Raw genomic sequence first — 576,716 nt, 5'->3', positions numbered from 1 at the left:
TGTGGTTGACAAAAGTCAAAGGGATCCCAATTTGATGAATTAGGAAAAAATTACAATAGAGCTAATAGTTAAATCAGGAGGGTCTCTATGATACTTGGAAACCACATTTTCTGAGTTGCAAGATTGAAAGAAAAACAAGATTGTTCCCTGAAATTGTAATTCCAACTGAGAATATTTGATGTTGTCAAGCAACACCAAGTTTAGTATCCAATGTGGCTGTTGTGCATACATATAAAGTTTAAAGTATAAACAATTTATTGTTTATATTTCTTAGGTCATGGAGAAAGTAGGAACAAGTCACCAAACCAGAGAGAAAAAGTAGAAAAAACATAATTTTCAGAGAAAATAGATATTTTGTCTTTCTTGAAGGAACCATCCCATCCATGCCTTAAATAGATTTTTAAATCATAAACTTAGTGTTTGGATTCAGCTTGCTTACAGAAAAAAAATTAAACCTTTTCCGGGTGTGGGAGACAGTTTTACTTGTCGGCTTTGGATGGTTTCTCACGCAACTATTGTTATTGATTTGGTCAATAAAATGGATGTTTTGAAGGAATGCATGGCTTCATCATCAACACATCACCCTACCACAAGTCAGTAACGGTTTTTGGAAAGTCTGTTCATGGGTCTGGGCCAAATGCACATCTATATCTGGCCCTGATATAGGGTAAGATAACTTTTTGCTGTCAAGGTAAATAAATAAAACAACACCAGGACTACTTACTGTATATAATTTGAAGCATTCATGTCTGAAGTAAAACTTTTCAATTTCTTGGGTTGAGTTTTAGAACTTTTACTTTTTTTTAATACTAAATCGCAAATAGGGAAGAGACTGTTGTAGATCTGTTCTAAGTGGAAATATTGCATAACCCCAGTTTGGGACCATACTAAAGGGTCTCCCTAAACTGGTGGGATAATGCACTATGATCTAATTAAACCAAACATTAACTTCTGGACCACTATTTTAAAGGACAAGTTTGACCAGAACAGCACTAAACTTTACCACACACAAAAAAATTGAGAACCAGATAAATGAGCAAGTTTGTAATAATGCTCTTGAAATATAAATGTAATTTTAGCACCCAGTTAAAGGAAACAGCAGAACTTGCTGAACAAAGAACTTAAGGTGCTTCTGTGGCTATTTAATTCAGAGCAGCTGTTAAGGCCAGATGGAACTCATGACATTCTTTTAATAACATTAACCAATGTTCAGAAAAACACAGAAAAGACTGATTAATTAGGCGAGCATCGTAAGACAACCACATTTATCTACTGACTGGTTTTTTTTGTTCACATGCCATCTGTAAACTGTCGGTAGCAAGACGAAGATTAATGGATTATTTATGTCCTAAAACCAACGTTTTACAGCTCATAACTCTAAATTGACATCTTTTGACTGGGGATCACTGCAGATGTTTCCTAACAGCTGATATACTATTTAAACAAGACTTCTTGATGCCTGTATGTTTGTATTTTGTAAAATCTTCTGTGCCATTAGAAAACATTAGAAAGAAATTAATTTTATGACCTAAGAGTTATCAGTATCTCCACAAGCAATACTCTCATTTCAGTGCAGCCATGTTAAGATTAGATTTGGGGAACTCTAAATAATCTCTGATTCATTCATTACCTTCAATATACTCTTTCTATTCTAGCAAGACAACCACTTTTAAAAAGAAAGAAGTAAATACTAATCTGATTTCAAGGAAAACACATCTTTACTTTAAAAGTCCCATTTGTATACATGGCAATCTAGGGTGTTTTACAGGACATAAAAGGAATAACAGAAATAAACTTTTTTTTAAACAGCTAAATAACTTTAAACTTTATGAATGATATCACAGAAAACTGATGCTAAACTACAGATATTTGCTTATATGTATGAAAAGCTTTAAATTGTGAATCTCTCTTGAACTGGAGACAGCTAGACAGATAAAATCAGTACTATTGATCACTGTTATCATCTCTTACATCGAGTGTGACTGTGGCAGAAAGCTTTTTGAGGAGGTCCTGTGTATTGTGATGTTTGTGGTTTGGAAATTACTAGTTTGTTGAAATCCGTTAATAAAAGATGGTTCAGAAGATTCTTCTGGATTGCATTCATCAAAGCTGTTAACAGGCACAAGTTTTGACATTTCTTTGTGGGGGGTTTTTTATTTTTATTTTTTATCGTAGAAGCAGGGAAATATAAATAGATAGCATTTAAATGTATGAGATACATATGTCACCCATAATAGACATTTAGAAAAAACTGCCTATTAGAGATTATTTTACATCTAAGCTTTAGATTAAAATGCACGATATGTGGTCAAAATCTCCTCCAGGGAAACAGATACCAGTTTCCTCTAAATATATCCATTCTTGAAACTGATGGTACACTGAGCTTAACAAGGTTGTTCTGAGGAAAAGGTGCAAAAAGCAGGTCATAAAAATTGTGCATGAGGAAGATATTGCTGTGAGTGAAATAATTAACACGACAGGGTCGAGCAGCACTCGCTCTTCCCTACTGTTCATTAGCACTTTCTAGGCCACAGGCTCTTGGTACCATTTGGCGGAAGACAGAAACTTCATCAATCACCTTCACATGGTTGGTGTTCAGCTGAACAGTGACAATTATTCTTCATACTGCTAGTCTTAATTGTTGGACTTGCTTTGTTAAATGGAAAGCCCTTCAATGAAGCAAATTTAAATTTGTCCACCCAAAAAGTACCAAAAATAGGCACTGTGACAGCACAATGCACAATTAATGTCACAGTTCATTCAGCTAAAAACAGTATGTTTGAGAAATTCAGCTGAGAAAATGAAAATTCGGCAGTTTAACCCATGTGATGTTGGTGAAACCTAAACTAACCTGTGACTTGGGCTTTGTCTGTCGAGTTCAGCCAGTAAAGGCTCAGACAGTTACCCTATCTGCCATTGGCTCATTTAACAAAGAATGCCCTTAGGGGAGCTAATTAAAAAGCAATCAGGTGAAGTCCTATGATTTCTAACAGCCTCCCAATGGTCCAAGAGTTAACGACTAACAGTGAGAGGAAAATTCTAGTATTTATATAATGTGCTGTGAAAGTAAAGGGGATTAAAAAGGCTAAAAAGTCTCACTGTAGCTAAACTTCAAGTCTGACTATAAAACTTAAGGTATAAATTTTACTTAAATTTTCCATTCAAAAATAGTGTTTTATATTGTAAAGGGCTTCAGCAGGAAGATTTCAATGAGCTGTACATACAGTGAAGCATGTTGAAGGCAGGATCATGTTATGGGGAGGTCTTGCAGGAGGAGGAACTGGCAGACTTGTCAGAATAGATGGGAACACGAATGCAGCAATGTGCAACGGCATCCTGGATGAAAACCTGCTCCAGAGTGCTCTTGACCTTAGACTACGATAACCCCAAAGCACATGGGTAGGATTTCTAAGGAGTAGTTAGTCAGAGTAAAGACTTGGATCAAACATATCTGGACAGTTGTGAAAATGGATGCACAGACATCTGGCATCCAAGGGCTGCAAAGAAGAATGGACCAAAAGATATGTGAGTTAAGGTTGTGGTATCATATTCAAAATTACTTCAGTCTGCATTTGCTTCCAAAGATGGATTAATAAAATATTAAGTGAAAGAGATTTCTTGGTTTTGTGCTTTCAGATAATTTGAAAAACACTCAAAAACTGTTTTCCGCATTGTCACAAAGTGAAAGAAATTAATTTAATTGTTAACAATTATTAAATTAATAAACAATTAGAAATAAGTGTGTAACATAAAATGTGGAAATACTGAATACTTTTGGGATGGACTACACTGTATATAAAGAGAGAGTTATCTCTTAAAAGAAAATAAAGTTTTGAGAATTTGACTGTATTGAAAATTTTTCTTTATTTTTAAGCATATTAGGAAGTGCCGGCTTCATTGATGTTTTCAGTTTAAACCCCTTCTGACGCTGTTGCGCTGTCGGGCAAAATGGCTTCTGGCTGACAAGATGAACAAAAACAGTAGGAAGGCACAGATTTAGCAAAGAAGAAAACATAAACTCCTTTTGTAATATATTTCAATGAGGGAAAAGAGACTGCCGAAACATGATGGTTTATGAATTTAGTCATCATGCCTTTGTTGCTTTGCATGCACAAAACAGACAAGTGTAATTTGATGAAAGCACTCCGCTCTCATAAAAGGAGTGTATTTACTGGAGAATATCGTCAGGAGAACATTCATTACGAGGCGCTCTCCAGAAATCTGGGCTCAGGGTATTGAGTGGCTGTTTTCGCAATGCCTCTCAGGCATCAACTTCTTCCTTATCTCCACCTGCTCTCAGGGGCCCGCTGCTGCAGTCAGTGATGGGAACTCATTAGTTTTCGTCTACCAGAAGATAATGTTCATTCTGGACCCAAACGTGATGCCGAGAGCCTGATCTGTCACGCGTCCTTTTCTTTTTCATGTGAGCACTAAAATGTTTACATATGCATAATTCATCTTAAAAGTATTAAGGGATAGTTTAGCTCTCTGATGATACTGCTCCCATTGTAAGAAAACTATTGTTACATTTTTATGTATTAACTTTTCCATATTAATATCTTTCATTTGAAAGTTATTTATTGTGTCCATTAAGACTAATAGGTTTGCCAATTTATTTTCATGAATTTATGGTGGCAGAAGAATAGTGGGCAGAATGGTGAAAGGTGTTCAATAAAATTTATTTATGACCACATTTAAGATATATTTACCGTGGTACCAATCACTGACCCATGCAAAGAAGCCAGTGTGAAACAGCAGAAAATGCTAGGGTGAAATAAAGGTTCATATTCCCTCACTAACACAGCTGGAGTGAACATACGGGTATGTGAAAAGTATTACTTTAATTTCTTAATAATTCATTTATTTATTTACTTGTGTACTTCATTCATTTACAGTTTACAATAAATTAACTTTTAGTAAGCATGTTTTTATGACACTTGATGCTTGATTAATGCAATGGTAACAAATGGATTGGAAATGAACAACTGCAAAGGCTTGGTTGACATCTGAACACAAGGTTTCTCGCATGTTTTCTTGTACTAAACATTTTTAGTGACATTCCATGGTTGTAAGGGTCTTCTCCAGGGAGGTTATGCAAATCAAATGTTGGGCAGATTGCAACCATTAAAAATAATCACAGTAAACAAACATTATTTTAAGACAGAGGGCAAGAAAACATAGCTAAAATATAAATAATAGCAATGACAGTATTAATAATAAAATAAAATCCAGGCAACAAATTGGATTTGTTCCTTGGATTAGCAAAATTTTTCATTATATTACAATTAATACATATTTTAGCCCTCATGTGCTCATATGCTATGTATATGTCCATGCAGATATGATGTGTTAATTTGTTTCTGCATCTAAGAGTGTGCAAATGTGATGGAACATTTGGAAGAGAACCAGAAAAAGGAAGGAGGTGAACGCCATCACCATGTAGATCTCTCAAGGATTGGAACATGAATAACAACCACAGCAGCGCCTTTCTGAGCCAACCCTATCAAGACACACCGATGTACAGCCCCCAACAGCACACAGACTGCCAGTGCCTTGGACAAAACCCACACACCCATCAAGGCCCCCAGACATCCCCTATTGATATGCGAACCTCTTGCACAAAAGTCAGGCAAGTCAGTTAGTACTAGGATGCAAGACACCAGCAGTGACCCTTCTAGAGAATCACCCGAGTACACCTGCAACAGGGCAACTATCCCAACAAGAGAGAGTAGCAATACAGAGACACCATCAGAAAGGTTACTACAGCCCCCCCCATCACCAGAGTCATCCACACCAGGGTCCCAGCATGAAACAGAGCTGTTCCCACAACCTCCATGGGGGACTAGATCGGCATCCAGTGGCCTGCACCAATGCAAACTCATGAGCCAGCCCACCACGACCTGACCACACACATTTGTAAGTGGCCAAATGAAGTGGGAAAGGGGGAAAAAAAGGGGGTGAGGGGGTCCCGCCCTCACCATACCCACCACACCAAATACATGTTTTTGTTTGATATTTTTTGTGAATGTGGATGACAAAATTGAAATTAAAATGGGATCTTCTCTTTACTTCATACATAAATATGACGTGATGCTGAATAAGGCCAAAGGTCACCTGACTAAACTGTACACCACCTGTCTGTGTTTTCCATCCTGCAAAAAAATCTTTTGAATACCAACCAAGCAAACCTATCCCATGTTTTATGTAGTAACTGCAGAAATTGTCAAACTGTTCAGTTGATCCAAAATGTCTGACTTGTGATTGGGAGAAAAAGGTTTCCTCTCAATATATAGGTCAGCTGAGAAGGCACAATAATTTAATCTATGGAAACAATTCAAAACTAGATTAGAGGCAAACATGCATTACATTTAAATTACATAAGCATTATAAGGTATCATCAGAGATTTTTTTTTCTCATTTATTTCCTCTTTGCAATAAAACTAATGCAAAAGGAAACAGAAGGACATCTGAGGAGGAATATTAAAGTTATCCTTAAATTCTGCCTCAATTCATGTTCATTTGAATGTTCTAATTAATTTTTTAATTATTTGTTTCAGCTTACTGTGAAACCTCAAGTCCCAGAACATTCAGACCAAGTTCATAGAATATATTTCTTTTTGCAGATACTTCAAATTATGAAAGGCCTTCTGAGTACTGATAGTAAAGTTGTTGATGGCAAGACAGTGAAGTGCAAACTTTTGAGTCAGAGTCATTTTTGATGTTTTAAAAAATGTTATCGCAGACAAGCTTGCTCTTCTGTGGAAGGTTTAAAATCTCAATTTGAAGACTGATTTCAATTAATGATAGTTCTACAATCTCAGAAATCTTTTTGTTGCAAGTACAGAACAGAAGATAAAAGACATATGTGTGTATTTGTTTCTAAGTACTTAAAAGAGCTTTGATAAATGAATTGAACATCTTCTTGGAGGGATACAGATAAATGTGATTTGAGTAATAAAACTGGTTGCACTTCTTCCACATAAAAAACTGTGTCCCCTCCCCCCAGCAAACTGAATTCACAAACTGAACATTTCCACTCCTGGTTTCTCACCTGGTTTTTCTAACAATAGCTAATGGCATTTTCAAAACTTTCTCACTGTTCACATTCCACTAAATCACTGCATGATTCATCAAGTTATTCACCACCCATAATGTGACACTTTAACCATGAATTCACTTTAAAAGTATTTACGGAACTGCCTGCTTACTGTGTGTTTAAAATTAATTTCCACAGTTGAAGTTCAATATTATTTGTCGTTAGCATAATCTAACTTACTTCATATGTTAGAGACAGAAACAAAGCTCTTTGAGGATCTGCTGTAAATCAATTGTAAATGTTACACCAGTGCCAGACTGTAACAGTAGTGTCAACCAGCCAAAGCAGTCTATATTCTTTTACAGAGCTGAAAAACAAAAGAAAACAAAACAAAATGTGGGGGTGGGGGTGGGGGATATGCTTGCCACACATGATTTCCCACAAGAGAGACAAGGTAATACTATACCAGGTCAAGATGCATCCTGCAGTTCCCCGTGAGGTTTACGTTACAGCGGGGATACTTCCCAACGGACCGGCCATGGGGCACCAGTCAAAACAAAGGATTCATGTGAGAAGTGTCTCATTCAGGAGCTGCAGATACAGCTGAGACATGTCACATCCTGTCAGGTCATTTCCAGATATGCCATCATATATAGAATTGTTTTTACTTAATTCAGTGCAGTGATAAATCAGAGAAATTATGCAGACATCTGTTTCACATGTTGTAGCTCTTAACCATGTGTTTGTTATGCATTTGCCTTGAGGCATGTGAATGATTCATCAACATATCTGAGTCAAGACCTGCTCTGACAGCACCCCGACGGGGTCTTTGTGTCCTGTATGCTAAACTTAGCTCATCTTTCATTAAATGGTTTATTTATCTCTGACTAATATTCATTTGATAAAATAATTACTTTATTTATTTTTATTTATTTCCTTTATTTAACCAGGTAAACCCCATTGAGATCTAGATCTCATTTTCAAGTGGGACCTGGGCAGAAGTTTGCAATACACAGCAACCTGGTTACAAAATAAAAGTAAATTACACTTACTTTAAATAATTATTTGAGAAATAAAATTATTGCACTGAAACAAAAAGCTTCAAAAATGCTAAATCTGAAGCTAAGAGGGAAGGGTTTCATGAAGTTATTTATACATAATGAATAAAATCTACCTTTTGATAAGTCTGGATCCTACAGAGAGGCACTTTCAACCCATTTATTTAATTTAGTTACAATGCTCAATGTTAATTTTACAAGAATGGTTGGAGAAAAAAAGCAACAAAAACAAAAAAGAGGAGCTGTCCTTACAGCTTCCCAGGCTGAAAATATCTTTCAGAGAAATAATCAAGCCTTTCTGTTGTCTGGAATTGCTGTCTTACTCTGAGAAACAATTTGATCTGCTGTTCATGCAGCTCCCACACTCCTGTTTCTCAACTCAGCTGACAGGAAAATATTGGCACAACAGCAGTGGTCCCAACTGAAAGGTCACCTGGCAACTGGAAAGCTGCTGGTTGTAGTTCTTCAAGCTTGGATGCTTTGGTGGTTCCAAAGTTTGGATTGAGTGATGCATAGACAAAAAAAAAAACATCTTTCCAACAACCTTAGGTGCAGAACAATACAAAGAGAAAACAAAAACATTCATTGCCACCATATCTGAGTGATTTTGCTTGGTTTCTGTATGAAGCTTCCTCTTCTTCTGCTGAGGAAGGAGTCATCACAAAGTCGTGAACCGTGATCAGTCAACTAAGTAACTTGCAATTCAGGATTATGTCTATAAGAAAATGTGATACTATTATTCTTACTACATTACAGTATTCAGACAAAAGAGAACAAGAATATCAATAAAATACCCTTGTAGGATCCATTTCCTACCTTAAGCTGTTTTCGCCTTGAAGGTTTTATGCATTCAACAAAATGATTAAATGCTTGAAGGTTTCATTATTATGTTCACATTCACAGTTTAACAAAATATAATTACAATTTGAAGTTATGGCTTCTGAATTATCTTAAAAGGGTTGAGTATCTAAATCAGCCCATTTTTTTTTTTCTACTTGAGTGATGATCACACTTCTTGGCAGGCATTTAGAAAGACATTTTTCTTTACCAGAACACTCGGACATCATAAAAACATTGATATGGGGTTTAGGGTCTAAAATTTTCTTTACGAGTATTTCAAAGGGACTTGAAAAGCCTTATAGTTGTCAGTACATCAAAGTGATGAAAAGGATAAAGCTCAAACCAAAGCAACAGTTGAATGCAAGTTTGACTAAAATTATTCTTACAAGTCGGGACTTAGCTGTAAATTGTGGACTTACTGCATTAGGTCATTTGACTCTAATTCTTATTCTGCATTTTGTACTCTAACAATCAGAAAATATACGTCTTCACCAGATATTCTTCGTTCTAGTCCTCCAAGATGCCTATACATTTAAGTTTGTGTTTGTATTTTCAGACTGACTCTGTTCAAGCATGATTTATGTCATGGCTAGAGGACTAGAGGAGGTAGAGGACTTTTATGTCAATGTGTAAGTTTTTCTTTAAATCCACTGGATGTTTTAATCCTGATGTCTTCCACCCTAAACACATTCAAAATCAGAAACCACAATGCTAATTTATTGAGGAATTTCTTTCATTTAAACAAAACAATCGAACAAAAAAGAGTTTCTCTTTTGTCATTTTATGTTCAGAATCTCTTCACGTACAGAGCAATCCTTGCAGCATCTCCAACAACTTCAAGCATAAAGTACCGGGGAGCTCCAAGTGTAGAATTATGAGTAATACGTCCAAACCTAACAGGCATGAATGTGAAACTATTACAGTTACCACAGGCCACTGCCTATTAACCTGTCTCCTCTGATTAAATACGACTACGAGAGTAAGACACAGACATCAAGAAAAAAAACTGGAGGATAAATGGCCAGAGCGTGACAAGCATTAAAGTAATAGTGTGCTAAAAATATTGGGGAATTTAGACCAACTACTTGTACTATGATTAGTCTGTTTCAGCTCCTGCTAATTTACAAAATTAGATTTTAATTCCTCCTTTGTGTAGCTGTTAACATGGCAGACCTATAATTGATGGTTTTATATCTGGTTAAATCAAAGATACCCACTCAAATGGGTAATCAGAGGTCTGTGTTACATTTCAGTGAACAACATCTCCACCTCAGAGCGAATGAAGCAGGGGAATAAGATTTGGGTTGTATGTCTCTGCTCGGCTCCAGTCAGACGTTTACATACCATCGCCATCAGCAGAGCTTTTAACGGTTTATTTGACTTGTCTCTCTTTAAGTATGTGTGAATGCATCCATCTAGTTTCACTTCAGATTTAAGGGATTTGTCCGGGTCAGTGAAACTTTGACAGTCGGGTTGTTCTAGCAGCACAATGGCCCCAAAATCATGTCAAAACTGGTTTAAAAGAAAGCCAGCATTAAGATTTTGAAAATGCTTTTGAGTTAAATTCAACAGAAAATGTTTCAATGGATGCTACAAATTATGCCACAAGTGGTTAAATAACCCGCTAGAACGATGACAACAAAAAGTGAGGGTTCTCTACTTCCATTTTAGCCAAATATTATTCAGCATGTATGTTTATGTAATTCTGACCTCGTGAGGATCAGAGAAAATTGACATTAAATTGAAACTTGTACACTAAATTCAGCTTTTAAAAGAAATCTTTGGCTTTGTATGTTCAAACTCTTCAAATAATAAATACTCAACAATTATAGGATATCCATGCTTGTGTTGTGTTATCAGTTCATACTCACAGGTCTGATCCTTTAACATGATCCTTGGTCATATTCAAGTTTTCAAAACTTGCTTTGTTCTTTTTCAGATCAAAAAAATAACAATGGTTTCCCTATGTCAATGCAATTTATCCATTACATCAAAAACATTGTGGCTCAAGGAGTAATGTTCTTTTAAGTCATAGAAAAAGTGTAAGGTACAAGATTTAATTTTTGGATATTAAAATAACTATTCAAATTAGTTTTTGTGTTTTAGGATATCCCGCCTCCATGGATATCCTGGAGGTTGGATATCCATGGACACCAGATAATTTTGGGAACTTCCATTTTCTGGAACTTGGACAATGTTTTATGCTCTAGCAAATATATAAATATTAAAATTCAAACGCTCACAAATGCAAAGCCTCTTTCCATGAGTCCACTCTGGAACTTTGACACTCTCACACATAGCTAAAGGCAATTTGGAGTTGATAAATATCTTGTATGTGTTGGGATGGGCCTGGTGTAAGAAAGTACAGTACATACAAACTCCTTACAGTTCATTGAGGATATGAACTCAATGAGTTTTTGCAGCAAGAAGCAAGTGCCAACAACTACACCGGTGCAGCCCAGAGGGCAGACACTCATTGGACTGAATTGGAGCACTTGAAGGAAAAAAAAATTTAGTTTCAAAAAATAAAGAGGTGACTTTACAAATTGATAAAATGAGGTGGAAACTAGCTGGGTAGGCTGTCAAGATGCTGAGAGCAACACTGAAGAAGCTGCAGGAATTTCTGACAAGGTCTGTTCTTTTCATCTGACAGCCTCTTCCTACACATTCCATGTCTGAAAGATGGAAATCATTTTCTCTAGAATAAATAAAAATGTCTAGGCCTTTCTAAAATCTCACAAAATCTTGTCGATTAACATGGTATGATCTGCACACGACCAAAACAACATCATACCTGCAGTCAAACATGGTGGTGGCAGCATCATGCTGTGGGCTTAGAAGAAATTGTGTGTTTTGTCGAAGTTGGATGGCAAATAAGTTACTCCAACCAGCTCTGGTACAAACATTCTTAATGTTTTATGGAAAGGAAGATAAATGCAATTTTTTAATTATACTGTCCGAATCCAGAAGTACATCTGACAGAAACATGTTTGGTCATTTGAAATAGTCCGTAGAGTAGATATGTTTGTTTAATCTGATAAATGTAGAGAACTATGGAAGGAGGAATGAGCAAATATTCCCAAGATAAGGTGTCTCCTCCTGAAAAGGTCCTACCACAGAAAACTGAAAGCTAAAATTAAATGAAAAGAACTTCAACAACATTTAGATGGAAGCTCATTTGTTCCTTTGTATTTTCCCCATTACATCTGCTTTTCAGTTAAATGTCTTGTGTGAAAAAGGTGGAAACGTTTTCAGCAAGCTCTTTAGTCTGTGTGCTGACTCCATCATTATATTTTGTTAAGTATTTGATGGGTAAATTGTAAGTTAAACTATGGAACCTTACTGACACCTAGTGGACATAGTTTACATATTTAATTTGGTCAGTCAAGCAGAACTCGTCCAGCTGTACGATTGGTGTCTTCGTCTGTCATTCAGACACGTTTGTTCCTTGGACACTATTTGTCTGTAAGTTCATTTTATTAATCGTTATTCCAGCATTGTGTAATATTTTGTAGAAAAGTTTTACGTTTCCCAACCAATATTAAAAGCTACATCGTTTGCTAATTGGAGAGAATTGGGAGTCACGTGTTTTCCTAGTTGTTTTCTGTATCTGTAGCCGATGTATACTTTTGTGTTTTGTTACAGTTTTACAAAATAGAATAAAGGAAAAGAAAAGAAAAGGAAAGAAAAACAAACCAGCAAAGAGTTGCAAAATAAAACAAGAAAACTATCAAGGACTGGATTATTTTCAACTCAAGTGTTAGCCAGCTGTCTAGCTTTGTAAGAGCAACACATCGTGAGGGCAGCATAGTTTGACTTCTTTATAGCACAAATATCCGGCAGATCCACTTTACAATAGCCTACCATTAAACGCGAAATCAAAACAGCCCTTGTCATCGAGGAAACTAGCAATTTATGAAGCGAGGCACAAAACACTCTTGTTGTCGCAGCAGAATTGCAGTTTGTAAAAATATTAAAGAAACTTAAATCCCACTGCTTCACACAAAGGAATCTAGCAGAAATTCACAAATTCCTGTAGGGTGGCTTTATTAAATTATACATGGATTTAAGAAATGGCTTTAATAAACCAATCAGACAGCTGTTGTGAAACAGCACCAAGACTCTAGCATAGCTCCAGAATGTTAATGTGGCTCAAATTATGTCACAGAATAGATCACAGATATAACTTGAATTTTCAGAAAATAAACCCCCTCCTTGACCAATTCTTCGTTGTGTCCCTTTTGTACTCCTTTTATTTAATCTGACAGGAGTAAAAGTGGTCTGTGCTGAGAGAGACTCTTCAGTTGAAGGGTAACTTCAAAGTGATGTCTCTCACATTAATAAAGTTTGACTCTGTTGCATTTTCTTTGCTGCGTGGAATTTATTCTGGACTTCAGCTAGCTTTTCACTGACATTAAACTGGGCGCTCAGAGTTTTCATTTCTGTTTAGGAGCACGCAGATTTATGCCTTTGCATAAATATTTTTGTTTAAAAAAATATAAAAAAAAGTTTAAATAAACTGTTTCCAGTGCATTTTTTTCTAAGATGTCTTATGGAAAGAGTAGGGACTAAATTCATTGATGGGATTCAGGTTTATGATAAGAAATTATTCTAATCAACACACAGAGAATAACCTGCTCTGCAGAGAGTACACCAAGAAATATATTTTGTGAATTGTAGAGGTAATTTTTAAAACGGATTCTTGCAGAAACATTGGGCAACAGATGAAAGATAAAAGCAGTAAAGCCGTAACCAAGACCAGCTTTAAATGGGACGTCCTTCAAATGCAAAGGTCATTTATGACCCCAATGACAGTAAATTATTGACATAAAATTGCAGCACATATTCTTTTGTTGGTCGGTGGCGCTAAAATAGACGTACATCTTGCTTACTCTGTCTACATCGTGGATATTTTTGTCGTGGTTTCAAAAGAGGGGATGGAAAGCTTTCATGTTCTCTAAGTTGAAAGAGCTCAGAGCTGTGATTGCATAAATATTGGAGGCCTTGACATAATGAAAAATAAACTCGCTGTTCATCTAAAGCATCTTTACAGAGCCACCTAGAAGTAAGTGCTACTGTAATTGTTTTCTCTATTCGCTGTTTTTTTTTTTTTTTTTAAAGGGAAGGCCGAGAAGGACAACATTAGACACTGCACGATAGGCAATCGTGTTCATACGTAAACTCTGGACTATGATGTCTCCCCAGAGGATGAACCATGGTTATAAAGAGAGTGTTTAAAAACAGCGACAATGAAAGCTCTGGAAATGGGAAAGCATCAACTAGTTTTGATTCTGTTACCCTCTAAGCTTAGATCTCAAAGGAGTGGACTAGATCAATAATCACATATATATTTTTTATTATATCAGGGAGTTTAAGCTACCATAGCCCTCAGCAAAACTGATAAAGTTTCAGTGCTGAAGTCTTTCTGCAGTTTAAATCATTTTATTTTTATGGAGACACAGCAAATATATCAAAGCATTTTACAAGGCAAGCAGGTCCAGTTTCTTTCAAATTCAGTTCAAATCAATTAAATTTATTCCAGTTCAATCTCTTCATATAGGAACTTTACGTACAATTTCAATCCAATTTACATTATGGAAAGCAATGACATTTTTTAAACCAGTGCCATCTGCCTCAACTCGCAGTAAGTTAAAAGACTAGAAACAAACAAACAAAAATTAGCTGAAGGTACATTCTATAAGAGGGGAAATTTGTCAATATTCTTTCAAGAAAGGAGACTTAGTTAAATCCAGATTCATTGAACCAGGGTTACTTTCTGTGGGAAGATAAGAAACAGAGTACACATTGTCAGTGGAAGCAATACATCAGTCAATGCCGCCATCTGGGAGAGAAATACAGGTGAAGGGAGAAGCAAAGCCAAATGTACTTTCGAAGGTAAGGAGAAACAAAGCACACAAAGAGATGGCACAAATTAGTGTTGCTGTCCAGACCTCCTAACCCCATGTCTGAAATGAGAACAGGACCAATAACAGTAAAAGTTCTAAGTATAAAAATTCATTGAAAAAACAAAGCAAAGAGGCAAAAGTAGCAATAACTAAAATAATGATTCTGTTCAGGAACTATAGAAAGCTAAACATGGAAGCACTAAATCAGGAGTATTTTCTCTAACAAAAACGTTGTTCACATTGTTGATTCTCACACGGCTTCTTCCAGGATATTGTCGAACAACAAATGTGATTTTGTTCAACCGTCTCAGTTAGGCTTCATAAAAGTGAATATTTTTAAGGCTACTGCAGCTTTAAATTAAACTAGGACTCTTCTGGCAACATTCAGTTCAGGTAAAAATTTATTTACTAGTGTCAGCCTTACACAATTATCCAGAATCAGAATCTAACCCCGGTGCCTAAACCCAGATCAACATACTCACCTGTTGAGCTTGAAATGTCTTCTGGGTTGACATATTAAACAAAACAAATGTTAAAATGTTGACATCTATTTTTTTTTTTATTCAGGAATATCAACAAGGATAGAAATTGTAATTCGGGCGTGCTGTGGAGGCGTAGGGGATAGCGCGACCCACGTTTGGAGGCCTTGAGTCCTGGACGCGGCCGTCACAGGTTTGATTCCCGGACCCGGCAATATTTGTCGCATGTCTTCCCCCCTCTCCTTCCCCCTTTCCTGTCAGCCTACTTTCATATAAGGGACACTAGAGCCCACAAAAAAGTCCCCCTGGAGGGGAGAGAAAAAAAATTGTAATTCACTGGAATATATTGTAATTCTATGTTTTCAATCAAACCAACTGATGATTCTCATTAATATAGCAATGTCCAATATAGATTGATTAACACACAAGTACTGAGGTGAATGGGTATGGCAACATTATCAGCTATTTCAACCTAACTTACAGCAACTCATATGTGCTATGAAGTGCTCTGATTATACTGCTTTTCTCCTGCTAGTTGAATTTAAGGGATTTCACTACATTACAGTAAATAAAACCCAAAAAATAGGACGGCCTTTTTAGCACCATAAAGCTCCACCTTAATATGGCCGGATTCTTATAAAAATCCCCTCTTATGAAATTGGCAGGAAGTGATAGCCTGGTCGATGCCACTTCTTGATTAGAGGTTCAGTGCAGAGAATTTAGTCAATAGACAGGAACGCTAAGGCCAAGCCCAATTAAGTGCATGGGCCTATTACATCAGATCTGATTGCATCTGCTGCACAGTCGACAAAGGCCGCAGTGATCAATAGACAGCCTCTCAAAATAGACTGGTTCAAGACTGTAGATGTTTTTTTGTTGTTGTTTTTAGGCAGGGAATGGAAGACAGAGGAAATCTTTTAATTAGCTTTGAGTTCTTCTCCCTAGTTTGAGTTGGGGATTCATTTATTAGATTTAGAGAACAGTCTTTAAAAAATAAGCCATGTTCAAGGACATGCAAGACTAAACTTATTTTCTATAACTATAAAGATGCTTTAGCAGTGAAGTAACACTTACAGAAGCAGACGAGCGTTCTGCCAAATCAGGTGTCAACACTAATGCTACATTTACTGCCTGGTAAAATAGAGCATAGTTACTTTAAACCTGTCTTCTCCCCAGTAGACATTTTTATATGAACTCATGCAATTTCACGCACTGCTTGATATGTCCTTGGTTATGACCCTTTTGTCCACTGTTCCATGCTGATGGATATTTCTCTCTGCACTGTTTTGAGCTGCTTTCGACAAGATATCTGTGCAAACAGGAGCCACACTCTATTTGTGACGCTGTGGGTAGCAGCATATTGGTTGGGCTGCATATTAATCTCCATGATGCGGAAGCAAATATAGCCTCATTATGATGCTTGCTTGTGCATGTAATATATAGGCAATATGAAGTTTGCAATTAATTACATACCTTCAATAAAGTGTTTTCCAATGCAGGCTCTCTAACTACATTTGAGTCAATGAGAAGCAGACCTTTCTTTCAAAGTGTTGCTATTTATAGGTGTAGCGTGACTACTAGAGTCTACGCTATGAACAGGGAAAGTTGGGAAGTTCATTCAAACACATATTGTTTTGAGTTAAATACTGTTCGTTGATCTTTAGCGTTGTATGAACGTATTTCATTAGTTAGACTTTTTAAGTAAAACAAGAGAATTGCGCTATTCCAGATTTATTCGGTATTTCCTACTGACGTTTCCAGTTTAGTCACAGCAGCTTCAGCAAGGAGACCTGCTTCCATCCTCAAAGATTTGGTACACCAAAAAAAAAAAAAAAAAACGATCAGCAATGTTAAGAAGCTTGGTTGCTGTATTGCCTAATTTTTTTTTTTTAAAGGATTATTGAGAGCATATAACATGCAATTTTCTATGAAAAAGTAAAACTTAATGCCTCCTTTTTCCTTTCCTTTTTAGTACTACTTTTACATTGTTTTATTATTTTTTGAAAGACAGTGGTTGACTTTCCAACCAAAAATGAATGTTAGTCAGATGTAAATAATTATAAACTTAAATCTGTCAGTAGTTTTTATAATTAAAGGTTAATTTTGACTGTATCAACATTTTTCTTACTAAAAAGTTGTACACTAAAATGTGAACCTGTCTTTTCATAAAATCATATGAAAATGATTATTCACACTGACAGTTCAACATATATTTGTCTGTGGTCAAAAGCATATATTTTATAAAACAAATAATAAAGCATAAAAAATTAACATTTACCATTGGTTGTGTAACATTAGAAGTCTTACACATAATATAAAGTAAGCTTATGATTGGTTCATCAGTACCTCATCATGCCTCTTCTCCTAGAATGTCACACAGATGAGCTGGAAGCTAAATACAGAACTGGGAAAATGAAAGATCAGGGTTAACGCTTTCTTAAAGTTCAGCAAGTTTAAAATCAGAAAAATCTGTAACATTTCTCTCAAGGTCTTTTAATAGAGCAAATCAAAGTTCACCTAAAAATGTCAGAAATAAAACTTTGATTGCATACAGAGCCGTTTTCAGTCTATTAGAAATCAGCTTTCCTGTGGAACCTGGAGCAACATGAGAAGAGTAATTATAAGGAACTATATGAGATTTATTCAGCGTCCTGTTCTGAATCTCAATCACTGACTTAAAATCTGGGAGAAGTCTGTCATTTTGAGCCTTGCATTATTGAGCTCTGTTGTTCAACTTAATCTTAGGGTGGAAATCTCCTTAGATTTACCTGAATATCAAGCTGGACAGAAACCCACATTCCTTCACCCCAAAGCAAGCAAGTATCTTTCCTCCGGGCCTTGTCTCACCTTCCCTCATCAACTCTTCCTCCATTTGCCCCTTTATCAATACAACCAAAAGCATTTTTGTCTCTCTGACCTTTATCTGTCCGCTGATCATTTGCACAGACCAGAAAATAAATTTAAATGCTGTTTAATGGTTCAATGACTTCCTGCTAACGCAGAAATGGATTCTGCTTGGGGCAATCTTAAGATTCTTGTTGACCGGGTTCATCCACACTCTCTCACTCCCCCATTGGCCACTAAACGTCCATCATATACTTTTTTTATCTGTTGATTTTCTTACATATAAAGACTTACAGATAAAATAATTCCTCCCAGCTATAGGAGAGCTTGTTGAAGTGTGTGTTGGAATATTTTCCTGCATAGATTCTGCCATCTGCTGGTGTTTCTGATTCTATTAGAAGTAAGTTTGGTGTTTTATTTTTCTGAATTAATGGTTTTGCTTCTTTGCATGAGAAAAAAACAATTGTCAAAAGTAATTAAAAAAATGTCTGTAGTAACCATGCCAGGTCAGTAGGTGTCACTAACACTGTCATCCATCTGTTGATACATTATCTACCCTTTTTGGTTCAAAATGAAAGACCAAGTTGTGATTCTTTTATAGCACATGCAGGTTCAGGCTTTGGGACAACTGACCTACATGTTTCGAATATTAACATTCCGCCAGCTAAAACGTGCAATACATTGCTTTCAAACCTGAAATGTGCTTTATTTGACAAAATAAAAAATAAAAATACTACTTCCTCTTGATAAATAACCTTTTAGCACACAGCTAAACTTTAAAAGAACAATAGAGTGAGGAAATAACTAGCTAACTATAAATAAAAAATGGACATCTAAAACATAGATTCAATTGCCAATTCTGACTTGTAAACTTTAAGTCCTGGTATGATTTTCCCTTTACCCATCCAGTGACAGGCATTCAACACAACTCAACTGCATGTTAGACATCTTCACAAGTCTTTGAGGGAGAAGTACAAGTCAAGTCTCAATTTAATAGGAATGGAAATTAATTTTTTTTTTTTACATCTGATGTATAACATCAGGTCTAATCAAATTTCCATAAACTCTGGATGTCAATTATCTTTAAGCCTAATCTAAAAAATTTATATTTAATGCCTTTTCAGAACACTCAATATATTACTAGTGATTTTTCAAATTAAGGTAAAATATCTTATCCCTACATGCATTACCCATGCATTCTTGCAACATCAGGGGGGATTCAATATTTAACCATATCTGAAACATTTATTGCAAAGAAAACTAGTAAAAAATATATGTTAATACTCATCCATATTAAATTCCTCAAAAAAAATAAAATAAAGAGGAATTTATTTAATTTGAAGTTATTCTACTACCTTTATCAATAACGAAATAATAAAATGCGTTATTTTAAAATGACTCCGAGTCATTTAACACAGAGCTCGACTTGAAAGACGTCCATGGGGTCACAGTTATTATGCTACAAATGTGAACAGTTCAGCTGCTGAGGTCCCTGGTTAATAAATCAAATGAACTTTTAACAGCAGCATATATTCACTTCTGCCAGAGCTGGGCTCTGTGTCTGACCTTCTGTAAATGTGTGCTTGATGGTAGCATTTAAAAAAGGAACTTGGACGCTGCTGTTATATCGACTTACAGGTTCAGACTCTCAGGAAACATTACGGTGAACCAAGTGCATCCTCTGCGCAATGTTACAATGACATCCAATCGTTTGTATACATCATAGTATCTCAGAGGGGAACATTAACATTTACTGATGCACCAGCTGACTTGTTAATCAGACGACACAAACCTACAGTTAAAGTTGAATCTAAAGTCGTTACAGTAGGACTCCAAGTCAAGTTGGAAGTTTGTTTTTCCGACTGAACTACAACTTGAGTTTAATTTGCAGACTCCAGTTCCCATCTCTAATGCATAGGCTCATTGCAGCAGTGCTATTATGGAAGGAGAACTCTGCTTTCTGCAGTGTGCATTACATTTACTGAGATAAAGTGACCTGTGGTTCTGTATGAAGATGCCACAAACCATTGCATTAATTGTGCAGTCAACCTTATTGATTATTTCAATAGCTTATTGTAACCTTAGCAAAGTGATCTGAGGGTGCGCTTGACTTTGAGTCTTTATTGATACACACAGGTCCCCTTTCTTGAAATTCTGACCAGTTTGTAACAAAAAAGGTTTAAAGGAGGCAAAGCTTTCGGAAGTAGAAGGAATTATAGATTCCTCCCCAGTCAGTAAGGGTTGGGAATCCATTTTTATGACAGTCACACAGAGATGTTTTTATCAGATGCTCTTGTTGTTAGAACCTGACAGAGCAAAGAGAGGGGAGTAAGTGAGCTTCACAGTTGGATTCCTGCTGATAAAATCCCCCATGTGGAAGTTAATCATGAAGTCACACAGAAGCATTTGTTAATACTTAATCTTCATTTCTGTAGTGGTGTCACCTTTATCTCTTGTAGTGCATGAATAGCTCTAAATGAAACTGGATAATACCACAAAATAAAGTTAGATTTCACTACATCACAAGTCTTTTGTTCCGAAGACTACACTTTACAGATAATGAAAGGAGTCAGCCAGCTGGCATGATGGTTCTTTGCATCCAGGAGAAAGTAGGCTGTTGTTTCCTCTGAGAGTCTCTACAGAGACCTTTAGTGGAAAGGATGGGCTCTTTTGGTATCTGGATTCTCCAATTCATCACTGTTGTGTCTCCCACCTTTGTCTCACCCACTTGGAATTGCCCTTTCTGCTGTCTGGGTCAGTGTTTAATTTCTTTCTTCTCATCCTTTTAATACCACCTGTTTTTTTCCCCTTGCTTTGCTCCTACACAGTTTCTTTTCCTGCCGTGTTTGCCCACACAACATATCAAATAAAACCTTCTTTTAGGTTCATGAAACATTAGTTTTGAAATTATGCATTTTATATGTGTGGGTGTCTTATGCAAACAACTTTTATGTAGCTGTGACACCCATTCTTAAATGTTTGTTTGTACAACTGAAAAAGTAAAAACTGTGATTGATATATGCGTTTTGAAAAATTATGTTGAAGCTGCTGTTAAAACCATAAATCTCACATGCATTTTGAAATATCTTTTGTATCTAGGTCAAAATGTCAAGAATTAAAGTGTTTATTGTAACATTTTCTGTTTCATGTGCACTTTTATGTAGTCTGAGGAATTCACAGTGTTTCACTGCCACACTGCCCAGTTTGCTATCTTTGCAGTGACATTGCCTCATTCTTATGGTTTACTCAGGGTAAAGTGATCTATGTAGAATTTGAGTGCCCCCAAGTTGTTAAGCAATACTGTGTATAATTTGAAAAGTAGGTCAGACTGTTAATTGGTATTGCTCCAAGCATTTGTCATGGTAAGGTGAGTAACTTCTTTTCGGTGTCTGCATAGCATCATATTAAAGGGGCCAGGGAGGGTTATAATGTAAAATTTATTTTTTGGCACTTTATGACATTTTACTTTCTCATCAAAAATGTCTCAAGTATTGCTTTGAGTCTTCCATGGCAGTCATTTGCACTTCCTAAACGTTTGCTCATACAAAGCGTTGTCTGGTTCCAAAAATCTCTTCCACTGTAGCAGTCCAGCCCAGCTTCTGCCTCACAGATCACCCCACCAATTTTTCCACAACACAAGGTTCAGAGTGAACCTTGTGTTAACCCTAACCCACCCGATTCCTACCTTAGAAAACCTTTTTTGCTCTATCTAATAAGACCATCGCCATTCCAGTATTTGTTGTGTTAAACTTGTTAAACTTTTACCCAGTATTTCATCTCTGACTTGTCTGTTTCATCCTTTGATGCTCATTGTGTCTATTCTCCACTAATGTTCCCTAAAAAAACTCTATAAGACAAAGCAATTGCACCAGTACACTAGATTCAATTACACACTGTTGTGTAATTAATTAATGAGGTGAGTTCTTAAAACAATTAGTTGTACATTTTTCTTTTAAATGGCGAGAGGCAAAAAAGTAGCAGAATAAAAATTAAAAATATATTTACTTGCAAAACCATGTGTAATTTCACGTCCTCGTAATTGTTTGCTACTTTGTGTTGGTTTATAACATCGGTTAAAAACTCAACAAAATTCATTTTAGTTTGTAGTTTTGATGTGATAATGTAGAAAAGTTCAAGGGATGAAACTGTAGTCTTTATAGCATCTTAAACGTCTAGTTATGTGCAATTTAAACTGTGATGACATATTCTTATTTTTTCATTATATCTAAACTATACCTAATATGTTTAATACAGTATTATACTATTCTTAACTTGTTGCAAATCCTCCTTCTTTCTATTCTTAGCGGTTTCTAAAAATTTCAAATCCTCTCTCTTTCACGTTTGTGTCCTTTTGTCAAATAAAAGCCATTAATCTTTTTCCAGCTGACGCTTCACCAAGTCTGGTCTTATTTATACTTTTACCTGTGGGAGGTAACACTGCTCAACACTTCACTTTACCTCTGTCTATGTTCTTGCCCTTTTTTTACAAAACCTATTTGTCTCAACATTCAGATTTCTTGATAACACATCTTATCTCCACCGAAAAAGTGCTGCAGAATGTGGGTCCAAAGGCTGCAAAGCTTCAGAATGTTCTTCTGGTTCAGATGTGACGTATGTATATATTCAGTATATACATATATATAGTGAGCCACAGGGCACCAGTGTGTTTCAACTGAGAGAAAGAAAGGCTGAAGAGTAAATACTGAGTCAGCATCACACTGTTATCACGGTGAAATGAGGTGTTGCCATTACCATTGTGATTTTCAGCACAAAGCAGAATCGATTTTGTTGAAAACAATTTGTTCATAACTAGCTGCAATCAGCTGCAAAGAAAGAAAGTGTTTCTCAGTTTCTCCTTTTTTTCCCTTGGCCCCTGACAATGACTTTCATTTTTATTCTGCAGACAGTAAAAAGAAAGCCTGACCTTGGTCTTTCAGATGCATATTTGAGTTCAGATACATGAGGAACTGTTGTCTAGTGCTACCCAGAGAGAAAAAGACACATTCTCAATATGGAGAGTATTTGTATCCTTTGTTAACTATTGGGTATTTCAGCAGTTTAGTTCTTTTCTAAAGAATTGGCTTGGAAATGTGTTGCACAACAAAACCATGAAAAGAAGTTAGAATTCACGATTTTCTCAAAAACTATACACACAGGTTGAAATGTGAACATACCAAAATGTCCTTTTACAAGTAGAGCCTCAACCATAGACTTTCTGTAGACACCAACAGGTTTCTGACATCACTGACTAGATATTGGATCTCACTTCATGGCAGATGCGAATCCCCTAATCTGGCTCATTTGCTAGTTCCTCTGCAGCAGCTACTTTTTGGTACTGTCCACGAATTTTCAATACAGTTAAGATCAGGTCTTTTTAAAGGCTGAATGTTTGCCCAAATCATCCATTGCCAATAATATTTGGAGCCATTACCCTGCTAGAACATCTAACTCTTGTTGTTGATTTGAGGTGAAGCTGGAGATATTCCTGTGCTCTATTCATTTTGTGCAATGAGTGAGATGGATCCTCAGCATGATATAACCTTCACCAAGCAATGCAACCTTTTCCCGTCTGACCATGAAGCAATTCTCTGCAGAAGGTGCTTCATTTGATCATATCAGCAGCTAAAAAATCCATCTGACTCTGCAGCAGGTGTTTCTTTGAGGCGATGCAAAACTATCTTTTCTCCAGTTAGTAGCACCGATGTCCCTCAATTCATTTTTTAAAATATTAATTTAGCCAAAGGCTACTACTAAACAACGTTTTTATGCTGTCAAAGAAACTGTATACCAGCCGTAGTCAACTGTGATCAATAACCAGAAACTAACGATAGCATTGTCAGTTCAAGATAACTTCAGTAGCACCTTTTCAAAAAATTTGAGACCATGTTAAATTTTTACTGTATGTATGAGAGATAATCCACAATAAGTCTGAAACTCATGCACAGGTTTGGGATTTTGAAATGAACTTCAGTTGTGTGTTGTATAATCATCCTATGCTGAAAAAACATCATTAAAATGAATTGTAAAAATCAAGTCAGCAATTTGCCAAAAGACTTTGCTAAACATATAAAGGTTTAACTCTCAAGTTTTTTCCTAAGGAGTCTCATGGGTGTTCTAAATTAACTCAGTAGGATGAGATTCCAGGTTTGACAAATATGTATTTCACAAAATATGAATGTTTCATCAATGCTTATGACATCAAACATGTAATTCTGGGACCAAATCAGGTAACTTTTAGCTGAAATATTAAAATACATAGTTGGTTCAGTCTGAAAATGCTCAAGCTATGTTCAACATGACCAAGACGGAACTGGCTGAATTGACATGAAATGACTTGTGTTTCCGTGAACCTTCTATATAACCAGCTATTTTTGCTGATGTGTCCCTGGTTAAATCCTGAAAAATGATTCTGGTTTAAATCCCCACATCTCCCTGCATTTTTCTCCTTTAGAGAGGCATTTATATGACTCATGGGTGTCATCTGTGAGCTTTCTGTTACACTGCTGGTAAAATAGAGGACTATATACGTGTGTGTGCGCACATTTTTCTTTAAGACAAAACGGGGGCGACTGAGAATGGGAGCACCCTTCCACCTCATCTCTCTCGCTCTCCCACACATCCATCGTCTCTTCTCCCACACCATCCGTTCCATTACAATGATAATGGGATTTGGAAGGCTGCATTATTGCTGCTGTCTGAGCGAGGCAAGCCTTGTGATACCCCTGTCCGTATTGCTCCCCCTGAGTCTCCTGTCGGTCTCCTGATTCCATTCAGAGGCCTCTGTTAAAGACTGAGGGGACTTGTCTGGTTCATGGCAGTTACTGCCCTCTGCTATATGGACTGCTGAGTTTTATTTTGGCAGACGGACTGCGTGAAAAGCTAATCTGAGCTTCTGGGGATTTTGTTTTAATAGCCGCTCTACTGTGGCCCCCAGCGAAGCTTATTTGTACAGATGGAGGTTATGTTTATGGCCATTCATGAGAGTGATTCTGAGACGCTAATTTCCAGGGCTGCGCGCTGCCTTCAGGGGTTTGGTCTCATTTTTAAACAGCTGAAAAGTGGAGTGGAATTGCCAAGGTCACAGTTGAAGCCAATTCCTAGCAGAGATCCCTATAGGGTATGGTAACCAGTGATAACATGAGAACAGCAGGGAGCGGACATCCAACTGAACAACAAGTTTTACTTGTTAAACTGTTGAGACTGCCCTGCTGTGGCATCACGAATGAAGAACAGGCTCAAAAAGTGTGTCCCTCAATGACTTTTTAATCATAATGAAACCATAATCAACTTCTAAACCAGCTTGGTGATTCACGATTCCACAGGAAGCAGACAACAGTTCCCACATTCAACCAACACCATATCAGACCAGTGATTTTAACTAAAAGGTTACGAATCACTCACAAATCTTCAGCATGACTTATTTACAAAAATCAAAACCAATGCTAGTTTCAGATTGAGAATTTATAATCTTGTCAATTTTAACATAAATTATTTGAAATATTGATTCTATTTACTCTGTTACTCTTAATTCATTCTTGCTGAGTGATGAGGGAGAATGTAGGCTCTGGATTAATTATTTTGACACTGTGGCATTGCTGTATGCACTGACATTTTTGGGGAAAAGCGCTATTTTGTTTTATCATTTTTCTAAGACCCTCTAGTCCATGCAGGAACTTGGGGGGGCAGGGGGGATTGCAATGCATATCCACTAGACAGTAAGCAAGACATAGAGCACACCCTATACAAGTCACCAGAGGACATTTTATATAATTTAGGATAAATGTTATTGGACTTTTAAAAATATGGTTATTTTGATGGAGAGAAGAAGAAAAGAATGCGCTTAATCTCATTTACTTCCCTTTTCAATTATTTAGTGGCATGTCTTATTACACTGAGTGTTTACAGTTTTACTACTTTTGACCATCAGTGTATTATTTATCCTCATTTATTTAATCTTTTACAATTGTTTTGTGGCATGTTTTATCATTTTATGATGATACATAGGGTTGCTTTAAAGCAGTCTGAATCAATAATTCTCTCACCTAACAGACCTGGAAATACGAGATTTAGTTTTTGAAATCCATCTTCACCGCTTCTAAGTCACTGTGTGACAGCATTTTACTTTTTGTGCACAGCAGGCTGGAGCCAATTTAGATCTCAGCGATATCAATCTCTGCTTGTCTTATTATGCGACACTGGATCTGCCGCTCATCTGTTTGAGAAATAGGCTTGTTTCTGTTGATTTGAGGTGCTGTATGATTGTTATTCTGCAAAAATAACAAAACCCCACAACACCTTAGAGGAGAGATCTGTCAAGAAGATTATCACAAGAAGGGCAGTCAGCGACTTCTTGAGATGTTTACTCACACAAAACTAGATTCTTGATACAGTTTCACATTTACATCCTAGAAAGTCAAGATATTCGCTCTGGCTGGTGCCAATCGCCGTTCAGCTGGAATGTCTCAGTGTTGCTGCTCTGTTTTGAGATAACAAAACTCATCCAACATGGGTCAGATTAAAATGTAGCAGGTGCATCTCCGAGTTTGAGAGTCGCATAATGTGAACCATCTTATCAAATTTATAGCAGCAAATCCTTACAAGACTGAGAATATAGATTATATCTGAAAGCTATTGATTATGTGGGTGTAAAACTGGAGTTTTCCATCTCAACAACATGGCATGACTTGCCGTAAGGAAATCAAAAGACACAGAATCCAAAAGGCAGAATCCAAAAGGCAACATATTTTCCTTCCTCTCTCTTGAATCCAAGAGAGAAAGAAGAGGGCAATGGGTACATTTTAGACCAGAATTATTATTCAAGGTGTGCAAAAGCTCCGTTTAGAAATTTTCTAAAGCAGGACATGCTTTAGCAAATTGCCTTGAGAGCAACCTTGTTTATAGATGGTGCCTTGCAAATAAGCTTGTGTTGCCTCATTAATCTCTCCCATTCTGTGCAAATGTGTTAGACCTCTCTTCAGTATTGTACATCATTGCTCCAGTTCTTGCATGATCCAATTATGGCCAAACCTGAGCTGTGGAACAGATGTCTACACATTTGTCTCTACAATAGTTGGACCATCTGAAATTAAAGAGGATTTTGCTCAGATTTCGACTCCTTCAAATGGGCTGCCTTCAAAACCTTTCCCAGATTAATGGGTGGCAACAGTTGCTTGTTACAACCCACTAACAATGGGTGTAACCCATTGTTAGTGGGTGGAATCATTGCTGATGTCTTTCCACACTGACATGCTAATGCACATGCTTGTTTCAAACCAGCAAAAACCCAGTTTAGCTTTCATAGACACATTCACATTAATGGTGATCAGTCTATCAAGTGTGTAACTGAATATCCGTGGCTAACAATATCTAGTGTTTTTGTTTGGTTCAGTCGCGATTCATTGGTTAGCTAGATTCATCGATACCATATGGGCTGACTCTCTGAGTACTGATTGAAGCTCTAACTCTAGTTGTGAAGCATCTGATCTAAGTTCAGCTTTTGCTTTCACAGCAATTTATCTTATGTTGTTTTTGTGGGAGGAAGCAAATGCAATTGATTGATCATTAATGAGACCATTTCAGGTCTCCAATCCCTGATCTTTACTTGAATCAGGTAAATAGGATAGAAGTCAGAGCACTGAGATTGTTCCCACCCTCATCCAACTGGTTCTATAGGGGAGTTTGTACTTCTATATGCTAAAAAGAGCCAAAGTGGTGTTTTCTGTTCGTTGCTTAGTAGTTTCCGATCCTCTTGATGAGTGAGTGACCATCATGAACCTCATTCATTTGCTTTTAAGGTTTGGCTCTTGCGCTCTGTTCTCTTAATTGAGTAACTTTTTTAAGTGTTTATGATCAACTCTTCTCTACAGAGACATTACTTCAAAATATACATCTTAATAGCTTTGTCTTAGAAAAACAATATTGCGCTTTGCATGTAAGTTATTAGCCACCTACATGCAAAACATTGAATAGTTTTACCAAAGATGATAAACCTTTCCACAGTGAGCTTTACTTGATTTTAATTTACATTTACTATTTGCTCTTCTAATCTTATATCTTATCCATAGTCCTGGCCAGTTTTGTATAAAGTACTGAAATCTCAGAGTCAAGTAAAAGTATAAGTACCTCTCCAAAATATGACTTTGGTAAAAGTCCAAGTCACTGACTGAAATGTTACTTGAGTTAAAGTCTTAAAGTATCTGAAACTTCTTGTACTTAAGTATGGAAATTACTGTAAAAATGGATGTACTCAAGTAATGTAATGAAAAGTACAAGTAAAAAGTAAAACAAAGCAAATGCAGTTTGAATGACATTTTTTATATTTTGGTAAACTTGTCAAATACACTTAAAATAATGTACACAACCAAGTGCAGGCAAAATTAAACCTGCTAATAGATATACCTGCAGGCATCATTTAGTTAAGAAAATTAGGTGCTTTACCTATAGCACAAGGTTAACTTAACCTGCTTTACAACTGAACCAGCTTCTTAGTAAACCCTCCAGGACAGAAAATACAAAGTTTTTGTAAGCCTTAAGTTTTCCCTTCAAGTAAGGTCAGTGCTGAAAATGAGAAAAATAAATAGTACAGAAAATGCGGCCAACATGAAGAAAAAGAGCTGTTACGATTACTCTACTTCACAAATCAGTGAATCAGTCAATGCTACAGTCAGTAGGTGGTGCACACAACTGGTCATTATGCAAAAGAAAAAAAGAATTGGGAGGGAAATGCAGCTTATTGGCATCTGTAAACCTGGTTTTGAACTTTCATGCCTTTCCTATATTTGTTAAATTTAGTCTAAATTGCTATCGCTATGGCTTCTGTCCCCCCTTGAGCAGAGGAGTCTAGGTAGCCTGCTACAGTCAACATTAGGCCTCAGCTAAATACACCACGTGTGGAACTGAAACAATGCCAAACAAAGTTCATTTATACAGGTAACGTTATGGTCAAGATTTCACAATAGTGCCTAGTGACCAAGCTATAGTTACTGAAACAGGAGGATTATAACCATTTCATAAGACGTTACCTCGATGTGTTTCTTCAAGTTGGACGGGGAGTTTTTGTAAGATAGAATTTCCACATCTTCGGGCAGGAATAACATAAACTGCATGTGGTACGACGAATCTTTAATACCCACGAAAGAGTATATTGTGTTTAAATAAGGCCAGGGGCTCTCATCACCAGCTGGTGGTTCCCCTGGAGCCGTGTCCGACGTAGTTGCAGTCGTTGTGGTCTCCGTCTCCTCCTCCATGTGACTGCTGCTGATTGCGAGATTTGCTTTGTGTTTAATGGGAGAAGCGAAACAGGTGTATCCTATTGGTGGTGATGAACAAGCCCAGGCAAGCAGGCTACGGACTTTGTTCGGTAGCCTGCTTGCTACTTGCTAATCAGTAGGTGGGGTCAAAACACTTACGTTTCTCTCTCTCGCTTTTTTGTAACGAGTAACTAAACCACACATTGAAAATGTATCGGAGTAAAAGTACGTAATCAAGTTCGTTAATATAGTGAAGTAAAAGTGAAAGTCATCAAAAATTTTCATACTCGAGGAAAGTATGAAGTACTCCAAAATATACTTAAGTAAAGTAGTGAAGTATTTTTACTTCGTTACTATACAACACTGGTCCTGGCATACGTTTGCCACTTTAATATGCTTTAATTCAGTCTATATCATTAGAATTTAGGTAATGGATTAGCCAAAAGAAATTCAAAGCTGTGAGCTGAAAACAAAATTATATTTGTTTCAATCCCGGAAAATGGAAATTGAAAAAGAAAATGTGGCATTAGTTATGCATTCAGTCCCACTGAGTTAAGACTCCAGAACCACAGTTTGCTGCAGTTAAAGCTGCAAGTCTTCATGGGGTACATGTGTAGCAGCTTTCATGCCCAGAGACAAACATATGCCTATTGTTCCTAAAATAACGTAAGCTCAGGCAGGTAAAATGGAGAGTAATTCAAGATTCAAACAAGCCTTCTCATGGACTTTCAATAATTGCCCTTTTCCTTCCTCTATAGGTTAACCTTATGAAGTTCACAACTTCACATTAAGCGTCAGATTTTTAGAAGTCTTCAAAGCCATCCATCCATCAGCTTTTCCTTTACTTTCACAATTATGCCCTACTCATGTTGGTTGGTCACATTAAATCCTAATAAAATACATGATGCATGGTAAATTTGTTTAAACAAATTAAAAAATAACTTCTCCTTTCTCCCAGTGTTGCCAAACTGGACTTTCTTTGTGTTGTTTTCAAGCAAAGTGTCCCAATTTTACAGCAAAGTGTCAAGTCTACTCAGCACAGCAGCTGCTCATGAGAAATTTGTTGCATAGAAAATCTTGCCCCAAGTCATGCATCTTTGTGCAGTCTAGTCACCCATTAGCCCGCTAAAAAAAAAAAGAAAATGGGGACAGCAGATGTTCTACATCAGTGGAACCTCTGGGTCATTAAGCTGCTGTTGTTGATGGGGTGGAAGAGTCCACTTGAGGTTCTTTCTCAGTCTGACTGGCCAAATCTGTCTTGCATGGAATAATTGTAATTAACAGCCTTTTCCTTATTTCCAGACTCAAACCGGAACCTCAAAAAGTAAGAACAATCTTAATGGCTTTCGAACTTTTATTGAGCTGCTCCTCTCTAATCTGGTCTCCAAAAGCTGTTTTTCAGCCTAACTGAGGATTTCTTTGCAGTAAGGGACATATTTAGAAAAAAAAAAATAGCATGAACATATGCTCTTCTTGGCAATACCATAGACTGCATCCAACAATTTACTGCATAAAATTGCTGAAACCTATTTGCAAAGACTGTTCAAACGGTTTTGAAGTGTGATTCTGGGGGGGTCATTGTGAGCAGTCAGTATCTTGCTCATAATCGACAGTCACTCTTCTGAGATGACTTCAAGATGAAAAATAGTTATGCACTGGAACCCACATGCCTTTTTGAAATTGAGCCAAGAGTTGTTGTACCTGATTAAAATAATTAACTTTTAAACCAACCTGAATGTGACAGGCTGAGCTCGGCGCTCTGGACAGCATTTCCCAGTCCTGATCTTCAAACCCCCCCTTACATGTCCTTGAAATCCACCAAGAAATTAGCTGATGACCTTACTCAAATGATTTTCACTTTGATCAGTGTCTGCCAGTTATATTATTGATGACGACTTGATCATCAATAATATAACTGGCATTATTATATTATTGATAATAATTAATAACCCATTGATTATTGAGATCAGTGGGGTTAATAAAAGAAGCTCAGAAGTGTAAGGAGCTAGTTCAGTCTCCGCAATTAACTTAGACCACTAAAGAGCAAGAGAGAGCTGGACTTTCAGTAGAGACAAAGAAGGTGAAATGGTGCAAATCTGTCATGAAACATATAAAAGTGACATGTTGGATACGGTGGCCGACAGGTGCAAATGCGCAGCAAAAGAGAAAACATGCAAACAAAAAAAAAACACGCGCACAAATTAAATGCGGCAAGCAAAAAGCGAATAAAATGCAGCAAACAAAAAAGAAAACACCCCCGAATGAAATGCAGCAAACAAAAAAGAAAACACCCCCGAATGAAATGCAGCAAACAAAAAAGAAAACACCCCCGAATGAAATGCAGCAAACAAAAAAGAAAACACCCCCGAATGAAATGCAGCAAACAAAAAGTGTTGAAAACGGAAGTGCTCCAGACCACTAGGGGGAGTCAAAGAAAATCGAGACCGAGCCCAGAACGGTATGACTGACACAAAGTCTATCACGCTACCCATAAATTATTCTGTTATTCTATAATATTATAAAAGACGGCGTATCTTTTTATAATATAAGTACGTATAGTATTTATACGTACTAAATATAGTTATATAGTACGTATAACTATATTTCTGAAAAGAAATATAGTTATACGTACCTTTACTTTCTTTCAAATTTCTTTCTCTGAATCTTGCATCTGGTCCCATAGAAATGAATACTATTTTCTTTGACTCCCCCTAGTGGTCTGGAGCACTTCCGTTTTCAACACTTTTTGTTTGCTGCATTTCATTTGGGGGTGTTTTCTTTTTTGTTTGCGTCTCACTTTTTGTTTGCTGCATTTCATTCGGGGGTGTCTTCTTTTTTGTTTGCGTCTCACTTTTTGTTTGCTGCATTTCATTCGGGGGTGTCTTCTTTTTTGTTTGCGTCTCTCTTTTTGTTTGCTGCATTTTATTCGCTTTTTGCTTGCCGCATTTAATTTATGCGCGTGTTTTTTGTTTGTTTGCATGTTTTCTCTTTTGCTGCGCATTTGCACCTGTCGGCCACCGTAGTTGGAAGACTATTGGAAGTCTGAGTTAAGAGTACACATTCTCTGGGGAATATGTATGGAGATTTCCATTCTATTGATGCTACCCATGCTAGCTGATAACCCTAAATTGCTAAAAAGAGCATTAATGTTAACTTCTTCTTTGCCTTCAAAATATTATTTAAACCATGTATTAAAGAAACTGTTTGTGGACATATGGTGTGCTGCCACCTCTGTTCTAAATATGAACATCTTTTAACAATAAGATAAAATATTTATCAAAATTCTCAGCAGCTCACAATTGAAAAGTTTCATGGCATTTAAGTTAGATTTGTTTGAACACTAAGTCACATAAAATAGTAAATGTAGAGAGTAAATACTGAGCTTTATACATTAGTTGTCGTCAGCTCTCACTTATAGCCATCTGAAACAATTCCCTCAACGGCCTAAAATTCATGTTTTGTGTATTTCTTTAAATGACCATATGAAGAAATTTGAGCACCTGGATAAAAATGCAATAATGCATCGACTGGGAGAGTTTGGAAACTTCACACAGGAAACTTTCCCACAGCCTTGTGGGGATTTCTACTAAAAACCTTCTTGCATGTGGCAATCATATTTACCACTACACTGGGAATCAGATTGCAGGTTTACAGTTTTTTTTTTTCTTTGCACTGTCTGATATGAACATATTGAATTGTTGTGAGATGACAGACAACAGAAATGCTTTCAGGGCATCCTATGCCTCTGCTTTAATGTTTTATTATGCCATCTAATGGAAACAGTGATGGTTGTGGGGACTGTTATTTTTCTAGTGTTAATGTGACATTGCCAGAATATATTTTCAAGCTTCTTAGTCATGGTCACATTTCGTCTCTTTTATTTTTTTGCTAAATTAGATTGTGCTTCCTGTTGATTTCTTATCAAAGATCAGATGCTGTTTTAGATGCTGTTTCACTTGTTTGGGGAGCAGCAGAGTTCAATGCTAATGCATCCATTGTTGAGTAAGATAACGGGTTACAGGGCTGCAGGTATTTATTTAGAAAGAAAACAAATGCTGTTGCCGAGGAAGGATGTGAGAAACGGCATAATTTAAAATGTCCAGTGACTGAATGACAAGGAAGATTTTCAAATAACAAAAGATCTGCCTCCCAGTACTCATGATGATGATGTCAAATAATGTCTACATGACAAAATCTTGGAATAGTGAAAAAGTCAAATGCTTCAAAAGTAAGGAGAAAAGCACACCATTAAACAAACGAACAAAAAATAAGAACTGTTCATTTGCTGCCCTATAATTTTCGAAATGCAAATGAAGCAGATGAAAATTTGTGACATTCTTTGAAGAGGTATTATGACAAACTAGCATAAATTGATAATATTTCCAGACCAGAACAGTTAGTCATGAGTTCTCTTTTCTGTTCAGTTCACCAAACTGGTCTTTCTGTAGGTTTGGGGTCTAGGGATAGAAAATATCCACTGAAAGGGGTATCTGTGTCTGTTGAGTGATTTTTGTGGATTGTAGGTTATTTGGCTCATTATCCATCATCTTATTGAAAACTTAGCAATAATCTTTTTTTTCCTCATAGGATAGAAAATTAAAAATTCGAACTATCAATACTTCCACAGTTTTGTAAAATGTTGCTTGGTCCCAAAAAGTCAGCATAGGAGTGAGTGATTATTGATTTTATATGATACAGACCATGTTCTGACAGACTACACACAAGAGACAAAAAAGAAAAAAAGATGTAAAAGAAAGCCTTTCCTACCTGATGAACTTTCCAACAGCTGTGTTTGCCTCGTTGTCTTGCCGTTTACACCCTGCTTGACTTATCTGATGGGTTCTTTCCCTTAAATCCAATTCATTTTCCAAGAACAGAAAGCGGGAAGCCACCCATTTGCTTCAAATGTGTGTTTCCATGTTCCTTCATAACAAACTCTGTAGCAAAAGTGCTCATTTCATAATTTTATTTTTTTCATTTTACAATCTGTGGCCACAGATCCGTATGTTCCTTTTTGAATAGAGAGTAGCCTTTGTCATGTGTACGTCTGTTGTACATTAGATACTGAGAATTCAGATTCCATAAGGGATAGAAGAGAAAGAAGAAGAAGAAGAAGGCAGCTATCAAGCTGACTAGGATTGTTTCTGGCATGCAAGAGAAAACAGTGGTAGAGCAAACTTCTTTCCACTTTCATTGTATTAGCCACCCTGGAAGCAGCTTCTCTTCTATTTTCTTCCAACATCTCGATGCAACAGTCCCCCAGTTTGAGGCTTTCAGTTTAGTTTTATGAAAAAGGTCGGTGTTCGTCAAAGCAACATGTCATGGTTTGATTGAGGTGTATTTCTTCTTCTATCCTCTCCATGGTCTCTCCTCAAGTCTCTGCCTTGGTTTGCAACTCATCAGCCTAACCAATCCAGTGTGCTCCTTTCAAATGGTGCATTTGCTGCTTCAGGACATTTCAGACACACCACACAAATCACGATTTAGTGATTACTTGCTCAACTGTAACCTTGCTTAAAAAACAACTGAAAAGGCAGTTTATGATTTTTTTATAATTGTTTTTTAGCTTTAGCTGCTCAAAAATGTAATATTTTATCTTTAATTTTGATGTTGTTACACCTATTAGTTAATTTTTTTTGTCAAGAATCATGTTATTCAGTATGAGCAACACATTATTGTTGTCAAAATATGTCTGGACCAAGTCTTGGACTGAGAGCTTGAACAGCAAAGTCCTCTTGGAGTTTGAAATTTGTCCCAACGGGTAGTTTAATTAGGTTCTTTTTGCGCTGGTTTGATGTATTTATGGGGTTTATGAAAAGACAGATAGATGCATCTTTATTTTATGTTCATGTTATTATTTTCACCTTAAAACCAAATTACTTTAGAGAGGAAATTAGAACTCCAAAGTATAATATCAAGAACTGTTAGCAGATTTAGCTATTGCAGCTCGGAGGCTTTTTTTTAATTCATTTATTTTTTATTTTACATGTTTTCTCTTAAATTAAATCAGCTTAAATTTTAAAATTAAAATAAACCAGAAAATACAAGTCATTTCCTTCACACGTTCCCTTTTTACCATACTTTGTCAGCTTGTTTCACAATGGTCTCTGCAGATTTACTCAGATTTTTCAGTCAATGACAGAAGGTGGGCTAAAAAAAAATGAAATAAATAAAATCAGCCTGTTCCCACTTGAGCTAACAGATGTCTGTCTGGCACCTGCGCCTGCTTCGGTTTCTGCAGCCTCCAGTGACTCCCAACCACCTGCAACAGACACACCACGAAACAGTTCACCAATCCTCCGGTATTTTATTTTCCTCTTGTCACCTGGCTAACACAGATTTGTGGAGATTTGTCCATGCTCGAGTTTGCACAAGAGAGTGGGAGGAAGAAAAATGAGCTGGAACAAACAAGGGGAATGGGAACAGGAGAGTTAATTTTGGCTTTCCTCGAGAGCATCCCTGTTCATTTACTTCACGCAGCATGTGCCAGCTGTGGAAACATAGCAGAGTAAAGTGAGGAATGGGCTCACGGTTTCTTTGGATAGCGAACCCCAGGGCAGAGGAGGTTTTATTCAGTCTTAGTTTGTGTTTGGAAGGGGAAGCATCGGAGCTGTTCAGGGGCAAGGAAGGCAGCATGGGAGCACAGCTGTGTTGTGTTGAGACCATCTGTGTGTTTACATGTGGTGTGTGGTTGGTGGAAATGCACACAGGGGTGTCAGAAATCCCCCATAAATACTCCGATACATACTTCCAGCAACACCGGCTCCCAACAAGGCCGAGGGCAACATCATGATGTACACTTCCTGCTCTTTAACCCAGCAGGTTGGAAGAAGGTCAAACGCCTTGTCATCCCCTCACACATCATCTCATATCACCCACAAGCCCCCGCCTCCTCAACTGTCTCTCTGCTAAATAGTTGACATTGGTCCATTTGCTGTAGCTCATGACTCACTGGTTTCTGTAAACTGAAAACATTTCCTCCAGCTGTCCTGCCACCTGAGGGGTTTTGCTGCATCCCATTTCAGTCTGCCACGGATGCTCATCGTTGACAAGAAGCATTTAGGATAAAATTGAGTACATGATTTACACCATTATTAGCTCTTCAGAGAGAAAAGACCATTTTTGAAGCCATCAGAGAACCTCTGCTGCTATTTGGTCCTTGTACAAAGCTGAATAAGTAGATGCTATGACACAGATAATTTATGTTCCAAACTTCAAATCCCATACAGTTTTTTTTATGTGTAGTGTTTTTAAAAAAGGCACAGAACCCTTTTTACACCGTCTCACATCAAATCAGACTGAAATGTTCAGCTAGGATCACCAAACATTTCTTTTTTGTTAAATGAATGAAAAATGAGACAAAGAAACTGCTGTCACATACACTAAGATAACACTAAGATGTATTTTAAGACAACAACTTTAAGACTTCTTTAAAATACAAAATAAATCCGTCAAGATGTCAGGAAAAGAATTGTGGACCTCCATATGTCTCGTTCGCCCATATGTATAATTTTCAGATACTTGAAGGTCCCATGTTTGTCTGGTTGACACGGAAATTTCCAGTCAACATACTGTTCATTTGCCAGCTAATAACCTACTGTTTATTAGCTAGGACTACAAAGTCAGCATTTTGGAGCAGTCATCAAACTTTCTCATTTCAGAAGTTTGAAAATGCCACGTAAAATTTGTGAGCAGACCTGAAAAGGTGGTTAAGAAACCCTGATATGGTTACATCACTTCTGTTAGGAAGCTACAAAAAATGCTGAGAAAATGTTTATATAAGTTGTGAGTTTCAATTCATCCATTGTATATAACCACCTATCATTTCAGGATCCTTAGTGCCGATCACCAGCAATCGCTGCATACAAAATTTTTGATTGCAAGGGGAAAGTCAGTTGAACTTTAATAATTATGATAAAAATGTTAAACAGTTGGAGTTCAGATTCACACAAAACAAGGCAAATAGCACCTTATTTATCAAACCCATAAAAAATATAGAATTAAAAAATAAAAAAGTTTAATTAACTTTTTAACTGTTAAAACCAAAGTTCTTTTGTTATTCTCTTGTGGCAAATTCAAACAAATCAGTCACTTCTCATAAATACTTACCCAGATACTTACCCAGATCAGTGACATATTTAATGATTATGTATTTATTTTTAAACATTTTTTTATTATAGTACACGTTCTAAAATGTACAACATCCAAAGAAAATGCAGGGAGAAAATTGTTCCAACAAATTGCTTCGATTGCTTGTGCAATCGAAGCAATTCCCTGAACAATTACAAGGCAACCCACAAAGAAATGTGATTTTTCATTTCAAGAGGCAAAGCCATCTGAAGCAAATAATGACTACATTACATTGTTTCTGAGCAAATCTAATTTATGTTATGTCTGAGTGAAAACAAAGCTATTACAACCCCACCCCCCAAAAAAAATTTCCAGTGAGTGTTCTCAGCACTGAAGGGGGAACTGACGGAGCAGGTCAAAGTGTGTTTTCTGCTGTGACAGTTTAAATTAGTGCTGCAACTTCTTTGGTTGTCTTTACAGCTGTTAACCTGTAGGTCTCTGCTCACAGTCTTTCTGCCTCCGGACCATCATTAATAACCCCTTTTGACTGCCTGCCTTCATGTCATCACCACGGTGCATAACATTTGGTCTCTGTCTTTGCGCCTCTCATCCCTTGGTTCATCAATGCCTTTCCATCTGTCGCCACACCTGCCCAGAGAGTCTGGAGCACAGAGCTGAGGACGTCTTGAAGAAAGTGACACAAGCCCATCTCTGCTGCAGTGCTGGCTGTTTGCTCTCTGGTATACCCACCACCACTTTATGAATAGGTCTTTCATTCGGAAAGAAACAAGAAAAATGTGGCATCAACATCAAAGCCTTTTTTCCATCATGTCCAGCAGTTTCTGGAATGGCTGACAAGGCTCCTTCTCAGGGTACCGAGGTGTAAAGGGGCAGCTCAATCAGATTGATCTGTGGTTTGCACTATGAACAAGTTTGGCATGTCTATTCAGTCAAAAAGGAGTAGAAAAAATGGTTTTACCCAAGATTGGTAATGGATTTATGTCTCTGAATCAGTGCTGACTTTGGTGTGCAACTGAGTGGCATATACTTTATAATGCTCTGTCATACGGTGCAGTGTGGATGAGTGATGAGGCAGACGTGATGGAACCAGGTTAGATGAATAATGACGACTTAATGACGAAAAAGCCAACACAAAGTCCAAAACCAGGCAGCACTGCAGAGCGGAGACCAGGGCTCAACACAGGTAGCACTAGCTATACGAATGGACATCAAGACAGAGACAGCACACACAAACGACTAAGACCCGACAAGGACACAGACACACAGGTGGCATTAAATACACAGAGGATAATCACAGAAACGAAACACACCTGGGAATGATCAAGGGGAGACAGGACGGCACAGAGACTCAGGGACACAGAATACTCAGAAATAAATACACAGAAAAACACAGATCATGACATGCACAAGATGTGTATATTTGAGCAAAGAGATGTGATTAGCGACTATTTGTTGAGACAAGCATGAAAGCTCGAGACAGATGGAGCGGGGGTTGTATGTAAATTTTTGAGTGTTAATTATGGGGGAATAAGGTTATGTGTCATTTTATGTAGCATATGTAAGTAAATATGTGGTTTTAACTAAGGTCCATATGTGGACCTTAATTAAAACCCCGAAGTGTAAGTTAGTCCTGAGAACCAGCTGTGCAAGAAACAAAGCAAAACAAAAAGAATTATCATAATAAAATTGCACCCCAACTTCTCTTAAATTCAATACATTGACCATTTTTATTTGCTCAACAAATACAGTACATATTTTTATAGTTTAAAAAAAATATATGTGTTCACATATCCCAAAAGTAATGAGCACCAAAGAACTGAGAGCAGCAAAACATTGCTATTGGATTTCATCAAATGTATTTTTGATTTTTTTTTTCTTTGAGGATCAAATCTCTCTTAGTGGCAAAGCAGAGGGATGTGAGCTGGTGCAGAAATTAAAGAGGATGGTGCAACAACACTGACGTCCTTTTCCTGGAATAGCTCTCAATCAGCCTTCAGCTCAGACTCAGCATCCAGTCTGTAAGTCAGGACTCAAGCTACTGGCAAACAGAAGTGAGATGAGTCTATAAGCTTGTCTCTTTCTAAAAATATTCCAAAATAATGAAGCACCTGTAGGTGTTGGAGATGTGCCTGTCCTTATTATTTCTTCCTCTTAGATATTACAAAGTCAGCTGTGTCTTCTGAAAGTTTCTGGTGAACATCAGTTTCTATTTGAATTCTTCAGACTGGGGGTTTGATTTTAGCTGTAGTTAGCTGCAGTCACAACTTATCTAACGGTGTACAACAGGTATCCAAGAAAGGCTGCCAAGATCTTTAAGGATTTTACATGGGTGAAAGAATTTTTTTCCAAAACCTTTATTGAAAGCTTTTTTATATCTTTTTTTGAACTATATCTTTTTACTGCCACTTGTGCAAATTCTTTACAACTGAATATTCCTTTTAAGACCAACTAAAAATATTCTCTCATCAGATAGTCATAATAAACCCTAGTTTTACTGTCCTTGTTGCTGGACAATCAGAAACTCTGAGTCTATTGACTTCTCCTGACATTCTTTTTTTATTATTTATGCTTTTATTCAATGTGTAATGAATTGGTGGATGAGGTGGTGAGGCAGACGCTTGAGACCTATGTTGAAATGAGAAGATGATGGTTTAATGGTGATAATCAAGAAAGTAACACAGTCCAAAAACAAAGTCCACAAAACCTGGTAGCACGACTGAGCGGAAGCCTGGGCTCAACGTCAGTAGCGACAGGATAAACGAGGGACATAAAGACAGACTGATACTACGAACGACAGCGTAGACAGACTGGTGCACACGACAAGGACCCAACAAAGACACAGAGATACAGGTGACACTAAATACACAGGAGGTAATCAGGGAACAAGACACACCTGGGAACTACTGTAATCAAAGGGAGACAGGACAACACGGAGATACAGAGACACAGGAAACTCAAAATAAACATACAGAAAACACAGATCCTGACAGTATGTTCAAAGGAGAAATTAAACATGACACAGAGAAACAACATGGGCTGAAACAGGTGGCAAGGTGGAAACAGACAAGCCATCATCCAGTGAAAAAGTTTATGATATTCTCCAATAACTTTTCAGTACTCTGCCATTTAATTGTTTTGGTGAACTGAAACATTATTACATTACAAAGAGTAACACCAAAAAAAAACCCAATAGCGTTAGTTTTCATACAGTGCATGTAAATAACTAGTCCCAGCTGAATTTATACCTGGCGTGTCCAACTGCTTGTGATGAATTTAGCCAGGAATAGGGGAGTAGAGACGGCCTTCAATTGAACTCAGTGGTAAATGTATGTTTGTCTTTTCACATTAATCAACCTTTCTGACACCTTCAAGTAAAGTAATCTACACTTGTGACCTCCTATGTCAGATGTACCAAAAGAGAAATCAAGTGGCTGGCTATGATTCATTTTCTTCGGAACATTTCATTTGATTAATTGGAATAGAGCTGGAGGCTTAATGTGACTCTGTACTTCATGGAAAGAATCAGGGCTGATACCTGATAATTTAGTACAGCCAATTACTCATCTCACTACCCTGACTAATCCTTTGACACTGCGCTGGTGTTAATCCCAAATTTGTCTGATAATCCTTCCAGTTTGTAAATTACAAATCCTGACGGGGTTTGGTTTTAATACGACTCAAGTTTCGTTTAGTGACTATTTGTCGGGAGGTGCTCCGGTAATTTATTGCAACAATTTTCCCTTAAATCAATGCTCATGCACTGTCCTCTATAAAATACTTAAAAGTATGTTTTTTCAATACACAGTCATATATATAATGATTTGGGTTTCTCCTCGCGTTCTCACCAGACATTACTGTCACTGCATTTAAGAAACAATTAATTAAACCTGGTACTTGAAAATAAAAGAAGAAGATTTACAGAGGCAGAACTAGAGGTTCAAGGTGTTAAGAGATATTTAAACTGACTGGAGGGAGAGGTTGTAAGCAGTGGTTTTGTGAAGTTTTTACAGAAGCATCTGATCCACTGATTATGGATATGAGTTAAACAAATTTTTAATGATGCCTTTATAGAAAAAAAATCTATAATTTTAATACTACAAGAATTTTTAGAAACACAAATTTGGTTTAATGTGGATTTTGTGAAATCCGCAAAAGGTCAACATTTTGGACAAAGTCTGAAATTCAACCAGATCCACTTAAATCTTGGAAGACGTCAACAGGTTGCATTTGAAAGTCAGACTGTTTCACAAAAGACATTTTTTGTTTAGATATCTTAATAGGTTTTAACAGAAATCATCAATATCCCAGTCTAAATGCATAAAAGTTTCCAACCAACTAGAGAACACTAGTTGTTTGGCTATTGGTGGTATAAATCACAAAAGCCTAAATTTAGACCTTGTTTTTATCTATTCATTTCGAACATGCTAGCAGTACAAAATAACAGAAACTTATGAATTCCTATCCCATAAACTCTTAACATGTTTTCAGTTATGGACCCTCATTATTAATAATAAAAAAAATAAAAACATAGATGCATTAATTTCCCATCTTGTTTTTGGGGGGTTTTTTGTTATGAACTCACCAAACACACATACAGTATGTCTAATAGACATCCATACATCCATATCCACACATACTCATATGCATTGGCCTCAGTTTACACATTACATATTAGTGCTATCTCTCACCCATGTTTCAATACCTTATAAAAATGGCTTGTTGTATGAAATTTTGACTTTGTTTCAACTTCTCATTTAACTTGTTCCATAATCTTACACCATGAATTGAAATACAAAATCTCTTTCTTGTTGTGCTTTTAAAAAAGTGTTGATCGACAGATCCAGTTCATGAACGCCGCTGTGTCTAACAAAGGTACTGAAGAGGAATTTTTAACTTGTGTATCACTTTTTCTCATCCTGTAAGATATATGGAGCTTTGCAGAAAACAATGCACAACTGTGCTGCAAGAAAAATATATCAATTTTCTTATCAAGCTGTGCACAAAAATAAACTCCATTTTGTTTCTCTGATTTCCTGCTGTTTCTTATGCAGGAATTCATATTCCTGTGTCAAAAATGTAAATTGATTGTTTTCCGCAATACTTTCTTTGTCATTTCCACTTTTCAGCAATTATGCCACCACAGCCAGGAAGGCAGGATGAAAAGAGGGATCTTTATGATGTTAAATAAATTGCATTCTAAGTGGATCTATCAAATATTAAAGACATGCAAAGTTTGTTTTGAATCTCATATCTTTTTCAGACCAGCACAAAACCTTTCTCAATTTACTTTGCTTTCACTTTTGAATGGGCCCCTACATTAATGTGGAATCGTTTAGCTCAAATTCAGTGTTCAGTTCAGTGAAGTTGGAAAAAATTCGCACCACTTTTCAGGCTGACTAGTTTAACTGTCTTAGATCAGATGAGAAGTTTAGAAAGCCAGAAAAGCAGAATATCTGCTGCTTCACACTGACAGAAGACTTGCTTGAGGCACTTTCAGGGCAAATGCCTCCAACAGGCTCCCTAAGGGTCAGAGGGACCGAGAAGTTCAAATTTACAAAATGCTGAAGTGCTCTCAATTCTCTCTGCAGATAGAACCGGGATGATGTAATAACCAAGCTGCAGCAAAAACAAAAATCATATCAGATTTAAGCTTTGAAGGGTATGAGTCATGTTGTGATGTTTGTAGGATGCCCCAAACACAGAGACTGACAGTGGCTGAAACAGACAGAAATATATTACTCATGATAAACAATAAACAAAGAGAAACTTACAGATATCATGGAGCAGAACATGGAGCATACCGAGGATGGGAGCTGAGGGAATGAGTCTAATTAACACCCAGAGAGCAGAACCAAAACACACTACGTACAAGATCAAAACTAACATGGGGGATTGACCCCTGGGTTTTCTTCTATGAAGACACACAATGTTTTACAAAGGTAAACTAATGAGAATTAATTCTAGAGATCTTGTTTCTCAGTAGGAAATTAGAATTATTATGACTGGTATATGAACTGACACCCTAGCAGGTTGAAGTTTATAACGGATTTAAAGTCCATGCTGTAAAGGTCAAACAGAGTTTCAGAGCTTCAGACCAGGAGTTTCCAAAGTTGGAGCGGGGAAAAAATGAGAAGACTAAAACAGTTGATGTTACTAAGCAAAGGTATTGTGGCAGGTATGGAGATTATTTGAGTTTTGTTCTTGACGTATTTCATTCAGTTTATGAAGATGAATGTGATGAAGATGAGACAAACCAAGACTTTCAGATGCAACCAGTTGAAGTTGGTCTGCTTCTGCCAACATGTGTTGCTTTCCAATCTAAGAGGGAAGCTGGCTTCAATGGTAAAGCCAACAATAAAAGTGAGGTGGAGAAGGATTGTCTTTAGAACTTCAATTGGCTCTGACAGATTTATTATTCATGTTTGGGGATTTCCCTCTGTTTATGCTCACTGCTTATAAATCATAGATTCTACTTGTAACTTATGTGACAGGCTTGGCAGTGCATGCAGCTTTTTGTTACTTCTGCCTGCTGGTGTTGACTGGTATGATGACAGTGACGTGGGTTGTTCACTATGTGAGGGCATGGTGGAGATAACCGGCACTTCTGGTAGTCATGAGGATGTATTCCTTGCTGTCATTCTTGCTGGTAGTGACAGGATAAGGCAGCAACTCTTTGGGATAGATTGTTGGACTTGGAAATCATCTTTCAGTTCCAGCATCTTCACAAAACAAGTATTAAATTGCTTTTAATACTATTTCACAGTGAAAACTCCCTCATTTCAGGCTGATTGTGCAGCAGTGACATCTATTTTATATTTTATGACCTTTCATGCATTTTCTAGGACGTTTTACATCTGCTTGTTCTATTTCTTGCTATTGTTGTTTGTCTCTAAGTCCAACCTGCCAGTAGGAATAGAGATGGAAATTAGTCACTTAGCTATAATCTCATTGATTTACATGCTAATGTTTGTCAGATTTTTTAAAGATAAATTGAACTCAACCTTTTATTTGGAAAAGAAAAGTACTCAGAACAAGCTTTGAACCATGTAGGAATCCATATCTGTATGAAGGTCAGCACTGTGGAGCTTTCCTGTAGTTATTTTTAGCTTTTATTTAAACCCAAACACTTCTGCCTTGGACCTCTGTCACTGTGACAGGAGCTTCAAGACTTTTATAATGCTGCTGCACAGTTGTCACCACTTGTCAATCTGCTAAGGAGAATTTTTGTGCTCCTGTCCTCCTTGCTGTTCATTAGTCTGCTGCTGGCCATGCAGTGTGGGCAGGTACTTTGGATGACAGCTTTGACAGCTGTGGCAGTGCAGAGGGGGGAAAGTGGCTGGAGCTCAGTATCTGCATCCTCATCATGCACTTTACTTGGCATAAAAGTGACCAGAGATTCTAGTCCTAATGATAGATTGCTTCTGCAGATACACTTGGGATTTCCACCTCAGTACCTGTGGAAAATACACCCAGAAATCATTTCATGTAACACTCTAGCAAATTCAGTTCGATTTTTTAATTTAGTCTTATATCTTTTCACATATGGCTGCACAGATGAGCCCGAGGCGACTAACTCCAAGGTACAGCATATCGGGTTGGCTTTTTAGTAAGATTTAACATTTCATTTAAAAACCAAAGTGTTTCAGGACCTTACCACCTATTGTTGGGTATTTTATTTTTAACAACAAGCAAATATCTGCAGAAAACCACAAGAACCAACACAAAAGATCAGAAAGTGTCAACCTTTTGGACACTTTCTGATCTTACCCTAACCCTATCCCTACCCTACACATCTTCATTTCAAAAACAGAAAACTAAATAAATGCTAACATTTAACACGGCTTCAGAAGATTTTATTTTATTTTATTTTACTTATTTACTTTTTTGTTGTCTGATGTCTTCATATTTTCTCTTTCTGAGGAAGCTGTTGTCTGTCTCACATGGTGAGGTCACATGGGGAGACATTTTGGCAGCACCGGCCACAACAGCTTGCCAGTGCTTCTCTCTCAGCCATTGCTGCTCGATGCCAAACCGAGGGATGAAGCATGTTATCTGTAACTAATGCAGTCCATCTCTGCTCTGAGATTATCTGACATCTCATACCAAACTCTCCATTGCACTGTGGCCACAGTCAGGGAGGAATGAACGACGAGCACTGTGCCAGGCGGCCAGAAAACCCCTTTGATATTTTAATCAGCATGTTGGGTTATTGCTTTGCAAAACATAAAAATTCTTCCAACGGGCAAAGAGGTGCTACAACCAGCAGGTTTACCTTCGTGTATAAGCTTTAATTTGATCACAAGCACCGTGTGGTTTTGGAGCATGAATTTACAAAGTTGAATGAAGTTATGAATCTGAAGTGGATTTCTTTTTACAATAAGTTTTGAGTTTTTTTATTATTATTATTTTCTTACACATTCAATATTTGTAAATCCAGTATTCTGCTAATCTAATTTTAGGAAATGCCAATGGCCCTTGACAGCTCTCGAAGACACACACCATTGGCATAATTATTAGGCATGGAATCATGGTGACATTATCATTTTCAAAGCATATTTTACCATTTCTACCTTTTACAACCTGATAAATAGACTGGCATCTTTTGGAGTGCATGGAGAACTCCTCAGGACTTTTGCTGACTTTTGTGAAATCAGGAATTTTCTATGGTGTTTTTTTGGTTTTTTTTTTTTTGAAGCAGGAGATAATTCACACATGTGGTTTTCTGCATCCATGCTCAACATTAATGGGCATCTTATGAAGTTGATTAAAAAGACAAAATGGATGAAGTCAAAAAAGATGCATTTTGTGGCACAACAGCTGGAAAATGGTTGTAATGGTGAAATGTTGCTATGTTTAAATTATAAATTGTAACACAATAGGACACATACTGTAGCTATTACATGTTGTTTATAGTGGCAAACTACATATAAGGTTAGATTAATCATATTATGGGTTCAGCCACTGCATGATAGCAGCTCTGTGTGGTATGTCATAGAAAACAAACATATTTGAGCCACACAGCAAGAAAAAAAAACCCTGCCGATTCTTGTGTGTCAATTTATTTAACAAATCCTCCGAGCTTAAGCTTAGAGAAAAACAGAGCTTTCAAACAGTCATTCAGCACAGAGTGCTGCCCTGGGGATGGTTAATGTCATATTTCTTTTACTCCTGCAGAAAAACCGCTGGGGAAGACACAACAATCTGTTTTAAATTAACATATTCCTCAATAGTTTGGTCCTGATTTCTTTGCAACTTGTGAAAATTAAGACATTGTTTAACATGTACCATTTCTAAGCAACCTTTTACATTGTCAGCTACAAAAACGGTGCTATACTGGTTGTGTTTGTCATTTACTATCACTGCTACACTGTTTGAGAGACATATGAGAAATGTTCAGATCACTTTGGGTTAATGTAGATTTTTGCCACTTTAGAAAACTCTGTGTGCTACCTTTTAATTATATACAAAGTGACACTGCAAGGTTTCAAGCGTGCCTGTTGTTGAAATCCTAATGAGTCTACTCATGCAGACAGACAAACTGTGTACCAGCTTTAGCTGCAAGCTTTAAATGATTGTTCTGCAGATATTGCAATAAAATATAAATATAAACAGACTCCTGGGTTCATGCCTGTTTTAACAAGTAACAAACTGTGGATACATCATTATTTTTTAACAGGCTGCATATTTACTGTTTCTCCATGGTGAACATTTTTTGTTTATTTTTTTTTTATTTAGGGCAGATGGTGTTAATTCAATTGCCTAAGACACACTGTTGTGTCATTAAGTTTATTTTTAAATCTACACTGTTATTAATGTTTTTAATCCCAAAAAAAAATTATGTATCCCAAAAATCTTAATGCATGAGAGGAGATGAGGTGGAGGTGAAATGGCAATATACTGTATATGTATATACATACAGTTTATATATATATATATATATATATATATATATATATATATATATATATATATATATTTAACAATGTCTCTATGTTAGTGTGAACAAGCCCCTAACAGGATTTAAATTTTGGTCTGCTCGGTTTGTTTCTTTCAAATACCTTAACTACCTTTTTGTTGAAAGAACGTTTTCTGCTTAGGCAGTTCCTCTCCTCATTCATTACAGAACTGTCTCCGGTGTGAAGGGGGAAATGCAGCTGCATCTAATTACTCAACATCTAGAACTCTTTGGGTTCTACCTCCAAGCGATGCCAGACAACACAGCGCGATGCTTAAAAATAGAACCGTGCTTTAAAGGATCGCTAGGTGGAGCACAGAGAAGCGACAGGTGGCAGACACACACTAGTCTGCACCTTAGCGCTTTATGTGAAAATCCAAACACTGATTATGAGGTTTTCTGCCCAGAGTCTCTGTCGTCCTTCTCCTACCACAAAATGAAGCAAGTGATGTCTAGAGTTTTTATATTTTTATTTATTGAAACCACCATCCCACACCTTTCTGACTCAAAATCTTGTAGTAAATGCTTTAAAAACTCACTCTGACCAGAATCCCCCCCACCTAAAACCCTTCACATTTAAAAGTGGGAGCACCAGATGGGAGGCTGATTCCCCTCTGCATGCTTGTAAGTGTGTCTATCCCCAAGGCCAAATGTGCATTTCATGAGATTGTGATCAGTTAAAGAGTTAAAGAGTTACACAATGAAATTGGGGCCCACAGCACTATGCTAAGCACAAATACCTACAGATAGTGGCAAATTTCACTTGTTTTTATCCCTAATTTAAATTCATATCCCACCAATGGAAATGTTTAAAATTTGAACGGACCAGTACATTAAGATCTGCATCTTTTGCCTTCAACATTATAACCCAGTACATTGACCTCATTATAGCAGACAAAGCCTTGAATTGTCCTGGCATCACTTCTTAACAAGGAAACCAAAATATTCATTTACTTACCCACCTAACCTGTGGGATCCATTGTACAAAATTCATTAAGAAAGAAAAACAATTAAATGTATTTCTAACTCCTATACTACCTTATCATTATTTCCAGCTTTTGTGAATAATAAACTAAACCTTGGCCGTGTCCTTCATCAATAGAGAAACTCACCTCACCCCAAAATTAATAAAGTTTTGAAGCACAGAAGTTTCTTAACACACATGCTTTTGGACATGTAAATTGACTCTAAGAAAGACTCATGTACTTTTCCTTAATTGATCGGATGAGTGGTGATTGGTGAAGCACCCGAGTGTCGCCCAAACAGACATCACTCTTTTTAAATCGTGAGTAAATTCAGAGTTTTCCAGGATTTTAGGGATGAAGACGGAGGTTTTACACAGGATTTCGATCATTACAGAACAAGAGGAACAGGGATGAGCTGGATTTTAATCTTGGCTCCTTTAATAGGCTGGGGGCACCAAATGTTTAAAAGACGTCTTTAAGGAGCTTTGTCCAGGGCGCAAAATAGGTAGGTAGTTGCTTATAGTGGCACGTACTAATTTGCTGGGGGTTTCTAAAGATGGTATCGTGGGAGATTTTCTCAACCCGGGTAATTATAAGTGGATTGCAGGAAACGGGAAGTGCATGTTAAACAGCTTCCAAACCATTTTTCACAACAAATTAAACTGTTGTTCCAGTGAACTGATTAGTTTTCATCAAGATAATAAATTATGTGAACAGTCTGACAATACGCATAAAAATGTGCTCGTTCAATATTTTTTTAATAAATATCAGTGCTGTTCATTATTATGACTAAATCCAAATGGATATATTTGTTGTGCATGTTTCCTCTCACTCAATAATATTTGATGTGTAATTCAATAAATATCACACACTGGTCCACGGGGGAAAGCTTAGCAGGCAAACAAGCATATCACAGAAATGCCTCATGTTTTTACAAGCCCATCTTGATGTTTGCTTTCATGCTGCTTTTCCTCCTCCCTCTCTTCTTTATAGATCCCCACAGATCTACAATCTCCACAAAATGAGGTGGGCTTTCCCTTCTGTTTTCCACCTGCATGTATAGATCCAAGTCATGGCCATTATTCCGAGCATGTACCATGCCCGGTGGGAAATGGCAACGTTGCCAAAATGATGGATGGAAAAATAAAGGGAGATGAAAAACAATTCCATAGAGAGTGGTTAAGGTGCCGTGTGGAAGTGCCGGAGTTACAAGGTACGGTGCAGGAAGTCAATTTTAATTAAAAGTTTCTGTCAAGTCAGGGGACTTGTTTGTAGTGTGGAGAGAGCAGATCAGTGGCCATCAAAGAATAGCGAAATATTCAGGTACATAAAACAATAGGACACGTGACAATTTTCTCTGAAAGACTGATTCGTAATTTGGATCATAACTGTCTTTAAACCGGTTATCAAAATCCAACATTACCTCATGCTAACTTGATTATAAAGCAAACATCATATTTTATTTCAGCCATAAAACTTGTACATTTTTGTACATTTTTCAAAGTTTCTCAAAGGAGATAATTACTTTTAGATCAAATTTTTAATTGTTTTTAGTCATGCCTCTCTCAAAAACAGGAAGTAAGAACCACATATGGAAGAAACTGTGCTAACAATCCACAAATTAAGTTAAGATGGTGCCTCAGGTTTGGGAGCTGGGCTACACCTCAGCCACACCTCTTACCCAGCAGTCCACTTACATCCAACGTCACCCATCCTTCATAGTCTGCCACATCCTTTCATCCCCACCCTCCCTTACTCTCTGTCGGACCTCACTTCATCCTCTGTCATCCCCTCACCCTCATTCCTTTAAACTTCCCAGCTTCAGTTGTCATCTTTTTCCATTCCTCTTCATACCAGGTTTCATCTGGAAGTCTTACATTGAGTCAAGAACAGTCCACTTCCTGAAGACTGCATCCCCATGCTGAGTCTCCTCCTCCCAAGCCTTCATCAGCATTACTTATCGGTTGATCAAACTGTTCTGTGCATCTGCTTTAAATGGATTGGAAGGCAGTACTGAAACATTAATTTCCTTTGGCATTGTCTTTCAATGCCTTTAAAAGAGACAACCAGACAATAGTGTGAATAGGATTATGAAGTACAAAAATAGCTGGATAACGCAATAATCTTGTTTTAAATGTGTTTTAAGCCAAAATAAATATATACGTATATATATACTGTATATACAGTATATATATATATATATATATATACACTGCTCAAAAAAATAAAGGGAACACTTAAACAACACAATATAACTCCAAGTAAATCAAACTTCTGTGAAATCAAACTGTCCACTTAGGAAGCAACACTGATTGACAATCAATTTCACCTGCTGTTGTGCAAATGGAACTTTGTACAGAACAAAGTATTCAATGAGAATATTTCTTTCATTCAGATCTAGGATGTGTTATTTGAGTGTTCCCTTTATTTTTTTGAGCAGTATATATATATATATATATATATATATATATATATATATATATAGAATATCAGACAAGGAATATCAGAATATTCCTTGTCTTCCAAGAGTTCTTGAAAAAAACTTTGCAAGTCTTCAGGTGCATGTTATAGAAATATAGAGCACTGGAGTCCCAGTGGGTTTTCAACATGCACAACATTTCAGTAGGGAAGTTATAGTTGTTATTTATGTCAGGAGCTCCATGTTGGACCCAATTTTGTACCATGTTTTAGTGTGGGAGCAGTGGATTCATGAAGAAGGGCAGTGGGGTTAGACTGGTAAGAATTTGAAGCAAAACAGCAACCCCATTATAGCAGCAGCATTGCGTTAGCAGGCTGGTATCATTAGGTGAATTGCTGCATCCTGACTTGATCTGATAAACTTTTGCCATGGTGTGGCAGTGGGAATTTTGTGGCAAAATGAGTCCCCAGAAGAGATTCAATACATCCTTTTGTGATGTGGCAAATAGAAAAAATTGATTTAAGCACCACAAAAGTCAAAGAAGCAACCTGATTGCCTGCACATTGAAGGAGGATTTCTAAATTGGGCCATGTAATGTGAAGACACCCTAATAGCTGTCAGACAACCTGATCTGCAATAGATTTCCTGTAAATTTTTGTTCTACTGCCAAACACGAGGACATCTTGTTCTTTGTGGCACATTTCAAACAGTTAATTAGCTCCTCAGCAAGAGCTTTCGTGTATATGCAAGTGTTCACTTTGGTGCACAGAGCTGATGCTGTGTAATGTGTCAAGTCCTCACATTTAAGTCCATCACTGTCATGGGAAAACCTCTCCACAGGCTAGAAAGCTGCTTTGGGCAGCAGGTACAGGAAATTACAATCAAAGAACTTGATTCATATTTACCTAAAGACAGTCTGCTGTAAAATTTAGGCTCATCTCCCCCCACTGACTCATCATTTCTGTTGGAAAAGTCCTCTACTAGCACTGGTGTTATGCCACCAGATAAGGTCCTCCATCAGTCACATCAACCCCCGAGACATTGTGACATTTGCTGGGATGAACAGTGTCGCAGCTGCTTACCTGACCTTTCACAAAGGCTCCTTCAACACTGTGTCAGATTGAATGCAGAGTTACCCTCGACTGCATTTCTGCCTTGACCGCAATTTAAAACTCAATCCAGACTCCCGAATGAAGGGTGTGATGATGTTGTACGTCTAAAAAAAATGTGTCTCAGAAGGCACTATGAACACACCTGTCTCCCCAAAGAGGATTGACTGAAAGTGTTACAAAGGATTGGACATTTTGTATTGCCTCTGGAGCATGTTCATCTTTATAGCATGTCAGATTGAAATTTTCTCATTAAAGAAAAAGAAGGAGAAAATGATCGGAAATGGACTTCAGGAGATAATCGCAAACCTTTGAAATGTGTAATGACCCAAGGTAAGAATGCCTTTGCCAACACTGCCACCCAGTGCACAGAAGAATCGGTGCACTTATTTTTTCAGCCATCCAACTTCTCAATGGCAGACCTAAAGACTAAAAATATTGCAGCTTCTCCACAATTACCTATTTGAGAATAATGGCAGACATCTAAAGATAGAAGAAACAATCTGTGTTTACATTAAATGTATGGAATCAATCCATTTTTAAGTGCCCCACTACTTTCCATTCCATAGTTGACAAATCTTGAATGCTGATGTCATTATTAGGATGCAGTGCACACCAACACCATGCAGGGATTCCAGCCTTCAAACAAATAGAAAACTCCACACTTACACACTCACACTCTGAGGTAATTGTTTGGTCTGCATTTCAAAAGATACACCATTAGTTTTTAAGGATTCCTCTTCTTGTCGTTCTTAAAGCAACATTGTTCATATGTTGCTTCTTTATTCTCTCCCCTCTGAATACCAATGACGATGACCTCCTTGTCCTTTTCTTTCAAGTTTTTCCTTTTTATATCCACTGATGCTCGTTACCGCGCAAGCCAGCTGATTGAAACCGTTGCCGTTCATCATCAGATTTCATCCAATCATCACTTCGACACTCAAGTAATCTGAAAATTCAGGCTGTCATGTCATTGCACATCTCTGATTGTGCTATCTATATGCAAATGATGTGTGAAATGGGATGGTGGCTCAGTGCTACATCAGGCTTTTGTTGGAGAATCTGTGCTTAAAAACAAACCCATGTAACAAGGCTTCTTATATAAAAATCAATTTTGATATTTTTCATTCGCAGCCTCCTTAAACAAATAACCGAGACACGAGGTATCATGTGAACAATGTGACTTTAAACCAAGGAGAAATTACTTCCAGATTTTCAAGGCTAGGGCAATCAAAACAAAATGAGGAAATAACTTTAATAAAGACACTTAAACCTGTGGTTTTTAAATGTTTCCATTCAGCCTCTTAGAAAAAGCAATGAAAGTAAAAAATAGTACTAATAATTTTGCACAAAAACTTTTTAAAGTCAAGTGCTTCAGCAAAAACAACAAAAAATTTGTTTAAAATAAAAAATATTAGATTGTTTATTTTGCCCACAGCAATTCCTTATTCTTATAGTTTATCTTCAAGTCATTTAATTCTCTTTTATTAATTTAAATACTACCATGTCACAACAAATTGTCTTCTTAGGGAGTAGTATTAAAACAGCTCCAGTTCTAATCTAATGTCATTAAATGAGACTTTGAGACTGTCAGATGTTATTTTGTCAGCCAAGATAATACAATTCCTTATCAATCCATTTCAATTAAATTAAATGAAATAAATTAAAAATTAGTAACAAACAATGTAAATAAATAAATAAATAAAAACTGTATAGTTTTATATAGATGATTCAGTCTCCATTTTTGAGACAGCGAGAGGTGATAGTAGAAAGGAAGAACTTCTTTTTAGGAGGATGAAACTTCCAGATGCATTAGATTAAGATGAGTCTCCATCTGTCTATCTGTGCGGACTATGCATGCAGAATAATAATCCTCTTATTCAAGAGGATATTTTTGGTCACAGTAGAGTTGCTAACAGTTGCAGTAATCGGAGTATCGACCACAGACTCCAGACTTTATTTCATCCTTATTCTCAAGTAGTTCCATTCATCCATCTACGCATCCACATTTTTAATGGTCTGGTTGTAGGTTATACTATTAAAGTATGATCACTGTAGAACCTTCTGACAGAAGGCTATGTAAGCTTTAAAAAACGCTAAAAATGACTCCGAATTTGATTAAGTAAAAAAACATTTATTTTGACTTTTACATATGTAGACAACTTGTGTCCGCTATCTCAGAATTTTGCCTATTAAGCTCTAAAGCACTTGGAATTTACTAACAAAAATTAATAAAAACCTATGTTCTGCCATAAATCAACAAATTCAACAGTCAGGACTTTGGACTGTTGAATTTTGCTCATTGTACAACTCCAAGGAGCCAGAGAATATGCTGCAAATGTATATGCTTGTATATGCTTAAGTTTTAAAAGAAAAAGAAAAAAAAACAGTTTAATACCCTTTAAAGCTGTGCTGTAAAAGACCAACCTGCCTGTATTGGATGTTGGTCAGGCAGAATGCCAAAAATCCCCACAGACTCTTTCCTTGCTCATGCTTCCTCTTTTTAGTTGTGTTTTCTAAATCTCTACATCTATGTTAGTCCTGTCCGGCCGGAGCTCACCTTTAGGTTATGCCTATTTGACACAAATAGCTATCAGGTAGTAATATCAGGAAGCAACCATGTCCAGACCAACAGTGGGAACTCAGTGGGTATGATAAGAGGCGTCTGTGACAGCCAGCAGGTCCTGTTTTTCTCTCTTCCCCACTGAACCAGAGCATTCAGCTCCACTGAGCCAGCAGAGGAGTCCAGTTGTGTAAAGATGGAACTCTGTGGGTTTATTGAGTTTACTTTGGTCTTAGATGTTGTGTGATGAACAGAGTCTGAGACTAGGTCTGAAAGATAGGTGAAGCTAGTTAGTTCAGCTCATTTGTACAATAATAGTTATTATTTCTTAGGGACTCTCTACTGACTGGGCATGCTGGTTTTACACAGCTCTACTGTATTGTACATAAATCTAAAGCCATTAAAAGTTTATTGATATTTCCCTTCCAGAAAATAGATTTTTTTCCCATGCATTTCTTTCTAGTAGCTGAAGAGATAAAGTTAAAGTTTTTACTGTAATCTTTACAATATATTTTCTGCATCAGTTTTCTTCTGATTGGACCCATGTGGTTGGGTCCAGTGAGAGTGGCTCAGTACAATGATACAAGAGACATTTATTAGTTTTCAAAATTAACATTCTTGTTCATCTGCAGTTTCATAAAGAGCATCTCCATTGGTTGAAATTCCACTAAAATGCATTGAGAATGGAATAAAAAGATGAGTAATTAGGGTTGCAGCAATACACATAGTGTATGATATCGTGCTTTGTTGATAAAAAATTCAAATTAGACAGAAAAGAGTGGCTTTATATTAAATGAATACTGTGATACTCATCCACAGGCCTGTTTGATATATTAAAACGTGGCTCAGCTGTGGCAAACGCTCTTTCAGCATGAACCTAACCTGCAATTTTGTCAGCATAATAGTGCTACCGCCACTGAATATTATGCCAAGAATTAAATTTCTTCTGCCATTTTTCACATCCCTGAGATGCTTTCAACATATACTTAGCCTTGGGTTTATTTCTCCCTGGAAAGCACAATAAAAGATGTCCTCTGATTGTTTAGTTTAAGGTGGAAACTGTTTCCATTTCAAGGAACAGAGAACATGATCAATATGATACCCACGAGGGGATAGAACTGGAGATCTCCAATTATATGGTTTTCACAGCAGGTTTCTTCCACTTCCCTTTGGGAAAACAATCACACTTTGCACTTGGCAGAAATTAAATCACAAGTCTATTTTTGTCCCACTTTAGGAAGACTGAGGATATCCTCAGGGAAAGATTGCACTTTTATATTTGAATGTGTTTTCTGCAGGACAAAAAGGTTATCTTCAAAAGCCCTCAAATGCAAATGTCCATCTATATACAATTTATCAGGATCTAACTACGGTAACTACAATTTATCAGGATCTAACTACGGTAACTACAATTTATCAGGATCTAACTACGGTAACTACAATTTATCGGGATCTAACTACGGTAACTACTCTAGCTTGAAAAATAAGTCTAAAAAGCTGGAAAATGCGATTGTTTGAAAGGTTAGTCCTCAATGTACAAATATCCATCATCGACATACAGAGAATACTCGTTTATCTGCATTTTATCCAATGAAGTCTCAAACTTTCTTTGCAACTCTCCCTGATGGGAAAATGGCTTCACTGCAGGACAGAATATGTTATAGGAGCAATTTTGAACTTTGGCAAACTACTAAGAGAGAGCTGCTGTTGGACAGCAGTTAAGTGCACCTTTTTTTGGATTAAGCACTATTGGTCATGGAGACAATGGCGCAAGTAATGGCTTTGTTCTGTTTTTTTTTATTATTATTATTAATAATTATAAAGAAATAGTAAAAATGACAGACTGAAAAAATTATGAATGGTTTTTAAAGAAAATTAAATACATTTCACATCACTTTGCAGAAAATTACAGCATGGACAACAAAAATTTAAAACAAATCACAAAAAAAATATCAAAAAGTAACGACTATGATTTTTCAAGATGTTTCTCTTCATAAAAATGTATGTAGTTCAATTTAATAGATGACATAAATGTTTAGCACTTAGTTTTCTACCACCAGTTTTGACCACACTTGTCTCAAATTGAATGTCTGAGCAGAATTTGTTTTCTTCAATTTGTTAAATGTTACCTACGAAAACCTGATCATAATCCTGATCAGACTTGTCCAACAGATGCTTTATCATAATCTTCCATAACTAATAAACAAGTCTTATATTTTGTAAACATAAAAACCAAAAACAGCACAATAACAGCTAACAGCAACACAACTTGATGAGAAATAAGCCAAGTACAGAGTATCTGGAGGTGTGTTACATGACATAGTGGATGGAATTAGCTCCTCTTCTCTTCCAAGTGAAATAAACAAGACCATTTTAAATCCACAGTAATGCTTGCTAATCTATAATCCTACAGCCTTGGTGTTAGCCCTGTTTAGCTCCTGTGTAAGGCCTGTCCGACAACACACAGATCCGGGTGTGATGCAGAGCGTGGCGTTGTCCTGAGGTCTGACTGGCTACCCCATAATTCACGGTGCCTGGCTGGATTGTCATCTAGCCTGTTAAAGTGAAAATAAAATTTACTTTAGTGATAAGCATAGCATGCCTGGTAGGCTCAAGAGGGTTGTTAACAGAAATCATCCTTTAAATTAAACGCTGTCAGGTCACGTTGTGCAGAAGGAAAACAACCCTTATCTAATCTGAAACTGTTTCTGAGCCTGGTGGTCTTGCTCTGGATCCTCCTCCACCTACTTCCAAGGGACGAACCACGGTTGTGTTCACCAACATAAAACGTAGCAAAGGATCAATTTCCATTTGGATCATGAGGCTAATTTTGTACCATTTCTCACAGTGATTTGATTAGAAATAACAGATGGACAGAGAATTGGACTTCACCTCTAATAAAGTAATTAAAGTAAAGGTTACTAAAAAGACAATGTGGCTTTTAGGTCTTGTGTCTGGTCTTTGATGTCCAATAGACTACAAATACTGTTGATGTGCTCCACAGGCTTTGAGACCTAACACATTCATTTGTTCTACAATTATCTCTTTTCCTTTTGTTTCTTCAAGTCTCAAAATCTAGTCCTTGAGGGCCAGTGTCCAACAACTTTTAGCTATCTCTTCGCTTTATCACACCTGGCTTCAAAAACTCATTAGCAGAGCTCTCTAGAGCTTGACTGCATGCTGGTGAGACAGTCTTGCCATTGAATTAAAGTGTGTAGAGAAAGAGACACACCTAAAAGTTGCAGAACTCTGTCCCTATAGCACTGTAGTTTGAGACCTCTGTTTTAAGTCAAAGGCAACATTTTGAGAGACCTTCAAAAAGCATGACTATTTTGTTGAAGGATTTAGAAAAAGAAATAAATCTTACCCCTTTGTACATATTGCTGGCTCACTTCCACATGTTTCAGCCACTGAGGTCCCTTGAAATCGAGAAGTCATGTTTAGACTTGGCCTTCTGTCTGATTGGCTACGTCGAACAAAGGGTCGTGGTCCTTGTACAGACACAGGGAACCTTCCGCGACTCCCCCAACAACTGGAAAGAACTGAAACTCTGTTTGAAGTCCATGCTTGAGGTGGTTGGATAACTGAACAAGGCTGGGCCTCAAACATGGATGGAGAGACTGGGCAGAAGACCGAACGAGCATTACTGAACATCTGTGCACTTGATTCTTCAGTGCTGTTCTTTCTTGACCATTTTTGTACCTTTGGTGAGGCTGGTGGAGATGGTGCTTTGAAAGGGTAGGAGGTGCTAGAGTTCTGGTTTGCAACAGGTGGGCTGGGAAGTCTCCGTTGAAGTGCTGGTGGTGTAGGAGGTGTCTTGTTAACAGGGGAGCTATTTGTTGAGGGTGTGGTAACTTCCTTTTTTGAACCAAGAGGGCTGGGAAGTCTTCTATGCAAACTACTTGGGGTAGAGGGAGTGGAAGGTAACATCCGGCCTTTAGAGACAGGCGGAGTGCCAAATGGTTGGCTACTGGCAACTGAGGAAGGAGGCACAATAGTTGCACTGGTATTAGGTTGAGGCACTGAAATCTTGCCATTATGCTGTATTTTAGGTGATTCTCCTTGGGGTTCTGAGGTTGCTTCCCTACTAATTGAGGAGCTCTCCGAGTTCGAGTCGGAAGATCGTTGTGTGTGTAAGATATTTCTAACTTGATGGTTTGAAGATTCTGTCTCCCTTCCATCGGTCTGACTGACTTTTGAAAAAGCAGGTGTACCTTGAAAAACAATCTTCGTTGACTGTGGTAAGCCTCCTTTGCTTGGTAATACTGTGACAGTCTGAAATGAAGCTCTAAGTCTTTGGGATACAGCAGGCCTTTTTAGCACAGGTGACTTTCCCACTTTTGTAGGCCCATCTCCTGCTGTAGTCGATCCACTTTGGGCACTTTCAAAAGAAGTGTCCATCAGTACTTCCAGAGGAGGTGGAGGAAGATTGTCGAGATCAAAATAATAATTTTTTTCAGATGTTGTGGACTCAGGTCTACAGCTGGTCACTCCCGTACTAAGAACTGCTTCTACATTTCCTAAGCCAGGTAGGATGGGAACACCACACTTTTGTACCCCTTTTAAAGGCCCAAGAACTTTAGGAGTTTCTCTTACCTCTATACCCTGGCTGAAGGTGTCAATCAGCTTTTTGACTGAATTCCTGCCCCTGTGAAAGCCAGATGACAGTTGTGGTGATAAAGGAGGGCTAGGTGGAGGAGTGGCTTTTATATGACATGTGGATTCTGTTTTTTCTTCCTGTTTGTCTTTGTCAACATCACAGATGATTTCATTTTTGTTGCTGTACTTTGAGAGTCGTGTTTTGTCTTTAGGTGATTGGCTATTATTGTTTTTACCTTGTGGAGGCTGTTTTCGATTTATTGCTGGAGATTGAGCAGGTGAATTTCCTTGAGTTTGTTTAAATGTAACCGACTTTGAGTTTCCTCCCACTTTGGTTTTACTCATCCTTTGTAATCTCTGGTTTAGAGCATTCTGAGTCCTTTCTAGTTCAAACAGAGTTGGATCTTCACCTTTACTCCGCAACGATTCTGCTGACCTGGAACGTTGACCTCTGGCAACTGGGTTTTTTTTTATTTCTGTTTTCCGAACAGCTGTTGCTGTTTGAGGCCTCCTTGGAGATTGCACCTCCTCATCTGTCCAATCTTGTCTAGTGGTCTTTGGAGTGCCTGCTACTTTTGCTTTGGCACCAGTGTTCTGCTTTTGTACAAACTGTATTCTATCACTTACAGCATTTTTCATTTTGAGAGTCATTTCTACATTTTGAGGATTTTCTATGCGTTTTCTTGGTATGCGGAGTGGAGGAGTTGCTGAACTCGTGGTTGAAGAATTAGATCGTATCGGGAATGCTACTTTTCCATCCTTAACACCTCTATCTCCTTCCTCTTCATCATTGTTGTTGTCATCACCATCATCTAAGGAGGCCAAGCCAAACAGCAAATCTCTTTGGTCATTAGGCACTATGGTACATGTAGAATCAAGTGAGTTGAGTGAAGTGAGAGAAAAACTTGGACTTATTTGAGTGCCATATTTTTCTATTGATGCTCCAGTGTTGTTTATAGCAGTGTACTCTGTAGGACTGAGTGGAGTTCTGTTTGTCCCATTGGACCCACAACTCTCTCGTCTATGATGCTTTTCACATCCATTAATGGATTCATTCTCAGCCCCAATACCACTGTCCTCACTAAACAGAGCTGAATCCTCTCCTCCAGGCTTGCGTAGGGAGGCCATTTCTATTTGGGTTAAGAGTCGCATCATCCTGGCCTCCAAAGTGCGTTTGATTTTCAGTTTATCTTCTAAAAGCTCTGACACTGAGGCAAAGTAATCCACTGCTTCCTCTAAAGCAGAGTCCCCAATTCCACAAACAGTCCGGCTCACATTCCTCATCCTCTGAGTGGTGTACTGAAGAAGCTGTTGCAACAAATCTGGTGGCGATTCTGAGCTAATCGGACCAGACATCCGCTGCGAAGAAGAGGAGAGATTTTTCATTTGGCTTGGCCAAGCAAGATGTTCTCCATTTTCTTTCAAAACCTGTTCCCCCTCCTCTGTCATTTCTTCCAGTCCCTGAATTATTTCCTCATAGCGCAAAGCCATGAAGGCTATCATTGTCTGCACAGAAATCTGAGTTTGGGTGGCTTCTTCCATGAGCTCAAGTACAGAATCATATTTGTTTATACTGGGATTCAAAAAGGCATATGCAGCTTGATGAGCCTTTACCAAAGGTTCTGGAAAGTCTACTTTTTGATCTGTAGATACCTTTTCCTGGTCTTTCCTTCTGGGACCTTTAGTACCTTTGGCTGATTTCTTTGGTTTCCTGTTAGACTTTTTATCAGCCAACTCCTGCTTGTCAATGTTTTTATCCTTTCTTAGTGGCAGTGTGACTTTTTCTGTTGCTGTACTCTCAACTTTATCAGTGTTCTTTACCTCCATGTTCACTTCTTCAGTGGCATATCTCTTTTTTTGTGGTGTCATTTGTGCTTCTTTCTGAAGTACCTGGACATGTGGAGATTCCTTGTTCCCTTTCACTTCCCCTTTTGCAGGTCCTGTTACATTGTTCTTCCTTCCATCTTCATCTATCTTGTTTTCTTGAGGCACTGCAGGTAACATTCTTTCCCTCCTCATGGTACCCAAGCTGCCCAAATTGGTGCCTTTGGAGGGTGAGCAGCCCATTTTTTTAAGTCTTGAAAATACAAGGTGACTTCTATGTTTTCCCACAGAGCAATTGCAAGAAAAATGAAAATCCAACCAAGATTCTTATCCACCTGCTGTATCTGTCATTTTCAGATGGCCGAGGCTGTACAGAATTACACAATCCCTTACAACAAGGCGTCCATCGAAACAAAAAGCAAATAAATCCATTTCAAAAATTGCTTCTACCAATTACAAATACAGAAAATAAATCCACAGAATTGTGGTCATATTAAAATTTGTCTGTAGCCTGCTGTGAAATGCGTCCCTCTGAATCTTCTGGAGGACAAGCAGCTGAAAGGATTAGTAGGGCTTTCAGTGAACTCCTCCGCATTAACATATGGCACGTTAAACCAAATAAAACTCACCTACTTGTAAGAACATAAGCTCATTTGTGTAATAGGGGCTGGCCCATGATGGCTTTTTATAGCCTGCAAAACAATATTGTAGTTTTTACTCCTCACTGAAAAGGAAAAGTGATTCATTTTCAGCAGGCATTCAAAAACATCTTTAATTGTATTCTCAATTGTACATTTACATGTAGAGCTTAAATTTTACTAGAATATATATATTTTAATGTAGCATTCAGCTTGGAGAGTCATGACTTGTACAAATTCTGAATTTTGCAGAGATTTAATGTCATTTTGTCTTTTACATTCCCCCCACCCAAATCATACAGCATTTTAAGTAAATTTTTCATTTTGGCCTCCCTCCTCTTTATAACCATACAAAAATCAGATTAGTCCAGTCAAGTGCTGACTAATGCATAGAAAAGAGTAGGTGTAATTGACTCAGACCTAAAAACAGAGTTAAAGTAATTTCCTTAAAATTCCAATAGAAACCTTTAACCCATTGAATGGCTTAGCGAACATTCCAGATCACTACAACCCAATCAGAAAACAAACATGAAGCAGCATTCAGTGCTGCAATCTCAGTTCAGAAAATGAAGCCACCAGGTCTTCCAAAAAAAATGCAAACACCTACTACCTATTGGTTCAGCAGCAGCCCTTCATGGGTCAGTTTGACTAATGCTTTACTCTAGTCTTTCCTGAGATCCAGGGAAGTGTCTGAAGCAGTCTGTTTAATCATAAATGAAAGTCAGCACAAACCAGCTGAGTCAGTTTTGTCATGAAGTCCCTTTTTGTCATACAGTTGCTGCAATGTTGCATGATAAAGATAGGAGTCAAGCCAGTTTGAAGTTTTCCCCATCAGTTTTATTCAGCTCTCTCTCCACATCTGAAAAGTTCCAGATAAAAAGTCCACCCTGAAAGACAAGACAGGATCATGGGCACAGATGGCAACTTGTGTTCCAGCAGTAAACACTCAATCTTGCCTTACCAAAAAGAAACAATCTGCCTTCTAAAAGTCAGTTTCTGGAACATCTTGTTGCTGCATTGTGTCAGTTTCAGGCTCTAAAGAATAGTCATTGCTGGAGTACAGATTGTCAGAAAGGAGATCTCCTGCTCTGTGATAGCCTCCATTTGACTGCATGAGGTGAGATGGAGGGTACACAGAAGGCTCTGTCATGCCCACTGGCACCATGACATATGGGCCAGCCTGAGCAAGTGGCATTTCACGAACTTCCATTAAAACATTTCCAATGAGAAACAATTCAGGATCAAGTCCTGAAGGCTGCCAGGGCAAGTAGCCATATGCAGGTGGTGGGGCCACCCCATAGGGAGGAGATGCAGACATCCTGTGGTCATATGCTTGGAAAGGCAAACCATTCATGCCATAAGCATAACTGTAATGAGGAGACCCAGCAGTGCCATAGTTGTAGCCATAAGGAAGAGATGCTGCATGAATGCCACCATAATTGTAATAAGGAAATCCCCTAGAGCCATCACCATAAGTATATGGATGAGAATCAGGGCTTGGATATACAGCTTCATGGAATAGTCCAAACCAGGGATTGGATAATGGATACAAGCCTCTAGGAGTTGAGTTCATCAGTGGCTGCATTGAGAAGCCAGCTGATCTCTCCTCTGCATGCAATGGAGAGCCAACATAAAAGGCTCTTGGTGATAGAGTATCTGGGGCACTAGTAGAGTTGGAGTTAGTGGTCTCAACAGGAACTTCAGTGCTGGAGTTTGATTCATTTCCAACAGATGAGGATGCAAACTTAGAGTCTGGAATTGCTGAAGATCCAGAATTCAAGGAAGTTGTTTTACTGCCATGATCTGGTGAGAGAGAGAGAAAGTTACACAAAAGTGACCAAATGTGTCAAGTCTCACAAGTTGCATGAATGCAAGCTGCTAGGAAATGAGTGGTAGTTGTTAGGCACCATGTTGTCTGTATGGAGCCAATAAAGGTTGAATTGTATTGTTCTTGTCACCAGCACTGTGAAGAGTCTGTTAAGGTTTCTCAAAACATCTACTTTTACACAACTAGCAGATTTTATTTTTGTCCCTACACCTTGTCTATTGCAACTAAAACCAAGAGAAAACTGACAGGAGTTTGAATTGGTAAAACCTAAGTTTCATTTTAAGTCTAATAGTGTCCATACTTTCAGGGTTTGAGGTTTTGACTCACCAGTAGGAAAACAATTTCCAAGGTAAAAAAGCAGGCTGATCCATGACACCCCACAAAACCTTTGCATTAGAACCAACATTGAGACTCGTTTTACTTTAATAAGTTAGTCATCACACCAAGCCACTTCACTAACAAACCTTAAACAGCCTCCCAGGAACATTTCTCCCTCTAAAGCATAGGTCAGCTACAGTGAGTGATCGTTAGAGAAGAGTCTGCTCTTAAACAGCAGGCTTTGCAGTCATTGTGCTTATTGGAGACACCTGTAGCATAGTGAGCAGGTGCAGAGGTTCTTTAATTGGCCCAAGAAAATTTATGTAAGCGACAGACAATCTGGTTTTCATTTAGTAAATGTCAATGTTTGTTGTATTTACTAGTAAATGAATAAAATGTCTTCTACATAGTCATTAGCAAAAACCTACTCAAAGTACAAGTTAAAAAGGACATTTCAATATATGAATATGAAAATACTAAGAATACACATAAAACACATACATTTGAATAACAGCACTGTTGATTATGGTATAAATTAAAATTAGTTCATGTATCTTTTTTGGTAGTCAAAAAATAGATAAATCAACTTTTAGCTGGCTTTTATTTAAAGACTGAGTCACTGAGACATGTAGTTAATACTGGGCATACTTAAGACTTTAATTTTGAACTTTAGCACTAGATTATCTTAAAGACTTTACATGACATACTCTTGTGACATTTGGAACAAAAGTCTACATTTAAATAATAACAAAGATGTGGTAAATAAATAAAACAAAGTAGCAATTTCTGTGCAAAATATAAATTAGTGGGTTGTTCATAATTCTTCTAGCTTCATGCAACAAAGACAGCATTAGTAAAAGTTTAGGATAAAAAATAGAGAGGTAAGTGCTGTCTATAATGTTTGCTATTTTTAAATCTAGATATGTATACATTAGCTATAAATGGATCTGAAATGTTTGGGATTTTTCCCCTATGGTGTGCAACATTTTGCTAGATTATCTTCTACATTGCTCACTGAAAGATGACCCTCCCTACTTTTCCAACATGGTCTTAAAATGTCTTGAGATGTATTATCTTGTTTATGAGCCTACACCAAGTCAGCTTGATAGGTATAAAATACTGGAAATGTTTTATTAGTTGTGCTTCTTTCATTTCTACTCATACCGCTGATGTTAGCATTGTTCTAACGACTTGATTTTTAATATTGCCCAGCTTTTTTAATGATGAAACGGATATCAAATTGGCAAGGACTGGCCCTTATCTTGCCTTACCAATATGGCGGGCGCGTCGACGTACTAGCGTACTGACGTTCAACGCCACGTCGAAGAAGAAGAAGAAGAAGAAGAAGAAGAAGAAGATTTTTTGATTTTTAACAAAACATTTATTGAACAATATGTTAACAATAAAAACAAGACATGATCAGGTCAAAGGACACTAAAAAACACAATAAATATTTACAATAGCAGCTTATTATATTTTAGGTCTCCCTGATCGGAAATGGTGCACAATACATTATGAAAACCCCACAGTTCTAAAAAACCCCTCAGATTCCTGGTGGCTCTGTAGAAACAAAACTCTAATCTCAACCTGGCCTTAATATTGACCTTCCACAGAGCCACCGCGTCGAGTTGAGGTCCAGCCTGCATTTTGTCTCGTCGAGTTATATAAATAGCCATTTTGGCTTCGGCTATTAAAAAATTTAAAAGACGAGATTTAAAACTTGTAGATCGACTGTGATGTACACCGTTAATAAATAGGGAATTGGTAAAAACCATGCCAAAAAGGCTAAAAATACTCCCTAAAAAATTTAAAAAACTAGTTAACCGTACACACTCCGTAAAAACATGAAACACACTCTCAGACAAACTGCAAAATGGACACTCGTTTAAAACCCCGGGACTGATGACCGATAAAAACGAGTTTGTGGCGATAGCGCCGTGCAAAATCCGCCACTGCAGATCACCAGTCCGTTTTTTGATTGGAGGCTTGTATAAAGTCCTCCATTGAGGTTCTTGTCCTCCGAGTCTGTCGCTCCACACGCTGACGGATCTTCTGCAGAGATTTCTCTTGTGTAGGATCTTGACACAGTATTTGTACAGCACTTTTGCGCTGCTGTTATTTAAGTCTGCCCCTGAGTCCGTAAAGTGCAGCAAGGGACCGCTGTCTTCCTCAACATCTGGGATCAGGGACACATCCGGGAACATGTCATTTGAGTCAGGCAGGCACTCCTTCGTGGCATACAGCTGCAACAGCCTCCTCTCCTCGGCCGTCATCCGCCCCTTTATCAGCTCCAGGAAGCGCTGTGTCAGTCTGGCGGACCGGACCCCAAGCAGCTGGCCGACTTCCTGGATGTTAGTGAAGTCCGGTCCAGCCACCTCCACCAGCCGCCGCACGGTCACCGTCCCGGACCTGGACAGCACCTCAGCAAGGCCCGGCACGGTGCTATCCCGGACATCCATTTTTGCTCCACAGACCAACGGTTCCTCTAAAAGCCAATGCAGAGAATTATGCGTTTTTGACCTGTGCAGTTTAAAAAAAGCACACGATTTAAAAACACTCTGATAAAACTGAGGCAACCCTTTTAACTTTAAAAGACTAAAATCAGTTAAAAACAGAGCAGCATCCAACCCCAGAGAATTCACACGTCTGAGGATGCAGCTGGCCACATCTTTCCATACAGGAGATCTTGTAAGAAACTTTTGCAGGAACTGTAAACGCACGGTAGCTGTTCTGCTAGCCAGGTGGACAAGGCCCTGGCCCCCCTCCTCTCTCGGTAAAAATAAAACGGACTGTGGCACCCAGTGTCGACCGTTCCAAAAAAAATCAACCATCTCTGACTGAATTTTCACCAGTAAGCCAGACGGTGGGTCTAAAACAGCAAGCTTGTGCCACAGCTGCGAAGCGACAAGGTTGTTTAACACCAACACTCTGCCCCGGTAGGACATTTGTGGGTGAAGCCACTTCCAGTTTGACAGTTTATGTTTTATTTTTTGCTCAAGGTCATCCCAGTTCTTGTTCACAATATGTGTACTGCCTAAAAACACACCAAGATATTTAAAACCGTCCTTCTTCCATAAAAGACCCTGAGGGAGAACTGGGAGCCCTGCAGACCACTCGCCGACGGCCAGGGCTGCACTCTTTTCCCAGTTCACCCTCGCAGCGGACAGAGTAAAAAACTGTTCAGTGATCTTGGTTAAAACAGTGACATCTTGCTGATCTTTTACAAAAACAACAACATCGTCAGCGTAGGCAGATAAAACCATATTGTCCTTAAAACCAGGTAAAACCAGACCATAAACACTCGAGCGTATTTTCCGGAGGAGGGGTTCCAGGGAGAGTGCGTAGAGCATCCCCGAGAGCGCGCAGCCCTGTCGAACGCCTCTACACACCCTAAAAGGAGCACACAGGCTACCGTTGATCTTCAGCACACTCTCAATGCCACTGTACAGAACCTGGATCTTGGCGATAAGACCCTCGCCGAACCCAAACCTCCTCATGGTTTCCCAGAGGAAGCCGTGTTCGACGCGGTCGAATGCCTTTTCTTGATCTAGTGAAATCAAGCCAATTTGCAAACCTAATGAACCGGAGACCTCCAAAACATCCCGAATTAGGTAGATGTTATCTACCATGGACCTGCTGGGGACGCAATATGTCTGATCCCGGTGGATGACCTGCTCCATAGCCTTCCCCAGCCTCGTGGCCAGGGCCTTGGAGAGGATCTTATAGTCGGTGCAGAGGAGGGACACAGGGCGCCAGTTCTGTATCTCCTGCAAGTTCCCCTTCTTGGGCAGCAGGGTGATGACCGCCCTTCGGCAGGACAAGGGGAGTGAACCAGTGTGCAGACACTCGTTGTAGACGTCAAGCAAATCTTGGGCCAGAAGATCCCAGTAGGCCTTGTAAAACTCAACAGTGAGCCCGTCAATGCCCGGGGACTTCTGGCCCTGCATGCTGAGGAGGGCTGTGTGGAGTTCTTGAAGCCCCAGGGGGCGCTCCAGGTCAGTGTTGGTCTCCTCGGAGACCTGAGGCAGTTCACTGCAGAACTCCTCGAACAGTTCCTCGTTTTCCTCATGTTCACTCTGGAACAGAGAACTGTAAAACTCCACAGCCCTCCTCCTGATCTGCACTGGTTCACTCAGTTGCTGCCCTGTGTTCGACAGCAAAGAGTGGATCTGCTTCCTCTGCCCGTGTTTCCTCTCCAAGCTGAAGAAAAAGCCAGAGGGAGCATCCATCTCTGTGATGTTCTGGATCCGGGACCTGACCAATGCGCCTTGGACTTTATTCTCCAGCAGGTTTGCTAAAACTAGCCTTTTAGATTTGAGAGCTTCAATGTGCTCTCGATTTCCTGTGGATTCACTAAGTTGTTCTAATTCCACGATGTTCATCTCCAGATCCCTGATAGATCCGGTAATGTCACGGGTGACATTAAGGGTGTGCTGCTGACTCAGCAGTTTTATCCGAACTTTGCCATGGTCCCACCACTGTCTCAGACAAGTAAAATCAGCCTTTCTCTGTCTAAAACCAGTCCAAAAATAACCTAAAATCTCCTTAAAACCCTGATCATAAGTTAAAGCTGAGTTAAAATGCCAGTAAGCGCTTCTAGGTAAAATGTTTCTAATAAAAACACCACCTAAAAGCAACGAGTGATCGGTAAAAGCCACCGGTAAAATCTGGCATGTTTTAAACACATTAAAATGGTGTTTAAAACAATAAAAACGATCAAGTCGAGCTAAAGAGATACGGTTTTCCTTAAAGTGGGACCATGTGTACTGCCTGGAGCCTGCATGCATCCTCCTCCATACGTCCACCAGGCCGTGAGACGAGACCAGCTGACGCAGAGCATGTTGGGCCGCTGGATGCGGCTCTGCATGATTACGATCTAAAAACTCGTTTTCTGTACAATTAAAATCCCCGCCTATAAAAACATAATCCTCAGACCCACAATCGCCCAACTTTTCCCCAATTTGTTCAAAAAAACGCTTTTTCTCTGCATTGGTGGTCGGAGCATAAATATTAATAAAAACCAGACTAAAAATATCAAACTTTGCTTTAACTAAAAGACACCTCCCTTGAACGACATGCTCTACTTCTGTGGAGTTCGGGGTGAAAGCCTTAGAGAACAGGAAGCCCACCCCTGCACTCTGGGAGGTGCCGTGGCTTAAAATGACCTCCCCCCTCCACTCTCTGCCCCAGTCCGTCTCAATTAAATGATCACTATGAGTTTCCTGTAAATAAATAACATCTATTTTCTTTTGGTTCAGTGTTTGGTAAATCAAAGCCCGCTTCTCAGCCTCCCTCGCCCCGTTAAGATTCAGAGTTGCAATGTTAAAAGAATCCATATTGGGTAAGAAGCTAAAACCAACACACAAAAAGACTATAAAAAATAATAATAATAAAAATACTAAAAAATCACTGTGCATCATTTTTACTCAAAAAAGTTTTCTCGCTTTTGACATTGCTTTCTTTAATCTAAATATTTCTGTCTTTTCAAAACTCGATACCTCGTTGTTCCTAATGTGATGTCTCGCAGAGGAGTAAAAGATTCTCAGATCTGGAAAATAACTTTCTATCTTTACTCCTTTCAGCCCTTTGGTTTGTTTTAAAAACGTTCTGTAAGACTCGACAGGGTATCTTGGTTCTTTACTACCTGTTTGAGTCATTGACGCCTCGCTGGTGTCAGAGAACCAGCTCTCAGCGTCGCTGCTGTCCGACACCTCCCTCCTCTCTCCAGCCAGCTTGCTTACCTGCCTGCTGGCCTGTACAGCAGCCACCACATTCCTCCTTTTGCTTCGCCTCTTTACCGGGGCAGAAGCCTCCACTTCCATCACCTCCTCTGTCTCTCCCTCCAATCCAGTTCCCAAAACCGACTCTACACTGTTCCTCCTTTCATTCTGTCCTCCTACCTCCACTTCACCTATCCCTCCCTGATCCCCACACACTAAATGCTCCTCACTATCCTTCACCTCCTCCTGTCCTTCCTGCACACCAACATTCTCTCCCTCCACACTTTCACCCTCACCACCATGCACCCCATCACTACACACCACCGTGCACCTCTCCGTTCCCACACACGCACTCATCCCACTGTCCACCACTGACACCTCAACAATACCCTCTGCTGGTTCTTCTGTAGCGGGTTCCTCCGCCGCCACCGCGGGTTCCCCCGCCGCAGCCGCGGGTTCCCCCGCCGCACTAACCTCACGAGGTGAGGCCCCCTCCTGCTCAGCAGCAGCGGGCTGCTGCTTCGCCGAACCCGGCGGGGCCGGCCCGGCCTTGTCTGGACACATTTTTACAATGTGTCCCTCTTGTCCACAACCAAAACACTTCATGTTGGAAGAAGTGGCAAACAACATGTAATCAAAATCATCTATTTTAACATGAAACCTCAGATTCAGTTCTTCGTCCCGACGGTTCAATAACATAAACAGTTGTCTTCTGTGCGATACAACGTGTTTCAGTAAAGGTGACTTACAGCCAGATAAAACCTTCCTTATCGGCGACACCACTTTACCGTGTCGTGACAACTCTTTTATCAGAAACTCATCGCTAATAAAAGGAGGAACGTTTGATAACATTACCTTAGTTGCAGGTAAAGTTAAAGGCGAAACATGTAAAAACAAGCCGTTGACAGACACGCCCGCTTCCACCAAACGCTGAGCCTGCTCCACTGTCTCAACAAACAACACCACCGCTCCATTCATTCGTGCTGCAGACCTAATTGCCCCGTGCCCAATCACCTCACCCACAGCCAGACAAACTTCCTCCACGCTGCACGGAGAACCAGCACCCACCTTGACGCCGTTCTTCCGTGTCAGCGTGGAGAAAGACCCACCACCGACAACCACCATGGCGTCCTCAGACGCCGGCCTAATGGCCACACCCGAACCCACAAAAACCCCTTAAAACGTGATGAAACTAACACGAAAATACAAAATAAACAAGTAACACAAACACCCAGTGAAAAACAGTAAGAAAAAACAAAGATAGAAAAGATTCAATCACTCGCACACTCGCTCTTCTTCCGCTCTTCCTCAAACACCCTCCTCTCACACGAAGAAGAAGAAGAAGAAGAAGAAGGGGGAAAAACACTACGAGTAGTCAGCGCGTCTCGCGCTAGGGAGGAGTGCTTGCTGCGGATCCTCGAACTCAGTGAGTTGCCATCTACTCGGGTTAGTGTCTGTTTTTTGTCTTAACCTTTATGGGGCTCACAGACCAACAATAGCTTTAACTTTTATTTAACGCTGATACTTTTCGTTTTTACCGATGAGAAAATATTTTCTGAAGAAAAACCGAAAATGTGTGATTTCGGTGAGCTTTTAAGCTAGCTACGCCATTCTTAACCTAGCGGAAAAGCTATAGACTTGTCTAATTTTGTAAAATGTCAATTTAGATCAAACGTTTAAGTAACATCTTAGTCAAAAACTAAAAATAGTGACCTGGAGATATAATAGAAGGGGTGGCCAAAGTTGGCCGGACTTTAATGTTCAGATTAATTACGCAGACACCTGCAAGTATGTGCGTAAGACTTTTCCGCTCCAAGTAAAAACTGATTAAAATGTATCTTAAATTCATATAAAAATCCAATTTCCTTGCATATCACTTAATTGTTACGGACAGCTGGAAAAAATTTTTTGTGTCAAAACTTGTACTAAACTAATGCAATACGTTAACATTATTAGAGGTTTTTCAGTATATCGAAAACAGTTCCGAATCAGTCATTTTTTAAATCTACTTTTATTATTTAAAATTTAATATAAATCCCGTTTTGGTAAGACACGTGTGTTTTGATCCCAAAATGGTTGATCTTCATTTTATGTTATATTCAAAACTCTTGCCTCACAGAGCTTGCATTACCTTTTTCTGAATAAATCACTGGACCTACTGGGTATGACCTTATAGAAAACATCTGATCAGATCATCTTCCTTTGAATATTTAGTTATATGTTTTAGAAATACTGAGCTTTGGTTTTCTTTAAAGTCAACAACAATTCACACAATGAGTCAGTGAATCGGTGGCCAATTTTCCATTACTTCCATTATTTTATCTTCTTCTGATTTCTCTCTTAGAACTCCAAGTAACAACAAAGCACTTGTTTCATAAAGTGTTTGTGGTAAAGAAAAACCTGATTTCTCCAAAGCATCTCAAAGTTGCGTAGATGTGTCGTTGCTTTACTGAACATCTACGATTACAGTTAAAATCTCTATATTATGAACCAACTAAAAAGTACTACAGTATATCTCACTCACTACTTAAGACAGATTATACATTTTTTTTGTGACAGTGAGAATCAGAGCGTTCAGAGTGAAGGGGGGGAAAAAAGAGTCCTTTTGTTGTCATACTTTCAACTTTCTGTTATGTGTTGAAGTCTTGCTCCAGTAAGCCTCTGTAGGAACAGGTTTCCTATCTAGAAGAACCCGCTTTCTCAAATTTTGTCTTTATTCACATAAGCGAGACTGAAAATTGCAAACTTTAAGTTGCTTTCGCTCAGCTTTAACTTTGACACTGAAGAGAGTTTTTGACAGATTCAGGATGGATTTTTGTTGTTGTTGTTTCCAGCCGGCCTATTGGATCCGTCCAATTATAAAATTTGTCCATTTTGCCTCCAGTTGTTTATCCCACTGCATTTTTCTATTTAATAAGCTCATTTATTTAAACTGATTACATTCAACTCTTTTTGAAAAAGTAGGACATTTTGTATTTTCATACATAATTTATTATGCATACTATTGAAAAATTTATTTTTGCATTAATATATATTGAATTATAAGATTATCCCCATCAAATTATGTCTTTAACATTAAGAAAAAGGTCTGTGCATTTAATCAACTGGAAAAAAAAGATTATCTTTTAGTATGAGATGGTTTGAGTTTTTATTTTTGTTTTTTTTTTTTTGAATGTCGGGATGAAATATTTCTGAGTGTTTACATTTCTTTAGTAGAAACAAATGTTTGTTCATGTTGTGTGTGCTGAGATAAACTACTGATGTTTTCTATATGTTAATGAAGTGAAACAAATGTATGTGATGGAATTAAGCTAAATTTAATCAGATGTGCCTGGGCTGTCTTGTGGGATTGCTTCACAAATCACCCATCACCTTTTGGGCTCTCTCAAGCCTTTTAGAGAAGTGGATTAACTTTAAGATCTTTGACTTTTCTTCCTTCTCCAATCACCAGACAGCAGTAGCCTCCTGAACATATGACACAAGCTTTGGCATGATGAAAACTCCTCCCTCTGCATCCCTGCGGGTCAAGCGCAAAAATGTCCGTCAGATGAGAAAGCATTTCTGCCTAAGCAGAGCGAATAGTCAGGACTCTGAAAGTTCCCTGTGGAAGATCCAGTCCGGTCAACGTGACCCGTATTTTACCAAAATGCCTGCAACGGTCATCCAGCGGCAGGAAATGGCTTCGTACTTGCGTCTTTTTGGTAAATCGGCATGTGAATGTGTGCATGAATGACTGGATGTTGTATGAAGTACGTTGGGCTCCTCTGGGCCTGATGAAATGCTATACAAATGTAGGACATTTATCATTTACCATTTAAATTAAAAACATCTGGTGAGAGAAGCCTAAGGAATAACATAATGATTTTGGTTTCAGATGATGACCTGATCCAAGACTTTCTCCGGATGGACTGCTGCTACAAAATGAGTGACAAGGTAAAACCCTTTATACTTTATAACAAACCTTCATTTTGCTTAATTACTGTGTGCCGACTTCAGGTTTTACCCTATTTTGTCAGTACCTTGTAGCCATGACCTTTGTGTACTTCAAACGGGCCCACTTCTCTATTGCTGAATACACCAGAAAGAATTTTTTCATGGCCCTGTAAGTCCACAGAAATCAGAAGAAGCTTTACAGATTTTGTTGTAAATACACCATTCCTGATATCAGCATTTGTTCTGTATCTGTAGCTATCTTGCCAACACCATGGAAGAGGATGAGGAGGAAAGCAAGTATGAAATTTTCCCATGGGCTCTGGGAAAGAACTGGAGGAGACAGTTTCCACGTTTCCTTAAGCAGCGAGATGAGTTATGGGCTCGCATCTGTTACCGAGCTGCTGTCAGTAAGAGCTGCTGTGAGGAGGTGCGAACATTTGTCTTTGAAATGAGGCTGATAAACTCAGCGCCATCCAGAAATTTCTATCCTCTCAGCATGGGCATTATGATTAATTTTGGGGTTTTTATTCGTACATTTGAAGTGGTTTCTTTTTATGGTTGAAGGGTGTTATAACAAACAATTTGATGGGGTGCTGTGCACCTTGGTTGGTCTAGGAGGCGCCCCACATGCAGAAGTCATAGTCCTTGACGCGGTTTCCCTGGATTCAATTCCTGGTTTCAGACCATTTGCTGTGTGTCTTTCTCTTTTCTCTGCAGCCTCTTTCCTATCAAATGACTGTTCAGTAAAAGCCATTAGTGCCAAAAATAGTCTTTTAAAGAAACACTTTGACAGACAAACTTCATTGAGTAGTTGATTTTCTCAAATCCAAAAAGGGTGAAAGTTATAGATACAGCTCTGAGACACACAGACGCACTTTGAGAAAAAAAAGTTAGGCAACCTCCTTATAGCCAGTGTTGAAGTTGGTTCTATCATCACTCCACCCTAAAAACAGAATGGGTTACATTGAGTATTAAAAGCCCTCGATTAATGGCATTCATACTGATCAGTGTGTATGCATTTCTGACTGGTACCCTGGCTTCTTTCAACTTTAACAATTTTGGATTAGTTTGGGTTTTGTTGACTTCTGTCTCCCTGCCTCTGTCCCCAGGTAATGGCCATTGTGCCTTCTCACTTTGTGTGGCAGCGGCAGCGTTCCGATCACCACAGTGGCGCCCTGAGACAGTACAACACACAAGGCCCTACTCGTTTTCCGCGCGGCCCATCCGCCTCCCCCGTTTCCTGTGCCCTTTGCAATTGCGGCAGCAGGTTGCATCGCATCTCCTCCAGCCAACCATCTGCACAGACCACAAGCTACCTGAACCCGTTTGCTCCTGCCTTTACATTCGAGCTGACGCCACCCAAAGCCTCCAACAGGGCGGCAGAGGAGGATAAAGACGAGGCACCGAAATTGTGCTGCTTCTGTCCTGAAAAGCTTCCAAGTAAGGGCCAGAGGTTATTCAAAAGCCAGAATGCAGAGCTCTTTGCTAAAGATGAAACAAAGTGATGGATTTCTTTGTTTTGCTTTCAGGCTTTTTACTGATCGTCTAAAGTCATCCTGAGTATTGCTTCTCCAGATTTTATAGAGCTTTTCTTTATATTATTGGATATCCACTAGCTATCAGCAAAAAAAAAAAAAAACAATATGACTTGGCATAATGGGCAATGTGTATTTAAATAATTTAAGCAAATGCATATGATTTTTTTTACAACTGTCTTCAGAAGATGGTTTAAAAAGTGATGTATTTGGGAAACCAGAAACCATCCAGGAAAGAAACCAGACATGCATCATCCTTGAACAGATTAAGTGAAATAATTTTTAAATTAGGCAGAAATAAAGTAGATTCTTGTTTCCTGCCTTTTTGAAACAATTGCTTGCCAACTAATAAATTGACATCTCCTAATCTTTCTTGTTTGTCCTTTCTCTTTGATAGGGGAGACTTCTTCCTGCGACTCTTCCTGTGACCCCTTCATAGACTGGATCAGCGAGATGTAAAACCCAAAGCTAAACTCGGCTGTTCCACCTTGTTCCTCTTTGAACCAACTGAACCGTTCTGTGCAATAATCCTTTGTTTATCTAAAACTTTGAAGGTCAGAGTCTTCCAGTTAGTGGTAACCTGAAACAAACATAATAAACTACACTTATTCAACGCACATAAATATGAAATAAGTTGTACACAAGCTAAGATTGTTCCAGCTACAGATTTCTCTACATATTTATCTACAGTATTTATTTAACTTATTTGTAAATGAGATGTTTTGCAACATTTCAACCCTGGGATGCATGTTGGATTGAGTGGGGGAATCTTGTGGGTATTTTTTTTTCCAGTTGTGACTTTTTGATGAGCCAATGCCTGTGAGTTTAAGAATACAAAGGCTGAACTTAAATTTGTCTCATTGTTTTTTACTGGGCTCAGGTGCCAATATGACAGCTGTTTTATACTTAGCTAAAACATCTTTGTTACCGAGATACCTACACACAGGCTAGAAAATGTTGGAATCTGAGTTTAGTATGTTACAGATCTGGATAGGATTGGAAAAAGACAATTGATTCAAGTCTTGTTCATGAGTGTATTATCAACATGATTTGTAACACAATTTCTAAAAGTATTTCTATCACCTGTGAGTTTTCATGCTGTCTCTTTAACCAAATATGCACATAAAAGTTGCATCCTCGTCAATCAGTCCTTCCATCCATCTCAGTCTGGCTGTATACCAATATGCCTAGTCATCCATGCATCTGCCAATATATCAATTGATCAATTGGTTCTGCTATTTTCTCCCATCAGTCATCCATCAGTTTCACTATTCACCCAGTTGTCCATTCTTTCATTCGTTTGTCCATCCATCATTTTGTGGATCCTCCATCTGTTTTTCCATTCATCTGTCCATCCAAACCATCCATCACTCATTCTTCCAGCTGTCCAACCATTGTCACAATCCAACTGTACATCTACAAAAAGTCATCCATTCACTCATTCATCAGGTTATTAATTTAATCCAGCCTTCCAAAGTCTATTCATCCACTTGTACATTCTGTCTTACAATCAGTGCATTTTTCAGGTTTCATGTTTGGACTTTTCTTGGGATATTCTATTTAAACTATTTCAAACTTTTCTATCCCTTTGCCATATAAATTTTAAATGTATACATTTTTAGATTAAAAAAAATATAATGATCCATATTTCCATCAGTTTCTTTTACTTTTCAGGCTCTGTGAGGTAAAATTCAGCTCTTAAATTATGTCTTGTATCCAGGGGTCTTCAGTGACTGCGGCTACTGCACAAACTTCCTCAGCTTCACCAGGAATGCTGAAAAATGAAATGTCATGATCAGAATTTCCTACAAACATGAAACAAAACCAGAGATTCTACCTCATTCTAACCTGTGTGACTCATCTGTTCTGGATGGGGTCTGGCTACGTAGGGAACATTGCCAAATGCTGGCCCAAAAGGGGCTTCTGAAAAGACAACCAACGTTTACAGGGAGAAAAATTCAACCAATAGGATTCAAAGAAATCATTCGATTTCATTTGCATTTACCTCCATCGGCCCCATCGGATGATTCTTCTTCGCTGCTCGTGTCTTCACCGAGGTTCGGAGCTTTCCTGGTGCAGTATTGTCCGTCTTTCTGCATTGCAGGGGCCACCAACCAGTGCCTGACAGGAACCTCAATGATGCGTTCACAGAAAACAGGAAGTGCAGAACACCGGAGACCCTCCAGCAGATCAATAACCTGTGTTATACTGTGAAAGGAAAATAGTGCAACAGAATTCAGTTCCTGCTCATATATACAACAATTTGAAACTTGAAATCCTTAAACATAACACCTCTGAAGGATGCCTGTTTGTTTGGTCATAAGCATTCATTTGACATAGATCTGTCAAACTAAAACCAATACTCAAAAACTGCTTTTATTTAAAATTAAAAGAAACACATTTAGAAAGTTCATAATTCAGAGACTTGTAGAACAATCAGCATTGAAGTCCACTTTTCTTTCACCTTATTAAGACTTGCAGGCATGTTTTTACAAAACTATCCCAAGTTCACACTACAGCATGTCAATCATGTTGAGATCTGGATATTTACTGTGCCGTTGTGACATTATTGTCCTGCTGATCCACTCTGGGCCAAGATTCAGCTGTCAGATGGACTCACATCTCACTCTAGTAGAACGGGGAGTTCATGGTTGAACCCTAAATAACTGAAAGGTGTTCAGGTCCCATGACTGGAAAAACAAGCCTAAATTGTCATTCTTCCACCATTGCCCTGCATTTGGTTTATTTCTCAAAAGGTGCTGTCTATGTATCTCTATATTAGCCTTGTCTATTAAAAGCCATTATTTAAGACGTCCTTCAGTTTATTCATACAGAATTTAGAACATGGGCTGTGCTGCAATGTTTGTAAAGAAAAAAGACTGCTTCAACCCTTAGAAGCAAGCCATGCTTGTTATGCCTGAACTGACTTGTCTTGAACATTATCATGATATTTAAGGCATGCAGCTTCAGATTCAGTTTTTTTTGTTGTTGCTAGTGGCAGCATTTTTATTTTTGACATTGTCGCCTTGTGTTGATACTTCAGGGTTTTCAGAAACACAAGAAATGTTTTAATTTCATAAAATATCTAGTCTACCGCTGTTGAAGCCTCTATGTGTTTTGAAGCGGCTGCTCACTTTGCAAGGTAGATGACGCAGACAGCTCCAGGATGCAGGTGTGGCAGCACGGTGGGTAAAACCAGATGAGGGTGTATCAGGTCGAGCGCAACCTGCAACAGAAAGCAACTCTGACGAATGAGCAGATCTATTAATGTCAAACGTGTTAAGAAAACGTCATGACACTGACCGAGTGAAATCCTCGACCAGCGAGGAGTGACGAGGCTGTGCTGAGGTCAGCGTTCAGGAACTCCACGTTGTTGGGCCACTTCTGTCCTCGTCTGAGAGCCCAGGATGTCCTCCAGCGCTCGTAGTTCTTCACTGATCTTCTGTGGTGATCCTCCCTCACCTCTATGCTCAGCACGCTCCCTCTAGAACCAACTGGAGGAAATATCTGGACCCTATCGTTTCTGAATGTTGAATGAGGTCTCATTTTCATCATAATCTTGATTCACATTATTCATTTATAACATAGATTACTAGAAACTAGTCTTAAACCTTAATGTATTACTTAATATCTTCCTGTCTAAGAAACTAGACTTGGATACCTTTTGATATGAGCTTAAATATGCAAATGAGATGCTCCTAACTGGATCTGTCAGATTTAGTACAACCCTGCAGTGTCATTCATACTCATGCACTTTATTGTTGATCTGCAATGCGTTGACACCCTGTCAACTACTCCACATGTTGTTGCTTCACAATCGCAAATATTCATGTATTTTATTAGGATTTAAAGTGATAAACCAACTTAAAGCAGTGAATTAATGTGAAATTGAGGAAGAGAATAAATGGCTACAAATCAAGACCATTTGCATTCAGCCCCCTGAACCAATTTTTTTATGTTTCACATTTCACTGAAGTTACAGTTGGGGTATGTCTGTCTACTTTGCACATACAGAGGCTGAAGTTATGCCCATTCTTCTTTGCAATGTAGCTAGAGCTATTGGAAAGAGTCCTTCTCTGGACATCAATCTTCATGTCTTCATTGTCCAGCTGGGAGGTGAACCTCTACAACATCCTTAAGTCTTTTATAACCTCTCACAGCTTTCCTTCATTAATTGCCTTGTGTTTAGCTTCATTCATCTTGGCATCCTCCAGGTCAGCTTCTATTTCATAGAAATAGGAGTTTTGTGTGACCAAGAAGGTCTATTTTGGTCATACCTGATCACAGCACAATCTCCTAAATGTTTGCTTTGCCACATACACCGAATGGTATGTGGCAAAATCAAAGACTTTATTTTAACAATGGCTTTCTTCTTGTCACTCCTCCAAAAAGGTCAGATTTGAGCAACAACCAATTGTTGTCGTTCTGTAGCTTTTGCCTGAGACATCCAGTTGGATGTTGGACTGCCCTGTACTGATACGTTTGCAGTTGTGTTATACTCTATGATGGATGTAACAAAGTTCTATGAAATGTTGTCTTGTGACCTTACTCTGTTTTAACTCCTCTACAGCTTAGCTATCTCGGTCTTTATGATGCTGTTTGCTCTCTAGCAAAACTTTGAGGCCTCAAGCGAATAATATTGCACTGAGATAAGTCCACTTCACAGTTACAGTTATGTAGTAATTTGTTTTGGTCTCTCACATAAAAACCCAATAAAATACAGTTTGAGATTGTAATGCGACAAAATGTGGAAAAAAGTAAAGTTTACTAAAACCTTTGTAGTTGGGATGCAAGATAGGAAAAGTGAGACAGACAGACCTGCTCTGGACAGAAACAGGGACATTGCTCCAGACCCAGAGCCTGACTCTAGCACACAATCTCCCTCTGTAACATCCATCATCAGCAGCATGTTGGCTGCATCCTGAACACACAAGGAGGCAGAGATGGAGGTTATTAATCTGACACTGTTAGAATCCTCTGCATTTAACATCTGCACTCATACAAGACCTACCTTAGGATAGGCGATTGCAGGACCCCTCTTCATATACAGCACATAGTCCTCCAGACTGGCACGCCGAAAAAAGATGGGAACATCCCTGCCTGTCTTCAAGAATTTGCCTGCCGGTTGCCCAACAATATCGTCATGCTTGATGATTCCCCAGCTGCTCTGCAGGCGGGCCCTTGGCTGAAGCTGGAACATCTTCCTGAACTCCACCCGTCTCTTCTTTCTGTACTCAGCAATAAGCAGCTCCCCAAAGGTGAGCAAGCTCTCCCCTAGGAGATTGGGGTACACATGCCCCTCTGCATGGTGAAATGCTGCAGCTTTTGGCTCCTCTCCTACCTCATGGCCACTGTGTGTCTCCAGATCTTCTTCATCAGTGACTGTCTCTGGATCACATCTCTGTGGATCCTCTTCATGCTGTTCCTGCTCCCTCAGATGCATCACCTCTGGGCTCAAAACATCCTGGGGCAGCAGACTGCTTATCCTCTCCAAAGGGGACAGCGGCCGCTTCCTCCTGAAAAGGAGATCTTGTTTTTCTGCCTGCTTGGGAGTTAGTTTTAAGGAGTCTTTGCTCTGTCCATCATTCTCATTAGATCTTACAGAAGCAGTGAAAAAAGTTCTGTTGCAAGGACTTTTCACGAGTTTCTCAAACACATCTCTGTTCCTGCTGTGAGTCTGAATTGATTTGCAAGCTGTCACCAGTCTGTGCAAATACATACATCTTTGGGTTGCATGCACAGTCATCACTGCCAAATCTTTCACAGAAACTAAAGGAGAGAATCCCTCTGAGAGAATCCCCTCTGTAGCCAGATAGAGACGTACACAGGGACATGCAAGATTTAAAAAAAAAACTAAAAACAGAAATACGTTATTAAAGTGCGTTATTAAAGTTAACTTACACTGAAATAACTAACAGTTAACGCGTGTTTGCACGAGGAAGGAGGTCATTGCTTCTAAAGCACGTGTGACTAGCGTCATAAACAAGCGCCTGCAGCAGTACTTCAATCTTGCCTGCAGATGGCGGTATTTCCTGAGAGGCTTTTTTTTCCATTTTATCTTTATACATTTAAAATATTGTTCTAATTGATGTTATTCCAAAGGTAAATTAATAATTATTAAACAAAATAATTCAATAGAAAATAGTTATTGCATTTCAGACGTCAATGTCACCGCCATATTTTGGCATTTTGAATTGATAGTTTTGCAAAACTGTTGAACTCTGTTGTGATAGGATGACATCAGCAGCGCAAGTCTCTTATTTTACATTGGAAAGTAAATCAATGAAATAATTGAGCATGTGTGCCAAAATCTACTCCTGTAATGATTTATTTTAGGTGCAGTCACAACTTTTGTAAGTAAGCAAAAATTGTATACACCTTACCCTGTTGTAAGGTGTATAATATGCATTACCTATTACAGTAGGTTATACACATTACCTACTGTAAGTATTCTGATTAGGAAAAGTTTTTGTTCTGCCAGAATTTGTTTTGTAATTATGCTATTTTTTGGTGTTAATGTTCTTCATTTTATTCTTTAAAATACCAGAATTTGCACTTAAAGTAATATTTATTTTTCCTGTATGATGATATTACTTTTGAATATTAGATGAGTTAGCACCAGAGAACCCTTTTTAAAAATACTATTTTATTTCTTGGACAGCTGAGTGAAAATATGTTAAAGTAATTCTTATTCGTTTACAATTGTGAGTATACTCTACCCACCGCTATCAATTCCTGACAGAACTGCAATTTAGTCTGTTTAGACTTGCTCACCCAAACCTTTACACGTCTGAACTTTATTTGGGACTGATATCAGGGCTTTACTGTAAAACACTGGCTGTGTTGCTTAGCCACTTTGAAAATAGTTGGCAAATGATTGGAATCATTGTCTGTTTGGAAGCCCTTCTTTCTGATATCTTGAGATTTGGATGGCAGTTTCCCTATTCTATCACAAAATACAGCAATAGTCATTTGGCCAAAACGTTTCAGTTTTAGTTTGACCAGACAAGCCAGGACATGTCCTCAAAAATGCATTTTTTTCTTAGTTCAGATATTAGATGCTGTTCAACCTCCAGGCTCAACTCTTCATTAGTGCAAAGACATTGATGTAAATGATACGACTTATGAGAATTTGTTGAGCTTAATTTAGAGTCTGCTCTTGTTGAAAGCTATTTATCTATTATACTTGTGGTGGGGTGTTCTTATATGTTTTTATGTGAGCAAAATGTGAAAATCTGCAACGTAATTTTGCTGTGCGTTGTTTCTTTGAGATAGCGTTGAATGATAATAAAATACATTTTAAATCTTCAGCCTCGAATGCCACTAACAATATGGCGGACGTGTTCACGTCTCATTTCCTATGTGCGTTGAATTCCGTGGGTTGAACACTGTTTGTTGTCTAGCAGCAGCCAATGAGAAGTCGGAACCCGTGACGCGTTAGTGCGCATGTCCTATCACGGTCACACGTGGTTTGTGTAAGCACGTAGCAGACTCAAATTAGCGCTGCAGAAATGGCGACGGACGGTGTTAGCCTCTCGCTGAAGCTCCCGTGCGTTTTTTCACCCAAATCGCGACAGTACTTAGCCGTGTGTGCCCAGGATGGCAGACTTCGGGTCTGGAACACGGACAGTAAAACCCTTCACCAAGAATATGTGCCTTCAGCCCATTTAAGCGCCACCTGTACGTGCGTAGCTTGGGGACCATGCCGGACAGTGAAGGTAGGAGAGCCCGCTGTTAGCTGCTGCAGCTAGGCAGGCCTAAGAGACTTAAATTGGTGTTTACTTCACCCCAAATCATGAAGTAAGCGACTTGTTGTTTAGATAAAGCGAATACAAAGATTGAGAGTTGACATCGGTGTTACTCCAGACACTTTATATGTTATAGCTGGAGCAAGGCTGCTTCAACTCGACTAGCTGCGCAAACGCACATGTTACTCCACATGGTAGTCACAAAAACCATGGACATCGTCTTGTTACAATTTTACAGTTTAACCTTCTTCTAAAGGTTATGAGAGTATAACAGACTCCTATTTATTATTCAATACTTTGTTTTCATGTTGTTAATTATATAAAATCGTTATGAGAATCAGCATGAGGTGGTGCGCTTTCAAATGGTATACAGTAAAGTTTTGAAGCTTATTAATGTCAGCTAATTGACATTAAGTTTATCTGTTGTTAATAATGCCTGGGATAAGATGAGGTGGAAGTAGAGGATCTGGAAAGTGATAGGAAGATTTTCCGAAACCTCTATGATGCGTGTAAATTTAGGATGCTTAAATCGATCCTAAATCATAAATGATAGAAGATAGCTATATTGATTGTGTAAATGATTGTAAAAAATTGTCAGTCTCTATTTGCATGTTGTGCCCACTTGTTGCCTTACCCAGTAGAGAAACCACCACAAGCCTGGATTTAATAATTGTCAGTTTATTCCTGTTAGTGGTGTAGTATCATTGATTATGAATTGTTGAGAAAAATATTTAAATCTCACAGAAGAACTTGGATTTTATATTACACCCAGTTTCCATTTATTGTGGTTCTGATCTCAGTGGATGCAAGTTAACTCTTATGAAGTGACAGATTTTTGAGCTGGGGGTAAATCACAAAAAAATCCAGAGGAACCGCCTAGAATTAAATGTGATCAATCAGAGTAACATTACATTTTCTTACAATAGATTGAAGTAAATCACTTCTAATCCTTATTGTGGGTAAAAACATTGTGTAGGGTTGCTGTAAAACATTTCTTATCAAACTGCAAAAGGATAAAATGATGAAGAGGTGAAACTGCCAGTACCCAAAATAATGTTTCTGGATATAATATGGCTTACCTGAAACTTTCTGGTTTTAAATAAAAATCATCCAGAACATTATGTATATTATATATATATTTTTATAAATTTAAATTCCGTATTTGTGATGTACATTTGTATTTAAAAGAAACATTCCAAAATGTTTGTGTGAAGTACTAGATTGACCAAAGTGACAACATGTATACAAAGGGACATTATCAAAACCAAAGAATATTCACTCCCGAATGCTGACTGACTTCTTGGTCAGGTGTGTTTGGTAATGTAAATTATAAGTCAACATTTTGTTTTTATTTTTCTCTCTTTATTGGTGCAAAAATGACCTGAGAATTTAAACACAAGTTGCTGTGATTTGGAGACAATCTCTTTATTGTTACAAATCTGTTTTTAGGAGGGGCCTCAGAGGAAGAAGAGGAAATCAGAGGCAGCCCAGGTGGAGGAGAAGGCTGATCTGTTGGCTATGGGCACAGCAGCTGGAACTGTCCTCATCTACAGTACAGCGAAGGGATCCCTGCACTGCACTCTGGTAAACACAGAAATTATTCTGTACTACAATGTTAGTCCAAGCTGTAACCTGAAGCGTTGATATGTCTGACCTTGCAGAATTCTCCACTGAAAGCTTACATGTTTACTGTAGAAAACTGCAATGTTTAAAAAGATAAATGCAGGAGAAATTTTTAGACTGATATAAGCTCAGTTTCTGTTTCTGTACAGACTGTGTAAATTGTCTGTCTTTTGGCATCCTCTAAAAGATTTTTCGGACTTTAAATCCTTAATACTTTTCCCTGGTAGGACGGAGGTCACAGTGGAGGAGTGAACTGTGTCCACTGGCATCCAGAAGACAGCTTGTTATACAGCGGCTCAGACGACACAAACATCGTGGAGTGGGACCTGCAGACCGGGAAGACACGGAGGTCAGTGGCTGCTCCTCCTTTTGAGATGCAGTACCTTCAGGGTGAAGACGGTGGGAGAGGAGAGCTGACTCAGTAGAAAATATATAGTTGGAGAAGATTCTGTTGATATATTTTTTAATTCATTATAAAGTAAATTTTATTATAGAATTGCTCCGCTCATGGTAACGGCATGTTGAAGTAGCTCTGTTATGTTAGGTCTGGTTTGTTCTATCTGTAGACTTTTTTTTTTTAAGTCATTGCATGTTTGGGTAATTGTTCCCTCTGATTTTGGATCCTGTGCAGCTGGACGGATTTTTGCTCGTACATTGTTTGTTTCAGACATGATTAGGCCTGTCACGATAGCAAATTTTGCTCAACGATTAATTGTCTCAAAAATTATTGCGATAAACGATAATATTGTTTGAAGACCTCTTTACACTGATTTAATGGAAATGACATAATAATGCATGCGATTTCCTGCCAAAGATAGATACACTTTATTTTCAAAAGAACACTTAAACACTGAAGCTGATAAACAAAATAAACAAAACAACCGAAAACAAAAATAAAATGCATTCTCAGTCTCCATTAACAAAAAACTCGCTTGAAAAAAAAAACTAAACAACAGAAAGCCAAAGTGGAAATAAATATTGCATTCAACCAAAAGATTATGAAGTCTGTATACTATGTTGCCCTTCAGTAATAATTAGATTTAAGTAGAGAAGATGGGCACATCGACTTCCTGATGCAATAGTTCACACTACATGATTTGTTGCTCCTATTTTTCCCCTTACAACAATCTTAAAACGTTGGTCTTTCTAAGAATGTGTGGTGTGTTACGGTAGATCTTCGTTGCCACTGGGATCTAAATCAGGAGTTTTCCCTGACTGGGAGCTTTAAGGCAGCCTGTTGAATGCGTCAGAAAGCACGGATTCTCCTCGTGTTTTCTGAGGGGAAATTACGTAGGGGAATCCCAAACAGCTGACACAGGCAACACAAGTCCAGCGACATTGGAGATGATATGTGGAAACAACATTAATGTTTATTCAACATGCAAAGAATATAGAAATGACAAGAGGAGGAGTTGGAGCGAAATTGCTACCGCAGTTGAGAAACCCGGTAACTTTTCAGCTGTTCTTCGTTAACGTGACGTAAACAGGTTATAATGATTTTCATTCAGTCAGGACTTTACGCTGACACTAGCCACATGCATTGCAGGTAGATTGTAGTAAAGCATTGATTAATGCCTGGTTTTAAAATTAGTTCACTGGACTTGTAGCCATTATTTTGTGCCCATTGTTGGACACCACACGACAGGAACGAACCCGATCGAACCGTTATACCTAGGATTTCTGTAGGCTAATGTGTGGTCTGTCAGGTTTTGAAAATGGGCCGACAATCGGCCGGCAGCTGTAAGATCGTGTAGTGTGCGCTGGGCTTTACACTAAGGAAATGAGGAAGGGAGGGTCAGTGGAGAGCACCGGAGTTGAGCCTTTTTTCATTCGGTGTCATCAACAGAAAGAGAAAAAGGACAGAAGAGACGATAATGCCGATAATTGAAATGACGTCGATAGTTTTAATTTATCGTACGATTAATTGATTTATCATTTATCGCGACAGGCCTATGTGGAATATTATCTCTGCTGCCTGGAAATTGAGTTGTTGCCGTGTCACGACAGCCATGAGACTGTCATATACCAACTGTCTTCAGCCAGAGGCCTTCCTGATTTTTCTTTTTTTTTGTAACACTGACTGCTACTGGAGATTCTTCCCTCCCACAGCATCAACATCCACAGTGACTCTCTTAAGATGCCTGGATGATATAAGTTATAAGAATATTTTATTTAAATTTGGGATTAAGTATTTCTGAATTGAATTGTTATTGGGTGCTATTTATTTTTTCTGTATTCTACCTCAGTTCAAAATCTGCCCTTCTAGCATATTGACTCTGTTCAACGTAACATTTAAAAATATATATCAGAACGATTTGTTCCTGAAGTACGTTGGTGGATAAATCACTCTGAAAGTATAATTGAACTGCAGGACCAGGGTAGGAATCATTCACCTCTCCCTCCATTTCCTCTGCATCTACTAACTTAAACTCGTATTACTATATTGGTCATTTACAGATATTTGTGGAGAAAAAGGGAGTTAATTCTTTAGCGTTTTGGGATTTAAAACTACTTATTTCGTGAGGCACAAATAAAATCACCCACCCAGAAAAGTACCAAAAACAGGCAGCTGCTCATGGTTAATGTTTCTCATCTCTCATGCTTTACTTGTACGGCAAAATCCTTACAGTTGCACTTCTCTATGGAGTGGTGACTTTTTGTAAGTTTTAAGTTGTTACTGGAACAGAGTAGCTAGAAGGACACTGGTTGTTCTCTTAGTTATTTTCGGCTTCTAATTTGAGCAAAGAAAGTGTGATGAACGTAGATAGCTTCTGATGACATTTGTCTTGTTTTTGCAGTAAAAATCAAGTGAAAAGTCGACACTGCATCTTAAACACTTGGATCAAAACTCACTGCCTGTGATAACTCCACTTCATTAATAAATCTCCTCCCTGTTTTTTCCTCTCTTTTTTTTCTCGTCCAAACAGTAAGTGGAAAGCAGACCGAGCAGCAGTGACCAGTTTATGCGTGAGCCCCGATGGGAAACTTCTGCTCTCGGCTGGACACGTGATCAAAATGTGGGATTTAGAGACAAAGGAGGTCTACAGGGTGAGTCTTCTCATTCTAAAGGTTTTATTTTATCTATAAAGTCTGTGCTGGAGCCTAGTGAGTATAATACGGTTCTGTCTTTTTGATGAGTTCTGCGGTGGGTTCTTCTCTTTGCAGAAATTCACAGGCCACTCCACGGCTGTAACGACCTTGCGATTTGCCACCACGCGGCCTCCCGACAGCAACGGCCTTTACTTCCTGTCAGGAGCAGCACACGATCGACTGCTCAGTGTTTGGTGAGTTAATGAGAACCTTGAATGCTTGAATTTGGGTTATGTTGGTAGATGTTCAGTAAATTTCATGCTCTACCCTGGTCCACTGGGAAATATGCCGTGAGTTAGACTATGCTAAATCCACCACAGTATAGTCCATGATGTTGGGAGGTTTTTGGGCTTTTGACCTTCAGACGATGTCAGAATAACAAACTGAGTTTCAAAATATTATATTTAGGAATCCAGATGACATACCTAACCACATTAAACCCTAATCCATCCCATCTTACTGAACTTCATTACAGTTCGCTCACTGGATGCAACAATCTACTGTTTTCCTCCTGAAAGCCAGAAGGATTTGATCCTCACCACGGCTATCTCACAACAACTTAAAAATGTTGAGGAGAAACTAGATCAATCTCACAAGGCAATTGGTTGCTGAGTCTGACAAAATATAGACTCTGAGCACAGAGCAATGACAATGGGAAACAATTGTTTCTCTTTTAAAAAAAAAAATTGCCTTTAGGGGTAACAGGTTGTGTATTTGGAATAAACGGTGAAAGTGAAAGTCACAGGTGACCTCTCTGAACCAGAAGAGGATGTTGACAAGCGTTCATGTAGTTTATCTGTAACCATCACTACGGCAAATGAGTGGATGAAGCTAACATCTGAAGCTCTCCACACTGAAGCAATGCAGTATTGACGTTGCTTTGATATAGTGAGCACTTACACAGTCTTGTAAATTAACAAAATAGTGAGAAATGTTAGTGCTGGTTTGTGCAGGTATAATTTTCAAGGTATTAAATGCTTTAGGCTACATGCTTAAGCTCAACTATTTGCCTTCATATTATCTGGTCCAGAAGAAATAAGTGGATTTTGTTCTGTTGGTGCTGTGACCTTTACTCTTTCATTTATGGTATAGTAAATTTTTCCAGTACACAAGTTCTGCATTGTTGTACATGACCTATTTTATATTTTATCTTGTTTTTAGAAATTTGCTTTATGTTTTAAAGAAGTAGATAGAAACTCACTGATTCCCTTCGTATCCATTTTCAATTCTAATGTGGCTATATGGAATCATGACCCAAAAACTGATGTAAATGTGATTATGATTAACCTTTAGAATCCTGTTTTTAACCAGTAGCAGCAGAGATCAGATCAGTGAGCATAAAGTGGAACATCCATCAAGACTAATCTGGGTACAGAGCCCAGTTCCTGTGAAATGTGACCCAGCCTGGGGAGCTTTTAAAAGTCAACGCGTGAAACGTTCATCGAAAGTCTATTGTCATCTCAAGTTTAATAGGATCAAGCTGGATATCACAGGTCAGCATGTTTTGATAAACGGCTGAATTAATAAATTGCTCCTGGCCATGTGTGTCTGATGTCCAGGCAAGTACGAGAAGATGGCAAGGACAAAAACTCTGTGGTTTCCTTCACTTTGACGGATGAACCCCAACACGTCGACCTCATCACATCCAGCAGCAAGGAAGAGGTCGGAGCCTGGCATAATGCGTCTGCAAGGAATATATTGTTGTGTTTTCTGTTCACTCCTGACTTGCATGTTTTTATTTCCTGCAGGCTGTGAGGCTGGCAGTAGTGTGTAAGGACGGACAGCTGCATCTGTTTGAACACTTTTTAAATGGGTAAGTCCTGTTTCATCCTTTAAATGGTGGGAAAACCTGAAAGTGGTTAGAAGAAACATCTTAGTTCATATTAAATCTTATGTGCAAAAAAACCCTGGAATAATTTAAGGAGGCACATGTGAAAAGTGACTTAGAACTCAGTAAATTTTTATCTGCTCCAGCACTATTATAAAAAAAGCCTGCTTAAGAGGGGAAATGTTATGGAGCTACATGGGTTAGCCTAACTTTAAAAACGTAAAGATGATTTCAAAGTGTTGGATTTGTTCTCATTTAATCCTTGGGTCGTAGGAAATACCGCTAGATCTAACTTAAGATGTCCACACAGGCCTTGTAAGAAGCCGCTGTCACCGTCGTGTTCGGTGCAGATGTCCGACACGAAGGAGTCCCCGATGCCGATCCCACTGCTGGCCGCTGCCCTTGGAGCCGATCCGCGGTCGGTGCTGCTCGCATACGGCAACTATCTGCAACCCGTTATGGAGAACGCAGTAAGTGGATGTTTTTATCTGTCACAATTAAATGAAGTTTTTAATTGATTTTGGTAATGTGACTCCAGTTAATTTGTGAACTGTGGTACAAATCCAGATGGGACTAAACCTTTGCCTCTGAAAGATGTAAATAAATGCTGGTTATTAGTGTTTTTCTCATTTTTTTTTATAAAACATTTTTTGTAAATTTGTTTGTTTTGTGCATTTTACTTAGATTCCTTTTGGGCACATTGTTCAGAGAATAAAACATTTGAATGAAATTAAAAACATCTACCCATTTTTTCTACTTATCCAGAGTCTTGTCATTTTTTCTTATTTATTTGCATTCATAGATTTTTTTTCCTTGAACTTCACAGACCAAACCTTTGCAAAGAAATTTTATGATGACTGGGATTCAGTCACATGAAACTAAAACTGTTCCATCTGTTTTTGTAACTCCGCTTTTTGTCTTTTCAGTGGAAGATATTCATTTTGATGCTATAATTTCACAGAAAAAAGTAAAAAAATCTCCGTAATGCATGTGTTTGCTGTTTGGTCAGATAAAAGAATTTACACAGAGGTTTAATAGAAATCACAATAGAAAACATCAAGACCTGCCACTCACTGTTTTTAGGAAGAGTTGTGATTACACCTCAATGTTTTTGTCTAAAACTCTGCTCTGGTGGTCTGATTACCTTCTTCTGTTATTCTTCCACCTACACAGGAGATCAACACGGCAGAGAGACATGTCTGTTTGGCTCGAGACCTTAAGACCAACCTGTCCCTTTCTATGGAGACCACTGTCTCTAAGGTAACCAGCCCTTATTTTTTTTCTTCTGTTTTTGATTTGAGGTAGAGAAAAGTTTTCAGCAGGTTATTGTTTCCAGATTCATAATCTGTTCACTAAATCCAACTTGTTCAGGTGAAAACTCCAATCGTCAACGCCAAGAGCAAAGTTTTGATTCCGGGGCTGCCTGGTCACAAAGCTCCAGTAGTGTCGGCTCCACAGGGAACGGAAAAGAGGAAAAAAGACGCAGGCAACAAAGAGGTAGGATTGTCACCACAGACACGGAGCATGTTAATGAGGAATCTTCTCTGCTTGGATTTACTGCATCCATGCATGTTTGTTTGCAGATGTCCATAGCGGAGCGGCTCGGTGAAATAGACCTTGAAGCATCTTCCAGCCAGAAAGGCGCTCCTAAAGCAACGGCCTCGCTGCAGACGGACAACTATGCGGTCCTGCTGATGCAGGGCTTGGAGAGCAAGGACGCCAACATCCTAAATGTACGTTTTCAGACGTTTTCAACATGCTCATTAGTAATTAAACATCAATCAGAGAGTTCAATGCTCAGTTAAGTAAAACAATATGTATTTTTTTTTCTTGCAGAAAGTTTTCCAGACCCGTAAAGAGGTGGAAATAAAAAAGACGGTTGCTCGATTACCGCTGCCTGCTGTCATACCGTTGGTTGAAGAGGTGAGAGCCACTAAGCTTCATTTGAACTCTAGAGACACAAACCTCCATCTCAGTAGCAGTAGTTACTCATCCTCTGTCTTTCACAGCTAACAACGAGGCTCCAGGGAAACCCTTTAGTGTAAGTTCAAGACATTTTCTCTGCAGCCTTTTCCCATTCATGACAAAGTCAAGGTCCTGTGATTTGACATAAAGCCTGTTGTTCCTTCCTGCAGGGCGTGTATGATGGTACGGTGGCTCAAGGCGGTCCTGGTGCACCACACATCATACCTGGCATCCGTAAGTCCATCTTTTCCTTCTCCTCTTCTTGACGTCTAAAGCCAGCAGCCATTAACACGTCACTGTTTCTGCCCTCTGATGCAGCTGCCGGACCTGGTTACCCAGCTGGGCGTCCTGTATCACATGATCGAGAGCAGAGTGAAGATGTTCCACAAACTGACAAAACTGCACGGGAAGCTGCATCTCCTAACAACCCAGGTAAGGGGACTAAAGTATTTTTAAGTCATGTTACATCTGACTCCTCAAAGAAAAGCATCGGTTGCTTTCAGTGATACCTGAAACATACATAAAATGTATACACAGCCAATCTGTGAGCTTTTCAAAATAACCTTTTTTTTTATATATATTATTTATTAGCCAAACTGTGCAGAAACATACAGTGACTACAGCAGAACAACCTTATTTTTCTTTAGTTCTATGATTTGGTAATATTGGTAGATTATTATAATTTTTTTATTTATGTTGCTGATGGTTACATCACTGATTGACATTAATTAGCATAGCTAATCATGAATTATTCTTTCCCTTGCCTTTTGGTTTATTGAGGTGAAGATGTCGAGAATCCAGGTCCTCCTCAATTTGACCTTTTGACTCCAATATCCAGAAAATAGCTTTTGGTTTTGATTCATAAAAGATATTGTTGAATTTTGCCTCTCCTTCACTTGCACCAAACATGTCAAAACCAATATTTTAAATCAATGAATTTCTCGATTTTTCTTTAAAGGATATTTTTTAAATGTCTGCTCCAAGGTCTAAATTGCAGCTCTATCCGTGCATCAATCTGTTTTTCCTGTGACAAATGGACAGTAAAAATTAGAGCGGATAAACCAATTAACATATCAATTTATACTTCTGTTTTTATATTTTGATAGTTATTTGTTTGCAATTAATAAAATGGGCTTAAATGTGAGTTTGATGGGCTTACACTCGTATGTAGAACGTCCCATATTTTTTCCTATCAGGAATCAGAAAATATAATCATAGTGTTTGTTGTGCATCAGAATGACTTTGCAAACCGAGCTCTTCCGTTTCCTCAACCAGTCAGTTTCTGAAATAGTTTCTTAGTAATGTCTTCTCTCATTTGTCCACTAGGTGGCAGCAAACGACGGCAGAAACGCTGTGTCAGATGTCGACCATACAGCTAAACTGGTGTATGAGGAAGGTTAGTGTGAAATCCAAGTGTGTTTTTCAGCTGTTTCCTTTCGTGCCTTTCTTTCTGAACAGTTCTCGCTCATCAAAACCTCCTTTCTGTAACTCAGGAGGATTCAAATGAAAACTTTCATTCAGGTGTAGTTCATCTGTTTTTTTTAGACACCAGCTTCTGACCTTTCACCATCCCATAGTTGACTCAAAGACCTTAGACTCATCCATCGTTCACGCAAACGTGATTCTTGTTGCCTGGCAACCCAACCGTCCATGTCTCCTTTGAGTGGAGCAACAAGTCTGCGCTCTGTTGGCTCTCATTTCTCATTACCTTACTGTATGAAGTACTTAATTGAACCACGTGGCAGGAGAAAACGAGCTTTGCTGAAATAATTAACCTGAGCCTAGAGTTCCTCTCCCGCTACACCTCCCACCACCACTGGTCCAGGATTTTAACAAAAAACTGCTAATGAAAGAAGCTGATGAGCAGGAAGAGGAAGTTTCTTTCCCCTTTGTATCACTGCTGCTGCACTGAGTTTATTATGAGTTCAGCATGGGCGCATGACAGGAAGCTTCAAGCCTTCCTGAGTGCTGAATCACTCAGTGAACTCAATCACTGTGGTTAAAATCCCCCCAAACTGAATTAATGATGAAAATCTGATTATCATGTAGATAAAATTGCTACAATTAAAAATAGCCCCATTGTGAGATTAAATATCCAAATATTTGTGAAGTTAAAAAAATGAATTCATTCATTGACTTGACTGTAGTTGGGTTCTTCATTTTGCTGTCATCATTACCTTCATAAATGTAATGGCTGTTATTTTCTGTTCATAATAACAGGTCCAAAAACAATTTCCTAAAATATAAAATTTGAAGCCAAAGATCTGATTCCTGAAGGGTTATAATGCTGTTTTAGTTTGTTTTTTTCCATATCGACGTTCCAAAGGAAATGGACTCAAACAGCCCTGATTCTCTTGTGTTGTTGCTCATAAGTTTAAACCCATGTGTTTGAATCTAAAGATTATAATCCCATAAATAGACAACTATCTGAATTGTGTACTATCTAGTAACATTGTTTCCTTCTGCAAGCTAAAAATCTGTGTAAAGGTTCTGTTTTATCAGTGGCTTTAGCCTGATACACATCCAAGGAGTCTGTATCAGATTAGATTTATAAAATAATTTCACTCTATAATAATGCTTGTATCTGAATCTGACTTTAAATACTTTCCCACATTCCCTTAAGTTTGTACAAACTTTAGTCAGAGCCATTTATTGATTCTTCTAATTAAAAGCTGCTTCATGATAACTCCAGTGTTCAATTTAAGGACGGCTTTCAGAGTCATGAAAGAGAGATAAAAAGAGCAACGTCTGAGATTTCAGTGTTTTCCTGTCTTAGATAATTATAGAAAATAAAACTAGAACAGGGAAACTTTAGATTATATTCTCTGTCCTGTTCTCTGCATTGTAAATGTATGAAGGTTTTAAAACAAGCTTCTCCCACCAGTACACTGGTTTCATAGAGATCCTTATAGTTGCCTTATTACCAACTCTTTCTTTATCAGGATATAAATTAATCCAGAACTGTTTCTGTGCTGAGTTATTACACTGGTAAAGGAAGGATCTTACTTCTTTTGCTTTTTACCCCAAGCTGATTTATATTTTTGTGTGTTGATCTCATCTATCAGCTTGTGTCCCTTCAGCTCCTTTCAGTCAACTCATGTCAGTAGCTTGCTTAGCCTTCAGTCCATTTGTGAAGCTCTGTCCTTTCAGCCAGCAGTCCACTCGTTTGGTCGTCCATCGAAGAGTCTGTCCATCTGTTTGTTAAGCCAGCAGTCTGCTGGTCCGTTGATTCAGTTCTTCAGTAGAGTAGGCATCCAACTGGCCCTCAGTCCTTAGGGTCATCCCGTTGGCCACTAATCTGTGGTGCATTAGTCAGTTCTGCTGTGCTTTGGGTCAGCTGTCCTTCCAATTCCTAATTCATCTGTTTACGCTGTCATCCATGGAGCCAACAGTACTCCCTCTCTCCTGCATGTTTTATTTTCATTGATTCAGCTATCTGTCCATTTCAGTCTTTCATTCATCTTTTTTTAGATGCCCTGTTATGACATCTGTCTGTCCATTCAGCCAGGGAATTAAATATGGACACTTGTTGTAGGTTTTGTATTTATTTAAAGGCTGAGAACACTTTTTACATCAGCTGTAAATTTGCAGAAAGTCTACATTTGTTTAAACCAGGGGTCTTTAGAGCCCTTTTTCTTGCAACTTTTGGATTCATCTCTGCTTTAGCACACCTGAAACAGAAGTCTGAATTACGTTCTTGGCATGTCAAAATGTTTTGCAAAGGCCCGGTCTATTTATTTGATTCAGGTGTGTTAAAGAATGGATGCATTCAAATGTTGTAACCCAGCAGGGTTTCCCCCAGAAAACCTGCTAATCCTGGTGGTAGCGGTGCTAAGGCAATCCACCGGCAGTTCGCTATGTCTGCCTTAAAATATTTAAAAAGTAAAAAAAATTTGAAGGCGCACAAGCTCAGTTTAATGCGTCAACTACAAACCTAGCTTAATCTGCTTTTACTGTCCCTGTCACTGGTGCATAAAAAAATCCTACATAAAATAAACGAAGCTTAGCCTGGCGGTGGGCAGCTAAAGCCTGGAGGCCCGCCAGACTATTAGGAAACCCTGTTTAAACCAGCAGTCTGGTTTAAACAAACGGGCCAAAAGTAATTCTGATATTTCAGTCTGGAAACGTGTTTAAGTTTTCAATGAAGCTTAAGAGTTTATTTTTTTTAATTCAGTTACTTAAAAAAAAAAAAAAGCTAAAGTACTTATGTTTTTTGTTTTTTATTGGGGGGAGGTTTAGTCAGTTTGTCCTTGATTTTTATGTCATCTTTCTTTTTCCAGAGCAGTCATATCTTTATAGACTGATACTGTTCTGTCTCCTCACTACTGTGGGGTAGCGGAGCAGTAACGGAGTGCATTTAAATCCCATGTAGTCGTAGTTTTACGTTTCTTCAGTAATGATAATGATGGCTACCTCCTTTTACAGTCTTGTCTCCGTTTGTTGGGACCTAAAGCTGCAGAATATGCAGCAGCATCACTGTGTTGGCATCAAATAACAGCGTACTGTCATTACAAAATGGCCCGGCCACATTGAAATGCAAATGCTAACACTTTGAGCCCTTTTCTTTTTCATGAGGGACGGCTGGTTTCCAGACATTCAGGATGAAAGCCCTGCAGCTCATTCACTTTCCCTTGTTTGCCCTTTTGCAGAGTCATCTGACGAAGAGGAGGCCTCTGGTGACGAAGCTTTTCCCAATGAAGACTCTGATGTAAGTTGAACTGACTCATCAAAACACCATTTTTTCTATAATAGATTTTCAGATCATCCCTGAAATTATTTTTCTTCTTCTTCTTTCTGTCTCAGCACTGGGAAGAAGAGGAGGCAATGCAGGAAGACGAAGGTGACGAAGAAGATGAGGATCCAGACAGCAGAACGGAGCCCAAAGCGAACGGAGACGAAGACATGGAGCACGAAAATGAGAGTGAAGAAGAATGAGAACAAAACCATTTCAACGATCCACAAGGACCTGAAAGAGTTTATATATGAACTGTTGTATTATTTTGAAACTTTTTGATTTTATTATCAGAATAAAAAATTAAGGGACACATTTCAGGTAGGCCTTCCCTGCCTCTCCATGTCGGCTCGGCCGCTAAGATCTCCAGCTTGTGGTTCTTCTCACCGACTGAGCAACGTTCAGTGAAACTACAACTGATGGAAATCCTCAACTGTTCTGCGCCAGCCTGCATCCCAGCTCCACATCCACTATCATAGAAAAGCTCGGCTGCTGCTCAGTTCATCTTCTGCATTCCTAAATGTGTCCTTAATAAGTAAAGTATTAGAACATTGTTTGTTCATAGTAATATTAGTCTCTCTGACTGGTTTAATTTAACTCTCTGGAGCAAACACATGCAAGCTGAGCACCGGAGTGGAGCTGGGATGGAGACTAGCCCCCGCCTGGTTGTCAAGGATACAGGAGGTGGGACTGCAAGGTGAGACCATTCAGTCCCACACAGTGTAAATCTATATGTACAGTGAAGTGTTTGTACAAGCTCTTCCCTCTACACAAATCTTTGGAATTAAATGAACTTCTGTAAAGTCTCCTGAATGACATCTCTTTACTGTTTTTTTTTTTTTTTTTTAAACATGTCCCGTCTTAAATTGGTTTCTCTCCACTGCCTTCATCTTCAACCCCCCAAAGCAGAGGACCAGCTTACTGAAACAAATCAGGACTTTTGTGCCGAGTCGGGTTTGACTTTACCGTCTGAGGTTGTGTGCGTGTTTCAGAGGTGTTGCAGAGTGGCTGGTGAAACGGCTCGAGGTCAGAGTTCAGCAGATGACAATCCCGAAGTAGATGGTGTGTATGATGCAGTCAAGCAAAAGGACCAGGAATGTCTGATAAAATAAAACTTCCTTTCTGAAATGTACTGGATTTTATCACCTTAAAAATTCTTGAACTGTCTCCAGCAATAGTGTGATAGAAACGTACAACCCCATTTTGCAAATGTCCAGTGTTTATAAAGAGGTTTTTCTGTTTATTGTAAATTTAGTGAGCAGGTTTTGGTACATGACCTGACATGCCACACTGAATTGATAAATTATATTTTTAAGTCAACATACTGAAATGTTTTGCTTTATTTTTAGCAGCAATAACCCCCAGTCATCAGTTTCTACATTTCTATATTACCATCAGTCTTTGAAGCTCTCTTTCATTAACAACATGGCTTCAATTCATACATTTTTTGCTGCCTACCCGTTTTTGCTTAGCTTTCTTATAGTTCCACCAACACACAATTTGGGATCTGGGCTTCAATGAGACCTATGCAGTACCTTTATTCATTTTTTGGCCTTTTTGTTGTTGATCTGATGCTTTGATTTGGATCATTGTAGTGTTTGGTGAGTCTTGCACATTATGTAACAAAAGTCTGAGGACAAAACAAAACAGCTGGATTTATACTGTGATCAAATCACAAACGGGTGAACTATGTTTGCTAGCTGGGAGACTTCTGGAGGCGATCAGCTACATGATTTTACTTGGGGACATTGGAGTAAAGGGGCAGATATGCATTTTTGTTTGTAGAAACTACTTTTTGTAGTTTCCTACCATAAAACCCAATTAAAATGCACCGAGGTTTATAGTTTTAATGTGTTAAAACAATATCGACAGTTGTGAATCCACAATTATCTTCATGCGTTCACTGTCTTCTGGGTTTCTTTATTTTAACTTTCGATAAATTAAAAATAATTCAGAGAGGAATTTTAATGTTAGTAAAATTTGATGGAAAATGAGTACAGAATAAAGATTAAAAAGATCCAGATTTTAAAATGTCATTAAGAAAATAAACATTTCACTAAGTTATATTTGCCATTTCCTCATCTCTTCTCCAATTCTATAGTCCATTTTAAAGTTTATGGTTTATTTAAAGATGTGTGGGACACATCTATTTAAAGGGCGTTTCTTTCATCTTTCATATTTAAGAGGCTGGGCTTAAGTAGAAGTAGATTTATCCGTTTCATCATTATTTGCATTCTCAAGCACATTAAAGCCAGAGTCCACCTACAAACCCCTCACTGACCCCTCTTAGACTGTCCAAGGGCAATCATTTCACCACAGCACACGACAGCCGGATTAATTTGGCATCACGTTCACAGGCCAGTAGCTGCGGTTCCTTTGTCCTTTGGCCTCAGGGTCTCTTTAAGATAAGCAGAATCCGTCCGCTCTGTTCATTAAAGCTCCCCGGAGAGTTGTCTTCTGGCCGTGCAATTGACACCACTTCGTAAGAGAGTGGATAATCCAGAGAGGAGGCGTTGGCTCATTAGTGGAGCGTTTGAGTTAAGTTCAGCTGAGGGCGGTGAAGAGAAAACAGTCTGTCCTTTCCCCAATGATTAGTGATGGCTGGCTAGTTGGAGCCTCCAGTGCTGGTGGTTAACCATTCATGGACTAAAATGTCATTGTTCCACTGAAGCTTTAATTGTATGAATGAACACTAGGCTCTCTGCAACACTGAATAATGCATTTATGGGTGTGCTTTAAAAATGAATGGGATGCATAATTCACAAGCTACATTAGTTCAAACTTTTTAACAGTGCAGAAACACTTTGAGGCACATTGTTCCAGTGGTTCAGGCTGCAGGGAAGGTGCAGAAACAAACATCCTGATGGAGACACTGGGGAGACTTTGACTTTTTAAATGTTGAGGGTGAAAGCATTCAACTGTACCGTAATGATGGATATCAAGTTGTTGTAACTATATATATACTGTATATATGCATATATATACAGTATATATATATTCATTTTCAAAGAAAAACATCAGCTATAACACTGAGCTAATATAAACATTTCAGAGGAAGCAGCCATTTCAGGAAGGAAATGAAAGCAAAATGAGTGCATGAATTAATGAGGTTCTTAATATCACTGCTGCATAATTAAAGCATAAGTAGATCCTATCAATGTGTGTCTCTTTATTAAATGAGACGTGTATCTTTAAGGCAGAAAGTTTCAGCCCGGGTTCTCATGTTCAGAGCTTCCTCTAAAGCAAGGGTCTCAAACTCCAGGCCTCGAGGGCCGCAGTCCTGCAGTTTTTAGTTGTGCCACAGGTACAAAACACTGGAATGAAATGAGTTAATGACCTCCTCCTTGTGTAGATCAGTTCTCCAGAGCCTTAATGACCTAATTATTCTGTTCAGGTGTGGTGCAGCAGAGACACATCTAAAAGTTGCAGGACTGCTGCCCTCGAGGACTGGAGTTTGAGACCCCTGCTGAAATGCCACCATGTGGTTTGAAAATGCTTTCAATTCATTTCCATATTCAGGCTGCTGAAGGCAGTGATTTTAACAGTCAGATGATTTTTAATGTTTCAAAATGATACACAGTTGATAGATCACTTTTACTGCTCAGGACTCTCTGACCTGATAAGTGAATCTCTGCAGCTCCTCCAGAATTGCTGGATTTTATGGTCGCTTCCGTAGTCTGTCGATTTTGACGGACAGCCATGTCTTGCCTGCTGATATTTCAAACTGAGTAACATGTAGATTTAGAGGATAAAAATAATAGAACAGAACATCCTGTTAAATGTTTACTCTAAAATCCCCATAAAATCACATGATCTTGGGCGTGCCGTGGTGGCGGAGGGGTTAGCACGACCCACATTCAGAGGCAATGTAGCCTCAACGTGGCTGTAGCGGGTTCGACTCCCAGACCCGACAACGTTTACCGCATGTCTTCTCCCCTCTCCTTCCCCCTTTCCTGTCAGCCTACTTTGAAAAAGGGACACTAGAGCCCACAAAAAGACCCCTTGCGGGGCGATAAAAATAAAAAAAATCACATGATCTTTATCTCCAGCATTTATAATTGACAAATTGTAGACATTACAGATATTCTTGCGTTACCATAAGCAACGAGTCCCAGGACCCTTATGCTGAAGTCCCACAACGCCTCTATATGACACACCCTAGATGTTGTCTTTGTAGGCCCCCAGTGAATTTCTATAAGCCCTTCAGAGCCACGTCCTGTTTCAACAGAGCAGGCCACAGGAGACAGTGGGAGCAAGCTAAAAGGAGAACATCAGTCCAGGAATAATAAACAGCCTCTTCGGAGCACTGACAAGTGGATGAAGCCAACTTGTGTCATTCCTCATGCCCACAGAGAATTATGTGAGAAAGAGTCGTCCACCTGAGAAATGTTTCTCATCTAACGCCTGAGGGCATTTTGACAGGAGCGTCTTACATATTTCATTAGAAGTCTGACCAGTCAGAGCTAAATTCTGGAGTCCTAAACAGAAAGGCTGACAGTGTTTACTTTCTGTCTGACATGTGGACACCTTGTTATTTACACCACAGGCAGAGAGGGGATACAATCTTTACTCAATGTTATGTTTTGGGGTTTTTTTGTTGCCATTTTTAATGGTTTGACATTATTTCTGTTTTGCTTTCAGTCTCAAAATGTTCCGTTTCAACCTACAACATCGCGAGGGCGCAGAAATTACACTCCTACTCCAGCTGTCGCTACGCTCTTGTTCAAACTGTCATTTACAGAAATATTATCAGGTTTCAGGTCTAAAAATGGCATCCACTGCATTCCTGAGCCATGGTTTCCAGGCTTGTTGATGTTTTACATTTGGACTTTGGCTGCTTTTATACATTTTAGTGGTTTAGATTTTAGAGTTTGTTTTCTTTATCTGTTTTGATTTACTCTGACCTGTGAATCAATGGGGTGTAAAAAAAAAGGAGACAGCCCGTGGTTGCTTTCTTGAAGGATGTTCCTGAATCTGTCCCACTGTTATTTTGTTGACCACCTTGTCTCTCAGTTTGACAGTTTTCTTCTTGACATCAGAGTGCATCAGACCAAAGAGCATCGCCTTTTTGAGGCAAAATGGAAGGCGGCAGCACACGGCTTGCAATTCGGGCCATTGATCATGAAAGACCAAGACAAACATCATTTCAAATAGCTCGGAACAATCTTCAATTCAGTTTTCATAGATACATAGATACAGATTATACCTAAAAGAAGATGGTGACTTTCTCTTTGGAAGCAAATGACAATCACTGACAGTTGTGCATTTTTATGTCTTACACAGTTTTTCTCCTATAGTTTTATGAACTACAGGTGTCTTTGAATGGTTTGTTATAACATAAAACTTATCGTACATAATCAGTCTACAGTTGATTAAGTAACGTTAAAAATACTTGCAGACCATAGTTACTATTTTCATTTTAATCCTTTTTTTCCCACTTCTGCCATCAACTGAAGCATTCATAAATGCAACATCTAGTGTTTGTGTTTATTTGACATTATACTTTTTATCTTCAGTGATATAAAATTCTAACATTCGGGCCAAACTAATAGGACTTAGCTGTGGCAGTTTGCCGAGACCTGATTTGTGAAAGGGACATGAAGGCATGGAGGTCTGTGTGTCCTCCCGCAAATTCTGCAACGTCCATCATTTGATAGATTGTTATGCTACTTCTGATCCTGTAGGTGGAGCTGTTTGCCTGCAACAGATAAGTTTAAACCAGGGAGGTTCAAATTGCAGCCTGGGGCCATTTTCAGCTCTGGGAATTTTTATTTATTTTTATTTTTTTTGGCTCCAAACTGCATTTTAAGACAGCCACAAATTAGGCCCAACAGCTCAGATGGTAGACACAGACTGACATAAAAAAAAAAAGAATAAAGAAAGAAATGCAAAATAATTGAAGTTTTCTTAAAATAGAAAATGTTAGGCAAAGCCCAATAAATTTGTTATTTAATTAATAAAATGAAATGGTTTTCATAGTAGATTTGACCACAAATAACCAGTGACTTTTCATCCAAAGGGACTTTGGTGCAAACAACACAACAAGCATTTTTAAAGCAGTCTCCCATATCCCGTTCAAAAATTTACTGGGCTAGAAAAAGAGAAAAGAATTGATCTGATTTTTGTTTTTGTTTCTTTTGATAAGGCAAATATACAAAGCTATTTTTTAAAACAAATATTCCAGATGGACAATGACTTACAGATGCCTTTTCTACAAAAATCACCATAAAACATTGTGTGCTTAATGTATTCACAAATAACTGACTTTTTTTTTTTTTAGTAAAAAAAAAGAAGTGACAATTCTTGCCCATTTGGTGAGTGGACACTCACGGATTAAACAAACGATAAAGACGTGAGATGAGTTTCTGGCTGCTACTCACCAGAAACATACCCATCATGCAACATCTACAGCAATCTTAAATGATCTTAGTTCCAAAACATCTGATTGTCTATGTGTTTATGGATAAATTGCATCACGAAGAGATAAAGACTGCTGCAGTGTTTAATGGTGAATGGAATAAATGAAAATCTAAAGAAAAAAAAGAACCAAGCCAGTAATCAAAGTGAGCTCAAAAATTCAGTTTAACTGGTTGGAGTTCACGAGGCGGATGTGTAGGCGTTCCAGTGAGTTTGCACTTCTTCATACTCTTCCACAGCAGCTTGCCAGTCTTGAGCCCTAAACAAACACAACGCATGAGGAAGACGAAAACACTTTGTAATTCCAAACATGGTCTGTATTAAAACCAAGTCATTGATGAACATCATGAGTCTGGAGTGTACAGCGTGTATGTTCATTTAACCTAGACTGAACGGTGGTATAAGTCAAAAATTGATAAATTTCTAAAAATTGTTTATTGTGTTTTTGCTTTTTTGCCACACTTAAATCATTACTAAAGCTGATTGTTTTATTTTACTATGGGGAAAAACTGATTTTTTAAAATTCATGCATGTAAGAGGGTTTTTGAGCCTAACCCGTCTTTCTAAGGTCATTCCAGCACATTCCAATAGGAATTAGATCTGGTCACTCCTTATGAGTGACCATAAGGAGTGACCTTATGGTGTGCCTTGATTTATTGCCATGATGCAAAACTACAGTTCAACCTAAGGTCATGAATTGGTGGCTGGATGTTCTCCATCAGGATTTTTATCCATGAGACAGTGTTCATGGTAATTCATCCAGATCCTCAGACAACAATAGCAGCCCTGCATGATATTTGAGCCTGCTTCATGTTTTCTGACAAGCTGAATGTAAGTGGTTTCTTAGTCTGGCGGTAGCAAGCCTTCTGGGTGTGAATAGTGAAATAGAACCCTCTTTTGGAATAAAGAGGGTTAATCAGATTTAATTAAAGATCTAACTCAAGTTATCGTCATCTGACGGTAAAAAATTGCTTTGCAATCTAAAAAAAAAATTTGACTAAAAAGCGAAAACCTTATAATGAAATACTTTTTCACTGCATTGTGTGTGAGGAAAAATTACTTTGCTCTTCTCTGGTGAAGGCTCGCAGCGATCAGTTCGTCTGTGGACAGTTCTTGGACAAGAGCGATGCCGATGCAGTCTCCCAAGACGTTAACAAGAGTGGCGGGGTGATCTCTGAAGAATGGCAGTCAAATGGGAGAGCCAGAATCAAGGTTAAATGACACGCGAGTAGTTTTACATGAACTCATTCTGACTTGTAGCACTGTGTAAAAAGTTTTAATCCACCGGTAAACTTTAAATTAATTAACAACTTCCACAACGGCTGAGCTTTTGTTCTTTGAAGGCGGTCTTTGTCAATAATCAGATTATTATTATTATTATTTTTTTTTTTTTTTGAGGAAAAAGATAAAAAAAATTTAAAGCGAGAAATAAGATGCTAATATTCCTGCCTGAACTCTTCCTTGTAAACCTTGTGTCTGTCTTAAAGTCGTGCCGAGACTTACAGAATCCACTCTACCGTCACCAGGATCCAGGCGCCACTCAGAGGCAGATCTGTGGCGTTCAGGATAAAGAGGGACGTTAAGGCTCCGCACGCCGGGACCCCTTTGCTTATAAAGCTGAACGCTGCTGCCGCGACCCTGCACAGGGTGACAGATTCTTACACTTACACCATTTATTCAATCTCCATCCACTTAAATGCTGTTTGACAAAAAAAAAAAAAAAAAAAGTAATGATGCATAAATCAAGACGGCAACTGACCCAATACTGAACAATAGGTTGAAGTCCAGATAGATGTTGTGCACTAGGGCGATGAAGACTGCAGCCGCAGCCTGATACAGAGCTGTCCCGTTCATGTTTATATTGGTCCCGATGGGCAGCATAAAACGGGTGACTTTGTTGTGAATGTTGTTGTTCTTGCAGCAGTGTAAAGTGACCGGCATTGTAGCAGCACTTATCCGCACATAAAGGAAATAAGAGCAAAGGTTTTCGAGTCGTTCAGCTTGACAGCGATTATACAAGCAAACGGCCGCTATAAAGGCCAAAGAAGGCAGTGGACGTGGGTCACCTGGAGGAGAGGAGTAATGCAGTCCGCAGCGCAGGTAAGACCCCACGGATGACAGTGAAGGGATTACTTTGCGCAAACACAAGATAGATCAGAGGCAGGACAATGGCTCCGTGCAAGAAGAGCCTGAAACCCGTTGTAAAAGAAGTCAGCCAAACAATACGTGGTACATAAAATACAATGTATTACAACATGTCCACATTTTTTTTTACCAGCACAACCACAAACTTCACATTCGATCAGGACTTTACGCGACAGATATATGAACATGAATGGAAATGGCAAACGACAGAAATAAAAGTGTCTAAAAAGGAAGTGAGAAGCCCCGCTGCTCTAGTTGTTCACTTCAACAATTAGTTTATTCGTGGTTCTTGATGAAAGTATTTCCAGGAAGGTGGTCATCAGTGCAAAGAGAGACAACCTCCACGTGATCATGTTAGCCACAACATCTCCACATGGAGTTTGGTGGCCTTACCAAACTGTACGGCCACCAAACAGTTTGGTGTACTTGGTGTACTTGGTGTACACTGTACTGTATGGCCACCAAACAGTTTGGTGTACTTGGTGTACTTGGTGTACACTGTACTGTATGGCCACCAAACAGTTTGGTGTACTTGGTGTACACTGTACTGTATGGTCACCAGTACAGTGCCATACAGTTTGTTTTCAGAGTCAAAACACCAATGTTTTGTTAAATGAAGAAGCTCCGCTGATCATGATGGGTCCTCCCACACTAATATTTTCAATGTGATCTTGTCATGTCAGGCTTTCTGCCCTTTCCCATCAGGGCTGTTATGCCAAACAGAATATAGCATAAAATTTAGATAGGAGTGCAGATTTTTTTTTTTTTCCATTAAATCATGAACTGCCTGCTTGAGTTTAAAGGGGCAGTATTATTTAAAATCGACTTTTTTGAGCTACACATCATGTCATAATGTTAATCCCTCAGCAAAAACATACCTAGAATGTTACCTTGATTCTTTCATGCATGTTTGAATAATCCTTTAATCACCCATGGCAACCATTCAGCTGCACAAAAACGCCTGGATGGACCTAGCACCACCTTGCCAGCAGCAATTAGCAAACACCTGGTGGAACCGCTCACCTCCTTAAGGTTAATAGAGGAGCGACGTTGTGATGACTTCTTGAAGGCAGAGTTTCAGAAAGAACAGGAGTTTTTAAAGAGACAGAGGCCCAATTGTAAGAAGTTAAATCAGGAAGTAAAATTTCTTTTAAGTTGTAATTAATATAAATTGCATTTTTATGACCACTGAAGGTAACATAGTTACTAGGTTATACTATAAAGTGGCACAATGTGCCTGGAAAATATATGATACTGCCCCTTTAAATGTGGTTTGTTCACAATTTTTTTTTCACTTGCTCCTGTTTCCAGGCTATATCCTTGACTATAAAATCCACGTACTTGTAATGTCTTCCTTGACTATTTTTATATAATCTCAAGAAAAAAAACCAACACTTGCAACACTTGTTTATAACACTCTGTTAATTGCTCATGTGACATTGCTTTGGTCTTTAAAGAACTCTGCCAGCTGCATCTGTGTTTATAATTCTGAACAAGCGACTTCCCACACTCAAACTTTTTATGAATTAGAACCCTCTTTGTCAGGATGGATAAAAATTAAATTGAAAAACTAACAAGCAACTTACCCAGCAAGAACCATGCCAACAAATTTCACCAGATGAAGGCCTATATCAAAGTCATTAATGTTGGTAACCTGATATATTGACATGAACAGGACTCCCACTGGTAGGTAACTGTAGCCGGAAAAATTACAATTCAAATGCTACCGTGAGAAAACAAATGACAGATGCTGAACAGTTTTACGCACTCGCTGGTTACAGAGTTCATTCTTACCTGCGAATCAAGTGGAAGAAATCGTCAGTTATCTGACTGATGGTGCAAATCAGCCGCACTATGACCCGCGACTCTTCCATTTCGTTAAACGCCAGTCCAGACATAAAAGAAATGAACAAGAGGCCGAGAATGTCCACTCCGTATTGGTAGGTACCGTCATAATTTATGCCAGTCTTGTTCTGAAGATTTGGAAGGACCCATGTCAAAGCTGAGGTTGACCTTCATCGGTTGTCACAGCTGATATATGCTGAAATCATTCTAGACCAGAGTGGTTACCTCGGTGATGCCAGCGTTTGTGGCGACTCCAGGAATGGAAAATTCCTTCTTGTCCAGACGGTACTAAAAAGAAGGGAAATAGCTAATGTAAAACACAACATTAAATCAAAACTATAAAACTAAGTCTGAAACAAGCCGTACGTGTTTGACAAAGGACCGCATCATACTGTCTGGAAAGATGTTCCTGTAGAGACAGACAAAACATTTAACTGAGGAGAAAAAGAGGCTTGCAGGAACCTACAGAATAAACAGCCTGCAAATGTCCTCCCACCTGTACAAAACCAGGAAGGTATCGATCGAGAAGAAGTTCTGGTCTTCCGGATCGGGGTATTTGAATCCTGACCGCAGCATCCATATCAGAGTCAGTCCTGCAACATACATGCATGATAACGCCAAGTGCTGTAAGCAGTATGATCATTTTTTTAACCAGAGCTATTGAATTGTTGCCACTAAAAATCTATTTTATTTTAATGAGACTATTATTGTTTGGATTGTTTATCAATTTGAAAATAAATAACAACGAAGTGCAAACAGTTTTAGACAAGATGCTGCCAAAACTTGGGCCTCCATTTAAAACTGTTTCTTTGTTGAATACGCACACTGCCTTGCAAAAGTCTTCATACATGCTGACCATTTTCAGAATTTGTCCCATTACAAGCACGTGTTTTATTAAAATGTAATATCTTATTACACACTGTTATTAAGACAGAGTGTACTAATGACATTTTTTCCTGTGATGGAGTTGTGTAACACTCCTCTACCAAGAGCCTCTTAGCTACGCCTCTGGTTAATGATCTAACTGTCTAACCTGAATTTATTTGAAGGTATCAGAGCAAAGACTCTGAATATGAATTCAGGCCACACTTTAGAGATTTGTTTTACATAAAATGGATTAATACAAAAAATGACAAAGTGAAAAGCTACAAGAGGTGTGATTGTTCCGGCAAGGCTACAGAATCAAAAATTTAATCAGAATTAAAAGAAAATAAACCTCAAATGAGATTGATTCCAGTAGTGGTCAATAATTCAGTTTTTGCACCATTTTTTTAAAGAAAATTTCTCTCACCGATGACCACAGCGATCAGAGTTGTTGAGAGGAAATAAAGTCCTGTATACAAGGCAATTGTCTTGGAGGGTGCGGTCTTGAAAGTGCGAATTCCTGTAAGAAACAAACAGAGCTGAACATCGTCTGTTGCTCCAGATCCATTTAAAGTTTACATTGACTTGACAATATATATCTGTTTCTTCAAGTTGACAGTAGAGCTGCTACATTTCATATAGAAAAGTATAGTCATCCTTAGCCCTATCTTTTTTTTTTTTACTTGATACTCCTTTTACATAATTTTATTATCTGTTGGTAGATCCCTGCATCATTCAGACACCAACCTGTAATTGAATAAAAGTGGATCTAAATCTAAATCTGCCAAGGGCATGAATAATTTTGGGAAAAACATAGTTGTTACTTTACTGTTAACATTTAGATTTGCATTCTACTTCATGTTACCCATTTTTACAAATCTTTTTTTTTTTTTTTGGTCTTTTTTTGTAGTTTTCACAAAGGCCATAGTATGAGAATTTCCTAGTTATATTCTTGCTGGTACATTTGACAACAAGCTTGATTAAATTTTTGAAAAGAAAAACAAAGACAAAAAAAAAACACATTTCAACTACAAATTACATTTGGTAATGAAGTCCACTTTAACAAATAGGCGCAGTCAGTTCAAATTAAAGCTGGATAAATGCTCTCAATGTACTCAATTTGTAGGATGGAGTTGAAGTTGTCTTGCGTTACACATATTTGACATGTAATATTTCTAAACTGCCATTATTGTGTATTTATCTACTTGTATTTCTGCTTTCTGTTAATCCATTAAAATTTACAAACACTATTTTGAGGCCAGTCACAGTTGTACACCCTAGTTGTTTATTTGATTCATATGGAGACTATTGTTTCATTTATTCATTAACCCCATGTCTCACATTAAAGTCATAAAACAAGTCATATATATATATTTTTAGCTTAGTTACAAAACAAGCCAGTTTGTGGCAAGAAAATCATGTCCTTGCTGAAAGAAGTGGAATTTAAAAGATTACATGCAACAATCTGTCTGCCTGTATTTTTCACATAGGTATGCAATGATCTATTAATTAGTTCTTTTTCATAGTAAGGGAAATACTTCCTATCCAATTTGATCTTTATAGGAGAAGAAAACAATTAGATTAATAGAAGGTAATTAACAAGAAGAGGCACAATTAAAATGACAAACATTTTTCTGTATTCAAAGGGACATGTGGCAACACTGAACATAAAGAGTCTCGCTCACCCAACACCACACTGCTTGCAATTAGGGGGATGGACACCCCCTTAATCATGTGAGACAGTATATCTATTGGAAACATCAAGTACAGCTCTTCCACTTGTTGGAGTTCATCAAAGATCTTCACAAGCACGCCAATGATTACCCCTTAAAACAAGCAACATGCAGAAGTGAAGGTGGCTAGTCAATAATAACCTTCTTTTTTCTGATGATTCTGAAGCTGTTTGTAAAACAAACTTACCCAGTGCAACAGACCCCAAACAGGTGAACACCAACAGGTTACTGACCATGTAGCTCACAATTCCATCCCATATCCCGAAGGATTTCGCTGAGGGATGCTCCCCCATGGTCTTACCTGATCAGAAACAAAAAAACGAGACCTTATGAGATTTCAAGATTCAAATAAAAGTACCGAAGCAAACTTGAGAGACAACTGTTTAGTGTTGACGTTCAAACGAATGCACATTTTGCTGGTTAAAAACACATAAATTAAATGTCAACAGAAAGATTTACTATGAGAACAGTTAGCTGGCTATTTAAACAATGGTTACCTAGCAACGCTATTATCTCTAATCTGTAACTGAATAGCAACAATACTTTTATAAAAGAAATAATCAGGTCTTATGTCAATTAGCACTTTTCAGGGCAATGCACAGCCCTACAGCGTGCAAGAGACCATTTGGAATTAGTGTTAATTAGCAAAAATATCCAGCCATTGCCAATATTTGAAGATTATCTGGGGGGTTAGAGTCGGTTTATTTGTTGTCCAAATTGACAAATTTGAATTAAAACTAAGCGTTTTAATTCAGGATAACAACCAACAGCTGACAGAAAGTTCTTATAGCCACAGTGAGCTTTTGTCTTGCATGTTAATACACAATTTGATCACTAAGTTGTTTTATGCAACCACTGCACATAATCAGTTCAGTTTTACTGCTATTTTAAGTTGATTTTTTTTTTTCAAAACACATTAAAGACAATTGAAAAGTGGAGGAAAACTCTGTTCCCTCTCTCCATCCATTCTGGTTTCCTCCATCTATTCTGGTTCCCTTCCATTCCTGGGACTTAAGTGACCATTTTGATTTCTTTCCAGGGATGTTCTCACAATCTGATAAAATAAAAATGAATAAATCTTTTGTCTTTCAGTGTGGAGATTTGACATGAAGATTCCTTTGAGATGACAGAAAGAGAGACAATATTAACCATCGGGGACAATGTTATCTCCAATGTTTAAAGTTGTCCAGGATGTTTAATGTTGTCCCCAATTTTTATTTTATCTCCAGTGCTTAACATTGTCCTTGATGTTTAAGGTTAAATAAGGTTAAATTGTCATTATTACAATGTTTACTACAATGTTCCAGATACCTTGTATCTAGAATGTTTTACTTTATCTCCAAGTTTAATGCAAAAGGAAACTTCTGGAGATGAAATTTGACAGCTGATAAACATTGGCAATAATGTTAAACATCAAGCATAACATTAAGCATTATCCTTGATGGGATAAGGTCAAATATCCTGGATATTAAATGCTAAACATTGGATATGACGTTAAATATCCCGGATGGTGTTAAACAGCCACAATAACACTGAATGTTAAACATCAGACATAACAATAACTATTGGAGACTAAACATTGGGGACAATGTTAAACTTTGTAGATAAACATTGGTTATTATAAAGTTATTTCCACATGATTTATTAATTTTGAATTCAAGTCTGCAAATCTTGGAACCTTAAAGTGTTTTTAATTAGATAAATCTACTTATGTTCAGTAACAAACTTCTATCTTTTTCCTTTACAATTTTGAAGTTAGTAATTTAGTTATAGTAACGTATGTATTGTATGTTTACAGGTTAAGCTAAAGTTTCAGCAAAATGTTGGAGAACGCTGATTTCATGGAACTACATTCAGCCAATAAATTAAAGTTTTTAAGGTATGGTGAGTTTTGAGAATTTTCACTGTCAGATATCTGACTTTGGATGATGTGAATTTTGATTTCTTAGTTTGATTGTAATGGATCACAACTTTTCTGACTTTGTTTTAGAACTTGTTGAACAACAACTCCAACTTTTCTGCTGTATTATGAAAAGGTTTCATGTTTCTTTCAACACCAACACCCACTCATATTTTTCTGAGCTTCTGTTAGGGTCTCCCTTGCAAGAATATACATTACAGTAACTATAATCTAAACTACTGAATGCAGTAGTTTAGATTAGTTTAACATTTACTTCTATGTTAAAATAATTTTCTGTAGGAGGCTGTTTCTGTTACATAATAATAAAAAATGACATTTTCAGGATGAAACGAGTCGTGACTCTCTTGCTCGACATTCTTTATGTAGGTGTGATTTCTGTGATTTTTGAGCTCAGAGCAGCACTTGATACAAAACTGCTGTATCTCTTACCGGAGATACATTTGGAATACTATAAGAGTATGCTGCAGAAAAGAGCTACCGTGTTCTTAAATTGCATGCATCAAGCAAATTAACAAAATTTAAACCACTAGATGTCAATGTTGTTCAGGCTTTCATTGTGCAAAATTTACTGTCTGATACTTTCCATAATTTAAATTAATCTGCAGGTCCCATTATGTTACAGGCACACCACAATACCCAGAGCTGTTTTCTCCAAATAGGACCAGCTGCCACATCAGAGAAGGTCAAGTTACTGAGTGACCAGAATGAAAAGATCTTCTCCTTGAGTTTCCTGAGAACAGCTCCAACAATATGTCACTCCTTTAGAAGTGGATGCCAATGTGAAGTGTGTCTTTTAGTGTGTCTATGTCGGCGCTCACTGACCTTGCCGGCTCGTGCTGCAGCTTTCTGTTGGTTCTGTGTCATTGCCTGGAGACAAGGACAATGGCCATCATTGCATGCTAAATCTGTTTGAGGCTTCAGGCAGTGAGTGTCTTGCCTTTATGCTCCAATTTTGTTTTGCTCAATTAAGGAAATTTACAGATAAAACAGCAGACATGAGCCAAAGCCTAACCCTACAGGGGATTGTCTCAGTAATAAATAAGCCAGTAGAGGAATAATACTTATTGGAATTTTCAAAGACGTTCCCCAAAGGGGACAAATGTTCTGAAAATTTCAATAGTTTAAAGGAAGAAATCAATATTTTAGGAGGGCTTCATATTTTAATTTGGGAAGGATTTTAGATGAAATGCTCAAGGGACAGATGCAGCTGATTAGAGAAAATAAGAGATGCAAGAGTGTCACTTTGCAAGGCTCATGGGAAAATTATTAGTGTAAAAGATTGAAAAGAATTGTTTTGTTTTAATTTTTTGTCTTCAGACTGATTAATATTATTGCACCCACAGCTATGCTTATCGCTGATATTTTTACCATAAGAAACAAGACAGATCAATTCACATTTCCCAAACTTTCTCCTCAGAAAATATGTCTAGTCATTAATTAGCACCTGATGATTGTAAGGTGGTTGTTTTCATCGGAGGGCGGACAGGTAGCAGCACAAGAACAGGATTGTCGCCAGTCTTGGAATCATGAATCAGAGGTTTCTTTATGGAGTTTTCTTGTTGTCAAAGGGGAAGGACTTAGGAGACACAAAGGATAAAACCCAGAGTTCCACTAGAGAATCTGCAAAGAGACCACAAAGGAGAGTTGAGTAAAACTCAACTCAACTCAACTCTGCCCCTCAGCAAACACTGAGGGGCACAGAGTACCATGAATCGCTAACACTCAGGCACTGAAGGACTGGTGACTGGCTTCTCTTATACACTGGTTGAAGATGCAGATTGGTTACAGGTGTGTGGAAAGAACACCTGAGACCACCCTCTGGGCAATGCAGCCTCCTGGCTCCATCTGGTGGATGACCAGAGGAAATGGAAGAAAAACCCCAAAGAAATCAAAACCCCAGCTTCCCAACATTCATCTTTTCACAACAATTTAATATAAACCCTAACACATATCCTGTACATTCTGGGTGAAAAACAAATATTAGGAAAAAAAAATGTGCAAAACATTACATGAATGTTCACACCTTAAAACGTGTACATTTACTGAAGAATTGTGAATCTGATCCTATAGTGTTTTGGTGTTAGTTTGTGCTTTGATAACACTTCTGAGTTCTTTATTATTGTTTGAAATGTCTTGCTGAATTAATTTAATTCCTTTGAGTTTATTATTTATTATGGAAAGGTCGTACCATATAGTCCATTCCTTTGTGTTTAGTTTTCTTGTGTTGTCTTTGAACATTTTGTTTTTGTTCTGCTTGTATGATTCTAGATCAAGCTATGTGCTTAAATAGTAATTTTTCAAATCAGTTTTTATTTGTGTACTGTCAAATTGTACAAATGTAAAAAAAGTCTATATTATTGAACTTTAACTCATTCCTTTAACTCGTGTGTTTGTAGCCTTTGTGTCAACGTCAATTTATTTATATGTTGTTTATATTTATATTTATATGATGTTGATTAAAGTATTGCGCAATTAGATAAAATGAAGCAAAATGGAAAACAATAAAAACAAGAGCAAAATATTTAAAAATAAACTTAAATCAAAATACAAAAATATACAACAAACTATCATACAAGGCCCTCAGTCTCTGTGTGAATGCCAAATGCCAAAGAATAGAAATTGGTCTTCAGGTAAGATTTACAAGTCATGAAAAGATTAATTATTTTAAAGATTAGGAGATCAAATAGTAAAAGGCAAATCACCTCTGAATTTTTGTTTGGACCTAAGAGCATCTCAAAGAAACTGGTTGAATAAAGTATGCTTACTGGAGTGTGAATGTTAAGAAGATCACAGAGATATCATGGGGCTGAGCCTTTTAAAATATTAAAAGTAAGAGATAAAATCCTGAAATCAATCCTAAAACAAACACAATGCCAATGACGAGAAGAACTGGAGATATGTGTACACATTTTTTAGTACCCGTTAAAAGACGGGCTGCTGCATTTTTGATGGTTTTCAGGCAATGCAGATATGATTTACCCAACCCAATATGCAAGGCGTTACCATAATCCATCGAGGTAATAGTGTGAATTGACCTTTCATGGGAGATATGACTACACTACAGCAATTTGTCTTAGAAGGAGAAAACTGGATTTCACAATAGCAATTATATTTTTATGTAGCTTAAAAGCCTTATCAATACCCAAAATTCCTGGCAGCAAAATGACTATCAAGCTAACAGCCAAGATTGCCAATGGTTATGCATTTCCCAAAGTTCATGACATCAGTCTCATTTTCATTTAATTTCAAATAATTCATTTTCAGCCAGATTTCAATATCACTCAGGCAGTGCAAGGGTGACTGAAGTGAATTGACCCTGTCTTGCTTAATTTGCAGATTAATTTTGATATCATCAAAACAATGTCTAACAGTTTCTAAAAATGAACCCAAAAGGAAATATGTAAAAGTTAAAAACAGAGGACTTGGAGGGTCCCCCAAGACACTTTTTCAAGTCAAAGGAACCATAGAAGAAGAGCATTCTCCTAAATAAACACAAGAGCTGACTAACCTGAACTAACAGAACTGACTAACCTGAAGTAAAGCTACGTTGTCCTTACTGGATTTTCCTCACTTTTCCATTTGTTAGCTGAAGACAAAGTTTGAAAACCAGTTACAGCTTACCAGTTACAACATTGTTAAATTATTTCATAAAATCCTGCAATTCTTAAATTAATTGTTTAGTTATTTATATTATTTTTTAGAAATAAGCCTTGTTTAGTTAATATATTATTATTTAAAAATTTTCTTTATGTTTGTATTGGGGCAGACGTTATCTTAGAAACTATACTTTTCACTTAAATACATATCATCAGAATTGTCAACACTGTTCAATACAGGAAAAAATGCTGTATTATAGTTTCAATACCTCCCACCTCTAGAAAAATCTTGTAAAAAACATCTTGATGACAGGATGGAGCAGGAGATGGATGAACTAACTGAGGTGGGAGTTGCTCTGGTCAGTCATCCTGATCTGACAGGGGAAGCTTTTGATTTATTAATCTGTCTGTCTTAACCCCCTGTAGTTATGAGATCATGCCCAAAAGAAGTAGTTACTAGTAGTGGTTGAAATATAATTCTTTTGTAGGAGCTCCTCATCTTAAAAGATAAAAAGAAAAGCTCTGTCATCTAGAAGAAGTTCAGAACTGAGCCACTACTTTTCACCATCAAAGCTAAGGTGACTCAGGTTTCTTCTATAGGTTATTTAACTTTGAAGGGGGGAGGAGTCAAGCCCAAACCACAAAGAGGAGACCCTGGGTAGCACCTAGACATTATAGTAATGAATATACAGCTCTAACTAATTAAATTAGATTAGCTTTTAAATTATATGCTACTTTAGTAATTCAATTGAAAAGTTCACAACTGGAATGTTGTACTGAAAAGTGCATCACATATTCTACATATACTGTATTTATCCTTAAATACTGGGCTGGGGTTCCTTTTGAATGGATTATTGCATCAGTGCAACATAGCATGGAGGTGATAGCTCTGTGGTACTGCTATGATGTTTAGGAAGTCTATCGTTGGCTCCCTCTGTTGTCTTTCATCTGTCACTTTGGGGTATTAGACAGGCTAATCTGCTGACCAACCAAGCACAGTGATGCCATGGTCAGTAAAACAGGTATGTTGGCATTATGACCATGTGCTAAGTCCTGCTGGTAAAGGGAATCAGCATCTCTATAAAATTTGTCAGCTGAAAAAATGACACTGACAAGAAGTCAAGCAACTTTTCTCTTTAGTCACACTGGGGTAGAGCTGCTTCCTTTCCTGTTCACCTTTTGAAAGTAAAATGCAAAATTTACTGTCATCTGAAGAGAAAACGTATGAGTTATTTTTCTCCTGGTGGTACCAAAATGCTTCTGGTACCACCGGTTCAGTAACCCATACTCTGTATCTGTCTGTGTGTGGTGGCTCTTGAAACACTTAACTCCAGATACAGTTCACACTTTGTGAAGCTCCTAAAAAGCTCTTGAATTGGCTTCTTCACACAATCCACTTGAAAATGCCGTTTCCCATGTGGCGTTCGAACATTTCTGTACAACATTTTTCCTCCTATGTCGAATAGTAGCCCACAGTTTGGGAACATAAGTCATCTCCAGGATTGTGTAGTAATGGGATTTTGTAACTGGAAAATGCCTCAGGTGGATCCTCCAGGGGAAGTTGCAGAATGTCATTGAGGAAAAAGATATGTGGATTTCCCCAATTCCTCTAAAATCCAATTTTTGGAGAACTGATGTTTGTAGGTATGCTAATGGCTTGAAGAGTTTTATGGTTCAAAATATTACCATAAAACTTATTAATATAATAATTCTGCCCTTTTCTGTTATTTTATTAATAGCAAACTTTGTTGCATAAAATGGGATATTTGGTGAAAATGGTTATGACTTAGAGGAAATAATTTATTTTTCTAATGAGCTATTGCTATTTTAGGAGAAACAAAGCAATTCAGAATGTTCTGTTACTGCCACCTGCTGGAGAAGTCTTGTTTGTTTTGCACTGTCACTTTTGATTCCTGTTTGAGGTGGTGAAAAGATGGCTATTTATGTTATTAAAAACAATACCCAAACGCAGAATTGGGCTCAGAGACTAAAATTTTCTTTGACCCCCACACATTTCAACGCATTTCACAGCATCCAGGTCTTCGTTTAGCTATAAGCCATACATCTGTGAGGTTAAGAGACATTTAATTGTATTCCAGCACATGATTTTGCAAATGAATGCAGTTTGTCTGCCTGTTTACCATCCATTGTAATGCTACAGCCAAACAATGATGGTGTCAAAGCAGATTAATTAAATGACTCCATGCAAATTTGCAATATGTATCAGCATTCACAATATTGGAGTTTCTGTGACACTGCATAATGAAAAACATTCACAGGTCACTGATTCTATAAAGGGGAAATGCGACCAAATCAACATGAAACAAGATGCCAACTTTCGTCTGCCCCTGAAGTTCGAACAGAAGCACTTGATGTATATTTGTTGTGTGATTTTTCATGTGTGAAACCATAAAGCTCGGCAGAGTTAACAATGGAAATGAGAAAAAAAACAACACAAGGACTTGCTGATAATTTATTCAAGCATGGGAATTCATATGAACAGAGGAGGCTGGAAGAAGAACTTTAGGCTCCTTAGTGATCTGATGTCCCACAGTGTGGCGTCGATGATTCTCCTACCACATCTTGCAGGAAAACAAAGACCAACAGACACATGGAAGAGGTGTAAATGAGTTACTCAGAAGCTCAGTAAACTGCATTAGTCTTTGTGCAATGCATGTGGTGTTTCTGTGCTGCTTACACTCTAAACGTTGACAAGTTGACTTAACATAAAGAAAATATTGGAAACTGATTGCCTTAAAAAATGTAAGTAAGTTTAATTACTTCACACATGGTGTTACTTCTGAAAACATTAGAAATGTTGCAATTTTGGTCCCCAATCAAACCGAGTCTTACTATCAGGTGTGAAACCACAGTAAGGCATCTTTACCAGTTCACATATTTACTGCCATGTAACATGAAACAGCTTTTTTGTTTATTTTGGTTTGTTGTAAATTGTTACTAGATGGCATAAAATTTACACCAAAGTGTTTAGTGTTGGGATACAGGCATTGTTTTAATAGATGTTGTTTATGTATTTGTGTTTTACATTTCTCCTAGCAAAGTCAGTGTGCCTGACTTTTTAGAAGAAAAATGCATTCATAGAAAAAATTGCTACTACATTAAGACCCCATGTTAAGATTATTATTGTTCAGGCATTCTGCTACCTTGTATATGACAATAGAGCTTGGTATAATGACTCTATGGCCTTTTCACTAGAGCATGAGTGTTATTTTTACCGTCTTAGGATTGGACTTGTTGTCTGAGGAACCAACAAGGCTCACTATTTCACATTTTGATTTTGAAATGGCCAGTGAAGAAGCTTATTGCTTTCATGTGGTCCTAAAATGTAGTATTACCCTCTGATCCAGTTTTAACAAAATCCCAGTCATTTCTTGATTTTATCTAAGATGTGGCTGAAGGCTGGTGTGGCTAAGATAAGAACTGATCCCCAGCTGCTGGGAGAGAGATATAGGAGCAGGTGATCAGATGTGATATAATAAGCAGCAGAGCAAAGCGCTTGGTTGTGCAGCTTTTTATGCAATATAGCACATAGAAACCAGTTTAAGGGGTAGTTTAAGGAAACAGAAATACAAAGAAGTAGGGAAAAAGAAGTACATATAATATTAGGAGAATGGCTCATTGAAAATAGCAACTTTCTCTATTTTTGAGTGACCAAAGCAGATTAACATAAACTATTTTCCAGCCAGTTGTATGCTAGACATTATGCAGCAGATTGAGAGCTTCCCTGATGGACCACCGTTTCTTTTGTGTTGTGAAATGTTTTTACTTTACCTGCTTTAAAATAAGTCTCTCTAGTCCACCATTCTTTAACGCAACCTGGTGGTTCGGGTCAAAGAAAATAAGGTGTAAAATGATTTTCCTATTCCATAGAGGTCTATAGTTTAGGCAGATGCAGTCAAAATGCTGAATTGTGGAGCTGTTTTTGTGTGGTTGAGGGATTTTATACCTATTGGTTTGCTCTAACAGTGGAAATTCATCCTGTCACACTCCTGCATGTCGGCATTTGTCATTTGTCTTGATTAGCTGTCTTTGGAACGATATCTTGCCACTTCATAAACCAAAAATGGAAGAAAAAAAGGTGATGGTGAATCCAGTCAATACAGTAGTAAAACATACAAAACATGCAAATATTTTTTCTTCTCTGCTGTTAGGACATGTTTTGACAATATCCAAACAGTAGCAAAAAAGATGAATATTTTAGTTCAAAATGATTTACTTTTAGTTACATCATATCTACAATTGTAAAACCACCTGTAAGGGCATTCTGAGAGAAATTACTGTTAATGGGGTGAATAACAGAAACTACAGTGTTTAGTAATAATAATATAGTAAGTTGTTAAAGCAAGCGTACTATATTTCTTTAGTTTGTCAATGTTTCAAATTGAATAGTTGCACTATCAAAATAGTTTTCCTAGGTTTTGAGGTGGTAAAATTAAAATCAAGAGACTGTAAACAGTTTTCTTCATTATGTGTTCCAACAAGGTGGAAGAAACAGAAACTGACTGAGAAGAAGCTGCTGAACAAGCTGAAGAGTCGGGTCTTTACTAAGAACCAAACCAATTTCAGCTAACTACTATTAAATAGAAGAAGAGTGGTCAAATAGCCAGCCAGAATTATTGTTGATGTCAATGTAAATCATATACTATATGTGAAACTTTCTAAATGCCATTTATCTCAACATGACTCATTAAAGTTGTTTGTTGTATAATTTTCCTGTGAAAAGGTGCTAGAGTAAAAATTAGTTTCCAAGCTAATAAAATCTGTGTAAAATTCTGAATGACATTATATATTAGAACTAGAGATATAGCTAAACATGTTTTTTTGTTTAATATTTATAAGCACAAAGAAACTGTTAACAATATAATTTGCCACAAAAAACAGCATGTTTTTGTCTAATAAAGACTTTAAAACATTGAGTTTCATACAAGCTTGTATTCAGAACTTATATTCAGAATTTCAACATTCTTAGGTAAACATTTTTGGGAATGAAGACCATACGTTTTAAACTTATTAAGTTGTTCAGTTTTAATATATATTAACTGGATGTAGACAAAATTGCCTTTATAAATGGGGTTACACTACTGTACAGTACAAACTACATAGCATTCCTCAAAATTGTCCTAAGTCATTCTTTAGTTGAAGTCAAGAAAAAAAGACAAAAATGTTATATAAGGTATAACTAAAACATTTCTTTGAAAAGAAAGACACTGACTAACTGCTGGCCACATTATTGCTGTGTGATGGAACAGTGTCATAACTGCTGATTACACTAAGTGCGGTTCGCAAGAGTATGACGGGATGCATGTGCCGCTAGGTTTCTAAACGTCCCGGGTGCCGTCGCATGGGAACTGTTTGCTGCTGATGAAAATTGAGGTAAATCAATTTTCCATTTTCTTTCAGGACTTCACTTCAATCTGGTGTCAAGCTAATGACAGCATGAGCCTCTGGGACAGGAGTCATTCATCAGAGGCATTTAAAAGCAAACACAGCGCTGGTTTCTTTCTTGCTGCTCATTAGTTCAAACAAAATTACCTCTGAGGAGAGCTGCTTGCAGCTATCATGTTCTTCTCTGTGAGGTAGAGGATTTTTATTCCCCACAGGAGCTGAGGGGAATAAAATTGTGAATTACATAGAAGACATGAGAATATATTGATGTCATTTATTAATTTTTCTTATATTGAAAAGTTTAGCCAACGTCAACATTTTGTCTCCTTAAGCTGAATAATTCATTTTTACAAACAGTGGATGGATGGATGGATGGATGGATGGATGGATGGATGGATGGATGGATAGGTAAAGGCAGGCTGAAAGACTGATGATAGAAAATCAATGGATGAATTGATTAGGGAAGATGGATGAATAAATGGATGGTTGGATGACTGATAAAGAGATGCATAAATGGACATGGATAGGTGGGGAAAAAATTTACTTGTGAGTGAGTACAACATTTAGAGGAGTCTGAAAATTCAAGCATCTTTCCATGCTAATGCAGAGCTGGAAAATAATAATATTATTTTTTACTTTTAGACCAGAAGGAAATCCTGTGAATTTTTATATTGACAGTATAAAACTAATAACTTATCTCCATGAATCATGTTGGATAGAACATGTTGGAACTGTTAACCTTTAACATGAGGTAAAAGACAAAAGTGATTATTTTCCTGGATTACATTACATTCAGTAATTTCTATGAACACAATGCTTTTGTATGTGTAATGGAGACAGAGTAGTAAGAGGACTGTGTTATAAAGGAGAGAGACGCAGTGGGGTACTCTTTGAAAGGAAAATCCATTGTAATCTCATCAACCTTTGGGTCAAAATTCAGGCAAACTTTGCAACCAGAGAACAGCTCTGCACTGCCATGTTTGATTTAGGTCTCTGCTTGACATGCAAGGCCATTACACAAAACTCACAATGAAATAGGTTCTCATTTAACCAAAACAGATAGATGGGTTTGGGCACAGGAAATCGGGAGGTAAATTATAGATTCATAATGGTTTTGTAGCTGCTTTATTGGCTTTAGGCTACCCTGCAGCCCCAGCCCTGTAAACCAAGTCAGACAAGCTCCCATGTTGAGCAGAAAAGTCAGAATAAGCCTCACATTATCCTTCCTTCGCTGCCTAGAACCTTCTGGATCATCGGGAATGCATCATGAAGGAACCCGATATAGAGATTAACTCCCTGAGAGGCAAGTAAGGTCAGCTGCACCATCTACTGCTCAATACTATGGTTCTGAACAAAATGCAGCTCAAAAGAAAAAAAGTACTGGTGGAATTAAAACTGAAACATCATACTTTTTCCTTTACTCTGTAAAGTTTTTGGCAGTATTTAGAAAGCAATTGAGGGCATGATACAGACACACCTGATTCATAGGATGCATTATATCCTCAACATGTCATTAAGTACCAGAGAATCTGCATGTATTTAAGTCAAGCATGTGGCATCAGAGAAACACAACAGGGACTCCTGAGCACCAGGAGAAACATATTGTCAAAGAATTAAGGCAGTTGTGAGACCAAAAGGAATCTAACCTGGTTCCTAATACAGGGCTGGGAAGTTGCTAATCTATAAATATGAACATCATCATATGCTCTAAATGAAGAGCTTTATACAATAAAGTTTGTTTGATGACTGTTATGGGTCTTCAGAGAGAGAGAATGCAAATTTTCCAGTTTGGAAAAAAAGCTGGAGTTTATCCGGAAAATTGATGGGTACATGATTTAGAGTTAAATACTATTGAACATCCATCCATCCATCCATCCATCCATCCATCCATCCATCCATCTTACACTCTTGTCCTTAATGGGGTCAGAATATTGCAGCAACTAAAGTGATTCCACACTCACACATAGAGAAGTTTTGTATTATTTGAATAGCTAAAAGACAAATATAAGCAGATCATCCATAAGGCCTCAAGTATCCAGCTTAAACTTACCTTATTTTGCAGTACCTGCTAGGGTGTTAAGATATACTTTCATCACTTAAAACCCCCACCAATTACATATTTTTTTTGTTTTCATTGTGGCACAGTAGATCAACCAGAGACTGCAGAATCAAAGTAGCAACAAAGTAGTTGGGGCCATCTGTTCCATTATGCTCCCAAAAAGCTGTGCTGAACTCTTTTAAGAGCATCATTTTGACATAGAGTTCATTTTTTGCACTTACTGACTTTCTGGCTCAACCTTTGATGTGAAATTATCACTTTCCTATATGGTTGCTAGGTTCTGGCATCAGGAGAGAAAGCTGTAACATTTGCTTTCTAAAATATTTGCTTGTTAATCTTTCTATTTTATCCTCCTTTCATACATATATTTTGCCTCTTTATACAATGAAAAGGTTTACGAGGGCGGTTTTCCTTTGAAAATGAGCCATTTATCTATGAAATACAGGCATTCACTGATAAATGTGACAGTTTGTTTTAAATGTATGTGTCTAAAATTACTGGATTTTTATCTTAATTAATCAAATCAGTCAGGTTTATTTGTTTGGCACATTTCAGCAGCAAGGCAGTTCAAGATGCTTTACATAATAAAAACACAAAATTGCAAAGTTATAAAATAAACAAACATTTTACCATGACCAAAATCATACACATCAAATGTGTTGGTCATATTTGATGATTATTGTGGTTCAAAAGCCATTCTAAATAAGTGGGATTTCAGTCTTGATTTAAAGGAACTCAGTGTTTCAGCTGTTTTGCAGTTTTCTGAAAGTTTGTTCCAGATTTGTGGTACATAGAAGCTCAATGCTGCTTCTCCATGTGTGATTCAGAGCAGACCAGAACCAGAAGACCTCAGTGGTCTGGAAGGTTGTTACAACAACAACAGATCTTTCATGTATTGTGGTCCTAAGCCGTTCTTCTGAGCAATCTAAATTACTTTTTTTAACACATCGAATATGTCAGGAATATCTATAGGATTTCATTTCGAGCCAATACAATAATAGGAGTACATAAGATTGTCAAAAAAGAAAGATTGGGTCAAAAATATGCATAATTTGCTTATCCTATGAACCCAGCATAAGGTAGGAACCAGGACTTAAAAAGGAAGATTGAAGAACTGTCTTCAATCTATTTTCTGTACCTCCTCATACTCGCAAAAGGAGCAACATTTTCAGTGGTTTTTGGGCGACGCTTGGACTGTTCTCCACTGGATAAATATACACAAATGAAATTTTTTTGAATTTTTGCATTAATAAATTGTGCTGCTGCTAAACAAATCATTAATTGAAAGTCTTTTTTTTATATATTTATACCAGGGAACCTGGTAAAGACATGTACTTGTTAAAAGTTGTAAATGCTACGTACCCATGTTAACATCAAGATTTATGATACATTAAAATATACGTACAGCTTCTTCTAAAATAATAAATGAAATATGAGTATTATCCCTTGTATACTGAAATAAAATTTTCCCTCATAGACAGTTTCATACATGTGACTGTTAATCCCATCAAGAAGGGACTATTTGTGGAACATCCATGATTTAAAAGTCGACAGAAGCCTAATGAAGCCCCTGGGTCAGAACAAGTATGTCGTGGTAATAAACTGAGATGAATCATTGATTGTTTGATGGTCCTTGATGAAAACTGTAATGTTACCTTGTGGTCTGCTGCTGCGCTTCAGATGAAGCCTGTTTTCTCTTCCATTCAGCTGAGTTCCCTTGTGGTTGAGTAAAAATGTCACAACGCTTGTAGCACCAGTTGTGCAAAGCTCCCTGGAGCTCTGTGACCTATATAGAAAAGAAGCTAACTTGAATGTTAAAACTATATTGGAGGGTGGCCACGTCAATCAAGTACACAGGAGTATACAGCGACATATTCAAAGGAGGAAATCATTAAAAATAAAAGCAATAGAAGCTCAATTATTTTTTTAGTGCAGTCTATTAAAGAATTACACTTGTAGGCAAACTGAGTCCAGATTTTCTAGCCTCTTCATTACCTTAAAGTTGATTAATTTAATCCACGGTATGCTCAAGCTGTCATTGTATTATGTCATCAGCATACAAAGATGCCTCTTTATTTTCAGGATGAAAAATAAAACCTTAATCTTTTTTTTATGTTTGTGGATTTCAGCATCACTTGTTTTCCTAAGTATAAGTATTTCTGTATTCTACTCCCACATAATGATTTTTTTTTAAAAATCTGTGTTTTATGTATTTATGCAAGTCACTATACGTGATTTGGACATCTGTTTAACTGCCTGCAGGTGTTATTCCATGGAAGATTTTCAGACATTTCCCAACAAGAGGAGACTTTGAGACACAGGGCAGAGTGGAGTGACTGCCGTTCTTGGGAATGTCTCAGAGGACTCCCAGATGAATGTAGCTGTGGAGAGGCTGATCTGTCTGTTGCATCCTGCAACCTTATCCCTGACATGCGACAAAAGATAGATGGATTCATACTTCATTCTTCATTTTACCAAGTGTATTTATTCATGTTTTCCTTTTTGACATTCCTGTGAATGCTCTTCACAGCTTCATTCAGAGGCCACAATAACCATCACTTATATCAGCAACAGCAAAAATCATCTCCATGCAGGCAACCGTGTTATGCAGCTTCCTATTATAATAATAATCCCATAGTGGGAAAACACACATAGTGATAGTTTACTGTATGAAGCAAGTGCTGTTTTACTATTCCCCTGTCCCATTTATTTAGATCCATTTCAACAGAAACCACAATGCTTACTATCTAGCCTGATGACCCTCAAAGCACATCTACAGCTGGATGTATTGGGTTAGGAGTTTGCAACCTACAGTCTCTGGACTGCATGTGGCTCTTTGGGCCCTCCACAATGACTTGTAATAATTTTGGTAAAAAAATATGTAGGACTAAGAAGACCTGCTGTAAGAGCAGACTTATAGCAGGTTTTCTCTCTGGTTTGATTCAACATCTGTATGGAAACTCAAAAGAGCTTAATAGAACAAGAAATACATATATATATATATATTTATATTTTAATCAGATCAATTGATGGAGATTTTGATGAAACAGCATTGTTTTATGTCAAACATAAACACAAAATAGAATGAAATGAATTAGTTTTATATGATATGAGCAAGGACCTAACAGTTGTTCAGTATTCCAACAACTTGAGGCAGGTGCTTTGTAGAAGTTTGAATCTGTTTATTGGAAAAGTTACATTTTCTTTCTTCTAAAATTGCAATCAATCAAGTTTAGTAATTTGTGAAGGGTTTGGCTTTACTCAAAGTTGGGTCAGAAGTTGCTCTTTGTTGCTGAATTGACTGGTGACCCCATGTCTAGGTTAAAGGACGTATTAGAATGGCCTACCCAAAGCCCAGACCTAAGTTTATTTGAGAAACTCAAACAAGACCTAAAAACTTGTATAAACTTCTGTTCCCCATCCAATCTGACTTGGCTTGAGCTGTGTTGCAAAGAAAAATGGCCTCTATGTACAAAACGGCAACACACTTGTGGCCTAGATAGCAGAAAAGGTCTCTAGGATTGACTTTAAGTGGCTGAATACGGATACCTGCCAAAAAAATGAAAACTATGTATCATTTGCATTTCTCTTCACATATAATGAAATACATTGTGTTTGTAATGTGGCAAAATATGAAAAGTTCAATGGGTAGGAGTACTTGTGCAAGGCATTATGTAGATTTATGTTTCTAATTTCAGCGGATTCAGTCATCTGTAGAAGAGATCTCAAGATCCTGAGCCATTTTGATGTCCTCTTCTGAAAAGAAACCAGTCAGTAAATCATCTTTCTCCACATTTTTGTCCTATATTTCATATAAGCTGGTATTTGCACTGTGGCAGTAATGAGATTGGCTAAAAAAAAGAAGCAAGAACAAGAATTGATGAAACAGGCCTTACAAGATGACCGATGGAGCCTGGCCAGTGAATGTGCAAGCCAATATTACAAAAGACAGAGTGTATGATGCATGAAGAAATTTCAGAGAAGGAAAGAAACAGAGGATTTAGAAATGGTGTTGCTGTTGTTTACCAGCTTGTTCACCTCAGCTTCTAAACAGTCAGCTCAACTACAGGTAAATAGTTGGGCCTTGTTAAAATAAATTTAATATCACTTCTGGGCTTTACTTTTCATGTGAACACATACCAGTGTACTACTTAAGCTATTTATTTATTTATGTATATTAAAATTTCAGAAAAATTTCAAATTAATAACTGTGACACTGTTAAGGTGTGATAGAATGATCCCCCCCACAATTTCCCTAAAGAATAAAAAACTCATCAGACACTTCCCTTTATCCCCAGGATTAAACCTCTTTGTGTAAAAATACTGTTGAATAGTTTAAACATATACAAGATTAAATGTTTCCTTAAAATATTCTAATATTTCACTATGTGAGAAAAGCAATGTAGTTTTTTTTTAAATTTCTGTTAAAATGCAGATTAAGTTAATTATTTAAACTCAATATTTTAGTGGTGTTATTCTATCCATCCACCAAGGTTTTGCTGATTACAACTTAGTCATGGGAAGAAAAAACTAAGCTGAGATTCCAAGCTCTCCTTCCTATCTCTAATTGTTCTGGAGGGAAAACTGAGGCGTTACCAAGCCAACTGCACTGCTATTTCTCAAACGAATATTTGGTCTGTTGTATGGTTTCTACCTCTATGGAGATGGCTGAAATATTTCTCGAGAATCTCCTCAAGAGAAAACCTTAACTAGGACCTGAAATCACTTCACCTGGTTCATTATGATGCATCCTTTGGGGCAACGTTCAATCAATTATCCAAAAATGCAAGTGGTTTGGCACAACAAACCTACCAAATTGTGTCCATTTATATAAACTGGCAAACCAATCAAGCTGAACCTTAATCAGAGAATCAGATAACTTTAGAGATTCAGTTTCGGGAGTAGAAGCATCATAATGTGGGCATGTCTTTAAAAAGCTGGACACTGTTTAAGACATTATGTGTCTTAAACACATAATGTTTAAGACATTATTATTTTAAGACCGCATAATGTTTGGTCTTAAAATAATAATGATAATAATAATGATAAAATACATTCCTGACTTGTTTACACAAAATAATTCAGTCTGAAAATTTGAATACTTTTTAAAGTTTTCTAAATCGATATTTTTGCTTTGCTTCTCCAACTGTATTTGTGCACCTGAAGTTAATGTTCTAATTTTGTGGAAAATGTCATTTTACTTTTTCAGTCTATATTTGTTATAATTTGCTGGCAGTGGCATTAAAGTGAAAACACGTTCTTTCTTTTCCTTTGTTTCCTGTTGAATTGAGCAAAGATTTAATTACATTTCACTTACATTGGCTATTACCTATTCTTCTTTTACATCAAAGCTTGCACAAACAAATAAAACCAAACGTGTATCTGAAGCATTTAATCTTTGTGAAAGCTAAACCAAGAATTACAAAGACTTTGTCTCCTAACCATAACAGATAGATGCACTAACTCTGTCATCCAAAATATAATTCTCTTTGTTAGATTTTTTTTTAATATCATATAGAAGATTTTCTATAATCTCTCATAACAAGTAGCGAGATCCTACAAAGAGGAGCAAAACCGAAGAAAAGTTTTCTAGAAACTAAAAGTTGACATTTATTGCATGGCAGAAAAAAGTTGAAGCAAGTCTACTAATCTGTTCTAGGGAATGTTAATAGCTGTTAAAATGTTTTTTTTTTGTGGGGAAAATTTCAAATAGTTTCCTGAGTGCATGTTAAGTCAACACTGAACACCCTTATATATGACATTTTTCCTTCCAGACTAGAAACCTTAGTGGGTTTAGAAGAAAAATGTTGTTCCATGTACACAAAGGACATGTCACTCTGGTCTTCACATAGTTTTGTTAGATGCCCTCGCGCCTTCTTTCAACCTCCGCCTCCGTGAGCATGTCTTAATTTTTATGTCCCTTATCTTATTGTCTGAGGCACCTCTTCTTTTAAATCAATTTCATCCATGGGGATTAATAAAGTTGAAATTAAATTTAACCCAAGCTGCAGAAGATATAAAGATGCAAACGCCAGTGTGGCATCTCTTTTCACATATTGAATCGTGATATAATGTGCTTATCCGGAATGCCTCTGACAGGATTAACCAGAACGATTTAAGATTCCCTCCCCCCCTTCTGGGAGTTCAGGGCACCAAAACACTGTTAGATACAAACACAAACACACACCACCCACAATTGTGTTGTAATTGACTCGGTTGGTGAAAGCTGAATAGCACAGAGCAGTAACTCACAGACTCAAAAGTCTTATTTATGTTCAATCCACTCTGCTGCTCGCTCCAGGCGAAAACTGTACCCTCTCTGTCAGCATTGTGTTTTGGAGCTGAACAGAAGTGTTCTGTAATAAGGAGCTGGGTGGATGCTGTTAACATTACCTCTACTGAGGATGGATACTTCCTGTGGCTGTGTTGCTCCAGCTAGGCGGTAAATATGAAGCATATATGCTACGTGGTTCCCCGTCTGTGACTTCTTGGTTTATATCTTTTATACTGTGATACTTCAAAGTTTGGTCCTAAAAATGTTCTACTGGAAAAATAAACGGGTATAGCCAATTCAGCTAAAAGGATTTTGTTGAAAGAATTTTGTGATTTGTAATTTCAAATCTTTTTTTTTTTCTTTTAATGTGACATTTATTCTAAGGATTTTTGCCATTTTATTCCAATGTAAATAAAACAGAATTAGGTTTTTTAAAAATGAACACACATTTTTGCATTGTTTTAATATCTTAATAGTGACACCCGCCTCATTTCTTATCAGAAGCAAACTTCTTGGTTCAATTAAAATAATTTTAAATCTACAATTAAAAAAAACATGTGAGATAAGGAATGTAAATTAAAAACAACCACTGATAACCCTGCAGGTGTGCTCCTTGCACTCTGTGGAAAAGGCTCACAGTGGAGAAAAATCCCTACCCCATTTTGTTCTTAAACAATGACAGACCACAGAGGAAGAACTATCAGCCCTTTTCACAAAACGGTTCAAGCAGGGGTGAAGGCACCTTTTAGCAGTCACCATTGTTTTGTGAATGGACTGATGTGATGAGGGTTGTCGAAGTCAGCCTGCCCACCTCAGTAACTCACCTGACTTACTAAGTCAGGCAGTCATCACAGCCCTGCATCAGCTGAATTGCGTAGGAGCAATTCAGATTTGGAGGTCAAGGAAGTAATATAGTGATGCAGGGTAACACAGACAAAAATGACAAACATACAATCACTTCAAATTAAAAAATTAAGTTGTGGGAAAAATTTAATAACTAAGAATTGTATGTGTAAATATTCAGCTCTACATCCGCCAAGACTAAAGATGGGGGTTATCGTTCATTCTGCATCCTGTGTTTGAACTAACTCTTAGTGTTGCAGATTATTTCCCAGGACTTTTAACAAAGCAGTAATTATATAAAAAAAATGAGTAGCTGTAAAAATAATGGTGTACATCTCCTAAAGTGCTTAGCCTTACCTCCACTTATAAGAAGTGGTTTCAAATAGGTTGCAACCACACAGCTACTCCTACTGTATTTGCATTCCATCATTTTCTGCGCGTACCTGTTGGTGACGCATTTTTGCGAGGCACCAACCCCAGAAGACCAGAGTTTGACACCTCCTGTCCGGAACTTCACCTCAGAATCATTTATATAATTTATGTTGTTTACTCTCATTCGACTCGACTAGTTCATTTGTAATGAGTCTTCAGGCTTTATTTATCTACAAAACAGACTTTCACCCCTCCTCCAGAATATGTTCTTTTTGCAAAATGCATCCCTAAAGTGACAAAACAACCCCAGCCACAAAGATGTGACTGCTGTAACTGACGTGAAGCTTCAGCTCACATCAAAGCTCTCACTAAGCTGAGACTTCATCTTTCTCCGCCCACCCTTTCTGTCTTCAGCCATCGTTCAGGGAGAACATTTGAGCTGCAGCGATGTCTGGATCAGAGAGTCGCAGTAGGTAGCGTGATTTGTCTACACTGATGACTCACGGCTCTGGGGCAGATGGCAACTTCTGATTCTGGGCCAACATGCTTCATGTTTTTGGCAAAGAGTTCATATTTTTGTTGTTCATGAAAATTACATCAGGTGAAGAGAAAATGGAAATCTGCTAAGTACACATCCAAGTACAAGACTTTGACCGTATACTTAATATCAGCTTTAACCAGATTCAGTTTTATTTATGAACCATAATGCGACAGAAGACACATTTGAGTTTGGTTGCAGCTGTTTTGAATGGAGGTTATTGTTAGACATTTGTCTAAGTTGTTTAGATGTTTCTGAAGAACACACCTCTCGGAGAACCCAGCTCCTGGAGTATAACCAGCTGCCTTAAATGGCTGAAACACTGGCAAGAAAAGTTGCACAAAGTCATTTTTTGTTTTGAGAATGAATGAATTTATGTGATTTGTCATTTCATATTTTTGTTAAATTTATCTTATTTAGGTTTTTTGTTTTGTTTTATTGCAGAGCTTGAACTGAACATCAGCAATTGTGCAGCTTTTGTTTGTGCTCCAATTACTTGATTTAGAATTACTCTGATGACTTCATCCTCTGAAATAACAGCTGTTTATTTGCTTTTTGCAGGTTTAGAGAATCCTAGTTGATACAGTAAACACACCTAGAATATCTCTTATCTGATATTTCATTACTGTGAAAGACTGTAATGCAGTAACTTGCTGTCAAAGTTTTGTTCTGACAAATTCTTAATATCAACCTTGGAAACAAATACCGTTGGCTAATGTCACGAGTACCTATAATTTAAAATGAATGGGTTGGATACATATAATATACTAAATTAGCAAATCGTATCAAAAATTTGAAAAATGTTTTACCTCAATTTTAGAAGGACAGTGTTTGTAAATGTAAGCAGAATATATGTTTGAGTTGAGGCAGACTACTTCCCATTGTGTTTAATCTTGAAAATATCAAATTTTACAGTAATAAAGCAAAAATGACTGAATAAAATGACTATTCATTCTAACCACTGAAAAGGCAGCTGTATAACTAAAGCCAAATTGCCATCACCGTCTCTATATTAAACAATTTATCTAATGTTGTTCTTAAAGTCAGGATTAAATACATTTCAAAATATACTAGAACAACAAGTAAGAACCTAGAACTCAAAGATCACTCTACAATCAGAAAAATGAAATTGCTGTCATAGTTTAGGTTTAAAATTTTGCACTTTTGGATGTTTACGGTGATGAACTATGAACATGATTAAATTCAGTTTTAATCTGTGTGAACTGAAGGTCGATTTTCGTGCAATTGGGAGTTTAAAAAACTCAACCATATGAAAGTATTCATTGTTACAGATTTGAAATTGAGGTCTCTAGTTTGCTAGCATTTCTGAAAGGCAAACTGAATAAATGAAGCTGGCTAGAAACCTGCTTCAAATGTTTGACTTTTAGAAGATGATTACAGATCTTAAGGAAGAGAAAAACATATTCGTACTGCTCGTACGGTGAAAATTTTGTCCTTTTTTTTCTTATTGCCTAGCTCCATCAACAAATGACAACCAACCAGAACAGCTGAGGGCTTTGGGCGGCAATAGAGGTTTCATTATGCGACTGATGAACCAGTGAAAGCAGTGGTTGCAGTGTGTATTTTGGAGCTAATGAGGAGAGTCCTGGAACTTTTGAGGCTTTGAAGTTGGGCACTAAAACCCAAGTGGTCAACTTTCTCACCCACTGGCAGATTTAAGCGCATCAAATGCTTTGATTGATGTAACTTGGTTCCCCTGTTTCGGTTCGTAGTGCCAAAGTGACAGCTGAAAGCTCAAGCCTGTTAAAGGAGGGGAGTCGGGACAAATGGAACAGCAGAGACACATCTGTGGGGGGGGGGGGGAATTAATGGGGAATCTGTTGCTTTTATCGTGCACTACATAAAAAGCTGAATTTGACATGCATGTCAAGTTGAGGCAAGAGTGTCCTGGAGTATGTCTCGAAGAATAGAAGTGCTGAGGAGTTGTCTTTAAGGTAAAGAAAATAGCCTTTGTGCTTCTTTTCCTGATTTTAGATTGAGTAGAATGAATGATGATTAAAAGCTAAAGAATACATCAATTAATTTCTGTCCGTCATGTTAAATTATCAGAAATATCACAGCTTAATTACGCCAAGAGATTACCTACTACAGATTACCAATTGGATTTATATGTGGACTTTGACTGGGCCGTTCTAACATTATGCTTTGATCTAAACTTTTCCACTGTAGCTCCGGCTGTCTTCAGTGCCCCCCGAAGGTGAACTTTTCTACAAGCCCAATTATGCTTTCTCCCATGATTGCCCATGAAGGCAGTATTTTATATAAATTCTGACCAGTTTCCCTGATCCTGGCAAGAGAAAGCTAATCCCCTTAGCATAAGGCCACCGCCACCATGTTTTATTGCAGAAATGTAATGTTGACAAAGATGTTCAGTGATTGTTTTTATCAAACATAGAACACCCTTTGCATGTTATTAGTGTGTGGCCTTCATGGCTTGGAGAAAACTTTAAACAGGACTTTATCTCGCAACAGTGACTCTCTTCCTGCCAGTGTTTTCTATAAGGAGAGATTTGTGGAAACCATGGCTGATAGTTGTTCTGTCAACAGATTCTCCTTTCTGAACTGCAACTTCTTGTTGGGAATCATAACATTGTGAGAAGGCATACAAGTTTGTGAACCTACGGAGCAGGGGGGGGGAAATGGGGATTTTTTTTTCTTTTGCCTTACCTAGCAAAAATATTGCATTCTCTTGCAAAAAATTAGCAAATATACCCTTGCCTATTTTGTACACAGTCGGTAGTAACAAATGTCAATTTAAAAATCCAAATACATTTAAAGAGCCTCAGTGAAAATGTGTTTATACATTCTTAACTCTGATGCAAAAACCTGATTGAAAATTGATTTATTACTGTGAAAATTGATTTATTACTGCATGTTCATGTTTGTTTGTGTAAGGGTGAGTAGGACTGCGCATGATAACAGACCTTTATCACCAGACTATCACTGCAAAAAAAAAAAACATAATCAAAACTGCTAGATAATTTTATCATCTAGCAAAATGATTCCAATTTATTTTTTTATTTATTTTTCCTTCTTATAAAAAGTTTCTGTTTATAACTAGGAACTGAAAGAGATGGAATGCCCATGATTTACCTGTTTTACTTTTACATTTTGCACATAGGTTTGTGGTGCATTTGTATCCTACTGAAAAACACATAAAACTTGAGATATCTCACTAACGATATATTAGCATACATGTAAAACCCTTAGAAAACTTTATATCATAGTAGAAAGACTTTCAGATTCAAGAAGTACATTATTGCGAGAGAATCCAGAACCTGTTATGAGGGAACGCTACATGTAAATTATCCTCTGCAAACCAGCTTGGAGCATGCTACAGCTAAGAGCTGGTTATCTTTAGATCTAAGAGGTCTACTGAAAAGTATTGTACATATTTGTTATGGCATAATTCAATATTTTAATATTAGATATCACAATGAATAGACCACGTGTTGTGTCATGGGACTTAAATATCACTCCATCAAATAAAGACGTTTTTTTTCATTCTATAAAATAGAAACTTTTGTTCCACGTTTTGTCTCCAAAGATTAAATATTTTCTCACGCTTTTTTTTGGCAAAGATTCGAAAAAAATCCTTAATCTGAAGGAGAGCAATGCCACATTGGAGTGAGTTTAATGGGTATATCACTACAGTAACATGTTTCTTGGTCACAGTTTCCTTCACTAAATATTTACTAATAAGGATTAATTTCTTCTGCATTTTCTCCTCTCACTTTCTCTCTCTGGCCTGTTAGTAATGCTCAAATATTGCAGAGGAAGAAGCTGAAACATAACCTCTTCTTTCATTAAATCAAAATTACACCATTGGCATAATTAGTTAATTGGCACATCCAGAAACCTCAGCTCTTGTTTTATAAAGGAAGAGGGCTACTTTTTCTGATTTGAGTCACCATCTTGTTAATATCCTGCCACAACCGCCTTGAGTGTTGTAAAGCAACACTGTGCAATGATTGGAAAACAATTAAGGAACTAATGAACTGAACATAACGATTCATCTTCAGCCAGATTTCATTCTTGCTTCCCATAACCAAAGAAACAGGAAGACATGAGACAAATAAGTGACATTTAGAGCCATCTTGCGGGACTTGATTACTGAAGGTGAAAGAACTGAGGTGTAGTTGTGCTGAACATAATTAGACGGGAACTATGCATCATCTTATTTGCCATAATAGGGGAAACCACAAAGTATTTCTACTTTTAGAATTGAGTCCATCATTATCAGAACCTTGCCTGAGGTTTCAGTGAAATGTAAATTTCTGCTTCAGCCAGGGAGTTGTTGAGCAGGTTTGGATTTGATTGGACAGTCAGCTTGTGGGTATTATCAGTGTTATAGCTGATATTTCATGACAGCTTTCTGTTCATGCTACTTCCTTTTTGCTCACTTTTATCTTCTCTTTCTGCTTTTAGTCTAGAAACCAGAGAGATTTTTGTCAAATTTAAATAAATTAAGTGTCCTTAACATCAGACAACTGTAGTTTCAGAGACTGGAATCTAGGAACAAAAAAATTTGGACATCTTGGCAAAGGGAAGATTTTGTTTCTCATATATCGCTAGTTAGTAAGGACAGGGATCTTTTTGAAGTGGGGTTCTGTTGAAACATTTTAGTAATGAATATCTACTAGTACACTTTACTGTAGATTTGATTATGTATTGGATACATAATAAAAACGCTTATTAATCCGCTTCATTGGTCCTGGAAGCTAAAGGTTTGTCTCAGAGATTTGAAGATAGATATAAGAACATCACACCTGAATTAAATGCTATCTTGTTGCAACTCAGAAAAAAAGTAGGACTGAGGTCAAAGGCAAGGCCATTTTACATGTTTTAGCATTAGCTTAGTTTTTTTTTTCAAATTACATATAAAGAATTTACACAACACATGAATTTAATAATACATAATATCAAAAATGCAAATGCACATGTTCTGGAGAGCATTTACAGTAGTGGGTAATGAAGTTGGGAGTCATGACTCTTAAGACTTCAAGTCGTCATGATGGTTTTGGGACCAGGGATCATTAACAAGCTTCTGGAAAACTTAATGACAGGCTCGGACATTTAATCATGTGAATTTGTTGCTAGAATGAATTAAATTCTACTCTACCATGCCTTCCGAGGACTTTTATTGAGAAACATGTCTTCATGCCTTTCGAACACAATGAAACTCATGTTTCCGAGCCTAATCAAAAGCGCTCACATTTTCCTGTAAACCATGGTTGAAAAATAATAAAACTTTGCAGAGAGTCTCTAGTGCCACCACTCCCTTCATTCTTCAGGCAAAAATCCAGATATCACATAGTTAATGGGGACAATGGAGGAGAAGCTGCTCTGGCTGCATTTGTGTGTCCCCAAACTGAAATGTTTATCATCGTAATAAAAAAGCTCAGTTGTGGGAGTCAACACCGAATTTAGAGAATGAATTTCTTTACTACTGAATGCTTTGTAAGCTTTTTCCATCAACTGTGTAACTCCTGTGGGTGGGATCTGTCTTCTGAAAAGACTCTGTGATGAAGGGCTCCCCAGTGCCCTGCTAGCCATTTTCAGCCATAAAAAAATCACAGTGGACACAAAAATGAAGCTACACATGATGCACTGAGAAAGAGTGGGTGAAAGTCTCCTAAAAAATGAACTGTAACCCTCTAAGCTGGTTGTAAAAAGTGTTACAAGCTGTGATTCTTGGTGGGCACAGGGGTTGATAAAAAATTATTGAAAATGCAGCGTGACAGTAAAGACAGCCCTTTTATTTGTCTGAAACTTTAAGATAATATTAATCCTTGATGTTTGTTACTGAAAAACAAGTCAGAGACAGGGCAGCTGATTTAAAAAAAACAAAAAATTAAATATCAACATTACATGGACATAAAAATAAGAAAATGCATAGTAAAGTTGCATTTGCAAGAGGAGATGAGGAATGTGTCTAAGCAACCAAACGTAATGCAGCCATTATTAACAAAAGTTTAAATTTGCAGGAGTACCCTACTGTAGAGGGTATGAGAAACTCATTTACACTTTAATAGACTGGATCATCACAATACTACCATGTTTAAATGTTAAGTGCCATTATATTTTTATGCCTGATGTCATAGGATGCACATCTTCTAAGACTTTTGTACCAACAGTTCACCAAATATTTTCTGGCAAGACTTGTAGATCATCAACATGGTTGTTTTTGAGATAGGCTTATGTATTTCTGCATGATCAGCAGTGGTTTCACCTTGGAACTCTCCTCTAAATCCAATTTTTACCCAACCCAAATGTCAGGAAAGTTGCTTGATTATGTTTTTGTCCCCACAATAAATTAAATTATAATTTAAATAGTGCTTTTTCCATTTACTGAACTTATCTCAAACTTGTTTTGGGAGTGTCTTAGGAATTAAGAATAGGAATTATACATTAACAGCCTGTTTGAGGTTACATGGTGGCTCAGCACCAAGAAAGTCCTGGGTTGAAGTCACAGCTAGACCATTTCTGTGTGGAGTTTAAATGAGTTATCGCCTCCATCATTTGACAGCATTGGGGTAATTTGTCTCTATGAATTGTCCTGTGTGTGCACCCCTGTATGCATATAAGGTTATTTATCCTGTGTCTCTCTGGTGACCTGTCACTGGTCACCAGAGAGATACAGGTCACCTTTTGCCCATTAACCTCTGGAGATAAACGTCACCTCTACAGGAGGTGTAGAAAATTCAAGGATGAATGAAAATAATCAATTTCAACATAAGCAGTACTTGTTGAGTTATATGGGTTAGCAGTCTTTTGTTGGTCCTCTCTTTAGAAACCGTAACATCAGAAATAAAAACTTACCCTAGTAAGTAAGTAGTAGTATGCCACATCAGACCCATAATCTTATCTGCCCCTGACTAAAACAATCTCTTCAGGTTTCGCTCTACTATGCTACCAACAATTAGTCTGACGTTGAAAAAAATTCTGCTGCCATCAATCGTCTTCCAGCACTGTGTGTTCTTTTTCTTTTGCATGACAGTCATGCATTTTGACTTCTTTTATAGGCTGCACTCCTGCACAGAGTCACTCATTTTGGAAGAGAGTGTCAGTAAAGAGCGTTCCTTGTAAACTATGAATCATTAATGCCTTCACATTCGTGCCTGTGCGAGCACTGTGAACATTATGAGAAGCAGTTTGATGTTTAATATGCAGCTGCTGTGAAAAATATCTAACCCCCTAAGCCCCCATACAAGTGACTCTTGTCATACATTTACATGTCTGAGGCCCAGTGAGATGACATTGCAGTGAGTTGACTTTTATTTGACTCAGTGATTCAGCCTGATGGTGGAACTTTTATAAAAAAAAAGAGAGAAATAACCCCGGCCTTTTTCAGCCTCTGCACACTGAAGCTGGTAGGTTGAACTCAAAGAAGTGCACAGAAAGTACAACCCTACAGCGGCAGTGACTAAGCACCCAGAAATTTTTGCTAAAATGAAAGCAAACATCCTCACCTCTGTGAAATTTGTTAGACTCATCCTTTGCCTTTTCTGTCTGACCCCCAAAGGCCCATCCAAAAAAGATATAGAAAATTTGCATTTAGATTATAGCCTGAACTATGTCACAGCTGTACTGCACAATGTAACGGTCGCTCTAATGTTTGATTCATCAGAATTTTTTTTCTGATCTGATGCCATGGTGGTTAATTTGCCCAACTTTGCGATAGTGTCAGATTGAACACTTCCAGTCTAACTGTGCCACCCTGTGCCCCGTCTCTCCTCTAATTTCGCTCCTGTGCGGTAATTGCAGTATTAGGGTCATGCTGTCAACAAAGAGGCGTCCCTCTGCTATGTAAGGACTTCCCAGTGAACATTATCAGGAAAAAATATAAGATAATCAGCGTACAGCGAGAGCCCTCATTGATTTGCTCGTAAAAAAAGAGTGCTCAGCGTGATAAATGAAGAAATATTGCTCTGCAAACTGCAATATCGCCTGAGCGGCAGCAGTTTTACAGGCGTGATATAACCATTTAGTGTTTTTTATTTTTGACTAAACTATGTCGTAAAAAATCCCAGCAGTGTAGCTGCTCTGTAAATCACAGAAAACAAAGACTTATCCATCATCCTTCAAAAGCCTGTGTCAGCAGAAAGAGACAAGATGGAAAAAAAACTGGCATCTACTGTCACATTCATTGCTATTCCTCTGCTCGTATCTGCAGGTGCTGAAATGGAGGTCTACAAATACAACCCAAGTGTGCATAAATAAGGCAATTAAAAAGGTCTTTGAAAGCAGAATGATGTTGCACAGTTTTTAAGGTTTTTCAGCCAACATAAGTTTAAAGAGGTCTGGATCCGTAGCTCCCTGGGGTCTCTGAAATTATTTCAAAGTTTGGCTAATTTTTACTCATTTTCTGGCTAGTTCTTGTACCTCCAACCATGTCAGCAAAACATGGAGCGTAAACATATAAAGCACATGTGTCAAACTCAAGGCCCGTGGGCCAAATCTGGCCCGCCATATGTTTTATGTGTGCTTAAATAATATGTTATCAATCAAATCGATGCAGTTTTTATCTGTTTACTGCCAGATTATATCACTCAGTCCCTCCAGTTTCTTGAGAATTATTGTGGAAATTCACACAAAATCAACAAATCCCTGCACTTTTTTTACACTAATAATTGGGAGTTTATTGCAGATTTTTCTCAAAAATTGTCAAAAATGTTCTTGTACTAAACAGCTGCCTCAGCTTTTATTGATGTCAGTTTATAGTCCATGTTCTATACAGTGAGTAATAACTATCCCAACTAAACGCAAATGTCTCCAACAAACACTTGGATTTTTATTGGAAAATTCACAAAAGGAATCACAGAATCCTGGGGGGACTGAAAAGATGTTAAATATTATTTAGTTTTGAGAATTCATTGATATTTTAAATTTGGTGAACAGGTTTTATTGATACAACTGGTTCTGGGACAACCGGCCCTTTAAGAGCATCCATGATCTTGATTTGATAAAACAAAAATTACTTTGACACCCTTGATATAAAGTCTACAGCAGAACAGCACTATCTGAATGCAGATGGTTAAGCTGCTTGCCCCAACCCCCCACATATTGCAAAACACCTTATAGAGTATTGCATGCGCCCTGTTTTTGGTGTCCTTAGCTTCCACCCTTTCTTTAATGTAAAAATGTTCACAACAGCTAAAACCTGAAATTTTACTTTCATGAGATAGAATATGTCTTCATTATTTAAGGTTCAGAGTGCATTGGCAACTGTGTAATTTTTTTAAATATCTTACTTTGAAGGTATGGCTTCTTCTCTGAATGGCCTTTCAGCCTATATCGGTTGCAAACTCTTTTCAAGGTGAATTATGACTCTTACCAGATTTAGTGAGCGTCTTTACAAGGTATCTTCTGGGGTTGTTGCATACATTTTTCCCTCTAGGATACACATCCTAAAGGTGTATCCTTGTTCACCACTTCGATACAAAACCCATGTCCTTCCTCAACAAGACGAACATATACAAGAGAAATAGAGAGACTGTATTCAGTGAGGAATAATTTGGTCCAGGTTTGACCTGGTTGTATATTGTGTTTTCTAATTTGTGTTGATCTCAAACAGTGTTTGAGGAATCTCTGTTGAATATGTTGAATAATTCAGTTCAGGTCTGACTAGTCTAAATATGTATGAATGTAAAATAGATGGGGTCAAATGAAGTGCAGACTCAAAACAGACATTTGTTGATGCAAATCGCACCTAAACCTCAGTATCATCAGCCAGCACTGGTGTACAAGGATATTTGTTTTGAGTACTTTCATTGCATACACCAAATGGGACACTACAACAAAACGGTTAGAAAATAATTGTTGAATTTACAGTGGGTGAGCAGTTTGAGTTTTTGAAACCTAAATGATTATTAGGTCAAAGTTTAGTGACATTCTCCTGAAAATGGTCAAGTAGTAAACTAAAAATGGAGATCTTCTAGAAATTTCTTATCGTATCCTGACAATCAACAATTACAACCAGCCCATCTAGAAGTACTAAATGCATGACCACATTTTTCAGCATGACATTGGAGGAGGATACTCCTGATTATGTAGCAATATGCAGATGAAAGAAAAAGGGTTCTATAGTCCAAGTTGATATAATTCAGAGTGTGTTACATTCTACGAAATGTGCAGCGGAGCCCAGGTCCAAAGACGATCTCGTAGTTCTCCACAATGCATTGGAGTATGAACAACTAGTTGGATTTCTGTGTGTTTGTCTCCTCTGCAGAGTCTGTGATCCTGTTATGTACCAAGCTTAATTGGCGATTATCTCACTGATGTTGCGAGTCTTTTATCATCCGTAACAAGTTTTAATAATGCGAAGGATGCCTGCACAGTGATGCTCAGCAGTGAAAATGACCGAGCTTGTATGTGGGGAAAGCTAAAATCCATAAGTTCTTTGTATTGCAGTCTACGTAAAGAATGGGAGTTGATAAATCTTTTGCAAAAAGACAAAACAGGCAAAGCATGCATATTTTATCAGCCCTTGGGATGTGAATATAATGCACGACAGTGTAATAAAGTATTTCAGTGCAGCTTCGGATTTTATCAAAACGCGTAGATGTGCTGCTGTGGCTCGGCTACAGCACTTCAAATCCATCAGGGATGAGGGACTACATGAGCCACTCTTGCCTCCTTATTCATGGTGAAACTGGAGCCCTGCTCTCGTTGATGCCGGGGAGTTTAAATTGAGCATCTGTTTACAAAGTAGTTTTTTTCAAGCATTAATCAGGGAGGGTTTCATTTTTTTATGAGGAGACCGTCTCTATAGGTGACAGCATCATTTAGCTTGAGAAGGAATGATGTCCGACTAGATTACAGGTTCATCGTTCAGGAGCACTGATCAGGAGCCGTGCGTGGCTCTGCATCATTATGCACTGCCACAACAACACGGTTGCTTTTAATTAAATGACATAGATACTTTTTTAAAGGCTCACTGTAACTACACGGCATGCATTTATGAGGTGATTCAATCATCTGTGGAATATTTATTGATATGTTTTACAGTGAGAGAGTGTGCAGCTCCAGTTTTTTCATCCAAAGACAAAAGTTTTAACATCACAAGTTGCAAAAAAACTTCTTGCTATTATAAAATCTATAACAAGAACAATTTTTTAAGAGCAGCTTTACAGCTGTCTGAGGACCCATGTTTTAGACGAGAACTATTTTGGGATTAGTTATCCACAATTTAATGTCACCAGGAGTAACAGGAAGCCTCTATATCAATCTTCAGCAGTAATTTGCTCCTCGGTTATCACCACAGCTGCTTCACTGAATAGCTCTCTGACTTCATAAAAAATAAATGAGTTTGTAACCGTTACACTGGTGTTCATGCTGACTTGAAATGTTAATGTGCCCAAACCAACTTCACTCGCAGTGTCGCAGCTTCTCTAAAGAGAAGGAAAGTAAAACACAACATATGTACTAGAACTATAAATAATCAAACGCCTTAAAACTATTCACTAGTGCAACACATCTCAACCTCTGGAGCTATTCCTCCTCTTTTCAAGTCTTTATTGTTCCACACAATGACTTAGATTGATTTAAGCTAAACATAAAAGCAATTAGGCAGTTTGTATAATAGTTTTTCAAATATCTCCTCTTTAAAACAATATAAATGGTAAAAATAACCATCTCTAGACACCGGCAGTAACCTTAAAGATGCGACTGCTCATCAGTATGTTAAGAATTTTGAGGGCTTTAAAGGAGTTTCTTAACGGACATAACTTGGAAATTTTTGAAGCCATTAAGTTTACATTCGTCTGGATTCTTAATGATATATTTTTAGCAGTGAAATTAACATGATATATTTTTATCTCTTAGCTGGAGCAGCTGGTAGGGATCACTTGCTTTGCCCTGCAGTGGTTCAGATCCTGAGTTCCTGTGTGAATATTCATGATTTTACCTTTTCCCCCAACTGCTGTCCCTTGGGGAGTACCACAAGGCTCTACTATAAAGCCACTACTATTTTTATTTAGTTGTTGCCTCTTGATATGATTTTTAAAAAGCATGGTCTTCTGTCCCAGTTTTATGTTGACTGTCACATTTGTTTTCCTCCAAAGTGCAACAGAGCAGCCACTGTTAAACCTCTCCCCTACTACCTCAGTGACATCAGGGGATGGATGACACTGCATTTCCTTAGATTTAATTACATAAAGTGATGCTTTCCAATCCTTCCTCTTCCAGTTCTACTCCTGTTAGTCTCTTACTTCATACGACACCTTCGGTATCATCTACCTACAAACAAACAAAATGAGTAAATAAACAAAATCCCCTGTGATGTCAGTTTTGCATCACATTAGCCTTATAAATAAGGGTGAACAGTAACTAAATTGTAATGTATGAGTTCATGCTTTGTATTAGCTATACTATTGACAGAATGTAGTATTCAAACATTAATGAGGTTTCCTGTATGGTCAAGGTCTGCACCGTTTTATTTCATTAAGCATTTTACAATAATGTGAGGTTTTATTGGCTGCTGCTTCTTTACTCAGTGATCCAAATGATCCTAAACCATCTCTGGTTTACATCTGCTGACGGTCCTCTTTCCATGTAGCCTTTGACCTTTGTGTGTCCCAGTAAAGATTGGTCCCAGTTTGGACCAATAGCCCTCACAGATGTAGTAAGAGTGTTTTTATTGCTTTAGCTGTAGCATTAATGTAGTTTTCAGCAACTACCTAAACTTTACATCAGCCTAAATGGTACAAAAAACCACTATATAGTATAGTTATGTTCTTTTCAGTGAACCTTCTCTTGTGTCTCGTCTTTCAAAGAAGAGCCGGTTCTTTTGGCTCCCAAACGTCTCTTAATTTATTATCTTTTCAATAATTGAGATTAATTGTATGTATTTGTTCTGTTACAAAAACAGAAAATCTTATTTTTGTATATCTTAGTTGAACTTTTAGTTTTTATTTAATACAAAAACGAATTAATGAATATACTTTAATCCCAGAGAGGAAATTCACAAATGAACAAAACACTGCAAGCAAATCTACCAAACAAAAACATAATAATAATAATAATAATTCACTATTATATAATATTTTTAAACTGCAGATAGACCCGACTGTTGTCTGTCCTGATCTCTGCGATGACATGATCCTAAATCATCACACTGGATTGGCCACAAGGCTGCCATGCTGATTTTTTTCTTTTTTCATCAACAGTCAGATCATGTAAGGAATTTTCTTTCTTGATTAAATGTATTAACTTCACAAAGTTATGTTATCTCTCACCAATAATTACCTAGAGCAGCATCATCTTTTTCTCTGTTCTTGTCCCACTTAAGCCAAGTGATGGACATTAGACAGCAGGTGGCTTCTGGGTATTTTAACTTTTCTTTCTACCACCAACAGAGTACTATAAACTACCCTTCAGCCAAATGACATGTAATTGAGTTTCAGTGGCAAGGCAGACTTTGAGTAACTTTATAATTGCTGCATTCCTGTGGTGACTTTATGCTGCACATCATGTCTCTCTGAACAAAGATGAGAAGGATGTTTCTCAGAAGTGTGACCAAATACATACAAAATCTATAATAACTGGTTTATTTGGCAACCTTTCCAAATAATGGCAACTAAAATTCTAATGTATTCAGAAATGATTTCCACCCCATCCTGTTTAGGTTTCATATCAGATGAATAGAACTGTAGAAATGTTCAGATCGAATCTTGACATGGCACAACCACAAACAGAAGATCCCGCTGAGAGGTCGCAACAAATATAGATTTTACCATCATAATGTCCAGATGTCAGAGTGATCAGGGTGAGTTTGTTCACGAAGCCTGAGTCAATATTTCACTTCTCACAAACTGGTTGTACTGACCTCTCTAGGTTCACTGGTCTTGTTGCCATACCAACTAAGACTTATTATTGTAAGTTGATTTTTGTTCAAAAAAGTTTTCTTGTAATTGTGTAAGGATATGGCTTGCAGTGTTGTTGATTATATTTGATCACTCTAACTTTCCTTTCCTTATTAAGCTTATAAAAAATTGAGTTCCTCAAGGGTTCATAGATATTAGACCATAAATTTTATACCATACAGAGATTGAGTGTATGCGTTAAAACTAAAGTTACACAGGCATGGGGTCTTGGTGGCGATGACAGCCCTTTGCTTTGGCGGAGGAGCTGGCCAGTCGGCATATAGGCTGGGGAGACATAGGGTAGGTGCTGCTTGGATGCATCCAGGTCCTTGGTGTTGGGTTGGTGGAGTTCCAACCCCGATGTTTGGCCTCCACTGCTTCTCCCTGCTGCTCTGGCCCCCGGCTGGTGGCCTGTCTGTGGTTGGGTTGACGGGGTAGTGGAATGCACCTTGTTGTGGTGTCGGGGTGGCTGACTGGTTGTGTTTGGCCTGGTACGGTGGGTCTGTGCTGGTGCCTAGCATCAGTAGTTTCATGGACAGGTGGTGGGGGGTTTGGTGTTGTTGGCCAGGCTGCTGGGAAGGGTTCATGGTTTCCTGCTTTGTTCACAACTGTGTTGTGGGGTAATGTCTGTGATGCTGGTGGGAGGATGTCACCGAGGGATTGCAACGTGTGCTTTGGGGGTTCTTTGCAGCCACATTTGCAGCAGTGATGTTGGTTTGTTTGCATGGTTGCAGCATAGCTGGTTGTCTGCAGAGCTTGTGGGCGCATCGTTGCAGTCCCCTGACGGTTCTGGCTTCTCTTCTGCTGTTTCTGGGAGAGCTGCTCCCAGCCCCAGATCATACCATTTTCTGAAAATGGTTTGATTTGGGGGTAAGGAAGTCAGTGGGACAAACGTGACAATGAGGCGAGTCCATTCCCTCAGTCAAAAGACATTGATGAGAAGAGTGAGGCGCAAAAATCCATAAATATAACTGACACCTGTAAGCAAAGCAGCATCTGGCTGCTGTTTAAAGGTATTATGTAAGATATAATATATTGAAAAATATTATCATGGGTCTGTTTAGTAGATTTGCTTGCAACGTTATGTTCGTTTTTGTGTTTCATAAAACTTAGAAGCTTGATTAAAATACAAAAGTAAGAATGCCTGCTTTCGTAACAGAATAAATACAGTACGTAAAATTAGGCAAGTATAAGGCTTTTCATATACTGAACACTGAAAGCAAAATGATTTATCATAAAAACATTTATATTTGCCAAGTTAAGCTAAAATATGAGGCTACGGCTGAAAATAAATTAAGAGCTGTTTGGGAGCCATGCCACAAGAGCTGGTTCTCTGAAAAGAGCCACATTTTCCAACACTAAATCTTAGTGACAAAGATCCTGAAGCAGAGAGAGAGAGCTGCATAGTTTGAAACCTATAGTGAAATAATTTAAATTTAAATCTATAAATTAGCTATGCAGCATGGTTAAGATAGGTCAAACTATGTTGACGTTCATAAATCAAGAATTAGACTACACTTTATTAGAAATTAACGAAATAAGAACAAAAAATATAATAAAGATACTACATTAATTCCACTTTAACATGGAATAAAGTATTTATAAGAGACAGAAATACAGGTAAAACATTTTCAGGGGGTTTTATAGACACATTTTGAATCTAAGCTTTACTTAAAATAAACAAGGAAAAGTAAAAAGGGAATGCAAATTCAAACTGCCACAGAGGAAGGATTTATATTTTAACGTGGTCTGACATTAGGTTACTGTCTATCTCACTGAATTATCTGAACAGCAGCTTCCACAGAACCATTAAGATCTGCAGAATGAGAAATCTGTACTCTACCAGCTGTTGTTCTGACTGTGAGGTCACTCGGTTGGTTTTGTTCCAGTTCGTTGGAAATTTTGGTGGTTCTACTTTTTATCTGGACATAGGTTAGATACAACTGGGAACGCCAAAGAAAGCCATGTTTTATGACTCAGCACAAGTTTGAGGCACTGAGATAAAAGTAGAAACAAACTCCTGCAAAAACCAGGAATTTCTGACTGAGAAGATAATCACTTAATGGTGTTAGTCAATGACTTTAACCAAACACTCGGGGCTCTAAAGTGCGACCTAATTTCTTAATAGTTCTCCTGAGTCTTTACACTGAAAGAATCCCTGAGGTTTAACAAGACACACATGCCCTAAATAAGACAAAGAAAGCATAGTCATACTGTAACTGGTTACTTTTTTCTGGTGTTTGCCAGAAAGAGCCCTATGCTTTCATAAAATGTTTCCCCAAAATCTAAAAAGGCATCTGGTATTAATTATTTTGCTGTGCTAAAAAATTAGTGTCAATTTCAGTTCAGATAGAAAGGTCATCTTAGATGCTTGTGAATGATTTAATCTGTTTTGTCTGATGTCAGAAAATGCATCAATTCCTAATAATTTTCAAGAAGTTTCAGAATTTTTGAAACAAAAGAGTTAAAGCAGAAAACATGTAAAAGCACAGCTGAAAAAAAGACAGTCCAGTAGGAGGCCTTGTTCAAAATACATTGTTCTGCATGGGATTTGAGGCATGCATGTGATTGGAGGTAAGGAGAGGAGCGGAGAGAGAGACGGCTGTTGGATGTATTTTAAGTGCAGCCTGAGCTTGAGCAGTTTCATTAATGTATCGGCCTCATTGCAGACAAAAGTAATTAAGTTTATACAATAAAGCCACAGTTATTCATGACTTCCTCGGCCATCTGGACATGGGAGTCTCTGAAAAAGAGTAGCTAGATCACATCAAATTTGAAAACCAGCTCCATGTAAACTGTCTCAGTTTGAAAAGGTGGATGTTTTTGATTTTGCAACTGAAATGCAACTCAAGCCAAACTGCAGTCACCATCTCAGGCACATGGCAATAAGCCATGTATTGCCATGGCAATAAGCATGGTAATTATGAAAAATAACTATACAAAAGCACATCTCGAACAGAGCTGAGGAGTGAGTGTGAAGAAACGATCCTTCCTTATTAAAGCATTCCTGTTGATCCATTAGATAAAAACCCCATGGGCAGAAAAACAGCACACCACCTGAATGGTCCTCAAACATACAGCCAATTTAGAAGCTAATTAAACCTCAGCTCATCACACAAGATAAAGCAGCTGTTAGTTTATACAAAATTCGCTGGACGGAAATGTTGATGGTGCTGCATGCTGTCAGACCTCAAGCTCCAGACACTTACACCTGTCTCCCACAGAGACGCCTGTGCGGATAATCAGTTGCTTCTGTCGCACAACACGGAAATTTAATTTTTGCCCACAAAAGAGAAACAAATCAGTGGAAGATAAACCAAGTCTCTGTGAAGCACCATATCAATGATTTTAGTGTTGATTCATCTGTGCAGCATTTCATCCTGTGGAGTTTAAATGATGTTAATGGAGAACACTACGTTACCATTAATCAAAGCCAAGTGATATGATCAGGACTGACAGCTAACATATTGACTGGGAGGTTTCAACAACTGTCTGTATTTATTAGTGCTGCATGCAAGAAGTAGGATTGGTTAAGAGTGACTGTACCCAACATCCTGGTAATAATGATAGACGAATAATGATCAGACAAATTAAGGGTAGAAGTTAGAAGTTGCTCTGTAGCAGGAAATCACAGTTGTTTTATTCCTCTAACTTCTCACAGTCTGTTTACATTACCCTGTCGATATTCTGTCCTGTGGCACAAAGCAGACAATTTTTTATGACTTCTGTGGTTAGTCTGATTTCCCTTTATCAGAAAAGGCTTTAGTTGGGTTCAATTGGCTGTTACCACACTAGATTAGTCATTCCTCTGACCAATCTAGTTGTAGATCTCCATTTAGAATTTAAAATTGTGGCTGCTGGAAAATTTGAAGTTGGGTGGCCACATAAAAAAACGTATTTTTTCTAGACGAGGATAGCAGGTTTATTTATTTCATGGATAGTGGCAGACTGAGCAACGTGTTCAACATAGCTTTAGTGTCCTCCATTGTTTTTACTCAATTGTGATTTGTGAATTGTGTGAAAGCCACTTTAACACTGATAATCTGAACCAAACCCAGTTGAGCTGTGCTGCTTGGTTCTAGTGGAACAAGGCCTTTAGGTAGCTTTGCTAATACATTTGAACTTGGAAATTAATGAAACCGTCACAGTTGATGCAAAGTAAGATGTGCTCTTCATATCATAGTTTCTGAACAGACTCCATTATTCCATTTTTTGCCACAGAATATTTGAATCGGTTTAACTTGGAGGATTAAACATTATCCACACAGACAGGTTTGGTCAGGATGAACTTTTTTGCAGATGTTGTAGTGTAAATTAATAATTATAAAGGGTTCAAATCTTTTGTTTTCTTTTTTGTCCAGTTAAGAAAATTGGATTGATCCTCTTTATATGCATCTGTAAATAGCAAACCTTAGGCTGCAAATTCCTTTTCTGCACTGCATCAGTAATTTATAAAGACTCGAGCTGTTTGTTTTGTCTGCACTCCTTGTTTGATTCCCCCTTCGCCCATTATTTGTATGGCTTTGCACAGTAAAATAGTCAACAACAACTCACAAATTCCACAAAAGCAGCATCTCTGTTTCTCACCAGAAAAGCGGAGTTCTCATAAACTCTCTTGCCTCTTTGTTTTGTATTAAATCTTAAATATGTATTCAACATAAATCGGTGGATCTTCTTAATAAATTGCATTAAAGTCAGATTTAATATTCTTGTTGCATATTTGATTTTAGTGATGCTTGTATAATTCTTAACTGGCATGGGTTATTAGTCTTCTTTTAGTCCTAAATTCTGTGTGGGAATGGATTTATGATATTAAAACATAATCTGCTGTGACTGTGTCAGTGAGTTCACAGGCAGAAAATATAAAAAAATTGTCTTCAAAGAACAAACCTTCAAAAGAAGCCTGAAAACCTTTTGTTGCTCCTCTTGTGGAAAAGCTGCTCTAAGCTTCTAGAGTGTCTCACACTTTATAAAAATACAAGAAAAGTGGACAGAGTTAATTTAGTTTAGGCAGCGTGGACTGAAAGGCCAGTGTGAGATTGTATGCGAGTGAGATTACACAGAAAAAGAAAAAGAGACTCAAGGTCAGTGGCAGATCCTCCATCATCTGCTTTCAAAAGCTTAAATCTTAAATGCTTGAAAGTACAAATTTTGGCTAAGAGGCTGTTTACATGGCAGATTTGTAGGTACTCCAGTATGACCACTACTTTTGTTTCCTTTTGGTATTTTTTTTGTTCATACTCCGTGATAATAAACTCACTTTCATGCATCTAATATATATACAAGAGACTGACTCTGAAACAGTGAGTTAAATTTGATAAAAGAAGCCGGTTTTCTTGTGCGTTGTCAAACCGCAAGAGGCATAACTGTGTTGTTGTCATATAGATTCAGTTCACGTGCGTCTACCCTGCACAAGGATCATTGAACCTCTTATCAATGATGTACCAAAGGTTGCTCAGATGGTGGTGTACCTGTTGGGTGTGTATCGTTTCACTTTGTCCCTGGCTTTTGTTTGGTGACTGTCTCCCTCCATCACAAAGTTTGCCTTTGGTGGCAAAATGCTAAAGGGTTGTTTACACGCACCCCGTGGGAAGGGGTTGGGGCATGAGGGGGGCCATGATCTGAAACAAAAGCCGCCTGAGCTGTTAGAGAAGTGCTGGGCTGACGAGGGAGCGTGCTGCAGTATAAAACCCATGAGAGAAGTGCCGTGTCAGCGCCGCAGGCTTTTAAAATCTGCCGGTTGGTGTTCTTGCACTGCGATGTCTGCTTTCAGGAACATGTAGATGTAACAGAACCCTCAGAGAAGCTTTAAGAGGATCCGAGGCAACAAGAAAAGCTTTATAGGGATGGAGTAGAAACGGCTCATCCTTTTTAGTAATGACATTGTTGTTGTCAACCTCTATTAGCATCAGTTTACATGTCCTTTCTGTCCAGCCATAAATTATTAGGTCGTGAGAGCAGCCTGTGAAGGAAGGAGGAAGAGTCAGACTAACTCTGGCCTTTCTATGGTAAGTTGTTTTATTTCATCATAAGCTGGGGCTCCCAAGATCAGCTTAGCATTCTTTTTTTCCACCGTGACAAATGTCTATTCTGTGGTTTTTGATGTCTCTTTTCTTTTCTTTTGAAAATCTGTGAAAAGCATGGTCTTATGGATAATTCTTCAAAGGTTTCAAATCCTCTATTGTCAATGTTTTTGTAAAGACAAGCATCCCTGCACATTAATATTAATTGGTTAGAGAAAGTACAAGGGAAAAAAAGTATACATAAAAGATTCTAGTTTTTTTGTTTGTTGTTGGGCCAAAGTTCTGCTGTCAGATAAGACATTTAAGGAGTTCATGTTCAAATAAATGACAGCAATATTTCCAAATCAATGTGGCAACAAAACGGCCCATGTTATCACCCCTCCATCACTGTCTTAGACACTTAGTATACATTATTAAAATGCATTTCTAAACTCAGAATGCTGTTTTAAAAACATAAATTATTAACATTATCTCCTTTAATTTTTTATCAAACATCTCTTTAGACTAGTCTAAACGTCTTAAATGTCTTAAATATCTCCAGCTTGTCCGTATTATTTATTATAATCTGATTTTATTCATCTTGGAAATATCCTTATAATTCTTCCCAGAATCAGTAGCAGCAATATCAGCATTGTGTTGACAATGTTCCCGACAAATAAAGTACCAAAACTCCTTTTTTCAATTATTTTTCTTTTTACTGCTACTTTGTAAGAGTGTACTTACTTCTCCAGTGACTGAATATTGTTAGACTGTATGACCACCTGCATTCAGTTGGAAGAAAAAAAAGAAAATGTACTGAATCGATGTCAAAATGCTTAGATTTAAATATTAAGCTCATTTTAAATGAAGGAATGTTTGCAGCTGATCATCACAGGTTTATCCAATGTCTTCAATATCAGTATTTCTCCTGGATAACAAACCTCCCACGCTGATCAGAATGTTGAACATGTAGCTGATGAAAGCTAGGAAGTGGCAGACGATGTAAGAATAGCCAATTGGTTGGTGATGCTAAATGAGACCATGTTTGAATGTTTTTCATCTTCTACATGAGTCATCCATTGAGGTTCATTTAACATATATTCACCCTGATGTGTTCACAGTGTCCCTGATGGCGTTTAAACATTGCTGAGCCAGTACTTAACTTTGACATCACTGCTAATATATCCCCAATTAAATCAGCTGCTTTGACACCAGAACAACACTTGAGTTGTTTCCTAATTAGAATTGTACGTCTCTGATTGCTGTTGTGCAACTGATCTACAGAAAACATAAGTTGTTTTGAGGCATTTCTAACTTTAGAGTACTTTGTTGTTGTTTTTTTCGATCTTGTTTTGATCAATAGTTCTCCAAGCATTTTGAAGGTCTTCCAAAGCTTTTCTTTGGACTTTTGCTCAGCCAGTACCTAATAATTTTTCAGAGCAATATATTTTCGTTAGTAAAGCCACTTAACCTTGTGTTTGAGAGTGACTATACAGTGACTCTGCATCAGCCCATTTGGTTTGCTCTGCCTTTTTTTTTTTTACTACTTTCAATAAATATAATCATTTTATGTTTTTATCTTTTTTGCTTTAGTGTTTTACTTAATTTTTATTTATTTATTCTTTTATTATTATTTTAGAATTTCATCATTATTCTCCTAATGTTTTGTTTTATTCATTTTGTTATATATTTTGTAAATGTATTTTGCAAAATCAACTTTTTCTTTGCTTTAAATCATGTGATTATGCTTTTCTTCCTTGAACACATACATGGAGCATTATTTTGACTCATCCATTCATTTTTGAGCGATTGTTGGGGACAGAGGCCAATTTCAAGCTGACAGATAAAACTTTGCTGCAATGTCAAATTTCTTTCTAGTTGTTACAGCATTTGCATTACTGGACTTAACGCAGTTATTTGATTGTGTTATAAAATGGCACCATGTGCCTGGAAAATGCATAATACCTCCCTTTAAATTTATGTGTTTTCTTGTTTTTCACAGTTTTTTAATAAAAATGGGGAAGATCAGATGGCAAGCTGAGGGCACTGATCCAGACAGCATGGTCCTGACTTCCTAATAGTCACATGCTGAAGGATTTTACTCTGGATGATTATGATGTAAAAAAAATATACACAGTAGTCTCATAAACTGCATACAAACAAGTGTTTCAAATGTCAAAGTGCTTTTCAGATATGTCAGATTAAGTTCAAACATAAGAACACAGCTTGTTGTAAAAGCTTGCTGTTAGTGGCTTATCAGCTATGACTGACTGAGCCCTTTGCTGCTTAATGTTATCTTCCTCAGATATATTTTAGTGTAGAATAAAATGTAAGGTAGGCGTAGTTTTGTAAAAACAAAAATAAAACACAGAGAGGTGAACGTCACTCAAAATGTTACAGTGAGTTAGAAGAAAACTCCGTGGCTCCATTGGGTAGCAGCAAGGAGCTTCAGTAGACAACAGCAAAGCTGACCTGGATACAAGCAGTTGTTATTTGGTAGTTTGTTGTGCAATTGTTTACTATGTACAACATGTTAGAATCAGTAAGCACTGCAGTTCTGTGATGATGCCACCATCTGGCCTCATGCATCCCAAAAATACAACCTTGCCAACGTCTTTCAGTGTTTCACCTCCTGATTTTCACTTCCTCTTGTGACAGATTGTTGACTGACTTGGTAACTTATTGCTTAATTTATGATGCCATCACATAAATCCAACTAATTTCCATTCTGGACATATAAGCTTGTTGTATATGTCCATTGTAATTTTGTATATGTACTAAATTACATCCAAGTCAAACCATTCATCGCTGATAAAATAATGTACACATGTACAGACGAGAAAGCACACATTATTACTGGAGACAACAACTGGAGGCCTTTCCATTGTCAAACACATTGGACCTCAATTCACATCCTTTAACACAATGAGCACGGTGAAGTTTATTAAAGAGTTTCACAGGGCTTTGACTATGGTTGGTGACTTTACTTCAAGGACACCATGCAAACATATTCAGGAAGCTACAATTGTATTCCTCATGTCTAAAGAATCTGAACTGAGTTGAAAAGTAAAATGATTGGACTTTTGCTGCTAGAGTTAAAAGTTTGTTCTGCAGTAGAGAAGCACAAACTCCAAACTGCTTTAGAAGTGTAAGCTAAACATACATCACTCTGTGTAGTGACTTTATAATATGTTACTTAACATTTCAATAATCTAAGTTATGGATAAGGAACCTGTAAGATGAGTGTGAAATTAAAATCTACTGTTTCAACATTTAACATTTTAAACCTCAAATCACGCCCAGATGATTGATTAAAAAACTTTCGGGTTGCTTTTTCAAAACTCATTGGAAACCCCAGAGGGCATCATGCAATTTTCATGGACTAAATAGTTCTCATTATGTAAACTCATCTCCATGTAAAGAAGCTAAGTATGCCTTGCAGCTCAGCAAATTACAGTGTCAGAGCCTTAAAGCTCCATTAAACATGATCCACTTAACTCATGTGAATTTCTGGCTGATAAACCTCATTCACACGTTCACTCTTCAACGCCGTCTTCTTTCGCTCAAGCTTGTACACCTTTTTAAAAATATGGTGAAAATATTTATTAGCAAAGGCATTAATAATTCACTGGAATTAAACACGCCTCCAAGGACATGCCCTGAGACGCTATTAGAGGTATAATAAATGTGCAGCATATGGCGACACGCATGCAACTGCCACCCCTCATTTTTGCTGAATTTCCACGTGTATGATTCATTCAAGACCAGCCGCCGCCAAGTGCTACTTGTGGTGGCAGCTTCCCAACTTTATTTATCAAGATCGACAGAGGCGGGGTGTCTGCCAATTTCTCCGCCATCCATTTCCAAAGTAGCATGTAAATATAATTAAATGATGACATAACCAAATCATGTAAGAGGCTCTAATGGAGTTGGTAACCGTCCTCAGGTCGCTGCATGAACATTGTTGTGTCGGACTGCTTTAGACGCAGGGGACGACAGCTGAAGAGCCGAAGTGATGTGGAAGAGAGATGGAATTCTGGTAGGATCCTACCTTACCTGACCCAGTTTAATATTTCTTCTAAAAGGAAATAAAAGTCTGTGTGAATGAGCAGATTCCTCTCTGCTCGGCTACCCAGAGCAGTTGTGACAGTGGTGGGACACAGCCAGAGAGAGCAGCAGACTGAGAGTAACGCGGAATAATACAGGGAGTCATGTCGGAGAGAGGAAAAGATGGGGAGAATGTAAGTAAACAGGAAACAGCCCCTCAGGCAAATGAATATCATTGAGAGGTATCACTGCAAACAGAAAGGGGAAAAAAAAAAAAACTCCCTCCAGGGGAAAAAAACTTGCCCTAAAATCTACTTCTAAGCTCCATGCCTTTAAATAAATAATGATAAAAACGCATTCCACCTGCTCTGTGGCGTCTTTACACAGAGCAACTGATTACTCATAATTATTTTTAGCTATTATTACTTTCTTCATATTCGGATGTTTACATACATGTATTTAGTACAAAAACGTTAAAGCTATATGGTAATCCTGACTGACCTATCACATGGAAAGTTTTGGGTGAGACAGTGAGAACAATGAAGTCCCCCGCTCTTTTATATAGAGTATGTAAATATCTGGCTTCATCTCCGAGTTCTTGCTTGGAGCTTTAATTATTGCTCCTCTATTCTTAATAGAATTCTTAATAGCACAGGGGTTAGTTGGTTCATTTAAACCTCATGCAGCCCCCTTGTGATTTAATCCAAGAGAGAGGTTAAAGAGGAGCATTTTCCTCCCAGGAGCTAACCAGATGTACACGATGCCTCTCTCCTGAAACATCGTCTTCTTTTTTTTTAATGACTGAACGGTGTGAGGATGGGGAAAAGGAGGAAGGGAGTATAATTAGCAACATATGTACGGCACGCTACCATTCACTGCAGATACACCTTCCTGTTCCCCAGCACTTAAGAAAATTCTCGTTGCGCTCTCGGCACTGTAGTCTTGTTGTGGCAGCTTTATGAGACAATTTTTCTCTGAAAGTGTGAGTGTGTGTGGGAGTGAGGGCGAGAGGGGTGAAGATGGTGGGAGGGGAAGGGTGTTTGTCCTGTGTAGAGATATAGACCCTTGTAAGCTCCACGTCCTTGAATCTGGCCTTGGACCTCTGTTGCATTTCCTCCCTTGTGCATCTCTGTCAAGAGATCAAATAACAGCAAAAACTAATCTGAGGAGTGGATTGGCTGTGTACCACCGTTTGGATCTTTATCCAAACAGAGCAGCAGGATGAAATACTCACTGTGTACTCAGTGAGCTGAACATACAGCACTGATACCAGCAGCTAAGAGAAAATAGAACAAAAGTATTTGACACTTTTTGTTTTTCATAATGCTGTTTGTGATTTAGTTTCTTTGCTGTGTTGCTGTAATAAAAGAATCAAAGGTAACACTTTGACGGGTTGTGAATAAGACTGTCATGACACCATCATAAACATGACGTAACACCTGTCATGAACATGAGTAAGTCTTCATGAACATTTATGACTGTTGTCATAAAGTGTCATTTGGAAAATCATGAGACTTTTAATACAAAGTTGACATTATTCAAAATGTCTTTGTTATGACGACTTGACATTAACCAAGAAATCATGGTCTGACATAAATTTGTTATAAAAGTATTACTGATTAAACTTTAGCTTTTATAACGTAAAGCTACATAATTTTTAAAGTTTAATCAGTAATACTCAAGTAAAAGTACCTTCAACCTGATATTAAACATACTTCATATGAAACTAGTTCTGTATTCAAAAAGTATTTGATTTTTCTCATGCAATATTCTAATTTTAAATGTTGTGATTTCATTAATTGTAGGCAGAAAATTATCATAATTGAGAAGTAAAAGCTTAAACCCCAATCTGTGTGTAAGAATATAGAATGTGTTTCACTTAGTGAATTGAGTTACTAAAATACATTAACTTCTCCAATGTTTTGAATATGACTGAAATAGAGCCAGGTTAGTTTAGATAGCTTCTTTTTCCTTAAGGAAAATTTGTTTGATGATCTGAAACATTTAAGAGTCACCAAAAACAAAAGCAGAAGAAACAACCGAGGGTCCAAATACTTTTTTCAAGGTATTTTGTCAAGGTGTTAGAGTAATCTCTTTACACAAGCCTCAAGTCTAACCTCTTGATTTTTTTTCTATTCAATAGCAAAAACATTTGGAGCTGTAAATACAATAAAGACCCACAATGGAGATCCTGTACAAAAGGACAGTCCAAACTGCCTGCAGGTGGGAGAATCTGTGTGAAGTTTTGCTTTGGTGTAATTCTCAAGCTTGTGAAAGGATGGGAAAATGTGTGTTTGCTGCAACAAGCTGCAGTTCCCTGTGTCCCTGTATACAATGCTGCACAAAAAGATGGATGAATGGCTGAGTGTGTGTATCGGTCCTGGGGTTGTTTTCTGTCAGGAACATTAACCTGCAGTGTTGTTCCCAGGTCTTGTTTCGGGGTGGAGGTTCAGTGTCTTATGATAGAGCAGTTGGACCCATCCTCATGTTTTATTTTGCTCACATGCGATGCCTTCCCGACTGGATGTAGCTGATTCGCAGCAGGAAGGAAACTTATTTTTCAGAACACTTGGAGAGAGAGGCAGAATACTGAACTATTCTCAGAAAGTTGAATGTTTTCTTTGTTCTATTTTTGTTTTTTGGAACCACAGTTTAAGTTTGAAGTTACCAAAGTTAGTTATCACCTTAAAGAGGTGAAGGGAATTAATAAAGCATAACATTATGTCCAAATGCCTAATAATCTGTTTGTTCCCCCTTTTGCTGTCAAAGCATCCCTGACCCATCTATGCTACTGGGCCATTCAGAGTTTGCGATGGTACCTGTCTCCTGTACGGTAGCAGCACATCCTTCAATTCCTGAAAGATGGTTGATTGATTTTGACCTACTTGTTCAGCACACCTCACAGATGCACAATTAGACTGGAACCCAGAGAATGTCGAGAACAAGTCAACAACTCAAACTCCTCCTGCTGCTAAGGCCATTCTGGTTTTCCTCCATCACATTCTCCATCAGCGCAGACAGAGCCGGGCGCGGGGAGCGTGTTGAGATGGAAAAGCCGCACAAAGTTCTTAGTCCACAAATATAAATCATTCTCACCACACGCACAACGCACCTCTGAAAGTGCCACTACAAGTTATTCCTGTGGTTCACGTAGAGCTATGCAACCAGAGCTAACGCTGTGGGGTTTAAACTCCTACCTCGATCAAAAACTCTGGAAAGAAACAAAATTCCTCACAAGGGGTTGATGTAAATATCCATACAGGTCAGCCTGTGTCCAATTTGAGTAAAAGGAGGCGCTCGGGATCCGTGCTGAGGTAAACTTAAGCTGCTGCGGCGCGAGAGGCAACAAGCAAAGGCGCCAGCGGTGTGATTGGTCTGGCTTTAAATGCATAAACTATAAACCTACCTTCTATAAACATATCCTTTAGGAATACATCTGCTCCGCCAGTGAAACGCTCAAAGCAACAGAGATGCTTACAATCCGACTTTAAGAAAAAAAAAACGTTTTTTTATTTATTATTATTTTCCTAAAAGCATAAACAAGAAAGGCTTAGCCTGGTGGTGCATGGCGGACCGCCAGGCCTATAATATACTGGGGGAAACCCTGCCTTCTCATCTTGCATGCCCTGTCCTGATTTTGGATTATAGCAACACCAGTGCATGGCATGATCTTTATATTACATTAATTATTAGAACTGAATTAATTAATTAAAATCTCAATATTCTAATTTATTGAGATGTTAAAAATGTTTAGTTACTGCAGCTTCAAAGGATTAGTTTCTCTTTTTAAGAGAGCCTAAACAGAGAAGTACCTTTTCTGTCAGGTACTGTTGAAGAGTTCAGGTTTGGGTGAAGTTGTCATAAAAGGTTTTTCCTGTCAGCACTCTCCAGACATCAGAAAGAATAAATTTAAATGACTCTAGTCGGCTTACAAGATGAATGCATCACATCATTAGGCAGTAACATGTGACTTATATTTAGTTCTAAGTTTTCTTCCAGTTTTGTGGTTAAACACTGGAGTATTTGATAGCGATTGAGTGAAAATATGCTAAAATCAAATTATCTCCTAAATTATTTAGTGATAACAGGGTGTTCCTATCTTGTTTTGTTTTGGGCCTGACAACACTGGAAGATATAAAGAGGGGAAAAAAAGACGCTCGTGAGAACAGCTTGTGGATGTAGCAGTCTGAATTCTGCCAAACTCCTGCTTTACTATTCAGAAGACAGACCAAAACAAAGAGGAGTTGGGGGGAGGGGTCTGCTGGATCCACGATAACAAGGAAACCTAAAAGAAAATGGAAACACTGGGGGACACGACCAGTTGAATTCAGGGTCGCATCTGCTTTTACTTGTAGCAATTTAAAGAAAACGAGAAGCCAAGATGAGGGCAATTTCTTATTTCCGCCGGCTCCTGGTGGTCCGCACATGCTGCACATCCTACACCATCCTGCCTTATTCTTCCTTTACATGCCACTAAGTTATTCCGCTTCTGGAATCTGTAAATATGCACAGCTGCTAAATAAATGCCGTATTTATATTGCAATGGAAGAACGGAAAGCATCGGATGTGTGTCTGTTGGAGCAAGACTGAAAGATAAAAATAAGAGGATAGGGATGAATATAAACTGATGATTCTGCCAAAAAAGGTCGTGCATAGCTGAATAGCATTGCTTTAATCTATTTTTATTGCTCATTTCCTCCGGATGCAACCCAATTGAGAGATTTTCCTTTTTTTTTTTTTACATTCAGACCAGGATTATTAACGTGCCAGTTCGTACTGTAGGCATCCTGTCCAGCAGTTAATCCACCATTTATTCACCTCTAACCCCTGTAGTGACCACAAGCAGTTCAAATCTGAACTTTCACACACACATGACTGCTTTCATCTAGGCCCTCTGAAATATAATGATAAACCTTCTGGATTCAGGGTTTTGTAAAGGAAGAAATTATTATTATTAACTTTGAACAAAACGTTTGGCTCGTATCTTCCTTAAAAAGCCGGGTCCTCTCCGCGAGCAGCGGGGCAGCTGTAAAGCGAAACAACCACAAGGCGTGTTGACGTCACAGATCACAGAGTTTAATTCATACAAAGCAACGCATGAATCAGTTAACAAAGCTGCAGAGGTACAAAGATATGCATTTTTATCATAAAAATTAAAGACAGACACGGGAAAACAGACACAACACGAAACACAGACAACAATGACAAAGGCGCGCCCTTGGAGAAAGTTTGCTGGAAAAAATGGAAAACTCTCTGTATATTTCGGCGCTACGCGAGACTTTATACTCGAGGCGTTTCTGTTGTTCAACCAATCAGAGACCTGTTTCGGCTTCCAGAGAAACTCGGAACTCCCCCATTCACGGCAAAGTGTCTGGTTTTTGTCTAAGTAAAAAGGCGGACTGCTCATCTTTGGGCCGTGCCAAATACGGGCAATCTCAGCGGAGGGGTCCCTGTGTTGAGATTTCACAGATAGCTCTGACGTCTCTTCCACCACATTCCAGCTGCCGTTTCCATGGAAATGCTAATTTTATGGCTTTTGTAGAGGCGCCTGCTTGTCTCGATCGGCCCCCTCGGCCCCCTCCCCAATGGGTCACACAAAACCTGTTTTAAATAAGAGTTTTTAATCTAACATTTACCTATGCCGCATGATTAGCTGTATTAAGCACTAAAATACTCATTTTTTCTTAACAGTTTCTATGAAGTCCAGAATATCCAGAAATGTATAGAATTTGATTTCAGTATTTTACTTGTTTGGATAAGTACAGAAAAAGAATAGAAGTATGGAAACATATCCAGGTTTCCACAAATAGTTTTGTAATTCCTTTTGTTTTAAAGATGTATTTTCTTCAATTTCTTCCTTCTTTCTGTTCATTCTGTCTTGCTTCTGAGCTTCTGAGCTTCTGTCCTTCATTTTGTCCTCAACTTGTTCCTTCATTCCTTACTCAGTTCCTCCCTCTTTCCTCCAGGAAGGCTGATCACCAGTAAGAACAGCCTGCCTTGCTGTTCTTACTGGCGATCTACCTCCCTTTATTCTTCCTATCCTTTCTGTCTTCCTTCCTTTCTTTATCTAAACTTCCTGCTTTCTCTTTTTTTTATTCCTGATCTGCTTCTGTCCCTGTCTTCCTTTTTCCCATTCTTTGTCTTTATTTTTATAACTTTGTTATTCTACCTTCCTTCCTTCAGTCTCTAAAATTAGATAATATTTGAAGTATTTATTTCTTATTCAGAAAAATATGACTTTTTCTCTCTAAAAAAAAAAGCAGACAGTAGATTTTGTGTTGGCTCTGTTGATTGAATTTGTTTTTGTATTTTAGTAAAAATAAATAAAATAGTCTGATAATAAATATATTTGCTGGTTATGTGTAAATAATCAGCAAAATGAATCTTATTTCTGAGAAATATATAATCTCTTAAGATTTTTTTAAGGTTACTGATTTGGAAAGAAATGGTTCATAACTGACTTTTGATATATTGAGACATTTGGTGCAGACTGATTATAGTAACACGTCATCTGCTAAACCTCTGCCCGGATATTCATGTCACAGAGTCTCATTCTGTGACCTTCTCCTCTGTCCACTCAGTACATCATCTTGAGGTTTGATGCCCAGTTGCAAGGCGCCGGGTCATATTGACAAGCATCTGTTGAAGAATCACCCCAAAGCCCCAGACAGCACCGTCTCCTCTCCCATTTTTTTTCCTCAGCCAGCCTGGTCTTCGAATTGGTCCTCACCATCCAGCCACTAACGTCGTCTCCAGAGTGGGAATTCATCAGAAGTCGGTGCCGGAGTTGACCGCAAATAGGCCATTAGGCTCCAGCAGGTCGATTGTGGACTAATTGAGAAAATATCCAACACCGACAAACTCACCTAGCTGTGCACAATCCATAACTCTCAAACGAATGATTGCTGGTGATCACTGGAGATTGTGTGATGGGTTTCCATGACTGATGAAGCTGCATTGCAGCTAACAAATCATGACTATAATATTTTTTGTGCTTGTTCATTCATGCAGGAAAAGGGTGAGTAAACAAGAGACTTGTCCTCTGTTAGTCTAGAGGCCTTCATAGGAGTTTCAGCCGTGCACCACCTCTGATCAGTAATTCCCATTTCCAGACAGATGGGTGATGAATGATCCCACAGCTAAACACATTCCAGCGCACAAAGGCAAGACTGTACTCATTGATATAAGAATATAGCAGCCCTTAGAGAAATGTTGTTTTGTTTTTTTTACAGATGGAGGGATAAACCTCGACATGAAGGAAATTCATATTTCTAAGCTATAAGCATATTAAAGCATACAGATCCAATCCCAAGCATGATGATAAGGACCTGAGGTAGTGTGTGTTGGCGTGTGTAGGCGTTTGTGTGTGTGTGTGTTGTTTCATTTTTTAAGAGGCTCCCAGTGCCAGAACCGCTTCCTATTTTACCCTGCATGTTTTTCATCATCTTCGAGGCCTGTGGTTGTAAAAATTCATTTTCAGGAAAAGATGGATTTCTTTTAGAAGTGGTCAGCTTGTCAATTTTTAAACATTTCCAATGCACTCAGAGAACCGTGGCACCCATTGAGGCAGTGAATTCATTGTGAGGTGCCCAGCCGACAGTAACAACATGAAGTGATGAAGCAGAGGAAAACGAGTTGCAGGTTCTTTCCTTCGCTCCCGGATAACATGTTTTCTATCAGCAAGTGAGGAAAACTGAACTGCATCTGTCCCAATCTATTTGGCTCATAATCAAGTCAGTTGCAAAGGTGGAGATAAACACAATTATTATCCTTTTCTGTACAGATGGGTATAAACTGTATCACACCTGATGATCGCATGTTGTTCATAGTAAAATCAGGTGATCCTTCAAGAAAAAACCCTCATATAGGCCAAAGAAACGAATGTCCACAACCCGGTTTCTAGAGAAGATGAAATGCAACGGTGAGTATTTCACAAAACTGGATTCTGACTCAGTAGCTCATTTAAAATTGCATGCACATAAAAAAATTAGAAAATCAAAAAAAGAAATAGTTGCATCATTTGTGCTGGGAAAGATGTGATGAAGATTACTCAAAATATTTTCATGTTCTTCTCATTGAAGTTCTCTTCTTTTTTTATTTGCGTGCGTGCGTGTGTGTTGGGGGGAGGGGGTGAACATCAGCTTTTCAATGCTTTTATAAATAAACATGCTATGGTAAGACGTCAGTGACTTAGCAGTTTTTTTCTTTTAACATCATAGTAGTGGGTTTAAATTGGTCTTAACTGCTGTTCAAATTAACACAAAGTCTGCTAAAATACTGAAATGCCTTGATGGTTCTCATCTATCTGTCCATTCATTCTTCTTCCATCTATCCATTAATCTATCCATCCATCTTGCCAGTTTTTTCATCCATTTATTTGTTTATCCATCGTTCTATCTAGCCACTCTTCTGTCCTTCCATTCATCCATTCATCTGCCCATTGATCCATGAACCCATCTACTTGTACCTATCCTTCTGTCTGTTCATCCATCCATCTCTCCTTCCATCTATCCATTTGGTCACCTGTCCTTCCTCTTGGTTCCATAGAAATGAGCTTAAACAATGCTGCCAACAATATATATTCAAACAAGATGGCAAATATTAGTGTGCTTGGTATTCTCCGTCCATCCATCCTTTAATTTTTCCATCTGTGTATTGGTTTATTTATCCATACGTCTGTCTGTCTCTGTTGGCTAAGTCATTCATCGGTTCGTCCATTATTCCATCTGTCCGTTCATTTGTCCATCTATCATGCTTAAAAAGTCATGTTTTTGCTTGTTCTTACAATTTACCCTTCATCTAACTGTCTACAGTGATATTTTCCAAACCATGCTTGCATGAGGAAGCATGAGCAGAGCAACTGTACAGTATCACATGGCAGTGATAGTCCAGTAATTCAGTGCTGAGCTTCCGTAGTGTGATTGAGGGAAATCTACAAATACAAATGACAGAGCTGTAACAGAGAGAAATGGCCCCTGCAATCAAGGCTTCAAAGCTGAGTTATACACAGTGCCAACTGAATATGATGGCTGCTTAAATTTTCTAAACATTTACGAGAAATAATATAAAGATACCCAAGCTAAACCATAAACCCAGTCACAATGATCAAATAGCCCATAAAACATTTTAACTATTACACCGGGAAGCTTCAATAAAACAGCTTTTAGGACGTTGGACTTATAATATTTGATCTGATTGGGATCTAATAGGATGTGTGTAAGTGAAAATAAATTTGCATTTACGGCAAATTTTTGTCTCAGCTGTTTGGTTTGGTTGTTTTAAGCAGAGTTACACATCATTAAATGATTCTGATATCATGCTGCTTGTAGCTGCGCTCATATGAAAAGGATCGTTGATGTTACATATCATGTTTTTGGTTATCATTAATTCTTTCCATGATTATCTTATTAGTGGTTTTGGTTAACTTTTTTTTTGTTTGTTTTTCTCCTTTATTTTCAATTGTCTTTTAGAAAAGCTCATTCTTAGTTCCATCTGACTAAAACAGACATTCTCAGTCAAAGTCCTATTAGAGTTCAGCAAACTTACATGTTTACTTTTACTAAAAAGAATTTTTTTGGTACTGGAAACACTCTCAATGAGGGAATATGTTGCTATTCTAAACTGGTTGTTATGGAAACTTGGTGACCATAAAATGCCACTTTCTACAGCTTTGTTTCTCACAGTTCCACTTGTTCTAAACTTTATGATAATTGCGCTGATTTTAGAGACGAACAAGTTCAGGCAAGCATCTATTTTCTTGTTGCTGTGTTCTGACTCACCTCTGCCTTACATTAACAGGATGTTCTCTCTTCTGTCCCACCTCGAGAAGAGGCTAAGAGAAATTGCCCTTTGTGCCATGTCATATTTACTCTAAAGGAATCAAGATGTTCACAATTACCAATTCAGTTCCTCGGCACTGATCAACATAATAAAATATAAATTATTGAAGGTTACATTTATTTCATAAGGATAGGTAAGGGTGCAAGTGTGTCAGCAATAGATTATGCGTCAGCGGTAATTTTTAAGCGTGGGATTTTGGTTCCTTCTGTATAAATGTCGTCACATTAAGGATTTAATTATTTTAAAAACTTTCTTTGTGAGAATATGCTTGTGAAATAAAAGGTCAAGTTATTTCACGGATTCTTTTCATTTTTCTGCCATTGTTGCCGATGAGTAAGAAACCAGTCTAGAGATGCAGCAGTCTATTTCCGATATGATTTTCGTAAAGCTTTAAAGTGGATGTATCATGCTTTTAAATATTTACTTTTCACATTTAAATCATTCAGTTGTGATCCATGTAAAGTGGAACTGCAATACTTTGGTCTGAATGCTGGTTATTGTAGCTCCACAAGCCCGTCGTTCTGCTGTTTTAAAGTGTGTCTGAGAGCAACTCGTTTTGGCGCGAACTGCAGTACTTCACACAAACATGTTTGTCTTTAAGGAGCTAAAAAGGGAGCACACGCCTCTAATATAGGCAGAAGGTACAATGAAACAGTGATCAAAACGAGGGGTAGGATATCATATAAACACACAAGAAATTCATATCTATTTTTAAGACCATTATCATTGTACTGTGTTCATTGTTTAGACAGACAGTTCAGATTAACAGACCCTTTAATCAGAGTCTTTCAGCAAACCCATCTTGAAGAACTCATCCTTTAAGTGCTTCATGTAAACAAAGGGGACTTCCCCCAGCAATGTGGGAACATTTCCAAGAAAAATAAAATTTAACCAGGCACTTAGAAGAGGTTCTGATGTCATTTGATGGTGTGATCAATTGTTTAGTTTAGTACTTATAACAACCAAACATTTTGACACATCCACTTGTTGCTTAAACATCCTTGAAGTTGGATTAGTGATTAGCATGTTTACCAAAACAGCTGCCTCTGAGTATTTCCTCACATTTTCAAAGGCTGCAACCATTTCAAAATTCAGAATGTTTTCATGAAAGACTCATGAAACACTCAAGGATAAAAACTAAAACTTCCTCTGACCTTCCTGTTACCTGCTACAAATTTTCATCATTCTTGCTGTCTTCCAGTCTGAATGAATGATAGACCTACTGAGACATGCTATTGAAAAGTACAGGAACAACATCTTTGTGCGTTCTGTGTTTAACACCTCACCAACACTGAAAATTGAGAACATAACAGCTCTTCCATTGAAGACCATTCATCCACATGGCAACAAACACAATGGAGCATTTATTGATTGGAGAAAGATCAGAACTTCATGTCAGGTTATTTCATGTCCTGTTTAAAACCTGGCAATTTCAGTCACCAGCCAATTTCTCGATGCATCTTTGCAGTTGCTGTAGTTCAGTAGGAAGATTAGTGTTCTTGTGCATAATGCTTTACCGTAAGCTGCCTACTGATTGGTGTAGGAATCTGTGAACATTTTGGGAATAGAGATGGTTGAAAGCAACTTTAAGTGGTTTGCATGACTAGAAAAATGTTTTATTTCACACAAATAAACCAAGTGCTTCCTGCTGTAAAAATGCAAATTTGTGGTGCATTGCTATTTTGCTGTAGGCTGTGATGGCGGTCTATGTGAGTCCATAATGTCTGGTCATAACCAAACTGCATTCAGAAAAGTGCAGCATTTGCAACTTTTAATATTGTTGCTGCATGTGTGTCACAACACCATCTTCTGCTTATTTTAAATTTACCGTGGACTGGAACCCAGCAAGTAAGTGATTCTGGCTGAAGCTGAGGACGACAATTTTTTAGAATAGCTAAAGCAAAAATGCAAATAAATCTAGTCAGTGACAGCTTGAACACTAAGCTGAGACCGTTTTGGGCTTTCATAAAAATAAATATCTGGAAAATATCCTTATTAAAAAGTCAGAGTAAGATTTAAAAGTTTCCTTTTTGCTTCAGAGAAAAAGACTGTTAACTAGGGTTTAAAACTGATGACTGTGACACTGAGGTGACTGAACACATTCCAGGCCTGCATCAAGAAATGATCCGACCCTTTTAGTCATCTTAATGGCAACCAGTTCCTTTTGAACTGGTAAAATGCTAAACTTTAAAAGATAAAGATGTTGCTTTATTCTCACTGATCAGACTTTGTGAAGAGGTGGTTTGAGGAAGAAATGAAAGCACAGTGACATTCAGGGTATCATGTGAATTAATGTCAATATATGTTGTGAATAAAAGCATATTTATGTTCAATAATCCATCCGTCTTTCCAACCATCTTCTTTTTCTGTCCATTCTTTAAGTGGTCTTTAGCATTAGATCTTCAGGCTTTCTCTGTGTTTCCAGCATGTTTCTTGTGTTTTCGCTCACAAAAAAAAAGAAGTGTGAACCCTAAAAACATCTTACATTATTTGAAAGTAATTTCTCATAAAGAAATAAGAAAAAAATCCAAAGACGTAGCACATTGCCTTGGAATCCTTGATCGTTCATCTGATCATCTACTGAATGCCATATTCTTTATCTCTTTGCTCTTTGGTAGTAACCGTCTTTCCGTTGAAATTATATCTGTTGTTTAAGCACAGATTAAAGAGGCAGATTTAGATGCAAATAAAACCTGAATAATTTTCAGATAATCCATACTTGTACAATAAGGTAGAAATAATATACCAGGATGAAAAATAATAAAAAGAGTGTTGAAAATACACAGGCAAGGAATAGTTGTCTGAGGAATAGGTCTGAGATTTTCCTCTGAAAATCAGGAGAAACAAGGAAATGCAACCCAAACTCAAAGAAAAGCTTAAAATTTCAAAATTCCTCAAAACATTTTGGTTATGATGGACACCATAGTGAAATAGTTGGTAGTTTCTCATTTTTCACAGTGCTCTAAGTGCTCTTTTTAAATGGAGTTAAATGTGCTCTGTTTATGTCTTCTGAACATAATTAGTGTCCACTGTTGTCCTCCATCTGTATGTTGGAGGCAGAACGGGAAGCGTCGTTTCTCATGTGTGCCTTTGAGGCTGGCGTTTGGTAAACACGATCACTCTGTTGTAAATTAAAGAGAATTTTCAAACAGTTCCTTTGGTTCAGAGGAGGCTGGAGGTCGACAGTGTCATGGTGAAAACAAGTTCGCCCACGCTGCATCCTGTGTGCTTCTGCAACCTTTTTATTTATTATCTTCCTCGCCTGAATCTGAATATATAACAGTTTTTCACACCTTGATGAGGAGACGGAGGGACATGTGTGCAGCCTTTATAAAAGGCTAATGCCTGCCATTAGTCTAACTAACTGTAGCCACTTTACGAAAGATGTCTGAATTTAATTCGCAGTCATGGTTGGCAACATCGTAAAGTGACATTTGGCAGGTTTAACTGTCATAAAAAAAGATACATCTGTCCATTTACTGCAATTAACACTGTTGTCCAAAAATGTCCTGAATGGTGTTTTTTTGTACCGACTGAATCAGGCTAAAGTTTTGCTGGATGCAGGCATTACATGCTAACTGTCTGGCTATAGCAGGCTCAACCCCTGCAGTGCAATGATTAATGTGAGCATTGGTCATGCACAGGGCTCAGTGGACCTGAACTAAAGCCTGACATTTGTCAAGTTCACCACCCAGAGCATTGCCACTTATCAAATGTTTACCCCACTGTACCTGTAAGCATGAACTATACGAGCTGACCACCCTGCTAAGCTCTTATTGGAGCTGTCTGCAGGAAAATCTTCAACACTTTCTCTGCAGAATCATCTGTTTTCCACAGTTTTCCTCTTAAACCCTTATTGCTTTTCTTCAACACGGCAGGTCCACAGGGTTTGATTTATGGAACCAAAGTCATGAGGTGGGAATGCTAAAGGAAGCTGGAGTTTTGCCTTGATGTAGCAAAAAACACAGAGCTGTCTCTTGGAGCCCAACACCTCCTTTCTAAACCACTTATGTTTCATGATGTGCATGCAACATCTGCAATATGTAAAATATGGCTGGAAGAATGTGTAATTGGAGGATTTTTATTTTTTATTTTTATTATTTGTTGCTTTTCTTGGGCCAACTTTCAAAACATCGAGATCTGCGGAAGCCGCACGGAGCAGGCTGTGAGGTATGATCACGCTGGCTGCAAGAGGCCACCGTTTGCAGAGATTCAGCTGTTGATTTATGGGTTTTGCTGCTCAACATGAAAAGTAGCGCCCGAAGGGGGGCGGAGGGTCTTTGTAAGAACTTATCTGTGTGTAATTTATCACACTACCACTCCCCCACCAACTCTTTATTTCATGGACTGACCTGTGAGCTGGATTTCAAACACAGGCCCTGGGCAAAAAAGAAACTGGGGTATAGATGTGAAAAATGGATGGACCCCTGTTGGGTTTTCTTTTTAAATATGGGGACATGGCTCTTTGTCCAGGGATTCGTGACCTTTTGGACACTAAAGAAAAAAAAATAGAATAAGTTGATACTTATTTGCATGGTCAGTTTGTTTAAATAATAAAAAAATAATCAAACATTTATTTGCCTTGTGAAAGAACTCCAAGAAAAGTAGATTAGAGCGTGAGACAGGCTCTTTGGACAATGGAGATGGCCCCTTTCTGTTCCAACATGACTGTGCACTAATTCACAAAGCAAGATCCATAAGGAAAAAGAAGGGCAATTTTATGCAAGCAGGAGATTTCATATTCTTGACTTCAACTCAGAAGAATACTTTTGAGCTAAATTAAAGGCAATACGGTAAACCAGCTTTTTTTTGTCAAACCTTAGTGTCTTACTGACGGATGGCTGTTCAAATATTCCAATAAATGCACTCCTCCTATATCTGGCGGAAATTCTTCCCAGAAGAGTTGAAACTTTCATCTCTGCAATGGGTGGGCTGACATAACGGTTCATGTCTATGTGAAGGCAAGTGACCCAACACTTTTGGCAATGTCGTGTACATCCAACCTATCTTTGTGGTTGCAGAGCTGACTTTACAGGACTGCATGTGTGTGTGTTTTTGAATGTGAGGCAGCAGAAGGATTCCTGCAAAGAGCAGCACCGACACCTAGTCTTGGGTTTGTTTTACTCCATGATTACTGATGAGTACAAGTGACTGATCAGCCACAAAGTAATGAAGTTGTCTTGGTGGTCTGTGTGTGCTTATTACTGGGAATAAAGCAATAGGCGTCAAGAGGGAGCCCTTCTTCTCAGCCAGCAGAGCTCCAAATGAACCCATCTGAATCATCATTATGTGCATAAATATCTGTTCATCAAAACCAATTTAGCGTGAAAAATGGAACGGCGGCCCTGATCCTTGATTTTGGGTTTTGCTAGTTAAAAATCAATTTAGCCAACATTACGGATGTGTTTAATCTTTTATTAATAAGTCCAGATATTGTCTTGTTTCACTGAATGGCTTCACAATTTCCACTGTTCATTTGCCCCGAGAACCCAAATGATCAAAATTCCATTTAATCTTGGAAAATCATCTGCTATTGTCTGATTAAGTTTATCTGCAGATCCCTGTTTGAAGAGATTAACTGGCATTTAACCATGTTTTATCTGGCCGCAGACGCTGGAGTAACAATGAGGCAATTACGAGGCAGAGTCTCAAGCGTTAATGTGAAATATTATGCAGAGAAAGGGAGCAGCTTGTGTAGCATCAAGCAGCGGAGATTAGATATTGAACAGACTGAGTGTGTCTGTTCAATGTGGCCTCATTCACTCCATCCACCGTCATTTTTGATTCCTCACCTTGTCCCACTATGAATAAAACAAGCTTGTTTTGAATAATGTGGTCAGAAAGTGGATGCATAATAAATCTAAAAAAAAGTTTTTTGCAGCATCTCCTTCCACTTTTTCTCCATTTCAATCAGGTCAGATCAGAATATACAGACATATCTATAGATTCTTATGAAATAATCTGATGTTTTCCCACCATTCAACCGTGCTATTCCAAAGAAATATCATGGACTATGTCTGAAATTGATCAGCTCAGATTATTTCCCTGCCCTTTTTCTTAAATGCACTATAGCTGAAAACTCCTCATAGTTGGACACATTTTATGTTGTTAGATGCACAAAACTACTTGTAAAGATGAGAAACAGATGCTGAGGTCATTATAAGTAAAATTTTATGTTTAAGGTTGTGCCATAGCATCTCAATTGGGTCTAAGTCCAGATTGGACCAGACTGTTCCCTAAATTAAATTTTGGATTGTTTTTAAGCTCTCCAGACATAAACATATTGGTTTTACACTGTATGTAACGAGACACACACCAACCAGAAAGTTAGATTTATTTTCTAGTGAGTGTATTTTCCCACTCCCCAAACCCAAAGATACACATTTGCCATTACCTTGCAGCTAAAATCCAGTATTTTTTTTGGTGAAATACTTGTGCTTGATGTGTAAGGACAGACAACTATGTGGGTGTTTTTCAGTTAAAAATTAAATTTTGACAAAATAAGAACAAGACAGCAATCTACTGCTTTTTCACACTGCAAAAATGAAATTGTCTGCCTTTCAGTGCATCATGTTGTGAACAGCCTAATCACAAATGGACCAATAGGACCTTGTCCCTTCTACTCAATCCGATTCAAACAGTAAATCCGAGTCGAAAAGGAAGGGGGACCAGACTGTCAGACACTTAGGCAAAGATCTATCAGTAATAAATGTTTTAAATGACCTCTCCACTAGTAAATCTTAATTACTCAATAGGTATCAGCACAGAGGAGGAACAACATATTGACTGGTCAACTGACCTGATAATTCAGTTTCTTTAATATCAATATTTAATTTTTTTTCTCCTGTGATTTAAATACAAAGTATTGTTGTGCAATCAGAGGGCTGCTGCTGCTCAGAGCCAGGGCAGAAAATGTAGGACTATGTTATGAATAATGCTGAGTAGCTGTGGGACGGCGGTAATAAAGCACAGCAGCAGGGCAGCGAGCTCAGCTGGGTTACTCTCTCCTGCTGATGGGGGTGAATATGATGTGCTGATAATAATCTGCTTCACACACACACACACACACACACAATACAGGGATGGTTCTCTCTAAAATGCATTCAGGACAACTTTAGATCGGTTCTTTTTTTAGGCAGAGATCTTCCCATTATCAAGAACCATTTCTTTCAGGGTCCTTGTGCATTGCAAAAACATTTATGGGTCCAGCCAGGCTTCATCCCCTGTCCAAAACTGAGCAAGTTTTCTATGTACTGTCCCCTTTTTAAATAAAACAAAACAGTTGAATTTTAACATAGAGGTAAGCACAAAATGTGCTTATGCATCTTTAGGAAGACTAGAGAGAGAGATTTGCTTTGGCGGGTTATGTAAAATAATCATCCCCTGTCCAAAACTGCATTTTGTAAGATTTAGGTCATTATCTGAAAACCTGTTCGATGCACTGGAACCCTTTATCAGTGCTAAATTATAGTTCTAGTTTACTAAAATAAACTACTAATTACACAAATAAGTAAATGTCTATCAGTATTCTAAAGAAATGACTCACCTGTAAGATTCAAGTAATATCGCAGGTAAGGCAAGTAATGATACAGTATTTAAAATACAGATTTTTTATTTTTTTTTAAATGAAGGGATTTATCAATGAAACTGTATTTAAGCAGGAGTATGCGCTAACGCCATCTAGTGGGTGTCCTCTTTGATCAACTTCAACGAACAGAACAGAAACGGGGTGGGGGTATCTCCAGGTGAGGGGACGTGGCAGAGGAGCATTTTCTGACAACGCTGCGCCCTACAACCCAACAGACCTCCTGATTTCCAAGTAAGAAGGCACGAACTGGCAACATGGCACCTATTTGATCTTCCAAACAAAAAAAAAGGGCGTCTGGTCGTAAAATATAACAAAGCTGAATGGGACCCAAATTGCCGCCCTATGAAACTATGTGATTTGCACACAGCTTGGGGAGAAAGCGACTAATCCAATCCAATTTCCGGACACGTAAATAGACTAGATGATTCATTGAAAAAAAGGGGGGAGAAAAGTCATGAGGGACAATGCGGAGTTGTTCTGAAATATCTTGAGGCATTTCTAATTCCAATAAAGATACAGACTCCGTCACTGCTGCTCTGAGGGCGCATAAGATGCGTCCGCGGTGCCTGCTGAGGGATTTTTTCTCTCCTCCTCTCTCTCACTGGCTGACGTTGTGTGGATGTGTGAATGACTTTACCGCATGTGCACGCACGGAAGAGGCGACGATCAAAGATTAGAAGCAGGAGGAGGATTCAGATGTTATTTCTTAACTTTAATGGACCACCGGAATTTTCTGCTCCCTTTCTGACTACACGGTTGCGGCGTTCTCGCCCCCCCTCCTCTCCGCTGACAGAGAGACCACTTGTACCGCCGTCACAACTGTGCCAAGAGACAGGGAGTCTTTGAAAGGCACCGAAGCGGACCCGAGCGGCATATAAATCACCGTCCCGGAGTGCGTCTTGTTGCTGGCACAGGCGATATAAGGCATTGTGGCAAAAGCACAGAGTGGAGGGAAATGAGACTCTCTTTTTTTTTCTTCCCGTATGAAGAGCTGAGGACAGCAACAGTGAGAGGAGAGCGGATGTAAAAGCCTGTTATTCCTCGGGTGCGCACCGGAGAGGAGGCGCAGGACACGCAGTATCCATCCATACGCACTGTGTGATTATTTTTTATTTATTTATTTTTCATTCTTGAATTGCTTATGTGACAAGAGAAGGGCATATTTGGGATCAAGAGGCGATTTTTCCTGAAGCTACCGACCCCACTTGTGAAACCATGAACGTCGGGTTGTTGCTTTTGCTTGTTTGTTCTGCGGCATTTTTCACCGGGCTGCGCTGCGCCCCGCCAAGGACCACGGCTGACATGGATGTCCCCGCCGCGGGCTTCGGCGGCACGGGCGGCGGCAACAGCGGCGAAATCGGCATCAAGCGAGACTCGAACCAGACCATAATGTCAAGAAACAAAAGGAGAACCCTGGCCGTGGATTTCGCCGTGCCCTCGCTGCTGCGATATTATCTGGCGGAGTTCATAAAGAGACCCCTAAACGGAGATTGTCGGAGTTTGAGCGGCTGCTACACGGTGCGCGCAAACTTAAAAATGCATTGCATTCCTCTGCAGAAAACCATCGCTACTTTTGTGGAGCCGAGATACGCAGGAGAGTCGGGAAACAGGTCCGCTGATGGACAGCTCCCCTTCTTCTACAAGCGGCCGCTGTCCAAAGTTCTGAATCTGGGCTTAACCAAGGCGAACAGGAAATCCAACCAAGTAGTGGTGGAAATAGGAGAAGATCTGGTCAAAAACGGATGCGGGGGGCTGGAAGTGTACGAAGAGGAAACAGTGCTCCTGCTTGAGGTGGACCTCAGGGAGATCCTGGAGTGGTGGCTCGGAGCGGACGGGGGCCGGCTCAGGGTTCGACTCATGCCCGAGAAAAAGGCGCAGGTGCCCGGGATAGAGGACCGCTACACAGCCGCCATTCGGGCTGCAGATCCCCGCCTGCACCTGGAGATCTCCTCCCGTGGTGAGTTACCGTTTCTCTCATGCTCGCTGTTTGATTGACGGTCCACTATGATCAATTCTTCATAATAGGTTTGGTGCGCAAAATAAAGCGTTTGGAGTTGATTGGGTGTAATTGTCACAGAGTTTACCCAAGGATTTATGTGACCCTAAAAACCTAATTTCAATTTACGGGGGCACGGAGTGGAGGGAGCACTTCCGGTGGCTTTTTATATGGTCCGTGAATAATGACACAATGTTTACATCTGTAGACTCAGGAAAAGCCCATTTCAATTTTGCTTTTGCTTACCATGGGGGGGACAAAAAACAAAAAAAACTTTTACATGATTATTTATAAACATAAATGTTTTCAGATACAAACAGCTGCCATTTTTAGTGGTAAATTATAATTCTGTTGACATAACCTTTAAACTGTGAAGCTTTTGTTGTACTATGTTTACATCGGGTCTAAGTTTGTTTGCGTTCTCTTGGGCCTCCTGGCCAACATGGGGTCCCTAAGCAGACACAAACTTCCCTAATAGCTCTACCAGGTGCAGGTGGCAGAGGATAATGACGCTGAGAGAATAAAGTGATTTTTAGTTTGTGCCTTTGATCTGGGTGACTTGCCAGACTCTTGTTTCATTATTGATGTGTGCAGCAGCTCTGAGAAATGAACTGCATGTTGATTCAACCCCCTAACTTTGGTTATTTACATCTGCCACCCCTTGCTGAGTGTGTGCAGCATCTACAGCATCTATCTTCCAGAAAGAATGAGATGCCTCAGTGGAAAGGGTTTATTGCATATGAATGAATAATAACATAGAAGAAGCTGGAGTTTTATCATCGTCACTTGTTTCTTCTTACCTTGTTGCCTGCTTCCCTGGTTCTAAAACAAATGTGCATATTTAGGCCTTATTTTTATTAGACCCAATTTAAGCTGTTATCTCCAAGAAAGTGTTTGCAGTCATTTCTCGAGGGCTCTCGCCTTGTTCTTCTGAGCATCGGCACAATCAGTTTAATTGCTTAATCACTTTGATGAGGGAGGTTGGCCCAGAAAAATGCACAAGAATCTTTTTTAGACAAACGGCGCAGCAGAGGTTAGCTGTACTGGTAGCACTGAGAGAGAGGATGTGCCTTCAGGAGGCAGATCAGGTTAAAACTCCCATACACACCCCCGCACATGCCCCCACGCACAGACAGCCTGAATACAGGAATGCAGTAAATACATGTGAAGTGATAGATATTCTGAATGTTTACAGTCCTTTTGCATGCTGCTCAAAGGAATTAAATGGTATGAAAATAATTTTATCCAAATGTCTTGATTTTTTTTTTTCCTTTTTTCCTTCCTGTTTATTATTGATACCTTCCAGTAAGAGTCTTGATAGTTGATCATGGTGCAAGTTAAAAGACTTGAACTGCAGAATTCTTTTCTGGAACCATCGTGGCTTTACAGAGCCATTTGTTTATCCCTTGTATTTCCACTGAAGCAATCAGGGTCAGAACAGATTATGAGGGTAGAAATTTATCCTAGAAGCCTATAATAGTACTTTTATCTGTAGGTTGGGCTTTGCTGTGAGACGCCTGCTTGCAAGTTGAATTTTCCCAGCATTTTCTTCCAGTCAACTCTCGTCTCCCATCCTCTCTTTTAACTTTAGATTACACAACACGCTTTTTCTACAAGTTTGTTTTTTTTTTCCAAACACGGTCTAATTTATTGACTCTTGTCAAATTTACAGCTCTTACATTCAAACGCTTTAATATGTTTAACTCAACTTTATAGAAATATACATTTTGTTAATGCAATCAAACGTGTATTTCTTTCCATTCATGTTTATTATATCGCCAACAGATTTCATCTCAATGCACTTTATTAGACAGATTCAATTCTTTTCCAAAATAATTAATCAAATCTAGTTAAATTTAGCTTTATAATGCAAGTTGTAAAAGGTTATCCAATGGAAGCTAAGCTGATGAAGTCATTAACTTTGCAGCACTCCCTCCTACTGAGCATGCAGTGACAGTAGAAAGAAACAACTTCCTTTTTAGCTGTCTGCGAAGATGAACGGAGTCAACTCTTTAGTTTTAGTTTATTATTTTAATGGGTAAATCTTTCATATGTAGATTTTTTTTCCAGTTTTAAAAAACAAAACATACCATCAAATCTTGTGTGTGTGGTTGGTCTTCCTTTAGAATCAATCTCTCTGACTTTATTGATCAAAACTCTTATATCACTCACCTCATGTAAAACTATTTCAATCCAGTTTAATAGTGAATCCATTGTGACAACCTTTGTTATAACTGCAGAACACAAAATCATAATCCTGACAGCTCCTGTGTCCTCTCCCATGCTGCAAATGAGAGTTAATGTGTTGGCTCTGCATCGATAAATTGTCTTGAAAGCTTAGTCGTGTTTAATAAAGTGTAATTACTGTTAAAAAAAACATTTTTTACAGTTATTTTGCTGGAAATCTTGTTTTTACCTCAACAGAAGCCTTTCTCATAAGATGTCTGTATGTTTTATAATATTTCCAGACTCCCATAGTGATGGGAATCACCTCAGCATTTAAATAAACAGCACTGTTTGTACCTCTAGGTAGAAATGCTCACAAGAATCAACCTGAGTAAAATAAAAGATTCTGTAAAAACGTGTTCTATGGCTTTACGCTCCATGTTGAAAATAACCTTCTGAAATACTATGCCTCAACAAGACTTTGCAAAGTTACAATTTCTGGATTGTAGTCTCGAAAATTATTGCAGTCAAATTCATAATCCTTTCGCTACTTCTATGGAAAATATAAAGAAATTAGAATGAGAATCAAAATATTGTCATACTCAATAAACCTTTCAGTCTTTCCTGCCCTTTTAGACAAAGTACCTTGTTATATTCCACTCCCATCTTATTAGAAATGTTCCACCACTGGATAAATGAGAATGTTTTATATTAATCTGCAGCTGACCTTCTTTGTAGGCTGACAAATTGATCCTAACCATTCCAAGGCTCTAGCCTGCCAGATGCTCTCTGCTGGACAACTGGAAACTTAGCTGTGTGACAGAATATTTTACTATTTTATAAAACTGTTCTGTTATTAGCTGGAAGTCACAACTATTGAACGCGACTCTTATGAATCATAGCAATATATTGATTTCACTCAGTGATTGAAATATTACCTCTTTTGTGATATTTTGATTAAGTTACATTAGGTCATAGGCTTTCAAGGTCATGTTTTTAAGTTTCTTCACTTGTACAGTTTTCTCAAAGATCTGAAAAATTCTAATTATTTACATAAAATTGGCAAACCTGAGGTTTAAAGCTTTTTGTGTTGTCTTCTTTTGCTCTCTTAAATATTTCTTTATAAAGCAAACACCCGTTCTTGGATTTACAACCTTCACTAAATATTACACTGCAATTGCACCGAGCAATATTTTGCAGATTGTCAGGAAACATTAAGGTTGTCTGAAACTGTGTTGCAGAATGAGGATGGTTGTCTCTGGTGATTGAATTGACTTTTTTTTCTGACAGCATCTTTCTTTTTTACTGTATGAGTCACTATTCGGCAAAGCTGTGAAACCCAGCTGTACAATTTACTTCAACTAAGACTCACGGATCTGAATAGCAGTGGCGCTCAGCTGCAGGCATGTATCTGCATGATATTAACAGCAGGAACGGGGACAATATGACATCTGCAGTATGGGAGGTTGAGCTGGCTGAATATCTCTCCACACTATCTGACGTAGACAGGAAAGTTTACTTTAATTCCCACATACATTCACGTGGTTGCAACAGACTGGCGACCTCTCCAGGGTGACCCTGCTTCTCGCCCGGAACGTTAGCTGGAGATAGGCACCAGCACCCCTCCCAACCCCACTCGGCATAAGGGTGTACAGAAAATGGATGGATGGATTCACATGGTTAATTGTTTAACCAGGACACCCTGACTTATCCATAAGTTATCCCAAACAAAACGAGCAAAGATACTTTCCACTGTGTTTTATTTTATATGCATATGACATCTCATGTCATGTAACAGCAGGCTTCTCTTCCTTCACAGCTATAAATACTTGCAGGTGTGAAGACAGCTGGGATTTGATCAATTTTGTTTCACCAGGAGCTCCAGGTGGATTTTTACAGAGTTTTTTTTTCTTATTAAAATCGGAGACAAGTTTTACTCTTCATGCCCATGTAGATCCACCTAAATCTGACCAACAGCTGTTCATACTGATGGTCACCATCTTTTAAAAATATATTCTCATCAGCCTTGTTTGTTTGCACAGTGTTTTGGAATGAAGAGGAAGAAAAGATGATGAACAAATGGATGGATGGATGTATAGATGGATGGATGGATGGATTGGTGAACAGATGTGGAAAGGCGAGCTGATGGATGGATGCAGAATGTATTTTCTTGTTTAGCATTTTATTCAAACAAGGATATGTGAACACACTACAACAACAAGCTGTAAAAACAACTACTGACAATTTCAACTGTTTAAAAATGTAATTATTTTTTGGTTTAATTTAATACTAAAACCCTACCTATATTAATGTTGTAGATTTTCAGCGTGCCTCTGGTCTTCGCAGTGAACATTATTATTTCAAAATAAGCTTGGAAATGATGCTGTCTCAACGACTCACGCCCACACCTCACAAAGTAAATCACGAGCGTGGACAAGTGATTTGGCGACTGTGTAATTAGATGTAGGTGTCAGTCTGAAAATAAAAGCTTTTCTCTATGAGTCAGTTATCCTGTTAGATGACGAGTAACCTACTGTGAGAGCCCTGGGCCTTTACCAAAAGCACAGAATGGTATTTAATATAAAATTCATCAATGTGCTGGATTAATGAAATTCTGATGTCCACTTTGTAGCGATTTACAAATTTGTTATTACAGTTGCAAAGAAACAGTTTCTTTTTGGGAGCAAAATGAACTGAAATCATTAAAAAGTTGCAGGTTTGCCTCCCAGCATGCGTGTTCTTCTGATTCTGTAAACCTCCCGCTAAATGTCCAGCGTTCTGTGGAAAACCACTGAGATACATATTTGCAGTCACAGTTTTCGTCCTTCTTAAATGATCATTAGATTAGCTGTTTCTGCAAGGCACTGCTGTGTTTACCTGTGTGTTGTGTGCAAACAGTTGCAGTCCCTAGACACACCAACCACACACACCTCTTTTTTCAGCGTTCCCATCATGTGTTCCCCATCCCAACTGCATGTTAACTTTAAAGGATACGCCAGAAAAAGGGGGGGAAATTAGAAAGACCTGTTAGTTCATATTAGCAATCTTAATTTTACGTTAGACCAGTGTTCTGTTTTAATGTTAGACTGCCTTAGTTTCTAGCACCCCTGGTAAAGATGTGTTAAAAGCCTTAAATACTAAATTTTATTGCAATTGCATAATCTCAAGTTAAAATGAATAGAAAAAGTGAAAATCAAACTTTTGATTTTTACGCCCTTAAACCCCCTGTTTAGTGCAGTGGAGGATTCATCATGCTCTGGGACTTTTTGCCATTAAAATGCCTGGCCTTTTAAACAAGAGCTCTACTAAAAAACTTTGAATATATTTTATTAGATCTTTAAAAAAAAGAAGAAAAAAACCCCACACACAGCATATTGGCCAATCAGCACTGAATGATTTACTAAATGAACCCCAACCTGTGGAGTTGGGGCAGTAGTGAGAACCCAGGACTCTGGATGATCTGGGAAGGAGGTTCAGAGAGAATTGGTCAAATATCTCTCTCTCTCTCTCTCTCTTTATGAACCAACCTTGAAGTGTTATAAAAGAACATCAGTAGCCTATTGGGAGTAGTGGGGTGGACAAAATATTGGTAGTATACCAAAAAAAGTGCCACGAGTGATTTTGTTCAAAACAAATGTTTCATTGTCTGAGGTGCCAATAAGTGCAGAGGTCAATATGCACTTCTTTGCTTCTTTTCAGTTTTTCTCCCATGTCTGATGACAGATCCTCACATATTCAGAGTCATACAATTTGGGTTTACTTGCTAAATTAAAGTAATTAGTATTAACAAATTCAATTCCCAGGATAAGTTTAATGCTGATACTGGAAAAGAGAAGAAACACTGTCCTTATATTTTAAACTACTACTGCCTATAATTAATGTTTCCATCTAAACAACTAGGCTTTCTTGTCATTTTTTAAAGTGGTTTTGGTTTGTAGATCTGCAGACTTTCTGAAGAGGTTCAAAGCTTTTCTTTGGGCTTTGCTTTTCAATCCAGCCCTTATGCATTACAGCATGTAGGGTTTAGAAAAATGAAAATTTGACAGTAGAGGACTCTGTAGCAGATGAAGATCATAAAAAAAATTATGCATTTAAGAAACCGGATACAGAACCTGAGAGATGAATCATCCTCCGCTATGTTGAGTAGGTTTTCTTGTATCAACTCCATATGAGGGTGCTGGAAACGAAGTACATAAAGTATCAAGTTTAAAATTGGATATTTTAGTAGTTTTTTTCATCTGTTCACAGAACACTAGTTAATCTCAGGAAATTTTGAGAAATTCTGTGCTTGAGTTATTAAAAAGGTTAAAGTTGAGTGGCTTAAGTAATAAAATAAAAAAGCTCAGGTAAAGGATTAAAAATGACAGGAAATCAGTAAAACTCTAAAGAAAACTCTAAAACTTGATGTACACATTTATACTCAATACCAGGGGTTTGCAATTTATGGCTCCAGAGCTGACACCTACTATAGTTATTATGTTTAAATAACTTAAGCAAACATTACATTTGGGCTTGAAATAACAATGAATAAATCAGCTGACTTATCATTTTACCTAAAAATAGCTTTAAGCAATGTTTACTAATGGTAGCTAACATGCTAACGGTAGCATTTCCAACAGACAGCATAAATATCAAAATATTCAGGAATATTTGTCATTCAAAGATCTTGTTTCTCACTAATATATTGTACAATATACTAATTATATACGCACACAATCTTACACTTTTTCTCTATATAATAACACCTATTCCCGTCTCAGTGTCAGATTCTCCTTCCTACATACAACACAACGATCATGATGAATGCAAACTGTATTGTTTTCTTGTTTTAGCACTTTACACCCCTGCCTTGCCAATGTTTGACATTTTCTCTGTGTACCTTCAGCAGTAAGATGCTGGCTATTAGGTTTAAATAAATCACCACCATGGCACCCACAGTAATTTTACAAACAGGCCTGCAGGAATCAGTGCACTAAACTGTGCTCTGCACATTTGTACTTACTCGTCTTATTGGCCCAATGGGCGACATCATTAATGAGAAATATTTCTGTGTTACAGTAGAAGAGAGAGGAAAACAATGCTCAGCAGGGGCGATAAACCACTCACCTCTACTTTATTAACCCATGTTAAGTTCTCCAAGTGGCACCGTAAAATAGGCTGCACAGGACTCATTAACCAATCTCAGCAGAGGGAGCTGGAGAACGTGGGGACCCCTGCTTCATTAACCTGCACATATCTTCCACCGAGCGCATTTCGATGTTGATGTTTCCGGTCGCACCATTAGCAGAGATAGTCTTCATGAACAGAATGAGACCAAGACCCTGAAGGAAAATAAAGATGAGCCCATCACACTTGAGAGGAGCAGCTGTTTACTTTCACAGTTCTCCTCCCTGTGTTTGCCCCCCAGATTTGCCCCAAATAGAAACTCGCGCATTCCCGATTTACCGTTTAGCATCCTGCATCTGTCAGTCGCTGTGAGAAACCTAAAACTGAATCCGAGCACACAGACGCTCTTGCTGTTAGGCAAATGTGAGTGTTACTCCTGAATCATACAGAAAGTCGGCAGTAAATTTGTTCTTAAGTTGGATTACACGCTCAGTAGCCTACTTTGTTTACTGGATGTGGCTTGCGGCTTTTTTTGGAAGAAGTAGCTTCTTGAAAGATGAATAAAGTTAATTTTCCATGTCTCGAAAGCGTTTCCCTTGTCTACTGACAAAGCAGCTGGTGGAAGAGCCTCAAGAGAAATTTTACAACTCAGAAAAAGTTTACAGGCTTTGTTTGTTTGTTTAATATTTATAGTGCATAACCATTAAAAAACTTCTAAATGTGATTACTCAGGCACGCTAACATCCAGTTTCATTAACTTCAAAGAACAAGATTACCGGTACTTGTTTTTTGGAATAATGAATACACGTTTGTTCATTATATAAGCATTGAATTAATTTAAAGGTCTTTAAGTTCAAATGTAGGGTCTGCAACTCTAACGTACTTAGAAATGTGCAATGCTTTTTATAGTGGTAATGTGCTGGTTCAACTTTTAAAAGCTGAATTTCTGTGACATTCTTTCTCTAAGTTGTAGAGCAACTCTATATGTTGAGCAGATTAAATGCTCTTTGTTTTACGGGTTTTGTAGGAGGTTTCATTTTTTACATTTATTTATTTTAATTATAAAAGTTCATGCTTAGTTAAAAGAAATACAGTTAGATCATAATTGTTTTGGTGTTCAGAACAGCCACCATAATGCAAGAGACTTGACTGCAATTAATATTTTTAGTTCTCTTGTAACCTTTCTATTTTGTACAGATTTGACAATATTACGGTCTACAAAAGTTTTAAAGGGATCCTCAGTTAATACATAAATTAACTTTGAAGTTGCTATATTGTGTTGATGAAAAAATCAAAAATCTGCTGCAACAGATTCCCTTCATTTTATCACTGAATTCACTGATTTCAAGTTTCAAATTGGTTACAAGGACGGTACCTGGTTCAGGTGCTTAAACTAGTGGGTGACTTTTTTTCCCCTATTGCACATTTAAGTAATTACTGGTTTTAGATCATTCAGATTCAAGGTGATGCTCCCTTACATCTGAAAACACTTTGTCAGCCTCTGACTGTAAATCAAGGCAAGTTTTCTTTGTATAGTACCTTTCACGCTCAAGGTGATGAAATGTCCTTTTCAGAATCAGTCTAAATAATATATGATTAAAGGCAAGGGATATTTTAAAATTAAAAAATAGTCAAATAGAAGCATTGCTTTGGTGGAAAAAGTACAGTGTACATTTAAAACAACAAAAAAATGCTTAGACAGGATAAGAAGATGATAAAATAGCATCTGACCTTGATGGGAACGCTATCATAAATTCAGTCCTGATTTAAACAGCACATCTTAGATTTTCTGAGAGTTGCCGCCCAACCTGAGGAACAGAAAGTAAAGGTTGCAGCCTCATGTTTAGTTTTCCTTCTGATAGCGAAGAGTAAGAGAAATGTTTTTTTTTATGATCTGATATGTAGATTCAGCAAAGAAAATTTAGTGAGTTGTAAACCAACAACAAGAGCTTTTCTTTTAGAAACAGGGAACCAGTGCTACAATTTAAGGACTGCTGTTATATAACCCATTTCTTGGTGTTAGTCAGACTTTTGGCAGCAGCATTTTGGATGAGCTGCAGCTGCCTACAGCGCCTGAAAATACATCTCTCTAACAATAACTATACTAAATATAAACACATACACCAGTTTTTTGTGTGCAGTTTTGACGGAAAACCTTTAAATTTGCCAATGATTGTAATGCTTTTTGAGGGTGATTTAGTAATTAGTTTAAAATTTAAGTCAGTCTACAAGCTCTGTCTTGATCTATAGTTTTTAACCAGATTCAGAGCAATGAGTTCTGTCTTTTTTGCTGTAAGTTGGGTGAAATTTTCCCCATTCACACATTTATATATGTGACTGTAAATAGGCACTCTCATTCAGGTGGCTACCATCATGGCAACCTGCATTAGTCTGAAGGAATCTCCTCTCTTACTACTTCTCATCACTTCTAGTCAAGTCATTGGTCAACCGTCTGGTAAGAAATGGATCCACTCATCTTCTAAGAAGGGATTTTTCATAACCGGGTAGTTGACCAAATTGTCAAGCCAACGTGGCAAGTTGCTCTGCTCAAAATTATACAAAGTAAAGTACCAAGCAATGCAACGCTTGTGCTAAATTTGGTGTAAACCCCACCAGGATGAAGACGGTCTAGATTAGACAGAATCAAAACTGTTTGTGAAATAATAAGGTTCCATAAGAAGGCACTGGCAACATGGAGGACAAAGTGAAGACCTAAAATCAGCTGATAATTATCAGGTGAGCGAGATCTGCTGTGATCATTGTAATGATTGATCTGAAGAGCTGCAGTTTGAATGTGAAGGTTTCAGTGAAAATTGTAGAAAATTGTGTAGTAAATTTTGAAACTAAAGAAGAGACATATATTCAGAGCTTATGTTTGTGGTTTTGTGGTAATGTTTTTTTTTTCCCTCAGGGCTACAGCACTCACTGCTTCAGGACCAGTGTGACTTGTTGTAATTAAGAGCAGGGGAGAATCCTGCTTACTAGTAGGTAGTCCTGAGGGAGAACATCAGGTCATTTGTTGTGAGCTGAAGCTCAAACAAGAACTAGGTTATGTAGCCTGATATACTGTGGCTGAGAGGGAGAAAAAACATCTATGATTTGGAAACTGTTGCAAAGAAGAAGGTGTGTAATGTCTAATAGAGCATTGTCAATTTGTTTGGAAGAAACCACTTACATTTGCTGGATTGGTTTTCAAGATTGTCTGTCAAGCAGAAACAATTTGTGTTTTTGGTGGTGAAACAGCAAAATTCACAAATTAATTTCCATTCGATATCCTAAACAAACATGTGATGGGAACACAATCTAATTGTGTCTTAAAGGTGCAATCTACCTGTTGACCTTTAATTTAGTGCCTCAAAGGGGAAAGGCAGCAGTGTCACCTGAAAAGTGACATCACATTGCATTCTGGCGTGCAGATCCGAGGTAATCAATGAGACTCTTGACATTTAAAGCTTGTATCCATCAGCTGCTAATAGGCAAATCAATAGGAAGCCAGAATGACATACCACTTTATTATTTATGTGTTTGTATGATCAATTTGCTGAAGGACCTGGCAGCATATTGTGACAGCTTTGGGAAACTCTGGAGGACCTTCAAGCTGTTGATCAATACTATAAGTTGTTGGTGAGTTGAGAGGTTTAACAAGGGTGCATTTCATGAAACTGGGGGTGAAGACTGAACAGGGAGTTTAGATTGAAAAAAAGAAGCTACTGCAGCTCTAGAGTGTTAGATTTGGATTATTTGTTCTTAAGTGTGAATGATCAGACAATCATACAGTTGCATCTGCATGAGGAGCTTTTTGCCTTTCATAGTGCTCAGCAATCAGTGCTGCATGAAGGAGCTAAGCATGAAGCATTGATATAATCACTGCTATGTCACCACATTCATTCCCATGCTGTGTTCACTTGTAGACTAACAGGAAGAATGGCTGATGGATCGGTCTCTGTTCCAGCGCCTCTGAGTTAAGAAAACTACAATTCTGTGTCCATTGCAGATGGTTGAATATTAATGCATTTTAATGAGATGCCCTCTGAACCTGCCCACATTCATTTATGATGGCCGCACTCAACCAGGCTGCTGTCCACGTAATGAGACGGCTGATTTGTCTTGACTAGGGGGGGATTGTTAATTTGACTGCCTGAGATGGAGAAATGTATGCTGAACAACTGAAATTATTGGCTCCGTCTCAAGAGCTCACAGAGTGCAAGTGTAGCCTTAAGCCACATGCTGTTAGCTACATGGAACTAACAAAGCAGTTCCCCTGCAAAGCTTGCAGAACCAAATGACCTCTTACAAATTGCATGGACTTTGGTACAGCTTTGTTTTTCAAGTTAGTCAAAGCCACCCCAAGATGACTGCCTCGGATCCTGCTGCAGGCCTGAGGGCATCAAGAGCACCAAACATTTGACAGGAATAAAAAAGTGAAACTACTTCTGATGTGGCATTGTAAATACTATTACTAATGGTTTGCTAATTAGTGCCTTCAGAACTGCTTTAAAATTCTGGAGATTTGGTCCTGGCCCCATTCTGTTTGGCTTCTACCTTCCACCCCCAAGCAAATCTAATTTATTTATGCAAAATAAAAACAGGATAACTATGTAAAGCAGGTAGCACAGTTACGGCTAATGACCTGTAGACAAAAAAATAAATGAATAAATTACATTTGTTGATTGCAAGAAGTATGGTAAAACTGTAAAGTACCCCTTATGAGTATCCAGAACCTTCTTCACAAATAACTTTTTTTTATTAAGGATGGTATATTGTTTTACCATCCTAACAATATAAGAGAGATTTTAGTAAGATAAACGACAAACTTACAACCATGGCCAGCTCTGGCACGAATGGTCACTTATGATAATTGAAATCATAAATGCAATAAAAAGACATGTTCTTTGACATGCATGTGTGTCTCTATTATAAAGCTAAGTTGATACAAATAGATGGCTTTAAAAGTCTGAATTTGCCAAAGGAAACTTGTACTTTGTTCAAAAGAAATATCAGGGGTTCTCTTTTCCATATTAATGGTGTTAGTATCCATATTAGCTGCTTTTATAAGTCTCCACACTTTCTTTCAGCATTATTGCTCCCGGTTCAGATCTTTCATTTGATCTTTCAGGGCTGTTGATGGGGTCAATGTTCCCCTTTTCATACTCCCTTTTCCTTGTCCATTTAATGACATATCAGGTGTTCTTGTTACCAAAGTGGTCCCTGCTTTGAACAAAATCAGCTTACATACTTCTTGCTCTAGTTGGTTTTCCTACGAATGTCATTCTTTGAAAGGTGCAGAAACCCTTCTACTATGTTCTCATATCCTATTGTTTTTGTCATTTTTGAAGAAAATGCCAACTTGAAACTTGTCATAGAGCTCTTCTGTGTTTCTTATTTGGACACCAGGATGTCATATATGTCTTTATTTGAATAAATACTGCTCAGGCCTTTTTGCATACGAGTCAGGAGTAATTTGGCCACCTGGGTTGGTAAAATGTGAGGAGAACATATCTCTGACATTATTTCTTTAATGTTAGGATTGCCCAGAGAGATATTGTTGCCCAAAATCATGACTGGCTATACACTGAAGTAGAAGCTAAATGATGATGAGGGGAAAGCAGTAAAAGCCTTAACTGGTTTTATTCAGTTCAATTTTAGTTCCTCTTAGGTCACTGTGATTTAGTCGGATTCAAGGTGACTTTGACTTTGATTTCCTCCTGTTTTGTCATCCTCCTCCACCCCCTTTGATGCTTAATCTTTTTTTATGCCACTTGCTTTTTCTCTCAAAAATCTGCGAGCTGCCTGGTTGATTAATGGCAATGCTTGTAGGAGGCCTCAGTGCGGGTGTTAAGTTCAGAGCTTGGTGTGAAGCAGGGACGCGCATCATGCATGAGCTGAATGTAAAGCTCACACCCTTGGATGCCCCACTTCCATAATGAGGGAAGTAAATAATGTGCATAAATCTGTGGCCAGCCTTTTCTGGAAGCTCCATGGTGCATGGTGTGGTTTTTGTAAACATTTTCTAAATTAAAGGCCATGATGCCAGCATGGGTTCAATCTAGAACTTGCAACACTTCTATAGGCAGAAGACACCATTAGTTCTGTAAAGCTGCCAACAATGTTTGAAATTTCTTTGTATTCTTAACCAAGCAACTGTATACCATAGTATATCTCAAATACAAAAATCTGTGGCCAGATAAAATGGTTATTGTTCAGACTAAGTCACACATTCAAAGTGGTTAAAAGCCACAGTAAAGAGTGTGTGTTTTCATATCATTATATGTCTACTGTAATACATATAATATATAAGATCTAATGAGATTGAAGGATAACTTTTCAGTCAATTAAATAGCTACTAGTGAACTTAGATTGTTTCACATTGCCATTTGCTGCCAGCTTATTTTTTGTTGCCAGTTGTCAGAGAGTCACCAAGAAGCTTAATTAGAAAATAGGAAAGCTTGATGTTTTACTGAGTATTGTTTTATTTTGTTATTTTCACCCTTTAACCCATTTCTACTGTGGTATGTGTGTGTTTTGGAAATGTTGAAAACTTGGTGTAGGACCTCCATCCATCCATCCATTTTCTGTACACCCTTGTCCTTTAGAGGGGTGCTGGTGTCTATCTCCAGCTAACGTTCCGGGCAAGAGGCAGGGTACAGACTTCGGCAATATTTACAATTAGAAAGTAGATAGAGAAACTGCTGCTTGAGTTAGAAATGTTAATTGCACTACAGATCTAATAACTTAGCAAAGCTGTGTTAGATGAAAAATTTTACCAATATACTATATAATTTTTAATTTGGTTCACCTGAATGGAAAAATCAACTTCTCTTAAGCTTTCACACACACATGCAGTGAAACATCACCTCTACACATTACTAATTGACCATTCATCCAAAGGGCTTTTTATTTGTCAATTTGTCACTAGACATAGTAGTTTTTAGACAGTTTTACCAATGTTGTTCTTCCATAAAAATATACTTGTTCATCAAGTCCAGAGGACCCCAAGGTGCTTTATACTACATTCATTCGTTTACCCCTTCACACACACATTCACACACTGATGATGGCAAGCTACACTGTAGCCACAGCTGCCCTGGGTCAGTCTGTCAGAAGCGAGGTTGCCATGCACCGGGCCCTCTGACCACCACCAACAGGTAAATTGTAGCGGTGTTTCTTAGGTTGATAAAACCAAATTGGAAGTGTTTGACCATAATGACCATGCTTACATTTGGAGGATGAAGGGGGAGCTAGCAAGCCCTGGGAACACCATCCTACTATGAAGCATGGAAGTGGAAGCATTATTCTGTGAGAATATTTTGCTGAAACAGAGATTGGCACTGTGAGGACAGAATGTTAAATTGAAATATGAGAACAACACTTTAAGACATCAGTCTGGAAATTAAGCTTTTATACAAATATATCATTCAAATTAACTTTGACCTTCTGCATTCTACCACAGTAATTACAAAGTCACTCAAGGACAAAAAAGCCTTTTTTCTGTCAAAAAGCCTTTTTCTCTGTAAAAGAATCTCTTGATCAATGTTCTGACATTTAGCAAAAGGAAAATGATTTTTGATTGCTTGAAATAGCAATGTCAGATGAGGAATATTTATATATCTTTTTGGAGTGCATGATTTAACTGCAGATCTTTTAGAGGATTATCTCAAGTCTTAAATGATTTAATGCATAAAAGGCATATATCTAGTAACATAATGAGGTTTTTCTCCCAAACGGATGATTAACGTTTATATACAATGATCAGTCAGGTGGCAAGATGGCAGGGAGGTGTGTAAAGAAAAAAAAAACACTATACGAATTGTGTAACACACAGCTGTGTGTTGTCAGATCCAGCCTTCATAAGCCAGACTCACATGAGTTGAACCAAGCCTGTCATTGTGACTCTTTCATGGAGAGCATGAAACCTCAGGGGTGAACACAGTCCAAAGGGAAAAAAAAGCTCCCAACATTCAACCCGGAGTTAAAAAGCTATTAACAGATGTGACGGGGTCGCCGTACACATGCAGCTTGGCAGCCTTAAAGGAGCAGCTTGAGTGCTCTCAGGACACATCCCCAGCTCCCTTTATGATCTGTAATGGGATTGTTGGAGAGCGCCAGCAGCATCCTCATCACAGGACAAAACCCACTTAATGGGATATGATTCGCCATGAAAGGGCAAAGAGGAGCAGTTTCTCGCTGAACCCACTTATCCTTTGAAACCTCCACACCCACTCATGCCCACCCCCTCCTCTGACCCTTCCAGTTGACAGCTGGAGTGTGAATTTTGCCCTGATTGTCCTGCTCCTGTGCCATGGATGGGTGTGCGTGCATACGTGTTTGGAGTGCGAACAGACAAACGTAGAGGCAGAGGATCAGTGCCATGAGAGATGCTGTTTGTGTCTTATTGAAGCCGCAGCTCGCTCGGTGGGCTAGGTTGACTCAGGGGATGGCACTGCAACAAGCTCAGCCACTGAAATCTGTGGAAAAGAATACAGAGCAGCAGCTCCGCTGTTCTGAACACACCGATGCCTCAAGACGGCTTATCTGAGACGGAGTACGGAGAAGTGGAAAAGTTTGAAGTTTCATCTTCTGCCATGCCTCTGCTGCTGTTTGCGTTTTAGTTTTGCTTGTGGAGCAATAAATCATTCAAGTCTGACTATCAGAGTCTCTCCTGCTATCCATTTAGTTCCAAAGAAAAAGTTGAAGATATGATGTTCCTCATATGCAGTGGACAAAGTTCATAGGCTTTTCTTTAAAGAACATTTTGTTACAAGTTCTGTCACTGTAAAATAATCAGAAATACAGATTTTATGTAGTGGTCATGGTGTGAAAACATACTGGGTTTAAATATTGGCTTTGTGGTCTGGATGTGTACTGCATCTCAATAATTTAGAATATCATTGAAGAGTTACAGTAATTTGACTCGAGAAGGAAAACATGTGCATTTCAAGGGTTTATTTTAGTTCAGCAACCTTTAGTCAGAGGAGAAACTTTTGCTCTTGCACCTGTACTGAAAAAAACTGAACAAAAGTTGTTAAAATTGCTATCTAAAGCAGCCATTTTAGCACCTCATTCATCATAAATGGGTATTTATGATGAGTGAGGTTTATTTGATGGCATTCACAAAAAAGAGGCAAAAGTAGACATTTTTAATATTTAAAACTATTTTGACAGTAAAATATGTTAACCTTTATAAAAAGACAATAAATACATAATTGAGAATGGAACATTCAATAATTGTGGAAAAAGAAGGGAAAAGTTGTTCAGTTTTCAGGCCAAAATAAGAGAAACATACTAAAACCTATTAGCTTGTAACGTTAGTGACAATCAATGAATCTATTGCTGTAAGAACCAGCATTTTTGGTATACCTTTAATTAAACCAGCCTACAGATTAACATTTTTGGATGTCCAGTACATAGTCACTGACACCCTGCAAAAAGATTGTGAACCACCGTAGGTCATTACTAAAGAAACTGGTTGTGGCGGTCAGAGCTTTAAGACACAACACACACTATCTATAGTCAATGTTATTGGACATATCCAGGAAATTGGTTACAGCTGGAGAAAGAGTGAATAGGCACATAATCTACATTCACAAATACATACACGAATCTATGTAATATGTGTTTAAATTTTTCAACCAAATTGAAGAAATATAATGGCATTATAATTTATTGAGATTTATCTAAATATTAGGGGATCAAAGAATGTACAGCAGACTCCCTTTAGGGCCTTATATGTGATCTGGAGTTCCATCAGAGAAGCTTTGCTTTCATATCAATCCCATAACTGTGAATAAAATGTTACACCCCTCAGGTTGATGCAATTTCTGGAGAACTCAATGAAATGTCTGCTTCATTCTTCAAAATGAGGGCGTATAGAGGCACTTGACTCAATCTTGAGTAGTGTGGAGTGACATGCTCCTTTGGGACTGTTTGTACTGCTTTGCACCACCATGTAAAGGCAAGTTTAGTCTCAAATTATGCTCATCTGTCAAAGCAGGTCATACCAAATGTCAGTATTGAGGAGCACATAGAAAGGAGAGGAATGCAATTTGTGAGGTTTTTTTTAGCAGCTTCTAAATGTCCGTATTGTGTAGATGGATATTTCTGATCTCTTTTAACCATCCATCCACTCTCAATTTAACGAGGGGTCATCTCCCTGTCAACAGAACAGGCGTCACAGTAAAACACACTTCATTCAAAGTGTTCAGTTTATTATTCACTTAATTTATTTCAATTCATCTTTATTCATATTTGTTACATTTCTTTGGAATATTTATTAATTCAAACATTAATTATATTCCTATTCATTATTTTACTCATCAAGTTAATCTTTACCAAAAAATCCCAAGTTACTATAAATACGGGTTGGAAATGTGATTATATTGATTGTGAGGGGTCATTACTTAGATCTCTTTTTTGACTACATATTATGTAGCAAGGTTAGGGCTCACCTGGGTGTTGATCTTTGTTCCTTTTGAAATTGTAAGATGGTGTTCAGATTAGTCTGAGACTAAATGTATTTCATGTCTTGAGTATATCTTATTAAATGCCAGTTGTCAGAAGTTCTTCAGAGATGTTTACATGCTATTCTTCAGGGGGAGCTCTTGTTCAGGAACATGTTTCACATAGCAAGTACATCTCACCCAGTCCTGTGGATATTTTTGGGGTTTTTTTGTTGTTGTTTCTTCTTCACTGTTGAATTCGTAAAACTTTGTGCTTTTAAGTAAGAAATAGGAGTTCGGCTTCTCTTTTTCGCCAGTTTTATTCAAGCATTGAGGAGTACAACAGGAAAAAGGCAATGATTTATTTTATACAATGGAATGAATGTCAACAAAATCATGACAGGTTTGTTCCTATGATGATGTGACCTTTTCTTGTTCCAATTAGATAACTATTGATGAATTATATTATTCAGAAACTGTCTAAGCAGGTCTTTTCTCATGCTGTCTACAGTATAAGTGTGAGAGAGCTTGTGTCTAAGTCTTCTGTGTGTGTTTGTCTGTGTGTGAGTCTTGACCTATTTAATCAGGCTAGGGTGTCATATCACGGCTGGACCCAGGACTGTCCTTGTTACAGACTACAGACTAGAGCCAACAACAGTTTCACTATATCATATTCTGACACTGTTGCTCAGTTTTGACCAAATACAACTACTTGCACCCACTGCAGGCATCCAGACAGACCCTAAAACTACAGATTTGTTTTTGCTACCGCAATATCTCAACCCTTTGACAGTTGTGGCAACAGCATGAACTGCTGGGTTTTTAATTGCTTCGTTTTGTGGGCGTGGCCCACTGTCACCACAGCCTGGACTAGAAAGACAGATGCAACTTGCATTTCATGATCATCTGTAAAATCTAACTAAAATAAGCAACATTGACCATAAAAATGTCCATTAATGGAGAATGCCATCCTTATAGAATTACAGTTCTGCATATTTTCCAGTTTGTGGCTAACACATATTCCTAATTGATCATTAAAAGCCATATACGTTGTTTTATTGTTGTTGTTTCATGCAGATTTAATAAAATGTATGAATATTTAAGAACCATTATGTTACTTGAAAAGTCTGAAACTGTCTAATGAAATGTCTTACATAGCCTTGAAAGACGAACTGGCTATTATTTTCTACATACTAATAGACTCCAGCTCTGCTTTTATCATTCCACACACCTTTTCTTTCAGAATAATATATTCTAGCTCAATGCTTTCCCTTGGCCATTCACACTGTTGACAGGGTCAATTATGTTCCACACATGCTTCCTTTGCATTGTGCATATAACTGCATATTGGGTGTTCATGCTACCAGAGGAGTCCTTGTTTGAACAAAAGCTGTGATGTTTTCATGTGGCTTGCCTATTTGCACAAGACGTATTTCCTTCAAACCTGAATGCTGCCTTACATCTGATAATCAAGCAACTTCTCTGATCATGTTCTAAATATGACTGACTGAATAGATGTTTTCAGGGAAATAAAAAATCCCAGTAGCACATTATGACCTAAATACATCATTCATGTAAACTTCAGCAACCTTATATGGATATTGTCTTTGTTTAAATTTAACTACATTTGTATTTGTTACATGCACAATGACTTCCACAGGTATTGTTATAACCTCCAACTTCTATGTAGTTGAATTTTATGTCAAAGGTGATCACAAAGTGATGCATAACTGCAGTTCAAACAAGAAAGTAAACTAAAATGTGTGGTGTGATGTTAATATTCAGTACCCCGAAGACTTTATAAAACTACATTTTGCTTCATTTACAGCTGTCTGTTTGGGTTAGTCTCCATAAGCTTTGCATATGCAGAGACTTGGAGTTTTGCCCATTCTTCTATGCAGAATAGCTGAAGCTCCATCCGAGCACCATCCGATTGGATGGTGAGCTTCAGTGAACATCAACTTTCAAATATTTCCACATATTCTCAGTTCCTTCTTCATGTTGGTCTTTCTGGATAAAAGAAAAGAAGGGTTTCCCCCAGTGTATTATAAGCCTGGAACAGCGTCCCCAACATGCTGATATTCTATAATATCAGAGACTGTGATGAAGTTAAATTCTGATGGTTGGAAGCCCCCAAACATCAGAATTATATCTGCCCTTTAAAAGCAGTGTTTTCGAGGCAGTGGTTGCATGCTGTGATAAATATCTTAGCAAAAAAGCCCTGATGCATGATTAGGTACTTTCACACTTCTGTTAATATCATAATAAATAAAACAAATTATAATAATTATTATCTTGGGCCAATATTTCCTGTCTTTAATTCTGCAAGCATGATGTTACCACCACCATGTTTCACCATCAGGATGGTGTGTTATTTTTAGCACATAGTGTTTTGCATGTACACAAAAAAACAAATATAATAGATTAAGGTTTGTGTTTTATGTTCAAAGTTTTATAAAAAAACATTGCGTGACAGTTCATTGCATCTTAATTGTGATGTTTCTCTAATCATTCATGAAGACACATCCACCGTCAGTGCAGTTCTTCAAAACTAAACAGTAATCTTCCTAAAACAACACCTGCTACATTGGCAGTGCAGCGTGAGAGACCAGAACAAAGATCAACTCTTTAGTTTTTAAGTTGGTGCCAGCTGGATGACACATTGTCGACCTTTCTTTGTTTATAGTGAGTCCATGAAATAAAGCCACAGCGCTTGCCTCAGCACCCTAAAATCAACTTATTTTAACTCCACCAACAAACACACGCACACAGCATGTATTACATCTACACCCTGACCTTACTGTTCCTGTGGTGTAAAAGTAGCAACAAAAATGTTGAGTTGCACAAAACAAGTATTGCTTCTTGGGTTATATCCAAGGGAATGGTTTAGACTCGTGGCGGTGGAGCCGTCGATTGTGCTGCAGAGTTTTGCTTATCACAATCATGAAGGTTTTGCTGACCTGAAAATACAGAGAGGATAAGAGCCCTCTTCTCACTCTAAGGGCTCTGCCATGCTGCAAGCGGTCACTATGGGTGGCCAGGCCTGATGCTCTGCAAGGAGGCTTATTAGCATGGGGCTATAGTTATACAGTAAATCATCTGCTAAAGAAGTGCAAACGGTCTTGAACAAAAATGGCAGAGAAACCCATACCAGCTTCCACTGTGAACAAACAAAAAACACTTTTTAATATTTACTGCAATTGCTCACATGGTTCTTTTCACAATATTTTCCAAAAGTGTACACCGCACAGACAAGATTACTGCAGATCAAGGCCCAGTTAAGTGACTTGAAGCCTTGAGAGTGAGTTCTTTATGCAGTGGCTGATGAGCTCAAATAATCTGACAACGTTGACCACTAAAAAACATTTTACAGTGTTTTTCCCATATTGCCTGCCCCTATGACCTGTATTTGTCTTTAGACAAACTGTCTAAAATGAGTTTTCCAGAAAAGTCTGTCATATTAGCTTTGACTGCACTTCAAGGGGACATCCGATACGTGCGAAGAGGGCTCATCAGGAGCCTGATAGATGACAAGCACCTTAAGGAGCATGCTGCTAAATCTTTTATTTTCATTTGCTGTTAAAACAAAAAGTCTGACTCGACTTTTGTGTACGCTGATTCATGCTTCAAGTTTCCACAAGTCTAAGCTGCTGACTGACGAGAATGATAGGGGACCTTATGTGTCACCTTCCAGGCTTTTCATTACAAAAAAGCTTGGCTACTGAAATGTGATCAGAGAGATGGAAAAAATGCAGCTCTTTTGAGATTGGCTTGGTAAAGAAATGTTGCAGACTGTATTTCTTGTTTGTTTCTTTGTTGTTGTTTTTTTTTACACTTGCAGGATTGTAGTTCTTAACTACCCACAGTGGACTAAAATGGGATAAAGATGTTTCTTAACAGACTGTGGTATAATTCTTCCAACTCTTCTTTTCTAGGTGCAAATACGGCACTGTGGGGTGCAATAAAATGACATGACTGGCTGGCTCCATCTTTACTTAGAAATGACAAGTTGCATAACAGTTGAAACTCCAATAATTCAATTTTGGGACTGATGGTGCAGCTTTATGTAGTGTGACTGGCCCAGTCATGATTCCAGGACAATACTCCTCCAAGAAATGACCTTCTAGACTTGATGAACTTAAGAGACACATTTTGGCAGGATATGTGCCCTAGGATGCATAGACTGGATAAAAAGAAACACAATTGTATTGCTGTTTGGTTGGGGAGGCAAATGAGCTTTAAATTAATTCAGGTTCATTTAGACGAATGGACCGACTTGGTATGTATTTCAAATACTATCCTACAATGAAGCAGTACTATTTCCTCAAAACCTATTTTTGAGGAATTAATCATTGTAGTTCTGAATTAATTAGAAATCAATAACATTTTTGAACAGTTGATTCTTTATCAATTACTGCAGTGATTGATAATTTAATAATTTGGATAACCAATAATAACATTTTTGTTGCTCTTAAATGATCTCTTTCAAATCCAAAACACCATAAATAAAAGTATTGATTGTTTATGAGCAACGGGCAGTTCACTACAGCTGACTGCAGGAGAGGATAAAGTTATGTTTTTAGAATGCTACATCCTTGAACTTCATTTAGCTTTTGGAGAACAGGATGTTGTTCTCTGGAGAACAGGACATATATATATATATATATATATACTGTATATATATACTGTATATATATATATGTATAATAAAATGTAATCGAACATAAGTACTGTGCTTTGTGATAGCATCAATAGAAAATTTATATTCGGTCATGAAATAACTACTAACCTCAATATATTTCATTGTATTTTTATTGTCAAGTGGAAGAAAAATTATTTTGAGGCATGTTGTTGCCTTTGATTTTATTTTGGGGTATCTTCATTAATAGACCTGAATACATGTGCAATTTTATAACAAAAGGCAGTGGGACTGCTTTGGAGCCTGAGGAAATAATTTCTGTTCATTGCTTTCTGTTGTTTCAACACTCATTTTTGGTTAAAAAAAAAACACTCCTTCAGGACAAAATATACAAGCTGTCTTTTTACAAGTACGCTTTATCTCATCACACAGTGCAACAATTATTTTCCATTATAGATAAAACTGTTTTTCAATGCAAAATTATTTGAAGGAGTTTTGATGTTAACAAACCTCCTAGAGACATTATTTATTCGCTCAGCCTCTAGGTGTAAAGACTCTGTTGCAAAATTTGGAGTTGTACTTCTTCATGTAAAACTTTACTTTCTGCTGCGTGAACAAACCTCCAGATGGAAAGTGAATTAATCAGCAAACACCTCAGAAGCTCATGCATCAGAAGGCATTCTTATGCATGACTGCATTTCTCATTGCACACCAGAGCATGTTTTTATAGGATCCAGTAAAACAAAGTGCTGGTTAAATGTCAGCAGGGTTAAATATCCTTAAATCACTCCAGTGAGGCAAGACTTGACTTTGGCCTGGTGTTATTTTTCTTTCTTAATGACCAGTCTCTTGTGAATAACCATTGTTTGTTACATTTTTGTTTGTTGTTTTGCACACCTATATATAGTTCCATAAGAAATTGATATGACCTTGGGTAAAAATGCTGTGGGTATTCAAGATTTTTAAACAAAGGTTTTATTTAAAACAGAAACGCAATTATTTCTTAAGCTGCAAAAACAATACATTGATTATAATGGCATTGATATTATTGAAAAACTTGCATGTCATGTCAAGATTTGAGCATACATGTAAAGTAGATACTGGCTGGGGTTAGTAGAAGTTAAGTGCCTGTAGTACAAAATACTTAACTTACTGAATTACGTTCACTAAAATTCAACTTCATACTTTTCTGGGAACAGGAGTATGTGTTGTTTTCCTTTTCTAGAGATACTGTTAACTTCCCTCTGAGATAAAAGGCCTGGGGTGATCCCTGGTACACCAAAGTTTTAAACGGTTCCAGTTTCCAACTGTTTAAAATGTCTGCCATACTGGCATCTTAATGAGATGCCAGAGAAAGTGCCAGAGGGAGTCGAGCTTTCTCTAGCTCTACTGAGCGTGGACCTGGGGGTCTGCAACCTGTGGCTTTTTTTACCCACCAGTGAATTTTCTTTGCTTTGGCCAAAAACAAAGAAATGAACAACAAATTTAAGAACATTTTAAAAGAGGATAGTTAGTTTTTCTCTGTGTTTTTAAGCAGAAAAACACACAAGGTCAAATATTTTTGTGCACTTAGCAGTAATTTTTTTAATCTGTTTGATCTTTTTAAATGTAACATGTTTTAACTTAAAATATATTTGTACCAATTATTAATTTTGCTGCTTTTCTGTTCATTCTTCAATTAAGCTTTCGTTTTATTACCAAAACACTGTGATGTTTTACTTGAAGTTATCAAATCATGAAAACATCATGTTCATTTTCAGCTTACAGAAGGGGACCCAGCCTGCAGATCATTTGAACTTCTGCAGTTTCTTACTTCACCATGCAAAGCTAATCAAGTCTTGGCTACAGCATTTTATTCAGCATAACACATTTTTATTTCTTCTCCGAAAACTTTTTTTTTTTTTTTTCCCTTGGTCAAATGTGCATCACTGTTATTTTAATTATCTCACCAAGTCAGTACAAATAGTGAGAAGGGCTGCAGCTCATCTGTGACTGATTCCTTGTGCATCTTCCTCCTCCCTTTGTTTTTCTAAATCCTTCAGTGCATTCATCTTTCACGGCTGCTTGTTGGCACTCGAGACAAAGCTCGGCACATTTTTCAATGACTGGGCAAAGCAATGCGTGGCTATTACTAAATTAAAATGAAATACAATATTGGCTTCACCAATTTATGATCTTTGCTCCTCTGCTCATACAAGATTAATCTCTTTCCTCATGGATCTGTTACAACAGTTCAAGCAATCTATTTACAGTGATTTATGCTGCAAACACTATTGTATCTTTATAGTAAACAAGTGTAATTTAGATAGCTCCATGCCGTCACTAACGGCAAACCTCATCAGGAGCTGAGCCAAACATGACAATGACAAATTCTGGCACGCATGTAGAATTAATGGACACCTCATTTGGGTCAGAATCTCCAACCTAATGGAGATTTTCCATCCTTTTTGACATTAATGTAATGTGGAGCAGTGCAGCTAAATTCTCTCTGCATCTTTGCCAAGTTCAAAAGCATATACGGTAAATGGCTTGTAATGACCAGTACTGTGACAGCCAAGATGGAGGACGCCGGAGCGAAAATGGATGAGCCAACTCAATGTAAAGCAAAATATGGATGGGTCATTTAAAGATTAAAAAGGAGGAGGAGTCGTATCACTCATTTAACGGAGGAGTTGAGAAGAGGACGGCAAACCCTTCTCCTCCTTCAGTCCTGGTGGACGAAAGGATTGACCAGCGGTGACTTTGAGTCATTTGTCTTTTACTGGGTTGCTGCTTTCATATTGAATAGATCTCGATGTATGCCAACTGGCTGTTGGAGCGGTAAAAGAAGAAGAAGAAAAAACACAACAAACAAATGGAAAGGAGTGGCCAAAGTAATAGATCCAAGCAGAAGAAAAACAAGATCCAGCTCTTACCCTGATTAAACATCCAGGCCATCAGTGGGGAGAAATCTATCAGGGATGGATCGTATTGGCTCTTGCTTTAAAGAGACGCGAGTCGGTGCGCTGAGCTTTCACTCTCCTGACCCACATCATGACATGTTTTGCAGGCCTGAGAAAAAGAGAGGAAAAGAAAACTAGCTCTCAAAAATCAATGCGGAACTTCGTTACAAAAAGGAACAGCTGTGAAAGAAGCTTCACACAAACTGTTCAAGGCAAGAAACAGAGTACAACACAATCTCTTAATCACTGACCATGATGGATCGTAAATGGTTATACATCGTAAACAGTTACAAATGCAACACAACAATACATTTTCTGAAGACCTTGAGATTATAGAATCGAATCTGAAGTGGACTCAATGGATCACACAGAACCATGTTGAGATAAATGAAAGAATGGGTTTATGAACAACACTGGATTAGTCAGAGGGGGAATTGGAGCATTTATCATCAGAACATTTATCCTCGAGTTTGAGCTCTATTGTTCGATTAGAGCCGTTGATGTAGTAATATAAAACATATAACAGTTTTAAAAAGAACATGATTGATTGCCAATTGTAAGAATGAATGGCGTCATTGTGGGTTACTCTGAGCAAGGTAAGCCACTGATAGTTGAAAATACAATTTACTTTTGTTGAGTGGTCAGATAGTTGGTTTCCTTGGGTCTAACTTGGCCCAACCAAGTTCTGACGGTAAAAGAAAACCTCCTGATTGGGTGAAATTATTTTTGATACTCAGGAGCTTCCAGAGGAAATGATTGAAATTAGAAAGGAAATCTTTCCTCCCTGTGTTTATATCCTTTATATAACAGTCATGTTAAATCAGAAATTATTCAGTTAATTTATTTCAGTGACTCAATTCACTAAGTTAAATACATGATATAAATTTCACACAGGCTATTTTGACTGGCTTTTCCTCAGTACCAGTTTTATGGAAGCAAGTTTGACAAATATCAAATGAAACAAAAACTAAAACTTTTTCAGTGAGCTTGAGTCGAAAAAATAAATCGGAGCCATCAATCGGAAAGATTTTTTAATGCATTTTACTTTGAGAGATATTTGCAACTTAGGTGCGCTGTGTCCATCTGGGGCTGTACATTTTGTATCAACGGTGTGTCGTATTTCTGCTGCTGAAAAGCTTTTTTACAGTTTGCTAGAGCTGCAGCACCTGGTGATTTTATAGCGTAACTGGATGGTTTGAGTCCTTTAATGGAACAATGATATATTTTTTAAGTCTATAAAGATATTTAACAAAGTTTATCCTGAACATAAGTGAAAATGCACTTAAAAAATTGTCAGTGCTGGGTGCAATTTTAGAGAGACCAATTAACCTGACAATCATGTTTTTGGACAGTGAGGGGGAAACCAGGGTACCAGGACAGAACCCAGCATGCTTTTGTCAACTACACTTACTAACAGACTTTATTCTCTTATGGGTAAAACAGATTTGTATTGTCTTCACCCATACGTGGGCAGTTTAACTGTTTTTGTTACTTTTATCATACAAACATGTAGGAGAGATGATAGGTTGAGAAACCATTAAAATGTCAAAGCTAAAGTGGAAATGCACTTTTATTCCACAGAATGTCATTAGCATGTTTCCAAACACCACCAGCTGGCAGCACACAACTTATCATTTATTCTGCACTGATGTGAGGCAGTAGGAAAGTTGCTACTTTGAAAGATTTCGCTGCATATCGTAAAGTGCAAACTCCGCCTGTTTGATTTAAAAGCTCGCCGCCCCGGGTACCCAACCATCTGGTCCATCCGAGTGAATGCCAGCAGTTTTAAAGCCAAGAGGTTGGTCACAGAGGTTCCTGCCACCAGGCTGAGTGCAGTTATTGATTTCTCACCGTACATCCCACTGCCTTGGCAGACGGGGGGGGGGGGGGACGAGTTGGGGTGTGTGACACGTGTGCAGCTGGGGAAAGATTGTTGAGATTCTCTCATTGATCCACTCTCACCCTCTCCACAGTCTCTCATTTGAATAAAAGTAGGGAATATTTTTGTAGAGTGGCACAAGAACATCAAGAGTCGATATGTCTCAAAGAATGAAGCAAAAAGGTTGAGATCCTCCTGGGATGTTTGTCTGAGAGTGAATAACTAACAAAGAAGAGGAGTGAAGGACAGATGATGGTTTGGGAGGAAAAGGGGAAGCAGTTTGGAGCCCGAAATGACAAAAGACAAGGGAGACAATTTTATGCTGTTGCATGTATTCCCCCAGTTGTTGTGTGAATACATATTTCTTTATTAAATTGAACTCTAGTTCACTTAGCATAGACCTCTATCCAACCCATTTTTACTTATTTGGTCACAAGGTAATGGGTAGAAGAAAAACTCAGACCCTTCTATAGAGAAACCTCATTTAAACCACTTTTATGTGAGATCACTTGACCATCGACACAGACCAGCAAATTAAGAGCTCCTTCTCATCCTTACCACCTCAAACTTGGCTGTAGTTGGTCCACATTGATGGTCAAGAATTGAACAGAAACAAATAATTTTCCAAAACCAAAGATGAGACCATGAGGCTGTCAAACCAGACTCACTACTTTCCATTTATGCTTTGAGATCCTATCATTAAACACTGCAAATTGGGTGGGAGACAAGAGGCTGGAAACTCTCATACTTTGTGGACACCCTCGACAGAAATAAGGTATTGCTAGAAAGTGTTTTCTTCCACCTGTTTTTTTTTTTGTTTTTGCCTGACACCCAGACAAGCCTCTTATCACTAAAATGTCTTGACCGTTCTCAAGGGAGGTGCTAAGTGTGTCCTCTGGCTTCCTCTACCCCTCAGTCACAGTGCCTTTCCAGGACATTTTGAGGAGGAAAGGAGCCAAAGTCACATACTTAGAGTTGTTGGGAATGAACAAATTAGGAGGAAGTAAAAGATGGGGTTCAACTGCCACTAATCAGAACAAAGACGTGATTCACAAAGCAAAAGTCTTTTGATGGCATGCAGTCAGTTGTAGCCTATCAAATGTTCTTTATTGAAAAATCGATGTGCAGGAAAATTTCTGCTTCTACATGAGTTACAGCCTCACATCCTCATTTAATGGCAAACCTTTTTGAGCACTGACTAAGCTGATAAAACTGCACATCAGGTCTTTCCCCCACTTTTTTGGGCCAAGTAAGAGCATGGTGATTAATTAGATCTTAATGCATTGTCTTCCATCTGGCAGGGTTACTAATGTCTCCAGGATAAATGGCTGTTCAAACTGCTGCCATTTTATCAACAACAAGGTTCCTCTTGCCATTAAAAGTGTAATAATTTGGGTTCAACTGAACAGTTTTTGTTGATAATTTCAATGATTTGCTTATTAACACATGTATTAGCTCTACTTCTCCCAAAACCTTTTGAGCGGGCGGCTGTTGGCCCACGAGTCTTCCTAAATTAGAGCTCAATCAGTTTAGAAAGCATGCATGTAGGGAGAAACAAAAGAAATTCATGCAATTACAGTTCTCAGAAACGGAGACACCCAGTGCAGCAAAAAAGTGTCTTGTGTTGAGTAAGCATGGCTCATTACCTTAGCTTAGATGAAAGCTGTAAATGTGGAATGGAAAGTCATTAAAGTCAGTGGAAACATTACACTAATCATCTTGCATGAGTTCAATTTGGTATTTTTTTATTTTGTCTGAATGTTTTGGTTGAGGGTACATGTGACCACAAACTAGAAGTATGCATGTTTGCTTCTTTTTAAGCCCATCCTGAGACATACAAGGAACTGATAAAATCCTACACATACATCTAAATTTGAATATTGTGTAAAGTTGCAACATTTCTTGCCAGTCACTCAAAGAGAAACTCATTTATGTTAGTTGCTAAGTATAGCTTCATCCTCTAAATTTAAGGGCAATATTTTTTTTCCTTATAGAAAGCAGTTCTGTTGGACTTTAAGGCAGAGTTTAAAATTCAGAGAGCACATCCAGCAGAAAGCACAATGCATCCAATGTGAGAAATTGTGATTTAGTTTCAGCACACATCATTCTGCTCCAACCACTGTTTGTTTGGCCTGGGGTTTATGCTGTTTTAATTTATAGAACTTCCTGTGTAAACTCACTTGTATGTCTTCTCTGCAGTTTGATGAACATTGACAGATGACTGCGGTGAATGTGAACAGGACAAACAAATTAACATGTTGGGAGGAGAGGGATGAAAAATAAGAGATGGACAGGAAGTTTAAATATGAGAAAGAAATGCGTCACTCTGTTGAATGACAACTTTTGAGTTCATTGGGCCTCGTAAGAAAACATCAAAACTTTTTCTTGTTCTTTATGTTGTTTCTGAGGAGAGCAGAATGAAAATCTACTTTCCATGCACTTATTAAGCACCCTATTAAAACAGCATACTATTAATTATCTAGCGTTTGTTTTTCTTCCCTGAAGAAAATGTTCCCATTAGTATGTGCTTAGCATCCTTTGAGGTCTGACTTTGAGGGATGCAGTTCAACAGACTTACTAGGCTTATTGTATGAAGCACAATTTGCATGTGAGAAAATTATAAAACAGGAAACGTTTAAAATGTTTTCTTGGGCATGGCGTAGGGGTTAACGCGAGCCATGCTTGGAGGCCTTGAGTCCTCGATGCGGCCATCGCGGGTTCGACTCCCGGACCTGACGATATTTGCCGCATGTCTTCCCCCCTCTCCTTCCCCGTTTCCTGTCATATAAGGGACACTAGAGCCCACTAAAGACCCCCTGGAGGGGTAAAAAAAATTTTTTCTTACAGATAAATGTAATAAATGCAAATGTTTTAAACTCCCACTCAATTAAGTTGACAAAATGAAATGGCAGCAATCTAAGATCGAAATATGCCAAACAGCAAATTGCATTAACATCAAAGCTGGAAGAGCAGTTTTGCATGTTAAATCAGAGAATTTGTTGTATTTTCCTCTCTAGGGTTTAAAATCTAAAAAATGCAGGTTGTGTGTTACACATGAAAACAATTTTCTGGATTGTCCACATGTCTAACCTGGTAAACCTCAGCCTCTTGTACTATGCGTTGTTTCCTGGAGGCATGAACTGTGTTGAGGTTTTAAATATTACCCAATTGCTAACATTTGCCCATGACCTGTGCTGTAAACAAACATCCACTACCGCTATGAGGGAACAGCCAATCCAAATGAGGCAGCTGTTAATGTTGATTTAATGTTGGAAGCATGGCCAAAATGGACTGAATGACTTTGTTAATTTTCTATGCTGCCATTGGTCAAACTACAGTTTTTGAATTGACTACAATTCAAAAACAGTGCAGAAAATTGAGGTCATCTTTCACAATTGGCCCAGTCAAAAATTCGAGTCAATGGGAGAAATCTTACGATTGCAGGTCTAAATCAAATTAAGTCTTTGTTTAGACATGACATGAGACTAAAATGCAGACTCCAGTCTCAATCTCTTTTTTTTGTGGATTATCTCACAAGTCATTTGTGCATAAATTTAACTCCTTTTAAGCCCAGAAATTATGTTTAGCGTCTCTCACTTTTACATATATATGAGCTTATTAGAAACTATAGTCAAAGTGTTATTCCCAGCCAGAAAAACAAAGCAAAACAGCTGTTTTTAAAAATGCAATAATAATTTTAATTTGATAAAAGCAGATCTTTTGCATTCAGTTGAATTAGAAAATTTCTGTAGTGCCATATTCTTAGAGTATGTTTGCGTTCCAGCATTACAACTAAAGTAGTACGTTAGCAAAATATAATGATGAAAGTTAAAGGATTTAAATCATATGCTACCACAGATCAAAAGTTATTCATCAAACAGCCTAAAAAATCTATCCAAAGAGCAAAGATTGTCACTCGTTTGCAACTTCATAATAACAAACTTCAATGAGTTTCAAATACCAAAAAAAGAGAGAAGTAAATCAAAGAGAAACAGTAATAAAAACACTATATTTCCATATAACTGAGCCCCATACTTTTGAAGTCGTTCTCATTCGTCTTTGCTTTAAGGAAATACCCAGAACTTTAGAAAAACATGCTGGAGCTGGAATGTCTAGGGAGGCAAGGCAAGAAAGTGGCCTGGCTTTGATTTAGCGTTGCCTGCTTCACTGTGTCTGTGAATATTGAATCAATGGGGCACCATACCACAGAAAAACCAATATGTAATTTCCCCCCAGACACTTGGTGGGCCTTAGCCTCTTTGCACCCAGGAGAGAACAGCGCTCTTGTAATAGCCGTCATTCAATTGAAAACTACAAGTGTGGCAACAATGCTGCTTTCTTACAGAAACACTATACCCACTGATAGTTTATTCAAAGTATTTGTTTTCTCTGCCAGAGACTCTTTGTACAGTAGCTGCAAGGAAAAAACTGCCAGGCTTGACATAAACCGTGGCATACGACACAGTGAGGGGTATGGTAAAACAATGTAGACGCTTATTTTTAGCTCTCATTTATTCATGATTCCAAGCAAAGCTCAGAGAATGGGGGCAAACTGGGTTGAACGCCACATGTGTCAGGTCTGAAAAGCAAGGCTGAAAATTTGAATAAGAGACAATGAAGCAGAGCATCAAAGAGGACAAATCGGCCGAGTCCAAAGCGCAGGTGCAATGATATAAAATGAAACGGCTTCATTTATGTAAGCTGGCTAGTGAAACAGTGTAGCAAAGCATAAAAACTACTGATGGACTCATTCCAGACTGGAAAAAGAGACCATCTAAAACCATTTGTGAGTCACACAGGAGATCATTAATAGTAATTGTAAACCTTTGTCATGCCTACTTTCAGAAGCTTTAAATCTGTACTTTGTAAAACTAAAATGTTTCAGACTATTGACATGTTGGTTGTGCTTTCAGTTTCTGTTCACCTATAATTTAGTTGTTGTATTACTTTTACTAAAATTTAAATAGATTGATTACACATTAAAAAAAACTTGACTTCCTCATTGTTTTTATGATTGTTTTCTTTCAATTTGTAAAGACAAAAATGAACCAAATTTCTTCTATTTAATCACCAGATTTGCTCTTATCATTTTAGGTACACCCTTTAAACTCTGTAGACTATTTGCTGACCACTTGCTGACTTAAAAGTTCAGCTTGATTCCCAAATTCTGTACAGGACTTAAGTCAAGAAAGCTTACATTTATTTTGGAAGCACCAAGATTATACAGAACAAGCTCCCCACTAGTAACTTGTTGATAGTTGTGGGGATGCACTCCATGATCATATGTGGTAACAATAGAAAATATTGCATATATAACTAACTACAAGTTTTCTTCTCAGCTATCTGACATTCTTGTTGCTCATTCCAACATTATGCAGATCTACAGTGTAGTGTTGGGTTGTCCTGCAGAAGTATATTTTGAGAATCTGCTCATCCGCTATAATAGCGAAAAATTTACAATTTGCTGCAGAAGATGATAATATTTACTTGGATTAAATTAGATGTATTTTTGAGATTAAGTGATAGATTGTGTCAACAAACCAAGATTCTACTTTAGCAGTATTTTACACTCATGGACGACTTTGGCCGAAAATATAGCAATTGTACACTTACTAACATGATGCAGTATAATAAGGGTGGTGGGTGGCATGAGGGAGATATAAAGTGTGAGGTTGTGCATGTCTTGTTAGTAATTAACAGGATTTTTTAATCAAATTGATTGTATTTATTTTATTCTTGTGTAGTGATAAATGAGTATATTGGACTTGTTTTTTTTAATGATAGAAGTGTGCATTCAACAGCTGAAGTACTGAAGGAGAGATGAGTCTGCCTTGGATCTGCTGTACATGCCAGAGGAGGTGTGTTGCTCCATTTAGGCCTTTGGAAATTGGCAGTTCTGCACGATATTGTGTGGGACAGTTGGGTTTAATTTGATTCTCTGCAGCTGCAATAACCAATATGTGCCAGAGGGTTCATTCACCACTTTAAAATAAGAGAGAAATTAGTCTTTTTTTAACTGTCTTACATCCATTGATGTCCCAAATTTAGTGTGCAGTCACTCAAACCGCAAATAAATGGAGACATGGCTTGTAAGTGACAGTAGTTTCCAGCCAACAGATATATCATGAAGTGGGATTGGCCAGTATATTCACAGTTTAATGAATCGAATGTCGAAACATAATATCTGTGCCCAGATCTACACCAGTTTTTGATAAATGAGCCTCAAAGAGTTGAGAGTACTAGTATCTTTAACTGATGCATCATTTAGCACCAGGATAACAATCAATCAGGGAAATGAAGAATTTTTCCTGGGTAACTGAAAATCAAATGCTTCTCTCATTCTATCACATGCAAATCTTTTCAGGATTTTTAGATTTTTTCAATCAAACCACTATGGAAACTGCAGACTGTTGACGCCTGTGTGAGAACGTGTGGAAAATCAGCAGAAGACCAAACATTTATTTCTCCCACTGTAGCAAAAATTCTAATCAGCAAAATGCAAAAGATAGAAAATGTTCTATTTGCAAATGTTTAAATTACTTTGACAGTACTTGGGTATTGCATTCTCGCTGTGATAAGCCTGCAGATTTTGCCTTCCCCATCAAACATGTGTGGAGGAAGAATGTGCATCCAGCATGTACAAAGAAATCTCTTGTAGCCTGCCACATCTTCTTTCCATGCTAAACATTTGGGGATAATTCAAGGCTTTGCTCCATGCTGTCATTAACCGCACACACGGGTAGGGTTCCATGTTTTCAGGCTCTGCTCACTGACTTTGTGCACTCACTGTGGCCACTTAACTCCGAGCTCATCCCTTCGCCTGAGCAGGGAGAAGCAGATGATGAAAGATGACCTAGATTGTTTCTTTGGAGTCGGGCTGTGTGCATCTCGGCGTGTGAGCGTGTACTTGTGTAACAGGAAAACAAGGTGGCATATTTGGGGAAACTAAGGGAGCCTTGTTCCCTCTGGTCCTCATAAACAAAAGGCAATGAGACTGCAATTCTCCACAGGCTGGAATTAAAAGCTTCCAACCACTTACGCAGCTCTCGTCTTTAGATGGACACTTTTATGTCTCGCTGTGCCAGATGCTCTTGGCAGTTCCTCCACGTAGCATGCATCCAGTCACGATTATAAGGGAAGCATCATTTAGCTAACTTTTCCTTTTTCTGGTATCCAAAATTCAAATGGAATAGCCATGAGCTTGCAAAGAGGCACGATAAATACTTGACCATTACTATCATATTGCTTAAAAGATTCTCATCCCCGCTCTCTGCTTTTAATCATTTGAAACAAATTTGCCTTTGAATTTAAAGGATTCTTCTTACTGGTACACTTCAAATGGGACAATTAGACTGAAGTGCAAGGCAACAGCTAATTAGTGGTTCAAAAGAAGGTTGGTAAAAGAAGCAAAGTCAAGAAGTTGCTTTAAATTACCCATCTATGGTATTTACAAATGTAAAATTGGGACATTGTGCTAATGAGGACTTAATGAGGGCTATTATACTAATCAGAGCACACATTCAACAGTGCCGCAGAGTTGCCATGTTTCAAGTGGGGAAACGGTCTCTGTATCACCACTGTTTGCAAAGCCTTGCAAAATGATGCGATTTATTTGTAAATTTTTTTTTTTTTACATTTTTCCACATAAAAGTAGACAATTTATAGGGCTTTACCAAAGCTTGTATACCCTGTGAGATTCTCAGAGAGCTCCTATCTTAGCCATAAAAAATTGGCCAAAGAGTACTAACATAAAAGTGATTCAGCCACCTGCTGAAAGCAACTCTAATCAAGAAGTTTACAGAAATTAATCTTGGTGATATGGTTGCTAGGTGTGTTGCTGTCTTCTAGAGACTGTGACTGGTTCTTTCTCTACCTTTTCTACCTCTTGTTTAACATCACAGTATATTCAAGAGTTAGAGTGACACAGCCAACATTCAGGAATACATTTATCTGTAAATATATGTCTAAAAGTGAAGTTAAGAGGCAAAAAAATCAGTTTCTGGACATGCAAAGCTGTTAGAGACCTTTCCCAGAAGGCTTCAACTGTGAGTGCTGCAAAAGGTGGTACTACCAAATTCACTTAAAGAGCTGCATACAAATGCACACCAAAGAGATATAGACTTCTGTTTCAAGATATTTTTGAAAACTATGTATCCTGTCACTTATGCACTATGTTGCGTCAGTCTATCACAGAAAGCCCTGTTAAAATACATTGAAGTTTGTGACAGTACCATATCAGAATGTGAAAAAGTTACATTTGCAAGGCACTGTATATTTCCTGCATTGGAGAGATGGTCCTGTTGATGACAACAGACATCTCACAGTCACGACTGCAGCTCCTGCGTATGGCTCTTCTTTTCCATCGCTGCGGAGCCAAATGGCTGTATGATGGGCTAAGAGAGTGCCCTTAAATAGAGTACGTGCCTGTGAGGCTTTCTCAGCCAAGCAGACAGCCTCTGTTCCACGCCATCAACATTCACAAGCATAATTAAAACTTCCTCTACTGGCAAATGCAGGGGACTAATTGTCTCAGACAGAGGAGGCAGTATAAGGGACACATGCTCACAAACACAGTGTTTTTTTAAAATATATACTCTTAAGTGATCATATACTCTTGAGTGCCTTTATGCACAAGCAGAATTTGCATAACTTACTGTACGTAGGCAGAGCCCTCTTTGATTTGTAATTAATCAATCGATTAAACCTTCAACTTGACAAGATAAAAAGGCCAATTTGCATCTGCAGTAGTTTCTAATGCTGTAAAATGTTTTAATGGTCCAAGTTTTGTCAATTACGTCGATCATTTCCTCCTGCTCATGTGACACATCTTGTGCTTGTAAAGCGGAGTCCATGGGCTGATGTTTAAAACGAAATGCTTTGTGTTTTCTCCTTTTAGTTAGCAAGAGAAGATTTTCAGCTGGAGGGAACTAAAGAAGACATTTTCTTTTCAGCCTTGAGAAATACAGTATGTCAACAGGTGCTTTCATTTAGCGAGGCACACTCCAGACAGCACCAACTTTTGTTGTAAATATTTGTCTGGAATTGGACTCATTATTCAGGAATCACAGGAAATTTGAAAGGAATAATTTTATGCCCCACCTTTTGTGGACACTGGCTTGCACACAGGGCAGATATACTAGAGCATATAGTAGCTAAGTGAGCAGAAATATATGGAACATGGCAATTCTGCTTCAGGAATACCCCAATTCACTTCCATCAGATAGATATTTATAACTATCTGCAGTAGGACTGCCAGTGGAGAGAGATGGAAGAAAAGACTGAATAAGCATTGTAAGGGAGCCTCTCATATGGCAAACAATTGATCAAACAGCTCAGGTACAAAATGTGAACTTAGTTTTTCCCTTCCTGGCCTTTTGAAGAAATGTTGAGTACTTTATATTTGTCTACAATTACAGCAGGAGGACAGCATTTGAGCTGTCATTTTCTCATTTCACATCGACAGCACGCTGCACACTTAAGGTGCATTCACAATAGCCTTGTTTAGTCCACTTTAATCAAACTGTTTAGAAAGTCCAATTCCTTTGGAGAGATGTGAATGCACAATTGAACTCTGATGTGGACCAAACAGTAAAACTCTGGGTCCGCCTAAAAATCTAGGTGTCGGCTTGCTTGATGTGAAATCTGGTGCGGTCTGGATAGATATATTAATACCAAGCATACCAGAGACCGTTCCAAAAGCATGAAGTGGATCGTGGCGCAAGGCAAATCTGATTAACCAAAAGAAACGCACAAATTTAGCACCAGTGGGTGAAAAGGTTTGTGGTCTTTGATAAGACAAAAAATATACCCGCTAAAATCTGTCGCTACTCCATTTCTGTTAACATTTCATGAAGAAGGAGTCCTTGAGGATAGAGGGGGTTTTAGATTGGAAGACATCTCCAGGTTTAGTGATTTAAAAAATTGAATGGCATAGGATGAGATTGAAGGAATAGCCAGATACCCAATGAGAAGTACACAACCAAAAGTCTCTGCAGTAACACTCACAAAGAGCATCACACAAAAAGAATGCAAAACTTTGATGTTGCAGGGTTGCAAAACTGATGCAGGTATTTCACACCAAGGGTTTGCAAGTAAATATAAAATGTTACACAACTACTTTCATAGATGTTTGACAGATCTGGTTGTTTTAAGTGTGTAGAGCATAAGTAAGGATGAAAGCCTTAATGCTGGGTTAGGTTTGAACTCTAGATACCCTGGATAAAAATCAGGCTCAGTTCAATGTGAAAGAAACAAACTCTCAAAAGCAATCTGTATTCCTGAGCCACTCTTATGAAGGATTTACAGCAGATATCTTTTTTTTAAATGAGAGAAGACAGTTCCATCTATTTGCTTATCTCCTAAACTGTATGTGATTTACAGCTCTACTGTGTAATTTTTGATTGGATCAAATTTAAAATTAGAATTAAATGCATAAACTTAATTAATATAGCAGACATGTAATTTTTGTCATTCTCTCCAAAAAAAAAAAGGAAATCAACAGGCAATGTCTTCTTTTATGAATGTCTTGGTGTACATTGTACATAAACAAGTCACTAACCACATAGCACAGACAGTGGTGGTGAACAGCTATGATGGTTTCAATTTCCATTTGATGCACTTGTACAGTTGTACATTTCTTTGTAGAAAATTTGTGGAATTCTGATTTCAACTCCTACAGTCTAATTGTGAACTTTCAGCATATAAAAGTAGATTCTCCACACATTTGTGATCTTACAGTGGTGAAACATGGCTATTTGTGACAAAAGACATACTGGTGAAAAGATTTAAGAAGCGGAGCGTAATGTGCATCCATCTTTTGAAAATATGGCCATAAAAATAATGTCCCCTACACAGCCGAACTGTCTTCGGGTTACTACTGCCATTACAGCACGAGCAAACTCGTGCACAGAGCCATTATGTTATAAAGCAATGATAAACAGCACAAGTGGAGTGCCTTTAAAAACATCCTGGATGTCTTGTTTATGCGTCTAGTACACCTTTAAAGCGCTACGAAAATGCTCAGAGCATACGTCTACCTTACAGCAGCACTTTCTTTTAAGGTATTTACTTTGGTTACGGGAGATATTTTATATTTACATCATTTAGTGGACACTTTTATCAAAGTCATGACACACAAATCTGTATAATGGACAACATGATGGAGGTTATGCTTCAGGACATATTGCTACATGGTGGAAATAAGAGGTTAATCCTTCAGTATTGACCAATCTACTGCCACTCTCAGAGCTACAGGATTCCAAAGAGTTCATATAAAGATATAGTTGTTTACTATGGGCAGCAAAAATAGTCTGTTATTGATCAAGTTTAAGTGTCAAATGCTTGCTCTATGTATTCTTTTCCTCCAGTTGAACTTTAAAATTACCAACATAACATTGCCTTTTCAATGCAAAGAAAAAAAAACCCTTATGCATAACGTCCAAATATCAGAATTTACTACTCGGAAATGTACAAATGTTTCTGCAAACTCGACGTCAAACCCAGCCTCTTGCACAATTTTGATTGCTGCAATAAGCTCTTTACCACTGTTATTGTAATTCGTATTAAATAAATGACAAACACATAGTGGCTGGTCTTGCACCTTTTACCTTTTACCTAAATAAATGAAGTTTTTAATCATATTCTGATTCAGTAAGAGGCACCTGTAATACAGTATTCTAAGTACAAGTGTAAAAAAAAAGGCAAATCACAAATACCAAAAGAATGTAGGTTCAATGTTTGGGCATATATTTGGTGAAAGGCGTACCTAATCTGAAACCCACATTTTTACTTGTCCTAAGAAAATTTTAAATTGATCTGGTTCTTTGCTTAAACTATAGTGACTCACTAGGAGTCTAGTATTAGACATAATATACATTTTATTTCTAGTTTGCTAAAACACACAGGCAGATTTTCCAAAACATTGACCACCAATAGTAGAACCTGCTCAGTAGAAGTGTTGGCTATAACTGCAAGAGGAGGGAAAGAAACTCTTTTAATAATTATGAGATGAGCAGGTCGTAGGTTTATGGAACCAGTAGATAAAGAATCTCCGAGGCTTTGGAAAGTTCTTGATGCCATGTGTTTGCATTCCAGGTGCATATCTTTTAAAATTCCTCCCACTCATTTTTATCTCAGTCAGTGACACAAATGTGCAACTGGAAGTTAAAGGACAGAAACTGTTAAGGTGGAAGAAGAAATATGGGTCAGCAGAAGCCATGCAAACAAAAAGGCCCCTTTCTTTTACTTTGTCCAAGCTACTTTTGTGCAATAACTCAGCCCCACTAACTCCCTCCTAGGTGTTTTTTTATTAATGGTCATGAATATTTCTGAATATTCATAAGCTTGAAAGTCATGTGCAAATGTTTTATTAATGTCAAGGTGCAGCTTTCAGAAAGACCCTGAGGTCCTGTTAGCTTTGCTGTTTACACTTCTTATTTTCCACCAAGGCATCCATTCACGCATACACAACCACAAACATGCACATATTGTTTAAACCCCTCCAACTGTTTCCTACAAAGCACAGCCCATGTTACACAGAGACACCTTTAACGTCACCGACTGGCTGATTTTAATTCAGAACAATCTGCTTTGTAATGACAATGGGGAATAAAAGCAGCCCCTGTTAATGCCTAGCAATAATAACGCAGGTTTCATGAGTGCGCCTCTGTGCCTTCAGCATTCTGTGTGCTTCCATAATTTTTATGCATCTGTTTGTTTGGGTGTGTGCATGCATGTGTCCAAGCATTAAAGGCTCTCCAGAGAGCCTGAGACTGAGATCAAAGCCATGCAAATAGAACTGGGGTGGTGCATTTTGTATTGATTTGGCCCCTCGCTGAGAAAGGGATTTGTGGATCTTCATGTGTGTGTGTGTGTCCCATCTCTTTTGGAGAGTGCTAAGGTGTGTGGTAGTGCTGCTAGCTGTTACTTATGCAGGTACAACGGAGTCCAATATAATGTTAATGATGTTTAAAGGTCACGGAAGCTTTAGCAAGCAAAGCGCAGAGTCTCCAGACGAGAGACAAAACCCACCGCTGAAAAGTGGCACGTTGTCTTTCCAAATGCCTGAGCTTTGCCAGGTAAAAATGAAACTGTACACCAAAACCCATAACAAAAAATAAAATATGAAGAACATTGGCTTAGCCGTGCGTGAGACTCTCTTGGTCACATTCACTCACTTCATATTTGATTAGTGCTCCCAGCACTGTGGTAATGTTTGTTGTACAGTTTTCATATTGATTTCTGTGGGTAAAAACATTTTCTGCTTGCCAGCCAATGAATACATGGATGAGAGACACAGAAATAGAGAGAGCAAAGCCATAACTTTGTTAGCATCACTGAGTTGCTGAGTGTTGCAGAGAGGAAGCGATGAGCAGGCTTGATGAATGCATTTCTGACAGCCTCTAACTGTGTGGGCAGCAGTGGCGTAGGTTAGCAGCCCTATGTGCACACAGAGGAACACGCTCAGATGAATAAAAGCTCAGAAAACCTCCAACTTCAAAGAACAATTTCTCATTTAGATTGTCCATTCAGAATTGCACAATAAAGAAATGGGGGAAAGACAAATCCTTTTATGTGTATATGGTTTTTATTTTTCAGTTGTAGTTGTGTAAAGTCTCTGGATTTTCTCAATTAGGTAGGAATGATTAACTTTTTTCATGAATATGATGTAAAACTTAAGTCACATCAGTTTCATCTTTATCGTCACGTACATTTGATGTTCCTCTCTTCAACATAGTTATAAAAAAAACAACTTTAACATGTTTTTGACTTTGACTTTAAGGATACAAAAATTTTTGCCCTTAATGTCCATTGATAGATAAACAGAGCGTTTTGATATAAGATGCACTGGTGAACAAATTGAATAAATAAATGATTGGATAAGCCAGCTAAATTGCAAGAGGATAAATTAATTTATGGGATAATAAATAGGATTTCAAACTGAATGAATAGATGGATGGGTCATCGTTCTGAAGGGCCAGTGTCCTGCAATACATGAAATAAAAGTAACAACACCGGGTGTAAATAAAATTGTGTGCTTAATCATTTCTTTGCACTATTTAAGACTATTGTCTTAAATACTGGTCAGAAATACTGTCTTAAATACTATATAGTATTTCAGACATATAGTATTTAAATACTATATACTATACAGTTTTGTGTAGTCTTAAATACTATAAATACTATACTATACTGTATAGTATTTAAGACAGCATTTGTGTCTATGGATGGTTTTGGGCTTGCCATCTATCTTTTATAGTTCCCCCCAATTGATCTGGTAACTATAATGTACTGGAATTACCTGTTTAAATCACTTCATTTTCTTATACTGTTCTAGGTACTTTTGAAATTGAGTATTTTAAACACTGAATATTCTGGCTTTACAATTTCTACTGGGGAACAAAATAAAAGCGAAAGTAAATTTCTTCATGAATCCACTTCTTTTTTAGACATTTTCCCCACACTCTCCCAACTTTCATTATTGTTTTATTTTTTTCAGCTTAGACAGTAGATTAAAAATTCAGCATCATTTTTGGCTGTAGTGGTGAAATAGAACATCATAATCAGTGCTGTCAATACCCGCCATCATGGCATTTCTTTTATATCGAGCTTCTCTTCATAACTCTGGGAGACTTTTGGTTTTTTGATCATTTTGACCTTTCACAACATTCAAACACCGTTTCACCCGCGATTAGTGGCAAAGCGGGGGTTATTAAAAGTGTTATCAGCGTTCACACAGGCTGAGCACATCCACTGAGGTAGGAAATAATAATTGTTACTGGGATTTATCTTCATTTTCCTCATTTCCTGCTCTGTCTGACTGGAGGGGGCGTGAAGAAGCGGGTGTGACGTTAATTTCTGGGGGAAAACTGAGATGACAAAAAGCGGGACCAGTGGGCGAAGGAGCACACGTGCCTGTTCTCTTAAAATACAATCAAGCTAAATTTCTTTGGATGGCATTTACTGTGTCATATTTCTTGGGGGCAGATTTTGAGGACATATGGGCGCTGCAGACTGAAAATGTTAAGATGATGTGACATGGTATTTGAAGAAGCTCTGTGTGGGACCCTCTGAAGTTACCGAAATGTTTGCTCAAGGTCACAGGAATTATTTGGTGTTGTCTGCAGCGAGTCTTTCATATGACACGCTGCACATGCTAATCAGCTTTTGAGTACTTCGAGTCTCGAAAGGAAAAGAAACACCTGCCTTCTCACTACTAAAACATTCTGCTCACTCAAATCAAAAATACAGACAATCTTGGTTTCATGTGCTCAGGTCAACCTTAAACGCAATGATTCTGACAGTCATGAACTTTAAATAAAAAGTAGATGCAAAACTTTATTACACTAGCTGTGTAATCTCTCCCAGCTGCATTTATATGTCAGCAATAAGAGTGTGTGAGTTCTTTACTACAACTAATGTCCTGAAATAGAAAGGAATTTTTAATTTGAATCTGCCATGTTTTGCTTAATTACTTCTAAAGACTTGTGAGTTCTGCCTCTTTCGCATTTCTTTAAGCCTTGTGTTCTATAAAACACTGAGTGTCAATACAATCAAGTTCCCTGTGATTTTCTACACCCACACACAAGCTGAAAGTCTTCGTCTCTGATCATTTTAAACAGCTTGATGTTTAGCATCTGAGCTGGAACCCAATTTAATTTTCCAAGATTAGACACTGATAATAGTGGGAGTCATTTCAATCTGCATCAAAGAACAAAATGTGTTGTGTGAATGTGTTTTCTGAAATCAGGGCTCATGTATTTCAGTTTTGGATATAGTTTTAGACCGAAGCTCTTTTGATATTTAAACAGTCAGCAAATGTATCAAATTTGTGCTTGACGTGAAAGATGCAGTTTAATCATAAAGCAACACAAGCTCCTCACTACAGTTCCTTCTGAATACCTTGTTGTAAATTTGGGATTTTTCAAATTTTCTCGAAACATCAAGATGACCAGTGGTGTAGTTTAACTATCCTGATATCGCAAGAGTGGGGAGGAGTGGGAGATGGACAGGTGGACTGGGTCTTTGTTTGCTATGCTGCTCTTGATTTACCAATTCACCCACATTCCAATTGTCACATTTGGTCTTGAGAGATGGATCATGAGCTTCTCCTGGAGGCTGACTTTAGAGATCGAATGATGGAGGTTCTCACTTTGGGGGGAGCAGAGCGGAAGCTGTCACTCTTTTATGGTGAAAGGAGTCATTGAGGTGATTCAAGCACCTGATCGAGATGCCTTTCTTTTGGAAGTCGCCTGGACACCAAGTATTTGAAGAACCAAATCCCACTGGATGGACAAAATATCCTTTCTAACCAGGAAATTCTTTGGGATTCCCTAGCTTGACCCATAAATGTGTCGGTTTCCTTCCAGGACTCCTTTCTCCAGCAAGATTTAAATGGATGGATTGAAGCAAAAGAGGTCACAGCTGGAGAAAGGTGTACGCATTGATGTTTTTCATTTCAGGTTAGCTGTTTCTTGTGTTGTTGTAGCCCAGATAGATTTTTTGTGGTTATGGTAGCACATATGTACTGTTCAAATACAGACTAACCAAGCCTGACTTGGGCTAATCAAGTCAGGCTTGGTTAGCCCATTTGATCATCAACCAGCCACCATTCAGCCACACAACATGTTGTTGTGACTTTTCATGTTGTATAAATCTCACTTCTTTTCTGTATGTACTGAACTAATGCTAATGTCACTTTGATCGTGAAAAAAAACAGCAAAATTACCCCAACAGACATACACTAAATGTAAGTAGAAAAAGTTTAAGTGATGTATTAATTATTGTTTATCATAGTTTCAGCACATTTTGAAAGTCTGCGGTTATACAGAAATATAAAGCAGTCAAAGCAAAGCCCAGGTGAAAAAAATCTACATGTAAAGAAAAAACAGTAGTGGACCTAAAACAAAGACTTGTGAAACCCCACATCAATAGCAACAAAACAAAACATATTATGACACAATTAGATCTAAAACTCTGAAACCCCAGGGAAAACAATAAACTCACAAAGTTCATATATTTCTTTTTTCCATATTTGTTTAAATCTCTTTAAAATTACACTACACATTCACATGAGATATAATTCACGAGTAAATATTTTAGAGGAAGCAGTTCTAAAATAATTCAAACTTTGTATTCCAAACGCTACTGTTATCAACCTGTAGACAAAAAGTTACCAGCTCCTAATTCTCCTCTCTTGTTGTATTGCGACAAGCTGAGATGGGAATAACAAATAGGCAGTTGGAATCGGGTGACCACAGGTGGTGTCAGACCAGAAATGATTTATGTGTCAGAGTCGAGAAATTTTGAAAATCTGTTCTACCATCAGTGGGAAAACTGTGTGGAAATAGAAATATCATTGCAGTGTCTGTAATGCATGTAAATACCTTAATAAAATTATACCGATCATTATAATTAGTGCGAAAATGTAGTCGCTAAGTTGCGTACATCTGGAGAGGCTAATATACACTCTATCAGGTGTACACACACATGCATGCTACATTTTTTTTTCTCTCTTTATTTGGTAGAGGACGCACATCACCGGATTGCACAGCTGTCCTCTGCCGCACCAGTAAATTGATGCTAATGCAATTACCTCTGTTGCCTTCAACTCAACTCTATTCCAGATTCATCCAGGGTGAGAGGAGTTGTGGGGGTGAGTGTTTGTGTGTATATCTGTGTAAAGTTGGGGAGGGGCGAGCAATAGACAGACGTCCGGATTTAATTAGGAGAAAAGCATTAGCTGGAAATGGGTTCGAAATGCAGTTAAACTGCCTATATTTCAGCAGCGGGCCATACATTTTCACAGACATGAATATTGCAACAGCAATACGTGTCCCTGCATAAATGATCAAAGTGGTCTAAAGTTTTGGAGTTGTGTAAATACTGTGTAAACAGCAGCAGGTGGATATTAAAGTAACACATATTCACCTGGCGTCAGCTAACTAAATATTATATAGGGGATCAGCATGAGAATGTGTGTGTTTTTAGCTTACTAGAGGCCTTAGCCCCTAGCTCAAATAGAATCTCTCTTCACTAGCAAGAGGAAAAAATATCTTTATGGAAGCTAGATGTGTGTTTATCATATAGAAATCTGTAATTTCAACATGTCACAGAGCTGTGTGAGGCTGTGAAATGCATCCTATGACTGAAAGCAACAGATTTAGGATTGACACACATTCCTTAAAGACTGCTTGCATGTAATGAAACAAAGGGCAAAGGTTACATCTTTAACTCTGCTGAAGGACAGATTTTAAGTGCAGCTATTTATCTCCAGTTTGATGGCCTCAACCATTACAGAGAGGAATAACATTTTATGATAATGTGGTCTACTTTTGTTTTTGTGGTTTATGTGATGCAGTGTACATCTCCCACATCTGCTAAATGATTCTTCATAATGTGATTTGAAGCGAAGGATGTCATGGAGTAAATACAAGATGCCGAACTATCTGGGTGCTTAAAATCTTTTGGTAAGCACCCAGACTCTTTACTCTTCTGCCCATTTTAGATGGTCAGCTGAAATTTATGACTTAGGTTAAAATGACATAGTTCTACCAAAAATATCCTTTTTAAGATAGTCATTTCTCAAGTCAGGATATTTCCTCATTTCCTCTTTATTGAAATGGTTCAGAAATCATTGTGAGGTTTAATGTTGAATGTGTATTTTGTAAAAACAGTAAATGCACAACTTTTTTCTTTTTTTATATATTTAAAATACCTTGCAGAGGTGAAATTACAAATAGCGCACTTTAAATTTCTGTAAATCGGAGCCTGATGTGGGTGTGTGCGTGTGTGTGTGTGTGTCTAATTCATGTTTTAAACTCATTATTATGAATGTGATTTCTTGATTTTACAGTATTGACAGTAATCACGCCTTGTGAAATTAGCTATTAAAATTTTTAGTCACAATTTATTTATAAGTAAACAAGGGACAATTATATTTTCACATAGGACTATGATGGTTTGGATTGCACTTTTGCCCCCTTAGTCACTGAAATTATAATTTGAAAATTGATTTTCCTATTTGCTAAGATCGTCTTTGTCTGATTTTGAAACATGTTTGATCTGAAACATTTATGTGTGAGACAAATGCAAAAAGAGGATTCTTCAAAACGGCACATATATTCTGCTGTATATTATCTTGTAAGCTGATAACAAAAATAAAATCTTGTAAGCTGTTTAAAAAAACACATTTCATAAACAATAAACATAATCAATCAATATTTATTGATTATCTATGTAAACGTAAATAGTAAAATATAAGAAACCAGCTATTATTTAAGAATACATTTGTTAATGTAGTGAAAAGAGTAATTCAGACATCTTATTGAACTATTGGTATTGTTAGTTATGCTTGATACAATTTTAGATCTTTATAATTATTTGCTTCCTAATACAACTTTAGTCCAAAGGGGGAAAAACTCCAGCTCATCAGCAGATCACCTACGTTAATTTTCTTTCTTACAAGCTCTTGTCAAACAAAACAAAAACATTTGTGGCTCATCTTGGTGCACTGCCAAAATGTGAAAATTCATTTTGAATTGAGCCGTCTTCACACTCCCCTCCTTTGATTTCAGAAAGTGGGGCATCTGTCGAGGTGATGTGTTTATAGCGGAGCAGCGTGTCTGATTAAACCTGATGGCACTCTGTCAGGCACACACTCTGTCCTGAGCAAGATTTTTAATTAGTTTACGATAAGAGACCTTTTCTCTTCAGTCCCTCTGGTTTTGGAGCTACATCACATTCACTACCATTAAAAAATAGAGGCATGTACACTTTGGGATGATGCCCAGCTTTCTTGTAGAAGAGTTTTTCAAGGTACAAAGAGTAAAAGTAAAACCCAGCTGCAGAGCGTGATTAATCCATTTTGTTGCTGCTGTAAGCCATGGACACTCCTGAGCAGGTTTCATCGCTTTATCTTCCCGCGCTATCAAGAGACACTAATCCTGACAACAGATGTAGTCTCTCATTTACTTGCTGCCATTCATACGTGATAACAGGCCAGCTAGCAACTATAAGCTTATGACTTGTGTTAAACTACAACAGCTTGGATGACGGTGTATGTTTTGATCTCGTGGTGAACTGATCAGTAAACATGCTGCGTGCAACCTACCCACAACATTACCATGTGCCAAAGCAGCTGTGCATGCACCTTTCCTGCCACATGCATCCCCGTCTGTGTTCGCTTGATAACAGCATAATCCGCAAAACCCGAACGGGGGAGACGAAAACCGCGCTGTGCTGAAATATCAATCCACACAATATCCCCGTAGGGACTTGATATCGATCTGTTAAAGGTGAGCGTTTGTCGCTGTGACGTGACAAAAGTAAACCGTCCGCCACTTCTATCTGCCACGATCTCCACTGCAGGAAATGGGAGATTAATGCTTGTTAAGGATGCATGAACACAAGTGAAAGCTTTGATGTCAAATTAAGAAGATAGGGACTGTAGAACTGTAATTTTTCTGGTGCTGACTATTCTTTTCATCAGAAAGTGTTAATTTTGAAAAGTAACTCATCATATTTTAGAGTAATTTTGAGCTGCTGTTAAATGTATAGCTTTTTAAAGAAGATATTGGGCATTTTTGAAGTAAGCACTGCTTTTGGTGCTTTATTTAGTAAACATCCATGTGTCCATGCATACATGGGGGCTGACTCTGTCTGCAGTAGGTAGAGAGTGAGACTCAGAGAACACCCTACACAGGTCACCAGTCAATTCAGGGGCAACACACAAACAGACCAGACACCATGTATGCACAAATATGCAACCACAGGTACAACCATAGAATTGTATAAAATAATTTTCTTCTATAAAAGGACAGTTCTGTGTTTCCTCTGCAGAAGGAACCGATAAAGAAAACAGAAGTTTGCTTTTCTTTGATGAAGTTTAAAAAACTTGTATCATGACTGCCAGTTTGATGTCACTGAGGTCATTTAGAAACCTACATAAGCAAAGAACAGCTGTTTAATTAAAGCTGCTTGCAGCTCAGCGACGCTCTGGCCGTGTCGCAGCCGCAGGAGTTCCAGCACCGCCACCTCGCCATCATCAGTAAAGCTGACACACGATCCACTAAGCGGCGCTTTTAGCAAGCCGTCTAACATTCTGCACCTTCAGTCCTTTCCAATTTGGGTCTAGCAGCACGTCTTAAAAGTTTGGTGGAAATCTGACCTTCCTGACAGCAGTTATGGTCATTACCTGGTTGGTGGTGAAGGATTATTGAGGCCTTCTTGTCATCAAACTTCCCCAGCCACGTGGTGAGCAGCGCTCCCTGATGGTATGTCAACCTGATGATGTATGAGGGACTTAAAACTCTTAGAAAATTTCTAGGAGGTGGTGTTGATTAAACTTCAAAGGTTATGGGTTGACAAAGATCATTGATATCCAGTTTAGGGCAAATTTGTTCATGCATGTGTGATTTAGGGTTAGGGTTTGCAAAAACATTTGAGCTACACCTGGTAAACTGGCAGGTGTCTCAGGTAGTATATATATATATATATATATATATATATATATATATATATATATATATATTTGTGTGTTTTTTTAAAATTCTTGTTTGGCTCTAGTGGCATCATTGCACAGTAAAGATGGAAGACATGCAGCAAATGGCCCAAGGCTGGGATTCGAACTCAGGACAGCGGTGTTGAAGACTACAGCCTGTGCACATGGTGTGTGTGCTCTACCAACTCAGCCTATATTTTCATCTTTGCTTTTGGAAGTTATTTACAGATAAGTGGTAAATATATATTTTTACAGAAAGTGGGGTACTGAAAAGTTCTAGTGTAAAACATGTTTGGAAAGCATGTTTGCATTAAAGGTAACGCAAGGACAAAACAAACTCGTAAGAGGAACAAAGGCTGCACTTGGAATACATATATTAATTCCTGCTTCTGCAGGAAAAGACTACTAACCTGAACCCTCAAATTCAAGCCAGTAGTTTTTCTTTTCTTAGGAAAGGAGGACCAGAGTGACTAAAGCAATAGAGAGAGATGGGGGGCAGAACTGATGGACTGACAAGACGAGAGGCTGCTGGCAAAGACAATTCCACAACTCAGCAAATATTGGCTGAGCGCTCTACGGCCTATAAAGTGGAGTCAGCAGGTGCAAGTGATGTTTTCGTGATTGCTTATACATTCTTGTTGGTTAGTCAGCATTGAATTTACGAATGTAAATTGTCGCAGCTATTCTGGGACAAGACAATCAACTACAAATCGAATCCTAGAACATTTTAGGCAATGATTTAAATATTTTCTAAGTAAAGTTATGTAAGAAAAACTAAAAACTGAGTATGGTAAAAGTTTTAATTTGAGCTACTAACAGATAAAAAACACTCATTCTGAAATAAGATGGCCAGTTTTAATGTATTGGCTTTAAATAATTGAAACTCTGGGTTTAAAAGTACACACAAAGTTCCACACAAAATTGGAAAATGAATGTATTATTCATTACAAACTGATGTGAGCAGTTTAAATTTAAACAAAGTTAGTCCAGTCCATATTTATTTTTTACTAAATTGTATAGAATAAATTCTTGGAGTTTGTCCAAATGGCATGAAATAGGAAAATTATCCATTACTTCACTGCTAAATGGAAAGCCAGCTTATGCATATGTTGTAGAAAGACACAATAATAAAGTCAAACTAAGAATATTCTTGGACTCACATTTACATATTACTGTGAAAAAGTAAGATTAAAAAAATCTGGAGTTTTGAAATGGCCAGAAACATGAATATTAAATAGAATCTACTATTTTATAATATATTTAGATGTTAAAAGTAACTGCTAAATAGAAGAAGTTAAAAGTAGTCAAGAAACCTTCAATACCTGAAAAGCAAAACAGTTGGTTTGGAAAAAAACAATCTGGAGAAGTCCTTAACAAACCAAGACAAACCACAGTCAGTCAGATTAAACTGTACAGAATCAGTCATTAATCTGTTCCACAACACAAAGCAAGGGAAGTCAGATTTTCTTATTAAGTTGGAATATTTTGCACAATTTTCAGATATATTGCATCACCTATTTCTTCACTGCTGCAAGTCGAATGAACTGAACAATTCTGGTAGAGCTCTTGTCAGGACCTTGCTTCAAAAATGCCCACATTTTATTTTTTTTATTTCAGTTATTGCTCCTACTGAACTTTAAATCAATATTGTCAAACTTTGGACTGGTATTCCAAGATCGGCATTTGGTGTGCACAGACATTTTTGGAGGGCTGGTTCTCAAGTGGAAACAAAGGGCAACTTGTGCAGCACATTGAAGTGCTGGCTGCCTTAGCAGCGTGCGATTTATTACAGGCACAGTTTGAACATGATGTTTATATACATACAGCATGTATTTCAAAACAATATTCATATACTGTCTGATGCAAGTGTTTAATAATGTTCAAAACTCTACAAGTTTACTTCTCTCACAAATTGACAGCATCAGAAAAAGTCTAGCAATGTAACAATAGTGTCTACAAATTAAAGAACCATTTCAAATCTTCAAATTTATAAACAAACTTGTAAAAAAATAGACCTGTTCAAAGAGCACAGACTTGACTTGGAGTGCTTGTTCATTCTTATTTAATTGAGTTGCTCTAATGCCAATTGCTCCTTGAGATTTTTAAGGATACCTTGAAACAGTGAGTTGCTGTGGTTTGGTTTGAAAGTCTTCTTGACCCCCATTAACGTGATTCCCTCTTTAAATCATGCAGTGGAGCAATTACTACATGCTTCAATACAGTCAGTCTGAGTCTAATCATTGAAATAAGCTACTTATTTTTTTTTAATAGTATTTCTGCACAGAAGAAAATCAGACACTTGGTATTACAGACCTCAAAGGATGCAGTTTCGCAAATTCCACAAAATGTTTACATTGAGTTATTATTCCATATGTGAAAAGGAAAAAAAAAAGTTTCCATGTTGTAGAAACGCATATTAGCTTCTATAACCGTCGATCAGAACCAAAGGTTGTCTCTGCGTTGTCTGAGGCGAGCTGTTCAAAGACTATGAATAATTGATACACTCAGATGTTTTGCGGTCTTTGCTTGATTAGCATTCATAAATGTAAAAGTGTGGAAATATCTCTGCGCCTCTTATGTTGTATTGTGCACAGAGTATACTCAGTTTTACTTTAAGTGGGTTTAAATGAGTCGGTGGCACAAAGCAAACATGTTTTTAATAAATGCACAAAGTGGGAGTGGATGTGTATCATGTTGGAAGCGAGCATTTAAGTGTCATACATCGCTCTTGAGTTAATGTGTTGGGTTAATGAAGAAATGTATGTAAATTGGCTTTTGGCAGGCGGGCACTGCTCGGCAACTTGGCACACTCCGTCTCCATGTGTCACAGGTAAAGAGATGCTCTGAAAGGATTACCAGTCAGACACCCTGGGGGAAAGATACGGCATTTGCGTCGTTTTGCCAATAGCTGTAAATAGTCCCGCTCTGCTAGAGAGTCACAGTTGTCTCCTGTTCTGCAGACAAATGGCTTCAAACACCTCATACAACATTCATCCCTGTCCTACCTCTCCCCAATTTTATCCCAGATCTACCGTCTCAAGAGCTTTTCTCGTTGCTCACAAGCGAAATATTTTTCCTTCATTAAAAAGTCTGGTGCAACTTGAGAATGTCTAATAATTCACACTGGAGCGATCCTGGACTGACTAATTGGCTAAAGTAGTTCAGCAGTGAGTAACGACAGCCACAAGTAGTGTCTCTTACTCAGAGATGGAAACTAGCATCAGATGCAAAACTGTCTCTGATACTTCTAGGACTGTACAACGTACATTTACTTATGTAAAGCCAGGGGGGGGGTTATGTTAAAAGAAATTCCACCGTGATGAGTCATCTTACATTTTATCTGCTTATAAAGCATCATATATATTAATTGTAAAACAAACCCTTTAGAGGTAAAATTGTAAAAACATTTTAGCTGCAGGAACCTGGTTGTTAAAGTGGGTTCACCCTTCACTATGTCTGCTCTGGTTTCTACAGATCTATGAGGCTTTGTCCACTATCCTCTTTGCAGATTTAGTCAGATTTAATTGAAAAAATTGCATTTTCTTCTGGTAAAGCTGTTCATTCTTAAGACATCAATTCTCCTGACTGATATCTTTAAGCTATGAGATCCTTTGGACCAATTTCATCCTTTCTGTGAACTATGGTTTTATATTAAGGATGCAAATTAGCAAATTTCAGGTAGAAAATCTCAGCTTTATTCTGTAAATCATCTTCTATAACTGATGGCACGTGAGCACTTGAGAAGACTGAATTTAATTCAACAGCACAACAGTATTTCAGGTTGTGCCCTTTGTGGAGTTGTGGGAGAATTTATTGTTCCTTTTTTGATTCATATTGTTGGAACATGTGTAGTAGAGAGAGATCCATAGGAAAAGTGTAACATTTTTGTGGTAGAAGTTTGAGCCAGAAAGGTTAATATCAGATCATTAAGGAACTAGATTGTAATGCAGTATTAAAATATTTGTGAAGTTATGAAATTAGGTTTTGCATTTTCCTGAATGGGCTTGAAAAAGATGCATTTTATGGGTACAGATGTTGAATTCTAAATGACTTATGTTTCACTTTTGTAGAAGATAATCCTCCAAAAAAAAATAGAAAAAAAAACAGAGCAGCATAAGAGGAGATAGAAACAATAAATGCCCCATAAAACAGCGTCCAGAAGTGAAAGAAGAAATGTAAACAATTGATCCGGGTTCAAACCTCGAATGAAGATGAAAGAAAAACATCAGCTGGAGAAAAAAAGAGAGCATTTTTTTCTTGTACTCATTGACCTGATATACAGTATACAAACATGTTAAAAGAATATGATCAACTATATATATCCTATTGTTTCGTAACAGATTAATCTACTAGAAAGATCCAAGGAGAATCTCAGAAGTCCTTCACTCCAGTGTAAAAGATTTGGGAAAATCCTGACAGAAAACATCACGTTCAATTTCCAAATTTTAATCAGAAAATCGGACGAATAAAATAAAGCATCAACAGATTGTTTCACATGGATTCTGTTAAATGACATCATATTAATTACTTAAAAGCTGCATTATCCATCTATCCATAACCGGTTGTTGTCTTATTGTGCATCATCTAAAAACAAATGCGGTTGGATTGCTGGTCCTTTCAGGCTTAGTCGATATTTACAGCAAACGCACAGATGCTGTAAGTTAGATTTGTCATGTTAACAGTGATCGCAGTAACATGGGCTGAACCTGCCTCACCTTTTTGTGCACTGTGTTTTTGTAACACTTCCTGCCCTGAAAATGACTGAGGAGGAGTCGGCTTCCCATTTCCCTTAACATCTTTCCCTCCCATTTATTTTTTCTTTGTGTCTTTCAGATTTGAGACAATTTCATATGCACACTGGCTTTTATTGGCATCTGGGGGTTTGTGGTGATTGCAGCATTAAATGGCTGTTAAACCAGCCGTGGTTGCGGAGCCGTCTGTGGATCTCCAGACAGACAGGTGCTCCCAGAATATCCCAGCCCTCAGCATCCCGTCGCTTATCTGTGTCTCCTAATTAGGGAAGCATATGGATTCAATGTTTTCCCAGCACTTCTCTCAGACCAGGGAATTAGTTGTCTGTGTCGCTCTGTGGAAACCAAGGAAGTGACATGTATCAATAAATCTGTTTGGGCCTAATTCAGATGCAGATATGTGGCTCTTATGGGTCACCCTGTTCTGGCCATAGGAGCAGAGTAATGACTTGAAATATGTGACACCTAAAGCTGAAATACAGTGATAAAGCGTAAAATATATATATATAAAAAATATGCTGGGGTAATAGGTTTAAGAGAACTGATATTTGGGCATCTTTTTATAGAGCTTTGTGGCCAAACTGGATTCTTATGTTTTTTTAATTTTACTAAGTACAAAGTGATGGTTTTCAATAACATCTCTCAAACGTACATTCAATATATTTTACTCTTTATCTTCCCCAGCAAAAATGAATAAACAACCTGCGAATAAATTCCTTTAAGATAAATGTTACTAAACGTTTGAAATTTGTGCTGCATTTTTCCGCTGATGAAAGCTGAGAAATATTTACCTGCTAATCTGTGACTTTCTGATTTCCTATGTGTCTGTAAATATGAGAATTAGAGCCGTTTAGCCTTTTTCAAAATGGGAAAAATAAGAGACCATGCCATCCAAGCAAGGCAAATGTGTCTTAATATTCATGATTTTGAAAATGGCTAAAAGAAAAAAAAAAAAAGAAAATATATATATATATATATATATATATATATATATATACCTCATATACCTCATATATATATATATATATATATATATATATATATATATATATACAGTCAGAGCAATAACTGAAGCCTAAAAACCTCTGGAACTGTAAATAATCTGGATGAGGATTTAGATCTGTTCACTGCAAATTGTTAAAAAGGGTAGTGAGGGGGAACTGCAGCAGCTCGTGACATTTTATGGCAACTTAGTTTTCACAGTGAATGTTACATATAGCCTGTTTTTTGAGGGACATGCCATTCAAATGTTTTTACTGTTCTAATACAATTATAATTGTAACCAAATGAAGTTTGACCTTATAGTGCAGTCAAATTGAAGCCTTAGTTGTTTTATCAGATGAGACTAAAATTGCGCTCAGGTAGGAAATAAAATTAATATATGAAAATCAACCTCATGTAAGCTGTTAAGTATGTAGGGGGATCAGTGATGCTATGTGCTTGCTTTTCTGTCTTTAAAAGCCAGGGGAACCTTGGCTTTTAAGCATAATCAACTCTCTGAAATGCCAGGACATTTTGAAAACAAATCAAGTGCCCTCTGCCAGAAAACCGACAATGGTTAATCATCGAGTCTTTTCAGTTGTCAATGATAACTGTTCTAAGTGAGCAAAATGAGCCTTCCGCCATTGTCGTCTTAGCTCCTAGATCCAAATCCCATTAGAAAAAATCTGTGAGGTGAGAAAAGAGCATGGGAGAAAAAGTCCTAGGCTCTGGATGCAATACAGAATTTTTAGCAAATTCAGATGCAGTGAGAAAAGTCAAAGATCCCGCTTTTTACGAGCCAGCCTTGTGAATTATTATGGGGAATGACTAAGTGCTGTCCTGGCAAATGAGAGTTGTAGGAAGTAGTAACAGCAGGGATGCCAATAATTGCGGCTCTGGAAATGTTATTAAAGATAATTATTTCCTAACCTGGGATTTTTTCCCGCTAAATGAATTCCAGTTAATGTTTTTTTTTTTTCTTCAATGTGACATTATGTTTTTACTAAAAAACATGCATTTTAGGGCTATTTTATCATCTTCGCCAGAGGGATGAGGGTAAGTGTGGATGGTGCTGGAAGTGGTTGAGTGACAATCTTGTCAAAAGCACCACCATCAGCTTTCTTTATTCATCTCTTGTAAAATTGAGACCAATTAGCAGACTTTCTCTGTATACCAAGCTGCTCTCCTCTTAAAGCTGCCGCAACTGTACCATTGAAACTATCGCTAGCTTTGCACTGAGTCACCAGGGAGCATGAAGGGATCCACGTGCATCACGAGAAGCCTAACAAACTATTCCCTCTGGGACATGAAATCCTGTATAACAAAATCCCAGTGCTCTGATGAAAAAGCACTTCCATGGTCAGTCTTCTGGAACGTCAAGGCAAAACATGACTGCTTCTTCTGGTAGACAAAAAGTCCAACAGCACATAGACACGGACGCACCTCTGCAATATTTAATGCTTGGATTGCAGCGGTATTACTTGTGTTTTCCTAAGAATAGTTCCAGAAATGCAAGTGTGTGTGGGGGTGTGTGTGCCATTGTACAGCTTTATCTTATCATCCCCTGAATCAAACTATCAGTGCTTAAAATGTGTGTATTGATGGCTGCCATGTACATGGCATTATAAATCTACCTGAGAACATTAATATCTCTAATTTTTAGGTTAATAAATAAGGATCCTCTAAATGTAGTTCTAGCATTTCTTCAGAAAACATGCTGCTTCAAAGACGAACCAATTGAATATAAAAGAAAAGTATGCATTTCCACACGTTAGTTCAAAAAATATGTGCCATTAAATTGATCTGTCCACAGTTTCTGGGGAAACACTAAACAAAGGGCTTCAGTGATGGCACAGAATAACAGCATGTGAGTAAAAAAACTATAAACATTTGAACGGATATTTGTTCTTGTCTTTTTTATTTCCTGGCTCCCTCAGCAGGCCTTACAATCTGTCATTGCTATTAGAGTCCACTCCTTGCTGAGAAATCACATTATATAGATAGCATGCTCACTATCAGAAGCCTCCCTATGATTTACGAATGCATGTGGATAAAAGTGCTTTTTTTAAGCTTCTTCGTGTGGCCCATGGCTATAGATAGGGTTGCTTTACTGATTGAACCAGTGTTCAATCAGTAAAGCAGTTTCTTTAGAGAAACTGCAAGATGTTTTGGTTCTAATGGTTTAGAACCACATTGCCTGAATCAGAGCATAAAAACATATTTTGATCATTTATAATCAAAGCTTCAGAGGAACCGTTGGCACATTTCAAAATAATGGTGTGGGTCTGAGAGTGTCAAGATAACAGCACAGTTAAACTGAGATAAATAATATAAATACTTGGTTTGGGTCTTATTCTTTACCACCTATAAATGTCACAGTCATCTGTCAGGTCATCATTTATGTAATGTCCCAAGTATTTACATTATATTTGTTAAGAACAGTACAAGACAGGAGAAGTCGAGAGTTAACAGATGCTTATCTGCCTTACATCTAGCAGGCATTATGTTGCTCTTCTTGGGGTTACACTTGATGTCAAAGTCATGGTCATGTTGGGAACATACCATTTGATAACTGTTGAAGGTCAGAACTGTGTGTACATAGGACTACCAAATCATCTACATACATCAGGTGATTGATTATAAGGTCACCAATTGTACAGCCTGTTTTGCAGCAATTTAAAAACTTTGATAATTCAAAGTTTTTTAATTGTATAGAATAACATCTATATGTACAGATGTTATTATATGTCAGACCTTATCTAAAAGAAATTTTGTTCATTTTATTCCAAAGTGCTTTTGTTACTGTGTGCATGAAAAAAACAAACCCAAAAGTTTTTGGGGTGGAGTGTAAGAGTCTCAAACATAGTTACAGAGCGCTTTAAACACTCACCGTCTTATCTGTTGCTCAAAATAATCAAACTGATTTCTTTCTCTAGACAAAATCACTTGAACTGACATCAGCTAGTGCTTCCCCTGACACTACATTGATGGAAAATATTTTGGCGTTTTAATATTGGAAGATTTTTCAGAAAAAGAACCCGTCATACCGTTGTTATTCTTCTCTCCATCGCACTGCTACCTGTCTACCATGTGTTTATCAATATGAGAACATACATGGGGAGACAGGAAATTGTCACAGCCCTTTAGGGTGAGATATTTTGGAATAGATTGGACAGTTAAGTCAGTTGTTCAAAGAGGATGGAGCTATAAAAGGAGGGATTTTTGCAACTATTAGACCGTTAGACAATAATTTCTGGCAAATTAAACCTCAACAAAGTGGCTTGCTGAAGTTAACTAAGCTTTCCTGTAATTTCCCCTGACGCCAACGTGTCTGCTTTTAGGACATTTCACAAGAATGAAGATTTGAAGTTGCTATTTGCGTTCGCTATTTGAATTGCTGCTCACGCTTCAACTCGCTACAAACTTTAATGAAATTATTTTTTATGATCCTCTGCTTCTACTAAACTAAACTATTTTATGCTTATACTCCCAATGCAAATTGAACTTTACATCTGTCTCCCTCTCATAGTGAGAACTGTTGTGGTCTTTTCAAAACAGTTGTCTTCAAAGAAGCGGGTAGTTTCTAAAATGTTGTACTTGAGCCAAACTCTGTCTTGAAGGGTGTCCAGAAAGTTGTAGGTTAAACCAGAGAATGTACTGTATCTTTTTATCCAAGAAAAGAAAGACCCTTTCTCATATGTCCATTTTTTCCTCCATGACTTGAAGAATTCCTGGCTTACTCTATTAGGTGGGATGAACTGGAGACGAACAAGAAAAAGGGCTCAGGGAGTAATAAATCAATGATTTAGGGTCAATGTAATAGAACGACTTCAAAGTACCCGGCATAATTCCCACCCATCAAAGCAAAGATAGTGATTCAGCTTCAGACAGCAGTTTCTTTGATTCGCAGGTGTTTTCACCTAACCCTACAGATGGCTCTATCCTGGCTCTGAGCTGCCAACAAAACTAGTGCAATCTGTGGTTTGCTGTTCCTGACAACAGGATGTTAAACAAGCAGCAAATTAAACATTACTTAAGATTAAGAATTCCCTCTAGATACAAGTGACCCAAAAGAACTTGGTGAAATGTTGTTTTTTTTTTCCTATTGAAGAAGCAGGTTGATTTAAATAATGAGATGAGTGATTCATACAGTTAATACTCTGTTCTTGCCACAGGCAGAGGTAAACTAAAACCTCTGATCTGGGATCTGCTGTAATAATCTTTTCAGGAATTCAAATGCCTTTTTGAGGACCCTTAAAAATTGTCCTGAGAAAATTTTTAAACTAACGTTTTGTCTAATTTTGTGCAAACATATGCAATCCATATCTACATATGGAGTTAAAAGTAATATTGGAAGCAGGAGGGACCTTCACTTCTCCACTTGAGTTTTTAATATGCAAAATGTGGTGGCTAGAAAGAACTCTGTTCTTCTTGCCACCCTGAGTAAAACATAAAATCTTTCAGTTCTTGTGAGGCATGTGTTGGCCTTTAGACCTCATTTGTATCCCCAGTCTGTTCTCCTGTCATCTTAATGCTAAACTTCTGATTTTACATAATTTTCCCATCTAGACTCTAGACTGTGCAGCCCAGATTGACCGATTGCCCAGACTGGCGTTGACGGTGCTCGGGAACAGAGTCCTAGTCAGAAAGTATCATCCAAAACTAAGGAAAAAAAGAAAATGATGGATCAGATTATGAGCAGAAGAAAAAAAAGACCTATTTTTATAAATTACAGTAAGATTTGTTGTTTTTACATTGTCAACCCTTTTAGGCCTCAGGAATCACAAGGACACAATAATTGCCTTGATAGAGTTTTATAAGGTCTTATCTTGGTAATTGAAGTATTAAATTATTAAAGTCTGCAAATTGTGGAGTAAACGTCTAGGCAATAGAATGAAATACTTTATATATGTCAGCTTTTCCACATCTGGTATTTGTTTAGAAATTATCCTGACCAGGGGGTTTGGCACAGTGCCAGCCTAAGTCAATATATTATCAGTGATGAACTTACCAATGCTCTCTTACAGAGTATAAGCATTTAATGTTCACTAGTTGCTGGAAAATGAACCTTCAGCCTGTTTGAAGTGTTTCAGCCCCCGTTCGGTAACATATGCCATGTTGTTTTTCTTATAGGCCTACATAGCATTTTACAAATAGGCTAACAGGTTCCATTTTGTTCTCATCTGAGCAGAACACATCTTTTACATGTCTGTGTCCCATACAAATAATCGATTGATCTGGAATTAGTTAAACTTGATTTTATTTCCTGCTTATGTGGTGAACATAAGCATAGTACTTATGTTCACCACATTTTCTTTAAATTTGTGTGGTAAAACATTTTGAAAGCCATGTGTCCTTTTCTTTCTGTCACAAGTACACACTTCTTTATGTTGATTCATCACATAAAATCCTATTAAAATCCATTAAAGTCAGTGGTTGCAATGTAACAAAATGTGGGGAACACTATGGTAAGGCACTGTGTAATCATATTATGCAAGTAATCTATCACACTCCTTGAAACAATATCCATATGTATAAGTCTCCTGTTCCCACAAGCAAATGATTATGAATAGAGGGCTTTGACTTTATGTGAGATTGTATTCACACTAATTAAGGTCATTAAGGGTTGAGCTCGTTACAGCATGCAGCGGGTAGAAAAAAAACAAAAAAAACAGCATCTCTTTCACACAACTAACACACCTACGCAGCCATGTTTGTTAGCAGCATATCTGCACTATGGAGCCCACATTTAGTCTCTCTAATCTGCACCATGTTTTAAGGAGGTAGTAAGGAAAATGAGCCACGCTAATACCTTCAATCGTAAAGCCATTAATATGCAAAGGAACAAATGAGGAATCCGATTTACTGACAATTATTTCCCCCATGCTCCTGCCTGTGCTGGCTCACAATCCAGATGAAATAGAACCAAATGAAGAAAAAAAAAAACATTTGCTTGAACTCAGACTGGCTTGACATATTAAACAGATTGCTCAGGCATGCTTTAGAAAACAGCATAAACACCTTTGGGGAAAATCTTGGCTAATATCTTATTTTGACTGAATGCAGTGCAGCAACACTGATATCAAAGATTTTACACAGTGTAAAACTTATTCATGTCTGAATAATTATAAACAAATTAAACAAATATGGTAAAATATTTACATTTCCAGACCTTGTATGATCTTCTTGTGATCCACACCATATAGAGATATCTGGCATATATTCATTGTAATCTTAATTCTTTTAAAATATGGGAAACTCTAAATTTTTCAGATGGTATTCTGCAGGAAGTCTCTAACATGCTCCAGTGTGTCTTAGCAGATCTGGGGGTGTTGATTTTAATTAAATCAAATGCTACAAGTAAGAGACAGGACCTCTCCGTGTATGTGTCAAACAATATTACTCTCCTGGCTCGGTGCCTGGATGACCTCGTCATGTTCAGCCTGGGAAACCTGCCACAGCGGCCAATCCCTGTCTAACAGCCGGATGGATATACGATCTGCAGCAGGGCTGCTAATTCTCTGAAAATCGGTTTTGCTCTGAATGGTTGGGGACACAATTAACAGGCCCAACATGTAGATTTTGATGCCCAGCCTAATTTCCCATCCAGCACTGCACAGACAATGGGAGCTTCTTCCTTTTGTTCCCAATCACTGTGTCCATATTCCCAGGAGCACAAAAGCTCCTGGAAGTCGTTTTGAGTCGGACTCTGTTTCACAGTTGGCTATCATGGCCTCAATTATCACTTTCCTTGCTGGCATATAATTTCATATGCTAACTGTACTTTGCCTGAGTCAAACACAGACAAAGGATGTAAAATCCACATATTATTCCTTAAAAAGTTTAGTTTCCTGCTGGATGTGTGAGCCCAGATTTAGCTACAACGTAAATTACTGCCAGTGAATTTTTCTAGGATCAGTCTGTTAGATTTTGATGAGACTTCTGACAGCCGGATGTGATTAAATTATCCCATTTAACAGGAATTCATCTGTCGGATTTGATTCTGTTGAGATCCGCTGAATGTCACCCAAACAAATCAGTTTATGTGGAAGTGTGTGGAAAGGTGTTATCTGCCAATCAATGTTCAATGCTGTTTGTGTTTAATTCATGTGAGGAGATGCTTCTATTCATTTTTCAAGCTCTGCATGAAGGTGGGATGAAGGGAAAAAAAAATTTGATCTTATTTACAGAAGCATAGATAAAACGTGGCTAAGTCAAACAAGAAAATGCATTTGATAAGTGATAATACTGATGTTCTTGACATATGATTGGCAGAATAAAAAGACACTATTTTGATGTGAATTGCTTGGAAGAAAAAAATGTTAATTTCTTCTTCAAGCATAATTCTAAAAGGATCCATGTACAGAGAAGTGACACTAAAATTATAAGTATTTGCAGATGCTGTCCTTCACTTTTTCACAGTAAACAAATCAGCCTACAAAGTCCTGCATGATTCTCATTCTGCCCAGCTGAGGTATGAGAATAGAAACCCAGTGATGGGCTCTCTGAAGGACGAACAATCATCGAGTCACAAAGTGTTTTGTATTTTTTGATCATGAAAGGCCACTTTGTTGTGGGTGCCATCGAAGCTGCAAGCAGTACAAAGGGCCATGATTTCCTGCTGCACGAATGATGATTTTACACGACTGTCTGATTGCAATTTGGAGTTGTTAAGGGACCTTTTTCTTTATTTGAAGGACATCCTCAGACTCAAGATATTATATCCTATTACCATATCCCCACCCTGTTATCAGCCTCGAATGAGTCTCACTGAGAGGATGAATTACCCATCCTAATTTCTCCAGCAATCTGGCTTGACCTCATACAGCTCTTTGTTCAGTGTGCAAAAGAGACACTGAGAAAAACGCTCCACTTAAACCAGTGACATCTCAAGGTACAACAAATGATGATTTACACTTTCAGGGAATGTATTGCAATAATGTACATTTGATCGAACCACACAATTGCAGCGTGAAAAGATTCAATAAACATTTTTCTGGACTGCACTGTAGAGCTGCTGTTTGGACTAAAGTAAGAAGGTGCTAAGCTGAGATTTTTGTAAGTAGTAAACAAATACATTTCCTAAAAGTTATATGGCAGAAGAATAGAAACTATTCTTTTTTAAAAAAGAAATAATGACCTAGAGTATTTCTGCCTCTTGGCCTCTTATATAGTTGATCACCTTATAACCAATAACCTCAGATAATGTTTGCGACTTTACGGACGGGATTAAAATGCATTCAAAATTGTCAAATGAAAGAAAAAAGCTTGCATTACTTTTTAAATTGACATCTCAAAAAAATAAGACAAAAAATAATAGTATGCATATGAATTGTGCTGCTCATGATGGCAGCAAACTTTGGTTCTGATTTCTTTTTGTAGTTTTTTCATCTTTTATTGAAGCATTATTATGCTCTTACTTTTCTACTTTTGGAAAGCTATGATTTGTAACTGTGGCTACTAGTTTTTTTTTGTTTTTTTTTACTATTTCTATTACAACTGATAGAAGCTGATTTGTGTTTGTATTCATCTATAATTACTCTGATAGCCGAAAATAAAACCCAACATAACCCGCTGACTACACAAGTCACCTTTCAGGAAACATAGTCTATTTCTGTGTGATTTAATCCAGGCTGTCCTGTCAAGGCCCCTGGGTTTCTCTGAACATTTGTGATCAAACATGATCATAAAGACTAAAAAAACACAGCAGACAGGTCAGAAGTAAAGTTCAAAAGCAGGACTAGATTATAAAAGACTTTGAATAATAGCTACAGTATGTTTGTGGTGGCTAACTAGCATAAATGGTGTTATTCAAAATGTTAAACAGCAATTTCTACTCTAGTTCTGACAGCAGAAGGATGTTGAGTCATAGCTATGGAAAACTGTAGATGTGCCAGGTGTTTCAGATTTTATTTTTAAAAATGGAACCCATGTGTGATTTACGTTCCTCTTTGTCATGATGCTGATCTGTTTTATAAAATTTGAGATTTGTCTTTGAAACATAAAATCTCAGACAGTTTGAGTTTTTTCAAGGCACCATAATAATACAATGTGCTACAGCCGAGAAGTCTCACTCTCTTCTCATGTCAGTGCAGGACACCAGATCTGTTGCTTTTTAAAGGCTGAGAAAAGCTAAAAGTCTTTATTTTCAAGGGTAGGAAACCACTGCTCTCAGAATACAGAAACACTGAGTTGATCACGTATTTAGGCTTTGTGCCAGAGGCATTTTTAAGTGAACAGTTGTTTTTATATGCTTTGAATTTCAAGGGAAAAATCTGCTGCTGAAATCAACTTCTGACGGTGCTAACCACTTTTTGTTTACATGCTGAAGGTGAATCACAAACACAGCTTTGTAGATTCCATAAAAAGAGCAATTTATCTCCCAGTTAATGCTTAAGCGTATGCTGACTTGTCTGCATAGCCATTATCTCCCTCCTTCCTTCATTTCTGCACGAGAACATTATAGTTCTCCATTCCTGACTGTTCGGGTGGCTTGTAAATCGGGCCCATTGGGATGACTTATATAAAGAACTTTTTTCTGCTCAGAAATGCTCAGAGATGTGAAACCGGGTGACAACTGCCCAAGAAAATACACACATCAGCATCTGATGAAGGCTGATATAGGAATAAAAGGATCAAGGTGGGTGGCCCCTCTCCCATTTCCAGCATTGGCTGAACATTTAAGGGACACTTTAATAGGATTTTCCTTTTACACAGCACATTTATGATTACTTCTATGGAAAGTTTTATTGTCGATACAGTAACTGAGCAATCTCTTTGTGATGATGGATGGCCATCGTTTTAAAAATCATGCATGACTAGAAAGCATGTAATGAAGTTGGACCTATCATTTGCAGTAACGCAGCAAGACAGGAAGGAAAGCATTTGTAAAACAGCTCCGGGGCTCATGTATGCGTTGTCGAGATGGTCATGGGCTGATTTCATTGCTGAAGGAACAAATTTTCCAGAAAGTAGTCCAGTTATCATCTAATAAGATATTTTACGGCTGGTACAACCTGAGACTGTGATCTTAAATGGGGAGTTTTACAATTACATTTTCAGTTTGACATTAAAGAAGTGTTGTATCCCTAATTCATTGTGCCAAATCCAATCATGGACACCAGAGTAAAGTGCTAATGGAATGTTAAGATCAGTGCTGGTTTTTATAAACACGAGCTGATTGAAACATGAGGCCGTTTAAAAAAAAAGTTTTGTGGGTTTGTTGGGTTAGCAAATGTTGGCTTTGACCAGCTTGAGTATTCTTATTTTTGTATTTCTCAGTAGGCTGTTTTACAGTCTAATTTTGGTTTTCTGTTGCTCCTAATTAGCAGTGCATATCGTCAGTATTTAATCTCCAGGTGACATCACCACCTGTTACTCATCCCTCACCTGCATCCACTTAGTCTTATCTAGTCATAGAAATCACACCTGGTTGTCATTGTTTGCTGACTCCCCCGCTCAGGCTGCCTGCTGCTTAACTTTATGTTTTTTTCATTAGTTTAACAAACTTTTCAAAGCTTAAACTTTGCGTTCTGATTGCCAACGTTTGATATCATTTAGAAATGTACATTTACTTACTGTTGGCAGTAATTTGTTGATTTCAAGTACAGTTGAGTACAGTTGAGTACTTGAAATTCCCAAATTTGCCACACAGGGCAACCACAACAAATTCAAACATGTTCATCAAGTCTATTCCTTCCACCTTGTAAAAAAAAGCAGTTCAAATGCATCATTTAAAGGCATAAATGAATGATCTTCATGGTGATGACTGGATCCTACTTTGACTCAGCTCATGATGTTAACTAGTATCAGCTACAAAGCAAAACTGTGCAGAGTTTTTCTGCCAGACATATTTTGTTATCAAACTCGAAGTACATCATGTGTCACAGAATGTTTTCTTACTTAGAAAAGCACCTTCTGCCATGTGTTGTGATAGCACTGGAACTAGCTGCTTCTGAACGTGTTAGCCGGTTACAGACGGGTTTTAGATGAGAGGCTGAAGGCGGCGTGTTCTATAATCTCTTCAGCTGCTGAAAAGCCTTCGACACAAAAGATACTCCAAAGGAAAAGACAGAGGGGGAAAAAGAAAAACAAGCTGTAGCATTGAAAAAATATTAGGTCATTGCACTGCATAATAATACCATGTTCCACTAAAGATGAAATGGCGGGGAAAAAAATTGTTAGTTTGTCTGCAAACCTTATTCAAACTTTTTTTTTTTACCGCTCCAGGGGGTCTTTTTGTGGGCTCTAGAGTCCCTTTTTATGAAGTAGGCTGACAGGAAAGGAGAGGAGGGAAGACATGCGGTAAATGTTGCCGGGTCCGGGAGTCGAACCCACGACAGCCGCGTCAAGGATTTGAGGCCTCCAAATGTGGAACTGCGTGTCTGTCGAGCTCATTATACTTCTCAGTCCAAGACTCAGACGAACAATTTGAGTCGTCCATTGTGTTGGGAACAACACAATGGACAAACATTGTGACAACGTTCTGAGGGTTTAGTGTCGGAAACAACAGCAGCTTCTTGAAGAGACGGAGGCGTCAAAATTGCAAAGTCAAAATTTTTTAGGTTATGTTTTATATACACTTTATTCAAGACAATGATTGTCTTTGATGTCTTCATCGAAGACAATCAAGAAACACAGTTACTTGATTGCCCCCTCAAGAAGGCTTGCATGACTAAACTGAAGATTAGTGAAAAACATCTTAAAAGTAGTGCCTGTGCAGCTAATTTGGAGTAAACCTTTAACTTATGCCCTGAATAAAACACAATTGCTTGTTTAGAGATTTGTGCACTCAGTTTAAGGAGGCATGTGTTTAAAATGTGCCAGTCAGCTTCTTTGCGAGGCTTAAAACTCCAACTTTCTTTACTGCAGAGCTGCAAATCAAGAATCCTTGTTTGCTAATCTAGATTCAGCTAATTCACCCTACATATTGTCAACATTAGCTGTGTGTGTGCGTGTGTGATGATGATGTTCATCTGCGTATTTCTAATACTGAAATCCAAATCACCACTTTAACATTATGGCTAAAATCATTCAGTCTAAGTCTAAATGTAAAGCCTACATTTAATCTTACATTGCTGCATCACATCACCAATGCAGTATTTACACTGCGCCTGGTGCCAAGCCAAAGTGTTTTAACACTAGCAAAAAAAATACCTGCCAATCAAATGGGGAGCTTCTATTTTTATCCTCTTTTCTCCAACCGATGGTTGACCTCGTGTTGGTGCTAATTTCTCACTTTCAGTGGGGGGTTTTCTGCTCGTGAAAAGGCTGCATTTGAACAGTAACTCCAATTTTCTATAGAAAATATAGCAGCAAAAATGATCGACATGAACTCTGATTGAACAATTACACTTCAGTTCTATCCTTGTCACTCACCCTGGGTTTTTTTCTACATTGCTCTGTGGTTGCAAATTATGTCTATGTGCTTGAAAAGTAAAAATTAAGTGATAAAGCTTTAAAATTTTTAATTTATGCATTACTTGTACAAACAAATATAATTTGCAAAGTGGAGCTACAAGAGTTGATGTTATATTTAGAGCAGTACTGAATAGAATATACATTATTGATTGATCCCCACTGGGAAATTGCTGAAAAGCAATAATAATATTACTTATGCTCTGCATAGGTCATTCGTTCATATCAAACTGGCCAGTTGTTTTTTTTTTTTTTTAACGTCTATCAGTAATATATCATTTAAACAATCTGGTCAGTCTCTAGAATGTGTAAGACCGTTTATTTATTTATTGATTTGTATGTATTTCTATAACTGAAACTATTTCCAGTGTTTTGCAGAATTATTCACAACCCTTAAAAATTTAAATTTTTCACATTGCTTCTCAAAACTACAGCTGTCTTCTTTTAGAGTTTTATGTGGTGTACCAGATAAAATGATATATCGCCATTTCATGTGACTTCTGAGGCGTATCTGTATTCTAACACCAGCTCTGAGCTGTAATTCCTCTCACCAATGAAAACATGGCACTGTGTTCATGTTAGAGATCCTGAATAACAGTGATTTGGGCAACATGTCTCTGCAAGGGTTATCTCTCAAATATAACCTGCACATTCCAGAACTGTTAAAATAATGCATTAGCAACTAGAGTAATTATCAAAAAAAGGAAAAAGCAGATAAAGCAGATTTATATATATATATATATATATATATATATATATAATATCTCTGTCTATATATATATAACCTATTTATTGAAACCGTCAATATGTCAAGACAGTATGATGTAAAACAGATAATCGGGCTGTGTTGCTCTCTGCTACGCTGCAGCTTCTTCCAGATAACGGAGCCTATAGCGAATGCGCAGGCAAGCCAGTGATAAACAGTTTTCCTGTAACGGTAAATTTTTTTCTCCGCCACCAGCATATTGAGCAATGTGTACATGAGCTTGATTAACAGCACTAAGACCGTCCTCCTGGCTCTGATTGGCTGTCTTTGGTTGAGAGCGGTGCCTTTCTTCAGACGGCAGTAGTAGCTCAGGGAGGAGGTGGAGCAGACAGATCTTTTCACAGGTTATCTATCTCATATTGTACTGTCACACCATAGTGACAGTACAATACAAGTTTAAACAAATATGTAAAACACTTTTTTATATATAAAAATTACATACTGCTGCTTTAAGAAGCAAGTCGGGGTCAACATGTGAAGGAAGCATGTCCTCTGCAGCAGAGTTCAAATGGATAAAAGCAGCATAATTCACCTGCTTTGTGGCCTCTAGCAGGAAAGGTACTTTTAGTCTAGCAAACTATATCCTTGAAAATTACAGCCTGTGTAAACTGACTGTCCTTTTGCACGTTTAGGAAAATTGAACATGGGTCTCAAAATGAGAGCAAATGCAAAAACATTGTTTCCATTTTAACACAATTTAGTCAATATAATATATGTTAAAGATTTATTAATACAGCTTATTATAACTGTGTGCTTGACAGAGTAGCTCCTCCATGGCTGAACAACAATGCGAGTTGGTTGATTTGCACATTTGCCTGTCGGCAAGAAGGTCTCTGTGGTTCCAGTCTCCACAGAGCAGGCCTTTCCGTGAGGAGTTTAAATGTGTGGGTTCCTTTTCTTCTCTCTGCGTACTCTAGCTTCCTCCCACAGTACAAAAACTTAAAAATTGGATTATTTTGTGATAGTAATCTGACCCTAAGAGTGGGAGTATGCTTGTAACATGACAAAAAGTATTTGATTTATTGTGTTTTAGCATTGCAAATTTGAAGAGTGGTTTTCAAGAAGGGTCTACAATGGATTCAGTTACATGGATATGTACTTTAAACAAAGATGAAAAGAAATATGATTTTCACAAAGTGACATTCATAGAGACTTGCCGGATAGTAAACTATAAGCACAAGGTGGATGCATCTCTCAAGTTTCTTAGATACTGGATTTTTTTCTCTTCTTTATTGAGTGATATACGACTATAGACAGTGTTGTTTAGGCTCACCACTTCTTTTCTTCTTAAAACTCTGCACAATATCCTGCAAGGGCCTGGTGCTTTTATAATAGGATGATGGGTGCATTGAGATGTTGGGTTGCGGGGGTGTACATGCAGTATCTGCTGAACCTCTTGCCAAACTGGACAGTTTTTTTTATTTTTTTAAGTCTGTCAGTAATATATCATTTAAACAATCTGGTCAGTCTCTAATGTGTAAAACCGATGTTGTTCAGTAGTTCAAAATTTTAAGAATTGTAAGTGGATAATACATCTCACCTGGTAATGATGTAAGGTTTTCCACAGCAGGATTCTACAAAATAAATATTTTTTTATTTTGTTTTGTTTTATTTTTTTATGTATGTTGTGTGTATTGGAATTTATAACACCACAAGAGAAACAAAAACCACGGCAATCGGTTAGCATTGGTAAACATCTTGGTAGACAAGTAACTTTTTAAAGATTTCTCTACACAATCAGAATCATTTAAGTTGGAAGAAGAATCTGTAGCAAGCAATGATTGTATCACCTTCTTCAGAAATTTAAATGTCAATCTGTTTTTCTTCCGGTTTAAATGTGTCTTTCTGATATTAAGTTAAATTGTTACTTGATTTGTCAGTACAGTGGCATTATTTTAGCTGACCCAAACCACTTCTCTTTCTGACTGCAGAGGAACATGATAGAGTAGAACGATTGTGAGGATATACAATGCTCCGTTGGTGAATGCCTCTAAGCCCCAGGAGCCTGGTTGGATTAGCCTTTTTATTAGTATAGCTGTCTGGCGCTCATTTTGGAAAATGTGGATGATACAGACAGTCTACAGGAGACACCATTGGGACTTTAAAATCAGCGAATGGAAAGAGAACCAGAGCAAATGGTTTTTAGAACAACTTAGCTTGAAATGACCACTGAAGGTTTGGCAGCAGAACTAGTTTTGCTGGCTAATCGTCCGTACAGATTTTTTACCTTCAGCTAAAATGCTTCTTTGTGTTGCTAAATTTTCACATGAAATCAACAAGATTGTTTATATTCCGATTTGATTAAATGTTGTTCGGTTTTTAAAAACCTTATGTTGGCAGACTGCATAAGCTATAGATTACTTCCTGAAAATATTTACTTAAATGATTATAATATTATGGCATTCATTATGCAAAAACATCCACAGATATTAATTTGTTTAGTTAAAATAATGAAACAATAATAAAAGATATTCCTGCAATGGGAGTTCATGTATAATTCCTAATACATGTTCAGAATGTTGTCCCTCTTGTCCTACTTCAACAACTTTGATCAGTACTAATGTACTGTATACTTGTTCTTTAATAATTAAATTCTGAAAACTTTTCTTCAGCCAATTTCAGTGTTACTGCAACTGCAGCCTCCTGTTAGGGTTAAGTTTTATATCCGATCTGATGTCTGGAGTCCACAGTAAGGTTGTTTCCTCTGATCCCTGAGCTTTTTTTGTATGCAAAAGCCCTCAGCACTCGGCTTGTCTAATCCGCTGAGAAAAGAGGCTGAGAGCACAGCCGTGTTGCAACCGGAAAGATAAAGAGGAAGAAGTAAGGGAGGCTCTGTGACATAACAGAAGTAGGGCTGCTTTTTCAGTCTCATCAGCATCAAGAGGAGCAAAGTTCAGAAAACTATGAGCGATGTGGACAGACCGAACATAGAAAAGACCAAATGCTTCTGTTGCTTTTCTTCACTTACATCCGGAGTGAATGTTGAAGATCACCTCTGAAATCAAATTATGAACACTGGGAACAGTTTGCCAGAGGGGTTTCCGAGGCATGAGGGTGTGTTTCTTCCATTCGTATGTGGACTTCAATGCTCCAGAGAAACATCATTTGCCCATGGCTAATAGCAGTAACTGTGGTCTTCTTCTAACACTGCCTTTATACCTGTTTCTGCCTATGCATCTGGGTCTCTTCATCTCTTTCTCACCATGTATACTTGGACGGCAACCAGCCCTAGAGTGGCAAGCTTAGCATCCATGGCACAAGCCAACACTTTGAAAAAGTGCAAAGCTGCTTAGAGAGGCAGAGCACACGCAGGCCTCAATGTGAGTCCCTTTCATTTGGCACAATCGGCCCCGCTCACCTCGCGCCCATGCTCCCGGCAGGCTGTGGTGGGAGATACCGCTGTGTGATCACACCTGACAGAGAGCAGCACAGCACACAGGTGCCCTCCGGCTCTGAGAATGCAACAAGCCCGCTGTTGATCTACGGCTCCACTCAGCAGTTTAGGAACATCTCTGCACCAAAGAATGCTGCCCCATCAAAGCTGCAGCAGACAAAATGTTTCCATATCTGATTCCCTTTTAAGTTTCCTCATAACTGTGCCCAGACAGGCCACAGACTTTACTATGAACAGCGTTTGATGTTTATTCACTGCATTTGTCAGCAAACTAGTAATTAGTTTGGTGTGACTGAATTAGTCATTGGACAACTTCAAGCTTTGGGTGTTGTTTCATTGCTTTAATTCATACAGAACTCAGGCCGGAAGCTGATTATGTAATTTGATTTAAGTATATTTTTCATACGGTCTCTCATTAGACAAGGCCTAGGAGCTAAAGTCTTGAAGGACGCTAGTAAATTAAATGTGTCTGCTGTGCAGGTTAGGCAATATAAATTAGTATAAATTTAAATTGTGCTAATGTGAACAGATTTGTAAAGAGATTCATTAAAAATAAGGCCTAGAAATGCCTTATGTGTTGTTGACCCCAATGTGGCTGAGATTAAAGGGCCTTAATCACAATGCAGATAGATGCAATAATTAAAATTTTGATTCATTGTTTAAAGTATGTAAGTTGTTTTACAACAAGACATGAATATAAACTTCATTGATATAAAAAACATTTTGCCTCTAATTGTAGTTCTTAACACTTGTATGCAAACTACTGCTGCCTGTGAATATAACACACAGACCAGGAGCTTAAGATGAATTAAAAAGGCGATTCACTCTCTGGACATCTACAACTTTTTCTAAGATATTGTTACAATATGTCAAAAATACACATTGTTTATTGCTAATTGATGAGAGAACATACATAGTGTTCGATCAGTACTTAAACCAACATAACACTGAGGAACCTCTTATTGCCAAATAGTATATATTAGTTCATTATGCATTCCCTTACAACCATGATTGGTACAAAACATTGAAAAATCTTCATTTTTGTACCAGAGAAAATCAGAGAACATGATCAAAAGTCCTTTAGACTACGGCAGCAGCAGCTCTACACCAAACTCCCCCAAGGATAATGCATATTATAATAGGCTCCATTACTTGGTGGAGGGATCCTGGATGATTCCGGAGGACATGTTGTCCTTTGGCCCCTCGTATGTTCTCGCATGGCAAACTGGCCAGAGGAGAAATAAAACTGGAATATTCTGAGGCTCCTGATGGAAAACCACCAAAGGAAGTTGAAATCTTTCCTGAGCCGGGGGTAGCAGGACTTTTCTGGGTGGAGTCCCTGATGATTAAACCTTGGTCCTTTATTAGCTTTATTAGGCTGAGGTAACCCCCTCCAGGGAGCTCTGCAGTCAGCTGGGTCCAGTGAGGTTGGGTTCAATGTGAGTTGGGTCATAGGCAATGGTGTTGTCCTAGTGACCTGTATTTTCACCAAGTGCATTCCTATTCAGTTAGAAAACTTGTGCAAGGCCAAGCTAACCTGACCATATATCAGAGTATTGTAACCCCTACTCGGATCTCACCTCAGCTGAGATAGCTGCTCATAATAAATTTAAATAAATAAATTACAGCAGATAGTTTTCTTCCATAAAACTATCAGGGCTGAGAAATGTCAGTCCTCATTATTTATAAATGATGGCCATCTTCAAGCATTTTTATAAACACAAACAAAAAAATCTTCTCTTAGTTTGGTTGGCCAGTTTCCAAGAAAGACTCCAGACAGTTATTGCTTCTGGTTTTTCTAAAATCATTCAAAAAAGCTTCCTTTGCAGCTCTTGCAGAGAACAATTCATTCTGGCTGATCTCTCGCAGTGTGTGGCATATTTTTATGGGGTTTTGATTTATAGCAGAACATTTTCCCCCATTCCCTGCCTCAGGGAGGAAGAATCAAACTTTCGTGAAACAGACAGACGTCCAAACTTGGTAGCTGAAGCCAGAGCAGCTGCCTGAAATAATGCAGAGCCTGAACATTTTGATGTAGGCAAGGTAACGCTGGGCTGCAGCAGCACAGAGGGGGTGAAGTAAAGGGCGGTTGCCGAGAGTGACGACAACCTTGTCATGCCTGAGTGGAAGGATGGGAGATTAAGTCCACTCACTGCTATCTTCAAGGGCCTTCTGTTGGAGAGCACGAGGGGCAGCTGTTCCTTCATCAAAACCTACCGTTTTAGATCACCTGGGTCCTTCTGAATTGCAGCACTTCTCCTCTTTTTGGGTGTTCAAGCATATCTTGGCAAGCTTTTAGCTACTTCTTGCAGAGATTTGCTTCACGCTTTCCTTGTTTGATAGTAAAATTTCCAGATTAAAATGTACTCAATTTGAAAAAACTTTTACTCTAAAAAAGACAACATTTGGTCCCAGTCTAAATAGAGTAAAATTTACTCTCATGGAAGAGTTGAAATTACAGATTAAAATCAACACCATTTAGTGCAAAAATTTTAATCAATGCCAAGAGAATTTACTCCAAGTTGTTTAAAAGAAAAAGTACTCTACCGTATTTTAACTCCAAGTGGAATATAATTTACTCTAAAGGGAATTGCATTCTATTCTAAGTAGAGAAAAATTTTAGTCTAACTAAAAAGAAATTTTACACAAAATAGAATAACATTTTATTCCATATAGTATAAAATTTTACTCCTAATTTAATTTAATTTTATTCCATATTGTGCAGTTAAATGTAGCACCGGTATCACACCACTAACTGCGCCACTGGACCAGTTCTAGGCTCTACGGAGTGGGGAGCAAGAATAATAACACCAGAGACTGCTGCTTTAAGTGAAAAAGGGCCGGCAATTTATGAATGCAAAACACACATATAAAATACAATACATGAAACCAAAATACCCTGCAGATTCTTAATAATGATGTAAATATAAATGGGGAGGAAAAGGGAAAAAATAAAATAAATTAAAAAAAAAGTATATCACTCTTTCTTTTTGCTCTTTAGTTAGGTTATTTTGATCAGACTAATTTGAGTTAATTAGACCGGTCTCTTTTTCCTAGGTTGCACCTATTTTAATATTTCTATTTTTTTCCTGAGTTAACTCATTTTTCTTTCTTTTACAGGTAGGGAAGTACCTTAAAACACAATGAAATCAAAATGGACCACAATTACTCAAATCACATTCAGAGACATAACATATGAAAATCAAAGTATGGCACTTTAAATTCAAGTTCAGGTCTAAATGTAAATTCAGGTACTCGGTTCAATGAAAAGTCCCAGTTGATTCAGTCCAAAAGATAATAATTCAATCAGTTTTCGGTTCTGTTCAGTTCAGCTCGAACTAGTCCCTGATATTCCTACCGCTCCAGCAGCGGATTGCCACACGCAGGAGAGTCCCTCCCTGATGCAATGGAGAAGATGAATTGAAGGTCTAGGTCTGGCTCGCCATCTTGAATCCCGTCTGTGAATGTGAACGTCGCAGACCAATCCTAGCTCCGACCGAGCTTCCAACCGGACAAAAAAACCTGACCTGTGTAACAGGCCACAAACACAATAAAACTCTTTTTAAATCCTCAAATTATACAAATAAATTCTTCTTCATAAACCCAATATATTAACCGGATAACAGTTTATGACGGAGCATTTCTTTGTAATCAGCTACGTTTTTAGCGTTAGCGCTCCGCCAAAAGAAAAAGTACAACACGATGAAAATGCAGAAAAATAAACACAAACTCACCAAAACCGATATAACTTGGTTCTCATAAAATCCCCGTCAGTTCCCGACCAGGTAAATTGTGTTTTTCTTTTTCTATAATATTGACTTTTTCTGTTAATTAATCACCGCTCTTTCTCTCCGATTCCTCCTCTGCTCTCTCCCTCAGCTCTGTGCACTGCAGCGTCATCCAGGCGCCGCGTCTGTAATGCTGGTTCCTTAAAGGAACAGCGACGTTATTTTCTGTCTACAGACTTTTAACCAACTATTTATTCCTATTTATGTCAGATTTTAACATGGGTTACATAAACATTTAATTAAATTCTAAAACAGTGCCAAATTTAACTTTATTTCACTCACTAAGCAATTGTTTTATAGCTATAATACACAGCTGAGTTTGTAAGAGTACAATGCAAAGACCAGAAATCAGTATTTGAACAGCCATTTTTATTGTTCACAGGAAACAGTATGGAACAATATAAACATTTGCATCTTCATGACTGTATGACACCTGTAAATCAAAAGCTCTGTAACAGTAAAGCTCTTCTACATAAATAACATGAGGTCCGTCTCTTGTATACAAAACTTGAAAAACACTGAAATGCTCATTCAGACACACTGTTTGCAGAGCAAATGTAACAAACAGTAAAGTCCGTGGATAACTTTTAAGTGCTTGATCAGAGAATTAGCATTTGTCTGGTACTTCTTACAAATGAAACAGAACATTGTAACTCAATACTGAAACAATCATAGCAAAACAACTATTTAACGCAGCATCCGAGCCCTCAACTCTGCAACCCTAGGATTCACTTTGGTTGTCTCAACATCTATCTCATAAATGGCGGTCTGCAGAAAGTTGTACACATTGACCAGATTATGATCATATGAAGTGCCGAACACAAAGTGAGCATTAAAAAGCTCATCAAAACAGGCAAGAGAACCTTGTGATTTACAAGGTATGGCATGTTTGTCAATCACAATGAAGTACTTGTGAATCACGCTCCTCTGAGTCCCTACTGCAAGCAGGTATGGTTGACGGCTTTCTGCGATGCCATCAAGGTGCTCCTGGATGCTGGTTCCTGTCTGTGGCAAAAACAGAATAAAACATGATTAGTCTTGGGTTTCAAAGAAGACAGGGTTCTAATAGATAAGGCAAATTACATTTCAGCATCTTTTAAATGTCACTTGAAATTAAATTTAAGACCAACTTCACAAGAAATACAAATAAATAAATATATATATAAAAAAAGGGAAAAATAGAGAATTTTGATCAACATAAATGTTCCCTTTACTGTAACCTTACCTTGACAAACTTCACAAGATGTTCACTGGCTTGTCTGGCTGAGAGTTTTCCTGGTCTCTTGCGCCCATGAGGTGACGGTGGCAGGAGGTGCACTAGGATCAAAATGGATGACATGTCAATGTCCCATCCTAGAAGAAAAAGTAAAATAAACATAAGTTACCAAAACCTCTTATTTGCAACGATGTTAATACTTCCAGAGTAAGCTTACCAAACACTGAGGGCAGGAGAAGGTGCACTTATATTGAACCAATTCATATAAAATTCTGTTACAGTAAACACTTTCTTTATAAGTCATTGCAACTTACCATTTTCCTCTTCTGTTGTGCCTTCAGCATTGTCAAGAAGGTTCTTAAGGTCATCAGACTGTGTGAGACCACGACTTTGTTTGAGGACTTTCTGCTTTCTGCAGTGGGCCACTTCTCCAGGAACTTTGCAGAGATGGCTTCCCCAAACATCAATGTAAAATCTTGCTCAACCTAGATGAAGTGAAGGTTTTAAAAATCATTTTGTTAAACTTTCTCACATCCACCTTAACTTAAACTTTGTTGGTTAAACTGAAGTGAAGATAAACATACCAATCCTCCTACGTCCAGGAATCTTGGGAAGTCCAAAAAGATACTAGATGACTTCACTGGGTCATGAATCATCTTCTGGCGATAGTTGAAAGTCTGTTTCATCTTCCTCATAACAGTTCCTTCATCAGCAGCGCAATGGCCTCAGAACACAAGCTATCTGTCATAAGGCAGTCTTCTTCTCTCAAATAGTCTCTATCAGTTGTTGGTCCCCCTAAAAAAATGATATGAATGTGAGACTCCATCTTAGGATTTAATAAATAAAGCTTGGGAACTTATTGTGCAGTTTGGTTGCAGGATGAAATGTGCACAAGTATAAATACATATACCTGTTTGGGTTCGTGACAGTCTGGGGACCTTCTTTTGTCCATTAGAAGCTTCCCTCTGGACAAACTTCAGTCTCCAAGCCAGATACCCACTTCCATCTTCTGCATTATAATAATGCTCCTAAAAGTAGGTGAATGATAAATGTTTTTAAAGCTGTGAAAGCAAAGACAACCGTGAATGCTAGTAGCTGTGATTTACAGATTTTATTTCACATTGTTTGAATTACATAGATAAAATCTCTTCACAATGTTTATGCTTCAAGCTGTAGTAGCCCAACACTGGAACGATGAACTCTACAAAGGTTTAAAAATTGGAAAGTTAAAAACAAGTGGCACAGATGCAGGGCATGCAAAAGAGAAACATTTTCAGTTCTAGTCAAACCATAGCCAAGAGGTTGAATTTCTGTTTTGAACTTACATAGCCAAATCTGCTCTTAGGATCAGCCAAGTAAGGGAACAAGGTAATAATACCCTTTGCATAGTCTTCTTTTACACATCTGGAAGGACTTGTCCTATAGAGACACAGCAAAAACTATGAGCATTGTTAAAGGTGTAAAGAACACCTTTAATAAAGGTAATTGTGAGAGGTGCATAGAAAAAATAAATAATTTCAGCATACCCATGTTCACTTGTCATATGCGCAACCAATATCTTGACCATGTCACGCCGTCTGTTAGGCTTTTTGTCCGCGCATATTCATTGATGATCCTGTCTCCTCCTGGTTTGTTCTTTAGAACATTTTCAATCATCTAAGTGATGGTAAAAATGTAACAAAATATAAATCAATACATCTCCAAAACACCTTACACTAGACAATTACAAATCCTATTTTATTTCACAAAAAAGAGATAGTATAAGAAGAGCTATAATAGTTATTAGTAGAATAGAAAGTTATGTTTAAAAAGCACAAATAAAAACTTCAAGAATTTAAATTTTTGGTGAAGTCCAGAGCCTTCTTTGGTAAGGATCTGGACTAAAATGTGTAAAGATATGCTGACGGAACAAACACAGAAAGTCCTTTTAAGAGAGTAATTTATATAATATATTCAAATTTGTAAAAACTCTATGGAAGTCTGCACCGTAATCTGCATAGCTTACGTGGGCAAGAGAGGTGTCTTCAGCTCTCTGTCTTGTTGCAGGACTGTGTTGCAATATAATGGTGTCATCGGACTCCACTTCAGTTTCTCCACTGGAACTGGTAAAGGAGCTGCTTGCTGCACAACTTAGCTGATCCATAGGATTATCTAAACATTTTATTGGTAGAGTTAACAGTAGCCAACACACTAAAATTGAGAAAATTGTTTCTCTAACCACATAATTACACTATCAAGAAACCTGATGAGCTCTTCTCACACGAAATAGTATGATACAAACACAGCTAACTCATACACATTTTTCTGTGTTCATTGTAATTAACCACTGAAACACTAGAAATAGGTGAAATTGTTGATGTTAGGATGTTTCCACATGTGTGAAATGGTACAAAGATGAACGCTTTGATGATCTCATCCTAGATTGGTGATATCAAATGGACATCAACATGTCTATACTGCTCTAGAAAGCAATTTATATCCCTATTATCCAGTCAAACCCATAAGAATGACCAAAAATAGTTCACAAAAATAAACAAATGACACTTCAAAAAAAACTTACCTTCTGAATTGAGATTTTGTGCTTCACAAATCTCTAGCACACCAAGGTTCGGACCTTTCAAAAGGAGCTCAAAAACATCCTCATCCACTTCAGTCTTTGAGTCATCAAAGACTTTTAAGTCCAAGGTTGGGATGCTGAACTTTTTTGCAGCTGTGAACATAGCAAATTATTTATTTATTATTATTTGAACATATGTAAATAAAAATTAAAATAAGACATAAAAAGTAAAATTAACTCAAACAAAATAATACATCTGAAAAGTTGGTATAAAGCACCCATTATGACACCATTCCCAAAACATTTTTGAGGAACACAATATATGAAAATGCTGGAAACTTGTTTTGTTAGGACTCACCACATTCCAAAAACGAACTGTAAGTCAGTTGGCCTTCAAAACAGATGTATTTCTGTCGATCTCTGTATTTGACACGCACAGCTTGCATCCTTCATGACATGAAAATAATATTTTTTTCTATAATCACATAAACATACTTATCAAAGTGAATAAAAAATTGAGATAAAAGGTTGAAACCATCATGAGGAAGAAGCACTAGGTGGCTAACAGCTATCCATAATGGGCTAGGCTCTTTACTTGAATTTAGCCAATTACCACAACTAAAACGGAAAAAAAAACATATCAGCTCCATACAACTCGATATAAACGGGGTTTATAGACAAAATAGTAAATCAAAAATGTTTTACTGACAACTTACACAGTTTGCATACAAAGCACAACTTTAATTCTTTTTTTTTTCAATCGTTGCTCTACGTTCAAGAAAAGTTACTAGCATAGTCCTCCCGCGCCATTTTCTGGGCGGAATACTGACTCCACATGCTAGCAGAGCTAGCTCCGATAGTACAGCTCGCTCCTCTTTTAAACTCCGTTTCTCAGCTTAAAAATAGCGGCAGCCTTGACTTGTGAAAATAAAATAATGGACGGAGAATTGTACAACACTGATGTTTTTTTCTGCTTACATTGTTGTAAACGGCTAAATTAAGTTAGCTGAAGCACACATGCTAACTAGTTAGCCAACCATGTTAATTCCTCGCTGCACCCCTCCTTCCCCCACTACCATACAGCAGCACGTCATCATAATTAGTCTTAATAATAAAAAAAGTCATAAAACCCCACGTAAAATATATCTACAACCCATTTGGGGACTTACCTGGCACACAGCTAATCGTTGCCTCCGTTTCCACTGCAGGATAACAAGATGGTGGAAGAAACGAAACTTAAGGAACTTCAGTGGGCGTGTTCTTGTTTTACTCCGATATAATTTCCTCTATTTTTTTACTCCGATTCTATTGACCAATGGAAATGATTTCACTCTTTAATGTATAAACAGGACTCTTTTAGATGAAAATGATGTTAACTCCGAAAAAATTACTCTCCTATTTTTCCTGTGTAGCAAATTGCCTCCTGATGGTCAATTTTTCCAGCTGACAAGATGCTCAAAGTTTTGTTTTGTGCTTGCAGTCTGAACTCTTTGCAGCACTTATGTTCTGACTACGTAGCAGGTCAATTGCTAAGTGAACTTGCGTTAAGCTATTTGTAGGCGTGTGAAGGTGCATTTTGTGCAAGTGGGAGGATGTGTGGGAGCACATTTTCCAGTTCTAAGTTAACTTCTTTGTTTCCTTTTTTTTTTTTTTTTACCAACAACACTAGTAGAAGGTAAAACCCCCAAGGGTTCCTCTTGAAAAAAAAAGAATTTAGACTGACCCTTTTTCTATTATGTTGCTGACAATTTTCCACAACCAGAACGCATGCTGTTCTCAAAAACCAGATACAAGCATCGTGTTTCTATTGAGAACAGATGGTATTTTGTTGTGCTGTGATGGACAAAGATTTACTGGTACTTAAACTATGCCTTCGAGAAGTATTCACAGTCTTTGTACTTTTCCACGTTATCACATTATAGCTAAAATTTAAAAAGGTTTTAGTTGGATTTTATGTGATAAAACAACACAAAATGGTGCATAATTCTAACTATACTATATAGAAGAATAGAACTGCTTTTGCTGCAAATATAGAGCTACACTTCAATTAGCTAAATCTCTCTCCTCATGAACTCCAATCAGCCTCCCAGTCCCTGAAGCAAAGTGTCACCACAGCATGATGCTGTTACCACCATCTTGTATAGTGGTGTGGTGTATTCAGGATGATATGACAGGTTAGTTTTTGGCATTTTATACCAATAACGTTTTGTTATGGTCTCTTATTACCAGTGCACCTTCTTCCACCTCTAGTTTCCCCATCCATGGCTCACAATAAAAGCTTTTTTTTTTGCCACTCTTCCAATAAAACTTGGCTTTAAGTAATGCACATCTGCTAGTCCATGTCATAACAGATGCTCTCACCTGAGCTGTGGATCTTGACTGCTTCTGATTAATGCACACCATGTCCTGTCCTACCTGCCAGTTGGACAGCCATGTTTGTAGTTAAGCGTACTCTTTCCATGTCCAAATGATGGATTAAACGAAGCTCTGTGAGACTGTTTTATAGTCTAACTGTGCTTTACAATTCTCCACAACTCTATACCAACCTACCTGGTGCGTTGTGGTGTATTCCTTGGTTTTCATTGTGTTATTTTGTTCACTAATGTTGTCTAACAAACACAACAGCCTTTCATAGTAACGATAATGCACTTCTTTGTTCTGGTCTGAGTCTTGTAAAAGTGTTTGGTTGTACAATGATAAAATGTAAACAAAAATAAATAAAAATGAAAGGGAAGTGTATACTTTTGTAGGGTACAGTCAGTGGCTGTTTTTACTGAATGCGCTTTGGGCCTGTTTTTGTGACTCCTCAGCTCCACGCTGGGAGGTAGGGACAGAAACTTACCCCCTCTCAGCAGCATCTCTGAAATTCTGATTAACCCAGGGTCAGGTTAGTCAAACATTCTCATCAGCGCTCCAAAACCTCATCAATAATTTCATAGAATGGCTTATCTCTCTAGGTTTTCTATTAGGCAAACCTTTTCCTCTGATATCTTAATCTGATTGCCAGCGTGAGGCTTGGTCCTGTTCTGCCTCCACCTGGCCTTTTGGCTCATTATATCAGCAAATGAATGCAAATGGTGATAGCTGAGACATGCTACTGCTGTTCTGTTTTGTTTGGGGTTTCTGTGTACTTTTGAAATGGATTCAACAAATTATATGTGGTCTTTCCCAGAAGATGTTTCCTGACTTTTATTAACAGCCTCTGTAGCTGTTGCAGCACTCCCCACACGTGTTATGAGACTAAGTTAGACTTAAGATTGCATGCAGAACAGAAACGGCTTCACAGTAAAGAGGGAAATGGAGAGAAAAAATTCAAGATTCACTGCGTATCACGTTCTAGCAGGCAGTCTGGTACCTTCAGAGCAACGTGGAACGATCAGACTCATAAATATTGTCTCCTGTGGGACTGATGAAAAACAAATAGCCAATTAAAATCCAGCTTGCTGCTGCTGAGTCTTCTCCTCCTCACTCCTCGCTGTCTTTGTGCTCTATCTGTCATTCACCACACAGCCTAGTTTGCTTGACTTAGGTTTCAAAATTTCCTGCTGCACAATTTCCTTAATAAACTGGAGGATCCAAGGAACCTTGTTTGCTTAAGTTGTGCCCTTATGCAAACAGTTCAATACAGCATCTCCATCCTCCATGAAGGTTTATTTAAACAAGCAGCACTCTGACATGCTCTCATCTGTTTCACTTCACAAAATTTTGACTTTCAGATTTTCTGTTGCCATCCCAGGCGAGCGGCGCCGCATTGGAACACTGACGATGGTTGAATTGGACACAAAACATGAAAAATCTGTCATCCCTGCTGTCGTTCCCTGCTTTGATAGGTGTGAAGGGAAAGCGCAGCCTGACGTGTTGCTGTCACTTGGCTCGTTGTGACGTCTTGCGCTTGTGTTGGTACCACTCCTCAAGTTCAAACGCTCAAACACGGGTAACTGCTGACATGGGATAAAAAAAAAGAGTGGCTACTTGAACATCTGGTCGGTATGAGCCGGAGTTATAAAAAACAGCGTGGCATTTGGGCATGAGTGGAAAACAAAAATCAAATCCTGTGCTCAGTCGTAACCTTGTTTTCTTTTTTCTTTTCTCTGGCTGTCTCCCCCCTGTGCTCATGCTAATTAACTGATCTGGTTGTGGCTTTTAAAACACCTATGACCTAAATGAAACATGATTTAAATCGGGAAGAAAAGTGGTGAACGAAACATCTGACATACAGCTGTATCTTAATGAAGCACAATAAAAAGTGAGCACATTTCAGTGATTCATCCATGAAACTAGCATAAATTAGTTGCACACAGGGATATACGTATTTTCAGCATTTATTTTTTTATTTGTGTTATTTAATTATGATATGGTATGACTGTGAAATGGCCAATACCAAGGTCAGCAACCTTTTCATTTCAGTTAGCCATTTTGGCCCGGTTCCTACAGAATGAAACTCTGATCATGAGTCTTTAAACCTATAAAGCCAGTCATGCTTGTAATCACCTTGTTATTGCCTTCAAAGTTTTTAATAGAAAAAATAGGCCTCTTAAAAGAAAAGAAAAAGATCATACAAACTGTACAAATACATACAACATTTATGCCATAAACTTCATTTAATTGCCAAGGAAGGTTGAACATAAAAAGTAATTGCTGAAGAAGCTGGCTATTTAAAATGCTGCATTTAAGCATTTTAACGAAAGGTTGAGTGGAAGAAAAACGTGGTAGATAAATGTGAACAGAACAAAATATAAGCAAAACCTTGGGAAAATTAAGTTAACTCGTAGTAATTTTGTGGAGATTCAAGACGAGCTGAAGGCTGTTTCTCCAGATTTCTGGGCTCTCTAAACTTTTTAATTGTTTCACAGCCTCGTCATCATCACGCCACTCTGTATTATTGTAATTATTTAAGCAAAATGAGTCCCAGGCTAAATATAAGAGCATATTATTCACAGTACATGGATATGTTTTTCTTGAAACTGATTTTTTTTTATTTTTATTGCTTTTTAGTACTATTCAAATAAAGCTTTAAGCTATACCCACCATAGAAAAATGACATCACTGTCCATGTGGTGAGTAGATAAAATACAGGAATGAAATTACATTAGAAAAATAAACTTTTTGTTTATATGTTAATCATTGTGATGGACCTTTATACCTGAAGAAACACCTTAGTTTTGTTGTTGAAGGAAAACATTTCTGCAACCAGTCTCTTCTTGGGTTTGGGAAGGGCACAAAAGCTTAATTTCCTGTCGAGATCTCTGCGCTCTGCTTTGGTGATTCTGAGATTAGGATCACGACCCCTCAAATTCTGCAGAAACATCCTCCTCCTTTCACACAAACACGTTGCATTGGCGAGGAAAGCTCAGCCTTTCAGCTTCTGTTGCTCTCTGAATAACTGAGCACAGCCCATTAAGCCCCATTGTGACGGCAAAATCAAATGAAGCTCATTGTTGTTTAGTTTTGCTCTCACTAATTGAATTGCGTGACAATTGCCTGATTTAGAAAAAAAATCCAAAAGGAAGCAATTAATATTGAAATTTGGGCAATTAAGCTTCAGTGAGGACAAATTTGACTCATGGATCAGTATTTAGACTGGCGCAGGAGGAAAACTTTATATTTTGCACTTGCTGTGTTGATGTTCCAGAACCTCCGAACTTCCAACACAGCTGCCGCCTTGACATTTTCCAGAGTAATCTAACTTTGCAAGGAAAGTGTAATAACTCCAGCTTTGTATCGATGTAGAAATCCATGAGCTGTCCTTAGTTACAGCAACTGTGGCTCTGAAATCCAGAGTATAATTGATGCGCTTTAGGTGGAGAAATTCCTCCAAATAAGTCATGTTTAATTAAATCCACACAAATTAATTTTATTCATTGTTTATGAATATAATCATTCCTAACTGGGGAATTCAAAGAGTGGGCAGCACTGTTTCTTGGGTTAAGAAATGAGAAACCGATACTGTGTTGGAAAATGATATCCACACTCAGTCTATTTACATACATTTGTGACTGTAGCTCTTGTCAGTGAAGGAGGAAACCTTCTCTCATCCTCAGTCAGTCACGGAACTAAATTATGCCAAAGCGATTCCTCCTTGCTTTGAGGCGAGAGCTCTGATTCCCTCATCACCGCCAGCCAGCGGTCCTTGCCAAATACAGCCCTCATCTGAAATACTTGCCAATCAATCATGGGTCCAAAGTTGCCCATCAGATGCATGCTGGAAGCCCACAGAGCGGATCCAGATGGTGTCAGAATTTAAAACGGCTTCCCTGATCTCCATTTTAACCACCGTGGCTCTTTCCTTCTGACCAATCTGCTTCCTAAAAGCCATGCAGTGACATTTGGCCTCAGAACCATCTGCAATGCCCCTGCTAATGTTTTATCTATAAACTGTCAGAAATGTTCCCAGATGAACGCAACTCAGAGGCACAAGTTCTAAAGCAGCCACAGTTCTGTGTGGGGGAAATCAACATCGGACACTATTAACAGAAATAAATGTTTTTCATTTTAGTGTTGTGACGGGGTCAACACTGTGAAGGCTAGCCAACTGGGTAAGGCCATCGTACAAAACCTCGGCTTTTGTGGAGCATTCCAGATCAACAGGACAGTATCTAGCAAAACTGTCCTGTAGAAGGAACGAGTTTGAACCAGCAAGTGGGTTCACTGGTGCTTTTTTTTGACTGTTTTAGTTCAATAACTTATACCGAACTTCTAAACTCGTAAATGATTCTATGGTGATTGCTATGAAAATGCTGCTTTACCAAATTCTGGGAATATTCAAAAGGAACCATTATGTAGATTTTGCATTTAAAATTAAACCGAAAGTAGCGTGATTAATTGAATCTCCTAAAGTGGAAGCATGCGCAGTTTATCACCTCAATCGGTCACAGGCAGAAAGGTGAAAATTTTCATTTTGAGTTTTAAAGATTAGAGAATTATACAATAATGGAAGCTGTTCTTTAATCCATATTTTTCAAGGACTTGTAGGACACTCTTTCAGTCTTTGCACCTTTAGACATTAAAAGGCCGTCATGATTAAAATCAGCATTTGGTGGGCATTTACAATCAACTGTAGATACTTCCAACTTTGCTGCAGTGGAAATGTGTAGACACATTTATCAACCACATATAAATACGGTTTGGCTCAAATGTTTTTAAGTCATTTGTAAAAATGTTGAAATCAATGCTGTTGTTTTTTTGTGTTTTTTTTAACTGGCAAAACTATTTCGTCTTAGAAACTTTTAAAATAAAAACAAAGCATGCTTCATAGAATAAACTAAATGTGAATGTGGGTAATCCATGTATTTAAATTTATTTAGGGAGGGTCCGAAACCCAATTTAATGCATTTTTCTGCAGATTTTTTTTTTTTTAAATACAAAAAAATGCACCTTTTTTTTGCATTTGAACAAGGCATTCATGATGAAGAGTCACACAAACTTCGAACCAGAGTGTTTAAGAAAAAATACTAATACTATCTCTTGGAGCTTAGGCCTCTGAGCATGAAACATAAACAAGCACAAACCTTGCCTTGTTCATGCAAGAGAGGAAAAAACAAAGGCTAAGATTGTTTGTTTCTCCCTGAAAGCCAGTCATTCTCAGCTATTTTCCCTTCTCCTTTTCAAAACCCTTTTAATCAGTGCGACAGGAATTAATAGTCAGACTCCGATTAGTTTGCCTACTCACATCCTCGCTGCCCCACGCAATCATTTCCTTGCCATTTCCAGCATCTCCGATGACAGATTGCTCACAGCATTTCCCATCCTCTCCTCTGCCTTCCCTCCTCCCCTCGCTCTGTCTCTTTTGGCCGCGTTTGTGTGCTCAAGCCAGGAAGTCCTCTCGGCCATGTAAAGGTTGCAGAAAATCACTCCTCAGTAAACTGCTGTAGGGATTTCTGGTTTATTTGTTTTGCAAATGTGGTGTGAGGTTTTAAGAAGTGATTGAGTTATGAGTGATTTCCTCCACTGAGCATCTTAAACTGGCCTCATTTGTTTCATTATTGGTATTAAAAGGAGTGTAAGGTGCAGAGGTATCAGTGACGGCATTCATGATGAAGAGTCACACAAACTTCGAACCAGAGTGTTTAAGAAAAAATACTAATCTCTTAACAAGCATATTCTGACAGTTGCTGCAGCAATTTTATGTTTTTCTTTCCTTCTTTCTTCTTGTTTGTTTTGGGGAAATAAATGTGGCAGCTTTGAAGGCTTTCTCAGAGCTGGGATTTGCTGCATGTTTGCCATTTCCTGCAGAGGCTCAGAGGTACAAAAACAACATCTAGATTTTTATATATCCAAAGATGAGGAAACCAAACAAAAAAAAATCAAAACGCATATTTCACAACACAGAGCAACACTTTGGGAGGAAAAAGAAAACAATACAACAGAAAATAAAGACAGCAACACTATAGAAAACTTTGAGAGAATATTTTTGTTTGGTGTTCTTGCATTGCTCGCTTTTTAAAAACATTTTTTATAATGCACTATTTGCAGGAGAGCTCTGTTTTGTATGAGACTCCTCTTGTTGCTTCAGTAAAACTCAGACTACGGGTGGCAGAGATAAAGTAAACGCATATACTGACAAATTCCTCCATGCATATGCAGCGACGGGTGTTACTAAAGCTGTGACATATTCCCCGTCTGAAGTGCAAGTCAGAAAAATCAACAGCGGGTGGATACGCTCTGCAGTCGGTCTAGTGATGAGCAAGGCCTGTTTGCGTTAGCGTGACCACACTCTGTTACACAACACTTGTCATCTGTGGAGGCCAAAGCTCCCATTAGCTGTGTTACTGGAGCCTAGGAGCACAGGTAGGGACATGCCGCTCAGTTATGCATCGGAGAAATCCACTAGAGCTCCTGTCAGGGGGACTGGAGCGTCATAGCTTAATTTGCTGTTTAATAAATCAGTCAATTAGCCAGCTTATCTCCAAATTTGCTAATGTAGACAACAATGAGCGCCCCTGCCGGATCCTGAACTGGCTTGTGCTTCCTATAACAGGGGTCATGTTAATTAAAGTGGGAAATTGCACCGGGTTCCTGCTTACTCCCATTTGTCTCGCCGTCTCTTCCTTTATGTGTGTTTTTTGTAGTCCTACCATTGACGCCTCCCTCGGCTGACGTGCAAATTGGCTCCGTCTCGATCAGCTCCCTCTTATTGTGCTCGTACCCTGCTGCTCGGTAAATTGCGCTGCTTCTCTACTAGAGAAAAAAGAAGTCGGTGGTCTGATAGGTTGCTAATGTTGCCTCATCAGGCGTCATTAATCACACCCTGAGTGCAAGAGGTGACAAGGTTTTAGCAGGATCAGTGTTCTTAAGGGTCATCGGTGTTTAGACAATAATCTGAACTGATGAATCGGACCAATTACCTGGATGGTGTTTCTATTCAAAGATCTGCTTCTGATGCTAATTCAAAGGATTTCAGAACAATATTTAAACGAAGCAGTTTAACATTTTTGATACTGTATTTTGTTTAATATGTAATTTGTTCTCAGCATCATGTCATCCACCCCTTCTTGTCAGGATCCTCCTGGTGAACTTTTCGTCCCCCTCTGCATGTAAAAGTATTTTGTGATTGGTCAGAATCTCAAGGGTGTGTTTGTTTATGTGGAAAGCAGCCCCATTTACTCAACATTCAGTCAGAAAGCAGGATAGATAGTTTTTGTTCGAGGTTGTGAGGAAGTACGTACTATTTGGTTCAAAACACCCAGCTCCCTTTCCTGAATCCCGGTCTGATGCAGCAGGCAAACGTCCCACCAATGTCTTCTGTTCTTTTTTGGGTTCCGATGAAATGGAAAATAAAATTTGACTTTCCAGCTTGTCAATCGTTCCTCCTCCTCTGTGAACTCGTGACAGTCGTTTCTCTCTGCCATGATTGCTGTGTTTACTGTTGGAAACCAAGCGCATGACAAAACACCATGATGTATCCTGCTGCAGGAAGGATTTTACAGGAGTTCAGCTCAGTGTGTCTTGTATTTCCATGACTGGAAGTAAAATCATTATGTTAAATGTACTATGAGGATTTCTGCCTTTTCACGTTTACACAAAAAACATGCCACAATGAATTTGTGGCTTACTTTTCCCCCGCTTCTACTGTTACTACACAATAGAACTGATTAAACCCATAAATAAGAAGGCATTGATTAAGCTACAAATTGCATCTTTAATGTTTAAATACACGATATAGGCACAATTGACATTTAGTGAAATATGTTTGCTATATTAAGGAAAGTTAATTTGCTGATTTTGCAACAAATCAAATATGTTGTGATGTAGGTGGGTTGACAGGACCTCCAAAGGTAGTCAGTTTAACAAATACAATCATTGTGTAACTGCTGGAACCGTCCTTATGTGCAGAACAGCTGCTGACGAAGCTCATGAGCCATTCTCATTCATGTGATCTGCTCCCTCAGTGTATTCCTCAGAATCATGCCTCTCATTATGCCAGTCATGATTGGAAGCTGAATATAATGTATGATCTGCAAAAATGCATTCTTGCAAACTATACAAAGGACTCCATTTCTTTGTGAGGCATTTGAAGATGTTTCATTCTTCACAAGTCTTTATACTGCCCTCCCACTGAAAGCAAGTTTCTTAGTGGTAACCTAGTTCATTTATAATTTCTAGCCAGTCACATTATAGTTGTAGGACACCGCACAAGAAAAAAGATTATTGCCAAATAATCTTTTTTATTTGGCAAGAACTCTCAAACTAATGAAGATCTATATTTTTGTGTCCGGCAGGCCATTGAGTTCCTGCTGAGTATGTACACAGCTTAACTCTCTCCTTGCTTCAGATTGTTTCTCCATCACTTATCTGGATGGCTTACTGGAGCCAAACTAACTGGAGCTGAACTCTAACTTCTTTGGTTCTGATAAGTGAAATTGTCTAACAAGTCATTAACTGGCATTCACCCAAAAACTATTTTTAGAGTTGAGCAAACCGTCTGAGACTTCTCTTGCTTTTGGATGGCTGACCACGTATAGGGGAGATGGACACTCAGGAGATCGTCTCTGAAATTCACTCCTGCCCCCACTTTGACCCGGTGATTTCAGTTTCTCTGAAATCTAAGCCTGGCTTTTTGCATGCAGTGGTTTCTCAAAACTCTCACAGCATTTGCTCTACTGCTGTTTTCCTCTCCTGTTTTACACAAACGGAGCTAACAGTTTCTGGAGAAGCCACCAGCTCTTGTGTTGTTGGGCAAAACCCAACATGTCCAGGCCCCGTCACAAAGCAGCAGCTTTCTTTCTGGATTGCCTCAACCCACACCTGCCAGAACAAGCAGGACATGCTTTGGTGTGAGCGCCCGCTTTGCTCCCGGCGTCTCCAGGACCTCGAGAGGGGCTTCCATCCAGGATAATGTGCAGCTGCAAGTTGGTTATGTCCACTTGCCATGGTACATTTTATTGAACTGGATGCCTCTGCTGTTTCTTAGTCAGCTAGTTCTTCCTGTGGTCATTGTTGGGGTTAAAACAAGATATTTTTTTGCAACTAACTTGCAGGTGCTCTTGAGACCACTAGAGTTTCCCTTCAAAATGTACATATAGGTTATTTTCGCCACCTATGCTGGGGTTTTTGGGAGAGAAGTTATCTTGCAGATTCAGTGTGTGTAGAAGTCAGCAGAAAGCACAAGACCAGAAGAAATATCTCACGGCATTAAAAACTCATCATGCTTATTGCTCCACAAACATCACTTTCACAGAAGCTGCGAAGAGGGAGGACTCCTTCAACTTGCTATCTTTTAATAACGCCACAGCTTCCCCCTTTTCCTCGCTGAGGCTGTTTAGTTTCATCAGCTCTGCAAAACAAGCAACATCCCAAACATTTCTATTAAATGTCAAATTATTTCTCCTTTGAGGGATAATAACAGGGCTTCACACATTGTTTTGTGTGATATTAGACTCGTCGCAACTCCAGCTCGTTGCTTGTTGTGTCTCACGCAGAATTCAATGTTGTCCCAGAAGTGCTGGCAGCAAAATGATAATGTTTCAATATTGATTGCATCAGTTTCTCCCAGGTTAAATAAAACTACAACAAACACCCTGCAGATCTGATTAGGCAAACCATACAATAATCTTAATGATATTCATGAGAGTGTGATGATTTCTGCAAGCCGTTGTCACTACACCCACTACAGATGGGAAATGAATTTGACCTTTGGGCGTGCTTATCATTCGGCATCATTTTATTGAAGAAAAGGGTTGTCGCATGTTATTTATTTATTGAAAAAGGATTAGATTTTATTTGTAGCCTTTCTAAATGTCACTTTTTTTAAATTCGCAATCAGGTCTGTAACAAAACATCGATCTGTTTGCTTTGGCTTTCTTCTTTTGTCACCCAGCAAGTGCTGCACCTTTAACATAAACTGTGTTTTCATTTCTTGTGCCTTTTGATTTATTCCTTTCAATATTGCGCTTAATAAAGTTTTAAAGGTTTAATGCTTCCCAAAGTTCCTCTTCGTGCTGAATAGATGAAGGAGAGTGTGATTGCTTTTCTGTGGAGCCTCATTAAACTGTTTCTGTGAAGTTTTTGTTCCTGCTAAATTATTGTTTGCCTTCAGCACAGGAAATAGTAAAACGAAAAATCTTTGGCATGAACTACAAATCAGGAAAACTTTAACCAAGTAGCAGCACTGGAAATTGGAGTACTGAATGATTAATGCTTGGCAGGAGCTTAGCAGTTTTGGCTGCATGCATGAGAGACTCAGGTAAAAATCCTGAAGCAGAGCTTTCTTCCTGGTAGAGTTGTTTGAGGAGCTACATATTTCCTTGATGCATTGTGTGTGTTTAGAAATCTGTAAGGTACCAGATTTTTATAGAAACATAGAAACGTTGCCATTTTTGCTGCCTGGCCAAATTTTTACGGTGAGTGCTGTACTATTGAGGTAATTCTGCAAGTCTATTTAGGTCCACATCCTTTAAGTTTTTTCAAGAAACCATCAAATGTTAACTATGGATTTAAACCTTAGTTTCATCCCCATCCCAGATGGTTCTGCAGTGTTAAACATTTTCACATTCAATAAAATACATTTGCATGTATTTTATTGAGATTTACTTTGGTGAAGATTTAGTCTGACTAAGCAACATAGAGGATGGACAATGTTGGTTAACATGAAATTTTAAATGTTACCACACTTTCAGTCTAGACCATGCTGATACATGAAAATATTTCATTGATCTAAACCCTACTATTGTTTCTCTGGCCAAATCTTTTGGACAGAGAACCTCCACCCCAGTCTAAAGTCTTTTGTTGCCTCCAACCGGTTTTGTTCCAGGATCGCCCTGTTCAGCCTTCCATCAATCCAGACCAGCTTCCATATCTCTGCTAAAGAAAAACAGCATGATGCTGCCAGTATTTTCCATTTTTTCGTCCCACGCATGTTTAACATGTGCACCATTAAGTTATGTTTTGGTCTCATCTGATCAGAACATCTTCTTCTATGTGTTTGCTGTTCCAGTTACATTCTGTGTGGTAAACGGCTGACTTCATATGGCTTTCACAGGCATTTCATGAATTGAAATCAACTCATCATTCATATTCCTGATTTCATGTCCCTGAACTGCCGGCTGTGTTTTGTTGTCTGCGTAATGTTGTTTGTTAACTAATGCTCTCTGACTTCTGATACTGTCACAGAACAGCTGTGGGTTTTGTTTATTTTTGTTTTCCAGATTTTTATTAAAATCTTTTTTAAATAATGCATAATTTTCCTTCCCCTTCACACTTTTTCACTGCGTCTATTGCATAAAATCCCATTAAAATAATTTAATGTTATAAAATTGTGAAAGTTCAAAGGATTTTAAAAATCTTTATGTGGCACTGCAGATGAAGATGCATGATTCTCTTGGCTCCTACTAATTGATATTTGGCCTTTAAAGTTTCTCTCTCTGTCTCTCATTGGATTTCTTATGGATACTCTTGTTTGTCATAAATATCTTCCCTCCGTAATTAGATTAACTCATGCAGAGACGAAGCTCCTCCTTGTGTAGTACAGAACCTGAGCCGTGGCAGTCATTTATATTCAGGGCCCTCTGAATCATTTCTGTTCTCTGACAACTGTAATCTTATTTTATAGCTGCTGTCTGACTGTTTTATTAATATTATTTAACATTCAACTATGTGCCAGTAGGGTTTGCGTACAGCCTAGCGCCCATTAAATATTACACTTGCTTCTTTAATCAACACAAACCACATGGGGAGATACTTTAATTGGCTTTTTAGAGAAAGGAATTTATGCAGCAAACTCAAAGAAATGGAGGTTAAGTAGACATATTATATATATTTCAGCTGCAACTGCAATGTTAATGAAACCAAAATACGTGTAAATATCGACTGATCAAAAACAAGTATAGCTTGCATTTCAGTAGAAGGGCAAGGGTTAGGAGTTGCCCAGTGTTATTGATTTTAGTTGACTCACTATCAGACCTGACTTTATTAAAGTACTAGTGGTGGGACTTGATTAAAAATGTTAATTGAGTTAATTGCAGAGTCTGTAAATGTATTGCTGTTGATCACATTTTAATCAAAACCCATATGTCTACAGAATAAGAAACATTTACAATCTAAAAACCTTTTTTGCTGCTAGAGAATTGAATTGATAGACACCTGAGCTCAAAAAGAACAGAGATATTTGTTTTTAGTCTGTTACTGAGGTTATTCAACCCTTAGATTGATGCAAAGTGTCATTATACCAATTCAGTTTTCAAGTGTTAGGAAGCCCTGGTCATTCATATAACTTAATCGAAAAGATATTTCTTTAGAAATGTGGGCGGTGAATGCCAACGTTAGCACTGAGGATGTCTGTGTTTGCATTGAGATGATATTTTAGGCTTGAATGGCTTTGGTGATGAGCCAACTCCTTTTTGCACAACTTGCACATAACACTACCCTTTACCAGCATTCCATCAGATTGTTTTATGAAACATAATTTACCTCCAGAGGACCAAGAAAAGCAGTTTTGTTGCCCATCACTGTTGTTTTCAAATGTCGCTTGTGCTTCAGACTTATGGGCATACCAGAAACACAACGCAAAGATTCCAGTTCTGGACTTTAGCAAGCAAAAAAAAAAAGTGACCATACAACCATTATTTCCATGATGGAAATGCATTAAACCCACAAAAACTGAATTAAATCTTATTATGATCAGTCTGAAGGCGGTATATAAATATATTTATTTATCACTTTATGTGCTTCATCCTGATAATGTTTTTGAGTTTTGTTGAAATATTTGACACTATGACTGAATTATCAGTAAAATAAGTATCCTAAACAAACTTATTTTACAGTTTTACAGTCCTGACCCAGGAGTAGAGGTCTTTCAATCTTTTTTTTTTTTCAGGCTGACTTTTATTGTCAAAGGGGACCAAATGTGCTGAAGGTCCTTGTTTGGCCAGTTTGAGCCCAAATAAGCTGTTGATTTGAACATTTGAACATCTCTGACTCCAAATCAACTCAAACATATATTTTTCACATACTTTTTTCACTCTGTACTCAAGTTTCAGTGAATATATTCTGTGAATACGTCTGCCAGATGTAGTATTGTAATAAAAAAATTCTAGGAAACCTTTTGTATTCAGAAAAATGTCAACCCAGACCCCTCATCACCATTTAATGTGGTATCAATTCATACTTGCGTATTGATTGTCTTTACAGAGTTAACAGTAACATATTTGATCTTAACTCAAACTTTAATTATGTGAACCCCCTTTTCAGCTCAGAGTTCTGTCATTCCTAAAACACAGAAGCCTGTTCAGGTACTGCTCATTCAAATTTGCTTCATGTCTCAGTATTATTCATGTAGCTGTTCTTGTTCCTAAAGAGAAAGCTTGGTACGCTGTAGAAGTCTTCGCCACACGTTTCGCTCAGTCAGCAGAAATCGAGGACAGTGAGAGCCAAAGTTATTACAGTTATATCACCTGCTATACATCTTTTATTGTAATCAAAATTAAGTTTTAATGGTAAAAGTGATGTTTCTAAGAGATTTGGTCAGCTCATTTAAAATGAATAATTCAAACACAGAAAGACATACTTAAGTGGGTCAACGTCTTTAAGTGTTATATTTCAAGAAAGGATTTTTTTTTATTCTTATTATTATTACAGACTTATGGTGATTTACCTCTTCCTCCTTTGCTCTCCTAAGATATAATTCCTCATGTAATATAAATTTTGGTTTTAAGATTCAAGGTCTAAAATTCTTTAAATAAAAAATAAAATACAAAATTCCTGTAACACATTTAGTTTTGTTGTAGAGGAATTCAGTTCTTTATCTAAATTCTAGACAACATGTTAGATCCTAATCCATACTTGAAAAGTTATGCATTTTACAAACATTCACAGAGAATACAATTTGTTGGCTGGCAGTATTTTTCTATTGCAATGTTTTATATCTAATAAAACATATTTAATAGTTTCACTACTTGCAAGATCGCCTTTTTGTTATGTCTTACTTTCCCTTTAAGAGGAATTTAGCAACACTCTACATACGGTTAAGAAAGGACGAGTATTTTAATAGGACACCTATAAATAGGCAGATGTCATTCCATTCTTGTAATATGTTTATTGTTTCCTCAGTGAGTCACAGATGACCTCATGCAGCATAATTTTGCATGTTAAAAACCACTTTTCCAAACTGTAATTTATTTCTATATTAGCTCATAAGATTGGAAAAAGGGGGTCAATAGAGCCCAAGCTTACCTGTTTGCACCGATGGACACTAAATCCTCCTCAAGCAGCAGCTGAAAGCTGTAAGGTCAGAAGTAGGACAATGTCTGTGATCATCAATCTGCAGTGGAGGGAGTTAATTCTGCACAGTTGTAAATGTGTCCTTCGAGACAGAATACAGGCATGACCGAGAAAAGGAGACTGACGGCAAGAAAGCAGAAAATTGCCCGTGAGATAAAGAAAAGCGGACGTGAAAGAGAAGGAGCCTCTTTTAAACCACGAGAGCAGAAACAAGGTGCTTCAGAACAAAGTGTGGTCTTTGTTGTTGTTTACTCCAGTGCACTTTAATCTGGCTCCTCATGTCCTTGTTCATAATGTGATGCTCTATCCCATCTTCTTGTTTTCTTCCTCAAATAACTACTCCTCTCTGCACACACCTGTCATAATAGATGAGCTGCATTGACGACTAAAGGGGAGGCCGTGGGGAGAGGGAGGACAACAAGGCATAATGCATAGAAAGATATTCTGTTCCATAAAGTTTGATACATTTGGGCTTTTTACCAACATTTGGTAACGTCTCACTTAGATTAAGATTTTTCCACGTGGCTTGTCTGAAAATTAACAATACTGTACATGCCATAAGAAAGATAAAGTACATGAGAGACACGTCTAACTGATTAGATGCAAATCAAAAAGAAGCACCTCAGAAATAATAAATGAAAAACCAGATCAGAGGCTCGCAAAACTGCACAGCCTTTACAATTTCATCATTGTAAAACTTATGCAAATTTCACTATAATTAATTATTTTTAACTTTTATCTTTTAGGACTTTCCATAATTTCATCCAGATGTAAGAAGAAACCTAGTCCCATCTAAAGAAAAGCCCAGATCATGATTATTTTTGATAATCTGTCATTTTTCAGCATCAAACTTATCTTTTTAGAGCTGTGGTTGAAAGTTCAAGTGTAATTTCATGAGACTGTACAACTTTTTTCACGAGTCTTTGGGAGATTTTAGTCAGGTTTGCAGGTTTTCTTTGCAAAAAGTGAGCTTTGTTTTGCAACCCTACTACTAGTTCTTTGCCAGAAATATCTACAGTTCATTTTTAAATTTAAACTTAGCAGTTTAAATTTTGCCATTTCATCAATTTTGGAGAAACATCCAACATTTTTAATGTCCCTGCTTTTAAGATTATTGAAGATTGTCTTTGCATTGCTCTCGTATTTGCTACATGAAATGCTGTGAAGCTTCTGTAGAATTTTTTCTACTGAAATTGCTGTATAATGGGACGCTTTTGAGCTCTTTGCTAAGTATTGCTTTAGATAAAGGATGCAAATGTCAATGTAACTGATATTCATTTCTGGTTCCGACTTATAAAGTAATTAACGTTACATGTAAACTGAAGAAAACTGAAGCTGAAAATGGATCAAAAGGTGATTCAACAAAGTTTTAAATTAAGTGTGTGCACACTTAGACATCACAGAAACATGAGAGTGTCAGAAGGAAGGAACAGCCACTTAATGTCTGACTCTTTCATGTCAAATTCTGTGCTTAAGCTTTAGTGAGCAGTTTCTCTACCTCTCACGAAAGGAAATGATAGATTTTGTTTTACTTTTCTCCGATAAAGATGGTTAATTCTCTTTGAAAAACGTCAAGACTTCACATATAGAGCTCGGTGCAGCTTTGCTCAAACCCCTGAAGAGATTAACTGAAAAGCAGATTCAAACACACCCTTCCGACAAAATAATAACCAGGGAGAAATAAGACCTGGATTCTGTCTTCTTTCAATTATCCATTGCCTGGAGCTGGCACAAACTGGATGCAACATTTTAACAGGCACTGCTCTGATGCTGCGTTCGCTGCATGCTTTGTGCTCTGTAAATACGAGCTGTGGTAGTGCAGACTGTTATGAGACAACACAAAGCAGAGGCTGTTTTTGCAAACTGTCACCAGACTAATGAATTCAGGTGCACAAACAACACACCATAAGCCCATGGATTTTTATAAACAAGTGGCTAATTTATTGTAATAAAACAATTGTCTCTTTAATGTCATATGACACAGTTTAATCATGTCTGATAATCATTCATTCAAAACTATTAAAGTTGAAAGCAGCAGGGTGAGTTTATGCAGAGACAATCTATTAATTATACGTTAAATTCAGTTAAACCTCAGGAGTTTAAATGGAAAAGTAAAACTTCTCTTGATAAAAGATAAGTAGGAAATGCTTCTGTTTAACCTATTTCATATTTTAAAAGATTTTAAATGCACTTTTCCTATTTATTTAATATTTCTGTGTGTATACATCCTTACTAAAAGGGCACAATTTCACATATAGGAAAAATCAAGATGTTCATACTTCACTCTACAGAATCAATCTAAACTACACTCCACACTGGTTCTCTATAGGCTCTTGTTGCAGTGTTACAGCAGGGCATTGTTCACTAATTGCATCTGAAGCTGTTCAATCATCCTGGTTCTCCTACTTACTGAAGTGTTTGTAGGCAAGTGTGATGAGAAAGAGAGCATGTGTAACATCATAAAACACTTTGCAGAATTATGGTTATTATGTATTCATATCACAGCAGATGCTTTGTGAACTTGCATTCTGTTGAACTGCAGCCTGTAACCAGATGATATAAGTGCACTTTCCTTTTTATATGGGGGCCTTGCTAACAAATATTTTAAGGACTTAAGGTGAAAGTTAAGGTTAAGTCACAGCATTGATTTTCTTTGCATTTGTTTTTAATGACGGTAAGATACAATTTACTTAATCTACTTTTTAATTGGACTTGGATGCATTTCAGTCTGCTTCATAACTTTGTACTTCTGCAAAACTTTGTCAAAATGTGTTTTTTTTTAAAAATATTTTATAGATTCTGCAAACAGTGAATTTCCTTTGTCAAATAACTTAAATTAAAGCATATTTTTCATTACTTTTATGATTTGTTTTAGTAATATGCAAGACAAAATTGCAGTGTGGCTCTTTTGTTTTGTAAATTGTTACATGGTGTTATTTACCCAGTCCAAACATCCTGCTCATGTCCATCTATAACTTTCAACAGCAGTAAAAATATGTAGAATTGACTTTATTTTCAAAACACAAGACTCTAGTAAAAATAGGAGTTACATCTTTTATCATCCCCTGCCGAAACAGCCAGAGATTGGAAACGTTTACCCCACACATGGCCACAATAGTTGATATGATTGAGGTTTTACTCAGGTTCGCTAATAAAACGTAATGCTCCACATGTTTGCTTTAAAACTTACCAAAACAAATATAATAAAACACACACTCTGACACCACCATATATCAATTTGTACACACTTTGGGACTATTATGTATCTACTTTAAGAAATGAGTAAGAAATTATTTAGAATAATTTTCCACAATCTTATCAAAGTCCAGTGTGGTATGGAGACTGAGATCACAGTAAAAGGGAATAGTTTTTAATTGAAAATCTTCAGAAAATTGTCTGCGGTGAAAATCAAATATACTGGATATTTCAACTTTTTATTTTGTCTCCTTAAATCATCAAAATGAAAATTACTAAAGGAGGATAAAGGTTTACAAAACAGTGAAGTACATGGTTAGGAACTGGAAGGAGTTGTGGACTTCTGTATATAAATGGATTCTGTGCCTTGAGACATTTGTTGTTGATTTGCACAACATAATTAAGCTAAATTGAATTGAAAGTAATGACATTACAAAACAGAACAGGGATGAACTGACCCAGACCTATCGGCAGAACACCTGGCAGCTCATTCTTGGTCCAGTGGCTTCGGGCTGACATCAGCTGTCTGGTTGAGTGCAACAGAACTCCAAATATTTTCAAAATGTCTTACATTTGAGAACAGAGGTAGTGTTCCTTTATGCTGTTGCAGTTACTTCCAGTTCGTTGTTTTTTTTAGACTTTTAGTGCTGGTATTCAGGTTAATATGGGCAGTGAGAGGAATTTAACCTGCATTATTATATTGCATTTAAGCACATTGGTTTTTATTCAGTAAGCAGCACATGAAAGTACTTTGCTTTTAGATGTCCTTTTCAAAATACACAAGTAAAATTAAGGTATGATGATTTGTATGGTTATCCTGGAAGAAAAAGGGTTTGTCGGTATGAAAGCATAAATCTATGGTCTAATAACTTTCTCATATCTTTAAACAGAGTTGCTTCAAGGGTTTTATTATTATTCCCACCTCCCTGTGCTTTAAATGGTGTTCTTGCTGGGCTTCATTGTACACATCTCTTCAAGCAGATTGCTTTGATAAAGACTAAGCTTCAATTTTCCAACTGTTTTTTTTTTTTTTTGATTATGTGTGTTTGTGCTCTGTCTACAACAATTCAAAAGCCAACTGGTGGATAAAAAGAGAATCATCTTAGGGGCGAGCAACAAAACAATGTACCGCTGTATAAACAGAGTGCTCATTATTCCTACCTATATCTATTGTAGAACTTGTGGAGATGGATACAGCAACTAATGGACCTGCATATACTTATAAACACTGTGTTCAATCTCTGTGCTGCTTTTTGATTTTCCTCACACTTATTTAACCCATCTTGTCTCTCTGAGTGAGAAGGTTAAATGGCTCCTTGTTAATTGGTTGTGTGTCTGTGCTTGTCTGTCTCCCAATCCATCCATTGTTGCACCTCAAGGGAAATTAGGTCATTAGCCAGGACTGGCGGCTCCGCCTACATGTGTTGCTTTTCTTTCAGGACTACCACACAGATATTGGAGGATTATGAATGTGGTGCTGTCACTGTTTGCAAAACAAATGATCCTGCAAAGTATTGTCATTTCACTGTCTTCCATAGGAATCAGCTGTATTTATCATCATTATTATGGATAAACTGTTGGTATCTGTTGCTATGTAAATGGGGGAAAATAGGTATCTAACTTTTTCATATCGGCAGTAATCCACTCACACAAATATGCCCAAATAAGTTCATATGGTCTTGTGTAATAAAGTGTAATGACTGAAGGAATAAGTATTTAGTGTCATAAAAATTGCTGCAAAAGGCATGCAATAGACATGGAAAAGTAAAAAAAAAAAAAAAAAAGTAAGTTTTATAAAAGCAACCCTGTTCATCTGTCCAAATGAGCATCAGCTGGAAAATCCTAATTGAGGAAATATAAAAAGGTTTTTATTTACCGAGGTATTCCACAAGCACTATCTCATGATGGCAAAGACCTTTGCAGCCATAATGATGGCATTCATAATAGAAGCACCATTGTGGCTATAATTTTGAAGGGCATATACCGTAATTTCACCATAATCCATCAACAACAAGCTTTATGACCGGGTGATCAGTTGTTCCCAAGCCAACAACCACATACAGAGAGCTTCAGACAAACCTGGAATTAGAAGGCACAGTGTTTTCATTAAAATAATTAGTAATGCACTCAACCACAATAGCTTAAATAAGTCTTCAATGTCATCACACATTCCATGTTTGGAGAAGATCTAAACTCACCATCACGCCAACAGAGGAGGGAACTTGATTATGTGGGGTTAATTTATTTACATAATGGTACTTGCATGTAATCAAAAGATAAATGAATGGATGAATTGTCTTTTCAGCAAGACAAGTCCCAAACTAGCCTGGGCGTTTCAATCCGATGTAGTTCCGCTCGAGTCTCCCTTAAATGTGCGGTCTAAATTTTTTCAGTATGCATTTCATCCAGGCCAATTAGCAAACAAAAGGAGGAGTTGTGAACAATGACAATGAGTTTCTGTGCTGTTTTTGAATTGTAGTCTGCCTGGTTATAGTTTCTCAATGGCAACAGAGGAAGTGAACAAACCCATTCAGTCCATGTTGACCACATTTCCAAATACTGAGCATGTTAAAGTCAGTGTGAGATGAGATGATTAAGACATTTTATGGCTGGCAGAAATGTCTTGGCCCCACAAAACAAATTCGCAAAGATTTATGCAATAGCTTTTAATTCTTTAGTCCTAAGGATTAGATATCTCTGAACAGTAATTTGCTTGCAATGACATTCTATTGTAAAGAATAGTGTTGGAGATTTGCCCTTTAATTTCCCATATTTGTTCAATTTAAGTTGTGATGGAACACTTTCTTTGCAAAGGAAATTGAGATAATGGTGTTTATTAAATAGTACAATGCTTTCTTTTTTCTAATTTAATGTTTAATATTTTAATGTATTGTTTTATTCCACTTTTAAATTTTAAATATCTCTAAACACCTACTTGAACAAAATAGAGATTCCGATATTGTTGTAAAGAATATTGTTTGAGATGATGAAATAAATTTGTATTGTACAGCAATGACCTGGAAATATTTTAGAAAAATACACGAGTTACAAGGCTTTGCAAAACCTTATGCTACTGTAGACTTCACTTATAAGATTATAATTACACAATTTTAATAACAATAGGTTATTTAAAGTGGGCCAGTCTGAGACATGAAACTCAGACTGGCCCACTGAAAATGGGCCCTGAACAAGGGACTGGTTTTTGCCAGGCCAGTTCCAAAAACATTACCAAGGAATCTTTCAACTGGTTTCGGAGAAAGAAAATACAGCTGCTAGAAAAGGCCTTTCTGTGAAATCTAGTTGGAAATCTATGATAAGGTCTGAAGATCAGAGTCCATAAAAGGGCCCAGAAACCTTAAGATTTGAAGGAACATCACATAATATATACCCGTTGCCATAGTAATATGAATATGTACAATGCTACAATTCCAAAGGACTCCTTTGAAGCTGTTTTGTTGGACATTATATTTATAACAGGGTTCAGCACCTCTAGTCCTCGAGTGCCAGTGTCCTGCAACATTTGGATGCCTTCCGGTTCCAAAGATAATTCAGGCTTTTCATCGAGGTGTGTTGGAGCAGGGGTACATCCAAAGGCTACCGGAGAGTCTGACTCAAGAACTGGAATTGCTGATCTCTTATTTAATGTGTCATGCATCCAAATTCTACTTGTCTGTTATATATTTGGCCTGTGGGATGGGCTTTGACTGCCCTCAATACACATTCTTGCTGCATCTCCATATTCAGTGATACTTACTGAATCCCATGTTCTTTTGATAACATGCACAATGGACCTAAATCACAAGTGTGCCAAACATGCAACTAGTTTCCTCATACAGGGAACATCATGAAACTGACATTAACAACAAGAGCTTTTCTAGGTATTACATGAAAGAAATGAGCTCAATGTTTTTTTTACATTTTACACTTTATTACACCTAATCAGACTTTATGACTAATTTGCTATGATTTCTTTATATTTGTGGGTTATTTGACTGTTAGCTACATCCGATGTGAACATCATGTCAGCAGCCCCATTATAAATGCAATACATACTCGCAAAATCATTATTTTGCCCTCTATGGCCTGGTGTGATTCCTGACTGGCTGATAAACAGTTGTGTCCAGTTAAACCTGACTGTATTATGTGGCGACATTTTGACAATGCCCTGCATTTTTCTGTTCTAATCCTCTGCATGTGTTTGCCTGCGTGTGTGTGTCTGTGGATTTCCGTTCATTAAATCTGTAATTAAGCTCATAATGGATCATCTTAATTGCAACATATTTTTAATAAATTACCTGATGGAGAAGGCTATCTTTGGCATGACAATGTTTAAAGCCCAATTAGTTTCAGCATGGTGCAAATTGACATGCTGCCTCACATATCACGCTTTAACAGGATAGGCTTATTATTTCCGTCCCCCCAGAACAAATATTCTAATAACCTCTGTCCGAGGAGGGGAAACACTGATAATGGTAGGTAGATCCATGACTGTGTGGACTGTGGCTGAAAAAACTGAAAAAAGTATCCACATATGGATGTCTCACATCAAAGCAGCTCCTTCAAAGGCAGCCATTATATTCCAGTCAGGAAAACTGAGGCATTTTGAGATTGCAAAGACACGGCACGCCCTGCACCCCTCTCTTTCTTTCATGCTACTCTTTTTACTTTAATCTTTCTTCCTCTGAGTTAATCATCGTACGGCTGATGGGGTTTAAAAGCAGGGATGTTGAGAGGGAGCAGGACAGGAGCCGGTCACAGGATGACCCCTTTATCAGCAGTGAACAGGCTGCGACTGGGCCTCAACTTCTCGACTAAATAATTCCTCTGGAGAACTTTGGTTCTGGCTCAGATTGTGAGGGCGCTCTCACAGGCGGATGTGTCGAGGTAACTGACCCTGCGGCTGGTTGTCCGGGTCTCCGGACTTTGGGAAGATGGTGCATATTTTATCAGAAGTCCAATTTCTCTGTAAGGTAATTGATACCATACTATATCTGGTGCCTGGACATTTTTGAAGTGTGCCTACCATTTTTTTTCTTCCTTTTCTTAGACATCTCTTCCATTTTTTTTTTTTTTTTTCTCGTAACAACAGACTCTAACCATGACACATCCAAGTGCTTCGGGATTTGTGGAATTTTTCCAGCTAAGGATGAAGGACAGCTTGAAGGCTTTATGAAAAATACTGAACAAAGCGAAAGCAAAGCTCAAACACAAGAAAAAGCCAAAGGTGACAGCAGTTACATTTTATTTTTGCTGGTTGAAATACAAGCGGTTTGCACTACAAACAGCTGCCTTTTTTAGTTGCTTTCTCTTGCGTCCTAAAGCGAATGCTGACTGTGTGGTTCATCTTTCAGGTCTGCAAGCAGAAGAACATGTGAATACTTAACTTAAAGCTTTTTAAAATGCTGAAGCATGACCCCAAGATCTGCTAGGAGTTGCTAAAATCCCCTGAAGATATTAAGTCGTTCTCTTATATGCTCATCATATGCAGAATAAAAAGTCCAACATCTCGATCTCCATACATTGAACTGAGACAGATTAAGACTTTATCCTCACAGTGCTGACTGCTGCTTTTAATTACTGCAGCACTTTCAGCTGTGGTGACTGTGTTTTAACACAAATATGTTAAATATGATAGGTTACTGCTGCATTCATTGGTGTGAATATTGACCAGTTATATATTTTGCTCAAATCAGAGGTACAAGGATATATCAACACAACGTCTTTGAGTAACTATATATGATAACATAAGATAAAGGTCATTTATTTAGGCTGCATTCACACTGCAGCATGTAGTGACCCAACTCAGATTTTTTTGACATAATGCAACCTGTATCTGATCTTTTCATGACAGTCTGAACAACACTGGTTGGATTCTTTTTGAATGTGACCTAGGCCACGTGGATATCCGATACGCATCCGATTCAAATGTGACTTAACCTTAGTTTATGACAGTAAAGTTTTCATAATGTATATTATCCAATCAAATCCAGTAAGGTTTAAAAAAAATAAAAAAATCCATTGGGCAGATGATCTGTACCTCTGCAAAAAATAATAAAAACTCTGCATGCTTTGAGCTTCATCTTCACATGTAAATTTTCAACAAGCTATTGAAGCCTGCTATGATTTTATTAATGGGTGCTTTGCTGATCACTGGACACTCAACTGGTGCATCTAACTTGAGTTACTGTCAGTCAGAGAAAGGAAAAATCACACTCATTGTGGAAAAACATCACAGAATGAATATTAACCATTTAAAAGTGCTAAATTATTGATTAAAATGTTTTCATTTCAGGGAAAGATGCAAATTGTGATTTCATACCAAGTAGATGAAACAAATCTCATTCGAAAAGAAATATCCAAACAGTAATTTTTCACTTACTGCACAATATCCATGTTTATGTGTTACTGTCATCACATGCATCCTCTTTGAGTAAGAAATGCAGATTTATTTTTCTTCCATTTTTTTTTATATTGGAAATGAGAATATTTCTGTTGATCGACATCTTGTTCCATTACTGAGTTTTTTTTTAGTGTAGCTTCTACGTGTATAGATGTCATTTGTTCTAAAACAGTTAAAGCAAACATACAGCATTTACATTGGTAAGCAGTGAGTTTTCCTTCCCACTAAGTTGTGTTTGCACTGGTTTTTATCAGTTCAGCACTGTTAAAGATTTGTTTTAGGTTTTTATTTTATCAAACACTGCCAGCCTTTTACAGTCGGATATTTCAAATTACGAAAACTGAATTTTTCATCCTGAAGGAAACCTTGCAGTCAAACAGCAATTCAGAGGAAGAAAGATATCAGAGCACAAGGTCAGATTAAAATGTCTTATGTACCGAAATATTTCTTCTACATAAACCGTTTATGAGTGCCATTTTTTGTCTTGTATGCTAATTAAAGGAGTCCAGATCAGACTTTTCTTGATTAACAAGGATTTCCACTTTTCTTTAAGGTCATTACTATTTTGAAAATTCCTTCTCCTATGCTATAATACATAAAAAAGAAAACACATGGCGCAGGTTTCTAACAGAGGCAGTAGTAAAATTACAAGATTATTTCCATCTTTCCATCTTAGCATGTTTCTGATCTTCATCTGATTTTATTAAACTTGGGAAAAAGCACCACAGTACATGTTGCTGGTTGACAGACACACAATGGAGAGAGTCGTTAGCTTTGATGTATTAATGAACATTTGAAAAAAAACACCCAGATTTTTCTGTATTTAACCTGCCAATCACCGACCACCGCTGAACAGCTCAACAGAACATTTCTGATCTGATCCTGATCCCTGGACACTCAACTGGTGCATCTAAATGTAAACTTCACTGCAACTCCAAAAATGGCAATTAGTAGATCACTTTGGATCTAGGTTCTAAAAGCCACTGAGAGTATAGAAAAGAGATTATTCCAAAATTTATGTAAGCTTGGACAGAAAAATAACATATGATTTAAGTTGCAAGGTGAAGGCTGACATCGGTCACACTGGTCTAAAATTGAAGAGAAGAATTTAGATAAACGAGATTTTGAAAAGTGGACTGTATGACTTTAAACTGTACAAGCTGTAACAGCACATGGTGTACTTAGATGTATGCCTGATTTCTGTTTTTATATGTTTTTTTAAGGAATAAAATGTGTTCTAATTATCAAACATAGTTACAAAGAGACTATTAACAAGCATTTTCTTCTGTCATTCTCATGCATGTGGGTTGAGGCAGGAGCTGGTAAGTTGGATTAAACATTTTATTTTTCTTGCTTTCCACTTTTATTTTTTTTCCTATATTCATCTGATAAAATATTTGTCATTAATCAAACATTTTAATAAAACTATTCTCTGTAGAGGATTTTTTTTGTGCAAACTAAAAATTAGATTTTCAAATGTTATGAATGTTCTCTGTAGACAAATTCTGTTCTGTTGTTCATACCAATATTGGCCCTATTCACTTTTTTTTTTTTTTTGCTTTTGTTAGGTTTATGTTCTGTTCAATGGTTCTCTTACCCACAAGTGGGCAGTTATTTTTTCCAAAAGCAGTAGACATTGATGGCAAACAGGCATGTTTTTGAGGGAAAGCCATCAATTAAATACAGTTTATTTAAGTACAGTCTCTACTTCATAGTAAGTAAACTAAAATATTATGGCAGCCATTGCAACTAACCAACCAAAAGTGATCCAGAACTTATACGCTATTCTTCTATAGCAGAGACAACATCCAGGCCAGCATTCTTACATGTAAATAATCATAGCTACATCTCCATTTTTACACCGCACATCACTGGGCTTAATTTTAAGTTATGATGTCAGGAGACATACAGTCACCAAACTGTTCCTGTGGGACAGATCAGGGCTAATCTTCCAACCTCGATCTGGTGTATCTTTGTTTTCAAATCCTCTGAGGAACAATAGTTTGACCATCTATAAGAGATAGTTTTCACCTACTGGTAGAGTGTGAATATCAAGAATGGAAAGTTATGGGAATTTCAAACAATGATTAGTAAAAATATAATTTAGCTATTTTATTTGTCCATTTTTATCTAATCTGTAATCTGCTGTAAGCCGTGTTGTTAGACCTTCTCAGAAGTCAATGGTTATTTTATAATCAGTGGTAGCCTAACTGCACAGTGAAGGGAGGAAGCATGTAGGGATTGCTGGGTCAGCTTCAAGTTAGATTCTTCAGACTCCTTGTCTGTTTGGTACCAGATGAAAACTGAGCCTTTACTAATCTTGTTTCACTCCAGGTGCATGTTTAACACACAGCCCCATTTCTTAGGGAAACTCTGATTTCTCACAGCTAACATGTGCAGGACACTGTGTGTCTCACAGCTGGTGCTTGTGCAGCAAAAACAGAAAATGAAAAAGCTTGCCTTTAAAGAGAAAGTTGTTTGTAATGCATTCAGAATAAACTCTGTAAGTTAGATTTACCCCACAGATCCATAAAATTTGCAGGTCTGCTGTTACCAAATCAGGAGTTATTCTTTAATGAACTTTATCAGAAATTTTATTATCATGTTCTAACTTGAGACATGAAACATCTGCTTCTAATTTAGCATTGATTTCTCTCTTTACTAACACCTAAAATGTTTGTGTTAAAAAAAGGGAAAATAAGAAATGTCAGTGTTTTACTTCTTTACTCGAACTAAGCGCAAGATTGAAAATAACTTGAAGGCTTCATTGAAAAAGAAAATGTAGTGATTTAGTTTTGTGATGATGTGTTTCTTCTATTATGACTTGAAAAATGTTTCTCTCTACATAGATATTCACAATTTAAATCCTGAGCTCTGTTAGCATTAAAGCTGCAGTGGCTTGTTTCTAAGATATTCAGTCCGAGGCTGCAGACTAAAAATCCATCAGAGGTTTTGACTCCTAAAGTGAAGCTGAAGCGCGTCAGGCTGGCTGAGTCTGATTTTATTACACCAGGTTAATCTCTGAGGGGGGGTTATTTCCTGTGGCAGTCCAAAGCTATTTATATTTATTAAAGATTAATTGTTGTGCAAAAGCCAAAGGCAGGAGCAGAGTTTCTAAGAGGTTTTGGTTTCTTTTTCTCTCACCCCAGTCTGTGGGGGGAGAATTGTCACACAGTTGACTGATTTTCTTGAAAATTGCAGATGGCAACTAAGTTGTCTCAAGGTCCACCGCTCAAGTGAACCATCTGATAACTTATTTATAAATTTGTAAAGTAGAAAAAGCTGCATTTAGGTCATGTGTGTTAACAAAAATATTAAAAAGAAAAAAAGGAAACAAGAGGGAGACTGTTCAACTGTAGTTGCATGGATGCCTTTTCTTTTTAATGGAGTGGGAGTCGGTGTCCCTGTGAGATCGGTTTCTATATTCCCACAGTGATGTTTCCAAAGGCAGTCAGGTGGATGAGATGAGCACTCCGAGATGTGAGATTACCCACCTCAGGAAGGCAGTGCCACTATAAAGGACAAATGTTGTTCATTTTTTAAACGACAAGACGAAACAACTCCATTATATGACAAGGTCAGAAACAGGGCAGCAGTGGAAAGAAGGGAGGGCACCATGCAGCAAATGGATTCTCAGCATTGTAGATAAGGCTCTGATGGCGGTACAACCGCCTACACGATTGTATTATTTTCTGTCACAAAAGCCTGTTGTGTAGCCCAAGATACTGTGGCACAAGGTCGTTTCAGCTCTTAGCTGCTGCCCGAGCGCAACATCTACCCAACATGTTTGATTCAGAGTTTCTTCGGAAGCAGCATTGACTTGTCTCCACAACACAAAGAAATAGGAAAGCCACTGAGCAATTTCACCGTCAAGTCCTAGCCTCACATATGAACTTTGTTGACTACATAGTTGTCTCCTGAAGGTGACTGGTTTCACTGCGTTTTATTTGTTTATCATGTAAAGGGGCTGAACACCAATGCACTCTTTTAAAGGTTTTTATTTAAAAAGATGTTGAAAGCCAGATCCAACTTTCCTTCCATTTCACAATTATTCACTGCTTTGTATAGAGCTAGCACACAAAACTTCAATAAAATACATTCGAGTTCATTATTGTAATGTGGCATGTGGAAAGGTTTAAGGGCAAGGCCCTGGTTTCAAATTGTATTGTATTTGTGGCCAGGCATCAGGCGGAAAATTACTGGGCCAAGTATAATGAGAGCCTTTCTGCTTCATGTCAAATGTGTGCTGTCCAGACGTCCACAGGAGAGAAAAGAGGCACTCGCCATTCATCCCAGATTCCGGCTGTCGCATTGCTTTTAGACTTAATGCAACGTGTCACCTCAGGCTTTTCTCTCACCAAAAAATAACCAGCCTTCTGCTTTCATTTTCCCCACCTGAAAGCCAAATGATATTTTGCACAGAGCTGAAAGCTATTTGTGAGAGATGGTACAGATGCTCCTCAGACTGGTAATACAGAAGGGAGGCATCCTCCTTTTCTTGTTGTTGACTGTATGCAGTGGAGCATGACCAGCAAAAGAGATGGGAAGCAAAATCCCCAGACACTGCAAAATAAAACTTGTGGTGTCTTCTCTTTATTTCTTTTCTTAGCATGCTTCTGATTGTTAACTATAGTCAGATTCATTGCCGGTTTTTGGGTGAATGGCGGCCTGGACAAGCCCTTCCTTTGGTGTTCCCTAACACTCACTCACATAATCAATACCTACATAAGTATCCCTCTTTTTTTTGTTTTGTTTTTTCAAATCAAGATTTCTTAAACTACAGACAAGGTTTCAAAGAATGTGTAATCAATATGAAATATATAGGCCATGCTGATCAAAAACGGCCCTGTATTTTGTGCCACATCTGACACTGTAGATCACGTACAAACTTAAGCCCCATTAGTCAGCTGTGGTGTATCATCACATTTCTTAAGGTCCTTAAACTGCTGAGTTGCCACTATTTGTTGGCTGAACATGGAAGTCAGCAACAAAAAACTCATTTTGGGCGCATAACTGATGGATACATTCCTTTTTTTGTTTTTCGGGGGGGGGGGGTTGTTTTTTTTTTTTTTGTCTTCTGTGGGCTCTAGTGTCCCTTTTACGAAAGTAGGCTGACAGGAATGGGGAAGGAGAGGAGGGAAGACATGCGGCAAATGTCGCCGGGTCCGGGAGTTGAACCCGCGACGGCCACGTCGAGGACTCAAGGCCTTCAAAATACATTCCTTTTTTGACAAGGACTAATGTCACCTCAATAAACTAATTCCCACTGGGATATGAACCCTATGACCCACATTAAAGTCACTAATGGTTACATCATATACAATATTCTGTAGTGTAAGGAACATCTCATAAGCAGCTCATTCTGAAAGGAGCTCCAAATAAGCAGGACTGAGCAGGCAAAATCGTATTATTTGAGAATAATTTTGTACGACCAGACATATCCCAACTTGTTCAAGCAAGCATAACAGTTCCCCTTCAAATACTGCACCAATATGTGACTGATGTTTAGCTGTGCCTCTGCCCGATTGTTTATTTGCTTAACTTGTTACATCATTACTTTGTTTCTGTCTGGGATGGCTTCATTGTGGCCATTTGACCACCACTTGTCACTGGCAATCGAGTCTTTGATGATCAACCTTCAGAGCAATCAAAATGGAGTTACATTTCCAATACTCCTGGAACTTGGTGTTCCGGTGTAATACTGTGCTACTGCTCCAGGGTTAACACCGGGTGATTCAACCTAAATATGTTGGTGCCATACTACTTCCTGTGATCCCAAGAGTTTCCCACTTAGGTGGTCACCTGAATCTATGGGCAATCAAAGTTCACCACGGGAGGAGTCCTTACACTCCGCAGCTTGTCACCGTGCTGACACTGCTATGGACTCCTCTACACAGTCAGTGGATTTCTTCACTAAAGGGAGCATAACAAATGCACACTCTGTTACCAAAAAGTCCTTCATTTTTTAAATGACTTATTTTGCTCTGAGGGTTTATACTTTTTGTTCATTTTTGAGACATGGCAGTGGGATAATGAAGTTTTACATCTTTTGGAACTCTGTCCTGAGGGGTGCTCTGTCTTTTATCTGCACCACAGATGACAGGCCGTGGAGGTGGTACTGCTGTCTATTTATAAATGGACTTTTTTATGTCATTTTAGATGATCATGATCAGAATCAGCAAAGTAGAGCCTACATATGCCATTCTGATTTAACAACCACCTGGACCTGTTTAGTCTCTTCTCTCAAACTCAGTCAAACTAAATAAGACCATCATTGCTGGGGACTTTGACATGTATGTAGATGATCCAACAAATGATCAGGCTATTGAATTTCTCAACATTATGGGCTCTTGTAACTTCTCTGAGCCTGTGTCTGAGCTTGCTCACACTACAGGCTATAATATTTGACCCCTCTTTGTTACTGTAGAATTGGTAAAGTTAATTTAAATGTAGAGATTTTTAAGCATGGAACCAAATTTTAAGCCTACATCAAAATGGCTGACATTTGGGCCATTCCTTTGTTCCACACAGTTTGTGAACTCCACCAGTAACACCAGCAGCCACTTGTACCCTCAAGATAGTACTAACACTAACATGCACCATGATAGTGTTTCAGGTTGAGAGATTTAGAGCTCCGTGCTCTTCCAGACACATTTTCTGCCATTGATGCCAATATAAAACTCCATCTTTATCTCATCATAAAACTGTTTCCTAGGAAACATTTGGCTTTTTTGATTGTGTTGATTTTGGAACAGCTGCTTATTCTTGGCCAGCGCTCTCAGTTCAGGTCGATGTTAAACTAGCTTCACTATAAACAGTAACTTTTTAGTAATTTACAATTCATGCAGGGTTGACTGTTGGTGGTTCCTAGGTTATTTCAGAAGATCCAAATTAATCATCACTGGGAACCATTTGATTAATAGAAACTTTTGTGTACTTAATGTTAGAATAATAATCTAAGTTCATTTACTTGTGAGTTATTTGAAAGGTTATGTTTTCATATTATTATTTTGTCTGATGTTACTGGACTTCTTTTCTTCTGTGAAATACTATTAACCATTTGTAGGATGTTTGCCTGGAGGCTAGAGACTTTGCACATTCCTGTGTTATCAACTCCATCTGTAACTGATTAGTTGTGGTCAGCCATGCCCTTTTAAGGGCATGTCCACAGAAGGTTTCAGAGCACCCTGTAGAAAAAGGTCATTGGTCAAATTCTTTGTGTGACTATGTGAGAAGGCCCAACCTCCTTCCTTGTATTTTCTAATAAAACCAAATGCAGAGAAAGATCTGGCAGAGTTGGTCCCAGACAGTTTTTTACAGCGATTTGTCGCATCTCGGATCTTCCCTCATTTTCTGCAGAAAAGACAATTGACTGGTCTGAATCTTTGCTAGATAGGAATTAAAATAAACCTATCACTTAAGTATTCCAACAGGTCTATGACCCCAAACAGCAATTAAAACATGTTTTAGAACATAATGGCCCTTAGTTGAACCCTTAAAGTACAATTTTGACCATGTGAGTTGGAGAAAATCTACAGTAAATTATTAGTTGTACTAACTAATCCCAATTAAACATTTGCAAGAAAAGAACAGCTGGAATGCATCATTAAAAGCCCCAAAATTAATATGATGCACCATGACATGTGGATGTGAACTTCTGGCTTCTGGCATATGCGTCCACAGTTACAGGACCTTTAAGTGCTTCTGTATATTGGAGCAACACTAAACACAATATGCTATAAATACTAGAACAAAAGCTCCCAGGTCAGATCCCACATCAAGCATAAGTTAGCCTGGATAAAAATATTTGACTGTCAGATTTTTAGTAACTCAGTTGGGATGAATGTGTGATGCAGAACAGAAATTGAAGTCAGTGGCAAATGCAAATCAATATAAATTGTGTAGCAGCTTCATAAAAAGTAAGCATTCACATGTATAAAATCCATGACCTAGTTAGTAGGATTCTTTATGATGAAAATATTGCCTGACAGGATTTTATTGATAGCCTAATGATTGTTTTGTCATATGTGAAGTACACAGGGAAAACCTGCTAATGGAAGAATGTATTTTTGTTCCAGGTTCACAACATTCAGGAACTATTCAGCAGTCAGCTAGTTTGATGTATTATTTTATTTTCACATCTGTTTTCTTCACTTTTCTGCATTTTTAATTTTTGCAATGTCATGCAAACTCCACAGGCTTGCAGAGGCTCTTGGCTAAACAAAAAAAAACCCTCCAACTGGAGCTGCAACACTCGGTTACACTGACATCTGTCTGGAAATGCTTCATTTCAATTGGAGATAAATTACCATGAGATATACATAAGCGGGAAGCCCGGAGAACTTTCTGCAGTTGTGTTTTGTCTTGATAAAATTGCTGAAGTAATTAGATTGTTTGATGCACTAACGTAGCCCTAATCCACTGTCGAAGTTTGCAGAAAAACATTAAGACGAACTCATCAATTGTAATTTTTTTGGGCGTATTTAGACATGAAGCTTCCTAAGCTACTTTATTTTTTTTTACTTTTTGTGGTACTTAAATAATTTTCAAACATATTGTCCTCCTTGGCAGATAATTCTTCTGATCATTTGTATTAGAAATTTAACTTTAAATTTTTTCTTTGCTGTGGATTTTTTATCTATCGTTGTAAAAAAAATGTTCTCAATGGAGGAACCCCAAAACCTACAGAAAAAGGTGATCGCTTGCTTCAGAAACTTAGAGCTTTGCTCTAATGGTCTTAACGTTGAATAACTAATGTTTCAGCAACTTTATGCACATTTCCCTGATACACCAATTGTCTGGCCACAGGTCAGGTCATATGACTTAGTAACAAAGGGAACCCCAGCCGCCAGTACACTCTGCCTTTCACTTTGACAGTCATTGTGTGTCGGGTGGAAAAACATGCTTGACATTGCTTGGGAAAACTTATTTATTTTATCAGCATAATAATGTTGAACCTAGAACACTGTTTGCAGGTTACGCATAAAAATATTGATTGTAACTTTTTAAAAGCTGACGCTGTAGCTAAATGACATGCTGTCTTCACACTATGGTGTAGAAGCTTCACTGGGAATGCTTAGTTAGGGACTCCAACATCCATCGTTCAAAAATACAGTTTTATAAACTCTGAGCTGATCTGGTCCAGAGATGACTAGTTTTAATGCCTCTAGTGGATGAAATAATACTTCAGTAACAGACATCTGAAATAAATGATCAGACTGCTACTGCAGAATGCCTTTTGCAGAAGCAGAATTATAATAAATGCTGTCTGCAAAGATACCGAAATGAAACAGGCCAGCTTTAGTCATACGGCTGCATTCACTCTGAAACAATAATATTTCATTTCTGGACATTTGTCTATTGGCCACATTTTTCCGACTTTTGCTTCTCCATAAGGGCAAACATGTTTGCCTGCAAGGACAGACAACAACAACCCCATGAACCAGCCTGCTACGACTGATTTCAGCCTCTCTGATTTTTTTTTCTCTCCATCTTTTTCCTCTTTTTGCCCTTTCCATCTTTCTCCATCTGTCTGGGCTGGCAGAAAGGAGTGGATGTTATCCATCAAAACATGTAGTGAAGTTAGCCATTCTGCAATGTGAATGCTACCATGTTTTTTTTTCCTCTGTTGAATGCTGCCTCTTGGCTTCCAGTGTGCTTTAAATTTGGATCTGTATATTGATGCTTGAAGAAGCCAAAAGCCACTACAGGGAGCCGTTCCTTCCCAGCATCCCTTTTCTTTGGCTGGCGATAACTTCAGTCAAGGATGTGGGTAAAAGGAAGGAATCAGGTTTAAAAGGCACGCCTCCACCAACTGTGCCTCCATGTGTTTTCCTCTCTGTGGCAGTACTAACATTGGCAGTTTGACACTCTTACAGCAGAAACTGACACAAGCCAGTTCACGCAAATTAGCCATTTTTAATTTCCTGCTGTGTGACCCTTTTTGTTCGTCCTTGTTTTTATGAATGCCCGCTAAAATTTTCAAGCAAAATGAAAGGGGGGAAAAAAGCTTAACTATTGCCAAGAGGGTAGGTTGGTAAAATGTGTTTTTTATTGTTAGTTTTACTGTAATCTTTAGATTGATCTCCTGCCAAGGCAAAATATGTTTTGGATTGATTTGAGTTTCCACAGGGTTTTTATGCACTGATCAAAAGGACTGCCTCAGAGATATAATTGTAGGAGAGTGGGCAGTTAAGTATTTATTTGTGACAGTCACAGATGAACTAAAGAATAAAGGCAGCGAGTAGATGAAAAGGCAAGTGTATGTTGCACAGGAAGTCACTTTGTTATAACTCCCCAGATTGTACATTAGCTAAATAATTCTTTTGTAAATCTTTGAAACAAAAACAGCCAAAGGAGACTTTGAAAGCCACTAATACACTAAAATAAAAGACCAGGCACACAAAATAACCAATTTTGGTTTTACTCTAATGCATCATCAAACCTTTTTGTTTCAGAGCACCCATTCGGACAAAATCCTACCTAGTATTTTACAGCTAAATATAAGGATAAGATTTTGACACATTAACAGGTAAGCTATATAAATCACCTAATCAGTGCAATAATTTTTAAAAATCCATCATCTTATTCATTCATCTACTAGCATTACTAGCAGTTTTGTTCATGTTTTTTTTCTCAGGGCTGAAAAGTCATACAACTGTCTGGAAAAATTTAAGAGAACTTTTAATTTCTGCTGATTTGACCATTTCCATGTACAACTCAGACCAGATATTAAAAACACCAAATCCTCTTCTCACTATCTGTCAGTAATTCAGACTTTTAATGTTTTAGGGCTGTTAGTATTACCAAACTATTTCTATTTCCAAATGGCAGACTAATGAGAGAGAGCAAGAGACTTTTAAAATTATGATTATATATTCTTAGTACTACTTACTCTGAAGCCTGAAGTCTACATACACTATGATTATTGTGCCCTTATGCAAAAGCAAAGAATCGTTTGTACATTTAGTTATTTTGAAGTATAAATAAACTCTAGCCATTGCACCATTCAGCAAGAAGAAAGACTCATTGTCCCTGAAAACAATTGTGTAAGAAGCCCATTACTGCAAAGGCAACAACAACACAAACTTCTACATATACTCCAGGTCAGAGACCCTAATATCTGAAGACATGTCTTGTGGTTTGAACAAATTAAACCTCCAGTGTTTGGTGAAAATGACCACTGTTACATTTGGAGGAAAACGATAAAGCTTGCATTCCTGAAAATACCATCTCAACTGTAAAGGTGCCAGCATCATGTTGTGTTGATAATGTGCTTGAGGACAGATTAGTTCAAAGCACAAATTAGATGCTATCATGAGGAAAGAATCATATTGAGATTATTGAAGCGACATCTAAAGACATCAGCCAGGAAGTTAAGCTGGAGTCTCCATAAAATACTCTGAAATAGTTTAACATTGGAAGATTTCATAAATGAATATTTGTTGGGTGAATACTGAATTTCAATTGCAGCTTTTATGTGTCCTTACCTCTTAACTTACTGTAGAGTAGTTGGCAGTGAAGGGGTTAGGGGGTTGGATATTTTTTCACTTGAGGATTCCTGTTTGTGTCATCATTGACTGTGGTATCATAATTATACCTCAAAATCTGCTGTTTTCAGCATCCCTTCTCTCAACCCACCTAATAAAGTGCTGGCAGTCTCCCTCTTAAGAAACAACAACCCATCTTTTTACTCAATAAGGTTATGTGAGAAAAAATCATTGATTTAGAGCAGAAGGGCTTGTTTTTCAAAAAGAGGATTGATAAACTAACTTTTCCCTCCGAGCTTCCAATCAGGCGCTTAGAGACACAGAAGCAACGCTGGGAATTGAAGGGGAAGTCGAATCGATCCTTGACTGAAATTGAATGGCCTGAAAATCAAGCCGTCGGGGCTGCTGTCTCCCTCGAGGCTACGGGCTTCCCACACTCTTCTGCCTCGCATGAACATCCTGCTGATTCAAAAGAATGCATACATCAAAGTGGGTCAAACCATTCAGGGGATAAGAGCCACAGAAATTAACAGATCAATCACAGAGGCAGAGAGTTCTATGTTGCCTGATGCCACATCAATCCATCAGACACACTGATTAAGTAGTAATATACGGATTCATCTGCAGTGACATAGTTTAGTGATGTAAATAAGTCAGTGGAGCTCAGGGAAAATTAATGACCCACTTTGGGTTTCTTTAATTTCCATATGTCCTCTTTTCTGATGTTATGTTATTCTCAAAGAGCTTGCAGTTACTATTGACTTATCATGTGTATTAAAGTACATTTAGTCAGTATGAATATGTTTGTATGTCTACATGTATTTTCCCCTGTTTTATGCTGTATGATATTGTGTTGAATGACTTCTGAATATAGTCTCCAGCCCCAGTATGGATCTAGCATTGTTCCAAAGCACACTGGTTACTTTCCCAGAATGGAAATTATACATTTACATAACTTACAAGGTAGTAAATGCTAACTTTTAGAAGTTAGCATTTAACCTTGTCTTGAACAAACTGTACGAATTAGTTTGACTATTCCTACAAAGTGATTGAATAACTTTTACAGGTTATTTTCAGAACTTGAAAAGTGTTAGTGGTTAGTATTCTGGAACTTTCTGGATTACCTTCTCTGAACTTATAGGCTACTTGAGAAATTACAGAGCACTTATTGGAGTTTACCTGTTTCTTTGCTGAAACTTACAGGGCTCTCTCCACTAGTGGTTTCTTTCTTGAACTCATCAGTCTTTTCAAAGAGCATGCATTCTGAGATGACTTGTAAACAGGAACTTTCCTGGGTCTAACAGGTTACATTGTTGACTTGTTGATTGAACTGGTACCTGCAGGTCATTTGGGGATTGGACTCTACCAAGGTAACTTGTACTCTGGTGCATTCCATATACTTGTGCATTTTTTCTGACAATGGAATTATGTTGTGTATTTAGAGTTGTACATTGTGCTTGCAAAGATATTTTATTTGGGGACTATTTTCTACTTTGAAATTAAGCATTTATGAACTTTGAGATTTGTCAGTATCCTGTGAGTCTCTACAAAGTAACCTGTAAGTTGAGAAATGTTAAGTTTTATGTTGTGTAGTAATATCTTGTTTTAATTGGCTTCATGCATCATATGTTTTGCACTGAATACTATCCCGGTACTTTGAATTTTGTTAAACCTAAACAGTGTTCCCTCTTAGAAATGTGCATTTAGCATGTAAAGTTTAAAAACATGTTAAGTTCCCCTAAAAGGAAGCTCAACTTCAAATTAACTCCTCTTGATCTCCAATGACTGAGTCTTGCGAAAACATTTCAAGGAGGGATAAAAGGCTTCTTTGCTTACATTCATCCTGCTGGCACTCGGCATATGTAATGTGTCTAGAAGATGGTAATGCACAGTAAAAAGATAAGAAGAAATATACTTTCATATTAACAATGATTTAATAATGGGATCTCAAAGCAGAGGCCAGTGTATAAATCTTGTACATACATGTACCAACTTTAGCTGCATGAAAACATTCTACTCTAAGAATTGTATAAGCCTCCAAGGTAAAGCCTTTACTCTTCTATTCTGTAAAGAGGAAAGGTGTTGGCTGAAAGAAAGAAGAAGGAAGAAAATAAAAGAAACAAAATCAATGGAGATAAATAGATTTTTTATTGAAGTATGCTTTCAATTTTTTCACAGTGAAGCTCCTATCTTTCTTCATTGACTTGCTTTTTGTCTTGTGCAGTGCCCTTTTCTCATTTTCCTCTTCATCTTGCAAAGTACTGCAACATACCTTTATCTTTCCTTAACTTAAAGAAAAAAATACAGATTTTGTTTCCTATTATGTAGCCACCTTTAAATAACTGTTTTAGTTCTGCTTTTGGAGGACGTTGAAGACACCTTGCAGGATTCCTGAGGTGCTTTTTTATATTGACTGTCAAACAATTATCATGCATGTGTGTTCTGTGGCTTGCTATAAATAGAAATTGCAGTTTCTTGCACCAGCGGAATACATGATACAATATAATATTAGCTATTTTGTACCAGCACTTGAGTTTCATTTCTCCCAAACCAACCTCATTCTGTTTCTCACACACACTTCCCTCAATATTCCTGATCAACCTCGTGCTTTCTGAATCCATCCCACATTCATTCTCGATTGACCAACACAGGCAGCTACATCTCAAGCTGCACCTCAACGATTTGTTCCCTCCTTTCTCTCACCTCCTCTTCTATTTCTCTATCTGGCCCGCTCTCAGTATGTCCGTCACGTTTGAAAGTGCCGTCTCATAAGTTCAATCGATGGTGCAGTCAGGTCTCTAGGACCTGGACTGCTTTGTGGACAGAATTCTGACTTGCCTCTTGCTCCAAACTCCCCTACCCCCTTTAAGACTCAAGAATACTGCAGCCCCAGCACTCCACGGATCAGAGAGCAGCCTGGTTAAAAGGACAAAGCAAATCCAACCACATCACTTTATCTTTTTGGAAAAAAATTTAAAAACCGTCACTTCTGACAACAAGAAAAACACAGAAAACTTCAAATGCAAATGTCCCTACTTACTCCTTTTATCTGGCAAGCACATTGAACAGAACAACAAAGATGATGTGAAATCTATCCCACACCAAGATATATCTACTCCTCTCAATGGTCGTTCTTTGTAACACACTATAAAATGGCACTGGCAAATGGTCCATTAGGGAACCATAGTGCTGTGAAAAAACTTATTGGCTTTGTGTTCAGGTTGTTTCTACAAAGGAAATATCTTTATCACAGTTCACAATGGGTCTGAATTAACTTCCTTATCTAAAACTTTTTATATCACCATCTAGGGAGGCTTTAGGCTCACCCAAAAGAAAGTTTTTCTTTTATCTCTGATAAGTTTTTGTTGGGTGTTGCTAGGTATTATATAGAATGGGTTTAAGAAAACCTCAGGGAGTTTTTGTGATGCAAGATGAAATGTATTTTGGAAATGGGCCCAGCAACAGGAAGATAAGTACGTGCCCACTGAGGGCTGCCCAGTGTTCAGAAACATCAATACTTTATAAACATTTTCTGAAGCATGGTGTGCTAAAGACTCAATTTATTACAGATTTATTTATATTTCCATTTTAAGCAGCCACAAGTTCCTCTAATCATTTGAACTGGTTTGAATAAGGTGCCCAGATTACTCACAAAGATGATCAACTTCTGAATTATACAGTTTTCAAATGCTGCTTTTTTAACATAAACTAAGAAGTAAACCCACTGTACTTCCAACACTTGCGTTGTTCTCACATAATTGGACATATGCATTTTCAGTATTTAGTTCAGTCATGCTAAAAAAACAAAGGTATTTGAAATACCTTTAAAACCCTCAGTTAAATACTAAAATTATTTTAGAATAGAATAGAATAGAATTCAACTTTATTGTCATTGCACTGTCACAAGTACAAGCAATGAGAAACTACCACACCTCCACATTCATTTCCACTTGATTTTGCTAGAATAACACACAATCACATTATGTCAGGTGTACATAATTAGGACAGTGTTAGTCCACCTTTTAAAGGAGGTTTGCCCTTTTAAACTAATGTGGTGCTCTTGATTGCTGGAGTGAATGTAAAAGAGATTTAGGTGAGATTTAGGTGAGATTTAGAGATTTACGGTGCATTCACACCAGCCCTGTTTAGTCTGCATTTATTGAACTCTAGTTCATTTATAAAGTCCAGTTCATTTGTGTAGATGTAAATGTGTAAATCATCTCTGATGTGGACCAAAAAATACTAACTTTGGTCCGCCTACAAACCTAGGTCGTGACTCTGTTGAAGTTAACTCTGGTGTGGTTTGAATTTATATACAAAGTTCAAGCGGAACTATAGTACAGGGAATTCTGGATAAATACAACCGAGGCAAACGCACATGTCCAGCACATGCAGGAGAAATTACTTCTAGTCAGACATGGACTGAAGAGTGTTTGTTTGGCACATTTTCTGAAGACAAAAATGAAATCATACAACCGCTAAGATCTGACTCCACTTTGGTTTTGTTTAAATTTTGTGAAGAAGGAAGTTGCGCTCATCATCTTGATCTGATATTTTTATCTTGTTTCCTTATTGCTGCAGTGCCACCACAGACGAAAGAGGTAAACAAGTTGTTCAAAGGTTTTTGTTTGTTTGACACAATGCAGTGTGAAAGCAAACTGCACCAGCTGCTGAAAATGTAGCAAAAGCTGCAATTTTGTTCCTCTATTGAACAAAGTTAAACACCTGAAAGTCTACCAGACTAGCAAGTGTTAAAACAGCCTTGAGACTTCAACCATTTTCAATGAACAGAAAATAGTTTTTAAGTGGCTGCATAGACAGCATCGCACAGGAGTGCCTTGTTACTGCTGATCCAAAAGCCAGAACGAGACTGCATAAGCTTACCTTTCATGGGAGGAGGGCAGGGAGGAAAACTTTGGTCTCCAAGAAAAAGATAAAGGCGTAATGATTTTCTTTGGACATATGAATGCCTACTAAGGAAGATGTGATTCAAAGAGGGACTCATTCTGCAATTAATAGTAATACATCTGGCCAGAATGTAATAATTGGACACCAGAACAGGGAACATATTGGACATGAACCTAAAATGCAGCATTGTGGGAAATGTAGCTTGCATCAACTATGAGGTGCTTAAGCAGGAGTGATTCAGAACTGAATCTTATGATGTGACAAGGACAAGAAACATAGCATTGAATCCGCGAAAGACAGTTTGAGAATGAAGAAATGGACAGACCTGGGCTACCCATGTACAAAACCTTTCAGACATCTCACAGCTGGAAGTGATGAGTGGCATAAAGCTTCCTCAGACAGATGTCAAAGATTGGTAGACGGTTACAAAAAGTATCTCACAGAAGTTTTCAACCAAAATATGCGACTTGTACAAAAATGTGTTTTCAAGCTTATTCTCATAAGCCTTGTTAAAACCTTGTTTTAACCTTGTTAAAATGTAAACAAGGTGTACTTGATGTGCATAAATCTCTTTCTTTTCCAGAAATAGAAAGTAGATAATAAACCAACATGTGAATATTTCTTGCTAAATACAAAATATTTAATGGTAGTGTATAATTTTTTCACATGGTTGTATATATTACAAGCTCATAATTGTATTTAGCAATGGTGAAGGAAAGTTTTGTTTATCTTGATCTCTGGTAAAAATACTTGTTGAATCATCTGTGTGCAAAAAGAAAATTCATTTGCTGTGAATGTGTTGACGTCTTTTCACCCACTTGTCATCCTCCCACAATTTTTTATGAACACTTCATTCAAAATGCATAGTCAGGTACAAGTAGTCCACTTGGAAAATAAAATCAACTCACATCTAAAAAAAACATTGAAAGCCCTTCATAAAGCCTGAAGGAATGCTGCTCATGACCACTTTAAAATTTGACAAGAAGTTCTTGCTCAAATGAAAACATGGGTATAATTAAAACTTTTGTGGCGCACAGCCAGTCCGTTTATGGTCTTTTTAAATAATTCACATTCATGTGTCATTAGGAGCAGAAACAAAGTTTGTTTTCTCGGCTTGTGTTTGCACTTGCACTGCGGTCTGTCATGTAATGCTGTGCTAATTGGAGCTGTTAAATTATGTAAGACCGTGTGTTTCCCATGGAGGAATGTTACTCTGCCTTCCTCTGATCCCCACCACATCCTTAAAATGATCCTAAATCTCTACATACAACAAGGAAGCATCATAGTGCATATAGTGCTCTTTGTTAAACATTTAGTTTTATTTATCTACCTGCAAGTGCTAAATAAGTGTTTACTAACCCCCCTGAACTCCCCACAACAAATAACAGTCCAATAAAAGTCACAGAGACAATACACTACAACAATGCCAGCAGAGATGCTTTCACGCAAAGAAACATCTGCCAATAAAAATGCAAATTTTCTGATGTTTTATGACTATCTCCTCGCTAAGGAACCAGCTAGGAGAGAATCTACTGGAGCATATCAGTCTGTCCTGTCAAACTTTATCCTTCCAATGTAATGTACCTCATCTGCCATTCAGCTCCACTGGAGCCCTCTGCTAATGTATTATTAAATATATTTTGTTTCAACTATAAATCTCACATAAAACTCCAGTTGAGCTCTCGGGGTCACTTGACACACATAGGCAGGGAGGGGAGGGAATCTGCTTTTGACATGAGTCTGCAAATTTGACACTCTCAAAGTGAAGAGTGTATTCATGGAGAGACTCATTCTGCAAAACGTGGTTGTACATTTGGTCAGTTTTAAGTTGCTCAAACTTCCCTGCTGGTTTAGTTCTGTTGCTTCTGGCATAAGTAGAAGTCGGACTTTAATCGGCATGAAAATGCACATCCAGTAATCATAAAAACTGTAATCATGACAAGGAATATCACTGAAACGGGACCTGATGTCTATTCAATCTCATTTCCCTACCCTATGTGATCAGCTCTCAGTAAACCCAACATAGACACATATGACAGGTGGATAATGCTTTATAGATTAAATGTGTAAAATATTTTTGTTTTTATATCTTTCCTCCAAGGTCTTGAGATATCATTTTTGTGGAACTCTTCTTTTGTTACATTTATTAAACAGATCTGCTAAATAAACAAATATTTGCTGGCGTTAAGCTAATTTATTTGTTTGTTTTTCAGCAACATTTTTGTCCCTTGTGCCTGGAAACAAGTCAAAGTGAAATGCAGTGCTTTATTTCACCATTTCATTCAGTTGCCTTTTTAACTATCTCAACATGTCCTTGCTCAGTGTATTTGCAGAGCAATACTTGCAGCTGAGTTGGTTTCTGGTTCTTAGTTCTCTTTTTTGAAGATTATCACATTGCAGCACACCACAGTCTCAAAACCTTTATGATTTTGATTTGAGAATTTAAGATCCATCCACCTATCCAGCCATCATCCATACATCTTTCCATACATACAGGAATGTTTTGTATATTATTATTGCCTAAAGTGGCTGACAGTTTGAGCCTGGAAGAGTGTAGAAAAACATGCATGAACTGTTATCCGAGTTATAAAGTTGTGAAGTGTGCAATAGATCTCCTGTAAATAAAAAGTCTGTCAGACTCTGAAACTTTAATATGTTTTATTTGTATCTTTCAACCTCATAAGGTTGAAGTAACATTCTCACTACTGCTCTTATCATCTATACTGCTGTAAAGTTGGACAAGATGAAGTTATGAACCAATTCCTCATAAGTTCTCCAGAAAGTGCTTAAAGAGTGTCACAGTGTTGCGTGCCAAACAGAAATCCTCAAGTTCAGTTCTCCAACTTTTGTGTCGAAGCTGTAAAATCCATTTGACTTTTCTTGCTTGACAGAAAGTGTCTACACAGCAAGCGTGGGAGTATTTATTCACACTCATGATCACGGTCCTCACAAATGCTCTGATGAGCAGAGGAGCTCGGCCTTGGAAGACCACACTCATGCTTGATTAGATGCATGTCTGAAAGTGTGTGCATGCACGTGTGCGTTTGGGGAACGCGGCATAAATTGAAGGCTGCATGCTGCCACATTTCTCCCTGGGGAAAGGCATAGAAGAGGCTCCTTAACTATCAGGGCGGACAGAGTCAGCACACTGTTAGCAGATGCTGATTGGCTCCCTCCATTTCTACCGTCATCCCAGCCCGCTGCTGACCTGGGGCATTGATTTAATCACTCCTGCTGGGGCGCTGTGGCACAGAGAGTCACTCAACTTCCACTGTACATGATCCTCTTCACCTCCTCCCCTCACACTCATTAACTCTTCTGCACTCTGTCTTCATTCCACAGGTATGCACATGTAATATGAGCTTATATACATATACAGTGTAAGGTCCCTGTGTGCACATGAAGTACAACTGGCTACCCACGTAGCATGAAGCAGAGGATTTGCCTGACCAAATAAATAACTGTGAGTGAGAATAGCTGCCCACATACACAGCTGGAGCCACAGCTCTGGGTGTGTAGATGTTTGTTTGTGTGTTTAAGTAGATTTATCTGAGTCGGAGAGAAATATATATTTATCCCCGTTCTTTTATCACAGTGCAGAAGTATGAGAGAAAATCCTCCCTAAGGAGAAGATTGTGGTTTGGATGTGAGGAGATGAATGTTCCCAGTGAATGTCCTGACAAGTTTAGTAGCATGTCTCAGACTGTGTGTCCTGGCTGTGTAATGACCCACCATTACCCTTCCGATTTTTCACCCGGAGCTCGTGCCGGGCTCTTCCTTAAGCACTTAGTGGGAGCGGACTCAGCAGCTGTGATGTGGATGCCTGCTAAACTTCCTTCCTGTGGCATTTTGTTGGTCCCTGTCATTCTACGGAACGCTAACAATCCCAGTTTCTCGCTTTCCCTCCCAACAGCAGCAACTGTGTGCTGCGCAGAACATTGGGGGCTGGTTTTAAAAGCAATGTTTTGATGGCAGTTTCTGACTCAGGATAGAGAGATTGTTGCTATATGTTGTTGAGATTTCAGGTGGATTCTCTTCCACATTATAATCAATAAATAAAACACAATGTTGAATTGAATTGCACAGAAATGCAGTTCAATTTATCTGTTAACTCAGCATCATGTATGCAGAGAAAATATTAGTACAAGTAGTCATCCTTCTTTAATATTCAATTCTCTGCTTCACAATGTGTCTTTGTGCCTTTACTGCAATTTTTGAAGACATTTTGTATTTTATGCTAATTAATCTTTCTTTAGATATTAAAACTATTCCATTTAGCTTATATTTAACATATATTATTATTATATAGATAATATTATTATATGTTTAATTACATAAAATGTTTGTTAAATCAGATAATTGAACATATATATTGGATAAAGACAATTAAAATAACAATTATCTTTATTCATTTATTAATAAAAAAAAACTGCTATCCAAACCAATCCAACCTCATGATAATAAGTAATTGCCCCTAACCCTGAAAACTAGCTGAGCCACATATGGGAGCAATAAATAACATCAAGAGTTTGCAATAACTGGCAATAAGTCTTTATAGTTAGCAGTCTCCCATGGAGGCCATTTTGCCTAGTCTCTTTCTCATCATTAAATCTTAAACACTGACCTTAACTGAGGCAAGTGAAGCCTGCTGTGGTTTAGATTTTGCCCTGGTTTGTTTTTTAGCACCTGGTCATCGTTTTGCACATCAGGTAGGATGGAAATCCAACAAAAGAAGCCCTTTGTTAATCTGATCACATCTTCTGGATTGTAGTCGATGGTCTGTGGATGATATACAGGCTGCAGGACAGGTGTCCTGATGTGGATCGTGTTCGATTTTTCTGCTCTGCTTCAGATCTAAGCTGAGTGAAAGAACTACAGGCTGAAATTTACAACCCAGATACATGATACTTTGACATTTTGTAGAATCCGTGCTTAAATCTAACCTTTCTCTGCATTTCCTTTACCACAGGCAGAAGATTATTGGCCTAGTGCCTAAAGTCATCGGTTTGGTTTCTAAAATTACACTTCCTCGTACTGATGTTGGTTTGTGTATGAGACTTATGCTTCAGATCTCCCTCTTCTTGTGTCTGGGATAAACCTTCAAGGAGATGCTTGACAATGATGTGAGGGATGGGGGTGGGGTGTCTTTTCCTCTATGCCTGCAGACAAGGAGTTTCAAAAGCCTGTCATCTCCAATTTGCCTTGACCATCAGTTCTGAATGACATTTCAGACACTGAGAAATTACAGCCTAGAACCCGTTTTTATTGACTTCTTCTGTTTCTTTCAGGACACCAATTTGCCTCATTTTAGACCCTCGGGCTGATGTTTAAAATTCAGCATTCACTTAGGCCGTCTCGGTAACTGACATTTCTTGATCTGCCTGATAAGTCCTAACAAGTCTGATGTAAGGCTTAATCAGGTGATAACAGTCTGAGAGTGTTGCAATGAGTTAATAGCCGGGTGGGAAATCCAGCGTGAATTTTTAAACTTCATTACATAAGAGACAATGGGGAATGTCTTGATTTTTAGGGGTTGTTAGGAGGACACTGATAAAGCAGCAAAGTAAATAAAAAAACATCAGATGTGGGGGGTTGTATTTGGAACAACCTGCCAATATTTGATCTGTATTTGCTTGCCCACATTCAGGAAGTGGGCAAGCATAAAGGTTTCACTGAGCTATCATAATCTGAATTGTGATAGGTGAGTGGGTTGGAGAATATCAAGAACTGCAACTCTCAAGATGTTTTCACAAAATTAATATTAAAAGTGGTCCTAAAAAGGAACAGTAGTGAACCAGCAACAGCATAGTGGCTCTGTGATTCATCTGAGGAGTAAGGACTGGCTCCTGTGATTCAGACCAACTGATGAGTTTTTGTAGCTCAAATGTGAAGCAGATAATGCTGGTTCTGAAAGTAAATGGCAATGATAGACTAAGGAGTACTAGGAAAAGGTGGCCAGTCTGATGAAAAGCGGTTTATTTTACACCAAGCAGACAGCAGATGTAGTGAGGTCTTCAAGGATTGCAGGATCCCTTAGCCCATCTTCAGCAATCCTAGTAGGGTTCATGCCTTGCTGTGTTGTTTATACAGCAGAAATGAACAAATATACTATTTTGCAGGAGCTCATGGAGAGAAAAGAGAATTTAAAGCCAATCAGCACTAAAATATCACAATAAGTGCATGAGACTAGCAGCTGTAACGTTGTCCTTTAGAAACCAGGCTTCTTATTTAAAAACGTCTCATGCAAAGTAGAGAAATCACCTTTAAAACTTTTAAGCATAAATAATGCATGGCTCTATATGCACATTTCTATAATGTAACTACAATTCACCATTATCGTTATGATTATCTTCCACAAACTATTATCCTATAATAGGCCCTGTAAGTCTGTTGTGTCTGCTGCCCAGCCATGAATGTGTGGGTGTAAATGATAGCTGGATTATGCAGATAATGCTGACAGCTGGACGTGTCTTCAGTATTAACTGACTGAGGACTGCCATGAGACCTTTCTCTTTCTCTCTCTGTCTCCTTGCTTTCTTTGTCCCCCTGTTTGCTAGCTCCCCTCAGCATCTGATCACTGTTGCTAGCCGTGAACTTGGCCTGAATACGACATGTGTGTGAAAGCACAAATGACACATTTACCAAGCCAGTTTCGCTTTGCTGATGCTTTTAGCCCCGTCACATTCTTTTTATTTCACCGCCAGCGCTGTTGGAAAAAGGATTTCTGCCTCCTATCAGCAAGGCTCTTTGGTTATACTCACAAGTGGCTAAATACCATTTGGGTGAGAGAAGCTTTCTGCCTGGGCCATGAAACAACCACAAAGACGCTTTGCGGGTCTAAGCTAAGCTGAAACTGCGCTATAAATTTAGTCAATAGCTCTCCTGCATTCAGAAACCGTTACATTTATCTCAGTGTGAAGATAAATATTTTTAACCCATCAGAATTCAAAATGGCATGAATAACCTCCTGTTGTACTGCTATAAAAAAGTTCTCATTCACCTTATTAATCTATATTTACTGTGTTTGGCTGACATGACAAATTTGAAGATATTCTCCTTTTGTTAGATATTTTTTTTCTTGTCTATTTCTCCTGTTTAAATGCGACATCTTCACCCCTGACCCTGTGTTATTCGGCAGTTTATTGATCTGCTGATGAAATTCACTGATTTATTTTGCTGGAAAAGCCTAACAGCCGCAGAAATTAGGTTCAGTGATAGCAGAGACATGATGTGAAAAACAAAATACCGTTTATGCGTTCAAACCAAGACTTCTCATGAACTGTAAGTCATCCACAGCCACAATCAATCAATAAAATAGTCCTGAGTGACTGGAGCAAAATAGATTTTAGTTATAAAACCTTTATAATTATATAACTTTAGAAAGAATTTGCAGGTTTAATTAAAAGACTCTTGTTGATATATTTAAATTCTTTCTGACTATAACTGTGCTATTCGTAGCTGAACTCTGAAAATGACAGGCCTTTTCGGGCCCTGGCTGTTTGCTAAACCTTATTCACAGATTGAACATCAGTAATTCACCATGACAGGCAGCCTTATTATCTCAAGCAGAAACCTGAACAACCAGTTCCCTGATGCTGCACTTTTGTCCCACGTTAACCCCCGTCAGCCTCTGTGACAGGTGTGTGAGGCAGCCATGGCCAAACTTGGTTTGCATGCAACTCAGAACACACTGTACATGATGTCTTGTCCATGCATGGATGGAAATAGCTCAGGAATCATTACCAAGACCTGTCACGCTGTGCAAGATGATGTGAACCCAGTAGCACAGAGAATGAATATCTTTGCTTAGTTTTATGTTAATTGTACAGATTTGTTAATGGATTCACCATAATTGTTTCGCTTTGGGAGTTTTGTTATACAGGATGTTGTTGCTTAAAGCAGCAATTTTGAGGTACAATGCAGCACTAAATTGAAGAGCAGTTCCCTTAAAAGGCCATGGTCAATAATTGTTTATCTTCTTTGAGTTGTGAGATGCAATAATGGAACAATATTTAGTTTAAACCTGGATGAAAACATTTCACAGAAATACTGCTGTCTATTTTTCTTCATAATGAATACAATAAAAAGCATAACAATATGCCTAATGACTTGATACTGTAATGTAAGACAATATTTTAACAAGGGGGTTGACAGTAACTTTGAGAATACTTTTTTTTTTTTTTTGTGAACTCAACTCACCGAAGCTAAACAGCCAGAAAGCAAACTCTAGATTTATGGGTCCGTCTGATATTCCAACCTCTACATAAGATGCAAGGAAAAGCTAAAATATGTTTTGTTGAAGAAATGGAATCGGCTTAGAGATCATGTGAGGAGTTTTGTCATTCCTTTGCATGTTTTCTGTGTACGTCCCACTAGGAAGAGACACCAGGACAGACTCCATTAGCTGGACGGCTGTTTTTCCCACAGAGCCACAAATCAAACACACAAAGTAAAAAGAGAGCTTAAACAAGGAAGTGTATAGTTGTTTGTTTTATCGATCTATAGTTTTTTCAGTCAATCATCAACAGGATATAGTCTCTCTTCTAAACAACATTGATCCTCAGCATCTCAGTGAAGAGTAGGCAAACTCTCTCTAACATCCAATGAGCTGTACTTCTCCAGTTTTTACACAGCCGGGGATGAAGCATCAGTGTCTGATAGCCTCCCTGCTGAGCTGCAAACCTGCCTGTGCTGCTGCAACAGACAGCTGTTTTAAAACAAGTACGATAACGACACTTTCAGGCTTTTTATCTGGAACAAAGGCTGCTCTCTTGTAAAAGTCCACAAGATCTTCTTCGCTATTCCTAAACACTGAAACTGGTTTGGAATAGATCCTGGTTATGGACTAAAATGATTAATAAAGCTGAAATAACAAGATGTATTTGGCGTTTTTAACATTAAATACATTTGTAGGGAGACATTTACATCCACTCATGAACTTAATGAAGTTCCAGAGTAGAATGGCTGTAAATCATTAATGAATATTAAAGGGAAGAATCATGTTCACAAGTTTGAATTTATTTAGGATTTCTTGCAATCCACACATACATAGAAATACATATCCTTTTGATTTAAGAGGATATATCTTGTTAAAGTAGGCAGGCATACTTTAACAAATTGCACTTCTGCTCACTGTGTTTGAGGTTCTCAACAACATCCTGGCAGAATATGTGACCACCCTTTTTGGTAAAAAGATTAAATTTCCTAAATGAATTGGCACAATGTTTAAAAAGGCCTGAGTAGAATCTTAATGTTCACCTTATTTATTCTTACAGAAGCCAGTTATGATGCTTGTTTGCATTCACTAGCCTAATAGGACATCAAACTTCCTCCCTAATGAAAAAAAAAACTTACTCCCATAAGTCCATTATTCTTTCCTCTTTGTGCAATGAACCAGACAGTACCACTGAGAGCAAACAGTCCCACCACTTGTTGCCACCACATTTTCTATTGTGTCCTGTAATGAGAAGTTTTTACTTTGACTTTTCCAAACAGATTTTTTTCTTATTGTGGTCAGATAGCTCAATGTTTCTCATCTGTACCTAAAACACTTCTCCAGAGGACAACAGGATTCACAATAAAAGGGTTGCTTTGTAGAAAACAGATATCAGGGAGGGCCAAAGATTACGGTAGATTTTTCCTCAGCAGCCTATTTGAACATGTATTGACTGTCTTGAAACATGTTTGCCTTTGGCCCAGTTTATGCATGTCAGCCCAACTCTACACAGAGGAAGGAATATGTTAAAGTGCTTTGATAATTGAAATGAGACAGTCTATTGAGGTAAAGAGAGAGGTCTGGTAAGTTAAGAATTACAAAGATGAGAGAAAAAATTGTCACTATGTTTCTTCGCATTTAATCGAGCCACATTCCATTGGCACAAAAGCAACCTCTGCTACATTGTTTCTACAAAGTGCTGACTGAAACCGGAGCTAACACAGACATGAAAGATAGGACTAATGCCCATGGTTTGCTGAAATATTTTTTGACTTATGTCTAAATAGAAAAAGGAAAGAAAGAAAAAACGTCTTCTTTCAACAGAGCAGAAGCATTTATCATAAATAAATGATGGCAAAATGTCGCTTCAGGTATTAGAAAACAGCAGAAAAGCTGTACAGCTGAAAGAGGCAGAAATTATCCTAGAGTTTGGAGCTTTTCCTTCTCTCCAACAGATGTTCCAGAAAGTATTTTTATTCCTTTGTGCATCAATTTGCTCTTTTAAACCACTTAAAGTTTCAGGATGTAGTAGGTTACAAACTGTAGAAGGTCCTTATGCCAGTTTGGTTTTTTAGTGCAGGTTTTAGGGAGAACCAAAGATTCAATGACAACCTCTATGGTAACCAAATGTATAATTTCAGAGACCAGTTTTGATGTGTCATAGATAATTTTCTTCTATGTTGCACCCAAGTGAGTCAATCGTTCTTTTTTAAGATTCCAACCACTTGAAATACACCAATATCTCACACAATGAAACAGTTCCACACCGTGATGCTACCACCATCATGAAATGCTCTGAGGCTTAATGGCCTCATCCTGGCTTTTTCAAATATACTTCTTGTTATCAAGTTCAGTTGATGTCTTGTCTGACCTCAAACTCTTTTCTTCAGCAGACATTTAACCTGTTCCTATAGGTATTTCAAGATTTCAGTTGCGGTCCATAGAACCAATTTGGACCAGAAGCTACTTTTTAGGGTTTAAAGTATTAGTAGTCCTACTTGAGTAGCTCTTATTTGCGAGAAGAATACTAGAGGATAATATAAGAATGCATAAAAATGGTTGCCTTTTTAAGCTGTAACTGATCGCTAAATTTGCTTTGCACAGGCATGTGGCATTTTATTTAGCGTTTTTACAATTTGCAGCAACTCATTGACTGTTTATTTGTAAAATAAGGTCTCCATATCTGAAACAAAAGACTTAATATAGATTTTTCTGAGTTTAGAAGCGGGTTCATCTCACTGAACCTTTTCTGCTCAAAGATGACTGAAGCTTAGGAGAGGATAAAGATACAACCTGTTCTTATGCTGGTGTTTGCCCACCAACACCGTAAGTGCATAAAGTTTGCAAAGTTCTCTTCTGAAATGTACTGTCAGTATGGAATGTAAGAATAGTTTCTTTGGTCTATTTCTCCATGTATGTTTGGGTACAGCATCATTTATTCTGTACTGACAGCTTCCATATCTTTTCTCTAGCTCAATTTTATGGTTTCAAAATTTCACTCTTGACTATTCTATTACGGAACAATATACCGGAAGATAATTTGAGAAACCAACCAGGCTCTTAAAAAAACATCCAAGCCTAAACGATTGCTCAAATCAGCGTTTTTTAGTTTTAGTTTTTATTAACAACAGCTGAAACAACATTTTTGGAAAAGAAAAACTAAGAATTATAACAAAGCTTTTCACTTCTATGTGACTCCAGGCAGCTCGTTAAAAAAAAAGATCTTTCTTGCTGGCATCACTCATCCCATTGTTTTGGTGTCCACACAATATGCTCAGCAATAAACTGCAGATCAACAGCTGCGAGCAGAAAGTAGGATAATGGATCATTTTGAAGCTTAATTTGTACAAAACAGGAGCTAATTTGACAGAGTATATGAAATTAAATTCAGATGCAGGACAGACTGTCTATACATTGCAGTTTTCAAACATTATGCAAGAATACTTGTTTTAGCATAGTGGTATCTCTTAGCTTGTTTTGCAACACTAAACAAACCTATTGCTTAAAGTTGCAGCAGGTAACTTTTATGAAAATATCTCTTTTACATATTTGTTAAAATTTCTGACAGCATAATATGAGACAGATCATTTATTGAAGAAAAAACAAAAAATCAATCTCCGATGTGTGGTCCTACTGTGATCTGCAGAAATACACCGCCTCTGAACAGAAGCAACCAATCAGAGTAAGGAGGATGGTTGTAGCGCTGACAATCACATTGTGTACACACTGCTCATACCCTGCCCTTGCTCCACGCTGCACTACAGAAACCTCCCCACAGCATAGTCTGATGTGAATGCTTGTGATAGTAAGCATAGCCACCGATAATGGCAGATAAACATTAGGTTGTTTCTTTGTCAGAGTTACATCAAATGAACAATTTTGAGCTTGTACGCAGTGTGTGGAGAAGAGTGTGAGCAGCATGTACATGGGTATGATTGACAGCGCTATAACCATCTTCCTCTGCTGGGAAGGTTCAACAGTCTTCCATGTTTTCTCTGTTTCCAGACTGGGTTTCAATGTGGTTCAGTGTGTAACCATTTTCATAGAAAGGTATGAATGGCATATTTGTAGTGACTATTATCCTACGTCAGGTTGTGAGACATGTTCTGTTCAAGGACCACTTGAACATGTTCAAGTGGCAGGGTTCAGAAATAGGTCTCTCTGGTGAAATCTAACCACAAAATTTGATTAAATACAATTAATGCATGATTTAACAAGGCTGAGAAGTATGTCATTGTGTGGGGTAGAAATAATTTGAAATCTGTCTTTTGTACTCAATAGGTAATCTTATCTTATATTAAAACGACTTTCAACTAGGACACGAGCAAAAACAGTGAAAATTTATAATGCAGTAAATCCTTCTGTGCTTTAATATTTCTTGTATGACACCAGTAGACAGCTTAATAAAACAAATCCTTCATTGTTTGCAATACCCTCCTTAGTTAATGTTAAAGTTACATCAGCTCTGTTTACTTCAGCTTTTTAGAATTAAAAAAGTAGTCCTTGTTCACTTCATGTCACTGCCACTTTTTTTCAGTTATGAATGAAGTTGCAGAACCTTTTACAAACGCTTTACAGAAAATCCTTTTTTTCTTTCTGTTTAGGTTTTTTACTGAAGAATTATTATACTTATGTCTCAGAGACTTCAGAAAAGCTTTCTCCCCTTCCCCTTCCCAAACACGTTAGGATGAACAAAGACATTCCTCAGGCACCATAATAGCAATCACTTTTGGTACTTTAGAATTGTTTTCTATGTATTGAAATGCATTTAAACATGAACTCTTACAATAAGGTAAAACAAATATGAGCAGTGACTGGCTTGGACCTGTAGGCTGTCATGCTGTGGCGTATATCACTAGCAGTATTTTATTGAAAAATTGATGCACTAGATGGTGGATTGCCTTGCCAGAAAATCTGTAGTGAATCATCACTCAGGGCTGCCTAAAGCCCACTGAAACAGCTGGGTGGGTTGTACCCTCTGTCCACTGCCTGTCAGGGGAAACACTACTAACCACTGAACACCTGTTTCACACAGTAACCAGTCTATGCCCTGAAGGGAAAACAGTTGAAACTAACGTTCCCTTACTGCACGAAGAAACTACCAGGTTCTTGAAAGCAAAGGAGAAGGCGTTTGGAGAAAGAAGACTGAATAGCTGGGAGGGGACACCGAGAATTGGGAGCGGGGAGGATTGGTTGCTGCAAAGAAGAGCAGAAATAGATCATGGAATGAGTTAAAGGAAGAATTAGAATTCTGGTGGGTAAGTGGTTGGTGATAAATGGGCCTTAAACAAAAGATTAAGCTTACAGATCAGTTGGGATAAGATAGGAGAATAAAATGGGATCCACTGTAGCTGGAAAACCTGAAAAAAAGTGTCTCCTAGGAAAAGCAGATTTTCTTTGATTAATATATTGGAAAACTATCCATCAATGCCACTCTGCGGGAACTTCATTAAAATCAAAGACAAACTGGAACTTACTGGGACCAATCATGTCAGAGCAGAGAGAAAATGAAGGTTTCCTCCTAAAAATAAGCATTCTTTCTCCTCTTTTCCTTAAACATTCAGATCCACAGGATGGAACGGTTACAAAATCCATTTTGTCTCTTTTGTACTCTGAACAACACAATTTCCAGCATTGAAAAACACTCTCTAATTGTATTGCAACAGACTATTTGCAGAATGAGTGTTTGCAATCTTCACAAAGTGCAGCTGCTCTGTATCATGTTTTGACACGAGTCGTGGTGCAGAATTTCTGTCTGACACTTGCACTCGCGTGAATAGCACCAGATTGTGCCACATCAACAGCACTTGGAAAACCTCAGAAAGGCTCCTTCACTGTGAACACGCTGAATCTGTATTGAGTTCACTCTCTGCTTACATGGGTGCTATGTGAACAGCCACCCTGATGGTGTTTCGGAGAAACACAATAATGAGGGGAAACTGGGGCATAATGGTGGCAACAGTGCCCACCATGCAGCTCTGGAGGCAGATTGTAGAGCAGCTGTGAAGAATCAGATTGGTGATGAAGAAGAGCAGCAGAGATGCTTCACCTTCTGAGTTTTACAAAGGATTTACACTCCACTGCAGAGCCTATGGACTCTGCCTGTGCTTTGCATCAAAAGACATTCACACGGTGAAAAGGTGGGCCTGGGGAGAGCTGCAGCAGGTTTCCACATCTAGTCAAGGAAACTCTGCAGCAGGAGTTCACAATGATGTTGCCGTGCTACAAAAAGATTTACTCTATCCCTGTTTGCACTGCACTCCTGTTAAATTGAAAAAAGTGAATAGAATCTAACTAGTGGAAATTGTATAACACATCTACTTTCAGATTTTAAAACTCTCTATGTGAGATGTTGCTTGCCCTCAATTTATTTGCATTGAAGCAGAATATAAATCAGGCAAACTGATTTTTCATCAAATGTAGTTGATTAATTGTTTTCATTTCACTAGATTCCAACATAGGGAGCACATATCGAAATGCATTTAATTTCCCAGAAAGTCATTGTAAACTGCTGAGATTCTCATTTTCACAATTTTCTGTAATTGTTTTCTTGTTTTCTTTACATTTTCTATAGTTGCTTAAAGTCCTGTGTGGTCTGCCCCCTTGCATATCCTGACATGTTGCCAGATTATTGGATAGAATACAATAACTATCCATTCAAACGTTTACTCCAATAAGGTCAGTTCATGATCTTCAATCTAATTGACAGGCATGTTTGTATTCTGTTAAAGTAAACTGATTTTCCCATGTAAGCAACTAGAAGACTTTCAAAGTCAACTTGGTGTTTTTAGATGCCAAGTAAGGTAGTGACAGCCCCATATTTACTTTCATATGTCATTAGCCAGCCAGCTTCCCATCTTGAAGAGGTGATATGTCGATTAAAGATGATCTGCCCAGTAATCTGGTTAGCAGATTTTTAACAAAAAACTCCAACGCAGTGGTGTGTGTCCCCAATACATATTCATACTAGATGAGTTGCTCTGAATTGCACTGAAATAAATTCAATCTCTGGAATTTACCCAAGGCTGGTTAACCTCAGTTGACCAACATCGTGTTTAGAACTGGAGATATCAGACACTCTTTTTCTGCGTAACCTTCCATATGAATTGTGCTGAGTTCCCCTCTAGACCTGCTTTGGTTAAGGAAGGCTAGCTTGGCTTATTTAAAACTCATGTGTGCAGAATTATGATGAATATATTTGTGAATTATGACTGACGGCAGCTGAGGGGGGGTGTCTTTGGTGCTATAGTGGTTCTGTTTTTTGAAAGCTGCTATAGACTAACACTCCCCAAGTTGTTGCTGAGCACTGTTGGTCAACAGGCTGAAAGGAAGTTTCTGTGCTTTGCCCTTGCCTACAAGGTCAACAGATTTGTAGATAGATTTATATTACATAGGTATATTTCAGATACCTAAAAATGCAGACAGCCATGGTGTGACAACTTAAGAAGTAAATGTTTATTTTTTGTACTTGTAAATATATATCAAAATATGAGTAACAATAAATTATTGTTATAGATTATATTACATAAACTGCAATAATCAGCAATAGGAATAACAGTTGCTCTCCTACTTAAAATAAAACCAATAGGATCTTATTTTATGTTTCTATTCTTGTGGTGGTTACATAATCTTGTGAAACACTTCCACTCATTGCTAAGATACTGAGGATCTATTCCCAGCCCAAAAGTAGTTGAGTAAAATATCCATTGCTCTGTTATAAGTAAAGCCTTCAGGAGTCCATATCTTTGAAAATGAATTGAATACTTTTAACAGACCTTGGATTCTCCTAACCTTAGGTGGTAATTTTCTCTGCTACACCCATCAAAAACACAACAATGACTTTAGTTTGCATGCTCGTCATGCCTCACCCTGAAGGATTCTGTTGATCCACACATTCCCTGCTCTGACACTGCTGTGAAGGCTTGACACATGCAGATTCCTGGAAGAGATGTGCTTTCGCCCAGCAAGATAACGCTGAGGGAGTGACGGGAGGAAAAATAAGCATAGCCCCATGGAAGGACATCCGGGTGTTTCATTAGCCCTCGGTTGACCCGCCTGAGTTGTGGCTCTGCATCCAAAGTTAGTACAGCGTGAAGCTCAGAGTTGCCCCAGAAAAACAACAGCAAGAAAAAAGGACAACACTGGCGAGTTAGGTATGGATAAATTTTAAAACTAACATTGCAGGATTAGAAGAAAGATGAATTGATTTAGAGTTTCTGTGTTATGTGTTCAATACTAACTTAGTCTTTATAGATAGCTAGACATTTCACACAAAGTACATAAAAGTGGTAATTTATCTCAATAACAAAAATTTCTCACAAGACCCTCAAAAGAAAAACAGGATTTAATATTTAATTTAAACCTCAGAGACTGCTATTGTCAAATTACAAAAATAGAACAGAATGTTTTTTTGTTGACAGTTGGAACTGTTTACATTGCAGAGTAAAGCCTCCCCAAGCAAATTATTTTCATTTATTTCATTTTCCCCTTAAAAATCTTGCCTTAACAGAAACGTTTTGTGGAGTATTGCTTTTAAATGTCTTTAAGGACAGTCCACACTGGAAAGATTCTTGAGAGACAAGAGTATTGATGTCCAGCCCTTTACCCTTTCTCGGTCGTTCTATGGCCAGATTCAAATCCAGATCTAATTATTTTCCTGCCTGGTAATTGATGAAGTTTAAAGCCAAAGTCATGGGATGAGTTTGTGGAAGACTGGAATACAGGCAGGAATATTTTTAATAAATGTGATTTACAAGTCACAGCCCTAAACAAGTTTATGCAAAAAGGACAGAAGTAGGTGGAACTGAGCAGAATGCTAACAGGCATGGCAACAAGGTGATCTGACAAGAACTCAAAGAACTTAAGAAATATTTGTAAAGAAATGGGGAGTGATTGTTACAAGTGATGCTAATTCAGGAATGTGCAGCAGGTGAGGGAAAGGGAAGCATTGAAAGATATTGGCTGGAGAATGGCAATAAATTAATGTACACAGAATTGGGAAAACTAACAACGAAACTTAATAAGATGATTAGAATGTAAAATACAAGGACAAGATGGCTAACCACTTTACGTCCAGTCATCTTTCATATCTTTATGACAGAATAGTTAATATGTGCTTCTCTGCATACCATACATTTTTCACTGTCCTTAGATGTGTCTACTGAAGCACATCAGTTCAATCTAGATGTTGAAGAGCATTTGTTTACACGTACCCCGTCACCAACCCAAGCCCTGACGTGACAGCTGACCTCAAAAATGACGGTTCCCATCATTTTCCCGCTTTGACTCCTCCCTGGCTCGTGGGCCGCACTGGCAGCTGTCAGGCACAGAGCGGCATGCGACCAGGCATCAGACGTCCTGGCATTTTGCCCCTCTGTCTGTGACAAGCGGCTGACTGACAATGGCTGCCAGGCTGACAGCCTTTTCAGCCGGCGTCCCCGTGTCCCGGGTTCCAAATGTTATCATTACAGCGGGGGGACGAGTATCATCATTTTCTCCTCGCCGAACATGGAAGCACTCCCAGCGAAAGTGGCTGTGGTGCAGCGGCAGTCAGCGTTGTGTGAATGACAAGATATTATGGCAGCTGTAGTGACAATGGTTCATGCACACCAGGGGCCATAAAAGTAATTCATTTGCTGTCTCCCTCTGTTTCGACGACAAATCTACAATTATGGCTCAACCTTCGATGCCCTTTAGTTGGGGGGAAATGGGCTCCTGCCTGGGGATGGATTTTGCTGTCACAAAAAGGGAGGGAAAGAATGTTAAAATCCAAGGGTGGCAGAAAGTGGGAAGAATAATGGCCAGGAAAACCTTTAAGAGGAATTACAGAGGGCAGCTCTTGTACCAGCCAATCAGAAATGAAGCCAGTCATCAAGAGGGTCTTAATCACTTAGCTTGGTGCCAAAACCTGAAATATTAGTTTGGACCACTGGTAAAGATGTGGGCAAAAAAAGCCTTAAAGTTAATGTATCTTTTATTGTAACTGAGTAATTTCAATAATTTCACCATTACCTTATAGTGCAGTAAATTAATTTATTCTGACTTATTATACGTTTTTCCAGAGGTGCAAAAATCTAAAAGCAGACTACATTTTATTATAAATATAAATGTGACAAAATGGACCTAAGTAACACAGAAAGAAAGGCAACTAAGGGATAAGTGGTGATAGTAGAGAGCAGACAATCAAAGGAAAAGCTCTGCAAACGAGGGAGTCAAAAGCCCGCCGCCCCCACCAAACAAAGCAGTTCATCCAAGAGTCTCTACCCTGGCTCCAGATTAATAACAAAGGGTGGAGGGGCAACATCACTGATTACTGCTTTTCATACCCTCCACTCTAGTTATTCACTTGTGGGTGGGAGTTACAGAACAAAGTACTGATGTCCATGATTACCTGCTTTCCTCTTCATTGTGCTGTTGCTGCACAGGCACAGGCTGTCAATCACCACTGGTGAATAGCTGAACACCTTTCCCTTTGTTGGAGGTAACCGGATGAAAATCACCACCCGGGGAGAGGTTCTAAGCTTCTTGTTTAAGATAAGACTGGACACTTTATGTGCAGAATTAATATGGTTTGGTTGGCTTATAAATCTTGTCAATCAGACAACGGCAGGGAAAGGACACTTGTCACTCCGGGTCTGTTTACGCTCGGTGAATTATTGCTCCACTGGCTTGCTCACACACAGATAAACCTACAAATATGCATGTACACATCCAGATACTTAAGCTGTCACTGACTTTGAGTGACATTCACACATCTATGGTTGCATGCTCGGTTCTTCATTTCTTACTCCTACTCCAAAGCTCGTCACACAGTTGGGTTGTTTGCGATGAGCAGAAGGAAAGGCAAGGAGAAAAAAAAAGATGAAAAATGAGCCAAATCCTGTCAGACCGCTGGCAGCCCCCATCAAATGCATCAATGGGTCCAAGGTGTGCAAGGACAGGGTGCAGGTTTTATGACTACTGCTGAACATAAATACAAGCTGAGAATATAAAATGGAAATAAGTCTGTGGGGCAGAAAAAGGGAAAAAAGATGCACATTTTGCACAAAATAAATGTAAATGTCAGCTAAAGTCAGACTAGGTTCTATCAGGTCCTTTATCTGAGTCTAAAACTTGCACCGGATAATATTCCTTGAAGTAAGAACCCATTCCACCCTACAGTACCCAGACATCACATACTGTACAAACATGACTGGATTAACCTGCCTGAGTTCCTAGCTAATCCTCTCCATTCCATCCCACGCTCCCTGTGCAATGTGAAGTGTTGCCTCTGGTCATAATATTGAATCAAATAAGTATGTTGACTCAGGATTATGCAAAGCTTACAAGCTAAAACTGACATAATGGTTTTTTTGAACAAACGATTTTTACATTTCCTTACACAGACTATTCCAAGAAGTGAAGCTGCTTGTGTTTTATTACTTTGGGCCAGTAAAATTCACTTTTACCATTTGGTTCTGTGGAATACTTATGGGCACTCAGTGTCTTTGTACTTTCGGCAGTGAGGGCAGGTGCCCATGCATTCCTGGAAAATGAAATTAGCATTTCCTTAATGCAGAGGTAATCATGAAGTGACGGATGTTCTGATATTTTACTTTGGAAAACACAATGGACCAACTCCAGCAGATGACATGGGTCCACGAATCATCACTGATTGTCCAAACTTCTCACTGGATTTCAGTCAGATGTTTCTAACATTGTTTTGTTTTCAGGAGTGAATGAACACAAATAGTGTAACAGTAGTACACCTTATCCTCAATATGTTCATGTGTGGTGGCACTCCAGCTGCAGTTTACACCCTGTTAATTTCCCCCATTCTATTGAAAGAATGCTGCTTTGCAATCGTCCAATGGCTACAGTTTTTCTTTTTGTTTGTACATTTTTGCTTTCACATCTCTTTTTCACACACCTCCAATTGTTGTGCTTGGATGCAGTGCTCTACAGCCAGTTTCTCCTGCAATGATGCTGTCTGGGTTACGATGCTTGTTTATGAGTGACGGTCTACTGGACAACTCTAAAGTCAGTGGTCCTCTCCAAAATTAACACAAATTTACAGGGGGTTACATTTGGATGTGACCAGAGGCTTAAGCAAAATAAAAAGTTTCAATCTGCCTTTTTGCACTAAATATAAACTAGAACATACTAACCTAAAAAAGGATGATGACTGTCAGGCTTGGTTAGCCCATCTGAACAATTTTCAACCATCAATGAACATCTTTGAACAGAGATGTTCTTAAATATTAATTTTCAACCACATTATGTTGTATAAATGTAAATGAACAATTTCTTTTTCTATTTTGATTTTGCTTGGGGTTGATTCTTTTGCAATATGCATTTGTTTATTTAAAGTGCTTTAAATCCTTACTTTTCACATGTGAATCATTCACTTATGGTCTATAGTAGAACTTCAATGTTTTGGTCTGAATCCCTCGTTATTGTAGCTCCACAGACCCCTTGTCTTTTTTTTTTTTAAATGTAGATGAGGTATTTCACGTCCCGTCCCGCTGAAGAGGACTCTGGTGCCATTAGAATGCATATGTGAATGACAAGCAGATCCTTCCAAAAGGAGGAAGTAGACAGAAGCGCAGGGCATTCTGGTTAAATATAACCACAATAAGCCCGAGTCTAGTGCAGATGGCCTTTTGCCAAGAGAAATCCTACAATCACCAAAATCTGATACTACTCCATTTTTGTTTCCTTTGGTGGTTTTTGATGCAGCGCCACTGCAGGCAGGAGAATAAACATGTTTTCAAAGGGTTGTGCAATTTGACAGTGAACCACACCAAATGAAAATGTATAAGTTGCAATTTTGGTCCCCAATCAAACACAGTCTACCAGAATATTGTATTTAAAGCAAACGCTTTTCATGTGCTTTTAATGTTTATTAGACATCAGCTTTCCTCTTGAATGACACCTGTTGACAGAACAATCTAATAAATTTCAACTAGGTGTGCCAAGTGTTTATATTTTGATTGAAGCTCCATAACTAAAACCCCTTATTTCAGTAATTTGAATTTTAAAAATACAAGTGAATAAAACTTTTTCTATGGGTTTTATTTTACTAATTACATTCAATCTTTGTGCTTCTGAGCTCAGTAGGTTTTACAGTCATTTTAAGTTGTCAATTTCAAACATGTTTCTTGAAAACTATGTATGCACATGCAATAAAAACCATGACAGATACATACTAGTTTGAGGAAAAATGTAATTAGCATAGAATAACTAATTCAATTACTATGTTATAAATTTCTCCATCAGAAATATTATTGCTGCTGCAACCCTGGAAGTTATTCATTTTGTTTTGATTTTTGCTATTCTGTATTGATCTCTGAATGCATTGTGTTCTGCAAAACATTCCAAGATGATTGAAGTGAAGAAGAAGATCCTTTTCATTTGTGTAGGTCTGTGCAGGGTTTTGTTTGTTAATCTCTATTGCACACTCTCTGCTATTGATCAACCTCACTTCCTGTAACACAAAAGATTTTCATATTAATTCTGAATGAATGTAGATATGGAAGCTCTCCTGGGAGGATTCACCGAAAGGATTTGGGGGCTGACAGCAGTACAGCACTGCTTCCCTGCAGCAAGAAGGCCGGGGTCATTGTGTTGAGAGTGCACGTTCTCCTTGTTTATGCATGAGTTTTCTTTGAGTTCTTCAGTTTCATTCAGGAATCCAAAGAGATGCATGTTGGATTTAAACTACTACCCTAAGTTGGCTTGAGAGAATGTGTGTCCTGTGAGTTTCTGTGTCTTTGATGGACTAGGGACGCTTACCAGTCTCTGGTTGGTTAACTGATTGAGATAGGCTCAAGCAACAAAGCAAAGGCTAATTTCTACAGCATTTTCAAAACATAAGTTAGAACATAAATTATGTTCAATACAATACAAGACAAGAAACATCAAACGGCAAGAATCAAGAATTCAGCAAAAACGAAGCAGTCTCAAACATACTTGAGAGAAACACAACAATAAAATGTTATTTAAGGAAGGCGTGTTTGGAATCACAATAAGTAATCCAATTGTTCAAAGATAGTTTCACAACTTTATACAATTAAATCACAAACCTCAATCTTGATTAGGGATAGTTAGAAGACCTTGATTTAAGGACAACGGGGGTCTAGAGCAAGGAAATGAAGCTACCAGCAGTTTATTAATATATGGCAACTATGCAATTTATCACTTACAAGAACCTGGGGTGATGTGAAGACGAGAAGATATTTTTGGTAAGCAGTCTTGTGGAGAAGCTTTGGACTGTATGTATGTGATTAACTGGCTCATTGTTTAAGCAAGAATACACAGAGTTGTAGTAGTTTGAAGATTTAATTGATTTAGTTGGAGGAAATTACTGCGACAGACTGGCGACCTGTCCAGGGTGTACCCCGCCTCCCGCCTGGAACGTAGCTGGAGATGGGCACCAGCCACCCTCCCGACCCCATTAGGGACAAGGGTGAACAGACAATGGATGGATGGATGGATGGATGGATGGAGGAAATTAAGAACCATCCAATTACTAATCTCTGAGAAAATTTTAGTAGATCAATATGCATTGTAAAATCTGGTTTTAGCAATATGTATGTCTTAGTATGATAAGTAAAACATTGATATGAAAGAGTAAAAATTTTTTATGATGTGACCAAAGAGAAGCGTATACAAAGAGAAAGGATAAGGTTTGACTATTGACGCCTGTGGTACACATCAGCTCACAGAGTCAGTCTCTCCAGTTGTCACATAAAATTACGGATATACGTAGAAGAACATGAACCACTGACAGGCAGCTTTTTTAAGTGGTCAATTCTGTAGTTTGATTAACACCAAAAGCTGCTGACAAACACAAACAAAAGTAAGAAAACAAATTTCATCACAACCTAAGTTATTGAGTCATTAAGTTAGGAAGGAAGGCAAGAAAGAAGGAAACTATTCTGACCTATACAAATATACTTATGCTATACTTTTTACTAAATGGCTTCCTGTAATTCACATTGCTACTTTTATCCACCTGGACACCAGCTTCTGTTTGCAGTTACTCATCAGAGAAGATCATTCAGGTGAATCATAATTACCCTGCCTACATCGGTCTGCGTATGTACCGTCTTACTCTATATTTGCACACAAAGAGAAAAGCATCTGCTATTTTTTTCCTCCAACAACAAAATGAAAACACATTAAATGCCTTCCAGAGGTTGGTTTGTGTTTCTCTGCTAACGGATGCTCTCCAGATTCAGAGTGTTTGACCATCATCATGCTTGCCCCATGTCACGTTGTAGATGTCTATCACGTTCCTCTCTACAAACCTATCACCAACAACATATTAATTAAAGGTGCCTAGCTGCTGGGAGAGTGGAGGTTTAGACTGAAGCATGTGTCACCAGACCTGAGCAGGGTTCCTTAATACAATCCAATAGTGAACTCTGGTAGACTCTGGTAAACACCTGCAATGTCTGTCATAGCATGTGGCTGGAACAGATTTTTCTCAAGATCCAATTCTGTTGAAAACATGAATTTTAGGTAATTGTTCAGAATAGAATGAAGTAGCTGTAGTGTCATAAACATATGAAGTAGTCTATAAACAGCATTGCCACAGGATTGGTTTCCATGGTTATGCTTAAAGCAGTTCTCACTCCGTTATACGGACTAGAATATTTTTTTAATATACAGAAACTGAATGAGGGTATTTCATATTTGAGAACTACACTCAGAGAGTGTGGGTTTCATCAGGAAACTCACAGCTTCAAATAGGACTGTATAAAACTATTTCCTCCTCCATTATTTATTCATATGTGTAGTTTTTTACACATCTTTTTGCTTTCACCAAGTTTGACTTTTAATTTACTTTAAAAAAAAAAATTCTAATGTCACTTCAACGTGTCCTATTGAGATCTGGCTAAAATCATATTAGGTGCCACTATGGACTGTAAAATAGGAGGAGCAAACAATCTTGTAAAGTGATGTGCTCAAAAAGCAAAAATTGTCTGAATTTCTATCATATGCTGAAAACGCTCATCCTGGCAGAGTTGCGTAGGTAGCTGGTGCTGTGTCCCAAAAATCCCAAAGATCCAGGGACAATATTTGACATATTTGTTGTGCAATTACTATAAGAACCCATGTTTTTACAGCCAAATCAATTAGATACCTTTTGAGTGATCTAATACCACATTTTAGGATAATTTTGATAAATATATGGTGGAAAACTGGAAACCATCTCTAAATAAAATTCATACTATCAACCAATTGTCTGTTTTCAAGCCCTTATAGTTCCTGATAGCCACTGCAGATGTTCTCTTAAAAAAGAAATGACTGAATGATACTAAGGTGTGTAGGAGATCCTTTGATCAATAATGTCCCACAGGCCATGAATGTAGTTATTTTCTGAAGAAAATTACCTTTGATTGAGGATGTATATACTGTACAATGGTGTGAGTGTGTATATAGATGACAGAGAGATTAGGTATGTCTCAGGTGTATGAGACGAATGAAGAGTGACCTAATGCATCACTGCGACACTGACAATAACAATACTGAAAGGCTGTAAGAGAAGAATCTTGAGGGATTCCTCCTCATCCCCAGAGTGATGTGAAAGTGACTGTGGGATGAGATTTGGGGAGTCAGGGAGGTGGCAGCAGAAAAGTGTGAAAATCACCTTGCCCAAGGGTATCCCTCACAGATCAATATCTGAAAATTGATGCCAAACAGTGAGTAGCTACATGCCTGGGCTGTGCACGAGTGTAATAGTCCTAAACATAGCCAGATGAACAGGAGCTCTGCAATTCAGTTTTTCTGTAAACACCACAAACCAGTTCTAGCGAATATGGTTGCGTTTCTCACGCATTCATATTTTCACATTTCAATTTGAGGCTCTTATGTTAGATAGTTCAACTTGCATGATGTGGGCTTGTGTCTGGTATTTATGAGCATTTAGTATCTTACCATACTTAGGGCTTCCCTCAGCATATTATAAGCCTGGCAGGCTACCAGGCTTTTCTTGCTCCCCCACCAGGCTAAGTGTTGTTTGTTTATTTTAACTAGTTCGTAGCAGCCCAGGTTTATTCTTGCAGATTTTGTTTTAAAATTGTCTATAAATTATTGTTAGAGAACAGTTGCAAATACAAACTGGCTGGTTCAGGTTATCTAGCTCTTCCTCTACAGAGTCTCTGCAGATTTCATTTTTTACGATTTGTTAAATCCTAGTACATGGTACTATAGTGCAATGGCCCATATAAAATGGCTCTGAATATTTAATGCTCACATCAAGCTTTATGGGTCCTCTTTTTATGTACATTGAAATTTTAAACATCCTTTGCAGTTGTAACTAAATACAAAGGCAAAGGTCACCAAACTCAACTTCAGGTTCATGTGGTTCCATCAGCTGTTGCTGAAGCAGTGCCGTTTCATTACTCAACTATCCATGGTCGATTGCAGATTTGGCCTAAATTTCCCAGATTCCTTCAAGTTGAAGTTGAACGCTAATAGTAGGAATGTTATAAAACTACTTACTTTCTTGTAAGAACATAGTTGTTAAACATTGTTAATCCTCCAAACCTTTGTCTGTGTTTGTGTCTAATTATTACAAAAATCACAAACTGACATCAAGAGGTTTGAAATAAAATGCTTATTGCTGCTTGAGCCACTTTACAGGTGTCGCAGGCCTAATAAAAAAAGCAAAAATTCCTTTGAAGTAACAAAATAAATTAAGCTAATGAGAAAAAGATAATAGTATGCTAAAGATATACTGTGGAACAAGATACAGAACAAGGCTTCATTTCTTTTCATACAGTTTAACTCTTGGGCTAAGGGTAATAATTGCACTGACTTTTGAAAACTAAGAGCCCTAATGTTAATTATCCCATATTTTAATTACAAGCAAATATGTTGTTTTTCTGCCCTCCCAGGAACACTCCATCCCATCTTAGTGAAGTAAAAAGTCTAATTTGAAAGATTTGATTAAATGTAAATGTACACACAATCAAAAATTACAATATATTGTCTATTAGTATAGCAAGCTAGCATGTCTTAATTCATTCTACCAAACGTTATGTTAAGTGGTTTTAACATCAACAGACATTAATTGCAAACTTATAATCGACAGTGCTTGTAGGCATATATTTATTTTTGCTCTGAGGAAACGAGAAGATGCTTGTCATTGTTTAAGCACAGTTTGAACTCCTACTGAACAGCATAGGTCCAGGCAGTCAAAGGTGGAAAATATTATTAGATCAGACCAAAAATGCTTTCTATGCATTTTGAAATTCACATGACTTGGTATTGTGTTTTTAGTCCAGCTCTGTCACAATACCAGAAATACAGCATTATAGCTTTTCTGATTCAAAAAGTCTGTGAAACATTAGAGAAAGTGTGCTTACCAAACTTTTAAAACTACAGAGAGGAGAATATCTGCAGATAAAGAAGCCAGTTTCTCAGCTAAAAACTCCATGATTAAAAACTCAGTTTCTGCTTGTTTGCATCACATTTAGCTCTGACTTATGAGTTTTTTTAAAACCATGCTTGATCTTTTGAGTTAGAAAATGAAATATTTTCATCTAGCTTATAAAGGGGCTATGATGTTTCTCTTTAAAACCACCTGTTAACACACTATTACTAATAAAGCTAATGTGAGAAGAGCTGTAAATAAAACAGTGACGTGGTGTTTGTAGATAATTAATGTAGCCAAAATAGCACCAACATCTTTATGAAAACCTGAAGCTCTCTCTGTGCTTATTTTCAGCTGCAAGCGGAGGCAGTGAGATTGTGCATGAAATGACAGCTCGAGAATACATTACTCATCCAAGCTGTGCTTTTAAACAAAAACCTGCCTTAACCACTTGTATTGATTCATGAGGAAAAGACTCAATTTTTACCCAGACACTTATCCTATAAATATATATTCATATTTTTGCAGTTATTATTTTTCTTATTCTTGGAAAGCATGTGGCACTGAGGAATCTTTATAGCATCACACAATTGTTATGCTAAATGCTTATTTCTGCATGGTTTTGATTATAGTAATGCAAAAATGCTTAACAGTGGTGAATTCTCTTATCAGTGTATTCAAACATTGCATCAGGCTTGCAAGGTTCTCTCTAAAACCTACTCTGCTCAGATGTTTTTCAGTTGGAAACTAAAATCAACACAAAGCATGTTAAGGGGTTTTAAAACGCAGCAGCACGTCCACTTACACAACTCTGCCGAAGAAATGTCAAGGGACAAACTGTTAACAAGCTGTGGAGATGATTTACTAGCTGCGGCTTGCCCTGCAGTAGAGGAGTGGAATGGCACAGAATAAAGAGCAGCTGCATGTGTGAAGAGGTAGCTGGATGGACTGACTACCTCACAAAAAGGGATAATGTGTGTGTTTGTGTGCAACTGTGGAGACTGGAGAGGGTTCAAACAAGCAGATAGTGGCGAAAACAGTAGAGAGGGGAAATGGCAGGTCAGGAGTCAGGCTGGATTTACGGAGTACTGTTTCAGTTTTTAAAAGCTTTCCTGTGTCACATTAACTCCAGTGATTACAGGGGTAGTCGTAAATCATGTCCACTTTTATGCAGCTGCAACTCTTTCTGGTTGGATTGTGGGGGAAACATGTGGCACAGCTGTTGCCAAAATTTGAGGGGCTGAGCACAAAATGAGCGTATGTGTGTTATTGTGTGTTGCAGTAATTGATTTGCAGTGCAAGGAGGCTGGCAGAGTCGGGCTTTTCAGCTCAGAGGAGTTCTGATTGTCTCCTTTTCAATAATATTTTCTCTCTAGATCCGTGACCCGCGGTGGAGACATTATCGAAGTCATAGCTGTCTAATGAAAGAATGCCTTTGCCAGCGTGTTTGAAAATCTTTCCTTCATCCTATAATTTAGTTTTCACTGAGATGTGCTCCACATTAGTGAAAATGGAAGAGGTGATCCTCTCAAACAATTGCCACGTAACAGGAGAAAGAGATGTAAGTCTAGTTCAGACAGAGAACTGAAAACTTCATTATATTTTCCAAGCTGTTGTCTAAGTGAACAGAGCTTGATTAAGAGTTTAAACACTGATGCCTAAAGCTGATGCCTAATTAAACCGTGATGTTTTTCTAAATCTGCTATTGGCCAATACCTATATCCGAGCATTTTAGATTGCGCAAATAGAAATAGTGTTGCTTTGTTTCAATCTACTTTTTTTCAGCTCTCAAAAGGTTCTGATGACTCCCCCAACTATTTTCTATTCCCCCCTAATTCATTCTCTGCATTGCAGCAATTAGCTTCTGATGTAATTAAGAATGGTTGGTTTCAACCGTGCTCCACATTAACGTTCACTGGAAACCAAAAGAGATTGATCTTATTCCTCTGACATGCTGTCATGTTGTTGCTGCCACCGCTGGCCTTAAAAAATGATGTCTAATGGAGCAGTTGCATTGCTATTGTTCTGCTGGACCCAGAGGAGAACCAGTTGGTCCAGTAATTTGTCAAAATAGTAGCTGCTAAAACTGTAATGATGCTGTGAACAAAGGTGTTGCTGACTTTGTTGAAAACTTAGTGACCTGATCGTCCTAACTTTGATCTGATGGAGAATCTCTGGGTTAGATGGAGATTGGACGCATTAGTAAAGGCTAGCTGCTGTAGCTATATTGGATTGATTAAAATTAATTACTGCACTTATTACCTAAAGGGATTTCAGTTGTTGAAAAATGTTTAATAGGAACTGCAGTAACATTACTGATATGTTACAGCTCATTGAAAGCCATACTGTTGAAAAGAGGTTCAACATTCTTTGTTTCATATATATATAACAAAGAGTATGTTCTGGATTTTTTTTAATGTTTTTTTTTTTTCAACATGAAATTGATAGTTAAATTACAGGACATTTTCCTTTTAATGTTAAAGAACTGACATTCAGAATTAGATTACTTTTTCCAAATAACAGACAAAACAACAATACATTTGTATTTTTTTCCTACATTATATTGCTGCATACAGATATTTCCAAGGCAACAGTGACGGTTAAATTGGTACTTTAACTCTGCGAAAAAGAGAAATACAAAGGTATGTAATTGACTCTGATACATGGACATACAGCAGCGCTTTACAGAGCCCTCGAAAGGTCACAGCAACAGGGTTTTTGAGAGGACTGCACTTGTATTACCTGTTAATAATGTTTGCATTTCATCTGACTCACTGAAGAAAGCCTGGAATGCAGAAAATCAGATAGATGCTGTTATAAAAGATTGAAAAACAAGTTTCTATGTCATTTTAAAAAAATGATGATTGCTTCAAAAACTGATTTTTAATTTAAAATTAGCACACAATTTCTCAGTGCTAATATTGTGCTTTAGAGCCATTACGATTCATAATATTTCAGACAGATTTTTGTTTTGAAGTATTCCAGGCATAATTCTCAGCCAGTTAAGAGCGTCTTTACTCATGCAGCAAATAAGCTCTTAACTAACCAGCAACAGTATGTGGATTCAGGATTCTACATCTTCAGAGATGTAATGAAAAGTAGTCCTGAATTTAAATCAATGCTTTTGTCATCCTTAGTTTAGGACTCTATTAGACTGAATACAAAACAAAACCACATTCACCTACAACTGCGATTATGAAAGGTAGTTGGATTTCAGTTGTTAAGTTTTTTATATGCAACAAAAAATATATTGGTTAAAATACAGGCAATATTCAGTAATTTGAAATAATCATCAAAACTAAGCACCAGCTCTTTCACACTCTTTTCATTGGCTAAGAGCTACACAAGCAACTTCATGGCTATGTTTGTACTCAAAGGCAGAAGCCATCCATCAGTCCATCAGCTGGAGGAGGTGAGCTCTCTTTCCAGACTATCCAATTTAAAATTTAGTAAAAGGCAGCTTTCACTCAGGGTAGGTCAATCACAGGCCTCACACACACATACACACACATAATCATTGCTGTTTCTACACTACCAATTTACAGGAGTTGTGCTATCATGTGTGTTGTTCCACACTCCAAAGAAATATAAGTCCAGAGAAATATATGGAGGTGTAGCGGTTTTACATTAAAGTAAAAAACAGCGCGTCTCAACAAATTACTATGTCAGCATAAATTTAATTGATTTCAACAGTCCAATTCAGAAATTAAACTCGTGTTATCCAGATTTATTGCACACTGAGTAATAGATTCCAAGCATTTATTTGTGTTAGGTTTGATTATTTATGCTTGCAACTTAGTTTCTTGAGAAATCAAAACATTCCATAAGACCAATAGAGGATTTTTAATATACAAATATTTGTCTATTGAAAAGTAAGTCTATGTACTGAACTTTACATGCTCCCTGTGCTTTGTTGTGTCTCGTATAACTGCATCAATGCAGTGTGACATGGAGGTTATCAGTCTGCGGCTCTGCTGAGGTTCAATGGATATCTCTTCGATGGTGGCCTTCTGTTCAGCTCCATTGTTGGGTCTGCTGTGTCTCATCTTCTCCTTGAAAATACTTCATTGGCTGGGCTTGGGTCAGACCAGTTTGCTGGCCAGTCAAGAACACCAGCACCACAGCCATTAACCAGGCAGTTTGGATTTGTAAAACACACTGGACCACCACCACCAGATGACATGACTCCCTAATCATTCTGTGACTGTGCTAAAGTCACAAGCAACTTGGTTTCTATTCTTTTCTGCTCTATTTCCAGAATCTGACATGGGATTTCTCAATAAAATACAAAATTTTGTTCAATCTCAAACAAGGGCCAGGATAACTGAACAGCTGTCCAGTTGTTTTTCACCTTAGCATCTGAAGTCTTCGAATCAGGAACAGTTTTAATGTGACAACCATGGCATTGTCTCCAGCTTCTAGTCCACACCTTGGAAAACTGTTCACTTTTTACAATGGCTGTTTTCCTTCCACATAATATTCCATTGAAATAGTTTCAATGGAATATGACAGCACAACACTGTAAAGAGTGAACTTCTTCTGCAATAACCTTTTGTGGCTTATTCTCCGTTTTAAGGATGCATCTGTTAACAGTGTTTCCAAAATTGTATTGGTCGCAATACACCATTTATGGATCTGAAGTCTATGTTGGCCATATGTAATGTTCTGTTTCAGCTTTTAAATTAAATTAATGTAATAAAATAACTTTTAGTTTATATAATTTTGTGAAGTATCTGTACTGTATGTAAAAAAAAAAAGACACATTTAGTAAGTGACAAATATCATGACTAAGAATCAAACGTCTCCAGTTCAAAAGTTAATAACTCCATTATTGTGCCATTCAGCCAGGTCTGCTATATGCTCAGCAGGTATAACTAGATTGGGCGGCACCAGCGGAGACTTTGCAAGTGGCCTCATTGTTTGGCTCACGGTTGTCGAGAAGGTTCAGTCACAAAGCCTGCTGTTTTCTAAATGGAGGCAGTGTGTGTTTAGATCTATATGTGGTGCACCTAAAAATGCCACCACAGTATTTGTTTTTTTTAATTAATTTTGAAATAGTTTCAGGTAAAATTTATTCTAATTTCTAAAAGAAAAAAAATAAATTAACAAATTAAATTTTGTTCACAGTTAAGCATTACATTTATAATGCTTTCCTGAGGTGGGGACGGGAGTGGTAGTGGCGAAGCGGAACCCTTGTTTGGGGGGAGTTACTTCAGGTTGGGTTTGGGATGGACTTCCGGTCTGCCCCAAAAAAAGCAGTCTGGATGCTAAAGGCAGCGCTATGTTCCATTGATGACTCCTGTCAATTTGTTCTCCAGATTGTGTCATCGCATATAGGAGAGACATCCGATCAAAGACTGGGCCCTGATGGCAAGCATGTGATGGCGGTAATGTCTGGCCATTGTTTTTATCTAAACAGAATTGGATAATGACCGCTCTCAACAGCCTTTGTTTGCATAAAGATTCACCAAAACCTAACCTGAAAATGGATTCCAGCTGAGTTTTTTTTTTTTTTTAGCTTGAGCATCCTCACAAAAATATAATTGACTAACTCAGGTCTGTCAAGATGTCAAATAGTCTGATGACTCATTTGTGTCTTGTATTCTCACACTCCAATATATTTCCAAGAATTTAAAGGAATATTATTCTTTTAGGTAGTACATGCTTACATCAATAACCTCAGGTAAAGATCTTAGAAAAGACTGCATGTATAAACTATATAACCTTGAAAGAGCTGCTGATTTGGAAACCAGAAGATTATTTACAATTGAAATGTTATCAAAACTGATTTTCTCTTTTGATGGTTTCAGACCAGAGTGAACATTACATAGCTGTTGCTTTTATTCCAGTATTTAAATTCATGTTTGTCTTTTGTTTGTTCAAAGCAATATGGATGTATTTGACATGCTGACTGCATGCAGAATGATGCTTTGCAACGTTTATTCCATCAACAGTAAAATAATTTTGATCATTCATCTCGCTTGTTTCCCTCCCATCCATCCATGATAAAACCCGCATACACACTTAGATGGAGGGTGAGCCGTGAGCATCATTCTGTCGTTCTTCTTTTTCTCTTTTCTTATCGGCATAGTTTGACTCTTGATGCCTTTTTGAGGTGTTCAAAAGTGTCTGCCAAATTTGAGATTGAGGCATAATAGAAAGATTCACTGGGGGGCATGGAGTGGAGTAGACAGGAAGAAATTGATCTTTTTTTTGGAGCAAATTTGTTCTGTATGTGTTACATCTATTAACATGCTTCACACATTTTCAGTTAAATATGTTATAGTTATGATTAATAATAGTGATTGAGCCTGATACTTTTGGTGTCCCCCTTCCGCCCAGCAACTTTGTGCCCTATCCAGAGTGTGTAATGCTCATGGGCAGAGCTACAGTACTATGCATAACCTAATATAATTGCATATTCTTTGGATATTCAATGTTACAACAAGGGGCAACATTTCGATCAGACTTTAGATGAGGTATAAAACTGCAGCCAAGTGAGCTGACACATCCATATACATATTCTAAATCAACAACAAATATATTCTTATTTTTGGAGATGAACTCAATCAAAGTACCTCATATTGCCAATCCAGGATATGTCTATGTCTTATATTCAGGAACTTATTTTTCCCAAATCCTGAGAGGTGATAGAAAGCTCTCTGAATAAGGTACTTGCTGATTCTCCAAAAATCTAGAGTAAAATTAGGTAACATTTACTCTGCATATAATATATTTATGTGAAAATAGTAAGTATGTCATAAATATAAATTTGTGATGGTTATGCTTCTCATTTTCTCTTCATTCCATTTATTTTTGCTTGCAAGGGCACCCCTACTGCTCTACCGCTGTAATACCCCACGCAAGTGAAGCTAATCTTCCTTCCCTTCATCCTGTACAAGTGTTGGATGTAGGGAAGGAATATACCAACATGCTAAAAAAACATCCAAAATCTTTTCCATTTTTTGAACTATTAAATCTGGTCACCAAAGGGTTTTAGACTGCAATATCCTAAAACTGTTTGATTTTGTATTTGCTAGACTTGACTCAATAGTGGTCTTGTTCTCTCTCTCAGTCGCCACAGCTAAGACCCTATTACCAACTGTACTATGTTTCAGACCAGCTAATAGTTTAAGTTACTTTAAGAACATTTTGATTGAAAGAATAATCTGAACCAGTACTAAAGATACCTCAATCAATAAGAAGCCATGCCTGGAGGTGTTGTGCATGTTGCACCCTTAAAAAGAACTAAAAAAACTCAAAGGTCTTCGCTTTTGTGCAACTTTATTAAACAAAATCCACGGTTCGAGCATACAGCGTGTGTAGTTTTCTCTCTTTTCGTGTCTATCCACAGGTCATGAACTTTAACTCCCATCATGCATTGTGTCTTTCTTAAAGGGGTATTATCATGACAGAAATCTATGAAATAAAAAAAACAATACAGTAGTTTGAGTACATATTTAGTCATAAACCAAATGAATTGTTCTAACTAAATACTAAATCAAATGAATGCTTGTCCAATAAGATAATTATATCTATTAATTTAACATTATCACGTTCTTAACATATTTCCAGGGCTCTACACCCTCCCCTACTAAAATAATGAAATGTTTTCAAAACATTTTACACTTTAAAACTTAAACTTGAAGTTGACTCCTGTATCCACCCCTTACTGAGTAGATCTTGAATGTGCTTTTTCACTTCCTGATACAAATGACGAGGGATTGAATTGTATGTTTTTGACACTGGAATGCTGTCTTTGAGATGTATTATCATCTGCAGATCAGGTATGCATCCCGTATCCCACTCATTTTGTGCAAAAACATCACTTTCCTCTCTTAGCATTTTTCTCACTTTGTCTTGATGTTCTGCTGTTAAGTGTGAAACATCAACTGGTGGATCCTATATTTGTTTGTCAGTTTTTCCTTCATTTTCTGGTGTCACTTTCATGTCTTTGGTGTGTACATGTCTACTTTCACTTTGTGATCTCTTTTACATCTTGTACGTTATCCACTGTGAATAATGAACGAATTATTGTCCTGTTTTGTAGTCTGATATTGTTGTCTATGTTGTTTTCGACTACAACTGAAATTGTGGCTCTCTTATCAGTTGGTATGCGTATTAGCTGCATACCAACTGCAATACATGGTGTTAGCTGCAGTAATTCTTCTGGCCATGGTGTGCTTTCATTTGGTTCCAACACTGCATATTGTCCCTTTAGCACATTTTTCTTGAATTTTCCACAGATTACTTTGAACATTTGATGTTTTGGGATAATAACATCTTGTCTCCCTAGCCTTACTGTTTGACTCTCTGACATAGATTTGTCTTTACTTAACACGGAGAACACTGCTTTTGCTTTTTTGTGTCCTACATCTAATGCTGACCCAAGACTGTGCAAAAACATGTTGGGAAGAGTCCTATCTGTTGATATGTTAGACTTTGCAAGTTCTTCTATGACATTGAAACCCACTATTGGCTTGGTAATTGGCTCAGAGCTTACAAGAAACGGTACTAACAGTTCACTGTCTCTGTAAGACTAAACTCAACTCCTACCCAACCCTCAGAAGGTATCTCAGTCCCATTTGCTGCAGAAAGATCTAACATACCTTCCTCAAGAAGCTCTTTCACTGATCGAACCTCGGCATCTGGTAGATGTTCTCTGTTCCAGTTTAGATCCACAATTGACACTTGTGATCCCATGTCCCAAAGAGCTGTGACTGGAACACCTCCAATGTTGCACTGTACAAGGTTTTTGCGTCCTATTAGTTTTGCTGTCTTTTCCTGTTTTTTTGACAAAGGCACATCCTTTTGTGGAACAACACTGTCAATAACATTTGCAATATGTACTTCGATTTTATTGACATTAACTATTGAGTCTTTCTTTTTCCGACAACCAACAGCCCAATGTTCACTGCTTCCACATTTAAAACAGTGTGTACATTTTCCTTCTGGGTTTGACTGTTCACATTGACGACATTTTCTGGGGCTTTTTGTGGTAGCACTTGGATAGTATGGCTTACTTCTTATGTTTTTGTCTTCAGTTTTTACTTTTCCCTGAGTCAAATTAGCAACTTGTGTTGAAAGATTTTGGATAGCTTCACAAATAATTTTGTTATTAGCTTCCAGCTTTTCCACAATGGGGTTTGGCTTTTCTGTCTGGTTTTTGCTTTTCTTTGAGCTTCCAACATTTCATTTGCTCTTTTGTCTGGTCGACAGTTTATTCCTTCTTTCGAGTTCAACACTGTAGGCAGCGCTCATTTTCTCAAGAAGCATTTCATCATTAACAGTTGCATCCTGCAAGTAAGGTTTAATGTCCACTCTTACAGTATCATCTTGTAATCCAGTCAGAATAGTTTGCAAAAACTGTGTCTGCACGAGCTCAGGATTGTATTTTAGTCCAGCTTTGGCTCTATCAGAAGCAGTCAACACTTTTTGTCTAAGGTCCACTGTGCATATAAGAAACTGAACAGGAGTTTCTCTGGGATCTTGTACTGCACGCGTCAAAGAATGATAGAGTTCTGTTGCATCTTTCTCTATGAAGTGTGTCCTAAGCACTTGCCTGAGAGAGTTAAAGGATAATTCTGACCTACTCTCTAGATAACTTTTTAATTTCACATCAGGTGCAATGGCTTGGATCACTGCTTCAACGATCTCTCCCTCATCGTATCCTTTTTTTAGTCCTCGTTCCATTTGTCTTTCAAGACTAGTAAAGTTCAGTTTATCTTTTTGTCCCACATCACCGATTTGTCCAATAATTTGAAAATCCTTTCTGTATATTGGATGCAAATTTATTTGGTCTTTGACTTGCGATGACTCTCTTTCAGAACTTGGTGAGCTGCTTGATATTTGCGGTGGTAAAACTAAAGGTGTAGTACCTATTTGTACCAGCAGAGGTTGCTCACCGACCACTTGTTGCTCAGCAGCGGTGCGCTCTGACGCAGCACCTGACAAAACACTCATATCCGTTTTCTTATTCAAGTCATCTATCAAATCATTAGTGGTCAACAACACTGATAATCCAAAGTCCTCTAAAGAAGTGACATCTTCGCTTTCCAGGTGAATAAGCATTTTTCTTCTTATTAACAGACATGACGACTTCACCTCTTCACTCAGCTGCAGGCCTAGCGCTTCACTTAGGGCATTTAGCTCATCCAGTGACAGAGTAACCAGCTTCTTCTCAATATCGGCAAATAGAGATTCCCACTCACTGTCGATGATGCTTCGTCTTTGGTTGATTCACCGCTTGGAAAGATTCATGTCCGTTTCTTCATTAGTTGTTTTTCGTTTACAGTAGATGTCGTCTGGCTAGCCGCATAGCCACTTAGCATAGCCACTAGCACGTTCGTGTTGCTCCGCCGAAACTTAGTTTCTCTTCATACAAAAAAAAATCACTTCTCATTGCAGAAAACATTTGCTGAACCGGGCGGAAACACCAAAATTTATGTTGCACCCTTAAAAAGAACTAAAAAAAACTCAAAGGTCTTCGCTTTTGTGCAACTTTATTAAACAAAATCCACGGTTCGACCATACAGCGTGTGTAATTTTCTCTCTTTTCGTATCTATTCACAGGTCATGAACTTTTAACTCCCATCATGCATTGTGTCTTTCTTAAAGGGGTATTATCATGACAGAAATCTATTAAATAAAAAAATAATAAAGTAGTTTGAGTACATATTTAGTCATAAACCAAATGAATTGTTCTAACTAAATACGAAATCAAATGAATGCTTGCCCAATAAGATAATTATACCTATTCATTTAACATTATCACGTTCTTAACATATTTCCACGGCTCTACATACAGAAGCTTGTACTCTCGTCCCAAATGTAAATTGGTCCAGTTCAGCTTTAAATTAACATTGTTTCCTCCATTACTAAGTCAAAATTACTGATGTTGAGCTGCTCAAAGTGAAATTCACAGGAAACTACAGTTATCGCATAGGTGTTGTTCATGTCGGGTTCTGAAACTTGCTCTTTGAAGAATGTTTTAGCTGTACATGAAATATCAGACAATCCGGTTCATTATACACACAAACATATCGATTGTCTCTTGAGGAGAAGATCTCTGACATGACATAAGAACATTTCAGATGTTTCTCGGTGGGTGCTTTGATGATGTAACGAAACAGAAAATCTTAAATCATGGTCAGACGGTCCAAAGAGTTATTCTTCCACAGAATAGTTTTTGCAAAAGCAAGTGTGTTTCTGCTGATGCTGTTTATCAGCTATTTAGAGATTCACAACTAGAAACTGCCCACTTACATCACTGCTTTGTTATAAAAAGCGAAAAGGTGCGTTTAGGTGCTATATGAAGGGCCTTTCTGCTCTCTAATTCAGTATACCGGCTTTAAAACGAGGACTACTTGTTTTGATGGCATTCTATTGATAACTGCTCTGATTATCTAATCCTACCTATAAGTTGATATCAACGCAGTTAATTATTCTTCTGTTTTTAAATACAGAAGTGTTTTTACTTTTTCCAGAGTTGATCAAAGGTTCAGTTTGAACATGATTTATCTAGTATTTTTGTTATTTGCTATGTACATTGTCTATAAATCAAAAAGCCATCGTGGATTTTTTTTTGTTTTGATTACGGTAATAGATACTAACAAAAACTACTCTAAAGTCTGCTGGTGTCATTACTTGGTCTGTTTGAGAGGAAACTAGTGAAGTGTTCATCTTGATGTCATCTCGGCTCGCTGTTGCAGCCGGGTTTCCTGGATTAACTTAACCAAAAGAAGGTCAACTCATATTGTTTTAGTGGTAGAGAAATGGGCTAATGAGCTACCTGAGTACAGTTTAAACCAATGCAAATTCACAGGGAAGAGAAAATAGTAGTTAAACATCAAAATTAATTTGACGTCATTTAAGATGTAGACATCCAATGACTTTATGAAAATGACTTTAGTTTGCACGTGGACTTGTCGTCTAAATAATGCATTGATCCAGAAATGGATCTAATTATCCAACCAGTTCATCCCCGATACCGCCACCTAGCCATTCATTCATCTATTTATCCAACCCTCCTTCCATACATCTATTCATCTACTCCTCCCTCAATTTAGCGATCTCGGCCTCCCCGTTATCCATTAGTACATCTGCCCATCTATTCATTAATTTATACATCTATCTATTTGTCCTGTCTACTCTCAATCATCTGTTGTCCTTTCATCTATGTCTTTACACGTCCGCCAAACAGTCTATTCTTTCATTTGTTGATTCATCCTTCCATTTATCTTGTCTGTCCATTAATCTATCTGCCCCTCTGTGCCTCCATCCAACAGTTTTTCCATTCATCCATTCTGTGGATGGATAAATTTACACCATTAATTTCATACTCAACCTCTGTATCTTAACTTTGATAATAGGTGGAAAAATGGACTGATGACTCTGGAAAGTTGAGCTTAGAAAAGTATGAAATTATGACATTAAACCATAAGCAGAAATTTTTGCTTCTGTAAACATAATTTCATTTAGGCCTGACCTAAAATTCATCTCACAGAGCAGCACAACAGTAGAGGAGAGGGGTACATTGTGATTTGAACACATTATACGTCCCAACCGTGAAACACCCTGATAAGCTTTAAGCCTGGTTTCACTCAGGAATGCTTCTCCTGTTAGAATATCAGCAAAATCACAGTGAGGACAGAAACCAGCTTATGTCTACCAAAGCTGGGATGTTTTTGTGTTTGGGCATGAGAGGCCATGTGAGTCTGCCTCCTGTTGGCAACTAGACAGACAGCCTGCTGCTGTTCCAAAAAATGTGGAAATTACATTTGGATCCCCACCTGGTGACCAAATTGTGGAAATAACCCAGACGTCTGCTCTGCCAGCTTCTTCTTCAGTTGTTTCCTTTGAGAGTCAAGCTGCACATTAAATGTTGGCAAGCTCTGCTAGAGGAGTCCATACTGCCATTTTAAAGTTCTTTAATATTACAGAGTTTATTTATTAATTTTTTTCCAACCCCTTTCAGTTGTCTTGCCAAGTTCTGTTTATTTTTGACTTAGAATATGTCTTTTTTTTCATTCCAGCAATGTGCTTGAATATATTTTAAAAAGAAGGTAAGGTGAATTTGCCAAAACTGAAGAGAGTAAGCTGTCAATGTGGTTAAAGGGTTTTCTTACACCTCTCAAAGCTTTTACTCGAACTAAACTGTACTTCTTTAAGTAACATGCAACACTGCGGTCACAGCACTAGCGTAAGTAAGTCACACAAAACCTAAAGTTTAAGACTTGAATTTACTTCAAAAAGGCATGTTTTCTAATTCCCTTTAATATTTGCATGTCATGTTATAGTCCTATCTGCAATCATTTACATATTTCTGTATAGTGCACAAATTTGCAATGGCATTGGCACCTTGTGATGTTTTCCTTATCTTGATCATTTAAAACTTCTGTGTTTTAAATGATCCTGCCCCTTTGCCCCTGTGCTCTATGGTGGCCTATGTATGGAGCCCTTACTCCTCGTAGCAGTAGTCGCACGGTCAATTCCCGTTCTGGTGACATTTGCCGCATGTCTTCCCCCTCTCTCATTACCCTATTTCCTGTCGAACTACTTTCAAATAAAGGCCACTAGAATCAACAACACCTTTAAAATAAAACTATAGTGTTTTTTGGGAGGATTATAAGTGAATCTGACAACATAAAGTAGCACAATAATAAAGGTTGAAAATGACACCTGGTTTTAAAAGTTTTTTCCTAACAAATATCTGAAAAGTGAAGCTTGCATTTCATCCCCTGAGTCAATACTTTTGCTGCGATTTCTGCTACAAATGTTTTTGATGTCTTTATCCTGTCTTTGGGAAGAAAGCTTTCCAAAGAAGGTAACCTATGCCCATTCTACTTTGCAAAACAACTCAAGCTCAGCCAGACTGGATGAAGAGTCTTTCCACAATAGATTCACAACTGGATTTTGACTGGGCCATACTAACACATGATCTGATCTGTCCCATTACATCTCTGACTTTTTGCTTTGGGTGGCAGCCCAACAGAGAGACGAAGTTCACTTTTAAAATCTTTAGCAGTCTCTTAACAGGTTTGCTTCTATGATGGTCCCATATCTACCTTCATTAATTTTCCCATTAACTCTGACATCAGCATGATGCTGTAATCTATTGGGTCTTTTGATTAGTGGGTGCTCTTCATTTTAAGTTTTCCTCAAACTTAAAATGACTGTTGCTATGGATATATTTCAACAGGTTTGTAGAGTGCTGGCAAATAGTTGTCCTTCCAACAGATTCTCCCATCAGAGTTGTGGATCTCCTCCAGAGTTACCCTGGACGACTGGCCCCTTCTCCTTACTAAAACTCTCAGCTTATGTGAACAGTCTTTCTGATTAGGTTTGTGTTTGCAATACTTGCTGCAGTTTTAGATTATTAATTGATCAGAGCTTTGTGAGATATTCAAAGTTTTTCTTTATATTATTTTATTACCTAACCCTGCTTTAATTTTCTCCATAGACTAATCTCTGGTGTTTGTTTTATTTTTGGTCTGCAAGATGGTGTTCTCAACTAGATATATGATGATTTATGGCATTCGTGTTGAGGTTACATAACACACAGGAGAACTTTGTTTACTTAACTTTCTGTACGCTTCTCGAGCTTCATATTTGTAAAACATTTTTGAAAATGTTTTTTCCTCTTCCTTTTGCATGATTCCGGCACAATCATTCAGTACTCTGTGTTGGTCAATGACATTATGTCCCAATAATATATATTGGAGTTGATTGTGGAGCCAAAAGGAATCTATGCAAGGCATTTTATGCGAGTCTCCTGGAAGTTCATTTATTTCTGTGGGAATTACTTTAATCCCTGAAACTCTGCTTGCTGCCTCACTTCTCTACTGAAACTTGCCTCTAACTCCTTTAAAATATTTAAACTCTGCAGCTAAATTTGAGTGTGTGGAACTAGGGCACATGAGTTAGTATACAGCTTTTTCATATTCACTCGGGATTGCAAGATATCAAAATATAACCCCCTATGAAAGTAACAGGATATGTTCTTTTCAGGAATTTTATTGCAGAGAAACCCCAGGAATAATGTGTGTGACAATCGTGTTAGACTAATCATGAGTATTTCACACTAAATAAAATAAATGGTGGCTTGTAGGATAATGACATATCACTCTCAAAAAAATGTTAAAAACTTTGGTGTTTTGTTCAATTTATTGTTCAAAAACCTGCGTATTGGGATAAAATATATTTTATAATTCTCTAGACACCATTTTCTTTTCATACATATTTGCCTTATGAAGTTTATAAAAAAGTTGCTCCCATAACTTCAAAGATAGTGCTGTTGTCCAAAATGATACAGTATAAAGTTGTACTTTTACAAAATAAATTTTAAAAAAAAGCATGAAACAAATGTTGTTGTGACCGGTCAAAACAGAGTTGTCTATTAAATCAAATATTAAGTCAAATATTATTCTATTTGACCAGTAAACTAAAGATAACAAGGACCCCAGTAGATTATTATTGTTTACTAATATCAAGTCAAGCTAAATTTATTTATAAAACCACAAGAATGATTAAAAACAAGAATTAATATTCCCATTACCAACGCCAGCCACAAAAATTGGATTTAGATCAGTTACCTCTATGAAAATTTAACAGTCATAACCAAAGTGTAAGACCTGCTCCAAATCATTTTCCTCTGTTGGGCATTTAAATTACTGTCTTCATTAAAACTGAGATTCTTGGCTCTTTACTGTAGATGTATTTCTTTTGATGACTCATTTGTTATGCATTGCAAGCATTTCTGAAAATGAGGCTTCTTGTGGAGAGATGTGACGCTGTTGGCTTGATTGGTGTTGTATAGCTTCAAAGAGAGGCCAATCAGTGTGCAAGAGTAAAATAATTTTCATTAGAGCGCGCCAAGGAAGACCAGCCAGTGTTGTGCTGAAATAAATTGATTTGTTTCTTTGATGAAATCTTTAGTTCTTTTTTTCTTTTGAGACAGCACTTTTTTGTATAACATACAGAAATGAACATTTTTAACCTCTTGGAGCAGCCTAAGTACTGTCAGGGACAGTCCACTGATGTTATTAATCTTGAGCATGCTGGTTTTGAAGCATTGCATGATCAGAACAAAATTCACTGCATGAGACGCTATACATTCATCACCCGACAGACGCCTTTGATGTTTCAGTCATATACTAGAAGCATATTTTCAATGTAAAACTGCTGCTTTCTTGATTTTAATGTTCATCTTTCCTTTCAGAACCACTTTTCTCTCATATAACCCTCATTATGTTAGTGAATTCCTTTCAGCAGGCTGTGATTCCTGTTTCTGTCTTGCCTTTAAAGTCCCGTGACAGCTCTGTGAGCGGAAGAAGCAAGTTTACTGGGATGGCCTCCTTCTGTACAGAAGCGTTACTGGAGGCCTCAAGTTGAGTTTCATGGGCAGCACTCTGAGCTAATAGGCTGCATTCTACAACTGGAGTAAAAAAATCTCTGCTTGTTTACAAGGCCGGGTTTGTGCCAAGAACATGCTAAACGCTTCCCCAGACTTAAAGCTAACGGCAAACGCAAAAGGTGGCATATTAACAAGAACACCTAAATCTGTCTGCTTTGCTTAACCTCTTAGACTTTAGTCTTGGAAAAACATGACAACTGCATTAACGTTTGTTAGCAACCTCATGTTTGGGAGATGAAGCCAGTGCCATATATCTGCAGGGTGTGATCGGGTGAAACATGTGCTAATTGTTGTGCAGTAGCGTGTGTGAATGTTGTTGTGGTTTAAGAGTTTGTGTGGCATTTTGTGAAGGCCTTGATGAAAGCCTTAGTCTGCTGATGGAAATCAATGGGGCCTTTTGTAGTATATGGAGAGCAGCCAGTTCCAGGCCTCTGTCGGCTGATGTGGCGTTGTTGGACTTTGACAAGTATTTAATGGCGCGTCACTGGGCTGGACAGGTGATCGATTTATTTAGGCAGTAATGTATGTATCCCCTGGTAAATCTTTAATTAATGGGGAAAGAAGAGGACAATTGGGACGCCGATGTCCGAAGCATATGAAAATGCAGCAGGGTAAACGGGGGAGTTGCTTCCTCATTTCCTTTTTAATTAGGTGTAAACAGCTTGATACTGCTGTTGTGTTTCATTACGTTTCCAAATGCCTTCGTCAAGCCTAATCTTCTTTCAGCAAGACAAGGTTTTTATGCCAGAGTGGAGAAAATAAGTATTAACATGAAATTTACACATAGAAATCCAAATAATCAATAATACCAAGGCGTGTATATAAAACAAAATAAGTTATTCCATAAACTGTGTGTAATAAAGAATTTAAAATATGAAACGGTGCATAATATTATAGAAAATTTGTATCTAAGTGCCAACCTATATTAGCTACAAGATTTTTCATTACCAATACTGACCTGTTTCGATGTAATCATTGGAAGAGGGATGGCTTTACACATTATCCCAAAACCTTAAACAAGAGTTATGTTTGAGGTGAAAGAACCTCTAGTTCATGCAGTTTTATTTAGACCAAAGAAGTATGATTGAACAGAGGGATTCTAAGCCATTCTTGATTATTTGAAGATGAAACCAGGGTGGATTTTGTTATTTCAAAATCACAGAAAATACAACTTTTAGTTGGCTTTATAGTTGCTAGAATGTCCCAGAATTTTACCTGGCTACAATAAAAAGATCAGAATAAAGAACTGATGACATACACAGAAGAGGAGGCAAAACAAATCACATTTTTCATGAATAATTGGTGCCTTTTTTTAAGGTCAAAAAGACGCCAGTGCAATAAGACACTTTTCTCCATATGGTAGACGTTGTAAAACTGTTATCACTAAGTATTTAAGAAATGTAATGCTATTTTTAATACTTACTCCATACATCATTCCACTTTACTTCACATAAATAACTTTTTTTTTGTCAACAAGCCTATTAGAAATTTACTTACATACAAGAAGCAACAGAAGAGAATTCCCAGTTATCCTAAGGGGAAGAAAAGAATTCCAGGAATCTTATGGTCCCAGTTTAGAGTACACCATCTCTAAGCTATAGCAGAGCAGCAAATCTACTACCTGGGCACTTACCCTTTTTCCACTTTTCATGGACAATTGGCTTCTTTTCTGGACCACTGCACTGCTATGAAACAGAGGCCACAAGCACCACATACATCATATATAGTACTGTCTAGAAAAAAATAAAACCTATTTGTTCCTCTGCTGTTTTGTGAACCTTTCTGTATTTCTCCACTGGTTTCGTTTGCTAGTTTTTAGGTTTCTGGGGACCTTTTGGAACAATGCACAATATTATTGAAAATAAAAAAATGTGTCTTGTAGAGATATCTGGGATTAAGAAATCATTTGGAAATCCAACCATCATACAGAATGTGTATGATGGAATTACTTTATTGTCAAAAAGTGAACAGAAAACACTCTTCCTTTGCTTCACAATGTATTGCTCATACTACAGTCAAAAAGATAGAGCAGGGTGTATGTTCATGCATAGGGATATTAAAGTGACAGTGTGACTCTATATTTATGCATCAATCCATTCTGTATTTGAAAGATTTCTGGGTGTGGGTGAAAAAAAGTAACACTATTAACTCTCCCCTGAATGTATGGAGGAGATTGTGTTTATGTTTTCTATGAATATATTTTGAAAGACATTAAAAACCACCAGCCTTCTCGGTTCCATGCACCAAACAGAAACACGAACTGATAAATAATTTAAAACTCACAGGAGCCAACTCTATATTTTTGCTACGTTTCTTGGACATGTTATCAGTTGATGTTTCATGCTGGAACATTTTTAATTAAGGAATAAACTTTTACAATTCGTCAAACTCAGGTTCACTCATCTGTTGAGCAAACTGCATTTTGCTATCTCTTTTATTTGTAAAACCATTGCACTGTATAGAAAAAGCTGTGGTTTGATTATTTCATTAGATTTAAAGATATTTCCAACTACACAGTTTGTGTTAGGCTCCTCTATTTTTGCCTGTTTCAGATGCATTGAACATACAAACTTTTAATATTATTAAACTTTGTATAATTATTACCAGTTGTTTTCAACAGTAAAATATATACATGCTGTTTTAAATATAAAGGTACATTGCCAATAATATTTGGTCAAACATCCCTGGGAGAAGTTTAGAGAAATAACACTTTTTTGCAGTCATCGCCAAAATTCTAACGCATTTCTGGCTGATATTTGACCCTCTTGGGAGAATTTATAGAATTCATTCAAATCTCTATTGCATAGTTTCCATAACAAAGTATTAGAATTAGGATTCAAGAAACTTTGCTTGCCTTCTTTACTCATTTTAAAACCATTTGAATGTGTGTTTGGGATCAGTGTCTTGTCTGAGCAAACCTTTGTGTCCATATTTCAAACACTTACAGTTGAGTTGAGTACAGTTGGCCAGGGCTGGAAACAGTATCAAAAATAGATGGATAATCCTTCAAAATGGAGACAGTTAAAGGAAACCATTCAATTTGAGAAAGATTTTAAGATGACAAATATGTAGGAATCCTGCTTCTTGTTTTCAAGAAGAGAAGAGAACATCAGGAACAAAGGGATTTCTCCTGACAAGGATTTCTGAGCTCCTAATCAACTAGACGGTGGTCGTCCTCAAAATCCATTAAATCTGTTTCCAGTCTAGACAGCCAGAACTTGATGGCAAATAATTGATGAGACCATTGCAAGAATTTTACCCAAGTGTTATGGGAGCTATGCTGCACACAAAAAAAGTAATATTATTTCACTAACTTGGCCTAAAAAAACAGAAACCTGATGCTTTCAGACCGTGAAAGGCAGCAGTTACAGTCAATTGCTCTTTAAAGACTATTTAAAATGGCTGCAGGATTTATGCAGGAGTCTCCTTTTCTGTCACCAGTGTATTAGTCTGACTGTACTATAATTGTCTGTGAGTTAAGGACAAAATGAGAACGTTTGTGTGTGTGAGATGTGAAGGGGATGGGGTTATCCATGAAGTATAGGAGAAAAGTCTTTACATCTACTTTACAGTATCAGAGTTCAGTTTGATGTTGCGATAATTAGTCTTTGAGTTTGGAAAGTGAAGATGAAGCCAGACAAAATTAGTCTAACCTGCCCTCAGGTAATTATGCAGTATATTGATATCCAATAACCAATTTATGGAGCTCCTTGGACTCTTCTAACTCATCTCCACTGAGATACTGTTCGAGTTTAGCGAAATGAATCTATAGAGGTTGTACTGCTGGGATGCAGCATTATGTTCTCTTTTAATTTTCAATGTTTCTTGTACAGATGGATTAAAAGTCTGCTGTGTTTTTGTTGTTTCATTAATTAGTCTGGTTTTAAACAGTCACTACAAGTACAAAATAAAAAAGAGCATTATCAGTTGCTGAATGCCTTCTATAAGCTATACTGTTGTAGTTTCTTTGTCTCTTGAGCTGATAGAAAACTTTTCTGTCACTGCAGGTGAATCTTTGGACAGTAGGAACCCTGGCGGAATTCCCAGAGGATACTGGAACTTTTCCTGGGTAGCCGAGGATGACCTAAGTTTTCCAAATGACACCATGGCCAAGTCAGGTGAGTCGGTTGTTGTCAGCTTCCCTCAGAGAGGCTGAGGAGCCTTTGTCCTCCACAGTTTTGTTTTTTTTTTCCCAATTGGCCTTGACGCCTGGCGTCAGCTTCCCATCAGTGCACATGAACATCTCTTTCTTGCCTGCCTCCAATCATCCCTGCTGGCACCATCGCAAAGCTTGGTTTTGCTTTGATCAGCCTGACCGTGACCCCCCACTTCAAGGTTCCAGATAAACCCTACTTATTTTTACATATCACATATGGTTCTTTAAGGTAACACCAGGATCAGTAGTAGGGTAAGGAAATAGAGCATCAATAGAAACTAACAAAGAAAATGTGAGTAAATATTTACTGTATTTTATAAAAATAAAATCGTACAACTATGCAGCCATGGTAGACTTGTTTAAACACAAGCATAGGTAAGATGAAGTACTTTCAAAAATGAAATAAAATATAATGGAGCAAGAGGCTGCATTATTAATCAAATGTATTGATTAGTGCACCTATTAATTGTTATTCTGATGCAAATACAAACCCATTCAATAAATTGGAGTATTATTAAAAAGTCCATTTAGTTTTGAAATTCTATCACTGAATGAAACACAAAAAACAAAACACGATTGTACATTATTTAGGCCAATTACACAGATATGGATGTTTGAAAGCTTTTACTTATTTTAATTATGATGATATTCCACTTGTTAATTCAAACACAACATTTTGATAGAATCAGGCCAATAAACCATTTTTTAAAATAGAAATGTGGGCTTACTGAAAATTATTTTAATACTTACTTAAAGGTTGCTGTTTCCAAAAGGTACTTTTAGTCTGACTAGTAAGACTCATTGGGAAGTACTGTATATCCTAATTTATTGAATATCACTGTAGATAACTACATTTGCAAAACATTTACTTTGAACATTTAGAAGCTCAGATTTTGCACATTGTTCTTTGCAAAATAGCTCAAGCAGGGTCTGGAGGGAAAGTCAGACCTAAATTAAATGCAGGTCTGGGCTTTGACTGGGTCATTTACATATATATGTTTTATTAATCTAAACCATCCATTCTTCCTGTCTCAAGTATTTCGCTCCTAACAGATTTTCGTCCAGGATTGTCCTGTATCTTAGCGTCATTTCTAAACAGTTTACCTGCCAAATGCCAATGGAAAAACATATCCACCACCAACTGTCACAGGAAGAAGGGTTTCAATTTGCATATGCATTGTATCAGGAACCTGTCACAAAACATGGTCGTAGCGCCCTCATTTCTTACCTGATTTCTATAAAATATGGTATAAATTAAAGCTGAGAAAATTGCTGTCATAAGGTGTGGTGGATGAGTGGTGAGGTAGAACGCCAGGAGACCCAGGTAAGAGAGATGGTTCTTTTAATAATAAATAATGTTCCAAACAATCCACAAGATTCTGGTGGCACAGCTGAGCGGAAGCCAGGGCTCACACCGGTAGCAACAGAATATACGCGTGGCAAATGAACAGGCAAACAGAAAGACGCGACGAGGACCCAGCAAAACACAGAGACACAGGTGAGACTAAATACACAGGAGGTAATTAGGGAACGAGAAACACCTGGGAGTAATCAAAGGGAGACAGGACAACACGGAGTCTCAGAGACACAGGAAACTCAAAATAAACACACAGAAAAACACGGAACATGACAATTGCTGATGTACTGATATGTAAAAAATTTATTCTCCGTGGATATAAATCTATAAAGAGTTTGTTTTCTATCAATTTGTGTCAAGAAGCAAGAGAGGCCCAAGCAAATTTTTCTTTTATTTTGGTTAATAATTTAATTTTACATAACTGCTGCTGTTAAAAGTAGTTTAAAATTTCACAAACCATGCCACCTAATCTTCACGAAATATGTCATCCTATTTGGTGATTGTTTGTAGAACGTGGCGATATTCATAACAAACGACACAATTGGTCCAGTTTTTGCTGTTTATTGAAAGCTTAAAAATTACAGCAGCTCCAGTGCGCCACAGCAAAGGGAATATAACGCTGATAAACAAGTGGGAAACAATTTTAAATCATTTATATTCTGCCTTTTCTCGCTTTCTGTGTCAGTTTTAGTCTACACACACACACACACACCAACAACCCCGACCCGTTGCCATGGCAACCAACACAACACCTCTGCTAACCTGCAGAGCGGAGTGTAATATATTGACCAGAATGCCCTGAGCTACAGTCAGCTTCCTGCTTGCGGAGCGTTCTCCAGTCTGCTTGCATCCACATATACATTCAAACCGCATCAGACTTCCCTTCAGCCAAACTGAGACCTAGGTTTTTAATTGTATCAGACTTTGCTTATTTGGACCGCATTAAAGTTTTATGCATTCACACCTCCCCGAACGAGCAAGACCTTAAAGACAAACAAACTAAAGTTTGATTAAAGCAGACTAAACAGGGCTAATGCGAATACACCCTTTAAGTCCAGTTGCGTTGGAGTCTTGCAGGAGCGTGCCTTTGCTTGGGAGTGAGTAAATGTTGATTGAATCCACATTTTTATAAATTCCATCTTTTGTCATGTTTAATCTTTGTCTAGATTAAACAAGGGATTAAAAATTCAGGCTTGAGGGGCCACTTCTCAGCCACAGTTTAGGAATATATTTTCATTCTGACGTCTAAAGACAAAATAGGAGAACGAGAGCAACTTTGGAAATTCAGCTGCATAAAAGCAGCTTATCCTAACAGATGCACAACATCATCAATAATAAGCACTTTTTAAAAGATGTTTTCTTTTACCTCAGGCGAAAACTTAAAATTAGCAAGTTTTAAACTGACACTGTACTGAGAATTAAAAGGCAGTATCTTTTTAGAAAATGCTGGATAAATGAAATAGCTGTTTGCCCTTTTGATTAGAATAATAATGAGGAATGGTCCTGCTGTTGAGACCACTTGTAAAGTCTCCTCTGTTGTCTTGGATTTTCAACGCTCCTTTTTGGTCCCTGCTTTCAGACTAAAATCCAAAGGATGTCATCAACAGTTATGTCATATATATCGGTGCATAAATTGGCACTGCAGCTCAAATCCTGAGCTGTAAGCCAGAGGTGCAACAAGGAATCATAGATAGATGGTGAAAGTGTCTTTTATATGTCCTACATTTTTGTTTCCAAAAGTGCTGATATAATATTTTTATGTAAGGATGATATTTCAAGAAGGAAAGTGAGGAAGTGAAGGCTACAACTGAGTCACCATTACCATATTTTGAGCATGTGATGTAAGACAGGAGATGAGTCACTTGTGACGATTTACTTATGTGTCAGGGTAACTTTCTTGTTGCCAGTTTTAATCATGGCCATATTTTGAAAACAGAAATTATGTCAGTAGAATGTTGCATTATGCATAAATATTCCTGCAGTTGTTGTGAGCATGGTAGTGCATGCAGTTCTGGGTAGATGAGACGCATTCATTAGACACAGTTCTTGGCATATTTTTTGGAGCTATCATTTTACATTTAAATATAGCCTAAAATATGTTACAGCAATTGTTTTGAAATCATACAGCTTCATTCAAAACAAGGCTGTATATGTGATGGAAACTGTGTAGCTAAAATATGCTGCTAAATTACGGGCAACAATCGCACTCTTGTGACTGTGTCCCATTTAAATCACTCACCAATAATGTTCCGGATATTGCACTATAAGGGATTCATGATATCAGAAAATCTTGCAATGGTGATACTCAGGCCAGCTGACAGCTTTGCTTGATCTGGGAAGAAGATAGTCTTCCGTGGGAATCCATAACCAGTAGAAAATTAATTAATATTTGCGACACGGTTGATGTGGTATCCCATCTTATATATTCAATTAATGAAATATCTTATTTAATATTTCTTTTATTAAATAACTATTTTTGATTCCTTTGCCAAAATACGTTCTGAAATAATTTAAACTGCTACCTGAGTCTTAACCTGCACAGAAACTCAGCAGCAGACCAGTCACTTTTTCTGTAGCATTTCTAAATGCATTTCTCTGATCCATTTCAGAGACAACCAATCAGAGCCAGAAGGAGGGCCTTAGTGCTGTCAATCACTGCTGCTCCCCCCCCCCTACTCTCTGCTATGATACAACTCATTCCTCATAATAGTTAGCATTGCCACCATTGGCAGTGGATAAATATTTTTTTTCTGTCATTACCACCGCTGTAGCATGTGCATGAGCATGATTGTTAGTGCTAACACATGTGAATCTCTGTCAGATCATACTCATTCACTAACTTGATCTCTGCCATGCTAACTTGCTATTTTACAGCAGTGACAGTATTGTTTTTGATTTTGTTGTTGTCTTGTTATGTAATCCCAATAACAACAAATCCACACTTTGAGCTTCTTATTTCCTGCTGTTGCCATTTCGGATCATGTTATCTGCCTGTCATTGATGACATCTTGATGATAATACACCTGCACTCACCTTTAACTGACTTGACTCAAAATTGAGTAATCTGATTCATACCACCTATCCTAAAACAGACAGTTCTGAGTATCACAGATCTGAGCAGGTTTGTTCAGAGTATTTGCATTCTCTTCATAATTTAAGCCCGTTCTTTAAAACAGAGCCCAGGTTGCATACAGTGCCGCATGAACGGCACATCACTAGTGTACATAGCTGATGGATGAGGAAAGATGAAGCTTGTGGCAGTGAAAAGAAAAACAGCGAAAGTGGCAGAGGCGATTAAAGCAAATGATGGTAGGCACAAGAAAAGAGTAAGAAATGTGACAAAATCTGCAATTTCATCTCTTCTGATTTGCTAAAACAATAGAGATATTGTTGCAAATTTCACACAAATGATGAAAAGTTATGTTTCTTTTGAAAAAGAATCAGCTGACGAAGCCAATAACCAATTCTTACTCCTTAAATTTGTTTTGTATGTTTCTGTGTTTAGACTAAAAGTGCACATCGCAGTGAATTATTTGCACTTTATCTCCTTTGATACTGTCTGAACAGTATTGATAATGTTACAAATTCAGTTAATAAACCAAACTTGGCAATTATTTTAAGACTTAATATAATTATATGAGTTGCAAAGTTGCAGCAGCATATCTTAAACTGTTTATTAATCAGGTGGTTGTGTGTAGAATGCTTGTGCAAGAAACTCATACAATGGCTTTTACAGATAAATAATTAAATATCAGTTTCTCAACACTATTTTGATTTGTGGCCAGAGTGTGAAAAAAAATCTTTTATATCTTCATATAAAAGAAGATATAGGTCTATTGATCTCTAGAGCAAGATATGAAAAAGCACAACCTCTACCACCTACCGAGCTGTCTTTTTTTTAACCGTTCCCTGTCTGCCCTGGGTTTCCACTTGTAAACATACGCAACAGATCTCTGACAGAAATAGCTCAGTTTGTTAGTGCCATAAGAGCAAAAGACACATAGATGAGAGAGGTCCACCTGCTGATCTCTACCTGCAACTTGAGGCTTGATCCTCAGGTGACAGCCACAGTCCTTTTATTTATCAAAATGATGCAGCAGCTGCCTGACCTATACTAGAGCGAGAGATTGGAGCTGTGTTTTCCTGTCTTTGCCTGTAGCATACCAAACATTTTGAATTTTACTGAAACGTTATGGCCAAACCATTTTTGGATTTGAACCCAGGGCCCAGGACAGGAATCCCGTTTGCCCCCCTGTCATCCTGCCTTGCCAATACTATTGGTAAATATTGTGATGGTGATGATATTAGTCGCAATATCATCATCATAATATCATAATTTGTGTCCACTGGGAGCATGTTAGACTCTGACTAAATGTTATGTTAGCATCTACAATTTAAAATCATAACACTTCGAATATATTAGCCAACAATTATTGCACTTTAAATAGTCCTTTTTTCAATATAAGTACTACACACACTAATACTGCACTAAAAATTTAATATATTGTGCAGTCTTTTACAGTATTCATTTCTCTTGACAGGAGCAATTATTTTGTTGGAACGTTTTCAGATATGCCTTGTGTTTCTATAGATACACTTAACTTAATGTTATAGAAGCGAACCAATGATTAAAGAAACACCACAGTTCTCGGCCAACAGTAAGATCTCTTTGCTTCTTTCTACATTTAAGAGAGTGAGAGACTCAGGGAATAAGTCATTTGCTTTTAGAAAATCAGTTTTCACAATCTCGTTTTTTACTGTCCTAGTTGCTTGAATCTGAATTTGCAGACTTTCCTTGTTAAAGTATTCTGGAGCTCTGTATCCTGCCTAACCCCTCAGTTTAGCCAACCTATCAAAAGATAGAAAAAAAAGAAATTGTGTGAAGGTTTCTGTGATTACAGACATCAAGACCATAGCAGTCCCAAGCTTACAATGAAGAAAGACTCAACGTCTTCTTCGATTGAAACATTTTTCTCAAATCACCTTCCTAAAATGCATTTACCTTTGGTTATTATAAACCTAGATTTAAAAAATACTTTCTATGTTTTCCCATTCAATTTTAATAGTTTGTTTTATTTCCTCCAAACTATGTAATGAACTGACTTTAGCCAAAGTAACTAATTTAGCTTATTTTGTTTTCCCACTCTCTAGCTTTAGCTCTTTCTTATTATTGAGCGGTGAACAGTAGCCTTATCTGAAGTCTTTTCAATGTCTGTTTTTCATTTGTTTAATTTCTTCAAATTAAATCATGATAAGTTGCTTTTTGAGATTTTTAAGCCTACTTCAAATTGTCAGACAGGTTCTATTGAATTGATTCTGTTGGTCACAGAATAATCTGACCTGGGTGTTACTTGTGAAACAACAGTTCATAATTTAACAAGGATGTCAGTTATCTTTTTGCAGGCAACTAGCTTGGTTTGGATCCCTTTCTTACTTTAATGAATAAAATATCTAAAGTGCTTTTTTATTTATCTAAAACGTCTGATATTAACACATGTTTTATAATCTTAAACAAGCAAGTTGTAAAAGAGAAGCAAAAATTTAAAAATTCTTGAAGTGGAAAATGTTTACTATTGTAAAAAAACAAACAAGCATAGTCAAAAAAATGAAATAAAATAAAAAAATCAACCCCAATATTAACATTAAGTTACTTCATTATAACTTGGGTTTATATATTAATATAATAAGGTGAAGTATGGATTGACATCCAGAGGAAGCCAATGGGTGCTTTTTAACCTGATGTTTCTACTTTAGTACTGCTCTCATCAGATTGTGGCTCAAATTGGCTTCCCTGACAGATCAGCAAGCACCAAACTGCCTGTCTGGACTCTGGCTCTCTCATGTTGCTGCATCAGCTTGTGGTAACAGTTTAAGGGGGGGACTTAGTGGAGTTAATCAGCTGGAGAAGAGTATCTTGAAATAACTCATGCTGGGATGTTCCTAGCCTACCAGAGTTTTCTTTTTGTCTTTTTACATTCGATGACTTTGCTGACCCCTTGTCTCTGGTATGCTGGCAAATCAGAAGGAGAGCTTCTCTGAGATCAGTGAGGCGAGAGTAATGTGGCTGCAGCACATCTGGGCTGTAAAAGCCAGATGACTGCAAATGCTAATGCAAATCATGGCACAGCTCGCTGAGACAAATTAAATGCTGATCGAACACGCAAGAACCATTTTATATACTATATTTTTTGTTGTTCTCTACATAATGGATTTGAGTACACCGTGTTTTGTCTTCATAGACACGCTGAAACATTTTGTATCTATAGCGTGATTGCACTGCTATGTTTTTGGTATGAGTGACTGGAGTTGCACTGCATGACACAGAACAGCATCAACATCTGAAAAAACGAGAGTTGGTTCACAGCAACATGGCATGGTGAACATGGCTTCAGCCTGCAGCAATAGATCTTTGCTCTCCCCACAGCATCTGCTGTCTGCTGGCATTTGTCAGCAGTTACAAAAGCCAACAAAGACTGACTGGACATTTGCCACTAGCTGCCCCCATTCTCTCTTCCATCACCCTGCTTCCATTAGCAGCCTTTAGTTGCAGGGGCAACAGGGTAAACCAGATTTGTTATTGAAATTTCTGGCAAACTTCTGTGCCTCTCTGTGTCAGTAATAATATCAGTGCCGTCAGAAGCTGTCAGATATTATCAGCTGCTTTTCCCACATTGTTGTCTTTCCCCTGTGGAGAACAGCAGCAGGGCAGATCATTGCTGTTTTCTGTTTAGCAAAACGCTTCCCATACGGCGTCTTCATCAGTTCGATTTTCCTTGTTCTGATGGATTGTCCTGGCTCATCTGCGGCTGCCAGCTGCAGCACACTCGCGCCTTCAGATGGATGTTGGCCACTTGAGGAGCTGCCGTGCTCCACAATAGAACATCTGCCTCGCTCAGCTGGTAGTGTTGTTCATCAGTAATGAGGCTCAGTGGTAGAATAAAAGAGGTTTTTAGAGGTTAAAAGGCAGGTGCTCATGGCAGTCTCCTGGAGACGTGTTAAATCCACCTTATTTTTAAGTGGAGGCATTGCTGTTGCATAACTACTACTAAGGGTTCATGTGTACAGTCTTTGGTTCTCTCTTTCTACGATCTGGACTTTGTTTTGACTTTAAGTTTTGATAAACAGGGTTTTTGATAATTTAGTTTGTATTTTGCTTGAATTATAAATAAATATCTTATAATTGAAAAGCAATATCCCACACTTTTAGCATCTTGGTGCAACACTTTTTAATCTGTTATCCAGAATTGTAAGTCTGAAAGACCATCAAGGAAAATACTAATCAGCTAGCAACCAAGAGCCCACAGTAACTCTGGGGGAGCTGCAGAGATCCCCATCTCAGTTGGTTAATTCTGACAAGAGATTCTGTGTCATGCGCTCTACAAACACAACCTAACACTGCGCTTTTTCTCTGAGCACACGATCTCCACAGTAATACATGGTGATGTCAGGTGCAGTTTTCTCAGCAAGAACAGTGAACCTGGTCAGAGTTGATGGGAAAATGGAAAAAGCTAAATGCATCTCAAGAAAAGCTGTTGGAGGCAGAGTAGGAACTGAAACTGGGGTGGAGGTTCAAATGATTAGCAGAATGACTCTAAGCATGAAGTCAAAACTACAATAGAACAGCTTAGATCAGTGGTGTTTAACGTCAGTCCTTAAGGGCTGGTATGATGGTGTTTCAATTCCTTCCCTGGTTAAGCACACCTGAATCAAATGATGTATCATTAGCAGGCCTTTGACATGGTGAGGAAGTAGTAGAATGTGCTTTGTTGAACCAGAGACACGTCTTAAACAGGCTGGATGCCTTGAAGGGAGCTGGACACCCACAGTTTAGATCAAAGCATATTCATGTGTTATACTGTAATGGCCCAGTCAAATCCACGCCGAAATCCAACAGAGAAATAGTGCCAAGAGTTGAATATTGTTCTCCACAGGTCTTAATCCAATTTGATGAGTTTGAGATATTTTGAAATTAAGAAAAAGGGCAAATATTATTAAGCTGGTAGAAAATGGTCCAGAACACTTGCAGCTGAAATCACAGTGAGCCATGTGGCTCTGAAAACAAGGCTGACGGCTTCTGAGAAGATCTCTAAGTAGTGCAGTGTCAATCAGTGTGGAACAGTGTTTGTCAATTCTGGTCCTCAGGGACCACTGCCCTGGATGTTTTAGATGTTCCCCTTCTGCCACACACCTGACTTGAATAAGTGGGTGATTAACATGCTCCTGCAGCAGTTGATGGCATGCAGGGGAGGTCAAACAATCATTTGAACAAGGTGTTCTGGAACAGAGACACATCTAAAGTATGCATGTCCCCGAGGACCAGAATTGAGAAACACTGGTGTAGAATATTGAACTTGAAATTGATCAAAGGAAAAATCTGGTTAGGGAGCAGGATGGCTTTATATATTGATGAACACTGTTTGTGACCTAGCAGAACACGACAAACCATCCTCCTGATTGTTTTCTTTATTGGTCTTTCCCCGTTCTACTACTACCAATGCTCTTAAATGACAGAAGGAGTTTTGTTGCAACATTTTTTAGTTGTAAATGTCCGAGGAATCCACTCACTCTAGATTTCCATCTCCTAGAAGGTACCTGAGTCAAGTTTGAAGAATACTTAACCCATTTAATCCCACCAGCAACAATTGTTGCCAGACATTTTTTCTAACTTCTGGGAGCTCTAAAACAATAGTTTTGACTTTTGTCAGCTAATTGAAGTTTTAAAATAAGATAATAATGTGTCTACTCTAAGCAATATCAATCTTATGTATCTAGTGTGAAAGGTCACATGACCAGACCTCTTTACTTTCTGCCTGTAACGCTGGAGGTAAATGTCAGTCACAAACATGTATAAGAGGAAGTCATGTTTCTCTTGTACAGGACTTAAACAGTGAACAAATATTAATAAATATTTTGAACTTATGTTCTATCAAGTGTCTTCTACTGATATATAAAGAAAATTGTACCCCTTCATTCATCTTTTGATCATTAGAAGAGTGAATGTAATCATGGCAACAATTGTTGCCGCTACCCTAATACATAGACAGCACTATGCTAGGTGTCCATAGCTTTGCTGTTTATTCTATATACCTTGCTGTTCCCACACAGCTTAAAACTATCAGATATTTTAGATCTTCTAGACCTGAAGGAACCTGAAAATGATGTTTTCTACATCACTGTCATTCCCACAGTTGAAACCCTCCCTTCTCTAACCCCCACAAAAGGCAACTCTTTACACCAGGGGTGCCCAAAGTCAGACCTCAAGGGCCGGCATCCTGCGTGTTTTAGTTCTCTCCCTGGTTTAACACACCTGGATCAAATGATGGCTCATTAGAAGGCCTAAGAAGAACATTGACATGCTGAAAAGGTTGTTGGTATTACCAGGGAGAGAACTTAAACGTGCAGGATGCCGGCCCTCGAGGACCGACTTTGGACACCCCTGCTTTACACAAAGTGTGGCCTATTCAGTGAATGACGACTACAAGATGACGCCACACCTGAAACTAGTTTAGGACAGGGCCACGGTGTAGTGACTGGCCTGGTGGTACAGGGAGAATTTCCTCCCAGATGCAGATTTGTTCATACTAACATTTTTACCTGATTTTGCCTCTTTGATGAAATGACCAAATGAGGTCAAAGGTCGCTTGGCACATTGAGACAATGACATCTGAAGGATGTAGTATTGAATCTTTATGTATCTAAAATATGTCTGAACATTCTTGCAACCATTCCTTGTTATAACAGGTTATGTATGTCATGATTGTTCTTCTTTTTTATATGTTTAAATAGGCCGTATATGTGTAATGTAGATTATGCAGTTTCACTAACATAACCAGCATAAAATGTAATAATTCATAAATATCATGTTTTAGCGAGGTCCAAGGATTGAAATGTTTTTTTTCCTGCACTTATTGTGCAGGAACAAATTTGGGATTAAACAGGTTAAGGATCCTTATCTAGGTTTAGAATTGGAAATAGTTCAAGCACCACTTTACATCTCAAGAGATACCTGACAGACAAGAGTTGTCAGACAGCCACTTTCAGTGCATCTATTAATCAGCAGTGTGAATGTGCAGATGTCGCTGTGTTGAAGACAACTAGACCAAGACAGGGGGATGTTGTTTTTCTGTCTGTATTTAATGTTTAAGTTGCATAGGTTGTTTGTTGTTATGTGTTCAGATATTCAGAATAAATGTGCTAGTTTTGAAGGGTAAAAATAAGCTGAATCAAAGTAAAGGAACTGCTTTAGATGGAAATTCAATGGCCACATTAGGAGAATTTGCTGACAAAGTTAGTGCTGCAGCCTGCAGTGCCTGTTATTGACTGAAACAATGGGAAGCTCAGAATGATTTAATGATCTGAAACACTGCAAGACAAATGGGTTTTTCAGTGCTTTAGATTTTGTTAGGACTCCCTTAAAAATCTTCAAAGCCTTCAAGAATCTGTTGTGCAGGACTTCAGTGGACCCCCTGCCAGCATGCCATCTTTGTGTTACTGAAGAGGGGATGAAAGGGATGAGGTGAGAGGAGTTCTTAGGGAATGGGAAACCTGACGCTGAACTTTGATCCCCTCTGATCTGGCATCACAAACTGTCACATGTGGTTCAGTCAAAGCATTTTGATAACTCTCTCCTCCTCTTCTAAACCCATTACTGTTTCTTTGATTAACATGTCTAGGAATCTACTTTGCGATGGAATATAAAATTATAAGCAAGAGTCGTCTGCTGTGTTAATAGATTAGGCATAAATCACTATTTATCACATATGTCACATTTTGAAATCCATCGTTCATTTTCAAACCTGGTTAGAAAACAACTTAGTGTAGGAGTACAGCTGATCAATACTGGATAGATTTTGCTAAAGTTGCTCAAAAATATTTTGTTAAACACTTTAATGATTTGTTCCTTCAACAACAGAAAAACATGCAGTTTTATATCTTTTACTCATTTTATTTGCTGTACTTTTCATACCTGCTATGAAGTCACTCCCCACTCCACTATTCATCTTTGTGTTTGATTGATGACTCCAGCAGCCATCAGGGGAGATAAATTGCCTTGTATATCAGGGCAATAAAAACTCAGATGCATAAATAAGCAGAGTTGAATGAAATTGCCAAATAAGCAGGAAATAAACATATTCATCATCTCAGTTTAGGAGCTTCATGGGAATTTAGTTTTTTTCATTCCTAAACATATACAATGTTGGATTTTGTCTAGTTGTGCTCTTCCAGCATTCTCATTTAAACATCTATTCAGCTCACAGTCAAAGAAACCCACATCTTTGCAATTAAGGGGTAAAATATATATTTGAAAATCTTGTGATCCTGATATTGGGAAGAATTGACAATGTTGACAAAGTTCTCGTATATACTTCCATCACTTTGTTTTTTTTGTTGTTTTTTTTAAACCCTGCATAGCATTTTCAATCATTGAAGAAAATCATTTGGATATTTTGTTTGCAACATTCTATTGACATTTTAGTAACATTTTAGAAAGTTGACATAAAATTACTGCCTACATAGAGCTTATCATAAAAGATTTTCTCATCTGTATCAACCCTAGTTTTAAGTCAAAGAACAACCACAAACAAATGCCTTTTTTTATTGTTGTCTTGTTTTCATTTTCTAGGTTTACTAAATATTTGGTTGCACCTTTATTAACATCAGGTAGCTTTTTTCTTTGCTTGTTTTTTTAATCAAGAAGAATACTAAATGGCCTTTTGGTATTCAGTAGCATCTTAGTGGGCATTCGAATCTGACACACTAAGTGTGAGTGTCTTTAAATGTCTTCTGTAGATGTAGCTTTCCTAAATCCTATAAAACTTTATGACCACATGCTATCATGTCCTTAGCAACCTGTAAATATCATTACTGGAGGCCAGCTCCTCACATGTTGGCATTAATTGTGATCAGTATCTGTTGTTCTTAGAGCTCTTCAAATGGCCTATAAAACCCGGCTTGGGTGACCAGATCCACAAATAACAACAGTAATGTGATTAACGTATCAGTCTTTTTACACAAGCATTTACAGGACTTATGAATTATGTTCAGATGAGCGGAGATCAGTGACTGAAGATGATAAACCTTTGGAAATTAAATTTCTTCCACCTCACAAAATAGACACTTTAGATTGAGATTTAATTTCAAAATGAGATAAATAAACAATGGTGACTCATCGTTGCTTCCTGAGTTTTAAACAAATAACTGCACAGCTCCTCCCTGTCAAGACAATTATTTGAAATCAATGAGATTACTTATGGGATTACCATCCCAAATACCTGTTGAATGCACATTGTGCAATCTGACATGTACTTCTATAAAGAGCATATAAAAGCGTAGGGCTAACAAACATACATAGACTAAATTGCGCTGATATAATATTCCAATCACTACAGTTTTTACAACTAAATACATGTACAACTTCATTATTTGTTTGAGAATAAAAAAACACTGTCAATGTGTTTTTACTGTTTCTAACAAGCCAGAAACACTTGGATAATTTATATTGGATGTATGTGAGTTTGGTGCAAACAGGTGTGAAAGGAGAGTTATTGTCCTTTTAAAACCAGAAAATGTACAACTGTCTCTTAAAGTTGAAGGTAGTCTTCGCCACAAAATCTAACCTGTAATGGAAAATATCTTGAAGAATCGGAGGTTCTTCTGAAAAGGACACCACAATCCTTCTGACCTGAATTTACTGTAATTACATTTAATGTAATTTGATACTGGGTTTTAAAATTTTTCATGACTGTAATTTACTGTATCCTCATAAGATAGTTTAAGGAGGTTTCAAGAAAATAATTGGTTCAAAACATTATAGAAGGAGTGGCCAGACCAGTATGAAAACAACCCACAATTCAAAAGTTTGTAAATGGCAAAACGAGAACCACAGGCAGCATTTATTCTTTACATTGCTTTAAATTCTTAAATCCATTTAAATCTACACAACACCAGAACTGAAGGAATTGTGGATTGGGAAGATTTTGGTATTTAATTTATTTAATTTAAATGAATTTAATTATTTAAATTAAATTCTATTTAATTTAAATAAAATTTTAAAAAAACTTTACATCAGAAGCTTGAAAACCACTGCATCAGAGATACTTTCATATGAATCTACCCCATGTTTAAATAATCAGCACTGTTGAATCTTCCAACTGAAAATGTTTAATTTCGGTTCTACATCAATGAGCTTTGATGTTTTTACATCTTCCTAAAACATTGTGGTGGCAAGATGAAACTTTCCAAGTGGTTCCTAAAGGTTCTAAAATAGTTTAAAGAGCAGCCATTATTGAATTTACAAATGTCAACACATATTTACTCTACTTGAATGTTCATGTCTTTCCTCTTTTTAAAAGTGGCTAAAAGATGGACCCTTATATTGCATTTTATTTATATTTGAGTAACAGAAAGCTAAGGATTGTCTATTAACAGCTCCTAGACTCTCTACTTGAAAAGTAAAGTATAAATCTAAAAAAAAATGCTTGAGATCCATTTATGTTAGCAGGAATTGTTTGGGGTGTCTTGAAAGGTGGCACAGATAATATGTAAAAAAGAAATATCTCTTAGTTGATGTTTTCACTACCAAATAAATGCATTTTCAGTGTGATATTTTGCTTCCGCAATAACAGATAGATATATTTAAAATCTGTTTTTGCAAATTTTACAAGGTATGCTTGCAAGTGTGGAAGTTGCTTTATATTTAATTTACTCTCACCCTGCTGTGTGTAAATTGCAAATATAGCCCTGTCTTACAAACAGTTGCTGAAGTCCATCAGTGCTGAGTATTTGTTGTTTTCTTCAGGCGGTGACGATTGTTGTTCTTCTACTGCAACAAAGATAACGCCCATAAATTTTTCTCTCAGAGATATTACAGTTTGCGAGCAAGAAGCTGATTTAAATTCAGTCTGTGTTTTCAACACTTACTCTTTGCTTAGGGACAAATCAAATATTAAAACAAACTTTTTTTACAGGAATTCTGTTTGTCATGACCCGCTAATAATTAGCAGTGCTTATCAAGCGCTTTAGGAGGCAATCAAGGATAACTTTTGGCAGATGCAGCCAATGGGGGAAATGTGCTTTGCATTTATGGTAAACACTATTTCCTTAAATAACCACTCTACTCATAATGACTGCACTGGTATATTAAACTTGTAAATGAAGCAAAGTCAAAAAAGGATATGGTCCTAGTAAATTCAGGGGAATAAAAGTCACAGATGTCACAAAGAATGAATAAACCATTAAAAGCCGTGTCTCTGGTTATTTGGCAATTCATCAGTTCTGAGTCGCTTTGCAGCAGCAGAAGGTGGGTGAAATTGGATGACAGCTCTGGATCATACTCACGACAGTTGAATCATATCTCTCGTCCCCATTTGGCAGTATGCAGCAGCGTTTGGCCTGTCTGCATGCCAAATGTGTCTGTGCGTACATGAGTAGTGGTCTGATATCCTCTGGTGGAAAACACGAGGAGACAGCTGTGCAACTTATTTATCTACGTTAGTTTATATGAATGCAGAAAATATGCAAGTGTGTTTGTTTTGTGTCTGGACACACATTCAAATCAAAGTTCATATAAACAGGCATAGATGTGTGAGCCCTGGATAATTTCAGAATAGAAATGTACTGACTAACAAAGCACAATTAATCTTGATTTTTAAACATGTGTTAGCTAGTTGTGTTGAAAAACTGCATGAGTGTGAATAATTTGAGGAATTTTGGGTGTATGATTACACAGTTCCCACAGTGTGGGTTTTGAGTGCCCTTCGATAATTCATATCTAAATAATGGCTGGCAAAATAAACAATAGCCACTGTTAGAAAATACTTATTTAACTGTTAATGGAAAATAGAAAAAATGCTAAAGTTATTTGTCTTTACAAAAGTAAAAATGTCTTTGTTACAAAAACTTATTTAAAAAGAATCTTGGTCTTTACAAAGATAAAGATTAGAATAAAAGTAAAAAAAAGATGTATCTGACTTACAGGAGTTACTTTAAGAAGATATAAGTGTAAACTAGAATATAGGAATTAGGATCACAGCTTTCATCCAATAGTTCAGAGAAATCTGCAACCTGCAAATCCAGAGCTGCAAGTGACTCTTTGGCTTTGCAGTTCACTTAATATATTGAACGATGTACTGTAATATTGCCCTTTTTGTTTCATTCTTTGGTTCTGTGCCCCCATGAAAAAAACATTGTCTCCACTCTGGGCCCCCCTGGTAAATTTGGTCTACAGCCACCACTGTGAGCAATATCATGTGTGCACGCTGTAAAAGCAAAGAGTTATGAAAAGAAGAATAAAGTTACTAAAATTAATGCTTATAGACATATATTCATAATGTGGCATGGAGGTAAAAAGTGAGACGAAGGACAAAAACAAAACATGTACTTGTAAAGTGCGTTCACGCATCACTTTGATCATTTGGTTAAAAACAAGCTCACTACGTGCCAATCAAAAGATCTGTAAGTGTTTTAAAACATATGTATTTCTTTTACATTGAGTGTATTGGACTTATTTTCAAGCAGTTACAAGAGGGGTCTCTAACACTACTCCTCGCAAGCTATTATCCTACAGATTTTAGATCCATCCCTGTTCCAACATCCTCGATTCAAACGATTGAATTACCTCTTCAGCGTGTCATCAAGCTTGGCAAAGCCCTGGTAACGAGCTATTCCAACATTCATGTGTTGGAGCAGGACTGCATCTTAAAGCTACAGAACAGAACAGTAGATCTCAAGGATTAGGGCTGGAGACCCTTGAGTTATATTGTGCATAAAATGTGAACTCAGCGTAGATACAAGCAAAATAAATTATTGATCTATAGTAGCATAGTAGCTCCACTAGAGTAACTATGAAAATATTATTTTCTACGTTGCCATGCAACACCTACCTCTGAATAACAGGTCAAAACTTGGATGGATCAAGTGCAATAATGCATTGGCTGGTTGGAAAGAAAATTGCCATTAGAACTATATTATGTATATAAATACTATTTGTGTTTGCATTGTTGCTGAAGCGTCGCAGGAGGCGAGTTCATGAGGTAGAAAGAATAATACAGGGATGCTTAAACCACCAAGAAACACACAGTGTTAATTGTAACGGTGGAGTTTGCAGCTGCATAAGTTTAATCCTCACTTGCAGAGGGAAACTGCAGGAACAGACGTCTGCTCAATCTGCTAGCTATAGGCTAATGGTGAGTTACTAAACATTTGTTTGATAATCTGGTTTGTCTAACTGGTTAACTTATTTCACTGTTAGGATTGTAAATGAGGGTTGATTACAGTTAGTAGAACACCCAATGCAATAACAGGATGGTGTATATATCGATTTTGTAGTCAATACAGCAAACTGTCACAATGAAAATGGCCCATTTAAAGCATTTCAATCATCTGTATTGGACAAACTGTGTCAATACAGCAAAGTTTGTATTGGTGTTTACTTTAAAACCAGATTTATATTGTTTCATATTTGTTTAGCAAAAAGGGTTTCCTATAAAGAGACGGTGAAGAAATCTCTCCAAAGTAAAAGTTTTCACTTTCACAGAAGTTGCCCACTTTCAGATCAAGTTTTCTGTCATAAAATTTGATATTTGGTCTTCATAGTGGAAATAAGGCAGAATATGTGTAAAAGCATTTGGTTTTCTTGTTTTTATTTTATTTATTGTCATGATTTATTTCAGATCTTCCCCTATATGTTTAAATTCTAACTGGAGCACTTTTAGATTTAATTAATGAATAATTTTTCAGGCTTGTTATTGATTCTCCTACTGTAGGCTTTATAAGAATCTTTTTGTTTGGTGTTCTCATGCAGACTGCATTTTACCACAACATATTTACAAACTGTTTTCTGGACTGACAAAGTATTGATTTAAATCCTATTTGTGTTTATTTATTGCTTATACTTCTGTGCTGATTCACTTATTCATCAAATGGGTTTCCTTTTCTCCATCTTTATGTGACAATAATAATTTTTCAGTTGTAATTTGCATGATAATGGGACATGATCTACTAAATAGTTGCCTGTAGCTGTTTATTGTTGAGATAATTGTTCTCAATTTTAGAAGTTAAATTTTCTTCCAGTTATGGGTGAAACTAGTATTACATTTGCTGCAACACAGTATTCTTTTAGACAGAAAAGAGATGCTCTGCTATAGAAGGTTTTATGTTTATCATGGTGAGATTTTTATTACTGCTATTAGAGAATTATTATTTTTCAGCATTATATGCTGTTTGTTGGTACGAAGTGAAATTGTCCTGGCCCAATTCAGGCCATTATTCTGAGTGAACTTGGGAAACGGACATGGAGAGATAATACAACACTCAGTCCATCTCTTGTGGAGCATTACTGTGAAAAGCGATTCAAAAGTGACCAAGCTGCCTCAGAAGCGATTTAACAAGCCACAGGGATGGACATTTATGAAGTTATCTGCAGGAAATGAAGGACAGATAAAAGTGGGGAGCCTTATTTCTATCCATAAACACCATATTTCTGTGCTACAACAACAGTATTTAAATGAGATGGACAAACTGTTCATTGGCTTTTTCACCAACATTATAATTAACTCTCTATCACTCTGAAGGCCTCATTTAGAGTGCTTAATACAAAGCTTCATCTCATAACCAAGCGTGGCTAGGTAAAGCTTATTCGGTAGGAAATCACCTAAAAAGTATCATTTGACTTGATTGGGACCAAAGTCGATATTTTTATTCAAATCAAAGCACATCAATTCAGCACAAACATCACAAACTGTACAGCACAGAGCTGGTGGGTTGATGATTAGAGGCTGTTTTCCAGCCATACACAGCTGTGTTCATGGAAAAATGATGATGCGGATGATTATATCAGTGTCTGAACCAGTCATAGTCTGCTGTTTGGCTGCAGCATAAAAGATGCGGAACAAAAACGCTACAAAAATCACAGTACATATGTGCAGGAAATGTCTCCATTGACTGAGCCGATTCCATACTTCACAGATGTTTGTGTGACACTGGGAACTAGACAAGCTCTCTTCAGTGTAACCATTTTTTGTGCTTTTCAAAACACTTCTGCACCTCTCCCATATGATAAAGTGTGCCAGTTGGGCTGCAGCAGATGCGACCATGCGCCTGTTTGTGCGAGAAGCCCCGTTAAGCCCAGGGCTAAACTGTGCAGGAGTTTCCCTCGCCAAGCGACAAAACTGCCAGTCTTGCTGTTTTGGATGTTTATTTTACCACCTCCTCAAGTCTGGCAACACACATGTTTCGTTGTTTGCCATATTTCAGAAATACTTAATGCATATCATTTTGGATTAGTGTTTATGGCTTAGCATACCCAAGCTGCAGGGTACGCGGTTTGGAAGCTGGTGATTAGTATCACTTTGTACTTGCTGTTGTATTTTTATTGCTGTTAGAAGTTGTGTGTACTTTGAATTTAAAAAGTCTTTTACCAAAAAATGTCTAAAAATAAAGTTCTAAAGCATCAAAGAAAATCAAATCGTTGTTATTCTGGGGCTCTCTTTTATTGTTATATTTTGTTTTTGTATTTGTTCTTTTACCGTTGTTGATATGCTTTTCCAATTTCTGCATTACTGTACCTGCACTGATTTGGTGTAATCTGTCCAAGGAGGGTTCTTTCTCTTTGTAAGATAATTAATTGTAGGAGTCAATTGTGAGAGGCAAGTTACTATCCTTGTCACAAGATAGTTTGTTTTTTTTTGTTTGTTTTTTGAAGCCGTCTGCTTGGAGGTGTATTAGCTGTGAGTGAATTATTTGAAAGTTTATCTTTGTGCTTCTCTAGATCGGCAATGTCTTGGCAGGACATGCAGCCTCCAGCATGAGGATGTTCCCGAGTTGACATGGAGCATCGTGGCAGCAGGAGACCAGAGGGATGAACGGAACGGGAAAAGTGAAAAGAACACGGAAAGTCCTCACGGTTGGGAGGAAGGTAAGAATGAAGGTATCACGTTTCCCCCGTTGCAGGGGAATTTTGTTTTTCGATAACTTCTAGAAGGTTTTCTGATTATGTTGAGTTTGGACCAAAGCGTCCATTAATAATAGCTGTGTTGAAATACCATAACTTGTTCAAAACGGCTTCTTTTGTCATAAAACATCCCTTGTTCCATTGCAACATGCCTTCCCACATCCGCAACAACTGTCGATTCAGACTATAACTGGGAACATCTCATCTCCCGAAGTGATAGTAAAATAGGAGAGATAAGTCTGTTTACTTCCCTTAAATGTTTTTCTGTCCCTCTTTAATGATTCCTGGGACCAGTGAGATCGCACGCTAGATGAATCTGAAAAATGTCAAATGTACTCAGTGGTAAGGAAAGGGAGATGGACTGTGGATTTGACCCATGGCCGTCCTGCAAGTGTAGTTTTGGTTGTAAATTAAGTGTTGACTCACTTAATTCACAACCCCCAACTGTCAACTATTGAGGTAAAAATAAGGAAATAATGAAACAATATCTGCACAGACTGATGAAACAAGAACTACGGTACATATTCTGATCTTTTTCTGTCAGGTTGGCCATAAGGGTTCTTCTTACAGATCAACACATTTCACTACATTTTAATGTGTAATGACAACAGTGGTCAATTCTAATTTAAATTTAATTAAAATTCAGTTAGTTAATGAATGTTTCTAACTGCTTGGAAACTTGTTGCTGTTATTCCATTTGCTAAAAGGGGACATACTTTGTTAACCTCAGTCTACAGTCCAATCTGCTTTTATGTAATTTGTCAAAAGACACTGAGAACCTAGTAGCTGAACAGTTTATCCACCAGTTGAATTTTCTTTTTATATTATGTAGGTTGGCTTTATAGACAGACAACTGCCATTTTATAGACATGATTAAGTTTGTGCATGTAGAAATGTACTTTGTTGGAGACATGTTTCTTGATTTAAATAAACTAACAATTGTTGTTGGCATGATCTTAGCAGGTCTACATAAAAAGAATAACAAATTGTCTCCTATGAAAGTATTAAAAAGGATTCTATATAATTTTTAATCTGTCTTACTTACCTTGCGTTCAAATAACCTATCTGTAAAAGGGAAAAAAAGTCATACAAGAATAATTGTACAAAATACTTTAAAGTGTTTTTTTGTTTAGGAACAATGGAATTACTGGCAGACATTACTGAAAAGCAAAATAAATAGCTGTGCACTTTCAAGTCACAATGGTCTGCTAGCCACAATTCAGTTGGCATGTTTTGAAAAACTGATATGGGCGAGGAGGTTCTTTACACATATAAACGTTTCTCTTTAGAAAGGATGGGGTAAAAAAGATGGAGACTTGAAGGCTTTGATGTATAGGAATAGCTGAAGCCGTTTTCTATAGTGATAAAATAATGTGTTGTAAAATGTGAAACATTAAAGCCTGTAAATAGGCTATGTTACTTTCATACAAAAAGCTGGTCGTTGGGCTGAAGATGTGCAGATGCAAGCTGGAAAATCACTAAGGTGAGCAGGATCAAGCAAGAGTGCTGCATCCATAAATAGAACTTACCTCGACTCAATGCAGACTCCCAGAAAATGAATAATTAAAGCTGTTTACAACAAGATATGACGAGACCACTGCTGAAACTTGATTTTTATCATATTTTGAACTTGCTTGCATTGTCTCTGGTCATTGCTGGACGCTGCAGCAGCAAATGCAGAGGGAGGTACAGCTCAAAAAATTTCCATTTGTTGTAAACTGCTTGAATCTCTGCGGAAAGCAAATCTCCTGTGACGCTAATTGATTGAAAATGAGCCAACGCTGACGACTCCTGAGCAGATTGTGAATTAGACTCTCTGGTGAGTAAAAACAAAGACAAAAAATTATCTGAATGTCTGTAGCCAAAGACAGTGTGAAAATGATTGAGCATTGATTTCTAGCTCTTTTGCACATAATGGAGAAGCTGGAGCTGACTGGTAGCAAATTCAAGTAAGATGCTGTTTGCTGGAGCAGTTTGTTTGTAATGAAGAGTGGCCCCACGGAGGTCTGTCATCTGTCAACCAGAGGTGTCATCTGGATTTTTAACAGGCCAGAGTACGATTGGCTCTGCCTTGCAGTCTTGTATTGCCTGGTTTTGATGTTTAAGTATGTAGTATGCTGAAGCACCTACTGTTTGTGCTGTAAGCAATCTTGAGCATTATTACCAAAGGCAACTGGACTTCTCTTATCTTGAAGACTTTTTAACTCTCATCCAAGAGGCTTCTCTGGTGCTAAAACCTGGGTTGGAACTAGAAGACTTATAAGTTGTAATCAGAAACAATCACGCTGACAAGGCAAAAGAGGTCACTAACGAGGTCATTGTAATGACCTCTGTTTGATTCTCTGTTATGGTTGTTAAAACTGATGATCCTAAGATGTCCCCAACAATGATAACTTATCGGTCATCAGAAAGATACAGCATCGAACTGAACATGTCCTCATAAAGAGGGAAGGCAAGGACAAAGCTCATAAGTAATTCAAAAAAGCACTTTAACTCAACTGGGTGTGTGTTAAAACATCTAGGAATTTGAACAAAACAGTCAATTCAGGCTAGTGTAGGACAGGGCAAGAGGAGGCAGAAGAACATAGCCATCCCATGTCTGACAAATTAAGCATATTTTCTAAACACAATGTTCGAATGCATTTTAAATCTGGTCATGCTCTCAGACAGAAATTGATTCAACCCAAGGACAAATCACTCAAATCACAAGCTCAATGGTGTGGTATTTGCAGCCCAGTGCAGTGGAATGCAGAGAAATGTTTTATCTTTGTATTGGAGAAACAAAACTTCAGCAGCAACAAAAGGATGGCACAACACACAAGAGCCAACTCATCAGGTCAAGACTCAACAGTTTATTCCAACTCTCAATGAAAAGGGGCTCCACTTTTAAAAGCAATAATGTACATATTCTGGGCAGAAACTCACACCTGGAAATATGTAAACGAAACAGTGCATGTGTTGACATTGTTGAGAACATGTTAGGATCATCAGTGCCAAACACACATACAGGTAATGGAAAAGAGATTAGGTTTGGGAACCAGGTTGGTACTGAGAACATGAAAGCCACTTATGTAACTTATTGGGTAAAGCTAAGTGTGCCTTAAGAGTGGGTGGGGGAAGACATGAAGACCTTTAACAATTTCATAGAAACTTTACAAAGTATGAAATATTTGACAAATGAAATTTGGGGTATGAGCAATTAACTCGTACATACCTATTTTCCTTTTTCCACTCTTTTTCTATCTCTTTTTTACATCCATTACTCTGTGACCTTCAGCATTTTGTGTCCAGTCTGCTACCCTGGGACTCTGTCCAACTGGATAAATAATACAATAATATGTAAAATGCACGTTCAAAACACCAGGAGCGTTTTAGCAAACAATTTTTAGACTTTTTCAGCCCTGTGTGACATGAATATTGCACACTGAAATTGCAATGACGATATATGTTGAAATTGTTCTGCTTTTAAAACAATCGGCATCAGGACAGGTAATAGGAAAAACTGCAGACATAACAGCTAAAAAGTCCTTATTGAGTATTTTCCACTTACCTTCTTGGTAAGGATAGCACAATCTTTGCTTCTACAGTCCTTTGGGTGAAAACAGTAAAATCTCCTGCTCGTGATCCTTGCTGATTATAAGTTTCATACAAAGTTTCTCAAAGTTTGATTTAAAAATGAAACTGCAGAAAACTATTACCTGTTCATTTCTTGGTCACAGGATTGCATCTAGATAGATCAATGGTCCACTTGCCATGCAGGCAGGAAAGCTACCTAGTTGCTTTTTCTGTACCCAGCAACCCTCCTATCTGAGCAAATAATTATGAACCATTACTTTGGATGAGAGGCAATTTGTTGTACTTATGTATTTTGTATCAGAAATATAATAACCCTGGCATTTGAAGCAAGCCTTTACTTTGGAATTGGTCTGTCCATGTCCAGCCTGAGCCTAAAACACAGTAGAATCAGGACACGGAGCAAAAATATTACCTCCTTGGCAACAGACCTGGGACATTAGTTGATTATCTGGATGTAAAAAACAGTTGAATAAGAATAAGTGACAACAGATTACTTTCTTTCAGACATGTGCTACTTCTGTTCATCCTTCTGTACTACTTCTGTTTAGCCTAATTGTGCTGTACTGCAGCCACAATTGAGAGAAAAAAATAAATTGCAGAAGATTTGAGTTTTTTTGCTGCTCTTTTTTTGTTTTGTGGAAAAATGGCTTTAGTTCTGCATAAAAAGTAAAGACTACCATTTTGGAAAGATTGGACTGTTTTTTTTGACTTTGTAATGAAGGGTTTTCTTCACAAGATGGCACAATTTAAAGTGGGACAAATATAAATAAATATACTTTGATCACAATACAACAGGAATATGGCAATATGTTTAGGTCTTTACCTTTTTTAAAATACACTATGTCTTTCATGCTAGCACATACACCAAATTAAGCTCAATCTAGCACTCTGAACACTGATTCCAAAATGCATGTATTTAATGCCCTATCCTTGGATTTTTCTCATCTTGAGCTTGGCCATGCATGGTTAACAATTCCTCTTTTAGCTGACAATCTTGTAAGTCATGCATTAAATTGACCAAAGTTGTTGAACTGCCATGCATTTAAACCCTTGGCCACTGAAGGAAAGGGCATGGAGGTTCCATTAAAAATGTATCTGCCCTGGGAGATCTAAGAGGTAGCTAAGATAAATGTATAATTAGACCACTTACTCAGTTTCAGTAGAGGTATTTGTGACAATAAAATAGCTTGATTCCCTCCAGATCAATCTCTGCTAAAAGGCTTAAGAAGTGGTTAATGGACCTAAACTGCACAATATTTCAAACCATTTTTGTGGATGAGGAGTGAACATGCGCAGAGGGAAATGTTTCTGGAGAATCCCTCAGAGAAATTAGCTTTCTACAGAAGTAATTTTTCTAAGAGAGGTGCTAATCCATTTAATGAAGTGACAGGAGATCTTCTCTGTTTGGTGCTTCTGTTTTGCTGCGATCTCTGCAGAAACTTCAGAGGAAAATACCATAATGTGCAAAGTTGAAAAGAAAGCAGTACCATTTAGTAGTTATCGCTCATATGCTTATGTATTAGCTCATGTAATTGTTTTGACTTAAGCTGCAACTTGTTGGTCTGATATAAAACATTTTGAAGCAAAACATATATGAAAAATTTACTTTGTGCAAATATTTAGGTGACATAATAAGAGAAATGACTGTTGCTAAGTTTAAATGAAGACTACAGGACTCCATCTACTCATATTCCTTTCAGATGGCTTTTCTCAGAATCTGCAGCCAACTTGATGACGTGGTGCTAATGAGCTGCCAAACATCTGTCAAGACTTTTTTTCCCTCTTTCTTTTTCATCAGCAAATAAACCTTGGGAGCTTTGACTGAGCCCAATACTTATTAAATCCTTAAGAAACCAAAAGGAGTTTAAAGACCACGTTTTAACTAGAACTTCTAACCTTGAAGTCTTCGGTCTGTTCTTTCGCCTTTTGTCAAGGATGTCGTCAGAAAACCACACAATTGGTGTATTTGTCAATAATCCTGCAAATAGCCCAACTCCGACCTTACTGCTTTGATTAACTGCCCCGTTCAGTGAAAGCAAGGTCAGCGAAGTGCATCGGCTCGAGGTGGAGCTCATTGCTTTTTACCTGCAGTACTGTTTCAGTAATGTATTTACAGCCCAACCTAATTACCTGCAGCCTCCAAGAATCCTAATTATAACCTCATTAAAGCTTTGACATCGTCTGGACAGCGGGAAGCTGTTGGTGGGGGGCGAGGGGAGTGCAAAATTTTAATGTTTTGTTGCTAAATTACAACAAATAAGGAATACATTTTAAAACCATTCTGTCTTAGTGTTCATATATCAACAAGAAAACATAGTGTCATTGAATGTGTTACTTAGCCCTTACATGCATAGTGGTCACTACAGTGGACAGCTATCTAAAAGCCATTTTCTTGTGCTTCCTGTGGATTTTTATGTTATAAATGCACACAGACCACTGAAGTGGACACTAATGCATCATAAAATATACCATCAACTACTGGCCATTAGCTGCAAATGCAAGAAATTATTTTTGTTAAATACAATATGGCCGACAGACAAAAAAGCATGAGAACCGACCCGGTCCCTCCTTCTACTGTAGACGACTCTTGCAAGTAAAAAAAATATTGTGACATCAGGTAACCCCTAAGGAACAATACTACTGATGTATTTTTCAAATAACAACTTTGTATTTGGACAAAATTACAATTGATCACATAAAAATAAAAAATAAATTATTTTTACAAAAAAAATTTCCTACCTATTTTATGCCTTAAGAAAAAAATTTTAAAAAATGGAAAAAAAATTCTGACACAAAGGATCATAATTCATGCATGAAAGGGTTAGGGTCTTGTAAAGACGCAGAAGGTTGATAAAATATCCTTAGGAATATCTGGATATGGCAATTTACTCACAAGTCTAAAAACGATGAATTGAAGCAATAAGCTAATTTTTACTGACAGTGAACTAGAAACTGTGCAAAACTGGCTTAAAAACTATGCTAAATAGGCACCACTTTTTTTTTTAAACGTATAAGTGAATTTTACTTGTTTAATGTAAAGTAACAGGAGGAAAAGGACTGACATTGTCTGATATGAAATCGTGTAATGTGGGGGTGTTTATGAATGATCCAGTGTGGCAGAGGTGTGCTGATTATAGTCTGACAGGGCTGCATTGTCACACCCTCATTCTGAAGTTGATTCACCAAAGGAATGTGAAAGTTGAAGCCCAATTACTTTATACATATTTGGTGGAGTCCTCTTCAGTTTCTGACTCCATTTGCAGTCAAGCTTTTGTGAATCTTCCCCAATCTCTTAATTCAGAATCCTCTTAAGGCTGCGGTTGTCCCTGCTGAATGTGCATATTTTTCTGCAACATTTTTTTGCAGAAAAATATGCATACTGATACCCTCAATGCTGAGGGTATCAGTATTGCTGTAAGTGATTATCATCACAAATACCAGAAATAAACACTTGAGTTATATTACTCTATGAAATTGTCCATTTAATGGGTTTTGTTTTTTAATTGAACAACCAAAGCCTTTCCATAATATTGTAATTAGAGATTCACCTGTATATATGCAATGTAGCTGCTCTGTAAGCGGAGGGATGAAGGCCCAGATTTTCCCCCTGCAATTACAAAACAGTCTGTCACCTCGACATCTCTGACAACCACCTAACTGCTGTTTGCACCTATTGACTTTTTTTCTATAAACTGAGGTTTTGCACACCATTTAGCCAAGACTTTGTAATGCAATGGATGGGCCAGCTCACTTGAGCATTACGCACAGACACATCCTCATTGCCCTCATGTTCAGGTCAAGATCAATAAGCTGATTGATTAAAGGACAGATATCTGGCCAGCTGGCAGCATATGGGTAGGGGATTGAGTATAGCACACACTGGCCCTCAAGAAACCAATCGATCTGACCTTTAGGGATCGATGATCCACTCAGGAGTTAGTGAGGAGCATCTGGCAGTTAAAATGGACCCTCTTAATAACGGACAGAAAAATCTACTTCTGTGGCCTTGTGGTGAGTAAACCCAGGGTTAATGGACCAAAAATGAAGAGTTCCGTTGTTCTCGCTCAGTTACCATCAGTTCATGTGTTCCTTTATGTTCAGAAATGAAAAAAAAGGCCAACATGCTGTGACTTTTCTTCTGAAATGATTATGTGGCAGAAGAAAAATGTATCCTTGATTATTCCCGGCTCCTCCTCCCTGAAGACATTTTTTAACATAGCAACCGCAGGCGATGTATCAGCACCAAGGCAATACACCTCTGAATACATACACAACACAACAGATGTCAATATGTCAGCAGCGCAGAACAGAAAGACTAATTGGATAGTCTGCAGACTGTATGCTAATTACATAAGAAGGAACGTCGACATAATTCGTTTTTTTTGTTACTGAAAGGTATGGTGTGCATGTAATTGCTTGCCTCTCTTTTGTCTTTAGCTATACTTTGTTAAATGTTGAAGAGTGATGAGATGGACAGTAATGGCCTCTTTGTAGCTTCTGCTGGCATTTATTTGACAGGAGTCTCATTTTCAAAAAATCTTGCCAGCCTGTGATTACATGGACAGCTAAGCGCTCAAACAGAGTTAAAGTAATTCTTCCATTTTAAATTGCTCAGGTTAATTTTTATTTTTTACATTTCTAAACTAGCCATGCCCTGGAGATTTCTGGGTAACCCATTTGAATCTACCCAGAAATATATAAAAAATGGCACTTGCACTTTGCTTAAAATATCACTCAGTGAATTATCTTATCAGTGCCTCAGTTCATTGACATTAAAAATGTCAATAAAAAGTTAAATGATCAAAATAAATTGCATAACCAGTGTTTTCCGACATCAGCCACATAGAAAATTATTTTCATAAATAGTAATACTGGCTTATATTGCTTAAAACTAACATTTCCAAAATCCATTTTTTGTTTAAGACAACAGCATTGATTTACATCAAGTTTTATAAATGGTGAAAACAATTTAAAAACAATGTGTAGATGACAAATTTTGAATTTTTACATGCTTTGGTTTTGTTTCGGACCAGTTTACCTGGACTTTAAATTGTAGCCTTTCTACAGAAATGTAAATGTGGTACAACACATTTCTCATGCTTTTTCTGTAAGTTATCATTACTTGCATAAACTATGGAATGATCAGTTGTACCAGTCAAGACATAGAAATCAGGTTCCCTTAATTCACATCTAGAACTTAGACCACACTGATGTAAACAGCTTCAAATGGTCTGTTGTGACACTTGGGTATCTCTCAACTCTCTTAGATGTGTGAGGCGTTGAGTTGTGTTCATCATCCGGTTCTGCGGGAAACTGATCACAACAAAGTGCTCATCAGTGTGGGATGTAGCCAAAGGACATCAACTCCTTCTGTGACTTTCCCAGTCTCTCTGCATCTCTGTTGCAACGCTCTAATGACACTCTGTGACACTTTAAGCTCAGTGGCCACTTCTCCTGAGAACATCCTGTTTGAAGCCTTGCCGTGGTGAGGTGCTGTTCATTAGGTGTCGCCTTGGTCTCCTGATGTCAAAATGAAAATGTCATGATGAAGAGGACCGTTCAAATGCCAACACATTTATGGATTGATTCATGGATTCAAACACGTGTTTGATGCAAAAGCACTGAAATGTTGCACAGTTGGACATTTGCATTCAAAGGTTTAGGAAAGGTCACATTAAGTTCACCTGTAAAGATTATAGTGCATTTCAGGCTCATCCTGTTTGATTGAAGTAGAATATTGGCTAATAGAGTGTTGTCAACTGCATTGAGTCATTGACTTTGCAGCAATCCTTTCTGAACAACCATGTGGTGACAGCGGAGAGGAATAGCTCCTTTTTAACATGAATGAATCTCTAGCAGAAACAACCTTAGTCTGCTATAACTTGCCAGAGGTGGAGGGGACAGAAACCTGACAGGAAAAAATATAACACAGAAACCAAGGAGTATTGTCCACTTCTGTTAGAGATTAGATTGTATATGATTTTCATATGGTGTCTGTCATATTAATGTAATTTACAAACTGTCAGGTATGTGTAAAAAGGTTGTTTTCATACTGACTGTGCTTTCCTTTGAAGTTATCTGTATGCTGGCCTATATATACATTAAAACACCTCCTTTGATCATTAGACTTCCTTCACAAGTGTCAGGAAGCGGTGCGGTGTTGGTGGTGAGGCAGACGCTGTAGACCCAGGATGTGGTAACTTAATGGTTTTAATGGTGAATGTCTAGCAAAACACAGTCCAAAATAACGGGCAGCACGGCCGAGCGGAAACCAGGGCTCGACGCCGGTAGCAACTGTAAAAAGGAATCCACAACGGAACAACACGAACGCACATTAGACGAGGACCCGACAAAGAACAGACACACAGGTGACACTAAATACACTGGGGGTAATCAGGGAACAAGAAACACCTGGGAACTAATCAAGGGGAGGACAGGACAAGGAAAACTCTAAATAAATACACAGACAACACAGAACATGACAACAAGTGGTCTGAATAATGAATCATGTTCTATAGTAAGATTGTTGACTTGAATTTCTTTTTGGAGTTTATGTCCTATGTAATGTTTACTAAAATCAAACTACTGGATTTAAAGGATTTCTGAGCCCAACTCTTTCTGCTTGTAATGTTAAAACACTGAAAAAAAAGCCAGTTTTGAAAGGGAAAAATAACATCTAAACGTTTCCTATTCAGTTTCACAAAATAACATAAGCCCAGTCAAACTAGAGTATTGTGAACATCAATTTTCAAGTACTTTTAAAAATTAATTTTAACTGAATTTATTTCTATGCTTTGAATAAGCCATTCTAATTAATGAATAACCTAGTCTGTGCCTGGTCTGGAGTGCGCAAAAAAACCCTAATCTCTAGGCTGCATGTAAAGTATTTAAATCAATGCTTCACCATATGCTTCATCAATATACTGTGCTTTTTCTTGGTTTTATATATGCTAGTGGTTGTCTCCCCTTCTCTGGATTTTTTAAATTTTATTTAATTTTTTTTTTACTTTTTTGGTAGTAAAAAAAAAAAACCTGGTCTGTGCCTGGTCTGAAGACACTGGTAGCTCTGATTTTACCTTTAGGGCTTTTAAAACACAGGAAGGACTGGAGGCTTTTCTACACAGTTTGTGATGTGATGCTGAGCTACAGCTTCAACTCTTGTCCACTCTCAGAATGAACTCCCTTCACGGCTCCTTTACAGTAAAGGATTTCTATTACTTTTGCTCTGCCATGTACTTTTAGGATTTATTCAACTAAATAGAAGGCAGACTTCCTCCAATTCATCCAGCTTCAATAAAGCCAATGCTTATGGAAATTTGCTCTCTCCAGCTTTGCAGTGCAGAATTTAAGCACCCAACTGTCGATATAAGATCTTGTTCTTTCCTCCTCTGTATGAAGACATTCTTTAAAGCTAAGCATTTGCTACAACTATAAAATATTACATCATTATATCCAGTTTCTGTTTTCCATACCCAGTTATTTCTTTCCAAGTAGAGATGAAGCTCAGATCCATTTATCCTCCCGCTCTGTCCTGGAATTTCTCAAAACTTAAACACCAGGATCTTTAAGATAGATTTATAAACAACATTTGTGGAGTTGAGTGTGGGGCAAGATGGGTTGCTCATTCTCAGCAAAGCCTTTCTTCCCATAGCAAAGAGCTATTGGTCGAGAAAGCTTCAATTTTCTAAAATGGACAAATAATTGGAGGCAAATGCAGTGTAGAGAGAGATCATTGTGGTATTCTACAACTAGTGGCAATCCAAAGTCTCCAATTTCAGTGACTCAACTCTGTCTTCCAAAATGTCAATGCTCGCCCCTACAGAGCAGGATTTATAGAAAACTGATTTTTGGAGTGGATGAAATGACTTTATTGGACAGTGGTGGAGTCAACCCGGGGTGTTTTTTTTTTTACCAGAGTGACTGGCAAATCACATTGGCTGACTTACAACAATTGTTTGTTGAGGATTTGCCATCCCACTTCAGTGTGTGAACAAGCTAGTTAACAGGATGAGACAAAGGTGCCAGACTGTTGTGACTTTGTACAGTTCCCCGACGGCCCCTGTTTCTAAATTAATAAACGGTTGAAATGCCCAAATCTCTTTTTTGGGGCAAATTTCAATCATCCTGTCCAATAAGCACCAAACAAAAGTCAATAGCGAAATAATCTATTGGATATTTAATGAGGATTAGGCAAGTGTTCGTGGACACAACCTCCACTGATGTTCTGTCCACGAATGTAGCTTCTTTAAAACTGTAGAAATCATCTACCAAACTCAAATCTCTTTACTTTGTATGGCATGTTTAGTCGAGGTGAGGGGTGAACACATGGAAATTAAAGAAAAACTTACAAAAATGAAAAGACGTCCTGCTGCAGTATAAATTGTGAAGTAGATGACTATCCTTGTGACATTTTGCTCACCATGCTTCCATGTATCATCAGTTATATTTTAGATTACTGTCCTTGTAGCTACAACACACCCTCTGTCTGATCTTCATCATCTTCTAATCCATCTAAGTAAATGGATCTAATCCATCTAAGTAGATGTATCTAATCCATCTAAGTAGATGTATCTAATCCATCTAAGTAGATAGATTAGATCTACTTGGAGGAAAAACTTTTTCCTCAGTGAAAAAGTTTTGATCAAAAATTTTCAAACCCCAAATTCAGAAGAATCTTTATTGAGGCTCTGTTGAAGCTAAAAACTTTCTGTTGTTGATTCCAGTTGTTTGCATCTATCCTCACCATGTATTTTAGCCTGTATATAGCAAAACTCTCACATCAGAAGAGCCAGACCTTCACAGTGTGTAAAAAATGTCCCTTTTTAGTCCATGTGTTGCATTAAACTTTTTCTCTCTCATTGGTTACTTACACTTGTTAGAAAGGAAGCAACACCTCTTCTCGTGTACTTTATTGCCTAATCCCAAAACTGATTAAAGGAGTTCCATCAGATCCCAGGTTGAACAGCCAATAAAGATGCTAGTCAGTACTCAAAGTTTTGCCTTCCTCATGTTTTGTATTTTGTGAGTTGATTAACTTCTTGGTAAGTTTGCATTTCTAATTGCTTTTTGTATTAATATATTCAGAGTGGCTTTGTGTAATTGCCTTTTACTCCAATTTCTCAAACCACATACATGTGTTCTTAACTCAGTGTGCTGCAAATGAAACACATCAGTTGAGCTTATGAATTTAGTCATTACCTAAATAAATGGAATGTGAGAGTGTAACTTACTTTTCAAGACCAACTCTCAGATGCTACCATCGAGACATATTTTTTTATTTTATAAAGTAGATAACAAACTGCTTCCCATTTATCAGTTAAGATCTGAAATACAATCTAAATGGGTATTTATTGTATCTCATTAAACATGCAGAGCCAACCAAGATAAAAGGGGACCTTGCTGATAAAGTAACATTATCAACGCATCAACAAGTCTGACTCAATGGCTGTGACAAAAAATAATTAACAATTTCAACATTTTGTGAATGCCAAGTATTTACCTACTGTTTTTTTGTTTTGTTTTATTTTCTGTACTTCTGACAAAGAAAAATCTTAGTAATTTCTCTAAGTAAACAAACTTAACTCAGTAGAAAAGGATATTTATTTTTAAACAATAGGGAGAAAGTTTTCTTCTCAAATGATGCCTCCAGTGACCTGAAAATTTTGCATTAGCAAGATGAAGATAATTTACTGTTTTTGTTTGTGGATTTTAGAAAACTCAAAACTCAGATAAAATGTTAATCTGTTCTGTGTTACTGTCAGCCTTCTGTAGCTAAGCTGCTGGAGTTGTACATGAATCCTCGAGTACAACAGACTTACTTATCACTCTGTTCAAAATGCTTGTGGTTGAAACATGTGGAACAGCATGTTTCTTTAATTTAATGATAAGATCCCAGAAAGACTTGCTAGGGAGAACTCTGAACCACATATTTACACCCCGTCCCCCGTATCGTTCTCTGTGTGTGGCAACCCAGCAGTCACTTAGATGAAAGCCCTCAGAGTAAGTCAAGGAAATACATATGAGAGGAAAAGGGATAAGACAAATCTATAGACCAAAAGATATCCAGAGATGAAAGGAGCTTCTGAAGGAAGTAGAAATCAAATGAAGGTCCTTGAAAAGACCTCCAGATCAATCTTGGCTGGTTTCGCCTTATGGAGTAAAACTTGAACTCCAAGTTTTGATAGTTGGGTAATTTATTCATAATGAACTCATTAGGAGAAGTTGATCTCTAAATGCTCAGTTGGTGAACATGACATCTGATGTATATATTTTTTTATTTTACTTTAAAGCTAATCAGACACGTTAATGTTACTTCTAATGAAAAACTAGAGAGATTTTAAACACAAAAGCCTTATTCTGGCTTTTCACCCTTGAAGTACCAAAACAAACATCTGCTGAATCAGTATTTGTTGTAATTAATGAGGAAACTTTAACTTAAGAATGGAAATTCTGCAACACAGACAATAATACTTCCAGTAATCTCAAAGAAGAGGACTCTTGGTTTTTATAATTAGACATATATTCCGACTCTTATCTCTTTAGAGCTTGGATAGCAGCAGTGATTGTTCAGTTAGACAGATTTCAGATGTTGCTCACTTATTTAACAAAAAGACTGCTGAGCCAAATCAGCAATAGCCCTCGAATTAACAGTGTTACTGTGATGATAACAAACTAGTTTGCGCTGCAATCCATTTTTCACTGACTGGGAGTTGTTCTCCAACTGCAGATTAATCTTCAGCTTTTTATGTAGTGTTTTCCTGAAGTGTTTTCATGCCTCTCTTCAAGTTGGCTGACATCACAAGCCTAGTCCCTTTATTTCTGATACCCATCAATAAAATCACGTGCTACTAGTTGCTCCCAGAAAGCACCAGATAAATAAATGTTCTACCTGTATGTAATCTCGTCTGGGTGTCTACCAAATGGTGGGACTTTTTATGAGTTTCAATTCAAAAAGCTAAGTTCGACTCAGTTGCTGGCAAAACATTATGTGATTTATAACACATCCTTCAACACCACACACACACACACCTTCATAAATGCAGATCTCTTACTTCTTCATCTGCAACTAAAACTTTCTTTGCCATCTGGCTTTTTTTTGTTACAAATATATATGGTTGTTTAGGTTGTAAGTCAACATAACAGATATTTGACGGATTGTTAACCCAGTCAGAATCATTAAAGTCTGCATCTTGATGCATCACGTTTTTCTCCCCACCTCTAATGAAGACCAAGGAACACAGGTCAGTGTTAAAGTCGTGGAAAATCTTTAAGCAGGTGTAGTTTGGAGAAATACATCTCAAGCTTTGACAGCTTTGAACATCTCAGAGAGCTCAGCTTGAAACTTAATTGGAAAATGAAGAGTATTGCACAGCTGCTAGCCTAGTAAGGCATGGCAAACTACTTAAACAGACAGGCCACGTAAGGGAAACTTAATCAGAGAAGCAGTGAATAGACCAATGAAATCTACAGCACAGGAGGGAGAATTGGATCTGAGACCAAAATTCAACTCTTTGGCCTCAATGAAAAACTCTGTGTAACTGAAAACTAACACTGAACATCATCCTGACACGCCATCCCCAAAGAGAAATATGTTGCATCTCCCAGAGCTGTGGGGAGGCTTTTCTTTAGCTGTTAAAAGGTGGTTATACAAACTGTTGCGCAGATTCTAAACAAATGCCTGCCTTACTTTAATAAATTAATCTAGATTTTAGAAACAGCATATTTATTGTTTTTCTGTGCAGTCTGATTTCCTCTTGCAGTTAAAACAAATGCAGCTCTTAGCTAGCTGTGGAGTGCCAGCAATCACTGTTTGTGTTGTTCTGTGAAAGACTGGCCACCTGTCCAGGGTGAACGCTGGAGATGGGCACCAAGCCCCTGAGTACAATTGTGTCCAGTCTGTTAGTTCTCAGTCAATTAGGCAAATTGATACAAAGGTACAAACTGTATTTTTTTCTTTGCTCATACTTTCACAGCATGGAAAACAGAGGTTGGTCCTTTCAACTTATGAATGTTTAACCATTGTGAGTGTACGTGAATGTTTTAAAAGAAATCAGCTGTTACTAAGTGACAGCTCAGAGTGGAGACGAGCTGTTTAACTGACTAACAAGGATTAAATAGAGGATGTTAGTTGACTCATTTCTCACCTTTTAAATCGGCACTTTTTTCCAGATTTTCTAGATTAAATTTAGCTGAATTTAAACTGTACTGAATGTATTTCACTTTTAGGAGAGACTATGATGATAGCAGTGCTGTTATGTGTAGTACACATCTGTAACACAATGCTGTAGATTGCAGTGAGGGAGAAGTTTTGATATACTTGGTTGTTTTGCACAAAGTGCTTACATCAAAGGTTAACAATGCGGCACACAGATTGTAACAAGGTCTTCTTGCAGGTGTTGGATGCAGAATAATCTGCCTTTTGTTGTTGGTGTCACACACATGCATACAATAGCACAATTGCCTTTGGCAACATGAGACAGCTCCACAATCATCTACAGCAAGCAACACATGAGGGTTTATTTTTCCTGACATGACAAGTTGGTCTGATATTCTAAAAGCTCCAGAAGCAACTAACAAGCATGATGGAAAGTACAACGTTTTAAAAAAACTCCTCCTGAAAAAGCTTTACAGTGAAAGGATTTGTTGGATTGTTGCTGAAAATTTTAAATCAAAGCTCATCAAAGTCAGGAAAACATGACTTGGGATAAAAAAAAAAGGAAACAAATGAGCTCCCTATGCAGAACTTGGCAACATATTTACATCTACCACAATGAAGCTCAAATTAAACTGCAAATCTTCCATTGATCCATTCATTTATTTTTCATTGCACCAGCTTAATCCCAGCTGGTGCAATGAATAGCAGGTCAGAGGATTGTTTCAAGTTTTGGCTGGAGGTTTTCTGTTTGGAGTTATTTCTTTCCTCCAAAATTAAAAAAACAAGCAGGCTAGCTTAATTAGTGACTGAATAGATTTTGTGAGTGTGCATGAAATGTAGATGATGCAGTGCTAATGCAGAAATACCCTTTAAATCTTTTCACATTTAATCATATTGCGGTTAAAAAAAACCTCAATGTATCTTACTAACATTTTTTGAGCCAAGCCAACAAAAATAATGCCTAATTTTGAAGTAAATTTAAAAATCAAAGTGGGGTTAAAACAGTTGTCCCAAAACAGTTTAAGTATTAGATAGCTGTCACTTTTATGTGGTTTAATATCTGTAGGAATAGCTGAAGATTTGGAGACGTTTAAAGCAAGGTTAGGTCGTAATCCTGTTATTGGTGCACCCATAATGATAAAACAATTCAACATCCAAAAATAGTATGCTTAAAATCTATCAGGATATGGCCATCTGGCAAAGAAAGCAATAACCAAAGAAGCAGACAAGGTGCCCATGATAATACTAGAGAAGCTGTAAATGTCCACGTCTCACATAGGAGAATCTGTTAGCAAATTTTAATTGTGCTCCCTACAAATCTGTCTTCAATGGGCAAGTAACATTGTTGAACTGTTGAAAGAAGTCCTGTTTGCAGTTTGCTCCAAGCCAAGTCAAATACACTATGTTCAGAGAAGACAAAAATGTAACTTCTGTGCTAAATACAAGACAATCTGCTGGTGTGCTAAATTAAGGAGAATCTAGCTATGGCAAGCTATCAACCTTTGTACATTACTCCCAAAATGAAACATTGTGTCGGCTGTATTACGCTTTGGCAATCCTTTTCTTTAGAAGGGAACCTTTATGGAAAGATTTATGGAGCTAAACCCAATCTTGGGGAGAAAAAATTGTTAAAGCTGCAGAAGACTTGAAATTAGGGCTAGCTGTTGTCCTTACAGCATGAAAACAACCCAAAACGCACAGCCATAATTACAGCGGAATCATTTGGATTGGTGCATATTCATTTACTAAAATAGACCAATAAAAGTTTAGAACTAAACTGAGTTGAGGTGTGGCAAGACTAGAAAGTTGATCTTCAAAAACTCCTTCCATTCTGACTAAGCTTGAGGTATTTTGTAAAGAATGGGCAAATATTTCGGAATTACCCCCCGCAGAGTGACAACTGTTATTGCTATGAGAGTTTGTACTAAAAAGAACTGACTTAGGCAGCTGGATACAGATGGACAATGCCTTTTTGAAATGTGTTTAAAACGCTTTTGAAATTTTTTGAAACACAAAATTTGAACATTTCAAAAATAAATTGTGCACAAATGTTAATGTCTCTGTTTAAAGTGTATTTTACCTGAAGGTCATGTGGATATCTTCTGAATTTAGTGACACGTGAAACAAAAACATGAAGACCAAAGTCACCTAAGTGGTTTTTGTTAACCTTAAAATCACATGCAATGTTTTCTAAGGTTTTATATTTCTTCACACTCTTTGTGTTGCATTATTTATGAAGCCAGTGTCAACTTCAGTCTGAACGACTCTTTGATTTGGTGTTAGAAAATTGACGGGAGAATGTTTGGAGACCATAGTGCAGCACAGATCAGACAGGATCTGTGTTAAGATCTCGACTAATCTGGCTGGATCAGGACAGAAGGCTCACTGCGGTCCACAATGACATAGATAACAGGCAGGAGGCAACCCTAGATGCTTGTTACTGTCCAGAGTCTGATTCTGACTGAAACTTATGCAAAAACAAGACAATGCAAAATTGAATCAATATTTATGATTGGGGATTTAAAACTTTTACTGATTGGTTTTGCTTGTAAGAAATTATTTTGTGTTCCCCGTCTGGTTTTGATGGCGATTCACTTATGTGGAGAAAAGAACATAGAATGCTCTAAGCCATCTAAAAGGCACCAACATTATCATTGTCCCTCACTCTGTGCTAGATTTATAATTACATTTACTACTTTTTGTTGGAAACTAATACTCATTCATTCAAACATGCTCTTGTTTCTATGTCTTACTGTCCTTCCAATCTCTTGTTCTTAATATTTCCCCATGTCCCTTCAAAATAAAACACTTTCAGCCAGAAGAAATGCCATCGGTGATGTGGAAGCTGACTCAGCTCAAAAATGGTTTATTTTTCAACGTTCTGATTTCTTCTCAAGTCATTATTATTCATGCTATCATTGGCAGCAGGCTGATAGAAATTGATGGATCAGAAAAAGGGCTTAGGGAAGCAGGTGGATGGGGCAAGAATGCCAAATGATAGTATGATGTTATTAAAAAAGAAGAGACACTGTCAGAGACAGTGAGATGAATCTGGAAGAAGGATTAGGAAGGAGAAAGCGGGTGTTTGAGGAAGAGCGGAGAGATACGAAAGGCCTGACTCGACTTCATAGGACCATGTAGACCAAATGGAGAGCAGAAGAGAAATGGGGATGAAAGAGATTGTTTCTGATTCTGATATTCTAAGAAGATGACGTTAAAAAATATGCCTGGCATTTGATAAGCTTCATATATACCCGGGTAATGCAGCTGTACTTTCTGGGAAAAAGAAGTCAACCTGTTCCAGACTTCAAAAGAGCTCCAAAACAGTTTTGCATGAAAAGAACATGTATATGGGTAGAAGTATCTGTTTTAAAGTCAGTACACCAGTGGAAAAAACTATGTACACCCCTGCTTTTCCATAGGATTAGGAGTAAAAGTAGCAACCTTTAGCAGCCAATCGAATGCATTTCCTTCGATTAGCATTCGAATGAAATGCGAGGTAGAAGTACAATGATCTTTGAGAAGCTACATTTGCTGCCCATGAGTCTAGGAAAGAGGGAAGAGATTGTGTCTGAGTGGGTAGTCATCTTGGAATCCAAGAGTTGTGGGTTTGAGTCCATCCTGTTCCTGTCACATATTGATGTGGCTCAAGGCAATAAAATTAATTCAAAGTTGCCTCCGAATCCCAGTCTGAGGTACTTTCTGGGTACTCCAGCCTACTCCCACAGTCCAAAATCAATACTGTTAGCCTCTCTTTTTGTACTTTCCAAATTGTCCTTAGGTATAAAGGTGTGTGAATGGTTATGTGTCCAGTGTTTCTCTGTTTGTCCATGGTGTATAACCACTCCTCCCACACACACATACACACACGCCTGCAAGAATAAGTTAGTATAGCCAGCCCTGTCCACATGTGTTTGCATCTTAACAGCAGCTGCAGACTAAAACAGCTTCCTTACTCCTGGGAAGACCTTAATTCTCAAAGCTAAGGACCTAATTCTATTTCTAGTCCTTTATGATTCTATTAGTTCCTTTAGTCCGAGCAGTAGTTACGTAACGCAGAACAGTCTCAATTAGTTCTTCGCTCCTTTGTGAGGATGCATATTGAACACAAGAGTAACCTTGTGTGCAGTGAGGCAATAGAGACAACTAGGCTTTATCATTGTAGAAGACTAATAAGAAAGTAATTAGAAAGATGGATTGTGTTGGCCTTTTTTTCTTTGTGGAACTAATGATGCCTTTCTGTCCTTTTATTTGGTGTGAGATTCTGTTCTCCGGGTGTAATTCCCAGGCAAAAATCAGGTAAACTTTATTTATTGAGTTATTGAGATATATTGAGAAGCAGCTTTAGCTCAACAGTCGACAAAAATTATGTGCTTTTTGTCTGAATGTTTGCCGGTACAGGCAGACATCCGTTGATGGAGATAAAGAGACTATGGCACACAGTTTTGGTAGTTCAGTGAAGGTTTCTGAGCTAATGAGACCTTTGCGAACAAAGGCTCTTTGCATGTTCATCTTTTAACTGTCAAACTAATAGGCACTGAGTGCTGTCAAATTGTCAGTTTTGAACAGTAATTGTTCTTTATCTTATTGAACCTAATCCAGACACATGAAACATTTTGAACAGACCACAGTGAGTGTTGTCAGTTTGTTTTTCTTCTTTATGCGTTGATGTCCTTTCATTAATAGCTAAGGGATAGAAAAAAAACAACTGTATTCCCTTTTTGTACTAGAACAAAACTATAGGGTTGGTAAAATTTAATTATAAAAATGTCCTTCATTTTCTTACATTGTTTGGACGTATTGAACCCTTTTTCTCACAGTTTACATGTGCAGTGATCAAAAATTAATGGAGTAAAAGTTAAAAGTTTTGATTTCTCTACAGAAATCAAAACTTTTGATTGACTGCTACAGACTTGATTTGTCTGTAGCAGCCAGTGACACTGGAAGCCGGGGAATAACTTTTTCTTGTACTGTGATTTGTCTGAGATCTGTTGGCCAGAATAAAAACTCACAGGGGAAAGAAACTATTTAGGAGCAAAAATAAAGTCTCTGTAACCACATTCAACTTTTACAGCAGTCCAACTTTTCAGAGTTTCACTGACAAAATTGTGACAATGTTCAGTCTTGGCCAAAGTATTATTTTTTTCACTGAAATTAAAATTTTACTCTCACAACGTTACTAGTTCACATTTCAGTTAATAGGTTTAATCATCTGCACAGCTTCCAGCTGCTAACCTGCTTAGTGAAATTAGAAATTTAATTTGTAGTATTCATAAACACTTCAGAAATTAATTAACCGTGGTTTTAAAATCTAAATGCTATGATGACTCCTGTAGTTCTCAGTGTTGTTTACACAACCACAAATGTGTGTCAAAGTCTAAGATTTTCATACTGTATTGTTTTGCTGACTTGGAAAATAAAAAAAGCTTGAAAATTGTTTTGAAATTTTAGGATGTTTATTGTCCAACAGACTTGAGTCAAGTGGCTGAATTACCTTCTCAGTATGTAGATAAGTTGTCCAAGGTCCTGCTAATGACCTGCCTATTAGACTCAGGTGTATCGAAGCAGAGACACAGTTGCAGGACATCAGCGCTGAAGAACTGGAATTGCAGACCCTGATAAGAGAATTTATGAAAGGAAAGTGTGGATGAGGGTAATGGCATGGAGGACTTCCAACCTCGAAGACTTGGAGCTTATTGAAGATAAATCTTAAAAATACCAGTGGAAACATGCATTTGATTTATTTGTTTTAATGGTTTGGTTCTCGATCAAGATAAAACTACTAAGACACCCAAAACATCCAGGGAAGAGGTTTCTAACACAAATTTAGAAGGATTAATAGTATATGTACTTGATTATGAGTAATTATTTTGCTGGCTAATCTTATTTTTATCGTAACTGTCCTGAACCTTTTTGTTTTTTTTACGTGATTAGATCAAAGCCGAAGGCTAGATAATCTGATTATGAGACCTATTGTCTATGTACTTTAATATAATTTAAAGTAACTTTCTATAGCATTTATTATGATCAATGATTTAGATTCTCTGTTCAGATTATTTATGGCTTCACGTGGCCTTGTACATTAATTATAAGGGACAGGAATGTGTAAATTCAGCCAGCTTGTCGGTATCATGAAGAATCCCTTGAGCTTTCATTCTTTTAAAATTCTGCTGCTGTGGATCAACCTCCAACGTCGGCCTTGAACATGAAAATGCACAGTCCTGCTTTGGCCTTAGCGAGCAGCAGTTCTTTACCTCCCCTTGACAACTGCTAATGTGCTTTGCTTGAACAAGGTCACACCGACCCAGAATGAACAAAAACCTGCTTGAGCAGAGTTCAGTCCAAACGTCTGCTCCACTCAGAACGCGTTCCAGAGCCTGTCTGCTGCAATCAGCGCTCGAGGAAGGTCGTCCATTTGTTGCTGGAACTTGTAACAGCCAATTTGACCTATCAGCATCGGCATCAGTAACATCAATTTGCAAGTGTATTTGGCTCGACTCTTAATGGCTTTGGCGCGGGAGCCTGTGGAACATCTGGCCTTTTGCAGGCGGAGTTCAAGTGATGTTGATCGTTGATATGTCTCACAAGTTTGAACACAAACACTGACTGATTCTGCCCACCATCAGTCACACTTGTGTAGCTTTTTATTTCCTGCTTTTGCACTCATCTGCTCGCTGCAACCCTCACACAATGTACGCAGACACGCTAACTGAGCGCGCCCAGTAAGGGTGGTATGGTTTCCTTCACAGCGGGTTCATCCTGCTGCTGCTGATGTGAACTGATGAGGCCTGTCAGCTCTTAGCGCACCAGGATAATCTCATCATACTGCTGCTGCATATGAGCCTTAGTGCCTGCACTTACTCAGCTGCTGGCCCCAGCCCTAATTTTATGAACTCACATAGCTATGCATCTCTCCTAATGGCATTAGTGTCAAACAGTTTGATAAGGATGGGTGGTCTCCCACATGATTGGCTCTAACCGCATTCCCTTTACCACCCCACACACACTTGCGCACCCCTACTACCCACCTGCTGAGGTCTAATGAATGCGATGATGCTCGTGTAAAAGAACGAGAAGACTGAAGTGACCTGGTAGAGAGGAAGAAGGGAAGGAAGATACGACAGGAATCGGCCCCAGTAAAATATAAGAAGAAAATGCCACATTTAATAGCTTTGACCCTCATAGGCTTTTCCAGCACTGAAGCTATTATTACAGTGCTGTAATTATTGTTGCTGTTTTCATTTTCAGAGTTTATGACACTGACATTCTCTGCTTTTCTTCATACCTACAGGGGTTCTCTGTAATTTTGGTTTTATTATATGTTTTACACCGTTTTCCAGTAAAATGCATAATCACACTCAGAGGAAGTTACTATGTACGTAGATTATGCACACTACACAGGTCTCCTCATTTCTATGTACTGGTTGAATTATAGCGTAGACATTAGCTGTTTATAAAAATTTATTTTTTTCTTCCACATCAAGTCTGACCAAATTGTCCAGTTGCTCCTTCCCGGTAACAACTGCAATGATAAGGAGACAATAAATTTATCATGTTATGTGGTCATAATATAATACTTAACTGACAGAAGATACCCTATTTGGAGGTGGTGGGTATGTTTCACAATGTTATTAATTTGGATAGCCCTGGTCTAAATAAATAAAACTAATGAGCCTGATTTCTCTGGTTGCTGTTGCTCTGTGACTGCCTTAATTGTTTAGTTTCTAATTCTTCAACAGATTATTCCATGTCCACTTGTGGGTTAAAATGCCAATGAAGGTGTGGTTTTGGCACACTTCCAGTTCAGTTTATTTTTTATTTTTTGGAACTTTTCCCCATGAATATGCAGCGGTGGCTTTTGCTGGAACACTACAATCACTCAAAATACAGAAAATGATCTAAATTCAGTGGTGGATAAAATGCAGTGCTCTCCTGCATGAAGCATGTAAAATAGTCTTCCTGTCTCTACTTGTAGGTCTGTCATTAACTGCACATGTATTCAAAGCCTAAACAGTTAATATGTTGTATTTGTGTTAGAATCATCGTGTCATCTATGCATTAGTGGTTTTGCAGACGAAACATTCACTGTGTTGTTCTTGAAAAAAAACATTAAACTGTGGCTTTTTGTCTCACTGTGGATGTGTTTAGTGTTTCTTCTTTGAACAGACCAGTGGAGCAGGTGTGTAAACATATCTGGATCCACGTTGGAAAAATATTTGTCATCGTACAAACACAGATTTCATACATGCCTGAACGGATTTCTTCATTGATTTATGAACACTTTTTCCCGTCATGGCTCTGCTTTATTATATTTTGCCCCAGAGTTCCCAGTCATTCAGACTCAATTGACGACAAATAGCAGCCGTGACAGCAAACCAGAAAATTGTTCTAGTCTTTAGAAACTCGCTTTAGCTTCAATCTGGTGTTGTACCCTGCAGCTGCGTTGTTAGTCGTTAGTCACTGAACAGAACACATCACAGCATGACCAACAAATGGCTAATGGGGCTTTACGTTAGTTTAGGCGGCCGAGTCATGGTGACGGGTCCTTTTCTGTCCCAATCATCCTTGAATGCAGTCTATCCCTGTCATTTAGTGCGATGAGACGGAGTTGATTCATTCTGCCTCCTCTGTGCTCACCACACACACAATGGTGTAGTTTTTTAGGTTTTTCCTCAACTTTGTCTTTCCTTAGCTTGTTGCTTCACTTTTAATTTCTTGCAAAAGTATTCACACTCCTTCAATTTTTTTGACATTTTGTTATTTTACAGCTACAAACGTCAGTGTATTTTGGGGAGGGATTATGTGGGTTAGTCCGATGTAACATGGTTGTTAATTATACAATAGAAGAAAATTACAAACCCATAATTTTTCTGTGCTTGGGGAACACTGCATGCAAAAAGACCCCATGACTTTATTGAGGCAATATTGCAAATATGTCACACAAAGCACTATGATGAATGGCTCTTTTTAAATACAAATAAAAATGTTAGAAATGTTGCATATGCATTTGTATCGGTCCCCCTCCCACTTTATAGAATCTCCTTTTGAAGCAAGTTGTTGTTTTTTATCCTTTCACAGAAGGAGAACTAATAATAATAATAATAATAACCGTTATTATTATTATTATTATTATTATTATTATTATTATTATTATTAAACTACAGGTATATACAATTGTGAATGGAATGTTAGATTGATAGTTTGTTCATTTCATTTCTGTTTGAGTTTATTGCTCTGAGCCTTTTCCAGTGATGGCTTTTCAAGTGATTATAACTTGGAACTTTAATTAACGAGTTGGTGAAAATGTTGCTTGTGTCAGCATTTCATAACAGTGCAGCGAGCCCTTGTTCATGTTGGTGAACCAAAGAAAACGAGCTGTCTTGAGCTGCTGCACTTAATGAAATAAGCATATTTTGATTCGTAATTTGGATACATCCAAATTACTGTTGCATGGGGGATTTTTTATACCTTTTTTTGTACCAAGCTGAAATCGTATGCAGTGTAACAGAAAATCATCCGGGGTAAACTCCATGTTTATTTTTTTGTTTTCATTCTTAGTCTTTGTGAGATGTAACTAAAAGAGAGAAAATTAGGACAGAACAATGTTTAATAGAAAATGTTTGCTTTTACACAATTTAAATCACTATGAGTCAAAATAAAGTTCATGCTGTATTATTCTTCTCTGTTTGTCAGCATTCTCACTCTTGCACCATGTTGAATATGTTAAGTAAACATTCGTCAGTGTTTACTAGTTTTAATGTATTTTACATCACATGCAACAGAGCTTAGTCATTATTGCTGTTTTCCCAAAGGTAGACGCTTCAGCGCTGAAACTCTGAGCCAACTCGGCCTTCCAACGTGGGTCTCTCCGGATTTCGTCAGGCTGTTCAGCATTTCGGCCACAATCCAAATAAGTTTCTTAGCAGGACTGCTGAAATGAGGACCCACTGAGCCGTTCGATTGGCCCGCTGCAAAGCAGTGTTGTAATCTCCATTTTGCATCCAAATACATAATTTAAACTCTACATATTTTTATGCATTCATATTCAGCTGCTTGCATTTTTTTTTTTGCCGTACAAAGTAATTCATGACAGTAAAACTTCAGTTTTTTAAAATATTGACACCAGGTATGAAACAAAACTGATTCTTACGCTCCACAAAGAGGAATGTAAAGTTTGCATTTAATTTGGAAATCATAATTCCAGATTCTGGAGGAAGAATGGAAAGGCACAAAGTGCATGTTGCTTGACGTTCACTGTGAGGTTTCTGCAGTCGGTGATGAGTGACTGTGGATAGTCGAGCACTCCTTCCTTTGTTCTGCTGGCAGGCTTTATGGAGGTGCTGATTTTATTTTCTAGCAGGACTTGGCACTGGCTCTCACTGCCAAAGGTACCAAAAGCTGATTCAATGACCCTGGTGTTACTGTGCTTGATTGGCCCGCAAAGCGGCCTGACCTGAACCCCATAGAAAATCTATGAAAAATTGTCAAGAGAAGGATGAAGAGACCAGATCCAACAATGCAGATGACCCGAAGGCCACTAACAAAACCACCTGGGCTTCTATTACAGCTGAGCAGAAACACTGGCCTCTTATATTTTGACATTGAATTTTTTCAACGGAGGTACAAGGTTGTACCTCACACATCTTCATTATTTGTGAGGTACAATCTTGAAACACTGCAAAAAATAAGGGCTTGAATTATTGCACTTTGTGTGTAATATTCACTTTTTTTAAAAAGTCAGATAAAATGTCCACTTTCAGAAAAAGCTTCTGTTTTCAACCACTGTTACAACACCTAAGGATACAGCTCTATGTTTAAAAATCTGAGCTGACTGAAAGAAAAAAAAATCACTGGTGTAAATGAAAAACAAGAACTGTTCTGTTATTTGGGGTATATTTATCTGCATGAACACTAGATAGAAACGTTGGGAGTAGCAGAATGCTTTAAGTTGTCTTTAATTTCTCTGCTTGTCTCTGCTGTAATTTAAAGCTCATTCTGATGTTTTTTTTTTCTTACCATCTGCTGCTATTTTAGGTGTGTAAGTGGCCAGTTTTTATTTTCCTTTTTTTTTTTTTTTTTACTAAAAGCTCAAATAGCAAATAGAATTAATTACATTGAGGACCACAGTTGTTTATTTTGGGGGGCGGGTTTAGGGATTTTTGAAATCTTATACAAATTTTGTCATTTACATTTTGATATATACATATATATATATATATATATATATATATATATATATATATTGTTTTTTTAATCCGACTCCAGTGTACAGTTCTCCAAAGCATGTTTTAATCTCTGCTTTGTTTTGCGTTAGCACTTAATATAATACAGTAAAATCAAATTCATGGCAAATAAAATGAGCTGTAACTTTATTGTTCTGTTGCTGCCAAATGCTCACTAGTTAATGACTATCCTCTAAAATTTTATGTAGGCTACAAAGTCATCATCATGTACTCTAACAATACAATGGATCATAAACTAGAAATTTCCACACTTTGAATGACGATTAGATGAGCAAAAGGCTCAAAGTAAAGGAGCTAGATCATTGTTCTTAAGTTACTGGTTCCATCGTTATCTTATTGTTGGTTGTAACAACAATAAAACCAGTCATAGCTTTAAAAATTTTAGTAAATTAAAAAAAATTACATAAGGGACTTCATCAGAATAGTTTGTTTTTGCTAAGCTGAATTGGTTATTTGAAATGTCAGTATTTATATTCTTTAACACTTGGTAACATTACAACATAAAGATTTTTATTTTTGTATGTAATAGATCAACACAAAAAGTGCATAACAGTGAACAGAAAAAAAAATTCTGCAAGGTATTCAAATATGATTTGAACAACAAAAAATCGGAAGAGAGTTGTTTATTGCAGCTTCTGATGTTTTTTTGTTCCAGGATTTTACTTTGTTTGCATCCATATTTCCATTCTCTGAATATCTTCCTTTTTCCTACAGAGTGAAAGCATCTCACAGCATGATGCTGCCACCACCATGAGTTTCAACTAAACTGTGTGTTGTGCATCATGTAGCATACAGGAGGTGATAGAAAACTATCATAACCAACTCCTGATCAGCAATCGTATGGTCGCACAAAAGTCAAATCAATTTGAAATTCTGGTGTTGAACCAGCACGACAAAATAAATTTATCTGAAAGTCCCACTCTGCCCATTTGAAAACACTGAAGCATAAGTGAAGCTATTGCACTTTGCCCTGCACAGAATGGCAAGGATTCCCATGGAAGCACATTTGTTCTTGTTGTGCATCCTCTTCTCCTCGAGTGTCTTCTTCTCTTCCAAGTTTTTCCTCTTTGCGGTTCTGGATTCAACAGTCTGATGTGTTGTATACACACGTACGGGGTGAGCAGTCAGGTCACATCTGAGCTTCGGGTCATACAGTTTGAGACCATGACTGAACTGGAATTGAATACAACTGGAAATATTGTGCAATGCGTGCCCAGCTCAAGGGGCTGAATACATCAGCACATGGTTTACACTTGAAAAACTTCCACTTCACAATTGTGCTCTACTTTGTGCTGGCCTGTCACTTGAAATCCCTATGAAATGTGTTAAAGTTTGTGGTTGTAAAGTGACAAAAAAGTACAAATGTTCAGGTGAGACTCCATTTAACAAGGCAGAACATAAGCTTGTGGTTGTTAATTTCATAATTCTCTAAACTCCCCAAGTTTATGCCTGCTCATTTTTTACGTTGACTTAATATAATTCATTTTTTCTCTCAGAGGACTCAGAAGTGGGGTTTCATGTCTGACTGTTTTCTCTATTTACAACATAGTGGAGGAGTCCTGAATGATGTAAACTAGTGTGTTTGTTCATATATTCCTGTAAGCAATTTGTTCTTTTATTATCTTATTCAGCTCTAAGCAACCAGATAGACATGCATCTCTTTTGCCTATAGAGTGCATCTCTATAGGGTGGATGCTTCTTCAAGTCTTTGATTACACGTCGCATCATGTCTGGTTTTACTCTAGCATTTTTATGTTTTTATTATAACCACTCGGTTGAATGAGTGGACTTGTAAGCTACTTGGATAAAAGTAGAACAATATTTTCCCTCCTCTCCTCCTCTCACCACTGAAATGAAATTGCCACAGGTTCTTTTGATCTTGTCCTTGCTTCACACTTATCAGTTTCCCCCTTCCTCTTACACTCACTCATTCTCTGTGGGGTCATCGACTTCTATTAGTTCCTCTGCAATGACCACCAACCAGAGAGAATCCTGTGGAGTTCACTCTTCCTGAGAGAGCTATGTGTGACTGAAACAAGTCGACTGTAAAGCCGAAGACTTGAAATGGACCTGTCATTTTAAAGAGCACTAGAGCAGCTGAAGAGATCTTTCAGTGTGTTGTACAGCCAGCTGTCCCCTGGTTGTCTCTGCTCTCATTGTCCCCTCGACATGTGCAGATGGCACTCAGAACATGAACAGTGTTGATAACCTGCAACAGATTTAAATTTAAAGGTTGGGTGAAGAGGAGTCTTAATTAATGAACCCACTCATAAACATTTTGAGATCACTTTTCGTCATCACTGTTTCAGATGGCCTCTCTGAAATAACAACCAAACAAAAAAAGTGTTAGTTGGACAGATTCACACAGCCCATAATTTCCTAGATGTTCACCAGCATTTTAACTTGACTAACTATGTACTTTTCCAGAATCGTCCAAGATCTATAGGATCTTATACTGGTGAACTACTTTGTCCTGCAGTGCACTGGATACCTTTCCCTAGAACATACAGGACAGTTCTGCAATTGTGCAGGGGAAATTCCAGGGTACTTTCCCTATAGTTAAAGGTTTACTTTGAGAAATTTACAGGCAAATTACTGTAGATTAGGGGAATTTGTACCTGTACTTCACCAATACCTTACACAGGAGATCCACAAATCTGGGCCTTGAAGGCCAGTGCACTCCAGGTTTTACATGTGTCTCTGCTTCAACACACCTGAGTCAAATAATGAGGTCATTAGCAGGACTCTGACAACTTGACTGCATACTGAGGAGGTAGTTAACCAATTTGGTTGAGGCGTCTTAGATCAGAGACACATCTAAAAGTTTCAGGGCACTGGATTTGAGGATCCTAAGGGAAGAATTTACTTGTGGGAATCTTCAGGTTACTTTGAGGTACTTATGGGAATCAAGCTGTATCGTTTGGTGTCTTTTGAATTGTGAGTATCCCAGTATTAGGAAAGTGCTTTCCCAGAACTTTATTAGCATTTTTTGAGACTTTTATTATACTTTCTTTGTACGTTCTGGGTAATCTGACTACCTAAGAATCTGAGGAACCTTTACGTCATTTATGAAATGATACTTTCCTGGAACTTTCAAGGTTCTTTCCAGTAATTTTGTGTTGTGTCTAAAATCAGTCTTCAATGGTCGGTGTTCCAAAGTTTTTTTGGTTCAACACAACTTAATTTAATAAATTCATTAGATAAAATCAAACTTAATTCAATCATTTGTATCTTCTATGTTGGAGCTGAAACACATCTGAAACAGTCCAGGTCCAGACTCTGGTCGTCTGGTTTACGGTTGTCTAAACTTACTAAGATTTAGGAAAGTGCTCAGCAAGTACCAGGAAGATTAATTCAGAAGACCACAATTTTTCTTTGCCATTAGCTAGAATAAAATATATATTTATTTAATGTGACTTCATATCCAGAAGTTTACATTACTAAGATTACTATGACTTTAAACAGTTTGGCAAACCCAGATTAGGATTTAATTGCTTTGTAAACTTTAAGTTAACATTATTTGAGTTAAATAAAGGCACTCCTAAACAGCACAGCCAAAAAGTAGAATTAGAGTTGTGGACCTCCACAAATCTGGTTTATCTTTGGGTAACATTTCCAGATGCCTGAAAGCTCCTTGTTCATCCTCTGGAGAAAAAAAAAAGCATACAAGTACAAACATCAGTGGGAACCTCCAATCATTATACTTTCAGGAAGGAGATGGAGTCTGTGTTCAAGAGATGAATGTGTTTTGGTGCAAAATATGTGACTCAACTCCAAAAGATGCTTGTTGAAGCTGCTAAGAGAGTGTCATTATCAACAGTGAAATGAATGCTCTCCTCAGTGAGGAAGAATAAATTGCTGTAAAAGCAACATAAGAAGCTAGATTATAGTTTGCAAGTGCACCTAGGGACAACAACTTTAATATTTTGAAACGTTTCCTGTGGTCTAATGAAAATAAAATTGAAATGCTTGTCCTGCCAATTGTTATATGTAAGGGGGGGAGAATAGGAGATTTCCAAACTAAAGAACACCAACCTCACACAGGTGTGATGTTTTGGTTATTTACCAGATAGCTGTGGTTATCCTAACCGAGGTTATGTTTGGCCTAATTTAATTCCATACAGTTATGCATTGTATGCAAATATCTGGTTTCAACTACATCTAGCAGGCCGTTTGAAGAAGACAACAGAATGTAGATGAAAAGTTTTAGGGTTGGTTCAGAGTACAGTAGTGTTGAGTGTAGATTTTTTGTTTTTGTGATTCCGCATCTTTGAAAATCCAAGCTGTATTTTCAACCTTTAATTATGCATGTAGTTTACCATCAAACATCATAATGAAAGTTAAGACCATTGCAGAGTACAGGTTCCTCATTCGCCAGCAGTGCTGCAAACCGAACTAATCTCCCACAAGAGGGTTACCTGCCCCATCTCACTTTGCACTTCAAAGATTCCACTAGCCTTTTATTTTTTCCCTTCTTTTTTTCTCCTTGCTTCGCTTTGCACGCCTAATTGTGCTCAGAGCTTTGATGGTGGGTGGGAAGAGAGTGAGCGCCACGTTAAGGAGAAGAGGAATTGAGCATTGACTCTAATTAGATGGTGAGCAGGTGGAAAATAGCTCGGCGTCTCAGCACTATAGGCAGCTTTCTCAAACAGAATCTTTTTTAGGGGGGAAATGAGGGTAAGGTTGAAGCAGCGAGTTCAAAGTCGTTGACTGGCTGATGAATGCGTCTGCTGCAACCCTTCAGGTGGTGTGGGGCACACAAAGCAAAGACCAGGCAAGGTCTGTTTTGTGAAAAATCTTGATTGTTGCATATCCCGTGGGTAATCGCCCTTAGGCTGCAAAGCAAAAACCAAAACTTTTGAAGTGAAAAGCTTCACGTTTCTTACCAGAAAACTAAGAAGGCATCACAGGCTGTCTAAATATTAAGCTTAATTTTAAGTCTTCCTTATTACTCTTTTCTGATTGGCTTTAATGCACACTGAAAACTTGTCTTTGTAAGCTTAAATCACTTTCAAGCCACTATTGAAATGTGTTACCAGGAAGCCTAATGGGCAAACATGCAGAGATGTCAAACGTTTTTGGTTGTGAGCACCTGTTTTCCCCTTATCGTGCTGTCTGCATGTGTCAGGCTGTGATGCTTACCCATGCTGTGTCTGACTTTTTATTTTATTTTTGTTGCCTCGCCCTTTGAAATAATTTAAAGTGCCTGTAGCGTGTTCTGCTTTCCTCAGCAGACAGGCATCTCTTCAGTACCACTTTTTCTTTGTCTACAAAGGCGGAGGCACAGCCAGGGCTGTCCGTAGTGCTGTAGTTGGACTACAGAGACCGTAAGAAATGGAGGTGAGGAGGTTGAAAGAGAAGGTGGGATCGAAACAGACCGCCAGTGGTGGCAAAACATATATTTTATTGGAAAGAGAAAGCAAAGTGAAAAAGGTGATGCTAGTAATGCCACAAACAGAGATTGGACCCACTGATCAGAAGCTCTGAGAGAAACAGCTAAAGTTGAAATAAGAGAAGTGAAAAACAAATGTGAAACATAGACGTGAGATGAGAAGAGAGAGTAAGAAATATGGTCGCAGACGCTGATGGAGTAAAAAGACATTAGAGGGAGAGAGATGTGCAGATAATATGTGGCAGGGAGAAAGATGGATGCCAGAAATAAGAGGCACATAGAGCGCAGGAGACAATGATGGAGAGTGAAGACATCTTAGGCAGATAACATTCAGTGCCCTACTTATATCTGACAACTGAGGAAAAATAGACAGGCTGCAGTCTGAATATAAAGAAAAAAAATTAAAGGAAAGTAGATGGATTCAGTTGTCAGGGAATTATGGGAATTGAACTAGCTATGATAGTGTGGGCTCTTTTTATCAAGACTCTGAGATGGTAATCAGTCATCCTAACAAGATGAAAAACGTTTCAGTGCTTGCATTTGTTCTTGCTAATTCTAGTAAGAGGCAAACTTTTAGGTTTAGAAGTAACTAAATTTGTCTTTTGCCACATCGGAGCTGAACTCCACATGGACACAAAATAATTTGTGAGCCAGTTGAAATGTAATTTTGTTCTTCAGTCTGGCGTGTTTTTTAATAAGTGTCCTTATCTAAAATGCGAGGGGTATTGTTGTGGCACAGGCAAAACTTTCTGCTGCAAAACTCTGCAGCAGAAAGAGGACATTTTTTTCAGAATGATGTGTACTATGTTTTTTCATTTTGAGAAGAAAATAGAATGTTGCATGTCTAAAATATAATAATACAGCTCATACCTTTTAAGCAGTATCTTAACATGAATGTTGGAAATAGAATGCAGCTGCTGTTCAGCCTTTTTTTCTTTTTCCTCATCAATTACAACACCACAGATCTTGTCTCTTGTTCATCAGTGGTTTCACATGAGGAATGCATCAGTTGTAGCCCATGTCATGGCTTTGTCTGTGTGCAGTGGATGCCTTGTGAGGATTGGATAGTCTTTGCTTTACAAAGCTCTCCCAGCTGTGATTATTTCTGTTGCTTGTGCATATTTTTCCACCACACCTTTTCTTCCACTCAACTTTATAATATTATGATTGAGCACAACAATTTGAACACAAGCTGCAGTGACCTATTGTGATTTAATGACCGATGATTAATAAGTCCGCAGCCTTCTCCATAATATATCTCCATTAAAATCATTTTCTATTGTTTTTATTTAGTATTCAAATTTTCAGAAAATTTGAATTTTTACCTATAAACTGCAATTTTCAAAATGAACAGGCCAAAATTTTCTGAATAAATCCTTCTATTAGGATTAGTTTTCTTGATTTTTCCAACTGAGCTGCCCACTGTCTATTATTATTGAACTAAAGAAATAGGAACTCTTTGAGGAAGCTGTAAGAAAGAGTTCAAATATGCTATTAAAATGGATTCCAGTTTGTTTGATGGTTAGATGAATGTTTGTCACTTGTTAAACAAAAAGACAAACATGAATCTGAGAACAGTCAGGGACAAGAACTGCCATATTAAAACATAAAAGGAGCAGAGTTTACCAACTGTAGTTTGAAAACAGCATGAGTATAATAAGGAAACATGCTGGTTTACTTTCTATCAAATACTTATGTATTTTTGTAATGAGAGAGATTTTCAAACAGTTGAATATGTATTTTATTGGCAAGAGAAGAATGTAGCACCCTTGCCAATAGAAGTTGAAGTATATTATTGTGTCTATACTATTTCTAATTTAAAACAGACAATGCTTGACTAATGTGCTGCTTGACTTCCTTCTACTGGGTTGAAAGAAAATCATAGATTTAAGAGAACTGACAGCAGGGAACTTGTAAGAGAAAGAATAAAAGAAAAAAGCCTATGTGTGTGAGGTATGGGCTGTTCAAGCAAACACATATAAAGGAAATAAAAAGTACAATTTCAAATTATTAAGAAAAGTTTTCCAGGAGTGCCCTATTACACATTAAACAGAAAAGCAGGAGTTTCTCTGCGTGTGGTTTTCCTTTAGTGATGGCTGTATTGCGGTTATGGACAGTAGGACCTTGTTAGCTGCTCACTTCTAGCTCTCTGTGAGCAGCTTTAAATAATGATGCCATTGACACTGCACTGTGTGTGTAGTGAGTGAAGTTTGAAGATGCTGTTATCACTGGATGAAGTGAGCCTGTTACTCCGCTTCTGGCTGAAGAAGTGTGGACTTGTCCATTTTTAGCTGCTGCCAGCAGCTCCAGCAAATCAGTTTGTCGTGAGGTGGTTGGAGGTCGAATCTTGAAACATCAAAACATCACTCCACAGGTGTGGAGAAACAGTGAGGGTTTTTATTATGCTGCTTACATTTTTAATACAGCTCAGTTAAGTTGAAATCCTCCTCTGTTTTGACAGGATTCTGATCATTAGGAAAGAAATGTAAACATGTGTGATATGCTCACGGACCAATTTATTAGGCACATCCTATTAGATCAGGGTAGGAGCCCCTTTTGCCCTCAGAAAGAACCCATGCCACTTTTAATAGCATGGGTTCTACAAAAACCTCAGAAACATTTGTCATAGGTTTCTGACAACTGTGACTCTATAGCATCCTCCATGATATAAGATATTCCCCACACTATAAAATAAAATAACAGGCTGATATAATGCTATAACCAGGCATATTATGTAAAATCAGTTTTTTTTTAGCTTTATATCATGTTGTAGTGCTATTCCCTCATCAAAAACAAGGTAGTGTTGCTTTGTTTCTTTCATTCATGTTTGAGAAATCCTTTAGTCACCCGTGGCAGCCATTTGGAGGGTGTCTAAATTCTTGGTCTCACAAAGTGCCGCCTATTTCCACAAATTGGCTGACTTTTCGTGACTCCCATGCTGAGCTCCACCAGACTAGCAGCAGCAGCAGCAACTAGCAAACACCTGGTAGAACTGGGTGTCTTCTGAGCTAATTATACAATCTACTTCTCAGTCCAGCACTCCTAAGAACGGTTGTAAATGGCATAACGGTGGAGCGTTGATGTGACTACATGCTGAAGACAGACTGTCTTAAAGAGACAGAGGCAAATTCTACAGCAGCAAATTGTGAGGTCAAATTTCTTTTAAGTTATTTTTGATATATACAGCAAAGTTACTTGATTGTGTTATAAAGTGGCACTATGGGCCTGGAAAGCACATAATATGCTCCCTCTCCCAAACCACCAGCAGCAAAGCACCATAGCTTACACTGCAACAATTCAAGGGTTGACCGCATAGTCTAAGGTTCAAGTTCCATTACATTAATAATTTCTCTGGTGTAAAGGTGTTCATGATGGCTGTTGTTGTTTAATGTTGACCGTCTCTCAAACTGAAGACTGTTTTAGACTAAATTAGGTTGTTTCTCTCACTGTCTAGTTAGCTACATCATTAGAAAGTCACTTCAACATGAAAGCACTCGCTGTTCTTTTCATTAAGAGAAAACACTCATTACTCATCACACAGCACCTTGACCCGTTATGTTGTAATTGGCAATATTTCATTCAACATGATTACTTCTTGGAGTTGATGACAAAGAATTTAAATGTGATTTTAAATCTTGGAAATCATCCAGTATGCAGTTGGCAGAGAAAAACCCTCCCAACCCCATAACGTGCTGTATTTAATGAAGGAGTTGACAGTATAACTACTGGGAATAACAAATTCCAAGTGTTTCATGAAAAAGATAAAGTAAAAACCAATTTGAATCAGAGGTGTGGCACTAACAGCTGATTACCTTTGAACTTTAGCAACTCGCCTTTGTCACATCCAGAGGGCTAATTGCATTTAGTTGGTGCCATATGATTGGCTGTTTCTCTTTTAGTTAAAAAGCAATAAAGATGTGTGCCTAATAAGTGAGCTGCTGGGGGTATTTTCTATGTTAAATTTACTGTAAGGAGTCTTATTTCAGAAATACTAACCTTTATGGTGTGCGTTTTTATGACAGTAGCATTCAGGATATTGGATTATCACTGGCTCGCTGGCCTCAAAAAAATAAAAGATAAGCATTCAGGCATTTCTGTAGTTTAAATTGGATTTGCAAAGTTCATTGCCAACTTATGCTAAAATAATTTGGATTAAATGATCTATTCTCTCTTCTTTCTGAGCTGTATAGCTGTTTATTAGCTGTTTCACTAATATGATGAAACTGTGCCATCTGCATACTTTCAGAAAGGAGCAGGAGGTTGTTGTCACTGTGAGGATGTGGTGTAACAGTTTGCTACACCTCTGCTCGCTATGATCCTGCTGATAAACATCAAAAATGATCGTACTGGAGATTAACCAAAGTAATCTACATTATGTATAACCGAATAAACCGAAACAAGTTTAGTTGTAGCTTTACTTTGTGCTGCACTTTTTCTTAGATGGTTTGTTGAAGCTGTTGCATCTTTTCAGTCTTTCATTATGATTTCTGTTATTACATGACTACATATCTCTCGACCTCAATAATAAATGTGTCAGGATTACTGGGATATTCTTATCCTCCTCGAAAATGATTCATTATAATTTTAGCTTTTTAATAAATAAGTAATATCAAAATAATTTAAATGTGAATTGGGGCAAAACCTTTGGTGATAGTAAATTAGATCTGTAAATAAATCAGCCTTAAAAATGCACTAGATTGTTTATTAGATTAAAATTGTAATTCTAATTCTTATGATGAAATTGTTAACCAGTGATGCACAGCAACACAAATCTATTGAAATGCAATGCATCCTATGCATATATTAGAGAAATGAAATAGCTGTTGCCTTTCAGTCTTGCCCATTCTGGCTGTATATAATCCAGTGAAGATGCAGCCGTAGGAAACTTTCTTTGATAGAGTTTGCAGTTATGGGGAAAATAAAATAATCCTTTCTGCTTCAGTGGGAATAAAGCGGGAAAGAAGAACCCATGTGACACTAACTGATTGCATTTAATTAGCTGATAGTAATAATTATAACCATATCTACAAAAAAAGTTGATTAAAAAGACACCATTTAGTTTATATTTACTTCTTCTTGTGTAAAGCTTAATTTAATTATTTCTAATTGCTAAATCTTGAAGTCAAGTTCATTTGAGTCGCACATTTCAGCAGCAGGGCAATTCAAAGCACTTTACATGGTGAAAACATGAAATGACAAACTGCAAAAAAACATTTCATTGCAGTGGAAAGCACCACAAGGACCAAGCTGCAGCTGTGGTGGCAGTTTAGTACTGAATCTAATGGCAGAAATAAGCTGTAATTCTGGTGGTGCAACCCTAAAGGATCTTTCACAGCTGACATATAACGTTACTTCTGTTGTCTACAATTTAGCTGAGCATTTATAATAATAAAAAAGTGAGTTGAAAAAAGGGGGCATCTGTTTTCCCTTTTGAAATAGAGATTCATTTTACTCATACAGATGAAAGACTTCTCTTTTTGTAAAATCCTTGAATTGTGGTTCTTAATTTGAGTCAGACCCAAATGCTATGGGTCTGTAGCTACAGGTTATGAAGCATAAGGTGCAAGTTCTTAAAATAATTTCCAGGAATCATAGTAGCTTTTATTATTAAAGTATTATTAAAATTATACAACAGCAGACACATCCATTACTTATATTTGTAATTTCCTTTATTTTAATTGCTTGTATTTAAATTTATTTATTTTTTTATATAGACATAGTTGTTTCTTTAATAAAGGTGATGATATGACAGTTGTTGAGGTTTTCTTTATTACATTTTTGTTTAATTGGCTTATTTGTAATGTCTGTGCACTTCAATCAGCAATAGTCAGAATCAGTTTTGGGACCCAGACTTACAGAAACATTGCATGTTTCCACAAGTCATTGTAAGATTAATTTTTTAGTATGAATGAAACTGAAGCTGTGAAGTCCATGTGAGCTTTTAACCATGACTTTCATAATTAAGCAGACGGTAACCACACTGCAATCAATCAGGCATGTTGTCAGGCACTATTGATCACACAGCTGATCACTCCTGCTGACACAGGTTCTGTTCAGGGTAGTAGTAGAGCAGCCAAGCCCTTATTAGTGTCCATCAACTGCTCTGTTAAATGCCAGGCAGACAGTGCATCTGTCTGAAAATACCACATATCTGAATGCAGAGAGGTATATCTCTGCCATTTCAGTAGCATCACCTCTGCCAAGCTGGGGTGATGCTCCCAGCCAAAGGAGTTGGAGCGCTTGCAATCAAGAAAACATAACCATCCCAGAGACGACAGGCAGGAGAGCCAGTGAGGGCTTGATGGAAAATCAGCCAACATGGCTTTTGGATCAGTGCAATCACACAGAACCTCTGAAATGAATTTCTTTTTAGTGCTGTGCTGCTTTGGGCAAAAGAAACAACAACTACAGATTGTCTCGCATAGCAGGCCAATTCAATCAAAAACAGGAGCCCCAAATGTCCCCCGAAGTAAAACTAATTAAAGACATTGCAGCGTGTAAACGGTGACAACAAGGATGGAGTTTAAAATCTTTGAATTATGAGTATGAGAACAACCATGATGAGGCCCAAACACTTCACATGAGCTCCCATTTCATATGGGAAATACGTATTGAACACAAACATTTTATTCTGTAAACTCATAACTTATGGGCCTATAGTTGTAGGGTGATTTATTCTGACTATTTCTATGTTTGATTACTTAGGTTGTCATTAAACACCTGAGGAGAATTTCATGTCGGTACACGCAGTAGTGCTATGTCTACAGTAGAATGAAATAAAATAAAACATGTGGACATACTTAATACCTATTCTCCTCATTGTGTCTGTTTTAGAATCTGTCAGCGCTACGAAAAAAAAAAGTAGGAAAAAATAACAAGCATCTATAATTTCCAAAAACTTAGACGAATCACGTTTTATTGCATGGTGGTACAGGAAAAAAGTGAGAAGACAACTTTTAGAATTTATTTTGCCCCAGGATATTTTGGTAAATATCAATAAAAATATATTTTTTACTTATTTATCTAGGAGGAGATGGTGGACAGTGAAGTGTTTGTCCAGTCTGATCTCTGGCCTGCAGTGCTCCCTGGGCTCTGGATGTGTGGACTTGTTTTTGCTGGTTTCAGCCCAGCAGTGTCCATGTCAGTGGAAGTATGGGCTTGGTTACCATGGCAATCACATTCTCCTCTTCCTGCAAACAGAGATGGAACAACAGTGGCAAAGATGCAAAGAGAGTGCGAGAGAGAGGAGCGGCTCTCAGAGGAACACATTAAAACATGGAGCAGCAACGTAGACGAGTGGAGGCTCCCAGTTATGGGATTGGCTCACTGCTACTGTATTAAGAAATATAAAGCCTCTTGTAAAGCCAAAATATATTGCTAATAAGGCCAAGGGATTGTTTGAGTCATGTTGATGAGCTTCCTGTGGCTCTTGACAGTGTTTCTTCAGAATACTGTATATGGAAATATAGTTTATTGATGTATAAAAATGACTTATGCATTGCATACGTGCATATCCAATCAATATTTTTGAAAGAAGTGAAGTATACTGCAGTCAGATTTCCATATGTAGATAGTTGAAATGAGATATTTACAGATTGTAAATGCCAAAACAGTCTTAACCTTTTCTGTTTTAGGTTTTTACCAAAGTTATTTATTTTCTAATTGCCAGAATAATGAAAGCATTTGTTTTTCTACGTACATTCCCTTAATATTTAGCAGAGTTGCTTTTACACTGAGCTGGGTGAACATTTGAAGTCCCTCTGTATATCTTCGAATAGTTGGCTGCAATTTGGGGCCATTCGTTTTGACAGAAATGATGTAATAGAGTTGGGTTTTTGGTGGCCTCATTGACACTTTTTCAATTAAGCACACACATTTTTTATGTGACTGAATTCAAAGCTGTGCCATGGTCACACAAAACATTGACTTTTTTGTAACTACTTTGACTCTATATTTTAGGATCACTGTACATTTGGAAGATGCATCATAGCCCACACTAGGAGGTTAGAAGCATTTTGTTAATCACTGGTCCATTTGGATATCCTCACTTATATTAATAAATCATACCATGACCAATAGGACAAGGTCTCTGACACAGGTGGCTAAAGTTGAGCATCCTCTGTAGAATAATTAGGGTCATCCTTACGATTAGGTTGAGGAGCTTTGTTTTGTGGGAGGGGATCAAAGTAGAAACATTGTATTTCCAAATTAAAATAAGTCAGGTGAGGTCATTCTGCCATCTTCATGCTTTCCATGAAATGTTTAATGCCAAAGGAAACTCCTGGACAGACCCTATGGGAGGGGTTATATTTCAGTTCTGGCCTGAAACTGAACTGTGAAATGTTAGTAGGTCAATGTTGTCAGGATTTCCCTCCTTGACATATGACTTTTATTTTCAATATATTTTTTAAGGTTTTATTGGCTCTAGTGCCCTTTATTTGATAGTTAATTGACAGGAAAGTGTGTAATGAGAGAAGAGGAAGACATGCGGCAAAGGTTGCCAGGCTGGGAATCGAACCCGCGACAGCCACGTCGAGGACTAAGGCCTCCATATGTGGTCATGTTGTGTTTAACCCCTGCGCCACCACAGTACATCTGACATGTGACTTTTATGACTGCATCTTGGACAAGCAGAGGACGATAAACTTTATTTTTTTATGGTTAACTTCAGAATTATGTAGGTGGATACATTATAAAAGTGTTAACAATTTTCACTTGGAAATGTTGGTTACTTGGGGTCAACAGGTGCAAAGACATCAGTAGGTAAGAACGTTTGTGTGGACAGAGTGTGGCTCCGTCTTCCATGTTTTAGAAGAGTCCCTGCTGGCACCTTACATCAACTTCAAATTATTAGGAGTCATTCAAGTCTGACACAAACTGTTTAGACTTGATATAAGTCTGAAAGGCTGAATCAGGTTGATTACTAAAACATTCAAAATGATGTGACTTAGAAACACTGATATGGCTGAATGCTTGTGTTTGGGACTTTCTGCCCAAAAATTAAAAACATGTATCTAAGAACGATGATACAATTTATTTTTAAAAAACATGAACTGTGACTTTTCATGTGGGAACCCATTGTAGAACAGATTTTCTAAACTGCATAAATGCCATATAGATTTCTAATTAGGAACCCTTAAGTGGCACATCTTCTTCTGTTAAACTCTCGGCAGTACGGGTGTTGCTGGCCCTGACATGGGAAGGAGGGGAATCGATAATTTCCATCAGCGTAACCATCATCGCAGGCTGTTCAACTGTAATCATTCACTCTGACTTATCTCGCAGAACCTGTTTGTGTCTGAAATTTGACTGGCTCAAGATACAAGGCTTGATAAAAAAAAAAAAGCCGATTTTTTTTGCCCATCTTATCTCTGCCAGCCTCTATCTACCTCTGCTGTTTTATTTGTCGTATCTACTCATTCTACGATCTATTAACACAAACACCAGCTTGCTAAAAAGCCTTACCGCCTCCATTGTGGTAACAAACTGTGTTTTGATAATGTGGCTTCACTCAAGAGGAATTGTGAATTAGTTTGTTGTCTTGGACACCATATATCTCTTCAACCACATTGTCTGGAAGCTTGAAGGCCAGGCTACTCTCATTTTTCAGTCCTCCATTATGGTCGACTTGTATGGGGCAGTTATTAGTTAATGAAATCCATGCTGAGTTTCTCACTCTGCAAGTCAGCGGAGACTTTGCAGTGTGCAGTCACAAGTAATTAAAAGAAGCGCCTGTTTGGCAGGAATGCTAATTTAATTAGCTTTGCGCTGTGTGAATATATGTGAGTGTATCCATGACGATGCTTTGAAGTCCGTGGATGCCCTAATGGGCGGGCAAGCATTCTGAACCGAATCCATTCATGTGTTTATGTTTTTTAAATGCCTTTTATTGTAGCGCAATTAAATGCAGACTCAGTGACCCTGCATGATCAATAATGAATTTGTGGGACAGTTTAGTCCCAGAATATTGCAGTCGCTGCTACGCTAAAGCACACAGCAACCGATCTATCCATGTGAACAACCAAGCAGACGTGGAAACCCTAAAGAGCTCAACTTTTCTTTGAATATCTGTGAAGATGTGAGCAAGAATTTTGATTTTGGACAAATTATAGTGGAAGTAAACAAAGTGCAACAAAAAGAAGGTGCTAAATCGTTGTTGTGTGCATAGAGTTGTTCATGCATGTCTCTCCCTGCATGCCGATCCATGTGTTTGTATACAGAGTAGACTTTGTCACCCGTAGCCCAAAGTGACGCCTGCCATCTGATAATAAAAACAGCCTCGTTGAGGATGACTGAGTGCTCTTGCAGTTGATTTCATTCTGCTGAGGCGCACACTAAATCACCACAGTCTCCTCAGTGTCTTTCAGAGCACCAGCAAGTGCTGCAGGACTCCACACATTATCAGCGGTCTCACACCCTTTCAAATGGTGTTGGTGACTTCAAGACAAGCTGTTGCTGTGTCACTGCAGCACTGATGGCCCCCCAACTTGGTGCCAGAAAATTATAATTTTTCTAGTTGCATAGCTAATTATTTGGAAATGTGAAATGACTGAAGTGGCTAAATAACAAAAACAAATCAACAATAAAGAATTATTCAAATCATTTTGCGTTACCATAGGTCCCTAGTTTTTTTTTCATGATGGATTCAATTGTAAAGGCTAAATAGTTCAGATCCAACCATTGTGGCAACAACTGCTATGAAGCACTTGTAATGACTAACAGCATATGGGTGTAGAGAAATTTTGATCTACTGTACTTTGCAGAACTGTTTAAAATGAGTCACACTGGTGAGTTTCCAGAGAGCCATCTGTGTTTTCAGCTAACATTTATAAACTTGAGTTGTTGGATTATTTCAGTCATAACAGGGTTGAAATCTGTGATGTTGAATTATTGTGAGCCTGTTCGAAAACTTTGGTACAAGTTAGGAATATTTTGTTGCTTGAAAAAGTTGCTAAAACCATTTAGAAAAGTGTCCCAATAATGCGTTCTTGACTTTATTTTTCTAAAATTTGTATTGCTATTACTTCCTTCCATCTGTAATATACACACACACTAGAGGAAATGCTTGACAAATTCCCATGTTACTAAATAATGTTGTTTTCTGCAGTATAGAAAACAACATTGGAGCAGACTGCATCAGTGGTCCCCAACCCAAGGGCCGCGGACCAATTGCTACCTGGCCGTGCAAGAAATAATTTAATATTTCCATTTTATGTATTATTTGAGTCTGGAGGATCTTTTATTTTGAAAATCCTTTAACTGGATTCTCTCGGTTACATCTTGCGCGCCAACATTGAGCCCACAAGCAGCAAAATGAGTAAGAAACATATCAGATGTCTTTGGAAAGTTTCATTGCGAAGGGGAAAAGACCCAGAGAAGAGACAGGAGAATGGATTTATCCTGGTAGGTTATTCCCACATTCCAAGCCCGCTCTGCATGATATGGTGACCGGCTCATTAATGAGGCAATGAAGCCTTAAACTGCTTCGCCATGTAGAGACCAAGCTCACTGTGCATTAGCAACACTTCAGATGTCATTGTCTCTCATCACTCCCAGATAGGACCGTCTTGTTGCAAAGAAACAAGCTCAGGGCTCCATTAGTCGTTATTGTGAGTTAAAATTTTCACAAAAGTAAAATGTTCGTTTTTGTGGCGCATCTGTATCTTATTTTGAAGGGATATGTAAACGTTACCATAGCGACCAGAGTCAGAGAGCGTTAGGACAGTGGTCCAGAGGAGATGAGAGGACTAGAGCTTGTGAAGTTTTATGTCTGGTTCACACGCCACGAATGTCGGCCGATTTTCCAAACCTTTGTGACCACACACGACACGAGCCGATAAAAGTCCAACAGGTTCGATCGGTTCGTGTGTCCAGCCACACGGCAGGAGCAACACACCACACACGAACCGATTCCACTTACAAACATCCCGATTCCAGAAGAAAATCCGCTAAAACCCCCAACTTACCACACGTGAATTTAGAATAATCAAACAGTAGAAACAGTACTAATAGTTTGTGTACTCATTTTAAGCGATAAAAGACACAACAAAAGGAAAAGGCATTTGATAAAAGATGGCGGGAGCAGCCGCTCTATTTGCTGCACTATGATTTGGAGGCGAGTTATGTTTTTTCGTAGTTAACATTTTTAACTGAATAAACATAACCACATATAATAAACATATATAAAAATGACCTTTACATATAGTAATAAACATTTCCACATATCACCTCCGATGTCCATCGGACTCTCAGTTGCCATGTCAACTGTTTGGGATTCCCATCTGTTCTTGCGTCACCGCGCTTTCTGATTGGCTACCTGTCACATTCAACAGGCTGCGTTCTCGCTCCTTGTCAGGGAAAAACCCCAGAGGCTGCGATAATCAGGCCAAGACGTTGAACATACCCGATTTTAGATTGGGCATATCCAACACACCACCACGTAACACACCACACACTGCAGGACTTGTAAGATTGTCGTAAAGGGAAAATCAGGGCAATTAAAAACAAGTCTTTAGAGGGAACAACAACATGCAAAGGCATTATCTGACGGTTCTCACTCCCTCCCCCCTGGGCCGCAGTAAAATGTCTTGACCGGTCCATGGTAATAAAAAGGTTGGGGACTACAGCTTTACATTGTTCAGACCAGTCTACACTTCTCTGTTTAAATTCACAGTTTAGTTCAGTTTACCAGCTCTGCCGCTGATGAGAATGTAAATATAGGCATGAAAAGCTAATTCCAAGGGTTCATAATCATGCTTGTATAACTATCTATTTGTAGTATATCTGTATTGTCTAAAAACAACACAAAATTTAGGCGAGGAGACGATGGCGATGGCCTCGGGCAGCATGATCTGGTAGGAGTGTTCTGGATTAAAACACATTGGCTCGATAAATTCACAATTAAGATTTAGTAATAAGCTGTAAAGAAAAACAAACAATAGATCTTTGATTTTAGATAAAAATGTTGTTAGAAATGGCACTTCCTGCTGAAAATCCAGGGAGCATATACTTAGCTGTCCTAAGAAAATCAACAGTTTGCAAGGCAAGTTGATTTATATTGCAGCATTCATGAAAAAGGCAATTCAAAGTGCTTTACATTACATCAAAGGAACAGCAGACAGAAAATAACAAAGCCTAAGCATAAAAGCATTGCATGAAAGTAAAAGATATTGAAGTGCAAATATTAAAAGCATAAAAAAACAAATGTTTCAAACATTTCAGACAATGTTGCAGTGTTCATTGTGTTACTTTAGGCAACAGTCACACTAATTTAGACTATGCTGTATTAGGTTTTAGGTATTTTGTGATAACGACAGTATTTTATAAAAATGAATTGCTTACGCTTGGAAATAATGGATGAATTTTAACCCATTTCAAAATCCATTACATTTTTACAGAAATATCTCTGCTATGTTTGAATGAAAAGTTAATGATATTTAAATATGGGAAAAGTTACTATTAATAATGCATATTAATCATGTGATAGGACACTTTTTAGGAGCAAAAATATGGCACCTTGTAAAATCAAATTGCCTAAAACACATTATAGGGTCCTTCTCTTAAGCCGTAATATGTGTAATTGTGATAATAATCATGATTTCAATACTAACAAAATTTTAGTAACAGTGATTTTAGATTTTTGCTCTCCCTTAGTTGAGCAATACTTTCTGCTCAGATTTTACTGGCAGTCAATGTCATTATAATGGAGCTCCTAACAATGGAAATGATCAACATGCTTTGTCAGCTTTCTGTTTTGGACCTAAGGCATAAAAAGAGTCTTTTTTTCACATTTTTATCTCTTTCTTTATTGCTGCAGTTCATACTTTTAATGATGTTGTTGCGAAACTTAAATCTGAAAGCAGAGTTGTAACAATGAGGGAGTAATTGATCAAATTATGCAGAAGAAGCTACACAATGTGCCACTGCTGAGCTGAAAAATCTGTCTGCAGCTAAGACAGTGCCAGGTAAAAGTGGAGACTGTTTCTTTCCTAAAATGTAAAAATGTAAATTTGCTCTAAAAACACATGCAGTGCTTTTAAAATATATGTTGTTTCCACTTTAAGAATGGAAAAAAATGCCTCCTGTCGTCCTTCCGAAAAACTTACTGCTGACAATAACTTAACATTCTCCTTCTACAGACGAGACCCTGTTGTTCTGTATTTAACCTGGTCTCTCTGCTAAACAAAGCTATTGGCTGAAACTAACTGTATGTCCTCTCTTTCACACTAAAGCCTTTGAAAACAGCTCAGAGCTTATCTGTCTAGATACATTTTTCTCCTGGAAAAGCCCACTGAAGGAGCAACTACTGTCATTAACTTCCTTTCTTTAACGTAGAAAGTACTCCTGGATCAGTGCTTATGCTTCTTCTTTTTTGTTGTTTTTGCTCTATCTCCCCAAACCCCCAGTCTGTCATGGCAGACATAGCCTCACTGAGTCATGTTCAGCTGCAGGTTTTTTTCCGGTTAAAGGGGCATTTTTCCTCTCCACTGTCGCTAAATGGATGTTCAGTTAGAAGGAATGCTGCAAAGTCAAGGACACAATATAAGAGATTGTCCTCTGTCGATACATGCTTGTTGAGGAGGAGTGAATGTTGCAAGTCAGTGACTCAATGCAATCTGCTGATTTTCTTAGATAGAAATTTTCCAAAGCTAATTTGGATATTAAACAGAAAATGATGCCTTGTTTTATAAGTGGGATCAATTAGTATGTATGGATGACTGGATTGAATTGTAAGTTGCTTTGAGATGATGTGCTGGAAATTGACACAATAAAAATAACCTAAAAAAGGACCAAATTATAGAAAGGATTTTTGAAGAAAAATCCTCCTCCACACTGTCTCCTGCCTCCAATCTTTACTAGTATAAGTAAGACACATTCTAAAGATGTCAGTCACTGGAATTTGTTTTGTTTTTACTTGCAGTTATATGACCCATCTGCTTAGATGGACCATATTGCCAACTTGGATATCGTTCTGACGGTAACGTTTTCACTTCCTTGTTGTCTCCTCGGCTGCTTTTCTCTAGTCATCTACATTTTTCCTGTTTTTGCTACAAGACCTGATTAGACATGATATTACAAATGCTCAAGCTATAACAGCTGAACTGCAATGCTTCTGGTGGGCACAATGAGAAAAATTAATTAAAATTTTCTTTTTGTCTGATTTTATGGCATATCTCCTCCAGAACACAAGGTCCTGTATACGGAGTCTGTGCTTGAACAGAGTCCAAACCACTTGCTAACACAGCAAAGAAAGCTCATAAATTCTCTACCTGCTTTGCCCTGTCTGTGGTTTTTGGCTCCATCCCCGCTGGATGCTTCCAGGCCTCGTGTTGAGAGCAGCTTTGGGATGTCTCAGAGCGAGCAGGCCAGGCAGGAGGTGTTGGCAGGGGAAGGAAGTGTTGACTTTCCCCTGTGGACTGTGCTCCATCAACTCTCTTTACCTAGCTGAGAGTTTTGCTCGCTGGCTGGCCCTCAGTCTGCCGCCAATCCCCAGTCAACCATCCCACACAATCATAAACCAACACAGGGGAAAACGGCTGCCTTCAAATGGAAATGTGACTCTCTCACGCACTCATGCACATGCTAACACAAATACATTAATTCTAATCTGCGCAAATTAATTAACCATGCACACAAAATGCAGACTGTATGGTTTTTGCACATTAGCACAAATGGAAGACAAACACAATGTGTTTTATTTTATTTTTTCACCTTTACATGTGAGGGAGACTGTGCAGAAATGTAGAAAAAGGGCATATTTACAACGGTATAATTTTTAAATGAGTTATCACAACCAGCACTCTATAATGATTCATAATCACATAATATTCAACCTGCAGGAGATGTTATCATCTTTTATAGGGAGTAATCAACAAGCGATCTTATCTACCTTCTAACAGACTTCATAGTTTCTCTGGCTGGATCGAGCTTTTGCCAGGAGGAAGTGTTTTTTTTTTACACTTAATGAATACTTGGATGCTTTTTTTCCGCTCAGAGGATCTACTAATTTATGTATTCATTCTTTTTTGTCTTGACTACAAAGGCAGAGTGTGTCCCAGTTCTTTATGCATTTCCCTTAGCTGTCGAAGCCTGAGCCTAGTTGCCAAGCAAGACTGTATAACTTCCGTAAACCTGCACACACTTTCAACACGCTTCTGAAGTTCATTTTTATTATTCTCTTTTTTTCTCTCTTTCAGTCAATATGCAGCTTTAATACGCGTCCTAACAAGTCACAGAATTGCAGCACGCTTGAAGGTTACTTAATTGGATTTCAAAATGATTTTTTTCCTGCTAAAGTGATTTTTGCTGTGCATAAGCAATGACCCTTTTTGCAATTTGCCAAGCAATGTGCTGAATTATTCTCTTCCTTTGACAATAAGGAGGCCTATAACACCTGTCTAACACCAGAACGACACTGTGCAAACATAAAAATGACAAGACAACTGCTGCCATTACCCCTTTTGAAGCCTTTTACTCTTGGTAATATTTATGTTGTAAATATTCAGGAGGAAATTTACAAAGAAGATCAATCTACAACGGAGTTTTAGGGCCATTATAGACGAAGGGAAAAACAGACATGAGGCCACAGATGTGTAAATTTGCACCACAAAAATCAGAAATATTAAGGTTAACTTAAAATAATTACAAGAAACAAAGTTTATCTGATGTAAAAAAAAATATGAAGTTGAAGAAGTTGACTAAGATTGAAGTGGTAAATTTATGAGATGCTCATATATTCTGATTGTGTAAGGAGAAGAGCTGGACATTTGTCTGTATCAGAACATCTCCAAAGTGGAGACACGACATGAACGTCTTGAACGGGATCTGGAATAAATGTTTGAAATGGTGAAGAAGAACAAGCTGCAACTTGATTGCATTTTTGAATTTGAATTTTTTTTGCTTGGAAAATTTCTCACTTTACAACATCAAAGAATATCCCAGTTTTAATATTGGAAATCTGTGCCTTTAATCATGTAAATTTTCATTATTTTTATTGCAAATGTATGACTTTTTGACATCCTAGAATGTCCGAGTTTTTCTTCTAAACATGTGAAACTAAATTTGAGTTTTGTAGTAGAAATGCAGTCTTCCAATGACACTTTGATCTGTAGCGGCTCTACTACTCTGCCATAGCAATCTCTTCAGGTTTTTGCTGTTGGCTTGCATCTACTAATTGGTTTTCCCCCTAAACTGGCTTCATAAAGCAAATCAGATTTTACTAAACACATTCAAATTCAAACACTTCCATTAAGTCCGGCAGACGGGAGCAATATATAACCTGTTGTTGCCTAAGGTTACAGTTGTCCTCTGCTCAGCTACTCTGAACTTTAAAAATGAACAATAAAAGTTGAAAATCAGTTCTAAAATGGACAGAAAGCCAATATAACGAGGATAAAACAGAGGTGATGTCCTTATGTCTAGAGGTGATGTTTAAAAGACGGGAAGCTGTGTTCTGGACAAGTTGAAGTTGAGGGAGACCAATACAGAGTCTGGTACAATAATCACATCTAGAGCAAATAAAGGCATGAACATCCTTCTCCTTGTCAAAATGATTTAAAAAAGGTTTAACATTTGGCGAGTAAATGCATAAGGTGGAAGCTGGATCTGACCGCAGAGGTGATTTGTTTATTAAATTTAAACTCCCAATTAAATATTACCCCTAAGTTCCTGGCAGTGTTATTTAACTTGATGAATGGATGAAAGGGCTGGAGTTCAATAATGATAAAGAATCTTTGCTCTCCTGTCTCATCATTGTCTTCACCACAAAACAAGTGTGGAAGCTCTGATATGTTGTGCCTTTGCCCTTGTCAGAGCTCGTTCCTCTTTCTGGGATGACAGCATAAATGTACAGCCTTTAAGCAGCACAGTATCCTGTCTTCAGAACCACACCTTTTCTTAGATCAGTGCATTTCTCTGTAAGACAGTGCAGAAAAAGAAAGAATAGATATGCATCTGCCTCCAGCCCTGGCTTGTTCCTACTATGCAGAAACTTGTTTGGATCCAAAATATTTCCAAATGGAACATTTTCATCCAGCAGGGTATTAGTCATCCAGTTTTTTTTGTTACAAATGTTTGATTTAGTTGACACATGTCATGCATGGTTTGACATTCTTCGTAACAGTTAGGCTGCCTTCCACTTATAGCTGTTTCCATCTTAAATGAAAGGTTAAAACAGGATCTTTTGAGTTCAGTTTCATACTGAGAAAATCTCCAGATTCAAAAAAAAATTGCACAAACATTCTACCTAATAGACCTACAGAGTTTCAATCAATCAGTCAGTCAAGTTTCTTTGTACAACACATTTCAGCAACAAGGCAGTTCAAGGTGCTTTACATAAAAACATCATAAAAACACAAAGATACAAGTCATAGGAGATGCCACAGTCAACAACTGAAACATTACATTTTACCAAGTGTCATCAATGCACATAAAAATGTTGGTAAGTGTTTCATTTATTATGAAAAGTCATTCAAAACAGGCAGGTTTTTAAGTCTAAATTTAAAAGAACTCAGTGTTTCAGCTGTTTTGCAGTTTTCTGGAAATTTGTTCCAGATTTGTGGTGCACAGAAGCTGAATGCTGCTTCTCCATGTTTGGTTCTGGTTCTGGGGATGCAGAGCAGACCAGAACCAGGAGACCTGAGAGGTCTGCAAGGTTGATACAACAACAGCAGATCTTTAATGTATTGTAGTGCTAAACCGTTCAATGATTTATAAACTAACAACAATATTTTAAAGTCTATTCTCTGAGCTACCGGGAGCCAGTGTAGGGACTTTAGAACTGGGGTGATGTGCTTCATATTCCTGATATTAGTTAGCTGTATTCTGGATCAGCTGCAGCTATCTGATTGATTTTTTTAGGCAGACCTGTGAAGACTCTGTTGCAGTAATCAATTCAACTGAAGATAAGTGCATGGATGAGTTTCTCTAGATCTTGCTGGGACATTAGTCCTTTAGGACTGGAACTGTTCTTCAGGTGATAGAAGGCTGACTTTGTAACTGTCTTTATTTGGCTCCAAGGGTTCAGGTAAGAGTCCATCACTACATCCATATTTCGGGCCTGACTCTAGCTGTGATAACTGATTATTTAAAAATAATTACTATCATTTGAATCTTAAGCCTAATTTAGAATAAAGGTAAAGGTGAATTCTATGCTAAGGCAAAATGAGTAAAGGGGTCCGTTCATTCAAGGCCTCTTTTAGCCCCTGAGAATTTTGAGACCAATTATACTGTAGGTGAGCCATTTTTTCTAACTATATCTGTGCTTATTGTGTTGATAAATAATTTAAACTTGAAGAAGAAAAGACTAATGCATTGACTATAAGTCATAAAATTGATGCCCCAGGTTTGAAAAGCCATAAGGGTGTTTCTTATTGGGAGGATTGTTGACTTAAAGAACAAAGCAGATGCAGAAGTAAAATGTTTATGTGACATTTTTAAGAGGTCCACCACTTGCGCTTCTCAGTGTGGAGCTGCATAAATGAATACATGAAGAGTGCACTGCTGTCCTTGTTTATCTGGATCTGACAGTTACAGATGGGTCTACTGTGGACTCTAAAGACGTACTGTACTTCCTCCTTACTGGGTTACCACTGGATTCCTCTCGGCTGCTGGAGACACAGCATCAGTGGTTGCCCACATGCGAACACTGTCAAATGTTCTGTTTAGAATGCACAAATTGGCTGCCGTGGGGATTTCAGCGCAGGTCTCTGTCATGGTGGAAGTGCTTTGTTTTTTCTTTGTTCTTGTACAAAATGTGTTGCCTTAAAAGGCTGCTGGTCTATGCGATGAAAAAAAACTTTGTAGCATAACAGAATCAATCACAGCTAATGATACCGTTGTTTCCTGCCTTGCTGTCAATCAAAACAAAGTAGTGTTTTTAATTCGGATAAGTGAACAAATTCAATTACTAAGAACATGGGATTTACAGATTGCATGAAATACAGGTTTTGCTTAGGGATCTGAATAATCTGGCGTTTTAAATTAATCTTAAATGTTTGCACACATAAGGAAAAAATCCTGTCAATGTGTCCCAATTAATGTTTTATCTTGTCTTTGAATGCGGAGATTAGAGTTTACCCCTTGTTGTCCCAGGGGGAAATTTCTGATAAAAATACTATATTAAATATTATATCTTGTGAAACTTTTATATATAGCATACTTTACATGTAAATCTGAAAGTTCTACAAAATGACACTAAAAAATGTGTTTTCATATTGCAGTGTTTATCACACAGACACAATCTAACAAAAGGACAAAAAGAATACAGACATAGAAATATCATGCAAATTTCCTCAGTATTATCTTCAGGAAAACTAAGGCGGCTGAAATATGACTTTACTCAAAACGCACCATTCATCGTTTAATGTATTCTCTTGGTGCGTAGCGGTTCCAGGTAGTTGTCTAGTGGATGGTGGGATGCACATGATGAAGCTGTTTAGTTCTGCTAGATTGGGAATGGGAATATCAGGGCAGTTTGAAACATTTTGTGAAAGCAGGTAGAACAATTAGGAAATGCTCTAGTAAACCAAATGCCTTTAAGTTTGTGAATGGCAAAACAGTCCAGTTTGTTTCTTTAATAGATGTCAGCAGTGTTTTGGGTAGATTTCATTATTCGATGTGAGTTCATGAGATTTAAGGTCTCAATACAGGATCATATTAAAATATATATATATTAACTTTAAAATTACAGTTTAAAAGTGAAATAAATAACCCTTTTTGCTGGATTTACAAAATATTCTAATTAACTGAGAAAATATGTTTTGGGTTTTTATTAGAAATATTAATAGAGGATTAATTGTCAGGTTTATCTTCACATTAGGATGGACATGGCTTTTGTCTTCTGTGAACTTTTTGACCTTGTTGTAATGATCCAGAGAAGGCAGAGATGATCAGTCATCCATTAGCAGCACGATTATGTCTGTCATCAGACTAGCTTAGAAATGAAGCTAGTCCGTGTCTATGCACAAACATTATTTATGAATAGAGTGCAAAAAAAGGGGGGGGCTGTAGACAGTGGGAAAAAAAATCATCCCTAGAGGATCCAAGTGCTAAAGGAAAATCTACATAGAGCCTTTAGATAAATGGTTTTGGAATTAAACTGTGAACTCTACTGGCAAGAATCATAATGTGCATTGTTGAAAAATCCTTTGTTCATCTCCTTGTATTTTGGCCAAAGGGCCAAATATATATCACACTAAAATAAGAAGAAGTGACCAAAAAGTAAAAGGTATAGGAAATCTGAAAGTCTGGTAAAAATGTATCATAAATCCCAACAATAAGCACACAATCCTGCAGGATATCAGAGGATGCAAAGAATCAACATACTGACTGACTCAGGAAACAATACACAAGATCATATTTATGCGTGCATATGCACTGAAAGGACAAATATTGGAATCAGCTGACCATCTAGAATGAAAAACATAAACCAGGACTTGGAGACTAATTAAAACCGAGACATTGTATACAAATTTGACTGCAGAAAAGCTTTACAGATCTTGGAAAACAAAACCAAGACTCAAAATTCTAGACTGGAAACTGTCTTTCATGTTAACGTTCATGGTGCAGAAATTGCAAATGGAGCGGCTCGGCAGTGGCTGGCATGTGGTGCTGTTCGTTCATTTGGGAACGGCCCAGATTCTATTATAGCTCTGAGTATAAACAAGGCCACTTAATCAGTCAGCTCGTTGGGCCCACACGCTTCATCCCTCAGGCTGAAATCACCGCTAACCATGCTTAAATCATTACTTAAGCTCTCTCCTTACTTCTTTATTTACTCTGCCTGACATGGCGACACTTCGCTGAATTTCTGAATTTCTCAACTTTGTTACGATCTGCATTACATACTTGATAGCTGACTAAAAATAGCATCGGGGAGCAGTAGACTGGTGATTATTTGTCACCTGGAAAACAGAAATTTACATAATGTAAATATTTTATTGTCACTGTGAAGTTGCAACAAATTAGCGTACACAAAAATGTGACTAATCACAGGTTCAACCTTTATGAGCATTTAACATCAGTCTGTAACATGCATGCCAAATACGCATTCCACAAGGAATTTATTTTAAGTTTAGAGGTACAGAAAGCATACAGCATCATGCTGAACCATCTTTTATAGCTGCAAGTATTTTTGAGCATGTCTACCAGCTTTAGACCCCAAGAGACTGGGATTTTTTTTCCCATCCTGCTTTGCATAAACAGCTCAAGCTCAGCCAGATTGGATTGAAAACATCCCCAAACATCTTTTCTCAGAGCCTCAATTATATTCCAATCTGAACATTAACTGATGTATTTTAACACATGAGTACATTTCATTTTAGCTCTGTCTGCATGTTATCTTATATTATTTGTGTTATCTTATTAATTTTCTGTAAACAGTATTTTAAAATATAGGGTTTTTTTATCTTTCAAAATTTTCAGTCTAATGAACAAACTGTTTAATATGAATGCCTTCAGGTACTGTTTTAACCAAATGACTTTTTTTTCCCCTTCGTACATAAGAGTCAAAGCACATAAAAAAGACTCGAAAGTAATTCAGGGTTCTGTAATTATACACAGGATGTTGTTTTAAAATAACTGGAGAGTTGAATCTACAATGAGCAAAAATGCCTCAAAAAATGTTTTTCCAATAATTGGTTTAGTGTTAAATTACTCATCCTGCAGCAAGTAACAAGGATAAGATATTAGAGTTGTGACTGTGGGAAGCAGCCTTGTTACACATTCAGAACTGGTTCAACCACAGTTTTGTCATTTTCACAGTTTTATCAATTTTTAGGAGCAGTAAGAGGTTTCTGCAATGCATCATTATAAAATTATTCATTCCCATTCCCTAAACTGCATCTGCTCTGCTCTTGGTTCACCAGGTAAATAAATATTTATGAAGAACTACTAGATGGGGGAAGTTTATTACATTAAAAAGTCAAAATGTTGTTGCTACAGTTATTTGTGTTGAATATAAGCAGATGTTCCAAACTGCAATTAATCAGCTTTCTGCATTCAGCAGAGACTGTACCTGACCTGATTCAGAGAAACCTGTTGCAGTCTTGCTATTGTTGCTGCTCCAGGATACAAGTAGGTGGTTAGGAAATATGTTCTTGTTCATGGAGTAAGAAAGCAGCAGAACAGTGAGTCATAAAAAATTGTAATTTGTGAACAGAATCTTTTCTGTAGGAAACAGTACTTTGTTTAGACCTAAATTGGTTGCTGGTGAAAGTAATGATGTTTAACAAGCCAACTTGCTTCTCATGTTTTCCGGTTTTGTCTGCACCCTTTTCTACCACATTTTTCTTTCCACTCAACTTTCCATTAACATGCTTGGATGCAACACTCTTTAAACAGACAGCTTGTTTAGAAATGTCTCTCTACTAGAACACTGAAGTCAGCAGTGTTTCTCATAATTGTGTAGGCCGTATAGCAGAATATATCTCTGTACTAATTGTCTGTAAAACCTTAGGTTTAGTTTTAGGTTGTCATTAACTGCAAGCTTTAATCATCAAAAACAAACTTTTGAAATATATCACTCTGGCAGCAATTTTTGTACTTGGTATCTTTTTAAGTTTACTTTTTATAAGTTATTGAGATGACTCTATACATGCTTCAGCAATTTTTCAGTGACAACATGTTGTTGTTTTTTCAGGGGGTGGGGGGAGGTTTGTTGCTTTAAAATATTTAGATTTATTATTATCTGACATATTTTTGTGTTTTTTTAAAATATCTTTGACATTCCATTAACAGTGAAGACATTTTCTGGCAAAAACATCTAAACTGGATATCAGCTCATAGTCTAAAGTCTGACCAGTAGTGCCCCATTCTTGGCTTAGCTATGAAGTATATTTTTGGATTTGTCCATAATATGCCTGTGTAGGATGCATAAGTGAAGACTTTATGAGATGGAGTTAAATAAGTAAAACATTTTATTAAGCAATGCAGATATGTTTACAGATTAGGCAACATTTAGAGATTAAGTTAGTTTGAATTTAGCGATTTGATGGAGGGACAGACCCAATAAAATCCCCCCTGAAACTAGAGTTACGCTGCCTTTTATAGGAATGCGGGAGCACACCTACAGTTCTCTATGTGTGGCACCACTTCTTGTGTTAATTGGATCTCCGTCTTTATCCCTACATGTCCATATATGGCAGCCTGCAGATGTAAATTGTGTAGGCCTCACCTTGAGTGTGTTACTGAGGCCTAAATATATAACCTGCTTTCAGATACTACAGATTGATCTTTTTTTCATCCATCCATCCATCCATCCATCCATGCATGCATTTTCTTACACTCTTGTCCCTATTGGGGTCAGGAGGTGCTGGTGCCTATCTCCAGCTAACGTTCTGGGCGAGAGGCGGGGTACACTCTGGACAGGTCGCCAGTCTGTCGCAGATCTTTTTTTCTTCTTTTTTAACTTCTTTTGCCCAGCTGCCTTTTGAAAACTGACCTCAGTTCTTACATAAGTTAAAATGTGAGGAGTTTCCTGACTCCAGGCCCAAAATTTAAATACCCCAATATTTGAGCCACTTTATATCAGATTTGTCTTGTTACACTCTGCTCTACCATAATGGAAAAGAGACAGAGCACCACCAGATTGTTCATGTATCCTTGGAAGAAGAAGCTTTTGGAGGACACTATAATCCCAGGCTTTATTTTAATGACAGTGTTCTACCAGTGTAATACAAGGAATGAGAAGAATCTCATTCCTTGTATTACAAGCAACCCTACACGTTGATGTCTCAGTGTTTGCACTATACAGGACTCATGCTAGCTCTCTTATTTTCCTTTTCAGTCAAAGTAGGAGTCATCAGAGAAATGACTTTCCATTTGGCACTTGTAAACAAACCATTTGCTATCCATGTAATTAAACCATGAGACATCAGTGTATTGTTTGTTGTGATACATTCATGAATTATTGAGAAAAATGGTTACAAAAATGCTCAAATCTTACGTAATTTAATTAAAAACATTTATTTTACACCCTATTCTCATTTCTTTATAGCCATATCTCCATTTAGGCCCAATATTCTCCCAAAATGTTGCTGATTATGAACCCTGATCAAAACTAAATTATAGTGAATGACTTTCTCCTTATAGATGTAAATCATAGGAGTTAAACAACCACATTTCCTTACAACAGACCGTGCACAGTAGTATGAGCAGAGTGTAGAAAATTACTTTAGACATCCTATTGTGGAACATCTCACAGCAGCCGTCAGACTTTGATGTTTTCCTTTGACAGAATCGTCTTCTTCGCTGCCCACTCTCATCACAAGATCATTGTCTGAAAGTTTACTTTCCCTCTTTCCAAAGAGATCCACTCGCATCTACCTGCAACCAACTCTGAGCAAGCCGTGCACTGGAGGCATCTAGGGTTGTCAAAATATTTGATCCTTTGATATGATCAATACTAAAAAAAAATCCCACAATTTTAAAAGATCCTAACTTGTGTCAAAATTGGTAGCTGAATCTGTCATCTTGAAGTTTGTTCAGCTTCAATAATCTTATGAGCTTCCTACATGGGTGGTCATTTTGATGCAAAGTTATAATTATAATACAAGTTGACTGAAATTACTGCAAAAGAAACCTTTTTATGTCTGAAAGCACTCAAAAAACACCAAAGAGTTGGAGCTGAGGGGAAACAAAACATTCAAGTTTAAAATTCTTAACCACGGTCTAAAAGTGCAACATCTGTTATTCCCTTTGAAAATGAAAACACAACTGATTTATCAACTGAAATTTTTCCTCTCCAAAGCTCCCCCCAACCTGTTGGATATTACGTTTTTAAGGGGAGGTCAAGTTGAAAGCCGTCAGATTCCAACTGAGCAATTGATGCCCACCTACAGAAAACACCTGTTGATACCAAACTATGAAAACCGCTCAGTTGGAGCACACGTTTGAAGCAGAAATGATTAGACTATCAAAAGATGGCTTTTTACCAGCTCACATACATCTGTTTTCTGGTGTGAACAGAATCTCTGAGGGAAGAATGAGAGCTGTGATTGAAAATGTGTGGTAGCCAAATATTTGGAGCCCCTGGGCCAGAAGCTTGTGCTGGCCCTGAGTTAATGCATTTTGCTATAAGAGGATTTGGGAGCAAAAACAATTTGAATGGCTTGTATTTCTTCTTCTTTTAACCATTCAGTTACAATTTTATTTTCTGAACAAAATCTCTAGCAGTTTATGACATAGAATGCAAGAACAGGCCAAGAGCCACAACTGATTGAATCTGTAACAGAAACATGTTTACCATGTTTTGGAAGTGAAAGACAACTTCACTTTGAGATGAAGTTATCTAGTTTCTGTTATTCTGAAGCTGACTTTGTTTTCCAAGGCTTACATTCAAGTAATATTTTTGGAATGTGGCTGATGAGTTCAGTGTTTTATAGGCTGAGATCCTATTTCATTTAATTTTCGGGGATCCATGGAGTATCCAGTTCCAAAGTGAAAGAAGTACTGAATGCTGAAGAAAATGGCAGCTACTTGTTTTATGTAAAATTATCTTATCCTTCAATAATAATTAGAAGATGTTGCTAAATTGAAATGTAAAGCACTGTGTAATTAACATTTACCACTCGCCTTAGTCGACTGACATTGATGAAGCTGTGCCGACAGGGGTGGCCCATTTCAGGTTTCTGATATGGGTGACATGGGGAACTGCCCAGGGTGACATCTCTTCAGGAGGCAAAATGATGAGACCTCCCTCCCCAGGTCCTCTGCCAGGGATGTGAACCTAATGAAAAAGCTTAAGTAACGCACTTTTGGGAGAGGGAGTGAGGTGCAGGGGAGCCACAGGGGTTTTTTGCCCAGGGTGCCAAACAGGCTGTGTGCCAAAGTAGGCCCTCTGATCCGATGATCGAAGTCACCAAGCTCTGCTGGGCAGCAGCATCCACAGGTGAAGCTGAAGCAGAAATCTACTAATGGAATAAAACAATTTGCTCCACAGTTTGCTGTTGAAATTTCTACCGTGTGGTAATTGCTCCAAAAACAAGTGTTTCCACTCTTTATTAAAACCGAAATACAAGAGTTAATGGGTCTTTGCCCCCCTGCTCCAGCACCCCGCAGGCTGAGTTTTAAAACCTTTCTGTCAAATTGCTTCTAGCTTTGGAAGAAAACATTTGGCCCCAGTGTTCTGCAGCCTTCACCAAACTGTCTCCACTCTGTTAGAGAGATGCAAATTAGGCATAACTGGAACACTCTAATTTAGGGGCCCTGAAATTGTGAAGTTATTCAGAACCTCACAGGATAAAGAAATGTGGTGGTTATCAGGCCAGGATAAAAGTGAAGAAAAAAAAAAGAAAAACACTTCAAGAAAAATGTGAGAACATCCACTAATGGCTTCTGATGCTTCTCCTGTTTTTATAATGACGTTCACCGACTCTTGCTTCAAACCGCATGTCAAATTCAGATCTTTCTGTTGATTAACATGCAAGAAAGTTTATAAATAAGAGAAATTTTAGCCAAGGATTTAACCGTTTATGTACAGGAGGAATACGCAGTACATTTACAAGAATGTTTCCAACATCCAACAGGGTAATTTTGACTAAGTAGAATTGTGGAAAAGTAAACTTTACTTTGAAAAGACATTAATATTTATAGTGGCACCAATCAAACTTTTGTGGCACCCAGTAAGGCTTCCACACTGGTGTTAAATATTAACGCAGGTTGTTATTGCATCAATATGATATAATCACTGACTGGCAGAAGATTTTAGATGTTTCTAGTTAATGTTTCTAAGTGATCAAATCTTATCTTGGACACTAAATGAGAGAAACCTTGAAGCTATTGATTGTTGTCAGAAGAAGATGGACCACATTGTTACCTGATGCTTTGTTGAATTTCAAGGCACCTTAGACGACAAACAGATCAAATTAATATACAACAATATCTAATCAGTTTACCCCAATCAGACAGAGTATATTTCAATTAGACAGATTCCAATTTGATCTGAGTCATAAAACAGTGCAGTCAAATTTTGTATGTTATCCCAATCAGTGAAAAGTTTTCTATCTAACAAACCAAACCAATTGTTTGAGTCACTGTCCTTGCAGCAATCCTTTAGATTAAAGCTCTATTTGGAGGGTCTGATCATTGTTTTTCGTTCATTGGATGAGAGTTGTTCAGAATTACTCGCTGAGGGTGGAGTTGCTAATTGTATGCCAATAGGTGTTTAGTTAATCTGGGTCTTTTACAGTCTTCATTAAAAGTCTTAAATGCTTATTGTTTAAGAGTGTCGTGTCACTGGATACGTGTCAGGTGGAACTTTAACAGCACGGTGGCACTAGAAACTGCATATATACTGCTATATCCAAAAAGGTTTTCCATAATGACAAGCCTCACCTTCTGTTTGTCTTGCATTCAGTCATGTTCTGTTAATTTCTTTAGTTTGTTTAGTCAAAGTATGCTTGAAGTGTAATTTCTGAAAATACAGAATCTTTCAGTTGCTTGAGTCCTTGGATAAGTTCCACCACTACTCTGCAGTACAACTTTTTGCCAGATTAGTTTTTCTTTCTTAACTCCAGTGGACTCCATTAAGATAATAGAGTAAATCGGCAAGTCAGAAGGGAAAGACATGACCTGCAGCAAAATATCAAAACCTAACAGTCTAACCAAGGTCAGGTATATGGATTTATTTTTTTCAGCCTCCTAACATTTTGTGATATGTCTGGAGGTTTAAAATAAAGTCCACCCCTATCATAATATATTGTTTCCCTCCAGTATCTTACACAGAAAATGGTTTCTGAACTCTAAACTATATGAATTTCCTAAATAAGACAAACTTTATTTTTTGTGTTACAGTTTCTTTAGTGTAATGGAATGCAGTATAAACCGAGATAACATACTTTTTTTTTTTTTTATAGTAAAAGAAATTCTGTAGCACTGCCCTACTATTCATAGCTTTTTGGAGAGGGGCACTTACTCTACACAATCCACAACTTAACATTTACACTTGTAGTCAAATACTTAGAAAAATCAACTTTCAAGATATCCTAATATGTAAGCATATTAAACATAAACATAAAGTTTAAAACAATTTAAACTTGCATTGTGATAAGCATCACAATGCAATTCTCAGTCAAACAGTAAGCAAAATAACATTCTATGAAAAATACTTCATTAAAAAAAAACAATAAAATGAATGTATAAGCCCATAAGTGCAGCGAGCACAGGGGGTGTATTTCAAAATTTTGGTGCTACAAACAGGAAAGATTAATTCTTGGTATGAGACTTACCACCAGGCAAATTTAAAGATGATTGGTAAAACCGGCAAAAAATCTTTTGGAAAAACAAAGAAAATGGAATCATTTTCAATGCAGCTTTTAACAGCAGCTTAGATATGTTTCTTAAATTTTAAAAGCAGTTCTGATTTAATTAGAATGATGCCCAAGTGAACCATGACTCTTGATGAAAAGACTCAATTGAACAGAGAAGATATTGCTCAATTATTGCAAGTAATAATCAAAATATATTATCTGCATTGAACCGAGGAAAACTGTCATTTAACCATCAATTTATTTCTAGACAGTTATTAAATTGTGCAATTTTGGAATCTTAAATTGAGTTACTAGAAATTAATGCAGAACTGACTGAGATGTTCTTATAATTGCCAAAACATTGGAAATTAAATTATCTTAGCATTTAAAAACAGACCTTCTGATATTTATTCGTCAAATATTCTCTCTATGCAAACAAATGTACCAATGCTTGTAGACTTCTAGATGAGGTGAGCTTTGCTCAGAAGTGTTAAAGCTGCACTAGTAATAATCATTGCCTACTTTGTGTATTTATTTTCTATTATAAATATAAACATGCAAGATTCATCCAACAAAGTCTGTTTAGCAGTAAGAGTTGTAGACTTTAATATTATCTGACCCTGTGGAAGCTCATATTTTCATTATACAGAGGCTAAAGTGCAGTCACGCATTCTGGAAATGGAACCAATATAAAAACAGAAGAAATACATCAACCCCTTTTGGAGAGAACAATTCAGTTTTATTTCTGCGGCAGTGAGAGCATCTCATGACCTTCATACACATGCAAGGATGAACTACAGCATCACCATGAACAGCTCCTGTGAATCATACAAAATAGGTTTTATTTTCTGTTTTGCATGTTTTCTCCTCATCAAAAATACTCTGCGGAGCAAATAGAAATTGCATTTTCTTCCTTTTAACTTGAAATTCTTTGTGCTTCCACAGACGTGCGCCTTTCTGAATCTAATCAGCATCCTGCTTGATTGAGCACCATAGTTCGAAAGTCAGAAAGAATTTGCTTAAAAACTTTAAAGAAAATTTGCTTTGATTTTTCATCTGCAACATATTCATCACTTTTCTTTCCCGTCAGACTGCAGGATACATTGACTTTTCATGCATTTTCAGAACGGGCTACTTTGAGCAAGATTTTAAAAACGATTTCATACCACACTCCATCTAAATTCTTTACAGCTTCATGTTCTTGAAATTGAAACTTTAATAAGCTATAGGTTTTAAGAAAATGCAAATAAGCTCTCTAAAACTTTGCCCTATTTTCTCAGTAAGATTCTTTGTTCCTAAAACAAGTTTTCACCCTGAACCTCTTTCTCGATATCTTCCAGGTCAGTTCCTCTGGGTTAACAGTTCAGCGTTTGGAGGTCCCTGGGTGATGAGCCCCTGGCTGTGGGGGAGTGAAGGGCCATGCAGCCTGGACATGGCTGTGTTTTTCCACCCCAAACAAAACGGACAGTACACGGTTTGGGTCATAGAACGAGACAAGCCACCTGTCGCTGCCTTCTCCACCGACGCTCTGCCACGCATCACAGGGTAAGTTAGCTGGGGGGGGTTTATCGGGAAAACGCAGTACATGTTGTACATCTGTCCAGAATCAGACTTACACAAGTTTTAACGTGGTTGAATGCAGATGTACTCTCATGGGAAAAACTCTTTACACCCTTGCTGCATCCGTGGGAATTCACAGGTATAACAGCAGCCAGGTGTTGCAAGTCAAATGCACTTGATTGGCTGATCATTAGATAATCAAGTGTGGGTGCACCTATCACAGCAGGAGGTTTTAATTTTTTGTTTCTGAGAATATTGCATTGGGTTAATCACACCTATGTTCAAATTTTCCAAATTTCTTTGCTTTTCATACAGGAAACAGTAGCAGTATTTTACAATGAAGTGATCAAAAATAAGTAAATAAATAAAGAAATTAATAATATGTGTAAAATATTAATAAAAATATGCTTGTCAGAATGGACATCACTTTGGTGGGCTGATTAAAAGGTTTTTAAAGATTACAAGGAAGTATATTGTAGGTTAAGGTTCCAATCATCAATTATTGCGCTGATATTACTTTTTTTTCTTTTTTTCTCTGAACTAATCCCTTATTAGCACCATGTCTGTGTTCCTCTTCTTGGGCTTTTCATTGAGATGTGAGTCTGACCTTTTCTCTTTAAGATGAATGTGCTTCAGATTATAGCTTGTAAATCAGCTGTTGCATTTTTGTTTCTTGCTGTTTTTGTGTGTAATCTCCAACAACATCGGACTCGAGTGGAATGTCATAGACTGTGAATGTCCTGTCTCGTGAAGCGTTGGTTTGCTGGAGAGAATGCTCATTAACATTTATGTGGTTATGCAAGCGTTCAGGCCTCTGTACGCTGTTATGGGAGAGTAGCAGGGATGCGCTCATTACGGCTGTGACGAATTAGACTGTGCATTGTGTTGGGTCTTATTTGTAGTCAGCTACTGCCGCCCACATACACCATCTCTGCCAGCCAGAAACTCACTCGAACACATTTCTGCTCCGATGGGAGAATGCCTGATTCATAAAAAATATAGATGAAAACAAAAGCCAGGAGAGCCGATTGCACACCTTAGAAGTAAAGGTTTTGGTGCTAATTACTTATCTTTGCATTGAATTTCTGTCCTTTGTTTTGACATGTTTGCTAAATCAAATCATTAAGGTGTTTAGCACAGTCTGGAATACATTGTTCCAAAGCCATCATTTTTTCATCACACATTGTTTACATGGAGTGCAAATATTTCAATCCTGCAAGGTCAAAATTCTGTTTTGTATTCACACTTTCTTTGTTGGAGTTACCTGGGGGCTTTGGCTTCTTCCTGGTTTTCAAATGGTGTAGCTAAGGGCTGAGGTCCCTGAAGTACTGCTGACAACCTCATTGGACTAGAAAATGAGGCTCCAAAAAACTCTTTTGGAGAGTCATTGTGTATTTCACAGGCACATAGGTCCATTTTTTAGCACAGTGGAGTAAGAAATTGTTACCTTCAGTTGTGTCGTTGTCAGCACTGATCTCGGGATGGGTCAGCTGCAACCTATGGCCGAGCTCATGCAGAACATTTCAGCTGGATATACAGGAGGAGATTTGCCTGTGTCTGACATCCTTCTTCAGGAATGTTTCTATATTTTTATCTTCTATTTGTTTGTCAAGCCACCAGTAGTTACACCTTGTCAGTTTATTCATTCGAGCACCATGATTAATTACACCTATCTGAGGACTCTAGGGTGACTCACAGAAAGAATGTCCACCATGTGACTGTCTTTGTATGCTCATTAAATTATGGGTTAGGATTAGGGGGATTAGACAGCATTCAGCAGTAGCAGAAAACAGATGCAAACATCATATCAAAGAGATATAATAAAATCGAACTCAATACAACACCTCTCACCCTAATCTCTGTCACCTCATGCGCTGGAAGAGCAATTTGTGAGATGGAGAATAGAACCGCAAACTTCAGCTCTGTCCAATCCCGGTGGAGTGAGGGGGACCCTGTCGAGGCCCTCAGGCCTGGATGCTGGAAGAGTCCTGAATCAAAGCTGCTGGGGTTGGAACATGGGGGAATTTACCTCATGTGCATACAGGTGCTCTGCTGCAGTCCCACAGCTTCTGGGTCTCTTCCAAGTAGATCCAAGGCATTATTGATCCATCTGGGTATCAGAGAGGACCTTATGGAAGGAAAAGCCACCTTTTCTCTTTTTTGTGGCAGACTTTTAAGCATCTTGACCTGAGACTGCTCAAAGGTCATGCTCACATCACAGACTGACTTTTTCCATTGTCGCGCTAGTCACAGTTCATGTTTTGGGCCGAACATCTGTTCAGCCTGCACTTCCATTCAGCACCCTTCAGCCTCACTTCATGTTCTCACCAGATGCTTAGGAGGTATCACCTCACCCTACTGAACTCTCAACGGTGATTTAAGGTCAACTGTTGCTGCCATCACTTTAACTGAGATTACAGGACTGACTTTGCTTGTGTAAAGTCAGTCATTACACAATACTGATTATTCATTTCAAAGTTAATGGTTACAAAATACTGATTATACATGATCAAAATTAGGCATTTCAGAACATTTGTTATATATATATCAAGCCTTCTATTAAGGCTAAAATCATCAGTACAATATTCATTCTTAAGTCCAACAACATGAATTTCCCGGGCACCAACAAATTACATGACTATCAAAAGTCCTCATGGGGAGAAGGCCAACTCCTACTCCAGCTTCTTCGACATAAAAATACTGTATATATGAAGCATATCCCAAAAGAAATTTGACTTTACAATTTGACCCCTTGTAATTTGCAGTCTGTCTCTTTAAGAAGCTCCCTCTCTTTCTGACACTCCACCTTCAGCATGGCATCAGAACTGTGCTTCTCATTATACTTTTACCATTGTTCCTAGTAGCTTTGCACTGAGAAGTAATTTAGATGATAAGCTCAGCAGACGCGAAGTTCCACCAGGTGTTTGCTTATTGCTGCTGGCTAGTCTGAAGGGTGGTGGTGTGAGGATAGGGCGCTCTGTGAGGTGGAAGCTGAGCTTGGAGACTGCAGCTCACTGACTGCATCAAAGCAACACTCTGGGTGTGTGTTTAATGAGGTAATAACATTATAACATGGTGTATAATACAAAAAAGGCAATTTTACATAATCATCCTTCTGCCCCTCATTTATTAGTGACTGTCTGCAGGATATGATGTCAAGGTGAGATAGTTGCTAGCCAAGGGAACAGCTAATGGAGTAAATTTCCAACTCCAAATACAGCATATCTGTCTGATCAGATATCTTGCTTATCTTCTCATCTTTTTCAATATGTTACACAGTGAAAGTCAAAGTCTACAATAAAGTGAAGGAGCATGTTTTCATTGTGCTAGTATGCTTTGAAATTACTTTCTGACTTTACTCTTTTCTGCAAATAGGGATTACATATAACTTGATATGGCTATATTTTACTTTTATATAATTAAAAATAAAGTTCTACCAAAACTGGACAAATTCTTGCGTTGCTGTAATAAATTTGCGGCTTAAACTTTTAAATGTCACTGTTTATTTGTTCTGACACGCTAAAATGTACAGAAAATAAAAGCGCATTTCTCCTCCATCTCCCCTCCAAACAGCCTGCAGCCTGTCACAGTCTGCCAGCAGAGCATACTGTGTGAATGTTGTTTGTCCCAGAGGCAGCCAGTGGCAGAGTAAAAAGTAAATCACCTGCTGCTCCCTCAGGTTAGACGGGATCCTTTAAATTTTTTACATTTTAAATATTGTTTTGAGCGTTTGTGTCAACAGCTTTGCACATTACTCAGGCTACAAACGTTAAAATCCTGTTCATGTAATAATGTAAAGACTATGCTGTAATCCAGAAAAGATTCCGCATTGGTGTTTTTAGTTAAGTGATATTAAATCTTTAGCTGAGGTTTTAAAAGGTGCAAACATTCTTGAGTGCACAGTACTGCCATTATCTATAATATACTGTATACTATATAATATAATATAATACCATCTATAATAATGTATGGAATAACTAGACTCGACAAAGATAAAAATAACTACTGGTATGTATGAACTGTAGCTATGTGAATTTTTTTTCATTAAACTGGCATTTCTTATAGATATATTCCCTCTTCATACTGAGACCAGGAGGCAGATGCAGCATGCCGAATCAAATGTTACGTGCAAACTGGAGTATAGAGTAAGAAAAGAGCCATATAGGGAACAACAAGGCAGATGGGAAGGTCCGGCAGCCCCCCCGATTGCCTCTTTCTGCACCATTTTGTAATGTGCTTCTGTTTTTTAGCTGATTCAAACAGGAGAAAAACTTGCATGAGGAGAATGACTGGTAATCCTTATCTCTTCTATAGTTTTTTAATATGTGCACATTAGAGTAATTAGCCAATGTTTTACAAAAATTCTTGACCTGCCATCTGTCATTTGAGCCCTAACTCTCTTTTTTATTTGTCTCTGATCAATCTTATACAGATAAATTAGCAAGTTATTTGTGAGTGCTTTGATGCACATGCTTGCAGGTGTGAGGGGGCAGTTGAGCACTTTCACAAACAGCTCTTCCTATTTTCACTGTGGGAGAAATTATTTAGCTCTATGCTGCCCTGTATTATCCATAAGTTTAAGGCCGATAAAATGAAACCGACAAACACTTATTGTCGACCAAAACAAGAGGATTATCTTTCAGTTTCAGGCTTGATATGGAGCCTGTGGGACACCTTTTAGTTTAAACTGCACAAAAATGTTCAGCTCATTTGTTTTGGAAGGAGCTCCATTTCTAAAGATTGGTTCTGTCCAATTGTTTTTCAGCAGATAAATGGCTTTCTGGCCCTGAACAACTGTTTTGATGTCCATCAGTCAGGCTTCCGTCAACATCACAGCACTGAAACGGCTCTTGTCAAAATATTCAATGACCTTTGTCTAAACACTGACCGTAATAAAATGTCAATATTAGTTTTACTTGACTTGAGTGCTGCATTCGACACAGTCGATCATGATATTTTATTATCCCGGTTAGAAAATTGGGTTGGCATTTCTGGTATAGTACTCAGCTGGCTTAAATCTTACCTGTCCAACAGAACCTTTTGTGTGTCCATAGGCAATTTTAAATCCAAACTGAATGAAATTACATATGGAGTTCCCCAAGGTTCCATCCTGGGGGATGGAACCTTGGGAACCTTGGCTTCTTTTTAATATCTATATGCTTCCATTAATTCAAATTATACGAAATAATAAGATAGACTACCACAATTATGCCGATGACACACAGCTATACATCAGCCTTTCACCAGGAGATTACAGTCAGGTTCAAATACTCACTAAATGTATTGAGCAGATTAATGTCTGGATGGGCCAAAACTTCCTCCAACTAAATAAAAATAAAACCGAAATATTAGTATTTGGGCCAAAAGAGCATAGACTAAATATAATCACCCACCTTCAGGCCATTGGATTAAAATGTTCTGACGAAGCCAAGAATCTGGGGGTGATCATGGATCCTGATCTGAACTTTAATAACCACATCAAATATATCATAAAAATGTCATACTACCATCTAAAAAATATTGCTAAAATTACACAACTCATGTCCCCACAAGACTCTGAAAAATTAGTTCATGCCTTTGTTTTTAGTAGACTCGATTACTGCAATGGAATTTTTACTGGATTATTTAAAAAAGCAATAAGAGAGCTCCAGCTTCTGCAGAATGCTGCTGCAAGAGTCCTGACTAAAACAAAAAGAGATCAGCATATCAGTCCAGTTCTAAGATCCCTGCACTGGCTGCCTGTTGCTCGAAGAATAGAATTTAAAATCTCCTTAATGGTTTACAAAGCACTTCATAATAGAATCCCAGACTACATTTCTGATCTTCTTCAACCATATGTACCACTCAGACCTTTAAGATCATCAGAATCAAACCTTCTAACCATTCCAAGAGTCAGAACTAAACACGGTGAAGCAGCTTTTAGTTTTTATGCTCCAACACTCTGGAATAAGCTTCCTGCTCACTGTAAGACTGCCCCTACCTTGAGTTTATTTAAAACAAGGTTAAAAACCTTCTTATTTGACGTTGCCTATTCTTAAATTTGTATTTATTATTATTATTATTATTTTTTAACTATATTCAAATTTGTAATTTTTATTTTGTTTATTCTTATTCTGTTGTATGTTGTTTTTAACTTCTTTGTACAAGCACTTTGAATTGTCTTTGGCTGAAAGGTGCTATATAAATAAAGTTGCCTTGCCTTGCCTTACATCAACTTTCACGCTGATTGTCCTTGGAACAGGATAGTAATGGCCTTATTTACATAACAAAGGCGCTTCTTCACACCCTCTCTTGGAGGGCCAAACTGGCCCCTCTCTGGTAGCTCTAGGGACAGGGCCAAACTGGCCCCTCTCTGGTACCTGGACGAAGATTCCCATTTTGGGAATCTTTGGTAGTTCTAGTGTTAAGGGTCAGTTTTAGCCACAGATAGTTTATTGAATGCTGCCAAAATACATTCAGTCTGTTTTGAAGCAGGACCAGGGCTGGGACGGCTACAGGAGCATCTAGAAGTTAATGTACACTGCTCAAAAAAATAAAGGGAACACTCAAATAACACATCCTAGACCTGAATGAAAGAAATATTCTCATTGAATACTTTGTTCTGTACAAAGTTCCATTTGCACAACAGCAGGTGACATTGATTGTCAATCAGTGTTGCTTCCTAAGTGGACAGTTTGATTTCACAGAAGTTTGATTTACTTGGAGTTATATTGTGTTGTTTAAGTGTTCCCTTTATTTTTTTGAGCAGTATATATAACATCCATGTGTGCAAATCTCCACATGTGTAATATGCCTATATATGACAGGTCACTAAGAGAACCTTTACCATATTATGTATTGCAACTGAAATATCATGCACTGTCTGATTTGTGAGAGAGGTGACTGAAGGTTCACGCAGTGGCAGAATAATGTTCTCCAGGGCCTCCACACCTCATCATAGACGCCGTATCTCTCCCTGCTTCATTTAGTGCAGTGTTACCTCACACAGCTTCCACCGCTACACATCCAGAGGAACATACAGAATAAGGAAGAGCTTGCTCATCATTTGCTCCTGCAATCATTTACTCCTCTCCAGCACTGCATGCACCAAATGCTCTCACTTCCAGGGTGCATCAGTGTGAGGCATAATGTGATGAGTTTTTGGTGTGAAGACCTTGAATGCACTTCAGCGTCAGAGTGGAAAGAGGTTGACATCATTTAAAACACGGCAGTGTAGCAGTATCATCCCAAAAAGTGATCAATAGCTCCTTTAATGCGGGGGAAGGAGGCATCGGAGGAGCCAAATGTTAGTGCTAAACTTTAAAGTACAGTAGAGCATTATGGCAAGTGATAAATGATTACAATACTCCCTCCTACACATCCTTGAATATTAAAGAAAGGCTGACTCTCGACCTGCACACCTATTGGAAAGACTCCCATTTTGCTCGCACTTTTCAGGAGTTAAAATACTCCCCAACAATAGCATTACACTAACCCTTCCTCGATCTGCACTTCACACTGTATTTTCTACAGATCTTGAAATATTCATCACATACAGTATTTTCCTCATTTTAATTCTGTTTTAGGAAAAAGTATTTACCCTCTTACAGATGTCTTTAGTTTTTGCTAATTGTCAAACCAATTTGTATCTAATCATCCAATAAATTCTAATATCAAAGGAAAACTAGGTAAAAAAAAACAACAAACTTTTATTGAGTTCATTTGTTTATTTTCACTATTCACACCCAGGCCAAAATACTGCCAAACCTGTAAGCCTGTTTGACAACATTTTGACAGAATACTTTGATGTGGAGAAATTAATAAGCACATAGGAAACAAGGTCACATACTGTATATATCTACATCTTTCAGATCTTTCTGTCTGAAAATAGTTACAAAGCCATGTCTGAAGTTTTAAAACTCCAGTGAACCTCAGTGAAGGACACAAATCACAAATGAACAATGAACAGTACTCAACCTCTCCAGGAGTGACCGATCTACCCAAATTATTCCAGGAGCACATCTTCATCCAGGTTACCACAAAAGAGATAAAATGACTGAGAATTCATGGTTCAAGAGGCAGGCAAATATGATCTTGAAAGAAGATTGTCCAAGAAAATCCTGAAAAGCATGTCTAGTCATCTATTCACAAGCTTAATCTCAACACACTTGTGTTATACAGTAAGACAGTGATACAAAACACCCAACACGTTCACCTCAGAATTACCTAACAAATGAAGGTTTTAAAGTGAACTAGAATAAGAATAGACCTAAATCCAGTGGCCCTAAACAGGCTTTTTAGGCTTGAAAATCTACTTTTTATCTTTAGTAGATGAAATCATTGAAAACATTTTTTACTGATTCAGATTATCTTTTGTTGTATGTGTGTGTATATATATATATATATATATATATATATATATATATATATGTTTGATCTGAATACTCCATAGTATTGGAGATATTTTATCTTACTCACAATTTATTCCCTGGACAAATTGTGAGTAAAACAATTTAAAAGAAGGTATTTAAAAACCTGTCTAAAACACGCTGCTGAAAAGAAAAGCTACAGCAGTGAAATATATATTTTACTGTTATTCCCCTGACAATTGGTGTCCCACACAATGGAGACAGGTGGCTTGTAACAAAATAAAGCTGTGTGTTAATTTCACATTAAGCCAGCTATAATCCTAAGAAGTATGAAGGATTACCACTGCCCACAACTTCATTTTTCAATTTACAGGTTCATAAATGAAACCAGATGTACAGTAGCTTCACTGACATCACATCTTTGCAGTGGTCCAATTCTAAACGCTGCAGCTTAGAAGAAAAAAGGGAATTAGGGGAAACAGAGCAGCTGCAGTTTAAATGTGCTTGTTTGATTCCTTTCATTTTAAATGTGCGTATATACAGTGGGGAAAATATGTTTTTGGTGAATAATTTTCCCACTTACAAAGAAGGGAGAGGCCTGTAACTGTTATGGTAGGTAGATCTCAACTGGGAGAGAGATTCTAAAACAAACCCAGGTTTGCAGATGCTACAGCAAGGACTTAGGCTTCTGTCCACATAGAGACAAATTTAGGTGTAAAGTGTGGAGAATTATCAGTTCTCCAGGCTGAGTTCTTGATGTATGAGGTTAAAGAAGAGTCAGTGAGTTGAATTGTTGAACTCCATTTATATATACCAAAATACAGCTGGTCCATTTCACATGGTACCTTTAAGAGCTAGCAAGACAAAATGGCAACCCAGAAGAGTTTGTGATCTCCTTTGTTATCCTCTACCTAAGCTACGCCCCATAGAGGGCGTTCCCTAGTGTGACATCTCCTCTACCCATAGCTCTCATTTGCATTTCCTAACATGTCATTTCCTTTAGCTTTTTTTTTAATTAAAAAAGATGATGTCTTAACTTTCTCTTTTTCTATTACTTTTACAAATAACATGGTGAAGTCCGGTGTTGTTCAGTGTTCCAGCACCACCAAATGACTCAGCATACTTACTACAGTGTTTTCAGTGGTGCTGCAACATGTTGTGTGAACACACATTTTTCTTAATTGCTTACAAAAATTTAACATGTTTGTCTCCATGTTGACTAGGCATTGGCCCACTCCTCCATACAGATCATCTCCAGATCTTTCAGATTTCGGGGAAGTAGCTGGACAATATAGAGTTTCAGGTCTATCAAATGATTTTCTTCCGGGTTCAGATCTGGAGACCTGAACCTGGTTGTTTGGCCACTCCAGGATCATGAGATGCTTCTTACAGAGCCACTTCTTACTTGTCCTGGTTAGATGTTCTGGTCATTGTAATGTTGGAACACCCATCCATTACCCATCTGTAATGCTCTTACTGGGGGGAAGGAGACTGTTGCCCCAAATCTTGCAATAAATGACCCAATCCATCCTCTCCTCAAAATGCAGTTAATCTTTTCCCTTTGTAGTAAAGCATCCAAAGCATGATGTTTCCACCCCGTGCTTCTCGGTTGGCATTGTACTCATCCTTTTTCATCATTTAAACACATTGAGTTGAGTTTACATGAGGATGTTCTGTTTTGGTCTGATTTAACCACATGACCTTCTCCCTTGCCTCCTTTGGATAATTCAGATCATAATTAGCAACCCTCACAGGGGTACAGATGCAGGTGTTTAAAATATTTTAGAAAATTACCTGTATCTTTCCTTCTCTCCTAAGAATCCCTATAAAACAAATGTCACTGCAACAATTTCATAGTTATTTTTAAACTTGATCAGAGTGTGATAACCCAACATTTCTTTTTTCCCTCAGGTGTAAATATGGCAAGGCACATGTCCAACATCTGTGGTGTAATTTTATGGATAGTAAATTGAGAATACTAAAGGCAGCATTTAATGACAAATTTAGACTCCCTGGGTATTTTAGTGCAAGTTTTGTGTATCCAGCGTTTTCAGTTTTGATGTTCAATGGAAACATTTGTATTGTTCAGCCTACATGTAGGAAAGACAAGAGAACATGCAATTTAATGGTAGTGGATGTTTGTTAAACCCAGCAGATTGCAGCAGTAGACAATCGTTTGAATTGTGTTGCTGATTTTGCAGCATTCCCTCATACTGAACATGCACGTGGTAACAGTGGTGAGGAAAAACTCTTCTTGCAGGAAGAAAGCTGCACAAAGAAGCACAGTATGAGCGGCCATCTTCCATAAGCGACTGGGAGTTTGAGAAAAAACAGCTGACACAAGAAAATGTAGAAGCCCTGATCCCAGAGTATTTTCTATGTTAAATAAATAAAATTAATGGCAGTAGTAGCACCTTCAGGCTTCATTTAGCAGAAGACCCCATCTTAGCAGATTCTGAGCTGGTTTTAAGAGCTATAAAATGATCTCTGGTCAGTCTCTGCTTTGGCACATACTCTTAGCCAAAGCTTTGCTTAAAAAAGGGATGGGTTTAAACACTGATAGACAAGAGTGTTTTCTTTAGAAGGAAAACGTTAAGTTGTTGACAGCAGTAGCACAACCGTTGCACCTCTTCAGAAAGGTGTCACAGCTCCTTCATTTATAATAAAATTAGCAATTTTATTATTATAAAAGAAACCACGCTTGCGGGGAGCACAAGTGAGTGAATAAAAACTTCAGCTACAAGAGAAATTATTTTCTTACTGACTGAAACAAAAACAAGTTTTATGAAACTTTGTTTTTAAAGCAATTATGTATCATCTTAGCCCAAATACACCCAGGAGCTTAAAAACTAAGAATAAGGGGTCAATGAAATCACCTGAATTATGATGTTGTTCTCGTGTGAAATGTTTATCTTCACTACTAAATCAGACAGAAGTGATTCTATGTGAAACAGCACGTAGTCATTCTGCAGAGTTTCCAACAACCATGTTTTTTATGAGACCTTCAGAGCTAAACTAGCATGAGAGAGATGGGTCACCTCAAGTCTCTCTCCCTGGTCAATCTCTGCATCCATCCCTGTCATGGATGGTCTCCACTCTTCTGCTTAATGCTCGCCAGCGCTGACCTCCACCTCTCTGCGGAGAGCGGTCGCAGCAGGGCCACATCTGATAGGAACTGTTCTGCTCTGAGTCCGGGAGCGCTGCCGGATTGCAGAGGACTGCAATTGTGAGGGATCATTAGGAAAGAGTCCCCTTAGAACTCAGATTTTCGTTTCATTTCCTTTCCTGCCAAGCATGAAATGACTTGTGTATTGTGGTGAAACACTTTTTGCTTTCTAACCAAACATTTTTACAAAAGGTTTTTGTTTTTTTCAGATTTCTGAATGACTGATGTCAACATAGTGGTCAAATAGGTTCCCTGGTTCCCACATAGTTTGGAAAAGTCTGGAGTTTTTGGAGTATTTTCCATGTCTGGGGAATCATGAATTAAAACAGACTAATTACATAAGATAAGGACAGGATGTGAGTAATCTGTGAAGCTGACTGAGGCATGGGGCAATAGAGCGAAAGGTAAAGACAAGTTGTGATGTGTTATACTCTGATCATAAAGGAGAAGTTGATCTAATGTGAGGAGTCATGCGTCTTGCAAGGCTGTGCAGACCAGTTATCAATTACATTTCTGTCACAGTTAGCATGACAGAAATGTGGGCAGTCAGAAGATCACAAAACCTCAAAGAGGAACAAAATGCAGTAAAATGGGGTAAATGGATAATGGCCGGTACTTGTATATTGCTTTATCAAGTTGAGAGAACCCCAAAGCACCTCACACTACATTTAATTAAGCAAGTTAAGTTTCCAGACAGGAGAGGCATAATTAAAGGTTAGAGTTGTTTAGGAAAACCCCCAGTTAAAATGTGCTCAAAGGGTCTAAGAATGTTAAAAAAAAAAAAAATTAAGTTACGAATCTGGTAAAAGTAGCAAACGGTCAACAGCAGACACAGGAATCTGTTAGCATCAAATGGATGCCTGAGCTGTACCTGGGTTAAGATCTGAACTCAATTATAAGCTAATTTTTCTTTGGAGCTTCAGATGTCAATAAGTTGTTGCATAACTCAAAGTTGGTCTTTCTGTATCACTTTGCTTAGTTGTATGAACAATAGTTAATTGAGAGCAACCTAATGAATTAAAAGGACAAACCCTTCTGCTGAAATGATGATCTGCTTTGTACTAAAGAGGTGAGAAAAGGATTTCATTGTGATATCTTCTTTTGGTATGTTTGTCATGAGGGATTAGTCTTACAAAACAGAGCAATGAACACTGCCAAAGCAGGGAAAAAGAAAAAGCTTTGCATTTTTGTTCAGATTTCACAACTTGACATCCTCCTTCCCATGTATTTGTCTCCTGAGTAGCCTTCTCTGCTATTTTCCTGTTTCAAATGTAAATGAGAGTTGTTCGCAGCAATGGCTACATGCTGTTCCTGCTGGCTTTTATAGCAGTTGTCAGAGAAAGGAAAGGAGACAGCAGCATTATTTTCACTGACTAATACATTCTGCTTCACAACATCAGTGGCAGAAGAAATGAAATTTTAGAAGTGCGTGTACAGCGCATGGAGCGCTGTGAAATGTGAAAGAGAGGTGACTTCTGATGTCTGCTGGTTTCAGATCTGTTTTCCTTTTTAGCACATTAAAATATTAAACATCTCAGAACAGGCCTGTTTCTGGGACTGTTGTAGCAGTAATACACACAAATCAGCACAGAAGAACTTCAATTTATACTAGAATAGCAACCCTGTTATTATGGGTTTGTTCAGAATTCAAATGGGTCAGTTAATCAGAAGTTCCCAAAGTCATTCAATCTTCATCTGAACCTTTGGTCATTGTTTAAAGAGATAGCAATCATTCTGTATGCAAACTTTTGATTTTGAAGACACCAATAAATAATTGTCTGCCATCCTTTCTTTTGTTATTGTGGCATTTAGCAAAAATAAAATATTTTGGCTATTAAAGTTAATCTGATTTAACTTTAGACAGTGAGAAAAAAAAATAAAAACAGTTGTTTCATTTAATGCTTATGTCTCTTTTTTCATACAGGAATTTTCTACATACATTTACTCTTATATGTGCATAGTTTCATAATCTTTCAGCCACATTCTGGTTGGAGGTAATGATGGGACCTTGTCTATTGCAAAGGAGATGAAACATTTCCCGCTTCATATAGGTGCTTGCGTTGAAAAAATGAGGCTTACCACAGATGAGTTCCATCTTGTCATCTTCCACTTGAATACTCAACACTCCTTTTCTTCTCATGCACTGTTCATCTCTTCTCTTCTTCTCCACAGAAAGATTATATAAGTTCTTGTGGTTTTTATTCCCTGACTCTCTATTCCTCTCACATTTCTCCTCTTATCTATAGATTTCTCATCTTATTCTCCCAACGTTGTCCTCTTTTCTGACACCCAAAGTTTTGTATAAGTCTGAAGGAGGGGATGTCTGAGGAAAGTAGTTTTAGCTTTTACTTTTGATAGATGTGTGAAAATGATAAAGCTGCGAATTTTTAAACTTAGCACCTCAATCATGAGAGCCTCTTCCTCTGATGTAAAGCATGGTTGGAACAGAGATTTGTTTGGCCCTTCTTCTTCTGAAATGCATTTTCCAAATAACCTATCAAGTGTTTCTGTTTTGATACCAGTCATGTTAAAAAAATAAAGAGAAATTGGGTCACTGGTGGATTTAGGACATTTAATATTTAGATTAACTACTATGATAGTTGCTTCATATGTCTACTTCATGTTTTACTTGATAAGTTTCACAAAAATTCAGTAGGGATGGATGGAAAGAGCTAGTTTATTTTTGACAGGTTGATATCTTGCAAATTTCTAGCATTTTCATCAAAATCTAATTGTTTTCTGAGAGAGAAAGCATGTATCTAAAGTCTTCCTCATTATGAGGTAAAATGTCTTCATCTGAGAAATTTTATAGATTTGCAGCAGAAATCAGCAGAGACTCTAGAGGGAGATATTAGGAACATTTGTTATATAAACAACACTGTTAAAATACAAAGTGTTTATTTTTTACAAGTTTATCAGTTAAATTAAATGTGTGAGAGAAAGCATAGCATTTGTCCCTGTAATATACCTGAAACTGGAATGTAATGAGTTTGATTACTTTGAGAAAACAAGCCAAACGTTCCCTGACAAATGTGGAACAAGACTGATAAGTACTGCTAGCCTCAAAACTATGCAGGAATAACAAGCACGATGGGCCTCTTGGAGATTAATTGGTGCCACAATTTTCATAGGTTACTTGAACTTCTTTAGTTGAGTCAACTGAACAAATGGCCACATTACCCAGGTCTCTGGAGGGACTTGCATCTCTTCTGCCTTGGAACAACTTTTGAATCCCCTAGAAAGAGCTGTGAACTCCTGGATGTCTGGATTTTAATCATTTTCCTTTTACCTTCATTACCCAGTCTCAGATGGGAAGATGATGGATGGATCAATTTTCCTGGTCCCATGAAGTTTTTCTTTTTTAACTACAGCATCATCTCTGTTTAACAGATGGGTCAGTATTTTTTTTCAGAGTACTGAAATCTTTCGTCAGATTTTATATTCACTCAGTCATACTGTCACCCACCCCTGTTAGTTTTTCAGTTTAATTCAGTTTAATCATGTGACAGAATTTTAATGATTGTTTATTTACATTTTTTTTTTCTAGTAGTGTCTGTTGGAACTGCAGTTCCTCATTTGCCACCTGGTGTTTTCAAAACATTTTCTCCATGTTATCACAGTAGTCTACAGTTGTCCCACCCAATTTTATCATACATTAGTGCAGTGGTTCCCAAAATTTTTCTTCTGGGTCCCCCCAGTGGTTCCCAAAGATTTTCTGGGCCTCCCTATGGATTACAATAAAATTCCCCCCAAAAAGAAAAAAAAAATCAACTGGGCACACACATCGTTCAACCAGACATAAACCTATACACATATTTTGTTTTCAAACTCCACTGAAGTTTATTTCACACTTCAGGTTGCAAGAAAACACACTACAAGCCATCTTTACAGTGAAACACTTTTGTGTAACAGTTTTTTTTTTTTTCATCCATAAGGCTTCCCGCGCCCCCCTGCAATGGCCCCACACTTTAGGAACCACTGCATTAATGTATATTCTCTTCAAAATTATTGTCAAAAATCAATCCATTTAATTAAAACTCTTAAGTCAGAGATAATCAGCATCTCTGACTTAAATAATAAATCACTTCAGTACATCACTTTCATTTAATTCAATTATGTTTCTGTAAAACAAGAAAGAAGTCATTATCAACTTAACTCTTTGTAATCAAAATTATAGTTTATCCCTTGTGTAAGAAAACAGGCAATGTTAATCTCTCTTTGGGCCTTTCAATATTATTCAAAGTGCACTTTGACTTTGTAATCATGCATACAAATAAGGGAGCGTCTCACCGATTTCAACAACCCTTAATTAATTTAGGAACTCTTCCTACCTAATATTTAATGGATTTAGTTTATTCATGTTAAGCCAGGACAAAAAAGTAAATTGAGTATTATTCAGGAGCATTCAGAAAATTGACCAAAAACAACTGATACTAAAACAGTTACAGTTACGTGTCGGCGTTTTTCTCGTCTCTGCTTCACTGTCTCCCTGTTTGTTGAAATCTGGTGCGATATCAACTCAACCCAATATGCCTTTTTCTCAAACTGTAATATTTTCTATGTTTTTATTGTGAAGCAGAATAAACAAACAGATGTAGTGACGGCTCAGTCTGACAATCTGCGCTGTTCTCTTGCAGCCTGGAAACATGACAGAAGTTTGATTTGCATACAACATCGACAAAAGTCTGTCATCCTTTTGACTTTGACTCTCTCTAACATTTGTTTTGCATCAGAAATATTGGACAGTTTATCGGAACTGCAAAGCATGTTGGCAGGAAGCAATCTGCCAAGTGCTGCACCAAAGAGGCACTCCACTAAAAACACAATCCTCAGTACAAGTGTTGCAGTGATGTTACGAATCCGTTTGAACAGTTTGGGGTGTCATCATGCTGGCCACATGAAAGTGGGCATCTATCCACATTCAAATGAACCGAAATACAACAACAAAGATGTCAGCTAGATGGTTGAATTCATTAATGTTGTTTGGCGACTAAATGGTAATATTAGTCCTTTTTAATTAAGCTTTCTGGTCATGTGATGAAACTTGGGTGCACGCTTGTCCAAAATCACAATGGATATCAAGTGAAGTATAAAACAAGGCTTATGAAGGTTAGAAACTGTCAAAAACTCCCCAGGCTTTTTAGAAAACCAAATATATTAAAGTCTAAAGATGTTAGTGGGTTTCATGCATCCATTTGCAAGATAATAACAATACAATAAAATCTATAAAATCCAGGAAAAATAAATGTACAAAGTTACAAAAATGCAGTTGAGCCTGTCAGCCATAATTATAAAGTCTTCTAAACATTTGGACTAATTCAGATAAGAAGCTTTTGTCTTGCAGTCGTCTTCTGATTTGTTCTTTTGTCTTTCACAGTTTTGAAGACCAGCAAAGTGACATGAGCCATGTGAATAGGGCTTTAATGTGGCATTTTTTCCCTAGAAGACTGAAAGTACTTGCATAAAAAAATATCTTTTTGGAACTTTCAGTAATCAAATCAAAGTTGATTGTATTTTAAGGCTCTATAAACAGCTGTATCTTGTTAAGTTCACTTGCTAATGAATATAGATTGTTTGAGTGGATCTCGCTTTACATCATAATTTATTTTATACTTTAGCCTGGAATTGAAGCTACCAATAAAACTACTTTTTATTTAGAAATTAACCTTAGTTTACTGTCTAGGATTGAGCTTGAAGCACCAGTTCATATTCATGCCATCAGTGCAAGAATTTTTGCATAATAGCAAAACATGTCATGTTTGTGGTCATACTTCTTTCTTTTTTAAATTTTCCAGTTTGGCATTTCTACAGGCAGTAAAAACATTGGCAGGTTAAATTGTGCATCATTCCTCCTGGGAGTAATTTTGTTGCCAGCATACAGCCACCAATGCAAGAGTCGTTACTGTTATTCTCAGGGGATAATAGCCACTGGATATATGTCAATCATCATGAGGTGTCTGATGCGTCAAAGGTGGGACATCATCTCAATTTGTGTGACAGGGCAGAAGAGGCTAAAATTCTGTTCGGTTTCCACAGTGCGATTACTCTCGTGTTGTTAGTTTGCTAGTCAGGATCAAGGTGACATGCTATTACCAATGCATCTGAAACCACAAGTTTACATAAAAAGACATACTTTTTTCTTCACTATCTGAAATGAAATTAGACTGAGCTTCTTTTAGAATTACCAAAATTATTTCTATTTGCAAGATGCCACCATAATGAGAGCAAAAATAAGTCTTAGGTTGATTTATGAATTTCATAAATGTTCATCCTTGGGAACAATTTCCAGATGCTTGAAGGTACCATGTTTATCTGTTCAAATAAACATGGTACACAACTAACATTACATGACTTTATGGAAATGTCCAAATATCATGGCGCTGTATCCTAGAGATTTCCATGTTTTGTACTGAAACTTCTGACTTCAAGTGTATATTTAATACCCTAAAGTACTTGTTCTTCCATAGTGTGCACATATAGATATTTTAATGCGTTATTTTACTGCTGAGGCAGTTGTTACAGAGTATATTGCTCTCTTCTCTGCCTTCAGTCAGTGCTGAACAGCTAAATCAGCCTGACGTCAGATAGCTAACGCAGTTAGACATAACAAGCCCAACTATTTCTGACATGAAGAGTTCTGCTTTGGTCTCAAAGTGTTTGTTCTCAATGCTTCCCTCTTTACTTTGGCTCCACAAAAAGGTCAGTCTATCAAACTTTAAACCAGACTCAGCAGGTGGTGAATTCTCAGAGGTTCTCCAGATGAAGCCTTTATGGCTGTTTGACGGAAAAAATGATGTCTGCATCCTGGATAGCCTTTTTAACTCGCACTCTAGTCTTGAAGTCTTGTTTTTCTTATAAAACCACATTGTCAGAATCCAAAAAGCTTTTCCCCCTTCATCAGATTCATCAGATATTTTCTATGGACATAAATCATAATGTGTATTCAGTGTTGGTAGAAAATTGAATTCAGTCATTCATACTCATTCGCAAACTAAGGCACCGTGGTCAAATGTATCCAAATAGCATATTTAAAAACAAACGCTAAAGCAAATTCTTTACCATCAAGTAAATATTTATAACTAATGTAAGATTAAATAAAATGTGAACATAAAGAAATAAGCAAATAGTACTAAAATGGAAAATAATTAAGATAGAGAAAGATATGTGAAATCTAAAAAAAAAGATATGTGAAAAAATTTTAAAATTATCTTTCAGCCTGGTATCTAAGTGCTCCGTCTTAAAGGTTGCTGAAAACAGATGCTATAGTATATAAATAACAAACTGCATTTGCATAAATTTGATGTAAAACAGAATAAAGGATCATTTGTATTGGTAAAACAATTCTACAACAAACTGTGACTTTTAGCATATTTCTTCTATAGAACGGATTCTCTTCACATTTCCACAGAACTGAAAACTGCACATTTCATAGTTAGGAACATTTTTAGCCAGTTGACCTAACTAAAATCCATCCATCCATCCATCCATTTTCTGTTCACCCTTGTCCCTAATGGGGTCGGGAGGGTTGCTGGTGCCTATCTCCAGCTACGTTCCGGGCGAGAGGCGGGGTACACCCTGGACAGGTCGCCAGTCTGTCGCAGCCTAACTAAAATGTATATTTTAAATCAAAGGGTAAACAACATCACCACTCAGTAAAATGCACTTTACCTGGAGTTTCAGGTAAGTTTCAGTAAAGTTTCAACAATTTAACTAAAAGGAAGATGCACTTTCACAGCTAGTTTTATTTTGAAAACTGAATATATAATTAATGAAAAATAAATTTGTTATAATTCATATACTGAACCAGAATGTGACCGGAGCTGCCAAAACAAATGAACCACTAAACACACACACAACTATGCAATCCCTCCATCCATTTCCTCTCACTTATCCAAGATTTGATTGCATCGGCAACAAGTCCAGGAGGGGAACCCCAGAGATCCCCTCCTTAGTAACATCCCCTGAGAGGCGACCAGAGGGTGTCCTGATCAGATCCCCAAACCACCTCACCTGGCGCCTTTTGATGAGAAGATCAGCAGCTATACTTTGAGATCCCAGTAGATGATGGGGCTCTTCACCCCGTCTTTCCCCAGAGAAAGCTCATTCTGGCCGCTTGTATCAGAAATCTTCTCGCGATGATTCATATCTCATGACCGTCGGTGAGGATCAGAACGTGGACGGACCAGTAAATTGAGAGCTTTGCTTTATTTAGTCAGCTCTTTCTTCACCACAACAGAAAAGACCGGTGCCCACATTGCTTCAGAGGAATTTCCGATCTGTCAATCTCCTGTTTCATTCATAACGGCAGACTCATGATTCTGTAATTGAAATAAAACTCACATCTAATAATTTATTCAATATTTTTTGTGAATGTTTTGGTTTCATAACTTCGAGTAGCTTATGCATCCTTGAATATGTATTTTTATGTAAATTTTCTAACTTTGAAAATCTGCTTTTTACCACTTGTTTATAGTCTTCCATAACTAAAATTAACGTCCAGCTGTTGTTGCTCACGGTACTGAGGCGTTTCTCTAGACATGCACAAACAAACTCATATTTGGAATGGAAACAGATGGTTGTTACAGCCCTCTCTTCCTGAGGGTTGATTCCCCACATATAGCTGCCATTGCCCTGGAAAACGGCCTCTGAAATTGCCGTTTCTGCCAGCTGCAAAACCACACGTGCACAAAGCGATTCTCTTCGCCTCCTTTATTTACCACAAATAAATAGATAAAAAGTTTGCAAATAGAATAAGCATAATTAGTACTTACCAAATGGTGCTTGTTATTTAATCATGCCAGAGTTAAATTATTACAGTATACAAGAGGCGAGGCTGAAAAACGTGAGATGTCTGACTGAGGTCGCTGTTAAACCTTAATGATGAAGCACATCTGTTGGCGGGGGTCCTGAAATGTGGGTACAAAGTGAGCTATAATTATGCTCAAAAATAAGTATGCTGTCAGGTGAAGGCCATTTGCAGGCCAGAGATAACAAGTGAGGCAAAACACATTAACTATAAGTTATAAAATAAAAAGTGCTGCATCACAGTTTTTTCCTTCTCAAAACTTCATAAACTCAGTAAATTTTGACCAAAGATGCCATCAAATCAAGTTGGAAAGTGAAAGTGTGAATGTAAATATTGTTTCAAAGTTTGCAGCAAGCAAACTGCATATACTTCAAGTCTGTTGTTGAGAGTGTCACCCCTTATGCCATCATGTGTAGGGGAAGCAGAATCAGAACCAGGGATCCAGAAAGAATCAAAATGCCTTTATTATCATTGTACAGAAGCTCAAAGAGAATATATACAAAATCAAAAACCTAATAAAGAAGGCTCCTTCTGTACTGGGAATGACTTTGCAACCTCTGGAGATGATGATGCAAAGAAGGATTCTTCAAAATCTAGAAAATGACGAATAACCCTGACAACCTTTTTCATGAGAATGTCTTGGGTCACAGGATTTTTCACATTCCCTGTAATACAGACAGCTACAGGAGATCTTTCCTGCCAGTGGCCATCACTATGTACAATAACTTTAATTAATGAGTTCAACAACGTTTAATTTTTCTCTGGGATCAACTAAATATTTTGAATATGAATTTAATTGAAATGGTAAGATATGAACCTCCACAATAAGAGCCTTATAAGTAAATGTTGTCACTGTAGACCGGTGCAAAAATGTCTCTATTGTTGGTTAAGTAAAATGTCTGTTTTATTTTGAAATTAAGATTAGTTAGACAAAACTAATTTGTTCTGTTTAAAAAAAATAAAAAATTCTTATCATTCTAATAAGTGACTACAGCATGTTTGGAAAAGCCTTTTATTTTTTTTTGTTTGTTTTATTTATTTCAAACATGATAGAATCATAAAATCACACACATGAACAAGGATTGCCAAACACATATTTTTGTACCACAATAATCTTAACATGTTCGTAAAGGAGTAGGAAGAAGTAAGAAACTTATGAACTCCTACCTCATAAACTCATACAATATTTTGAGATGGCTCCTCATTAAAAAAAAATAAAAAATAGGCTCATTAATTTTCCATTTTATATGGGTTTACATATGTCTAAGTAGGTACATACATGCCCATACACACTCAATGTGTTAGTCTCAATTTACATGCACACATTTGTTCTAACTCTCACCCATGTTTCTTTATCTTGTGAAAATAACCTCCCTACATTTCCTTTTAAATTGAATTAACTTTTGACTTTAACTCCTCATTTAACTTGTTCCATAATTTTACATCTTTCACCCACAGTTATGGTGTGTAATGTTTTTTTTCCTCTAAGAGACAGTATTTTATGCAGGAATAATGTGGAAAAAAAGTGATACTTTCATCATATAGCCCTCCTGCTAACTGTAATTTTGAGTTTAAAGTGTCCAGGTTAAACATTTTTCAACTTGGTCATTCCTTGCTCATTTAACAGTTAGTCCTTCATCTACCCCATAACATAAAAGCCTGACATGTGTCCTTGTACCATATAAGGCTGAGTTGGACTGCATTGGTGTTCTTCAGAAAACTGAGATGTATAATCTTTTATACAAATGTCACACAGAGATGAACATCTGTTGCTCTGCTGCCTTCCATGATTAATTTATGTGACAGGTTTGCAGCGGTGCCTTGCATTCAAGTAAATGACAAACTCTATGCAAATGTGCATGCCATTTCATGCGGTGAAAGAGAGTGAGCAGAACGCAAGTAAGTGACGGATCACGCAGTTCTGTTGCAATAATGAGAGGTTTGTGCTTTTTTCATACAAAAGTGGTTTCACTCCACTCTGATTAAACTAAAAATGCAATTTCAGATTGATAATGTTGCCTCCATGTGTTCATGCACATTAACTGTATTACTTAATGTGTTATCCGTAGCCACAATAAGGAAAGTTGATTTGAATTCCATTAGTCATACACAGAGTAATTTAAAATATTTTAGAAGAAGTAAAGAAACACAAGTTAAGTTTACATTAAAGTATCAATCACATGAAAAACAACAACCCAATTTAACACAAATAAACTGGTAAGACTGGTTGCTGGTCTAAACTCTTTGAATAGAACTTGAACCAGCCTAGCATAACATCAGGCAATCGCATTCATTCTTGTAGTCTGATATGATGAACTGCGTTGAATTGAGATCCAGTAAAAGCAAGTTTTGTAAGTGTAACTGCTTAGACAAATGTTAAAATCTTTTAGCAGTGCAGACTGTCGAAAACGTCAGATGAAAGAAGTTTCAAGTGTTTCTGAAATATTAAAACTTTCTTTATCAGAAGGTCACAATCTTGGAATTAATTCCTCTGGTAACCAAGATTTATTTGAGCTTCCCTGTTGAACTTTTGAAGAGAAAAAACCTGAAACAGTTGCAGAGTTCTTCTCTTTCTAAAACATGATTTTCTGTCCACGTTGTCCTCTGTGCTCTTATGTTCATTTAAGGGGTTTGTGATGAAGGGATTCAGTACAGGTGGCAACAAAACATTTTCTCTGTGATGCAATCTTTAATGTTGCCTCAAATATTTAGAGACGCAACATTTACCTAAAATGTGAATTTTTTCAGTTGAAATTCACGAGGCTACATTTGGCTGTGATTTACACATTCCAAAATATAAAGTATTGTGCCAAAAGACATGTCACACTTGCATTAGTTATTTAATAAAGGCTTACAGTTTTTTTTCCCTCTTAGTCATAAATTGATCGTTTTTTGGCTTCACTCTCTCAAAAATTCTCATCCAAATCAGTGTAAGTTTGCAAATTCATTAAATTCAGACGAGATTTGTCGACGTTTGTCAGGAATCAAAAAACCTGACTGTACCTACATGACAGTATTTCAGATGTCCCAGTTTTCTTGCTTATACTGCTTTGTGTGGAAACATGTTTTCACACAAACAGTGCCAAAGAGTCGAGAGATAAGTCAGAAATACCAGCTTGATTTTGCTGCCAAATGTATCTCTAGCAGCATGAAAGATGAACAGGAGTGCGCCAACAAGCTCCGGTCAGGTTTTGAGGAGGTTGATTACTGGCTTGTAGATGCACAGAGAAGCTTGTTTCAAAATGGCCAACCAGAGCAGTCGATACTGCAGCCTGCTGGGATTTATCACTGTATGCTGGAGGGCCAGAATACCACTGATCATATTTCGCCTGAGGTGAAAGGATGACAGGATATCATAAATGTACAACTTCAAAAATATTTAGTGATTGTATAAATGTGGTACGGAATTGTTCAATCTGGTAATAAAAGAGATTTATTTTCTGGCTTTTAAATCTCATCCTCTACATTCAAAAGCTCCCAACTTCATTAACATTGTTGCTTCTGAGGAAGGGGCTAATCTCATCAGCTTCGCTCATTTTTTTTTTCTTTCTCCCCCGAGAGCTTCTTTCTCCAAGAAACTTTGGTTGTAGTTCTGCAAATTTGTGCACTTTTGTTCAGTTTGCCTCCAACTGACTTGGAACAAAGTAAAGGGATCAAAGCGTGGTTTAATCTTAAATCCCTGCAACTGAAGTTATTTCAGTAGATTCGGGTAAGATAGACGCCAGCCATCCTTGTATGAGGATACTGTTCATTTCTGTGCCAGATCAGATCTGTGCAGATGGATCAAAGCGATGAGCGGAAACTCGTTATTCTTTGAGCATGAACTGTGTAGTTTTATTTACAGCATGTTGATGAGATGTCCCAGTTTGTGAGGGAACTGGATGACGGCGTTTAACGTAAAGAATCATGTAACTGGGTTAGAAGGTTCACGGACTGTGAAAATTGGAAGAAATTAAAGGGAGAAGAATATTAGAAGGGGTGTGGGTTGGCTAAAATGTAGAACCTTCTGTGAGTTATGTTTACATGCAGCTTTTAAATATCAGTTTATTTGTGTACCTCCTTAACACCACAACCCCTGGGGATCAATTTTACCCCCTGAGTTTTCAACCTTCAGCTCCGTTTTTAATTTGACGTCCTGTGGCTCTTACTTCATGACTCTTCCTGCTATGGTTGGTTTTGACATCTCCTCAATTATAGGATATTTGTAGCATAAAATACAAGTTCTCACCATGTCTGATGCACTGCACATAGAGTGTTTTTTACCCATTGAAGCACTTATGTGTGTGTGTTTCCATGACAACGAATCTGTAGTTCAAGATTTGGAATGGATAATAATAATAATAATAATAATAATAATAATAATGGAATAATTTGGCTTGTTGGAATGGAAGAAAATTTCATTAGGTGTACAACGGCTGTTTGGATGTATTTAAATCCTATACTTTGAATTTATGCCTCTCAGGATCTGACATAATATCCCTTGTGGCCAGGGTAGATTCTTACACCACTCAGGCCTGGCATTATGACCACTTACTGATTATCTCGTGATCATGGTACCTTTTAGAGAAAGGGATTTATGTTGAAGAAAGTTAACATTTCATTGTCGATATTGTTAAAGTGGGAAGAAATTGCAAACAGTGTCTCTAAAAAGTAGAGAAACATCAGTAAATAGGGTTTTTTTGCATAACCATAGAGATGTCAGGGTCAAAATTGTATTACATTATAGGTGTGGCCTTATTCAGCAGGATAATGTAATGTGCAGACTCGGCCCAATCCAGTCGGACATCTGTAAAAAGTCCTGGACAAAGTATTAAGTGAAGTGGTCACAATGTTACGTATGATTGCTGTCCACTAGATTACAATCCTGGCTCACAAAACAGTCCCAAAGTGCAATCTTTGACGAGCAAAAGATTTGAATTTTGAATCAGATGTATGGGGTACCAATCAGTGCACCATGTTTGACAATAGTCGGCTATGAATGGGTTAAAGTGCTTTCACAACACACTGTAAGTTAATGTGTATCTAGTTAATTTCATAATAATGTCAGAAAATGTTATATTCCCTTGGCTCATCACATTAAAATAATCACAGTCAGGAGATAAAACAAGACAAAGCAATAACTCCCCGTGTGTAATGTCCAATAAAATCCTTCTGACAACTAAAAGAGAGCTGTTTAAATATTAGAAATTATGCACAAGTTAAATGCATTCTACAAATTCTGTCAGTAAAGCTATAATTAAGAGTTTCTGTTTTAGCATGCCTGCAGGCTGGTGAAATCATTTATTTTGCAGCAGTCTGTTGACATTTGACGTAGGGAGTTGGTAGTGATAATCCTGCTGTTTTTTGCCTCTAAAATACCAGCTGTTAGTTCTCAGCTCTCAGATTAAAGGTGTTGTTTTATAACAACAGAGGTACTTTAAATGTTTCTGAATTAACAATTCTGTTAGGACCTAGGGCCACACATTATTTTTTTAATTTACAGGAAAAGATTGTGGAAAAATATCATCCAGTTTTTTTATACACTGCGGTAATGAACAAATATTTTAATTTTCCCACATAACCCAGCTCTGAGAAGTATTTAGCACATTATCATACATCTACAAACCACTGCTATTTCAGAAAGGTATTTATGGTCTACAATTTAAGACAAGGTGCTGATACATAATAGCCCCTCATTAACTGTAGGTCTGTAAAAGTATCCAGCTGCTAATCAGCTCCGCTTTGAGGGCTCTGTACCTCCTTTTATAAGAGAGTGCAGCATGGTGTAAGCACTTGAATGGAACAGAAAGCATTTAGAAGAAGCAAGTCCACGCTGTGGTGCATTTTCAGGTGCGAAGCTGATAATGGAAAAATGCCATGAAGAGAAGAATTGAGATTTAGCTTCCTGGAGAAGCCATTTGGAAGGAAGCAGAGAATGAAGTGATGCAACTGGGCGGTGTGATGTAGAAATCTGGTTGCTGTGTTTCAGTAATACTGTGGATTTCTAAATGTGTTCTGATGAAAAAGTTCTTCGTTAATCAGTAGTTATGTCTGAGTAGCAGCTGTCTCTTTTGAATTGCGTGGTCATCTGGTGAGAAAAGCACCAACTGGCTCTGATATAACCAGATATAATAGAACTTCACAATATGACTGATTCAATTAAATTTGAAAATAAGTTTAAATTTCTGAAAATCTCCTCTTTTGGACAAAAACCTTGTTTTTTGACATGGATCTGCTATTTAGAACAGCAGGAAGTAGAGAGCCTTACTGCCAGGTTGGCACTTGGAACCAAGGGCTTCCACTCTTTCTGTGATGTAAGATTAGGAGGTTAAGTGTCAGATCTCTTTCATTAACTACAGGTTAACAAGTTACAGTGTAAATTCTAGGAAAGAAAGCTTAAAGTTCCCAATAGTAATCTACAAAGGTGAACACACAGATGGGGTGCCAATGGTTTTATTAGGAGCAGTGGTAACTAAAATTGTGGGAACAGTTGTCAGTGTGAATTGCTCTGATTCATGTATCATATGCCACCAATGTATGTTGCCCGAAAGTTGGTTTGCACAATATATTCTGAATATATCGTAATCACAATATCAGTGTGTGGAATATTGATATTGCAGAGGAGTGCATTACTTATTGGCTAATATATTATCAGAGTTATTAACTTACATTTTACATTCAAAAGTAGTAGTAGTAAAAAGTAGTACTTGGACAGTGTCTCATGGCAAGAGATGTTCTTATTGGACAAAAGTGACATTATCCAAAAGGTTAAAGATCAGAGAGTGATGGAATCACAGGATGCAATATGCAATATGCTCACAAAAGTGAGCATATTGCAACGCTAAAGTTCTATAAAAGTAACATTTAATTTCCTGGAAGAAGACCAATAAGTTGGAAAATAATAAAATGGCTCATAGCAGTAAGATAATCCTAGGACCGAATCCCGGCCTGGCGTCTTTCTACATGGAGTTGGCATGTTCTCTCCAAGTTCTCTAGGTTATTTGGTCTCTCTAAATTACCCGTAGGTGTGAGCGTGATCATGGTTGTCCTTTGATGGACTGGGAACCTGTCCAGAGTGGACTTCCCCTCTCACCCAATGCTTCTGCAGATAAGCACCAGCCCTCTGTGGCCCTCCAAAGATAAACAGGTATCGACAATGGATAGATGGAAAATATTCCAAGATTTTACAGTTTTTCTTAAAAATAGTTTATTTTAGTCTTACTATAAAAAAATAAAAATAGACTTCCAATCTGGCCTTTAAGTGTTTTTTCTGTGTATGATATAAAGGATCTCTTACTGTAACATTGCAGGTTTCTGATGTATTACCTTTAACCCTCCATCAACTATTTGCCCCAGAGGACTGTTTGCGAGAATATGAATGCTTTTCCCAAATCTCTTGTGATTGGACAGTTTATTGCCACTGAGAAAGTGTGACGAAAAAGAAACACATTTTTCTTGTTGAATCTCAGCGATCACTTTTTTTTTCTTTTCATTTCATTTGTCTATCACCTGGTGTCGTTTAATAATTTCTTTTTGGAAACAGCTGGTTTTCCTTGTTGTGTCAATGCAGTTTAAGCCAAATATCGATTGTGTAGACATGATGTGAAAAGGGATTGTTTTCAGCGATGACTTCCAGGGAAAAACACGTATTCTTTCTATTTGTTGTAATTGAAAGCTACATTCTTCAATCTGATCTTGAAAGCTTGAGAAATGTGTAAACCTAATTCTGAGCTACTTCTTTAGAAAAAAAAACTCACAACTTATCTTTCCTTGAGGCTCACAGAAAAAAAACCCAGCTTGAAATAAGTTTAATCATGAATGCTCTTGTGTATCTCCTTAACATTGGTCCCAATGGTGTTTACTTTGACATCTAGATGTATTCTGGTTTTCACAAATGATGGTCTCAAAACAAAATGTGCCCCAGGCTAACCAGATCAATCACGAGCATGAGCTCAAACAAATATATATATTTCTTTTGTTAACTTTGGGTGATGGGAATCAATGCCAGTGCAAAGAGTAACTTCACAGCACGAATCTCCTTTATTCCCTCTGGCAGATGGGAATAGGCATAGTGGGATACCTGACTTTGTTTGCAATCCTAGGATCTGAAACAAGATTACGCTGATTTAAAGCAGCAGGAGTCTAAATGTCAGTGCAAGGTGCTGCCCAGAACAAGATAAATGGAGCTCTCTGCCGCCTCTGACACATAATGACTCCTGCAGTAAATACTGGCTTTTGTCAGACTACTTTTTGTAGCCAGTTGAATGAGATTACCGGGATGTGTAATACCTCCGACGAAGATGTTTTAAGAGAAAGGATACCTCATCATGTACAATTTCCACACACATACCTCGTTCCCTTTTTCATCATTAGGAGCCGACAGTTTCTGGTCAGCCAAAAAGGCTCAGCTGCAGACCCCGGCAAGGGAACCCTTATCTGTCTGTCCTCATTCATTACTGCACCAGGAGACCTTTCACCATCCAATTGTGTGGTCCAGAGAATGAGGAGATTCCTGTGGGATCACAAATGATGCGCTATTCAATAAGCCGTTAAGGGCCTAGCTCTCATTCTGCACCTCAGCAGCCCACCATCTCAGAGTCATCTCACCAAGAGTTCTTCTCTGACCTCCTTCAAAGCTGTTCGTCTCCTTGAATTTTGGCCGCTGTTCAGATGCCAGAGAAAGTCAAGTGTTGAAAGTGTGAAATAGTCAGGGGCAAGAGCAGCACCTCAATGAGTATCACATTCTTCCTTCCCCAGTGATATTTGCACTCTGCAAATTCTCAGGATTCCATACAAAGCCCCCACCGGTCCTTGATCCTCGACTTTAACCCAGCGTCTTCCTCTCCCTTCCTCCACCCACTCACTTTGTCATTGCTTTGTTTACTTGAACAGTGCTTCAGTGAAGCAGATGCACCTGTCCTCTGAGCAATGTTTGGCATCTGGGTACCTCCCTTGGCGGATGACTTTGTAAGTCATCAAACGCTCTTTTGAAGCTCGCTCAGTATTCAGGCGCCGAGGCGTGCCGGAAACATCACAAGTGAAACCGTTTCAGGCATCCGTCTCATTCAGAAAGGTCAAACAGCCACAAGCACTTTTGGTCGTTGACTATCTATAAACACAGGGAAAAAAAGACAATGTGCAGGTTTTGATTTTAAACTCCTCACAGCTTCACTGTTTATGGGTGCTACTCATCCAGCTGTATGTATTTTATAATGTTTATAATGTGGTACATATTTGACAATGTCATACCACTGATTTTGATTCATTGTGTCCAATTGGAACTGCTGCCTTTCATTCAGAAGAAGAGGATTTAGTTGTTCTACATATAAAATCATGTTCAAATATGAGATACAGTATTTGGATCATCAGCAATGATGGATCACCGCTTGGTATGACGATCGATCTTCATACCAAGCCATTGTTCATCCAATATTCTTCCACCTGCGTGTCTTCTCGTCTTGTGCTTTCAGTCTTTCAGGGTCCATCACAGAGCAACAGACACTTGCAAGAAAAACAACCATGCCAAACACAACATATGCCAAAACACAACATATGCCAAAACACAGGACCGATAAAACCAAATATGTCATTTTTTGTACTTCTCTCTAATGTACCCTGAAAGAACCCACACAAGTACAGGGAGAGCATGCAAACTGAGGTCTTTATGTAGAAAGACCCCAGGCCAGGATGTGGACCTTTTTGATGCATCAGTGTTACCAACCAGCCTCATCAGATTTCTCAAACAAATTTGCTTGGGACTGCAAATCTGTTCATGGAAGCTTTGTCTCGACATCTTTATTGTGGCTTAGTGCAACATGCAATCAGTCAATTCTTGGACTTTTTTCCACTGAGAGCATTTGACAGCATTTTTCCTCTACTTATCTCATGAGAGATAAGTAGAGGAAAGTAGAGGAGTGGGTTTTAAATCAGTCAGAGCAAACATACATATATTTAGTATTTCAGAGGGAAGGGAGGTTCAGCTTTATAAACTACTCTGCATCCAAGAGAGAGAAAAAACCTTCAACCCTCATATTTACTGTTTATCAAGATAAAAATTCTACTATCTTTCCTGCCAGAAAAATACACCTTAAGTAAAAGCTATACTCAATAATTTATGGCAAGCATTTAGAGTTTACAGCGACTTTTTTTTCAACAATTATCAGTGAATACATTATTCAATAATGTCAGCTTTTTTCTTGATTACATTTACATTTTGGAAAAAAAACATTCTTCAGTTTTCTGTTTGTAATATAAAGTGGAAATAGTTACAGATTTATGAATGATGTTTCCTGTGTATTTTCTTTAAACAGAAGTGTAAAACAAGAATATATTTTTAGTGTTTTCTTTTGACCCATTGCAGAGAGTGGGTCTTATTTATGAGTCTTATTTTCTTATTTTGATGTTAAATTAATGTAAAATAAATGCACATAAATTGGCATGTAGCAACTCTGTATGATTTAAAATAAGCAAATTATAAAGTTTATTGGTTGTTGTTGCTTTGTAGAAGCAACAAAATATAAAAATATCTGCTCCTAACTATGAACGACTTTGTACCAATTTCCTGGTACAATTTCCTTTGTACCAGTTTAGTGTTGTATGTATAACACTAAACATACAAATCCTGTATGTTTAGTGTTATTCGCATCTCCACCAACTAATTACTTTTTACTTGGGCTTTTTGAAAACAATTAGTGATTTATTTTTGGCAAGAACTTGTTGGTGAACTTGTAAAACGCTTGCTGAAAATTATCTGAAAACTTTGAAGTGGAAAAAACATCTCATTGAAAGCTTTTATGACTTTGGGTTCACCATGTTTCATTTAGAGATGAGGTTAGCTTCTTCAAGGATATCATTTTAAGCTGTTTCTACAGGAACGTAATGCGAAGTCACTTTAATAGGTTTCTAACTATGGGATATCTGTATTTATGTTACTGCCCATGCACTGTAATTATGATACATCTGGATTGTGATAGATAACATCCACTTAGATGTCTTTTTCATCGGCGCAGCTGCAGGTCAACATTACCATCATCATAGATATATTCATTAAACTGATGACAAGTGCATTTTTAATGGCATGGCGGCTGTTGACCTTTAGCAATTTGCAGTAATTGTTTCAACATTGTTCTCAGAGGACTGAGGAGTGACTCAGAGCTTTCACTGTAGGTTAAACAGAGAAAGAACAGACCTTTGAAGTCCATCACTATTAACATTGTAGAGGGTTTGTTTTCTTGGTTGAGAATTACAGACGGGCACTGGTTTGTATACTCACGCAAATTAATCTGGGCGTCTTGGAGAACAATAATTCACATTGCAACACTGTAAAGGCTATATTACTACAGAGATGTGAGTTAGAGGAAAGTAAGCTGTGAAACTATATTTGAGATGAGAGAAATATCTGAAAAATGTATGTGTTGCACCATTTTTTCGTTCTGTTGCAACATGTTCCATTGTGGACCAAGATGGGTATTACAGAGTTGGCTGAAAGATTGGATTAAACTTTCTGAATTTTGTTGCTCAGTTTTCCTCAGTTGTTCTGTTTATGTTCTCTTTGTTCTCTTTGTCTGTACAAAACACTAAGAGGAATCTAACCCACCGGCTTCTCCTGTTCATCTTAAGGCCACTGACATAAATAGGCTCAACTGTCATGGTTAAAAGAAAACAAATTTCATAGTTTTGTAGTGTTTTATCAGCACATAATTAAACATGATCTGGTTCTAAAATTACTTAGGTCCTAAATGCAGAGTGCAAATGGTCACATCAGATTCTGCAGGTCTGACGCAAATTCTCAATAAAAACACAACAATAGAGATCTTAAAGAAACAACGGCCCATCTATCTGGGAACATTAGATGATTATTTCTATATTGACAACCATTTGAAGCTAATCATACCTAACAGTACAAAGTTGCATTTATCTGAACCACAATACTTTAGTGATCATGTCTTGTAGTTTGGGGCATATTAGAAATGTTTGTCCATGACACACAGTACCATGAATGGGAAAAAAAAAAAAAAACACAGCTTATCATCAAATATTACGTTGCACCAGCTGTTAAGCACGGTAGTGGAGGAGTGATCAGTTGGGCATGATTAGTTCTCTCAGGACCTGGACACTTTGTTTAGTGGGCAAAAAGTGGTCCTAATATATGAGTTATTTAGTTTGTTCACACGTAGCTTTCCTATTTTCAACTTTGCTTGATAAGTAATAATTAAATTGTGAATTTTAACACTTTTTGTTATATAAATGTGAACACTTAAAACTTATTTGCATTGATATTTGTATTTTTTTACTCACTGTAAAACTGTTTATTGAGTGTTTTGCCCTAAAATTAAAAGCACTCCTGCTAGTTTGTTTTGGTGCGAGGTGTTGAATGTTTTCTGACTTGTTAGTTGTGTATTTTAGTTGCTTCATCGCATGCTTCATTCCTTTGGAAACCTTATGCTTAACAATAAACAATAATGGAAAATTGAATGTTTTCTGCCGGTAAAACCTAATAGGTCAGAAAATTATGCAGTTTCTTTCCAGTTAGAAATAAATGCTCTTTAGATTTACTTTCTCTGTGTTTCAGCCTGCCAGTTTGTAAATTTGGTAGGAGGTGAAGCAGAAGTCATTAATTAGGGTTTAGGTAGGGAAGAAATAAGACAGGAAAAAGTTGGGATTTTTTCCAGGCTGCTGTTCAGACACCTTTGTGTTTCTGGCACTGTGGAAAATAGCTGCCTTTTCAGTTCCAGGATTCAACAAGCACACTGTGTGCAATCCATTTCCTCTAAATCAGGTATGAAGAACATGATGCCCTAGAAATTTTTTTTAAAAAGCTTCTGCAATGTGGAAAAATAACTCAATCTTTAGCAATGTCTACAAATCTGTAGCATTTAAGCGCCAAATTGTAATTAACAGTAACACAAATGTGTTTGCAATTAGTAGCACATTCAAAGTTTCCCAGTTTTGTGATTATATGTTTTTTAAAAATGGAGTTCAAGCTCCCATAAATACAGCATTTCTGAAAATTCTCTGCCTTGATGAGAACCATTAAAGGATTGACAAACATTTTTCCCTCAGGTCTTTGCCTGATGCTTCTCTGGGAGAAATATCTCTTGTGCTTGAAATGTAACCTTGGCAAACGACAGTTTAGCCAAACTCACTGCATTTGTCTGAGTTTAACGTCTGCAGGTTCTAAACATCAGATGACATTGAATCAATATTTAAGAATGACAAAAAGTGTGATCTTATGTTTTTCACAGATTGGAACAAGAAGTGTTAACATATTGGGGCAATTTCTGCTGTGACTACAGCTTTATTGCATTTAATTGATTTTTACATAGAAAAGTCTTTATCAGGGAGCAATTGCAATGACCCAACCAGTACTGCTCTAAAATGGGTTAGGTTAAAACTCCACAAAATCATCATTGAGGTATCTGGGACGCAAAAAATTACTGCTGGAAGTCTGAGAATTTAGAAAGCACCCTGTCAGAAGAAATCAAAATATGCTTTTATGTGCATCAGTTGTACTTTTCCATCTGCTACACATGTATCTTTATTATTGATAGGCTACAGTTACAGTTACAAAAGTTTATCAAGTTATAAATAAAGAAATTAGTCTTTGTCAGAGTAAGAACTCACTGACACAATAGGGAAATGAGTATTTAACATGTCGATGTTTTCCTTTGTAAATACTTACGGCATCTGTTGTTGATTTCATGGTCATAAGACCACTAGAAATAATGAAGAAAAACAAGATCAGTACATATTCTCACTGCTGCACGAAAGCCTTTCTCAGCTGTAAATACATCAAAACTTTAATCAAATAAATAAGATCATTAGCCGCTTGTTGGATCCAAAGCTGCTGAAACAAAACTAAATCAAGAACTGGAGCTTAATCTGAATAAAAACATATTTACATCTCCTTTGTTTTAACTGTTTAAGCATTCTTGAGCTTTTGTTGTGTATTTTTTATGTCTCAGTCAATAGATGCATTTCAGTGTTCCAGAGCACTAACCTCGTCTCACCTCAGCAAACAGCAGTTAGAATCGACTGACGTGGTGGCTGCATGTTGTAAACGACAATCTAGCAGCACGCCTCATTGCATATGTTTGCAAGTTTATTCCATGCAGCACGTGGAGAACTTTACCAGAACCCCAGACACCGGTACATGGACTCACCAACAGTTTGTTTACTCTGGGTATTGAGATGTTCTGATTTGTAATTTATTATGTTCTTCATTTGCTCACTATGGAAACAAAAGGAAGACCACAGATATTGCCCAAATCAGGGCTGAGGCGATTAATCGGAGTAATCAGGATGAGTCAGTTATTGAAACAATCGTCAACTAATTTAGTAATTGATTAGTAACTTGAGTTTACAAACTCAGAAGAATTGCTGAAATAAAAACATTCTCAGATAATTAAGCAAAAACTATATAAAAAAATAAATAATGCATACATTTTGCAGTTAAGGTAAGAGAAAATTGCAAATATGCTCTACCTAAAATTCCTCACATTGCACACAAGGTTCAAATTATATTGGAAGAAATCTCTTTTTATATACATTTTGCTATATGTTGGTTTGTTAATCCACAAAATGCAGATTAGCCGTACACAGTATTGATACTAATACAGAAAGAATTGAGCTTTTCACATTTTTGAAAGTATTTTTTTTAGCAGGTACATCCTTTGCTCCAAATGAAATGCTATTCCATTTTAGACAATAAAATTGTTATTTTCCTATTTTAAAAGAGAAATTGAATTATTTTATGTATTTCCAGAATTGTATAAAATAGGCTTAAATGAAAAATCTTCAGAATGTGACCATTTTCAATACGATTATTTTTTAGAATAATTAATGGAATAATTGATAACTAAAATAATCATTAGTTGGAGCCCTTGTCCAAATTCAGATCAATAATATTCCATCCAGACCCAGATGGCATCCTGATGACATTGTGGTTTCCTCCACTGATCATTAGGTAATATGTCTTAAATATCAGCAAACACACTCTTCATAGTTTAAACCTCTGTTTAACATTTCAAATGCCATGTTTTTTTTAGTAATAATCCCTGTTAAAACACTGGATTAATGATGAGTTTCCCAGAAGGCCAAATGAACTGGCTTGATGTGCTGACCGTGTCTCCAGACCTTCATTTCTGTCTTTTCTGCGACTGTCAGTCAGCCGACAGCTCAAATGTCAGCCGCCGTTCAGGAGAGTGAAAGGCAGCAGGAAAGGCTGCCTGATTGATTGCAGTTCTGATGTAACGTGGACTGGATTACAAGGCTGCGGCTGTACCAGAGCCCAGGATAGCGGGTTTGGTATTTAATGGAGAGAAAAAAGATGGCGAAGTGATGTGGGGAATGATAGTGGAGTGAGGGCGAGCTGGGAGGAGAGAGATGTATTAGCAGATACTGAGTGAAAAAGGGTGTTGGTCAGTGATGGACACAGGGAGCTTGGTCGGCTGTGACGAGCTTAGAGCTGCTGATGTGCAGCATTGATGAGGAACCCGAGTGAGGACAGGCACGAGCGATGATTTTCAAAGTGAAGATGGACAGTGAGTGTCGACTGCAGGAGAATTAGGAGAAACTTAAAGCTGTTAGGAGGAATTTGGACTTTACCGTGTAAAAGCTTTTGTACCCCTAAAATCTTTTCACGTTACGACTAAAACACGTCACTGCATTTTACTTGGGATTCTATGTAATGAAAGAGAAAGGATACTTGGATTTTAATCCTGAAAATAGAAATACATTTGAAAATTGTGTTGTGAATGTTTGATGAACATTATATTCAAGTTGATCTGACCAGAGCACATTGTTTTCCATGTCTGCTATATTCCCAGCTTTTGGTCAAACTGGAAGGAGGAGTTTTTCCTGCTCTTTGGCGGTCCTGTCAGCAGATGCTCCCATCTGATTCAGGTGGATCAGCTTTTTCCTAGGATTAATGGGTTTTGCTCTGTATATGTTTCAAAATTTGAGCTTTAAGATGTTTGAGGAGAACCTTAATAAGAATTCTAGATCTATTTTCTGAAATATCCAATTGTTTAGAAAAATCCTTGAAGTCTGCTTTGCAATCATGTTTGATATGGTGAAGACAGAACAATGGCTGCAGTTATGAAAGATATCCATTGAGCTGACAAAACGATAATCAAACTGCGCTACAGGAGACGACGATCCCTGCTATTATTGATAAACTAATACTAGAAACCTGTTGTGAAGGGTGTTTTTTTTTTGTCCTATTCTGGGCAGCACTCCAGCTAAATATTACAACATGACACTGAATCCATTTCTGCTCCTTGTGACACTGAAACGAGATCCTCCTCATTTATAAATGAGATGAAGAATTTATGGCGAGCTCAGCCCCTCTAGGTGACCTTGAGGCCTGGAGATGTGCCAGAAGCAACAAATAAAGCTTTATTAGCTCTGAAAGTGAAAGCTTATGCTGAAACAAATTAGGCTGATGGGATCATAAACGTATAGATTAAATGTTGCAAATTTAACCATATTTTTTGGGCCATTTAAAGTACCATTATACCGCTTTAATAGGATGCTTGAAAGAAAATAGTTAGGTCTGAGAGTATTTCCAAGTTACAGATATATGGTGACTGTTGGCTGAAAGTGCACGCTCTCAGCTCTAATTTGATGGTATTCATATTAAATGAAATTGAGCTTATTAATATGGAGAACGCTCTCCTTCAGGAAAAAAGACATAATTAGGCAGATTTCCATAACCTCAATTAAAATGATCATATTTAATATGTTTTATGCAGAGAATGACAGCTAGAAGCCTGCTACCTAAACATCAGTAAAAACATGATTTATTTTCTCTGCTTTTCAGAAGCCCTATTACGTCCTTACTGCAGCTGTTTTTATTTGCTGTTTTTGCCTTCTGCGAGTGAAAGATAGCTCATCTGAGGAGAGATCAGATGATCGACTTGCCGAATATTCAGCTGTTTCATCTTCAAAGACTCCTGGGTTACTTTCACAGTGATTTTGGGGGGTTATTGTCTGTCGGTACTGTGAAGTAAACCACCATCTGTGTTTCCGAGCTGTTTTTGGCTGAACCTGGGAACACAGCAAATGTCACTACTTTCATATTTATCCTCTGCAGCTCTCCCTGACACACTGGGTGTGAACATCTGGACCATGTCCTGACTGAACCCTTCTGGGTGGATTGTGCTTGGAGTTAATTACAGCTTGTTGCGTCCCAAGTTTTTTTTTTTTTTTTTAAACTTGCCACAGTTTCTCAGTTGTTTTAAGATTTTTTCCTTATTACAGGATCAATATTTCAGTTCAAGGTTATTGGAAGAAGCTGCTGTTAGTGGGTGGTTTTCAACATACTCTTTCTTCATGGTAGAGTTGCAACCCCACACACTCACTGAATCAGAAGAATTCACCATCAGTACCACTCGGGAATCAAGAAAGCTCTGACCTTCTCTGGACAAACGATTTCCCAAATGTCCTAAATAATCAGAGAAATGTACCCTCCACTGCTCCTCTGCTGTCAGTATTTCCTGTAGAATATCAGTTCATCAATTGGATTGTTTAGGGGCCAGAAGTCAATTACAGTTCATATTTAAAAGTCTTCCACACAATGATGATGGCAATATTAAATAAGCCTTGCTCTAGGGGCAACATGAGTTTAGAAGAGCTTCCTCAGGAGAATACTGTCCTAGAGACTATTGGACCTGTTTTGACTTCTTGGTGAATTTTCTTTCAACTCCTCCATGTTTGGCTATTTAAATGCAAAGCAGGGACAGCTGCAGATTTCTCTTTAGAGGTAAACATTGCTAACACAAGACAATGATTTCCACCACATCTGTCCCTCTTTTAGACCAATCAATCTGCTAATTAAACTGATTTCAGATGAGCTCTTCACAGCCTCCAGATAGCTGATCATTTTTGCTAGGACATAAGTGGTGAAAACTTTTTTGTTGTGTTTTTTATTTTTAATTTAACAAAAGTAAACTTTTTAAGTCAATACATCTCTGATTTTTAGGAGTGTGTAGTCATTTAGTTAACAGTCATAATTATGTGAAAACGATCTCAGTGGTCAAGGCTATAACTGGATGTGAACGTCAAATCTTCTACATTTAGCCAAAACTGCTGGTTAGCTAAAAAGAAACTGTCAAGCGGTGGTCAAACAAAATAACTGGACCTTTCAGATCAATGTTTCTTCATTTGGAGTAATAATGCACTCAAATACAGAGGAATATTTGAAATCTTCAAATACTTCAAGCCTGTCTAAAAACGTTCATAAATGTCTGTTTTTATAATTCAAACACCTAATTTTCCTTAATGTGCATTAATACACAGTGAAAATTATCTTGGCACTACTGCAGAAGCAAACTTTCATGGTCTTCTTTATGTCTGCATTTACAGCTAATCAGCACCAAAGTAAATAAATGCAGCTCCTGAATTGACTGGTTTGCAAATGCCAGTTAATAGGGTGTGAAGTAGCATTGGGCCTTTGTATTTCAGATTCCTCAGTTGCATTTTTTTTAGAATATTTTAGATACGTGCTACAAAAAAAATAATTACAAATAGGCAAATTTTTAAACATGGGTCAACGAGGTACCAGATTATTTTTTTACTCAACTGTATTCAAAACTGGAACCATATATTTTACTTAATGGATGCAGATCCTCATGCCTTTCATTAAAGTTTCTTTGTGGTCAGATAAAATGGCAGGCAACAAAAATATGGTTTCCGTCTGAAATTAAACTAATTACAATCTTTTGCAAATTCATTTGAGAAACTCAAGTAGCGTTTTTATGCAAGTACAGAACGCCAAGAATCTGGATATTATTCTGCCTTAAAAATGATATCCTTTGGATAAAAGTGTCTGTTAAATGACCAAATGTAGCTGGGAGGGTTTTTAGAAACATACAACAAAATGATTTTCTGGCTGGTCTTAAAAGCATATATCCATAATAAGTGTTTTTCAAAGCCTCCATCCCCCATGAGTTTGCATTAATAAATAATGGGTCACTGAGCTAAACTGAGTATGGAGCCGAATATATTCTCTAATGGCTTTCCATGTTCATAAATTCATGATTTTCACGCATTAAATGTTTTGTTAGTGTTTGCTTTGCCTCAATGGCATCAGATGATCCCTTTGATTTTTAATTTTTTTGCTGTGTTTTTAAGGACCACAAAGATGTTTGAACTCTTCGGTTTGAATAGTGACAAGCACCTGTGCCACATTTAGATATTTTTCACCTTTTTTCGTGCTGTTTGAGTAGAACTCATGCGTCGGGTTTGCACAGTCTTACAGCCCCATGCAGCCCGTTTATGTCAAATTTCAAAGACATCAAACAGCTGGCGCATTCACCATGCTGACCATTTTTAGCTCACTAAAGAGATAAAAATAAAGATGTTTTTTTTTTTTTTAAATGTTTTGTGACACACAATGAGGCTGGATAAATTTTTGACAAAACTTGTTGTTTCCACCCGTTAAGCAGATGTTAAGTTTCAGCTATGAACCAGAGGAAGATGTGACCTTTCTCAACACAAAGTGACAAGTTCAAGCCTTTCAGACAAGTTTTAAAAAGCAGGAAAAGTAGATAAACTCCGTTCGTTTACAAAATGTCAAATATGCACAATTCATCAAGGGCTCTAAAAGATTCCATTAAAATGGTGACGTACATAAGCACTGACTAATCAGCGTAATTACAGCTTTTCTCTCACTTATATGCACATACATTTACATACATTCATAAATCCATTGAGGCTAACCTGTTACCACTTTTGGAGTTTATATATTTTTGCATTCAGTCATTAATATAAATCTACAGCACTAGATTTAGGTGTTGTAGATAGATAAGTCCTGTCGTAAATTTGGAACAGATGAAACTATGATGAAACTTCTAAACAGATATAAAAGGAAATTTTAATCCAGTCTGTTTGATTTTGAGCTATTTTGCAAAGGACATTTTTTTTGTTGAATCACACAAAAAGTAACAGTATTGACTCAAGGGAACATGAAATTAGCAAAGCTGGCATTTGCTAAATAAATTTTTTGAAAATCCTTATGTTAATAAGGATAATAATCTTCCATTAAACAGTGCTTTCATAAGGACTGTTTAATGGAAGATTATTATTTATACCTTCAACGGATCATCTCCTCTTCTGTTATTTCATAAAATAAAATATGCAATTTTGAACATGACTTGTTTTCTTTTTATTTTTTTTTTGCTATCTTTATGAAATGAAAGAACTACTTTTTAAACTCCAGGACATGAGCAGGCAAACTGGAAAAATTGCCCTTGATGATGAATGGTTTTGAAAGGGACTGGAGAGCAAACTAAACAGTTAGCTAATTCCCCTGAAGGTTTAATAAAATGAGCTAGCTCTGTTTTGTTTTTTGTTTTTTTGTTTGTATTTTTATGTTTTGAATAACTTTTCAGGAGAAAAATAACAAAGTACATTCAGTTACATCAGAAAATACTGTAACTTCCTAATCTAAAGTTTAATTTGATGTTTTTTGATGTTTATGTGGAACATTTTTTTTATTTAATGCCTAATTTAATGTCTGGCTCTCTTGATGTCCTGGTGTTGGTTCTAGTTGAAAGCTTTGTTTTTCTGCAGGTTGGTGACATTGGTCTGAAAATGATTCGGTGTTTTTTTCTATTTCTGCTGTTGTCTGTTTGGTTTGTAAAGTGTGCTTTAGAAGAAATTAATTCAGTTCCAATCAAATTTGCCTCTTTTGATCATGACCACACACTCTTTTAGGCCAATCTGGTGACTTTGTCCTTAGCCAGGGGAGAAGTACTTTCCATTAACTCTCACGCTGTCTTTGGTGATTTGTGAGACATCCAGATTTTTTTGCCTTTGGCTTGTAACCTTTGTTCAGCTGAACAAGATGGAAACCACCTCTGCAGTTATGTGCTCAATGTGAGAGAGTCTTTTATACCTGAGGCTTGTAATCTGTTTTGCCTTCCCCATTGCAACATTTCACCTCAATGACAACAGGCAGGTTTATGGTCAGCCATCACTCTTTAGAACAATAGGATCAAGGGTCAGCCTGAGCCCTTCTCACTGCGCAAGAACAAAAAATATCACTCCCAGGACGAGTCTCGCTTCACACTCCACTCATACCTTTTGGTAAAAATATCTGCTCTCTGTGCCTTTTTTGACAAGTAATCTACTGCTGGCAGCTGCAGAGAGGGAGCCTGATGATAAATCTTTTCTTGGACCGGGCATGTTTTATGGGCTACACGTTCGCACTGCTAAACCACGCTCCAGAGTTCCTGCTGCAGAGACGCTGAATGTAAAGCAGGCGGGCTTTAAAGTCAAAGTCGTATGGAAAAAGTCTGGAAACTCCACATGACTTTCAGGATTGTGGTTTGTTGGAGCGATAGAAAATATGTAATTTGACGAAAACTTAGATCAGGTACACCAACAGAGATCATCAATACTTAGTTGAGAATCCTTTGGCAAACATAGCCGCCTCCAGATGTCTCCTAAAACCTTTGAAGAGTGTCTGGATTCTGGATGTTTGATCATCCTTCCCTATAAAATCTCTCCAATTCAGTTAATATTTGATGGCTGTTGACCATGGACATGCTTTAGACAATTCCTTATATTTTCAGTAATATTCAAGTCAGGGGACAGTGGTGGCCACTCCAGAGCATTATATTTGTCCCTCTGCATGAATGCCTTTATAGATTTGGAGCTGTGTTTTGGGTCATTGTCTTGTTAGAATATCCAACCTCTGCGTAACTTCAACTTTGTGACTGATGTTTGAACATTGTAGAATTGGGCTGAATTCAACTTAGGCTCAACCTTAAAACGGCTCCCAGTACTTTATCTAGGCACAGATCCCCACGACAAATTTGAGTGGGTCGCCAGCATTTTCTTGGATCTTCTTCCTCCATGTGAAGTGTTTTTGTTTTGATTCAATAACTAGATTTTCTTTTCTCATTCCTCCAAAGTACTTTGTTCCTAAAAGAATCAGGTTTGTCTAAATGAGGTTTTGCATAAAGCAAGTGACTCCATTTGTAGTGCAAATGCAGAAAGAGGTTTTTCCCCCTCATCACCCTGCCTTCAAGGCAGGAAAATGTTCTTGCAGGGTTTTAAAGGTGATCTGTCAGTTGTTTGCAACCGTTTTCCCAATCCTCCGCATATGCCTCTACTGTAATTTTCTTGGCCTGACCTCTCTGGGTTTAGCAGTAGCTGATTACATTCCTTGCAGTTGAGACTGACATTTTAAAGCTCTAAAATTGCTTCTTGTAGCATCACTGGACCCATGTCTCTGAACAGCCTGTGTTTTTAAGGAACTTTTGAGTGTTGTTTTGAGGATCCCATGCTCTCACTCTCCATAAAGACAACTTGCAATTGGCCGCCTTAAATATCCTTTCTCATGATTGGTCAAACCTGTCTATGAAGTTTGAGATGTAATGAGCAAATCCAAACGTTTTAATGCTGCAAGTAAATATTTATCATCAATAAGAACAAACTGAAACCTACCAGATAAACATGACCTAAACCAGGCTGGGACTGGTTTCTCGATCCTCACAGAGGTTCTTTCATTTTGTGAAAGAATGTTGTGTTCAGCTTCAGCAAATAGAACGTAGATGTTTATTTTGTGATGCAATTGGGAAAATTGTTAAAAATATTCACCAACAGTTCTAAAACCCAACTCAACCTCTTTCATTTATTATATTAATTGTAATAAAGTTTGTTTTTTAATCGAAATCTCTATTGGACTTTTGTCAAGACTTATTGTCCAAATGGCCACCTCTTTAAAATTCTGCTGGAACGTTTCAGTCTAAGCTTCAAGTTGACCCGATGACCCCAGATGCCATTGACTGGGTTCTCTCTTCTGATATGACAAAGTTCATCCATAACAACAGAATACATTATACAGCTGTCAGAAGCTGCATGTCGCTGTCACTGACTCACCTCTCTGTCCAAAATTTGCTCTCCTCTCTTAATGAAATAAAACAGTGGAAACGAACAACAAAAAATACAAACCCACCATTCTTTCAGGCAGGTTTTCTGCTTTTACAGCGGAACAGGGTTTAAGGATCCAAAATGTAGAGCCGACCACCCAGTGTATTTGAACAGCTAGAAACGCCTTTACAGGTAGAGTGGGGAAAAAAATAACACATGAAGCACTGCATCATTTTTTAGTATTGAGAAGGAATGGCCTCATTACAACCTGCACAAAATCTAATCATACCTTTATGAGGTGAGCATGATTGGACTCTGTTTTGGACATTTTCAGCCCTTCCTGCAACTGGGCGAGACAGACCCATCATCTGCAAAACTATGTTTCATCCATCCTTTCAGTTGTTTTACAAAACAGGAGAATAACACCTCATTGCTATTTAGCACATCTTGCTCAGTCAGATTTATCTATAAGATAAAGACACTGCTGCCTTAAGTTCAGCTAACTTAAAGGACTTTTCATCAAAGATTTGATTGGAATCACTTTGAAACCTAAACGTACAGTCCAAGTCTCTGTTTAGATGTAAACTGTTTTGGAAATGATGCTAGAATATTTTTAGACATCAAACTGGCTTTTTTCGTTTTTGAATTAAATGGACTCTCACAGTGCCGGAAAGCTTGAATGATCAATGATTCTTTATTGGCACAAACTCTGTGATTTGAGAAACACAAACTCTGAGCTCTGAACAGGTTTTTATTATTAACTGCAAAATGTTTGCACTTTTGGAGCCTTTACTTACTCAAATTAACTATTTTTTGATTAAAGGCATTTCATTATTTTTTCTGTGGAAGTATTAAGAGGGATTTGTGTATAAAACACAGAGTTACTCCCACTGGATCAGGCAGAAATTATTTGATCATGGATTTGTTGGTGATGATTGTGGATTTACTCCTCACGATTGCAGCTTATGTCATTATTCTTGCAGAATACCATTGAGTTATCAACAAATAATAACCAGTCAGGCCTTTTCTAGGATTTCTAGGATTGATAATGCCTGGCCCCATGTTGCAAAGAGCTGTAGGCAATACCTGGCACCTGAAAACATACCAGTTCTTGGATGGCCAGCATCCTCTCCTGACATGTTGCCCATCGACCTGGTTTGGGACGTTCTGGATCGGTGTGTATGAGAGCATGTTAAGTTTATGACTAAAGGACTTCCTTTAGTGCTGTGGTGGCGCAGGGGGTTAGCACGCCCCACATTTGGAGGCCTTAGACCCGCGGACGTCGCTGGCTCGACTCCCTGTCCCGACGACCTTTGCCGCATGTCCTCCTTCAAAACTGGCGCCGGCTCAGCTGGCTGCCTGCAGACGCAGCTCCCGTTGTGTGTGTATTAATCTGTGCATAAAAAAAATTCTTGCTGTAACTGCGAAATAATTTCCCTGCTGGGATGAATAAAGTAATTCTTCTTCTTCTTCTTCTCTTCAAACTAGACAAAAGAAGGCATGTGGCAACCTGAGGACTCACTACTATGGGAGTTAAGACAATACATATTTTAGTACGAGGTCTATGTTGATGAGGTGTCTTCTATTTTTAAATCACAGATATTTATGCTTCCTAAACTTAATTAAACAGAGACCAGAGCACATGTAGAGACCTTGATATAACAAAGTAATGATGGCACGCTGTCTGGATGGAAGCATTTTCACTCTCTGTCAGTCAACAGAGTATTGAAATAGGTAATTATATTTTGGTATATCTTCACTCTACAAGACTAACAAATTGCTACCTGAATTGTTAAAAATGTTGCTAAAAAGACATTGAAGTGCCAGAGAAGCTGGGAATAAATGTCAAAAAGCCTTTAAAAGCATTTGAGCAGTTGTTCAGCCAATAAACTCAACTATTTTCTACTTTTGTAATGTCCACTCTCAATGAATAAATAACATCTTTTTTATCACAAGAACATACCAAATACTCTGTGTAACTTCAAATATGTTGCTGCTGATGTAGATAATGTTTATTTTTTGCTGATGGACATCATTAAAACCAAATTAAAATGCATTCACACTGATTTCTGCTCTCCAAGATTTTATCCAAACACTCCCACCTTAGAAGTCTATGGTCGAAACTTATTTAAACATAGAAAACTTTCCTTTGATGGCAAATAGAGCAAAAAGATTTGAACCTCTATTAATTTTACCTTTTATTTTTTATTTATCTGTAGTGTCAGCACATTGCACTTCTGCCAGCTACACTATTAAAAAGAAAAACAACAGCTTTTTTTTCTACACATGTACAGGTAAGCTGCCCATAACATATATTGTGTTCTGGTGCCACATGATGAATAAGTCAGTTAGAGGAAGTTGACTTTTTTCCTTTTGTTTTCAGTCATTATTCATTTCCTGGTAGCGCAGGGCTTCATCTGGAGCATTTTTTTGTTGTTGCAAAGTGAACATGCTTTAATCACAAGCGCTGTCACTCTTTTGGAGCAATTTCCCTTGGCTCTCTAAACTACCAGGTTGCAAAGTAATTGAGTTTGGGGGTCATAATTAAAAAGTGCAAAGAGCCATGTGATCCAACCCCACCACACCACAAACCCCCCAGCCTCTCCTGTACCTTTCATCTTTGTAATAGCTCAGCAGTGTAAAGCCGCAACGTTTTCATTACTGAATCTGGTAAATTCATGGAGATCTCGCATGCTTTATGTGCCTTATAAAGTACAGCAGAAAACCTAAGAAATTGGATTTGCAGTTTAATTTAGCATCGAGAAGGTGAACTTAGAAATTAGCTGAACATCAGTCATGGAGGAAGCTTCTCTGGAGAATGAACTGCAACGTTTACATTAATGCTAGGAGCCTGGGCTAGTAGACTGATTCGAGTGAAATGATGCCCTCTATTATTCTTTGAAAAGAATGCGTCCTCTAATTTTTTTATGGTACCTTAAAGCCCCCAACTCTGTAACTTCCCACCTCACGGCTGCTGTGATATTTCAATCAGCACAGTGTCATTAAAGAGCACTCCCACGGAGGAGTTGCAACCTCTGAATTATTCTGAGCCATACGGGGTGTGGGCGGAATAACACATCTGATTGTGAAGCTCCAAGAGGAAACCAACTCATATGATCAATGGGAAAGAAATATGAAGCAAAGACAAGGGTGGAAACTACAAGAAAATGAAGTGTTCACTGAAATGTGAGTTGAACATTACTGGATATGGGTGGGATAGATCTCAACATGCCATTTTCATGCCACAGGTGATGATTCTGCAACTCTGCCTCATAGCAAAATGCTAAATAGACAAGAAATGGAAGTCATTTTGTTTGTCTTTGTAGACACTTTCTTCATGAAAGTGTGCCTTTCAAATATATATTTTAGTTGAACATAAGTTTTGTGTCTGTACTTGTGTGACTTGTAAGCAGGGCAGTATTTTTTTTCCCCAAAGAAATTTTTCTTTTAACATTTTCTGATATGGTGAGGGAATTGGGTTTAAAAGGATGGATGTTTCTGTTGTCTGGAGGTTTTCTGATGTACAAGCTATATTTTGTGTTCAGATGTTGGTTATTATTTATGTTCATATGACATATAAAACAGTCTGGGTGAATTGAACCAATGAAAAAAACTTGGGGGCTTTTAAAAATGTATGTGTGTAATATACTCTTAAATTAACTGAAATCCAACTGTTTCAAAACACACTTATTAAATTAGCTCAAATATAACCCAAAATAATAAATGAAGATCAGGAGCTACAACTTTAATTTAAATTACTAGACCAAAGTACAAAGTGAACCATAAGACTTTGCTCATTTAGACATTTTTAATGTAAAATATGCTAATGGTCACATTTAGCTACACTGATTACTTTTTATAAGAAACTATATTCCATGAAAAAAAAAAGTTCAGTGATGATGTGCATTATTTGGGAAGTGAAGAATTGACCAATCACTTTTTCAGAAATGCAAAAGCACACACAGGATCCATGCTTCTCTGCTGTGCAGTGATTTAAGAGATCATAATCATTGTTCCTGGTGGTGACTATTCTTTCTGACAGCAACACAAAGGCTATCAGAAAGAAAGTGACGTTAGATATGCAGGAGCCCCGTTTGGATCCTTTTTGTTGGTTTTGGGGTTGCTGTGGTTGCAAAATTTGCATCAGTAAAAGAATAAAAATGTTCAAACTCAGGAACCTAATCATCTGAAATATTTAAGAATTTTAAAATGTGAACAATGGCTCTGAAGGTTTTTACTTTTCTCTGAACTTTGGTTGATTTCCTTGAATTCCTTATGCTAAGCTATTACTTTTGGATCAATAGTTCTTTCATTTCTTCTACCTTTTAATTGCCATCATGTTTTCCCCCAAAAATTAAATGAATCAAAACTTGAAAACACTGAACCGTCAGAAAGTGAACGACCCACATGGCAGTTCAGAGCCAAGTGTTTTGTTTTTTATTCCCACTCTCCCAGATGGCTAAAGAGCATCTGGTTCTTGAAGTTATACTATTTGTGCTAGGATTACCTGCTGCCTCTCTTCTGCTTAACTGCAGATATGTGTTTTAAAATAATTCCTTCACCCTGATAAAACTGGCTGGAGATATTAGAGCACAGATGGGCACTGAAGTGAAGCAACCAGCCAATCAACAGTAAACAACAAGCTCAACTAGCCTATTTTGTTGTCGTTTTGAAAAGAGACCCATGGTTTGCTGCTTCTCTTGCTCATCATTATTCTTGTGGTTTTGAGAGGTTTGCTTGGACCCCACGAGTATCATTAAATACCTACACTCACTCATGCAGTCTCATTTATTTTTTAACATTTACAAAAAGAAAAACCAGGCAATTTAGGTGTTATTTTTATTTTTTTATTGGCACTTACAGCTGAGTTTTGCTCATTTAATTTATTCCCAAAACTACCATTTATCCAATGCCAGACATCACCTACTTTTACAATTTAAATTTATGCCAGATCAATTACACTAAGAAGATTTTCAAAAATTGATACAAAACCAGCAGAGCCTGACAGTTTTTTGTTTTTCTTTTGGATTTACATCTTGTCCATTGGTCATATTTTTCAATCAGGCAATAGCTTCACTGCTCCTCCTCATAAATCTCATAAATTATTTCATAACTTCAGTCCTATGCACTCATTACCACCGACTTTGCTTCTTTAGATATATTGTTTGAATTTTGCATTATCTTTTTCTTCAGTTTTGATTTCATTTGAGCATTTAATTAAATTATTTGACCTTCATATAAAAAAAAAGCTCAATTCCCCATCAGATATAAAAATGTTGTTTATTACTGTTAAATTTATGCATTTTCTCTTGAGTTCTTCATCCATTTTGTTTTTTCTTAATCTGATTTTAATAAATTGGATTATTTTTTCTGTAATAATCTATTGTTTCAGTAAGGAAATGACAAGAATCTTGTCATGTCAAAGATGATTGACAAGTGCAAATCTGTAGATCTTCCAACTTTCATGCAAATAAGCACTCAAAACTGTTTCTGTTGATAATATATTGCTCACACCTTCATTTGTTGACATCTTTGGTTTTATAAACTGTAATTGCTTTTGTGACATATCCATAGCAGACTTAGGTAATGTGGTAATGTGTCAAATACATGGAGGGGTTTGAGAAGCCCCTAGTTGCTGCCAAAGTACTGTTTCTTGTTCTATAATGCCTTTATGTATCATATTTTCTGTGGATCAAACTAAAAATGGGGACAATTTATCTTTGCATGGAGACTGCTTATTATAAAGTTCTTAAAAATTCTGCAGTTTCAATCTTGTGCTGGAGTCAGGATTAAAATAAACCTTTACAAAAGGCATCAGAAAGTGTGAAGGGCTATAGATCAAGAGTTTAAAATGCTGCAAGAAAGGCCAGATATAGAAGCAAACTTTAAAGGTCTGCTATTTGCACCCTGTTAACCTTTAGATAGTTATCAGGTTAGCCCTATTATTCCAGCTAAAGTTTTTTTATGTATGTTTATATCCTGTATATGTGACATGTTTTAAAGTGTTTTTTTCTGGATTGTATTTATGAGTCTTGTGGTTCCTCTGCCAGAATTTTACAGCCAGTTTCAATGCTTTTTGTAAACCTGTCAATGTCAGTTTCTGTTGATTCTGGGAGCTGTTTTTTCTCCTTTCATGAGCAGTCAACTGCTACTAGTATTAATATTATTTTAATACTTTAATACTAAATAATAAAGTATTTAATACTTGTAAAATTAATATTTTACAAGTATTAATTTTTTTAAATTATAACAAAAAACTTCTAACAGCAAAAACATACAACTAGTTCAACTTGTTCTTCAGTTATCCCTGAACTTTGTCTCTGTGTTCTTGTTTCTAGGTGGTATTAAAGTGTACACCAGGGATGATTTTTGCCTGTTTGTTTATATTTCAGGGCTTCATCTTCTGTCATTTGCTTGTGGCAGATTGATTCATTTTTCAGTCTGAGTAATTTATGTATCTCAGAAATGTAAGATGGATGTTTTCAGACGTGACTCGTCAGAATTCACAATGCCTGAGAGCTGCCCTGAGTGCTATCCCAAATTATAGTCTGTGAAATTGTAAAAGCCTGACCATTACTGTACCCTGAGCTGGTCTTTATGAACACTTTACAGTGTTCATAAAGTTTCGCTATGAAACGAGGAGCTTGTCTTAGGGGGGAAAGTATGCAGTGTTCCTAAAATGTGGTGCATAGTGATGCTTCCCATACTAAATGTAGTTGAGTAAAAAAAAAGAAGATGAATAGTTGATTAGGAGTATATGTCTCTCAGCATTAAGTTCTCTTCTCAAAGTAATCAAAAACTTTGGGTTTCTGCTGCGTTCTGGCAGTTTAGTTTGAGAAGGAAGGATTCATTCATTCGTAACATGCTGTGCCCTCCTGCATAATCTGCCCTCCTCCTAACATGTCGACCTAATCCTGTTGTGTTCAGGCTGGTTTGACAGTCAAAATCAATGTGGCTCAAGTAGAGAACCCACTTCCAGCAGCAGTCATATCAGCAGCCGACTCCTCCTCCACAGCCCATCTCGTAAGCTCTTAACCCCAGCCACCTGAGTGCGCACCTATTTGTTTGCAGTATCATTTTCAATCAGCCTCATCTTAGTGCCACTGAAAGAAAAGAAAAAAACTTCTATCTGCAAACAAGTGATTGAAACACATAACCACATCTCGTAGGGGTTAAAAATCCCATTACTATGTAAAGGAGTTTCCATTCTGTCCCATCTCTGAGTTTTATCGCAGATACATTGGACAGGGTACTTGAAGTTGAATGTTTGCATGTGATTGAAAGCCGTGTATTTACTTGGAGCACTTTGGCTCGAGCACCTCTGCTGGATTGCTTTTCAGAATCAAATAGTGCAGGTTGTCGCTATCCTCTGTTTTGTAATGAGGTTAGTTTTGTTTTTATAATGTAAAATTCAAAGAATGGCACAGTTTGAGGACTCCTTCATCTGTCTGTGATTCTGACCAAACGTGTACACTTCAGTGCAATGCAGCATTAGTAGCTACTGCCTCAAGGTGAAAAAATCTCAGCGTGGTGGAAAGTTGAAATTTCTGATGAGATTTATTTTTTTACCCTTGACAAACAAGATTATAATGCAAAGTTAAAATGTGTCAATGAACTGTTAGCACTGTCATTAAAATTCCCAAGATAGCCAAAGCTGCATAAAAACCTCAGTTTGTGTTGAAGGAAAACTTTCTTTGAACTACAAGTCTTACAATACCTCTTTTTTTATATTACGTTCCCATATTTATTCTTAATAAAACTCTATAAACATCCCAGCTTTTTTGTGTTTGTCACAATAATTACTAACTGAGCCACTATCTTCCCATCAAATTCAAATTAAAATGTTTAATTGGTATTTGCAAACTGCTATGTATGAAATGTCTAACTGGCTAATATTTGCTAATATCCCAAGCTCGTTTTTATAGTGTGGTTTTATTCCAACATGTCTTTGAGCCTGTGTTTAAGTTAGTAGAAGAAACGCCTTCCTTTCTTTTTCTCATATGTATACTGTTTGTCCTTACAGATGAGGCCTTGTGCTAATATAAACCAGAACCCACAAGACAAATAAACCTTAATGTGGTTAGGACACAAGCATCCCACATCCTCACTAACAAGAAAACACAGCAAATGAAAATGAAAAGCCAGACATTAGCCAGAGCCGAGCATTGAGGGAGCAGAAATGAAAAGCATTATCAAATGAGAACTGTCAAATGTGCAAAAAAGATTGTTGGTCAGTGCAGTGTTGTTTTTCTGTTGTTTTGTAAAAGCCCCATTATACCAAGCAGCATTGTGAACAAAGGTCAGATGATTTTGAATAACCAACAAGCTGTTTGCAAGACATAATGGGACAAAAATGAGAATTACTAACATCAGCCTGCAGATTACCAGTGCACATAAATCCCACAAGAGCCTTTAACATTCATTTTTTATTTCATGTATTTACATATAGGACCACCTTGCTTGGATGGTCCAATAATAATGGGATTTAAATGTTTGAGTGATGTTGCTTGGCAGCTCTGCTCTGATATGCTACTCAGTTAATCAGTCCTGCAGCCTGCAGAGACGTAGCCATGATAAGCCATAAAAATTATTTAATACCCCAGGACTTGAGCAGAATATTTGCAATAATTTAGCAGATTGAGTTAAAAATTTTAACTTTGAGCAGAAAGTTCTGTAGATTTTAGTATTATCATATTTTACTTTTGTCAAATACTCTTTACATGTGTCTTTATTTTACCCCTACAGGAAGTTGTTTTCTGTGATTTGACCTGTGGCCGAACCCACTGGGATTTCGCTAACAGCATGTACAGCACATATTGCTCAGTGCCATCATTTCAAGGTTATCATGGACACGGTGACAGCACTCACTGTATCCAGGGTTTCATTTCCTCCCTGTTATGGAGTATAGCAGGGAGCAGGTCCAACACTGCAGAGGTGCTCAGTAACACCGCACTTTGGAACTGCGACATCATTTCCTATTTGGTCAGCATCCTCCTTCTGCTTTATGCTACGTTGGGGTGATAAAAGCAGAGGGGGGGACAAAAAATGTCTCAGAGAGAAGTGACAGGGCAGAGGTGAGAGCGATTGGGGAAAACATGGAGAAGTTAGAAATGTTGAGCGTGTGCTTAGACGTTTGGGAAATAAGAAAAAATTCACAACCTGTTTGTGTGTGAATGTGCATTTGTATTTGCTTGACTAACAAAGCATAAAATAAGCTCTGCAACAAACACAGGCACCTTATTATTTCCTTGTGCGCTCATCATAATTGAAATGTTGGGTTATGCTAAGTTCTCTCAGCATAACAGAACAAACAATTTTGAGACCTTTTTAAAGTCTTTATAAAACAGGGAAACATTTCCATATTTGTTTCTTTGTAGTTTTGCATCACTTGTAAAAACAAATCTAGCCTTAAAAAAATAAATATTTGCTTTATTATGAATACCATGGCATTTAACTTTCATGATGTATTTAGCTGAGTGGCATAAAGAGAGAATTAATCCTGGTCATCATTCCTCCTCCACCATGCTTGCCAGTTGTTATGTTTGATGCTGATTTGCAGTGATAGGTTTTTTCTTAGCAGAAAAAACCTGTGTTGTGCATTACGTTCAGACATCTCTACTTTGGGTTCATTTATCAAAGTGACATTGTTCCAGAGGCCTTGAGGTTCCGTCATATTAAACTTTTCAAGCTGCCATGTTGGGGTTTTTTTGCTCGTTTTTTAAATAAAGAAGGGTCTTTCTCCTTCAGTACTTATCAACAGCTTGTCCTTGTTTACTCTTTTATATAAATTTTCTGTCATATTGCTGCTAATTTCACTCAAACAGTAAAACAGCACAGGCGTGCTTAAGGGTATAAACACAGATTCTGCACGTTGACTTTGTCTAATAGAGAATGACAACAGGAAATCTGTTGAATGTCTTTCTGCACTTGAGACCAAGTTATTTTTATTATGTCCTGATTGGTAAAGATCTCAATTAAAATGGGTTTTATTTTCCATTTGCTGTTTCTGTTTTTCATCTCTGGCAAGTAAATACAATTTTGTTTAAAATTTAATCCCTTCTGTTTGTTTGTGTCCACAGCTGATAAATTTTAAATGCACAATAATCAGTAATCCTGATCATGGGCCAAACACATTCGAAATGACCCAGTGCCGTAACTGAAAATATAATTTGTTGTGCATCATTTTACTTAACTGTAAGCTAAGAAAACACATGAAATGTTTAGTTGGTGCTAAGCTTTTTTTATTTTCGTTATTTGAAGCAACTATGTTACCTTGTGCTTCAAAAATACCCAAATCAGCAATACAGTGATCAAAATAGTCATCTGTATGTTTGGGGAAAGGGTAGGATGGAAGATCTCTCAGAATTGTCCACCATTTGATGCAGTTGAAATATACAGAGACCTCTTTCTCTCTTATATTCAAAAAGACCAAAAACATTGTAGGACTTTAGTTGTTAGAGTTAAACTCAAAGTATGTCCTAAAATTAGCAAAATATACTCACATATTTTGGTTTTTCTATTGTATTTTTTTGTCCGTGAGGATTTGATCCCTGAAGCGTGTAATATGTGACCAGGCATTTGTGACTCCTGTAATATGAAGATAATTCTTGCTACCGGGAGCAGATGGTCATGGTCGGCCTGCAAGTGCCTGGTGCTTATAAACCAAAACTCAAAAAACTTTCATCAGTGGAATGTGTTTACAGGAGTCTGCTTATATTTAATGCCTTGATTTGAAACTGAGGGGATGGGCAGCAAACAAGGGGGAGGGGAAAAAGAGGAAGACAGGGAGGGAAAGAGAGAGAGAGGGATTGTTGATGTGCTTCGAGGCAGAGAGAAATCAACGCAATTTGCTTAATAAAATTAGAGCCAGTTGAAGTGCACAAAGCCTGCCACTGGTGGAGGAAGGACAGCATTCAGTGCAGCACTCTCTCTCACACACACAGGAAACTTCACCTGAGTGTGCTGGTGTTGTTTCTCAGCTTGCACACCTGCTGTCATATTCCTCTTTCAATTCCAGGCACAGATCACTACCTGAACTGGATTATCTTGTGAGGTGGGCTTTAAGGGTGGGCTATGCATCAGCAGATAAAGGAAGAAGGGGACCCTCCCAAAATGGAAGGGGATGAGGAAGTCCCAGTGACGACTTCCAGGGAAGCCCTGGACAGTCCTCCCTCTGAGCCCCCGGGAGCCTCCACTGAGCCGGCCCAGACCCTGCTAACGCCGAACCCTTACAGATGTTGCCGCTGTTTCTGTCAGCCGTGGTGTCTGCTCATTGCACTGACCCTACTCCTGCTTTCTCTCCTCGGCAGCTGGGCAGTGGTCCACCTCACCCTTCGGACCAACAGGGGGTCTCCTTTTCGGATTTCAGCCAGCTACGATCAACGGATCCTTCATGATGATACTGCCACAGTTGAACCTCACTTCACCACCAACTGCACCATGGGTAAGTACAGCAAAGCCTTTGTTTTATTTGGAAACGGTTTTAATATTATTTATTAAAAATGTATTCAGTAGAAAAGTGTGGGAACTACAGTATTTTTGAACACATCGAATCACAAAACTTGATGTCTTTCAAGAGATGTTTCTTCTAGGCGTGTGTGTGTGTGTGTGTGTGTGTGTCAGCTAAATGTGTCTCAGATGTCTGCACCATTCCCAAATCTGCTCAAACATGTCTGGAAGTCACATATCTACTTTCTGTGATTTTTAACTTCATTATGCCGTGTTGTGCAATGAAATGCGTAGACTGGTCAAGGCTCAGATAATATCCTCCTATGTCAACGTAAAATTCTCCCAAATTGAATTAATATAACTGATTCAATTTCCTCTGAACTAGACACAGAGACACAACAGCTCCTGCTTCAACATGTAATGGGTGCATTTTTAATGATGTAGATGAAATTCCCATTTCCTATAAGCAGAGTTTAAAAGATGCAAATGGATTTCAATTGTATCAAAATAATTAAATAAAGCATTGTAAGCATTTGCAATATTCAGATGCCTTTGCCACATGTTTTATTTAATCTGTAGTTGCATGAGTTGCCTCAGTGAATACATCTAAGTTCGAAAATGACAACTTGTTTACCAGACAGAATGAGAGTCTCCAGAACTCAGATAAAAAGGAGTAATGAAGTAAAGATAACCAACCAAGGGCTTCTTATCATGAGCCAAATTAAATTTTGAAATTGGCAGCAGAGCTCAGGAGATCCCTACAAGGATATAAAGTTGTTTACGAACTTGTTATTACATTGCTATGCATTATTTTTGCCCGGGCATCTTTATGTGAAATTCTATTGCTATTTGACATTAATTTATCAACACAGTTTTGAGTTTACATTTTTAGACAAACTGATCAGTTTAAGCTTCAGTAAAATCCAAGTAGTCTGCAGCTCTACAGGTCATGCATTTCATTTTCTTTGGAACCTCTTTCATATTTACAAGCTCTCACTGCTGCTATATTTATGTTAAAATGGCATTATGTAAGTGGCACAGGACTAATCTTGAAAAGTACTGCGCAGGCTGCAGCTGACATTGGATGACGAGCAGGGTGTCCTCCACTCAGTTAGTCCAGAAACAGATCAACATTATCCAAACATTTATAATTTCCTTCTGATTCAAATTAAAAGTCAAGTAAATCCGGATGCAGTCCACACCTTAATTTTAGAGCACCCTTAGCTACAGGCCATTAGGGAAAGAGCTGTTGAAGATGGAGCTAGTCATTAATTACAGTGTTCAATACGAAATTCTTCTGTACGTTTTGTCTGGATGTGATTAACTGGGACTGCAAAGCGAACAGCTTATTAGCAGAAATATCCATGAATCACAACAGAGGGAGCAAGCTAAAGTTAGTGTCACTGCATGATTTGTCCTAAAAGCAAGAGGAGTGCTGTTAGCTCATTTGAGCATGTGGTAAAAGAAAAACTTTCAGGAAGGCATTTCTTTCTCTTTTTGTTTTTTTTTTTTTGTTTCTATTCATTGGGGGAATTATAACAACATACTGGAAAATAGACCCTTTAATGGGAAGTAATATTTTAATTACTGTCATAAATAAGTTACACTTTGTAGATCTACATATAGCAGAGTTTACTTCAACTGAACCGAGATCTAGGTTTGTAGGCAGACTAGAGTTCACTTTTTTGCTCCACATCAGAGTTTGATTACGCATTCACACCTCCCCAAACAAACCAGACTTTCCACGTAAACAAACTAGAGATTGATTAAAGTGGACTGAACAGGCCTGATGTGAATGCACTCTAAATACCTTAAACTTAATGGTGCCCATTACACTTCACTGAGAAAACCTGGTATTAAAAAAGGCATTATCTGATCAGTACTTATCTGCCAGATCCAGTAAATCATAATCAGAGTTACAGAGGAAGGTGGGTCTGCCACACAGCATCTACAGCAGCTCTGTTTCACACCATCAGTAAAAGCATGGTACAATAGTTTCACACATATGCTTTATACTTTTTAAGACATACATTTTGATGGGATTAATGTTGCATTTCATTTATGTATTTTGTCAAACTAACACCAGTAATGAATTGAAAGAATTCTGTTAATACTTACAGATAATAAAAATAAAATTCTATATTGTGGAGAACTTAATCCTGATGAAATTTGAATAATAATTGAAATAGGGTGAACATTTCTTTTTTATTATATTAACACAGTGGGGGGGTTTATGACTTACTTCTTTGTACCTATAGGGAACAGGTGATTGAAATTAACACTGACAGGAAAACAAAGCAGAGCTTCACTCTGTTAACTCTTAATTCATGTTGGCCTATGAACAATCTAATCTTTTAGTGTTTTTGGCTCCTAGAAGACAAATAAGATCATCATCTAATCATGATTATAATAATTCCATGGACCTTTTGAAAACAGCAATCTGTTTTCATCTAGCATGTGTTCTCCTTGGACTCATGACACAGGAAATGCCAATTAGCCACCATTTATCTGATGAGCTAAAAAAGCTGTTCTTAAATGAGTTCACAACTTATTTGAGATTCAAAGAAAATCACTAACGGGATGAGTTGGGTAGTTACTGTTAAATCCAAGTTCAGCTCATAATGATGAAAGAACATGTTGTTATGGTTATTTAAACTTTCACTTAAATGAAGAGGTATCTGAACATCCTGCCTCGGGCAATTTGCAGTTTGAAATTAGGAAATTCTAAAATTAAATTAGGTTAAACCTTTATGTACTTTGGATTATATAATTGGGGCACAACGGGGGGTTTTCAGGAAATCTGAGAGACAAGATAAAAAAGTTAAAGTATCAACAAGTTCAGAACTGGCTCCCCCAATCTATATGTGCTTATTACAGATGTATGAATGCAGGTTACATGAGATTCTATATCTTAATTATGGGGATCAGATTCAAATCTCCTGTAATTTGCACTATTTCACACTGTTCTGGTCTTTTTGATGTCATTTTTAGAGCTTTCTTTAGGCTGTGTATTCTAATGACAGGCAGTGTAGCCAACATTATTTTAACTTATAAAGACATCTTTCTTTGGTATCAAAGCCATGACAGGTGTGTTTGGGATCTTTTTCTCAAACAAAAATCATTCAGACATTGGGTTTTTATTGAGTGGATTTGTTTTCTTAAGTTTCTTATAGTAACAGATGGGGGAAAAACCAGCATATGTCCTTACAACTGGAAAGTTCTCTGCAAGAAATAACACCAAGATATTTATGATAAGATGTTCTCTCTAATTTTTCAGCTGCACAATAAAAGGGAATCTGAAAGCTACAAGCTTTTTATTTTTTTTATTTGAATAGAAATTTGTTTAAAAGATACAGCTTAATAATTACAACAGATTGCTTGAAATTGTCAAATAGAAGCAAAAGATACAAGTAATAAAAGACTGGAAAGAGGAAAACCCTCCAGTAATATTTTCTACATTGTTTGAAATCCTTAAGCTGAATCTGGTCCTGTTGTTTTTATTTCCTAGTGGAAAGGACTGTGTAGGATGAAGCCTTTCTAATAGGTATGTATGTACTGAAGGAACACTAAAGGCAGTGAAAGTCTTTGAATAGAGTCTGTAGTCGCTCTCCTTTAGTGATGGAAAGGAGGTTAGAAACAGTCTTAGTAAAGCAGTCATTGATTTTTGAATGAAAATATCCGAGTGCTGGCAATATAGGAACTGATGAATCTCTACATCCATTGATGAATCTCGGTGCTCCACAATAAACAGCACCCAACATCTGCAGGGACTTAAAAGGAGCAATCGTATAATGTCATTGAAGTCAATGTAAAGTTGCACAGTGTCAACAGTGAGTGGTTTTATCGTGTTTAATGAACAACATGATTTGGTTCTTTCTAAGAGACCCAGAGCCCTTGAAGAAAAAGGTTTTTTTAGTTAATTTGCCAAGATATGTATAAGTCATGAATCAGATCGGAGTGCCTTATTTATACGATGTAGCAGGGATAACTGCTGTAACGTCTTTATTTGACCACAGCTGCTGAATTTCACAAATACTTAAGATCCCCTCTAAAAGACACCTACTTCTTATTTTGTTGTTCAAACACCAGATATATCTCAACTTCAAGGATGGTCCTTTAAAAAGCCAGGTGAAAGGCCTGTATGCTGAAGTCGCTAGGATGAGATGTGATGTCTTTTAAGTGGTAAATAGTTTTAATAATTGCATAAAAAGTGCAGCATAACAGTTTTGTCCAGAGAAGGGTTGTATAAAATCACCAAAACCTTTGTAGAAAGTTGTTTGCTTTGGACTGTTGGAGAGATAAAAAAAAACTATTAAATTCAGTACTTCCACAATCGTTCACAAATTTCTCAAGTTCTCTGTTCGGGACGCAGAGTTTTGAAGCGGGTCACAAACATCATACAGTGGGGTTTGCTAGTCTATCTATTCTGTACATAACTGTTCTGTTTTAGCCAGAATCTATTAAAATGCTTCTCTTTACATCAGCATCTCATTAGTGTGAGAGCTTTCTTGATAATTGTGCTCTATCCATATTTTTCATGCAGTTTCTTCCTGTCCTACCAGCTGCCCTACATCCACAAGCACAATATGCCCTTCACCAACTGCTGGCAAGGTTTTTTATGTTTCTAAGAAGGTTATTCAGGGGAACTTTGCACCTTTAACTGTCAAGCGGACACACCGAATGATGCCGAACAGATGTTCAGTTCTGCATTGTGATTCCCTGACGTCAACAGTTACCTTTTACTGGCATTTTTCTGACATTTTTCCAGCTGTTGGTGGCCTCCTGTAGTGCTATTGTAATTTCCTGGTCACTATAATGACGAGGAAATTCTTACTCTGTGATCTGGAAATAAATCTTGGTTGTACTCCTTTCTACCCCCCTAATAACTAAATTATCTATTCAAAATTAACAACATTGGAATCTTACCTAAACATTATGCTATGAATTTCTCCCCCTGCCTGTGGCCTCTTCTTACTCTCTGCTTTTGTCTGACTGTCCTGGTCATTATATTCTTCTGCAATAGGACAATTTAAATGTCTTTAACCTTGTAGATTATTGTGAGCACAAATTATTTCAAAATGAAACCTGGAGAAAATTCTAAATTAAATGTTTGGACTTCAGGTCAGAGCAACAGGGAATAACTTTTGATTTCATGCAGCTTAACTCCCCCAGCTGGTCATCTAATAACAAACCAGCAACACCTGAATCTGTGTAATCTAAATGAGGCTTTCTGATATGCCAGAAGTGAGAGAAATAATGAAGACAAGGAACTGTAAAAAGTGGATATCTAACTTTAACTTATAATTCCTGGTTACCCTGTCGGGGGAAACAACCTGTTTTATTTCTATACCTTTATGTAAAAGTATAAAACTTATAAAAATTATCTGGTATTTGCCAAGGCCTAATAATTTTTCACAAGTGCACCAACCTGCATAGGAAAATTAAGTTAATTACACCATTACCAGTCTTACTACATTGTTAAGGAATTTTGTATCACCTTTCTTTCCAACTTTGTTTCAGTTCATTGAGATTTGCAGATATTTGTTTTTGCATGGCTCTCTTAAGATCCCACCACAGGACTTCAATCAGTTTGAGGTTTAGACTTTGACTGGGCCATTGGGCCAATACCTTGTTTTCTTTTATCAGCCATTTTGCTGTAGATTTGTTGCTTTGTTGGTGGTTACTGTCCTGTTGATGACTCAGTTTGGACCAGGTTTCCACTGTCAGGTGGCCTCACATTTGCTCTCATCTAAATATCATGGGATATTTAGTATCTGTGGCTGCAAAACTAACCCAAATCATCACACATCCACTACAGTTTGACTATTGGTCTGCAGATTTTTTTTATAGTGATGTGATGTGGTTGGTTTTCTCCAAAGATGGAACCGTGTGTTATGACTAGACATCTCTGCATTGCTCTCCAGATGTCCAGATTTCTCTTGAAACCTCTTCCTTTCAAGAGAAGAACTTAAGTTGTTTTTTCAAATTGTTCTATCATTTAGCATGCTAACTCAGGCCATTGAGTCAAAGATGGATTTCTGGGGATTTTGGCAATTGTCAGGTTAATTTGCATGTGATTAGCAACACCCGGTTGCTACTTTACTTCTGAATTTAGTTTATGCTGTGGATATCTTTTATGTGATTTTAAGTTTCATATGACATGCTGGTCTAACTTTGACTTTGTGACTAGAGGTCCACCGAGTATTACTTTTGGGAGATTGGCGATCAGCTTAACTTAGATGTGAAGCCGATCTTATCTACCCATCACATCTACCTTATCAAAGGTCTAAAAACAGGTCTAAAAATCAGCCACTGTCCAGTTGAGCTGGTGTAAGAGACGTTTGATTGACACTCCCACCAACCAGGTGATGTCTGCATGTTTCCAATTGACAATAGTCACTCCACTGTTGGCAATTCAGGGAATTTCTTGCTTTATTTAGCAACATTTCAGATGAAAAAAATCAGTATCAATCAAAATCGGAAACAGCAGGTTAGGTTTTTTAAGATCGATAATAGGAGTAACCCTAACCATCAGTTTTTAAAGCAGAGATTTTATAAATCTGCTTTGCCCTGATTCTTCTTATATTAAAGAAATTACAGCAACAGAAAATCAAAAAGCTCAGCTTCCATCCATATTGATAGAGTCAAATTTTTTTGTCTTTGTCACTGTTAGCGCCGAGCACAGTGGGCACCGCTATTACATGCAAATCCAGTAATAGTTGAACAGCATCTAATTGTTCTCAGCTCCGGGTTCATCGTGTTCTCCTGCCAGGCAGCACATAAGCTGTGTTGAGCAGAGAGAAAAGGCACGCAGACGTGCAGTACTCTCCTCAGGCGCCACCTGGGTCCCCAGCACAACACCCACTGCACACCTCCCACTCCCAAATGAAGCCCTAATCCGTCTCGGCACTCTCTCAGGCTTTCAACACCTCCCTCGTTTTCCCCTCCAGCACCTGCCACAAACCTGAGCTCAGATTACCTTCAGTCCTATAAAGCCAAGCAAACAGTCTCCCAACCAAATAATACTTGTTTGTTGTATTTCTTCTCTGTCATTTGCACACATTATTCAAATGCTTCCAACAATCATCTACTCAGACAGAATCGATTCCAAACTTTGTTTTGTTTATTAATTAGAGCGCTTTTAAATTTAATTTGATCACTTTCAACACAAACAAAAAATTTTCTTGATTTTCATTGCTGTTGTTGTATAACAGCAAAGAAAGCATGAATCATTCTGATGGAAGTAAATCATGCTAATGATTAATTTTATGCCCAGTCTCCTCTTGTGAATTTTGAATCACCACTTAAGCAAATCTGCTTTGTGACCAATTTGGTTTTAAAAATCATGAAGTGATTTTCAGGACGTAATGTCTTCATTGCATCCTCAACAAAGCACAGCTAAGCCTAGTTACATAGGTATACATAAGCGTATACAACGTAAAATGGATTCTTGACAGGCGCAGCTTTTGATTCAGATCAAGCTTTCGGTCTTCTTGAGTTTATACCTGCCTTGAATTATACTGAATATTATTGACTAGAAATAAATATCAGCTGTCTGTATTGGATTTCCATGACATTTGTTTATATACAACATTCAGCAAAAGTAAGAGTTTGCAGAGGTTATAAAAGAGCACAACCTTTTCTTTGTGCAAAGCAAAGGTATCCTTCACCTGACCATTATAAATAATTGGACAAGAAGTGGGTCAAAGCTCGACATTCAACATGAAGATTTTAAGATTTAGATTGACACGAGCCACATTCTAAAGTAAATTTAAAATAAAATGTTTTACGTTACTTGAAAATAAACAGTCCTCAAAATCTGACAGAATAGGAGAACATCTTTAAAGCACAGTTGACAAATATTCTCAAGTGAAAGTCAAAGCACGCTGATAGACTCAGACTGAATGATGAGCTTAAATCAACCAGTGTTGTAAGGGCTTGAATGCTGTAGGATGTCAGATTAAATATGAGAATAATATTTACAATAGTCAAAATTGCTTACATTACAAAAACTTGTTCACTTTCATATTGTTTTTTTTTTTTATCTGAAATGACTTCTTGACAATGTCCATCATCGCACCTTAACATTCTCAAAAGATGCTGATTTTTCTTGTCAGTGTGGTGCACAGAGATATGGTCAATACAGCAGAAATAAATGGTGCCGCTTCTGCTTTCTTCCTTCAAACCCATCTACTTTAATTAAGTCATCAGTCACCGGTCCAACAAGCAATCCAATTTGCAGCACCTGAAAGTGACTTGTGTGGCTGTGTCTCGCATTCTGACAGTCCTTTATGGTTGCAACAAAGCAAACATCATGAAGGATTTTAACCTTTAATATATTTTTCATTCTGGATGTAAACAGAAGTGACCGTGTGGACTGACAAGCTCATTACCAGATCATATCAATCTCAGATTTGACTTTGACTTTGTCGGTGTGCTGTAGCACGGCAGAGAGATAACAAAGGTTTGTCCTTTGGAAAGCCTCTTAAGTGTTTGTGCCCATGTGTTAGGAAGGAAAATGTAGGTAAAGCCTAAGACATGGCAGTTGTGAAGCCTGAGGAAAATTGAACCAGTGACCTTCTCTCTCCTGGACCATTTCCTTATCCATTGTACCATGCTGCAGGTTCTCAATGGAGCATCACGACAACGCCATACGTCACGAATAGATACAGGCAATGAGGATGTCCTGAAGCGCATCAATCAAATGCAGCAATGTGAAGGCAGGGAGGGAAAGAAGTAGAGTGAGGTATAGATGGAGCCAAGTAAAGTCCCTTAATAGAGTCACAGGAGGATACGTTTTTAATTTCTTTGATCACTTAAATGACAAATGTCTAGATCCAATTTTGTGTTTAAATGGCACTCTCAGAATACCAAGTGTTAAAATGTCGGAACTAAAAAACATTCGTAAAAGGATGTCATGCACAGAATCAGTGGCCCGTGAAGATGAGCAATAGAGTACAACTGAATGCATTGTTTGCAGTCAATCTTGTAAACAGGCATCGAATCATGAGTGCACACCAGATTCATTCATGTGCATGTGGGCAAAGTTCACAATGTCAAACAGGTGTATAAAAATGTGATTTGAGACGTCTTTGCTCAGAGCAGCGGGTGACTTCTTTTCTATCCTGACCTAAAAACAGATTCCCATCCGACAGTACACAGACACATGTAAAAAATTGGAATACCTCCAAAATGTCCAATATTTTTGTCACTCGTTTCAGAAAGTGAAACTCGTATTTTATATATATTCCTTTCACATAGCGTGAAATTATGAATGTAAGTTAAATGACAATGCCTTCCAGATAATAAAATCTCCAAATTCAGTATCTTGATAAGATTAATAAAAAATGATTTTTTTTAAACAGACATTTTTGGCTTGTAAAAAGTATGTTCATTTCTATGCACCCGATACTTGGATTAAGCTCTTTTTCCATGAATTACAATGAATTACTGGATCAATATGGCGTGGCATGGTGGAGACCAGGCTGTGGTTCTTTTGAAGTGTAATAAAAACCTGATTCTTTTCTAACTGATATATTTGAACTCTTTCTTCTTGAGACAAAACTGACCCTTGAGCCAGAGACAGGAATCCCCTTTTCCCTTTTGAAAAGCATTGCTTTAGACTTTGGAGGGGATTCTAAGGTTAAAATATTGAAATTTTGTCAACTGTGCATTTGGAAAAATTTGTCTATATACTAAATTACCCTTAAAATGTATTGCTACAGTTTAGATTTTACAGAGTTATGACCTTTTTCCCACAGTGGCATTTCTAAAAAGTTTGAATAAAAAAGGCTCATTTACTTGTTGTTAGACTTTGCATTACAACAAAAATAGCTTGACACAAAGATTGAAAATATTTCATTGTTGGTTTCTTGTAAGTTCTTCACATTGACGATGTTAAAACTTACTGTGTCAAAATTATGAAAATATTCTTTCAGGCTCATTTACTCTGAGCTAAATGATTATTTTTCTTTTCGATTCTCTGAAATTCCTGAAGGTTTTAAAGAGATGAGTCATTGCTTGGAAACTGTTGAAGAAAAATCTTGGTAGCAAAGAAAAATCTGAGTCATTTAGAAAAAACAAAGCCCATCAGTTACCAGAAGATTCAGCATGCAGAGCAAAAGCTCTATCTGGCAGCACTAGTCTTCATCACACTCTGCCTCTAATCTCTTGCCTTAGGCTTTTCCTCAAGAAGCAAACCCTCAACACAAACTGGTTGTCTGTTGCAGGCACCTTTCCAAAGCAATCTACACAGGCGGTTTCATTTTAAGATACTGAGCAAATGTTAAATGGCCCAGGGCACAGAGTAAAGTGTTCTCAGCATCTGTACGCCAAATGAAACAGATGTCTAAATCAACCCTAATCTGACGTGGAGGAGAAACCTTTGGGGTTTTACGGACCTAAAGCATTTTTGAATCAAAGCCAGTAATTAACATACAGGAACCTTAAATCTAATCAGATTCAGTGTTGGCAATAAGAACATTGGCATAAAATTCTTAATGCGTTCACCGAGGCAGTTTAATACATTTAATGTCAAACTGTACACTCTAATTAGTGTGTAGCTACAGTACCTATGGAAATGATGAAAATGTCCATCTGCTGCAATCAGAGAACCAGATTCATTGACCCCTGTTGAGATTTACAGCCTGGCTTCAATGTACTGTTAAAAACATTTCAACTGCATTGATTTTATTGCAGAATGTATTTCAGAATCACAGCTTTTCACATTTGTTAATATTCTCATCGCTTTTGTGAATAAACCTGTTAGGAAACATCTATGATGATGATGAAGCCTGTCAATATCTTCTTCCATAAAGTATTCCATTAGGAACATCTACCAATAATCCAGGATCAATTTGGTGATCATCTCTTTTTTCTAGCTTGATTGAGAAATGTGTAATGAGACAAAAATGATGACAAAGTGGTTCAATGATCAGGACACTTACATTTTTGACCTCTGTTCAGGAAACTTGACACATTGTAACGCCACTAAGACGCTGTGGTCAGTTCTAATGAAGCAGTTTTGTAGCTAAAGTCAATAGTTAACTTCAAGTACTAATAAGACAGGAATGGGTTAGCTTTATGTCCAAACGGAATATTGAGCATATCAAAGTCATGAAAATCAAGGAAAAACACTGGCAAGACTAATTCACTACAAGACACCCATAAAATATGAAACGTTGATGAGGAAAATCAGATAAAGTGCAATTTTTCTGCTGTAAATGACAGAAACATGAAAATCATTATCCTGGGAATGTTAAAGGTATTACTTTCCCCTCCCATCTCCACCCTGTCCGCCCTTCGGTGTGTTGCTCTCTCCGGCAGGGAGCATGACAGATAGTAATAGTGATTGGGCAGAGCTCGCACCAATCGAGCGTGACTGTGTGCAGTTAATTGAATTCATGAGCAAATATGTCTTGTCCCATCGACTGTCCAGCAGCAGGCGCAGCTGCATCTATCTTCAACACTGCAGCCGCTGTAAATCTCTGTGAATGGCTTGAAATTTTGCCTTTAATGGGTCGCCAAGATAGCAGTGCCATCGCTGGCTGAGGTTTCTGTCTGCAGTAACCAGCACAGACTTTGAGAACAGAGATTACACCGTGAAATTAATGAGGTTTAACTACTTTTGAAGTTGATGATAGACTAAATCAAGTCGGGTAAAGTTGTTTACTTTCTGTTCTCCTGTCTGTTTGCAATTCTGTGGACAGCAGATCTGCAGGCAGGCACTTTTCCAGCCTGAAATCCCTCCTCATGCACAGGAATTTCCAGCCCTGACTGACTGACATGCTTGCTCATCTGTAGGAAGACAAAAGCTGTATTAATTTCAGTTTCAGACTTCCTCCCCCAATTGTTCTGAAAAGTGTCTCTGCAGCCCGTCTGCAACAACGAAGCATCTGTTTGTATTCAAATCTGCACACAGTGGCCAATAAACCGTGTCAAGTTCTATTCAGACAGAGAGACGAACTGTTTTGCATGATCTGATAACCTGCAGAGAGAATTATGTTCATCTCTCAAATCTGATCGTCATGATACGGTTATGCAAAAGTTTTAAATGTTAGGTGTTGGTATCGAATTGGTTTCAGCTGATAAACCATGTAAAAAAAAATGGAAGTTCAGTGCGTTCTCGTACGACTAAAGTGTGACTGTAAGACATTAACAAACATGGGTGAAATATATAGTTTTTCAGGACACAATGAAGATGTTCTGGTCTTTATATGAAAAGCTGTTTGTGGAGAAAACATTACAGACCATGTACTGTGTACTGACCATTCAACCCAACACATGACACATGACCCAATACTGTGGGTCATGTGTTACTAAAGAAGACTTCTTAGAAGATGGAGTATTCTGTTTTTTTTCCTCATATAAACGCCGCCTGTGTTTGCTGAACAAGCACTTAAAGGCTTTAGTGAAAATGAAATGACGTCAAGATGAAAACAAGAGAAAGTGAAAATCTTGCTGGGAAATCCCCAAATTAATAAGGAGCACATGAGCAGGAAAATGTAATTAGAGTGGTCAAGTTGAAAAACTGGTTCATTTCTTTGAATCACTTATTACCATTGTTTTGATCTTTGTTATTTAAACTTTTTGTTGTTGAAGTTGCAATTAGTTTTACACAGGATGGAAAAGTTTGGATTCTGTTTTCTACCCAATGTTTCACCTCATTCACTCCCTTTTTTAATCAGCTGTGCTGCTCTGAGTCCTGTAGTTGAGGGTAAATACAAAACCAATCAACTATATGTTATTTCTTAGTTAGCTATTATTTAACCATGAATAATCCCATCAAGATTATATTGAAGCCTTATGTGCAGTGTGAAGCTGGTTCTGCATTTCATTATAATGAAAACTCCAGATCCAGAAACTTCCACAGGGGTAACAAAATGCAAAAACAACTCATGAAACAAACAGAAAACTATGTGGAATGTAAGGCTCTCTTTTAACTGGACAGATATCACTGCTGCAGAACCAGCATGACCAGGATTTTTCTCATTATCTACTGAAAGTTGTCAGTCATGTGAACCTCATTGCTTCAGATTGTAATAGATGGCTCTGACTCTTCCTGTCCTTCCTGACATTTAGATAAACAAAGCATGCTGAGAAGCAAGTAAACAGGAGGATGGCACCTCCTTTGTCTTCCTGATTCTTCAGCTTCACAACAGAGAATTAGTTTGGACTTCAAAGTCAGAATTTAAGGAAGCGGACAAGATCCAAAAATATGTAGTGAAACCATATCTACACACACACACACATGAAGCTGATTCAGCTGTTGGAATCCAGTGTTATAAAGCAGAGAAACATCCAAAATATGACAGAATTACAGTGGAAAACCACTCACTCTGGATATTTCCAATGCAGTAGGTGTAGGACAGTGGGATATTTGAAGGTCAGGTTTGGAAAATACCAAACTCGGCCCTGGAAGGTTTAGACTATTATTTGTATTTTATGTGATGAACCAACACAAAGCAGAGCAAACTTATTAAGTGGGAGTAAATATTGTACATAGTTTTCAGAGTTTTTTGTGCATTTGTATTCACTCTTCCAGCTGCAGGTATTTGGGGTATGTGTCTATCAGCAAATCTTGCCACAGAATCTCTATTTGGTTTACTTCTGATCTTTTACTTGGGGAATTCATTTCCTTCCACTTCACAATTATGCCTTACTTTGGATTTTCACATAAAATCCAAGTTAATTAAATTTTTGTCCGTAATAAACTCCTATTTAACCCTTATTAGGAAACAATTTTGGAAAATACACATGTTTGGTCCAAGGCCTGTTTGTTTATAGGCTTCTTTATGTGAAAAAACACAGTTTGAAATAGTTTAGGCTCTGGAATGCAGTTTTTTTTCCCCATTTAAACTTGCAAGACTAATATTTCGACGTCTAACTCTATCAGACTATCACTCTTGTGTTTGTGTATCTGTTTGAACAGCAGATATTCCGGCTCCTCGGCTCTCATTCATCATTCTCCTCACAAAGCCCAAAGCAACCCCATGAACACAAAGATAACAAAACTCTCTTGATCCCACAGGCAATTCATCCCCCACTGACCCACTTGTTTTCACAATCTGACAAGTGTGATTTAAGAACTGCAGTCTGCGCGCAGTGCAGTGGCCATGTCTGGCTGCGCTTACCTGCTTCAGGGGGCCTAAAGTTAGCCGCATCACCCCTTTTACACGTTACTACTCCCCTGTCACCAAACTAAGACAAATCCATGAATTTATATCTAATGCCCAGAGGTTTTGGTTCACTCTGGATAAACTTCTCTTATTTCTTTATTTGATAAATTGTTCTGTTAGTAGATTATACAAAAAAGAAGCAGCTGCCGAGTACAACCAATGCATAATACAACAACCCTTTTCCTTAGCTAATTGAATTTTCCTGTTAATGTCACATGTCACTGAGGCTGTATTTTTGTGCACAGCTTTTAGTTTCCCAAAAGAGTCCAATGAGGTCGTTTCTATGGACCGATACAAAAGAGTATTCATCATTAGAGTCATTTACTCTGGCTCATTTTAAAAAGATTGTGAAGTGGATCATTCACCAACGTGTTAAAGTAGCTTTCCACAGCCATAGAAGTCCTGGCACAGCAGTGGGCCGTGGGAGGCATCCAACTAATGTGTTTTTTCACCTCCCCCCCCCGATGCCTCTCCCCCCAAAAAAGAAATCTCTTTTTAATCCATCACCAGGTGTGTCAGTTTCCAAGTGGGCGCTAATGCTTCTCCATCACACAAAAAAGGAAAAAAGAGCCATAACTCTGAGATTTCTGGCCTCTCCTCCATTGGTAAATAAGCAATGGTTTCTGTGCAATCTTTAGTATTTTGTGGCCGTGGCTAATTTGGAGCTGATGCTGGTAACATAAATTTCAGGTGTCCACTTAAGCTTTTTCTGCCTGAAAGTAAGCAATTTAATACCAGGCTATGGTTTGATTTAACCTTAATTTAACAACTTGGAAAACTGAAACAAATCCTAAAGATGAAGAGATAAAATAAGTGATTTTAGGGGGGGCTTGTGTGGTGTAGTAATAGAGCAAGTGCCCCATATCTGGAGGCTATTAGTTTTCAACAGAGGCATTCAGGGTTCATCTCTGGACCTCAAGACTTTTGCCGTATATTTTCCACCCTTCATTCTGCTGCTTCCTGTCTATAAACACCATAATAGCAGCACAAAAGCTTTTTAATCAATGCTACTTCTTTTCTGCGATCTAGTCCCAAATGGTCACCATCAGAATATGCAAAGGCTGCCATTTAGCAGGAAAGCAGATAGTTTCAATTAACTCCAAATCCTTCAGCAAAGTTGGATCAAATATCTGACTTGAATTATTCCTGAGGCTTGTTGGTGGCACTGTGGTCAAAATACTGTTTGAAGTTGTGTAATCAACCTCTGGAAATAGTGAATTAAATTATTAAAAATTATTAAAGGCCAAAAATGTATGACGTTCATGTTGGACACACTAATGGCATGCAATTGAAATTGGTGAAACCAACAAAAGCTTGTTTTCTTGAGAAACTGGAAACCTTTCCTCAGGTTTTCCCTTGTTTTTGCAGATCAGTCACTTTCCATGATCAAGTATTTTGACAAAATTTCTTTATGGATTTAAAAATGAAGCAATGCTAACTTTTGGGTAGCATAAGATTTTTGCCAACATTTCAAATGAAAATTTGACTTTAATGTTTTGTTTCCTCATTTGTCCTCCTGCTTCAGGTTTTGGATGCTGTCGCCTCAATGTCATTCCAAACTTTCTGCATCTAGTTCAGCTGCAGCAGAAATGCATTAATTACAAATGTCGCGATGAAAGCCGTCGTGGCATTCCTGCGTATCTCGTCAGCGCAGCTAGCAGCATTCGCTCCATATTTGCCTCTCCGTGTCATGGGATTGTTATCAGACTTTCAACTCCAAGTTCGCCTGAACAGAGAACAAATCTGCATATTACAGATCAAGGACAGACTACAGAGAGAGCAGCCAGTCACTCGTGATAGTGATCACTTCCCCCTTTTTTTTCCTCATGATAGAGGGAAACAAACAAGATCCCCATCACTGCTTTATGTTTTAGTTCCCTGATCTCTTGTTTTTTTTTTTTTTTTCTCTGATCAGTTTCTGGTGATTAAGGGGAAGGTGAGCAGTCAGTTTCCAGAACCTACAGATATAGAACCTGATTTGCATAGATATGCAAATGCACCTGGTGACAATTGAGCTGCCAAGACAGGTGATATCAGTTGTGTGTGTGCGTGCGTGTGGGCGTGTGTATGCGTTGATCACACCATATGTGAAGCCTGCTAACGGTAACTAGGTCATAGTTTTCACTGCCTGTGTTCCTCCTCTGATGGATGAGTACTGTATTCACAGCTCATGCTGCCTGTCTCAGGTTATTTATGATGGTGCATGCAGTCTACGGATGTTATGGCTTGTATTGGCCTTCCTCACAAAGTAATGTACTCTAAACTTTTTTTTATGTTTTTTAGTTATACTTTCTCAGCTGCAGATTTAAGTTTTCTATCTAACATAATGCATTAAATCTCTCAGGGATGTTCAGAAAACAAGCTTAATCCTCGACTCAGGTGGTTTACTCATTCGTGACTACATTGTGAAAACGCTCCACCTTGACTTTGTTTCGCTCTTCTTATTCTCTCAGCGTCCTCACCAGGCCCAAACATCACCCTGGAGGGACAGTACCACTGCTACAAGGGTCCGGCAATCCCCCTGGACAAACTCTGTGACTTCAGCACCGACTGCCCGCTCGGAGACGACGAAGGCAACCGTTGCCGTAAGTAGAGCGGGACACATTAACACAATGATGTGCTTGAACCACAGCAGGGGCATGAAGAAAAATACTTTACAGGGACAGAACAGATTTCTGGAGGATCTTAAACATTAATCTGTTTTTTAAACCAATGAGACATATTGTACTCATAATTATCTTGTATCTGTTCTGTCAAATGCTTTATCCACTGACAACATCGGCAGCTTAACAACAAAATAATAAAACTTAAATTATGTCTTTTTACAGTAGACATAACCAGGGATGGAGGGCTCAAGATGGCACTGGTTCTCGAATTCTCCGATAAATGGCAAAGAATATTTTGATCTGTTTTATTGCATGTGTAAAAAGTAATGACCAATCTAAGATTACATAGGGGCAATTGTATAATATAACAGCATGCTACATAAATAAAATAAATACAAAAACACAAGTTATTTTCTGAACAATTGTAATGTTGATGATAAAAGTCAAAGATCATAGAGAGCATTTTAAGATGCCTTATGGGTTGGCTAACTCCATAAAGGAATATAGTAACTCAAATACAGAGTGAAGAAAAAAACATTTCTAGGAGGATGAGAAAAAAAGTTTTTGGATAGTCAATGGATACGATGATGTTCTCAAAGTCACTTTAGACAAAGCCTGTTCTCTCATTACTTACATTCACCACTGAGAACCAGCTCAGCTTTGTTAACCAACAAGTTGCATCCTGGGTAAAGTGAGAAATATCCAGTTATAAGATTATGTTTCTGAAAAAAAAATTGAATGATTGTATATACACCCACTTGGTACAGCGGGGCTGGTGCAGATTTATTGTTTGTGTATGAAGGTATATGCTGCCACTGTTAGTCTGCTGCCCATTGATTAAGGTGAATTGTGGAAAATCACCTTTAAGGAACCAAACCCACCCAGTACAGCTGACCGTGTTTGTGTGCCCTCCTGACTGAAGCACAGAGAGAAAAGCCCAAAATAAGGGCGCAGAAGATATGCATGGCTAGCAGTTCTCATCCTTGACATATTCCGTAGTTGGTATTTCTATCTTCTTGCACATTTGTTTTCTGCTTTTCTCAGGGCTTAGGAGCAACGCTAGCCAACTATGCTGATATCTTATTCACAAGTCCCCCAGGCCAGGCGCTTATTGTGTGTCTGCTTGTGCGTACCCTGAATCTTTTTATAGCGCCGCCCGCATGTACGCAGCTTTAAATTGTCTCTGAGATTTGTGTGTAACAGCTCAAGAGTCTCACGGATACCGTTGAAAAGAATAACAACAACAAAGTCGCGGATTAATTCTTGTTGTGTTTTTTTTACCTACATTAAAGCGACCAGAATTAATTTGCCTGTACCCACAATGCAGGTCAGCCTCCCCTTGTGCTGCTTATTAAAATGATGCCTACTCCCATGTGTGTGTAGGTTTGCTCACAATGGGAGCCGGGAGATAAGAGGGTAACGATAGGGTGAAAATCCCAGCCAGGCGCAGATTCCCTTTCTGCTGCGAGAGGATTTATTAGCGCTAATTGGCTTGAGAGGCAAACCCAAGGGTGTAATCTCTCTGTGAATGTAATAACTGTATGTGTGTATAACATTTTGATTTTGAAAGACACACTTGCACATTTGGAATAAATTAGTCTATCAGAAATAAAAGTTGGATTTTATGTGTCGATGATCTGGTTTATGTTTTTTAAAACAGTTTTATGTTTTTAAACAGGGTTCCTACTATTTCTATTCATCAGGTCATGTTCCACATTTGTCCAGACTCAACATTTCCACAGTTCTTTGTCCTCTATGAAAACTTACAGAATAGGAGGGAGGGAGAGATTTAAAATTGTAGAAGTTAGACTAAACGCTGGCCAAAGTGAAACAGAAAATTACACTTGTATATACAATTATGGTTAAAAACACAGAATACAAGCAAAACAGAAATATTTTAAGAATGAAAGCCCACAAAAAAGGTATTGTCCCATGTCTGAGGAATCTTTATAGTATCTGCCTTCTTAAGTTCTACCACAGAATGGGTCCAACCAAAGTAATCAGTGTCACCCCTGTTTTTGTGCGTTTTGCAGGGCATTCAAGAGCATCTAGTTAGTATATCTGAGTGTTCTTGCTGAAATCTGGTATTTCAAAATGTCATTAAGTGAACAAGACCTAACCCATGCAGAAATCTAAAGAAAAACAATATAATCCTGAATTTTATCTAACGCCAAACAGGAAGTGCTGTTTTCTCACTCTTGTCATTTGTCAGGAAGTAATTTATTGTGCCTGATGCAAGCAGCAGCTTCACAGTAAAAAGCAACTGAGCCTCATTTAATTGTGTCTACTAACTTCTGTCTTCTCACATAGCTGAAGCTCAAAATAAATGTTTATGAGCAGAATTCAGTTTGATGTTTAGTAAAATGTATTATCATATATTTGTGCAAACTAAGTCATGAATTTATTATCTAATTTAAAATAATGTGTTATTCAACTTGATAACATGACTGAAAATAATACAGAAATGTGTCCTTGTTCATCTAGGTGAGGGCAGTTTTCTTGCGTAACGGTTATTAATTATTTGGTTTAAATTTACACAATTGACAGTTTGATTCATTAGTCCTCAGGACTGAAGACTAATGAGCTGTGAGAATAAAAAACAGTGTTTAGACAGCCTTTCTCTTGTTGCCAAATTAACTTGATGTTCTTTAATTTCTAAATTTAAACCAAAACAAATTTCCACTTCACTTGAATTTTCAATTAAACCACCTTCAAATGTTTTACAGTATTGTCTTAGCCTAAATGCAGCTGCAGTATTTCAACCAAGCAGAAATCAAAGTGAATAACTTTGTATTTTGTTTGCGGAGATTTCCGTTCAAATATATGTTTATCCTAATCAGTTCAAAAAAAACATTCAGTGTTTCCTTACATCATATTTTCAGGGTGATAACATCAACATCTAGATGAGAAATAAAGTAAATATTGTGGTTATGATGAATCCAAAGGGAAACATATTCAAGAATTTGATGGAACTGGTCCTTGAGGAACTCCAAACTGGCTATGGACAGAGAAAGTGGTGTCTGAAATATGACCAGAATCACTGAAGAGCAGATGCTTTAAAGCTAACACACTGCATGAGAGAAGATCGATATCTATAAGAGATGATGATGATGATGATGATGATGATCTTCTGAACCAAAGGTAGCACATAAATCTAACAGCCCTTCATAGCGAGGTTTCTTGAGTGGTCTGTTAAAACTAGTTTGCTAATTATTTTTAAAGCATTTGTTTCCTACCATGATATTGTTTAATCCAATCTGAACATTGTTATTAATTATGTTTATTTTAGCAAATCTAGAAAAGAATGATTTTTTTTTTCACTCCAAAAAAAGTTTTCAACAGGTTTATGGAAGAATAAGGAGATCAACAGATCAAATATATAGATTTATATATCGACCTGATGATACCTTGATGGGTGGATGGGCAAGCCTACAGACTGACGATTAGGATTGGGAATAAAATCTGAAAATGCAACTATTTCCTGTTCTGTTTTCTTTTTACATGTTTGTTTTGGTAAAAATCAAGGTAAAAACTGATCATCTAGCTGAGGAAAATGTGTTGCCTGCTGAGAAATGTCACAGTTCTGTTACTTATGTTAGACTACTCAAACACCAGCTGTTAACTGTCCTCAAAACTATTAAGAAACACAACCTTTATCTTTTAACCTTATTAAAATCAAGGACCAATGTTGATCAGACCACCTTTAAACTATCATATGTCTTTTGTTTTACCTACGTTTGTACCTGCATGTCTGTAATTCATTTCATATTCTTCAGTCACCCATCCTGATTACCCCCTGGTACTCATATCACATAGCATCTCCTCTCTGATACCCTATTCTCTATGATCTATCCACCAGTTATCTGCCTCTGATTTGATCTATTTAAATCCTTTATAAGCTCTGCCAAGGCTCATTATTGGGAAAAAGCAGAAAGAGGCTGGAGGAACAAGCTCAGCTGGTGTCAATCACAAAGATTCCCGACATATAAGGAAGCTCGAGTCCCCATGGATGATCCCTCACCATCCTACTAGCGCATCATTATGCACAAACACATCCTCAACTCTCTGAGAGTCCCAGCTTCCTCTGCTTGATCTCAGCCCGGCTAAATTCAGCAGACGCCCCACTGCCTTCCAGCTCCACATTTGCCCCGTAACAAATTGGAAATGCTGCTTTGCATCAAAGCGTAAGACGCCATAATTTAAGGGGTGTTTGAGGTTTTTATTTTTTCCATTATATTTATTCAGCCTTTATTTAACCAGGAAATGTCTTGAAATGGGAAGATCTTTCAAGGGTAACATTGCTCAGAAAATATGTAAGAATTGCAGACTTTAATTGGTTTTAGCATTTGATTAAAATGTGTGTAATTTCCTAAAGCAATTTATTTAATTGTAAATGTAAAGTATTAAAATACTGTTGTTCATTCATATACCAGAATCAGCCCAAAATACTTTTCTGTCTAGTTTTTTATTTCCCTGACTAACTGTTAAATCACTGATCATGGAAAAAATACTTTGTGTCCCGCATTGACACCCCAGGCCTGATTCACACCTGGTATCAACAGCTGTCCTACGAGATCAAATCACAAGTCAACCGCTAGCATCAATAATTAAATGTCACTTCTTCAGTCAAAAAGCAAAACAGGAAATCCAAAGGTTGACTAAAGTTTTCTCCAGCCTTCATGTATCTCAAAAATTTAGTTTCAATTTGATCAGGGGTCTGTGATCCTAGCACAAAGTGTTGCTGTAGTTCAAACTTTGGATGCATCTTCTTCATCACACCTCAATCAAATGAACAATTAATGAATAGGTCTTTACAAACCATGACAAGCGGGTAATTTAGCCTTTTGATTCGGGCAGGAGGAGTTGCAGGACAATCGCACTTGAGATTTCAGTTCAGTCTGCTTTACATTTGCAGCATTTTCTTCGGCTTAACAAAGGTTTCTAAGTTACCTCTGAGTATTTTCCAGATTAACTTTGTGTAGTAAAAATCTGAACTCCTACAAAATCCACAGTTTCTAAAGCAACTAATTTACCATTTTAAAACACAATCCTGTTATCTTTGGTAATCATTTATCGCCGTCCGTGCCACATTTTGAGTCAGTACATTTTCTAAATGTTCTCCAAATGTTTAAGATATTTGCAGGTAGATTTCTCTGTCATTCTGAAACTTTCTGACAAAGCCTTTATTTTGCTGATATTTGGCATTTCCACTCACCAATGTACTGCAACATAAAGTCCATCTTCAGCCTTTAAGAAAACACCTTGAGGTTTTGTCTCAAAACTGACATTTGGAGCTGCTCATATTGTCAAACCCAGAAGCATGCTATTGCCACCACAATGTTTCACTGTATGTGTGATTTATATACTGTATTTATTTATTGTATTAGTGATACACAGTGGATTTTTTTTTTTTGCTTGCCGAAAATGTTTTAGAAATGTCTCAAAATGCTGCTCACCTCAGTCCTGGAGGAATTGTGTTTTGTCGTGCAACCTTTTACATTTACATGAAGAATGCAGCAGATTATCACAAAGAGAACACAATCAGCATTTGCACAAATGTCTACAGCTCTTTCAGTGTTGCTGGCAACTTTATTGGCCAATAAGCCTTTTCTTTTCATGCAGTGTGCTTTGGAGAAAATACAGTTTTTTACTGTCAATCTTGTCTCATACTTCTATGGTTTTAACTACAGGATGCTGATAATTGTGCAAAGTCCTGCTAGGCAAACTGAACTTTATTTCAGACCTTTCAGTTTCCCTTCAAATGAGTGGTGAGGCCTGCTTCATGTTTTTTTTTTAACTTTGAATGTCACAAACTGAAGGTTTTTTTTTTTGTTATGTTACCCTTTACTTGAATTTAAAACTGTGACATTTATAAATACTTAACTATCCCAGATGTTTATGTTCATACATGCATGACATGATGATATATGACTTTTTTATGCATATCATCTCATAGTGACTGGTTTATGCAAGGCAAGGTTATTATTGTCACGAGATACAGTGGATTTCTTGTAGGAAATGTAGGTTGTTTGCAACAGACATGTTCCATTGAGAAATGTGTGTTTGTTTTTAAATTCAAAACATGTTTCTGTTATAAAATTGCCAATCTAAGATGGCTTTTGTTGGCCTGCCTGGTTCACCAAAAGAATATCTCCTTTACTACCACATGATCTGTGAAAAGGCCCCAATCCCCAACAACTTTTAAATGAAAGAATCATAAAGTTAACTTTGTAATAAAGCTTTGAAATCAAAAACTGAAGCTTTTGATATCATGTTCAAGTGAAAGAGTGATTAAATATTGATGAAATTCACAATATTTTCTTAGATCATAAAAGGAGTATTTGTAAGCAGTAGGTTAATATGTGTTTTTATTTGTGGGTTTCCCAGCTGAGCCCTGCTTTCTGTGGTTTAAATGTTATGTCTGATCATGGTGTTCATGTGGAGACTCAAAATTGGCCAGAGGGTCCTGTTTTCTCTTTACTAACTCAAACATTTTAAGAGAAATATGTCTGAAACTTCAACAATTACAGAGCAGCATATTACATTGCTGGCTGAAAATCTTACGGTGGATGGTGGCTTTTTCTTTTCTTTCTTTTTCTTTCTTTTTTGGTAACAAGCAAAAAAAAAAGATGAGGATGTCTTTTTTTCTTGGTTTGTTTTGTTTTTTGCTAATCAGTCCTTTTTTACAAGGTCAGAGTAAGCTTTTCTAGTGCTTGTTTATTATCCTTTTTTTAAATTTTCATAAATATAATAAGAAATCTTCCTATTTAAATGTAAAAACCTAAAAATAGATTCAAACTAAGACAAAAACACAGTAATCACATTTAGATATTGTTTTTATTGTAAAAGAAATAAAGAACACTCTCTTGCTCCTTATTGTTTCCCTATTAGTCACAGAAGAGAAAATGCACTGACTAAAATAAGCTCTGCCTTTTTACTCAGAGCTGCCCTGAATGTTCAATCTGAGTAGCACACAGCTTAAAGTGAAATGAAGTTGCAATTAAAAATGTGCAGACAAACAACAATAACACTGAGAGGTTTGTGATTGCAGATAAGAAATTGAAATCACAGAAAGTTAAAAAGGTTTTAAAGTGACCAAAGTTATCATTTATAAAATCACTTCTAAAGTCCTTGAAGAGAAAGTTAACATTTTTCAGCTTTTACAATAAACATTTAAGAACTCCTGAGGCTAAATAGAGGCTTTTTGTGTTTCACTGATTTCAAGTCAAATGGTACAAATGAACACTTTAAACTGCACTTAAACCCGCATCACTCTGTTCCACGAGAAGTGGATCACTTTCCTAAAACTCACGCTGTCAATAAATGAATGAATGCAGAGTGGAATGCTTTTAACTAAATTGTATTATTACCTCATCTGGAGTGAGAAGAGTTTCTTGCAGCACTACAAGGTCCTTATGATGGGAAGTACTCATTGTTGTCTCTGACTTGGACCTTTTAAAGTTATTTATTTTTCTTTTGAACTTTTCTAATGTATAACAATAGAAGATGGTAAAGTGGTCAACAATAGAAGATTCTGCAGTTTTTCGGTACCTTTGAAACATATTTGATTTATCTTCATCAACTTTCTTTAGGCACATGTTAGTGGATGGACTATATAATGTAGCAAATGAACATTTTGTCCTAAAGGTTGATGAGATAGGCAATGTTCACACAGCAAGAAAATACAACACAAATCATAAACACAAATTCCAATCTTTTCACACATAAAAAAGTCAGATTTGTGTAATTTCCATATGTGGTACTAAATCGGATACGTTTTTGATAGTTTTCAAAGTGTGAGTCTTGTGTCATAATGAACTTAAATAATGATTAATGCAAGCAACTTTCTCTTTTACTAGCTTCCTTCATCCTATGATGGTCTTGGTTTGATTCAGTTGACTCCTATTGCTCAACAACTTTAAAATTCATCCAGAAATGGCAGCATTCGTTTTTATTTCAGTAATCATTTTGTTGCTGTGTGACGTCTATGCTCTTGTTCTGTGCCTGTGGGTCACTTTGGGGTCGTAAACTGTCCACACAAAGTCTGATTGAACGATCTCGCAAAGAGAAAAAAATTTGAGTAAAAAATCGGAATTGAGCATCAAGACTTCTTGTGTGAACATGAAAGTTGGAAGATGAATGTATATCAAAAACTTTAATCCATGATTTCACATGTGTAAACTATTCAATCACCAGCTTTGTTTTTCACCAACATTATGTCACCAAATCTTCTTTCTTCTCAGACTATTCAATTTTTATTCTTTCCAGTTTCCCACTTGGTGTAAATCTGAGATTTCTCTGCACCACGTCCACAATTTTCATCACCACATCAAATCCTGTGGGCCATTACCCTGCTCCCCATATCTACTGTCTCTTTTTTGAGCCTCTCCGCCTTTACATGTCACTCAACTCCCTTTTCTCTTTCTCTTTGGATGTTTGGCTGCCAGTGATGAGTCCACTTTCTTGCTTCGTTATACATAAATCACTGAGATATTCTCTCCTATCTCCTTCCAGGAAACTTTCTCAACGGTAGCTACTGCTCTTTTGAAGAGGGCAATTGCAGCTGGCAGTCAGTTCCTGGTCGAAACCTCTCCTGGAGACGATCCCCATCTAAAGGAACCAGGCAGAGCTGCCCCTCATCAGGTTCGTCTCACACGCGTCTCTGATGTAATCATATTAACATTCATTTCCAGCCTCTCAGAAGTCTAGGTGAGCCTTACAGAGATGGACTTCAAAGAGGCAAATATTGGGCATTTCAAACTGCAAAATAACACAAAGCTAACCTTGAACATATCGACTTTGTGAATTTGGAACAACTGAGACTTCAGATGTGCCAGATATAGTATTTCTTGGCTTGATCAGTGGTCAGAACACTGGAACAAACAGAATCCCACTGGATTTAAGTGGCTGTGGAGAGCTGGCCTTATTGTGAGGGGTCGCCTGAAAATGTATTTATTGATTCGAGAGGAGCAAATAAATCTGTTGTTTTCATCCCTATTGTGATGTTAACTTCAGTCACTGTCAATTAATTCTTTGAAATGCTTAAGCAACAGTGCAGAAAAACAGAGACAAATTAATGATATGCAGAAAAATAGAATGGTTTTGTTTAATAGAACGGTTAAGTTTAAACCTATTGAAACTAGATATTTAACTACACGGTATAAAAATACATATTGCCATTTTTTTCACTCTGTGACATTAGATGAGATTAAAATATTTTTGTTTCAGGTCTGGTAAGATTGCAAAAATTGTTTGCAAAATGCCAAAATAATAAATGTTTTTATCACATTATTTAAATTAAGATATTTGATATTATTATTCCTTTGAGCAGTCCATCCACCTGATAAATATGTTTTATTTTAAAATATGCATATCAATACATATCAATCTCAGAACAAATTAAAAAATAACTTGTAAAGCTGAATTTCATAATCCACAGTGAAACATGGGATGAATGGCTAGTCAGAGAGGAAGCCGCCCTTACTCCAAAAGCAACATAGAAAGTCAATTATAGTTTGCAAATATACTCAGAGGCAAAGATTTCCCTTTAGCAGACATGTACTGTATGTTGTTGTAATAAAGCTGAAATTAAATGCTTGGCTGCAATCATTGTCACTAGGCTTGAAAGCAAAGGGGGAAGCTTCCAATCCAAACTGTGGGACGTAACAGCATCATGCTGGGTGCATTATTTGCTCATATTTATGAGTAAGGAACATTATGTAGAAATATTTTAGCGACATCTTAAGTGAGCAAACATTTGTGCACATGGGTTTGATCCCAGTTCGTGACGTGAGAGTGAGTGGAAGCAGACCTGGCTGAGTTTTGTCAGGGGAAATGGGCCAAAAACTCAGCAAAGTACAATGAGCTGTTTGTGGAAAGTTACCTGAAAACAACTGACCACAAGTCAAAAAGTTAAAAGCGATGCTAGCAAAAATTCCAAGAGTAATATTTGGTAGCATTTATGCTCACAGGAAATGTCTGTAAGTATGAATTAGAATTTATTCCACTCATGTTTCTGACATTTAGCAAATACAAATGATTTTCCTCATCCTAACTGACCTAAAACAAGAAAAGATTTTAGTGTGATAGATAATGAGAAAAAAATAGTTATCTCTCTTATATGGTGTATGTAAGTGTCTGGTTTAATTTGTCTTCATTTTGAGTGCACACTTGATTACGTATTTTATATTGTGTCCCTTCATACCTGTGTTATATATGTGATTTTGCAAAGGGGTAACATTTACAACAGAGGGGGGCCATTCCAAAGGTCAGCGGGGCTCAGCGCTGCTGAAGAGCCCTCTCTTCCCCCCTCCTCTAAGAAACTCTCCCTGCACGGTGAGTCCCTGTAGTTTTTTATTTTTATTTTTTTCATTTATAGTTTACAACAAAACCCAAACCAGGTTTATTCATTGCCTTTTGTTTCCTGAAGTTTTGGAGGGAAATGAAGATTTTTAGCGTCATGTTGTTAAATTTTAAAGACTTTGCGTGTTGGTTTTGATGAGGAGATGTGAGTCGACTGATTCCTCTCCGGACATTTATTAGGAACATCAGGGCATAAAACCATTCTTTTATGCTGGAGCAACAAAACAAAGCAACAAGTTTTCCAGTTTAAAGTTTGTGGGAGAATAATTAATTTAGTTATAAATGTGGTCAGAAAGCAAAGAAAAGAGTCTGAGCTCTGAAATTTTTGTGTTTCAAAAGATTCAAAGAGAAGGTGACCACAGGTTGTAAAACTCATGCATTTTTAAAACCCTCAATGTGTTCTGGAGTGAAGTTGTATATATTCTGTGGTATAGAGGTTTGCTTATTTGTTTTATTTCTGCTCTGTACCCTGACCTTTCCAACCACCTCTTCACCCTTTGCATGCTTCTTCAAACATTTACGCATGGAGGAACAGTCAGAAACTAGAGGTTAGAGCTTAATGCAGAATAGATGGAACAAAGAGGTAGATCTGTGGGTCAAAGGGTCAGACTATAAGCATTTTCAGAACTCACAGAGCACTGGAAATGTCGTTAAAACAGCACCTGTAATGTAGGGCACAGTAGAGAAGCCCGATGTCTGTGAGCAGAAGCTGAGGCCGCCTCCATACTCTGTTACCTCAGAGCTTCATGACAAACAGCCAAAGATGAGACAAAATTCAGCATTAGCCCTTTAAATCCTTCCATTTAATTTTAATTTATTGGGTTTGATGCGTTTTCTCCACTCCTGGATAACTTTGGTCAGAATTGCTGACTTGTAGCTAAGAGTCAGATCAACTGTGCATCCATGTCATAAAAATACTTCCAGCCTTGATGCCCAACATGCTTATAGAGATTTCTATCAACAAGTGTAATGCTTGGAAGCATTTAGTCATCATATGCTTAAGACAGAGTCTGCCCCATTTAAACAGGGAAATTAAAATATTTAGTTGGCTCTGAGAATCACAACATTTACATTTAACTATGTTTTTACTGTTTAAATCCTGTGATAACATATGTTTTTTTTTTATTTTTAAATTAGTTTGGGCATAATATTGCCTACAGCAATTTATGCTGAGTATGAAATGTGCCATTTCACCCCTCAAAAATCCAACTAATAACCCAGTTTGAGTTTATTAACTGTACTGAGTATAAATAGATACATTTCAAAACTCCATTTATTTTAGGAACCAGGTGAAACACATTTTATAGATTAATTACACATAATGGATGTGTGAAAGCCTTTATTTCTGTTGATTATGATGATTTTCCACTTACAGCTGAAAAAAATATGGCATTTAAAATTTGGAATGTTACATTTGACCAATAAAAAAAGCATTTTTAAAAACACAAGAGTAGGCTTAATGATCCACTGCATCTTCTACCCTTACATCCACTCCCATAAATCTCCTTTCTGGTTTTCCCCTTGGCCTCCAGCCTGGTGTCCCCAACCTCAGCATCCTCCTACTGATATTGTTTCTCCTCTGAACATGTCCAAACCATCTCAGTCTGGACATGAGCTGTCCCTCTCATGTACTCATTCATGATCTTATCTATCCTCATCACACCTAAAGAGAAACTCAGCATCTTGAGCTCTGCAGCCTCTACCTCTGCCTCCTGTTTTTTCCAACGTCTTTAAACCCCACAATATCGCTGCTCTCACTACTCTCCTTTATTTCTATCACACCTGACACTTTTCTCCACCCATTCCAACCTTCTTTCAAACACTTCTTCACCTCTTTTACACACACTGTTGCTCTGGACCATTGATCCTGAGCAATTGAAGTCATCTACATTCTTTGTTTATACTCCCTGTCACCTTTCCCTTCTCATTCACATACCTGTATTCTTTCTTGCTGCAACTAATCTTCATTCCTCTCTTGTCCTCCACCTCTCTAGCTTTTATTTTAACCGCGCCCTGCTCATTCTGCACATCACAATGTCATCTGCAAATATCATATCCCATGAAGACTCCTGTCTAATTTCATGTGTTAGTCTGTCCATTACCAAAGTAAACAAGAAGGGGGCTTAGAGCCGATCCCGATGGAGCCCCTCCTCCACCATGATCTGCTGTCACTCCTACAGCACACTTCACTGCTGTTTTACAGACCTCTTTCATATCCGTCACCACTATAATATACTTCTCTCCCTCTCCAGACCGCCTCATGTAATACGACAGCTCCTCTCTCTCCTCCCTATCAAATGCTTACTCTACATATACAAAGATCCAATGTAACTCCCTCTGGTCTTCTCTGCACTTAAACCAAAAATAGCATCTGTAGTACTCTTTCTTGGCATCAAGTTACTTGGCCCACATCTGACCTAAGCCAAGCTTCCACCACTGTTTCTTACAGCTTCATTGTAAGAGTCATTGTACTTTGTTAAATGGTGAAAAGAAATTGCATCCTCTTTCACTTCCATATAAGACATTTTAAAACTGCATCTTCTCTTTACCATGTGCTAAGATGATTTGAATCTAACCCACAACATAAAACACACAGCAGATTCCAGACTTTCATTTCTTCAACAAAGATGAAGCCGAAATGAAAAAAATAATAATTATAATGTGACCACATTTATAAAAGAAGGTTTTCTCTTATTTGTTTGTTTAGTGTACAGGTGCATATTCATGTTACACTAAAATGAAAAGATTTCAGCAACGACCATAGAGAAAAAATTGTTGTTGGCCATCAGAATGAAATAATTATAAAACTAGTTGCAAAAGTATCTAAAGTCTGTCATTCTACATTCAGAAAGATTATTCACAACTGGCCATGAGGTGAATGTGGAATGCAGATGGCCTTTTCAAATGTAGACCTTTGTTCTGTGAGTGAGTTATTTCTTTATATTAACAGACCAGAGTAGTGTCCATTAAACTGCAGATGGTCGCAGTTCATGCATCTGCACCATGTTCACTAATGAACAGGATCGTAGATATGTAAACTCCCTCTGATAAAACAGAATCCAAAACAAGACCCAGACAGGGTGGTCGTCCAAGAACCAAATAACCTAGAGTAGCTTATTCTCATGTTATGTTCACTGTTTGCAGCAGTGTTACACTCTTCTGAAAACTCCTGCACTGCACACTGAAGGTCATGACCTATGGATGCTAACTGAAGCACATAATCTTCAAAAGGCAAAGATGAAATCATAAGGCTCACATGCGGCCATGGGATATGGGTCACGACCGAAAGAAAGAGAATCCAGATACAAGCAGCTGCATCCAGGCTGCAGAGTGGACTCATCTTTAAAGACAAGGATGAGCTCAGTCATCCTCGGGAAGCTTGGATAGAGTCGCTGCATCAAAAGGAGACAGCTGAGGTGGTTCAGGCATATGATCAAGATGCCTCTACTGCGCTTCCCTTCAGACGTTTTCCAGCCACATCCTACTGTGAAGAGAGAGTAGAGTACACAGAACTCGTAGGAGGAACTATAACTTTTCACCTGAGATTAACTGGATCCCCTGTAGGATTTTAAGAGTGTCCTACGGGGGAAAGGATGTCTGGGTTTCCCTTGAGTTCAAATTCAGCTTGTGGGCTAATATTTAAAATTCATAAATGCACAGTTGGAAAAATACTGAATAAGTATGGCCTATTTGGAAGGATTTCCAAAAGAAAGTCACTTCTTGTCTTAAAAATAAATGTCAAACTAACCGTCAAGCACAGGGGTGAAGAGACAATGATTTAGGCTTATTTTGGTCACCACTTAATTAATCTTTACATGTCAAGGTAAGAGTTAAAAGAGATGCCATTTGTCCAAAAGTTGAATGTGGCTTAAAGTCAGTAATGTGTAGAATGATGACCCCAAAAAGCAGCATGTTTTCCACAGAATGACTGAAGAAAACTCTATGGCAGAACCTTAAGAGGTGCCGACACAAATGTCTGGATTCCTAAACAAAATTAGGCAATGTTGAAAGAGGAGGGGACACAATTGCCTTTTCTGCACTCAATTTTGTTCTAAGCAATAGTGAATTGTTTTTTTCCATACTCAGTTTTTCCTGTATGTCTTAACTTTTGTCTGTGGAATTCTTTTTGCTGTTACACTTTTGAGGTTAAACATACAACCTGAAATAAAGATTTCTTTCATTTTTTCGCTTTACAAGAGACTTTTTTAGTCTCTGCAACAAAGGGGAATCACTAACAAGCTCTAACCCCCACTTTAAACTTTTGTCTTTTTATTAGAACAATTGAAATCTTCTCTTAACTCCAACAGGTGAGGTTCTGGTTCTGTTCCGGAGGCTCACAGCGGGACTCGTTATCTCTGTGGATCGTGGAGAACAGCACAGGGCCAGACGAGCAGCGCAGGCTGTGGCATTCAGCCAGCGAGTCCAAATCGGAGAGAGGCTGGAGGCTCATCACGCTTCCTCTTTACGGGCTGGCAGACTGGTACGCTCACCTGCTTCACCTCTTGACAGACAGCAGTGATTGCAACAAAGCAGTGTGTTTAGATTGTCTGCAGGCGTCAAACTGTCAGCTCCACTTTAAATGCTTAAGAGCAGATAAGTCATCTGAATCTCATTCAAACATGACTCTGACACAGTCACACAGATGCTCACCACTTCCTCACACCCCTTCAGGTGGCGTTTTCGTTCATTTTTAAGGAACTGCTTCCACTCGGCTTGACAAAATTAATGAATCCCACCGGGGTATCCACAATGGACTTTCCAATGAGTATGTCTGTGAAAAAAATTTTTAAAAAATACCCCCTTCTCTCTTTTCTTTCCACCTGTCTGTGACCAAATGAATAGAACCTAATACACAAAACCCTCCCTATTCTGCTTGCCTTCCAATTAACTCTGGCCTTGATTTCCCTTCAAGAAGAGAGAAATTAAAACAAATCAAACAAAGAAGCAACCCAGAAAAGGGCATTTCATCTCTGTTTGCCTAAGTGAGGGTTTCTTTCAAGCTTGAACAATCCCGCTCCTCGGAGAGTGATTAATTTTTGATTCCTGGGTTATGTAGTCAGCTGTGCTTGTGCTTTTGATTTGAATGTCATGTCCATAAGCACTGGGTGAACCTCCAAGACTTTGCTCAGTGACCTTTGTAAAGCTTAAATAGAAACAGAAAGGCCACCTAATGTGTAGGTAAAAGTCAAGAATCAGCAGATGATTTCGATATATAAAACTGCTGCCAAGTGAAATATTACATCCGCATCAACATAGAAATCTTTCACCATCTGTGAGAGGACTGCTTCTATAGTTATATTAAATATTTTTGTTAAAACAATTGATGCACATTTCATGGCTACTTTGAGTTATATTAAAGTGGAAAAAATAATTTGTTTATAATAAATCTGTGCTGAAGAATGATTTGTTTCCTCTCCAATATTTAATAAGAATATTCATTCTTATTAAAAATTCATGACATAACCAATTTGAAGAAGCAAATAGACTTTTTATCAAAATTAGGGTTTATTTCATCAGTCAAAACATCTCCATGTAAATTATGGATTATATTTCTTACTTATTATTCTTAGGTCTAATTCCTGATTTAATTGAAGTAAACACAAAAGAAAAATTAATTAGACGATAACAGTAATTCTATATCTCTTCTACTAAAGCTAAGAAGAAAGAATAATAACTGAATGTTTAACATATTATCTAAACCTAAAATATGCTATCCTTTTCTGTCTCTGGAGTTTAAAGAATCTGGAGACTTGTATCTTGATTTTGAGGTACATCAATAAATCAATTGAAGAGAAAAATTAGATAACTATATCAGGTCCTGTAGCTCTCCAGGTTCCATTTCTCAGCATTTGTTCAACCTGAAGATCATTCTGTGGCTGGGACATAGCAGCCGGCACAGATGCTTTAGTGGTTTCCTGCTTTGGATAATTCCACATCCAAATTGGAAACAAATTAAAATCCCTTGTAAGAGAATCACTTGAGACAGTGAATGTTTGGTGCTTACATGCTCCACAGACAATATACACATAAACTGTTCTAGTTAGTCAAGCTAAACATTAATATTAGATGCTACAGAAAGTTTAAGATGTCCATATTCATTTTGTCTTTAAAATATTAGTAAATTCCTATTGAACTGCAGAGCTGTGTAACACTGGCTGCTCTCTCTCGCCTCATCGGTCAATGATTATGATAAAAAGACGTCCTAAGTACCTTATTCTACTCAAATAATAAGTGTGATACACAAAAGCATGCTACTTTTTTTTTTGTCTTTCTGGATTTCTGTTTGGACTCTGAATCAGTGAAAAGAGCTCTGGAAATCAAAGGTGTAACCAGTTTGATTCTGGCAGAAAAGTGCCACCTTGATAACTAATAAGAAATATAATCTTCTTTCTACTCCACCATTTCAATTACTTAAACTGGTGGAAAGCAAAAATGTAAATCACTGTCAGTCAAATGGCATATATAAGGTCTTGCATGTTTTTTACTCAATCTCTTGGATAACAAAGTCAAGGATACATTTCAGAGTTTAACATATTCATTCTTATTAAAAATTCAGTTATCATTTATTTTCAAATTACTTTTTAAAATTTACTTTTAGAATTTCTGACAGCTCCCAACTAGGCTCATTCATATTTTAAAGAACACTTTGACATCTATTAGCAGACATTCAGAAATCTTCTTTTGAATACAACACTTCAGGGTCATAATAACATTCATGTTCTGTGTTTTTAAGACCCCAGGAAGCTATTAGTGTGGCATAAGCTGCTGTTTGGCCACCCAGTTTGAATTACATTTCACATTTATGCTGTTTTTGTAACCATGGCTACATTTGTACCTCTGTTTTAACACCACAAATGGTTTCACTTTGAAGTAAGTCACAAAGCTCATTTGTAAATGCAGAAATCAGGATTTCATTAACAATAGAATCTGAGATGTCAGGAAGCACACAGAGTACTCCGTCTAAAACCAATTCTGTCCCAAAGCATAATAAGGCTTCATCGTTCTTCACCCAGAAGCTGTCTAATCATTTCAAAGTTATTTTAGTTGTTAAATCATATTTGCCTCTCCTCAGGTACTGGCTCCAATTCAACGCAGAAGATGGACTTGGTCCCGGTTCAGCCATGTCTCTCGACAACATCTCTTTCAGCATGGACTGCTTCCTGGCATGTGAGTTTTATAAAAATCTTATTTATTCCAGTCTTGTTTTTAGCACTTGATTGTGGTTAAGATTTTTTTGACAGTGCTTGATTTATTGAGTTTCTCAGGCAAAATGAGTGGTGGATGATGAGCTCAGTAAAATTGATATATCACTTTTATTTAAAGGTTTTATCAGGAAAAAAATAAAAAATAAATGAGCTAAATGAACCTCAGCGCTTTATTTAATTGACAAAAATAATTGAGCCCATTCTTAGCACATTCATAGGAAACAAAGGGGAAGCAGTTTTTTGGTACAAAAACCCCCCCTAAACAACTCATTAATTATTATTATTAATTATTTTTTATTATTATTAAATCTTTATTCATTTCATTCAATACAAATAAAAAAAAATTTAATACAAAGAAAAAAAATAAAATAATTTAAAAATGAAATGAAAGGTAGCAGAAAGAAGAAAATAATCTTATAATATCTGCCCCTTTTTCTCAACTATGGATCAAAACAACAAAAAACAAACAAACAAAACAAAAAAAAAAAAAAAAAAAACTAAAATTTTTTTGATTTGTCTTATGTGACAAAAAAAAGAAAACAAAGGAAGAACAAAGAAACAAGGTCAATCATCAATCTCAACTGAACAATACTATACTTTGACTTTATACTATTTCATACTTCTTCAAAAAAACAATCTTTAACATTCTTTTAAACATGTGTAATGATTTAACATTTTTAACATCGTTTTGCAGGTCGTTCCACAGTTTGACTCCTTGTATCGAAGTACATCGTTCTTTCAAACAAGTTCTGAATTTAGGTTTCTTAAAAATCTGTGTCCCCTTAAGGTTATAACCACTCTCTCTCTTTTCAAAATTTTTTTGGATGTTTAAGGGTAATGTTTTTAGGTGTGCCTTATACATAACCAACAAAATATTATAATCAACTAAATCATTGAATTTCAAAAACCTCAAATTACAAAATAATGTATTTGTTGGATATTTACCATGTTTTCGAGCAATAACTCTTATTGCCCTTTTTTGCAAAACAAAAACAGATTTTGTACTAGTATAACATGCCTTTCCCCATACCTCAACACAATAAACCAAGTGTGGAACAATTAGTGCATTATACAACATAAATAGTGCATGATCATTCAGAAAATCCCGTACTTTATAAAGCACTGCAATTGATTTTGCTAATTTTGTTCTTAAATAATTCAAATGGGATTTCCATGATAATTTCTCGTCAATTATCACACCCAAAAATTTCACCTCACTAACTCTACAAATCTCTACACCATCAACTTTAAATGGAGTGTTTACAGTTCTTTGTCTCCTTGTAAATAACATATAATTTGTTTTGTCCAAATTTAAAGATAATTTATTAAGTTTGAACCATTTATGTATTTGCATAAATTCTATTTTCATTTCTTTTAACATCCCTTTTATATCATTGCCCTGACAAAAAGAAATGGTATCATCCGCAAATAGAATACATTTGAAAAACCCTGATACATTTACCAAATCATTTACATAGAAGATGAACAACTTTGGTCCAAGTACTGAGCCCTGTGGAACTCCACATGTAATTTCACAAAATTCGGATCTAGTATCATGTACTTGTACAAACTGTTTTCTATTCTCCAGGTAGCTCGAAATCCACTGTAATGCCGGCCCTCTAATCCCATATTTAATAAGTTTTTTGAGTAAAATGCTATGGTCAATCGTGTCGAATGCTTTCTTTAGATCGACATAAATGCTGGCACTATATTGTTTTTGATCAATAGCATTTGTTATATGTTCTGTCAGTTCCATAAGGGCCATTGATGTCGAATTTTTGGCTCTAAATCCGTATTGACTACTACTTAATATATTATTTTTATCTATAAATGTATCTAATCTATTTACAAATAGTTTCTCCAAAATTTTTGAGAACTGTGGCAACAACGATATCGGTCTGTAATTACTAAACATACATTTCTCACCATTTTTGTAAATGGGAATTACCTTTGCTATTTTCATGGCATCTGGAAATTTTCCTGATGAGAATGACAAATTACAGATATAGGTGAATGGTTTAATTACATAAGACATAATTTCCTTTACAAATTTCATATCCATATTTACCCAATCCTTTGATTTTTTATTCGCCATTTTGTTTACGATACTCAGTATTTCTTTCTCCGTTTCTCCAAGAAAGATGCTGTTTGGACAACTCCCAATTTTTTGTAACGTCGCTATCATCTTTTGGTATCTGAGCAGCAAGTCTTGGACCAACATTTACGTAATAATGATTGAATTTGTTTGCTATTTCATTCCGATCATAAATTTCAGTATTTTCTTTTAAAAAGTGTGTTGCAATACCAGATTTTATTGTATGCTTTGTAGAAACACTATGTATAACTGTCCATATTGCTTTTGTGTCACCGTTACTTTTTGTTAATAGGTCGGTATAATATTCTTTTTTATGTTTTCTTATAATCCATGTCAATTTATTTTTATATTTCTTATATCTATCCTCTGCTTCTTTCGTTTTTAACATCAAAAAGGATGAATACAAATTATTCTTTTTTTTACAAGCATTTCTCAACCCTTTTGTCATCCATGGCTTGTCAACAGCACCTTTCTTAACAAAATTAGTTGTCATACAATGTCTTTTATACAGAACTCCCAAAATATTCATAAACTCATCATATGCTCTGTGTACATCATCCACATATACATTAGTCCAATTTTGTTGACACAAATCATTTTTCAATTTATCCAAATTTTTTTTTGACATATTGAACACTTTTTTCGTTGGCACAGGTACGGTAATATTTTTCTGGTGATTTTTATAAATAGCAAAAACTGGTAAATGATCACTTATATCGATTTTGAAAAGTCCACTCAGCACCTCTCCGTCCGTAATATTAGTAAAAATATTGTCAATTATTGTGGCAGAGTGTGTCGTAATTCTTGTTGGTTTTGATATCAATGGAAAGAATGAGTAACCTCCATACATAATAGCTGAATTTTTGTTTGTCTGGTTCATTAAGGTGTGTGTTAACACAAACCAAGGCGGGAAGGCATGAGCAATAATCTCTGAGAAGCAATAATTTTTACCCACCAATCTGGGAAGAGCTTCCAAGTGATTAAAGTCAATCTTCATGGAGTGAGGAAGATTTTTGGAAATCATTTAACATAAATAAACAATCCATCTGCAGACTTTGGCAAGTATGTTGAGTATTAACCTTCTGAAATGTTCTTCAGGTGATAAAAGGTCGACATTGTAATTATCTTTGTATCTCATGAAGACACAAAGTCTCATCTGAGTCCAACACTGCACTGTAAGTAAACTGGGTCATGGAAAACATGAATGTGATCACGGCAGCAGCAAATCTGCAACAGAATAGTTGGTGAAAATTCAAACAATTAAGGCGTTGCAGTGGCCTAGTCGAAGTCCAGACTCCAGAAACAAATATTTAGTAAAGGGTGGGCCAAACCTCTCCCACAACGATGTGAGCGATTGATAAAGTCACACGGAATATGTTTACTACAGATTAGTAAATATACTGTAGTTCCTTCCTTTATTAAACTACTGGTTGTAAACAGGTTTTCACTCATTGCTTCTGCATTTTGGTCTTCTTTATTTAAATAATGTAAAATATCCTGTTAGTCTATATTTTTGCACTAGATAAATATATGATAATTGCCATTTAAGCACATTTTCTTTTGTTAAATTAGTTGTAAATTGTAAGCCAAAGCCATTTAAAGGCAGTTTTACTGTAGATGACAATATTTCTACTCCACTTTAAGAAAATGGTGTTAGGTAAACCTGCTTGCAGACTTGGCTCCACATAGATGAGCAAATCTTTGTAGAAATGACAGTCAATGATATTTCTTTAACAGCACTTTCTCTAAGAACATCTGATGTGGTTCTAAAATGTCAGAGCTGTTTCTGGCTGATTGATGAGGGTTTATGTTCCAGTGTTTTACTGCTAGCTTAGAAAGGTCAACCCTCGAGTCACCTCTTCAGATATTTTTGTGTTATAACTGAGGCAGTTTATTGGTACGAAAACATGAGAGCGATGACAGCCGTGTAAGAATGGGAATGAAAGGTTAGGAGTTCAGAGCCTCCCCCTGTGTCTGCCTATTTGAGGGAACCTGTTTGAACTGTGATGAGAATAGTAATGACTCAAGCATCTCCGACGCCGAATATAACTCTAACAGACAGAGCTGTGCTCAGATGGAGCAGTGGTGAAGTATTATTCTCTGAAGGGCAGGGACATGGCAGGCTCACACTCATGCATCATCTGATGCTTGTAGGTTAATTATTACACTGATCCTGTCAGGATATGGAGGCTTGTTGTGCCAAAAACTGTTAGATTTTAGATATCCTGGAAATGGTTTATCACTTATCTAGAATCCAGTATTCATTTCTTTCGCAATTCATCAGTGCAGACACAATCTCAACATAGTTAATCAGCTGAATGCGGTGTGACCAACTAGCGGAGGAGGGGTCATCATCATCCTCCATCACCCAGCCTTACTGGGCCAAGGACTGTTTTATTTAAGCACATGACATTTTACAGAAAATATTTGTGCACCAATTTATGTTTTATGTCCTCCGTAGCGGCATCGCCGGAATGACAACACTGTGAGGGATCATCTATTCCCGTTTTGCTCTTTTTCCAGATGAAAAGTTCTTCATCTTGCAGCCCGTATCTATTACCACCAGCCGCACTTGACACAGTCGCTTTTTATTGCCTATATGTCCAAAAGAGCCGACATGAGATGTGGGCGCTCTTAAAGGCGTAATTTCCAAGAGTGATTACTGTGACTGATGCACATGATGGATATCTGTGCTGAGTGACACATAACACTGTAATGTGTTTTGGTAGGAAAACATACCGGGAACATATTATGCAGAGGATCAGCCATCCGTGGCTGTTACCCTACACATCTCTGTGCTGCGACGTGATATATGGTTGGAAAATCACGGTGATGATGCATCTGTTGCCCTTCAGGTGTTGGACTTGGCTGTCAGTTTTAGCATTTTAGTTTCATCCATTATCATTAAATTAGTTTATTGGGTAAGACAGCACAGGAAGTTCATTCTTCTCTTTGTGAATGTGTGCCTTTGTTTATTTCCACAGAAATTACCAGAACGTGGAGTTTGGATTAAAAAAAAAAAAATTATTTAGAAATACAAGCTAAGACATATATAATAATATTAAAAGGTAGTGATGATGGTTATAAAATATCTTTCTATGACAACTTTATGATCAGGATTCATTGCAGCTTTTATTTATTGGACTCAACAAAAATCAGAACAATGAAGAAGTGTGTGGAGATTTAGGAGGGATAATTGTAGATTTAGACTAGTTTGTAAAATCTTTTGGAGCCATTTTTAAACAACTGCAGATTTTAAGATAATTACTTACAACAATTTTACATAACTACAAGATATTTGGAAGCGTCACCAAATCAAACAGCTCCAGGATTGAAGCTGGGGAGTTTAAACAAAACCGTGAGCCTAAACACACATCAAAACTGGTTTTGGAATCGATAAAGGAGGAAAAGATTATTCTTCTGGAATGGATTCCAAAAAGCTCCAAATTATTGGGTAAGTGTTCATGGTTGAAAGCCAGCCAACCAATAAAACTCAACCAATTATGCCAAGAAGATTGGTCAAATATCCAACCAGATTTATGACAGTAGCTTGTTGAAGATAACAAAAACTGTCAGTCGAGGTGCGTTTTGTGAAAGGACATTCAACCCATTATTTGTGGGGGTATAACTGCGTCTTTGAACCTGTATGTATAAATTTGAACCTGATAAAAGCAATTATAAATGTTTAGTAATTTAATCCTGGAGAAAAGAATGATTCAAATAAATAATTTTAAGGTCAACATTCAACATTTATAAATCTCTGAACAGAGATGTTCAGAAAGAACAGGTCTGTTCTTGAATTTATTGAAAACTTGTTTCTTCCAGCCACATCATTTATACTTCCTTTTTTTTTGTTATTGCTTTGCTAATTACAAAATATTTACTTGAATTTTTATCTGCTACTTGTAATGATAATACAGATACAGGTTTTTATCAATTACCCCTTAAAAGTGCTGGCGTTAAGAAACAAAGAGCAGACATTTCACAAACCCTCAGTGCATTTGCAGTGAATACTTCTAAGGCTGATTAAAGTGTTTTATTCATACCCAGGGCCTCATTCATAATCTAATTTAGGATTAATTAGTTCTCCAGTATCACCTAAACAGTTAGTACTTATTAATACGCCCATACTCTACAGTGGAGATGAGCTCGTCTCTAAGCAAAGTCTGGACTTGACATAAACAAATTCTCCTGCAGGTCAAAGAAAGACTGCGATGAACTTTACATGAGTTTTATGAACAGTGGATAAAAGGTCAGCTATCAATTACCAGACAGAGGGATTTATGTTTGGCTGTCCTGTTCTCCTTTATGAGTTCTTATAATTAAAGCCTTAGCTTTTTCTTTTTTTAGTTTCAACCAGAACTCGGCATTCTTATTCGGTGACTTATAGTTTTTTTATAAATGTTGTATTTCAGTGAAATTACAACACATCACAACACCACTTAGCTTGTGATTTCACATGAGAAGAGTAAGTGGTTAAATGAATAAATACATTATCAACTGCCAATAGTTTATTTTATGTAAATTGATGCAACATCTTCAGGCTCATATGTCATGTAGACAGTAATATAGTCAATATAAATGCTTAAGGTAGGACAACACCACAAAATGCAATCGTCAGGATATTGTAAGTTAGAGGTTTAAATTTCCATCTAATGGGCCAAACAGCACCATCTGTTCTCCTCATGTGAAAACAAAATAATTGGAGGAAACATGTAAAACAAAGAAGTAAGGATAAAGACTCAAAACTATGTCCATTTTGTATGTAGCAATAGTTATTTTTGCAATTCCAGGTGTATGCACATAGATTTAAGCAAATATGATGTTTCAAGTTGAAATATTGATATATGGTGGTGATGTTAAAAAGCTCAGAATTATTGATCCCCCTATGAATTTCTTGTTACTGCATTTACAACACATTACTAGTTTCAGAACATCAAATACAGTTGACAAACATCAAATGAGTAAATTCAAAAAGAGGTTTTGAAATAATGATTTTAGAATCAGAAAAAAATCAGAATGCATAATTTCCTTATAGTTGAATGACCCGTAAGCCCATTAAATGGTTGTCCCACCTTTTCATGGAGTCATGTTGCATCCTTCGAAGGCCAGATTTGAAGACGGATTATGTCCCAGCAATGTGGCATAATCAGTCTTAATCTAGAATATAGGCTGCCCATATTCAAAGACTTTTCCAAATCCTTCTTATCCATGGATTTGACGGCTAGGTCTGGTGTCTTCGCAGACCACGCCATATTACGTTTTCTTACATGTCAAACTGAATATTTTTGTTTTTGTAACAATGGCAGATGAAGCAGGAAATGGAACAGGAGTGGAAAACAGTTTTAAATATAAGTATATTAATGCTTGGTGATACAAAAGTTAAGCTAAATGTTATAAGCAGTTTTGTTGTTAGGATTTTGTCATTCACGTCAACATGTATTTTAAAAAAAGTAGGTATTGAGAAAAATTAACTAACTTAATTAATTAATCTAAATAATTAGAAAGAGACACACAAAAAAAAAACTTTTTCAATTGCCATTTTTACCAGCTTGAGTTTAGCACTGTCACAGTTGATAGGAACAGGACAAATACTGAGATAAGAGCAGAAATACATCTGAAGGCTGGACAGTCCAAATTCATCTCACTTACATTCTCTATGGTCGACGAAGGACGCAGCTCCATCTTTGCTTTCGTCATTTGCCACCTGCAGTACTTAGATCATCTACCAGAGGGCATTCATAAATGTTTGAGCAAAATTTCAATTATGGAACAGAAGTAAAAGCCTAAGAAATGCTAAATCTAAAATGATATGTGTGGCATTAAAGAATTAAACACAGATCTCTACATTTGACTTAAAGCAGCATTGCTATTATAAACAAAATTCTAAAATATTGTCTATTTATTAACCCTGTGTTTCCCACCCATCCTGGCATGAAAACTGTTAAAGACTTGAGACATTTTGAGATGTGCCGGTGTGGTAACAAGGTGCCTCTGCCCCTCCACCCCCCCACTCTCCTGTCCCCCTAGCAACAGGTCTCTGGGGCGCCTCGGGTAGCTTATAGCACGATACTAATGAACAGCGACAGTCACGGCCGCTGATGCCCTGCCCTGTGGATCAAGCAGTTCAGTGCTGGACCTGAGCAAGCGAGCTCTTGTTCCCGCTGCAGCTGCATACCAATGCTGCAACGTGTTGTTATGTCCAGAATAACAATGCAGGCAAGTTTATTAGCAACTCTGTCGAAGATTCAAAAAGTTGGTGAATTTACTGATAACAAGTGAAACATCTACAGGTCCTAGTTACAGAAAGATACAACTGCATAGAGTCCTTCTCCTGAGCAAACAGTCACTGCAATCACTCTTATGCTGCACGTAATCTCTATCTGTATCAATGCTCCTGAGCTGCAGTCTTAAACAATCATATTTGTGTGTGGATTGTGGAGTGAGGGAATGAGATATTGATTTTCCTGCAGCCACATCTGAAAAAAAATGCACAGCTGAGTTTTTCAAACATTTGAAGACAAAATTACATGATTTTTTTTCTTTTTCTTTTTTTTTTTTTTGCCACAGGTAACGTTCAGTAGAGACATCAGCTGCAGCAATTAGGTCCAAAGCTGCATATTTAATGCCAGACTAAAGATTTATGATCAGACAACCATTTAACAGCAAATTTTGCCCAGAAGAAGAGTTGAGGCACGTTAAAGTTTAATAGTTTGCTGTAATTCAAAGCGAAAATGTTTTGGTTTGACCAAATCCAGCTCTGCCACAAAGCAGAAGGTTTCTAAAGCTCTTAGCTGCTGAGGGACCCCCCTGCCATATTGTCGTAAATGGTGAGACTTCTGCCTGAGGTGACGGGGGATCCGGGATGGTAGAGCGGGAGTGCTGTTGTGCTAAAATGATTACAGAGATAAAGATGAAAAGTCTTGTTTATCTCCCCTGATGCTGCTGCAATGATGTAGGAGGGTAAAAAGCAGGTCTGATTTGTTCTCACCAAGGAGGCAAATGACACATTGTGGGCAAGTCGTCGGCTCATCGCAATTAAGAAACCCGCAGTCAGATTTCAGCTGGAGTTCCTGTAAATCTTTTTCAGCTTCTCTGAAGCAATATTCGCTCATCACAAGAAATTTGGTGAAATATAAATATGCAACTAGTAACAGTAGAAATATTTGAGGCTTAAAAAGGAAAAAATAACAAAATAAACTTACAAAATAAACCTTTTTTGCCTTTTTGCCAAACAGCGCAGCTCTGCGGGGAGTAACACGAAGCTGCAGTATGAACAGCCGGTCTGACGTTATGCTGTGTAAGACGGCTGCAAACCGTCACTGTGTTTCTTCTTTATAAAATGCAAATTAACTGCAGAAGCCATAAAATTGGCCTCTCCGTGAGCAAATCCACATAGAGAATAGGAATAGGTTTTAATATGTGGGTTATGTGACTATAAAGGATCATTTACAATTTCAAGTTTTTGCTCTGGGCACAGAAGTCTCAGAGTTATTCATAACCTGAAGTCTGGATGTGGCTGAAACAATCACAATATCATCTTTCTGCATTATTTACTGAGAGAAGGAAGGGAAATAGCCTTAATTTGAACCTGCCTGTCTTTTCGCTCCGGGTTTATTAAGTCAATAAAATCCAACAAAATATTTCTTTGACTTTGTAGAGTAAATACCTGAAGTTGCGCAGCAACAATCAAGGGTCATGATGGGGAAACATAGCTAGGATGTGTAAAGAAAAATCAACAGTAACAGGTGAATAGAATCTGTGATCAGAGCAGAAAGTTTGGATCTAAAGCTGTGGAAAAAAGATCGTTTAGGCAGCTTGAATACTGTTGTTTTTCTGTATGTCCTAAACTAGGACAAACAGTACAACAACAAAACACTCTGAGAATGTGTGTGGCACTGTACAGAGGTAGGAAAGATTATCAAATAATGAGCGAGAGACTGGAGTGTCATTCAGTGTGATGCAACACTGAGTCACATCTTTTTGATCCACTGTTCAAAGGTATTAGGAAATGGCCTGCTTTACGGGGTAATCATGGGTTGTTTTGTAAAATTGGTAAATCAGAAAGAGCTTACTGTTCATCTTTTGTGAACTGAAAAAGAAAACTAATTTTGTATTTATAAGCTGAAACGGCTTGCAAGGTTTTGAATTAGGTAGTATGTTTACAGGTCAGGTGTGCTATTTGTACTAGTAATAGTAATTATTGTACTGTCTGCTGCTTTTTTCTACCAACCAAGCAGTGATGTAGCCATCCAGCCCTTATCTTCTGTTTATTTGAGTTTAGGTCACAGAGGTAACATATCCAGGAGTAAAAACTTAGACATCCCTCTATTCTATATCTGTTTCCAGCTGATTCTCCAACCTTTCTATTCCAGAAAGGAAATACACTAACCAGGTGTTCCTCTTTAGCTTCTTGTTTTCGCAAATAGCAAAAGAAAAATCTGAACAATTTTAAATAAATGTGCTTAACCTTTTGGATCCATGTGTTAAATGTGGGAGGCTTTGGTTTTAGAGAAACATTTCTGACTCCTTTTTGAAACTCTGCCAGGAGTAATTACTATATTTCTGAAGGTAAAACAGGGTCCAATCCAGTTCAGTCAAGGTGTACGTAATAAATTAGCCAGTGAGTGCATAGTCTCTCTCAGGGGTCTGGTCAAAGCAGGACAAATCTCAGGAAAACCTCTTATGGAAGTTTCTTCTGCTACTGATAGAGCAAACAACCAGGTTGGATTGAAATAATAAATACACTAATATTTTAAATTATTAAAACAAAGTTCCAGAAAATTACAATTCTTGTCACTCCACAATTACGATTTTAGATTTGCACTTTCAGGACTGTGTATGTTAGGTTAGCTTGTTGACACAATGCTAACCCAGACTTTGAGCTGCTGAAATATGCAAGGAAGGATTACTTTCACTGTGGACAGTGTTGTATTTGTTGCATCAGAGTGATCTCTGAATCCCTGTAGGAGTGAAACATGCCCACAAAATTATATAGTCTTTGCTGTTAGTCACAGCGATCCTCTTGCGGCTTCTTTCTGGTGCGCTGTGGTGAATTAAATATCAACCTAGAGACTGCAAGATGGGAATTTAACTTCTGTCAGACCAATTAAAGATCTTGTTGGAGGAATACAGTTTTCATTTTAAGGTTCCCTCTTCTCATTTGGCTCTGTATATAGTTGATTTTAATCTCACTCAGGACCCAGATGCTTCTTCTTCTTTATTGCCATTCTTCTCTTTGGATCTAATAACTAAACAATTAGCAAACAAGACCTCAACAAACTAAAGGTTTAAAAAAATAACAGGGTCTCTGTCAGATTCTTTTATTATTTGAAGTTGCTGCCAATCAGAAAAGCTTTATGTAAATGCTGCAGATTTTCCACATATCTTTCTGAATCTTACTTACAGTTAAGAGAAAGAGAAAGTTTCTCCTGACTTTCCATACAAATCACAGACGATTGGGTGCAAAGGGAACGGCAACCTGATCAGGTGGAAGCTCATTTCAGCTGCTTGTATCCAGGTCATGATCCTGTCTAATAACTATAAAGGCCTTGGAAAGTAGACATAGCAGTAATAGTTTAACTTTTTAGCATAACTTTTTCTTTGTCCTAGCTAGTATCAGAGCCTGTATCTGCCTGTGGAGCTTCATTTGACTATTCCACACCCACTCTATTCTGCCATCCTAAACCAGAATACTTGAACATCCCATGCTTGTGGCAGACTTGCTCCCAGTGGTACCAGAATGGCCTCAGAAGTGGAGAGCCTGAGTGTCATCCCAGCTGCTTTTCACTGAGAACCATCAGTGATCTTTTCTTTTACTGATCATATTCCTGTGTCCATTAGAAAATAAGACAAAAACAAAGAAGATGTTAGTTTTATAAATAAAAAGCTTTTTTTTTTTGTTTTGTAAAAGCACCTCTTTTAAATGCATTTCTTTTTACTAAAAGAGAGAGGCACACAATGTGTTAAGAGAGGCTTTTTGTGTGCCTCTCTAAAAGAGAGACACATTCACAAAAAGCAACTATTTACAGCATTCTTGGTCATTAGAAGAGTGATACCATTAAAGATTTAAAACCTCTGGCTCTGAATCACATTTTTCACTAAAGACTAAAATACAAGTTGCTGCCTTGGGTGAAAAATAAAGACCAAATGTTTTTCTATTTCATTATGCATATCACACCTTGACATTTTATATTTCTTTCACTAAACAATTTAGAAAGATTAATTTAACTCATGACTTCTGTGAATGACTGTAACAAGAGCAAATTATAAAACTTGACTGCACACCAATCTACATTCCCACACAAAACTCGCATAAGTGAGTTTTGTGTTGGAATAACTTGACAGACCTGCTCAGAGTCATGACCTTTACCCCCTTATGTACCTTTGGTAGAGACTGTAAGCAAAATCTCCTGACAACATCAATGCCTGACCTCCTAAACTTTGCATAAATTAAACACCTCATTAATTAAGTAAAGAGCTGTAAGTCCTTTTAGTTTACAATACGTGTGGCTACAGGTTTGATGAATTTCTAAAAATTAACCAGACTGAATTGTGCTTCCACGTCTTCTGCTAGATAAAGACTGGATGAGATGGAGGGGAGGATGTGTTTCTCTCTGCTGTGTGACCAGAGGTGGCATAAACTAAAAGAATCACCACTGCTGGTGGCTTGACACACACCCTGAGATCTTTACTCACTTTTGCTTTTTTCTCTGAATTTCTTTTGTTTAATTTCAGCAAACGGGGAGTTTCCACCGGTGGCCACCAGCATAACCCAACTCCCATTATTACCTACCGGTAAGACTCCAATACCTGACATCAGAAGCCCTCCGGTGATCGCCACCGATTATTGTAAGTGTGTTTTATTGCAATAAATTAGATGCATGTGTGAGTGAATGAAGGAAAAAAGGAATCTGGTGTTTTTTGCATCTCTAACACCTGTTTTGCCCTCTCCCACACACTCACCCCTACATGCTTTAATGAGCTACAAATACTCTTGTCCTGCTGGGTATGGTGTCAGTGTGTGGCCTGGAACAAAGTAAGTGTGCCCCCTACTGGTGTGCTCTATGTTCAACAGCTGAGCGAGTGAATCAGAGATCTCCTTCGGCATTAAATGGAGCAGGACGGACAGTTTTGAAGTGTAAAACCGTCCAATTTGTCTCCAGAGAATGTCAGTGGAGCCAGATCCACTGACTTGACATTTTTCATCTCGCACTCTGTAAATTTCTTACTTCAAAAGAGTAAAGACAAGCAGAGGTTCGTTTTGCAGATTCTAAGCTGCAAGTTAGTTACTTTACTATGAGATCTTCTCAGAAATGTTCTTCCGCAGAAGCACTTTGAAGTACTTGAAATGCATTTTGAACTTTTGAAAACTTCTCCTCTAAAAGTTATCAGAGTATCTCCTCGTAGTTTAATGTCTTCTGATGATTTTATTTGTCAGCCATGGCTTCTAGCACTTTGATTATTTACATGAAAGGACCAGTGTTACTGTTCAAATGCAGTGACCAGAAAACTGGTACTTATCATGTTCACTGACCACAAAGCAAACATCACATCTGGCACATATGTTGAGCTGCACAATAGGAAAATAATGAGCCAGGCTTCTATATACGGCTGTTTATGGTTTTATTGAACATTAAAAGAAAGCACACCCTAATAATAATTTCCAATACTTCTGGATTTCCTTGGTTATACAATTATTTGCATTTTAATTAACATTTTTGAATACTCAGTGTATTACATGATGTCAATATTTTATAAACAAATGTAAATCAGATATGAAAGTTATAGTTACATCCTCACTGCCTCCATGAGACATGAGAACGACGGCCTCTACTAAAGCAGGAGCTTTTAAGTTTTATGTTGTCCTGGAACCTTGAGCTGAGAGTTAACCCAATGCCAACATGAAAAGACATTGAGAATGACCTTCATAAGCAACAATTATTCCTTATCAATTGAGTTATAAAGCCCTTTCAAACTATTCGAAGTCCATCCTTTTACAATTATTTATGCTATTGTGGAAAACATTTATCCTGAGATTGGATGTCTGAGCAAAATCAGACAGAGTATCAATGCTTAGAGAAATAATAATAATAATAAATAAAGTTCAATTTAAAATTGATTGGTAATTTATCTACAAATGGCCTTACAGCCTTTCACACAGGCTTTATTTAAACATGCACACAAAAATGTAGAAAATCAAACATTTAGAGTCAGAATCGAGTTAGATTTTATGCAAGGTCATTGCCAATGTGCATCCACCTTAGCACTGTGGCTCTGGAACAGTACTGCCGTTGTTGAGGTTATGACTCTGTCAATAAAATGGTCTTTAATTAGGAAGGGGACCTGGTTCTGACTTTATTCCTAGGTCACATGGAAACACCAAGTGTGTTATTAGTTTTTTCCTAAAAATCCAGGTTAGTAGCAAATAATGAAGAAAGAAATGACAGAATTACAAGGTTGGAAACAAAATGTTATGTAGTCACTGAAATAACTTGGAATGCAACATGAAATTGATCTGGGCAGCTCAGAGAAGGGAATGTGGTCTGTGTCACTTGTGCTTTTAATTGACGTTTAAAATGCCTGATACACACTCAATTCCTCTTTCATGCTTTGGCCTTATGATATTTACCATATATTGTCAAGGATTAAACTTTCTATCTTCAGGAAGGGTTAAGGCATCTGATTTCTAACCAACTCGTCAGCTATGTAAACCCGAAGGCCAAAATACTTATGACCTCCTCTCAAATATTACAAAAACATCACCCACAATATCCCATGGCTGTATCGACGTCTAAACTTTCATTTCTCTATTACTTTTAAACACTGCACAGTGTTTATGCCATTGTGTTTTGGTTTTCATCAATGTAAGTAAAGTCTGTACATTCCTGTTAAATATTACAGTTTTGTAATATTAAAATAATATTAATCTAAAATAACTATAAACACATTCATACTCGTTGATTATGAGTCATTAAACACCAAACAAAATTTAAAGTGCCTCAAGCTAACATCAAATAAAGTTAAACTACTCTAGTAGACATTTCCTGACATGTTCAAAGTTTCGTCTAAAAGTTAAAGCATATTCTTCTTCTGAGACTGTCTGAAGCACTATTGAGTTCATATAAAGGTATCAGTCAGAACAAGGTTACAAATAAATTCTCAGTTCATTTAGTTAGCAATAGAACATGGTCAAGATAGTGTTCATCAAGTGGGAAAAATATGTGCAGGAGTAAAATTCCCAAGAACTTGACGTACCTCCTAAATCAATGAAAAGACAAGAAGAAATGTGGTCAGGCCGAGTGCCTAGAGCCCAACAGCAACATTAAATGAGCGGCAGAAATTTCAGGCAAGAACAGAAATTGCCTCGTGGGAACTAGGGCTATGACATCTTTGCCAGAAAAAAAATGTGTTAAATATTCCTCTTTAATTGCTCAATATTTTGAAACGTGGCCAGTACGGACTGAATGCCTTTGTTTACTTCTTCTACTGCCGTTGCCAAACTACAGCCCTACATAGGCAGACTACAAGTATAAAACAGCAGAAAATTGACATCATAGTTCACAAATCTTCCTTCTGTTCACAGACTGGCCACAGTGATAGACTACTTAATAGGACATAGTGTTATCATAAAATGAAAAGGTTCCCCACAGTATTAGTTTAGGGATGTCCACTACCACAATATTTTTAGTTTTTCCCTGAAAAGATTCAATTTTTTTCACTATTGGGCTCTCCAGGTCAGGGGTCACGTTTAAGTTAGAAAAAAACTCTGAAATGATTGATCATGGTTATGTTTTATTTTTGTTTTGTTTTGTTTTGTTCCATCACAAGCGTGTGAGGACTTTTTATATCCAATGCAGTCCAACAACTTTGAGGTCTGGTTATAAAAGGTCTGCTTGTGTCTTTTAAATGCTGTTTGCTGAATTTGAGTTGGCACCAATTCACTCAACTGAAGCTGCTAAAGCCTCACAGGAGCCACAGAAGAAAACAGTTATCAAATTAAAGATTCTGAGTTTCTACAAAATGAAAATATTTATTTTGGTATTTAAAAAACACAACACATTCTAGAAAGCTTCAAAGATTCAGCAGCATATTTTTACATGGAGAGAGGCGAGTGGGTAGAAACCTTAGGAGCAGCTCAAAGAGGAACCATCTTTATTGTATGTTTGCAGACTAATTGGCCAAAGTTTTTAGGATTATCCAATTTAATGCCTTAGGAATATAGAACAATGAAGTGACTGTGTGAGGGAATGTTTAATATCTGACACAGCAGACACAAGAGCCAGGCAGTTTCTGCAGAGAAACATCCAAGTTTCTTAAGATATTTGCTTCAAGGGCAGAAAGAAAGCGGTATAATAGGTTTACACAAGTAATACTTAGGATGGTTGGGAAAAGGGCAGCAGGCCTCAAAGAAGGATGGGAGTTTGAAATCCCACTGCTCTCGCCCTTGTGATTATCATAGATATTAAGTCAGGGGGAAAGAAGTTGAAGTTGAAGTTTGGCGTTGGCCCTTCCACAGGCAGCCTTCAGCGGCTGCCATTCGACAGCAGCCTTCTTTAGCCTGGTGCTTTGACATGTGGAGGACAGCATGGCAGGCCTGATGAGGGCTTTAGCTCAGCAGATCTGTCACTCCAACAAGCCTCTCATCTTCCCCCGGACACACTGGGTGATTAACCCCACCAAACGTTCATGTCTCCCCTCACTCTCCTCTTCACCCCACTATCTGGGACGCAGATATTTTGTTCCCTTTCATTTCTACATTTGTCTCTTGTCTCTAGCATGTAAAAAGCTGTTATTGACTCTCTCTTCGCTTGTATCACTGCCTTCTCACTCTGCCATCCCGTCTCACTGTCAGAACTTGTTCTGATCTCAGTCTGTTGTCCCACTTTTTTCCTCCTATCCCCCTGACTTCACCTTGATTCTTTTCTTTTTGTTTATGCTTTTTTTCCTTCATGAATTTACCTCCTCTTTGGGAGCAGAAACTTTTAGTTCTCACAAACGTTATGCTCTGCAGCATCCGTACCTGACTCATCGTTTATTTATTTATATAAGAGATGGATCAGAATAAGGATACATACTGTATATGCCTGAATAATTCTTAGGTTTTAGACCAAGAACCTTTCATTTGTTTCTTGAATTAATGCAGAAATTTATTATGAAGCTCATTTTGTTGTAATAATAGTTTGCCATTGTCTCCACAGCTTCCTTCCTCAAAAAAAATTTAAACATGTGGGTGTAAGCTTCAAGAAGAGGAGCTTTGAAAAAAAAACCTCCAGTACTGTGAGGTATATGAAGCACATGGGTTGCTTATGATCCACCTGACATTAAATATAATGTTTTCTGGGGTGAAGGTTAAAAAAATTCAAGAGCAAGATGTATTTTTTCTTTTTTAATTGCAAACTTAATTGGCATGACAAAAGAAGTGGATCATTGAAATAAGGATAATGGCAGCAGTTAGTTTGTTATTAGTGCAATATTTCTACAGCATTTACATCAGGGGTTGGCAATTAAATTTCCGGAAGGATCACATGTTGTTTCATTGTTGTTTTGATTGTTTTTGAAGGCCATATCATCAGCTAAATTAAAATATTTCAAAAAATAGATGAGAAGATATTCTCTAAAGTAGTTATGGACAAGCTATCCAATATTATTTGAAGACAATTTTTGTTAATATGTAAAATTTCAAGTGTCAAACATTCACACTTTGCACAACCTGACTCAACCTGCTCTAATGCCCACACCGGATGTGTGTATTTGTGGATAAACTCAGTGTGTGGTAGGACACTGAGTTGGAGTAAAGAAAGAGAATAATCTCTAAAATGTGGGCTAATAACAACATCAGCATTGCAGTTTTTACCAGTAGTATCGCTATTAAATATTAATTGTGCATCTTTACTTTAAATGTGTTTACTGGCTACAGAAAACAATAGTCAAATGCTTTTGAACAGTGAAAGGCAGCATGCCTCATTAACCACTGAAACATTATATTGTGATACTGCATTTAGTTAACTTTTAGAAAAACATTGACTGAAATGTGTGCTGGATGCTACTTTCAAGCTTGACTCCATCTGATTTCACCGGAGGGGGGCTACATGATATCAGATAATTGGATTGCAAAGTTACTTCCAACACTTGTTGTGACCTTTAGCATCTACTGCGAAACTTCGTCCAACTTGCTAAAAATCATTTTTTCACAGGAAGTGACCAATCATAACAATCAAAAATAACAACCAACAAATCATGTATTCCAAGCTGTATTTTGCTAATTAATCAGCACATTAACTGATACTGAAATTATGTATAGTTTCGCTTTTACTCAGAAGCCTGTGAGTTGGTAGTAACTCTTATAGAAAGGTTTGCAGAGGTAAAACTTTATACATGTTATTTTTTAAATGTTCTATTCAAAACCACAAGTCTAGGACCTTTATAGGACCTAAAAATACAGTATATAAAATTTGCCTGTATGTCTACTTTGCCTTTTGTGTTGGAAAATAAAGCCAGACTCAGTTTTCTTTGTCTTCTGGATATGTTTGCTTGTCTGTGGCTGTCAAAGATTTTCTAAGCTTTGAAACAATAAGTCCTTATAGCAGACTGTCATGATGCCTCAACATATCACTGTGTTCACTTTTTATCCAGCAGGATGTGAAAGGATTAGATTCTTTAAACAAACCCTTCTCCATTTAAAGACGAGCCAGTTTCATTCACAAAACAGCAGCAGCAGCCCAAAGTTTGTAGATAAGAAATGGCATCAAATCAAAGTTGGACGACATGTTGATTGAAGCATTCTGATGGGTTCTGACAACAGACGCCATCCCTTGAGCGCCGTCTACAGAAAGGAGCTTCAGCCATTTTAGGTTTGAGCATTAGCTGCACAGAATAAAAATCTGTCAGCTTCAATTGTTTCCTTGTTTTTTCAATCATTGACCTACAAAAATTCCTTATAAAGTGTTATTTTCAGCTGAAGATGGAAACAAGCAGTCACCAAGTCGGATATAAGATGGATACTGAGTCACATAAACCAGGGGTTTTAATTCATTTTAGTCTTTACTCTTTAGGTTTTTCTTTTAGCATTCAGAGCCAGTCTTAGTGTGACAGTCTTGATGTATCTTTCTAATGACCGGCCCAAAGAAGACACCAGCTGCAGGATAAGGTGTGCTCATCTTAAAACGGGATGCCAGTGAGGAATAAATTGCTATTGTGCTCAATGCTGTGTGTTTTTTTTTGTTGTTTTTTTTAAAAGGGTGAGTCTTATTGGCGATAAAATTAGGGATCAGTAGGATGAAGAAGTTAGACAGATAATGAAAACTTAATGTGAGGCAAAACCCGTTCCTGTAGTACTTTTTTTCCCTTTAGGTAGAAGTACATTTCCATAAAACAGTGGAAATTCAACTATTTTAATTATTAAAACCTTTAGAGCAAACTTTACAAAGAATGAGATTAAAATCAGACTGTTAAACCAAAATTATTCTTTAGGTATCATAATCTGATGGATTTGATCTGCATTTTGCGTATTTTGAATAAATTTGGTTTATGACCTGCTTAGCATTTCACAAGATCACCGTGTTCCTTTTGTAGTGTTCATTTAGTCTCTTCCATTAGTTTCCCCCAGTTGCATCAGTCTCCTGTTACCGATACAGATGTCAACTATTAGCATCAATTCCTTGTCTCCATCCCAGTAATACATAGAGTCCCGTCAGGCATGACATTATGACAGGTGAAGTGATCCTCTCCATCATACCACCTGTTAGTGGGTGGGATATATTAGGCAACCAGTGAGCATTTTGTTGTTAGTTGAATTGTTAGAAGATGGAAAATAAACACAGGTGAGTATTTGGTAGTGTGATGAGAAGAAAGCGTCGATGGCTTCTTCAAAACTGCAGCTCCTCAAGTCCTTGTACACGCTTTCAGAAAAACAGTTTTCCATGATGGTTTGGACCTCTTTCAGCTTGTTTAAGACAAACAGGTCCTATAAAAAATATCTACTGGCTCAATTGTGGTTCTGGATACAAAAGTAGATATTTAGGTTCACTACAAAAATATATATTTATACTCAAATGGACACATGAAACTACCAGAGATTTTAACCAAAAGGGAAATTACAAAAGAAAAGAAAATAACATTTGCTCTTTTTACATTAGCATGAGGAACACCTTGTTCAAATCTGAGACTCTGTGGCCTTTTTTTATATAACAGCACCATTACCAAGATTAGCTCACTTTACACCACAGTCGACCAGGAACAGTTCACTTACTCGCATTTTATGTGATCGACACTGATCATCACAATATTGTGCCATGCAATGAAAGCAGATCTCTCCTGTGTTTGACCCGTCACTGCATCGAATGGCCGGGTCTGTTTAAAGAGCTGCCGTCAGCTTTAATGCAGCCTCAAAGCCCTGATTGACTCAGTTGTTTCCTGACTTATGGGGATGAATCCACCCAGGCCGAATGTCATCATGGCAAGAGTTTAAAAAAGAAAAATCTAAATCTGAAGATTTCTGCTTTTGACATGACGTGCCTTGCAGCGCAGCCTGACAAAAGCTCGGTCCATCTGCCTCTTTGTCCGTCCGTCTGTTACAAGCAGAAATGCTCAGATGCTGCTGATCAGTGGTTCTCAATGATTTCTGCATGCCAGAAGTACATTGGTATTGTTGATACTCTCTGCCCCCAAAAATGCCTTTGTTGGCCATAAAAAAATAAAATTTTCTTCTATAATGCAAAAAACACCATCTGGAGTCACTTTAAGAACCGCTACATGAGTCACGACGTATTTACTGTTGACGTTCAGAGGTCATGGAGAATGCTGGGATGTTGCTGCAGGAGCTTCAGTCCAATCAGAAACATCCTCCTTCTTCTTTCTCATGAAGTTTTTCTTCTCTGCTGCACATTTAGAACAATTTCCTTCTGATGAACACTGCCAGCCCTCTTGCTGATGGAGGCCACTGCTTGTTATGGTAATTGCTTACTACTGGTGGCAAAGTTCATGGGTTCATGTAGTACTCAGGCAGGGATACAGTCCACTGGGATGTCTTTTGCATCTGGATTCATACTTGTTGGAAGTGAGAGGACCAGACGAGTGTGAACAGAGCGGTTATTAGAGAGGACTCTCATCTCTGAGAGCTCATCTTGTTTTTGTTTGCTCTGCCCAAGTGCTCATCACAGAGTTAGTCATTACGCCAGCTGTGTGGTGGGTTTTCGACGGGAATTCACTCACACTGGACCAATAAGAACTATAAAATGGGGTCAAGTGGGAAACCATCTGGACATGAGGGAATCATTTCAAACACAAGAATAGTTTGTGCTCAACACCGAATAAATTTATGTCATAGGGGCCAAACTTCACAAATACAAATAACTTAAACAGAGAGAGATTATGTTGCTGCCTTCACTATTTAAGCATGCCTGGCCTTACCTGGTAATCATTGATATTATTGATATCATATTGATATTAGTCACCATGTCTCTTTCCCACAGAGTCAGATGTTGAAAATCGCATTGCATAATATAGAGTTTCTGATTTACATCTATGCTTTGACTAGGCCTTTGTACCTCTGATTTTTTTCTCTTTCAGCTATTGAGTTGTAGATTTGATGCTGCGTTTGAAATTGATGCCCTCTTAGTGACCCAGTTTGTGCTAACCTTCATCTGTTAGACAGATTGCTTCACAGTCGACCTTCCTGCCAGGTCCTGTGGCTGGGAAACGAGAATAAATCATGAAGTAAATGAACGGATTTGCAGCTGTACCCTTTCACCTGTTACAGTATACTTTGGACAATAGAAGTTACAAGCTCAAATCATCACCCACCACTGTGCTTGACAGTTGATTTGACGTGTTTGTGCAGATATGAAGTTTGCGTCTTGCTGTTGGACCCCGTCAGTGGTGCTGGGTCGTAACATTTCACAGTTGTAGCCTTGCCCGAGTGTCTGTCTATCCAGTGACTTTCATTCAAAAGCAGACTTTGGTTCACCCAAATCTGCTTCTAAAGAATTTTGAAAACATTTCTAAATTCAACAAATATGACTCAAAAGAGTGACCCGGATCCTGTTCTTAGTGCTAAGCATTCACTAAAAAAATTTTTTTAGTCTAAATTTGAAAAAAAGCTGCCTATCTTTCTTGAAATAAAGAATTCATCATCTGTTTCTTACTTTATTTTTTTTTTAGCCTGTGAGTATTTTGGACATGATGACTTTGGTCAAAATGCCAAAAGGTTTGGACACTCCTCTCTTAGTATTACTAGCAGCTGCTTAAAAATATTTTCTCTCTGTAGAACAGTGGAATTTAAGTAGTCTGGCCTTTTATTATTTCTTGGATTGTGGAACAGCAACAATACAATGCTACCTTAAGTCATTGCTTTTATATTTCCACCTTGAAATTTTGTGAACATCTATATTATACATCTATCTTCTCCGTGGTAACAAATGGAGAATATACTATCTCCATCTTTTATAGAGATAGTAACACTGATCACGATTAATTTATCAATGAATTTGATTACCAGCTCCTTACTCTCCCCTTGAAAGCAGTGAAGTCAGATTTAATTTATCACATACTGTTTTTCACTTTATCATAGATTTTGTTCTAGAGATAAGGAAATTGTGCTACTTGTTGTTTTTTGTCACTCTCCTCTCCCTCCTTTTTGTCCAGATGCATACACAATTAATTGAAAGACGGATGACTCTGAGACAGAAGTTAAAAAGTCTGCCTCGATGCTGCTTCTGAAATCAGGATTTAGCGCCGCAGCTGTTCGTTCCTCCATGTCCATCTGACAAGACTGATGTGAAACTAATTGCAGAGAAAAGAACTTAAATTAGCTTTGACTCATGGGATTACAGACAAAATGAGCAGAAATGTTTATCACCTGTGATCCTGTCAGTGCCTCCCTGCTGCTATTATGGCTATGATCTCAGTTTGAAGCTTACTTTCACTACATGTAATAATGTGCTTTATATCTTCCGTGGAGCAGAGGGAAATGCTTTAAGTGTTGAATGACAGCAGAATGAAAGAATTGAGAGTCTGTGGTGTGCATTGAATGTCAGCCAGCTCATCATCCTTGAGTCTGCATGTGTGACAGAGTCAAACTATTTGTCTTTCTGCAGCTGTGTGTATGTGCTTCACAAAGAGCTAAGCCGTTTGCTTTTTCCTTTTTCTTCATCTGCAGCCAAGAAATGGCTTTTTCACACCTGTGGGGCTGTGGGTCCTGAGGGCCCGACTCCCACTCAGTGCCTCAACTCCTACAGGAGCAGGAACATCAACGTGACGGTCGGCACCCACGGGCCCCTCAAAGGCATTCAAATGTGGAGGGTCCCAGAAACGGGCACCTACAGGTAGGCCTGCTGCCAGGGTAAACGCACATTTACAAAGCCATTTTCACTGGAATAATTCATAGTCATTGTTACTGTGAGTTTTTATGCAAACACTTCAGATTTTTCCAGACCCAATTTTATGGAGCTGACAGATCTTTCTTTGTCCATTTTAACCATGAAATGTAAAAGTTCAGTATGAGTTTATGACATATATTTAAAACCGACAATTATTAGTGGATTAATGGATGGAGAGACGAAGCTTTTTAACAATGGGAACGAGAATAACACACATTCATGGTTTTTTATTCTCCTTCCTTATGCAGGTGGGAAGTCAAAGCACTTTTCCTTTGGAAGAATTTTGTCTACAGCTGAAACCAGATATTTATATGATTGTATGTAAAGACAGAAAAACAATATCTTCTCAATATCTTGCAATGTATCATACTAAACATTTCCTGTTTCTGGTCAGAATGACTTTCTTTCCAGCTTCAGACAGAATTTTTGCAAGTGTTTCTCTTGTTCCGGGTAATATAACATGATAAAATATAGTATAATGTAATGTAATATAATTTATATTGTTCTGGGTTTATACAATAGGTGCACATTCCCACAATGTTTAGACTTGTATGTAATTGATTGAATATATTGACATGGGACTTTTGATGTAACGCAAAGAAGCAAGTTTGAGGCGTTTCCTTAAACTGCAACACACACCTTGTTGAACCTAAATTGTGTAAATTAGCCAATCAGAAGCTTACATAGCTGTGACATCATCACCTGGGCTTCAATACATTATTTGCTAGTGATTTAGTCATTTTAAAAGGCAGTTTTACCAAATCAAGGTAAATTTATGGAAAACAGTCATTACTCTGGAATAAATGATGGAGAGAAAAAATCTTTTATGCAGTCTATGTAAATATCTAATATCAGCTGAAATGTTCTTACGGGTCAGGCCCATTTCACTTAAACTGATGAGTTTCCATCTGCTGCAATATAGATTGCAAACTCAACCATTTGTACTTCTGATGTTTTTGCTGCAAATATGACTCTCCCCTCATGCCTACCTCCGCTGCTCCATGCATCAATCCTCTACGAGCGAAGAGAAACATTCCTAACAGATTCTCTTCAGAAGGGAGGACATGTGGCATGATTCACTCCCCACCTGAATCCGAAACCACCCACCTCCACCATGGTGGAGCTTTAAAATTTGGAAATTTGTCAACATTCAGAGCTAGTGTGTTGACTTCACGGTGTGAGGTGCTCCATGATTATTGCTGCAGCCTTTTAGAAATCGATATTACTCCTGTGGGCACTCCTGAAGATATGAGCCGTTTAAACCTGGATTTGACTCCGAGTAGCACTCTCTGGAAGCTCCAATTGCACGAAAACAAGCTGCACACAAACAACTGAAAAGCCTGGAGCTATAAAAAAAATAAACTAGCAGCATTGTGGACAGCACATGTTGTTCAGATTTGTTCTCATACTGCCTCAGTTGGGCCTAATGTGACCCGTTAAATGAAGCTGATAATTAACCACAGAAATTCATCTGCAGCTGCCATAAGGCAAACATCTCCCCACCAAGCTCACAGAGGAAGAACCCAATGCTCTATATCTTCCTTCCTGATAATCTTTAAATATGTGTCTTGCATTTTGTCTTCATCAACATGTTTGTTGCCGCTCAGGATCACTGCCTGCGGTGCAGCTGGTGGGCGAAGCGTGATGGCCATGATCAGGTCACTCGGTGTGTACATCACAGCAGACTTCCTTCTCAGGAGGGCCGAGCTGCTTCACATCCTGGTGGGACAACAAGGAGAGAACGCCTGCCCCAATGTGAGTCCAGCAGAGCACCACAGCCAAAAAATTTACTATGAAAACTGTTGTGTTAGTATTTAAGAATCCCTTCCAGCAGAATCTGGACCTAATAAAGAGTTAAGATTAGAACGTGTCTTCCATAAACTTGAATGTCTCCCTTAATCAAAACAGGGAAGCTTCAGTGGAAGGTCTTCTATTTGTTCCTTTCTTGATTAAAACTTTTATTTATATTCCTGTAGAGTTTGCATGTATTCATTTGACTTCTTGCTTCTCTTTGAAAGGGAAATGTTCCTCAAATGTGACAACTTGAACACTAAAAGCTTGGTCACCTTGAGTGAACTTTCTACAAAGGCTCGCTTTCAAAACTGACTCAAACTTGATAAAAATTTTTTACTTGCAATCTTCTGCAGCTAAACTTCGTGTTGATGATGAAATGAGGTTAAAAAACTGCTCAAAACCCTCACAAACAAGGACGCTCACCTATATCTGTAGTGAGAGTTGAACATTTTCCAACTTCACAAGAAACTGTCAGCACAAGAAGGAAACAATGGCAGGCAGTCATATTATTTAATGCAAAAGCACACAGCACTAATTCACATTAGAAATGTAGACATCTAAAATGTGAGTTTCTGTAGACAAGAAGGGAACCACAACCGAGGAAGACGAGGGTTTCAAATGAGTTTAGTCATCTTCCCAATAGAGGCAGACACCTGAAGAAATAAACTCTGATTAGTCTTAGATGTTACTTTACCTTATTTAATGTTGAAAAACAAATAACGGGAGACATATTATGTTATGTTCAAATTAACTTATTTGGATAAATAAGTTAACTTGAACTTATTTATTCAAATAAATAAGTGTTTTTCAATAAATATTTTAGGACCTTGATATACTTAATGCAGTAGAGAAGTTGGGGAATGAGTTCAAAATCTGAATCGGAAATCTGTGTCAATCATACTTAATCTTTTACATGAGGAAATATTTACAAACTTCTGTTTTGTCTCACAAAGTAAATATGCGATTAGTTATCCTGCAAATCAGTTTAAATATTTTGTTCTTATAAATAAAGTTTAAGGCTCACAATGAAATAGGGTATTGATATGCTCTGGAGAGTACTTCTTTATGACAATGGTTATAATGTCTTTTTAAGTACTTTCATTGTAGGAAAACCACAAGAGAGTAAAAAAGAGACTGAAGTGATACTTGTGGCCTGTCAGTGTTGTAATTTGCCAACTGTTAGAATGTCTTGTTTCAGAGCTTTCTCGGAAACAGATAAATGAGTTATTTAGCTTGTTTGGAAACCAGGCGTGACATTCTGTGCAGCCTGGGTTTTTTTCCAGACCTTGTAATTGTGTGTGGCCCCTTCCAGCTGCTATGTGGGTCGTTACTGCTGAGCTATACCTGCGCTTTGTCTCTGTATTCCCACTCGGCTCGTTTGTGTTGTGGTTGTTGTTTTTCTGGAAGAGAAAAAAAAAAACCCTCCTCTCTTCTGTCCTGCAATTATTACTTTTTAACTCAACATGTCTTGAAATGCTCTGTGCACACAGCAGAGAGGGAGTTACAAAGTTTAAGTGAAAGTGTTTAAAGTTCCTGTTATTACCCCTCAACCCTGACAACGAGACCAACACCTCACTACAAGATTTCCCTTTGGAGACGATGAGAGCTCCTTTGTCTTCAGAAACACACATAGACACACACACGCATGCACCCCTGCAGAGTGAAAAACTGCAACATAAAAACCAGAAGACTCTTGGATCATTTGAGCCCCTCCACCTGTCAATCACAGTAAGACTTCTTCTCTGTCCTCCCTTCAAGGCCTCTTAGAGTTTCAGCTCAGACAGATCTGGGAGTTGAGGCTCAGACAGAGCGAGAGAGAGAAATGTGTGCCCCTTCACACTTAAAGGCGGCCCGGCTCCAGGCTGTTCAGCATGATAGCGCACACAAAGCAGCATCGGTCCCTGAAATCTCAGCCAGGGTAGAGACACTGCTTCTGACATCACTCGCTAGCAAAATGTCCAGCTCCATTTTTATAGACAGAAGAAAACAGGGACAACACTCTGTCTTCTTACGATGATGCAGTAAGCCTTACAGTAAAGACAGCAGCTGTTTTTGCTATTCAACAAGAATTAAAACAAAAATCTGATTAAAGCAAAAGCTTAAATTGTCTTGGAAATACAACTGGGCTGCCTCCGTTTTTCCACCTGGATATGTCTGCTCACTGCTACAAAGTCAAACTCCCAAACTCAAAGAATCTGGGGTTTAGCTGCCTCTCCATCTTCACATATCTGACATTCATGATGTAAAAGTCTTCAGCGAACTGACATCTTTTCCCCCGCTGCAGTCCAACGGCGCGCTGAATAAGATCTGCCTGGAGCACAGCAGCCCCATGGTGGAAGGAACTCAAGTGAAAGGAGGTGGAGGAGGCGGCGGCGGGGCGACGTATGTGTTCAAGGTAAGAACATATCAAGGTTTGGAAAGAATGGGGGGGTTAAAAATGTACCAACAGCTCTTGAATTATGTGAATAGGTTGGTGGTCATGGTCAAATAGGCAAAAATCAGCTGTGAAGCGTTACTTTTCCTGGTAAAATGCAAAATGTTGTAGTCAAAAAGAGTTTGTTTTTTTAAAATAAGTTCTATCCACTAGAGGATAGGACATAAAACTGTTATGACTTTATGGAAAACAAACCATATTTTTATGCTGGAACATCTTTTAGAGGAACTCTATGTTGTGGTTCATTTTAAGTCAACCAAATAAAGATGAAACATTTGGATTTTTAAAATCTGATGTAAGTCTTAATATTCAGTCTTTATATTTGACACAAACTCAAATGAAAGGTGTTTGTAAATTGTAATTGACTGAAGCCAATTACAATTTTTCCCCTGATTTCCAAACCTTAATTTTATTTCAATTTAATGTGATAAATGAACACAAACCAGCTCATAATTGGAAAATTATATTTAGTATCACTCTGAAACTTGATTCATGCATTTGCTTTCCTGACTCTTAATCAAATCAAATCCAGCAGTGCCACTCTTTGCCTTCAACAGTTGCCTAATCAGCTAATAAAGTCCAGCTGTGTTTAATTCAAGCTCACAATAAATCCTGCTGTTCTGTGACGGCCTCAGACATTTGATAGAGAACATTAGTGAACAAACGGCATCAGTTCATTGTTGGGAAATGGAAAAATGATGCCACAAATACAAACCCATTGAGACATGGGTGTGTGTAAGATGACAAGAAATACATTAATCAGAGAAGTATGGTATGAAGAAAAGCTTGCTGGATTATTGCTGATTAGAAACTGCAACAGCTCCTGTTTGTAGTTTGTCTCGATTCAGTTGAGAGGAGATCAAAACGTAACTTTCTGAAACTGCCTGGAAAAAAAACTTTCACTGCACCATCCATGGTGGTGGCACAGTCATGCTGTGTGGATGGTTTACTTACAACAGGGATAGGAAAGGTGGTCCAAGTAGATGGGAAAATGTGTGGAGCTAAACGCAGGACAGTCTTGACAAAAATCTGAGGAAATAATTTATATTCACTTAAGTCCATGTCGTGGAATGGGCTCAGGTCCCCATTGTGAATCTGCCTGTGGATCAAATTACATCCATGTTGGGATGTAATTGCGGCTCCTTCCATATTGGGAAGGAGCCGCATTTATCATATTAGCCATCTGTATAGCATGTGTAATATTGTTCAAGTATTTCTCGCATGAATAATATTTTGTGAAATGTAGGATAATTCTGCTCATTAGTTTAAATATTTTATGTCTAATACAGTAGGTTAAAGTTCACAGATAATGGATTTTTTTTATGTGGAAGTACAGAAAACGTGCATTCACGTTTATAATCAATATGCACCTTTAGTTTGTGTTTATTCTGAAATTACAATAAGTGTATCATACTGATTATGAACTTTTGTTAAAATGTATTAAAGCCCATTATGAACCAGAGATCCACTCTCAAATATATTCTGGATCATTTAATGAAGAAATTGATTCTCTCTTTTCTAATCAGAAGTATTAGGTTGATATAATGGATCACTAAATCTATATTAAAAATTTTACTAATGCAACTGCACTTTTTCAATTCTTTGTTTTATTCAAGAAATTAGTTGTTCATTGGTCCTCATGTTAAATGTACATAATTGAGGATGAGCACAATAAAAAATTAAATTCAGATTCTTTCAAGTTTACAGATTCATTTTAACTTCAAAAAGTTAATATGAAGTGGTAAAGCATATCAACCTGGGAAATTATCCTGAGATCCTAAGTCACTGTAACACTGTAAAAAATGCTGATATAGGTGGACAGAGGAGTGTACATCCCTCTCATCGTCGCTGCTGGCGGAGGCGGGCGAGGCTACAGCAGCCAATCAGAAACCCAGCTGGAGCAGATGGACTATGACCCCAGCCAACCAGGACGCAATGGGAAGTCTCACTCTTCAGGTACGTAAAATAAGCACAGCACACTGGTGTGCTTCAGTGCTGTTAGTTTGTGTGTGAGTGAATGCTGTTGAGAAAACAGTTGTGCATGCATGCCATCATCTGTGTCAGTGAAATAAGTCATTTCAGGGGAAACGCACTGACGAGGTTTATATAAGTAATTACTGTTCCATAAATATCCCCCCTCTGTGTGTCAGAGTCTGTGCTCAAACACAAAACAGTGTGATAATTGAGTTCTGTTTCAGAAGGCAATTGGGGCAATCAGAGACTTGGGTTGGCAACTACTTTACTTTAATTCCCTTTAAATTCAAGTAAAATCCTTTTTCACCATTTCTTCGATATCCCCAGTCCTAACCAGTTGTCCCAAATGTGTCATAATTATCGGATTTGTGCAAATATTTTAGTGTTTGTCCAAAATACAGTCAGAAGTTTGAAAACTCCCACTATATACAATACTTATATTCATTATACTGCTAAATTCTTAAGCACAACATGATGCGGATGCTGCCCTTACCATTTGCGCTTGTTGGTGTGCAATTAACCCACCTGTCTACTTACAACCAATCAACAGACGGTTCAACACCTGGTGATGCATAACAAGCCATTTCTGTAACAGCGTGCAGATGGTTGCAGAGATCACTGAACTGAAAAATCAAGCAAAGTCTCAAAAACACCAGAAAAATAAAGCATTGTCTGTTTCCAGTGCAGAAGTATATAACACCACTTCTTTTGAAAAAAGGAACATTATGTTATAATGAATTTCCTTTTGCAGTTGCTGCTTTTGATGTTTGTGTTTTCCAATGTCTCTGTGAAAATGTCACCTCATCGTGATATTCAAATCAATAAAATTGGTTTCTATGGCACGTTTTTTAGTTGGAAAAAACATTTCTGTTGCACTTTCAGTTGTTTTATTGACAGTGTAAAATATTTGAGGTAGGATCCTGATGCATAATGATTCATCAGAAGCCACATAGAAGATGATTAAATATGAATCGCATTCTGGTGGCTTGAGGGACTCATCCTGCGCTCCACAGAAGTAGAAATGTTGTTTTGGTCAGAAGAATTTTTGCTACCATTAGTTGCAATATTGCATTACAGACTATCATTTTATCAATCTGTCACCATGTGTTATTGAAACAAACAACAATCATTTTTAGCAGCTGACCATACTTCAACATTTGATGTATGCTAACTTTGGTTAACCCCTCTAGAGGTTAGAACATGCTATCTTTTTTGATGTAGTGTAGGGGTACTAGCAATATCTAAAATTAGCCAAGAGACTAATATTTAACTCAGTTTAAAGTCTTAACTGCAGCTGATAAACCATCTTTGCTTAACATGCCAGCATTAACACATTAGCTAACAGAAGCTGACAACTCTGTAAGCTTTAATGCTGTCTTTAGCTGAGAATGGGAGATATGCTAAAGAAAGCTGTGTTTTCAGCAATAAAACTGGTGCTAGTGTCACAGAGACCAGGCTCTGCAGCTTTTATGGAGGCACATTAAAGTCCATGAAATGTTCCAAATGTAGAAAACATTAAAATAAGTTTTGCAAGCATTTTAATTGTTGATTCTGGCATTGTTTCTCAGTTTCAGCAAGCAAACCTTGGTTGTAACTGTGCATCTTTCAGATCTGAGCTTTGGCTTTGTAGTTTCTCCAAGTTTCTCATTTGGTCATATTCTGACAGGTTAACTTGCTCTCGACCCACAGGGTGCACCGTTTTGACTGACGGTAAACACCTTCTTTTGTGTCCGCTTGTCCTGCCTACTCCTCAACCCAAAGCAACTCAAAAGAATTAGACAAAGACAGCTAAGTCAGTGGTCACCTATCGAGGTTTATGTGTTCAGTGTCCTTTTGGAGGACTGTGTGTGTGTGATATTTTCAACTTCCAAAGCACTTTGACATTAAATATACGGGTTTGTTTGGTGACAGGTGGAGGCGGTGGTTGGAATGACAGCTCTCCTGTCAGCCAGGGTGGTCGGCCGTTGGTTCTGGGAGGCCAGGGGGGGCAGGCCTGTCATAAGTTCTGGCAGACCCGTGGTGGCTTTGGAGGCGGCGGGGGTGGATGTACGTCAGGGGGCGGCGGCGGAGGCTACAGAGGTGAGTTCATGAAGACCTGCCAGTTCCTCCAGGTTTCATAAGCTGCTTCAAGCTATTTGCCAGTGTGTTGTTTTTATTTTTGTTAAAATAACTATTTTTCAACCTTTACTGTTACCTTTTTTTAACGCTGCAATATAAATGTTAACCTTGAATATTTTTTTTGTTTATTTTCTTAACTTTTGATATCTGCTCTTTAAAGCACTCTGGCAAACATTGAGCATAAAATCAACCCTTTAAGTAAAGCTGAGTGGCGTTTCTGGGAAGCAGGTGTCAGACTGAAGAGACTGTCACTTGTCTCCTCTTTGGCTGTGTTCATACAGCATCCAATTTTATTTCCCCAAGTGCAAGCCATGCCTGTTTGACTTTTTCATGGTTGTTTGAGCAGTGCAATTCTGATATATTCACCCTCCAAAAAAATCTGAAATTTTCCCACTTCCATATGTAGTGGTAAATTTGATACATATCTGATTGTTTTCAAAGTGTCAGCAATCTGAACGCTCGTGTCCCATTTTATCCCACTTTTATGTCATTGATATGAGGGGTGCATCATTATTCTGCAAAACACACCAGGTGCGGTAAAGTTGGATGTGAATAATGGCTGAAAAGTATAATCATGAAAATATGAAAATGTCTCTGTCAGTGAAACACATTACATTCCAATCCCACTACGTACTTCTGGCTGTGACTGTGCATCTAAACTGACGTCAATACAAACATTGGCGTCAATGTACTTCAAATGACCATTGCTATTACTAAGGCTTTTCTTATAAGCTTCCTTTGTGTTGTCATGGTTTTATGGCAATACTTTTGACTCTCATTGATGAATACATTTTAAAATTGATCTATAGACACAGCATCCATTATTACTTCTGTAGACAGGTTTTAGGTTGTAAATGGCTAACACTGATTGATTCCAGGTGCATCATTTAGTAGCAAAACAAAAAAAAAATCAGATGTCAGAGAAATATTGGACTTGAGCACCCAATATCTCATATACTATGTGGACTTATTTTATCTGACTGATTAACCTACAATTAACATTTCTTCATGAATAGATTAATAAAATTAACATAGATGATGTCACAGTGAAATGTCACAGTTTCACAGAGGATTAATTACCACAGGACTACAGTGACAGAACACTTAATATAGATAAGATGGCAGAAGAGCAAAGAAAGTAAGTTCCACATGACTCATGAAACTTGATGCTGCTAAACAGACAATAACTTTAGGCTGTCAAAATAAGAGCATCACATCTTATGTTTTTTGAACAATAACCATATTTGTTGTCAATCTGTTGCTAAGAGATCAGCGAGTTTTCTGGTATCAAAGTGCCATGAAGTAAACATCTAATTTTTGCTTTTGCAAAATTTACCAACTCTAAATTTCTTGTGTCTAAGCAGATACGCAGTATTTAAAAACAGCATATGTTTTATAAACAATAATATTACTTATTAATTTGATGTTAAGAGATGAGAGTTTTTTTCTGATAACAAACTATTTTGTAATATATTTACCACCAATGACAAAAAAAAAGATCACTTTTCTGCAAAATTCACCAACTGCAAATTACTTTAGTAAAAGTAAAAATGAGAAGGCAGTGCATTCACATTATTACAAACATTAGAAGGCAGTGTCTTTTCCCTAAAATAAGCTTTTTAGCTATTTTAAAAAAATATATTAATCATGTTTAGCACACATACATGGAGGAATGTCAATGTAAGACATGCTAGTCATGCCCCAAATGCCACTAGCAGCATTTACGCTAACAGTAGCATTTTGGGAAATTTTAGCTTATACACTAATTTTCACATGCTTGTGACTCTCCACATGTCATTGAGTACGTTGCAGCTTACTTTAGCATTGATGCTAAAAATTAGCATCAGAACGCTGGGTTCCAACCAACGGGCACACTTTGGTAGGCCCCGCTTAAATTTCTTCAGAAAGTTTCTAGTTCATTCTTAATCTATTCTTGTCCAGGAGGAAACACCTCGCTAGAGAACAACCCCACAGCCGACGGGGATGATGGTACGTCGTTTCTGGGTCCAGATGGAGAGCTGTTCCTTCATCCTCTGAAAGGTAACATTGGGAAAAACACAAAAAATTGAAACTATTGACTACATTTTACAGAGTTCATAAGTGGGAATAAAAACTCTGTTGGACAATCTCTGAACCATTTCACTTCCTAGCTCAGGGGTGGGCAATCCTGGTCCTCGAGGGCCAGTGTCCTGCAACTCTTCGATGTCTCCCTGGTCCAACACACTTGAATCCAACAGCTGAATCACCTTATAAGTGCAGTCAAGATCTCCAGAGTCCTTCTAATGACCTCATTATTTGACTCAGGTGTGTTGAGGTAGAGATAAATTTAAAAGTTGCAGAAGACCGGCCCTCGAGGCCTGGAGTTGCCCACCCCTGCTCTAGCTCAACATTCTTGCTTTGGTAAACCTAACTGCAAAAAAAATAAAATAAAATTTAACCGCCAACAAATACCTGTGCAGTCCTAGTTCAGTGAGTCTGCATTTAAAATTCAGAGCAAGTAGTTGCAGAAAGTTTACTGAAAGGAAATATGACGTCAGTGAGAGAGCTCTCTGCTGACAGTGGAAACATGAAGTTGTAAAAATTCTTCCAGAATCAGGTTGGTTGGTTCCAGTCCACTGGTTCTCTACTTTAGACCAAGGTTAAACAAAACAAAATCAAAGCAATGTTTTTGAAAATAGGAAGTGCACAAGAAAAAATATGACAGACACTTTGACAGACACCATTAGAGATAAATCTATTGAGAAAAACATTGGCATGTTCAATAAGCTTCTTCCTAGATGTAACTAAAAACGTTATATGAACAAATGCAGATATTCAAAAATCTTTTTTACAAATTAAAAAAGAAAGCAATCATGATATATTACAGTAAAACTGTTAGCATGGAAAGAAACAAACATCATCACAGCCAGTGTGGGAAGAAGTTGGACTGTTGCTGCTTTCCACGCTGAAATAAAATAACTAAATGGTTAAAAAGCCATTTAATATTTTTCTTCTGGATCTAAAACCATTTCTGTCATAACAAAATCAAAAGCAATGTTTTTGAAAATAGGAAGTGCACAAGAACAAATATGACAGACACTTTGAGAGCAAATAGCAATAATTTAGCTAAAGGAAAAGAAGCCTAAAAACAGCCTTCATTATTGTCTAAACTGAAGGGCTCAGTGGGCTACCTAAAAGGACTGTGGATGACTGGATGAACCCTGACCTGCATTGACCAAGGAAATGAGTAACATTTGTTTGGATCCTATTAAACATCTAAATATGAGTGGCTTAAGAAAACAAGCACATTTTACAGAGATCAATGACTATATGAGATAGCGCATCAGGTGAATGAGCAGCACAGACGTTGGTCGATATTTTTTCAAACAAATGTACAGGTGGACGTTTTTTTTGTCCATCAGCACAAAGTGGGTTTGTTGATGACGAATTTGAGTTTTTATGGTTGTAAACCTTTTCCTGTTTTTCCAAGTTCAAAAACTGTTGCATATAATGATAATTGGTACCTGGAATACATTTATGGGTTCTCAGAAAAGAAAATCTTGGTATCACCACTTTAAAAGCCTCACACAAAGCTAATTAAAAGCCCCAAAAAATGTTTTTCAAATGTATTATTGATCTTTGTTGCAATTCTCTTTTCAGCATGTTTAGAGAGATTATTTGAAAAACTCTCAGTATAAACTTAGTTGAACAGAACTGAAGAAAGCTCTTTTCTTGACCACTGAATGTGGAGCTGGGAATCATTTTACGTAATCAAACATTACAAAAAGAAGTTCACTGCCAGAAGTTGCTCAGTGCTGTTGTGAAAATATATTGTTCTGTAACTAAAACGTTCTATTCTGTGAATGAATTTGCATCAAATGAAGCTTTCAAAACCCTCAGTAGTCAGTACAGGAGAGTAAGAACATCTCGGCTATGATATCAGAGGAGCAGGCCACTGGCATTTCAAGTTACGACTCCAAAACAATTCTTGTTTTATTGATCAGCAGCTCTTCAGGTAGAAAAGATGAATTTATCAGCACTTTTTTTCGTCTGCAACCTGTGGTCCTTCTCCTATTTTGTTCTGCTCATGCATTTGAACCCGACAGGCTTTTAAAGACACAGACGTTGAAAACCTCACCGCTGGCTAAAAGCTTGTTGACCATTTACACATCAGCACTCAGCTCCGTGAACAAAAAGACACGGAAAAATAGACAACACAGTAAAGTGGTTTTTCAAATCGCCTCCATCTATCTGAGCTTCAACACAAGCAAAGCAGCTTTAGTCAACAACTCCACAACATTTGGTGGAGTAATAGAAAATATTTCATGCCTTTTTATTTTAAAATCTACATGTTTATCCCTTATTCTCTGGAGTTGGTTTGACAATAATGAAAGCTTTAAAGGTGGCAACTCAGAGCTGACTTTGAATATTTTATTGCAAGTGAAATATTTTAGTGATTGCATTTGAAACCCGAAAGCTTTGCAGGATTTAGTGGGCTGGAACATGTGGGACATGTCTCCATTAGGCTGTCAGCAGCGACAACTTGGTGGCAGCAGTGTGGGGCTGAAAGGACCAGAAATTTACTTTAATTCAAAGAAAAAACATCATGAAGTGATACAAATACATGTGACCTGAAAAGACGGAGCATTAATAGCTGAAGAAAAATAAAGCGGGGCTGAATAATAAAGAGATTTCATTAATTTGATGCCCATTTGATTAAAACAGGAGTAATTTCATGGAAACAGAGTCATGTTTCATCACAGCCTAACATTCACAGTAAATCATCTACACAGAAAATTGCCATTTATCAAATTATGGAAGCAGGATGTGGGTGGGAATGACGAAAATGGAAGAGATGAAATTGTTCACAAATTAATGGAAAAGATGAAAAGTTTGTCACATGAAGAATAGACTGATAAATAATTAACTGGCTTGGTAAGCTGGGCTGCAATCCACCATTCATCATCTGTTGACCTTAGCTCATGTTTATCATTTAAACAAGCTCTCATTACTTGAATTGATCATTGATTTCTGTCATTTTCCCAGTGAAATCTAAAGAAAGCTACAGAGTCGCACAGTTATTTAGGTGCTTTAGCTGATTCTGGCAGAAGATCAGAACTTTTCCTTGATTTAATTAATATTGCTTAAACTTACTTATCAGTAACTGATAAGTTATGCGGCAGATAGATACCTGTCTACAAACAAAGCCACAGATCTGAATCATTTTACAGTCAAAAATGGGGATAGGAGGAATCTTAGTGTGAACATGTGATTCGCAGCAGTGCCAGTGCCTGGCATCGTGGCAGAGCAGGCACAAAATATATGAAGGCTCTTAGTTTGGGATGTGGCTGTCCAGGGTTAAATTCTTCATCTTTGGACCTTTGTTTCATGTCTACAAGAAGGAACAAAGCAGATTCTTGTTCTTGAGGAAGTTCAAGCCTTTCAGTGTTTGCAACAAAAAGCTAAGTCTGTTGTGGAGATACAGTATGTGTCATCCCTACTGCCATCATCTGTTGGGGCAGTAGCGTCAGATCCAGGGACTTAAAAGCCTCAGCGACTGGATAAAGAAGGCTGGCTCTGTTCTGTGGAACCACTGGAGATAATGGTGCAAAAAGGGTCTCTATAGGAAATAAATAACAGTACAACCCTGAGCATCCTCTTCATCAGACTGCTTTACAACTGAGTATCTTCAGTCAGAGGCTTCTTCAGATACCATAGTAAGACAGGTGACTATAGGAGTTATTTTCTGCCCACAGTCGTCGCCATCTGCTATAACTCTTTGAAGAACCTTAGATAATTTGAGTAACAACATCATTTAATTTATCTTCAAGACAAATAACATATTTTTGAATAGGACTGAATTTAAATCTGCAAATATTTTCCAAAAAACCTTTCATCCTCTTCACTCAACATGGAGGAGCTGACTTGTGTCTAAAGATGCACAGTACACAGCACACATATACTCATTAGTATGCAGTGAGCAGCTCGATTCAGGACATTTGTATTCTTCCTTGGAAACCTCCCCAGTGTTTCTGGGTTAGATTTATGTATTTGTACTTTCAGTAGATAAAAGAATCATGGGAGAAAATAGATTCTGCAGATGACTGCATTGCCTTTGCTTACTAAATAGCACATGCTTTCACTGACAATCCATAGCTAATTCATGTGAGACTGCTTTGTCCCTGCTGCATGCTGTTCACAATCAAGACGCCGGAAGTCCTTGTATCAAGAATAAGAAAGTGTTGTGAAATCAGTTTGAAATTCTTTGTGGCAGGAAGCCGTAATCCCAGAGAGGGAATGAATTGTTGCAGATAACCATCAGAGCAGATTGTGTTTCTGATTCAAACATAAGGGTCAGTGTAGGCCACTGAGATGAATACTATACACACTGAGCAGGAAATGATATTAATGGATCTCTATTTACAGGGATTAATGGATGGATGAACCATTTTCAACAAATGCTTGTTATTAGATTGAAATTAGCTCCTCATGTGTTTTTATAACTGGGTGCTATGCAATTAAACAATTTCTCCTTATTGTCCACCCTGCATATCACAACTTTTATCACTTCATATGAAAGAGTTTCGGTATGTTGTTGGTTGTGTAGGAACTGCTTAAAGAAAGACTATATCTCAAAAGAACCTCCAATTTCAATAGGATTCTAAAAACAGATAAAATTTTAAAAGCGTGTAATGAAAATCTGGGGCATTTGTTCACACAATATCAATACTGGAAACCTTAAATATTAGAAAACTCGTCTTGACATCTGTGAACAGAATTGGTTTTTGAGTTGCTTAGATTTATGTTACTTTTATTTATTTTTTTTTTGTCTTTTCCCAAATGTGATGCTGCACCATTTGAATAATGGATTATTTCTCGTCTGCAACTTCTCCCGGATCATCCAGAATTTCAAAACATCCTACTCAAGACACATGCTTGTCCAGAGCTGCTGCTGTTTGCTTGTTCATTAAACTTTAATCTGTGTTACAAAACAGTCTGTAAGCAGGCTGACAGAGAGGAACATTTACCATCCAGGACAGCTTGTGGATCATTTCCAGGAAATTACATCAGAGTTTTAACTATTGCTTATTTTGCTGACACAGATTCCTTATTTTTAATTATAAAATGCCAAATTGATATTAATTGGCCTGTAAAGAAATTAAGTCTAAGTTTAAGCAGTTATCAAAATAGCAAAATATAGTCAAATATATCTGTAGTTGGCATTCAAAGAGGTTTTTCAATTGGATTTCTTTAAATGAAACAAAACGAATTATGATTTAGCGTTTTTCATTTTTTGTATTCACTTTAAATGCTTAGTGTGCTTACAGTGGTGGGAATCATGAGAAGTGTGAGGTCTTTGCTGGTTTAAATGGAAAGTTACAGTGGCTCTTTGAATCTACAGTTATGTGGAAAAAACAAAGCTGCACTATTGATGTTTTTGTTAAATTTATCAATGAAAGCAGAAGCAAGGGGCTTTGATCAGATACATTTGGTTAACTAAGCATCAAGCTAAGCGTCTCTACATTTTGTCCTCTTGTAAGACGTTTGCTGAACCTCCCAGGAGAGGACGCCCCAGTAAATTCACCCAGAGTCAGACCATGCAATACTCAGGGACCAGAACAGAAAACAACAAGAGCTTCTTCTTAAAAGATACAAGGCATCAAATGAAATGGAAAATATGAAAACAGCATAACATAAGGCCAAGAGCATTGGCTCAGATAAATGGATATAGATATTAAAAAGATGGGTTGCATGTATAGTAAGTGAAGCAACAAGAATTTAGAAATGAGTATTTTTTGATAGAGACCAAAGTAAAAATGCTAAGCCAGAAAATCAGCACAAAAACCACCTATGACATTCCAGTCATAGAGTCAGCAATGTCTTCTAGTGTAGACTAAAACATATTATGTCCTCAAAAATCATTTTTGAGACCCAAACGGCTTTCAGAAGTGACTACAAATTGCGATTGCAGGTAAACCAGAGTGTGCTTAATATTCTCTACATGCAGGTTATGTACTGGTGTTTCAGTTTAGATATCCAGAGACACGTCTGATCTGCTGTTCCTTCTGCGTTTTCGCACCAACAGCCATAGAGGGAGACGGAGAAGTGATCATCAGCCCCGTTCAGAACTGCAGCCATTGTGAAAGCAGCGAATGCCACGAGAGCCAAGACAGCATCATCTGTTACTGCGACGAGGACCTGGTCCTGGCCGCAGACGGCGTGTCCTGTATCAACGCCTCGGGTCAGACCCTTAATCTTCCACACAATTGCTCCTAATCTCTCATCCTTTCGCCTAAATAAATGTAGAAATGAGTTTAGCAGGATTTTGCCTCTAACAGAGTGTGACTCAGAGAACAGATAATGAATTTATCTCCAAATGTAATGAAGCCTGAGGGGGACTGAGATTTATTATTTCTTTGTCTTGGGATTTTTATTTAATAGACCTTTAATCATTTATGATAATAAGTATAAGCTAACTATAGAGGTATTAGTCAGGTTGTGTTGTCACAGAAAGGCCCTCTATCTTGATGTGGATTTAGAAAACTCGAGGTTTCACCCTCATTCTCTGAGTTCATGCAGAGATCTTTAGCCAGTCCTCATCAGCAGAAGCTAAATATCACTTTTGACTCTTCTTCTTGGGTTAAATTAGAAATGAGAGACATAGACAAACTCCTGTGAAGGTGGAATTGCCTCTTCAAATATAATTTGTAATCTCTGTAAATAATACATTAATGGATGTCATTCGGAAAATAATTAGCATGGCTGAGTGTCACTCGATAATTTAAAACACAATGCCAGGCCTATTACCATCACAATAATAGGCCTAAGCATAGCCTGATCTGCAGATCTGTTTGCATTAATGATGTAAGGTCATTAAAGGGCACGCTCTCAGTATGGTCTGTTTCGCTTTGCAGATTTGTTCTTCTGCTCAGACAAGAGAAATTAGATACCCCCCCTCACAACTCACAATTTTTACATGCACCAGCCGTCCCTGCTCCCCAGCTCTGTTGTGTCATCCCTTTCACATAATTAATTAAGCCGGAGATGTGTGTGGCTCGCTGAATGTTAATGCTCCTCCGGGGAAGATTACCAGTGTGTGATGCTGCTGTTTCCTGTCGTTTCTCAGAGGCGACCCGGCTGCCTCCACAGCCGTCTCTCTCCCACCTGGCTCTGGGTCTGTCTGTGGGTACGTCGGCGCTCATCGCCGCCCTGCTGCTGGCGGTGTCTGGTGTCATGATAAGTACGTACAAAGCGCCCTCATGTTCCACGGTTACGGTGTCTCTGTTTGCCTAATCGTAAGATCAGACACAGCTTCACTGAACTTCACTTCCCGGTCAAGGAAGCAAAGTATTTTTGTGTATTCATTGCAAAAAAAAGCTGTTACAACATTTTCATAGACTCCTATTGTAAAATCCTATAATCCTGCGACTCACATAAATTCCCCCCAAAAAATTGATAACTGAACCTTTTATGTAAATGGCAGCCATGTTTGATTTTGATGATTTTGAGAAAACGCAGTTGTAATTACAACTTATTACTCAATACACAACTATTACAATGTACCGCTACATCCCAGTATGAGTGTTAAATAAATATTATATTTAGTTTTGTTTAGGATATTGTAAGTACAGAACTATTTAACTGTTTCATTCTTCTTTTCTTCCAAGTAATCACATATTGTAACCATTTCAAGAGATCTCCAGACTTCCTCAAAGTTGATCAGACTTTTTATTTGTATTCTGGACACTATTTCCCTCATTATTATAGTACCATACAATAATGTAATGTACTCAACACTGATCTATGAGTTATTCAGGCATAAAAAGCTCGTAAACTCCAACCACCATAACGTTGGTTCATAAATATATGCACTTTCATTAAAACAGTTCCAGTGCTGGATTTTAATTAGTTTTTCATTAAAAACATATCCTCAAGTAAATGCTTGGTCATCCCTTGTTCAGAAAACAATAAATTTATTCCTCTTTAAGAATGGAAGAACCTTCTTGATGAATCTTCTTTTAAAACAAGTAGTTCTTTAAATGTATGTTATAAAAAAATAAACCCAATCAAAAACAGCAATTTTCTGCCTTTAAACAATCTGACAGATAAAATACTTTCCAGTGTAATAAATCTCACCCTGCGTGTGTTTTCAATTCCCGTCTGTGTGTTAGAAAGTGATGCTACTCACAAATGAACTGTGACCTTCGCCGGTTTCTCCCTGTGAAGTTTTGGTTAATGACGGCGTTTCCTGCAGGAGGTTTACTACCGACAAGGAGCCGATTGATGCCCACCAGGGTGAAGACGCCATTTTTACTTGAGCTGACTTTTTAAAACATAAACACACCAAACATGTTGATTCAGCTTCTGAAACTGCACGAATTGGTTGACATTACAAAATAAACGCATGTTTTTGAAGTTGAAATTGCCCACAAAAAAATGAAAAAATAAATTCCTTTTCTGATAACGTTGGGTCAAAAATGCAGATCCCTGCTTCTGCGGTAACAGCTGGACCTAGTTCAGCCCCTGAACTGGTTCCTCTTCTCTAGTCTTCCAGATATCACTGTTGAAATTAATAAATTTCATTTAGTTTTGTTCTGGTTGCATAAAAATCACTGTTGATGCCTCCTCCCTTTCAGCCTTTAGCAAGTTTCTGTCAAAACAAAAGCTGATCCCTGTGGCCAGGACAGACCATCCAACTGGCTGCTTTCAGGCAACGACAGTCAGATATGCAGACATGGTGTCATTCCAGCTCACTCCCGCTCACACTCAGACGACCAACCCCACATGCCGAGGAGCTGGATTTAAACAAGGACACAGCAGAAAGACGAGTTCTCATGATGGATAGCTGCTTAGCCATCAGCTGACAGTGCTTGTAGATCAGACATTACTTTGTAAATAAATACACACTTATAACTGCAGACGAATAATATGTTTACAGGGTCGAGGCTTGTTGCATTGGTCTGTGAGAGGTCGAGATATCTGACATTCGTGTTATTTTGAGGCGGATGATGTAAATATCAGTTTGTTTAAGATGATGTGATTATTTTAAAAACAGATTTAAATGTTGGATTTAATGTTGAGACTCTTTCCATCATCTGACATGGAGGGTTCAGCAACTCAGAAACAAAAATAATTCAGTGTCACAGTCCCTGTTCTTCAAACATCGGTCTTTAGGGAAATAACCTCTTTAAAAGCACTCCAGCCTGTCTAGTGTAGCCGCAAGCAATAATTTTCTCCAAGAAGATCGGTTTCAGGGCTTTGTTTGTTTGTTAAATTGTGGATACCTCGACAGGGGAATCAAACTCTTTCGTTTTTTTCTATGACCAGTGTACAGGCGAAAACACACAGAGCTGCAATCCATTCAGCTGGAGCTGCAGAGTCCGGACTGCAAGCTCAGCAAGCTGCGAGCCTCCACCATCATGACCGACTACAACCCCAACTACTGCTTCGGCGGTAAGACGGCGACAGTCAGCGACCTGAAGGAGGTGCCACGGCGCAACATTTCCCTCACCAGGTGGGGAAATCACTGCAAACTACAACTGCTAGACTAAAGAGAAGAGTCCGATATAAGAAGCAGCAATGTTGGCCTTTAAAAATCTAATTTCCCAAAATAATTTTTTATCTCATTTAGAAAGGGCTCCTAATTATCTAATATAATTTAAATTAACCGAGGAATAGATGGTCATCTTTGATTGGTCCAATTAAAGAGTTATATGATGGACGATCATCCTGGATTGAGGTCACTGTCACCTGAATGCTGCACACTTCTTCACATTATGGCCACATAAGAAAATCTTCCTAAAAAGTCCCTCCAAAGTCACTTCTGTTTAATTTCTCCATAATCATTTCCTAAAATATCTTCACATGTTCAGCGTGAATGCTTTAATGTGTGATTGTCATCCTGACTGTTCCTGTCTGTGAACTTTTTACCAGCATGTTTTACATTTTTACAATGGATTTGCTTTCATCTGGGTTGTCTGGTGGTATTGCTGTCTAGTAATGTACCTCTATTATATGGCAGTGTCTCTCAGTATGATGTTGTCTGTATCGTTATGAAAAGGACAAATTTGTACATGCAACATGGCCAGAAATCATTAAAGTTTGAAATCTTACTTTGGTCCTGCATGTACATTCCTATTTAAAATGGTCTCCGATTCAATTTGTCAGACAACGTAGCCTGTTTTAAAACATAAATAGTGATGGAAGCTTTAAATGACAGGGCTGTGTGCTTCCTCGCAGGGGTCTGGGTCACGGTGCGTTCGGGGAGGTGTATGAAGGTCTGGCTGTGGGGATACCTGGTGAACCGAGTCCACTGCAGGTGGCTGTAAAGGTCAGTCCTGCTGGGGAAACAGCAGTTTAAAAGCTCAAACTTTGTTTTTATAAATATGGGTGCAGCTTGGATGCTGGATAAGGGAAATAATGAACTTCATCTTAAGCATCATTAGTGAAAGGCAGTATTTATTTCTGCACATTGGCATTAATCGCAGAATAATTTCATTCACTCCAGACACTTCCTGAGGTTTGCTCTGAGCAAGATGAACTGGACTTTCTCATGGAGTCTCTAATCATCAGGTAACTACAAAACACACACGGTTCTCCTCCTTATGTCTTGTTCACTCAACAATGGTTCTATTCCCCCTCTTCTCTGTGTTGCAGTAAGTTCAACCACCAGAACATTGTGCGTTGTATTGGAGTGAGTCTGCAGGCCATGCCCCGGTTCATCCTGCTGGAGCTGATGGCTGGAGGAGACCTCAAGACCTTCCTGAGGGAGACTAGACCCCGACTGGTGAGACACACCGCTCTGCCTAACAGTCGATTACTTAAATAACTCCTTTACTTTAGGAGTGACATTAACTTTAAAATTGTAGTAAACTCATCAGGCACCATCAGCATTCATTCACCTGCTGGAGTCTCCCCAGGGACGCTTTAAACTCTAACAGAGCGGCTGCTAAGTGCAGCCAGATGCAAACTGTGTCTCCAGTTTGGTGCTTGACAGGTGGCCAACAGTTTTAGAAATAAAACCGCACATTAGAGGCTTTCTATTCACATCCTGTGCTTAACAGGTGGATGCACATGTGCAGGCATGAAACAAGGCTAAATATAGGCAAGACATGAGCGACATGCAGTGTAGTGCGTATCCACATGACGGGGAACGGTTGATCCAAATCACAAAAACTATATTTTTGACCTCAACAACAACCCGTTCCAACACTAAGCAGCTAAATGAAAAACAAACGTACCTGGACTCTAAAGGCGCATATCAAGAAAAACACACTACTGATGGTTGACATTGATTTTTATTTCCTTGCAAAAGCAATTATTAGTTGGAATGACAGTCTATGATGAGGTATAAGTTGGGGAAAAAAGAACCTCAGAAATAACCAGAGAAATTTCAAATGGCCCACACAATGCCAATCTCTGCCAAAACGGCTGATTTGAAAGTTTCGCTTTAACCTTCATCAACAACTCTCTCAAGAAGAGGCCTTTGGTTTAAGAGGTGAAGCAGCTGACTGCTGGCTCTGCCTGAGTAGAAAGCCTGACTAATTAACCAAATAATATCATCATATTAGGCTGGTGTTTCTCTTTAAAGCAGAACTAAAACATTCTAAGTGTTTCATCAGTATTTTATTGAAATAACAATTTTTCAGCAGCAGCTGGAATAATTGTTGGTTTTCTGTGATACATTTTTGTGTGAAGGAATTGAACCTTTTCATGTCCTGAAGAAAAAGATCCCAAATTGAAGCTCTTGAGCTAAACTTGCACTTCATCTTTAGAATGGCGTGGCTCTGCCTGGACGAGCTTCTTAATCATGGGGGGGCTTGGTGTAGAGCTGCTTCTCTTGCTGATGTGGTTGCATCCTGCAATACTAAAAGGAATTAGAATCAATACATTTCAGATGGGTTACCTGACTCTGAATGCATTCCTGCCCCATGTGGGAGTTTAGAGACTCTAAACTCAGAGATAACACTATGAAACTGAACATTTGCTCCACTTTGGAGCAAATGTTTAAAAGTTTAAAAGTTTATTGTATTTAATGTCCATCTGAAGTCTCTGCTCTGTATTTAGATTTGCTATCTTTGTTAGATAAACTGAGTAATGCGTTATTTCTGGCCTCTTTCTGTATCTCTTCCGGTGGTTTAGGACCAGCCGTCCAGTTTGACCATGGTAGACCTTCTCAACGTGGCCAGAGACATCGCTAAGGGCTGCCACTACCTGGAGGAGAACCAGTTCATACACAGGTATCTGAACAGATGAGAAACAAAAACAGCAGTGCTTATAAATATAGTGAGTAAACGTTTGCCCTCATTCGTCAAATAGACACACTAATAAACTGCATCAATCCAACTCTTAACATATGGCCTCTGCACACTTCGTGCCTCCTATATGATCTCAGAAAGAAGAAGTTAATGAGTTTAGAAAGCGAGCAGCCAGATGGTTCGGCCGGCTTGTGTTTTTACGGTCTGTTTCTGAGCCACAAGTCAGAGGAGCAGATCTGCAGTAACTGTGCTTGGTGAAGGATGAGAGGACGCACGTTAAAAAAGCTCTAAAAAATGTCTGCAAGAAAAGAAAAAAAAAATCTTGTGCATTTCTAAAATGAGGAAAGGTCAATGCTGGTTCTACATTTGTGTTGACGCAGTATAATAGGATCTTCTTGCGGACTTTTAAGCATTAGCTGCTGACAAATGGAGCCTATTAAACCTTGTTTGGCCCAGCGTGGCACAGTAAAGCTACATCAATCCGTCTAATGGCTGACTCTTAAAATATTCTGCACAACCCAATCTTCTCTCTTCAAACCTGTATTAAAATTGCCCCGACTGCTGTCCTTGAGGCTTATTTCAGTTTTATGAAGGTGTGTTTACTTGCTGTTGAGTAACGGGCGCTGGATGAACAGCGCTCATTTTTCAGGTGGATTAAAGGCTTGAATCACGAGCTGTGTGCAGCTTCAACAAGTTAACTCAGAGGGCTAATGCTGTCTGAGAACAACTTAATCTGCCTTTTATGTTTCTTTCATTATTTCTCCAGCTGAAAATCCAGTAAATGACCAATGGCTCATGGAGTGTTTTATTTGTTGTCTTCTTTATTTAATGCAAGAGCCTTCGTCGTGGTGGGAGTGGAGGCAGATTTGTGTTGAGGAAATGAACCTCAGATAATAAACAGAGGTGAAAAAATTGACATTACAACAAATTGTTTGTGAGATTTGCAGAGAAAAAAGACCTTAAAATTTACTGTTATTAAAGTCAGTTGTAAATGTTTATATAAGGTTGTGGGCTGCATGGCCTTCCAGTCAGACCTCTGTTTGTGGCAGCAGCTGTTGCATTTTAAAACTCGTCCTTGCCTGGAAGCGCCAGATTTCCATGAATTCTCCTCCATCATTATACAAGGACTGCTCGGGTTTAAATATAGCCCTTCACTTGCACTGTGGCCCTTTTCAGAGGTGATATATAAAACGTGAATGGGTTCATCACTTCGATTTAAGTGACTGCACTCAGTAATTCAAACACTTCTGCCTTGAAATTCCTCTCGACTGCATGCAGACATTTCCTCGGGAGCAGCACAGGTGAACAGTATTCGCAGAAAGAGGCTGCATAGAAGCAGTTTGCTTTCGACAACTTAACAATTTTCTGGCAGAACATGTAACATGGCTCACTGTATAAACCAAACTGGCAGTCATTGGGCATGTTAGCAAGGGCAGAGGCAAAATTAACCATTTGGCAACTTAGGAAGCCTATCGCCTCAAAAAGCACCTAAAGATTTACCCTGCTCATTTTAATCTATTCTGATCCCTTCTCCTACATGCAAACAATAAATATGCTAGAAGCAAAGGCAATGTCGCTGTGAAATTATGCCTCTTATTTTGCTGTATGGCTAGTTTTGCTAAAATACCAGCATGGCCAGTCAAACGTCATACTTTCAACTTTCAGCAAATTTAAGCAGTTGCATGTAATTGTTCCAATGAACGTGATTTTATTTGTTATTTTAATTGATTTATTTTTTATTTTATTGACACAATGAAGGAGCTTTGTTTTCTTCTGGCTGGTTTCAGTACATCATCATCAAATGTTACCAGCAAATGTTGAAATAGTTTTCTGGCGTTTTTCTCAGGACTCTTTAAACACATCTTGCAGCTAAACAATATTAATCACACTACACATTTAGTGAAACTGTAGATTGTTTATTAGCGTAATTAGATTTGATTGAAAAGCAGATCGGCCCAAATGCAACCAGCACCACTAGCACCAGCATTGTCTCCCTCTCCTTGAGCAGGACTGCAGCATTTTATTCTTCATTTAAAGTAACATATTTCTCGGCTCAATCAAAAAGGTTAACTGTGATAAAATGTCAAGGAAAACCTATAGGGTTTATTCAAACCTGAAGCCGCTGGATTCAGTCGTGGTGAAAGAGGCTTTTGATAAAGATCTCTGGGTCTTTTTATGTACCTGAGAAATGCCACAATTGAATGTTTGCAGCTTACTTCTGAATAGCAAAGATCTGTGGCGTGATGAAACTGACAAGTCTCTCCGATTGGTTTTGAAAGCTGAGTTTATTAACAAGAAGCTGAAAAGCAGTCACTTCTCGTTTCAAGATGAATTACTCTCAGATTTAAAGTAGTTTCAAAGCAACTTAGGTTGAACAGTTTGACACTCTGAAGTGGGAGACCCGGTTTTAAAGGCATCGGTTTAAATCAGGCTGAACTAGAACTTTATCCTCATTGTGTCATTTCTTATCTCTGAATCAGGCTGCCGAGGCCAAACATCAAAACAATGTGTTTCTTTCTGTTGTGGCGTCCATCACTGCGAGTTATTCAGCTTCATCCTCTTCCTGTCTCATGATCTGCTTTGAGCCGCGTGTAACACAATGTCGCCATGGTTACATATTTGCCACAGCTCTGTATGCTCTCAGCGTCGCTCCTTAAAACTTCCAGACGGTTTGGTGCCTGGAGGAGTAAACTGCAGTGTGTGTGTGTGGGCTCTACATATATTCTCCTTAAAGATTCAATCTGTGCTGTGCAAATATGAGATTTCCTCTATAAGCCGCTCTCCCTGCATGACTCTGCAGCATTTATATCCAGAAGCTGCTAAATGCCGGCAAGCCCAGGGCGAGACTAAAGTTCAGAGCCAAAAGGGGAGTAACTGTGGGCGTTTTGCACACCAAACTCTTTTATAAATATAAATGCATGCAAAAAAAATGCTAAACCACAGAAGAGATGAGGCATAAGTCAAGCTGTGCAGATGCTCTGCATCCCCTCTTATTTAAATGCTCCATCCAGCAATGTGGGTATGAGTTGTGATCTCATAATGCTTGTTTTTTTTTTGGCTTTCAGGGACATTGCAGCTCGGAACTGCCTTTTAACCTGCAAAGGGCCGGGTCGAGTGGCCAAGATCGGAGACTTTGGGATGGCTAGAGACATTTACAGGTACACCGGTATCTGCAGCACATGAAATAATGCTTGTTCTCTCAGGATAACCCATTTTTGTCAATACAACAGGGACCACATCAACATTTTCTTTGTAATTTTATTTCTAATTGAGCTTTGGACATGAAATCTACATCAGTTGTCAAAAGTAAGAAAAGTATTCCTAAATCGGTGAAGTCAGCTCTGACTTAACTGTGTAATAAGGGGGTAGTTAAAAAAATAGATGGTGTGAGACCTGGTTGCTTAGACAACACTGGTTCATTAATTAGAATTAAAAAAACTGTTTTTATTGCACCTTTTGGCACAAAAAAATCCTAATTTAATTGGACCCTCTAAAATATTTTAGTTGGCACAGTATGATGGGTATTAAAATAACCCATCTGCTACCACAAAGTGGTTCACAAGAAACTTGTGGACTGAAATTTGTCAAATTATAATAAGTGTAATTTGAAATGGTTTGAAAATCTGAATAAGATTTTACTAGTTTTTCTGCCTTGTGTTAAAGTTCAGCTGTGTAATCCATCGCGTTGCATTACTGATTCATCATTTAATCTACATCAGCTCATCTGTAGCTGAACAATGTCTTAATTATTCTAAAATTCCAGCAAACACAATTTAATGTGATGAAGTTTAGATGAACCCGGAATCCAGCAGGGAGAGCTGCCAAGCCTTTCATCGTCTCAGAAATTAGAGCAGAGGGAATCTGTCGCAGCGTTTCCCGGTATCAACGCCGCGCTCCTGAATCATCCGACGGGGAAAAGTGCTGAAGAGCCGCACTAGGACAGCCTGATGTAATTGCAGATGTCAGATCCAGGTTCTGGTCCCTTCCTGGTGACACGGTGTCAGGGTTTATGATCCCTGTTCTGATCGTATCTGGCAACTTAACTGTTGTATTATTTCAGCCAATTCGCGATGTGGTGCTACTGCTGTGTGCCAAGAGCCACGGACAACTATTTCTGAGGTGATCACTGGGGACAGGCAGCACAGTGAGGGACGAGGACTCTGATAAATGCCAGATTTTTGTACTCGCAGACGTACCAGCATGCACAGGTTTACGCCGCCTCACAGGTGCAGATAATGAACAGCTGTGGTCAAAATAAAAACAAAAATGTTTTATTCTTCTTAAGTTATTGGGCTCTACTAGTTGGAACTCAACAGGAATAATATCTATTTAAATTTTTGTTAAATAAATAAATAAATAAACAAGTTTCCAAACTGTTATGTAGTAAACAGGGAAAGCAAACATGGACAAGCTGTGTGTGACATTCGGAGTGATTAACTGATCAGCATCAGAGTGAGTAATAAATATAATTAGGTAAAGTGGATATAAAAAGTGAAAACACTCTTGTTGAAATGCTGCAACAAAGTGAGGTCGGGGTAAATAATTTAATCTTTTATGTAACTTTTAAAACTCAACAGAAAACATCCAAAAAGTCTTTAAGTCTTACAGCAGTAAAAAAAAAAAAAGAAATTTGGTTTAAGTTGCACACTCTTAAACTAAGACTTTGATGAAGTAACTTTCGATTCTTTTCCAGCTCCCCGTTTGTCAAAAAGATATCTACTAGCATGTCACATCTTCACTTGCCAACTTTTTTTCCACGTTTCTTTGCAAAAAGACTGAGACTATCAGATTGTGAGGACAAGTCTTATCCACAGCCCCCACTGAAAGACTCGGATTTGGTTCTGGACTCAGTTTTGCTGATCTCACCCACCTTCAGTTTTCTAGCAAATCTAAAGGTTGTGAGCCCAAAATGTCTGGTATTTGGAGTTGTTCTAAAGAGAAAAGTAACCACACACCTTGTTTTTTCTGTAGTTGTGTTTCATAAGACCACAGTGAGCTTTTAGCCAGGCGTGGCTGTTTGATTATAAGGTGAAGCCTGATGATGGGGAGGAACCCAAACACGCAGGATGAAGTTAGGGGCTTCTTTTGCGTTCCTATGGTCTGTGCATCTTCCATTTCGAAATCTTCAGAGTTCAAAAGAATGCTAGAAAAATGTAAGACTATCTGTGAGCTGAAGGTTGACACAAACTGGGACAGATCCTCCAGAACCATAAGACAGATTAACAAAACACAGAAAATGAGCAAATTATTGACACTAAAGACGACTCTGCAAGCTTTTGTTTAATGGGGTGCACTTATTTTTGCAATACCAATATGTTCCATTTTGGATTCATCTTAAAGCCAAAATCTGAAACCTCTTAAATTATTCGCCATGTTCTTTAAAACACAGGAACTGAAGCAGGGTGTACTTTCTTACCGACAGGCCTGTAGGAGTGTATCCAGGTGCAGACGTTCCATAAAAGCAGGCTGGACGTCCAGTTCACCAGCTACAGGTGTTACAGCCAGGCCATCCTGACCTCCGCTGTTGCTTTTTATACCTGATTCATCTTCAGAGTTACGCCAACAGAGCCGCACAGGCATACAAAGCTTTCAGTATCTTGAGACGTCTTAATCCTCCCTAATCCGCTGCTCATTGAAAAAGGTCTTCATCAAAATATTTACCTGCTCTCGCCAACAGATAAACCAATAAGCAGCAGAACAAAAAGCGTGTGTTGATCGATGTTTCGCAGCAACCTTGCTTTTCTTCTAAAAGCAGCACTGTGGGAAAGCTGCTTTTGTCTCATTGAAGCTTCGTTGCTGTTCTTTATAAGGACGGACACAATGATTAGAGGAGCACAAAGAAATGGGTGGGGGAGAAGATGATGGCAGTATCCCGTTCTGTAATTGTACGTCTAAACATGTTGCCATGAACCATTTCCATTCACTGCTGGGATCCTTTTACTTTAAGTGAAAGATTAAGGGGCCGGGTGAATAAGAGCCCTACAGGAGCACTTAGATAATCTGTCAAGCAAACAGAATCTGTTAGTGATTGTTTTCTCTGCCTCAGTGATTGGGTCATTTTCCACTGCCAATCGTATAAGTATGCATTTCCCTTTTAACTGTATTAGCAGCTTGCATGTCATCTGAATTTATTTCTGCTCACTGAGTCCCTGAAGACCTACAGCTGCAGCTCTGAGTTAAAGGAAATTAGCATTCTGACTTTAGATTTTTAAAAATCCGGTGAATTTGTATTTTAATACTCTAGAGCACGGGTGACAAACTCCAGTCCTCAAGGCCCAGTGTCCTGCAACTTTTAGCTGTGCCTCTGCTGCACCACATCTGGATAGAATAATTAGGTCATTAGCAAGGCTCTGGAGAACTGATCTACACAAGGAGGAGGTAATTAAGCCATTTCATTCCAGTGTTTTGTAGCTGTGGCACATCTAAAAACTGCATGACAGCGGCCCTTGAGGACTGGAGTTTGACGCCTGTGCTCTAGAGTAACAGTAACTCTGGACAAATGGACCTGCTTTTGTTTAATTTCTGAGACTGAGCTGCAGATTGGCTGTACTGCATGAATATTGCCCGTCTTATTAGGCCTCTGCAAATAGTGTGTTTAATATTTGGACTTCATTTCAAACGTCCCTTTCAACAAATGCAGTGCAGAGCTTGGGCTCTCTGACTCATTCAGACCTGAATCTCCAATAATCAAAATGCAAAATCTTCATCAGTTTTAAAACATAACCCTTTATTGTTTATTACTAACAGTTATTGCCAATAAATTAGAGTATGTATTTCAATAAGACTAGTTTGTCAGATTAAAAGCCTGATTTGAAAAAAGGAACAAACTTCAAGCAAGATTTCAAAATAATATGAATCTGTGGATTTTCTCTCAAATATTTGAAGTCAGGCTCAATTATGTACATGTTTACACTAATATTTGGTCCAGTGTTGCTTTTAGCCTGGCTGCACCTGCATCATATTTTGCAGACATGGCGAAACATCTGGCAGAATTCTGGCTGGATATTTAGAGGATTTGGAGTTAATTTAAGTTTCAATTAAGTAACAATTTCCTGTAAGGTTTATATTTTATCTGCTTCAAAAGTTTTGTGTTTTTCCAAATTGAGTCTGGAAGAATATATGGGATTATTGTCCTGCAGGTTTCAGTCAAGAAACACCGGATTTTCAAACCAATGTGATGTCATTGGTTAGGCTCATTTGGGACCAGATGGCTGAAGCTTGGTAAAGATGTTGGAAATTAATGGAAATGCTTGAAGCCCGGGTCCAGACCAGGAAATCCACCGGATTTAAATGAATCTCAGATTCATTTAAATGAATCTCAGATTCTGTGGAGAGGAGAGGTCAGACGTTTGTTGATGTCTCCAAAGAGTGTCTGATTGAGCTGCTACTGTCCAAGGTTCCTTTACCTATCAGTGGGCATGAATTTATTTGAGCCTGTATATTTAAATAGATAAAAATTCAAGCTCACTCTTTCAGTTCTAGTTGAGAATTATGTTTGTGTTAAGCTGGAAATAGAGCAGCTCAAATAAACCGTGTGAAGTGGAACTTCATCTCCATGATGTTAGACTCTCAGATGAGATGCATTTATCCAAGCTTCTGCTGCTCGTCACTGAATCATTTTATGAAGAAAGTTTATATTTGCTGCATTATATATCTATGTATCCATTCAGAAAGAACCAGCTGAATTGTTTGCTCACACTGCGCCACGTCAACACCTGGGAGCCCCCCCGCTGTAATAACAGATCCGCTCTGGTCGGCCGTGGGACAAATCAGCAAAGCTGCTGCGGCTCCTTTACCAAGTTCCAAAATGCCCAGCACCCCCTGTACTATCTATCTTCAAGTGCTTTCTGTGTTTATAGAGCAGTGTTTGGGGAGAAGATTGACATTTTATGACTAAGTTAAATGCCAAATTGATTTACTGCTCTGCAGAAGCAAAAGATGCCAAACAAAGGCAGCTGTGACACCACAGATCATAAATCCTCAGACGCTTCTTTTTCTTCATGGACGCGGACTGGCCTCACATCTGTCCTCGCTCTGTTCAATAAAGCAGGCAGAGACCTTGATGAGCATCAAAAATTAGATATAACACAAATGAGATCCTTTCTTTACCCGTGCCAGGAATTAGAAACATCTCAGTGAGTGATAGCCTCTCTTTTTTCCTAATTGGACATTCTTTCAGAGTTCCCACCATCAACCCAATCTGCAAATTAGGTTTATAGAAAAATGTAGAGGCTGGCAGCTGTTTGCAATAAAGAAATCATTTAAGGACAATTTAAATAGCTCAACATAACTAATGTTACCAGTGCGGTCTCCAAATTCAACAAAGAAAGCCACTTTAAATTACTTTAAATGTCAAATCTGTTCAACCCCTTCATGACAAGCATCTTTAGTACTTTTATACTGTTCTGACCTGCTGCTCCTACTGAATCTTAGCACACTTCTCTTCACTAAAGGCCTCCATCTCATTAATATTCTCGATATTATTCAATCAGAGTTCAGCGATGTTCAAGTCAGGAAAAAAATATGGCCTCTCTAGTATCTTCTTTTAAAGTCTTCCTAAAGAAAGAAAACTTGGATGATAATTATTGGAATTATCGTCCAATAATTCCTAAACTTCAACTTCCCAGGATCCTCTGGACGCTTGCTTGAATCCATCTTGCTGAGGCCTAAAAACGTTTATCTTGTTTCTGCGAGGCAGTAATCATTTCCCTGAACTTTTTGGACCTTTCTCTAGACTCATATTTGTAACACGCAATGAAACATCACTGTAACGTCAGATATTTGAGCTATTTTGTACATAATTGAAACCCTTAATCCGTTAGGCCAGGTGTTCCCCAAGAACACGCCTGGTCTGCTAAAGTTGAATAATTTTTGGACTGAAGCTGTCAGTATAGGTATGATTTAATGATAATTTAGTAAGAAAAATGTTTATATTACATTTATAAACATTTTTATAAATATTTATAAATTATTACATTACATATTACAACAATATGTAATGTAATATGTCAAGAGACATATTACATTACATATTGTTTAGCCTGTCATGAACCTGGATTGATTCTGACCCTAGGAAAGCAACCAGACCCAACACAGAAAGGCTATGGCTGCCATTGAGAAGCTTTGTGGTTTTCGGCTGCAGCTGATCGTCCTTTTCAAACTCTGTTTATTTGTGTAGGGCGAGTTACTACAGAAAGGGCGGGCGCGCCATGTTACCAGTGAAATGGATGCCGCCTGAAGCCTTCATGGAGGGCATCTTCACATCTAAGACAGACACATGGTGAGAATCCTAATTTTGCCATCATTTTTCCATCCTCCGTTCTCAGGTTTGACGACATCCACTGTTTAAGACTAAATGTTTTTTTCTCATCACAGGTCATTTGGTGTGCTGCTGTGGGAGATCTTCTCTCTGGGTTACATGCCTTATCCGAGTCGCAGTAACCAGGAAGTGTTGGAGTTTGTTACCAACGGTGGGAGGATGGACCCGCCTAAAAACTGTCCTGGGCCAGTGTACGTGTTCAGTTTCATTGCTTCTTTGCAGTTCCTCATGATAAAACGTCCATTCTTCTGAATAAAACCCACAACATGATCATAGACTCTAATCTTATTAACAGAGGCTACCAGATTGTTATTTCAAAGATTTCACGATCCTGTGCACTTTAATAAGGACATTAACTAATTTCTGCCATGTTTTAGGTACCGCATTATGACCCAGAGCTGGCAGCACCAGCCTGAAGATCGACCCAACTTCTCTACCATTCTGGAGAGACTTGACTACTGCTTACAGGTAAACCAAACTCTGTTGGATTATTACATTAGTTGTAAATAGTAGTAGAAGTTTCATTTGTGTAATTAGAAAATTTCTGATGATTCTTTCATCTGTTCAGATGCACAGAAAATTTTATTTACAGTTAATTTGAGTCTAATGTTTTAAAGAGGCAAAAAACAACTCTAGCCTACAGAGTTGTAGTTCCAGAGGACTGGAGACCACAAAACGTTTAACAGAGATGCACTCACTTGACATCTCAACAACCATCATGTTTTTCCATCACTTCTACGACTACAAGCCGAGCTCCAAGTCAAGCAGACCGATTCTACAGTCGCTGTCAGGAGCTCAGTGTTTTCCAGGGTGGCACTGTGATTGGAGGCAATCAGTGCAAAGTCTAGAAATGTCCTTAATACTAAATATTGCACAGTTCACAGTTACAGTAAGGAGGAAAGCAACAAAAATGTGGAGTCACACAGCAGGGTCAGTGGACACAATATCTCAAACGTCATCCTGCCAAGATTCCTGACCTCAAACTAGCAAATATCTTTGGGCTAAATTAAATGAAGACTTGGACACAGGTCTTCAAGACCAACATCGGTGTTTGACCTCAGAAATGTGCTTCTTGAAAAATTCCCAGAAAAACAAACACTCTTAAGGCTTCCAAAAAGCTTTCCTGGAATAGTGCATGTTGTGGGTGTTTTATATGCAGACAAGTGAATACTTTTGGCAGCAGGATGTCAGTCAGTGTTACGAAGACACTTGAAGGTAAATATGGGTCCTCAACCAAAAATAGCTGAATGATCCAGTCCATTACCGCAGATTTAGGAACATGTTCCAGTGTTTTCTGCCAGAGTTTCTTTATTCATCTGAGAGACTGATGAATAATAATGAAGCACAGCTGCACTCAAAGTATTTTACCCTCATGTAGCGAACATGAAAATATGAATAATAAACAAATGAAACAGGATTTTTATGTGATGTAAACCTCGTTTCAGGACCCTGATGTGGTGACCATGGCTCTGCCTGTCGAGTATGGGCCCGTTCCTGAGGAGGAGGAACAAGTACCCATGCACCCGGAGGACCCCGCAGTGCCAACAGTTCTGCTGAATGCCCAGGTGCCTGATGGGGAGGCTTTGCAGCTGCCCCCATCCTATCCCACAGAGGACAGGAGAGGGGAGCATGTGGTCCTCACCAGCGCAGCAGCGGAGGCCAAAGCACCGTCGCCGGCTCCATCCCAGCCGTGCATTCACCAGCCCCACATGCAGACCTCTGTGACCAACACGGTCACCTCTGCTGCCCCGTCCACTCTCACTGCCAAGGGACCTCACCCCGCAGCCCAGCCGAGCTTGGAGGGAGGGCACATAAACCTGGCTTTTACCCAGGGTCACCCGCAGGAGAAGGACGGCCACGGTGGGAAAAACACCAGTCTGTGGAATCCCACGTACGGCTCGTGGTTCCTGCAGCAGCAGAGGAAGCAGCAGCAGCAGCAGCGGCAGGGAGGTGTGGGAGGGCCGGGGGGCAGCGCCGGCAGGGTGCCCGGCGAGGGGCAGGAGCATGTGGGCCGGACAGTGGCTGAAGTGGCGGGCTCGCTGGGTCTCCAGCACCAGCACAAGCAGTTTCAGCATCAGCTCCAGCAGCAACACCAGCTGCAGCTGCTGCACCACCAGCAGCAGCAGGGTCTCTGCAGGCCACTGCTGCCTCCCCCGCCTCCTCCTGCTGCCCAGTCACCTCTGCTCTTAGATTCAACGGCTTTGCCCCCAGCACCCCTGTACCGACTGAGGAGGTTCCCCTGTGGGAACATTGGTTATGGCTACCAGGATCCGGGCCTGCCGCTGGACGCCAACCCCCCTCTGCCCCAGCAAGGCACCTCCATGGGCTCAGCAGCCCACCAGAGAGGGCCGTCCATGCCCACTCCGATGACCCTGGGCCGTGCGGTTATGTCAGAGGACAACCGGCCGCTGCTTGTTACCATGGGGACAGTGCAGGACACAAGGCTGCCCAGGATGGAGGGCCATAACGCCACCGTGCTTTAGCCCAGAAAGTCTCTTAGTTTTGGTTCTTCATGTTGAGGCAGAACCTCTCTCTGAAATGGGTCTTTTACCGGACACGCCCCACCCCAACCCCCCTGGAGACCTGAAGCACATAAAAAAGCTTTGAGAGGTGGACAAAGAAGAAAATACAGAGTAAAAGAATTTTAAGTCTCAAAAATGTATTTTTTCATCGTTGTGAGTAAACCGAGAAAGAAAGTTTGACTTCCTGTATGTTTGTGGCTAGAAGGACCTGAGGGAGAAAAATGATTTTTTACCAGACGGCTTGATTGACTCGAGTGCTGTTGGCCCACTGCTACCACTCCACTACAGAACCAGAACCACGGCGCGGTACAGAACTTCGACTATTTTTCAAAAGTCAGACACTGGATTACCAGACAAATTTATACTGGGGGAAAAAACTGGAAGATTTAAAAAAAAAAAAAAAGTGTAGATGTTTTGCTTGCCTGCTTGTTTATTTATAAATTCATTTATTTATTATTTGGAAGTGGCAGTATAAATTATTGACGATCGCCTCTTCAAATCCAACTTTTTTTTTTTTATCTGCTTTCATATATTTTTATCAGTACAGAGCAAAAAACAATCCCAAAAAAATGTAACTCAGGTTACAATTGAACTGTTTGTTGTTTAAGGTGAATCTAAAAGATTGAAGGCACATCTAAAGACCGTTTACTCCTTTAAATATTTCTTTTCCCTCTACATATAGAAACCATTGTTATTGTTGGATTGATCTTGTACTTTGATTTCCATCTCTAATTTGTATATTTTATCCCTTTTTTCTATCCTAGGATGGCTGTTGTGGAATATAAATGTGTGAAAACTCGGTTTTTTGCTCCCATCGTTAACGAGTCTGTTCTGTTTGGTTATTGAGGCGAATGACTATTTTTTGAAGCCTTTGCTTTGATGATATTTGGTCAGTCCATGAGCTGTTACCACACTCTGTATTTATAGTTTTCTATTGGCTAATCAGTTATTTTGCTTTGTCTCCTGTGCCTGTGTTGAACCACGTTCACTCCGTGTTCCTCTTTTCACGGCTCACCCGTCGTTTGATGTATAAAACCCAAATGCACATGTAAATGTTGTATAATTATAAAGTATTGTACTATGGCTCTGGTAAAAGCTGTACATTGCCCTTCAGAAAAAAAGAAAAACATCCGCCAAAATTAATAAATTACTATATAATGATTACATTTACTTGCAGCTTTTGTTTCAGGTCTTTACAAGTCTTTAACAGTAAATGGCCCCAGAAGTACTGGTTGAATTTAGTTCACCTGCAGACCAGAACCGAGCCTATAGAGGATTGTGCACGTTTTAGACGGAGTCATTCATCCCATCGCCAAAGGGGAAAGATACACGTTTACACTCCTTTTCATCCATCACTTATTTTAGTCATTACATTAACTATTCATATTTATTGTGTGAATGAAATTTTAAAATATATGCAGAGCTTTGTTTGTCCACTTGTATTTGAAGCTTCAGTCATGATTCAGGTTCCAGTGAATCTGCAATCAGCAGCAATAAATGATTTCATTTCACCTCATTCTGATACTTTTTGGTTGATTTTCACTACAACCCTGCATGCTTCCCTGCTGCCACATCATCAGCTGACTTGCAGGCTGCAGCATGTCACTGCATGTTGGATCAAGTTCAACATTTAGAGGAGGTCTGTAGAACCACTGCTTCCTAACAAAGCTTAAGGTCTAATCTATTTTTTTCAGTCAATCTGCTGTAGATTTGTTGTAGTTGGGATCATTATCCTGTTGACTCATTTCTCAAAATACTTTAGTCATGGTTTACTCAATGACTAATTGCTCAATTACTAATTGCTAATTACTCAATGACATTGCTCAAACCATCATTCCTCCATCATGCTCTACAGATGGTGGAAAGTGTTTTCCATTTCATGATGTGCTAAATCACACTGCCATATTCTTTAAAGATCAAAGTTTAAGGTTTTTTTCCTTTCTAGTATTTCTCCAAGCATCGGCTTACATCAGGACAGCTTTCTGGAATATATCATACCATAAAATGACTAAACAGTATAGTCTGGTAATATAAGTATCCATCTTGTATGTCGTTTTATTTATTTTTTATACTTAAAATGTCCCTAAACCAGTTCCTGTTACATGTTCCTTAGAAATTAAAAGTTTTGAGAGGGCAAAGTTGCAATATATTTCCATTACTATTATGTTACTTGAAAATTGTTTTAATAAAATATTATTGCTGATCACAAACATTTCTGGGACAATCACCCAGCAAAATTTGTTACCACAACAGGCCTATTTGTAATGGGCACCATTGTTGATGTCCCTCCATCTTGACAACCAGAAAGCCTCCAATCACACTAGTGTTTTTAGAGCTGCTCTCACTGATAATCACTTAATTGGCACCTTCCAATCAAACCAGGATTTAGCTCAGAGTTTTGTGAGTGCTTTAAGTATTTCCAATTTTGTAACAAAAGTTAAGTCTCCTTACCGTTCTGATCTAACAACATTGCATTTCCGTCTGACTCCATAACCCATCAATAAACAACCTTGTGAATGTCGTCCTCACCCCTGCTCACACTATCAATCTTCAGTTTGTATCTGGCTGTAAGTGATTAAATTATCATTGTTTGCCTTTGGTTGTTTTCGCAGTGACATGAATTTTACTCAATATGACAATTTCTCCGTACTGAGCTGCTCCGCTGTCTTTTGGAGCACAGCGGAGCTGAAAATGAGAGAACAAAAGGGCAAGAAGACTGCAAGTCTCTCCAGACGCTCCGGAGAAAGCTTTGCTTATAAAGATGCCAGACTGGCTTTCATTGACATTCATTCCGACCTTAGCTTCAAGAGGGTGAGCTGAAACCCAAGAACGTTACTTCAGGACAACAAACTAGAGCCGTTTTCACCTGCTTCTAATCAGGAATGTAAAGACAAGCAATCCTCAACAGGAAACACTTCCTGACAGCCCCACGCAGACACTAAAGACTGTTTGATCATCCCATAGAAACTGTTCAGACAGAGCCGCTGCTCTCCTCAGCTGAAGCCTCGAGCAGCATCTCCGTAATAAACATGCAAAGCACTGCAGAACTGCGGGAGAGGAGGAGCAGTGGTGATGAAGGTGAAGCACTACAGTAGTTATTATCCAATTGAATATTCTGGTCTGATCTCCAGGTTACATTATAAACCGGTGAAAGAGAAAGCTACAGTAACGGCTGGCGTAGCTAATAAAGGGAAGTACAGCAGCTCATTTCGGTAATTTAGATGTGTAATAAACAGGATTACGCACAGCGAGCTGGTCATTATAGTACATAAACCGGGCGAGGTGAATGGAGACCCAACAGGATTATCTGTGTATTGTAAACACGAACAAAGGCGTGTGCAGCTGCCGGTTTGTATTTATCTGGAAACAGCAAACTGGATTCCTCAGCTGAGCTCATTTTTCTCTCCATCACACCAAATAGTCTGAACTCACTGATCATTTGTCTCCTGTTGGGCAGACAGCACTAAGTGCTTCCATCCAGAGAAAATTATTTCATCAAATTCAGCTGATAAAACGCTAAACCTTTGCTACTTCACACAAATATTTATGTAGAAAATATTTTTTAAGTGTCTAAATCTCAAATTTGAACAGAGAAGTAAAAAATTTCTTCCTTTGAACCATAGTTGTACATAAAGTAACATGTCTAATTCGATACTAATTAAATTTTCTCAAAATAAGCAAAGCAATTTATTGATGAAGTTGTTTTAAAAGCTTTGCAGGAGATAGTAGCACTGTAAAGTTTAGAAAAATCTAGCTTTTCATGAGTTATTGGTAATAAAAATAACTCCGAATTGCAGCTTTTTAAATTCTAATCACAGCTGTTTTATACTTTAGACTTTTTTTCCCCACGTGTCTCAAGACTAATTAATATACACCAGTGAATTTGTAAAATACTATTATATTTTTCTCCTCCAGAAAATAAATTTACCTGAATTACTTTTTTTTTTTACCCCATCAGGGAGTCTTTTGTGGGCTCTAGTGTCCCTTATATGATAGTGGGCTGACAGGAAACGGGGAAAGAGAGGGGGGAAGACATGCGGCAAATGTCATCGGGTCCGGAAGTCGAACCCGCGACGGCCGCGTCGAGGACTCAAAGCCTCCAAATACGGGTCGCGCTAACCGCTACGCCACCACGGCACGCCCCCCTGAATTACATTTTTAGTTGTGGAATTTTTCTGCTGTAAAAATTTGATTCTTTTTTTTTTTTTTATAAACACATTTTTGCAAAGAGTGCCAATAACTGGAGGGTCCCATCAACCAGCGTTAAGCATTTCATCTCAGGAATTGTGACCTTTTCGTAAACTTGTTTACTTACATGCTGTCTTTGGATAGTCTGGATGTTTCATGAGTCACAAATGTTTTGTTGACTAAAACCGAACACAATCCATCCCAAAGTAAACAAATCGTTGCAAAACCTTTGAATGGACCAAACTGAAGGCAAAACTTTTACTAGTAGCACCAAATTAGCCGAGGGCTCAGAACAAAACGTCCAGCAGATAAGAACAACTTTCTGGAACCAAGAGAAAGGGCAAACAGCTAACTGGCTCAAAAGACATCATCAGGACTGGAGCAGATCCAGCTTCTCGCAGCTCAACAGAAGATATTTAAAGATGAAAGCGAGGAATGAGTCAGTCTCCTAAAGGAGCTGTGTTCATGCACAACAATGCTCAGCTGGTTTTTGTTTCATGTTAACATTTTTCAGTTTCTAAGGGTTAAATTGCTCAAAGACAACA

General features: G+C 37.8%; 7 protein-coding genes and 3 long non-coding RNA genes across 14 annotated transcripts; 4 read left to right on the top strand and 6 right to left on the bottom strand.

Annotated features, from left to right (window-relative positions):
• Window positions 1-12,211: 12,211 nt before the first annotated feature.
• LOC114134675 (uncharacterized) lies at window positions 12,212-33,823 on the top strand. Its single transcript, XR_003593441.1, has 4 exons — window positions 12,212-12,399; window positions 12,580-12,744; window positions 30,603-30,610; window positions 33,813-33,823. It is a non-coding gene; the product is annotated as an uncharacterized LOC114134675 (long non-coding RNA).
• A 22,590-nt stretch (window positions 33,824-56,413) lies between these two features.
• pcare1 (photoreceptor cilium actin regulator 1) lies at window positions 56,414-61,821 on the bottom strand. Its single transcript, XM_027999884.1, has 2 exons — window positions 57,882-61,821; window positions 56,414-57,069 (listed from the first exon to the last, which is right to left on the bottom strand). The coding sequence occupies exons 1-2, from the start codon at window positions 61,178-61,180 to the stop codon at window positions 56,946-56,948; spliced, it is 3,423 nt and encodes a 1,140-aa protein (XP_027855685.1). The 5' UTR covers window positions 61,181-61,821; the 3' UTR covers window positions 56,414-56,945.
• A 569-nt stretch (window positions 61,822-62,390) lies between these two features.
• Window positions 62,391-63,993, bottom strand: LOC114133798 (uncharacterized). Its single transcript, XM_027999883.1, has 4 exons — window positions 63,868-63,993; window positions 63,731-63,789; window positions 62,537-63,378; window positions 62,391-62,462 (listed from the first exon to the last, which is right to left on the bottom strand). The coding sequence occupies exons 1-3, from the start codon at window positions 63,888-63,890 to the stop codon at window positions 62,558-62,560; spliced, it is 903 nt and encodes a 300-aa protein (XP_027855684.1). The 5' UTR covers window positions 63,891-63,993; the 3' UTR covers window positions 62,391-62,462; window positions 62,537-62,557.
• Window positions 63,994-70,760: 6,767 nt separating this feature from the next.
• spdya (speedy/RINGO cell cycle regulator family member A) lies at window positions 70,761-75,987 on the top strand. The gene is made up of 7 exons (XM_028000668.1): window positions 70,761-70,887; window positions 72,893-73,142; window positions 73,316-73,374; window positions 73,458-73,543; window positions 73,630-73,801; window positions 74,484-74,814; window positions 75,307-75,987. The coding sequence occupies exons 2-7, from the start codon at window positions 72,932-72,934 to the stop codon at window positions 75,366-75,368; spliced, it is 921 nt and encodes a 306-aa protein (XP_027856469.1). The 5' UTR covers window positions 70,761-70,887; window positions 72,893-72,931; the 3' UTR covers window positions 75,369-75,987.
• A 355-nt stretch (window positions 75,988-76,342) lies between these two features.
• trmt61b (tRNA methyltransferase 61B) lies at window positions 76,343-80,874 on the bottom strand. The gene is made up of 7 exons (XM_028000667.1): window positions 79,921-80,874; window positions 79,728-79,830; window positions 78,213-78,403; window positions 78,044-78,135; window positions 76,915-77,117; window positions 76,758-76,832; window positions 76,343-76,683 (listed from the first exon to the last, which is right to left on the bottom strand). The coding sequence occupies exons 1-7, from the start codon at window positions 80,653-80,655 to the stop codon at window positions 76,649-76,651; spliced, it is 1,434 nt and encodes a 477-aa protein (XP_027856468.1). The 5' UTR covers window positions 80,656-80,874; the 3' UTR covers window positions 76,343-76,648.
• A 1,511-nt stretch (window positions 80,875-82,385) lies between these two features.
• Window positions 82,386-96,708, top strand: wdr43 (WD repeat domain 43). The gene is made up of 18 exons (XM_028000666.1): window positions 82,386-82,627; window positions 84,107-84,241; window positions 84,508-84,629; window positions 87,208-87,328; window positions 87,446-87,564; window positions 88,930-89,032; window positions 89,119-89,183; window positions 89,509-89,668; window positions 90,372-90,458; window positions 90,570-90,695; window positions 90,782-90,931; window positions 91,035-91,121; window positions 91,208-91,239; window positions 91,334-91,397; window positions 91,482-91,595; window positions 92,490-92,559; window positions 95,813-95,871; window positions 95,967-96,708. The coding sequence occupies exons 1-18, from the start codon at window positions 82,421-82,423 to the stop codon at window positions 96,096-96,098; spliced, it is 1,953 nt and encodes a 650-aa protein (XP_027856467.1). The 5' UTR covers window positions 82,386-82,420; the 3' UTR covers window positions 96,099-96,708.
• Window positions 96,709-102,379: 5,671 nt separating this feature from the next.
• LOC114133923 (excitatory amino acid transporter 3-like) lies at window positions 102,380-109,192 on the bottom strand. The gene is made up of 13 exons (XM_028000072.1): window positions 109,087-109,192; window positions 108,852-108,992; window positions 107,594-107,686; window positions 106,799-106,895; window positions 106,669-106,711; window positions 106,528-106,590; window positions 106,252-106,430; window positions 106,044-106,151; window positions 104,379-104,501; window positions 104,072-104,263; window positions 103,816-103,950; window positions 103,373-103,486; window positions 102,380-102,571 (listed from the first exon to the last, which is right to left on the bottom strand). Exons 1-13 carry the CDS (start codon window positions 109,190-109,192, stop codon window positions 102,493-102,495), a joined length of 1,473 nt encoding a protein of 490 aa, XP_027855873.1. The 3' UTR covers window positions 102,380-102,492.
• Window positions 109,193-171,859: 62,667 nt separating this feature from the next.
• alk (ALK receptor tyrosine kinase) lies at window positions 171,860-573,147 on the top strand. Of its 2 annotated transcripts, none has more exons than XM_028000489.1 (29): window positions 171,860-173,228; window positions 341,510-341,620; window positions 361,782-361,940; window positions 424,916-425,120; window positions 479,625-479,758; window positions 496,394-496,525; window positions 505,061-505,189; window positions 506,778-506,881; window positions 511,216-511,388; window positions 513,981-514,075; window positions 526,946-527,059; window positions 537,366-537,531; window positions 539,193-539,340; window positions 541,664-541,774; window positions 543,628-543,769; window positions 545,699-545,866; window positions 547,847-547,945; window positions 553,971-554,126; window positions 555,012-555,125; window positions 557,213-557,399; window positions 558,125-558,215; window positions 558,393-558,457; window positions 558,542-558,671; window positions 560,027-560,124; window positions 563,208-563,300; window positions 569,321-569,422; window positions 569,518-569,652; window positions 569,839-569,929; window positions 570,907-573,147. In XM_028000489.1, exons 1-29 carry the CDS (start codon window positions 172,487-172,489, stop codon window positions 571,942-571,944), a joined length of 5,232 nt encoding a protein of 1,743 aa, XP_027856290.1. In that variant the 5' UTR covers window positions 171,860-172,486; the 3' UTR covers window positions 571,945-573,147. The 2 variants fall into 2 exon arrangements, with proteins under 2 accessions (XP_027856290.1, XP_027856291.1); XM_028000490.1 differs by having other exon boundaries at window positions 171,861-173,228; window positions 361,782-361,928.
• Window positions 249,663-253,213, bottom strand: LOC114134143 (uncharacterized). 4 transcript variants are annotated; one of them, XR_003593353.1, is made up of 10 exons: window positions 252,974-253,213; window positions 252,163-252,251; window positions 251,808-251,957; window positions 251,253-251,398; window positions 250,774-250,903; window positions 250,573-250,666; window positions 250,382-250,448; window positions 250,158-250,275; window positions 249,832-250,042; window positions 249,663-249,732 (listed from the first exon to the last, which is right to left on the bottom strand). It is a non-coding gene; the product is annotated as an uncharacterized LOC114134143 (long non-coding RNA). The 4 variants fall into 4 exon arrangements; XR_003593351.1 differs by lacking the exon at window positions 250,382-250,448 and having other exon boundaries at window positions 252,163-252,279; XR_003593352.1 differs by having other exon boundaries at window positions 250,158-250,448.
• LOC114134144 (uncharacterized) lies at window positions 572,792-575,855 on the bottom strand. The gene is made up of 2 exons (XR_003593354.1): window positions 573,356-575,855; window positions 572,792-573,324 (listed from the first exon to the last, which is right to left on the bottom strand). It is a non-coding gene; the product is annotated as an uncharacterized LOC114134144 (long non-coding RNA).
• Between the last annotated feature and the right edge of the window lie 861 nt (window positions 575,856-576,716).

This window comes from Xiphophorus couchianus, chromosome 19 (assembly GCF_001444195.1).
Source record: "Xiphophorus couchianus chromosome 19, X_couchianus-1.0, whole genome shotgun sequence".
Lineage (NCBI taxonomy): Eukaryota > Metazoa > Chordata > Actinopteri > Cyprinodontiformes > Poeciliidae > Xiphophorus > Xiphophorus couchianus.
The sequence above is the reverse complement of the archived record's forward strand: the minus strand, read 5'-3'. Positions and strand labels throughout refer to the sequence as shown.

Bases quoted from the DNA above. Each gene is read 5' to 3' on its own strand.
- pcare1 (XM_027999884.1), bottom strand. From the start codon at position 61,180: ATGGGCTGCTCACCCTCCAAAGGCACCAATTTGGGCAGCTTGGGTACC. The intron at 57,070-57,881 runs GTAAGATTTATT...TCACTTTAACAG, and splicing joins CCAGCAATATGTACAAAGGG to GCTAGATGACAATCCAGCCA.
- LOC114133798 (XM_027999883.1), bottom strand. From the start codon at position 63,890: ATGTTCCTGGGAGGCTGTTTAAG. The intron at 63,790-63,867 runs GTTTGTTAGTGA...TCTAATGCAAAG, and splicing joins TTCCTGGGAGGCTGTTTAAG to GTTTTGTGGGGTGTCATGGA. The intron at 63,379-63,730 runs GTGAGTCAAAAC...CTCTCTCACCAG, and splicing joins TGGAAATTGTTTTCCTACTG to ATCATGGCAGTAAAACAACT.
- spdya (XM_028000668.1), top strand. From the start codon at position 72,932: ATGATGAAAACTCCTCCCTCTGCATCCCTGCGGGTCAAGCGCAAAAAT. The intron at 73,143-73,315 runs GTAAATCGGCAT...TTTTGGTTTCAG, and splicing joins TTCGTACTTGCGTCTTTTTG to ATGATGACCTGATCCAAGAC. The intron at 73,802-74,483 runs GTGCGAACATTT...CTCTGTCCCCAG, and splicing joins GTAAGAGCTGCTGTGAGGAG to GTAATGGCCATTGTGCCTTC.
- trmt61b (XM_028000667.1), bottom strand. From the start codon at position 80,655: ATGACTGTGCATGCAACCCAAAGATGTATGTATTTGCACAGACTGGTG. The intron at 78,136-78,212 runs GTCAGTGTCATG...TTTCTGTTGCAG, and splicing joins CTGGTCGAGGATTTCACTCG to GTTGCGCTCGACCTGATACA. The intron at 76,833-76,914 runs GTAAATGCAAAT...TTGTCTTTTCAG, and splicing joins ATCCGATGGGGCCGATGGAG to AAGCCCCTTTTGGGCCAGCA.
- wdr43 (XM_028000666.1), top strand. From the start codon at position 82,421: ATGGCGACGGACGGTGTTAGCCTCTCGCTGAAGCTCCCGTGCGTTTTT. The intron at 89,033-89,118 runs GTCGGAGCCTGG...TATTTCCTGCAG, and splicing joins CATCCAGCAGCAAGGAAGAG to GCTGTGAGGCTGGCAGTAGT. The intron at 90,459-90,569 runs GTAACCAGCCCT...CAACTTGTTCAG, and splicing joins TGGAGACCACTGTCTCTAAG to GTGAAAACTCCAATCGTCAA.
- LOC114133923 (XM_028000072.1), bottom strand. From the start codon at position 109,192: ATGGGGGAGCATCCCTCAGCGAAATCCTTCGGGATATGGGATGGAATT. The intron at 106,431-106,527 runs GTAACCACTCTG...CCAAATCTTCAG, and splicing joins CAAACGCTGGCATCACCGAG to AACAAGACTGGCATAAATTA. The intron at 104,502-106,043 runs GTAAGTTGCTTG...AACGGGTTTCAG, and splicing joins GTTGGCATGGTTCTTGCTGG to GCTCTTCTTGCACGGAGCCA.
- alk (XM_028000489.1), top strand. From the start codon at position 172,487: ATGAACGTCGGGTTGTTGCTTTTGCTTGTTTGTTCTGCGGCATTTTTC. The intron at 506,882-511,215 runs GTGAGTCCCTGT...TAACTCCAACAG, and splicing joins TAAGAAACTCTCCCTGCACG to GTGAGGTTCTGGTTCTGTTC. The intron at 514,076-526,945 runs GTGAGTTTTATA...GTTTAATTTCAG, and splicing joins CATGGACTGCTTCCTGGCAT to CAAACGGGGAGTTTCCACCG.